Source organism: Tachysurus fulvidraco, chromosome 9, assembly GCF_022655615.1.
Source record: "Tachysurus fulvidraco isolate hzauxx_2018 chromosome 9, HZAU_PFXX_2.0, whole genome shotgun sequence".
Taxonomy (NCBI): Eukaryota; Metazoa; Chordata; class Actinopteri; order Siluriformes; family Bagridae; genus Tachysurus; species Tachysurus fulvidraco.
The window spans coordinates 10,609,002-11,136,501 of NC_062526.1; the positions used below are offsets into that span (position 1 = coordinate 10,609,002).

General features: G+C 37.3%; 27 protein-coding genes and 1 long non-coding RNA gene across 81 annotated transcripts; 18 read left to right on the forward strand and 10 right to left on the reverse strand.

The window, feature by feature from the left end:
- The first annotated feature begins 33,933 nt into the window (after positions 1 to 33,933).
- col27a1b (collagen, type XXVII, alpha 1b) lies at positions 33,934 to 96,056 on the forward strand. Of its 2 annotated transcripts, XM_027138533.2 has the most exons (62): positions 33,934 to 34,348; positions 37,233 to 37,321; positions 37,435 to 37,505; positions 40,143 to 41,407; positions 44,644 to 44,697; positions 50,469 to 50,522; positions 52,862 to 52,915; positions 53,141 to 53,194; positions 59,800 to 59,844; positions 60,663 to 60,716; positions 61,865 to 61,909; positions 62,716 to 62,769; positions 63,443 to 63,487; positions 65,705 to 65,758; positions 67,992 to 68,036; positions 68,990 to 69,043; positions 69,529 to 69,573; positions 70,644 to 70,697; positions 70,783 to 70,836; positions 70,928 to 70,981; positions 71,497 to 71,550; positions 71,888 to 71,941; positions 72,288 to 72,332; positions 74,285 to 74,338; positions 74,535 to 74,579; positions 74,683 to 74,736; positions 74,938 to 74,991; positions 75,783 to 75,836; positions 77,066 to 77,119; positions 80,578 to 80,631; positions 81,214 to 81,258; positions 81,626 to 81,670; positions 81,790 to 81,843; positions 82,099 to 82,152; positions 82,551 to 82,604; positions 82,861 to 82,914; positions 83,000 to 83,053; positions 83,165 to 83,272; positions 84,860 to 84,913; positions 85,017 to 85,124; positions 85,215 to 85,268; positions 85,376 to 85,429; positions 85,629 to 85,685; positions 85,789 to 85,842; positions 85,929 to 85,982; positions 86,066 to 86,119; positions 86,283 to 86,336; positions 86,449 to 86,556; positions 86,651 to 86,758; positions 86,841 to 86,948; positions 87,045 to 87,098; positions 87,898 to 87,960; positions 88,055 to 88,108; positions 88,208 to 88,243; positions 88,442 to 88,459; positions 89,031 to 89,066; positions 89,191 to 89,217; positions 89,336 to 89,401; positions 89,500 to 89,668; positions 91,563 to 91,672; positions 92,619 to 92,837; positions 93,495 to 96,056. In XM_027138533.2, the coding sequence occupies exons 2-62, from the start codon at positions 37,299 to 37,301 to the stop codon at positions 93,639 to 93,641; spliced, it is 5,034 nt and encodes a 1,677-aa protein (XP_026994334.1). In that variant the 5' UTR covers positions 33,934 to 34,348; positions 37,233 to 37,298; the 3' UTR covers positions 93,642 to 96,056. The 2 variants fall into 2 exon arrangements, with proteins under 2 accessions (XP_026994334.1, XP_026994333.1); XM_027138532.2 differs by lacking the exon at positions 37,233 to 37,321.
- Positions 96,057 to 99,889: 3,833 nt separating this feature from the next.
- cfap157 (cilia and flagella associated protein 157) lies at positions 99,890 to 124,543 on the reverse strand. 14 transcript variants are annotated; one of them, XM_047818245.1, is made up of 18 exons: positions 115,933 to 116,143; positions 114,650 to 114,812; positions 114,343 to 114,545; positions 114,060 to 114,219; positions 113,512 to 113,656; positions 112,439 to 112,533; positions 112,029 to 112,124; positions 111,186 to 111,297; positions 110,994 to 111,091; positions 110,796 to 110,895; positions 110,651 to 110,716; positions 110,424 to 110,542; positions 109,991 to 110,125; positions 109,084 to 109,224; positions 108,892 to 108,997; positions 108,677 to 108,721; positions 102,122 to 102,245; positions 99,890 to 100,363 (listed from the first exon to the last, which is right to left on the reverse strand). In XM_047818245.1, exons 2-17 carry the CDS (start codon positions 114,668 to 114,670, stop codon positions 102,148 to 102,150), a joined length of 1,740 nt encoding a protein of 579 aa, XP_047674201.1. In that variant the 5' UTR covers positions 114,671 to 114,812; positions 115,933 to 116,143; the 3' UTR covers positions 99,890 to 100,363; positions 102,122 to 102,147. The 14 variants fall into 14 exon arrangements, 13 of the variants coding, with proteins under 13 accessions (XP_047674201.1, XP_026994411.1, XP_047674200.1 ...); XM_027138610.2 differs by lacking the exon at positions 102,122 to 102,245 and having other exon boundaries at positions 115,933 to 116,142; XM_047818244.1 differs by lacking the exon at positions 99,890 to 100,363 and having other exon boundaries at positions 102,122 to 104,140; positions 110,424 to 110,536; positions 110,651 to 110,713; positions 115,933 to 116,146.
- Positions 122,853 to 133,954, forward strand: sh2d3cb (SH2 domain containing 3Cb). Of its 6 annotated transcripts, none has more exons than XM_027138419.2 (11): positions 122,853 to 122,991; positions 126,715 to 126,754; positions 127,435 to 127,563; positions 128,746 to 129,161; positions 129,286 to 129,362; positions 129,471 to 129,958; positions 131,749 to 131,864; positions 131,972 to 132,143; positions 132,222 to 132,333; positions 132,947 to 133,153; positions 133,327 to 133,950. In XM_027138419.2, the coding sequence occupies exons 2-11, from the start codon at positions 126,728 to 126,730 to the stop codon at positions 133,494 to 133,496; spliced, it is 1,914 nt and encodes a 637-aa protein (XP_026994220.2). In that variant the 5' UTR covers positions 122,853 to 122,991; positions 126,715 to 126,727; the 3' UTR covers positions 133,497 to 133,950. The 6 variants fall into 6 exon arrangements, with proteins under 6 accessions (XP_026994220.2, XP_047674195.1, XP_026994221.2 ...); XM_027138418.2 differs by lacking the exon at positions 122,853 to 122,991 and adding an exon at positions 124,646 to 124,994 and having other exon boundaries at positions 133,327 to 133,949; XM_047818237.1 differs by lacking the exon at positions 122,853 to 122,991 and adding an exon at positions 125,396 to 126,589 and having other exon boundaries at positions 133,327 to 133,953.
- A 398-nt stretch (positions 133,955 to 134,352) lies between these two features.
- Positions 134,353 to 139,951, forward strand: tor2a (torsin family 2, member A). Its single transcript, XM_047818250.1, has 5 exons — positions 134,353 to 134,564; positions 135,307 to 135,572; positions 137,585 to 137,760; positions 137,938 to 138,065; positions 138,449 to 139,951. The coding sequence occupies exons 1-5, from the start codon at positions 134,420 to 134,422 to the stop codon at positions 138,691 to 138,693; spliced, it is 960 nt and encodes a 319-aa protein (XP_047674206.1). The 5' UTR covers positions 134,353 to 134,419; the 3' UTR covers positions 138,694 to 139,951.
- Positions 139,952 to 152,453: 12,502 nt separating this feature from the next.
- ptrh1 (peptidyl-tRNA hydrolase 1 homolog) lies at positions 152,454 to 155,718 on the reverse strand. The gene is made up of 5 exons (XM_027138394.2): positions 155,189 to 155,718; positions 154,479 to 154,698; positions 154,208 to 154,307; positions 152,922 to 152,967; positions 152,454 to 152,815 (listed from the first exon to the last, which is right to left on the reverse strand). The coding sequence occupies exons 1-5, from the start codon at positions 155,303 to 155,305 to the stop codon at positions 152,531 to 152,533; spliced, it is 768 nt and encodes a 255-aa protein (XP_026994195.2). The 5' UTR covers positions 155,306 to 155,718; the 3' UTR covers positions 152,454 to 152,530.
- Positions 155,719 to 156,775: 1,057 nt separating this feature from the next.
- On the forward strand, positions 156,776 to 165,011 carry LOC113637642 (selenocysteine insertion sequence-binding protein 2). Its single transcript, XM_027138386.2, has 18 exons — positions 156,776 to 156,952; positions 157,420 to 157,518; positions 157,602 to 157,767; positions 157,954 to 158,023; positions 158,138 to 158,337; positions 158,416 to 158,506; positions 158,588 to 158,712; positions 159,253 to 159,393; positions 159,539 to 159,622; positions 159,690 to 159,800; positions 160,132 to 160,255; positions 161,418 to 161,584; positions 161,685 to 161,835; positions 161,946 to 162,090; positions 162,199 to 162,419; positions 162,804 to 162,958; positions 163,255 to 163,423; positions 163,731 to 165,011. The coding sequence occupies exons 2-18, from the start codon at positions 157,499 to 157,501 to the stop codon at positions 163,856 to 163,858; spliced, it is 2,268 nt and encodes a 755-aa protein (XP_026994187.1). The 5' UTR covers positions 156,776 to 156,952; positions 157,420 to 157,498; the 3' UTR covers positions 163,859 to 165,011.
- A 763-nt stretch (positions 165,012 to 165,774) lies between these two features.
- prlrb (prolactin receptor b) lies at positions 165,775 to 178,097 on the reverse strand. 5 transcript variants are annotated; one of them, XM_027138392.2, is made up of 10 exons: positions 177,926 to 178,096; positions 174,989 to 175,070; positions 173,988 to 174,159; positions 172,732 to 172,864; positions 172,071 to 172,240; positions 170,027 to 170,208; positions 169,720 to 169,861; positions 169,320 to 169,416; positions 168,533 to 168,602; positions 165,775 to 167,346 (listed from the first exon to the last, which is right to left on the reverse strand). In XM_027138392.2, the coding sequence occupies exons 3-10, from the start codon at positions 174,052 to 174,054 to the stop codon at positions 166,693 to 166,695; spliced, it is 1,515 nt and encodes a 504-aa protein (XP_026994193.1). In that variant the 5' UTR covers positions 174,055 to 174,159; positions 174,989 to 175,070; positions 177,926 to 178,096; the 3' UTR covers positions 165,775 to 166,692. The 5 variants fall into 5 exon arrangements, with proteins under 5 accessions (XP_026994193.1, XP_026994192.1, XP_026994194.1 ...); XM_027138391.2 differs by lacking the exon at positions 174,989 to 175,070 and adding an exon at positions 175,907 to 175,951; XM_027138393.2 differs by lacking the exon at positions 174,989 to 175,070 and having other exon boundaries at positions 173,994 to 174,159; positions 177,926 to 178,097.
- Positions 178,098 to 179,488: 1,391 nt separating this feature from the next.
- On the forward strand, positions 179,489 to 190,651 carry malt1 (MALT paracaspase 1). Of its 2 annotated transcripts, XM_027138484.2 has the most exons (17): positions 179,489 to 179,969; positions 180,053 to 180,216; positions 181,013 to 181,140; positions 181,897 to 182,044; positions 182,653 to 182,831; positions 183,055 to 183,151; positions 183,279 to 183,332; positions 184,166 to 184,189; positions 184,295 to 184,318; positions 184,912 to 185,115; positions 185,253 to 185,430; positions 185,659 to 185,730; positions 185,852 to 185,979; positions 187,177 to 187,326; positions 187,468 to 187,622; positions 187,700 to 187,819; positions 189,787 to 190,651. In XM_027138484.2, exons 1-17 carry the CDS (start codon positions 179,809 to 179,811, stop codon positions 190,237 to 190,239), a joined length of 2,439 nt encoding a protein of 812 aa, XP_026994285.2. In that variant the 5' UTR covers positions 179,489 to 179,808; the 3' UTR covers positions 190,240 to 190,651. The 2 variants fall into 2 exon arrangements, with proteins under 2 accessions (XP_026994285.2, XP_026994286.2); XM_027138485.2 differs by lacking the exon at positions 183,279 to 183,332.
- Positions 190,652 to 191,458: 807 nt separating this feature from the next.
- emb (embigin) lies at positions 191,459 to 195,852 on the forward strand. 2 transcript variants are annotated; one of them, XM_027138489.2, is made up of 8 exons: positions 191,459 to 191,668; positions 192,138 to 192,200; positions 192,398 to 192,587; positions 192,840 to 192,928; positions 193,260 to 193,387; positions 194,468 to 194,756; positions 194,850 to 194,874; positions 195,496 to 195,852. In XM_027138489.2, the coding sequence occupies exons 1-8, from the start codon at positions 191,635 to 191,637 to the stop codon at positions 195,560 to 195,562; spliced, it is 885 nt and encodes a 294-aa protein (XP_026994290.2). In that variant the 5' UTR covers positions 191,459 to 191,634; the 3' UTR covers positions 195,563 to 195,852. The 2 variants fall into 2 exon arrangements, with proteins under 2 accessions (XP_026994290.2, XP_026994289.2); XM_027138488.2 differs by lacking the exon at positions 191,459 to 191,668 and adding an exon at positions 191,686 to 191,868 and having other exon boundaries at positions 195,496 to 195,851.
- Positions 195,853 to 196,129: 277 nt separating this feature from the next.
- On the reverse strand, positions 196,130 to 198,778 carry mrps30 (mitochondrial ribosomal protein S30). The gene is made up of 5 exons (XM_027138486.2): positions 198,171 to 198,778; positions 197,933 to 198,078; positions 197,687 to 197,792; positions 196,895 to 197,071; positions 196,130 to 196,527 (listed from the first exon to the last, which is right to left on the reverse strand). The coding sequence occupies exons 1-5, from the start codon at positions 198,739 to 198,741 to the stop codon at positions 196,268 to 196,270; spliced, it is 1,260 nt and encodes a 419-aa protein (XP_026994287.2). The 5' UTR covers positions 198,742 to 198,778; the 3' UTR covers positions 196,130 to 196,267.
- Positions 198,779 to 200,722: 1,944 nt separating this feature from the next.
- hint2 (histidine triad nucleotide binding protein 2) lies at positions 200,723 to 203,331 on the forward strand. The gene is made up of 5 exons (XM_027138239.2): positions 200,723 to 200,940; positions 201,245 to 201,385; positions 202,311 to 202,415; positions 202,513 to 202,585; positions 202,746 to 203,331. The coding sequence occupies exons 1-5, from the start codon at positions 200,857 to 200,859 to the stop codon at positions 202,835 to 202,837; spliced, it is 495 nt and encodes a 164-aa protein (XP_026994040.2). The 5' UTR covers positions 200,723 to 200,856; the 3' UTR covers positions 202,838 to 203,331.
- Positions 203,332 to 206,144: 2,813 nt separating this feature from the next.
- LOC113637719 (long-chain-fatty-acid--CoA ligase ACSBG2-like) lies at positions 206,145 to 215,765 on the forward strand. The gene is made up of 15 exons (XM_027138552.2): positions 206,145 to 206,438; positions 207,665 to 207,744; positions 207,878 to 208,194; positions 208,700 to 208,947; positions 209,841 to 209,929; positions 211,119 to 211,239; positions 211,434 to 211,514; positions 212,013 to 212,162; positions 212,310 to 212,477; positions 212,734 to 212,915; positions 213,023 to 213,256; positions 213,515 to 213,732; positions 213,824 to 213,963; positions 214,149 to 214,392; positions 215,220 to 215,765. The coding sequence occupies exons 2-15, from the start codon at positions 207,692 to 207,694 to the stop codon at positions 215,294 to 215,296; spliced, it is 2,322 nt and encodes a 773-aa protein (XP_026994353.1). The 5' UTR covers positions 206,145 to 206,438; positions 207,665 to 207,691; the 3' UTR covers positions 215,297 to 215,765.
- A 1,394-nt stretch (positions 215,766 to 217,159) lies between these two features.
- Positions 217,160 to 232,166, reverse strand: LOC113637654 (flavin reductase (NADPH)-like). 3 transcript variants are annotated; one of them, XM_047818782.1, is made up of 6 exons: positions 231,970 to 232,166; positions 231,707 to 231,866; positions 230,653 to 230,854; positions 230,263 to 230,427; positions 229,179 to 229,359; positions 217,160 to 217,177 (listed from the first exon to the last, which is right to left on the reverse strand). In XM_047818782.1, the coding sequence occupies exons 2-5, from the start codon at positions 231,839 to 231,841 to the stop codon at positions 229,202 to 229,204; spliced, it is 660 nt and encodes a 219-aa protein (XP_047674738.1). In that variant the 5' UTR covers positions 231,842 to 231,866; positions 231,970 to 232,166; the 3' UTR covers positions 217,160 to 217,177; positions 229,179 to 229,201. The 3 variants fall into 3 exon arrangements, with proteins under 3 accessions (XP_047674738.1, XP_047674737.1, XP_026994217.1); XM_047818781.1 differs by lacking the exon at positions 217,160 to 217,177 and adding an exon at positions 224,516 to 224,814; XM_027138416.2 differs by lacking the exon at positions 217,160 to 217,177 and having other exon boundaries at positions 228,779 to 229,359; positions 231,970 to 232,165.
- Positions 220,057 to 227,017, forward strand: LOC113637651 (solute carrier family 13 member 2-like). Its single transcript, XM_027138407.2, has 12 exons — positions 220,057 to 220,213; positions 222,373 to 222,501; positions 222,591 to 222,727; positions 222,826 to 223,034; positions 223,499 to 223,679; positions 224,140 to 224,262; positions 224,623 to 224,832; positions 225,139 to 225,242; positions 225,987 to 226,105; positions 226,359 to 226,520; positions 226,651 to 226,788; positions 226,880 to 227,017. Exons 1-12 carry the CDS (start codon positions 220,112 to 220,114, stop codon positions 227,015 to 227,017), a joined length of 1,752 nt encoding a protein of 583 aa, XP_026994208.2. The 5' UTR covers positions 220,057 to 220,111.
- A 797-nt stretch (positions 232,167 to 232,963) lies between the features above and the next one.
- On the forward strand, positions 232,964 to 240,128 carry LOC113637652 (N-acylethanolamine-hydrolyzing acid amidase). 7 transcript variants are annotated; one of them, XM_027138410.2, is made up of 11 exons: positions 232,968 to 233,277; positions 233,934 to 234,098; positions 235,843 to 235,966; positions 236,232 to 236,322; positions 236,398 to 236,474; positions 236,607 to 236,800; positions 237,455 to 237,517; positions 237,619 to 237,685; positions 238,404 to 238,432; positions 238,835 to 238,901; positions 239,323 to 240,128. In XM_027138410.2, exons 1-11 carry the CDS (start codon positions 233,108 to 233,110, stop codon positions 239,365 to 239,367), a joined length of 1,092 nt encoding a protein of 363 aa, XP_026994211.1. In that variant the 5' UTR covers positions 232,968 to 233,107; the 3' UTR covers positions 239,368 to 240,128. The 7 variants fall into 7 exon arrangements, 3 of the variants coding, with proteins under 3 accessions (XP_047674800.1, XP_026994211.1, XP_026994212.1); XM_027138411.2 differs by having other exon boundaries at positions 232,969 to 233,277; positions 236,628 to 236,800; XR_003439414.2 differs by lacking the exon at positions 239,323 to 240,128 and having other exon boundaries at positions 232,966 to 233,277; positions 236,607 to 236,796; positions 238,835 to 238,881.
- A 1,587-nt stretch (positions 240,129 to 241,715) lies between these two features.
- ppef2a (protein phosphatase with EF-hand domain 2a) lies at positions 241,716 to 252,434 on the forward strand. Its single transcript, XM_047817927.1, has 17 exons — positions 241,716 to 241,998; positions 242,166 to 242,195; positions 243,041 to 243,168; positions 243,309 to 243,363; positions 244,004 to 244,179; positions 244,287 to 244,401; positions 244,501 to 244,547; positions 244,907 to 245,073; positions 245,178 to 245,214; positions 246,318 to 246,467; positions 247,242 to 247,598; positions 248,524 to 248,709; positions 249,170 to 249,312; positions 249,923 to 250,029; positions 250,946 to 251,109; positions 251,529 to 251,616; positions 251,753 to 252,434. The coding sequence occupies exons 1-17, from the start codon at positions 241,947 to 241,949 to the stop codon at positions 251,965 to 251,967; spliced, it is 2,217 nt and encodes a 738-aa protein (XP_047673883.1). The 5' UTR covers positions 241,716 to 241,946; the 3' UTR covers positions 251,968 to 252,434.
- Positions 249,306 to 255,166, reverse strand: LOC125145399. Its single transcript, XR_007143774.1, has 3 exons — positions 255,126 to 255,166; positions 253,871 to 253,948; positions 249,306 to 251,086 (listed from the first exon to the last, which is right to left on the reverse strand). It is a non-coding gene; the product is annotated as an uncharacterized LOC125145399 (long non-coding RNA).
- Positions 255,167 to 260,531: 5,365 nt separating this feature from the next.
- scarb2a (scavenger receptor class B, member 2a) lies at positions 260,532 to 273,472 on the reverse strand. 2 transcript variants are annotated; one of them, XM_027138368.2, is made up of 13 exons: positions 272,899 to 273,472; positions 269,771 to 269,931; positions 269,197 to 269,344; positions 268,892 to 269,086; positions 268,592 to 268,683; positions 268,130 to 268,249; positions 267,683 to 267,861; positions 266,596 to 266,714; positions 266,195 to 266,268; positions 266,062 to 266,113; positions 265,755 to 265,907; positions 264,222 to 264,269; positions 260,532 to 263,843 (listed from the first exon to the last, which is right to left on the reverse strand). In XM_027138368.2, exons 1-13 carry the CDS (start codon positions 273,016 to 273,018, stop codon positions 263,712 to 263,714), a joined length of 1,593 nt encoding a protein of 530 aa, XP_026994169.1. In that variant the 5' UTR covers positions 273,019 to 273,472; the 3' UTR covers positions 260,532 to 263,711. The 2 variants fall into 2 exon arrangements, with proteins under 2 accessions (XP_026994169.1, XP_026994170.1); XM_027138369.2 differs by lacking the exon at positions 264,222 to 264,269.
- Positions 273,473 to 284,674: 11,202 nt separating this feature from the next.
- On the forward strand, positions 284,675 to 289,670 carry zgc:158260 (uncharacterized protein LOC571389 homolog). Of its 2 annotated transcripts, none has more exons than XM_027138585.2 (8): positions 284,675 to 285,063; positions 285,942 to 286,314; positions 287,367 to 287,530; positions 287,890 to 288,064; positions 288,224 to 288,394; positions 289,068 to 289,208; positions 289,303 to 289,403; positions 289,488 to 289,670. In XM_027138585.2, the coding sequence occupies exons 1-8, from the start codon at positions 285,008 to 285,010 to the stop codon at positions 289,537 to 289,539; spliced, it is 1,233 nt and encodes a 410-aa protein (XP_026994386.2). In that variant the 5' UTR covers positions 284,675 to 285,007; the 3' UTR covers positions 289,540 to 289,670. The 2 variants fall into 2 exon arrangements, with proteins under 2 accessions (XP_026994386.2, XP_026994385.2); XM_027138584.2 differs by having other exon boundaries at positions 289,303 to 289,380.
- Positions 289,671 to 289,695: 25 nt separating this feature from the next.
- LOC113637736 (coiled-coil domain-containing protein 158) lies at positions 289,696 to 304,658 on the reverse strand. Of its 6 annotated transcripts, none has more exons than XM_047819052.1 (23): positions 304,571 to 304,657; positions 304,214 to 304,268; positions 303,835 to 303,968; positions 303,550 to 303,641; positions 303,251 to 303,360; positions 302,835 to 303,165; positions 302,189 to 302,265; positions 301,926 to 302,036; positions 301,554 to 301,668; positions 301,246 to 301,365; positions 300,813 to 300,956; positions 300,006 to 300,290; positions 299,065 to 299,233; positions 296,280 to 296,432; positions 294,384 to 294,496; positions 293,660 to 293,836; positions 293,163 to 293,255; positions 292,790 to 293,055; positions 291,769 to 291,831; positions 291,449 to 291,504; positions 291,087 to 291,245; positions 290,033 to 290,137; positions 289,696 to 289,935 (listed from the first exon to the last, which is right to left on the reverse strand). In XM_047819052.1, the coding sequence occupies exons 2-23, from the start codon at positions 304,249 to 304,251 to the stop codon at positions 289,814 to 289,816; spliced, it is 3,033 nt and encodes a 1,010-aa protein (XP_047675008.1). In that variant the 5' UTR covers positions 304,252 to 304,268; positions 304,571 to 304,657; the 3' UTR covers positions 289,696 to 289,813. The 6 variants fall into 6 exon arrangements, 5 of the variants coding, with proteins under 5 accessions (XP_047675008.1, XP_026994382.2, XP_026994380.2 ...); XM_027138581.2 differs by having other exon boundaries at positions 293,678 to 293,836; positions 303,550 to 303,734; XM_027138579.2 differs by having other exon boundaries at positions 303,550 to 303,734.
- A 2,759-nt stretch (positions 304,659 to 307,417) lies between these two features.
- On the forward strand, positions 307,418 to 321,214 carry fam189a2 (family with sequence similarity 189 member A2). Of its 2 annotated transcripts, none has more exons than XM_027138380.2 (11): positions 307,418 to 307,922; positions 309,047 to 309,103; positions 311,377 to 311,487; positions 313,198 to 313,314; positions 313,444 to 313,551; positions 313,656 to 313,786; positions 314,985 to 315,117; positions 315,445 to 315,523; positions 318,552 to 318,689; positions 319,394 to 319,707; positions 320,099 to 321,214. In XM_027138380.2, exons 1-11 carry the CDS (start codon positions 307,629 to 307,631, stop codon positions 320,393 to 320,395), a joined length of 1,779 nt encoding a protein of 592 aa, XP_026994181.2. In that variant the 5' UTR covers positions 307,418 to 307,628; the 3' UTR covers positions 320,396 to 321,214. The 2 variants fall into 2 exon arrangements, with proteins under 2 accessions (XP_026994181.2, XP_047674243.1); XM_047818287.1 differs by having other exon boundaries at positions 319,397 to 319,707.
- A 118-nt stretch (positions 321,215 to 321,332) lies between these two features.
- On the reverse strand, positions 321,333 to 372,746 carry apba1a (amyloid beta (A4) precursor protein-binding, family A, member 1a). 6 transcript variants are annotated; one of them, XM_027138377.2, is made up of 14 exons: positions 372,600 to 372,746; positions 355,619 to 355,818; positions 337,613 to 339,088; positions 333,046 to 333,156; positions 331,944 to 331,983; positions 331,659 to 331,804; positions 329,024 to 329,056; positions 327,986 to 328,072; positions 327,124 to 327,309; positions 326,014 to 326,193; positions 325,688 to 325,900; positions 325,443 to 325,562; positions 324,284 to 324,424; positions 321,333 to 324,143 (listed from the first exon to the last, which is right to left on the reverse strand). In XM_027138377.2, exons 3-14 carry the CDS (start codon positions 339,011 to 339,013, stop codon positions 324,072 to 324,074), a joined length of 2,730 nt encoding a protein of 909 aa, XP_026994178.1. In that variant the 5' UTR covers positions 339,014 to 339,088; positions 355,619 to 355,818; positions 372,600 to 372,746; the 3' UTR covers positions 321,333 to 324,071. The 6 variants fall into 6 exon arrangements, with proteins under 6 accessions (XP_026994178.1, XP_026994175.1, XP_047674242.1 ...); XM_027138374.2 differs by having other exon boundaries at positions 327,986 to 328,075; XM_047818286.1 differs by lacking the exon at positions 372,600 to 372,746 and adding an exon at positions 359,435 to 359,453 and having other exon boundaries at positions 327,986 to 328,075.
- Positions 372,747 to 376,284: 3,538 nt separating this feature from the next.
- Positions 376,285 to 385,892, reverse strand: ptar1 (protein prenyltransferase alpha subunit repeat containing 1). Its single transcript, XM_027138482.2, has 7 exons — positions 385,740 to 385,892; positions 384,304 to 384,473; positions 384,131 to 384,197; positions 383,642 to 383,746; positions 382,506 to 382,701; positions 381,130 to 381,383; positions 376,285 to 378,947 (listed from the first exon to the last, which is right to left on the reverse strand). The coding sequence occupies exons 1-7, from the start codon at positions 385,823 to 385,825 to the stop codon at positions 378,611 to 378,613; spliced, it is 1,215 nt and encodes a 404-aa protein (XP_026994283.1). The 5' UTR covers positions 385,826 to 385,892; the 3' UTR covers positions 376,285 to 378,610.
- Positions 385,880 to 392,142, forward strand: LOC113637679 (protein CFAP95). Of its 2 annotated transcripts, XM_047818675.1 has the most exons (7): positions 385,880 to 386,036; positions 386,116 to 386,218; positions 387,332 to 387,403; positions 387,502 to 387,550; positions 389,144 to 389,212; positions 389,906 to 389,969; positions 391,234 to 392,142. In XM_047818675.1, exons 1-7 carry the CDS (start codon positions 386,002 to 386,004, stop codon positions 391,361 to 391,363), a joined length of 522 nt encoding a protein of 173 aa, XP_047674631.1. In that variant the 5' UTR covers positions 385,880 to 386,001; the 3' UTR covers positions 391,364 to 392,142. The 2 variants fall into 2 exon arrangements, with proteins under 2 accessions (XP_047674631.1, XP_026994284.2); XM_027138483.2 differs by lacking the exon at positions 387,502 to 387,550 and having other exon boundaries at positions 385,886 to 386,036; positions 387,332 to 387,441.
- An 8,375-nt stretch (positions 392,143 to 400,517) lies between these two features.
- On the forward strand, positions 400,518 to 421,638 carry mamdc2a (MAM domain containing 2a). 4 transcript variants are annotated; one of them, XM_047817928.1, is made up of 15 exons: positions 400,523 to 400,834; positions 401,459 to 401,578; positions 401,816 to 401,854; positions 405,487 to 405,737; positions 406,299 to 406,383; positions 406,500 to 406,637; positions 408,378 to 408,640; positions 410,635 to 410,728; positions 411,281 to 411,427; positions 413,136 to 413,401; positions 414,763 to 414,859; positions 415,775 to 415,930; positions 416,150 to 416,409; positions 418,249 to 418,333; positions 420,705 to 421,638. In XM_047817928.1, exons 1-15 carry the CDS (start codon positions 400,804 to 400,806, stop codon positions 420,761 to 420,763), a joined length of 2,091 nt encoding a protein of 696 aa, XP_047673884.1. In that variant the 5' UTR covers positions 400,523 to 400,803; the 3' UTR covers positions 420,764 to 421,638. The 4 variants fall into 4 exon arrangements, with proteins under 4 accessions (XP_047673886.1, XP_047673885.1, XP_047673884.1 ...); XM_047817929.1 differs by lacking the exons at positions 418,249 to 418,333; positions 420,705 to 421,638 and adding an exon at positions 417,574 to 417,759 and having other exon boundaries at positions 400,521 to 400,834; XM_027138267.2 differs by lacking the exon at positions 401,816 to 401,854 and having other exon boundaries at positions 400,529 to 400,834.
- Positions 421,639 to 423,341: 1,703 nt separating this feature from the next.
- Positions 423,342 to 429,840, forward strand: si:ch211-117c19.1 (myogenesis-regulating glycosidase). 2 transcript variants are annotated; one of them, XM_047818791.1, is made up of 3 exons: positions 423,342 to 423,472; positions 426,474 to 426,874; positions 427,009 to 429,840. In XM_047818791.1, exons 2-3 carry the CDS (start codon positions 426,597 to 426,599, stop codon positions 428,798 to 428,800), a joined length of 2,070 nt encoding a protein of 689 aa, XP_047674747.1. In that variant the 5' UTR covers positions 423,342 to 423,472; positions 426,474 to 426,596; the 3' UTR covers positions 428,801 to 429,840. The 2 variants fall into 2 exon arrangements, with proteins under 2 accessions (XP_047674747.1, XP_026994352.1); XM_027138551.2 differs by lacking the exon at positions 423,342 to 423,472 and adding an exon at positions 423,505 to 423,617.
- Positions 429,841 to 430,583: 743 nt separating this feature from the next.
- LOC113637613 (heat shock factor protein 5-like) lies at positions 430,584 to 433,835 on the forward strand. The gene is made up of 6 exons (XM_047818793.1): positions 430,584 to 430,982; positions 431,181 to 431,703; positions 432,110 to 432,304; positions 432,931 to 433,022; positions 433,192 to 433,296; positions 433,689 to 433,835. The coding sequence occupies exons 2-6, from the start codon at positions 431,181 to 431,183 to the stop codon at positions 433,764 to 433,766; spliced, it is 993 nt and encodes a 330-aa protein (XP_047674749.1). The 5' UTR covers positions 430,584 to 430,982; the 3' UTR covers positions 433,767 to 433,835.
- Positions 433,836 to 435,370: 1,535 nt separating this feature from the next.
- Positions 435,371 to 501,225, forward strand: LOC113637559. 3 transcript variants are annotated; one of them, XM_027138240.2, is made up of 12 exons: positions 435,372 to 435,525; positions 444,370 to 444,486; positions 444,920 to 444,969; positions 445,096 to 445,195; positions 451,325 to 451,413; positions 453,454 to 453,568; positions 466,747 to 466,869; positions 474,091 to 474,321; positions 486,095 to 486,253; positions 487,164 to 487,311; positions 491,061 to 491,195; positions 500,174 to 501,225. In XM_027138240.2, exons 2-12 carry the CDS (start codon positions 444,370 to 444,372, stop codon positions 500,647 to 500,649), a joined length of 1,743 nt encoding a protein of 580 aa, XP_026994041.2. In that variant the 5' UTR covers positions 435,372 to 435,525; the 3' UTR covers positions 500,650 to 501,225. The 3 variants fall into 3 exon arrangements, with proteins under 3 accessions (XP_026994043.2, XP_026994042.2, XP_026994041.2); XM_027138242.2 differs by lacking the exon at positions 491,061 to 491,195 and having other exon boundaries at positions 435,371 to 435,525; XM_027138241.2 differs by lacking the exon at positions 466,747 to 466,869 and having other exon boundaries at positions 435,371 to 435,525.
- The last annotated feature ends 26,275 nt before the right edge of the window (positions 501,226 to 527,500 follow it).

Sequence of the window (527,500 nt, forward strand, 5' to 3'; positions counted from 1 at the left end):
TTCAGTGCAGTAGCATGGTATCAAAGCATGTAACGTTGTTAACCTGACAGTCCCAGGTCCCTGGTTCAATCCTGAGCTTGGAATGCTGACTGCATGGAATTCTGCATTGTGTTCTCGGGCTAAAGAGATACTGAAGATAAATGATGTGGATTTTTTTTATGTGATTTCATTATATTTAAAAATGAAGTAATACAGTATATAACCTGTATATCTACTATAAGACATATTACATTTATATTTATGCAATGTACTTATTCATGTCCATTATGTATTAAACAACGGATTAACACACAAAATTTCCAAAAAGCTAAAATGGCTGACAACACATTTCTTTATTACTTTATTAATATTTATTTATTACTTATTTAACATAGGTAAAGGATGTTGTTTGTTATAGACAAGTAACAGGCTGGAAATATGCTGGAGCAGCAACCAGCCAGAAAAACCCCAGACCTCACAGCATCCTGTCCTGTCCCTCACAACCAAGCCAAACTCTGTTCATTATCACAGAAAGGTGCTGAAAGGATGACACCAGGCAGCAGTCACGAATCTCTCAGAGTTTTTGGATGGCCCCCAGGGATGGTTTATAAGGGTGACAAGACAAGAATTGCTTGGAGGTGGCACCAATCACAGTCAGTGATGGAAACTGATTATGAATCTGTGTCCTGGACTGAAAAGGTTATATTAAGCTATTAATGATTACTCTTTCAAGTGGCTGTTTTAATGTGATGAATCAACTGAGCACTAACATTCAGATGATTTCACACAAATCCAATGGTTAAGAGTATTATTATTAGATTATTTTATTGGAATTTCCACTTACAATTCAGGTCAAGAGCTTCTCTCTCTAGAGTTTACACAGAATGGTGCAAAAACAAACAACTTTGACTGAGTGACAATTCTATGGGTGGAAATGCGTAGTTGTTTAGTGAGATCAGAGAAGGATAACCAGATTTGTTGAAGCTATCAGGAACGATAACTTATGTAATAAACCTTTTACAACTGAGGTGCGCATGCTGATGTTTGATGTGAACCATGAAGCTCTTGACCTTTGTGCTGCTGCTACTGTACATGAGTTGCTGATTGGATATCTGTATATATGAGCAGGTGTAAAGGTGTTCGGTGTGGTCCTCTGGCCAATCCGCAATAAGGGGTTTAATGGGTTGTGTGTTTTGAGATACTTTTCTGCTCACCACAGTTGTATTGTTGTAATTGTGATAATAAAGTTGAACGATAAAATCTGCCACTGTTTTTTTCTCATCTGGCCCTCATAATCAAGCTAATATTAATTTTGTTTGTATACATCTTTAAACATTTATATCCATTTATCTATATATACTGAAGAACTACCTTCATACAATACGTTCTTCATACATACTGTACGTTTTGATTTGCAGCAAATGAGACTTCTTCTGTTTTCTGATGTCGTGCTGAAGTAAAGCTCATGTGGGGCAAGATATGAGGGAAAGAGAACCCTTCACATCATAACTCCCACCCTGTGTTGTCTACATGGACATTGTGCACACTCGCTGAATTCCCAGGCTGACTCAGTTTTGTGCACCTGAAATAAACAGGCCTGTTGGAATCTTACATCATCTGTACACTCCATCTTAGACTTTTTTTAACGTAGGGCACGACGGAAAAGTGAGTCCAATATTATTTATTTAAAGCCCCGGAGAAAACATATTGCCTTGCATGCAAAACTGATGTAATCCAACCAGATTTAAAATCAAATTCAGTGTAATTTGAAAAGCTGTACTTCCCTCATTTTCACATATTGTATTTACACTGTGTGATAAAGCCTTATGCTTCTCCTGCTGTTCAGTATTATCAGTCTGCAATATCTTTTTAGGAAGACAGTGTCCACTCTCCTGTGAGTATTATAGTTTGTATTGTGTTGTGTGTTGCACAATAGACCAGAGGCTATAATGCATTTTTTTATTCGACTGGATCACAAAAAAAAAAAAAAAAAAGGAAACAACAAAAAATTTATTAAAATTTTTTTTTTATAAAAAGAGGTAACTGAGTTAGGTGTTAGATGTAGGTGTGGTGTGTGTGTGTGTGTGTGTGTGTGTGTGTGTGTGTGTGTGTGTGTGTGTGTGTGTGTGTGTGTGTGTGTGTGTGTGTGTGTGTGTAATGACATGGGAGTAGGATTTGACTTTCAGGTTTTTGTTGTTTTTTGTTACCAAAAGACATATAATCACAATAACACAACATTAATTATTAACAATTGGCTGCACAGCTGTATGCCATGCCAGAGAGCATAACTGACATTTATTTATTTGTGAGAAACAAAGTGAAAGGTGTACATACACATTTCTTATGTACAAACATTACAAATTATCCACTCCATAATCACCTTGTTCCTCACCCAATATTTACAATATATCTTGCATTTAGACTCAATGTGTGCTTTCATTTTATTTTTTATTGCAGAAATGTACTCATTTATTTCGGATTATTTAATGCAAAGGAAGATTTTGGAAGGCTAGCCCAATATGGCTTTAAAAAAATACAAACCTGGCAAACCTGATATTATTTGTTGTGTCTGCCACTTCCCCGTCCTGTCTGCCACTTCTCCGTCATGTGTGCTACATCTCCCATAAGCATCAAGCTGCAATATTCTTGCCCCAATAGCAGCTGTTCCACAATTGCACAAGAGTTAAAATGTACATGCTTATAAATAAGGAATTTATAAATACTGATTTAAATTAAATGTTATTTAATATAGCTGTGGGGCTTTATAAAAAATAAATAAATAAATACATGAAAATAGCCCCTGCTGTAGTTTACATTACTCTAGGTACCTTGCACCTTTTGTTAGAAGGACACGAGCTAAATCATTAAAGACCAAAAGATTGCTCAGGTACTGAAGTGTGAGACCTTTCACCGATTTATACTGTAGGTCATGGTTATAATTATATGAAATGTTTACTAGGATTCCATTCAGTATAGATTAGCTAGGGCTTCCGTGAGCAAATAATCTGGTTCTACTAAATACACTGCCTGCTGCATTCTGGTCTAGCTTGTTTATTTATCTATGAGCTGGCTGTAGTCCTTGTAGAAGAATTTCTGTCTTGTCAGAATTAAGTCGGAGGAAGTTACTCGTCCTTCAGTGTCTAATGCTATTTACATAAGACATTAGAATTGTTTGGCCAGTATTTGGCATTTGGCTTTGCCGAAACATGTAAAAGGAAGCTACCAATTTTATGAGTACTTCTAACCTACAGTACTTAAAATTAGTTTTTAAATAGAAGTTAAATTTTAACTCACAATGTGCTGAACATTTGAACATTGTTAACTTTTTAAACATGCATTTATTTCATAATGATGACTTCTTTTTTTTGTTGTTCTTTTGTTCTCTTTTTGTCATATTGTTCATGCACTTTGCTTTTCTTTGTAGCTGGCCATAATTGATCCAGAATTCTTTCATCTTGCGATACAAAAGCCTCCTCTTTTGCTCCTTGCTCTTCTCTCCTCTGTGGATCTTTACAGAATCGAAACATCCCTGAGGAATTTCTATTTGATTTGATTTCTAGCTCACATGGAACAGATGCACCGTATATGTACTGTATGTATCAGAGTATTGAGAGTATTGGGGCATTACATCGAGAGTACTGAACCTCTGGGACTATTTCAGTGCTATATTAGATTTCTTAGTAATTCTATCCAGGTGCAATCATAGTATTGTATGGAAGCATTTTCATCTCCAAATCCTGACAGTTTTCAACTGGTAAAACAGTGCACACATCGCTGGGTGCATTATTATTGCTAACAGTTATATTTCTAAATATAAATAGACACATAGACACACGTACCTTCTTCAGATTCCGCATTCAAAGAATAGATGCAACTCCATGTGCTAACAACCTCCTCATCAATACACAATTGTCAGACTGTATATGACTATAGAAAGGACATTATTTATAATAACACTCTAACAATTTATAATCACACCCTCCAGTGTCACCCAAATAAGGATGGGTTCACTTTTTTAGTCTGGTTCTTCTTACATCTAGGGGAGTTTCTCCTTGCCACAGTCGCCTCAGTCACCTCGGGCTTGCTCATTGGGATAAATACAAACACATTTTTCTAATATGAACTTTTGTATAATTTACTTTTGCATGTTGTTTCTTATGTTCTGTAAAGGTGCTTTAAGACAATCTCTATTGTTGAAAGTGCTATAAAAAATGTAATCGACTTTAATTTCATTGAACATTTTGGGTTATTGTTGAAAAATGAAATGCATTTGAATTGCCATGTACTTCAGTATAAGCACCAGTGATTATAACAGTAAACTGTGAATAATAAAACTAGAGATCTGGCAAGCAGCACTGACAACTGCCGAGTTTTGTCTGGAGACACAGTTTGCTTTGTTCATAATCAAAGTTATTATTGACTAGGCATTATATCACAAGCAGGCAGGTGAGCTTTGTGGCATGTGTTGCAAGCAGCAGGAGACTAAGAATCTGGGATTTTTCTTTTCGCAGTCCAACAGCCTGCATTACTCTGCCAAGTGCTTTCATATCACAGTGTGCACTCTGCTGAATTACTTCGCCATCCCTTCTGCGTAACAACATGACTTGTCAATCTAAACGTGTCTATGTTTATGTGTCTCATATACATAGAACGTGGGTGTGTCTGTTAAAGGACTGAATTTTTCTTATTCTCAGGTTCTGGGTGGTTATATTGTCAAAAGTTCTTGTTGAAAATTCCTCACATTGCAATAAATCTAAAAGGAAAGCCTTTCTTTATTCTTTATAGGTATGCATAATATAATCTGACATTAAGTAAAAAAAAAGAAAAAAGAAATACGCTAGTAATGTCGGTACATCATTCCTGTGTTTGTATTGTGTGTCTGTTTTAAATGACCTTCAATTTTTCAGTTTAAAATGTTATATATTTAATAAAAAGACGTTTCAGGAAACAAAACAGAGCATATATTTACAAAAAGAAAAAAGTAAAGGGACGTAAATCCAAAATATTTGTATCTGCAAATAAATTAGACTGTCTTGAAGTATTAAAAATGTAATTATACCAATTTTCCAGATGCACAGTATTCCCAAATCCCACAGTAAGTTATGTTAAGACATTTATATAATCTTGAACAAAAGAAATTAATTTTCTAGGCGGCTGTCACCATCTTCATTTTTTGGGATAATAAAACTCAGGAGAACTCCAGGATGTCATTTGTGTCTCAATGATTTACATTTACAAACGTTTAATGGATATAAATTAAAGGCAAATGTCCTTCACAAAAACATACATTTATATTATAAGTTTTGCCTGTCCAGTCCACAATAAAAAATAAAATAAAAACCCTGAATTATTCTGCATTACTGTGTGAATCCATTTAACGACTCAACACTGAAACATTCACTTTCTTGTGTCATCCATTAATGGTTATGAAATACGTTCATTTACGTTCACACAAAAATTGCTCAAATATGTTTTGTGAACACAATGACAATGAATTTTGAAAGGGAAATGATTTATTGTGAATTGTGAATCTAGTAATGAATCACTGAACTCACAATTGATCTTGTTCTTTGTTGACATCCTGGTGTCACTTGCCTTGTGCCTTGTGCCTCCTGGAATACAGGCTATTTCTGTAAGATAAGAGGTTCAATAAGTGGATGGATTTAAAATAAATCATTAGAATGCCATTAAAGTTCTCATGCAATTAACCACCTTGTCTGCACATTTTATAAAAACTCAAAGGTTTAAGAGCCACTGTATGCAATCTTGTAAAATAAACAAACAAACAAACAAACAAACAAACAAACAAACAAACAAACAAACAAATAAATAAAGAAATAAAGAAAGAAAAGAAAAGAAAAGAAAAGAAATGGATGCATGAGTAATACTTATTATCTTCAGTTTAGTGTTAAAAATGTTGAAGAATTAAGTTAGAAATGATAAATGGCACGGCAGATGTGGAATCACCCACGGGTTTTGTGAAATTGGCTACTCATTTATTGAACACATTTGTAGGTGAAGGTCGAAGTCCCTTGTGGTTGGATAAAAATGAAAGAAAAAGGAATCATTGAACCTGCCTGGAGTGACTCACTGTTTCCCATTTAGTATTTATGCAGTTTTTCTTAACACTGACGCAGGATTCAGTACCATATACAAACATGTCATTTGACCTCAGACTGTGTTAATCCAGCATGGGAGAAATGTCCTCAGTGACCTAAGCTTTATTTATTGCTCTGGACATACTTGGAAAGAAATCTATACATAGCACCATGCCAAGACAACACAGCTTGTTAGGGGGAGAGTTTGGGTCTTGTTGCGTCCAACAAGAGCAACAGTGGATGAAGCTGGATCTCTGGCACCCCCTCTTGTTTTAAGACTGGTATAGCTGCATGAAAAATAAAGCTGTCCCCCTTATACCTCCGTATCATAGAAGTCTTTTATTATATATCCATACATGCTGCACATACTACATACTACATACTGTATGCACATACTACATACTGTATGTACATATGTGTTACAACATTTAAACACAACAAGTCCTAACATTGCATATAATGTATGGATCAATATTCAAAGGTTTATAATCTATGTTACAGTGAAAGTAGCTTAACACAATTCCCAAAGTAACCAGTAAAACAAGCCCTAAACACTTTTTTCTTATTTTAACTGGACTGCACTGAATCTGCTGTAAAGACCTGATTAAAAGAGTAGGACAAGTTTATCCACTTGAGCCGAACACAACATGAAAGCAGGATCTGTATAGATGAATGTTTTGGATTCTTTGGAAGCTTTTTTTAAGCTAACAAAGCACCAGTATTTTAGATTGACCAAAGTGGATATCGAGTGACTGAAGGAAAGCGTCTCTAAAGTGAATACACTAGCATGAGCGTGATTGATAAATGATCAACATGGATGCATGGAGAGAGACTGCTGATTGCCTGATAAGACTCCTCAGCCAAGCAATACTGTATATATCATCTAAACAGCACATGTGCAGTTCCATGTCTTTTTTTTTTTTTTTTTTTACAGAAGGCTATTATGCACAAACTGCAAAACAAACCCAAGATTAAGGATGTAAGGCTCTAATTTTCTTTTCTTAGCCAGTAGGTCTAAGCCCATTATCCATTAATGAGAGACCAGAGCAGTGCGCCAACACCAGGCATCAAAGCTGTCAGCCTCTCAGATATCACCTCGGTGTGGGACTAGTGCAACAAGTGAGGGATGAACAAGGAGATGAAAGATCACATCATTAACACAGTACCTGGATTACTTTTTTGTCACCATAAAAGAATAGAAGGTAGGATGAATTTCAGTCAACTATTTGAGTGATTATGTTCTCAGGCTACTAGCTGAAATGAGCAATAATTGTTTGATACTAACTTAGAGAAAGAAAGTGTTTTGTCTGGAACACATTACAGGCAAAAATGTAGACAGAATCTGTAAAAGACTGAGCTGTGTTTGACAAATGTACAAAATAATGAAAGTAAATAATAGTAATGTGGATAATAAATTGTAAATAAAATCAATCAAAATAATCGGAATATAAACAGTTTCATAAACTGTAGCTAGGATCTGTTTCTCTTCATTTATCTCTCAGCAATAAAGACTGTGCACAGTACTCTGTAGTTAAACATGCATTATGTAATGCTTTTCTTCTGAATGCTGGCTATTTCCTTGCCTTCTTGCTCTCTGGATACCAGATGACGTGACACCAGACTTAGAATGCTATCGTGTTTCACAGACATCTTATTCATTAGTCATGGTAGAACTGCAATGGAGCAGAACAGCTTTTATTCTCGATGAATAATCATCACTGTCTTAATCCACTTAATGACCCTGTATTAATGGCCTAACATCAATTTTTTTTTTCTCAAGAGAGAAGTGACATAAAGCAGATAGTTGCCACTTTCCAATAGATGCATCATGAGACATAGCCAAAGTGTCCATGAGCTGTTTGATAAAAGAAAGGTGAATACACACACACACACACACACACACACACACACACACACACACACACACACACACACACACACACACACACACACACACACACACACACACACACACACACACACATGCTTGGATTTTTGAAAACAAACAAACTGTTGCAAAGCTTTCAAGTTTAACTCTGATTATTCAGAAAATGGTTGTTTTCTAAAAGGTAATCTTTGAGTTTAAGCTGGTTGAACTGCTGATGTTTTTTTCCACTACAGATCCTAAACCAAAGTGGGACAGGGAAGAGGACACCTACATACACACATAGACTGGCCCTGGACAGTGTTATCTCCAGCAAAGGTGGTCTCTTTCTACTAAATGGACCTAATGCTATTCAGCTTCACAAGGTATATCAGAATCAGAATACTTTATTAATCCCCAGGGAAAATTTGTTACCGCAGCTTCAAGTCACCAAAATAAGAATACGAAAAAATCAATAAACTAGGATTTAAATAACTATACAGGTAAAGGTGTATTGTTGAATAGTGAGATATGTTCTTGTACAGAGAAATTATACAGTCAGATGGACACGGGTACCTTGGTTGAATGAGTCTGCGACTGAACATACCCCTGTATCCATCCAGGACATCATGGAGCAGGTGGAAGCTGTTGTCTGAGATGGCCAGTAGCTAAGACAACATCCTTCATTCTGACACTACAGTTAGAGAGTCTAGCATCGCCCCTACAACATCACTGGCCTTACGGATGGGTTTGTTTAGTCTGTTGGCATCAGCTACCATCAGTCTGCTGCCCCAGCATGCAACCGGAAAAAAAGCACTGGTTACCACAGACTTGTAGAACATCTTCAGCATCCTCCACAGAAAGTAGAGGTGGCTCTGTTCCTTCTTGTAGATGCTTCAGAGTTCTTAGTCCAGTCCAGTTTATTATTAAGGTGAACTCTTAGGTATTTGTAATCCTCCCCCATGCCTACAGAGACCCCATGGATGGAAATAGGGGTCATAGTTGCCTTAGACCTCCTCAAATTGACCATTAATTCCTTTGTTTTTGTCACATTGATCTGTAGTTGGTTCCGCTCACACCATATGACAAAATTATGAACTGTAGACCTATACTCAATCTCATCACCTATAACTAACAACTATAACCAAGAGCAGTGACAACAGTTATGCCTGCACACAGATTGATATATCCAAATACAATAAGAAAAATTCAACGCTATTATCATGTAGTACCTAGTGGGTACTCAGTTGGAATTGCAAGGTGAATTGGTTCTCAGTGCTCCCATAATCCATTTGGATCTTTGGTTAGTTAGGAATTTTAGTCTTTGGAGATTCTGTAGGATGTTAACTGGTTAGTCAGTTAATAAGTGCTAAAACCCATTGAGGTCTGCGCTTACAGAAAAATAATAATTGAGTTGGATACAGTACACCCTGATGTCATGGCCAACACCAGAATATTTTTCTTTTTGCATGTATTAAAGTTCAACACATGGTTCTGTTTTTATCTGTTCAGTTATGTTATATGTTGTGGCATGTCCATGGATCAAGTTTGTTCCTGTTGTCACTTTCATTATAAGAGCTATATATAATGATTTCTGATTTCTTTACCAGCTTTTCTTTTTCCTTGTTTTGAGTTAAAACAAAAAAATGATGCTTGTACTGATTTTCCCATGTCTGGATTTTTTTGCTTACACTGGATTTCCTTTGAAAAATGTATAATAATAATAATAATAATAATAATAATAATAATAATAATAATAATAATAATAATAATATCACATCAACACTTAAACATGTGCTTTAAAACCATTGAGTTTTAAACAGGCATAAAGGCATTAAACAGTCCTTTTACTATATACATCATCAAATGAACTTATTCTTAAGGTCATAAGGATAAAATGAATTGCATTTGGTCGCTAAAAAATTGTATATTTTTTACACCAGATTGCTAAAGCCTGCAGGTTTTTAGACTGTTACATACTATAGAAAACTTGTATTTTCATGCCATTTTGCCTCTGTAGGATTTTTCAGCCTTTGGATTTTATGATTTTCTGCAACACAGCCCAGGAAATTGAGCCAGCTGGTGAATGGAGCCCAGCTGACTGATGTTTACCTGCCAGCCATCACAGAAAAGACGTCAAACACACAAGCAGCGACAGTAAAACTCAGCCAGTCTTGTCCTTATGTGTACGGCAGCAGACGCCGCAGATCCACCTCGTCTGTCATCTCACAAAGAGCCCCAGACTTCAGTGCTAAAACGGTGAAGAAGCAGCATGCAGCGTTTAGTTTTAGAGTTGACACTGATACACAAATCCACACTGAGGCCATGCACACAAGTCAGTGTTGAGATACAGCTCTGGCTTTGTGTATTTCTGGCAGAACTTTCTCAGCTACATCACTTTTACAATGACAGGATGTTTTTTCTCAGTTTATGATCAACCTTCCATTAGTCATTGGCTAATCTAGAGCTTTTATCCAAAGTCTTTAACGAGCACATATTTACAGCACAGAGTGGATTCAGAATAAGCAATAATAAAGAAGCACCTTTCTCAACTTTAGAAAAGTGGCTCATTTCCAGGGCAATAATAAAATAAAGAAAAAACTTTTAAATAATGGCTCAAGATTGATATATTTCAGAGTGATTTCATTCTTTCATTCATTTATTCATCTTTATTAATCCTGGTCATGGTTGCATTGGATAACTAAAGCAAATACACCCTACATGGGATGCCAGTTAATGGAAATATTTTGCAAATTATATTACCTTTTTAAACACATACAATTATTTTATTTTATTTTTTAGAATAAAAAACTGCTTCTTTAAATTGAATATGAGTAAAATATGTTTTATCTTTCATAGATTCAAAGAGTTTTGCTTTAACATTCAAATATCTTATTTTATTTTCATTTCTCTCTTCCTAATCAGAATTATCTAAAGGAACAAAAAGAGTCAAGGAAGTCTAATGTCTTAGTGACAATGTTATACCTGGGCCAGGGAAAGTCTGGGACCACCCAAGATGACATGAAAGTGCTTCAGCAGAAATGTGGAGGGGAGAACATCTGTGTCTTTAAAGGATCTGTTCAGCCTGGAGGTAATAAGACCAGACATTGCAGACCAAGCAGCCAGGAAGTAAAATTCCATAATTCAAAGAGTTCTGAAAGATAGCTTACTTTTATACCTGGCATGGAGGACTAAAATGATGGCCCATTTTCCCTAATCTTCTTCAGCTGAGTAAGACATATCACAATTACTGTGATTAACCATAATTTTCTCATTTATAGAGCAGTTCCAGTTTATTTCTCAGAGACACCTTGGCTATCCATTCAGTGCCACTTTATACGTCAATGGAATAATGGCTGGTAGAATAAGTTCATGCTGTGAGTATCGTTACACCCCCGGCTTTCAGCAAGGCCGCAAGAGCTGTTTTAGACTGATCCGACTGAGTGGTGGGAAGCCCTGCTATAAGTAAGTGTTCTCTATCATGCATTAGATATACTGTAACTTTGGTATAATACTCTTTGTCTATAATTTTCTGCTATTTTGAGATAAGTCTTGCATTAAGCCTGTAATGTTTCTTATTGACCTGACCTCTTGTATAAAGACACAGTCCTCTGTGATGTACTGTAATAGTGTCTTTACACAATTGTGTGTAAAGACTAAATTTTTCTTCTTCTTCTTCTTCTTCTTCTTCTTCTTCTTCTTCTTCTTGTTAGGAAGAATGTTGAGTTAAATTGTGTTGAAAATAAAGATAAAGAAGTTCATTTGAGTTCATATTAAAGTTGAAGTTGAGGTTGGGGACTTGAAGTGTGTTGATTTGTGATGAGATTTAAAATAAGGGATAAGCTGAAGTTCAGTTGATTTTAGGGATTGAGTGGAACTTAAGTTGAGTTAGTGGAATTAGTTGATGTTGAAGGTGAATTAGAATAAATTGATGTTAAATTATTAAATTAAGTTTAATTCACGTTATGTTGAAGTTGAGTTCAAGTTAAGTTTCTGTTGAGGTAAGGTTGGGGTGAGTTGAGTTGAAGTTGATCTGAAGTTGATCTAAAGTTAAAAGGTAACATTAAAGTTGATTTTGAGATTAGGCTTGCTTGAATTAAAATTGATTTTTGAAACATTGAAGAATTTATTAGAGTTTAGATGAATTAAGTTGAAGTTGAATTTAACTTAAACTTGAGTTGGCATTACGTTGGCTTGAGTTAAACTGAGTCAGATTTGGGTGAAAGTTGACATTGTTGAGACATTGTTGAACTGAAGTGGAGTTGAATTAAGTTTCAATTAACTTTTAGTGGATTTAAAGATTAAATCGATATTGAAATTGGAATGAATTGATGTTACAGTTTATTTGAGGTCATGTTGAGATGATCTAAGATGAGCTGAATTATGACATTGCTGTTTCTATTTATTCCAGATGTGTGAATTCTAGACACGGTATTGGCAATGAACCAGATGATATTATTCATCACAGTATCTCCACGCTTAAATCCCTTAAATCTCATGAAGGTTGGATGAACTGTATTTCACTGAATGTTACTAGTTTTCCACCTTTACATACTTATAATACTTGCATTAGGTTAGATCATCTTTTATACCATTTCTAGGTGACATGGACTCCTGTCGTTCTTCCCCTTTGTTCATCCCTACTGGAATGGAGAGATCTGTACATAGAACAAGAAATCTTCCTAAAGATGTCAGCAAGGTTCTAACAGATAGTGAAGATATGAATGACAGCAGAACAGACAGAAAACGGCCCAAGCGACAGAAGAGGCATTATGGCCGACAAAGAGACAACAAGGGCTCTGAGGCATCCCAGGTCAAAAAAGACACCACAGAGGATGAAACCAAATCAACTGTCCCGAATAGTCCGATACTTCCTCTAGAAAAATCAGAGAATTTGAGGAAAAATGACAAAGAGAAGCCAAAGACTAGCAATAAAGGCAAAGTCCTAGGTGAATATTTAACTTCTAAAATTGTGCTTGTGAAAGATTTGGACATTATTGCATCTCTTAAAACTCATAACCACTCTAAGCATAAATGTTATATTTCATTTAATAAAACCATTCAAACAAACAGAAGTTATGGGCAGTTGTGCTTCTTAAAGATTTATTACAGGACAAAGAAGCCCTGAGTAAGCAAACTGGAAAGAAAACGCTAGATCCCCAGGAATCAAATGGCAAAAGCAGAAACGGGGATAGACTAAGAGACTTCTATGAAGAATGTGTTGAAATGAGCACTGGTCTGGAATCAGGCCTAGAACAACACAACTGGTTCAAAGCAAACAGTAAGTAAAAGAACTGTGGCTTTACTGCTCACAGACAAGGTTCCCATTGAGTCGTTTAATTTGATTCATACTGAGTCACTTTTACAAAATACAGAAAAAAGCGTTTTTAATGCAGCACTATACTACATGAAAATATGCCAGGAAATTGTTTAAAACCTATGGGTCTACTGATTCTTCCTTATTACTCAAATGCAGAATATTTATTGTCAATTGTGGATAAATGTAATCTGAGACAGTTCTTGATCACAAAATGACTTTTAGAATACAAGAGCAGAACATTCTAGAGGATTTTTAAGACCATAGATTATAATCATAGAGGATGAAACATGATATTTTACATCTGCTGTAACATCGACTGCTGTTTTTTTCCCTATTCTTAGAATTTGAGAGGAATAAGCTCAGAGAGCAGCTTACTTCGGCTCCCCGTCCTAATGATTCAGCTACCGAGCTGGAGCTCAGTGAAGAGAGTGATAACAATGTTGTCTATTCAATATCAGGGAAGCCCAGGAATGATTTAAAAAGCCAAGGTTGGTAACTCAACTTACATACAACTCATAAATTCCCCTGTGTAAAAAAATCAATAAATAAATACAATTGTCATTTACATATTTATATGCCACACTGATGTCATGTATTCAGGTTAACAATGTATTCCCTTTTTAGAGATCTCAGAAAATGACAAGTCTGAGAAAAATCAAGAATTGCAAATAAAGGTTGGTTCAATCACACATGCATGCATACATTTTACCCTGCAATAATATTGTACACATGCACATACACAATGCCCATAACTATTTTCCACTGTAAAGTTGAACTAAATCAAAGACTATGTATGTTTATTTGAGATCCAGAAAAAAAAGAGTCTTACTGTATCATAACATGTCTTTGATTTGTTTGTTTGTTTGATTGATTTGCCTTTGTTTTAATTAAAAAGTAGATTATAATAGAAAAATTACAGGAGGTATAAACTTTAGGTAAGACAATATGCATATGAGAAAACAAGAGTGTGCATTGAAAAGCAAAGCACTGTTCCATGCTCTGGACTACAGCTTGTTTCACACTGAAGTAATTACAAACATTTTTTCTTTTTCTTAAATCAAGCTTTATAACTTATAAAGTGTTTATAACAGGCACAGCGTCTGTGGCCAAAATGAAAATGATGAACATGCATGTAGCTTAGAGGCAAAGTTTCCTGGCATCAAGCAGGATGACTTTTGAATGAAATAAACCAATGCCCATTTTCCTGATCAGCTGGCTATATGAAACAGACCCAATTACTTTGTTTTGTAGACACAGACGAGTACATATTAGCGCTGCATAAGCAAAACTGACCACACTAACCATTCTTACAACTTAGCCAGCAGTAGCAGTAATAGATGGAGTAGAATTGTTGACATCTGTATAGGAAAAAATGGCTACAAGACCTACAAAATGCTCATTCATATAATATGAAACCAGCCCAAGTCATGCAATTATTTAATCATATTTTATTAGCCAAACACATAAAATCATGCAGACACAGGCCAAGACCTTCAGTTTATGTTAATATTCAAGATCAGAATAGAGAAATGGTAATAATCTCAGTGACAATGAGAGCAGCATTGTTGTTGCTTTTAGATGGGTTGTTTTTAGTATTTCTGAAACTGCTGATCTGTGATTTTCACATGCACCACTATAGAGTTTACTGAGAATGCTGTGACTAAAAAAAAAACTAAAAAAAAAAAACATTCAGTAAGTGGCAGTTCCACAGTTGAAAGCACCTTGCCGATTAGATAGCCTTCAAAGTTGATGTGTTATTGTGCGGTTGCAGCCCATCTTCCTAAATAGGTTGTGCATTCTGAGATGCTTTTCCGTTCACCATGGTTGTAACGGGTGATTATTTTAGTAACTACAGCATCCCTATCAGCTTGAACCAGTCTGGACCTGACATATAGCAATGTTTATTGTATTGTGTGGTCTGTATTGGACAAATAAAGATATAGATACTATTTAATTTAATTTATACTAATTATAAAATTCCATCTCAATCCCTATGTAAGAGTATACATTGCATCAAGATACTCCTTTATGTTTTCTTTGCAATATTCAGCAGGATGGAACAACTCCTGAATTTATGCAGTATATTATAACAGAGTTGTATATTGTACTGTATGTTGTAGAATAAAGTACTATACATCGATGTGCTTCTAAACATTTACTACAGCTGGATGCTATGATGGAGGTGTTGAATACATCAGATGAGGTGGAGCTGGTGCTGAGGAATACAGGAGTGACAGATGAACTGTTAATGAGTTTTGTTGCAGCACTGAAAAACAGTCAATCTGAGGTCACTTTGGTCAACCTTAATCTCAACCATATTGGACCCCCAGGAGTTCCTGTTCTACTGGACCTTCTGCAGGCAAAATCAGAGATCAGGGGACTATTGTAAGCCACCAAATAAATTGAATTAATGTGTCAAACTCAGTATAATTAGGATAATATTAGAGACAGTTTTGTTCAGAATCACCCTGTAATTATAAACAAACATTTCTTTTTTGTGTAGGTTGTTTGGAAATCATCTAGGCGATGTAGGACTTCAGATCCTGCTTAGTGGTGTGGCTGATCTTCAGGAAAAAACAGCAGCAAGAATGCCAGCATATCTTTCTCAGACAAGCTTTGCACTCATAGAGCTGGATTTGGGTGGAAATGGGATTGGCAGTGAGGGTCTGAGAGTATTAGGTACCTTTATAAGGTATCACTCTCAGCTGCAATATCTGGGCCTGGCCCAAACATGTTGCTCTAGCATCGAGGCCTGGTATGACTTTTTTGAAAGTCTGAAGGTAAACAATAAACTAGTCCACATAATTCTAGATGAGAACAGCCTAGGTGACCAAGGGGTCAAACTATTTGCTGAGGCTCTGCAAATCTGTGAAGGCTTGAGAAAAATAGACTTAGACCGTAATAATTTTGGTGAGGTTGGAGGAAATGCTCTTCTTGAGGCACTCTCCAGGAGCCAATGTTCTCTTGAGCACTTAAGCTTAGAGGAGAACTATATCAGTACAGCACTGATGAGCAGATTTCAGCAAATGGTTAAGACATGCGACATATGAAGTACTTTAACAGCTTAGAACTAGAAATTGTACTATAAATCCTGAAATGCAAACTGTAAATGAATTGTTTTCCGGACTTTACCAAAACGGGAAGCTGAGCAACTTTGTGACCTGCATGTGCCTGCCTTCCAGCAATTCCAAATAAACTGCTTTATTCAGAGTTCCATCTGCTTGGCCGTTCAATATAAACTTGGCCCTTGAACATGAAAGTTCACAGAAATATTTGCTTCAGCTCTTGAGAGGGGTTCTTGAGTCCTTCCCAGTTGGACGCTCATATTATCATAACTTTGAAGTCAATAATGTGTCTGTAATCCTACAACAGTGAAATTTTATAAAAGGTTTTTGATTCAGAGACCCTATTCATTTGAGGTCAGTATTTATCTCACCGTCCCTGACTTAAGCACAAGTACTGGATTTGTGATAATCATGATCTTTATGTTTCTGTTAATGAGGCAACATGGATCATTTATTGCATGGTGACTCTCTTTCCTAATTTGTACTCAATTTCACTGCATAAAATTGCCCAAACCTATAAATCAATTTATAAATATTTTATGAATAATTAGTACATGTAATATATGGATGAAAAGCCTTTAAGATATTTGTTATAATAAAATACTTAATTATTTCATTAATTTTTAAATAATCATTGAAAAAATAATATAATAAAAATGTATTACTGGGTTTCCTTCAGATTCTCCAGTTTACTCTCACATCCCAAACTGTACTAGTAAGTGGATTGACTAGTCCAGTTTGTACCTATAGGTGAAGGAGTATGTGAATGTGTGTGTTCTGGTGCTTTGTGATGGAGTACTGTCTCATCCAGGGTGCATTCCTACATTATGCCTAGTGTTCTTGGAGTAAGTTCCATTAAGGTAAGGTCTTGGCATCCCAGCTGTTTCATTGTATCTCTCCACTGCTACATCACTCCATCAGCTGTTGTGATGAGCCAAATACATCTCCAGAGGTTTCAACAGTGAGACCTGGAATCCCAGGAGGGAACTTTCCTGTTTGTCCAGAGCAAACTGAAGGTTTTGATGGCTTGCCAGTGAGCCTGCCCTTGTGCTACAAAGGTCCACACATTAAATTCAGCACAATAAACAGTAAATACAAAAGAAAGTCAACATACAATATAATAAATACAATAAACAGCATACAAATATAAAATACACATTAACAGTATCTGGTAAAGGCTTGTTGAGGAGAGTGACCAGCTATTATTGGAAAAAAGTCTGTGTCTGACGGAGCAGTACCATTTATTCATGGAAATATGTAGAGATTTAACAAAATAAGAATGAAATCATACAAAACACATAACTGCAATGTACAGTATGTTTAAGCCAATTGCACTTAGACAGACAACAACACTGAATTAATAGAAACTACTAAAGAGACAGTGTAACATCACGACCTGGTACGCCCCCTCTAAACCGGCAGATGGAACCCTCACCAATTTTGACTCACTTCCAGGCCAAGATTGTTTCCGGCTTCCAAGGACATTTAAGCATCATGTGCCTAATGTTAGCGTGAAGTATTATTCCATTGTGTTTATACAAAGCCTTTCTTGTTTGCCATTGTTTAGTTGTGTATGTATTTGGACTAGTTATCCAGTGTGTTTTCCTTCCTTGGTTTTGAACATTTTTGCCTGTTTTTTTGACTGGGACTTTGGATTCCGTATTTGATTTGTTGTCTGTTATAAAATTTGCACAATTCTTGACAGAATACTTTGCCGCAGGGGAATCTAGTGGATGTCGACCAGCTCCAGGCCATCATCTCCCAGCAGTGAGAAATGCTCATGGTTAAAATGGTCATGGTTTTAAATGTACAGAATAACATGTCTGCACAGGAGGTCACAAAGATTTAAATGCGACTAAAGTATATCAGGGCGCTCAAGTTTTGAAGACAGGCAAGCGTGACATCTCCAACCCCAAAGTTGTTGTGTTTGGTAAGGATCGCTGACCACAATTTAACCAAATACATTGTATTGCTTTAATTTCCATTTATTAAGTTGTGTGTGTGTGTGTGTGTGTGTGTGTGTGTGTGTGTGTGTGTGTGTGTGTGTGTGTGTGTGTGTGTGTGTGTGTGTGTGTGTGTGTGTGTGTGTGTGTGAGAGAGAGAGAGAGAGAGAGAGAGAGAGAGAGAGAGAGAGAGAGAGAGAGAGAGAGAGAGAGAGAGAGAGAGAGAGAGAGAGAGAGATTATGACTGGTGTTGTTTATTGTAAGTGTTTGTTGCCTTTTTGGACTCCTTTATCATTTGTAATGTTGCTCCCATTTAAAACAGTCCGGCTCAAACCCAGCCATTTTTAGGGTCATGTTTGTTTTGTGTTGAGGTTTTGTTCAAACCGACCATCGAAAATACCCTCGCTAATGAATGTTTTTTTTTCATTGGTTGTTGCGATAAATCTTACCCAGATAGTGCTATTTTCTGATTGGCTATTGTGTAGCCTCTTTTTTTTTGATTGGCTGATAAGTGTCAGGCTCGACTAAGTGGTGCGGACAGATACAATTTGGGCGCTGCGGCATATTAAATATATGATACTGTAAATAGTCCAAAGGTTTTTTGAGTGTGAGTCAACGTGACACTTGACACTTGTGCGTGACACTTGACAGCCCTGGTATATACTACAAAAGTTGAGAGAATTAAAGAAACCAAGCATAGGTAGCTACAAAGGCTACCTACACTACCATGCATTACAACATTCTGTGTCATCGCTGTGGAAAATCAACCTATTGAAGAGGGCTACCTCACACACCAAATCACCACTATTACTTTCCAAATAGGATTATTTCACTGTGAGATCTCATTTTATATCATCTCATCACCCTCAAACCCCATCATCTTGGCCTCCCCTGGTTATGTGTACCTGACCCTCAGCTTTCATGGCAAAACAAGGAACTCACCCACTGGTTCTCCTACAGTACTGTCTTTGCCATTGCTTGCAGAACTCACTGGTGTGCCCCTGTCTAACCAGTTCTGTGGAAAGTCCTGAAATCAAGCCCACCACAAAAATTCAACATTTTCCACGTTCGGACAATTCTACAATACTTGTCTCAGCACCAAATCTATGCCACCAAAGCTGAGAAATGTGAGTTTCACAAAAACACCATTTCATTCTTGGGATATGTGATCACACAAGGTGAGGAGGAGATGGATCAAAGCAATGTAAAGACGGTGGCAGAGTGGCATCTTAACACTCTGTGAAGGAACTGAAATGCTTTCTGGGTTTTGCTAACTTTTATCTCTGCTTCATCCGGAACTATAGTTCCATAGCCTCTCCCATCACCTCCCTTCTGTGGTGCAACCTTAAATGAATCCTCTAGGATGACGCCTCTAAAGCGGCTTTTAACAAACTGAAAACATGCTTCACCATAGCTCCGATCCTGGAACACCCTGATCCCGATGCACCTCCATTGTGGAGGTAGCCGCATCCAGTTACGGTACTGTAGCTGTACTTTCCCAATGCCACGGTGAACCTGGGAAACTATACCCCTGTGCCTTCTACTCCCAAAAGTTAACACCAGCAGAAGCTAATTGCAATGTTGGCAACAGGGAACTCTTGTCCATTAAGGAAGCTTGTTTTCTACACTCTTCCACTTCACAGTAACCTATCAACCAGGTACAAAGAATAGTAAAGTAGAGACCCTCTCATGCTGCCACGACCCACTGCACGAATCCACATGTCCTGAACCCATCATACCCGCATACATTATATTGCTCCAGCCCGTTGGAACGGATCCATATGGCATCCAGTTCAAGTCACCCTGGTATTCATCGAACCACAGCCCTTGTCTACTGTGACCCGCTATGCCCCCTCTAAACTGACAGAGGGAACCCTCACCAGTTTTGACTCAATTCCAGGCCAAGATTGTTTCTGGCTTCCACGGACATTTAAACATCACGCGTGTTAGCGTGAAGTATTATTCCTTTGTGTTCATACCGAGCCTTTCTTGATTGCCATTGTTTAGCCTGTTGAGTATGACCATTGCTTGTTTGCTTCGATTACGGTTCTTGCCTCGCCTGTTTTTTAGATTAGTTCACTAGTTTGTTTTTCTTTCCCAGTTTTGACCATTTTTGGAATTTTTGTTTGTTATCAAATCTGCACATGGATCCCACACGCTCTGCTTCCGGAAGGCTTCTTTACAGACAGAAGAGAGAAAGATAAACAAGAGGGCCTGACTTGGAAGCAATCCTCAAGAAACTATAAACAAACAAAAAGGTGGTAGATGAGAAAATATAAGACACAAATACTTTCAATGACCAGAAAAGACATCACATAACAGAAAGGTTAGGAAATAGTCACAACAATATCAAAAGAATGCAGAAAGAGAGAATGGGAGCAATTTTCTGAGGAAACAAATATAAGAATATAGATAAATAAAAGAAACAAAAAGTTACAAATGAAAGATTTGGATTCACCTCATACAGAGACTGAGAAAAGGTTACAAGAAAGCAAACTCTGAAACCAATTAATCCTGACAAAGATAAAATATCAAAAATGATTCTGTTAGATGTAATAAAATCACTTCATCAATAATAAATTGTGCAGTATAATTCCTTTTCATGATATTCCTTTTCTGTGCATGATGACTGTGTAAGTTGTGTGAAGGCTCAGTCAGGAAGACATACAGTATATCTGTCAGTACCATGGAAAAACAAATTCAGTCATCAGGTTCTAAATCATACTATTTAATACTATCAGAAATTTTGAGGACAGTTTTCACTAATTATATTTGTCTTTCTTTTCATTCTCTTCTTCCAGAGAGGCTTATGTTCGGCTAACATGCTACTGAAGTTTTTACAAAAATACATTTTTATGACTCAGACCAAAGTTTAAACCCAAAGTTTATGGAAACAATGGAAATGTGTTTTTTTTAAAAACAGCTTACGAATATAACTGAATACACTGGAAAACTTGCAGAAAATAAAACCATACTAGTAGCCCATTTTAAACCAGCGTAAACCCATGCAGACAGTTATTAAGACATATTCATGTTAATGAACATGTTCTTAGTTTGTCCTTCAAGCTACACATCTGGCAGCTCACACATGTCCACAAGAAATTAAAAACCTCCTGTTTAATCCTGTGGGATCCCACTCCCTTTTTTTAGTCTCAACCAGATGCTTTGTGAACCTTTCTGACAAGCTTTCTAAACAAACTCAATAGTGAACCTCCTGTTCATATCTGTACTTGCATCTGTCAAACTCAGAGTCTGTGTATATGTGTGTGTGTGTGTGTGTGTGTGTGTGTGTGTGTGTGTGTGTGTGTGTGTGTGTGTGTGTGTGTGTGTGTGTGTGTGTGTGTGTGTGTGTGTGTGGGAAGGAGGACTTGGGAGACAGGCAATTGTTAAAGAGATTTGTGATTATTTTATTCTTATTTTCCTTATTCTTCCTTATTTAATGTAATGTATTGTAATAGAAAAATGTTGTGAATAATTAGAATGAATGAAATTAGGAACAGCAAAGATAACAAAGTGAGACTGAACTGTTTTCCAAACTTCACACTAAGCTTAAAAGATAAGAACTTTGTGACCGTTGCCCTGCCTGTGCAACAACATGATTAGAGGATGACAAGATCAGTGGAAGACACAAAATTATGAACCTTGGGTCCAGCATCTTGTATAAATAAACTGCTTTACAAGCAAACTAACTCACTCTGTTCAGACTTAGGTCGGGACAGACTGACTTCACACTTGCAAGTGTATTGAATAAATATGTTTGATATTCCACAGGACTCTGCTGCGTTCTTCTCTGCAACTTATTGACTAGTAATTGACTTATAATAGTTCACTTGAACTATTATCTTCGATTCATAGAATAGAATTTCCACCACAGTATACACTTTTCAAATGACTTCTTAAACTTAATAAAAAAAAAAAAACAGAAAAACACAAAACACTAAGCTGTTCAAGTTCATGTGCAAGCTCAAAGTGAGAGTGTTGAGTCAGTTTCTTTAGCGCCATCTTTCTTTGTCTCACAGCCTCTACTGAAAGGAAAACACACATACAGATGCCGTTAATAACACAACAGGTGAAAACAATCATGTTACCGGCTTGTTTCACCCATTTGATTGTTTTGTTTACAATGATTGATCCCTCTGCCACACATCCCCACTGCTCAGTTTCATAAGGGAGCTGGCTGTCCCTTATAGTACCACCTGAGTATATTTGTGAACATTTCTTTGCACACACCTCAACAATTTTGTGATTGGAAATTCCTTGCAATGAATCAAACTAAGGTCTTGTTACAATCTAGTTACAATCATACTATGCTGTTTTGAGGTCTGGAGTTCTCCAAGGTCTGATATGTATAGTGAATACTCACTGGGATACAAGGGAGGCCTTAGATAAGTCAGGGATCCAAGGCACCTCGAGGTCCATGAGTTTGCTAGTTCTAGTTCCTAGTTCCTACTGTAAATCTAGTGCTAACACTACCAGGGATGATGCCAAGTTTTACTTCATTAGCTAAATAAGTTGTGTCAAAGGATGGTGGTTTGGGTACAGGACCCACTAACCGGTGCCTGCCAGGATTCAACATCAGAGATGTTCTTCAAGGGTCTGGCCAACCCACTGTATCACTCCAGCTGCATTACACCTCTAGTAAGGATGCTCCAGGTGGCATTGGGGAAACAATACCACTACCAGACATTGTGGATTTCCAGGTGGATTTCCAGATCAATAATAAGAAGTGTAAAGCCACCTTAATGATGTCTAACTATAGTAGCCAAGCTTTTCACATATGACCAGCTACACATACAACCATTCAAATAAATGCCAGGTAGAATCACCAACTTATTCAGTACTGAGCCACATACTATATGTACCAGTGTTTCCTTTTAGCAGCTTATTATTTGGATAGCAATACCCAACAACTAGATGAGAGTCACAATACCACCACTGTGTGCTGTAATGTAAAGTAACAGAGAACAGCATTCAAAATGAGACTGTCAAATAACAAACCTGGTGTTTGACAAAGGTAATAATGGTTGACCAATACCACCAAGATGCTCAAATGGACTTGTTTCCCACAGATTGGCCAAATTAACATCTCTATAAAAACAAAAACGGAACAATCATTAACTGCCAATATAAGCAGAGCCATGTGATTTACCTTTTACCAAATTCATACCGATATCACTCTATTATGTGGAATAAGTAGACATGCCAACTCTAAGCTTCAGGATCAATGGTTCAAACATAAGCTTATATAATTACCTGAGGTTATTGACTCAGTTTTCTACAATTTCTCATGTTCCCTTCCATCTCCCTAAAATGTGTCAGTAGGTGAACTGGATACGAAAAATAGCCCTATGTACAGTATGATATGTATTTGTATGGTGTAATGTGGTCAACTGGTGCCCCATAGAGGCTGCATTTCTGCTTCATGCCCACTTTTATCTGAAAAAGATAACCATCATAATAATGATCAATATAAATGAAGTCCATGATAAAGTCCAAGATGGCCATTTCATGGCTAAAACCAGCACTGAGATAACATACATCATTAGTTATTTCTGATGTTTTGAATGCAAAAATCGATTTTCAAAGTGTAACAACTAAAATTAAGACATTCAAATGTGCCATTAAAATGGATTAAAAGTGAAATGAGATTCATTTCAAATCATGTAAATCTAAATTAGAAGAAAGATAGTGCAGGTCCAGAGCATCTGTGTAGAGTCGTTATATTAGATGCTTGCCTTGCAAAGTTAAATAATGGCCCAAAGTTAGAGAGACATTTTACAGCACCAGGTGCTCTCAATGAAAAAAAAAAACAATGTTACCTCGTGTTCCCATATTGTGAAATAGTAATTAGCCAATAAATCCTATAAAAATGTTAAAAGAAAGGTTTTGCAATCATCAAAAAATGTTAAACCATTCCATTCCATTGCTGCTCCAAACACAAGTGTTATATAAAGTTTTTAAACAAAGAACAGAGCTTTTATTGCTTTTTTCAAAGAAAAAACTTTTTTTAAAAGTAAATTCCAGTTTCCAATTCAATAATATATTCAGAAAATGCTAGGGATATAATAAGAGTACATTACAGCATAGGCATTGCTCTTCAGTGATGTTGCTTTGGCATCCTCTCTGAGCTCTGTCGCTGAGGTCAGATGGTCACAGCTGGAATGGATAGAGATCCCCAGGAAACCAAATACAACTGGAAAATTTTCTAAACATACTTTGGCTTTTTAAAGCCCTTTTGGCTCATCCAGCACAATTAAGATTCATATTGCATTGTGTCAGAAATAATGTAAATTTGATTATTGACTGTACTTTTTGCAATGCATTGCACACCACAGCACAATCTGAGCACGTAGGCCAGAGAACATTGTTTGGCATAAATATAACAAATATTAATATCTTATGAAGTTGTGAAGTTAGTATTTGTCCCAAATTGTGTTTTTTCTTAGTTGCATTGTGCCATGACGCTATATAACCTGAGAGGAAAAAGAAATTCTTGGCATATTGAAATCAGTATTGGCAGTATTGAAATCATATGGAAACAATAAGCATTGATATGCTGAAATGCAGAACCACGTTCATTTCTTTTAAGCCCATTTTATGATGTACAATCTTCTTGTAAATTTGCTATCAGGAGTTCCTAATCTAGGGGTTGCTTGGTTTATAATAAAATTTATGAACTTAATTTAAACTCGTTTTAATAATTCATATTACAAATCAAAAGTACAAATATCGCTCAGTTTGTGTGCTACTACACTGAAAAAAGCTAATCGAATTTACTTAATCCATGTTTGTTCGTCGGTTCCATGTAGTTTTCTTACATTCAATATGATTTGAGTGTATATTTTCAAAGCTATGAATAAAACAAAACACCAAACACACACCAAAGCTGAGAATCAACCCCAATGATATAAATGATATACTATACTGTAGTTGTATTGTTATTGGTTTATGTTTAGACTACATCATACTTCAATTTAGCAATTAACTCGTTTAAATGATTTGTTGATCAATGTAAACTATACATACTGATTCTGTTGTCCTTTGGCTGGCCTCTCCTTTGGTTGCCAGATCAGACCATCTGATCCACGTATATTTGATTTGGCAGAGGCTTTAGGCCAAATGCCCTTCCTAAAGCAACAGCTCCCATTTATCCAGGCTTGGGACTAGGCTTGGAAAAGTTAACCCCTCAGTGGATCGGTAAGTTTCCTGCCAAGGAATAAAACCCAGGCCAGAATATGTGAGCCTTAGCTTCTGGCCCACCAAGGAACTTGTAACCTATACCATATTACTTTTTTTAATGTATATTGAAATAGTATTCGGAGTCATTCAGCAAGCCAAATTTAAATTAAAGAGTGTCTTTTCTTGTAATCTTTTTCACCATCCTGACACACTGCACCAGAGTAGGAGTTATAAAAATTTATACTTTTCTCAATCCATCTACCTTTACTTGTTTCCTCTACTGTTGTTCAATCGAATGAACATATACAGATGTTGGACACATTTGCTGAATATGGATTTGCATGTCTTTCTGAATTTTATACTGGAATAAAAAAGTGTATGGTGGTCTCGTTTTGGGGTTGTATGATATCAATTTGGGCTTAAAATATTTGGCAACTAATAAATAAAATTTGGTTTACACTATCTGTGCCATATACAGTATGCTTCACATTCAATATATACAATGTATGTAATAATTCAGAGCATCAAATGTGTAAGATTCACAATATATATTTTTTCATAATATGGCAGACAAATAATATACATTTTATACATGTAGGCCATTACATTTGAAAAAAAAGGTTTAAAAAAAATTTGTGGTACAATCTTTTTATTTACAGAGTGGAAACAGGGCAAGGCAATGTTCTGACACTCCATCATCACGGATATTTCGTGAGGGAAAAATGCTGATCAAAGCTTTTCACAAAAGTAATTTTTCTGCAGGTTGTAACTGAGCCTGTCTAAATTCCCCCTGACCCCTTTAGTCTGTCAGGTTGATCTTCCCTTTATCCCCTGATATGGATCATTGCTGAAGACCTGGATAGTTGAAAGATGGATAAAAAATGACATTCATTTCTCTCAAGGTATGTTAGTGCAATTAATTCAGACATTGGTTTTGTTTGTTGTTAGTCTTATGTCTAAAATTATAATGCTTGAATTTGTGCTAAAGCTGATGAGAGATATATCTTTATTTAGTTTTAATTAAAATATTCATCTTGGAGTGTGAAATTTATTTAATATAACATCTTTAAACAGCACAATAAGCCATTAAATATTATAAATCTAAAAACAAGCACGTAATCACAAACTTTACCTAATATGACTCCTAGTTTCAGTTATTCCTGGCCTCGGATCAGTGAATCCTTCCGTCCTGATACACATGAGATTTCAATATTGCCTGAATAGACTTCTGTTTGAAGACTCCTTCAACCTTTCAGCTTGGAGCGACCGGATAATAAGCCTGGAGTCTTCAAGGTGTTCCTAGATATGTTTGAGGAAATGTTTTGTACCATTGAAAGGTTTTGTGAGCTGTGAACAAAGATGTTTCTAATAAGCTCCAGGATTTATTGTAAAAAAGGAAAGGTGGTGAGTAAATATATGACAAAGTATTTTGAACATGAAAAAGAAAAAGCTTCCTAAGAGATGTATGAGCATACACTGCCTTGTGTGTTCAAGAACACAAACTCTTTTAAAATAAGGGTCTCTTTTCGTCATCGTCTCCTAACAGTGAAGTGTGATTACACGGAAAGTGAATCGACCCATTTGGTCAATGGACAGTTGTCTGAGTGGGGTGTGTGAAGAGTTTGGCAGAAATTCCACTGAGACGGTGAGCAGGAAGCACACAACAAACGTGTCCTAGTAGCAAGCATCAGGGTAATTTTAAAGGATGTGTTTGAGAAGTTTGGTGGAGCAATGTGTTTCCAGAGACCACGAAAAGTGGACCTAGTGTCAGGACACTGGGGCTTGTGTTTGCCCCCTTTGAGCTAACTCTAAGCTTTTGGCCCAGGTAAAAGCTAATTTGTTTTGGTCTAGTCAGTATGAGCTGGATGCTGTCAGAAATGCCGCCCTGAATAAGGCTACAGTTCTCATGCTTAGCTTTAAATATTTGCTTTACAAGAGTGATAAATAGTGAAGGTTCCATCAGCTACTTGACTAATGTGCTTTTACATTTTAGAGGCTCCAGGCATGAATTTTTTTCATAACTCACATGTAAAACAATAGATTATACACATTTATTTATTTTGTTAAACACAGATTAGGTCTTTTTACTTGTTGATACACCTGATTGTGTTGCACAGCATTCTAATGAGGGTATGCCAAACAGCAACCACAAAGTCTAACAACATTAAGCTCAGCGAAACCCAGGGCAGAGGATCAACCAACCTAATTAAACTTAGGTATACATACTGTCAAATTATTTTTTCAGGAAAAATAATGGGTGATTGAATTTGACTGGCTTGACTTATTTAAGGTTTACTTCCAAAGCATAGCTGATGACACAGTGCACAGATTTCTTCTTTTAAGCAATGTTTGTGTTTGTTCTGTGCTAGTAATAATAAGAGATCTATGCTACTGTATATAACAGGTGAATAGAAAATAGGGATGTAACTAAATACGAATGTTATAATAGATAGTTTATTCTTGTTAAGTGTCAGTGTTTTTGTTTTTTTTTGCATGTGTTCCTCTCTCCCTTTTTTTTTGTGTGCTGCTCTATTGTCTCTGGTTCCCTGTGTTCTGTTATTTGGACAAATGGATCAATTAGGACCGAGAATCCAATCAGCACGGGTGGAGGCTACTGTTTATAAGCAGCACCTAGAAGCCCAGAGAGGAGGACACCCTTGTTAGCCTTGTTAGCCTTTATTATCATCATTGCTAGCCCTGCTAGTCTCTGTTAGCCTTTCTTAGCATTTGTTGACTGTTTTGTGTTCTTGTTTGTGTCTCTGTTGGCTTTGTTAGTCACCCCCTGTGTACCCTAGCTCACTTGATATCAGAACAGGCAAGATTGTGTGCGCAACTACATTGCACCACGTAGGAGTTTGATTGTCTAGACTAGAACATTTTTATGTTCATGTCTTTGACACTGCCCATGTTCGCATACATTTTTGAGTCTAGTTCCCCTCTCTGTTTTGTATGTGAACCTTTAAGGCATCCCGAACAAATCAGTACACAATGTTATTGTTCCTGCACTCTCTCTAGGAACGTAACAGTTCTAAACAAAAATGAAGGTGCTCTATGACACTTACAAGACAAAAATAAAACCATGAATGTAAGGCACTGCACAATACATTCACATTGTTCCTTCCTTCGTCCTGGTCAGTCATATCTTAATATAAGCTTGTTTAGATTGGATATATATGCAGAAACTCATGGAGAGATGTAAAGCCAAATGGATAAGACTCAAGATATTTATAGTCTCTTTTTGCTGAGTCTGCAATTTTATATTGTGGCTCACTTCGTTTTCTGGCAACCTACAGTAGAACAACCAGCTAAAGATAGCAAATGGAGGCTTTCCTCTTTCATGAAAAGGGGTTCATAGTGGAATTGGATGGAGATGAGAGGAGAACCAAGCACTCGTATCATGACTCAGACATGTGAGATTCCCATTGGCTGAATGCTGAGACTTCTGAGAAAAACGCATTATGAATGTCTGATTTATGTAGCTGTAAAAATAAAAATAAAAAAATAAAACCCAACTGATATAACAGCATATTTCACTCATGTGTGTTCATTTATTCTGAAACCAAACAAAGGGTGATTGTTGCCCTACACTATAACTATATAGTTTGACATATTAAACAGACGTTGAAATAATTGTAACTAAGTGTAATTTGGCTATATTTGGCCTACATGTTGCTTAAATTTCATTCTGTATAGTTAGGGGCCAAACTGAACCCAATGCCTGATGGCAATTTGCCTGTGGCCTGGCATTTTTCAGCAAGTACACATTTAGATCTGATTCATGATGTATTGTGTGATCATTGAGAAATACTACAGTAAAACCATGGCTGAAAATCCCCTGAAATAGTTTGTTTAATTCTGTGAGTCCCAAATTTTTTTGGTTGTTTAAAAAGTACAACACAAAATTCTAATATGAGAAAGCTATTAAAATTTGTGATTGTGGATTCTGAAAATGGTCATATTTTGTCCAGTTTAATTTGTTCTTTTTCCAGGCTAGTGACTTAAACTAATTTGTGTTACTCCAAGTATGACCTGAAAATGAATTATGTGCTTAACTAGAACTTTGCTTGTCTTATTTGGACTTCCAACATAAATAACGTCTTGTGGTTATCAATTTTCAATTATATACTGTGTGTAGACTGTGTTTATTTGTGCATCTATTCATTAATCCATCCATTCAAAATAGGTGTTAGTCTAATATTTTAAGAGCAAGTTCACTTCAACACAAGAACACTTCAAGTAGTGTCTTCAGAAACACTAATGGCATCTCACAGGTCAGAAAATGGCTTGATATCACCATTTAAGTTGAAGATACAAACATTGTCATAGAGTGTGACATGATATGTGGATTTAATGCTGAACATTTACATTTTAATGCTAAAAAACTTACATTTCTGGCCTCTGATAAAAAAATTAAATAAAAGAGTTAAAAGAGTTAAAAGAGTTGAGCTGCAGCTACATTTTTATGTCGGTATGTTTTGGCATTTGCCTTTTCATTTTCATTTGATTTTATCAGTGTTTAATTATTATTAAGCTGATATTTTAAAATATAATAAGTTGGAAAAAATAGGGGGAAAATGGAAACAAGTGAATAAGTCATATTTGTACACATTACACAGACAAATAAAACGGTTGCTGTTCCTTAAAAAGTGTGTATTCTGAAATAAAATCAGACAAAATCCCATAAATAACTGTCCCAAATGTCCTAGTTATTCAAATATAAGTGCTGACAGTTACAAAATGACCATAATACTGTATATATTTTAGTAAAATATGGGAAGCTAATTGTGTCTTTCCATTACTCCTGTCATCAATGACACAGATTTCGGAGCAAAGACAGATCTACAGTAATATTATCCAGAATGTTTTAAATAATTGGTGAGAAATATGTGAGCTCAGAGGAACAGCCAAAATAGCAGTATTGAAGGCAAAGGCAACTCATTGTCCAGACCCCAAAATTCACTTCATAATTTACTGTGTGCAAGAAAGAAAATATTTATAAATGCAATGCAGTGTGAGATCTACAGTGATTCAGGGATTTCGGAAGCATCCACTAGGCCTTGTACAGTTCTCAATGAAATAATGTTTCCCAGGGCTTTAGATCAGGAAATGGGATAAAACATAGTCCTGTATTTTCTCTTTGGAATGAAGTTAGGGAGAAGGGAGATGGGAATGGACTTGATTGTAGCTAATAATACATTTTTGACATTTTTCTTACATTTACAGCATTTGGCAGATGCCTTTGTCCAAAGTGACTTGAATGGCATGATAGCGCAAATAGGAAAGGATGCTTTTTAAAGCCTTCACTCTTGTACAGCTTATTCCAGCTTATAAGTGCTCTTACCTCTGGCACGGTTCTTCTTCTTCTTCTCTCTCTCTCTCTCTCTCTCTCTCTCTCTCTCTCTCTCTCTCTCTCTCTCTCTCTCTCTCACTCTCTCTCTCTCTCTCTCTCTCACTCTCTGTCTCTCCCCCACTTTCTGACAATGGCACCAATTTGTCATTAAATCCTCCATCTACTCTACTTCTTGTAGTAATTAATAATCTCTTACATTATTTTTTTTTCAACATATAAAGATAATGATCTGTAGTTCTATTGTATTGGGTTGCTGAATGTGTTTCTATTAATAGTTTTATTCCATCATATTCTGACTTATACAGTTCACATAATCATGTGTTTTTCCTACTTTACCGATTGGTAATTACAGATCTTGTTTATTTTCTGCATGTTATACTACAAGCTCTTAAGCTTACTCTTTTTATCCATTTTCAATTTTTCATGTACAGGCACTTTTTTAATTCGTTCCTTTAGCATATAGTTCATCATAACACGTCAACCCAGAGTTCTATTTATTTTGGAGGAAGAATATATTAAATATATGAAATATATAAATGAAAAAATATCTGAAATCATATATCATAGTCATATACGTATTTACTAATTTTACACACACACACACACACACACACACACACACACACACACACACACACACACACACACACACACACACACACACACACACACACACACACACACACACACACACACACACACACACACACACACACACACACACACACACACACACACACACACAAAGCCAACAAACTTTCAGCAAATGCCCTCCGCTGATTGTCCCATGAACCCAATGTCAGTGAGTCAGTATCATACATGCCAACATGTACTAAACTGAAATGAACCCCTTTACCCATGTTCCATTCTGTTCCAACATTCATTCATCTTTACTGGCTATATTGTTGCTTTATTTAATTCTTTGAAAGGCAGAATATGTTGAATCTCATATACAGTATGTAAAGTTTACTGAAGACTAATAAGCAGTATGAGATACTAAAAAGTTCTTTTTCAAATCTATTTTCCACACTTTAAGGAAATCTAAATGAATGAAATGGTAAAGGTGAACTGCACCACAGGACAACATCTGTTGCCTGGAATGAAAGAACATTTAGATAGGCTAATATGTGGTTTGCGGCCCTTCCTGGTAGGACCAAAGTGGGGCCAACCCACAAAGAGTTTACTTGTGAGATGGTGATTGATATTTCAACTAAATTTCCTGTTTGCATATGGATAAGGATAAATTTCCCTACTTACACGGGAGCTTGGCTGAAGTGGCTATACTGTATTTGGAGATACTCTGCACACCACTTCATATTAAGGCTCAACTTCTCTTAAATCAGAAAGCTGTGTAGAAGTGTGGAAGGCTCAGAAAGCTGTGTAGAAGTGTGGAAGTCTTCCAGAAGAAAACAATCTTGATACTTGACACTGGCCATGTTTATTACCAGTTGGAGTCATTTTTATAACGCAGCAGTTTTTTCTATACTAGTCATTTTAGAATGGTAACTTAATTCGTGCACACTTCTATGGTGGTTTGGAGTAATATGATTGAATTTCCGGCAACAACGCTGCAGGGAAATTGACTCATTTCAAGCAGACATGAACTTATGATATCTGCTTGTGGCACCAGGTGATAAATTGATGTCTTTTCTTGATGAGCAAGAACATTTCTTACAAGTTTATTAATTATTAGGTATTCATGTCTTTCCTAAGATATACATAGAATATCAGATATATTTTGAAGATCATGCATAATTAGAAATGGACATTAGATGTATATAAAAACCAGAGGAACTGTAGGATTTATCCCAGAGAAAGAGAGCAATGACTCCAATACGGAGGTGAGACTGAAGTAGCCTTCCGACGTGCATCATGCACTGCGCTCAGGTTCAGCACTGAGATGTGAGGGCCTTCTGTGTGTGACGGAGGGATCTGGTTGCGTCGTGCTGAATCGGCGCTCTGTTGGGGCTCTGCTGCACACTCTCACTGCCTGTTTGTTGAGGTCGGGTCAATGAGGGCTCTATTCAGAGGAGGAATTTCACAGTAAAGGACAGCCACTGGCACAACCGAGTCACGATCAGGAAAATGTAGCTGTGAGCCAGTTCATCATCTGGATCATGTCCAGTCATTTGTTGTAAGGGTAATATGAATGTTGTAAATGTATTTAAGTGTAAATGTATGCAATCAATTAATTCACCTTAATCACAGGTTTATTACCAGGTACAAGTACATTATGATTAATTCGATAATGTTTAATTATGTAATTTAAGTAGCAATGGGTGCAGTTGGGTGCACTGCCACCTCAGAGCTCTAAGATTCATAGGTTGATCCTGACTTTGTGGAGTTTTGTATTTTCACTCTGTGTCTGTTTAGGTGTCCTCTGGGCTCTCTAATTTCCTTCCAGTGCCCAAATATATGCTAGTACTTGGATTGATTACACTAAATTAATGTAGGTGTAAATACGTGTATACATTCTTGCCTTAGATCCATCGCAAACCTGATCAGGAGACAGAATACACATTTAGCGTCATTCAGACACACATTTTAAAAATCAGATTGATGAAATTTTGGCAACACAGCCTATAGACATTTATATGTCACTCATGCAATGCTATGCATGTTGTTTCTATTCTTCGTTTACATTTCCAGCATTTGGTAGAAGCACTTATCCACAGTGACTTACATTATCTCATTTTTGTTATACAAATGAGGTTTAAGGGCCTTGCTCAGGAGTCCAACAGCGGCAGCTTGTTGGACCTGGGATTGAACTCACAACCTTCTGATTGGTATCCCAACACCTTAACCACATTTACATAGGAAATAACAACAGAATTTAGTCGGGTTATTTCCCCCACAACATTTAGTCGGGTTATTTTGGCCCTGTATGAACCAAAGCCTTTAGGTTCCTTCTGTTGCAATTCCAATAATGGATTGGTATGAAGCAGTTGCTTTCCTGGCACATTCAGTTTTGTTGTTTCATAAGTCTTAAATGGGAGAATGAGAGCTCGTTTGAAGGCAATGAATGGTTGTTTGTAAGAAGACACACCTTCTGAGGCACTTTTAGTAGCACAGGCGAGCGGTATGTCTTTCTCTCAGTCAGTTGAGGGCGACAGAGTGAGGCGAGTTTCTCCCATGTCCCAGATCTCGCTCTTTCACTTTTAACGCTTCTTTGGCTTCAGACATCCACTCGCGAGCTTCTTGTCTGTTTAACAATGATGTCTTCACCAAAATGGACTTATCTTTTTTTCCTGCAGTGTTAAAGAACACGTCCTTTCTGATGGAGTCCCATGCACCGTGGCTACTGAAGGAAAACTGTCGCTTGTGCACTCGGGAGGAAGTACGAGCTGTAGTCAGATACTAGCGCTCTTCTAGACTTTTCCGTTAACTTGAGACCCTCGTACAGAGCTTAAGGATATTCGGGCATGGAAATGCTTCCCACAAAGCTGTCATGTCTTGGCTGTAGTAAACCTTTTCAAAAAAGAATGAAGTAACCCGCAATGGAGCCGGAAAATGCCCCGCACTCCAAACTCAGACAGGCTGGAGTCGGGGGGTGAGTATCCCGAAATATATCAGTCAATAATAATAATAACAACTCTATTTCATATCAGTGCACATATATGTCTGATGTCGACACGGTCACCTGTAAACAGAACACATAAAGTGCATGAAGTTTGTTGTCAGTAATCTCAAATTTGCTGCGACCTCAATGAATGAATGAGAAAAAAAACACTCAGTGAACTCGTTTATTTTAATTGATTGTTGTTTATTTCATCACGTCTACATGTCAAACGTGCAGTGAGCGCCTGGTAGCCTAGTGGTTAAGGTGTCGGGATACCATTCGGAAGGTTGTTGGTTCGAATCCAACATCCACCGAAGCTCCCTCTGCTGGGCACCTGGGCAAGGCCCATAAATTCTATTTTATTTTATTTTTTTAATATAAAAAACAAACAGGAGATAACGTAAGTCGCCTTTACACTTACTAATGAACAAATTAAAAAGTCGCTGGTGTGCTAGCAGATGACACCTACAGTATATTATGTATATTATTATGTATTCTGTATTCGACCTTAAGTTACATAATTGATCCTTAAAGACCAATTGTTAAGGTTTTACTCGAAAATCTAATTAAAGTTGCTCTATATGCAGCTTCCTGGGGGAAAAGTAAGACACAATACTTAATAGTAACACCTCAGTAACAAGGAAAAGTAAAAGTCGGTACCCTTATTTTTGACGGTGCTGGTTTCTGAGCTAATTGAGATGCTGATTCACAAGTAATCGTTCAAAAACATCAAAATATTATCTACACACCATAATTTCTGTGGCTTAACGTTTCACATTTTTGTTATTATGTGGACACAGGTTAAATATGCTTATTGAATAAACATGAGCAGCAATGTACTGTTCTTCGATATTCCCCAAGAAGGAAACCCACTGTTGATAAATCAACATCATCAATGATTTAACATCAGCCAGATTTAAGGTTAACAATGTTAACATTATATAGTTAATTAATAAAAATGATATAAAGAGAGACTTTTCTAAATAGGAATTGGGTGATTTTTATTTTTTATTTTTTCATGAAACCACACCACGTTATAGTACCAGTCAGAATGAACCACTGTGTTTTGATCCTTTGGCAGTCAGCTAGGCATGAGGCTGTGGGAAAGGGCATGCAGATGAATGAATAAAAGTGTATACACAAGTTTCCCAATCCCAGCAAACATTTAGGTGTTTTCCTTCCCCAAAGGTACAGAAGACAACTCATTGGCTAATGAATAATCCCTTCATATAGGTGTGTTAGAACATGTGAAAGGTCCGTTCATTAGACAGTTTTCTGCTGGACCTGGAATGGAAAACGTTGGAAGGCAGCATACATGAGGATGTGCCAGTGTGAAAATGACTTTCCATACCTTTAACATCTTAGCCAGCTAACCGGAATGGAAAAGCAATGTGCTGTCTACATTTGTGCACTTGATTTTACACTTGATAATAGATTATAGACTGAAAATGAAGTCACTTCCTTAAGTCCAAAGCATTGTCTCACTTGTGGTCATTTACTAGGTCACTGGCATAGTGAAGTACCTGTTTTCAGGTCACTTCCTCTGGGTTTCACCCTCAGTAGGTGGCAGCTGATCAGTTGCAACAGATGTGTGGAGGTTAGAGAAAGAGCTGCTCTCAGTACTGGCCATGCTGCTGGCCATGTGCTATAGTATATAGGAGAGTTGTGCACAGTGGCTAGTTATTCAAATAAGTACAGTAGCACTGCAGTCCAGACTGTAAGAGGTTGCACTCAGGACTGTTGCTGTATTTGGGATTTAGTCAGAGCTGCTGCTACTGTTGTACCTTTGGCAAAGTCTGGATACTATGTCTTTTATTTTATCACCTGCTGCTAGCATTCAAGTATGCGATTGATGTGGATGATCATAAGCAGTCATACTTGGTGTTTCACATCTTACCTGATTATTAATATAGACATCATGGAGATACAGAATATACAGTGAATCACATTTACCAGACACATTCCTAGAGGATGCATGTAATCTTGTATTGTAACATAAAGTCAACACCAGAATTATAAGAAGTTGAAATTAATACATAAAAGAAATAAAACAAGCACAAATTGATATTTTCTCCAAAACACTGCTTTCAGAATTATTGGCACCCTCACAATAAACCTCTATGAAGAGAAAAGTTCTGAGCCTCTTCCTGTCTCTAACAAAGCTGGAGACACTTCCAGAGGGATCTTGGGCATTGCCCCAATGCGTAACATTTCATTTCAAGCTCTATTCTTGTGTTTGTGCTTCTGGAATGTCTTCTTTAATTCAGACCATAGCTTTTCAATAGGCCTTAAAGCCACAATCTAAGATGGTCTTTGCAGAGCATTTTATGCTAATATGGAGGTTTGTATGGGTTCATTATCTTGCTGAAAGGTTAATCTAGAGCCAAGGCTTAATCCTCCGCCAGAGAAAACAATGTTTTTACCTCAAAAATCCTTGTCCTTTTTGGTTACTTTTCACAAGAGCCTCTGGATCAGCAGCCACAAGGGAGCTCCAGCCTCCTTCACTTTAAATGCAATTGGGTTGATAATTATTGGGTTATTAATGAATACATTCTGTGCCAACTTTACTCTTATTAAACATTAAGAAACCAAAGCCAAATAAAACCATGCACATGACTTGTCCTGTTTATAAGTTCTGGGATCTTAGCGTCCTGAAGATCAGAAAGATTTGCACGCTTATTTGTACCTACATTAAACATATTTGTACCAAGTTGCACTTGACTGACGCTGTGTATTCAATGGTTTTGAAGTTAGTGCTGCTTGGGACAATGGGTCCCTGAAACGATCAAGTTGCCATGTCAGATTCAATAAACAGCGTGTGCATTTGAGAAAGGACGAGTTTTAAGGAGATGAACACATTCTATTTTCATTCCAGTTCCAGGAACAATTATGGAATTGCAGTCAAAGTGACTGGAATAAGACTTTTGCTTGGGGCTGACAGATGATTCTGCTTTGGGTTAGAATGTGCGTATTCAGGATGTTCTTTTTAAATAATGTTTCAGCAATTGCTGTAATTTAGTGTTGAGATTCATCCAGAAATTCTTGATCAATAAATATCTTTTATTTTCCCCCCACAGGAGAATCTTATTTCTCTGCACGGTCCTCTACTGTACTTGCTATCTAGGGTTGGCCCAAGTACAGCCTGAAGGTAAATCTTTTTTTTCCCCCCTTTGCATATGCTGTACATATCAACAATACAATGAATATATCGTAATAAAGCTAGCAGTGACTGAAATGATATTTTGGTATAGCTGTGAGTAGCGTTACCATCTCAGCGTGTACTAACGATAGCTTAGACAATTTGACGGGCATAGTAAAATCTTGGTCCATGCGATTAGTAATCCAAATGAGAAAATCAACAGACTTTTTATTGCCCTTGAAATCAACCGCTGTTTTTGGTTACAGAGTTTAATCTGAGCACTATGAACTGTAATCATCCAAATAAGCTAATCTCTCAAATGACAAGTTTATTAAACTTTTCCATGATTCGGATGTCAGAGAGGCAGCCAGTGCTACTGTTTTTCTGTGGACTTCTGTGGTCCACCTTTGCCAGTGCTAACAGTGGTTTGATTTACGAAGAAGCCTCAGATCAGGTCTGCTCTGGGTCAATTTGTTTAACTTAGGAGCTTAAAAAGCCCTCGCTTCAGCACAAATATGCTATCCATCCATCAAAAAAACCTCACCTGAAAGTAGTCTAATGCTCAAATTCAGATGGCAACAAGGAGAGCCAAAGTGGATATTTCTGCATTTTGTGGCCACAATGAAAAACAGTCCCTGTGGAATTGTTCTGTGGCTCATTTAGAGAGTTAGTGAGGAACCAGACAGACCAAGATCAAGATGTCTGTTACCATATTTCTTTTCAGAACATGGTGTTGTTCTCCACGTTTTGTTTTGTTTTTCACCTAACTTCATTATTGTTTATTTTGTGCAGACAAGTAACTAGTAGATTAACTGTAGCAACATGGGACACATCTGGGTAGAAATGATTTCTTGAACATTTAACGTTATGTTATGTTATGGTTGTTCTTGTTTTGTTTTGTTTTTTAACCTTATTTAGGAGATCTTAATGGCTTAATGGACGTCCAGCCACCCACTAAGTTTCAGTCGTTTCCACATCTGTTTTTTGCATACTGTATCCCACGTGGGGGGTCATGTTATCTATGAGCATTTGGCTTCACTTATCTCAAATGCACTGAATATTCTTACTCATATGTCATATCTCCAGTAGTAAAGCAGTTATTGTTGACTAACAGCTGGTCAAATAGCTTGTTCTGACTATCTCTGTGAAACGTAGTGGAAAATCTAACTCATGGCATCTTAAAGCAATTAACAGAATTAAAACGCTGCCACTATAAGCTTTTATGTCTAATGCCGATATTCAGCTCATGAAAGACGCTTTTGTTCTGCTCGGAGTGTAAGGTTGATGTTTATTTTCCATGTGTGGGACAGTCTATGGAACATGTTCTCCCTCTGCTGACTGTAATTTCCCTCATGCCCACGACCCTGCATCACTTACGATAAGGCCGTCTTTGTAAACCTTAACTAGGGAAGGTTCTAGAAATCCAATTTTATTCTTAGACATGGCTTCACAATGAACCATTTTTTAACTTATACCCATTTGAAAAGCAGCAAGTCCTCACTCTTGACAGAAGTTTGTGAAGGATATCCAGAGTGTCTTTGTGTTTTTGGTTCTGAGACTTGGAGCGCTGAGCTAAGCAATTTAGATGCGGTCTTTACTTTCCAGTGAATCTGGGGACTTTCTGTGGAACATCGGTGTCTGCAACTGGACCTGCAGCCCAGATGCTCTTATGTCTCCTCCACTGCATTTGGAACATGTCATGTTACCCATGACCAGTTCAGACAGAATTCTCAGAGCAGTGCTTTGACTGTAGCGTGCCTGGCAGCTTTCCACTCAACTGCTGATTCCCGTACTGAAAATTCTGCTTTCACAATAGGACCTGTCTTATTTGTTATCTGGATCATGTCATGTCCTAAAACAATATCAGGTGTTACTCAGCTGCTTGGCAAATGATATTTGTGATCTATTTCTGGATTACAGATGATAAGTGTTACTATCTTATCTTTTGCTCCCAACTGGAGTGTGTGCATGGACAATTACTGATACAGATTCTATCTTTTTTTTCTGTCTTTCTCTCTCACTATTATTACAACTGACCAGTTTATAAATGGTCTTTGCTTCTCAGTATGGCCTCATTTAAGTCTGTTATCCATGGGGAGCTGTTAGGCCAAAAATGTATAGCTGTTACATAATCAACTGACCATCTGGTATGGATGTAGAGCGATATATGAAATAGGGAAGAAAACTTCAGCGGTTTTATACAGAGTGTAATTTGCAGCTGTCAGTCTTCCATTATAGTCTGATTAGATATATTTGTTTTCATAAGTAATGACTCACTGCCTACCTACGATCAAAAGACATTGAGTTCGCTCCTGTCCTGATTAGTAAAACAAATATTTTACTTCATTCAAATCGGAGAGTTTCGTATTAACATAGTTAATATACTTTTTATTACGACATAATTTAGACAGCAGTATGAAGTTGTATTTCAGCTATGGAAGTATTTTATACTGTCATTCATCAGGAAACTGCACATATAGTGTCCATATACTGCATTGTCCTCACTGGGACAGTTTGCTATATATTTGCTATATCAAATTTTTTATCAGGTTTTATTTCAAGGTTTTAATTTAAATGACTTATGTAACATCTGTTTGTTTGTTTGTTTGTTTATTTATTTATTTATTTATTTATTTATTTATTTAGATGTGGATATCCTCCAAAAGCTGGGCCTGGTGGGAAAAAGACCTTCATCAGGAACACGATCCTCTCTGTCTGGCGTAATTTTCTTCAAGTCCGGAGTTATCCTCACGCAGCGGGTGCGGATCGAAGTACCGGTGAACTCTGTGGTGCCAGTCCCGCTGAGCACGGAGTTTTCTCTGATCTTCAGCATCTGCTCACACCGTATCAATAATGCTTTCCTCTTCACCATTCTGTCAAAGAGGAAGAGACTTCAGCTAGGGGTGCAATTCATCCCTGGCAAAATTGTAGTCTACATTGGCCAAAAGAATTCTGTATATTTTGATTATGACATTCATAATGGCCAGTGGCACAACCTGGCTTTGGGCATCCAAACCCAAAGGGTCACTTTATATACTTCTTGTGGGAAGACAAGTGTACATGCAAATTTGCATTTTAAAAATGAGGAAACTCTGGATCCAGAAGGCTCCTTTCTTTTAGGTAAAATGAGCCAGAACTCGGTACAGTTTGAAGGAGCAATCTGCCAGTTTGACATACATCCTTCTGCCAAGGCAGCTCACAACTATTGTAAGTACATTAAAAAACAATGCAGGGAAGCTGACACCTATCGAACAAACTTACCACCACTTTTACCGCTGCTACACCTGGATCCCAATATCTCCATAACTCTGCGGACCCCGATGACCGTAACTGAACTAAGCAATAAAGGTTTTACTCCCAGCATGTCACAGGATAAAACAAGGATTAATGCTGAAATCTCAGGAGGAACTAACATCACTCAAATAACATCCCAATATGGGTCCTCGTCTCTGTCTGTGCATGGAACCGTGCCTCCGAGGTTGTCCAGACCAACTCTGCAGATTCCCACACAAGCCAAAACACCAACTGTTACCCCCCTCCTGAAGACCAGGGCACCTCCAACATTTCCCAAGCCCACCCAGCAGAGCAGTCGTAAAAAGGTGAAAACTATAAAACCAAAAGATAACTACATGCCTGGGACAGCAAAACCAATTAGAAATAAGTTTGAAAGTGTTCCACCAACAGCAGCAACCAAAACTTCCAGCATTTTGCCCGGCTTAAAAAGGCAGCTGACTACTATAGCGGTGAAGAGATCCGTTCCAGAGGTGACCACTTTACTCAACTCCAAGCCCAACCCTTTTGTACCTGTCACCCCGGCAGCCACAGATGGTCTTCAAACCTTTGACCTGGAACCAACACAGTTTTCCCTCTTGGCAGGACCTCCGGGACTAAAAGGAGAGCCAGGACCACCGGTAATGTCTTACTATCTCTGTGAAATAAACCAAAAGGTCTCTATGTACATGTTCCAATGTCTTCAGTGCTTTTCCATTCCAAAGATTGAGCTTAAAAATATTTGTTTTTTAAAAGTACGTATATCCTTCTATGTTCTCTGATCCGCTGAATGAATGGAAAGGATTTTCCCCAGGAGCAATGCACGCTTGTGCGAAATTTCCGTTTTAACATTCTGGTTTGAAATGATCTGGCACATAAAACATCTTCATCAGCTTTTTGGCATCTGTGCTGGAGGATTGTCGACCAGGCGATAGATTCTTTGGAGTGTGAGTTGAGGAAGAATGGAGCATTTTGAGGGAGGGCCAGAGGTAAAAGAGTGTAGGTAAGATCAAACGTAAAAGTGCAACGAGAGCATTGACGTCAGCAAACCTTTCATCCATCTATTATTAAACCTCAGCACTATTACGTTCTTTAATGTGTTTGGAGAGAAGATGTTGATTCATTTTCTGTTACAACATCTCTGAAAGCAGTTCAGGTGGTGATCGGTTTTATGTTAATGTTCTATTATTGTTACTACAGTAATAACTCATCCACAGTGGCTTGTACAGTAGACAGTTCACATTATTTAAGAAAGAAAAAGGTGTAATGGCTAATACAGCAAAGCGTTTGCTTAGGAGACGTTAGAAACATATATGGAGACTCAGATGATAGTTATACTGTACGTTTCCCACAACAGGAGCAGTTTGCATTTTACAGTTTCTATGGAATGTAATGAAAACAGGAATTAACTTGCTTCACATCGGTTAATCACACCAGCCCTTCATTGATTGGTTTTCCTGATGATCTTTGGGCTGGCTTCAATAATAATACAATATTTTGTCCTGGTCGTCATCATTAGTCTACCTGTCTTACAAAAAGTTCAAAACAAAGAGGATTGTGACTTCAAGACTGTGACTTTAAGCAGTAGGGTTACTATCCACTTTTTGGCCATAAAATCAGTTGTAATTGCAATCTCAGCATCCAAACTGTAGGACACACAAACTTCCCTTTTAACACATGACAATTGACACTCCACGGTATGTAGATCAGTTTTTCCTACCCAAAAACCAAGCCTTATGGCATCCAGATGGCAGACTTAGCACTTTGCTTATTTTTAAGAACCTGTGAAATGTGAATTACTGGCCGTGTTCATGTGTTTTAAAGGCCCACCATGTTCTTAAAGCTTGATATTTGGTGCTTGAGGTTAGGTAACAAGCAGAACATAAGGCTGATGCAGCACTTAATAAGTAAATTTGCTTTCGAGGACTGCTTCCAATTTTAAGACCACTCATTAAGTATGGTTTCAGCAATGGAATAACAATGTCTCGATGAAAATTCTAGTACTGGCCTGGATGGGAACTCCAATGGTGTCATCTTTGGTGCATTTGAACATTTGGTGGTCTTGGTTCAAAGCCCATTGAAGTAATCCTGTAAAAAGTGTGCAGCATTGACTGGTCATGTATCTGGCTATAGGATACTTACACACATTTTCCCATTGTTAAGTGATGAGGTCAATGGGCAGAAGTTAAAGGAACTCTGAAGGCCATGACGACCACCCGATGTTCCACAGCCTAAACCACCACACCGTTTTTCTTAACATTAACACTGGATGAGTGAAGCGATGAATGTGAGCTTTATAGTGTAATAATGTCTTACTCTGTAACTGTTAGTATATGACAAGACTAAAATTATAGCTGTAGACTACACACCTTCCAGTTGAGTTTACATAGGGCTGTGTGTGAGAGCAGTTAGAGGGCTGTGTGTGAAAAGTATGCCACTGCTGTACATTATAATTTACCTGCCATATAACTATGACTAACTCAGCTAGAAACAGATGTTCTTATCATTGTGATTGTCACTTACTGCCGGAGAACCAGATTCACAGAAAGAGCAGCTACTGTAGGCGGAACCTTTTTTTTTATTATTTTCCTGTTCTAATCTCTGCATTTTTTCATGGCGAGAGAGAGAGAGACAGAGGGATATCTTAATACTGTTACTCCAATAAGGAACTGTGCCACGTGGAAGAGGGTCGGGGGCTGTCCTCTTTCCCTCCCTCTTTCCCTCCCTTCTTTCCTCTCTCTGCAAAAATTCTGCAGCACAGAGCTTGTTAGGTATGATTACTTAGCCTGAGTTTTTACATGCATTATGTGACATTTGTTATTTGCCTTTAAAAGTTTTGAGCAAATTCAGTATTCTCAAACAAAAAAAAAAAAAATCATGCCTGAAAATTAAAGTGACTGAATATGACATGTAAGACATGTCAACCCATGGGATTCTCTCCATTTTTTTTTTTTTTACATAATGGAAACCAGGAAGTCTGTTAACATTGAGAACTTTCCAGATTCTTGCTACCGACAATGAAAAATATTACCAGGTATTGCGTTGTTTAGAGATTGCCAGATGGAGAGGTATAAATTATAGATTGTTGTAGGATGTTGCCTGAAAGAATAACAGTTTTATAGCTCCTAGGCCGAATAAATTTTTCCCACATGTATGGATCTGGACTTCAGTTAAGCATGAGGTATTAGATGTACCACTAGGTTTTGTGAACCACAATTGCTTTATGGCACTTGAGCTAAAATGTCTAGCCAGCAATATGACATTCAAACCTCAAGCATAATTCCTCTTCCTGTATCGTTTCTGATGGAAGAAATGAAAACAAAATGCCAGCCTCTGTAATAAAGGGACCTGATGTTTGGACAATGACCTCTCGTTAAATGCGACCCCTCGGCGTTCAGTTATTCAGTGTGGGTAACCAGTTTAAAGTTAGATCATGTCCATAATTAACAAGAGTGCCTGTGGCTTTAGTCAGAGTTTTTCTGCCAATAAAATAAGGCAGGCTTCAGTAAAATTTTAGGGGTTTGGGCTCAGTTTATTGGCAACAAGGGGAGTCCCATGTTGGCTTCCTTACACTGTATTAAATCTACAAGTGACATAGTATAAAGAAAATTCCACCACTCTGGGGCTAACGTTCAAACAGCAAATTTGTAACTTGCAAATCAAAATGCAACGTTTCATGACAGTGTAACATTCAATCCCTAAAATTTAGGACAATTTGGAAACAGTGATTTAGGTCAGTGATACGAGCTTTGGCTCAGTGCCGTCATGCAATTCAGGGATTTGTGCACTGTAGGAGAAATCAGTAATGTCAGCAGGTAGACATTCAACACTTAACAGTCTTGCTCTGCATCACATGACTTTATGTTTTGTCTTTTAGGGACCTCTAGGGGACTCTGGGAAGCCAGGATTACCAGGGAAAAGAGGGCCTCGGGTAAGTAGCGCAGCTTGTAAAAAGTTGTACATCAACATATTCCATCATTATTCGATTCGGGTTTATTTGCCAAATCTCTTTGAGAGTGTAATTATAAATAATTTTCCTCCTTTAACTGTGTACCGTATGATGAAAAACATGCAATTATGTAACCAGGAATTACATTCCAGTTTCAACATGAAGTCTATTTAATTGGTGTTAAATTAATCGAAAAGTGCTGGTCAGTATTTTAAGTGGAACAGCAGATGGGACCAAATTAGCAGACACCCTTACAATTTAGCAATTAGCAGACACCCTTATCCAGAGTGACTTACATTTTTTATCTTCAATTTATACAACTGAGCAATTGAGGGTTAAGGGCCTTGCTCAGGGGCCCAGCAGTGGTGGCTTGATGGACATGGGACTCATGACCCTCCGATCAGTAATCCAACACTTTAACCACTAGGCTACCACAGGGGCCCAAGGGTGGCAGCTTGGTGGCCCTATCGTTCAAACTCCTGACCAGTAGTCCGACACCGTAACCACTGAGCTACCACTTCTATTCCATGTCAGAACAAACCCAGCGGAGTGTCTTTAGACTGCTTCAGTGGAACGGATTAATCTCACACTAAATCAGAACTACTTTTTGGACTGAGAATACACTTACAGGTAGTTCATGACCTAGTGATCTAGCATGAATATTTGTTTGTGATAGAAAAATTCTAAATATGGATAAAAGTGTAATGGTCAATAAAAATACATTTGCTTAAATTTCTAAGAACTTACAAGAAGAGCTTACATTCAAGGTCCCAGACTTTTGGACGCCACTGTACTATATATTTAAAGAAAAGAGCACTTAATCTTACTGTTGGCTCTATGAGTAATGACTAAGGCATTGAAGTAGGTGTAGATGAAGAGTTTAACATACAAGTCTACAGTTAGCTGATATAAGCATATCAGATGACACCAGCATATAATGTTCCATTCGTTTTTCTTGGAAAAAGGCAAAAAGGACTTGTAGGGTCACCATATAGCAAAAGTGATAACTAGTGACTGGGGAAGACCAGAGAAAGGTCAACGGTTTGAAGAAGTTTCCCAGTGTGTTGGTTTGAAGTCTGAAGGTTGTGTGTGTAAGATACCTGCTGTAACCCTTTCTCAGGGCCTCTCAGGGTTGCAGTGTGGGAACCCAATCTGCTAAACAGAAGAAAGAGGCCTTTGTAGCTGTTTTATTAAAGGTATTTAAGCTTTGCTGTGTTCACCAGCTTTGTGGTTCCTCCAAGAGTATGGTCAAGAGGCTTTGGGGAAGTTAAATGGTTAATGTGAGAATGGTAAATTCATCTAATTCGCATCTCTAAAAGACGATATTTAAAATGAAGCGCTGACTTGTTAACCGTTTTTCAGCTAAAAACAGCTCTGCCTGGTATTTACTCTGTATGGCATGTTTGGAGTAAAATTAGGGCACATATGCAATTCTTATGTTGATCAAATGCACGTGGCAGCACCCTAATTATTTACACGGATTTGAAAACACAGATCTTTAAAGGAAACCATCTCTCTTTCTCTCTAGGAGTTCATTTTGGTGTTAGTGCCAAACTTATTTTGCATATGTGTCATGTTTTTTGTTTTGTTTTTGGTTAGGCAGCGCATCCTAACTGCAAATAATGAATTTGGGCTGTTGATTTCCTTCCTGTTTTGGGAATGGAACATGTACCAGAATAAATTTAAAAGCAGTTTGCTGCATTCTTCTAACAGCGCAGTACGGATACAATGTGTTTGAGAAAAAAACGTACCCTCGGGAGATCGCAGCCATCTCGACAATTGACCTATAAACCCTGTACCAAATGATAATTAGCACCTGGGAAGAGCAGAGCTGGCTGCTGTTGGTGTTTCTCGGACCACGTTACATTCAGGGTTCTGATTAGCCTGTGCTTTATTTACAGCAGCTGCCAAGACATCTTGTAAAATATTTATAACTCACTGGTGAAGTAAGCAAGTTTACTGAATAGTTTACTAACATTTAGAGTAGCTATAATGTATCGCTTGATTTGAACTAAATATGGAAAAAGCTGGTTGTTGCAGTGTTGAGTCACTGTTTCCTCATCATCGCTCTTCTTGTGAAGTTTCCAAGTGGATACCCCAGGGGTGAAGTCTAGGCCAAATATTACTCAGGGGACATGAACCTCTCAGCTTTCGGAATCGGAATCAGGGACTAGCCCATGAGATATGTCTTTAAAAACATTGAATTACTTTTACATTTCCTTGAATTACTAGTAAAATCATTACAACTGTAACATTTTGAATTTCTGTTTTTGTCTGTATCATATAAAAAGAACTTTGGCGAACTCTGCTTCCTCCTGACTTTTTCCTCGGTTGTGTCAGCATATTATTTGCCATATACCACATTTCACTTTTATGGGCAGATATACCGATTTTTCTTTTCCTTTTGGATCAAACGTTTATGAGCAGAACAGAGTTTCGAGCGAAATACTGTATGAAACCACGGCATACAGTAAATGCGTTTTTTCCTCTCCATCTTCGTCAGAGTTCTCTTGTAGCCACAATCCAGAGCCTTTGGCCTAGCCGAGTCTTAACTACGATGGTGCGCAGTATTGTGTTTTGTTATTTTTGTATGACCACTGGAGAATATCACTGTCATTCTTTCTAACATTCTTTGCCAAAGACCTAATACAGTACACACAGTGTTAATGTTTATAGACTCATATGATTGTCTCATCCTGATGACTATGGGACTTAAGTGGAATTCTGGGTCATTTGACATGTTTGCCCTTAAAGCATCACTTGTAATGCATTGGTGCTTTGTATGCAGAGTCCACTGTAAATCTGGCTTCTGTTCCCATTTCTCATGATGCTGGAGATCCCGTGTCAGCCCAAATAGATTTCCAAAGATTAGGCAGTTTGGAGAAACTTTTTTAAAGCCAACATTATGGAAGACGTGGAAAATGTTGTGTTTTTTTCCATCACTTTTGGAATTAGATTAGACTAGCAGTCTCCCTCGGGTGCTTTAACTCTACAGCAAGCAGTGTGGCACACACATGAAAGGAATTAGAGACGCTGAAATATACGAGCTGAAACGAGACGCGTCAGCTCGCAGTCCTATCTGAACACATTGAGATGGGCTTTCTCCTTTCTCCTCAGCATTGTAAAGGAGCATCAGTCATGTACCAGCAATGTTTTCTCTAGTGCTGTCATTCCATTACAGAAGGATAATATAAAACCTTCTCTTTGGCTCTGTCTGCTGGATAACTGCTGCCACATGCTCAGCATCCAAGCAACTTGCACTATGTAGAGCAATGTGGCGAACCGTTGAATAAAGTGGAACTCTGTAGATGAGCTCTGGGTAAGCGTCTCCATATGGCGGGTATGTGCAGAGTCAGCAATGGAAAAGTGCTCCGCTTGTGACTCCCGTGTCTTGGCCAGAACAGTTCGAGACAAGGCAGACTGATAGCTGCATAAACTAGACGCTCTTTGTGGCTCTCCTCATCACATACTGATCTCTGCTTTGTTCTTTTCCTAGCTAGCTACCTGACATGTTAACGTTTCTCTCTATAGTGCTTCGATTCACCACAGTAATTGGGTTTAACTTGGCCAGGGATTGGCACTGGTAGCATGGGTAGCATGCATGACTAGCATGTAGTAGACTAGCACGTAGGTAAGGACCATCTCTTACTTATCTCACACATGTCCTCTTCATCCCACTGTGTCGTTCTCTGCCTCGTGTGTGGGAGAGGTGACCGAATACAGAAAATCACATCCATATGCTATAACACAAACATCAGGCCATTTTTCATATGGAGTACAGAAAAATATTCATGCTCACAAAGGCGGAGAGAGCGGATCGCATCAGACCTCCCCCTGAGTTTGAGCTGAGAATGACGTGTGCGCTGACGTACAGTAAGACAGATCAAATTTGCAAAAGTAGCAATTATAGAACGACTATTTACTCGTTGGGTTAAAGCACATTTTCCAAACCTGTGAGCTGCCAAAAGCAAACTAGTTTCACTCAAAAGCAATCGAATGAATAAATGACAAACTGTCCACACAAGTTTAAAAAAGACTGTCAGCACAAAGTTTCTGGATATTACAAGGGTTATTATCAGGTTATACCGCAGACCTTGATGTTAACATTGTGTTTAGAAAAGCTCTTGAAAATAGAACGGTGCTATTGAGTTATGAAAGTGTTCACTGTGCTTTTGTGCGGTTCTGAATGGAACCGTTTAAACATGTTTTACTCCTATAAACAAAACTTTCCGCTAGCTGTTAACTCAGGACATTGGGCAGTGCTAAAATATTTCACATCCTAAACCACAAGCTGATTCAAGCTGCATCAGAAAAAAAAATGAAACAGAGACTTAAGTAAATGGTGTTATTCTGTAGACTACATGACACCTGAATGTAGACTAAAAGGGAAGCCATTTTTTAGGTCTCAGTAACATACTGTATGATCACAGGGCTGCATTATTCACTTATGCTGTGGAGAAGTTAGAGGGTTATGGGCATATTGGTGTTGTAGGGATTGAGACTCGAACAATGTGTCTGTGTGTGTGTGTATATGTGTGTGTATGTCTTTATTATGCCTCGGAATGGACAAGCATCATTGGCTTTGTCTCTGCTTTACACCTTCACCTGCTCCCAGGATAGATTCCATCACAACCCTGACCAGTGTAAAGAGCTGGAGATGAATGAACATGAACATTAAGGTGGTTTTTACACTGGTCGTGTTTGCTCGGTTCCAATTCTGAGTGCGATTGTTTCTCAGAGTTTGTCTCGCTCGATTCCGTCAAACTCCAGTGCACTTGTGTTCTACAATGTCATCAACAATGTCTGTGTCCCTCAGTGATCATGTGTTAAAAAACCTAATAATGTTGTCAATGGGTAAAACACGTGCGCCGGTTATGTTACTTTCTGAACTAATGTGGATGCGAGTACACAAGAATCACCACCTCCTCCAGGTACTCTGTGTTTCAGCAGCGTGGTGTGCGTCTCGGTCTGCATGATGGCTATCACGTCCGAATAAACTGAGAGTGTAAAAGCTCTAAGACTTTCAACAATGGCTCCAGATACTTTTACCTTCCAATTAAGTGGAATAGGCTTTTGAGGTTGTGAGACTTTTGCAACTGGTTAATATTAGAAGATCAGGGCACCTCTCTTTTTTGATCTCACTTGTTTTTTAAGTGTAATGTGTCACTTGACTAAAGTATAATACCATCGTGATGTCCACATCTATGCCGTTAACTGACTCGGATGAAATCGACAGTTGAGACAATTGGAATTCGTCGCTATGAATGTTAATGCAGGTTTTAGCAAGGGCTTATGTAGCACCTATGTCATGTAGTCCTTGTGTGTTACTGAAAGCTACAGGCTTGAAAGTTCAAGTCACTTTTCGCTCATTTCACTTCTCCATGATAGCAGCTTCTATAGATTAGATGAAGTCTTGATCAAGATAATTTAAAACTTTTTACACATTCCGTTCTGACATTACGAGAAAGCACAAACACTGGCGTTGACACACATTGTAACCAGGATATCCTCAGTGCTTGAAAACCACACTGTCTAAAGACAAACCAGAGTTAAACAAACGACCCGAGTGCCAGACAGTGTTTACGCTCTTTGCATCCCTCCACTCCCTTTCTTTTCTTCTATAAATCTTCTTAAGGGGAAAAAACAATAACCCAGGCCAAGGTTCATGACCCGGTCTAAGTTTCCTGCAGTGACAGAACTGTAAACATGGAGGTGATGGCACAGTAAAATGTCAACATGTGCTTGTGTTGCAGGGTCCTCCGGGTCCACATGGAAACCCAGGACGCCCGGGGCTGAAAGGACTCAAGGTTTGTACTGCTGCATGTCTGTTTTGAGATGTAAACAAATGTCAAATTAGAGGTTGCTTTGTTTTCTGCTGATTAGCACAAAACGTCATCATCTTTTATCCCCGGTACTAAAATACAATACAGTCCATTTACTGTTTATCTTTTTGGCTTCTGATCATAGTTTTTCATATGATAAGATCTTTAGTAATAACTGAAATTTTATTGAGTAACTATTCTAGACGTGTTTAATGCAGCATTCACATATACGGAGACTCGCAGTGACAAAGCGACCGGAGATCGTTCATTTTTAATGATTTAATTTTTTATTTTTTTGATGACTTCCAAAAACATGAGTGTGAGATGTGGGCATGAGTTGAGAAAATTTGCTACAGACAATGAGAGTGAAGAGACAGAAATCCACAGCAAAGAGCACACACTGCTTATCCTTCATCTTATATGATATCATTCAGATACTTATACATACATAGATATCATACACTGGTGAAATTTCTATACAAATGCCAAATCTACCTCTGTAATATTTTATTTTATCGGAAACTACTAGCAAATTCAAGTGCGGTGACAGGCAGTGATAAACGTTTAATAAAAATAAAATATAAAAATGGGTGAGCCTTTTTTAAAAGGGTTAAAGAAAAAGATCCCACTCTGTTCAATGATGATAACAATAAGGAATATCACATTCAAAAGATTTCATTTAATAAGACTGGGTTGATGTTTTTTGTTTTAACTTTTGGTTACAATCCTACCAATGGGATTGTATCCCTACAATCGAGCGACTGATGCAGCAGCACTTTAGTCCTTTAGTCTGTCCAGCTCTCTCACTTCATCATCTGTAACACTCACCTAAAACAGATCAGTTTTATGCTTACGAATCTTGTAGACAAGCCAAACCGATTCCCTGATACAAATCAGTGAAACTGCAGCTGTCTTGGGTTTGACTGAATGTCTTCAGAGATAAAAGCCAAACCTGTGTTATCAATAATATTTGAGATATTTTGATATTTTTCTCTTTTTAAACATCAAGAGTCATCATCACAAATCATCACCATGAACTTGTCCTTGAGTTTTGCTAATAGGTAATAATCATGTAAAGCTTTTTTTCAGTTCTACCAACTATATCAGTTTACGATTGACATATTTCATCTGTAACAGCTAAGATCTCGCTTGCTTCTTTTTCATTTTCTCACGAACTCCTTACATCCACAGAGCATCACATGGTAAAGCTCTGGTTGAACCCAAGCCTTGTGTACGGTGTGCTTTCTAGATAGAATTTTGATGACTCACATCCCTGTGTGGAGGTTGTAAAGACTCAAACAGATCAGAAAAATGTGTACAGTCTTTGACCTATTTATAACAATACATTATAAACCATATATTCAGTAGGTGTGACATATGTGATTGTGTCACTTGCCTTGCAAAACATCTTCAACTTAAATATCCTCCGAATTACGTACACACCATGTTCGAGGCACTTTAGGCCCAACCTAAAGAAGCAAGTACCTAAACACTTCTCATGCTAGCTCTGTGTTGAGCTTGATTGAATACAACATGAAGGCTGTGAGGAGTCCTGGACACAAATTCAGTCTGCCACTCGTTGCCTGAAAAGGCAGAAGAATGTGCCTGGTGGTCCCCAGTGTCTTTGGAGAGCTTAGTGTAAACTCATTCTTGCAGGCATATATGGGCCACGTTCTTACGTAAACAACAACGCTTGGGTACAAGAGCACTTACTATCCATGTCTCGGTAACTGCCCTGGAGTTTCTCAATAGGTGCAAAGCTGCAGTAGAGTTTTCTGTCACTGCTATAGGATAGATGTTACTAGTCTCTGACACTCAGAATTCTGATCTTTGGAATGAAAAATAATGCAGGACCAGTGGTGTGAATAACACTTTAAAACAGTCATATTTTTATAACACAGTGTGTATCATGTATAATATCCATTTTGCTGCCTTGGCCATGTAAAGTGGTACAGTATGTGAATCCTGTCTGATAAAAATCTTCTGACTAATCAGATTCCTAAGGAGAATTCCAAAATACATTGGTTATACAATGATAATAAGTCGTAATAACCTTGTTTGTTATGCAGTAGTTATAACTGTAGGTTATGATGTCATAATGTTTTTGAGATTGATGCTGCTTTTCACATTAATATAGCATGTTGATATTTCGTTAAACGATACAGTAGCCAGTCTGATATGTGAAGGGATCAGTCTTGCAGCTCAGCAGTGTGCATGCACATTTGCAATATATCTCCCTGTGTCTGAGGCATGCAGTATTCACACTTACACATGTATCCTGTGCGGAAAAAAAAAAAAATTTGTTTCCTGTCTGTGTGTTGTAGGGAAGAAAGGGGGACCCTGGACTCTCCCCTGGCAGAGCGCCAAATGGGGCAAAAGTATGCACTTCCCCTTGTTTTTTAATGTAGCAGTAAAAGGCATTGCATATTATTAAGACTTGCAGAACTGTAAACACTGGAATGCCTTAACTTTGTTTCACGACCATCCATATGTACGTAATTTGTAATAAACTATTAACATAGTAGTGAGTAAATGTCACATGGTAGTAAATGTCATGTTATTAGTACCAGGAACATTACGTAATTACATCCTCACTTTTTCAGGGGGACCCTGGGATAATTGGACCACCCGGACTACCTGGACAAATAGGTCGAAATGTAAGGAAATTCTTAACTAACCAATGTTTCTATACTGCTCTTTAAAATGTGTCACTCTCTAGGTGCTTGGAACAGTTGATTACAGGCATTAGCCTGTGTTTTCACATTTTCCCAGCAATCATCACAGCAGTGGCAGAAGTCCAAGTGTATATTGTTTGTCAGACACATCTGTGTTGTGGTATATACTGTAAATCAAAGCTTGTACTGTAAATATGCTCCAGGTTTGTGGGTGAGTGATCGCACGTTACTTTGTATTTGGGTTTTTCCATGAACGGAGGCCCCTCCTTGACTAAACCCAGTGTGAAATCCCATTGACTCATCAGAGGGAGAAAGATCACGATGAGGAGCAGAATGTCTGCTTTACGCTCCATGTTTCTTCTCACTGGTTTGGATGAAAGCCTAACAGGCTCAAGATACAGCAAGCTGGTGTTTTCGGTCAACACAGCGGCCAGCATACAGTATGACATCATCGCAGTGTGAAACGTACATGTTCATTATTTCACACTCTTATTTGAGGTCATTATGCCTGGCAGATAAAGAGGCTTCACTCAGCAACTTTTTGTCCCTGAAGACTGATGATGTCAGTCGTTTCACAGATGCATATTTTTGGGTGAAACTGCCCTGTCATGCAAAAAGCCTATTAAATTGCATCATATTATTTCTTAAACCCTCCTCTGTGTGTCGTAATTTGTCGTTTATCAGCTGTTAGGGAATACTATTCTTTCAGCAGTGTCAAATGAGCCGACAAGCTTTTCTGCCAGTGTAGAAAAGGATCAGTCGTGTTCTTGAGATCGTATTAATAGGCCAGCACTGAACAGCTTGAGAGGAAGCGATTGGTTCCAGCCGGCCATTTCTTTGGACGGTCGACACGAATGCTGAGAGACTCCACCTGGCGTTGTGCCTGTTGCTCTCACTCCAACGTCGTCTCACAAACCTCCACTCTCGTGCTCTCTCTCGCTTTAAAAATGGAAAGTGGGAATTCTGTTCCTAAAGGATTTTCAGTTTAGTTTTCAGTAGTCTCATACTGTACATGAAGCCATATGTCATTTCAGGGCTTTTCAGAGCCTATTGCATGTCCAATGCTGTTTTATAAATACTTTTTTTGTGTGTGTGGTAATGCTGAGCATTGCATTATGACGCACATCACACTCAACTCACACTGCAACTTTCTGGAGTGCCAAAATGTTTGGAGACAAAAATGACAGCTTGAAACATTGTAAAGTAATGGAATTACCTGGCTGCCTCGTTGCTCGCATATGTTCTTAATCACTCAAGTTGCGGCTGAAAAAATACATTTAAAGCTCATGGAAAATAACTTGGAGACTCTAGTTCTGCTAAATTACCACTGGCACTGGACCACAAGGTTATTCCATACAGTCCCTATCTAGAGAAGAACGCATTTTAATGTGAAAAGATGGAAAATGAAGAGCCGAAACTAAACATGATAGAGAGAATGGATGGAGCTCGTTGTACTTTTCTAAACTGCTAGTTGACAATTAGCTGGAAAACAAATGGTCTTCATTACCCATTGTGTTTGGCTATGCCTAATTCTTCAAACCCTTTCACACACATTCTCAGCATAAAAGCAGATGTCCTGTCTGGCAGCGAGAGCCAGTGTTGTGTAATAGGACAAGCACGGAATACTAACGTCTGTTACAGTACAGCGTAGTATTCTAGCCTTTTTATCTGACTCACTGAAAGCATTTGGAGCTCAGGGTGTCATCCGGGTATATGCACGCGTATTACTGTATATAAGTTAAAAGAAAAGTTTTTTGTTTTTTTACTTGCTGCTGATATGAAAGGCCAAAACAGTTTTTGCTTATTTCTGATCCAGGGTCAGTTGTGCTCCCTGAAACTGATTGGATGTCTGGAACCACAGTGCTGAAAGCTGATCTCAGGAGAGTTGTTTTACTAAAAAGGCCCGCTGACAGTTGCACTTATGGCCAGGCTCCAGAGACATCTTCAGACCACATTGAAAAATGGGTAAACACTGTAACGAAGCCAGATCAGGGTCACCAACACGAACAGTTCAAACAAGAGGAGGGGGCAAGCTGACAGTTTTTAGCATGCAGTGAGCTAGTGGCCAAGGCACAGTGGAAAGCACATAAAAATAATCAATGCACCTGGGGTTTTAGATGCTGGAAACCATGAAGGAAGCTCAATCTACTGATCCAATGTGTGGGCACAAAAACACAAAATCCATACGAGACTTAGACATCTAAAAGCTATTTGTTCCGTCTGGCTTTTACACTTCTGCAATAGTGCAGTTTCTCTCCTTTATATTTTTATTCTTACACACTTCCCCCAGGAGAATGGTGGTATATAAAGTTTTGTAGCTTTTGAGGAAACACGAATAAAGGCTAATATGCATCACAGTCTGTCCTTTCACACACTCGTATGCTGAAAGGCAAAAACGTGCTTTAAAAATCTGCTTGCGCAACACGTTGGCTCGGCTACTCCGAACAGAGTCAGCAACACATGCTGGAGACCCCTGTACTGTAGGTGTCTGTCTAAACAGACGCGACACAGCTGTCTACCATCAGCCATCGAGCCACTTCAGCTTCCCTCAGCCTGTCGCTTGCCCTCGGCCTCACCCTTGTCGATTTTCCTTGTTGTTTATCCCTGCAGATGATCAATCTGATCTTTGTTCTTTCTTCCTCCAATCACAGCCGCTGTTCTAATAGATTTCATAAGAAGGCATTAAACCAAATGTCTGCTTTTAGAAAGGAAAAAATAGACACAAATGCTGGAACGTCCTGGCCTGAGTCAGCAAGTCAGAGGTGAATGATCATTTGGGAGGAGGCGCATGAGTAAGAAGGAGACAGAACGAGACATTCAGAAGGAGGAGTGTAAAAAGGAGTAACAAATTAAAAAAAAAAAGAGGAATTAAAATAAAACAGCCAAAGTACTTTTTCACTGTGTCTGATCTTCAGATGCAAGGAGAATTTTATGCTATGAGAAGGTAACGCTGTCTCTTTTAGTCTATAATCTCGAGTCAGATAGGCTCCATATTTGAAATTGTTCCTATTAATGAAATCTTTTAGCTCATCCCGTTTTCAGTGGATCGTTTGTAAGCGGCAGGTTATTTGACACATTATCAGCCTGTTTTATCAGTTTTTATCAGTGTGAAGGAAAGCACAAATTTCAGAGGAAACGTAAGAACTCGCAGCCAGGGATCCATCTTGTCTTCATCAGCTGCACTCAGAGCAACAGCATTCAGAGCAAATCCAAGTGGTTAAAAGTGCCAATATATCAGTTTGCTGTAAGAAAAGACAAAGCACCATACATACAAGCTTTGCCAAGATTCTGACACTTGATCTGGATTCCATTATCTTACACACACACATATTCACACACCTTGTATTCACACACTTCAAACGACATGCAAAAGATCACTTCATTAACATGCACTCACGTACGTGCGCGCGCACACACACACACACACACACACACACACACACACACACACACTCATCAGAGAAATACACACATGCCAGCCATGCCAAGAGTATGAGATCTTTTTCATTCATATAAAAAAATCTAACTGTGTGCAAAATAAACAACCAGGATCAGCAACCAGGATTTACTGCTAATGATCTTTGTTGAAGCTGATTTTTTTCCAAAATCTGCATGTGTTTTATTACGTTAAGGTGTTTTATTTCTCTTAAACCAAAGCAATTTGCCAGTAACACCTAGCTTATGCTGTTTATTCTGTTTATTATTATGCTCTTATTGTGTAGTGACTCCATGTGAATTAGCTGTTACTAATGAAACAATTTTGTATTAGAACAAGCATGTTGATATGAACAGTTAAATTCGAGCAAATCAGAGCTGCTTTCATAGAAAATGAATCAAATGTTTCCACCTTAACAGATTAGAGATTTCAACAGCACTGTGGTATAAGGCAAAAATATCATATCACGGTTTTCACAGTTTTGCCGAGGTTTTGCTAAAAAAACACTATGAAGGCACAGTATATTAAAATCAGCAGGTTATTTGGGACATTGTCTTGACTGTTTTATCAAATTTCTGTCTATGATGCAAGATTTATTAGAAGAAGAAGAAGAAAAAAGGAAGAAAAAGAAAAAGAGGGTATTTTAGAAGGAAAATAATTGAAGGAAAGTAAAAGGAACATATTTTTAATGTCCAATTAGCAACTAAGTAATAAAGGCGTACTAAAACTACAGACACTAATGATATAAAAGATATTCAGATATCATATCATGATCTTGCTCAGCTCTGCCCTCCACTAACTCCCCAATGTCTCTGGCTTGCGACGCTAGAGGGCTGTTTCAGTCTGTGAGATAAAAATCGGCACAGATGATTATCCTGAACTTTCTCATTTTCTTTTTCATCGCTGTGTAGTTTGCCATGGCTGGCTTCATCACTTTAACTCTACTCATGGGCCTGAAGTAGAATATATCATTTAGCAGGGTCAACATTGTTCTTTGTCTTCATCTACACAGCAAGTAATCAGTTCTACTATAGAGATCAGAGCCTTGTGTTTAAACCAGGTTTCCCATTGTGCGTGCTTGCTTTGATCAGTATCTGTGCCAGTCTATTATTTATGTTGTTATTTGCTTTAAAAGGAAGCCGCCATAATTGCACGGTCTTTCGGGACCCGTATGTTCTTAGTAAAGAGATGTGGCCTCCCAGCATGCAGTCTTGTGCAGTAATTTGCTGGTGATGGATTGATTGGCATTGGCAAGGTAGCAGCTGCAGGTTGTGTGTTTGTGCAGGCGGTAAGCCTCATCACTGCAGGAATGCTGAGACATACATACAGCAGCCACAACTATGAAGGCACTGATGCACTGTTTTGGATTTAAAAGCCATGTTTGGCTTTACGCTGTCTGTTCTCTTGTTAGTTTAGGTGTAGACAATCCTGAATATACATGTAGGCTGCCTTTATTATCTGTCAGAGGAATAGCTGAGGCAGCGAACTTTGTTTTCATATGGAAATTTATTCTCATATAAAATGGGCTTAAAGCGTTATTCAGAAGGTCCTTTATATAGTTAAGGATAATGCTTGAAAGGATAAGGCTTGAAATCCTTTCTGAGAAGCAAACATTGTTGTACGTTTTCCCATTTGGAAAATTTGATCTTGTTGTCATTGTGGATTTGACTTTTGTTTTAAAGAATGTACTTTGTAAAAAAAAAATAAGGTAATTGCGTCTTCTAAAAAATAAATGTGGGTGCAAAAATCGTTGGGTGCCATTACATTTAAAGGTCATCTGTCATGCTGGGACAGGTTTGGGCCTCTTTGTGTGCTTCCTGGCAACACTTTGGGGTAGAAGCAAGTACTGTATTTGTGTAATTTGTACCTTATTTGTGTAATTTATATATATACATATATACAGTATATACAGTGTGTGTGTGTGTATATATATATATATATATTGTGTGTGTGTGTGTGTGTGTGTGTGTGTGTGTGTGTGTGTGTGTGTGTGTGTGTGTTTTTGCTCATTTTCATAATAGATGGCTATAATTTTGGAGGGCAACATATATTATCACAATGATTTCAAAAGAAATTATGTCTAGAAGGAATAACTTCAGCATCTGTTAAAAATAGTCGTTTGCATAAGTCTTTAGAATGGTTTGATTTAAAAGCCAGTTTCTTGGCACCACAAGAAAAAAAAAACTTTTTTTTTTGTTATTAAAAACACTCCTCTTCTTATTCAAAGTCAGTCATTATCCAAACTTCCTTTTCATTACTGTGAGCATGAAGGTGATTACAAGTTACTCTGCCAAGGCACACACTCTCGGTTGCTTTTTAATCGGAGATGGTTCTTTCAGCAAGGCTTACCTCAGTAGTTTTTCTTGATTTACGTTTTTAATTTTCATTCTTTTCATAGGTTTTTGCTGCTGCTTTCAACACATTTATACTGATATTTATACTACGACATTATTCCTTGATAGAATTTTAACAGAATCATATGTATCTGGTACATAATTCATAATTCTTCATAATTGTCTTTTTACTAATACTTATGCTTTAGCGGATCATGCAGATTCCCTGGTGTAATAAAACAATGGCTTTAATGATGGCGACCTCCGGAAGCACCAGAAACATATGGAGAACTGAATTGAATTCCCAATTGCTGGTTAAAATAACCTGTAATTGGCTTTTCTCTGGAGACTTTAAAGGTCCTTTGTGCAGTTATTATGATTGGAAAGTGGCACCAGATCTACTTGTAAAGGAAAACTGTTCTGTTCTGTGCTTATAGAGTCATTGAGTTCCTTACCACTCATTGCTTTTCCATTGCTGGAAAGATTTGTAACAGGCTTTGTACAGGTCAGTTTAGCATGTTCTTAATGGAAACCACACAGTGAGCGCTGTAGTAGTTCCCTTTAGAAGAGTCATGTTCTCCATCTGGAACTGAGTTACAATCAGCTGACTCAAGCCATTTAGTGGGCTTTGTGGTGATAACTGATACTCCTGCAATGTTGCAAAGATCTCACATGTCATGAACAGCTCTCTGTGAAGAGACTCTTTTTTCCCTTTAAATATAGACATTCAGCTGCTCTTCTGTGGCCCTGTTTCATTTGTTGATGAGCAATACTGTACTGGAATGATCTCTTAATCTTTATCTCATTACTCTCTTCAGGGACAGAAAGGTCATCCTGGTCCACCTGGCCATCCTGGAGAGCCTGTGAGTTTTATCTTCCTTTATATATAACATTATACTGTAGATAACATCAAGCCATACTGTAGTCTCTGTAGTACAGTATGTGCCCAGTTACAGAGACAGTTTTGATGTACCAGAATGGACAGAAGCCTAAGCCACAGCATGATAAAAAAAAATGCTAAAGATGCCATGAATGAAGATGTAACTGCAATCGGTTTGGCCCGTTAATATAAACTTGGCGAGACTGACTGGTTCTGTGTGCTTTATTTTAGACTTTATAATGGACGTATTACACTCAGTGAATACTTTCGCTTCAGTACTTTATTACACTTTTATAAGGGATTTTCTTTATGGAAGTTTATGTTTCTTAGTAGTTTTAATAGTCCTAGTGATCTTTAAGTAGCTTTCCATTGCTGTGAATATCCAGTTTTGTTGAGTAACAATGTTTCATCACAATGATTCATAGTAAGTAGCATACAATGGCATATAAATTCTTTCCTTTCACAGTAATTTTTAAATTGCGTCTGGCTTTCTAGCCCACACAATACATCATAAAAGGACATTAATTGGGTGGCATTAAATAGTTCCATACGCTGACATAATAAAATTTACAAATAAATGATAAAACTTCAATTCTATGAATGAATAAGCCCTTGTTCTTGGCTTTGGCTAATTTTAAATGCAGCTTATACAGTATATAGGGGGAAAAAAATCATAATAGCCAGGTGAGTGACGTACAGCATTCATTACCTGTTAAAAGTAAGTTTTAATACAAATCCAATATTTATGGTGATGAATTTATTCTCGCTTTATTTTCTTTTTCTTTCTTTAACATCCTGCAGGGGGATCAAGGGCCAGATGGAAACCCGGGTGCCAAAGGTTATCCTGGCAGGCAGGTGCAGTAAATCTCCTGTTGTGCTGCTGGCTCATATAATAGTCTTAGAAATGTATGAATTAAACTTTATACAGGAGGCTAAAGACAAAGTCATCATGCTCCATGTTTGACTTCCTAAGGCATCACATGCACACTAAAGTACAAAAGCAAGTTCATCTTGTATGCAGGACCAATGCTGCATCACATCACACCTAACTAAGGCCCGAATCACGTTCCTGAGCTCCGTAAATTAGTTTGCCATATTTCCTATGTCTCCTGCACATGCAGCTGAGCGTAATGGCAGCTCTTTGTATTATAAATCGCGACCTGGTTCATCCTCATAGACTCCAAACTCGGCATATACAGAACAGTGGATTGGGTTTGGCTTTAGTTGGAATGATTATGATAGCAAGGAATCCCATCTCTGGACAATACTACATTGTTCATTCACCTGCTTCACAAAGCCCAACTGGAGCACTGGCCAACATGGCTAATAATAATTATACTGTAGATACTCTGGGTTGCAGAAGCTGTAGGTTGAAGTTTATTTAAATGTATTGGAACACCATGTATTAAATGCAGAGTAGACCCAGAAACATCGCTTTACATGACCTAATGGCCTTCTTAGAAGTGAAACCCAGCCAATGGCACCATAGATCAATTTTGGCAATTTGGGTTTTGGCCAATGTTTTTCTGCCTATGGCGTATCTGTACACTATAAATATATTTCACATATGTGATATGATGTGAAAATTGATTTTTTTATCCAGATGTGTAGGCAGCCGTTAAACGTAGATGTGGTCGGTTTGCCTCAAAAAATTTGCATGAAACAGACATATATATAAAAAAATTAGACTTTAGTTGTTTCATTTAATTTAATTTAAGTAGCAGTTAATTGCTTGACGTCGATCAACAAAGCCACAACCGTCCGTCAGGGGACCAAAAATGGTCCATTGTCTCTGTATGTAATAGGGTAGATAGGATTTCCCTCATTCAGTGTGTTACTGCCCTGTGATACAGCAGTTTGTAAAGATATGGTGGATCTCTTGGAGGATGCCTGGTTGGTAATGGTCATAAGATTTGGGAAACTGGATGGAATTTGGTTTATAGTATCATGAATATTTTCAGGTGAAAACCCAAAATGCTACTTCACAGTGTTGTGTTTTCTAGGGGTTGCCTGGGCCAATAGGAAATTCAGGACCCAAAGGAGTTCGGGTGAGTGACTTATATTGTATATGTCTTTGGCTATGGCTATTTTAACGTATTAAATTCAGTAGAAGTTGGACTTCAGGGCAATAGCATACACTATGTTCATTTTCCATGCTCTTTACACATCACATCAGGGTGTTATGAGATAATTTAGCATTATTGCTAGAGCATAACCCATTTTTTACAGAATAGTGCAATTCATGTGAAAATCAACAAGACTGTAAACGTACATTTGCCGGTTTTTGATAGTAAGTTGATTTCCCTTATAAATGTATCGAATTGTATTGGTTCCATATCTATATAGTATGCCTACATCATCACACACACAAACACACACACACACACACACACACACACACACACACACACACACACACACACACACACACACACACACTGGAGTATCAGGGTGAGATTTACACTATAATCACTTATGAAAAAGATATTTCTGCATAAATTGTTTGGTTGTATTATCATTTCTTTATCTGTTCACATAATGTCTCATTATGTATTGTTGTATTCATTCATGAAGTCATCATAACCATCATTGCTGTGTCTCTAAACCCAGTGCCACCCAGCTGCCCAGCCTCAGTGATCCCTGGCGTGAGGGTATGTGCCCTTGGACTACATCGTGGAAGCCAGCACCATGCAGTCCATGGGCATATACACTTGCCTCAAGGCCTAGGTCTACATGAAGAGTTGCCATCCACTGAGGCTACCTGCTAGACCTCTGTAGACTTCATCTGAGTGTAGCTTCAGACACTAGGACTACTCATGTTAACTTTTTTTACCGTCTTTCTCTCCTTTTATAGGGCTTCATTGGAATCCCAGGGCTCTTTGGTCTTCCAGGACCTGATGGAGAAAGAGTGAGTTTAGTGCAACTATTTAATTCCATTTTAAACCTTTAATGACACACATGGCATGCACATGACTCAATCAGTAGTACTTTAGCAGTTCATATATTTTCTAGTGCAATTTTCTTACTTTATTAAAATTCTAAAACACTGAATCACTGATACCGAGACTCCTTTTAATCCCCACCATAACATAGTAAGGAATTAATTTCCTCAAGAAACATGTGGTGGAGTGCCCTGGAGCACAAAGTGCCAAGTTCTTTTGGAGAAAACGTTGGTTTGCTTTTTACACATTTACCCGTTTAATCCAGGCAGTGTAGAAAGCCAGTGCAAAAGGGACATGCTCAACTAAAACTGCACAGAGCCTCCCAGCAAAGGTGGCCACTCGTCGTTCTCCCAATATTTGCACATGGTCTTTGAGCTGGCAGAATTCCTGCAGTGTAGGAATTATAAGCCACTCAGGAGCTGGAAAAAGATCTGCCACAGATTAGCCAGATCAGCTCTCCCATTTTCAGGCATGGACAGATTTGAGCATGCTGTGCTCTGATAGAGACTCTTTTGTGCAGGAAAGAAAGAAAAGTGCTTTTCAACACAGTGCATTACATCCACCATGATCAATGATTAATTGACTCCCTTCTGCTCTTTTTTCTTTCTTTCTATGTCTCTCGCTTTCTTTTTTATACAGGGTATTCCTGGTGTTCATGGGAAGAAGGGCAAGATGGGTAGGCCGGTAAAGTTTTCTCTCAACATCCTCTCTATACAAGCCTCTGTGAATGGTGTGTCTGTGTGTGTGTGTGTGTGTGTGTGTGTGTGTGTGTGTGTGTGTGTGTGTGTGTGTGTGTGTGTGTGTGTTTAAAAAATCACAGCAGTGTCAAGTTCTGAGTGAGATTTCTTAGCTGGGATTTTATGGTTCCATGTTCCTAGACCATACAGTGTTTTCCTTCTTAAAATGAACTCTTTGTGTATATATATTTATATATCCCCACAAGGCATCACCGTAAATCAGTCCAAGTACTGCTGAGACAATTGAGTCTTAGTGCTTGATAGCCACCAGATTATGGCCTTGATGCTGTCTAGGTCAAGAGTCAAAGTACATGTTGTTTTAAGAAGCTTAGCCTTAGGCCTGAAATGCATGAAATGTAGAAATGAGCAAAAGAAAAAAATCTAAGAATCAACAGGCTTTAACACTGTGATTTTTTTATTTTATTTTTGCAAATGATGGTTTTGGAGAAAATTGTTGATCATCCAGATGTTAAATATAAGCGAAATACCAAAGAAAAGAAGGAGTCTGTTTTTTTGGGGGGTGGGGGTTTATTTTGAGTCAGCCACAGTGCATATCCTGCTCATACTGGATCATACACATAGGCTAATTTGGCATTGTCTTATCTATTCTGTTCTGTTTTGGCAGAGAAATAGCAAGTGACCAGCCTTCATTCCATGAAAATGACTAGATTTTTTGTGAAAATGAATTCTCTGAAATTGCATTCTCTGAAAAGTATTCTGTTTTCCTGTATTTAGTTCCAGGTCTTTATCTCAGTATCAGTCAAGAAAACCACTTCTTGCATTCTGAACTGTAACAGAGAAGCGGTTCCTCTGTGTTGATGTGTCTTGTTATTGCACACCTCTGTTACACCTCGGCCATAGAGATAGTTCTTTAAGACACAAAGCGCTCTGTGTGGTATGAGTGTGGCCCACACACATCACACATCTAAAAGTATGTCACAGTGTGACGTCACAGCTCCAGGTTGTAAATAATGACATCGTAGACGGATGTGAAACTGTGCTGACGACAGATCCTTCTTTCTCACTCCATTTGTCAGCGCACGGAACCAAACAGCTAATGGTATTTCCTGTATGGCTGACAGAAATGAGTATCATCGCCACCCAATTTTGTGTTTCACCACAAGTCACAGCACAATAAAGCAGTTTAGTTTAGCATTTGATGCTGTCAGAAGGTTCGTCCGTTACTCCTCATGCAGATTAACAGTCATTCCTGTTTTTATTTATTTGTTTGTTTGTTTGTTTGTTTTTATACGCAGTTTATAGTAATATATTTTGAAAGTATTCCCTCCGGTTGAACAGAGGATCAGATTTTCTTTGTGTATTTGCACTGTGTGTATTGGCTGTGTCACAAAATCAAAGATCTGCTGAAGTAGTTAGTTAAAGCTGAACATGCAGTATTTCTTCTCTACTCCAGTTACAGCTTGGCAACCGCACTAGTTCTGTTAAAGCCATTTAAATTTTTACTCTCATGGTTGTTGTATTGTGTATTCACATGCACGTATGTTTTATACTGCAAGTCAGGAACATAAGTGCTTTAAAAGAATATCAGTCTGCACCAAGAACCTCCTTCACTCTGAACCAATTATGTAACTCGACTTAGAGACGAGTCAAAACAGTGGTGCAGTGGGTTACCAACATTGTCTCACAGTTCCATGGCCCCCGGGTCGAATCTAAGCTCAGATTACTGTTTGTACTGCGTTTGGAGTTTCCATGTATGTTCTTTCTGCATTCATTTTGGTTCTCCAGCTTCCTCCAACCTCCCAAAATAATGTAGGTGAATTGGTGGCATGGAGGTAATTGTTCAATGTGTGTGCACTGCTTCTCATCCTGTGTGCTTTCTTTCTTAAACCCAGTGTTCTCAGGATAGGTTGCAGAATTGGATAAAGTGAATACTAAAGATATAAGAACAAATGCTTAATATTCCCAAAATCCAGCCTCTGGTGCCATGAAAACCAGCTTGTGTGGAAGCTTTTATTTGGCTTCATAGTGGTAACCTATAGGACATCAATTTGCTACTTATTTGAGACAAATTGTTTTGTGTGCCCTTGGAGATGTGACAACATTTTTTTTGAGGACTGAACCTACATTAGAGTCATTTAACCAGATGTCTGCTCAGGTGTGAATATGTTGTAGTGTCTCAATGCTTCCCTTTTCCTGTGTTTAGGGATTTACTGGGGATTTTGGCGAGCGAGGACCACCAGGGCCTGACGGAAATCCAGTGAGTATCAGCATACTGTGACCTGCAGATATCTAAATTTTCTGGAGCACTTCAAGACCTTTTTTTTTTTTTGCAAATAAAAAATGTTATTACTATGTATACAAGTAAATCACTGTACATTCTGTTCAGCCATTACCAACATTAAAAATACCCACCTAATATTGCCCATGTGCCACAAAAACAGCTCTGACTCACCAAGGCATGGACTCCACAAGACCAATAAAGGTGTGCTAAGGTATTCAGCACACAGACATTAACAGCAGATCCTTTAAGCCATGAAAGTTGTGAGCTAGAACCTACATAGACAGAAACGTTTGTCCAGCACATCCCTCAGATGCTCGATTGGACCAACTTTTTGTCATGATAATTAAACCATTTCTGAACAGAATTTGCAGTGCGAGCAAAAACCGTTGGACACTCATGACCCTGTCACTTGTTCTCCTTCCTTGGAGCATTTTTGGTAGGTAATAACTACAGCATACCAGTTACACTTGTTTTGGAGATGCTCTGACCCAGATCCTAACACTTGCTCATTTTTCCTGCTTTCAACATGTCAACTTCAAGAACTGACTGTTAACCTGCTGCCTCATATATTCCACCCGTTGACAGGTGCCGCTGTTACGAGATAATCACTGTTATTCACTTCATCAACGGTTTGGCTAATTTGTGTATGTGAAAGATTTTACACCAAATTTTCGCTTTTAAAGTATGAACGAAACACTAAGATATATCTGCTTCAATTTAAGTGAGGACTGTTGGCTCAAGATCTTTAGCGTAAAGAAATAAAGCTGACAGACAGAACCAGCTCATTGTCTTGATTTCCTGTTTAATAAGCAAGCTGTTCTAATGCACAAAGTGAAGCAAGAATCAGATTTTAAAATGAAAAAATATTTCATTTAAAGACAGTTTGAGTATCATTAAATCTAGTGATAGATAAATTAATAGTATGATTACTCGAAAGCCTTTGGGCAAGACCATCCTATCCATTGGTTAGAGCTTACATGCCTAAACTTTGACTTCACCACTTTGTGTAAATGATTGTGCAAGCTAACACTAACAGCTAACTCTTCCAGATGTTACAGTGTTCGATAGCAGGATAACAATAGGATTGCTTAAAAAGACTTTAGCTTCAGACAAGGCTATATGTTTGCTTAAAAAAACCAACCCAGGATCCTTTTATTGCACCCTTTCAGCTTGTCCTGCACCACTTCTAAAAGTCAAACTGACCACAGCAACCATCACTTGCCAATAAATACAACCACTAACTGCCACCACATTCACACACACACACACACACACACACACACACACACACACACACACACACACACACACACACACACACACACACACACACACACACACACCAGGCCAGTCTACACCATATCACCAGCTCCATAGCAGACACTCATAACGAGAAGTGCAGCTGTCGTTACTGGAACACGGTGTTAAATAAAACAGTTTTGCCATCTGATGGATCGCTTTACTCCTAATGACTTTTTCATAGCTATTATATCATTGTTGCTTTTGCTTCCATGTTTTAGGCCTTGTTTTCCATGATGTTAAGGATTTTAATAGTTGCTTTTATTATATAATAAAGTAAACCCATTGATAACGGCATATTTCCATCCATTCATACTTAGATTGAAAATAATCAAATATTTATTACACTTTAGTTCACTTTGCACAATAGTTTACAAATGCATAGGTACATTTTCTCTTACTGTAAACCTGTAAGAAGAATCTTTAAACAAGAACTGTAACAGAAACATTTCAGCAATATCCTGACTGATTCTGACCCTCTTGACTCTTTTCCTCAGTGTAACCCAAACCTTCCTTTTTTTCTCCTTTCCTCTCAATCCTGCTTTTTCATCCACAAGTTACTCAGCAAGGGCTGCCAACCCATCTCCCTTCTTTCAGCTCACATAAAAAAGGAGAAAGAAAACACACACAGGGGATGCTTTTGGCAATAGAGGAAGTAGCAGTGGCAGCTAGCAGCAGGCCAGGCACGCAGCACAACAAGTCCTTCTCTGTGCTTCACAGCGACCTTCTGTCCAGGGGGAGATACAAGCCACAGATTAGTCTGTTATCAGGGGAGAGAGACTGGACTCTTTCACCTCTGTTTCACTCTACTCTTGCCTTCGCTTTACCTCTCAACCCTGGCCAGACTTTCTCTTCAGTGTTTAGAATAGAAACTAACGAGCCTTTGTTCTGCATTCTGCTCTCTCCTTAGGGAGAACTGGGTCCAACTGGTCCTAGCGGAGTACTTGGCCTTATTGTGAGTATATCTCTTTCAACTTCTTATAGATCCCTTAATAAACTTCTGTTTTTTATTGCTCAGGTCAGACTTTTCCTTGTGAAATACTTTTCACTTAGTTATAAACCAGCATAACTTTTGTCAGTTATATGAAATGTGTAGCTGTCAGTGGTCAAAATGCCATTTTGGACTGTCAATTAAGCAAGGAATAAACAACGATGGGCATGTGCTGTTTTAAAAAATAAGCAGTGACCATGTCCTGCAATGGTATGTTGTTTATCTTTAAAGGTACACCCTGTAGAGCTTTATTTCAGCTTTATTCACACCACAGTAATTTGTCAAAGATTAAAATGTTGAAATGTTAAAGTATATCACCTCACAGTTTAATCTGTCTATAGTTATCTTTAATGTTGTGAAACATCCAGAAAATAAATCAATTACTGGTAACACTTACATTATACCAGCTAGAAATGTTTGTACAATCCAAACCAAGAATTCTGGAGCACTGAGTTATACTGTAGTTTGACTGTTTTTATTAGTTTTTTTGTTGGGAGCAAAAATGTTTATTTCATTTTCAGTTCATTCAAAGACTAATTTGCAAACAATGTGCAAACATAAACATGGCATTAATTAAATTATGAATGTAATATTACTTGCCATAAAAGGCTTATTGAATTCCACTGATGTTAACTGACTAGAGTTATATTTCTAATAAAGTTTAAATAATAAAATCCATATAACCTCTAATTAAAAACAGAATTGTGGGTAATTACAAGTAAAGGGCAATAAATAACTCAAATGGAGTTAACAACCTTATTAATACAATGTTATTGTTAATATAGAACTATACATGGTCTGATCAGAACTGATCTTTGTGTGTGTGTGTGTGTGTGTGTGTGTGTGTGTGTGTGTGTGTGTGTGTGTGTGTGTGTGTGTGTGTGTGTGTGTGTGTGTGCGTGTGCGTGTGTTGGCAGGGGGACATGGGACCTCTTGGAATCATGGGTCTTCCAGGCCCTATTGGACCCAAGGTGATTAATTAAACATCATCTCAACTGTTTTAATTGGACATTCAGTGAATCACGGTTTACATTTTTTACCTCCGAAGGTAAAAACAACGATATAGTGTTTCTTCTTCACTGAACTGCACTGTTAGAATTTCTTTCAGGAGGACACATTAGGCTTGAACCAACACAAGCACACACAAGTCTAATGATGAGATGAAATTGATCCACTTCCAGGAGAATGATCTCTAATAGCTGAATTGTTTTTGGACCCATTAATGCCAGTGTGCAGGTCTCACTTATTTAACATAGGAGTAATCTGGCATGCATCCTGAGCAGAGTATCAAAAATGCAGTGCAAAGCTGATTTATTTAAACTAGCATTTGTCCATGTTCAAACTATCAAACAAAAACAGTGATTAATGCTCGTCTGTTGTGATCTTTGGGACGTTTGTGATTCTGGTTTAAGGGAATGATAGAGATGTTCATGCTTTACTTTAATGTTTCTTTCAGGGGGTATCAGGGAATCCAGGAGAGCCAGGACTGAAAGGTGATAAGGTGATTTGAATACACTTTATTAGCTTATATATACAAAATATATATGATATATATCCTCACACAGAATGTCACAAAATAAAACTTTATCTCACTGTGAAAATGGTCTTATTTTGCTTTACATGAATGATTTTAAAAAAATGTAATTTTGTAGTAACACACATCCACAGTCGTTTTGTGCTTGTTGTAAAGTGTAAATAATTTATTTTAAATAATTAAAGTTTTAATTATTTAATTGTGGCATTAACATACTAACATACTGTATACGATGAAGACATATGAAGATGAAGTCAACTTGAGAATGAAGATACTTGAGAAAAAGTTGTGTTTTTTGGTTTGTTTTAATTCAACTTTCTGGTGAACACAAAGGTGTGTAATTGATGTGATAAAAATATTGCCTATGGTGACATTAATGGGAGATTAATCTACTGTACATTTAGTCCAAAGTCCTTCTTTTTAGAAGATGTGTAAAAGATCATTTGTATGGCCATATACAAGCTATCAAACATAATATCAGAGATCAAAATCTCAGAAATCAAGGTCAGGAATTAATGCACATCTGCCAGCCAACCGAACATGTCCTATCCATTACCATGATGTAGGTGACTGTACCTTTTCTAACCTCTAGACTTATCGTTTGAACTTGTGAAGCAAAACTATGAAGAATGTTCAAGTCAGATATAAAGTATAAATGTCTGTCAGCTGAGCTCAGCCTTCAGAGTGGGACATTTGTTGTTGCTGAGTTCTTAATTCATAAAACATGGTGGTCATGGCAGACCACCTCCCCAAAGCCTTTCTATTTTCAAAGCTCAGACAGCAAGATGGCAGCAAGTAAGATTGCTTTTTTCCCATGTGTAATGCCCCATTCCTTTGCTGTGTCCAGCTGGCCATGATCCTGTCTGCCTATAATGTTGTACTGTCAACATGTCTGCAGTCTTTTCCCAGATCACAGTGTTATTTTTGGTGTTTTGGGTTAGAACATTGTTGTCCATTGATATTGCATACACTCCATATGCTCTCCAAAGCTCTAATTAGTGATGTTGAATGTGACATCTGGCCCTTTGTATTGACAGGGAGAAATTGGTTTGCCAGGAGAGCCTGGAGAGCCTGGATTCCAAGGTGACAAGGTATTTCATTTGGCTCTTTTCACCTTTTCTTCTCAACTCTTTCATTGGTAACAAATGTGATCTAATAATCTACTGAAATGTTCAGGGAATTCAGGGTTTGCCAGGAGTGCCAGGCATCCGAGGGAAGCCAGGGCCACAGGTAAGTCATTATCAATACTTTGTCATTAGCACATTGATGTTTCTGGTCTCAAAGAAAGTGGATTTAAATCATGCCCTTTTTGTCATTTTAGGGAAAACCTGGAGATAATGGACCGGATGGTTTGCCTGGCCCTCCAGGCCCAGAGGTAACTGTAACATTCAAACATATTGTCCCAGAGATGCCAAGATCCAAAGGCATAGTCAGCTTTCTAACGGCAACACACTGAATGTAAAATACGTTGAAGGCTCCCACATGACAATTCAGAGAAGTATTTACTCTATCATCACAAGATCATTGATTCCAACCATGCAACAGCTATCCATGGCTAGGAATCAAAGAAAGCAAAACTAGTCCCTTGTTCATCAGAGTAACGCTGGCCAAACATGGGCAGTGCTGAGAACATTTCCTCAGAGTGCTACACTGCCCAGTGATTTATGTATGTTGAAACTCGTGTAGCTAAAAAAATGTGTGGCATCACAAGTCCTGGTGGAAGCACATGCAAGTCCTAATGATCCTGTTTGTTAACTGTTTGTAATAGTGAAGAAGTAGCTAGTGGGTAAAAATGCTAAATGACTAGATCGGGAGTTAATTAGGTAAACACAATTACACAGACCAAAAAAGCTCTAAAGATTAATATTTTCTTTTTTTTTTTTTTTTCAGGGATTTCCAGGTGATATGGGACCACCAGGGCAGAATGGCCCAGAAGGCCCAAAGGTGTGTTACTTGTTACTGTCTCAAACCTTTCCAAATATTACCCTTTAATCCTTCTTAGTTTAGTGTCAAAATATGGAAGCCAGCTTATTATTGGTTATTCAAATGCTCTAGTGTAAGATTATTAACTGAATGTTAGCCTAACTCTAACAAATGTTATAAAACGTATAGCATGCACTCAAAAGCTCACTATTTTTACTTAATTCAAATGCATACATCAGTTCCATGAGATTAAAGCCCTGAATGAAATCAAACGCCACTGTCAACACTGTCAATTTCTACATTGCTAGCAAATTGTTTTAGCAGCTCAGGTGTACTAAAGGCAGAATATTTTCTCCAGGGGAAGTCAGGATTGAGGGGCATACCTGGTCCAAGAGGAGCAGCTGGACTTGAGGTTGGATCTTTTCCACGCATCACACAGAGCAATATTGTCCTGGTATTAGTCTGCTGTTAGTAGATTTTCACACTCACTGTTCATCATGGATTTATACCAAATTATTTTGTCTGGGTGCCAGTTGGACACTCTGTTCTGACATCTGAGGATAGATATTTTACAGACTCAATATGTGGGTGGACTAGCTTGTCATAAGAATAATTCACATATGCACTTTTAAGCACCATTAACTGGCAGCGGCTCAGTACTAGTTAAAAACCATGGTTCTGTACATGGTAATAAATGTTGTTAATGCGTGTTGTTGCAGTGAATCACTCCTTTGATTAGTTCTGTTCTGGTTCCTCAGGGTGATGAAGGACCACTTGGACCAGCCGGGCCTCCAGGACTGGAGGTGAGTGCACTCTGTACACTGCTGGTAGCCCATTTACTGTAAATCAAGCTATAAATCTGCATTGTAGCAGCAGCATAAAATTGCCATTACTGCTAAGCGTTTCTGTAAACCATGCTTTTTTATTAGAGTTGTCTTTCTCTGCCATTTTGGGACACTCTAACACAATTTCAGTGTGCATTTTATAAAGCATATGAGGATTGGATATTGAAGGTGGCTCCAAACAGTGATTTCCTTTCAATGAGTACCTGCAAATGGAAAACACATGGACAATGTAGGAAAGGACAGGTTTTTTTTTTTTGTGTGTGTGTGTATGTGTGTGTGTGTGTTATATTTGCACACATGGCTAAGTTAAAATAAAGCACTGTTAAAAATTTATTAAATACCATTTTATTAGTACGTGAGAAGAGATTGCTTAGGAAATTACCATCTCTATAAAGTTTCTGGTCTGGGAACCAGTTAAATAAGGGTTATGTCATGGAAATAAATGTAGTTCATGAATAACTGCTGTTTTTTTAAAACCTCAGTTTTACAGGGCTGTCAAGTGTCACACATTGAGAGTGACAGTCACACATTTCGGTCTTTTCTCATGCTCTCCCTCCACACATTATATTTCTCATGCAGAAAAACCTTTTGACTATTTATCATATATTTAATAAGCCGCAGCGCTCAAAATGTATCAGTCCGCACCACTGTCTCTATGGAACCGGGCAGGAATCAAGCGCGTCTCAGTTCTTAGTCGAGCCTGACACTTATCAGCCAATCAAAAAAAGAGGCACCACAATAGCCAATCAGAAAATAGCACTATCTGGGTAAGATTTAACGCAACAACCAACCACATTCATTAGAGAGGGTATTTTCTATGGTCGGTCTGAACAAAACCTCAACACGAAACAGCTTGTCTCTGGACGGGACATTGTCCTCAATCATGACCCTAAAAATGGCTGGGCTTGAGCCGAACTGTTTTAAATGGGAGCAACATTACAAATGATAAAAAGTCCAAAAAGGCAACAAACACTTACAATAAACAACACCAGTCATAATATCTATCTCTCTCTCTCTCTCTCTCTCTCTCTCTCTCTCTCTCTCTCTCTCTCTCTCTCTCTCTCTCTCTCTCTCTCTCTCTCTCTCTCTTTTTTTGGGGGGGGGGGGGTTATATATGTATATGTATACATTTTTTATACTAGTGGAAGCCCCCTGGAGAATATGTTGACTGCAACAAGTTTAGACCACATGTTTTCATTAGATTGCATAGGCAGCACTGCACTCTTTGTGTTCCTGCAACCACAGCAATTAAGAAAGATCCATTTTAACCTCCTGGCAGAGGTAACCAGGTTATAAAATTGTATGAGATTTGTTATGAGTTATAAGTTATGAGTTGTTATTTTATAAGTTATGAGCTTTAGAAAGCCTGATGCAGCTTTGCTACTCCGTAGTATCTTTAATTTAGCTGCTCTGAATGGTTCCAGATTCAACATAATACTAAGAATAACCTGGTCTTTATCCAGACCCAATTACTTCCTCAAACTCTGCATGATAGATCACTAGTAATGATGCATTAAACACTTCCAATATTCAAATCAACTTCAATCAAAACCAAATTGACCACAGCTTAAGATGGACCGGAGGAATAGAAAATTTTACTAATGATGAAGGGAAATTTAACATTAGCTGTTAGCTGTCAGCACAGAATTCGATCATGCTCCAAAATAAGCACAGCTGACTTTTGATCTGTGAGAGAATGGAGTCCGCGAGACAGCTTGATACCCTAATGCTACAGTTCTATTCCTGTCCGTTTATTTCCTTAAAGCCGTCCCCCTGAGCGAGCTATGATATGGCTGCGGAGGGTGGAGGTTGGTGTCAGGCACAGGAGCTAATCAGCAGCCATGCAGGCCCTGGTGCCTAAAAAGAAAGAGAGAATCCAGTGCTATAGGTCATTTCTGTTTTTTGTTCAGGGTAGGCCTGGGAGAAAGGGATTCTCAGGAAAACCAGGAGCAGATGGACCCCAGGTAAGTTCCCAGATTTCATATTTATGTGTGCCATTTTCTCTTCCGAATCAGTCACAAATGTTGTGGATGCTCCAAAACACTTTTCTAAGAACTACAGTACACTGACACTTTTGTTCAGAGATTATCTGTACGACCTGAAACTGTATAATGTTTAAATAAGAGCACCTGAAAATGCTAACTAGGCTGTCTACTGCAGGGCGAGCCAGGGATAACTGGAAATGTTGGGATGCTTGGTGACAGGGTAAATGTTGTTTTTTTTTTTTGCTTTTACAAATATTTGCTTGTCGAAAAGTTTTGGCTGTTGTATATATTTTATGAGCTTATGTTGGATTAATGTTTTATAGGGAATTGAGGGTTTTAAAGGGCCGCCTGGTGAGACTGGCCTTCCTGGAGAGAAGGTCAGTAGGTTGTTTAGACTTCATTCACGTAGTTTTGGCTCATCTGTTGTTTCCTGAATAATTTTAGGCATCTCTCCACAGACACTTCAAGAGATGTTTTTGTAATTGTCTTGGGATATTGTTTGTATTGTCTCCTTGCACAGCCATCACATCAATTAAGATGTCTATTGCAATGTTTATTGGTTTCATTTGTCATCTTAGGGAGATCGGGGAGAGACTGGTCAGCCAGGGCCACCTGGAGAAAATGGAGCGATGGTAAGGTGTAAGTCAGGATCTTGTCTCTGCTCTCAGGGGCATCTCTTTCCTTTATACAAGGCCTTCTCATTTACTGTAGTGTGGCAATAAGAAATTACAAATTACTGTAGAAATGTTTAGTCATGGGTTCAGTGTGGGAAAATGCTAGGTCAGCTGTTTTACAGTTCATCAAAAAGACCGTGAGTCATTTCCTGTGTATGATATGAGGAAGTCAGGAAAAGTGGTTTGGAATTAAATTCAAAACCATTCTCGAAACCAAGAACAATCCAATGCAGAATAGCAAAGGCAAAATTCAAAGCCTGACCAAAGGCACCTTTTAATGATGACTATTTAGTGTGTGGTCCAAATAAAACACTAACATGAAGATTTACATATTTTTTCACATTTTTAATCGTAGTTAAATATTATTCATTTTGAGTTGATTAAAGAGATAAGTAGTAATTGCTCTTTTTTTGCTGTTTAAAACACAATGTGACATTTTATGTATGCCTGACTGACTAATGACATATTTCTAGCATACTGTGATGTAATGTCTTTGGCCAGTATCCGTGTTATGTGCTTGAAAACCTTATCACACCATAAGGAACCTGGGAAAGAATAAAACGACATCTAGACTGATAAAGTGTTCACTCTATCCACAGTGTAAATATGTGAACATAATTAAAAGCTTAATAAATAGACAATCATCTGGAACCAATTTGCAAAGGTTTATTCTGTCATTGTTAAGTCACTGAAAGGAACACTGTGTTACTGAGTTGTTTCAGTATTGTTCTAATGATTGGTATTTTTAGGGACACACAGGAACACCAGGTGAAAGAGGACCACCTGGACCTCCAGGAACGCCTGTAAGTACATTATTTAAAAAAAAAATCATTCTGCAATTCACTATAAATACATATAATATCGATTTCCTATGAATTCAACAGAGCCACAGACGATGCCAATTTATTATGACTTTTAAAATTTAAGGAGTGCAATGGTTTTCATTTTTGATAACTGTGTACCTGGCAACCCTTTCATTGTCTCTCCTGTCTGCTACTCCTCTTCCAATGAAAATGATCATAAAATGAGCATGTGGCAGTCTTTTTCCTGCCCCAGTGGCCTCTATTAGCGCTTGTTGCACAGTGTATTTTTTCACCAAGTTTCAAGTTTATTGTCTCTGTACATAAAGAGTGCTTAAGCATCATGTACATTGTGTACATAGTGAAATTCGTATGCTACATTTGTACACACCTATCCAGAAAATTGTAATGTAATTACAGTGGGGTGCCATATACTGTAGTGGCATAGTGAGTTATTGCATGATTATTCAGTATAGTACAGTGAGTGATTTAAGTGATAAGGGTAAAGTGCAGTGCATGGTACAAACAGTGGGTTTTGCCTATGATGGTGTTATTTGTTAGGGTTCAACAGTGTGATGGATTTTACATGTATGAAAAATCCTGAAAGAAAGCCTTTGAGGTTTCTTGAGGAATATCATACGTACGTGCCAGCAAAAGCTTCCCAATCATGTCACGTGTATCCCATGGGGTTAACCAAGGAAGCAGGTCTCTGTCAGGTTCAAGGCTGTTTTGTTTCAAACATTTAACTTCAGGAAGCTTTGTTTTATACCCAAAAGAATACACTGATTTGACCCTAGAGACTTGATGTGCTGCAGTATCTCAGGTCAAACTCACACCAACCAACCACTCTAAACAGTGGTACAGTATGATTGGTAGGATTTGTAAATGAAACCCCAGACACCTCTGTAAGTCACAAACCCAGCCCTGCTGTGCTAAGCTTCGCTGCTCTAGTTATCCAAAATGTTGACATCACTCGAGCTCTGACAGGAAATGCCTTTCTGAGGCACTCTGGGGAGCCTCAGCTGAGAACAGTGAATGCAGCACAGACAAGCATAAACATAAATAGAAAAGCTTTTGAAGGACAGAGCTTTCACTCCAAAGTTTTCATTTGGTCAGGTTGTGTTCTTATATGCAAGAACACCAGCCACACTATCAGTGGGGCTGGATGCTATAATTTAAAAGAAGGTTTTGTTTCAAGGTACCATTTATTTTCTCACTTATTGCTTCTCCAGGGCTCACCTGGTTCTAGAGGTCTCAGTGGCACCAGAGGACCCAAAGGCAGAAGGGTAAGAACCAACGTCTTGTTACTAATATTCCTGAAGTCACATGTTTTATACACAAAAAGACACAGACCAATGATGTTCTGATATCAAAGTAACCAGGTAAATATTTTGGAGTAATGCCAAGATTAACATGTTAACTAATATGTTAATATGTTAACTAGTTATTGATTAATGTTGGAAAAGTCTTGTAGAAGCCATTTATGAAGGCACTGTTTTGGCTTGAGTTCCTCCTACTGAGTTGTTCTGTTATCATTGGGTTCACTTTACTCCTTAACTTCTTGGAGGCTCATTTATAAATTCAGCATAGAGTCATTAGGTTGAATCATTTTTGGTATATTGTGAATCATCTAGTGGTCATGTCTACCATCGTAGGTCTTGAATAATGGTATCATTACTGTATCTCTGTTCTCATTGCCACAAAAAGTATTTACTGTTTTATGTAATTATGTATCATCTGTTCAACAAACAGTATGAATTTAGTTCCAGTCTGGTTTGAAGATGAAGAATAATACACAATCTAGGATTACGCTACTGCGCTGACATTTAAAAATGCGTAGCTTTTCATAGTCGTCTCCAATAATGGTAATGACTGCGGTGAAGAAAATCCAGTTAAAGATGTCAGCATTTTGAAGTTTTCTATCATTAATTGTGGGAAACGTTTTGCCATTTGTCATGCATGCATGTCTTGCAGATCCATTTATATTCAAGTGAAAAATATTGTCACCAGATGCAGGGATTCCATAACAGTGAATCAGCAACAGTGTGTTTAGCGAGATAACACTACCAACCATCTGCACAGAATCCAGAGGCATGTCAGTTAGTGTGCAGGCTTATAAAGGAAATATCAAAGTCTGGTCTTATCTGATAGTAGTTAAGTGGAAGCTTTCTTTTAACAGCTTTAAAGGCTGTGCATATAACATATGGTAAACACTTTGATATGGGACATGCTTATGGATGTTAGAAGCTTGTTTTAAGCATAAGCTACAAGAAGGAAGCACATTAGACACTGTAAAGGACAAACGATATTAAATACACACTACCAGATGGTCTAATTGTCTGCATTCAAGACATGAAAGAATTGTAAATAAATCATTCGATTTAGCATCATCACCACCATTACTGATATTTATACGGAGACATAGTATAATTTTGAGAACATGTGACACTCCATAAAGACATTAGTACAAGCTTATACATTTGTTTATCCATTCATCTGTCTATCTATATTCAGTAATTGCTTCATCCTGGGCAGGATCACGGTGGATCCATAGCCAGTCTGGGAAATAAGTTCAAGTTAATGTCTTGTTTTAATTTTGCATATTTGCCCTGTGTTTGCATGGGTTTCTATTTGGTTCTTCACTCCATGCATATCAGGTGAACTGGCTGTGCTAAATGTGTGTGAATCTACTGTATGTGTGCATAATTCTTAGACTGGCATCCTAATCAGTGTTTACCCCAGATGCAATGAAATGAATGCAAATGAATGTATGAACTAATGAATGAATGACAAACAGGAATCAGAAATAGAAGCAAAGTAAATTCTAATAAAGTGCATTTTGAGATATAAATAACAAGTAGTAGTAGTCCCTAAAGACCAAGTCATTGGGAACATTATTTTTATGGTGATGATTTTATTCATACTGTATACACTCACACTTATCTATTGTGGAGAGGTTTGTGAAGTTTTTGAGTTTAGCCCATTTGCCTCATGCCTCCAAAGTTAGGGGTTTGATTCCCATTTTTGCCTTTTGTACACAGAGTTTGCATTATCTCCCTCAATGCTCTTCCTCTTTTCTTTTGTGTAATGTGGTTTCTCTAAAAAATAATCTGTCGTGTGTGTGTGTTGGCACCCGTCCAGTGTGTTCTCTGCCTTGTGCCCCAAATCCCCTGGGACAGGCTCTGAGTTCCCTGTGGTCCTGTGTAGTAGTCATGGTACAGAATATGACTGACTGAATGACTCATCTGTTGATACATACAGTTTGTTTATACCATACCTTCAAATCTACATATTATTTCTGCTGTCGATTAAACTTTACTAGCAGACTGCACTGCTCCATTTACTCAGACAAACACTTTGATGGCCTGCTGATTTCCAGTCTCGGCTGTCATCAGTCAGTGTATTGCCATCTTTCACGCAAAGCCAATTCCTTAATGTGGCCACTACAAATACACAAATAGAACAGGGAAGCCCCTTTGCCTTCACATATATGTATATTCGTTGAAAATGATGCTGAACAACCACTGTCTGTCCTGCCAGATATGTGGCTAGATTTTACCATCTCATCTCTTTCCAAGTGTAATGGTAGCTTTTTTCCAATAGGCCCAGTCCTCAAAGAGTGACTGTCTAAATTTGGCATAATTTATTGGATCATCTTCTGCATCCATACACCTTGCTTGAGTAATTTACTGTTCACTTTCAACACAATGCATTTCTACCGTTGATCTCTGACATTTTTCACACATCACTTAACCCATACAGGGTTTTCACTTCACTTCAGCATTTTTCTTTAACTGGCATATTGGAAGTGTCACTTCAACACCTGGAAACACTTACCTTTGTAGTCAATGTACTCTTTCTAAATTCACAGTGAATCCTTGAAGAAGAAAAGTCTCTCTTTTTCTTGAGCAGTACAAGTGCAAACATTGCGATTGGCTCTCTAAAAGGTCAGAGGTCCCTCTAAGTGAAATCAGATCACAGAGAACCACAAAGAACAGAGGTAGCAGTGTGTGTGTGTGTGTGTGTGTGTGTGTGTGTGTGTGTGTGTGTGTGTGTGTGTGTGTGTGTGTGTGTGTGTGTGTGGAGTTTAAAGAACCCAGTGTGGTTCCTAAAACAGAGCAGAGGACCACATGTCTGTTCTTCGGTAAGAACCTCTGTGGCTGCAGCCATAATAATGTCTCCATTCATCACTCTTTCCACCTTCCAGAGTGAAACAATCATTCAAAGTCGTAAGAAATCACCGGGCTTCTGTGTTGGTTTCATGACTCTTGTGAATTACAGCAATGGAAATATAACAGCCAACGTCCGTTGTGGCTAAACTTCCATGATGTCAGCAGCATAGTGTTTTATACTTTTGAAAGTTGCATTTATGCCATATGTGTGTGTTTTGTGCACTTTTTCTGTACTGATTCACTCCAGTTCTAATTTGTTCTAATAACAAATCACTCCAGTGTATTCTCTGCACTGGATTGTATGCACACTCATGCTAATGTGTCTGGGTGTGTTACACTTTGACACATGGTTATAATCAGACTAAGTGTATCTTTAAATAATTACATCCACTATTCCAATAAGAGTAGTAATAGTAGCTCTCATTCTTGATTCACTAACCTTGGTAACCCTGCTTGCTCCTCTTGATATTTGCAGAAAGTGAGCCCTCTGCTGTTTACCTTGTTATTTGTGCATCTTTTCTCTCTCACACATGTTAAACCCACAACAATCTCTGTACGTTTTTCTCATACAGGGGCCAAGGGGGCCTGAAGGACCACCTGGGGAGAACGGGTCAGTTGGCCGCAAGGTAATTTTTTTTTTTTAACACTAGGCCTTTTAACATAAGATGGATTAATGTAATAGATGCCTTTCCTCACTGCTGAGCAACATAAAGTGGTTAGAAATGAGGTACTGTATAATAAAACAAGCTTTAGAGATGTTTTATCACAGGTAAGCATTTTCTTAGACGCAACATAAAGCAAAGTGCATAAACCTTTAGCTCAAATGTGCTAAAACCGCTGATGACACATGACCTCAAGTGACTTATATCATCATAAAATGGTGACAAATACGATAAACAATTCTCCTACCAAGCAGTCTATATAGAACTTGAAATGTTTTTAAACTTGTGTTACCACTACCACTGTAGCCTGGAGTATTAATATAGCATTCACTTACTGTGATGTGCTTAGGATAAAAAGATTTTAAACGGCTCAGCCAGCCTGATTCCGATCCAAGCCTAAATCCACTGTATTTTATTCAGTTTTTCAGTAATCTGTGTCAAAATCTGCAACACATTTAAATTTCAATCTGACAATAACGTCTCTTAGGTTTTCTTGTAATTGAAACCTACTGCTAGGTCATGAACAATTCTCTCCTGTCTCTTCAGGGTCTGGATGGACCACCAGGGAAATTGGGTTTAACGGGCCAGAAGGTATGATGCCATGTATTTGATTCCCTTTCTGTTTGTTGTGTGGGTTTGCCGTTTCCACGTGTGCATGAAAGCTTATTTGAAAAAATCAGATTATGCAGATTGTTCTTTTATTTCACTTGCATTGAAGGGGCTGCCAAGGTTTTGCGTCATATAATAGCGTCTGTTTTGTAAGAAATAGAATATTTATATTCTCTGACTCAGGAATAGACAATGATACTCGACTATTCACACAGTTTAGGCAAATTGAGCCCTGAGTTGTTGCATAATAGCAAGCCAGGTAGTAATTTCTGTTTGGGTTATAAATAATTGTGTATTGGCATGGCCAGTGGAATTATTGACTGATCGCTGTTTCCCTGTCTTCAATCAGGGAAAAATTGGTGAACCAGGGGAAGCTGGACCACCAGGATTCCCAGTGAGTAAACGGATTTCTATGGAGCATGAACATAGCCACTGAATGATATTACGTACTAAACTAATGAAACGCTCAGTTTGAGATGTTGATAAACCCATCAAGACTTACTATGTTTAAAGGGGATCCAAGGACCCTCTGGAACAGCAGGAGCAAAAGGAATCCCAGGACCGCCTGTGAGTTTCTTAGATGATAGTTTGTAGTTTGTTTACATCTAATGATACACCTAATCAACTGCATTATAAAACACATGCAGCTTGGGACAAATCAGTAGCAATAGTGTTTTTGTTAGACTGTTTGGAAAAGAGAATAAGCATGTAATTTATCTTACTTCTTCTATTAACTTAGCCTGCCTGTGTGCTTGAATCATTTTTTTTTACTACTATGTTAAGAAATAAAGTAAATTCTGTAATGTGTTGGCTTGTTTACAGGGACCTACAGGACCACCAGGAACAATAGGCCCTTTGGGAGAGATTGGCTTGGTGGTAAGTTTATACTGAACGATACTCTGTTTAAATAATTACACTTCAGTTAACGTACGATACATGATCCATGAGGGGTAACCCGTTTGTACTTCCCTACATTTCTGATCTATCAAGTGAGCCATTCATTTCCTTAGATAGTTGCTTAGTTTGACATTCTCTTCTTGATTCCGGTGTACAGTGTCGTTCTGTCATACAGGATTAGGTGCCTCAGTATAGGCTTTGCTTTTTGGTATAATACATGTCATTTTTCAGCATGTTGTCCTTCTGCTTCCAATTACTCCCTTTGTATAAGTCTCTAGCACACCAGTGAAGCAGAACACGTTCATATGTGATTAACTAATGGTTAGTACAGTGTGTACAGTGTGGTGTTATAGGCTGTATCCTGTTCTGTGTGACAGGGCCCACCAGGAAAAGTGGGAGATGTGGGCTTGCCTGGAGAACCGGGAGAGAAGGTGAAACATTTGTATATGTTGTCATTTATTCTCAATGTTAATTAGTCACATGGACCTCGTTGTATGTGACAACATGCACCATACTGTACTGTATATGTGTACCTGGTTAGATGTAAGATATGATCTAATTATGCATAAGTATTCTTCAAACAGCAACGTATTTAAATGTATGCCGATTCTAGATCACTAATTTGAACCATCGTCTGTAGTCACATGCTGAGAATGAAATGATTAATATAATTTACACATTTTCTAGGGAGCTTATGGGCCTTCTGGGAACCTCGGTGAACCAGGGTTGATTGGAATAAGAGTAGGTTTATTCAGTGATCATGAAATACTTAGCTTGTGTTCGCTCAGTCATGTATATCACTAGTAATGACCGTTGTTTCTTTCAGGGCGAGCATGGGCTCTTCGGAGAAGCCGGGCAGAGTGGCCCTGATGGAGCTAAGGTCAGAGAAATCCATTTATCACACCAGCATGACTTTAACATTAGTTACACAGTTCTTCCTCAGGTTAGCATAGATCAGTTTGATCAGTTTAAAATTCGATGTTGCATACAGGGCGAAAAGGGGGACATGGGGCTAGAGGGCGAGCAAGGAGAAAAAGGAGAGTTGGGACTGAAAGGAAAGGAGGGTCCACCTGGAAATCCTGGCCTAGTTGGCATCAGGGTAAGTTTTTCTTGGTGTTGTTCTAATTTGAGTTATCTTATCGGTAGCATGTGAAGTGGTGTTCATAAAGGTACCGGCTTGTGTGTATTATGACACTATGACACTTGACATAACAATTTTATATTTTTTTCTGCTGTTCTAATTTGATTTATTTTAATAATAGCACTTTGTGTTTATATGGCTAGACAACACGTATATAAGCGTATATAACAAACCTATGCAAGCATTTACACAGCCTTTTTCTAATGCACAGATGACATAACAGCTAAGTGAAGTGACATCAGGCTGACATAAGGTTGTGACACTATGACATTTCTCTCTCACTCACTCATTTTCTACCGCTTATCCGAACTACCTCGGGTCATGGGGAGCCTGTGCCTATCTCAGGCATCATCGGGCATCAAGGCAGGATACACCCTCGACGGAGTGCCAAACCATCGCGCACACACACACACACACACACACACACACACACACACTCTCTCATTCACTCACGCAATCACACACTACAGGCAATTTTCCAGAGATGCCAATCAACCTACCATGCATGTCTTTGGACCGGGGGAGGAAACCGGAGTATCCGGAGGAAACCCCCAAAGCACGGAGAGAACATGCAAACTCCACACACACACACAAGGCGGAGGCGGGAATCGAACCCTGACCCTGGAGGTGTGAGGCGAACGTGCTATCCACTAAGCCACCGTGCCCCCAATCTTTGTCAATATAATGTTGTCTAATTACACTGAAACCTTTGTTGAAATTAGGATGTGTTATGGAACTGAAAAGAACAACATTATTTAATTATTCTAATAACATTATAACTAAAATATAACATTGTTGATGACACTATAACTCTTTTACGTAAGGATTTGTTAAGACATTGGGACACTATATTTGGGCATAACATAATAATACTATGAGACTTTTGTACATAGTATTATGACACTGACAGTTTTGTCAACATATGGTTGTGTTATGACATTATTTGGAGACACTGTTACATTTTAACATTATGACATTATTATTTGGAGGATGCCTTAAGGACCTTGACACTTTATTTGTCTACATAAGGTTGTCTTGTCTTAGCTTGGCTTACTATCACACTTTTTGTTGACATAAAGCTGTCTTTATACACTAATGCTTTTTGTCAACAGAAGGTTGTGTTATGACTCTAGGACACTGTTTTGTTGATATTAGGCTGTCTTATGAGACTTTTTGTCGAACATGAGGTTGTCTTATGACCCTTTGTTGAAATAAGGTTGTGTGATGACACCTTTTGCACTGCTGACGTTAGACATCTGACTTCATAGCTCAGTGTACTTCTGGGATGTTTATGTTACTTATTGGTTGTTAAGTGAGATAAAAATGGTAAAAGTATGCACTTTCAAAATTATACGCTTCCAAAATATGCTTTGCAATAACTCTCCACTTGATAATTATGGCAATATGAAAGGCTGTTGAATAAAATTGCGACATAGTAAAAACTTTACCCCTTTATTTGTCTGAACTCAGATTAAAGGGCAGAATATTACTCAGTAAATTCTGTAAAACATGTAAATAATAACGATGCTTTATGTGTATAATCAGGGTCCTGAAGGTAAACCTGGCAAAAATGGTGAAAAGGGAAAACCAGGAGAGAAGGTAGGATGTTAGTATGATAATGTTTATGTTTATTATTTCAGGTCATCCTTTTTGAATTTTGCATATTTTGATTATGGTATAAAGATTTTTGGTTTTGCTCCAGGGTAGCAACGGTCAGGAGGGTCACCTGGGTGAGTCTGGATCAGTTGGTGAGCGGGGTCCCATGGGATTCCCTGGGCCAAAGGGAAACCGAGGAACCGTCGGATTTGCGGTAACGTCACACTTTAAAGGATGATTTACTATCAGTATTCTACAGCAGATTATATTTCTAACCACACGTTTATTATATTTTCATTTTTAGGGTGCACCAGGAAGAATGGGCTTACAAGGAAGTCCAGGCCTGCAGGGATATGAAGTAATTGTCTTCATACAAGCAGAACAATAACTATCTCATACATTTTATAAATTCATAGAAATCATATTAGTGTGTCTTATGTTTTCTTTATTCAACTTTGACTTTAGGGTCACCAGGGACCTCAGGGTTCAATCGGTCTTCCAGGACCAAAAGGTGCAAAGGTAAAATTCACATCAATAGCCGACAATGTTTTTTGGTTGTCTATAAATTGTATACAAGCTACCCAAGCAATTAGAAATAAGATCATTATGTTTAGAATTAAAAGCTGATACTTTTTTAACTTACTGCTGTACCTGTTGCTATTTTCCAGTAGCCCCCTTTGTCAAATAATTTCATTCAACAATCTTCTGCTCACTGCAGGGTGAACCAGGAGATGATGGGAAGATTGAAGGCCCTGCTGGTCCTCCAGGTGACATCGTGAGTCAGTCTGCTGGGTCTTAACTCTTGTTGCTGTTGTTATTGCTGTAGAGAAATGCTACTGTGTTCCAAACAGATCATTGTCTGCTTTATTTGGATTCAGGGTCCTGTTGGTCCAAGAGGAGCCAGAGGAGAACCTGGTGACACTGGCTACCCTGTAAGCACTACACACCTCTTACAAAATGAGTACTACCATACTGTCACTACGCATAGCATGAATTAAATTGTTTTGTTGGTTGGCAGGGTCAGCAAGGTGTGGATGGAGAAAGGGGTAAAGCTGGAGCTCCTGGATTACCTGTAAGCAAAATGTCCATTAGATGTAGCTCAGGTAGTAAGCAATTTCTTCATGTTTCTTGCTAATGGTGATGGTGTTGTCACAGGGAAACGCTGGTCCAAGAGGCATTCTGGGACCCAAAGGATCCAAAGGCGACAGAGTAAGGACAATTAGGCATAGATACTGTACATGCAACCACATACAGTTTATTTTTGACCATGACTTTGTTTTAAATTATTATTTGTGAAATTTACATACCTTATTCAATATTTGGCATATGAAATCTATTAGGTTATGTAAATCAAATGTTTTTTTCTTTTCAGGGACCAAAAGGCAAGAAGGGTGCTCGAAGTGCAACAGGCAACAGAGGGTCTCCTGTAAGTTTCAGACTGCTCTAAATAAATTGTATAACAGAGCAGATTTTTTCGTCTTTGTCCAAAAAAAAAAGCAATTGATCAATTATTTTCAAAAATGTTTTGGCATCTTAAGGGTCCTGTTGGTCCCCGTGGTCCCAGAGGGGTTGTCGGGCGAGAGGGGCCTGAGGGAAGTCCTGGCATGGATGGAGCGCCAGGAAAAGATGGACCTAAAGGAATGCCAGTAAGAATTTTATGTATTCTTTAAAAGTTGTGACTGGTGCAAATTCCTGATTGTTGACATTTCAAACATGCGTCTTCTCTTGCGTTTTTTTTAGGGAGAGCAGGGAAGTGATGGAGAAGTGGGTTTATCTGGAAAGCCTGGGCCGCATGGTCAAACAGGGCAACCTGGTTTACAAGGGCCTCAAGGTTCCTTTGGACCAAAGGTATTCAAATAGTCCCTACTGTGCTCCCACAATAGTCTCTGCAGTTGTATGATCTCTTATGGTTTTTGGGGATTTTTTTTAGGGTGAAAGAGGCCTACCTGGTGAGATCGGACCTATTGGCAAGCGTGGAATGCCTGGAACCATGGGGGTGCAAGGGAAACAAGGCAACCGTGGAATTAATGGCCAATCTGTGAGTGTTATGTTTTGTGTTTTTCTTTTTCATTTTACTGGGCAATCATGCTCATGCACAGAGACAATGAAAAGTCATTGGGGGTTTTTTCAACAGGGTGATCCCGGTGAGCGGGGATTGACTGGTGCTCTTGGAAACTTTGGACCTAAGGTGAGACCACTTCTAGTCCTAAAGATATAAATATGAGCTATGCAGCGTTCATACTCACTATGCTTTCTCAAGCATTCACTGCTAGTAATTTCTGCTCTAATAAATACAAATAGGAATTGTATACCTTTATTTTAGTTTATCCATTTTATATTAAAGCCTATTTTAATGATTTGCTTTCGTAGCTTTGGCTTGTATTGGATTTTATACTTGGTACTTTCCTTTCATTTGTAAGCCAAAGCTAAATCATGCACCAGATTGATCTGCATGCTTAATTTCCATTTTAATTGACCTCTTATTTTGTGAAGTGTTGTTAAATGGATTTTTAATGTAGGAAATTAGTCTCTGGCAGAGGTTGCAGAGCAGGCTAAATATGCAGGTGAAGGCCAGCTGTGTAAATACAGGCTAGCACAAGGAGCCTGTGCACACTGTTCGTCACCCAAACATTATGGTGATGATTTGATCGTTGTACGATGGTAATTAATTATCCTGCACTAGTCTGTTCAAGATAGGTTATGTGTGACTACTGTGCGGGACAAAGTTTAGTTCAAGAGAGAATTCACCCAAACATTTAGTGTTGCCTAGCAACGGATAATATGCAATGTGATGACATCACACTTAGTGGCAGTATTAACATCTCTTTATTATTGAACACGTTAACATTTAGTTGAGCTCTTTAAACATTTTATAACATGAAGTACAACACAATTAATGTGATATACAGTATGGTGTGATATACTGTGTGTGATCTAGTGCATGCTGGCAAGTAGGTATGAAATAAATTGAATGCGTTGTTTTATAGGGTCCACCTGGTGATATTGGTCCTGCTGGTGTCCGGGGACCACGAGGACCCCAGGGTTTGATGGTAGGAACCACTTTAAGCTCATTTATGAACAGACCTTAATGAGATATCCCATGATTGCTCTGTCAGCAACTACTGCAGGCATTTCTTTTTTCAGGGATCAAGAGGTGCCATTGGACCAATCGGGATCATTGGACCCAGCGGTTATCCAGTATGTACTACAGAATAATTTTGTTTTTTTAGATTTTACTACAGGAGATATATTTAATGTGTAGCACACAGTCTGAAATAACTCACCTCTCTCTGTTAGGGACCTCAGGGGGACAAAGGAAGTCGAGGGGAAATGGTGAGTGACCTATCTTTGAGTGCTTTTCTGTATATACAGTTGTGGAGTCATTTTGGGATGTGTGTCAAAAAAAAAAAAAAAAACAGAGCCTAGTGACAGTTATTGGTAGTCAGCCCACAAATAGAGTTAGTACGTTGTGCAATACGCTGTAAAAGGATATTTCATCTAATATTATTTTTTGTCTTCTATTTTGAATAGGGTGTACCAGGACCAAGGGTAGGTTTGTTTCAATTATTCAGAACTTGACTAATATGTGATTTTGATGAATATCGTTTATAATTTTTTTTAGTTTTGAGAGTATAACTTTAAATGTCTTCAGAGTGTCCAGCACCAAGCAAAAGCCCAGATTCTCAAGAATAGGTTTGCTTTTTTTGTAATTTAGTGGAAACTTTGCCACAAGAAGAGTAAAGCACTTCTATCATAGACAAATAATGCTTGTCTCTCTTGAAATAAGAATTTTTCACCCAGTTGTTCTAGCAATTTTACATATTGATTATTTTAGTCAGCAGTTATTTCTTAATCCAGTTTTACCAGCGTCATACAAAAAATATCTGTCACTTGTGAAATGAGAATGATCTAAGACCCAAATAACATCCTATCAGATATGATGGTACTTTTCCAATGATTTTCCATCAATTTTTTTGGCAAATTGTACATAGGAACAGATGTACAGTCAAATGTCGAGTGATACACTTTTGTTGTACCTAATAAACTGGGAACCCAGTGTTAACCTAGTAGTTACATATTAAACCCTAAATGAAGTAATGTTTTACTGGTCTATTTTTAGGGCCCTCCAGGTCCTCATGGCCCTCCAGGACCCCCCGTAAGCACATTTATAATTCATAAACACTGTATATTATAAATCTCTCATTAAAAATAATAACAAATTATGACTATGTTTTGTGAGCCTGTTTCGTTTTAACTGTTCTGTTTTGTTTTGTGTTTAGGGTCCATCGGTTTCTTCTCTGTCTCTTGTAAGTATGATTCAGTGTATATTCCAAAAATGTTCATAAAGCTTAGTACATTTTGGCCTTTGTTTTAGTAATTAGTGGGGTTCCAACAAACACTGTATTTTTCATTGTACCGATACAGAAGAACGAGGCACTTGGTGCTGCATTTCAAGTCATATTTGATTCCTACTCTGCACTGAGATCTGAGGTGAGAGCCTTGAAATGTGCTGCATACTGTACATGTTAGTCAAGTTAAGAAAAACAGCAGGATCGAAACATGTCTCTCTTCATGTCTGTTTTCTTCAGACATACTCAGACATAGACCTCCCCATGCTGGACCAGGGAACCGAGATCTTTAAGACCCTTCACTACCTCAGTAACCTGATCTACAGCATCAAGAACCCACTGGGAACGCAGGAGAACCCTGCCAGGATGTGCCGGGACCTGCTGGACTGTGAGCACCAAGTGAACGATGGTGAGGAAGTGTCTGAATCTTTAGTATCTTCATCAGTCTTTTGGTAATGTGTTGTGTAAATTTTGAAATTTGTTTTAAAATTGCCGTATATATTAGTCTCTAAATGTAGAACATGAACAATTTACAGGATTTTCAAGAATATCATACTAGTGTAATGACTCAAGCAAACATTTTATGCATAAATCCCTTCTTATTCACCTCGATGAATGAGATTCATTGTTTACAAAGCAGCTAACACCCTGCAAACACTGGAGTAGAACAGAATATCAGACGTGCACCAATGGCTATCCCAAAGGGCAAGTGAAAGCTCAAAAGTGCTTGCCCAGTTCCATTCGTGCTTGCCAGGAGGCATAAATAACTATGCTAAAAACTGGCAAAGAACAAAAATTAACACAAGCACAATGAGCTAATTATGTGTATATATACAGATTATGGAAAATAAGCAAGCACTTGAATCCGAGGGGCAGGACGTCTTCTATAGCCAAGCGTAAACCAAACGCATGTGGACACCTGACCAAGTGCTAAACCTTTCCCACAAACAAAGGTTGCCTAGAATGTCTTTATCTGATGTCGAATTAGGATTTCCTCAAAACTAAAGGGCGCAACAATGTTCAATTATGCACACAAAAGCAAGCTCTTTAAGTTGGAGTGAGAGCCCTCAGGTGGCTTGAACAGAAACTTGACCATACACTAACCCAAATGATGACCTTTGGGATGAATTGGAACACAGAGTACATCCCAGGCGTACATGCCCGTCCATCATCATCACCTGACCTCACTAATGCTCTTGTTGCTGAATGAACACAAATCCCAACAGCCACACACCAACATCCTGTGGAAAACCTTCCCAGAAGATTGCAGACTGTTCTAGCTGAATCCACTACATATAAATGACATGCATTTTGAATGGGGACTTTAATATGTGACCTGATGTCTGCATCCTATTCAGCCAGATTGTGTATTCTCCTCTCTTAATAATGTGCAGCTAAAGAAGCATATCCTGTGTGTTTTCAGCTTTGCCCAGAAAAGTTTATGGCTACCATTTCAGCAATGAGCTGCATTGTTCTCTCCTTAGTCATAAAAACATAACTTGAGCGTGACTAACACCTTCATTATCGCTCGATGAAGAGTTTATATCCGAGGTGACGATGTGCGAGGTGATGTGCTAGCATTACTGTTACATAATAGGTTTAGTTTTATACTCTACTTTCCTCAGTTTTCTCACAGTTTCCACTTCTTGATTCTGGAGATACTGTTTAGCCTCCATTCAAGCTAAATAATATGCCTAGTGAAATAGATCATGTTCATGGTTCATATGTTTCATACAGTAACATGTGCAACATCATTGAGGTGATTTATGAATGAAACTGTTTCAACATTTTATTTATTTTTTTGGATAAACTTAATAGAGAGTAGAGTTTCTTCCTCAAATTATTGGGCACGTTATCTGGCAGGGTTGGCATGGTTTTTATGCCACATTGGACTAATCTTAAAACAAGCTTGTCTTGTTTTATAGAAAATAATTAGATTTCGATCTGCAAACAAACATACTGTAGGCAAACAAAGGGAAAGTACAGACAGATCTAGTTTTATGTTAATATAATTATATCCCGTTAACAGGGGATTATTAAATGAATAATGGCTGAATCACATGATGGAAAAATAAGAGTACTGGAGATGTGTAGGCACTAGAGCGACCTTGTTACCTATACAATGACCAAGAAAAAGAAGAGAAATGTACCTTGAGCCTCCAGGCTGATGATGTTGTCAATACTTGAACATTGTAACACAGACAATATTGTTTATATCTAACCAGCTAATAATTGCACTGTTATTTTATTGTATTAATATTTCTGTAACACTGTCTGTTTCTCTCTGTGTAATTTGTCTAAAGGCACTTATTGGATTGACCCAAACCTGGGCTGCTCCTCTGACACAATTGAAGTCACGTGTAATTTTACTGGCGGAGGTCAGACCTGCCTGAGGCCGCTCACTACATCCAAGGTAAACGTTCGATACTCTTTTAAATTAAAAATTTAATCTGTATTTGAATAACACTTATGAATACTCCAGGTTTCTAATCTGTATTTGTGCAATTGTGCAAGATTGCATTTTGCTAGAATACACACTCAAGGCAATTTAATACATTTTTAAGTATCTCTTAGACTGAATCGTTTTTTCTATTTGTATTCTATTTCCTTGAGATCTCAAGGATTTACTTGTCTGCAGTAAACCTTTGTGACAATTCAGGTCTTATTTTTATCACTTAAGGTTTTTGTGTTTTATTATGAAAGGTTTTTTTTTACCGCATTTCAACTTTAATTAAACTAGGGAACTGAATCTCTTGAGGGATATGTAGCATAAAATCTACTGAAAAAAGAATTGATAAATTATGAAATAATGAAACTTATTCAGATCTCGGTTCTGAAGTGTAAGAGTAACAGCCGTCCCAAAAAACTTTTAATGTGTGAATTAATTTTAATAGAATACTTCCATGAGTTCTTCAAGCTAAAGTATACTGGGGATATAACAGGACAAAAACATTTGTTAAACAGAAACACATATCACGTATAATAAGATCTTAGTGAAGTTAACTCTCAGTGCCGATCCCAAGCCTGGATAAAATGGGACGGTTGCATGAGGAACATCATCCTGCATAAAACCTGTGCCAAATCTAATATGCGGACCACGTGACCTGCTGTAGTGACCCCGAAAAGAGAGCAGCTGAAAGAAAGATAAATAAATTAAAGTAAACGTACAAAATTCCTCTAAATTGGTATTCCAGTTCAAAATTTTGCATTCATTGTTCTTGTAACATATGTGGATACAGTATGCGAGTAAATTTACCCGAATGTGCTATACCCTGACTGAAACTACTGTGTGCCACACAATTCTATTCATAAATATAACATGTAGATATCATGATTAAAGTTGATATGTTGTGCTGCAGTTGGTGATGGGTGTAGGAGTGATCCAGATGAACTTCATTCACCTGCTGAGCTCAGAGGCAGTACAGCTTCTCACCATCCACTGCCTGAACATATCCGTGTGGGCAAAAGAGGCAGCCAGACCTCCATCCCACAATGCTGTGCGCTTCAAGGCCTGGAACGGAGAGATACTCTCAGCCAGAGGACTCCTTCAGCCTGAACTGCTAAAGGACGAGTGCTGGGTAAGCTCAGAATAAACAACAGAGAAATTTGTACTGAATTTGTTCTGAATGCTGACAGCAAAAAATGACATCATATCTCCACTCAGTTCTCATTGGTGACTTTTTTTTAACAGCATCTCAGACATAATTCAAATCACAGATTTATATGAATATTAACTAATGTTTCTGCCACATCATTAACTAAAAACAGGTCAAATTATTCATTTGAGGTATACATAAAAGGTTATAAAACACCTCAAGGCATGCTGTTAAAGGAAAGTAATGCAGTTCCTCCAGGATTTTATAATTCTGCAGTCGGGTAAACTATTTTTATTATGTTTTTTTAAACAACCACAAAAGCTGCAAGTTGCATCACAAATTCTAAAGAAAAAAACATGCTGCAGGTAAATCGAGTATTTCTGGCCACAACAATACTTAGAGGAAATCCTGGAGGAACGGAATATGTTCATTTGCTATAAAAGCAAGTCATACTTTGCTTCTTAAGTTAAGAATATTGAGGAAATTTCATTGCATAAAAGCTCTCTCCGTGAGCTCTTTCTGTAAGATCATGCTGAAAGCAGGTGGGTGTGTACAGACACAAGTGACCTTTTATCGTAATAAAACTAATATTGTTATTGCTGCATCGTAACACTTGATTCCATGCCACATTTGTTTCAGATGACAGATGGTCGGTGGCATCAAACCCAGTTCCTTTTCCAGACACAGGAGCCTGACCTGTTGCCTATAGTAGATGTACTGAATCTCCCGGACAAAAAAACAGGCTTCAATTATCACCTGGAGGTAGGACCTGTGTGCTTCATATAGAGCATAGGAGGGAAGATGAGAGAGGAGCAGAACTATAGCTTTGTGCTCTGAGATGTTTGGGCTCTCGCTGCTCAGACCTGCACTGCAGACTCAGTATGCAGGAAAATGAGATATCTCGAACATAAACAAGCCTTCTCAAGCTGGAGGATTAATGGACAAAAAGCTCTTTTCTTTTATGGACTACTTTTTCTCTTCAGCTGTTTTTAAAAGAAGACTTTAATAAACTTTGAGCAGTCAGACTCAAGCTGCCAAAAGAGTTAATTTATTCACACATTTGTGCTTTACGCACAAGATTTCCTGTTACAGTTGAGTGCCGAAGATCAACACGTATTTGCATTTACAGTACTTATTTTGTATCTTTTTTTTTTTTACACATGAACATATGTATTTATATGTGTATGTATATTTTTTGTAAAGTGCAATGAGAGAGATTTTGTTGTATAAAGGTGAATCCTATATTTGGCTGTTTAAGTGAATTAAGGTTTACTGTCACTCATATTGACTTTTCTTCAGGTTCGGTGCATAAGTGTGTGTGTGTGTGTGTGTGTGTGTGTGTGTGTGTGTGTGTGTGTGTGTGTGTGTGTGTGTGTGTGTGTGTGTGTGTGTGTGTGTGTGTGTGTGTGTGTGTGTGGGTGGGTGTTTGGGTGTGTTTCTGTCTGTTTGTCTTGTTCCAATGATACTGTCTGGATTTTGGTTTATATATTTCCCTCTGAAAGTATTGGAGTGCTAAGGAAAGTTCTGTTCTGTTTTTATTCACATTTGGGTTTGAGATCAAAAATGACAATAGATGGATCACAATTTCTGTTCAATATTTCCATCTAGTCTTTGGTGGCAGACCACCCATAGTTTATGTAAACAAAAATATAGAAATATAACCTCAAAGTATATATATATATATATATATATATATATATATATATATATATATATATATATATATATATATATATAAACAGTTAGTATTTAATTGCATATCCCTTGCTTGGCAATAACTGTCTCAACCCACTGACATCACATATTGATGTCGTTGATGATCTATCGTCTGATCTTTTGATCACATATTGAAGTCATTGATCTATTGTCTCATATTTTGATCACATTGATGTCACCGATGATCTGTCGTCTCAGCTTTTGATCTTAAACCCAAATGTCTTCAAGTATAGCAAAAACAAAGAATTGACCTTGCTGTTCCAATACTTTCAGATTTGGCTGTATGTTAAGGTCAGGATTCATTGTACATAAGTATATGCATACACGCATATACAAACACACTAAACATACACAACATTTAACTCATCAGGTTTAGTTCACATTGACGGAGGTGGTTTCAAGCTTGAAAGTATCATTAAACGTCTACCTCCAATCTCACATTTTTGTATGGTGCTCTAGGAATATCAACTTAAAAAAAAACTACATGTCTACATGGTTTGTGCTAGCATCCAACAAGTGTCTATAGATGAATGCCTTTTATACTTTGAAAGGGAATATTTTTGTATAAACAGAAAAAAGAAAAAAGTATGTCCTTTTTATACAGCCATCTTGCCTAGAACATTTTTGATTTATGCCTTGTGTACAAATCCTTGAATCTTTTTCTAAGATCTTAACAAGAAAAGGGAGAAGTGTTTTATGTTTTTATACCTTATTCCGTCCAATCCAGTGAATTATTACCGTACTGTTAAATATGATTTACAAATGAATCCCCACTGCTATAAAATAATAATCAGATCATAATCAAATAATAACCAAAGCACAGTCTCCTTTTGGCATGTGATCCATAAGCCCTGTCTGACTGCACATGTGATCATTTGACATTGAAAAAGTCCCCCTGACTCTAAATAAAATGTTTCTGTTCATTACTAAGATTCACGCTTTGCCATGGGTTGAAATTAAGCTTTTTACACTACAAGCAACTGTTCAAAACTGCATCAATGACCCTGATTAGAAATGTATTTTATTCTGTTACATTTTTTCTTTTCTTTTTCCCATCAATTTGGAGCCATTTATATGAAAGGTAAATGTGGTGCGGTGTGGAGCTTTATGGTGAACCATTTTTACGCAATATGCAGAGATGTTCAAGGCATTTTTATTCTATTGTGAGTACATTTTAGGTTTCTGTGTATGTGTGCTCCTTTTTATGATAACCCATGTGTGCTGTGACTGTATTTGCCCCCACAATCACCAAAATTATAGCTGTCCATGTCTGTGAATGTTTTTAATTTCTTCCAGTATGTTTTATGGATGGAATACCTCATGTTGCAAACCAAGGAATGTTTTATTTTTTGTCTTGTGAACAGAAGGTTGAAGTCATATTCAAAATCCAAATCCTCCTCTTGTCTGTCTTTACCGTCCCACATATTCTTCAGCCATTTCACCTTCTTATTTACCTCTGAATAAACAACTGGGTGTTCAGTAAAAGTCTATTCTATCAGATTATTAAATTACATTTCCATCTACACCTAGATACAGAATATAAGTTTAAAAATCTATGTATAGACTGCTAGATTCTTACTAATGACCATAAACTGCTTTACGCTTATTTTTACCCAATAGCCAGGAGAGGGCGGTGTTGTATCATGTTAATAATCTGTTATTTTTTCTTATTATTTTGCGATAAAATAAAATAGATAATAAAGTAGAATAGAGTATATGATACGTGAAATCAAGACATAATTCCATGTTAAATTTTTTTTATTTTGCAGAATACAGAAAACATTCTTTATGTCCAAATACTCGCACATTGTTAAGTTTGAAACTCACTGACACTATAAAATGTAAACAATAAGTACACGAAGTAAAAACCTATACACTCAGTTAGGTAGAGAAGTCATGTTAGTGAAGGTGAAACATGGTTTGAGTGGTTGAATAAATCATAAATATATCGACTAAACCATCAGGTTCCTCTGCGTTCCTCTGTTTGCTAAACCTCACACCAAACTGACTAGCATTAAAAGTTGTAGCTAATGTGACAAGCTACAACCAGCTAATTAGCTAGTTAAATGTGTTAATACAAGGTAAGGTAAACAAATGAGTATATATGGCAACATAGTCATCATAGTTCATTCATTAGCAGGTGATTATGTGTTGTGCCAATAGAAGATTTTCCTAATATGAATCTAATAGGCTAGCTAATGATACATCCACCTCCTTTCACTAATAATAGCAGTATAATAATAGCAGTATTATTACATTACTGAGAGTATATTGCATTCCGTTTTAATACCAGATTCATTGTGCTGCATAATAGCTTGTGCAGACATCTGAGCTTCCTTACTTTATTATGAGTGAGTACAGTGTGGAGCACCCTGGGGTAGAATTTACCCTCATCAGCAACAATCACAGAGAATGAGTACTTTGGGAAGGAGGAGAAGGTCACCACTCTATTGCAGGTATCGACTGAGCTAATTGAGGACTGAACAGACCTGCAGTAAGATGTGCAGGAAGGTACAAGAGAAGGACAGATGTTAAGGAGGGTATGTCCCTAAACATTATACTAGTCTTTTTATGACTGAATGAATGGGCTGAAACACTGTCAAGTTTATGGACCATCATAAAATTTCACCTATAATCTTGAAATTACATTTGAAATAAATTCAGGGGCTTCAGTCCTGCCCTGTCTTTGACTTAAAGGTGCAAGAAAATCATTTTATAATGTCCTTTACAAATAATCTAATAAACTATGGCACCATTCAGCTTTAGTACTCAAAAAACAACCATGGAATGATTTAGTTGCAAAGTCTGTTGTTTTGCAAAGAAAAAAACTCAAAATCTACTTATTTGCCTGTAATCTAATTTAATCTAATTACATGTAACCTACAGAGGAGCTCAAATGTTTTCTGCATAAAAATATGTCTGTGCTCAGAGGCTGAGAAAAATGATGGAGGCGGGTAAGGACAAATGGTAGGCAAATAATACATCTTTACACAGTTCAGCCATTTAGTTGACTGTTCAGATTAACATTTTTTTCTTGCACTTTACTGTCCATTTCTAGGTTAGCTAGCTCAAGTAACAAATTGAAGGCTGCACAACAATTCATTGACCTGTTTTAACCCTTATATTGTACAGATCAGAAAATTGATCTGTTAATTGTTTTTGCTTGTAAATGTTTGGTAAATTTTGGTGATGCTTCAGTATCACCATCACTCAGTGCTTCAGTTCGGTAATGTTTGGAAATTGGGTTGCTGTGTGTAAAATATTTCTAAGTAGATTTTATAGCATCTTATGTGGCTAGTTATGTGTTGGAAGATTAGCTTGCAGTCTAATCAAGTTATCATACATTTGTAAAGATCTAATTAATAATAAAGTTTTATTGTGCTTTACTTCTCACTGCCAGAGAGCTAGCTAGAAGTTCCACCCAGTGTTCAAGACAGAGAAATTTATATACAGACATTTATGTACATGACATTCAGCTGAGCAAGCATCCATGCCGTCATCACTTTGTAAGCCTCTGATAAAATGTGGCCTATCACACACCACCCTGATTTTTGCCACTGCTGCATAGTCTTACCTCCTGTGTGCCCAGTATATGTGTGTGTGTGTGTGTGTGTGTGTGTGTGTGTGTGTGTGTGTGTGTGTGTGTGTGTGTGTGTGTGTGTGTGTGTGTGTGTGTGTGAGAGAGAGAGAGAGAGAGAGAGAGAGAGAGAGAGAGAGAGAGAGAGAGAGAGAGAGAGAGGACCATCTGTCTGTGGAACGTGAAGTGAATGAGCAGCACCTAGTTTCATAGCAAAGGGAAGAGGTCGCTTTACAAAAGTTCATATTTCTATTACACAAATTAGATGCCCTTCAATGTGTATCTTTCTAAGCCCATTGTCAAGCCTTAAAAATTATACAGTGTTTGTATATAATGTGTTAATATCAACTTGTGTATTCAAAGGGCAAACATCTTGTTACACTGATTGTAAATCTAGGGACATTTTTAGAAAATGCATCATGAGCGGATATTCCAGCAGGAGGGACCACCAGGACACTACAGGAAATGCAGTCTGGGCCAGTTCAGCTCTCATCATGGCTGTGTTCCAGTTTAGTAGAACGCTTTTTCCTTCCATTATACTGTTAGTTTTAAACAGTGTGTGGAGTGATTTTGCATCGCCTGTGGCAAAATCAGTGCTCGAGAGAATCCAATGAGCTGAAGCATCACATTCTCATGCAAAGAATGCATTTCGAAAATAGTAGTAGTGCCCATTCCACTCAATATTATTTCAAATTATTATTTCCTGGTATTTTAACACAAAGTTAATTGTTAATGCACTCTGTAAAGATTACAAAGTGAAAAAAAATATATAATGGCTTTTTGTCATAGCAGAAAGAAGCATCGTGATGAGCGAAGTCAGAGGAGAATCAAAGCGATCAAAACACCAGTCTTTAAAACACAACGTTGAGCAGAAATGTGTCTCACAACACAGAACATGCTGAAACTTAAGGCAGGGTGGCACAGACAGAGGAACAGGAATCTGAGGCTACAGCAAACATGTGCTAATGCTAATTAAAAGTACACTGCTAAAGATTAGACAAAGTCTTCTACAGTCTTCTACTGTCCTCCAGTATACAAATCCTGAGGGAAGTGGCATACTCTGGCATCTGGCATGCTCATTATAGTGGACAGTGGATGCTACACATTGAGGCTTGTTGTCAATCACTTTTATTTAATTACTTGATCAGTCACTCAAGCACCTGTGTTGAATTGTTAACTTCCGAATGACGTTTATATGGGTTGTGGACCCAGCAAAATCATGACACTGCTTCGAATTTTATTTGCCGAATGCTCACTTTACATAATCTTACAGTACATCTCCTCACCCACTCTATTCTGCCTAAAAATATAAGACCCCACACTCCTGACTCATAAATCACTCACATCCCCCTAACTTGCTTTTTTACAGTGCATCGAAAAGATGCTTTCACAGCCTAATAAAATGTCGTAGGCTAGAGTACAATAGAAATGGTTAGGGTTAAATTTAGTTAAAACAAAATCAACGTCAATTATACTGATAATGAAAATGACGTTTAATGATGTCATACAGTTATTACGTGAATACAGTAGTTAAATAAACACATCCACAAACTCACACATTTCAACTACAATTTAACTGTCATAGAAATATTTGTACAGCCTTTATTATAAAACACTGTATGTATATGTAACTATTTGCATTTACGTGCATACCTTTAGCTTATATCATGGTGTTGGATTAAATATGTACCACGTTATGGACGAAAGAACGAAATTACACCGCACTCCATTTGAGAGCATATTTTTGTATAAATACAATATTATTCATTTCAAATACAAATATACCATCAATTTTGGACTTTCAGCGTTTTGGAATATTGTATGTAGCCTATCAGCAGTGCATCTAATTCATTATTGCTAATAGCCCTGATAAAATATTGCTTACTGTGAAAAATCTGTATTTACACACACCATATAAATGTAACTTAAATGCAAACCACATTTTGCATTTATGTCCCAAGTTTCCTTGAATTTAACAGATGATGTTACTGATCCATGATCATGTTGAGGATGCTAAGTTTCCTTAGTTCAAGAAAATGACCCTGCGTTAAGTAAAAATGATAAGTCCGATCAGGCCGCACATGGCTACAGACCACTTCAGGCATACAGTAACATTAAATGTAAAAATCAGGACAGAAATCTTGTGCTCCCAGGTGAAGAAAAACCGGAGTGATGGTCTGTGGAGGGCAAACAGGACCGTCAAAATACACAGCACCTGAGAGAGAGAGGGAGAGAGAGATAGAGAGAAAAAGAAAGCCTGCTAACAGCCAAAATACATACATGCACAACCTCTATATTTACATATATGGTGTGTGCGTGTATATATATATATATATATATATATATATATATATATATATATATATATATATATATATATATATATATACACACACGCACACACCATATATGTATATATATAAAATTGTTTATATATATAAACAATATATATATTGTTTTATATATTTTACATATATTATATATATGTAAAAATATTTTATATATATATATATATAAAATATATAAATAAATTTATTTCTTCCTTATTTTTTACATGACTGTGTGTGTGTGTATATATATATAATAAATATATAAATAAATTTATTTCTTCCTTATTTTTTACATGACTGTGTGTGTGTGTGTAATATATATATATATATATATATATATATATATATATATATATATATATATATATATATATATATATATACATATATACACACACACAGTCATGTAAAAAAAAGGAAGAAATAAATTTGAAATATTTTCTTCTTTATGAAGAAATGTCAAAATGTCAATTTCTGATCTTGTTTAAATTTGATCTTGTGTTTAATTTTAATTTGTTTTAATTTGTAAAAAAAAAAAAACTTTTTATTTATTAAACAAAACAAATCAACAAAATGAGTATTTCAACTGAGGAAAACGCTGGGACATTCTATGCCTTAATAGCTTATATTTCCCCCTTTGGATAAAATAACCTCAATGATGTTTCTTTCTAGGTATTTCTTTCTAGTTTCTGACATCGACTGGAAGAACGTTTCCCCCACACTTTAATGCTGAATGTGTGATGTTTGAGTGCTTCTTTCAAAGCACCCCACAGAATCTTAAAAGGATTTAGATCTGGGCTTTGAATTCTCCATTCTTTTAATTTTCAGCCACACCTTGGTGGATTTACAGGTATGTTTTTGTCATGTTTTAAGGTCTACAGTAGTTCCGCTTCAGCTTCAGTTTTTTGACATATGTTCCTCAAGCACCTTCTGATACAATGTAGAATGTTTTTTTTTTGATGTAGCAAAGCATCCCCAAACTATAACACTTCCACCTCCATTTTTTTGCTGAAATGCTGTATTTGGTTTACACCAAATGTGCCATGTTGTGTTATGGTGTCTCTGTGTTCTTTGGCATTTTTAAAAATTTTTAAAAACTATTACATTATAAAAAAAAACTACTAAATAAACGATTTAAAAAAAAACACATGCTTTCATGGGGTGTCCTATTTTTTTCACATGACTGTAAACAAACAAACAAACTAATTATATATATTACACACACATGTATATACACACACACACTCACAGACATATCTGGGGATAAAATCTAGATGTGTTAAACTTTCAGCATGACAATTTAAGTAAGAATAAATAAATAGATAAATAACTGTTACATATCCCCTGCTTGCAATAACTGCATCAACCCGATGACTCACTGACATCACCAAACTGTTGCAGTCTTTGTTGCTCTTCAGTGTAACAATAATACTGACAATAAGAATGGACATAGCTGGCTAATGTATATACATTTACGGGTGTGACATGTATGTCTACCGTCAGATTGTCTTTGATCAATCAGGACACCAAATTAGAAAATACATTTTATTAATTTCATCAGTTTTACTAATAAGGTGTAATTTCTCTACAAAAAACAAAGATTAAACAATAACTAAGTGAAAAGGGAAAGTTTAAATCCTCACAATGACACTTCTTCAAAAGATCAGACCTAGAAATCGGGACGAAAGCAGCGAAAGGGAGGAGGAAAGACATGCCGTGCAGGGAGCAGGGGTCGAAGATGGAACATGCAGTGTACATTTCTACCGCCTACAAAAAAAAAGGAAAGAGATCATTACAACGGAAAAGAGATAAATGACTAGGAATGGGAGTGAGTGAGTGAGACTTAACTCATCAATAACTGATCAGAGGACACTGTTTAATATTTTAGGTGGGAAATTCTAAACCTACAGGATTTATTTTCTTACGGTTCTATACACACATTTCTGATAGCTTAAAATCATCATATCCTAGCTCAAATACATCAAACCTCCAGCCTGTCCCGCTAACGGCCAGTATGAGACCAAGTGTTGACTCACTATTCCTATTATTAGGTCTGTGTTTTAACTTGGAGTATGACAAATCACAAGTCATTAAAAAAATTGTGGTGGAATTCTGTAAATAGAAAAAAAAATCTGGTCCAGTGAGCTGCATTTAACAAAATAATTTACAGAAATTTACAACAATTTCGATAAGAAATTCCTTGTTTCGAAAAGAGATAAGATATGAGGAGAATGTGACTTTTTTCTATAAAAGCAGTTGTACATGTGCAAAACATGCTCAACATCATACTGTACATTTGCTTACCTTTAAATAGGGACCTAGAATTAGTTCATAGTTCATAGTTTAATAGTTATACTGTATTGATGTGACTAGTGTCTGACTAGTGAGCCAAGATGAGGACGTATTTATCGATAAAATCTCCAAATCCCTTCTGTAAGTTTCTCTGGACAAAGGTTTCCGCAAAATGCCATAAATGTACTTATTCCTTACTTGGTTCAGTCCACTGAAATACTATTTTTGATCCACTAGATGCTCTATGGCTGAAACTTTCCCATGCTCTAAGATTTATCCAAATCCGTACAGCAGTGCTAAAAAAAATAAACAAACGCTATACCATCATATCAACTAATACTGTATATCAATCTAGGCTTTATTTAATAATTCTTCTCATTATACAACAAGTTCAAGATTGACTCATTTGCCAGGAACAATTAGCAATTACTAGTTCACTAAAGAGATGCTTAAAGCCTTCTGGAATTTATAATTTATTTTTGATTAACAATAGGAAATTACATTGCAATAACTGAGCACCTCATACAGACTACACCTGATCTCCCTCACTGATTGAGTGCATGTCTTAAACTAGGCTAAACATGGACATGCCTTCTACCAGTGTTTCCCCTGAGAATCTCCAGCCTGAGGCTGAGGATATTTCACTACTGTTATCAAAGAGCTAATATATGGATATGGATACAAAAAATACAAAAAATCTGTTTAAGGTAAAAAAAACAAAAAACAAATGTAGATCATTTGAGAGCATTTCTACCTTTAATGTAAACATGACTCTCAATAATGCCACTGAAATACAAAGCATATGTGTGCATGTGGTTGTGCTCAAGTTCGACCAATCGTCCCGCTCATGTGAAATAGTAGTTAGTACACACCTGTCTTCAACTAAAGTAAATCATATCAACTCCAAATAAATCTCAGCTGTATTTTTTTTTTGGATTTTCTGAGATTTTCCTGGTTGCCTTCTGACTCCAAGAGCAACAAAGAACTTAGACAGCATCAATGAGATCATTTTGTTCAAAGGTATTGCACAGGACAGTGCTACAAAACAATTTCCAAGGCAATAGTTTTACCATGGAGTACTGAGAAGACAGAAGTGGAGAAAAATGTGTTATGCCAGGACGTACAGGAAGTCCCTCCAAAATTGATGAGAAGACAAAAAGACAACTGTCCAGGGAAGCTGCCAAAAGCCTACAGCGATATTAAAGGAGTCGCAGCTCCTTATGGCACATACATCTGGCTACCTGCATCTGATAACTATCTCCTGTATTCTTCATCTGTCTGGGATATTGGCCAAGGTGGCAAGATGCAAGTCTTCTCTGATGAGAGGAAAAAAGCCCATCTAAACTTTGCTAAAACATCTATCCAGTCACCTTAAACCACATGGAAGAATTTTTTATGGCCTGAAGAGTAACATTCTGGCCAAAAAAAAGAAAAGAAAAGAAAAGAAAAGAAAAGAAAAAGAAAAACAACACACCAATACCCATAAAACATGGTGGTGGCAGCATCATGCTTTGAGGATGCTTTTCTTAAAGCTGGAACTGGGGCTTTAGTGAAGCCGGAGGGAATTCAGACTGTGGAACAAGCTGAAAATGCAGTTACCGGGGTGGGTCTAATCTGGTAACTGCCTGCTCACCTTGTTGCCATCAGGCAAATGCTTCCACAGGACAGGTCACCTGGGCAGGTCCCTCACGCTCATGTGCATTAATATCGCTTTCCATTCTATAATATTTGCACATTCTGTACCATTACTTCAGGTAACACAATTCCACATCATATTACCACTTCTTTAATTTAGTTTATTTATATGCACAGTCTAGGAAAAGTGGCCAGATTTTCATTTCACTGCAAGTTGTATGCTGCATATAACTGTAGAAATGACAAATTCTTGAGGCATGAATAGCTCCAAGTACCAGTCATTTTAATATTCCAAAGCACATTTCCAAATCACAAAAGAATGGCTTTAAATAACAATTTTCCAATGGCACAGCCAAAACCCAGACCTGAATCTTATAGAAAATGTGCGCATGGGCTATGCACAGGAGATACCCTTGCAATCTAGCAGATCTGGAACATTTTTTACAAGATAGAGATGGAAAATATTGTCAAGATGTACCAAGCTGATAGACTCTTACCCAAACAGGCTGAGTGCTGAAATAAATCCAAACAATGCTACAGCTGATTATTAGCGCAGGAGAGTGCACACTTATGTGATTAAATTCTTTAAGTTTTTCATCTTCATCTTATTCCTCTGAAATGTGTCAGTTTGGTTTTCAATGGCATTGTATAGGACAGAATTTATACATTAATAGTGGAAATGTTCTGATATGATTTATCTTTGTTTCATTGTTTACGTGCTGTTTTAACAGGAGTGTGTAGGAGCATTTTATACCACAAAATACTTAAAGGTGCCCTTCCACACAAAACCGTTTTTACTTGTATTTTTTGTTACGTCCGTATGTGTTTGTGTTGTGTAGGGAATGTGAAAATTAACTGCTACCTCCCCTGTCAGTTCTAGCCACTTAACCTTCCTCTTGTGTTAGCTTTCTGTTACCATCTCTTATGTTAACGGGTCGGTTTTGACCCGTGTCTTAAAACAGTCATAAAATAGCCTCAAAACAATTATTTATCATCAGATTTGTTTCCTACCTTTTAGATACCATGTTAGGTTTCCTTATCCATAAAAAGATTGGTTTTAATATTTTTGGTGTGGCCCCTGGGCCTTTCTTTTGACAGCATACTTTTCGTTTTTAATTCCAAAAAGTGGTAAAATTAACCTCAAGAGAATTACATAAATAAATGAAAGATTGTTATGTTTCCTGACTATTACTGATGAGTATTAGGACACATCTCTTAAATAAATTTGTTTTATACATTTTTTGTTTTATATATTTTTTTAATTTTATTAACTATTGTAACATCTATGGTGTTACGGGTCAATTTTGACCCATATATTTTTTTAAAAAATAGAACATTAATACAAATACAAAATGAAAAGCAGAACAAGTAATGATACAAAATATAGATTTGCAAGGTCAAACACAACAACCAATCAAGCAAATCAAACCAATAGAAATCTATTACTGCTAAATCCAAAAAAGTCTTTGTGTGCAAAAACATGCATGAGTATGTGTGTTTTTAGATGCATGTGTGGTCATTCACTGGCATGTCTAGGTGGCAGTCAGCTTGTCCAGGTTGTCCACCTCTACAGTACATTGTTTTTATTATAGTCCAGGATTAATATGGGCTTTTTGTCACTTTGTGATGAGACAGCAGAATCTTTGTGAAAAGTGGACATAGTGTAAGTACAACACTCCGTTTTTTTTGGACAACATGAAACAACAGTGGTGGTGTCTGTAAAAGTGAATTTTGAAGAAAGAGGAGCTCTGTGCTTCACCTGCAAAATTTCAACGGGCAACTCAGGTTTATTCACTCACTCACTCTCATTTTCTACCGTTTACCCAACTACCTTGGGTCACGGGGAGCCTGTGCCTATTCCAGGCGTCATCGAGCATCAAGGCAGGATACACCCTGGATGGAGTGCCAATCCATCACAGGGCACACACACACACACTACGGACAATTTTCAAGAGATGCCAATCAACCTACCATGCATGTCTTTGGACCGGGGGAGGAAACCGGAGTACCCGGAGGAAACCCTGGAGGCATGGGGAGAACATGCAAACTCCACAGGTGTGAGGCGAACGTGCTAACCACTAAGCTACCATGCCCCAACTCAGGTTTTTTTTTTTTTTTTTATTGTGCCCACCATGGTAAGTTTCCTTCTAAGAAGTTCTTGTCCAAGATCATAGCTGGTAAAAAATTGTCACACGTGATATTGTGATTCCGCAGTCCAGTAGTCATTTCAAGGACTACACATTTTCGTTGTTTTTTCTCAGGGATGCCACTCACAGTGTAAATCTGTAGATTTTTAAGACGTTTGCTGCCATGAAAATCAGGAGGTACTGAGCTTCAATATATGTTACTTCAGCACTGGCAGCCACCTCATCAGACTCATTAGATGTGTCTGTGTCTTCCGTTGATACTTTACATCATCTTCATCATCAGAAACATGCTTGTCCATATCACTATGCTGTTCTCTGTCCTCTGCCTCATTTTCAGCAAAGATATGATCCAGAGCTTGGCTTGTTGTAAATTGTCTTTTCATTTTCGCATGCTCCAAGATGGCGATGTGTACTCTGCAAGTCACTAACTCCAAACTGAATTGGTCTTATGCATGCCTTAGGTGTCTGGACGTATACGTCTTTGTTTGTTTCTTTTGTTTGTTCAGGGAAGGGGACAAACGGGCAAAGAGAGAAGCCCCTAACTAAAGCTCACAGGTTTGGAAAAGAAGATGGCTGTCAGTGGGCTGTTGGCTGACATTGTTAGTGAGCTGACAGCTTGTTTATGATTTCAGATTTGACAATATTTATAGTATTATAATATTATATTATAACTGGGTCAAAACTGACCCTAACTACACAAAGGTCATAATTTTCACCAGAGCATTTTAAAATTTAGTTAAAAAAAATTTTTTTTTTAATTTTGTTTAAATTGAGGTTCCTGACAAAGTCAAAAAGCCTTGATGCAATTAACAAATTTATGTGGTACTTTTAAGCATTTAAAACCTAAAAACGGGTCACTGCTGACCCTAACACAAGAGGAAGGTTAAAAGAAATAAGCGGAGAAATCAGGTTAGTTAGAAAAGCTGCACAGAGTGATGTAGAAATGATCGAGCTCATTACTATTCGTGAGCTCTCCCACTTGAGATTGCACCCACAGAATTCCTGTAGCTCAGTGAGTTCCTATACAGCAAGAATGGCTGGACGTCAACGGTTTTTTGCGAACCAAAACTTATTAGGCTAATACTGTACATTGGTATAAATTCGGCTGTTTATGTAAGGATAATTGTAAATTGGTAATAATAGGGGTATTGTCCATGGGTATTTGCGAGACAACCTCTTAGCTGACTTTCACCTTCAATGGAATTATATTGAAATGATTGAATGGATCTCTCACAGAATGATATGAAAGACGTGAAATAAAAGCACAAAATCCGTTGCCATTCACTGCGGTTATTATATAGATAATTATATAGATTTAACAGACCTCGGATGGTCCGTTCATGTGAATGAAACTTTATGCAGCAGCACTCTGAAGAAAATGCAGGCATCGCCCTTTTTGTCATCTACACACATTTGGCCACTATCCAATGGTGTAATGGTTTAAAAGTGATAATGTCCGAAGACAATTGCCACAAATACATTTTATTACGTTTCAAAATGCTTGATGGTTTACTTAAATAGTTAAATTACCATCCAGATACATCCATGGCTAAACGAGCTGGTTGTGGTTCTTCTGGTGCTTCTGTCTCCTCTTCAGATTCAGGGTCATATATATGGCAATACACCTGAAGAAGCCATTCTGCCTAGGCAAAGTTCCTCTAGCCTAGGCTACTTTTTGCGCTGGGTGAATGAATAGTCATGCTCTCATATCCTAGCAGTTAGCCAATCGGAACCAAGCAGCATAGCTCATTAAATATTAATGAGAACTGGGCAAATTGAGCTGGGTCTTCCTGCAGGCTTTCTATACCACACTAGAATGGCTTGAAACAAGGTAACCAAGGCCTTTTTCCCACAAAAAAATGTTACAGAGTCCATGGTAAATGTCAGACATTACCACAAAAATAATGAAATACGTGTGGCAGGGCATCTTTAAATAGTCTTAATCTAATCTATTCTTAATCTAATCTATTCTTAATCTTAATCTATTCCTAATCTATACTTTCCAGAATCCAATTTAGTGCCTTTTGGTGATTAAAAAATTGTGTACATGAAAGGAAAGACAAAAACTATAGAAAAGAAAGGGGGAAATGTTGTACAAATGAACTATTCAGGGACGAGGCCTACCATGTGGTGGAGGTACCACTGGACCATAACCGTACGGGGTAAAGCCTGCAAATAGATTCACACACACACACACACACACACACACACACACACACACACACACACACAAACACAAACACACACACACATGCAAAATCACACACCAACACAATACTGCATGTGTGACAGACTACAAATAACTATAATGACTACATTACATAAGTGAAAATATTTACCTGGTGTAAAGTAAGCAGGAGCTGGAGGAAAAATAGGAAGTAGTGGCCTGGGCATTGTAATACTCCTCTTGCCTCTGGTAAGCCCATTTACAGCAGATGAATTCACCTAAAAAGCATGAAAACAGACTATAATGCTGCACCATAATATAAGTACACCCTAAAAGACTTGGAGATGTATTTGCCCGAACTTACTTTTGTATATGGCCTCTTTCTCTTATTGCTGTTTGCATTGTGTGCTGAAAAAAGCCTTTCTATTGCTGCCAAGGCTGCATTTGCTTTTGCTACCCTTTTATTAGGTCCACATCCTCTGAACCTCAGTCCATCCACCTCCACCTGGAATAGAACAAAGAAATAGACGTTGTACAAGAACAGCATTTCAGAGTGAATCTAAGAAGATTAAGATCTCCCTTTGAGATCTGGATGAGTTATGAGTAACCTGAATCTGAAAATGAAAATTATGTTTACACTGCTTATATTACCAGACCAGGCAACCTTTACAGATTTTGGTAGGAGCTCCACAAGTTAATATAGGAGGTATAGGTATAGGTTTTAGTTTTTTCCTGGGAGTTGAGACATTAACATTCAACATCTTAAACGTTTTATGCAAGTGATCACAAGTCTCTGATATTAATTGACATTGCCTGCAAGCCCTGACCCTGACTCATGAGGTTAATCGTAGTTATCCATAAATATTTGTTAAGGATGCCACCAAATATTTGCTTAAATTAAGGTTAACAATTTAGCCTAATAGAATAGAAGCCTTTACTTAGTCACCTATACATTACAGCACAGTGAAATTCTTTGTTCACATATCCCAAACAAAACAAAAAAAAAAAATATATATATATATATATATATATATATATATATATTATTTTATTTATTTATTTTGGAATTTACAAAATACAGCAGAAAAGGCAGCCTAATTCATTCAAGTCCTATAGCTTTCACACACCAAGCTGATGGACTCAGATTTCAGTATAATAAATGTCTGTGAAACAATATTTTGCCTTAACAAACATAATATTAAAATCAATCGAATATATTTCATTGTGTTTACACTGCACTAAGGCAAAAAAAAACCTGTAGAAAACCTCACCTCAATAATGAAGCGTTGTTGTTGGTTCTCTCCATTTTCAGTGATGAGGTTATACGATAAGCCTCTCCTTTTCTCATTTAACTCCATCACAGGGTTTTTGCCCCTGGCTGTGAGAACGGGGCCCTGAACCTTAACCTGAAACCGAAAGAAACCTTAGAACACTCCTGATATACTATAAACAACTTAACACCCTTCTCAGTACATGTGAGCTCTGTTAACAAAAGACATTACAATGTCACAATATATTCAGTTCATACATTTGAATGTTCATTTAATATACTGGACAATACCAAAATGAACAGTTTGATAAGGATAACGATCTGACTGAATTATTATACACTAAATTATCCACCTTGTATAAACTGGTCCAACCATGCTGCCTTAAGTAAAGTGTATACACATAATTCTCCCTATTAATAGAATCTCTTTTTACCTTGGTTGATGAAGAGCCATGTGTGGCTTTATTACCGGAGCTTTTGCAAAGGGTTTCCACTTTTCCCTTACAGTCTGATTTGCCATCAGATGTTAATAAGCCTGCAGCAGTCCCTGAGACTAAACAATATTACAAGGACTGTTAAGGAGATATTTTATGGACAGTTTAAACCATTATCTTTACTGGGTTCAGAAAGTAAGATCAACAACAAATATCACTAAGCTTACCAATCTTTTTGCATTTAGGTTCGTCCGCAGTTACATCTACCTGGAGTCTTTTCTGAGATGTCCCTGCTGAACAGAAAATCCAATTTCAAACACATCTACAAAGAATATGTTAAAGATGATATACTAATCCAAGCAAAACACCAACCTTCTCCATCTGGTAATTTTGGTGCAAGTTTGGCTGTAGGAAGAGGATCCACCTCTAGGAACCTGTGAATCTGTCCGAAAGCTAGAAGCCTTAGCGCATGCTAAAAATGTACAGAAAATTAGGGGTTTCTGTTGTTGTTTGAAACATTTCATTTAATTTTTCCACATGACGTTTTTGTCCAAATAAAAGAGTTTTAACCTGTGCAGTGAACGTAAGAAGTCCAGCCTGATCATTTGTCATAGCTGACAAAGTGTCTACCTCTTCTTTCTCACAAGGATCATGTAGGCCAGGTCCACCTGAAGGGAAAAGAACCTGAATATATAGTTATTCATTCAATTAATGATACACCACCCCCTGATAATGACTAGCTAGCAGTTTTAGGGAACTTACCTGGCAGGAAGATGCCTGAGGAAATACACTCCAAGACCCGTCTGAGAGTCTCACTCGGCCCAAGAGGCCTGTAACTTGTGGCAAAGGCTTTTTCACATATTAGCTCAACTGGCTGGATAGACACAGTATGTAGAGTCACAAAAAACAATATAATCATATTAAAGGATGAACTATGAGGATCCTAATGCATCATTGACACATAAAGTGACCATCAGCTACAAAGTGACAGAAGATCATTCATTCATTTTCAGTGATAGCGGACAAAAGGTGACATGAGTGTACAGTGAGCACTGGCGACTAGGCGCGGGGGCATCCAGCGGCATGACAGATTGAGAAAAATCCATGCAAATATGGAGTAACTTGGAAAAGCTACTGTACTACCAATGAATGTTGAAGACAGTAAATCCTTGGCAAAGAGCGCACACTGTTATATTTTATATAAATGCCTAAAGCTGCTAGTTGCACCATCCACTGATAAATCTTATTACCATGGCAACCAGTAGTAGGAACACCTGTTGGTAACTTCAAGGTACAGTGACTGATGGCTGGATGTGCAAATGTAGCATAATACTGAATCCTTAGACTTTTCACAACAGCAACCAAAAACAAATACTTTGCATATTGTTAACTCCGTCCAGGGTGTATCCTGCCTTGATGCCTGATGACGCCTGAGATAGGCACAGGCTCCCCGTGACCCGAGGTAGTTCGGATAAAGCGGTAGAAAATGAGTGAGTGAGTGAGTGCATAGTGTTATTAAAAACTCATTTCATATTGTGTCAATCATCTGGTTCTTGACAAGATCAACGACATATTAATGACCGATTCAACTGTCACTCAACTCACCCATCCTTTAAGAGGTGCCCAGACAGGCCTTGTATTGCATATATCCCTGAGGATCCGCAAAACTATGAGACAGGATCTCTTCCCACTCACTCTGACCTGAGGAAGTCAGACCACATGTTAGCCAAAAAAAAAAATTATATACAAAATATGGAACAACAGCAAAAAGATGTCATGCAATTCAAAAGCGTAAAGCAAGAAGGAAAGGTGAGTGCCGGAATAAAGGTAAAGAGTGTTTCAGTCAGTTTGGGTCATTCAGAGGTGGAATGAAAGTTGTCTGATTTTGGAAGCCTGAAAGGACAGTCTTGGATTTTTTTTTTTAAATATCAAATTGTTTCAAGCTGTGAATTGATTCTTGTATTTATCCATGTCAAAAGGCTACAACAACCAAATAGTGCAAACTGATGGCCAACCTGGAACCATTTGGCATGGCGCAGAGAGGCCAGAGCAAGCAGGCATCTCTGCTGGTCCAGCAGATCAGACGGATCTTTCACTTTTGTGTTTTCCACTGGTGAGAAGAACAGAACAGGACACACAACAGATTCGCCATGAGCTTTTCTGTCAGGATGCACTGGCAGAAAAGTGCAATACTACAGTTAGGATCCCACTGATCTGACCGAGTTAAAACATGGTGTAGTAGTTATTTCATGCACAAAAAAAAAAAAAAAAACAGATTTGCTGTCATTTTTGCCAACTCAAGATGCAGATCAGAGGCTTGCCCAGTGAGCAGACCAAATGTGTTAAAATAGGCAAGAACTAAAAATACTAGCATGAGCGGTGGACCAGAAGCCAGGAAGCTGAACACCACAACCACAATGAAGTTTATACTGCAGCCACATTTCTGTTGAGGTGATGGAAATTCGGCTATTTGATTCTTGTCATTTGTGTTTCACTGCATGCTGGTATTTTTGTCACATTTGGTCATGTTTATGTCATCCCAGGAAACTATCCTGAGAGAACAAATATTCTAACAAGCCCAACTGTTGGGAGCTCATTATTATAAGCTGTAATAATTGCAACAATACAAGGCTAGTTCATATCACTAGTGCCGTCATAAAATAAAAAGGATCTGTGCTACATTCGCAAAAAAAAAAAAAAAAAAGATTAGCAAGGACCGGGGTGGGAGGTGGGGGTCAATGGAGTAAATCCTTCTGAAAACTTGTTAAGAGTCAATTGCATGGTGCAATATGAGGGTGAGAGGAAGAAAAAATGAGGAATGAAGGAAGCCTGGATCCCAGGGCTTCCCGACAACAACACACCAGCTGCTGTGTCAAAAGAAACAAGAATCCGGTAGCACCAGGCACGACGCCAAGACAACTCGGATGTCGAGTTGACTCATCAAGAAGCTAGATCAGCCTTGGTGAATCAATACGTACAACTGCATAATAACTAGATCAGCGAATAATGATTTCTGTAGAATGTACCCTTTCTGATCCTTTTTATCAAGGCTGCTTGGATTCAGTTACATGGATACAGTGACTGTTACCTTGGTTTTTTTCCAGCTCCTGGTTTTTCATCTGCATTGAAGTAAGGATGACCCTCAAAGGCAGATCAGGTCTGCTGCATTTGAACACTAGAATAGCTGCCTCTGGAATGCAGGGCTGCACTGTGTGCTTATCCTCTGACAGTTTCTGCAAAGGAGGAGAGAGAAGACTCAGCGCATATATTTTACCAAAATTTTACAAAAAAGTTAGCTCCTGTAGGAAGACATTTGTTTACAGTGTATGTGTGTACTCACAAGCCTATGGTAGCCTATGCCTATGGTATTACCTAAAACAGTGATGTTGTTTAATCAAACCTAATACATATGGGTTGTTTTGCACTTAGACTCGTTTTCTGCTGCTTAACTACATCCACTGGAGAGGAGCTGATAGCTAATTACATTCCTGTAGCAAGTTGCATCACTGAAGCATTTCAGGCAGGTTGGTTATTTTGAGAAAGGGCAATGCACCAGCAGCAGTTTCAGTTCAGTTCTTTAAGAAACAAGAGCTTGCAGAAGTCTCAGTGGAAATGCTCTAAATAAAACTAGCAAACCTTCATCTGCAGTGGCAGGTTGGTGCAGATTGTAAGGAGCAGATTTTCCGTAGGCTTTTCTCGGCACAGCAAAACCAGCTCTAAGTCCATCAGACCCTTGATAAGGAGGCCTTTAGCTACAGAGCCAACACGCATGATGCCAACCAGTGGGCCTCCAGACCTAAACAAAAACTTGCAAATTAAAAGATCTCAAAACAACAAACGTTGGTAATTAATACAAATAACCATCTGAAATGGTTCAAATAAATATTCAAAACATGAGCTGAAATCTAGAGAAACTAACTTTGGGTTGGGTTCTGCAGATTCATTAGGTAAGAAAGCATTGGCCTTTGAGGAATTGATTAGCCAATCGGAAACATACTTTAGTCCCCCCTCCACTACTGACACCAGAGACTGTACAGCCTCTAGCTCTTCAGCTGATGGGTACACAGCGGCATGTTTGGTCATCACATAACGATCATCGTTAGCCAACGACTCAGGAGAGCACTACGCAACACACATACAATGTGACATTATAATAAATAAACAGCATCACAAATAAATGAAACACACACAAACACACACACACAAAGATGATCAGTTTAACTTACATCAGAGCTCTCCATCATCATTGATTAAGCAATGTTGATCAGTGTAGCACAAGACAAGCCAAAGTCTTCATTTATCAACCGTTCACATCAACATCAATCCACCCTTGTGTGTTTCTGATCCCATCAGAGAATTGCAAGCCCAATCTGAGAATAATGATCAAATCTGTACATGCACATCAAAATGGTTAGCAGGGAGAAAGCCACAGGAGTGTTAAGGAATAGCTGAATTGTAGTTGAAAACATTTTCTGAATTACTGCTACTCATCCTACACTGTGGACATGGCGGGACTAATTTTGAGAAGTCAGTTTCAGAAAGTTATGTTTTATGCAGACGATCAGGACCTCGAGTAGGAAAAAAAGCTGCCACTCATCTGTTAAGATGCAGATATGAGGAAAAGTTTACATGCACAATTTCCTTTTTATTGCTGAATCAAACATCATAGAATCGATTGTTGATATACATACAGTTGGTTCATAAAAACATTTTCTCAGGGCTACGATTTAGATAAAATATTCAATTTACAATTAATTTCAGTTCAATCTTGTTCTTTAACATAAGCCTATTATTATGGTTGTATGTCAACACGATGTGTTCTTATGTCAACACGATCAGTTAAGTTATAGGTTAAGAATTGTGGTCCTCAGTAGAAATCGATCCAGGTTACAACCAAAATACAAAACAGTAAAGCAATTAGAAATTCTTAATAATTTATTGACCAAAATATTCTGGTAAATCATGAACTTGGGAAGAGAAACAAAGTCCAGATTGAGCTGGGCCAAGCTGGATATGATAAAGAGGAGTATTCTTATAAATCTAATAGGTAAACATTTAGTATTAACCTGGGGAAAGGTGAGTACACATCATAGTGTCATGAAGGAGCTTTTGTGCTTCCATACAGTATAATGGTCCATCAGTTGCTTATGAGTTTGTTGTTGTTGCTTTAAAAGAGATTTACATAAATCATACGTTTAAGCAAAAAAAAGTTTAGGTTTTTTGAAGCTTTTTTGTGTGTTGTCCTTGCTGTTCTTTATTATCTAAGTAAATGCACACACTAGCGTGGTTACAAACGCAAAAGCAGGAACTTGGCGATTGCGCAAACGTGCGCATTTCAATCCTGACCAAGTTGAACGGCAGCACAAGCGTTTAGTAATACGTTGATGAAATGGTGCAGCGTTGACTCACAGCCATCGACAGGACTTGACAACTCGACTTCCGAACCGCGAAGAAACTACAGCAGTGTGAGGTGCATTAATCCTGATCGGTAGCTCTGAGAAACGCTTACCTGCTAGAGACAAACATGAACCCCGCAAAATGCCTTCTGTGCGGTACTTGATGTCGGCGTGGATAATATGATAAAAATCCTCGGCTACATGCTGATGGCAGGCTAGTGCAGCAGTGTGTGTGTGTGTGTGTGTGTGTGTGTGTGTGTGTGTGTGTGTGTGTGTGTGTGTGTGTGTGAGAGAGAGAGAGAGAGAGAGAGAGAGAGAGAGAGAGAGAGAATGCGTGTGTGTGTGTGAGAGAGAGAGAGAGAAAGAGAGAAAGAGAGAGAGAGAGAATGCGTGTGTGTGTGTGAGAGAGAGAGAGAGAGAGAGAGATAGAGAGAATGCGAGTGTGTGTGTGAGAGAGAGAAAGAGAATGCGTGTGTGTGTGAGAGAGAGAGAGATAGAGAGAGAATGCGAGTGTGTGTGTGTGTGTGAGAGAGAGAGCGAGAAAGAGATAGAGAGAATGCGAGTGTGTGTGTGTGAGAGAGAGAAAGAGAATGCGTGTGTGTGTGTGAGAGAGAGAGAGGGAGGCGGGGGGCGAGGATGAGATGAGCTGTATGTGCGCGCGAGTAGCTGATAATACCGCAGCCGCAGCGAGTGCATTCGCACAGCAGCAAGTTTCACGTGTCGCAGCTTGGTGTGTAATACGAGTCCTACTAGTACAAAGGACTCAAATAAATGACTTAAGTTTAGTGATGGGAACGCAGTGTTTTCTACTAATTTCTCAAAGAATGCCTTCCACCACCTAGACCACCCCCTGTCATCACTCTGTAGTGTATATCAGTATGATGCAGATGTACAGAGAGTGGTGTCTCAGTTTCCACACAAAAAAAGCTGATCAAAACGAGTAAGTCTAATGGCCTACTGAATATAGCTCTGCTCATGCATTTTTAAATCCCTTTCCCGGTGGTGAGACATCCAGTGAGGATTGATTTCACTTCAAGAACAAGTGGAGAAGAGCATAAAGTCAGAATTGGAAAGGAAAAGGTCTTGAATGTGACTCTAATAGGCTTGGTTGTTTTTTTCTGTTTTCATGGTCACTTTTTTTTTACCATCATCCCAATGGCATAATCTAAAACAGGACAATTTCAATCAATCAATCAATCAATCAATCAATCAATCAATCAATCAATCAACCAACCTTAAGACGTCCCTTAAACCATTCAAAAGCAATAATCAAGAAACAGCAAACACATGATTGTGCTTCTTAGACTCTCTGCATGTACAATATTTCATAACATTCAGGACAGATGCTAGTCATTTCTGCATATCATTTTTTTGGCAGGTAATATTCATGGATCTAAAATATTTTTAATGCAACTCATGTATGGTTTTGAAAACTAAAAATGCACCAAGAAATAAAAACTTCACAAGCAAGAACTCTGTAATGATACTTGACCACTGAAGTAGTATGTTGACATTAGGATCACGCTTACAAATACCAGTATCGGTAATCATTACAAGCACTATATGTCTATTTTAAGATGTTTGGCAGGGGTAGACTCTAGAGAAATAGTCATAATCATGCAATATTACCACAGGATTAAACCTGTAATGCTCTGTTCTGTCTGCTTAATCCGTGCGTGTCGTAACTCTATTTGTTTCAGGTTGATATGCAATAACAAACAACACTGGCATACAAAGTTTTCTTCTACTAATTGTATTAAATCTTTCTGACTCAGCTATACCTCCAGGTCTGAGAAATCCTACGACAGCTTAATATCAGGCTCATGCTCCAGTACAGATTCAACAATAAAGGATGTCAGACCGCCATCTAGTGTTTATAATTAATCAGACAAGACAAATTTCTTTTATTCATATAGCTATATTGTAGAATATTTAAAAATGACATAATTGATTGAACAGTGTTTATTGAAGGTCTCTGTTTTTGTCTCTCATCCCATCCTCATCCCATCCTCACACCTGATGCCCTTCTGGATCCAGTGTGTCTTTGCTTTGTTTAAAATTTTGCTTGACTTTCTCTGACAGATCCAGGCTGCATGGGAAGAGTGTCCTTCTCAAGTTTGAGCATTTGAGGTACCATTCCCTTTTTGGGCTTTCTGTTTTTTTGTGGGGGTTTTTTGCAGAAAAAATAAACAGTTTTAGCAAAGATTCTCTATAACAATACTTCATAATTGTTGTATAAATTAAATGACTGAAAAATAACATAAATAAATAAATTTTAAAAAAAAGCTCAGCGGTGGATCTGAGGTTATTTGGCCTTATTTTCCATGGAGTCTTCAAACCTACCAGCGACCCTGTGCATCCTGACTCTTTTACTAAATTATGCTTTATAAATGCTGAAACATTAGCAAGTAGTCCCATGCATAATGAGGGGGCAGTCACAAGAGCCTTAACTTCACTGTTATTGAATTCCACTGCTTAACTGATTATTGAGATTATTGATCAGTTTATTATTATTAACTGATTATTGAGATTAATGAGATTATTGTTAGATGCCACCTCCAGAACAATTTTGAAAGGTTATGCTAACATTCAAATAAGCCTCATGGCCTAGCCAAAGGGAGTTGGTGGTGCTAGAGTTATTTATGTGACTGTGGATTTAGCTAGCTAGCTTTTTTGCATGCAATATGATCATTATGAGTAAATTTCCTAAACTTGACATGCTCTGTATGAAGGAAAAGTCTAAGCTGTTCAGGCTTATAATATGAATAAGCTCCTGTATTATGAGGTTTTACCTCATTTTCATTCTGGATTAGACTGTAGATCGTGTAATACTTATAAATAAAAAAAATCCCCGGCACATCAATACTTATTAGTTTGTTTGTAATATGTATAAGCTACCTTTGCAGATTTTTGGAGAGAAGTTGTCGCTTGGATATAACAGAGTTGCCTGTGTGTGTTTGGCGTTCCATTAACCCCAGTTCTCCAGGCTTGAAGCGAGAAGGAGTAACCTTCGGGGCCGCTACACCTGACCTTCAGCAGTAAACAAACAAAATATAAGAAATATTGCATAGATGACATCACCCTTATAACATCTCTCAGTTTTAAACTATAAGACATTAATCCAAAACCATTAGACTTAAAATATTGTGTGGCCTTCATTTTGTAATGTAAGACCTTTCTTCCAATGCAAGAAAATGTGTAGGATATAAGCTTTGATGCAATATGTGACACACTACTGCAGCAGGGTCCAATCTTATCCGGAAAGGGCCAGTGTGGGTGCAGGTTTTCATTCCAACCAAGCAGAAGCCACGCCAGAGTCTACTAAAAGCCAAGAACAACTTCTGCTTGGTTGGAATGACAACCTGCACCCACACCAGCCCTTTGTGGATAACATTGGACACCGCAGGACACTGTGTTTGTTGGTTTCTTGGGTCTTACAGTAGCTTGCAAAAGTATTCAGCCCTCCTGTGGTTGTTTCAGATTTGTCTGAGAAATAAATTATAAATACACAGATTTTTTCATGCCAGTATTTTTGTTGCAAAATCATGTGCTCTCTTCAAAGACAAAATTAATAATTGGGTGGCAAGTATTTCAGAGAAAAAACAATGAACCTATGAACATAAGTATTCAACTCCCTGTGTTCCAAACACACCAGAGGAAAGATATTGGAATTATAATCGGCCTTCACTTATGAAATATAACCCTGCACCCATTTTTGGGACAAAAACACCTCAGTTGAACTGTCATTGAAGAGACAGGATGGAAAATGAAGACTAAGATGCTTATAGCTTAGCAATTGCTCAAGCATATCCATGTTAAAGCCTGAGAGTGAGTAAGTGAAGATTTTTGGTTTTTGGTGTGATGACACCTATATCAAAACAAGCTTCAAAGTGCTATGTGTGATGCAAGCTTAAAGTCTGGTTCCTCTCAAGGTTTCAAATGTCCATTGCCTTAGGCATTACACATACACATTTTAATTTAAAAATGTGTAATTTCTATTTGATTTAAAAGAGATTTAAAAATAAAATTTATTTGAAATGAACCAGCACAATGCATAGCACCATGCCTACAGTGAAATATGGTGGTGGCAGCATCATGTTGTGGAGAGGCTTTTTATCACAATTGAAGGGACAGTGGATAAAGAAAAATATAGGACAAATGTTACAAGAAAACCCGCTTAAAAGAAAAAAAATGTTTGGCAGAACTTTTCAGCAGGAAATTAGCCCCAAGCAACAAATCAAGGCAATGCAGGAGTGGTTAGAAACAAAAAAGGTGAATGTTCTACAGTGGCCAAGGAACCTGGAGCAAATCTGCCAGGAAGGATGGGTAAAATTACTTGGCAAACGGTGTGCAAAGCTGTTATTAACCTACCAGCCACCTACACAATAGACTGATTTACATCAGCAAAAGCTTTTTGTTTTACAGCATAAACTAGGAACTGACTACTTACTGAAACAGCATTTCTGCAGGTGTTTTTACTGACAAATAATATATTTTGTCTTTAAATTTTTCTTTATATGCTTTTGCAATTAAAAAAAATACTGATTGAACAATCTGTTTAGGTGTTGTTTGTAATCCAGATGAATCTGATTTCAATTTTAATGATGTTAAATACTTTTGCAAGGTATAGTTTAGCCTATCCACCTCTCCATGCCTGCTGCTGTTTTAAATTCATTAGAGTCTTCTGTCACAGGGATGAAGTGGGTCAGAGTAGTGCCTTTGCTAATGGCTGCAGCACTGTCCAACACAGCCAGCAGCTTCTGCATCATCTGATTTCTCTGGGCAAGGGTCTGCACTTCTGTGTCCTCTTCTTTAGGCACCTCCTGTTTACAGCCAAATGAAGTTCAGAGTATTTTCATAAAATCAATTTCATTAATTCATGACTGCCTGATAATTTACATTACTTCCTTTAAAGCTGCAGCTGCCTCTTGCAGGACTGTCTCAACCTGCCCTCGCCGTGTCTTCTCAGCCTGAAGCTCTGTTTTCAGTCTCGCAGCCTCAGCTTGTTTTTGGTTGAGATCATTCACAGCTGATTCATGCTCCTGTCTGAGACAGTGGTCAAGCCAATCTTCAGATATGACAATTACAACCAGTGGTCATTAGGATGTGTAAATGAGAATGATATTATATCTCAGAGGTTTTCAAAAATGTTTCGCGGGTCAGTCTACCTACTAGCCTTCTTCTAGGTGTTGGGAGGAAACCAATCATAACCATACCTTATAAAAACCAACTGAACCCTAATGCTGTAAGGGAGCAATTATACCCAATATGCTACAATGCCATAATCTTAACAGAAAAATTGTAAAGCATTTCAAAATTCAACAAAACAGAATAAATTATACAGAATTATTTAAAAAATAATAATAATATCTGTAGATATTATTATCATCAAACCTGAGGACATCATGTTCTTTCTGTAGAATGGAGTGATTGTTCAACAACTTTTGGTGCTCTTGTTTATGCCTGGCATATTCTTCAAGTTCAGCACTCATTTGCCTGCACTTCACTGTCAGCTGCTGCACCACCTTCCAGAACAAAATAAAACATATTTTTGTTCATTTTAATGTTGCCCACGTTCAGCAATATCAGCACTATTGACAGCCCCTCCAAAGACATGGCCCAAAACACACACCATAGACTAGAACATGGTGTAATGCTAATGTAATGTGATGTAATGTAATGCTAGGCCAAAAATGGAAGCTTTCTAAATTTATGCGTATCATATTAAAAAAAAATGTCTCATGTTCCTGATTGGCTGGAGGTTGCAGGTCCATTCATTTCTCTTGTGTGCTACATTAGGTTTTCCTCTGTGTAGGGATTTTATTGACAGCTACCAGAACGTGAGGAAAGTTCTCTGACCATACTTTAAAAACTTTGTAATGTGTTTTTGTCAACCTTTTGATTTGAAAGACTTTTCCTGGTCATTTCATTCAGTAACGGCTCCATGATCTCTATTTCTCTTTTAAGTTGTTTCTCTCTGGCCATCAGAGCATCATTCTCCACCATCAGCTCTTTGCTCCTGTCTGAAATCTGCCTGAGTTGGGTCGTCACTAAGATATTTTCGTGGATGGCCCTCTTTGTTGTCTCTGGCATCTTTTTATCAGAGACTTTGCGAAATTCAGTAGCTACAGCAGCTACGTGCTGCTGCATCTCTTTCTTCAGTCTGTATAAGATGAGACAGGATATGTACTGTATGAGATTCAAAACAAAGCTACAATTTAATGTAAGGAAGCACACTGAGCATCATCATCACACTGACCTGTAGTTGTCCAGTACAGCTTTTTTCTCCAGGTTGTAGAGAACAGTTTGATGCTCCTGCTTCTGCTGAACTAGTTGTTCTTTCAGAGACTCCAACTGAAACATAAGTTCATCCTTCTGCACCTGGAAATCCTCGAGAGATGCAAGTTTCCCCGCTGCCAACAAAAAACAAGGCCTGATCTGAGGATCTTTGTAAACTTAACCACTCTGATACACCATATTGTCTGTGATAAAGGTAACTGCTAGCCCATGAACTGAACAACATTAGTCTGGATATCAAGTTTGACTGGAAGACCTACTTTACAATTTGATCTAATTTAGTGGTGGCTTGAAGGTATTTTTTACCTAGGACCATGTTTTCAGAAGTGAGTTTGTCCTTAGTCTCTTGGAACTCACTCCGAAGCATGCTCAATTGCTTGTCATATGACTCCTTCTCTGCATCTTTGACGGCTTGGAGGTCCTGAAGCTTTTCCAAGACATCAGTGAGCTTATCCTCTTTTTGGGACAAGGTGCGCTTCAGATAGAGCACTATGTCCTTCTTTTCTCTTACTATATTATCGTAATTAGTAGAAAAATCTTTCTGACGAACCTCCAGCTCATCACATTTGTGCTGATACCTTTGAAGAGAAGGATAAAGGATTGAGCAAGGTGTTTGTTTGCAGATGGGCTGCATTTCCTGTATGACTACAATGAGTCAGTTTTCAATGGGATGAGGTGTGTCAGCGGGTTAATTATTATCCTTTGCAATGGACTGCGATCAACTTCCTTGTGTGCACTGAGGATGAAAACACAGCAATTCTAAACTACCAAGTCTTATAGGTTTATTAATAATAGACAGCAGTTATTAATCCATGCATTTCTTATATTGCTTTTGGATACTGAGTGACAGTCTCCTGATTCCAATAAACTGACAGGTAAGTCTGTATAACTATACAATAGAGGACTACATGGCTTCAGGCTAAACATTTACCGAGGATATACGATGTCTTCATTCAGAAAACAACTCACTATGTACACAGAGAATGTTTGGAGCGTTATAGCGACTATGTTTTTGCTAACGTCAACTAGCTAACTCAAGGTTTCTCACTTTTCTAGTCGGTCCTCTAAGTCTCGTATTTGAGCCAGGTAGAATTCTTTACCGCCCTCGGATAAGGCTTCATCCGGAATGGTTTTCTCTCCAAGAGTATTTTTCTTGTCGGTATTTTGCTTTCCATCTTTTTTAGGAGGCATAGTTATCGCGCCTCTTGTCTAATAAAGTTTGGAGAAACTGAGCAACAATAAACAAAAGCCAAGGTTACCCTTGGTTACCAGAGGGGGATATGACGTCATGTTAACAGAAATAAAGAGGTGGGATGTAGAGATATAGGGAAAATGAGATTAATAATAAATAAAGATAGTTGAAATACTTAAAAAAAATCATGCATAAAATCTAATTTTATCTGGTATAATTTCTCTGGTAAATCATAAAGTTTTTTTTATATCTTAGATGATGTCTACTACAGTTAAACTTTGTTTGTGTAGCAAAATCTCACTGAGACATGAGGAAGAAACTAGTGTGTTGAAAGGACGTTCTGATTCAGTATGATTGCATTTCTTAGGTACAATTTATCCAGTGAAAGAGGTGACATTTGGGAAATATAGTCCATTTGGGGATGAAAGATCTGCTAAGATTAATGAGCATTAGATTAAACAATAAACACCTTCCAGTAAGAAAAGTTATGTAACATATAATTGTAAATCAATTCAAAATTCAACACAACACAGAATTAATTATACAGAGTTATGTTTAAAAAAAATCATAGCTGTAGATATTAGCATAGAACCTAGGGTTAGGGCATCATGTTCAAATCCTGTGCAAGAAAACTCAATATATAAGTACACTACATGGCCAAAAAAATTTGTGGGAAAGATTTGGACCTCTTTCCTCTTAAAGAGAATTTGCAGTGCTATAATATACAAAGACTATACCAATACATCCTGTACAACTGTGTGTTTCCAACTTGATGGGAAGCCCCACATATTGATGTGATAGTCAAGTGTCCATAAACTTTTGGCCATATTGTGTATCTTATGTACTACTGTATATAACATTGGCACAATCTAATGGTGGTGCAGTAAATAATCAAAGTAAAAAAGATTTGTGTGTTCTTTCTCTGAAATACACATGCCATTACAGTCATCTTATCTGGTTCTGACAAAGACACTCTGTTATGATCGTTAATGGACAGAAGGACGAATAAGTTTGAGCTCTGTACTGAGGTCTGTAGGCTAACCTCTGCTCACTCCAGAAGCCTGGACAAACCAGTGCTGTAGGCTAGGGTCTGTTTTACAACTCATTTTCTCATGTGACAAATATGCAAGAAATGTTCTATTTCTTCGATGATAATTTTCATAGCAAATAGGCTACGTAAATCCACAGCAGGAAACACTGGTTAAAACAGAAAAATGGAAAGAAAAGGGGGGAAATAATACTACTATAATAGTAATACTAATAAGAGAGAGAGAGAGAGAGAGAGAGAGAGAGAGAGAGAGAGAGAGAGAGAGAGAGAGAGAGAGAGAAAGAACGAACTTTGACAGGGCAATTTAAACAATCTTGACTTTAACAAATCACAGTGACTAGATCCGAAACTACATAATTGCATATAAAATGATATGCCAGTTAGAGTCTGACACTATTATTTATTAACCCGCTCGATTATTATTATTATAATATAAATCTTTGGAGGCAACCAATAACATTGCTCGCGAGCAGCTTAAACCCCGCCCTTTGTGCTCGGCTGACTGACGTCATTGGCTGGGTTTAGAAGAAGCGCCTCACTAGAAGTGTCAAATCTGGCAGAAGACATCAAACCGCGCCTACACATGACCATGACATTACCGGCTCTTAGTAAACCGCTTTGTTTTATTACCCCGTAAGGTAAGATCCTGAATATGTAAATGATGATATTTAATCGCTTTACTTTAATCTCAAGCAGTCTGAATGATTTAAATCACTGCGCAACAGAAGGGTGTGTAAGTAACTGTGAGTAACTGCTGTTTGTTTGGAATAATTGAGAGCAGAGATTTCTGGATCTTATGCAATCCTTGATCTGATCTTGTTTTTAAAAACTTGTTTTCGTAGAGCACTTGTGGAGTTTGGCATGACTCTGGCACACACACACACACACACACACACACACACACACACACACACACAGAGAGAGAGACACAGACACAGAGAGAGAGAGAGAGAGAGAGAGAGAGAGAGAGAGAGAGAGAGAGAGAGAGACAAACACAGACACACACAGAGAGAGAGAGAGAGAGAGAGAGAGAGAGAGAGAGAGAGAGAGAGAGAGAGAGAGAGAGAGAGAGAATACAGATAATCACATCACTGGGGAGGAAGCCAGTAGTGTTTCATTTGAGAACTGTAAGTAGCAAATGAGAATCTGATATATGTGCCCAGCAAATCACTGCAATTCACTCACTTAAATAAAAATAGAGCATGAAAAGTACTGTTACAGTAAGCAGAAAATATTTCTCAATAAGCACTGTGTACAGGAGAATGCTCTGGGATGTCCTTGGTAAGAAGCCCAAGCTTGTAACTGTTTACAAACATGGTGCATTAAATTTAGAACTTGATTTATGCGCTGACAAAGTTTCCTTTACAGTGACATCGGTGTCAGGGTGACATGTCATTCCTCAACCTGCCTGCTTAATGTAAAGCTGACAGCTATACTACACAAATTCTGTATCTTTTTCTGCCTTTGACATGAAACAGTCTTAAATTGGGAATTGAGACTATGAGAATATACTGTTGCTATTTCATGTTACCTCATAGGTCATGTAGAGCTTCAGTTGTTTATGCTGTGTTTATGGCATTTTTGTCTAAACACATCTGTAAAGCGTTGAATGTTTTCCAACACTGGCTGGGAACCATGTGCATTCAGTTTTTTAAAACCAAATGATGTCTTCATTTGGTTATAAAAGTCATTTAAAGAAATGTTGCAATATCAAAAATATCCAGCCTGTATGTGTATGGGGGCATGTGTTTACATCTTGGTGAGGATCATATGCCAGGTATTCCTATCCATGTGGGGAAAACTGCTTCTTAAACAAGAAAAAAATAAACTCTTTGAGGAAAATAAAATAAAATAAAAAATCCAAAGCAGCCGATTATTATTTGAGGTTAAGGTTAGATGTAGAAGCATAGAATAGGATTAATTTGCGAGAGAGAGAGAGAGAGAGAGAGAGAGAGAGAGAGAGAGAGAGAGAGAGAGAGAGAGAGAGAGAGAGAGAGATCTCATGGCTGTTACTGGGGGCTGTTGCATATGTCTCTGTATAACACAACACTGGCTAAAACTATAAATGTACTCCATTGAGAAAGTCCGTCCCTGATGCACAGAGGATCCAAATGGTCATGGGAAAGAGCAGCACAGCCTGTTCCTCTGACAATTTCCTGTCCTGTAGCCACCTGGCATCCTCATGCAGAACATTCACAAGCCTGCACAAATATGTGCTCCTAGGCTACTACATGTACTTATTGCAATATTTTTTATATATTTCTGATATTATAATTTTATTTATTTTTATTTGATATTACTTAGCATTACTTAACATTATATTTCAAATATATGTTAATGTTTTTCCCTCGTCCGCAGTCATTCGGATATCATGGAAAACAGAGGTGAATATGTAATGGTAAGCATTTTTTTTCTGTGTTTTGTCTTTTTTTTTCGGCTTCTAATTCAGTTTTTAACATCTAAGAGAAACTGTTGCGTGTTTGTTGTACTGAAATTCCTTCACACAGACACAGACACAAGGAAGAATCTGAGGACTGAGCAGTAAGCTCTAATTGAGTTAAGATGCGTGACACAAAAAGTCTTGGATTGTCGCCAGTATGCTTAGAATGCTTGTAGTCAGACTGGGTTTCTACAGACAACCACCCACTGTTGATGTGCTTATTTTATTGTAACTGAAAAAGTGGGATGCAGGCTTTTATACATAGAGTCATCTTAGGAGCACTGAAAATTCTTCTCACTAATTCTGTCTGGATCTTTTTGTTCACAGGCACAGCTTTAAATTCACAAAATGAATGCTATATATCTGTTCCCTAAAACAGAGCAACTCTCTTTTGTGCTTTTTGAATGAGTCCATGTAGTGATGTTTTAGATAACCTACTGCTGCAGTGATATATTGGCCCGTTAACTAGTGTAACACAATGATGTCACCATAACAACTGGCTAGTACTGTAGATGTGAGGAGTCTGTCCCGTGAGAAGGAAAGCCTTGTCTCAGACAGCATAAACAAGCACAGATCTTCTGGCTTCTTTTGGAGGAATGGTTTAAAAACAGGATCTTTGTGTTTTTCTCTTCTGGAAGTTTTCAAAAGAAACATGCCTATTGGACAGTGCATCAGAGAAACTAAAGAAAGAGCTGGAGGAAGAGCTGAAACTCAGCAGCCACAACATACAAAGTCATGGCTGGTACCATGGACGTATACCTTGGGAGGTGTGTCAGATTTTTACCCTGGGATTATGTTCATTAATTCTTTTCAGGTTTTAATTGACTAGAAATCAATTTGGCCAGATATCCAGACTTGGCTTACTATACAACATAGATATTAATAGTGAAAACAATAAACATGTTTATATAAATATAATGAGTATTAATTATAAATAAATATAACTATAAATATAGATTTTAATAATTATTCATTATAATTATACTATATCAACTTATACCACAGCATTGTTGAATTCTCAATTTTGTATTCAAATTTCTAAATATTCTCAATTCTGCTCTTCAGTTTCTATAACAGTACAGCACTGAAGAATTTTTTTTTTTTTCTGAAAAAGGTTTTGTAATTCAAATCACATTTAAATTAATGCTCTTCCCCAGACATGTTATTTTCTCTATAGTAACAAGGCATTCACCGAGACTTGTATGACAGATACTTCTCAATATAATGTTTCACCTTTGATAAGATTTCAGGGAGGAGAAACTAATTAAAAATGTATTCGAATAGTATCATGCCAGTACTTTGTAACAGTCAGTATAGATTCTGCCATGCATTCTGCATTTTATCATTAAAGTGTTCATTGCTGCTGTAAAATAGCAATAACACCAATTTAATACTTCACAACAAATTATGAAACAAACAAAACTATAACAGGTTAAAAATATGTTGTGCCATTCGTTGCAAAATTAATAATTGTAAAACTTAGGAAACCAAACATTAAAGGAACAGAATTAACTTCAAGTTGTTAACAGTAACTTCACGTCGTTGCATAATACTGTCCCATTGTTATTATTTTTTCCTATAACAGCATATCCTATTATGTTTTATTACCCTTTTCTGTTTTATTGTGTGCCTACCTCATGCATTTTATAACTGCCTTCAAACAGATCTTGCCTTATTATAATTTATAATGCTACATAAATATTTATCTGCCATAAATCTTATCATATATTTGCCAGAATTCATTCTCCAGAGCAAGCCTGGACAATGTAATAGCACAACATAATTTCAAAATTTTGTTCTGTTGTTTTCGCCCTATGTTGGATTGTGCTCATGAGGCAGGATACACTAAATTGTAAACTTTTCTTTCTTTTTTTCCATATAAAAGCTATGTGGAAGGCAAACATGTATATCTTGGAAACTGTATTTTCTCCATGCTGTTTACACTACAGGTTTCAGAGTCTCTAGTGCTACAGGATGGGGATTTCCTGATTCGTGATTCTTTGACCAGTTTGGGAGATTACGTCTTAACCTGCCGCTGGAATCAGAAGCCTCTCCACTTCTTAATCAGCAAAATTCTGCTAAGATCCAGTGACGCATACACACGAATGCAGTATGTTCTGGAAGGAGAGCAGTTTGACTCTATTCAATCGTTGGTCCATTTCTATGTGGGCGGGCAAATGCCACTTACCCAACACAGCGGGGCATATGTGATTTCCCCAGTCAACAGAACTGTACCTCTGCATTATCTGGAGACAATGTTTGGCCAGACTAGTCAGGAGGGGACACCATTAAACTCACCTGTGCACAGGAAGGGAAGTCTAGCAGTGACAGAGGCTCTGGCATTTGAGTTAATAAATCCTCAGAGGTAAGATGAACTTTGGCACTTAAATATGCACTGATTAAATAACAGCAAAGAATTTACTTTCAGTTTAGTATTAGTGCCATAGAAACTGATATGGTTCAAGTGATATTTCACACTTTTCTCACAGGGAGGCAGTCAAGAGCTTTGTTGGGACCTTGGAACAGCGTGTTGTAGTGACGTCGTCCCCAACCCCACTGAACACACGTAAGTGCTGTTATCTAAGGAACATAGTAATAAACTGAATTAGTATTAAAAAGGAACATATATGTAACCTCTGTTCTTAAACTGTAAAATCCGTTCTCTCTTTTTCAGTCTACAGACGTAGAAGAAGTCCATCGCGCAATAGAAAGTTTGTTGTAGTCCCTTCATCACCTGTTTTGCAAAGCCCCAATGACATGGAACTTTGTACCTCTCCAACCGAGAGTGCTTTCATCTATTTGGAGCCTACAGACAACATGTGGTTTCCCAGTACTGAGTCCTGTCAAAGCACTACTGTTGATGCCATTGACCTGCAATCCAACACAGGCCTTTATCCACACAGTCTTGCTCATACAGAGTCACCCTTCAGCGAAAAAGAGGAACAGACAGTGCCGGGCTTCATGGACGAGGACAATGAGGATTATTTAATGCCACTTGTAACTGAAACAGCCTCCAGTTTCAGACCCAGCGTGTACCAGTCACTGCTGCTCCCTGCAGAAAATAAACCACTAGAAGCAATAGTGTTAAGGAGAGTGAAGGAGGTGCTTGTAGAAGCTGATACAAAGATGATGGCCATGCACATCACCAAAATCGACTGCATGGTAGGCCTGTTCATAGAGCCAAGTACTGTATATACATTATATTGCCAAAAGTGTGACACACCCTTGCATATTCTTAGACCAAACTTACCAAGACAAAAAAGTTCCAAGATGTTTCATAATTAACCCAAGTAAGAAAAACAGAGAAATAGTTTATAATAGTGTATAGTTCCTTCCAATAGTATTGGAACAGCAACGCCAGTTCTAATGTTTTTGTTATACTTTGAAGATTTTTGGGTTTGGGATTAAAAGATCAATATGCTACAGTAGATCAGAATTTCAGCTTTTATTTCCAGATATTTAAAATCTAAGTGTGTTAACTTTAAGCACTTTTTAGCCCCACTGAAGACCACTCAAAAGTATAGCAAACATTGTACCTTTACTTTGCTTGTGCATCATACCGGTATCAAACTGATGCATTCTTCCTTTGTGATATTTTTCTATGCTCGTACCACATTTTCTTTCAGTTGTTTGTCTCAGGGATTTCTCCTTTAGTCTCCTATTCAGTAACTGATTTACTTTGCCAGTCTATTTTCATCTGATGAAGTTCTTTGTTGTTGTCACTGTGTTTCCCGTCATTGATTTGCTGCATGATGAAGTTTTTCCCAATTAGAATGTATGCATTTCTCTATAAATTGGTAGGTGGAATGTTTCTGTATATTTCTGAATTCATTCTGCTGCTTATATATTTTGGGTCATGAGCAGATCATTTCTATTTCCACACTTTGCACTTTTCATTTTTTTTGATAGAGGTTGATCTTGGTTATAAAATTTTTGTGCCTTATTTCTCTACTTCTTTGTGAATTCCAATCTGACCTTCTGGTCCTTATTGCTGATCAGTGGTTTGCATCTTGTGATATATCTCTGCTTATATAGTCTTGATTGAAGGGTGGATTGTGATGCCTTCACCCCTGACCAGTCGAGGTTGTTGGTGATGTTGCAGTTAGTTTTTGTTTTTATCTTCACAGCTATAACATGTTTCTGTCATTAACTGCTGTTTTTTACCTTACCTTAGCTGACCTGTTCAGTGACTGGTTGTTAGTACAACACTCGTTTCTAGCTTTTTCTAGAAAATCCATATTATTGTATTGAAATCCACGGCTTAAACCAAAAGTAGACAGTTAGAAATATAGCCAGTCGCATGTTCTAATATTTTTGATAACACAAAATATGGGTGACTTACAACTGAGGGTTAAGAGCCTTGCTCAGGGGCCCAGCAGTGGCAGCTTGGTGGACCTACTGTTGTATATTTTTAAATCCCAATTAAATTATATTACAAGTTATTAGTTTGACTTTACAGCAACAACAATTTTTTTAACTGTCTTTACTTCTTTACACGAAAGGATTTACTTGATGTATTGCAGCTATATTTATTTAAGCATCCCAGTGTTAATTGAATAAAGAGGAATACATTGGAAATGTCATAGATGTTTCAAAGTTTTATGAATGGATTTTTAATAAAAAGCATAAAAACTTTTGAAATAAAATTTAAATTCTTCTCTCTTTTATATAAAAAACTACAGTATTTTAGGAGTAATACTACATAAATTCACATTACTAGTTATGATGTAAGCTTTTCCTAAATCATCCAGCATTGCATTATAAAGGGTCATTCAATTTTTACGGCTTATGGCATTATTATGAAGGCTCAGTGCAGGTATTCTAGGAAATGTATATCAACCATTAAAAGGGATTAGTGAAAAAATATAGCTTTGTAAAACTTTTTACGATTGTAAAATGTTTGGATTCATGTTTGCTCATGGTAGACTGTTCAAACCATTTTTATTTTCCAGGTTGCTCGCATATTGGATTTTTCTGGTGAGAATACAAGAGGGATGGCTGTGAGCTCAGGAATGGAGCTTCTCACACTTCCACATGGCCACTATCTCAGACAAGACCTGTTGGAAAGGTGTGTTGACTACTAAGTAGCACCTTGCTTCTGACCCAAGCTTAGAACATAAAAATATCTTCAGATGAAAGTAAACTTGACTGAATAAACATAGTTCACTTCCTCAGGTTCTATACCATGTCCATCATGCTGGCTATGGTGCTGCTGGGTTGCACGGGCAGTGTGGTGGAAAGAGGCTCCATACTGCATAAAATTATCTCACTGGCATCTGAGTTGAAGACCAACTTGGGCAACATGTTTGGCTTTGCTGCAGTTATGAGGGTCTTAGAACTGCCACAGGTAATGATAAAGCAGTAAACAGAAGAATAATGCTTTAATGAATAGGCAATGAATGTAACACATCCACTCCATTTCTAGATTGTTCGGTTGGACGAGTCATGGATGGCTTTAAGGCAAAAATACACAGATAGTGCAGTCCTGTATGAAAAAACCTTAAGGCCCTATTTGAAGAGAATGAATGATGGAAAAGGTATACTCAAACCCTTGACATAAAAACACTGTCTGTTGTACTGTTTTTTTTATTTCAAAATCAAAGGACAATGAAGCAACCCTTAAGAATTTTAGATTTGCCATTTTCCCTCTGTCTCATTGTATTTCTGAAAGACTAATGTAAAAAGAACCCACAAATTTTTGTCTACTTTATGTCTTTTATGTCATTATATGCAATACATACAACACAAATGCATACTGAGTGGGCATTGTGTGTTTGTTGTATGTTTATTTCATCATGTTTCTCTTTTAAGCTTTGACTCCACTCATTGTGACTTGTCTTTTGTGTTAAGGGGCAAATAATCTGTAATCTATGTTATATAATGTGTGTATATATAATGCCAAAATTAAGCCGAGCACAAAATGTTACAATGCTAAAGATATTTAGTATTTATTTATTTATTTATTATTATTATTATTATTATTATTATTATTATTATTATTATTATTATTATTATTATTATTATTATTTATTTTTGTAGTCATTTAATTATGCTCCACAATGTTTTCCATTTGGGCCTAAATAGCACATATAGCATTAACATTTAACAGAAAGGTTAACTTATTCACCATCCCTTTATATTTTTTTCAAGAGCTCTGTGACCCATCAGAGATGACTGTCCCTCATGTGCTCCCTCTGTTGCTCCTACTTGAGAAAAGTGCTGTGATTCTTGAAGGGTCAGAGTCCTGGGAGAGCCTCGAGTCTGGAATGGACACTGTGCTGTGTCATTTAAACTCTGCTCGTACCATTGCATGTCACGGTGAGACCTGCTGCTCTAATGCCATGGCAAAATTACAAGGTAAGGAGAACCTCAGCCCATGTATATCATTCAATAATATCATGCAATAATATTTGTTAAGAAATCCCATATGCGATTGTCATCGGAAATGTAGGAAATGCTCTGTGTCCTTTTTGTGTGTTTGTTTGCTATATTTTTACATTATGTCAGTAAGATCTGTTTCTTACCTACAGGTTTCCATGAGCAGCCAGACACACTAGAAGTTTTCATGACTGAGTTTCAGATGCGTCTGCTGTGGGGCAGCCGGGGCGCAGAGGCAAGCAGAGAGGAGCGCTATGAAAAATTTGACAAAGTACTAACAGCCCTGTCCAATAGACTGGAACCTTCTAGGCAAGCAGAGTGATACATATTATACATGTCTCACACTGAAATCTGTATATTTCTTTTTATTTGATGAATACAAGGAATACAGGTTTACACAGAGCATCGCGAAATAACATTTTTTTCATAATCTTTTCAACTTTTATATGTGTTTGTAAATAATGTAGATAAAAATATTATTCAGATTTGTATTTCAAAGTATGATTAACTTTATTTTGTTTATATATAAAATAATCAGTCATTTCTTTATAAAAAAAAATGGTTTATAAATTATGTTTACATTGTCATAACCTATATATGTCTTTATACTGACTGTTTGAATCCTTTTATTTCTCAGATTAAACCGGTTCAGTTGTCTCTTCTTTTATTGTTTGTTTTAATCAAACATTAAAACACAATTTCTGCTTATTTTTTAGCTACGGATGTATGATTACTGATCCAAGCCACCACTTTTAAATTTACACTTGTCTAATAAAATTAAACATATACAATACATGATGTGCTCATTTCAGGTTTTAGCAAGATAAAAACATTATTTATTGAAACAGACACACTGTATTCTCAGAATACACAGTGAAACATACTGGCAGGGGTTCATAAAAATGAAAAATTACTGTATATAGGGTTTAAAAATGGGATTATATCTGGGGATAAATTAAGCTTTCATTTCTCTCTAAATAACAAGATGTATTTATCTAATTGTTTATCAGTTTAACAGCACATGATTTACTTCTTATCTTAGACTTTGTAACTTGGTGCCAGCGTGTAGCTTATTCACGAGTTAGTTATAACAGAAAGTCGTATTTATCATTTAATAGTCATTTATTTATTCGTTTATTATTTTTATTATTTAAGCTTTTTTGAGTACCTTAATGTCCAGTGAGTGAGTTGCATGTGAACAGACGCCCCTAGCGGCTAAATAAACCCTTTATCCACTAACTCACCATGGATCTGTGGTGTACCGAAGTTATGATGTTATTTACACTTTTGTTAATATATTTTATATCCATAATTGATTGTTTTGAGATGAAAACGATATATTGCACCATATCTGACAGCTGTGACTGCGATTTTAAACCAAACATACAAGGTACGTACGATAAATAAATACTGTTATCTTCTGGTTGTTTACAGCTAGCATGCTAATCATTCTAGTGTTAACTTGCTCTCTGCTAGCTAGCTAATAGTTCAATGGCTTTATGCTAACGTGAGTTATTATTATTATCATTATTATTATTATTTTAAGGCTCCAAAAATGTTAATTTTATGTATGTACTATTTATACCCAAGGTTTTCGCGTTGCTAGCCATGTTGTTAGCTACAAAACTGTAACTCAGTTGTTATAAACTAGATAGCTAATAAAAGAAGCAGTATATCAAATAACAGTTGGCTAACAGTTTTAAAGGACTATCTGCATTTTATTCTTTCCTGTCCAGTTGTCCTAAGACCTAACAAGGAGAAGCCTAACCAAACTGAATGAGCTTGTATTCATACTCACACAAACTTAGGACAAACAGCGACTCCTTTAACTCAAATAACTTCCATTCCTCAAAACAAAGCAATTTTATAAACCTAATTGAACTTTTTAAATGTTCCACTCTATTAAAATATGCACAATAATATTCTGGCTCTTGATATTGTGCTTACTGTGCATTTTAGTGAGGTTAGTCCACCCAGATGTATTTGTATTTATATACAAGACATATGGAGGTCCCTGAGATTTTATTTATATATATATATATATATATATATATATATATATATATATATATATACATACACATACACACTTCTGATCAGGAAATCTGCTTTTTATACCTTCTGTTACACAGGCTTGGAGTGGGACCTTTATAAAAATCTGTATGGGCAGCATCTGGTGCAGGACATTGTTTCCGAATCAGTTATGAGTTTCCTGCAGAATCAGAGTCCAGACCGGCCGCTGGTTCTTTCCTTCCACGGAGCATCGGGCACTGGAAAGAGCATGGTGAGCGCTATGCTGGCCCGTCACATGTATGGCACCTCCATGGGCAGCCCTTACATCCATCAGTATGTCCCCACCCTGCACTTTCCACTCGCTGACCGCGTGAAGCAATACAGGGTAGAGTATTTTTATTACTTTTAGATTTTATTATTTTTTTGCATGTACAGTCGTATGCAAAAGTTTAGGAACCTCTGACAATTTCCGTGATTTTCATTTATAAATATTTGGGGTTTTGGATCAGCAATTTTATTTTGATCTATCAAATAACTGAAGGACACAGTAATATTTTAGTAGTGAAATGAGGTTTATTGGATAAACAGAAAATGTGCAATATGCACCAAAACAAAATTAGACAGGTGCATAAATTTGGGCACCCTTGCCATTTTGTTGATTTGAATACATGTAACTAGTTAGCACAGATTAATTGGAACACACAATTGGTTTGGTGAGCTCATTAAGCCTTGAACTTCATAGGCAGGCGTATACAATCATGAGAAAAGATATTTAAGTACATGGTAGTTCTCTTTGACTGTCTTCTGAAAATAAATGACCTGAAAATAAAGATTGTTCAACATTATGGTTTAGGGGAAGGCTACAAAAAGTTGTTGCAGGGATAAAAGCTGTCAGTGTCCACTGTGAGTAACATAGTGAGGAAATGGAACAGGCACAGTTCTTGTTAAACATTGGAGAGGCGAAGGATGGTGAGAAAACAGCCCACAGACCACCTCCAAAGACCTACAACTTCAACTTTCTGCAGATTCATTTTGGAATAAGGTGCTGTGGAGTGATGAAACTGAGTTATTTAGTCATAACAAGGGGCGTTATGCATGGCGGCAAAAGAACACAGCATTCCAAGAAAAACACTTGCTACCCACGGTAAAATTTGGTGTAGGTTCCATCATGCTGTGGGGCTGTGTGGCCACGGCTGGTACTGGGAATCTAGTTAAATTTGAGGGTTGCATGGATTCCACTCAGTATTAGAACTAACTGAACTGGAAATGTTTTGTAAGGAGAAATGGTCCAAAATACATTCATCCAGAATCCAGACATCCATGCTATAGGAAGCATCTAGAGGCTGTTATTTCTGCTAAAGGAGGCTCTACTAAATATTGAAGTGATTTTCTTTTCTGTTAATCCAATAAACCTCATTTCACTACTGAGATATTACTGTGTCCTTCAGTTATTTGATAGATCAAAATAAAATTGCTGATCCAAACACCCAAATATTTGAATAAATGAAAATCATGGAAATTGTCAGGGGTTCCTAAACATACAGTAGGACTGTATCTTTTTATAGGTCATAATGAATGAATGAATTGGTCAAAACTAATCGTTGGTAAAAATGGATCCATACTAAAAATGTCCATTCTAAACACAAAACTTTATGGATATTCATTTAGGAATGTTCATATTCTAGATACAATGTTTAAGTCATTTTGACTTTGGTGGTTTTTGTAAATATATAACAAAATACTAGTTTTTTCTCATTACTTCAGACCCAATAGTCTGATTTTTTTTTTTTTTTTAAGATCAAGAACTCCAAATTTACAGTCTAATTTATATTGGGGATGCTGGCATCAATCTAACTTGTGTGTAAAATATTGTGAAAATTGATAGACATCATAAGCAGATCTGCATTTAATGCTGCAATATTTTAATGCAAGACCTTTTGAGCCCTATTCACTTTTGAACATTAAAAAGGAAGTAGTAAAGGCTTGCATTAAGTGACATCAAGTGTTTTCACGTTGGAAAACACGTATACTGGATCTTCGAGGATTACTGACTTATGTGACAGTCCATTACACATGTTCTCACATTAGGTCAACTTTTTCTTAATTTCTGGGTAAAATATAACAGCATTAATTATAATGATGAACCACACCCCACCTACTACAGCCTACATGAATTATGGCATTTTTCATGTAAAAATGTAATAGGTAAATAAGGGACTATTAGGGAAAATTTCATTTAAAATTTCAACTGCTAGAAATCAGCAACACATAAAACATTTGTTAATCCAAAAAAGATTTTTGTGGGCACAGTTTTATTTTCAAAGTTATTGCTGTTGAATTCTTTATGTTCCGTTATGGTCCTTTTGTAACACGTTTGCATTTTGCTCTTTTACTCAGTCAGAGTTGAAGCACTGGGTTCAGGGAAACCTCACAGCCTGTGCTCGCTCTGTCTTCATCTTCGATGAGATGGAGAAGATGCCTCCTGGAGTGATTGATGTTTTGGAACCGTTCCTCGGGCCTTCGCATGTTGTTTTCCAAACCAACTACCGCAAGGCCATCTATATTTTTATTACGTACGTCTTACTGAGAGACTCAGTAACATTTTGCTCCAACACTTAGCATAAGCAGTTGAGATACAAAAAGAAATTAGATTTTGCCATATTCTCTTGCCATTGTTGATGTCTTGAACAGATTTTACTGTAGCTTCTTTTTTGGAGCATGCTGATATGATATTACTTTGCTCAATCTAGTACAGCCGGTCAGGAAGTCATTAACAAAGTGACCCTGGAGAACCGACAGGCAGGACGAGACAGGGAGGAAATTCAGGCAGAGCAACTGGAGGAGGCTATTGCTGATGCTGTATACAACAACAAAAAAAGTAAGTGTGCAACTCAGAACAATAAAGACTAGAACTTTTTTCCTGTTTTGAAAAAAGAATGTTAAATGAATGTAGTGGGTGCACCTGAGATTAGTTTATACTGGAATACTGAAATCTTACACGGTCCTGAAACATCGAGCAGAACCAGAATATACTGTATATTGTCATAAAAACACACAGAAAAAATTGTTCATTCGTTCAGTCCCACTCTAGGTGAGATAGTAGTAAAAAAAATACATAGATAGAGGGCACTATTTAAGAAAGATGTGAGTCGTTTTAAGATGTCCAGCAGTTTTTTTTCTTCAAATATAGTGGGAACCCTGAATTGTATACAGTTTGACTGGATTGTTTTATTGATCTTCTGAATGAACATTGTTCCTTAGGTGGATTCTACCATTCGGAAATAATCTCCTCAAAGAGAATAGCCCGCTTTGTGCCCTTTCTGCCCTTGTGTCGGCGACATGTCGAGCGCTGTGCCTATCGGGAACTGTGCCAGCGAGGCGAGTGCCAGCGCAGAGACGTGTCAGTGGCAGTAGGGGGCGCCATGTACTACACACCACAGGATGGGCAACATTTCTCAAGTACCGGCTGCAAGCTGGTACCTGCTAAAGTCAATCTCTTCCTATGATCCCTAGGAGTGAAACAAGTGGACATAACAGGAACATCGAACCAGCTTGTGTTCAGCTGTGCCAGTGTGCAGGAACAGGTTTTACTTTTTTTTACAGATGCTGGTTGAGCAGTAAAGCTGTGAGGACCAGGAAATAATCACATGCTGAATATCAGGGAAACAATCAGTATATAAAGATGTATATAGGTTGACCTTGCAGGCAAGGATTGCCTCTATGAAATAGAAAGTGTTTCCACAGCTGCTCTGCATGTTCCAAACACACAGCAGTTATGCTGCTGATCATTGTAAGGGAACAGATGTACAGAGCTGCAGTCAGCTGACTGGACAGATTTGCTCAATTAAATGTGAGTAATTTTGTCTAACTAGAAGATTTTTTTTTAGCTGACTTTACAACTTTTTAAGTGTTATTTATAACTCGGTAATATTTTAATTAGCAATATTCAAATCGCTATCAAATCGCTAAAGTTTGGACAAACCCATTATCAATCATTGATTGGTTTTTTTGTTTTGTTTTGTTTTGTTTTCTTGCAAAAAATGTTTTAAAAAAGTAAACACTCATTCAGTCAGTTTTGTCCAAACATTTGACTGGTACTAAATATTGCAAATGAAGTATTTGTTCAAAGTGCAAATAATCATTGTACTGTTTCTAAGTAATCTGTCTTCTTTTATTGTGGAATTTTAACTCATGCAAAAGTTAGGATCATTGGTGGAGAATGGTATTTTCTTAATGCATTGTGTTCTGAACAACTGATAAGCCTGGATCAGGAACAACAAGGCTGCCGTGTCATCTAATATCGTTGGGCTTTGCAGTCAGATGAGCCTTCGTCTCAGTGTGAAAGATTTGGTCAGCCACATACTGTGTCAAATATGTCTTGGGTAGTTTTGTAAACAAAGAACACATTTAGTTCCTTACAGTCTAATGTTTCATAACAGCATCTGAGAAGTTCAAATTGGGACTTCTTTTTATTATTTAACTGTATTGATAATACAAGTTGCCAAGTATTGCTAATACACACCACACACAGGACTGATCTCAAAAATCATATTTAATTATTTTATTTTATATTATTTTTATTTTATTTTTATTTTTGCAAATGCCATAAAATTGATCAGGCATGTTCAGTTGGGCCCATTTAATTTATGATGATAGTGATAATTATCTGTCAGAGTTTTTAAAGAATTGAAAAAAGTGCAGAAATAAGTACTGTAATAATGTGCCTGAAACAGCATAAAAACAATTAAAAAATTGTGGCTCCATTTTTTTGTCTATTGATGCGTTTGATTTCTTACCCAAATACATAGTATATATAGTGAGGGGAAATAAGCATGCAAATACTTCTGGTTTTGGCATTTAATATACGTTGTGTATCAATCCACCCTAAATTTGGACACAGTTTCAAAAGGTTACTTCAATTTCCTGAGGTTGCAAGGCTCTATGATGGGATTACAATTACAGGATTTTCTGTAAATAAAGTTAGGAGAATGACTAGAATCCAGTCTTTGACTGTGTTTGGGCTCATTGTCTTGAAAAGTTTGTCATTTTTCTAGATTTAGTTTCTAATTTTTAAAATTAAATTCTTTAATGGTACATTCACTCCAAACATGCCCAAACAATGGTGTGTAATTCATATTGTATATCATATCTTGCTTTCTGCTCAATTCCTCATTGTGGGTATGGTGTTCTTAGGATCTGCCTGAGATTTCTATTTTGTTTCATCTTCTGTGCCAAAAGAACTCAGCAGAGCAGTTCAACATGAGCTGGAAGAATAGTGGAAATGACTGAGGTTGTTGTTCTCTATGAAACTGTTTGTCCTGCTTTGCCTCTGAGCACCATTCAACCTCTGGAACAGAATGCAGTTTCAAGCCTTACAGTAGTCTGAAAAAGTGTTTGATTTTTTATTTATTTGCACATTACAAATTTAAATATTTGTAAGTTAGTTATTAGTAATCTTATTAGTAATAAGATGGCACAAGTAAACACAACATTCAGTTTTTAAATGAAGGTTTTTATTATTAAGGAAAAAATAAATCCAAACCCACATGGCCCTGTGTGAAAAAGTGTCAGATGCTCTAAGTCTGGTTGGAGTCTCATCACTTGCAGGATCTCACTGCTGCTGCTGATGGCCTTGCATGGACAACCTGGAGATATATGAACTGGTGTGGATAGAACCACTTGGAGACTATGGCACTGGCTTTGAACTGCTGTTGCAGCGGTCGGTTTTGTGCTCAGGTCTCCATCATTAAACGTCATGTTAAGGTTTATTCCTCATACCATCTCAGGGAGGTTTTCCTTGCCATCATTGCCTCCAGTTTGCTCATTAGGAATAAATATAAATTAAATGATGATCTTGTATTTTTTATTCAGAATTTTTATACTGTGATATCCTTCATGTTACACCTGTCCAGGGACAATTATTTATGCTTCATGAATTTTCCACCTGCATACTATCAGACCTCTTGAACTGACAAGGAGGTTACTGGTGCTATGGTTCTGAGGCTTTTTTTGTTGTTGTTGTTGGTACTGGTGTTGGCACTGAGAACTTAACTGAGTTCCTTAACCTTCATAGTAATTGCTTTATAAAATCTTTCTAACCAATAGCAATGTTTATTATAATGAAACCAGGTTCAATTTATCCAGTTTTGCAGCATTTGTATATAAAATATGATATGATTTATTTTCAGGATACATCATTAATCCTCACAGATTAATAATGTAAAAATTAGGTGTTGGATTTACTTAAAATATACATGCACCATTTTTGCGTCACACTTTTTAAGTAAATTCTTTATGTAAAATTAACCAGAACACATTTATGTACTTATCGGGTAACTTCAAGTTGTGTCAACTTAATATTTAAGCTCTTTTACATTTTAAAGACTTAATTAATTGAGTTAAACCAATATATAGTTTTAATTTATTTTAAATCTAGAGCTATTGAATAAATCTATTTTGACTATTGGTTTGCACTGCACCAAAACATTCAGTGTCTTAAAATAAACAATATATACAATTAGCACAAAATAAAGCATTTTAGTTATGGACAGATTTTGATACTTTGCTGCAATGTAAAATAGCCCAACAAACCAAAAATATGTATTTAATACAGCTGAAAAGCATATGACCAAGTCACAAAAGAAAGTTCACAAAAGGTTACTTCATTAATTGTTTTCAACATTTGCAACTCTTCATGAAAGATTAACATTTCTCCATCATTTATTTTTTGAATATGCAACAAATTTAAAAAAGTGAGCCTAAGAATGGAGAGCCAGATGAATAACATTTTGACTTTTGCAGAAGTCTGTTAATGTTAATGAAGTCTGTATATTTGTTTGCAGCTGAATAGCTTTAGGAGAAGTGAATGTTCATTTAAGGAATTGTGCTATGTGCTTTATTTGTCATGTAGTTTTGTATAATGCAATTAATGAAATTGTTCATTTTATAATGAAATTACTATCTGGATTGCCAATAAGCAGTACCTGCATACACCAGATTTATGGTACCATATGTAAAAAATATTTTTAGATGTAGATTTTTCTAAATTCTTTACAATTTATATTATACCTATGTTTCACATGGAATGGTATTTATGTTTGGTTCATGATGCATATTTGTTCCTGGAACTATCTATGTTAGATGATGCTAAAATGATAAGTTGGTTAATATTAAATAAATACAACAACTTTTTTTGTTGTATTTCCAAAGAACTGACTTAGCATTTAATAGTGATGCTTATTTTAGTGTGTCTGTCATTTATTATTACAAATAACCTAAAAATGCACGAGGGTGATATAACCAGGGTGTCCAATTCAGTTCACTTCAGTCCAGATGAGTAACATTGTCACTTTTGCAGAAGTCCACACAAAACCAATGAAATCTTTTACGTCAATGAAGAATCCTGTTCTTCTGAGAATGAATCTTTGGAGAAAGTTTGCCACTGTCTAGCTCCAGTAGACTGTTTTGAAATAATTCAAAGGTGTAACTGAGTCATTAAGGGTAACTCATTGTAACATTTCGGACCCTATGAGATGTACCTTTTTTTTTTTAGTTTAATCTGTTTATGTTTTCTTTATCTTATACGCAATTGTTGGGGCAGAGAACAGTTTTTTGTTTAGTGTAATGTTGTTTTATATATAATGTTGAATACTTTTTCCCTTATAAGTTCTGTTTTTTAAATTTATCTTGGTTTATGCATTTTGGTTCATATTTACACCATAACTATAACGTCAAAAAGCGGAAATATGAAGTAACAAACACTAACCCTAACCGTCTCTGTATCAGTTTATAAGCATGTTTTAAAATATGATTCCTAGGATGCACAGAAAGGCCCTAGATTCTGTAACATTCAGGTTGTTTATTATTATTTTTCCAGCTTTCGTCACTAAGGGAAGATCTCTGCTGAATCCACATTTCACCAGCTGTTACAGGAAATGAATCATTTCTCAACAGGAAATGAAGAAATCTGAGATGCTGTGTGGTGGTGGTCTTATAAGCTGGATATTCAGGCTGACTTAAACCTTTTTTTAGAAGGACCTATACAAAGGTTTCTTAGCAGAGGATAAAGTTCTTACAAGTTAGCTTTTCTCTCCATTACACCTGCATACAAAAGCCTAGCATAATACCCACTCTGACAACTTCATCAGTCCTCATCTTTATGTTCAGAGAGGAAGACCGCAGTGAAGCACCTCACTCTGAATGCCCTTTCACCTCAGGGTACCATTTAAGGAAGGATTTTCCAATGTTGCAATGTCCTTACAAAAAAAGCTGGCTGGGGATAATACCTCAGTGACCCCTGTCCACTTCTCCACACTTGGTTTGACCCTCGTGCCCTGGTTCACACGCTCTCCAGGACGGCTGTCCTCCACTGGCCTCTGGCCTGTCCATTCACACACCTCTCCCTTCCATCCCAAATCAGGTTTAAAAAGGCACCTCACCACCTCCCCCAGCAACAATAGCCCACAGCTTTCTCCTCAACATCTGTGAGTTCCCCTCTGTCTCCTCATTTTCTCCCTAACCGCTCCATTATTAGCTCCCTTTCATTTGTAAATGTGGCTGGTCACAGCGCTGATGGTGCTTTCATATGCGTGGCCGGGGTCAGGGGAGAGCCAGTGGCCGGCCAAGGGGTGGGACCGGGGTTGGAGAAGGCCCTGTGTGGCCCAGGGATGAGGGAGCATTGCCACAAAGAGGGAAATCCTTTTGAGGTGCAGTCATTCGGGACGGTTGGCAAAGGCAACTTTTGCTTCCCTCAGCTCAGTGCTCCGCTTTGGTACAAAAGTACGTTGAAACATTGCAAAACAACTATTGACATCCAGTTTCTCTCAACTAAGACTGTTAAATTGTACTGGACACTTTTCATCCACAAACCCAAAAGCAATCATTGAGCACCATTGTAAAGGCCAGTATTAATTTAGTCACACACTGAAATGTTTACACTGTATCTATCCTTTGTGTGATCATTGGGGGGATTGTATGCCATTTCGTTTCCATTCTTAACGCAACAATGGGTGGTCTTGGTGGCAGTGCAGTCTCCAGGACAACAGGTGAACAAAGAGTGACGGGAGGAGGGAATGCTGGGAGAGGGCTGGAGGACGCAGTCAGGATGCCCTTGGCCTCTATGTGGTCAGTAGGGGATATGGGCCTCTCAAGGACATGGGAGAAAACGACTGTCAAAACAGTTCCCTCTTCCTATAGCCCAAAGTGATTGATAAGCATCCACCCCTGAGGGAATCCACCTCAAAAAATAAAAAAGCTTTGACATTGTCACATTTTGCTCTTTCCAGATGATATATTGCCTCATTTGCTCTCAGAAGAAGTCGCAACGATAAGAGTATCCACTGGCACAGCAGTGTTGCTTCTTATTTCATTGGCTCTTTGCATAAAATGAGGTCGTAAAAATTTCAGATCAGCGTTGCTAGTGCTGAGGAACATCTGTGAGGGGGTTCATTCTTGTTAATGTTCTGTATATTTGTTTTCAACTGAATAGCTTTAGGAGAAGTGAATGTTCATTTAAGGAATTGTGCTATGTGCTTTATTTGTCATGTAGTTTTGTATAATACAATTAATGAAATTGTTTATTTTATAATGAAATTACTGTCTGGATTGTCAATAAGCAGTACCTGCATACACCGGATTTATGGTACCATATGTACCATATTCAATCTTTCAATCTTTTTTTGATGTATGATCAAAGAACTGACTTAGCATTTACTAGTGATGCTATATATTTTAGCTTGCCTGACATTTATTATTACAAATAACCTAAAAATGCACGAAGATGACATAACCACGGTGTCCAATTCAGCTCAGAAGGGTGTAGGCCTACAGAGATGATTGTTTTCCTCTTCTAATACATCACATTCAGTCCAAGATGGTTTTCAAAATTAGCTTTATCAGGTTTGTAAAATCAGGTAGAATTAATAAAATTGCAGAGCTCCAATGGTTCTATGGGACCGAAGCTTCACATTGTAGTGTGCAAAGTCTATACTGAACTATACATATAAAGGTAGGAACCAATGTAGTGTGGAACTGGAGCATAAATTTTAGAGGGGCGAAAAGAAAGTGGGACACAGGAAGCTGAGCTGGAGCATATACAGCACTGTATCCTATATGTGTGTGGTGTGTGCTAATTTTGTCTCAGGGTCATTTTCATTTAATGGTGTTGACTTTTCTATTTTATGGGATGTGCAATTAATTTATAAATAATGAGTATGAGTTAAAATGTTAATAGGGCTAATTAAACAATGGTATTGTCAGTCTCTTATTACACCTCTGCTCAAGTAGAAGACAATATCTCAATAGGCTGTATATGCATAAAATGAAAATTATCATTTTATATTACACCTCATTACACAGATCATTGTATTAAAATTCTGGGAATTAAAATTCTGCATGCATTAATAGAATTAAAATGTGGAGTTGATTTTTTTTTTTTTTTTTGTAAATTGTAAAAAATACATGTACTTGCTTTTAAATAGCCACTCTTATAATGTAGTCAATTTATTTGTAATATTTGATTTCTAATTTATCCTAGTATATCTCTTTTATTGACCCAGGAAATCTCATTATACTACACCACATAATTAACACCTTTACATTCACTACCTAATAAAATCAGTTTTTTGTTTGTCTGTTAGTTTGTTTTTTGTTTGTTTTGTTATGGTACTATTATTAACTTGTTATTAACTATGATAACAAAATATTAACCATTATTCAAATTATTGAACCAATAACCCATTGAATAATTACGATGCAACAATTTGATAATAAATAAATTGTATATTTTCAAAATTCTTTTTCAAAATGTAATTATTAGATTTATAGCATTTAAAAAAAATTTAAAGGCGATTTTTGTCTTTAAAAAGGCGATTACATTTTAAATGAAATAATCTGACAAATGTATGTGAAGGTTTAATCTGCTTTAATCCAACTGTATTCACACGCATATATTAGTGTTCTTAGATACTTTCCCTTTATTCAATGTCAATAAATTGTACATGCTTATTAAATCGTTCCATATTTTTGAGATGCACGAGTGTTATATTTGCGACACCTCGTGCGTTATGAATATATAAAAATAATAGAAGCATATATGAGGGCAGAATTCATTCGTACACATGAGAAGTGACAGTCAAATATATGGTTTCTTTATTTAAATACAAAAGTGTGTACAAAATTGTTGACTCTTTATAGGCTAAATATAGAGCATATTTTGTACCATGAAAACTACTAAAAAAAATAGGTAGAAACAAATAAAATACACACATACTGTATATATATACATACAGAAGGCCTAAAGTCCTAAAGTTAAGCTGGTCTAATTCATTTCGATTTTTTAAACTGTGTAAAATAAACAATAATAAATTCATAAATAAAAAATGATAAATTCTCCCCATACTATTTACTTTTCAAAGCGTTATTCTGATGCTCAAACATTTTCGCAGTCATTTGTACATCCAGGAAACACAGCAGTTTGGACATTTTTTGCAAGTCGTTAAATAAGATCGTATGTATACAGTGTGACATTGTGAAGCTGATGTAAACAGTTATGGGAACATTGTGCAGTTTATGCACAAGACGCAGAAGTGTGAACCAGCAGCAACAGATGTCCAGGCACAATTCTCGATTTACAACTCGACAGTCACAAGAATTGCGTTTGGACAATCAGTAGCTCAGGCTCAGTAGCTCAGGCTCATATAAACCTCTCAGACTGAAAACACACATAAACAAGTATTTACAAGCACAATACCATGGATTATTAAAGGAGATTCCTTTGCACATCCTGGTAGTAAAAAAAAAGGCAGAAAACAGAGACACTATCTGTAAATAGGGAATGAGCTCATTTTTGGTGAAATGCAATACAGTTAAATTCGTGACATAAAATGTTATATATTATTATTATTATTATTATTATTATTATTATTATTATTATTATTATTATTATAATAATAATAATAATAAACAAATTAAAATCCTGCTAATATAAATGACAAAATAAATAAATTACTTTTTAAAGCACTGGCTTAAAAATAACCTAATAAAAATGTATGCACTGTAGGATTTGAATGCAAACCTCGAATCCAATTCTAACTATTTTTTCCCTGTAGATTTGACAGAATTATAAACATAATTAAGGGATTTTCACTCTGTATTTGCAATTAGGTGATTTTTGCAAAGCCAATTCGTTTCCGTTGAGCCAAATAAAAAATGCATTTCGTTTTTCCTTCCCAAAAAAAAGAAAAGAAATAGGAATACTGTGGATTAAAGGATGAAGAGGAATAAGTGTTCGAATGCGTTGCTGATCATCCCATATGTTTGGTGGTGCAGCGTCGCGAGCCGTTAGCCGTTAGCTTAGCACCGGAGAGCCGTTCGCCATTTCTGCACCTGTTAAAGATGCTCAGTGTCTCTTGTCAGCGCAGCAAAAGCCTGTTTCCCGGTTTCCAAGCATAGGTCCGGAATTCCTTGAGGCGTCGAAAGCAGATTTCCTTTTCGATATTCGTCTGCTGCCTTGAGACAAGTGAAGAAGAAACAACAACAAAAATAAAAAAAAGTTCTTCAGGGCATTCCAGGTAAAATGAGTTAATGCTCGGGCTGTTAGCGGAGCAGCACGGAGTTATATCCCACACTGAAGGAGCTCCGGTACACGACGCGAGCTATAAAGCAACAGGAGAAAGCAGCGAGAGGACACATCCGTTTCAAAGGACGCCAAAGAGAGAGAGAGAGAGAGAGAGAGAGAGAGAGAGAGAGAGAGAGAGAGAGAGAGAGAGAGAGAGAGAGAGAGAGAGAGAGGAGCTGGTGCGCGCATGGTACGAGCTTTCAATGACACCACGGCGCCCATTAAAATGGCCATTGTGAGGCAGAAGGGCTGAAGCTGCTCTGTTTCATTGAGAGCCGCAGCTGCCCCTTAAAGCCACAGAGCAATTACAATCCAGCACTGTACCCTCGGTACCCGCATTGTGCAGCGCGGTGACGTTTGCCTCTGCTTGTGCGCCCCGTACAAAAGGATTACCTGACACTCTACCACAAAGCGAGCTGTTCATTAACACTTTGGAAATGGACTGTTTTTACAGGCGCGCATTAAAGCCTTTTAAACTGGAAGTGCAGTTTGTAAAGCACTCAGGGCTAAAGCGTGCTTCAGTCCAAGCTCATCCTATCATCACTAATTTTTTTTTATATCTTATATATTTTATTTATCACTGATTTCCCCAGAAAAAAAATCACCACTCACGTACATGAAATAATAGCTTTAGAGGATCTTAACACTGCATAATAATCTCATTCACGTCAAGTCAAATTCGAGGCTTTATTGTCATTCCTCTCAACCCAGGCAGATATATTGTTAGGAAAGAAATGTAGTTTATCTGGACACACAGTGAGTTCCACAGAGACAACGTGAGACAAGAGGAGAAGTAACAGTGACAGACAAATAAATGAAAACCAATAGTTTATACAATAGTGAACTAAGCTTCACAATCAATGCAATACACTGGAAAACTACAAAAAAACAACTAGATTGCACTGTAATATTCAGAAAGTAAACAATAATCCTGAGCAGCAGAAGATGATCATAAAGTGGACTGTGATTTGATGGATATTCTAGAATCCTACCAGGAGCTTTATGGTTTCTTTTTTTGTTTGTTTGGTTGGTTTTGTCATTATTAATCCCCCCTGAAAATATCGATTTGTCTGGTCATTTTTAAACATTATTTGTCTACAGAATAGATCGTTTTGTAGAGGGAAATGCTCCATCTAACACCTTAAGAGTTCTTCGGTTTATCATTTTAGATGGACTCTGAAAGGTTCCGTGGGTTTCATTTGGGAAAGCGTAAAAATAGAACTTTAGAACATCTAAAGAACCCCAGCAGAACACAAAATAATACGGCTCTTTAAGATTAGTATTGAAGTATTTAAGTGTGTGTGATTTTGACATACACTAATAAATGGTTAAGTGTTATGTAGTGGTTCTCTGTGTAGATGAGTGCTTCCCAAGAAAGTTCCTTTAGTCAAGAAAGAAATTGTCCAAAGAATGTTTCAAAAATTCAACAAAGTCCCACTTTAGAAATTAAAGACAAATTAATAGAGTACTAGCCATAAATTTTAGATGGTTAGAATTGAATAATTATCATAACATAATTGGGAAAAAAAATTAATAAAGATGAGCAATTGAATAATGAGTACTGTACAGTTGCAACATAAACTCAAACAAAGTTTTGTATGTATGCTTTTGCAAGCGTCTTTTGCTAAACTGTGGACACCCCCAGTGAGCCACGCTAGACTCTCTACTGAATAAATTAACAGTTTTCTTTTAGCCTAGTGACCAGCCGGCCCATGACCTCTGACCTCCTAGCGAAGGATTGGTAGAAGTATGATTGATCTGACCAAAGCTGCCACTCAGTGAAGCTGGGAAAAGTGTGTGAAAGAGAAAAGCTGAAAAGAGTGTGTTTTTTCAAGGCTCTGAAGAGAGAATGCAAGAGATCTATCATAAGTATTAGAAGTAAGGCTTGTTTTCCTTCCACTATTGTCTCTTTCAGTAAAGGAAGAGCTTTTGATGTCTGATCTTGAGCTTTAATTTAGATTTGCTGCCAGACTTTGATGAAACACCCTGGTTTGTAAGCTTACATACTTTTTCATGTGTATCAAGTTTCTAAAACACCGGCTTGAATTAGAGCTTCATTGTACATGAGTGTATCTTATTAATTATTTTGATTACAACACATTTGTCACTAAAAGAGCTTTGTGAACATTAAAAAACAAACTATCCAAAGAACCGATGAATACCTTATGATGGGTACTTATCTTTTGGTAAAAAATGAACAAATGTGTACAAAAACATAATAAAATGATTGTGGAAAGAACAGGGTAGATGAACCCTTGAATAATAAAAAAAGATGAACTATGTGCTTTTATTCTGGGGTCCATCTATGTCTTGTTGTTTGGTTTTTTAGAGAAAACTCTCTGATAAGTAAAAATTCTGGTTTAAATATGGATGTTTTTAGTTTTTTGCCAAAAAACTGATGCCATCAGAACCATTTTAACTTTCCAGAAGAACCATTTCTTTGAAAAGATCTTTTACCATTGTTGTTGGTGTCACAACAATAAACTTAACTTATTACAATAATTGTAATTGCTTTGACTCACATGAGTAAGTCTGGGTGATTTCAGTAAACTAGACAATGCACTCTTTTCCCACCAACTAAGTAACAAAACATCTTCATGTTTCTAACTGATTTGACTGATGTTTTGCTTTTATGACAGAAACCTTCTGCTTGTATTTATGTACAAGATGGCGAGCCTGACAGCATTTGATGGTGGTTATAGCTTTGGAAGCTGATCTGTTGAGCAGAATGTACAGATGAGGAGGAGAGATTTGAACAGACTAAAGTTGTTTTTTTTTAGGAAGAAATTAATTGTCACTGGCATCACAATCAGCAGGGAGTCACACAGTATTGTGTGTAGTATAGAAAACAAAAAAAAGTTATTTAAGAAGTCATTTCAGCATTATAAAATATAAAGATTACATGCTAATTATATAAAGAATATTCAAGTTGCCTGGGTTGGATTAAATGACACTCAGAATGATCTGCATAATTGAGATACAACATGTGATGTTTTAAAAACATGTTTTAGTACAAAGGTATTTTATCATGTTTTTTTTTTTTTTTTTTTGCTAATGAATCTATAATGAATACACAAATGAGGCATAAACCCGTGCATGGCCATACAGGGCAAACCCTCTGTATGTTGTTCCTGCTTTTACTTTATGATATACGTCTATATACTGGTCCCCTCATACACACGCATACATGTTCTGCACATCCCGCAGAAACAAAATACATGTGAATGTACTGAATAAAATGTTTGCATTCCTCTGTGTACTTCTATTTTACAGTGTATCTATTCATTTGGAAAAATTAGGAAATTTAAAATGCCAATCTTGTGTCAACAAGACAACAATCTAAATCAAAAGGCAACAAAAAACTTGTTTTTCAGCAAAGAACTAAAACTGAAATTGGTACTGAGACAGGTCAAGAAGCAAATAAGCTAAAATAAATAAGCAGGATTTTAGTTTTCTTTGCTCCGTATACAAACGGGTGAGTTAGAACAGTACAAGGGTTTCTAGGCAAACATTCATGCTAAACTATTTCTACAGTAGGTATTAATACTTATTCCATTAACCAGTAAGGATATCAATTACCTACCTACCTCATGGCATACAATTCACTCGCCCTTTAGGAGAAAATTGAACCGTATAAAGATGCTATAAGTATATTAACACTACACTAGTGATACAAGTGAACTTTCTTAAAAAGCTTATATTGTTCTTTATTTGCCTGTTTGGAATTAAGTGTGTCATTCCTAAAAGTAATAGTATTTACTCCAACCCTCACATTTGGACACGTTCTTCTCCGTACTGCTATCCATCAGTTATTTCAGATGGAAGAAATGGTGTCTTGCAGCACTTGTCACCGTTTGCTCAATGTCAGCTCCTTTATAAGCTCTATTCTGCCTCATTTATTCCCTGCCAAATAAATAATGTCATTGTGAAATACACCATTGTGGACAAAGCTACAAGAAAATAGAGCAGAAGCTGCAGACTGACACTGATGATCAATTCTACATGCGGAATCTGGTAACGTCTGATAAAAAGGTTCCAATCGTGTTCGGCCAAATATATTACGATATAAATAAATTAAATAAAAAATAAATAGAAGTAAATTATAAATCAATTTGGAATCTGTGCTTTAAATAAAAATCAGCATTGAAAAAAATGATTGAATCAAATTTTTAAAGGAAGGACCAATCACTGTAATTCCACTTGTGATAAACACAGATGTGAAAAGTCATGGCAAAGTCATTACTGACAAAACTAATGATATAGAATTCTTCATCAGCAAGCTAAACTGCACTGTAACTATCTCTAATTCAGGGGTTACATTTCAGTAATTGAATATATTTTATTTTTCGGCGGTAGAAGACGGATGGATGGATGGATGAATATATTTTAGAAAAGCTGATGATTTTATGTGGAATTCCATATCAAATCTTCTAAAATTTGGTAAAACCAAAGTACTGAATACAACGTGTGGTTTCCTAAAACAAATTTGGCACCTCTAGTTTAACTAACACAACATTTCTACACAACTATTATATACATTTTAATAACTAATTAACAGTAGCCTAAAGTAAATTACATTGTTCTCGGGTATGAGGAATTTACGTATCTGTATGTGTTGAGTAAATGTTTTCCTTCTCACGCTGCCAAATGTCCACTTAAAACTGAACTGTCATTTATTCAATTTTACTATACAAACATCCACAATCAGCAGAGTCATGAGTTTATAATCATTGGCTTATTGGCAGTTCAGGTAAGCTGTGTGTGGTTTTTTCCTCAGGCTCCTTTACTGCAGAAGGTGGCCTTTTTTTCCTCTTCCGTGTTGCTCTACTGCCCCCTGCTGGAGTTGGTTGGAGTTGTTGCTCTGTGATTTGCTTTAATAAAACTTCTACACTCTGCTCCATGACAAAGCTTAACGTGTTCTGCTCTTCTTTAGAAAACCTCCCCAAAACATGTCTGTCCACGGGTGTGTTTCCTGAGGGTCTCCCGATCCCGATTCGCAGTCGTGGCATAACCTATGACAATTACAACACAGTATTGTTGTATAGAAGTAAACTTCATCTATGACCTTTGGATTTGTTTTTTTTCCAATATTGGTTTTCAAAGCAATTGGAGACTTACATCTGTGTGAAGGCAGTCGATACAGGACCGGACACCATTGTGACCCCTGTCAATAAAACAATAAGAAACACAAGTCTGATTGCAACAACATTCATTTTATTGTATAATCAGCCCCTGACTCACAGACTCCATTAGGATGATTATTGAGGCTTATAAGATGTGTACACAGGACTATTTTTAAAAATCCCACTCCTGAAGGAATTCTGACTTGTTTCAAGCCTCCACATTTATTATTTTTGATTATACCTGTTATTTATAGTCCCTATTTAATTTGCTGCTTCTAGTTCTCGAAATATAAACAGATGCGTTTTGACCTTGACCACAAAAATGTATCTACTGAACATAAATGAATGTTGTCTTGTGATGCAAGACAAGATAGTTATAGTTTCCATAACACTATAAATTCTGAATCATGCTCCCAATGGTAAAACCAAGGTTTTAAGAGTGACAAATGATACGATTTAGTCTACTTACTTAAAAAGGCTCAAGAACTCTTATGCCCTTAAAACGGCATAAAAATAAGCAGAGAGAGAGAGAGAGAGAGAGAGAGAGAGAGAGAGAGAGAGAGAGAGAGAGAGATTCTGCAAACTGTACTAATGAGTGTAAATTGCAAACAGGTGACAAGATAACTTGGTGACAGCTCAGTATTTGTCATTTACATTCATGATATTTGGCAGACACTCTTATCCAGAGCAACTTACATTTATCTCAGTTATGCAGCCGAGCAATTGAGGGTTAAGGGCCTTGCTCAGGGGCCCAGGAGTGACAGTTTGAACGCATGACCTTCTTATTAGTAGTCCAACACCTTAACCACTGAGACACCATAACCCCACTCGTGTACTAGGATGATTATTTTAACTAAATTAGATTTTGTTAATACTCATGTACATACTTTGTGTGTGTGTGTTTTTTTTTTTTTTTTACTTTTCTTATACAAGCAATGGACTAGTTTAAATACAAAAATTAGTAAATCAACTTAAATAATACATCATAAGTGAATAGACAAATGATTTTTGTCATGCATTTTAATGCTAAATCTAAGCAAAGATGGTTAAGGATCTGCATCTGTACTGATAGATTTAGTCTAAAAAAAGATGCACTGTCCAGATTTATATGGCCTCATCAGGCTCTTCCATTAGTGTTAGCCTCTAGTGAACATAACAACATAAATAAATTCAGCATCTGTGTTTTAATCTGGGATTTGATAAGTGACATGATGAAACGGCCCAAGTTAAACAGATGTTCATTTCCCTTTATGTAAAATATTTTAAACAAGTGTTTCTGACCTTGCACTCCCTCCATGTTTGATGCCAATTTTTCCAAGTGGTTTGTCAAGTTCATCGTGTACCAAGACAATGTGCTCAGGTTGAATAGAAAATCTACTTGCTGAAAAACAAAAATCAACAACAGTAAAAAATAAAAACAGATATAATACCCAGATCTTTTCCTAGGTTATTTAAACATCTGTGAACCAATACAGTAATTGACTCATAAATTGAATTTGTGAATATTAAATATATATTTTAATAATGTAGGTGTGAGACACTTCACACTCACCTGCCTTCGCCACACTCACTCCATTGACATTCATGAGCAGTTTTGGCCGGAGGAGGACAATTTGTGTGTCTTGAAAAGCCGTAACAATAACCTCTCCTGATACATGTCTGTCTGGTTTCCACTGATCAGACACTTGCAGACTCTCTGCCAGTGCTGCAAGCACAGCCATGCCAACGCTGTGCCGTGTGCCGTTCATACCAGGGTTCCCGAGTCCTACCACCTGAAAACATAGCATACACAGATCAGAGAAGTGAGGTTCCCTATGGTAGCTCTGGATTTTTGTTGTTTGGTTTCAATACAATAAGAAACAGATTAAGTAAGAAATAAATAAAAAAATGTAACGGGCAGAGAGACAGGGGCTCTCTTATAGGAAAATCAATCAATGATGGAGTAGCTATCTTTAAGGTGATTCATTTCCTATAACAGCATGACACAAAATGCATTTTTTAGACAATTAATACAATTTTTTAAATTTATTTTTTAAAATATAGTGAGCCTGGTTTGTTTACAATCTTAAACTTGTTTGGGGACATTTTGAATGCATGTTATGAAAATGTTAATTAATCATTTTTTTAAAGTTAATTAATCAATTAATCAATGTGTTACTGTTGAACCCAACATTTAGTCATCTTTATTCAGAAAAATTGAGAACGAAAAGGAAAAAAATAGAATATACTTTCAAACAAAGAATTTTTTTTTTTAAGTCTTACCAGTTTCTTCCCTCTGGAAGTGATGGGTGTTATTTCACTAGACATCTTCTCACAATGTAAACTAGCTGAATTGCCCAACAGCAATTGTCTAACCATGTTAGTTATGATCCTCCTCATGTCATGGGACAGTTGATGAAGTGTAATATTTTGGCTGTATTGTTAATGAATACAGCTCCCTAACACACAGTCCACTCCTTCATAATCCAACTGCTGGTAGTTTTTTAAGGAAAAGCCTTTTATCCAAAACGTTCCTTTCCTTTCCAGTAAAACTCACACATGTCAAGAACATTGACGGAGGTTAGCATTACCGGTTAGCATTAGCATTTGGATGCCAAATATCGCCAAATGAGACATATTAGGATCAGAATAAGAAGGAACTTTATTGCCAAGTGCGCATGCGCATACAAAAAAAATCAGATGAGAATTAAAAAAGAAAAAATATAAAAAGACACATATGTAAATACGAATAGATAAAAAAATAAAAATAAAAAAACAAATTGGAAAAAACAAATAAATGGTATGTACAATTGTGCTATAGATTATAGAATAGAATAGAATAGAATAGAATAGAATAGAATAGAATAGAATGCTGGGATGTACTAGGATGGAGGTGGAAACAAATAAATAGATGATTATTGCACACTGTTATTGCGTGTCTACTGCTTTTCTGTTTGAACGACATCTATCTATCTATCTATCTATCTATCTATCTATCTATCTATCTATCTATCTATCTATCTATCTATCTGTCTGTCTGTCTGTCTGTCTGTTTGTTTGTTTGTTTATTGTTAAAAACCCTATTTAAATCTGTAACAATGCTGCACGCATACTATTGTTTTTTCCACGACATGGCAACTTAAGTTTAAAGCGCGTCATCAGACAGGAACATTGTTAGACGCTGATGCTGGGTGCGCCATCTCGAGGATTAAACGTTACAATGCAATATGAGATGAGAAAGTAAAGTAAAAAAAATATTTAAAATGCAACTTGGTAAAGTGAGTAGGGAAATAAATAATGCAAGTAAAATAACCAGAAGTATGAAAATAAGTTGGTAAATGTGTAAATTCGTTCCTCGTTAAAAAAAAAGTACAAAAAAGCATAGATTTACTTAACTAACACTTAATACTTTGTTGAATACTTAGTGAGGATACAGTCACATATTTATCTGGAAATGATTTAAGCACAAATAATCTTCACAATAATCTTCATCTTAAAAAAAAAATACTCAGGTAGGTATTTCAGTGGTTAAATTCACCTGTTCAGTTTATCTTGTCTGTAAGATACAAGCTGTGAGTTGCCTGAAATAAACATGTCTGGTGTTTGGCTATTAAATAAGTTAAGATTAATAATTTATTGTAATTTTTTTTATTATTATTATTATCAGCGGCTTTATTATGTCTTTTCAGGGTCTCGACATGACTTTTTTTAAATATTGTTTCTTGTATTTTTTTAATAAAATGTTTATTTGTTCATTTTATAAGTTAACAGCAAAAAAAATATTTTTATATTTATATTTTTATATTATTTGATTTATTTTGCACAGTACAACGTATGGGTGTTTGTTTCGCATTAGCCATTTCCGGCGTTTTAACTTTTCAAAATAAAAGTCCAACAGCTTGCGTTATTTGTGTGGTGAAGTTTGACCTCATTAGATAGATTGTTGAACTGCAATTAGCGGATATTTTTTAATCGGAGCGAAAATATGAAAGGATGTGAAAGGAAACAGAATCCAGCTGTTGAAAAGAATCCTGTCAAAAGACAAATGTAAGTCTGACATTTAGCTCGCTAGCTGCATGCTAAGAGATGGCGCAGTATTCAGATTGTATTATGATTTTGTTTAGCAGGTTAGCTAACTAAGCTAACTATGTGTTTGTCACTCAGTCAGACAGGTTTAGCTCACCTCAGTACCACAAATGTGAAACAGCCATGCTAGCTAACTGCAGAATGCAGAACTGTGTGCCATAAAACGGGGCAGAATAAAGTTATACAGCGATTTAGCTAGTAAAACTTAGTTTTGTGCAAAACTCCTAGTCAAGCTAAATAGTTATTTTAACATATAACATTTTTTTTAAAGATCTAACATCAACCAGCTAGTCACATAAAGCATTATGTAGGTGTGTTAGTGTCACTTAGCATGCTTTTAAACTGGAAAAACAATAATGGAAGATAAAATAAACAGCCAGCATATGATTTCAGATGATAATATTTGTCCTTTTTTTTCTATTTCAAAGCTTAATAATGCCTGAGGATCAGAAACATATACAAGATATATCAGACTGACCCAGCACAAAGATTCAAACTGAAATCAAAATGCAGGAAAGCTTGAGAAGGTGAGTGTTATACTGAAAATATAACCAGCTGGCATGGAGTGTCATTTTTAAATGTCTGAATATTTTACGGTTTGTGTTTTTAGAGATCGACAGAGCCAGTCCTCTAATGACAACTGGTTTGAGAGAAGACAGCGGTCAGAAATAACAGACAGTCCAGGCTGCAGCGGACAAAAGAGACATCCAGGAGGAAGCAGAAGTTTCCAGAATGACAGCACCCAAAAGAAAGCCACATCAGAGCGCACAGGAAAGGTGCTTTTCAGTCTGTAGCTCCTCTTCATGTGACTTAAAATGTAGTGCGTAACATAGTCCTCAGCTCCAAATAGTGTTACAGTTCTTAATAATACATTTTTAGTTTATTAAACAATGTGACATCCTTAATTAACACTTTTTTAAATTATTTCATCATTTCTTATTTGTCTGTTTTGAATCTCACAGCCAAGGCAGAAGTCTGAGCCCCACAATAAAAACAGAATAAACAGAAGACCATCAGACACAGCCAGAGGAGGTAATCTGTTATACAAGGATACCCAAGAATACATGAGGTCTAAAGTCCTAGATGAAGACTAAATAATCTCTGCCTCGTTATTTGGTCCAAACTTTTTTCCTGCTTTTTGAAAAGGTTATAGAGGTGCCAGACCTGCTGTAAAATCAGAAGAGCTACCCAAATCAGAGGATAGAAAAAGTTGGCAGTTTGAAGTAAAACTGTCTGATTTTCCTGAACTGTGTGATGCCAAGCCACTTGCAAGCCCAGATGCTCGAGAGTGCTGGGTTTCAGTCAAATCATCAGTTAATCGCGATTCTCCAGCAGCCACTGTTAAGGTACAGTGGCAGGCAAAAAATTAAATTGTTAAATTAAAATTTTAAATCAAAAACTGATCTTATGGTAACATATTTTAGGAGACACCAGGAAATAAAGGAGCAAAACAGAAATCAATAGAGCATGTCATCTCAACTGAAATGACTCAACAGAAATTTACTGACACAGCAGGTAGAATTGACATTGTGCACAAATCATTATCAGTGTGCTTGTATGGATCCCTGTGGTCGTATAATGAGTTTATTTATTTAGGTGCAGATATTAAACTTGTGTTACCAAACCCTTATGGATCACCAGCAACATCCTGGGCCAGCATTGCCTCTCAGCCTCCGAAAATCATGCAAAAAATCCCTGCAGCACAAGATGCATCCTCTCAGGTAAAGCACATTTTTTACTTATTGTTTTATTTGCAAAATTCTAAAAACAGACCCACTTTAATCTTTCATACAGTGATGAGTATTATGTATGGAGATGGAAAATTGTTAAATGAATCATTGTGGAATGCATGGAAATCAATCACAGGAACCTGGATCTGATGCTAAATTAAAAAAAAAAAAAAAAGCCTAATAATAATATGCATATTATTATTTAAGACCATCAGCAATTTTTTTTTCTTTGTTACAAATTTGCAGCACTTGACATTTGACCCAAGCACTCATGTTTTTCTCATGTTGAAGTAAATGCCATGAAACCGAAAAGGCATGGCATGTTTGCTTTGCTTGGTGAACTTCAGTGTTTAATAGTGTTTTCAGTGCAGTCAGACTCCACCAAGTGGAAGTGGGTTAATACCACATTTCTTTTGCATGTTTTGCACCCTTGTTGTGTCCCAGTGTGTCTATAGCACAATTCCACTGTAGATGTTGCAGGAAATGTATTAATAATTACAGGAAATATAATTATTACATTTTTCTATTAAGGACGACATGTGTCAGTCAGAAGCTGAACAAACCAATAAGAAGAAAAGGAAGAAAAAGAAGAAATCTAAACCAGGGTGTAAGGATGTAGATCCAGAGACACATTATATGGTGCTGAAACAACAGGAGCCTCCCAAGTTTGAGGTGTGGAATTTTGATCATTATCGTATGTATTTAACCATAACCTTAAAGACAGGTATGTTTTACTCTATTGTTATGTCATGCTTTCTGATTTGACATGTCCACATTTTTTCTCGAAAAACCTTTTACTAAATTGTTTTATTTTCAGGATGAAGAGGAGTTTCCAGATCTTTCTTTGCTTTCTGTTAATCCAAGGAAAGCACAGAGGCAGTTGTCAATTCCTGGAGAGCAGGTAATCCTTTTAGAGGGAGAAGATATTGACATTGTGCTTTATTTGGTCCTAAATTTTTGTTTCACAGGAGAATACTGGGATCCCTAAAAAAGATGGGTCAGTTCTGCAATCGGAGAATATAAACAAAAGCAAAGCCACCGATGTAAAGTCTGGATCTGCTACTTCAAAGAAAGCGCAGGTTGGATGTGAAACGATTATATATTTGGTCCATTGTAGAAAGATTTACTAACACACAAGGTGAATTAAAAATGTACTTGTATTATTTTATTATTAAAAACAAATTATTCTTATTATTTATTTTTTTAAGTATATTATTTAAATCTATTTATGCTAAATAGTCATATTAATTGAATGGTTTAATTCAAGGCCTCCAAACAAATAGGTCTACACATAATGTCAACTTAAATCTCACAAGATCTGTTTTAGGAATTAATCACTGTGGCCCCAATAAATGGTCACCAACGGTTTAGTATTGCATTTATGTCACATTATATTTATCTAACCAACAGCCAGTAGGTCAGAAGAAGAGCAAGGCACTTGTTCAGCTTGACCTCGGGAACATGCTGGCAGTTCTGGAGCAGAAACAACAGTCTCAGAAGTCCAGACAAGATGTAAAACCATTAACCCTTTCAGGTATTTCGCTGACTAGAGCCATTCGTTCATTTATGAGAGTGTTTATACCAACCCGATTCCAAAAAAGTTGGGAAACTGTACAAATTGTGAATAAAAACAGAATGCAATGATGAAGTTTCAAATTTTAATATTTTATTCAGAATACAACATAGATGACATATCAAATGTTTAAACTGAGAAAATGTATCGTTTTAAGGGAAAAATAAGTTGATTTTAAATTTCATGGCATCAACACATCTCAAAAAAGTTGGGACACGGCCATGTTTACCACTGTGTGGCATCCCCTCTTCTTTTTATAACAGTCTGCAAACGTCTGGGGACTGAGGAGACAAGTTGCTCAAGTTTAGGAATAGGAATGTTGTCCCATTCTTGTCTAATACAGGCTTCTAGTTGCCCAACTGTCTTCGGTCTTCTTTGTTGTATCTTCCTCTTTATGATGCGTCAAATGTTTTCTATGGGTGAAAGATCTGGACTGCAGGCTGGCCATTTCAGTACCAGGATCCTTCTTCTATGCAGCCATGATGTTGTAATTGATGCAGTATGTGGTCTCTCATTGTCATGTTGGAAAATGCAAGGTCTTCCCTGAAAGAGACGACGTCTGGACGGGAGCATATGTTGTCCTAGAACTTGGATATACCTTTCAGCATTGTAAGCTGCCCATGCCACACGCACTCATGCAACCCCTACCATCAGAGATGCAGGCTTCTGAACTGAGCGCTGATAACAACTTGGGTTGTCCTTGTCCTCTTTAGTCCGGATGTACATTTAACCTTTCCGGCCTCTTGTTGCTACCTGTCCCAATTTTTTTGGAATGTGTAGCTCTCATGAAATCCAAAATGAGCCAATATTTGGCATGACATTTCAAAATGTCTCACATTCAACATTTGATATATTATCTATATTGTAAATAAAATATAAGTTTATGAGATTTGTAAATTATTGCATTTCTTTTTTATTCACAATTTGTGCAGTGTCCCAACTTTTTTGGAATCGGGTTTGTACACTCTTTATAAAAGTAAAGGAATTATTTCTAAAACTCTTAGGTCAAGATGGGATATTCCTGGAATACTGTTTGAATAATTCAGCGTTATAGTTTATAATTAATAATTGTTTTACTGTATGCTTAATAATTTACTATGATTAATGTTTGCTATTGTCCCAGTGGGAGGAGCTCTACCAATTGTCCACAAAGACCCAATGGCTCAAAAGAAGCATTTATGGCAACAAGAGAGGATAGCACACAACCCTCTGGATTCTACCTGCCCTTTAGTGAAAAAGGGAAAACAGCGAGAGGTCCCTAAGGCGAAAAAGCCCACACCCCTTAAAAAAGTAAGTTATTTATATCTGTTGATTTATTGAACAGTCTAAAGGACCTGTAAGCTCTTTTGTGTACCACACAAGTGAGTCACCTGCACTGACTGTTGCACAGGTCATTTTGAAGGAGAGAGAAGAAAGGAAACAGAACCGATTGCTAGAAGAAAGAGATCCAACGCAAATGACTTGTGAAGGCAGTCAAAATCCACAAGCCAGTGAAAATCTTGTTAAGATCCGTGCAATGCAGCAGGGTCATGCACCAACAAGTAATCATGTCTTTAAATACAATACACATCATTCTGTGTGACTAAAAATCATCATAAATTAATCATTAGGAGCAAATAATTTATGACCTATGGGTTGATTTTGATGTAAGGTGACCAAAGCGGTGATGAGGAGGCCGAACAAACGGGTTCATTGGATGTCCTGAACAACCTTGCAGAAGAAAATGTGCCGTCTAAAAACGTGGAATCAAATTCCTCCCCCAATCATCCGAAAATCCACAGCCGGAAATTTAGAGAGTAAGGGGGAAAAATATTACTCTCAAATGTCGGCATTAACCATGATAGATATGTGCTTAATTTGATATATAGGACAATATCTGACCGACTGTTTTTAAAATACCACAGCTACTGCAGCCAGATGCTTAGTAAGGATGTAGATGAGTGTGTGATCACTTTGCTGAAGGAACTGGTCAGGTTCCAGGACCGGCTTTACCAGAAAGATCCCATGAAGGCCAGGATGAAGAGGCGTCTGGTCATGGGTCTCAGGGAGGTGCTGAAACACCTGAAGCTCAGGAAAGTCAAGTGTGTCATCATCTCTCCTAACTGTGAACGTGTACAGTCTAAAGGTATGGGGACAAATCCACAATTACTAATAATGGGGGTCTTTTATATTAATACCGGTAATTAGTGGCATCAATAAACTCTTATGTTATAGATATATTTTTGCTCAAAACTGCATTGTTTATTAGCTTGTTTGTTTATTTTTTTTTAGTTCCACTCCAAATTTTGGATAACTTTAGTGTAGTTTAACCGTATTTGAAAAATAGCTCACAGATGTACGAATATACAGTACTGTGCAAACGTTTTAGGCAGTTTAGTGTGTTTACAGCATGTTTTCACATCTGACTAAAACTTTTGCACAATACTGTACATGTATATTACCATAAAAAGACATAAACAAAGTAAATTGTTTTCCATGACATTCACACTGTGTATTTTTTCCTGTGCAGGTGGTCTTGATGAGGCTCTACACACAATCATTGATACATGTCGGGAACAAGGTGTTCCTTTCGTCTTTGCTTTATCAAGGAAGTCTTTGGGTCGCTGTGTGAATAAGGCTGTTCCTGTCAGTCTGGTGGGCATTTTCAACTATGATGGAGCACAGGTATGGGAGCTTATATCAAGCTATTTCGGTATTGTTCCACAAATGGGAGTCATTGTAGTGTCTTTTATCTTTTCTGTATAATAAATTGTTTAGACAAAATGAAGGCAAATACTGCATTCAGTGTGTGAGGGTGTGTGTGAGGGGGGGTTGCCTGATATGTGCATTTAATTCATTGTGTTGTTATCCTGTAGTATTCCTATTCTTCTCATCCTGTAGTGTTCCTATTCTTCTCTAACACACCTGACTCTGATCCCCAGTTATTACAATTTCACAGTTTTCTCTTATAATGCACACAGGACCATTACCACAAAATGATTGAGCTCACATCACAGGCAAGGAAAGCCTACGAGGTGATGATTGGTGACGTTGAGGTGAGTTTACAGGAGCAGTCGGGAGAGGAGGATGAGACACAGCAGCATATGGAGCCACCAGTAGACACCCCAGAGGCAGAAGAACCAGAATACAGTAAGATTTAGTAATAATAATTTGGTCATTGCTGCAGAACCAAAAGTTCATGGGCTGGTGCTGATCCTGATCCAACTCCTCCTGTAATCATAACCCCGAACCTATAACCCATACACTCCAAACTATAAAATGCTTTACAACATGCAACACCCGAACACACTGAAATGTCTCCTCCCTGGACTTGTGAATTGCCCAGGTAGGACGAGCCGAATTAGATCCACCTCCATACCCTGCACTTTTGGGTCTACAGTGAGAGGTAACCGGAGAAAAAATGTCCTACAATCCATGTCCTTGTGTATTGTTTTAGTTAAAATTTGGAAGAAGATGCTGGAGAAAGACTACAACCACAAGTTCCTGCCTTTTGAAGAGCGGTTCACTTCAGTGACCATCAGCACAGATCTGGACAACCATCTGAATGACCTTGGAGGAAGCTGATGGTTTACTAATTGAATAAGGACTTTGTGAAAAGGGGTGTAACAAAACACACAATTCTAATTTCAAATCAAATCTGTTGTGATGATGTCCTCACTATGATACATATTCACTACAACAAATGGAAGCATTTCCTGAGTGTGTGCCTTAGGTTTACAACTGATTAGAACATTCAACATTATCACAGACTCTAATAAAGACAAATAATGTCTAATTAACGACAATTTGCGTGATCCGCAAACCTTCTTAGTAGCGTATAATAAAACAAAAGGTGTGAAATAGAATGTAACAAAAGTAAAACATGTCTAGTTAAACAGTAGCAGTCTGGCTAATCTGGTTTGACTCTAAAGTGGGTGTGTCTAAAGCACAGAGTTTTAATTTCTGAATCTTCTTCTGTTTAATTCTCATGCTGTCAGTCAAATGCAAGTAGCTCTTTGTAGCACTAGACATGTCTCTGACTCTTGCGTTCTGCACCACCTCTACAAAAGAATGCTGTTCGATGTGTTTATAGTAATAACACTGGTTAATTGTCCTCTGGCTGACAGCATCATAATTTACAAGGAAGCCTTAGTGCTTTTGAGGCTTTCGATATAATATTAGTACACAATTAAGTGTATTAGCTTGTGTAAAATAGCCTGCTTAGCAGAAGTGTGCTTTATTTTTAAACTGAACTGGATTTTAGATAAAGAGGAAGCTATTTTTTTTCAGAAGCTGGAATATGGGCTTAAGTTTATGTTTGTTACACCTCATGATATATGCATTGTTTTATGAGAAAGAGCCTACTTTATTGTGCAGAGTGTTGATCGTCTTTTTCAATGAACAGCCGTATCAAAGTGAGAGACTTTGTGTATAATTATGTTACATTTATGGATATCATTACACCCCTAATTGTGAATTAGTTACCATGTAATCATCAATATTTTTATTGAAATGTTTACAAAATTTGCACAAACATTTTTGAAGTTAAAATTTCACTGCCTCTAAAGTAATCTAGCCAATGAGCCATTTAATTATATGATGTTATAACAATGAAATGAATTTAAATAATGTTTTGTTTTTGTTTTTTTCTTCTCCAAATCTGTAAATCAGCCTTGTGTGTACCAGGGAGTATTATATGTCTGCTGGACAGCTAATAAAAGTCCTGGTACTTTCCAAACCATGTTGTGATTTCAATTAATTTCAGATTTAACATCTCACAATATGTAATTTACTGCATTTCAAAGAATTTTAGAGGAAGGTCAGTGAAAAACAAGAAAATGTGTTTAGTAGGCAAAGGACCATTAAGACCAATGACCATAATGATGAAAGGTCAGCATTTGGTTTAAGTAGTAATGCTGTTTATTATTTATTATAACACTTAAATTCCAGCTTGGGACAAAGGGATGAGCTACTCAGGCCCAAGTTCGTATGTTGTTCTGAGTCGTATGTTGTTCTGTGTTTCTGAGCTTTAAACGTATTTAAAAGCCTTCCTCCTGTATTATCCTCACATGATCCTCAGACCTTTTCCTGTATAAACAAACCATGCTTGAACAACAGAGTGGCTGCTTATAAAAACTGGTTAAGGATATATTATGGATGGATATAGCAGGGATGGTAATAGTTAGTTAGCTGGAAAAATGTATCTTTATTTTTCTGCAAAACTTTCATTGTTTCATTGGGTTCAAGACCACTCTACAAAATTTAAGCCTACACGTTTTCATAGATTTACTGTGTGTTTACACTTAACGGCATGGATATTAGTCAGGCGTGTTATAGGTAAACACCCTGTGGATATCATGAGTATTAATGCAAAAAAAAAAAAAAAAAAACACACACACTCAAACACTCCTCAAGGAATATAAACATTGCAGGTATGCTTGAAGTGTTTTTCCTCTTATACCGCAGCACCTAATATTAAAAAAATATATTAAATATTAACATATTTATATGCTGTTTATTTAAAACCATATGTCATACATTTTATCAGTGAATTGTTATATTTAATGTTGTAAAGTTCATTTAATGTGGTACATCTGCAAGATAATTTAGTTCCCGTTGTCACTTATGGTACTGCAGTTATAAAGTCAATCTTTTCTCAGCCTCCCTTTTTGTTCCTATTAAAGGTAATAACACAAAAAACAAAACACTCTGCTTGTGATGCCAAAAACAAAGTGCACCGTTGCCAAGCACTGACACCTGAGTCCTTCCATAAATATTCAATAATCACCTCCTCCACCATATCGATAACAATTAGACCTTTATCTTTGCTAAATAACAGCATGTTTTTATTTTGTTTTTAGTTTGTGTTATTCTTGTGATTTTATGAGAACTTATTATTGTGTGAGAACAAACACATTCATATAAACCTGTGATTTAAATTACAATTGGTAATACTACTGTCTGAACACCTTCGGATTTGAGGCATGACTAACAGTTTTTTATTTAGAACTTAGTTTTAAACTGACAATGTTAAGTGCTGATTTGCTAACTGGTGTTCTGTAGGTTTTGTAAATACGGTTTGCATTCGTTCAACTTTATACCATTTTGTATCCTTCACAAGTTAATTTTTTACACTTTATCCTCACAAGACATGAAGTGAATTTAACCTTGTAACTGTTCATTTGCATAATTGAGTACAAAGAACATTGATATAAATATTTCTGCTGTTTAAAAGCAGTCATGCCAGACTTTTTAATAAATAAATCAGTCCAATCAATGTACAGGGATCAGTACTGTTTGTATTAATAGTAACGATGCAGAGAAACGTTCACAGAGGTCTGAGATGTACGTAACACGTGTCTGAATTTTGATCATAGGCCCAATCTCAGATTTCCCCATTGAAAACTTGATTGAAAATCCTACAATGTAGCCACGTAATCCTGATTACCTGTTAGATCCTTAAATGTGGAAGTGAATTGAAGCTTGATTTCTTTGCTCGGATCATCATTGCTCCTCATTTTGTGTCTCTGAACAGGGCTGCTGTCTTTTTGAATCACAAGGACAGTTTCGCTGTAAATCCCACTGACTTTACTGTAGTCTTCCTCTTGTTCTGTTGTGAGCTCCTGCTTACAGTTCTCCCTCTGCTTTTGTTCAACACACTCCGTCAGTTCAGCTGAAGTGACTTCATTCTGCTCAACACTGTCTGTCTGTGAGCTCAAAGCCATGTTTTTGTGAAATATGACACAAGGGCCATTTTGGTAAATGTCATGTTTATGATGAAGCATACATGTGTTTAAAGCTGTAGATTCAGGATCAGAATCTTGACAGTTGTATGCAGGAGCTGGTAATTTCCCTTTTCCACTGTGATCGGTAAGGTTAAGCTTATTCCGTGCCCGCTGATCAGATGTATTTTGAGCTGTTGTTTGTCGTTCCGCACAAGCTTTACTTCCAGGGTTCTCACTTTCTTCCTCGCTGTCAAGCACCACAATATACTCCAACTGCCCCAGACACTCTGACACTGGATGGATGCTCTGCAAGTTGAAGGTACTAAATACATCCTCTGGCTTTTCTGTCTGAGAATGATAGCAGATAATATATTATCATGAACAGTAGCACTAGGATCATATTGTGATAGATTTTCATTCATTCATTTTCTACCGCTTATCCGAAGTTCTCGGGTCACGGGGAGCCTGTGCTGATCTCAGGCGTCATCGTGCATCGAGGCAGGATACACGCTGGATGGAGTGCCAACCCATATACCCACTACGGACAATTTTCCAGAGATGCCAATCAACCTACCATGCATGTCTTTGGACCGGGGGAGGAAACCGGAGTACCCGGAGGAAACCCCCGAGGCACGGGGAGAACATGCAAACTCCACACACACAAGGCGGAGGTGGGAATCGAACCCCGAACCCTGGAGGTGTGAGGTAAACGTGCTAGCCACTAAGCCACAGTGCATCCCTGTGATAGATTTGTAATCACTTACTCACTATTTGTAATCAATATTGTTAGCAATTTAAACCAGGCGTACTCTAAAATGGGATAAATGCTGATATGTGGCAACAATATAGAAGCCATTATTTTTTGATGTTATTGTACATTTTTTGAGATTAATAAAATATGCCTTTGTTGATATTTCTTTCATCTCTAAATTCTTAGCGCTAATAACAAATGAGTGTCAAGTGTGTAAGATTTTAATTTAAATACTTTTGGTTTGTTAAAATATCATCTTGTTTTCATGAAAACATTTAATAATATATACAGTATATACAGTAATTGAGTAAATATATGTATATATTGTACATTTATGTACAAAGCAGAGAACAATAAGCCTGCATGCTTACTACATGACATCATTGATATTCTCACCATCGTCTCACCATTACCGGTTATACTGTACAATACCACTACATTCACATTACCTCCAGGTATGACCTGACCTTGTCATAAAATCTAAGCGACTGGGAGCTTTAAACATGTTCTAACACTGTTTTTAAAAACAAGTCTAAGAATTTAATGCTTGTGGAAGTTATTTTAATGTCACCTTGAAAATGTGAATTTGTAAGCAGATACACTGATATCCCCCCAAAAAACCTGAAATTGAGCTGTATGATTATCATAATATTAGTAATACTGTTTTAAATCACCAGACTATAAAAGATTGTGTGATGTTTTCTCAGTCTGTGTAAAAAGCTAGAAATGTTTGTAATGCTACGCTGAAACTGAGTGCATGCTGTGTATGAGATTTTGTACTACCTTTAAAAGTTGGCCATCAAAGCCTTTGATCTTTGGTCCTGGAACAGGGGGAAGTAAGAAATGCTTAACACTAGGGGAGAAAAAAGCAAAACATTAACTCAAATGAAAGGTTTGACCATAAATTTACATTATTTCCCTCTTATGTGTGGTTGATCAACCAGGTCAGCTTCTGTTTTTATTGTTTTCTTTAGCTGTTTTTCTTCTTGTTGTTATTTTGTCTAGTTGCTGTCATGTCTGTACTGAAATATTGTGTTATGAAATTGTCAGCTGTACTAATGCATTTTTGTGCTTTTTAAACTGTCTTATTTAAATTAAAGTGAATAAATAAGTAAAATAATAACATAAACACAACGCCTTTGGCATTAATGAGTGTTTGCAATGCAGACTTGTACCTGAAGGTCAAAACTAAAAAGTCAGTATGACCTCATAATAGATGTTTTTATATATATATATATATATATATATATATATATATATATATATATATATATATATATATATAATATACATATATATATATATATTTATATATATATATACACATACAGTATGTTTGTGTATATACATGTGTATTGTGTATGTACATATATATATATATATGTATATATATATATATATATATATATATATATACATATATATATATATATATATATATATATATATGTATATATATATATATGTATATATATATATATATATATATATATATATATATATATATATATATATATATATATACACATACAGTATGTTTTATTTTTTTTTATAATTCTGTAATGCTTACTGTTTTCTTTTGGCTGTTAATATTCCAACAGTGACCAACGCAATGAAGGCACAAATAATAGCTATGAAGGTCAAAACTGGCTTCTTTTTTTCTGAGTCTGCAAAAAAAGCAAAGAAAAGAAAAAAAGAATGGAATCCAGTCTGATTCTATTGATGACATTCAAATGACAATTATTCAAGTCGGGATTAGATAATTGAGTCAACAAAAAAGATTTCTTGAAACATCAATGTTTTTAACGTCACGGTGACAGTACTCACTATGAGTTTGCTTTGGGTCAATTACGCTATGCAAGGAACATGTAAGATATAATTTGTCTACCGTGTTTAAGTCAGATAGAAGGTGGGTTCGATCTGAGCGTGAATAAAAACAGAACTAATGTCTCATTGTATTTAGTGCTTACTGTATGGCATTTGGATGAACATCGGAGAATTCCACTCACTCCACAGGCCTTCGTCTAGTTTACACCGCACTTGTACAGTATAATTTCCTCCAGGTTTGGGACTGAAGATACTCAGTTCCTTTTGCTTACCCACACGGTACATCTATAAAACAGACATTCAGTTCATTATCTCCCAGTTGTGTCAGTCAGCAAAAAAACCTCACTGAGTATAATTGAAAATAATGTTAAAATTATGATTTTCTCAAAATGAAATAACATTAAAGCACATGAAGATGCAAAGACATTATGGATAATACTTGGTACATACCTCCCAATCACTGACTTGCTTTTGTCCACCATGCTCCTGTTTTACTCGCACTTCATATTTGAGAGTAACCCAGCCTGAATGAGTGTCAATGTCATGTGGTGCCTCCCATTTCACCAGAAAATATGGTTGGTCCTTCACTCCCATCAGAGACAAAGTCATGTTTTCTGGCGAGTGAGGCTGGACTGCATGAAAAAAAATATGAATAAAAAAAGAAACATATAAAGGTCTTTAGATAAACCTTTTAACCAAATGCCACTGTTTTCATCCACAGTTTCAGTTCAGTGAGGATTCATTTCCTCTTTTTGGGTTTTAGCTCTATTTTTGGTTCAATAATAAATTGCATGCACTATAATGTATTATAATAATCCATCCATTTTCTGTGTCACTTATCACAGTCATGGGGAACCTTGACTCTATCCAAGGGGAATCAGGGCACAAGGTGGGGCAAACCCTTGGTAGGAAACTATTGCACTCACATTCGTATACCGTTTCACACACTACAATGTAGAGAATCCAGTCAGCCTACAACACATGCCTTTGGACTGGTGGAGGAAACCGGAGTAGCGTAGAGTGCAAATCAAACCCCCAACCCCGTAGGTTTAAGGCAAACGTGCTAATATATTGGAGACAACGACAGTGCAAGGGTTTAGCGAGCTTAGAACAAAACCCCATGCAAATACTGTCACTCTCTTTCCTGTGATCATTTCACTAGCAATCTAGGCAGCACTCAATTTTTACTCACTCACTCATTTTCTACCACTTTATCCGAACAACCTCGGGTCACGGGGAGCCTGTGCCTATCTCAGGCGTCATCGGGCATCAAGGCAGGATACACCCTGGACAGGGTGCCAACCCATCGCAGGGCACACACACTCGCAAGCGGGAATCGAACCCTGAACCTGGTCGTGTGAGGCGAACGTGCTAACCACCAAGCCACCATACCCCCCTCACTCAATGTTTATTTAACATTAAAATAATAAGAATAATCCATGACAGACATATTGTAAGAAGAAAATAAGCAATGACAGAATTATTTTACACCTCTTATACAACAGCAATTTAACAATGTTAACATTCAATTTATTTAATACACTTTTTCCCATTTACAGATTCATTTAATGTTGTGGTGTGTCTGCTTTACAAGACCCTGTGTAAATTGCTACTAGAATTATTATTATCTTTTACAGCATTTGGCAGATGCACTTATCCAGAGCAACTTGCATTTTTATACAGCTGAGCAATTGAAGATTAAGGGCCTTGCTCAGGGGCCCAGCTGCAGCTTGGTGGACGTGGAATTCAAACTCATGACCTTCCAATCAGTTGTCCAACACCTTAACCACAAGGCTACCACGTCCCATACATTGCAACTGTTTGCTCATCCATATTCACCACATGTAATCTTGTCAGATGAAGATGTTAAGGAAGAAGGGAAGCCAGTTTCACCTACATCAACTTTTCTATCAATTCGATATCAACTTTTTCAACAATCAATCAAACTTTTATCCTAAAGTGCCGTTATTCACTTTTACTCCTGCTTTCCAGCCACACTGAAACCAACTACATTCCTGTAAATGTTTTTTTTGTGCACATATATACAGCAGAATATATTCTCTTTCTAAAGCCTCAGTACAAAGAATTCAATGGTCATTACACCCGGCATACAAAATAGTCTGTATTATATAGTCAGTATTATATTTCAGACAAGGGTCCAGTTTTATTCCTCCTGTTCTGACTAAAAGAGGAATAAATTGTTCTATTAGCTCTATTGTGATGTTTTTAATCTGATTTAACTAAAAGCACAATTATTATCTGTATTCCATTTACAGAAATTGTCTCAAAAGTGTATTGATTTTTTCCCCTCTGCTAGGCCCAGCTTGACTGAAGTGACATTTTTTAGCAGCCATAAAAACTGCCCTAGAGATGTTAATGCGTCAGCCTTTATTATGTAAATGCAGAATACTTTAACAGTGTTAACTGATTTGAGTGCCATATTGAATTCCCATCATCAAAAACACACACACAAGCATACACAAAATGTACTGACCAATGTCCACAACGTCCACTTCTACTGGCTCAGAAAAGGTGTTGCCGTAGCTATTAGAGGCCATGACTGTGATGTTATAAAAGATCCATATCGATGTGTGGGCTTTGTCAAAGAAACATGAGTTGTTCCCTGCACTGTGGTAGTCTGGACATTCAAAGACCTCTTCGGATCTGAAAAATCAGAGTTGATTTGAGACTAAATGTCAGGTGCATATTTGTATAATTTGTGTGCAAATTTTCTCGTAAACGGGGCAAAAGGGTATTTCATAAACATTTAAAGCAAGATATTCACAACAGGCCATGTTAACATGCATTGAAAAACATCATGTGAAGATACGCTTTCAATAAAATAGGTTCTGTACACAATGATCATTCATGCAGGTTATTATTCCAGTGCTGGGTATGCTATTCTTAAATGTGTCCTGAGGGCTGCCATGGTTTACTTCCAGAATTTGCAAAAACATTTGGGAGCCTTGTTTAAACAATAAATATGAAAATGGCTATCAAAATGAACAACCATTATTTACAATTGGGCCGAAAAGCCGGACCATGGGCAATATGCAAAAAAACTTAACTCTCACCTGAACTGTGGGAAAATTACAGTAAATAAATTAAGGACTAGATTGAGTTACAGTGTATAATGTATAATATAACCATATTACCTCTCTTTTCTGTAGAAAAGACGGTGAGTAGTTGGCAGTTCACCAGTTGAGCCAGGTTCCCACCAGCAGCTAAAGGTCTCTTTATCTGGAGATCGACAACCTGTGAGTTTGGGTCGTTCTGGTGCGGAGTCACCTGCGTAGCCCCAAAGATAAAGTGTAGAACTACACTTGAAACTTTAAAACTAAGCAGGGGTGTAAAAAGGTGAGAGAAAGGTGTAGACACAGAAATATACACTCAAACACTCAAGTGGAACTGATCACAAATTCATGTAACTCAGAGAAACTGAATTTCCATTAACATATCTATAATAACCTTTGGAATGAATTAAAGTCAGATTAGCACCTATTAAACAAATGTATAAAACTTAACTAGCTAATTTGTGGTGGCTCTGGGTTGAGAATTGTTCAAGCCCCAGCACTGCCAAGCAGCCACTGTTGGGCCCTTGAGCAAAGCCCTCACTGCAACAGTGGTGCTGTATCATGGCTAACCCTGTGCTCTGACCCAAACTTCAAAAAGTTGGGAGATGTAAAAAAAGAACTTTACTGTGCTTTAATATATATGTGAAAAAAGAAAAGGCTTTTGTTCTATCAGACAAGCTAATTTACAAACCATAATTGGTAGCTAATTCAAGTAGGTAAATAATGATTCTAGCTCATGTATCTAATTCAAAACAATTCTTTAGATTTTTTAAAGGTAGATATTTCTTTTTACTTTTTTTTTATCTTAAATTGATATTTTTGGTTTACTTAATATTCAATACTGAATTTTTGGTCATTAACCTAATAGTGTATTATTTTTTAAATGACTTTTTAGACTATTTGTTGGCAATTTGTCGATCCTCTGATTTTAGTATTCTATAAAAATATCCAAATCCAGGTATTGTTGCAGAGCCTCAGTGAATATTCTCCATGCGCCTTTGACATCCACCACTGACAATAAAACTAGAAATACATTTTTTTTAAAATCCAATGACACCATGTTACTGTCTGTCCTGTGAGCAGCCCCAGCCCTGCATGTTTTATGCACAGCATATCCAATCCAATTTACTCCATTTCTATTGGAAATACAAAAAATGTTTGTCAGCCTACATGTTGAATGGAGCCCTAATCTGTTAACACCTTTATCCAATGTTTATGAATGTGTGTTGCTTCAGCTCACACAGCAAATCCATTATTAACCTACAAACTATATGTATGTAATATGTATAGGCAATTCTCTCATTTCTGGTCTATGCATTTTAAAAACTGTCACTCACACGCACAAGGTGGAATCCAGTAAAGTAGGAACGTTGCAGCCAGGACTCGTGAAGTGTCCCCCTGCATGTTGCTTGAGGCCCAGCTGAGACAAAGATGCTCGCAGAGTTAAGGAGGTGTCTACACAGAGCACATCACCAGCTCAGCAGGACTGTTTTGACATCAAATATCAGTCTAGTAGTGGAAAACAAGCGTTTAGCGTGTGTAAACACCACTGCAATTTGGCTTGAGATAAGCCAGGGGGACACTTTTCATTGACAACATTAAAGCTTGTTGGATTTGAAAATGTTGGACCAGAATATTCAAATATACATATATTGTATAATAAATAGCCAAAAATAATATTATATATTACTATATAGCTGTGGAAGTGTGTTATTCTTGCACAATAAAACAGTTTTGATAAAAGTAACATTATGGGTATTTATAATGCATGTACAGCACCACGCATAAAAATATTCAACCTCTATTAGTGTTACATCCTGGAATTCATTGATATACAGTAACTGGGATTATATGTCATACAAATCTCATACAGAGAACAAATGAAAAAGACAAGATCATCAAAGTGCTACCAAAAGGTCTGGAAAAAAATTAATTGGGGTTTGTTTAAGAAATATATCCCAGATTCTAAATTCATTTCAATACTGTATTATATCCATTATAAAAAAAGTAATAAAAAAAATGCTTTCCATCAAAAGCAGTGACAAAAAGTGTAAAAGATTTTTTTTTAGAAATGTTTAAAGGCTGAAATACTTATGCAAGGTACTGTAGATGCGGTTACAGTACCTAGTGCAGTTGTCTATATTAAGCACATCTGCATATAAAAAGCAATTATCTAATCATGCAGATACAGGTCAAGAGCTAATTGTTGTTTTTGTCTACAGAAGTAGAAAATGATGTGGTCTGTAGCTGCCGTAGCCCATCTGCCTTAAGGCCCAGCGTTTTCTATTCTGAGATGCTTTTCTGATCACTACAGACGTAGAGAGTGGTTATTAAGTACCTTAACTTTCCTGCTAGGTCAAACCAGATAAGCCATTCTCCTCTGATCTCTCTTATCAACATTGCATTTCTACATCACAGACCTGGATCAAAATAATTTCATTTCATCACATTTTCATAATAAACACATTTTTGATACATATGAACAATAACTGAAGCTCTTGACATGTATTTCCATTATTTTATGCACTGCTATGCTGTCAGTTGGTTGAATGTATAGGTATATAATAATTAGCTATTTATGTATTGATACAACTAAAAAAGGAATCTACAATGATCTGCTTTGGATGAAAAAGGAAAAACTGTTGGTCCAATACAGCAGAAGGCTCTTGCATATTCATGTTTTCATGTTTTAACTAATCTTTCACTAAAACAGACACATTATTGAGTTTATTGTTTTTCTGGCACATGGAAATGTCCAAGTCTGTTGTATACGCAAAGGCAATGGAGGTATGGAAAGCCCAGGGGTATAGACCTCCTTCAGGGAAAATAATGGCCCATAAAGCTGAGTCCCCCGACACCCACCATCACCACCACCAAATAAATAAATAAATAAATGAAACATTCAGATATGTTATACAAAAACTAATCACTCGACACTTTATAGGAACAAATGAACATCAAAATCTAATCAGCCAATTGTGTGGCATAAAATCATGCAGGCATTGTAGAGCTGCTTTGAGAAACTCCTTGTTGATGATTGAGGTCAGCAACAAATGGCCAAACTCATTTTTTGAGCTGACAGAAATTCTACACTAACTCTGATAACTACCCTATTATGTGTGGTGGACAACAAAGCATCTCTATTTTGCACAACACATTGAACCTTGAGGTGGATGGGCTACAATAGCAGAAGACCACGTCAGGTTTCAGTGTCAGTGGTATACCCAGTCATTGGATCAAAATTTAATAGAACAACCTTTGGGAATGGGAGATTCACAGCATGAAATTCCTTCTGCAAAATCTACAGAAATTAAATCAACATGTCAGTATGAACCAGAGAAATGTTTTCAAAATCCATGCCATTTTGAGAGCAAAGGGAGGCACTAACCAAATAGTATAATGAATTATTATACTAAATCAGACTGGAATGTTAAAACAAACCACATGCATGATTTAAAAATGAATCCTTGTTGTTATTACTAAAGAGAAAGTAAACTACAGTTATATTTAACTCTCTTCTTAGAAATATTTAATCATACTAACTTTATGTCACTAAAACAAATTCCTCGCATGTGAAAACATGCCTGGCAATAAAGCTGATTCTGATTCTGATTCTGGGCCACGGAGCAGTTCTCACAGACTGCAAGCAGAAGGGTTTTCTCTTCTTACATACTTGACATCATGGTATATATACATTTGTGATGTAAACTCAGTGTTTTCAGTTTAAGGCACAGACAACTGCCTACTAACATGATGTCAATCAACATTTACAAAATAAAAGGATACCCCCTGTCTCTCTTTCACATCCTCATACACACAGGTCTTTTGTTGCTTCTCAAATAATCAAATGTGTGAGTAGGCATTCATCTTTAAAAAGGTATGAATTATTTACCACATCTTGTCACTAATTATTTAGAACACTGTGGCTCATACAAGAGCAGGGCAACATTTACAAGTAGCCTGGGTGAACCAGGACTAACCTCTAGCTCTCCAAAAGACATTGTAAGTCGTCAGTTATTGCATGAATGTTTAAACACATATTTATAATGTGGTGTGCACCTAATACGTATATGCCGATAAATGCATGTTACATAAAAGTGTGCCACCACAAGTATAGGCAAAACCATGTTGTGATAAATAGTCAAGACATTATACAGTATATACTAACTATTGATAAAACAACTGTATGATCTACAATTTAGTATGGAAGTTTGTGATTTAGGACAAAGCCCAAAATTCTTGATTGATTCAGGAACAGATGAAAGATACATCTCAAATCACTTACTTTATGCAATAAGCTATTAGTATGAGTGGCACATTCACACTGTCAACAATCAGCTACAATCTAATAATACCAGCGCCTATATATTTAACATGCGTTTTAATTTTTTACAAAAAGTCATAACAAATAAATAAATAAAAATAATACATTTTAACAAGTAAACATGTTCTGACATTGAAATTTGTAATTTATGTCCATGGTAAGTCCATATTTTATTTTTTGTCAGTTAAACTGTTTTCTTGAACTTAATGGGTTTAATCCGAACCTCAAAATCTCAAAAGGAAAGACAACATAAAGAATGACAATTTTGATATAAAAGTGCACTGTTTTAGTAAATGTTCAAAAAGAAAAGTGATAAGGATCTGATCAATAGCCAGAATATGATTGTAAACATTTGAATAATGATGTTATAGGTGATAGATCAGATTATGTTCAAAGTTTTTTTGCTTACTGAGTAATTAAATTAATTTTGAGAAATTTTGAATTGTAGCTCCTGAAATAACTAATAATCTTAGAGGGAAAAGAGGGCGGGTCTTATTTCTATTATATCCCTGAAACCTCTGGAAATACTAACAGAACATGTTTTGCTTACAGGCAATTAAAAAGGCTTATTTATATATTCTTTTTTTTTTTTTTGCCTTTTGGAAAGTGCCTTTGCTCATTACACATCTATTTATTTGTCACAACAAAATAATCGCATAATGATACATACTTAAATACTTCTGAAACAAACAAACAAACAAACAAACAAAATCCTCTTGAAACGACAACCAAGAAACACTAAGGTTTCGGGAGAATTAATAACAAACGGGGAACAAAGCCCTTAACATTTACTCACATTTAGATCATGCATTTGATTTCATTCCCAACTTGCATGATACTTAATTTAATAATGAATAAAAGCCCATTACATAAAGTATAATAAAAGTAATTCAATGCAAGTTTACTACACATTCATTTTGTTATACTATACAATATAAGGTTTAAATTTACCTTGGTTATGTGACGACATCCAAAATGCCCCAGTGACCAGCTTTCTGTAAAAGTTAGTGTACTGCCGTGTGCGCGTGTGCGTGTATGTGTGTGCGCGTGCGGGTGCGCGTATGTGTGTGCGCGCATCGTTGCATGTTGACAGGTCGATCATGACAGAAATGAGTGGGAGCTTTTTAACCAACGTGAAATCCTGAAAAAGGAAGTAGTGAGAAAGTTGAAGATGGAAGAAAGGAGACAAAAGCGACACCTATAGTCCGGTCCTGTAATAAACCCTTTAATACAGTACTGCGTTTAACACAGACAGCTCACATGCTGATGGACGAACTGTTATCTAAACAACACACTGTCACAGACAGAACTGTGGTTAATTAATGCAATCTCAGAATAAACAAATCAATGTACTGTATATTTACTAGCACCTTTAATATTGTGTTGTCTCCTTTACATTGGAAAATATACACATCAGTTAGTTAATCAGTGGCTATATGAGAGAGAGAGAGAGAGAGAGAGAGAGAGAGAGAGAGAGAGAGAGAGAGAGAGAGAGAGAGAGAGAGAGAGAGACGAGGGAGAGGGCGGGGGGACGGGGAGGGGGAGAGAGAGATGAGGGGGGTTACTGTGGTCTGTTAATTAAAACTTTAATTTTTCATTAAAAAAGTGATGTGACATACGGCTTAGTACGGTGACCCATACTCAGAATTCGTTCTCTGCATTTGACCCATACAAAGTGCACACACACAGCAGTGAACACACACACCGTGAACACACACCCGGAGCAGTGGGCAGCCATTTATGCTGCGGCGCCCGGGGAGCAGTTGGGGGTTCGGTGTCTTGCTCAAGGGCACCTCAGTCGTGGCCGGCCCGAGACTCGAACCCACAACCTTAGGAAAACGATTCAGACTCCAATGAATAAATAACAGCATAATAAGCTATTAATTAGCTACTCTTATTGCAAAATTAATTTTTTAGCCTATTAATGCATTTAGAAAATCCTACTAGCTGGCTAAAGCTGGAGGACAGTGAATAAATACACCTTTAGGCTAAATACATTCATACCGAATACTTGTATTTATGATGAAATGTGCTATACAGTATTATGTGGCATTAATTCTAATTGCTTGTCTGTACCACAAACTCCTTATATTTGTTTTCCCCCCTTGAAATGAGGTAGAGGCAGGAATAAAAAAGTCATTATTATGAGAAATAGCTTATGGAGATAAATAAGTTATATAAGTTAAATACAACCAATATGCAATTATAATAACAGAGAAGTATTCCACTATGCTAAATATAAAGCATGCATTAAAATATTAAATACTTTAAAACACATCATGCTTTGTATGCAGTGTTCAGTGGATTCTGCGTCTTAAGTAGAGATGCAGCTTCGTCAGAGAGAGCAAAAAATCAGGAAGTGAAAAATTAACACCCACATAGAGGCTCCATTACAAACTGTTGTTTATTTTCTATGCAAGTGCACTACAAAGGGTGTGGAATCATGGTTTCTGCAGCCTACGTAGTGCACCTTTATAGCAAATAGTGATGAATTTGGGATTGTTCTGAGTGGATTTCCCCCAAGGAAACAACAGCACTGTTTCACCTTCACCTGGAAATGTGTATCAGGTTTAGGGTTGTAGGTTTCGCTCTTTTCTGATTCATTTCTGATCATTTTATTCTCTAAAACCAACACCTAAAACCTCCACTAATGGGTGGTCTTTTAGGGTTTGGGTTTATTGTCTGTTTTACATTTATTTCTGTCTTGTTAATACACCAAGACGTTTCCGTTCTTAGTTAAGTTGAAACTTTCTAGCTCTAAGAACTAAGTGTTTACCTTTTTATTTTATTTTTTTATTTATTTAATTTTTTTGCCAAATCATATTAGGTTCTAAATGAACAAGATGTCCCAGGATTCATATGACAGCTCAATGAATATAAATTTTCTAAAAGAATCCGTGTTAAAAAGACTCGTCGAGTTTCTTGATAAAGCAAACAATAAAGGATGGAGAAAACTTGGGGAGACTGTAAACAGTGACCGGCGTTACAAAGTCAGGTAAAGACCAGGATCACTGCAACACAGAGATAAACAGGATCTTCAGTCAGTACCCATTGTTACTCCATCTGTTTCTCTCTCAGTTTGGGAAACATGCAGATGTGCTCTCTGAAGGTGTTGGAGGCGGAGGGAAGCCCAGCACGCAGTTTGCTGAGACTCATGGGGGAACAAGGCTGCACAGTTGGGGACCTGATGGATTTCCTAAAAATGATGGGACACACTGAAGCTCTGCAGTGTCTTAAATCAGGTACATTCTCCCAGTCCATTGTTCACTTATTTATCTTAGGTGTGAGGATGTTCCAGGGCCTATAGGGAACTCTGAGCATGAGGAGATAATACACCCTGGATGTGACACACACACACACACGCACGCACACACACACACACACACGCACACACACACACACACACAAAAGGTGATTGCTATTTTCCCACTACAGCTATCAGCTTGTTATGGCATTTAGCAGACACTCTTATCCAGAGTAATTTACATTTTCTTTTGATTTATACAAGTGAGCACCTGAGGGTTAAGGACCTTGCTCAATAAACAAGACAGAAATACATGTAAAACCCAAACCCTAATAGACCACCCATTAGTGGAGGTTTAACGTGTTGGTTTTAGAGAACAAAATGATCAGAAACTAATCAGAAAAGAGGGAAAAATACAACCCTAAACCTGATACACATTTCCAGCAGTGGCAGCTTGGTTGACCTGGGATTTGAACTCATGAACCTGTGATCATTAATCCAACACCTTAACCTTAGAGAGCTTTGGTTATCTTACCTAACTGGCTCAGACCAGTGTGTGGATGTATTAGTTAAAAAAAAAAAGAACAATTTCCCCATTCAAACCTCACAGTACAGTTCAAATGACTGTAAATTGAATTGACCATCCACATTATCATGAAGAGTTTTTAAGAAGTTTTAAAAAACACACTCACATTGTAAATCTAACCCTTAATAACTGTAGAACATTATAATGGAAATAATTATTTTAATTAACATTAGTCTGTTCAACCTTTAACTTTAATGGATGCCAACAGGGATACAAATCCTCATCCAGCCGCAGTCCGTGGCGGTGATAGTTGGACACAGTGTTCGTCTCAGCTGCTATGCTGCTGCCACCTCAAGCTCCTCCATGCAGTACCAGTGGTTCAAAGCAAAAGAAGAGGTATGTTACTAGAGGAGATATTTGGCAGTGTCAACATCTGTATGTCGGATTAAATAAGAACTAAACTCAGAGTTGGACATGACAAGTATATTACAGTGCAGTATATGACATGTTTACATACATACATACACTCACTGAACACTTTATTAGGCTCACTATAACTCTCCTGACTAGAGCTTTCTCTTGTTCTCATATCAGCCTCAATTCTTTCTTTCACAAGATGTTGGGAATATTCCTTCTGGCCCATGTTGACACAGTTGCATCATACTCAACTTAGTGCATTATCATGCTAGTAGTAGCCATTAGGAAATGGGTAAATTGTGGCCATGAAGGGGTGCACATGCTCAGTAACAATACTTAAGGCATTCAAATCATGATTGACTGGTATTAACAGTCCCACAATTAGCCAAGTATACATGGATTCATGCTCGTGGCACCAAATTTTGACTTTGCCATCTGTGTGCTTCCACAGAAATTGGGATTAATTCTGCTGTTGTTGTCCATCCACTTCAAAGTTTTTCATTTTTTGCAATCTGAGGTGCTTTTCTGGTTCTGTTTGTATCTAATACAAAACCAACAATGACAAGTGTAAAGCAAAGTAAAAATATGTATTTGTATAGTTAAGAGTCAATTATAATCAAGTACAACATTAATATTTGTATTGAATGAATTTGATTATATTGGATGTTTATATCACTTGGCTACCTTCAGATATATTCTCATTGTTGTTGTTTTTTTGGTGTTTCATTTCTTCAGATTCCTGGTGGCTTCTCTTCTGACCTTGTGCTTAGTTCTGTCCAGCTGACAGACGCTGGCTTCTACATCTGCAGAGTGAGCTGTGGTGACTTCTTCGAGTTTAGCCGCTGGGTTCAAGTTGATGTGCTGGATGTCAGGCCAACATACGGTAAGCATGCGTCAGTATGAAGAATTCACTTTTAGCTAGCTTATTAGCTACATTAATTGTCTACACAGAATATGTGGATAATACAGTAGGTACTGTATTGAGTTCAGAAGTTCTGTCACACACACGAAATATGATAAATTCTATCTAGATATATTTAAACTCTATACATTAGTCTGTGCACATAGCTCATCAGCCTGTGAGACCTGTTTTTCTGCTGGCAATTGTTGTGCAAGTTGGAATTCACTTTGCACGTATAGACGGCAGATATCACAAAGAGCAACCTGTTTTTTAGTTATTTCGACGCTAGCATTGGGAAATGCATTTTTCCACAAGTGTTTCCCACTTATCTGTTTTTAACTTAAATTTTATACATTTTATTTGTTATCTCATTTGAGTGAAAAGACATCAGACATTTTTTGCTCAGATGTGATTTTGCATGTGTTCTAGTATGATAGTTATGTAATTTATTAAATTGCATAACTTTAAGATTTACTCACCAAAGAATTTACTTACCACAAGCTTATAAAATGTCACATTGTGAGCTCACCAAAAAGTAAATACATCATTTTATGTTTGTATAGAAATTTATGAGTTTCTTTTTCTTCAAGGGTTAATGTCTATTCCTTCTGAGGGAAGACTGAGAGTGGTGATACAGCCCAAACCTCAGTCTTTACTGGTGGGAGATGTTCTGTATCTGGAATGTGGAGCTGTGGGAAAACCACTGCCATGCTACCAGTGGTACAGAAATGGGGCTCCTATAAAGAGTGCCACCAAGAGGAAACTCAGCGTAAGAGACGAGTAAAGAGCATGCACCTACACATAGGATTTCTGTACAAATGTTTGTGTCTGGCTATATTGGAAGTATGTGGCTATGAAGCATATTTGCTGGGCAACACAATATATGCAGTAAAGTGCAGCTATTGTATAAATAGAGTCACTATTGTTTTTCAGGTAAAGGGTCTGCTGTAATAAATAAGTACTTGAACTCAAATTCTTGTTTGTTGGATTAGATCCCATATTTGATGTTGGAGCACCAGGGAAGATACCGCTGTGAAATCTCTTGCAACAGTGAGCGGACCTGGAGTAATGAAGTAGACATCCTTATAGGTGAGATGATGACAAACACCATTCAGTCTTATTGAAAGTGATTTATAAAGCTATTCAGGGTCTATTATAGCATACATTAAAAACAATCCAATAGATTAGTCTTCAAGTAACTGCTTTTATTCTGAAGTAAAAGGGCCGAAGACAGCCTTCCAGTTTACAGGGGCAACGGAGTGTTCTGAAGGTATTTAGTAAGACATAATGTTCTTCCTTTCTCGCTTTCTGGTGATTTTGGCCATTTACTTAATTCACACAGTCTTGATCTTGGACGTTTATGAAACCAGTTCTAATCATCCCATACTCTGTGCACGCTGAATGTAATATTCATACTTTGTTTTCAATACTCTCTTCAACACTCTTTTCATATTCTTCTGCTAACTGGGATGAAGGTAGAACCAATTAAAGACCCCACTATGAAGCGGAGCATCTGTTCAAAAAACAGGATATAGTGGTGAGGAAGAGTCATTTGTGTGCATGCATGCCTACTAAACCTGAAATATGGTTCTATCACCTTTGGGTTCTTCTAGTCTCTTCATGCGTACATACTTTCAGTGCATGCACATGCCACACTCTTGGAAAAACCCAACTCTAGCTGTTTTAAGCATTTTGTGATTTGTCCCTCTGTGGAAACCTTGAAAGAAGAGTACAAAAGAGTGTTTCTCCAGCATTAGACCTTTATCATGAATCCTAGGCTACCCAGAAAAAAGAAGAAAGAATTCTTTTTTCTAAGAGTGTGCCACATTTACATGATTTATATATTTTTTTCTTAAAGGAGATAAGAAAGCAGGAAAACTCTGGATACCACTTTGTCATTCATTGAGTTGTTTTTGCCTAGCTCTTTCCTGTTCCTGGCCATGAAATGAGTAAATGAATCAAACAAGTAATCAGATTTGCATGTCTTTGAAATGCCTATGATTTCTGATGGGGGCTGTTCATTATTCTTATTTCCTGCTTTGCTTCTCTCATTGGTGTCATTATATTGAGCTATTTCATTTTTTTTTCTCCTTTTTTTAACAGATGATTTCATAGCCATTGGACAGTGTAAGTTTTTTCCCTTCTACAATACTAGTCTGGTCCCTCAAAACCTGCCTTCATGCATAGTGAATTATTTTTACCCAATTGAATTTTTCTGGGTTTAATTTTCAGATAACAGTCCTGAGAAGCCTTATGGTGAGTAACAAAGGAATTCAGTCCCTGTGTTAATGTAGCAGTTTATTTGTAAATGAAATTAATTCCCGAAAAGTTCAAAGTAAATGTTCCTGAGAATTTACAAAACAAATACAGTAGAATATACAGAAAAGCAAAATGTTCGATTGTTCTTTTTAAAATAAAATGATATTCCATTCAATAATGAAAGGTAATGAATATAAAACTGCACTGTTGAATGCTTAACACTAATTAGATGTTGTCATTTCTGTAGTAACAGCTAATTGATAGATATCTATATGGTTAAATCCATATAAACTGAAAGCATAAAAAATATAGCGCAATGACATTATAAATGCATAACATTGTGCTATTTAAGAAAATTGATTAAATATTTAATTAAATGTAATTAAAGTTTCTAGCTGTTTTAAAAGGAACAAACCTTTTTCTGAGATATTTCAGAACAAATTATTTATTTTTTTTTATTAAGAATACAATGTTTTTTAAAATCAATACAAAAATAAAAAAAGAGTTTATAGTCATGGAGCCTGTAATAATGCCAGTTATGACACCAATGCTTCCTGGCACAATTTGAACACCTTTTGTTTCTGTCACAGCCACAGACAAAGTGGCCTTGCTGATAGGGAACATGTCTTATCAGAACCACCCTAAGCTGAAAGCGCCCATGGTGGATGTGTACGACCTCACCAACCTGCTTCGCCAGCTCAACTTTAAAGTGGTCTCACTGCTGGACCTGACTGAGTCAGAGATGCGTAACGCTGTAGACGAGTTTCTCTCTCTGCTGCACAAAGGCGTTTACGGTACTGCACCCTCATTGTTGTAAAACATGTTTGAAAGCTCTGACTGTCTGATGAGTCTTGGGTTAAACCAAGTTATAGTTTCTCAGCTCTCTATTATTTTAGTACACTGAAGGAAAACACTAAGTTCCGTTTTACAGGCCTGTTGTACTATGCTGGACACGGGTATGAGAACTTTGGAAATAGCTTCATGGTGCCGGTTGATGCCCCAAACCCGTACCGATCAGCAAACTGCTTGTGTGTGCAAAGCATTCTGAAACTGATGCAGGAAAAAGAGACTGGCCTTAATGTCTTCCTTCTCGATATGTGCAGGAAAAGGTACCTTGTAATTTGTCGTATTGTGTAAAAACATGTGTATGAAGCATCTACAAATATTACTTATAAATATAACTATAAAGTAACTATAAAGCAGTTGGTTACATCTAATCCAAATGTTATTCAAAACCTTAATTAAATCACTCTTTAATACTGCATTTCTTATTTTGTCCGTCTTTGCTAATAAGGTTTAATCTTTCTGTTATTAATGCTGTAATGATGTCCATACAGAAACTTTCATGATAAGGACATGCCAAATGTTACACTCAAAGTCACAGCCAACATCGTGTTTGGTTATGCTACGTAAGTACCCTGTTTAAAACCAGCGATTTGTCATTTATTGTCATTTCCATGACGATTTAAAACTTAAATGCAGAGAATTGAGTCCAGAGAATCTAAATGTCTTAATATCTTACTCTTGAAGCTGTCAAGATGCAGAAGCTTTTGAGTTAAGCTCCAGTGGATTCACCAATGGTGTCTTCATCAAGTTTCTAAAAGAGCGCCTTCTGGAAGATGAAAAAATTACTGTGCTCCTGGACAGAGTGGCAGAAGGTGTGGAGATCTAACTATATACTGTACAATTACACCGCAGTAAATAATCATTCATTTGGAATTAATGCATTAAGACAGAAATTAAACATGATAATGTGTGCCAGTCAACATCCAGGTACTGTGATACTTCCCACTGCAATTTGCCTGTTTATAATTTAATAGTGAATGACATTTTATATGTTTTAACAATTTATTTAATGTTGGTGAACATTAATGAGACAAGTTGGTTCACATTAAAGCTGCTATAAGTGCTATAAATAGTTGTTCCCTTATCAGCCTTACTTTTGCTCTCTCTTTTTGTTAGTAACATGTTTACTGAGAAACTAGAAAACACAAAGTCTCTGTCCTGAAGAACTTTCCATGTTGAGTAACTCAATTTTTCAGCATTGACACTGGAAACTTCTATCATAAATGTCAAATAAATGCCTCCTTACATTTTTTAAAAATTTTTCTTTCGGCTGCTCCCTGTTTGAGGTCACCACAGTGGATCTCGTGGTCTGTATATTAGGTTTGGCACAGGTTTTACGACGGATGCCCTTCCTGACGCAACACTCCCATTTTCTCCGGGCTTGGAACCGGCCATGAGAGTTAATTCTTCAGTGGCTCGGTTAGCGCCCTGCATGGGAGAGAGCATAGGATCCTGCTGCTGGACCACCAGGAGGCTTAAATAATTGCTTTCTTAAATAATGTATTTTAATTAATCAGATTTTTTCTCTAATTTAGTCATGCCCAGTTTCCTCCCAATAATACACGTGAAGCAATCTAACTGCTACTCATTGCAATGTGGCATAACATTCTCAGAGGAAAGCGCATTTCACCCACTTTCACATGCATGAGTTCACAGACACACAGGATTGGCTGGTATGACTGTGATTGATGGGGAGAGAGAGTATGCCATTCCTCTCTGCCTGAGAGCATCAACAACTTTGCTCCCTTGGGCTTCTGGCCATGCGTGGCATCACTGATATTTGACTTTTCACCTATAAATTAGTCCTTTCTGACCTTTCTGACAGCAGTATGATAACCAGGACTGGTTTATGAAAAAACTTTCACTAAATCACTAATTAAAGCAAAAAACCTTGTTAACATAGGTAATATCGGATAAGAATATAATTTTGTTTTGATATCTGTGTTACTGATAGTCATACCTACCACATTCCAGTGTGGCTCTTCATGTTCTGTTGGGTTGTGTTATAGACATGGGCCAGTTTGATCCTACTAAGGGGAAGCAGGCTCTTGAGATCCGCAGTAGCCTGTCAGAAAGACGCTCACTGACTGACCCCATCCTGCCTGTAGAGTGTTCAGATCTGTTCCAAGCTCACAGCCTCCTCTGGGCTAAAGCGCATGGTAAATTGTTACGCACACAGACACATACATACACACACTGTGCTGTAATAGTAAAGAGGTGATTTCTCTATGGCGGGTATGCTGGCAGAAAGAAATATTACGTATACTGTTTCTGTGAACTCTGTTGTTATTGCACTCCAGAGCTACCAGAAAGCATGACTTTGGACTTTGAATGTGGCGTTCAGCTAAAGCTGGGATTTGCAGCTGAGTTCTCCAATGTTCTGGTCATCTACACCAACATTGTAAAGAAGCCAGAGGAGATGTCCTCATGTCAAGCTCACCTCATCAACCTTTCAGTAAGTAAACAAGATAATCTTCCAAATGTCTTTAGTTGCAGCCGAAATCTGTGAAGCATTTGTATCTGTTCGTGCAGGACCTTGACCCAAAGATGATGAATAAAGAAACCCCAGAGGAAACAGGAAGTTACTTGCTCTCAAACAGCCTTCCCCAGCACTGCCTTTATACCAGACTCAGTTCTCTACAGAAACTTAAGGTATGACTCATTCGATTTGGGCTTGAAAACAGATACCTAGTTTTTTAATATATATATATATATATATATATATATATATATATATATATATATATATATATATATATATATATATATAAAAACTTACATGTATGTATGTATGTATGTTTGTTTGGATCAGCAATTTTATTTTGATCTATCAAATAACCGAAGGACACAGTAATATTTCAGTAGTGAAATGAGGTTTATTGGATTAACAGAAAATATGCAATATGCACCAAAACGAAATTAGACAGGTGCACTTTGTTGATTTGAATACCTTTATACTTTTGGTTTGGTGAGCTCGTTAAGCCTTGAACTTCATAGGTAGGTGCATCCAATCATGAGAAAAGGTAATTAAGGTGGCCAATTGCAAGTTGTTCTCTTTGACTCTCCTCTGAAGAGTGGCAACATGGAGGCCTTAAAACAATTCTCAAATGTCCTGAAAACAAAAATTGTTAAACGTTATTGTAAGAAAAAAATGCGTCGTGTAAAAATAAGACGATGATGTTGAAGATCTTAATAAAGAACAAGAAGTTTATTCCAGCATAGCAGTGACAAAATACATGGCGTACTTTGGGCTTGTCGGAGTCAGAAAGAACACGAACCCAGAGCAAATCCTGCTCACACATTTTATACTGTTTTCCTCTTTGTAGTTTAAATGAGATTCTACTCTGGAGGTGTATTGAGCGTAAGATCTGAGTGTCTCCCAAATGGCTGAGTCCTAAACGTATTACCTTATGATACTTCTTAGGAATGAGCTCTTTTTAGATGTGTACCTTGGAGTGGAATTTGGGTGCAATTTCTGTAATTTCTTGCATTATGGTTTAGAGGAAGGCTGCAAAAAGTTATCACAGAGATATAAGCTGTCAGTGTCCACTGTGAGGAACATTGTGAGGAAATGAAGACCACGGGTACAGCTCTTGTTAAGTGACAGGCCACGTAAAATATTGGAGAGGCAAAGGTGAAGGATGGTGAGAACGGTCAAAACAGCCCACAGACCACCTCCAAAGACCTACGACATCAACTTTCTGCAGAAGCTGCATCGTTCAACAATTCAGCGCACTTTGCACAAGGTGAAGCTGTACGGGAGAGTGATGTGAAAGAAGGCTTTTCTGCACACATGCCACACACTGAGTCACTTGAGGTATGCAAACCCACATTTGGACAAGCCAGATTAATTTTGGAATGAGGTGCTGTGGAGTGATGAAACAGAGTTATTTGGTCATAACAAGGGGCGTTATGCATGGCGGCAAAAGAACACTGCATTCCAAGAAAAACACTTGCTACCCACAGTAAAATTTGGTGGAGCTTCCATCATGCTGTGGGACTGTGTGGCCGGTACTGGGAATCTGGTTAAATTTGAGGGTAGCATGGATTCCACTCAATATCAGCAGATTCTTGAGAATAATGTTGAGGAAACAGTCACAAAGTTGTACTCCGGGGCTGGATATTTCAACAAGACAACGACCCAAAACACTGCTCAAAATCTACTCGGGCATTTATGCAGAGGCACAAGTACAATGTTCTTTAATGGCCATCCCAGTCCCCAGGCCTGAATATCATTGAACATCTGTGGGGTGATTTGAAGTGGGCTGTCCATGCTCGGCAACCATCAAACCTAACTGAACTGGAGATATTTTGTAAGTAGGAATGGTCCAAAATACATTCATCCAGAATCCAAACACTCATTACAGGCTATGGGAAGAGTCTAGAAGCTGTTATTTCTGCTAAAGGAGGCTCTACTAAATATTGATGCATATTGCACATTTCCTGTTAATCCGATAAACCCCATTTCACTACTGAACTATTACTGTGTTCTTCAGTTATTTGATAGATCAAAATGAACTTGCTGATCCAAACACCCAAATATATATTTATATTATTAAATATTCTCTGGACACTTACTGGGTCACTCTGAAACCATTTTCCACCCCTCCAACCCACAGGAGAACCTGGTTTTCACAGTCTGTCTGCAGGCTGAATTTACATCTTTAGATGAGCAGGTACAGTGGAAGAAAGAGGTGGACATTGGCAAGCCCCTAATAGCAAAGCTGGACCTGCACAAGCCCATCAGGAGGAACAGCTGTCAACTGACCTGCCTAATGCCCCATAGCCCATCCACCAGCCCAAGCCTGAGCCCAGGAGCCGAGCGACTGCTCCTCCAGGGCATCCCCTGTCACCACTCACAGTCCAGCAGCCCCTTCCTTCACGTCTGTGAGCCTTTACACAGAACTGCTGGGGCTTATGGAGACTCTCAGCAGGATGATTATGCATATCACTATGATGATAATTCCGATTCACCTTATATGCGTCTCCCCAGTGTGCCCATTGAAGCCACTGAAGATGTTGAGGATATGCAGAATAGGTTCATGGATAGCTTACATTTATACCAGCCTTGAACTACAGATGCTGGGACAAAACCCAGGAAAGAAATATATTTTCTTTCATGTTAAATGTCTTAGATTATGTGATAATGTTAAATATTAGTTGCTGTATATAAACTGTTATATTATCTCTTACATACAATGCACTATAATATGGGATATTTTGAATCTGATAGTGGTTCACACTCCTTATTCATATTGCGGGTGACCATTTACGTGGACTAATGTGTATTTTCCTAAATGTTTGCATTGTTTTTGATTAAGAAAGGTGCATGAGAATGATGCTACATGGCATTAATTAGAATATCATTATTTAAAATGCCATATTCTAAATAACGGAGAAAAGATGTTATGCTGTTTAATATATAGTATGTAACCAAAGAATATATTCTCCATAGTATCCAATAAAAAGGAAAACAAAAAAAAAGACTTTCTGAAAATTATTGGTATAACAAAATAAGAAGATATAATGGTACACATAGATCCATCCATCCATTTTCTGAACCACTTATCCTACACAGGACAGGGAGGCAACCGATTTAAGAGAAAATTTGCATATATATTTACACTATGTATAATAGATATATATGTAATTATAATAAATATATGATAGATAGATAGATAGATAGATAGATAGATAGATAGATAGATAGATAGATAGATAGACAGATAGATAGATAGATAGATAGATAGATAGATAGATAGATAGATAGATAGATAGATACCAACACCAATCAGCCTACAATGCATGACTTTGGACTGGGGGGAGGAAAACAGTGTACCTGTGGAAACCCCAAAAGCACAGGGACAACATGTAAATTCTAAACACACATGATGGAGGAAGGAATCAAACCCCCAACCCCAGATGAGTAATAAAGCTAATAAATTTAAATTAAATTTACGATATGGTAGCCTAGTGGTTATGGTGTTGGAATACTGATGGGAGTTCAAATCCCAGGTCCAACAAGCTGCCAATGCTGGGCCCCTTGAGCAAGACACTTGACCCTCAATTGCTCATCTGTATAAAATAAGATAAAAATGTGAGGTGCTCGGCATAAGGGCGTCTGTCAAATGCTGTAAATGTCCATTTTGTTACATTTCCAAGCTTTACATTTGTGTTAATCATCTTTTATCTAGTAGCAGACTTTTACATTTTCCAATACTAAATTATATTTTAATCAAGCAGATTTCAGTCCATAGATATCAGAAATATATTTGGACTGTAGTTGTGCACCCTCATTCCCCACAGGCCTTCCAAAACACACTTGTTCTTTCACACAAACTCACTCTTTTCAGCAGTAGTGACGTGGGCTTGCTGCAGGATCATTTGATACAAGCTGGGCTGTGGCTGGCTGCCTCCATCCTCATGATTCATTTAAAACAAGCAGATCCCACTGCTGCCGAGTCACCATGGCTGCAGAGAGGGGGGAGGAGTGTGAGAGAGGTAGGTAGTGTGTGTGTGTCAGTGTGTGTGTGTTTGTGCGCGCACATACAGAGGTGCAGTAGTCGCGCAGGCCCTCTTCGGACAAGGAAGCACTGAAATGCCTCAGTTTGGACAGACACAGAGGAGAGACAAGGAAAGCTGTAATGTAAATGCTATGCATTTGTTTCTTGTTTTGCTCTACTGGCAAGGTGTGAACACAGGTAAAGTATTTGTATTTCCTATATAATTTATTCTGTCTACATAAAGACTAAGGAAGGATGTTTAGCTTTATTATCAATGACCTTCTAAATGGAGTAGGTTACAAGTATGTGAACAGTTATGTCTAATTTTTTTACATTTTGAATTGATATTTTTATTGTGATATTTTATATTCATTAATCTGCAACTGATTATGACATATGAGTATGAGTATGAAGTGAATACTTAATCTGTTCCATCTTGCCTTTTTGTCTGTCTTTATTAAAAAAAGAGACCACCTTCTCTTCAGAGCCTGACGATGCTGTAACATCACGTAGGACTATAATACATAAAGGTAAACTAGATGTTTATCATGTTTTATGCAACTCTATCTAGAAATTTCAAATAACATTTGACTTAAATATTTACTAAGTAATGTAACTGTATAGACCTTTATACTTAGCATAGTAAAATGGTATTAAATGTTCATTATCTTTCATTATTTTTTAACTGTTGTTGTTGCTTATAAGTCAGTAATCTTTCAACACACAGGTCAAAGTCATGTCATTGTTCAAGAGCTGGAAATCCTGAAACCCCAAAGCATAGAGCTTTTGTGTAACCTGACTGACATTCCTAGTCAACCCTCAAATATAACAGGCTTTTGGAGAAAAGATGACGATGAAATTGAAAACTCCCGACAAACTAGTTACAGGCACAATGAACAGTATATCCTTAAAAAGATGTAAGTATAAAGTGACCTCTTCAAACGAAAGGCTTCTAATGAAATGTAGTCACATCGCTATAAACTCGTTTATTGTTTTGAGCACCGTACAGGTGATTGTAACGGTGATTTTGTATAATAAATGTTGATTGAAAGTATATAAATTCACAATCAAGAAAATTTTTTGTCAGATTAGTTCAGATTACACAGAACTGCCCTATATTTGAAATGATCAATACCAGTTTTCTATATTATGACACTAATTTCTTTCAGCTTTAACATTGAGGCCAGTGATCTAGGAAACTACTCATGTATCTTCAGCTATTTGGGAAAAGAGTTACAAGCTACTTTTGTTTTAAAAGGTATGTTCAAAAAGCAAACTTAATCTTAAACGCCCAACACTGTTTAACCTTGAGTTTTATATATATATATATATATATATATATATATATATATATATATATATATATATATATATATATATATATATATTTTATATTCTTAACTCAGAATTGGGATGTTGGAATCCCTGCACTTTAATGCAGTCTAAACCATTCAAATCCTCTTCAACCAGTGTACTGAATCAGTTATGTTTAATCAGACAAAATTCTAATGTTACACTGTACATAAATGTGGACATAATATGGATTTAATACAACTAAAAATATTCTGAACTGTGTTTGGTTTGAGAAGTGCCTGCAATTAAAGACAAGGGAGACAGGCCCATAGTGAGCTATGTTGGAGATACAGTTGTACTGGAGTGTGGCATCAAGCGCATACCCAACACTTGGGAATGGTACAAAACCAATGGCAGTGAAAAGGTAAAGTACTGTACATTTACATTATATATGTTACATTATATATGTACATTACATATATTCAGTACAGTACAATATTACAGAACCTGGACCCAATTTTAAATAACAAATAAGTAACAAATGGGATACACTAACACCTGTATGGTTAAGGAATAGAATCTAATGTTTTAGGAAACTTTTGGCACCCTGAGATTCATTCAGCTCTAATGACTAGCCTAGACTTAAGGAAACACTGAGTTGTAAACAGCAAGATATTCACACATACAGATGTGTAAATATTAGATAGAACGCATGTGGGGTTAATTTAACACAGTAAAATTCGTTGTTCATTTAAACCAAGTCTATTGGGTTTACACTGACCAATATACTGTTTCTATATTCTATTGTATCTAAACAATGGAAGGGAAATAAAATAGACTGTGCATTTTCATACCTAGAAGATAAAGCTTACTTTAAATATTAGTCTCCTAAATCTTTTCTTGGCTTAGTGGAACATTTTAAATGAAAAGAGACTGAAAAAGCTTCCACGTTTCCTGTGTGATCCTGTTAATACATTATTAAAATGTTTAGCATGATGCTGTAAATCCTATTTTACTCAACTAAACTCCATATTCTTTAAAGGAAACATTCATATTCAAATTCTGCTCAAATAAATGAAATGATTATTTGAAACAAACATACATGCATTTACATACAGTAGTCTTGTATGGAATGCATTATTCTTGAAATAAATGTTACATACTTCTTTGACTTTTAGATGATTTTGAGAATGAATTGCATACATGTTTGCTTACAGACAGCTGGTTTTACATTCTACAAATTTTACAACTATTTCCCATGCAGCAATTTCAATTATTCCATTTTTAATAAAGGCAGATGGATTTGGATATAATCCGGTATCTTCAGATCATGATTTTGATAACCCTTTTTTAGAAGGTTCTCCTCACTAATAATTGAGAGGTCATTATGTTTTATGTATCTGTTATACTATATTTACTGATAGATATTTTAATATTTTATGTATTATATATAAAATGAGAAATTCACAGACAAATCAAATGACTATGTGTATCTCTTACCCAGGAGCTTATCAATGCCACCGCTGACCCCATGAACTACAAGATCCTCTTAGCCAAAAATATAACCAAACTGACCTTGAAGAACTTGACTGAGGAAGACTCTGGTAAATACATATGCAGCGCAATATTTGATATCAGACCCAGTGAGTCGCAGTTGATCCTCAAAGTTCTGTCTTTCTATGAGCCGCTTAAGCCTTTTGTGGCTATAGCTGTTGAAGTCGCCATCCTCGTTACTCTCATCCTGCTCTATGAGAGACACAGTCAGAAAAAAAAAGGTTCTGCTGGAACAACAGGTAGGCTAAAGAGATACAAATAAGTGACAGTGTGTGTTAAATTACCAGAAAACTAAATGTCTGAACGGACATTGTCTTCTCTCACCTTCCCAGAAAACGGACTGTATGAACATACACCGTAAGTACATCTAATGACGACTTATAGCTTTCTGTTGAGCACTGACCAAATTAAACACACTATCATTAGCAGTTATCAATTATTTTGTACATTTCATCAACATTGCAAGTCACAATGTACAATAAGGTATCCTGGTACTGGAAGCACACATTTTTTAATGGTTACCAAAACACCATCTTAAAATCCTCCAAATGCTAACCTTCTAATGCTAATCCATAGCAGATAGCATTCAAGTTAAGTCAAGTCAAAAAGCTTTTATTGTCATTTCAACCATATACAGCTGCAGCAGTACACAGTGAAATTAGACAACATTTCTCCAGGATCATGGTGCTAGATAGAATTAAGAAAGTGCCACATAGAACAACACAGAGCTTAAGTTAGTCCTAGCCACATTAAGTGCATCTGTGCAATCTAGTGCAAACAGTGCAAGACAAAAGACAGCACGGACAGACCATAGAAAACATTACAAGACAATACACAAAACAACAAGACAAGAGTACATACTGTATATTCTATAGTACTGAATTCAATAGTATGTGTAGTAGTTTGAAGTAGTGTGGGTGTGTGTGTCAAAGAGTCTCGTCTACACATTATTCAAAACATATCATTTGTGTATTAAAGGATGCAGGAGGAGAACACCCTGGAGGATGAAGAGACCACAACCAGACATAGGAAAGTGGAGAACTAACACAAGTGTTTCTTTCATTATTAGTAAACTTGCTGTTTGAAATGATCCAAAACATTCAGTGTACTTAAGTCATACAGAACTTTTGGATCATAAGCTTATAAGAGCAAGAAAAGAACATCGACCTCTGGAAGAAATGTGGGTGCTACATTTAGACCAGCGAACTTAAACTTTATGCTTCAAACTCATGAGCAATACTTATTACAGCAATATTAAATTATATATGAATAATAAACAGAAGCGGAGATTATACATTTTTGTTCTGATGTTTTTTCTGTAGTGTGAAGTTTACTCCACTAACCAGGTTGGAAAAAGACGATCTCGAAATCTTTTGTTATCGTACAGAAACAACAGACCTTTGTCGCTATAAAAAGCCGTAGTTGTGTGTGATGTTAAATGACAGTTACCAAATCTGTAGTGAGGTGAAATCTAAAATAATAGTCAAAAGAGCAAATATTATTTTTACATGCACAAAATCTTCAAAATGTCTTCAAAATATGCAATAATCCTCCTCTCCAAAGCTTTCAGACAAGTTTAAAATGAAATTAAATATAAAACGTAATCCAAACGTTCATCAGATTACATTTATTTATTATGAACATTTAAATTGCACATGTGCTCAATTTCAAACAACTGCAACACATAGTGGCATATTATATTTATTTTTATTAGGAAAATTCCACCAACGTTCCACACTCTTGGTTTAATTTATGGCTTGTTTAGCAGAAACTTTACAAGAAGCTTAAACACGTCATCATCCCAACCGATTACGTCTCCGTCTGTGACTTTGTCGTAGAGGCGCAGACTGTCTGTGCCCCAACACAGGTTCTTACGTGGGTTGTTAGGAACTGAGAATGAACTCAGGGCCAGAGTGTTGAGCTGATAACAGAAGAAAGAAAAGTACTGGCCATCTGTGATCACAGCCTGAGACACAAATGGTCTGCTCACGTCCTGTTCACTCCAAAATCCTAGAGAGAAAAGGAGAATGGTGTCAAGCATAAGACACATCTTTCGTGTTGTTTGTAGGTGGCAACTGGCAGGTGGCTTGCTATAAATAGTTCATTTAACAACTGCATTTACCTATTCAAGTACAGTTGTATGACACTGACTGTAATCCATGTCTGATAAACTAAAGTGTTTGATATAAACATACAAGTCAAGTCCTGACATTATATGTACTTTCTTTAACATGAAAGATGATGTAATTGTTTTATCATGATGTCACACAGCCAAGTCAGAACTTTCCAAAAACTTTGTAATTAAGATTTTGACAAAAACAAGTCCCATAATTGCAACAGCAATGTAATAAGAACTACAATTGCTATATAAATTCACCTTGATACATGGCCTGCGCTCCCGTCCATGCAAAGAGGCTTGCAATAGCGTTGGCCCTCAAAAACACCTCAATGTGTTCAGTGAGGTTTTTATTAATCAGTTTGTCTCTGCGGAAACGATCAGGGACCACGTGGAACTGTGTGTGACCATAGCAGCATGGGTCTTGCAGTTTAGCACCTACGTGGGTTAAAAAAAATGGTTATAAGAAGTCATTTACACACACACCTCTTAAAACGCAACACTGAAAATCTGAGATTTTTTTTATATGAAACTGGAAATAAATGATTAGACTAAGTATATATTCAGTATCTTAAATATTTATTATTCAAAATACTGCACTATTTCTGGGTTTTAATGTGTGTTATTCACCATGTTCCCTGCTTTGTACAAAAGGTCAAATTTTCCTCATTCTAAATCTCTTTTACTGAAGCATATGTTTACAAGATACACTGATGTTTTGAGTCCAGTTCCTCTCAAGTTTTCTTCCTCACATCATCTCAGTGAGTTTTTTTCTTGCCACAGATGACTAAGGTCATTAGGGATAAACACAAATATATATTTAAATAATAGAAATCTAATATTAAATCATGCACTTTTTGTTCTATATTTCTAATATTATGTAAAGCTGCTTTGAGACAATATTCATTGTTAAAAGTGCTATACAATTAAAATTGGACTGAATTGAATCTAAGAGAAATTATATATGTACACACACAAACATCTATCTACCTATAAAACACAATATACAAATCCATCTTTTTTTTTGTATACAATTCATCAAAGCATACACACCAGTAGAAATATTATTGTCATACTGTCTTCGGAACAAAGGAAGGCAATCAGGAGCATACTGGATTACTGGCACTTCAGCAGCTATCTCTGCCTCGAGTGGCACAAACTACAGAAAGAGAGTCACCGAATCATTAACATGCTACTGATCTTATAGTGCATGTGTGTGCTGTAAAATTCTACACTGGAGTGCTGAGTGTGTGCGGTTCTGCGTTATCAAAGGGACGACAGTGTTCTGTAAAGCTGTACCTCAGGTAGCTGCTGTCTGATGCGTATCTGACTGTGAGGTCTGTCATCAATCTGGAACCTCTGTGGCTCAACTCTGCCACGCCGGTGTCCTCTAGGAATAGTCCTTTCTCCATTCAACCAGTAAAAGTTGACATGAGGAGACAGATCTGTAATCAGAACAACCCCAGTATTTCAGTACACTGCTGGATGAATGAGATGTATAGACTATGATGATGATGGTGATGATGAGAACACTTACCTAAACTAGACAGTTGGAGAGCAGGATTTCTTCCAGCCAATGAGGAAATAAGCCCAGACACTGCGTTCGTCACAAAGGGTGCAACAAACTTCTCCTGCTCTTTCTGAATGAATGTCCTGCCCTTTTTCGTGTACCAGTGCTCCTGTAGGAGCGCATTAGTCACTAAGGAGCTCAGCTCTGAAACCACAGCGTCCTCGATCTCAACACTGCTCAGATTCTCAGGAAGACCCTGGAGATACGACGTCTTGGTGAAATGCTGGTACCATTTATCCGCTCCTATAGCCGGAGTCTGAGGATAAACCACATACTTCATGCGCTGGACGCGGGTCAGAGCTCTGATCTTTTCCTGTGGCTCGGCTGTTCGCACCTGCTCAAAGAACTCAAGCAACACTCGCTTTTTAGCTGATTTACTGTTTGCTGTCCGAGACGATAAAATCTGTGGATATAACTGGCTCGATTCTGCAATTTTAGTTTGGACATGTCTGGTGCAGATCAGACGCGGTGTCTGACTTGATAAAAATAACTGCAAGGACGATCTACTGCAAGTCGCCATGTTTTTCTTTATCCCCATGCGACTCTATAGTTCTTCTTCTCTTGCTAATGGAAGTTGGTAAACTCGCTTTCTGTTGCGTTGTCGCCACCAACTGGACTGGCATATACATTACCCAATTATCCAACCAGCCAATCGTTCATGCAGTTCAGTTAATGTTCATAACATTATGATTTTTTTTATAAAATATAATTTTTATAAAATTATACATACAATGTACATATCATATTTTTATACGTATTTTTCTTTATACTCCTCATCTTCTACGCATATTGTGCTTTACATACATCTGCACTATTTTATTTATGTGTATCTTATAGACTTATAGAATTATATGTATTCACTGTACACACACACACACACACACAGACACACACACACACACACATACACATATATATACATATATATATATATATATATATATATATATATATATATATATATATAATACTGTACATATGCTGACAATAAAGTTAACAACAAAATAAGGACAAAAAAATCAATCAATCAATCAATCAATCAATCTATCTATCTATCTATCTATCTATCTATCTATCTATCTATCTATCTATCTATCTATCTATCTATCTATCTATCTATCTAAATTGTAAAGGGGTGGATACCAAGGGGCAGAATGGGATCTTGTGATTTTGTTACTTTGCTGGTGACATGTTTGTGTTAGATTTGAGTATTTCAGAATATGTTGACCTCCTGGAATTTTCACAGGTAACCGTCTCTAGAACATAGAGAGAATGGTGTGAAATTCCAGACGAGTTTGAGCTTTCAGAGCAGCTTCAGTAACCCCAAAAAACAGTGAGCAGAAATGCGTCTCAGAATGCACGTAAAACCTTGAGGGAAATGGGCTACAACAGCAAATGATTCAAATAGTTGGTTTCACTCCTGTTAGCTAAGAACAGAGGCATAAGATTTTAAAGGAAAAAGAATCTTCTGGTCTGATGAATCTCAATTTCTGCTGCAACATGTTCAGATTTTGGCCTCCATTGACCCAACCTGCCAAAATGTATAGTGTTGGTGGTGAAATGGTGTGGTGGAATGTTTTCCTGGTAAATTGCATCTCTTAATATCAGCATGGAGGATGGTTTAATACCACAGTCTATCTGACTATAATTACTGACCATGTGCGTTCTTCTATGGCAGTTATTCCAAAACCCCCGGGGGAAAAAATTGGGTGAGCTGTTGTTTGGTAAGGATCACTGACCGCATTTTAAATACAAAGTGTTGTTTATTGTAAGTGTTTGTTGCCTTTTTGGACTCCTTTATCATTTGTAATGTTGCTCCCATTTAAAACAGTCCGGCTCAAGCCCAGCCATTTTTAGGGTCATGATTGAGGACAATTACCCGTCCAGAGACAAGCTGTTTCGTGTTGAGGTTTTGTTCAAATGTTTTTTTTATTGGTTGTTGCGTTAAATCTTACCCAGATAGCGCTATTTTTGATTGGCTATTGTATAGCCTCCTTTTTTGATTGGCTGATAAGTGTCAGGCTCGATTAAGAACTGAGACGCACGCGCTTTCCTGCCCGGTTCCATTATAGAGACAGCGGTGCGGACTGATACTTTGGGCGCTGCGGCTGAAATATATGATAAATAGTCACAAAGTTTTTATGTGTGAGAAATACGATGTGTGGCGGGAGAGCGTGAGAAAAGACCGAAATGCGTGACTGTCACTATTAATGAGTGACACTTGACAGCCACGCTTTAATTAAAGTATACCAACAAATCTCTAGGTTGACAGGCACGTGTTGTACTGCAATGTCACATGACGCCGCTACTACTGCGCATGCGTGTAGAGTGGTACGCGAACTGGAGTGAAAGGGAGGCACTTATTTCCAGGGATTTCAGAACAGCGTAACAGATATTGCGTCATCGGGTTGGCGTGGCGGCTTGATAATCTAATCCTAACTGTAACTCTAACCCTAACCATAACCGTAGTTTTTGGTTGTTTATTTGTTTTCTAAAATAAATCTACCTGTATGACTGTTTTGTCCTTCGTAGTATGCTCTTTTTTTGAAAGAGGGCGTTTTTCCAAGACCTCCGGAATCACGCCCACTTTACGTCGTGGTAACGAAACCCCTGGAATTTAGCGAATGCCGAAGTGAAACGTTTGAACTCTGCAATGATTTTGCGCAGTGTTATAAAGAGAGAAGTGCTCTCGTTGCCTTCTGTGTATAATTTACAACGGCGTGCTGTAACAGTCCAGGTGTTTATATATACATAGTTAATATTTCCGGGTTCTGTGAGGTTTTGCTTTCTGTTGTTTTTGTAGGAAATGGGCAGAATATGAATCTGTTAGCATAGTTAGCTCGTTATGCTACACAACATTAAAGTACTGCTCATCTGTGTGTTTGTGTGTTGTGTTTGACTTGTATTGTGTGTTGTGTTTGACTTGTATTGTGTGTTGTGTTTGACTTGTATTGTGTGTTGTGTTTGACTTGTATTGTGTGTTGTGTTTGACTTGTGTGTGTTGTATTTGACTTGTGTTGTGTGTGTTGTATTTGACTCAGAACCTCTGCTTGTCTTCACACAATGATGAAGTTCACTTAGCTGAGGAAGCCAGCAAGAAATATGGAAGTCCTGCTTCGACCATATTTTCCAAAATAATTGACAAATCTATTCCTGCAGACATCATTTATGAAGATAGCAAGGTAAATATTGTTTGTAATGAACATTTCTTACATTTACAGCATTTAGCAGACGCCTTTATCCAGAGCAACTTACATCTCATTTTATACAACTGAGCAATAGAGGGTTAAGGGCCTTTCTCAGAGGCCCAACAGTGGCAGCCTGGTGGACCTGGGATTCAAACTCACAACCATTGGATTCTCAGCCGAACATCTTAACCACTAAGCTACCACATCCCTGTTTCTTGAGCAACTACGTGACAAAGAACCAGAAGTATTTATTTCATAATGTTATTTATACGAATCAATAGCTCAGGTTTATCTACCCAAGGTTTTAAGGTCAACAAACAAATGTGAAAAGAAACAATTAGGAATCACCCTTTTTGCCTTTTTCATTTAAGCACATTTTCAGCTGTGCAAATAAATGCTCTTGGTGAGGTAGAAATTTGACAGATGGAGTTATGATATCCTCTAGCCGTGCCTTCACAATATTTCTCTACTTATTTCCTTGTGCTTTTCTCCTTATACTGTACCTTTCAATGCCAGAAATCCCCACAGACATGGGGAGGTCATGCTAAACTCCGTACAGATAGTGACCTGCAATTGGGATCGAACCGGTGCTACCACTGTGCCCCCAATGTGAAAACAAACAATTTGTTGAGAATTAGGTAGTTATTCTTTGGGTTCATCTGATTCTCATTTCTGTATCATTCCCAGTATTTGTATTGTGTCTCCTAGGCCTGATTTTTGCCAAATTTTATTTACCTTCTTTGTAGCCAAGTGGTGTTTGGTGGTGTTTCAGCTTAAATGTGTAATATCAAACTGGTATTTGGACAGACTAGTCATTTAAACCCTCTCAGTGACTTGCATCACTTTAAAATGTAAATATTATTTCATTTTCTTTGAAACTTGATCCTCAGATAATGTACTACTCTAATATCTCTTTCAGTGTTTAGCATTTCGTGACATCAGTCCCCAGGCTCCTGTGCATTTCTTGGTTGTTCCCAAAACTCCTATCCCAAGGATAAGTGAGGCTCATGATGATGATGCACCGGTTTGTCTGTCACTGTGCTATTTTTTTTTCTTTCCACTTTGTAGCATCATTCACTTTGTACATTAATGCCTTGACATTTTTTTTCTTTTTATTTCAGCTACTTGGATATCTCCTGGTGGTAGCAAAAAACCTGGCAAATAAAGAAGGCTTAAGTGATGGATACAGATTAGGTATGTTTGTAGTATTGAGCATAACCAGTTATTATTATTATTATTATTAGTAGTAGTAGTAGTAGTAGTAGTAGTATTAGTATTATTATGTCAGTTTTGATGTTAATTCTATATTTTCGATCAATAAATAAAGCTAACAGACTGTATGTTTCTGTTACAGTCATCAATGATGGGAAATATGGTGCTCAGTCTGTGTATCATCTGCACCTTCATGTACTTGGTGGGCGACAGATGCAATGGCCTCCAGGATAGATGACCATATTATCTACTAGTGTTATACCAGGAAGAGAATATACATATATGCAGTGTAAATATAGTTACAAAATATCAAAAACAATAGAAATGATGATTAAAAAAATAGTTAATAGTCAATGAAAAACAAAGATTTGCCAGCATAACCCAGTAATAATAAAGTTAATAATTTTGTATAAATATAAATATATATATATAAATATATATAATTATATTTTTTGTTTTTTTTCCCCCACTTTATAATTCCTAGATTGTATGCTTACTATCTATCTATCTGCCTACTGTATCTATCTGCCTATCTGTCTTGTCTGTCTGTCTGTCTAAATTCCTAAATTGTATGGCTACTATCAACGTGGAGTGTAACCTCACTGCTTAGTAGTTAATATTATCATGAAAGTTGCTATTGGTGCATTATATGTCACTCCACAAGTCTAAACTGCAAAAAGTCATTACCCTGACCTAGTTTCTTCTGCCATTAAACCTTCACCAAGCTAGTCCTGGTGCTCAGACTTTTTGTTCAGTCCTTGACCCCACACAAGGCCACTGTGCCAACTAATTAATAATAAGTTGATAAATAATCTTGATTACTACAGATGTATAATGATAGTCAGGGATTTACTCAGCTTCCTCTGATTTTAAGTATTCTACAACACTTAAGACCTTGATGTTTTACAAGTAACACTATTGCTTTACTGTATTTGCATTCATTTGTTTGGCAGATGCTCTTCTTTAGCATGTACACATGAGGCAATAATACAACACTGAAATAAGCAATTAAGGTTTAAGAGTCTTGCTCAAGGACCAATAGTCACTCCATGTACAGTCCTGGGCTAACAAGTTTAAGAGCTCTAGTTAAAACCGGACACAACATGCAAACCCAAATGTTTAAGTTTAAGAACACACTTTACTCAGACCTATTAACTTTGGGTTACTAAATATGAGTAAAAAATGTGTTTTTAAACTCGTCATGGGGAACCAGAATTAATATTCAATACTAGGAGTAGATCTTTAGCATGGACTATGACGGTGACATCCTATTTCCTTATTAAGGGCCCAGCAAGTACAGAAGAAGAAAATCTCAATTAATACGTATTCTGAATTTAGAATATAAAAAAATTAACTGCTGGGGAAAAATATTACATCTTAATTCAAGAAGGAATACTATTGAGACTGAAGTTTTCCTGACTGCTTCTACTCTCTGGACCTGCCTGATCCATTCTGATGCACTGCTTCTGGTTGGAGTCCCATCACTTCGATTTTGTTCAGTGCTATTGAGGATTACTCCACACGGACAACCTGTAGATATACAGTATAGATTTGCGCTCAAATCTGTCATTGAATATTTGGTGGCTTGATAAGAATATACCCACATGAGGATGGGTTCACTTTTAAATCTGGTTCCTCTTAGGGTTTCTTCCTCATATCTTGTCAGAGGGGATTATTTATCTTTCCACTGTTGCCGCTGGCTTGCTTATTAGGAATAAATATAAATTTTAAAAGTTTCATTCAGAAGTTCAGCTGTTTTGTGACAATGTCCATTATTAAAATGCTATTTAAACTGAAGAAGATTTAATGCAATCGCAAAGTCACTGTTTGTTTGGTAAATATTTGAAGTTTTATTGTTTTTATTTATTTTTGGCAATAAGGTCTACACAATCACATACACTGTTATTCAGCTCAAGCTCTAAGCACTGACTCTTCTCTTAGGCACTCTTCATAGTTTAAATAGGAAAAGTACATTTTGCCATTATTTTGTGTTCATAGGCTACAACATTATAGCTTCATTATATCTAACATACACTTAAGTATATACACTTTAATACATGATCAGTATCTAACATGAATGTTAAAGAAATAGTTATCTAATGCAAAGCTAAATATTGAGTTTGCATTTTTGTTTGCTTGTTTTTGCAGTGGATATCAGATAGACTCCACAGATGCATGAAAGAATCATTAATGAAGATATTTCTGTGGAAATCACATGACTGATATTTAGACTGCAATGAATTAGGCAGAGTATCCTGCAATTTAATGCAGCGTGGAGGCACAACAGATAGTGTCATTATCTCACAGTTACAGTCCTTAATGTAACAGTCTGTTACACTCAATCTCTATTAGCTTTGAAGGAAAATAAAACCCAGACATATTTATGTGAAAATGTTATGTGCTTTTTTCATTTGAAACTTTTCAGAATTCTGACCTCAGTGAATTAGACAGAGCATCTTGAATGTATGTATTATCCATGTGTGTTCCACAAGATGGTAAATAACTCAGATCACTTAACCTGGTATCAGCTACTAAAGCTAAGCATCCTTCCTCACTTTTAATGTAGACAGAATAAAGGGTTGATACAGGAAATATCAATTTGATTTAGATTTTTCTTCTGTTCGCTCAATTTGCATTTTGTAAAGTGATAAAAACAAACAATTATATATTTTTAAAGAATTCTCACTTAACATCTCACCCTTTACAGCATTTCCAATTCTTCACATCTGCCCAAAACTTTAGCACTAATATAAATATAATATATGCTGATAAATAAATAAACACACACACACACAGTACATATACATACACACAATATATATATATATATATATATATATATATATATATATATATATATATATATATATATATATATATATATATGTATATATATATATATATATATATATATATATATATATATATATATATATATATATATATATATATATATATATATATTGTTTATTTGTTTACATATAGTGTGTGTGTGTGTGTGTGTATGTGTGTGTATATATATTTTTTTATCTATATACATACAGTGTGTGTGTGTGTGTGTGTGTGTGTGTGTGTGTGTGTGTGTGTGTGTGTGTGTGTGTGTGTGTGTGTGTGTGTGTGTGTGTATTTATCAGCACATCTTTGGACTGCACTTGGTTTCCCTTCTCCACCGTCTCCGACGTTATCTTCTGGATTAGGTCTTGTCTTACACACAACCCTTGGTCATTGTAAATGAACAATATTTAACTACCATTAAATGACGGTTTAAACATTTGCTTCCTTCTATATTACGATCGCATTTTTTCAAAATGTTTTCTTTTCATGAAATTCTCTCATTTTCCATTTTAAAAGCCTAAGTTAATAAAATGATCCTACATTAGAATTCTTCCAGTTCATATAAAGATTAGAGTAATCGGTCATATTAACCTGACTTTATAAAGGGCAGTTTGTAAAGAGTAGACGGAAACTTTCCTGTGTCCAGTGGGAGATGCACCACGTGTCGACGCCCCAGATCGCACCCTAGCCTTCTATACAGTATGCTGATCTAAAGCGGACCAATTGCGGAGTCTGCATGCGTCGCCATGGTGACGTATACCATAATACTACATAGCATGCCACCTGTGGACATCCCGTTGCTATCACCTACTGTATGCGCGCGACAACGTCACGTGAGTCCTGCAACCATCACAGATGAAGATCACACCCAGGGATAATATTCTGCTCCTCAACCCACAGTACAAGCGTGCACCCGAACCAAGTGTTAACTAAATCTGACCATCTGTATATCTGAATAGTTAACAGCAAACAAGCTCAGCGAGAGAAAATCTGCCTACCTGTAAGTACATATGAACCTATAGGTATATTTTTATATATGAAATAAATCTAAATATATATTCTATGTATATTTCTATGTTTATTTAATGCATGAGTATAAATTTTGATTTCTGTGAATTTTTAAGAATGGCAATTATTCTTCTGAGGAACATAAATGACAGTGAAGGAATAAAAGCTTGGTTTTACTCGGTCTGTAATGTTGACAGTAAATATGATTAATGCCATGATATTATCTGTGGTTTTTGTGGTTACAAAACAAAAGACAGGTATTTCTAGGTATGTCAGTTTTGTTGAATATATTGCATTTAAAGAATTGAAATAAATAAGCACATTATCTGTATCAATAGATAGCATATATAATATGTGACGTTCATGCCAACAAGAGGTAGATTTTAATAATAATTCTGTTTTTGCACGCTTTTGCCGTTACACTTCAATTTGCACATTGGATGTGGTCTGTGACATGTAGCAGTTTGTGCAAAAGTTCACTTGAGAGCCGACCCTGATGTTTCCACACCAGTGTTGTAATTATGAACTTTGTGCTTTTGCCCTTTAACACTGGTGATGAGGATGTAGGCTACAGACCCAACACTGCAATGGGAATTGGTTGCTTAAACCATCATGTGCCCTCCCTTTCTGACCAAAGTGTGATCAGATCACATCCTTTGCATTAATTTTTTTACATGATTATTTGTATTTAATTCTTCTGCTCATATATAATCGCATTGGTTCAAAATGTCTCTAGATGGCAGCAATGGTTTGGGATTTGTTTTTTATACAGTATGAAGGTACAAATCATCTGAACTGCTTTCAAGAAAATGTTCACACATTATCCCACAATCCTTGAACTGAATACGTGAAATCCTGGAAATCTGGTGACCCGAATTGGGTGAAAGGCAAACAGTTGACAGTGAAATGCACCATGCCATCTTCTAGCACCATGCTTTCATCACACTTCTGCTCCTGACTCATTGGTTTACTTAACACATAATGTTGGTGTGTTGCAACAAGATGCTCTAATAAAAAGTGCAGTATTGAAGTTAAGTCTACTAGTATTGGGGTGGTAGCTGAGATTATTGAGAGAAGCTTATCATTATTATTTTAGATTAATCACTTGGTCTTATATTTTTTTGCTAACTGCGTTTTCTGTAAACTATAGGCTGGGTCTTTTCAACTAATGAATGCATCTTTTCTTTTTTTTCTTTCTTTTTTTTTTATTTTTTGAAGTGTTTGCTGTTTTAAAGCCATTCCATTATGTCAGTCAGTGGACCTAACCTTTTGGAGACCTTGGAAAATAATTCGGAGAGGTACGTAGACCTGTGTCTGGTTGTTTTTGCATATTTGTACATAACAATTAAAGAAATAACATGGATTACATGTCATGTGTTTATCTCCAACTGAACAATGGTAGTCAAGTTACTTTTGTTGTTTTACTGCTAGCACTATAAAAGATACTCAACACCATCTCAGAGTAAAGCAGGCACTCCAAGACTCCAGAGCACAACCAAACGGCAACTGTATGATTTCTTTAACTGAAAATGATATCATGGTCGATGTGGAAGAAAAAGTGAAGGAAATCAATTTATCAGATGATTCTGGGATTGACAGTCCAAGTGGAGATGTGAACGCAGAGATTTCAAGGAAGGTGGAAACAGATACATTGTCTGATATAATCAGTAAAAATGTGGAAGTTTCTGTCAAGGGGTTTGAAGAGACTGCAGTTGATGCAACAGTAGGCGGGACCTGCAAGGCTACAGGTAAAATTCAGAGTTTATGTATGTTAATGTTTGCATCATAACTGAAAAATTGCTGACATTGTTCTCATTCAATAGATTTACAGGAAGATTTAGATCAAGCATTCATGTTGTTTGAATACCGGCTGAACAGATTGTCATTCAAATGAACAAAAACATACAGTTTTATTAATAATTTAGTGTTTCTATCCATCATTATGGATTCAACAATAACATTTGCAGAACTTTGTAACATCCTTATTATCTAAGTGCATGTATCATGTGCATAATTTAACAAGCCTTTTTGTGTAACTTGGCAACAGTCACGCCCACATTCCATGTCCTTCCTTTAACTCTAGCTGGGACTTCCCTCTAGCTGAGCTTCTTTAAAATTATATGAGAGGCATGAAGCAGCAGAAGCTTCATTTTTTCATGCTATTTTAAAAACGTTTCAAGAGCCTAATAATGCCAAACTGTTGTCCCGGATGCTGTAATGGCCCACCGGTTGATGAATCCATCCCGATTACAGGCGACGTGCGCTTGGCCCCAGCTGAGCAGTACTGGTGTACGACAAGGGACAAGGCAGTGAAACTAAGGATGAGTGAGTCTGGTCCAGGCTCTGAGTCTCCTCTTACCATCCATCAGATGTTCCAGTGGACAGTGGACAATTTTGGAGACCACCCAGCCCTCTGCTTCAAGAAGGACGGCACTTGGTCTACACTGACCTATAAAGAGTACCACCAGCATTGCCGAGCTGCAGCCAAGAGCTTTCTTAAGGTATGAGTGTAATAAAATAGAATATCTTAATTGTCATTGCACAAGTACAATACAATTGGTTATTATACAAAGAATACAATTTAAAAGTGTATTCAACTATATCAGTACATACAGTATATATATATATATATATATATATATATATATATATATATATATATATATATATATATATATATTGTTGTAAATTCAGTGCATAGTCTTTAATTAAAACAGTCTTATTCATGACATTATAGCCTTAATGGCCACCAGATTTACTGGCTTCGTTGCTGTTAGAATGCACAGACTGTCTAAACCAGTTTTTCTCCTTGTAGCCTCATGACATCATGACTAAGGGAATTATTCTGTAATTATTCTGTAATCCACTAACTTGCACTGACTTCATTTTTACTAACATTTCAGTTCAATTTATTGAAACTCTTGTGCCATTTATTTTCTTCTTCACTTTTGTCTGATAATTAAAGCTCTATAAATCGATATCAATATTCATATGGCCTGGATGGGGTGTAACAGGACTGAAAACCATGATTAAACTTAGCTCTAAATCATAAACAACTAAACAAATAACCTAAAATATTTAATTAAAAACCTTCTCAATAGTACACTACAATGTGCAAAGATGGTGTGTGTTTTTCATTCTTTGTTTAAAGCAAGCTCAGATTTCTAGATTTTTATTTCCAGCACTGAATGCATGAATAAAGGATTGCTTCATGTGCATATCCCATTCTGTCTAAAAGCTGCAGTTTGTAATTTTTAAGCATATATATAAAGATATATTAATCATTCTCTTTGTGTGTGTGTGTGTGTGTGTGTGTGTGTGTGTGTGTGTGTGTGTGTGTGTGTGTGTGTGTGTGTGTGTGTGTGTGTGCGTGTGTGTGTGTGTGTGTGTGTAGCTGGGACTGGAGCGCTTTCATGGTGTTGGTATTCTGGGATTCAATTCTCCTGAGTGGTTCATTGCAGACATCGGGTGCATCATGGCTGGGTACTATTTCTTTTTTCTATGATCAGATATGCTTCTTTGTTCAAAGCAAATACACAGAATGTATATGAAAGAATGAAGGACCTTTTGTCTATAGGAGATATAGTTACAGAATGCAACCCTGACCGCATCACATACCTTATTGGTTAAAGTAAAAAGAAGTAAACAAATACTTTGTCACTTTAAACACTTAAAAACATTGAACTAACAGCTTACTGAAGATTAGCATATGTTTTACTGATCCATAATAAGATATCAAAGCACTTCCATCTCCCAGTTACCACTGTCCAAATGTCATAAAGTAATTTCATTTTAATGGAAACTGTGGAACTAAATGTACTGGAAGAACAAAGGTATTAAACTAGCCGTATGCTGGGCAGAAAGCGAAAGCCTTAAATGATAGTGAATACCTGACACTGGAGAGGTGGTGCATTGTTCAGCTCTGAAGTGTTGCTTGGTCTGTAGGCAAGACTTATTAGAAGGGAACCTTACCTGCAAACTCATCACACATATTAGTGTATAAAGTATGAAGTACCATATTTAGATAAACCAGATCTTAGAAACAAGTCATGTGGACTAATAAAGTTTTAATCATATTTGTAATTAAACTCTTTGGCCATCGAAGGTATGTTTGGAGAATAAAAGAGGCAGCAGTTCATGAAAAGAACACTTTGACCTCTGCAAAGCACAGGGTGGATCTATTATGCTCTGGGGTCATGTGGCAACCACTGGCACAGAAAGCATTTTACAAATAGATGGTAGAAGAGATTTTTAGTAAACATCATCAAAAAATGTGACGCAGGTTGTGAAAAAAATGAAGTAGAACTGGTTTTACAACATTACTGTTCCAAAGCATACCTAAAAATCCACCATTAACTAGTTAAAGAATCGCAAGCTGAAGATATGCTGTGCATGTACGGCAGACCATGAACATATTATGCGAAGAAAAGGGCAAAAATTGTTAAGTACTGACTTTAAGGTCTAGCAATGCTTGAACATATATTACTTTTGTTTTATTTTTCTATTTTTATTAGATTAAGTTAATCTAATAAAAAGTTGCAAAAAAAACTATATTAAGTGGTTGTGTTTGTTAATTGTGCCAGAACTGTTGCATAAATCAAGCTAAAATATGAATAATATGAGGTAGTAATATAGTAAAAATCATGAATGAAACAATGGTTTTGTTCTTCAGAGGCCTCGGTGTTGGAATTTACACCACCAACTCTCCAGAAGCCTGTCACTATGTTGCTAATAACTGCGAAGCCAACATCATAGTGGTTGAAAATGACAAACAACTGGAAAAAATCCTAGAGGTATTTATATGATAAATGCATTACAGTTACAGAAGCCCAATTTCTCCTCACAATCTCTCTACCAATGAATACTTTTTTACATCTGTAATAGGGAAAAACAAAACAAAACAAAAAAATAAAATAAACAATTCAGTGAAAAATTAACTGCAATTGCAGTAAACAAATGTACATTGATCCTAATGTCTGTTTCTCAGGTTAAAGACCAACTGCCGCATCTGAAGGCAATTGTTCAATACAAGGGAGAAGTAAAGAAAAAAATGCCAGATATTTACACGGTAGGCCTGAAGATAAATTAGTCTGTGGTTGGTAGGTTGCAAGGTGAGTCAAATAACTCATGTGAAAGAAGATGACCTTTATCCCTCATTTAAGTGAAAAGATCTAGTGAGACTATCTATCTGCTAATCTAAATGACTCATTATTTACCAACTATGTAAGTCATTTTAATCTTGACGTTGACTTGGCATCCATGGAATCACTTTAATAATTCACAAACCTGTTTACATAAATTGCTACATAGTCAAATATTTATGTAATACATATGTATGACAATTTAATAGAATAATAAAATGTAACAGTTGTCTCATATACAGTTCGTTTTTAAAATCAGATCATATGTATTTTTAATTTTTTTGAATGCTTTTAGAGATGTGTAAAGTGTGTTAAAGTGTGACTCTTCAGATGAACTGTGACACAGATTCTTTTAGATGTTCGGATGTTATCAGCAAATCGGAACACTGTGTTTCAAGAAACAGGACCTGTTTGTTTTTTTTTAGTGGACTGAGTTTATGAACGCTGGGAAGGAGATATCAGATGCTAAGCTGGATGCGGTAATTGACAGTCAGAAGTCTAACGAATGCTGCACTCTTATCTACACTTCAGGAACCACTGGAAACCCGAAAGGAGTCATGCTTAGTCATGACAATGTAAGTTGACATGATTAAACTGATACATAACATTGCTGGATCCAATTGTTAAGAAACACATAAATATTGAATTAATAAGGTGCCGTGTTAAAAGAAGAGATTAGGTTCATTAATACAGATGTAATATCATGTCCTTTCTTTGATTAGATCACGTGGATTGCAAACGCAGCAGGAAATATGATCAATCTGATAAATGGAGAGGATTGTCTAGTGAGTTATCTGCCCCTCAGTCACGTGGCTGCGCAAATGAACGACATGTGGATCACAATTAGATTTGCAGCCACCACCTATTTTGCCCAACCAGATGCACTGAAGGTTAGCCTTGCATTTAGTATTGTATTTCCATAAATGCATTCTTTGTATTTATAAATGCACAATAATTCTAAAAGAAGCATAACCAGAATAATTAATTGAATCCAGTTTTAGAAGCTATAGACTATTATATCACAGCCACAAAATACATGCAGAGAAATGCACTGATCACACATGAGTGTCATATTGCAGATGTAGTTCTGTTGTTTTATGCAGGAGTACTGTAGGTGCAAGTGAGATGAATTCTGTGTTCCTGCAGGGTTCTTTGGCCATCACATTGAGAGAAGCACGTCCCACAACCTTCTTGGGTGTTCCACGTGTGTGGGAGAAGATGCAGGAAGCAATGAAAGACATTGGTGCAAAGTCTTCAGTCATGAAAAAGAAAATTGCAGATTGGGCCAAGGGTATAGGACTTCAGGCCAGCTACAATGCAATGAACAAGTATGTTTTGGCATAAATCATTACCTTATAAGAGGCATTTATTAAAGTTTGGAGTATTTTATAGGAATATGTGAATGACAAATATTCTTCTGATCTCTGATCTCTAGTGATCCCTCAGTGCCCTGGGGCTTCACGCTGGCTAATGGCATAGTCTTTAAGAGAGTACGTGCTTCTCTTGGGTTAGACCGTTGCAAGCAGTGCTTTACAGGGGCAGCACCAATCACCAAAGACACCCTGGAATACTTCATGAGTCTGAACATCCCTATCTATGAGCTGTATGGCATGAGTGAGAGTACAGGCCCACACACAATGTCCTGGTCTGAAAGCTTCCGCATTACAAGGTCTGTCCCTTAATTCACTTCCTGTAGATGGCTTATATTTTTTTGCTTTTTTTTATGACCACAATTGGGCAATTCCTCAATTTAAGGACCTACATGAAGCAGTCAGTAACACATTATTTTTATCGAAATATTGGATGCACCATGTTTGAACCTGACAAATAACTCACTCCACCGTACACCATGACATTGCTCAGGGTTATATTACATGCATCCATAAATTTTAATCTCTTTTAATATAATCTCAATGTTTTCCCACAGCTGTGGTACTGTGATACCAGGCTGCAAAACAAAGCTGGACAAGCCAGATGCAGATGGCAATGGCGAAGTGTGTTTCTGGGGCCGTCACGTCTTCATGGGCTACTTGAATATGGCTGATAAAACCTCAGAAGCACTGGACTCAGAAGGCTGGCTTCATTCAGGAGACCTGGGAAAGCATGACACAAATAACTTCCTTTACATTACAGGCAGGATAAAAGGTAGAAATGCTTAGACTGTAGGCTTGGATTGTAGGTATCATTCTTTCTTATTAGACTCAAACAAGAATGATGAATGTTTTTTTTTTAACAGAACTAATCATCACTGCTGGAGGAGAGAACATCCCACCTGTCCCCACTGAAGACGCAGTCAAGGAAGAGCTGCCTATTATAAGCAATGCCATGCTGGTGGGAGACAAAAAGAAATTTCTCTCCATGCTTCTCACTCTCAAAGTAAGAGCATCCATTTGTCAATCATTACAGAGCTTTCTGAAAATGGCTCCATCCAAAAATGAACACTGCCTAACTGTAACCAATACTGAGAGAAACACTTAGCATGGCCCCTTTATCTTGAATAGCTTTAAATAAAATACAAATGTATGCTCTTGTTTACAAAATTTAAATATTGCGATCCACAGTGTAAAGTTGATAACAGCGGAGACCCCACAGATGAACTGACTCCACTGGCTGTAGAGTTCTGCAGGCATCATGGCGTCATGGCAAGCAAAGTGTCCGAGATCATCAACAATAAAGAGCCAGCCATTTACAAAGCCATCCAGGAAGGCATAGACCGAGTCAATGGCAAAGCCATATCGAATGCTCAGAAGGTCCAGAAGTGGACACTCTTATCAAAGGACTTCTCGATATCTGGAGGGGAGCTTGGTAAGGATTTATTCATTACTATATGCACAGTATGCTTTTTTATATTATGCCAGAAATTTGTAAGACAGTAGCCTGTTTTTGCTATGTATACCTTTCTGGATGATAATCCAGTAAACATCAAATAATTCTGTATAAAATTTAACTTCTCAGTGAAACGCTTGAAGCAAAGGCAGAAAAAACAATAATCAAGTAGGAGTGTTTTGTTGGTCTGCAAACAGGAAACTGATCAACTAGATACAATTGGATAATTTATTATAAATATATTAATATGATATATTTATAATAAATTAGCATATACTAGCAGTATATAGATTAAAAGCGGTATAGAGATTAAAAGCAGTATAGAGATTAAAAAATACGATTAAAAATCTTATGAGAGGTTCAGTGGGTAGCATCTTCATCACAGTCTTTTGTGGTGTTCCATGTTGGTTTCCTCTGAGTTCTTTGTTTTCCTCCCAAAACTGGCTACACTAAATTGCCCCTGGGTGTGAATTAGTGTGTAAATGTGCATGGTGCCCTTTGATACACTGGTATTCTCAAGATTATAGGCTCCAGATCCAGCCTGAGATACAGAGAAGGATAAAACAGTTACTGAAGATAAATTAATTAATAAACTCATTATACAATCTCTGAAGGGAAAAGAAAGATTCAAAAACTAGACCTACGAGTAACAATTAGCTTAATATAAAGCATTCGGGAATTGTTTTACAGCTCATATTTTACAATTCATATTGTGCATTTACAGTTGAAATGCATTTGCTAGTACATGAACGAGAAAGCTTACTGGTTTCATGACAAATTGTTTTCCATGTGTGTGAATTTTTCAGGTCCTACTATGAAGCTTAAAAGGCCAGTTGTCTCAAAAATGTACAAAGATGAAATCGACAAGTTTTATGAAGTATAAGTAACTTGATTTGAGGATATGGTGCGCTGGACAAAAAAAAATCCACAATCAGTTCTATTTACTTCGTTAAATAATATACTGGCTTTTTGTCACTCCACCATGTACACAACTAACAGGAGTGCATATCTCACCTCCACACATCCACATAGGTGTACAACACTTTCTGCTGCTGCTTGCACTTTTTATAACCTTGATCATAGCTAAACCTAGTACACATGACTTTGCACACTAGTATTCACTTGCTGCATCTGTGGCAATATTTAACTGCCTGAAGTTGCTTGATTCTTTGCAGATGGCACCAATCACTATTTGGTAAGCCAATGAAGTTTAGACTGAAATAAAATGACATTTAAAAAGCAAATTATGATATATGTACCCTGCAAGCTTGTTATACATTTTTGAATAGATTATTTATACTTTCTTTGTCTATAGACTCTATGGTAAAATACATTGTATAAAAGATTAATGTTGTAAAAAAATGAGCCAAAGGGCAACAGTTTTAATGTGGCCACAGTTCAAAATCCAGAGCAAGGTTCATTATCTACGTCTTATGTAATATGTCTGTATTTCATGCTATGTTAATATTCGGTTAATATTGACAGGCATCACAATTAACTCACCTGTTATCTCTTTCTAGTGTAAGAAAGAAATGAGTACATTAACTTCTTTGTAATATTCATAAAATAATAATATATTATATATAGATATATATTTATAGACTTACAAATGATTATTTTTGACAGGATGTCTTACACTTCCTAAATAAAAACTAATTGTGATTGCTAAATTGAAGAACTGTGTCTCATTACTGCCTTGTTATTTTCATCCCTTATTCATTACCTAGAAGGTGTTGACTGTTAACAGGTGCAGGTGAAGAAGGATATCATGTTCACCTACACATTCTCACATTGTAGTGTGGATCTGCATTGTACAGCTTTGTGTTGCCTCAATATAAAAAAACTACACACTACAGAAATCAGATTACACTGCACTCTCAGTCAGTCTTGCTCAACCTGTTTCAGGCTCTTTGTCTATTGATAATAGAACTTCTTCCTTTTTCCTTTCTGCCTTATTATAATTAAGTACAAACTTACAAAAATTAACACCACATTGAATAAATGTTAGCTGTTTTATACTAATTTAAAGCTCTTTGTAGCAATACTCTGTTACGAAAGAGGAGGTGGCCTTATAAATTCTCTTTCCCAACAATCTAAAATCTCCTGACTAGCAAACATGGGAGCTCATGCCCTCTGACCAAAGGACATGAAAAGGATATGAGTTGAATTTTATCAGCCTGGCTGCTATTGCTATTATGAGCTTTGTTCAAAAAAATAAAATAAAAAAAAATAAAAATTAATGAACTGAATAACTACAAGAATAATATTAAATCATGTCAGATCCTGATGGTCATGCACTTCAATGAATGAGGATTGTCAAAAACAAACAAAACAAAACAAAAACAAAAAACAAAAAACTAAAGAACCAAATTCAGTCCAAAAAATAGCTTTGTTAATGAGCTGATAATATAACAAGAATAAAATAAAATGACAATATTTCAAGCTTAAAGTGAATTTTAAAAAAATCCAGAAATAGGCTTAATAGTCTTATATTGCTTAAAAACACTTTTATGATAAATATTATTTACATTTACCTATATTCAAGCTTAAATAATATTTTACGCTGTGTTTTACCAAAAGAGTGCTTAAATGAAGTTTTTTAGTTAATTTTTTTATAGCATTCTTGTAGTCTGGCTGATTTGCAAGTTATATGTACTAAACCATTGCTCAAGGGAATACTCATGAATATAGAGAAGCGACCATCTCACCATCTTTAGGGTCACACACAGCTGGAAAGAAATGCTCCAATTGCATAGATCTTCTTCTGTTAAGATAAAAACAAAAAATCTGTGTTAACCAACATGCTAACATGACAAGATGTTGAAATTTATTATGACTAATGAGAAGCAGGATCGATATTACAGCAAGATAATAAGCACAAGAACACAAATAAGACTAGAATATTAATGTGTGTGAAAACAGATCAAGCCAACAACCCAAGATCCATGAGAATAGAATAGATTGGATAATTGTGTGTTAACATTTTTCATTAGATATTTTATTTTTTTTCCCAGTTGATTTTAGCTAATGCCCATATACTGACTTACAATATGTCACAAAGACAGACACCTTGTCATAGGATACAGATGCAGGAAAGAAACAAAAAGACAGAACAAAGGAGAAACTAGACTTAGTGATCAATCTTAGAGATGTCAGGCAAGAAAGAGAATCAGGACAAGCACCAGTCATTCAGGCTTTGAACAAGATTCAGCTGCTCTAGGCTGAAAATCGAGAACAGAAAAAATCCAGAAACCGGACTAACAAGAGAAACTAGCAGGATTAGTAAGGCCATAAACAATCTGAATATGTACTCTGCAAGGTGCTAACTGCAACAGGGGCTTTTAGATGGTTATAAACCAAACTTGTATAATTAAACCCTTATCCAGAACGAGTTACATTTTATCTCCTTTTATACAGTACATGCTCGATAAGAAATGAAAATGGAATGTGGCCTTGTTGAGATGATAATTCAAAGGGATACATCTTCAGTAACCAGGGAGGGTGCATGAACACACACACACACACACACACACACACACACACACACACACACACACACACACACACACACACACACACACACACACACACACACACACACACACACACACACACCTGGGGTATAAAAGGCAGAGCTAAATCAATTAGAATTAGAATAAAATAAAATTATTTCTTTACTTTTTTGCTTTTACCACCATCTCTGTGTCTGAGTGTATTTTATACATCTAGCACAAAACTGCCCCCACACATTTTAACATGTTTATTCAAAAGCATTATAGGTAATAAGTATTTCAACATATCATGGTTCTTTCCAGCTCCTTAAAGACAATATTTGCGGGTAAATGGTTAACTGCTGATCTCTAGTGGCCATAATTTCAAATAACAGCTGGTTGTTGTGGTAAACAGTGTATTCAGAGGTCACCATTCAATACAGAGCTGAGCTGTCACTGCCACTGTCTAAGCTGCCACTGCTGGGCCCCCAACGGTACCGCAACATGGCTGACTCCATGCTCTGACCCCAACCTCCAAAGCTGAAACATGCGAAGAAAAGAATTCCACTGTGCTCTAATGCAATGTGTAGCATTAATAAAGTTTCCTTCATATATTTATTTATTTTTATTGAATTATGATCAAGCCCTTAAGCACCTAAGTGCCTAATTTACCTCTTCCAGTGTCTACAGCATTACACCATGGTGACTGACCATGGTGATATACAGTGTATATATATATATATATATATATATATATATATATATATATATATATATATATATATATATATATATAAAATAAACTAACAAATAGGAGTTTGTCATTTATATATATATATATATATATATATATATATATATATATATATATATATATATATATATATATATATATATATATATATATATATCAAACTAACAAATAGGAGTTTGTCATTATATATATATATATATATATATATATATATATATATATATATATATATATATATATATATATATATATATATATATGACAAACTCCTTTTTGTTAGTTTATTTTGTACAAAAATGCATTGTCTCTGCCACTTGCAATAATGTTGGAAAGTATAGCAAATAACATTCTATAGTTACATCCCAGGGTCAATTTGACAAAAGTTGCGTAAAACATTTATAATGGTTGTTCTGTGTACTGTATAGCTTGTTCACCTGACTGCAGTTTAACAATTATTATATTATTTAAAGGCAGGAGGTGAGGTACAGACTGCACACACCTTATCCTCACACATTATACAGTACAATAAGTAACTTTGGAACAGTCGTGAAAGTGTAGGAATAAAAAAAAAACACATTTTATATTGTATTAGCATGTGTTTTTTTGTCAGGAAAAGCAACAAGGTGATTTGAGGAAGCAAGACAGTTACAATCCAAGACCACATGCTTATACAATAAAACACTTACAGAATACTACAGAATTTACAGAATGTGTTCTGACTGCATCAAAACTCTTAGCTGAAATTTTAATTACATGTTATTATATGTTATTATTTCCAGATTATTTAACGTGTGAGTATTAAATAATAACTGTATTGAAATGGTATTATATTGTACACACGTGAGTCTGAAATCTGCATGATTGTTCATTGTGCGCTGGATATAGAAAACCTGGAAGCCAACAGCTACCTTGTGGTCTTTAATACTGTACTGTATCATGACTTGACTATGATTGTAAACATAACTGTTTTCACCTTCATAATCAAACCAAACCACATGAATTATACGATCAGCCTGGAAAATGATGCTGTATCTGCAATATTTAAACAGCGATAACCCTTTGAGAGTACGATTATGTGTGTGTTCTTGAACTTGAGTGAATATGTCTTTGTAGCTTGCAAAATTCTTCAGCTTCTCATTTATACAAGAAATGATGTTGTATAACTAAACAGTACAAAGACTCTTTATGTTCTTTGGAGTTGATTGCATACAGCAAAATACTATGCACATCATTCAAATATGTATCTGCTACTTAGTTATAATCTTTATCCACACAAACAACAGTTAAAGTTAATGTTTAATTATCTCTGCATGTGTGATATACCCAAACTTTATCTTGTGCAATAAACTATCATGAATGATGTCATAAAATGTGTCATTTGACTAAACAATATTTTGTTCACATTAAGGTGTTCTCTTTGTCTTGTACATGCGTTACTTGCTACACCTGGATTATGGCTAACAGCATGAAATGGCTGTGGGAATACAGAAAGTATGTGATCATCTTCATGACCCCTTTTCTGATCCTGCCTTTACCTCTTACTATCAATACTTCGGTAAGCAGTAAAAAAAACACTTAAGTATGCTGTATGCTGTATTTTGTAATATTTTAAAAGACATACCCAATTTTAAGTCAAAGTATGGGATTATTGATTGGTAAATATCTTTGTACAGTATTAATGCATTGTGTTATTTATTATATGAAGTATTTTGTTTTTGTTGTTTTATATGTGTTCTGATCAATACATGTTATTAGCTTGCTTCGGTGAGATACAAGCAAGTTATCTTTGGGTTACTTTCATTAAAACAAGCATAAATGTCATGTGGTTTGAGGTCCAGTTAAAGGCAGACAGCGCACTTCTATTTAGCCTAGGAAGTCACTTATGAAGTGATTGCTCTATCTGAGCATCTTCAACAGACACCAATACTTAACATGACATAATGACATACTGGCTATCATGCATACATATATCAAAATGTTTCATGTTGTTTAATGTGCCTTGAACAATGCTAAAAATGTCCCAATTCTTAATTTAATTTTCAGTGATATGAATGCATAACCTATCTATTCAATTCAATAGATTTTATTTTAACAATGGACAATGTCTCAAAAAACCTTTATTGTTTAATGTGCCTTGAACAATGCTAAAAATGTCCCAATTCTTAATTTAATTTTCAGTGATATGAATGCATAACCTATCTATTCAATTCAATAGATTTTATTTTAACAATGGACAATGTCTCAAAAAACCTTTACAGAGCATAACTAACAGAGTAATACAAAGATTTATATTCTACAAAAGTTCTTGAATAATAGACTTATATTTAAATGTGTTTGTATTTATCCCCAATGAACAAGCCTGAGGTAACCGAGGCGAGATAGATTGATTAGATTGAATAGGAAGAAACCTTGAGAGGAACCTTGAAGACTCAAAAGGGAACCTCGTCCTTATTTGGGTGACACTGGAGGGGGTCATTCTTAATTGTTATAAATGAATACATGAATAATGTCCTTTTTATAGTCATATACTGTCTGACAACTGTGTATTGAATTTGCAGTCAATAACTAGGTCAATCATAATTGCTCTGTGATAATATTTGCTGATCATTTTGAAACATCATGTCTATCGGAACAATTATACAGTATCACTCCTCTTATCAGCCCATGTGGTTCGATTGTCTACTATTGTCAGGTGGTTTGTTTGAACTTTCCCTTCTGCTCTCCTTCTTATCACTGCATTGTTAGTTGAACCTTTCACACAATTAAACAACTAATTGTGTGAACCTTTCACACAATTAGTTGTTTAATAGAGCTCTTTTAATCTGCACAATAATCAAACCTTCATCCTTTACCACACTGAGAGAAAGATGAAAATTCTTGTTCAGTATAATGTGATGTACACGTTCCATTCATTCATCTATATAAATAACTTAATTCAAATAGATTTTCATATGAAAACATTTCTCTGTATTTATGTAGTTTATGCTAATTTGGTTAGGCAATAATAAACAGAATGCCTTGATGCTCATGATAAAAGGAGGTGGTGGGACAGTTAACCAGCTATGTGTGCCAGTTACCCAGTGTGCAAATAAAATAACCATATCATTGTCTTGTAGCGTAAAAAGTGATAACACCACCAGGTTTTGCTGAACTTTGCAGTTTATAAAGGAATGAGCACCTGCACATGTGGTATAACAATAGATCATGTATTTGCTTTATGCCCACCTTTAGGGCCGACTCTAAATAGAATTTTTGTTATTCCATAATTACAACTCTCAAACAACCTTAAAAAAGACTTCTTCAGGACAGTCTATAGATCATTTGTAGTGTATTATACTTCATCTATATTAGTATAGTGTACTGTATCTACTGTATATGGTACTATTTAAGTAAAGTGTTGTGACTCACCTATACACTCTTTTGTTTCTAAAACTAGCTTTTACATACAGTATATATTGTCTTTATATATTATTATCTGCTCATGATATATAGCAACAAAATGTAAATACTGATGTCTTTGTGGGCCTTTGTTTTATGAAAACCTCACTAACCTTTCTCACCTCCTCACTAGGAGGATGTGTTAAATCCAAAGTGTATAAATCGTATGAATGGAAGCAATGTAATTTAAAAAATAAATAAATAAATTGAGGCTCATTTAAAAATTCCATCCCATTAATGCCCTTGTGTGTATATGAATATGTGGTTTTATTGCAGGAGGCTAAGTGTGGCTTTGTACTCATCCTGATGGCTGTGTACTGGTGTACAGAATGTGTGCCACTGGCGGTAACTGCTCTTCTCCCTGTTTTCTTATTCCCTATGTTGCGCATCATGACGGCAAAACAGGTGGGAGACCATTAAGCCTGGAGTTTCATTTTAAGTCTGTCGCATTTGGAGATTTTTGAAAGGACTCAGTGTGTGTGCTTATTCTGCAGGTCTGTACCCAGTACTTCAGTGACAGCACCATGCTGGGAGTCGGTGGATTAATGGTGGCCATATCTGTAGAACACTGGAATCTCCACAAACGTCTCGCCATTGCCGTGCTTATGGTAGTTGGGATGAGGCCAGCACTGTAAGGAACTTTACCGTGTGATCTCTCATCTTTGTTATATAAGAAATAATGACTGATCTGTGACTACTGATTCTCTACTTCTTTTCTATGTCTGTGAGGTTGATGCTGGGGTTCATGATCATCACAGCCTTCATCTCTATGTGGATTACTAACATAGCCTCTACAGCTATAATGTTACCCATCGTTCATGCCATGTTGGACAACCTCATAAAGACAGAGGCAGAGGAGGAAGAAACGAAGCTACAGCAGTGTGGGGCCAAAAACACTTTACAAGTGCACAAGAGCAAGGATGGATTTGGCAACATACGTATGTAGACATGACTACAAATACACAGAAATGGTCTCAGATTAAACAATTTCACTTTATCCAAGTTTCATTAATTGTCAACCGAGAGCTAATAAATGGTTTTGTAATAGTGTTATTTAACATGATAAAGATGGTTCAGCAATTGTAAAGCTAGCTTACTCTCATCTTTTATTTTATTTTCTGTGCATTCTACTTCTTCTTCTCTGCTCATTTGCTTGGTTGTTTATTTTGTGTTACATTCAGTCTATTTTTCTTTTCAGTTATTATACCTACTGGCAGTCATCGAGTATATTTACCACAAAGCAACTACTTTGCAAAAGCAATTTTATTGATGTAAAGAGAATTTAGCCCAAGTCACTGATGCATTCAGGAGTTCTAATTATACAAGTTCAATAGGATCTAGAGATAATTCTTCATTGTCTAAGAAACTAAGAAATAATCAGAAACACCTCATCTTCCTGTAGCGGTGGAGCCAAGTCCTGAGGAACTGTTACAAGCTGAGCAGAGGAGGCTAAAGCGTGAGCAGAAGTATCTGAGTTTCAAAAAAGGAATGAGTTTGAGTGTTTGCTATGCTGCCAGCATTGGAGGCACAGCCACCCTCACCGGCTCTATCCCCAATCTCATCCTCAAAGCCCAGATTGACAAGTAACAGACATAATACTGTATAATAGATATAATCTTTCAAACCATTAATTATGGATGCATCAATCCTTTTTTTAGACCAACAATGAATACAGGTACATGGTTTTGATACATGGTCTATACTGATACAGACACTGGTACCAATACTAAAATGAGTTAAGACAGAAACATATTTTTACTAGTATTGTAGGAGAATGCTGAAGTTTGCAGTCTGCTTTGATCAGTAATCGTGTATATCCAGATTGCTGTCATTTCATGTCATCTGTTCATTGGCACACAATGTCTGCTAGACTTACCTTGTATAGTATTGTGTATTATTCGGTTCAATTTAAATTTAGTTGTATAGTGCTTTTAACATTGCACTGTATTGATGCATCCCTAATCCGAACTTATTGTATTAGATAGTATGTGGCAGCATGGCAGCAAAATCACCTGATAGGATACTATGTGTATATAAATTCAGGATATTTCCAGAGAACGGAGATGTGATCAACTATACCTCCTGGTTTGGTTTTTTCTTCCCCAATATGGTGCTGATGCTAATCCTCTGTTGGCTATTGCTGCAGTTCATGTACTTTGGCTTCAGGTAATTAACAAAGTCAGATATTACTGTATGTGCATAACTCTACTTATTATGCCACATCATTGTTGGCATCGATTTTAATAAATACTAAATGAAATAAAGAATTTTGGGGGAATGTGAATTAATGTAAATTAAAATTTAGCAGATCAACAACAGCCATGGATGTTAATAAAGTAAAATATTCTTTGTATTTTTTGTAGGTTTTTTTTGGACTGAAAATACTACTATAACATGCAAACTCTTGCATACATCTATGTCAATGTCATAATATAAAGTATTTATTGATTCTTTAACATATAGGCAAATAGTATTAATGTTTCAGTTTTAGCTACAAAATCAAATGTTTTTTTTCTGTCTACTCAGGGTGAAAAACACATTCGGTTGTGGAATGACCAGAAGAAGCCATGAAGAGGTGTATCGGGTGATGAGGCATGAGCTCGGAATGCTCGGAAGCATGAGATTTGCAGAGTACTGTGTGCTCATTCTTTTCATACTGCTGGTTCTGTTGTGGTTCACGAGGGAGCCTGGTTTCATACCTGGTTGGGCCTCGCTTCTCTGCAATCAGGAAAAAAAGTGTGTTCTCGCCTCTTATCATATCATAAAGTTCAAGGGATAACTGTTTTATAAAATCATAAATGATTCCTTTTTTATTTGGCTGCAGACAATATTATTCCCAGGTCCATGTAGACTTAACAGTTCAATAAGTAAGGCATAACAGATCATTTAGTTAAAACTTTTAAAATGTGAGAATAGGTTAAGATTTAAACATACTGTAAATAAAATGTATTTTATTGTCCTGTATATATTGTATTAGGCATCTTTTCAGCTTCTACATGTTCAGCTGTTGGAACTAACCAGTCCTTTGTTGTTGTTTTTCAGGTTTGTGACAGATAGCACAGTTTCCATTTTAATAACCTTTATGTTTTTCATAATACCCTCCAAATTTCCAAGATGTTGGCATGCTGGTTCTTTAGACATAAGTGGTATGTTTATATTTTTGAACATCTTACATCATTTTTGTTGATTCTGTCTTAACGTTGAGTTGCACAGATGTTAGCGACACCTTCCTCATAGCTTGGGATCTCACAGCTCCTGAGGTTAAGTTACAGTCTGTGTGGAGTTTCTGTGTATGTACTCTGCTTGCCTGCATGGGTTTTCTCAGGGTACTCTGGTTTTCATACCAGTAAATGGATTGTCTCTTCTGGATAACCCCTATGTGTGATTATTAGTAAACGGTGCCCTGTGATGGACCTGACATGATACAACATAGAATGTAATACTCAGTATAAAGAAATAAATAGAATGCAAATAATTAAATTTTTAGACAAGAACAATGTTATAAACTTTGAGATCATTCAATATAGTTTGATTTAAAATGCGGAGGCAATAGTATCTAACTCGTCTTATCTTTTCTGTTGGTAAATTGAAACTAGAGACCAGGAAGAAACCCACACAGATCTGGAGGGAACATGCACAACTTATGAAACTACAACCAGATCTCAGGATTTGTGCTGAGGTTAAGGTTATGGTTATGGTTAGGGTTAGGGTTAGGTCATTAACATGCATTAACTGCTGCTCCATTTTCCCACTCTTCAAAATGTTCATCTTCATGACTTATAAAATAGCCAATTCATGTAGAGTTCATATACATTGTAGACAAACAAATAGATAATTTTAAAAAAAGGAAGCCTCAATTTGATTTTATATTGCAACCCTTTCACTATAAGGTAGAAGTGAAGTGAAGATTCCTGACACCCTGCTCAACTATGATGCAGTGGAAAAGCTGATGCCCTGGAACATCCTGCTGCTGTTGGGTGGGGCTATGGCACTTGCTAAAGGCAGTGAGGTACACACTCTCCACTGAAAGATTCTGATTGTATAATCAAAACTGTTACACAGATGATCATCTCAGTATTTAATTGAGTTTACTAACAGTTCATGTATAGAGCATATCCTTCTGCAAGGACCATATATCAGCACAAAGTATGAATATTTCATTAAATGGAATCAGCTACAGACCAGTAAAAAATGAATGTAAAAACTGTAGCCAATATTTGTATATAAAGATTCACTTTAGTGGACCATGCTTGTTTGTCTAGGTCTCCAACCTTTCCTTTTGGCTTGGGCAAAGTCTCCTACCTCTGGGAAACATCCCTCCTGTAGCGCTCTCCTTTGTGCTCTGCCTTATAGTGACCATGCTCACTGAAGTCTGCAACAATGCTGTAATCAGCACTGTTTTCCTGCCTATTCTAGCCTCCATGGTAAGACTAAACACATACATGCAAGTATTTAAACACATGAGAAAAAGTCCAAAATAAAGAATATGAAAGAATGAATGAATGAATGAATAGTTTTATGTAGAATTGATGTCCTTTCCTCTTTCATTACCAGGCAAATGCTCTTAAGATACATCCACTGTCCCTCATGCTGCCCACCACCATCAGCTCCTCATTTGCCTTTATGTTCCCAGTGGCCACACCACCAAACGCCATTACATTTAACTACGCCAATCTCAAAATCATGGACATGGTGAGGACTCAACTCCTTGAATTTGTTGGGGTGTTTTTTGTTTAGGCTTTTCCAAATGTAACAAGAATATGTGGCTGTAACTGCATTATAGGTAAAACCTGGACTAGTTCTGAACCTGCTGGGGGTAGTCTGCATTAACTTCGCTACCCAAACCTGGGGATCTGCAATGTTCCGTTTGAACGAATTCCCTGCATGGGCTAATATCAGTACCAGGACAGAGCTGAACTGAACACTTCTTCCTGCTTCTACCAGCCTAGCCGTGTGCACAGGAGAAGAAAGAAGTAGAACAACATAGGAAGGACAAATGATCAAAGCTGTGAACTACAACCGGGATGGATTCCAAAGGTGGAAAAAGCACAATTCTCCAGGATTAATAAGTCGAAGCGACATACCACACCAGCATATTACCACCACTGGCCTGTACCATTTACACACAGAAGAATAGCTCTGGAGACCATTCGAGACCATGCTAGATTTCTTTAGCTGATTTAGCTGCACTGCAAAGATAAATTCGGACGCTTTAGGCAAATTACTGTCAAAATTAAAGTTACTAATGTGAAACATTTTGTTAGTGATTATGGCCTGGAATATACACCTCACTGCAAAAAGTGAGATATCAATATTTATGAAAAAATTCACAAGCATGGTGTCTGATACATAGATACCATAAATCCAAACACTACACCATATAGTTTTACTTTACAAAGTATTTAAAGTACAAGACAAACAGAAATGTATCTACATTTTGCTGCAAAACGCACACACAAACACACACACACACACACACACACACGTATTTGTATTAGTCGAAAATGACATTTAGTGATTCAGAAATAAAAAGAAAAAAGCATTGTTTCTTATTTATTTTAAACACTACTTATCTTTATGTTCAAACCTACAAACTAACTATAGTTCTGTTATAGGTCTTTTACAACATTTAAACTAATTTAGGAAGTCTAAATGATGCCCATTACTGACTTTCTGAGTCAATCAAGCTTTAGAAAATTAGGCTATGATTAATCGACATGCCCAGAAAGCTGAGAGCTTGCATCACTAGCTAATCATTTGAGACTAATCTGTGGCAAAAAAAACAAAACTCCTGCAACATACAGCCAATGTGCAGCATATAAAACAGTGATGCTGGCAACCAAACAGTTAAATTTAGAAATTCCCAGATATATACAGTATACTATGCTTGGAAATGTGTTTATAGGTTAAATATATTTAATAATGAATGGAATATGTTTCCTTTGACTTGACCTGATAATGGTTCTGTTCTCTGTTTATAATCATTATATAGTTGCAGCACTAGTATAATAGTAGTATACTAGTACTAGTAAAGTATAATAAGTATAATCATACTAATTAATTATCAATTCATTGCTATTCTATTCTTCTGTGCCTTAACTGAATGTTTACTATTAAAAAAAGATTGCTTTTGAAAAACTTGTAGCATATAGACCTAAAACCTATTAGTGCTGGCAGTATATTCATCTGTTGAGTGTGCTAACTGCCATTTTGAATTCATGACCTCAGAGATGCTCATGATTGGTTAATGATTGAAGAATTAAAAAAAGAAGCTTTTATTGGTCATAACTATATTGTACCACTATTGTATTTTATTAATATTGTACCACTCACTCAAAGAGCAAGGCTAATTTTCTTATCTTGTACCTCAGATGGATTGTGAGGAGTTGAATTCACAAGTTTACAGCGATTTGTTTTTGTTGCACCACAGTGGAGCACATAGTGCAAAATAGTCTTAATTATGGATTGCATAATTTAAAGCATTTTATAACCAAATCGTATTACAAAACAGACTCAAAACACTTCAAACTCCACTACTAGGCCGTAATTAAACTGAAAGATTTAGTGATTCCGCTCTAATTCATAATTAAAATGTAAGATTCTGTGAATGTGAGGAAAAAAAATCTAGTCTGTCATTCCATTAGAAGACAAAACAGAGCAATAAACTCAGATACAGACAAAATGTTTCCCCCAAACACACACAACATGTGTTGTGTCTGCTCAAATCTTTAATAATTTAAGGGCAGGTTATGTTTCTTAAAAAGTTATTAAAACAGCAATTGTTTCTCTGTCAACAACAGCAGCAGAGAATAATAACTACTGTATATATAAACATATATTTACTTTAAGAAGTGTGGATAACAGACTGTGATAAAATGCTGGTGTTTTCAATTTGGTTTAATTGTAAAGGACATTTTAACGTTTCATATAGATCTAACCATTTTTCAACCTGCTCTAACAAGCTGCAAATTTCTAAATATGGAGAATTTATAATAAAATCTCATCAGGATAACAGGACATGTAAACAAAATAAAAATAGCAAATGTAAATGTATTTAAAAGTTTTTAAATTCATCTGCTTACGTTAGTTAAAACATGCTTCCACTTCACTTAGTGATGATAGAAACTGCCTTCTTTATCCAGGTGTTGCTGCTGAGCAGAGACAGCATGAAACGTGCCACGTCTGATCTTGACACAGTCTGGCCAACAGGGAAACCATTCTCATCAGGGACATAGTAACCTTCATGGGTCTGGAATTCTTTGTCTGTAAAAAGAAAGGAATAATTCCTAAATGTCTCATTGTTAATGTTCAGTTAAATCCTTATCTACCTTTATGTTTTAATATGGATTGCTATGAATTTTGATAGAACTGTGGGAATAAGTCAGCAGATGCATTGTGATGCTCTGTTCTCTGTGCACTGGGATCTGCTGGGAAACTGTGGGTCAGTCCTGGGATTCAGGATAATGCTCTCTACCACAATGCAAAAAAAAAAAAAAAAAATTCAGTAATGGAGGAGCATGACAAAGAGTTCAAGAATTAATCTCCAAATTCCCCAGATCTCATTTCGATTGAGCATCATTGGGAGGTGCTGGATAAACAAGTCTGACCAGGTCTGACAGTGCAACTTAGAGAACTTTTACACTATTCTGTGTTGTGTGTGAAATTCCCGGGAGATCAGCTTTTTTAAATATTTAAAGCAGCCCAATTGGTAAAACATCTATTCCACAGTTAAAGTCACAGTGATAACACTTTTCTGCCTACTGATGTTAGAAGAACTTTACCTGAAGCTATTGGACTGTATCTGCATGATATTATGCATTGTGCAGCTGCCAAATAATTGTCTGATTAGATAACTGCATTATGGTCCAGTGGTACAAATAAATTGGACAGTGTAATTATTTACAAATTGTGTATCCAAATGAACATGTCAGAGAAAACTGAGAATGAAGTGACCTAAAACGTCCACGTCTAAATATACTCCAGCAAGAGGTTGCATATAATAATTAATGGTTGTCTATTTTGGTAGTGTCCAGTGTGGGCTGAACCTGACTCTGGCAGCTCTATCCATGATCTATACTTTCAAACAAATGACGCTGTCAATTATGTGAACCTGTAAAAAGTTACAATGTTTAATGAACAGGAAGCCGTACAGTTTTGCTAGCCCACCTGTAACTGGAGTATTCTGCAGCCCAGGCGGCCTGACAACGGTCCATTTAAAGTCCTCAGTCTTCTCCAAAAGCCTCTCCATCTCATACATGTTGTTCAAAACACTACGAATTATTGGCAGCAGCATGAAGCGAATGTAGAAAGGACTGTTGCTCCCTGAATTAGCTGCAAAAAAAATCACACAGATTTTTAAAAAAAGTAACATTTTAAAGTGCAGCAATTCTGTTTTAAGTTCAGTTGTAAGAAAAAATGGCATCTGAATTTAAATACAAGTACTGTGTTTGCCTACACGTTACTCATCGTAACACACCACTGCATTAAAATTTTTAATGTACAAACCTTTAGGATATGGTTGCAATCAAAATATTTTCACAGAGATAGAGCACTTACGTTCCGTGTACCATGATGTCATTGCAATGATTCGATTCACTTTGACTTCTCGCATTGCATCGAGGGTTGCCGTCATAGACTCAGTGTAGCCGGTGATACCAGAGAAAAGAGATGGTGCGAATCCAAGACATGACATAACAGCATCCTGTCCTTCAAAGTGTGGCTTCAGACTTTCTGTAGAAAAAATGTTTGCTTCGACCACCTGTGTGATAAAAAATGTTTTTAGTTTGTAAGGAGTTACTACCATAAGTACATGATTCACGCTATTATATATTAAATGTATAAAACTGCGTGAATCATGTACTTATGCCCTGTTTTCATAATCATTTAATGTCAAATTTATTATACTAAATAAACACCCAATACTTGACTATATGAAGCCTTACATATTCATATACAGCTATATTAAATTTGCATGATCACTATGGGTGTAATGTTTTTATTTCCGTGGCAATAATACAAATTACATTTAATAACACGATGATAAGAATAATGTAGAATTTATAAATGATGCATAAATTCTCATAAACATTTTAATTGTATACAGATTTTCTGACAGGTTTTCACTTGCATTGACCTTTCAAATTATATATAGTTAATTATAATATATAATTATAAATTATAATAATTATAAATTATAATATATAATTATATATATATAAATTTTATATACAGTATAGTCTTAAAAATATAATCCCACAACCACCATGTTCTCTTTAGCTAAGAAATTAATATCCACATGATAGATTGTCTCCAAAAGTTCTTGATGATTTTAAAATAGTATGATTTATTTAAACGCTGTAAAAGCTGTATTAAGTTGTAATTAATTATAGTGATTACAAAGAAGAATAGAATTTCAGAAATATATCATAAAAATCTGATTGCTTTTTTATTTCATTTCTGTTTACATTCTTCCATGCAGGAAATCAAGCAAACTCAGTTTAGTGTAAACAGAGCCAACAGCCTGGGTCAACAGGAGCAGAGTACAAATGTTTAGACTGCTCTTTTAAGGTTGAATTGGGCATTTAATGAAATTATATATGTCCTGATGTACCTTAAGGTTCTCATGGTTTATTGTCAGTTTAGAAGGATTCCTCACGATAGCTGTGATCCTGTGTCCCTGCTGGAGAGCCTGGTTTACCAGATTCTGCCCGGTCTGTCCTGTAGCTCCAAGCACTGCAATCTTCATCTTGCTTTCACTTTCACTTGTACTCCTGCAAAACTTGTACTTTATTAAGATTTTAGTGACCAAACAATTCATTTCAAAGTCCACCACAGGAACACCATTTTAGTGTAATGAGCTTACGTCATGCTTACCTGCACTGATAAATTGAATAGTCTCTTATAGAAAACAAAATGTAGAAGTGCTGTCTATTAGTGTTTAGTCTATTAGTGTAAAGAACACGGATTTCTGGTGTGTATCCTCTCCGTGTAACCAGTGCAAAAGCTTTCAAACACCAAATATGGTTTGCATGGTAAACAAACACACACACACACACACACTTCCGTTGACGCCCAACTTGATATGTAAGGTTGTGTTTATTCTCCAGGAGGCGCCATTTCCTCCCTGAGTTTTGTACAAAGACACAATAAAAGATTAGCACTGATTGAATACTGTGATGTGGTTCTTCTAAAATATTGCCTATGGGTCGTTTATTATTATTATTATTATTATTATTATTATTATTATTATTATTATTATTATTATTAGAATAGTTTATAAAAATAACACTTTTAAGTCACTAAGTTAGGAGATATTTTTCATACAGGAAAAAAAATATTGAATACCCTTTCATAATCATAACATCTCATTTTTCATATCTTAGCTGTGGTTGTACAGTTTACAACTTCTATGCACCATATCCAAGGAGTTTCAAACTATAAGATGCCTATAAATACACTGTATATATGACCTTAACACGAAACTGCTGCTAAAATGCGGAAGCATAAAATTGTATTTGTTGTCTTTGTGTGCTGTACTGTTAGAATTTCCTTTCATTGATATTAAGGTCTAACCTATATCTACTCCATCAAGGTAATGATCCTGATGCTGATCACAAAATGAGATCCATGAAGATACATGAGGTGTGGGAATGTTGGATTGTCCTACACTGAACCCCAATAAACACATTTAGGATGTTGATTGCACGCCAAGCCTGAAAACAACTATGTTCCCTAAATATTGGAAATTATTATAACAGCAAAAGTAAACTGAATCTGAACTGGGTTGTTCACCACACATATAATGGGTGTTATTGTCATGTGTTCAGTGTCAGACTCCACGCCTCTTTTTCCACACAGGATCTCAAAACCCCACCTTCTCTCTGACAGTTGTGTGAACTGGAAAGTTTTGTGAATATGTAGATATTAACGCTAGAATCAGGTTGCACCGAGTAGCACCTAAAACCTCTGCACAGCACGTACTGAAAACAGGAAGCCATTTCGTCTTGTGATCATGCAGTCCTGGGTTTTGTGGCTGCCGTTTGCACTGACAGTTTGTGATGCGAATTTTCCCCCACCGGTGGTGAACATCAGTCTGGACGAGGCTCCGGAGGTGAGATGGTGGCCGCTGAAAAACCTCTATAGTAAAGATTTCTTACAGAAAGCAGCTGCTCAGGTCATCGAGTAAGTGACTTGCATACTCCGCTGTTGTTGTTTTTTTTTTTTTTACCTCTATTAAAAAATGTAGTCTGCAAGTTTTAACCCTTTGAGTTGTTTTTCTGTATCTGTCGATCTGCAGTTTGCAATTAAAAGACACAGAAACACCCGTAAAGCATCCACTTGATAGTCATATCTGGATTAAGTTAGGATCCCTTCAGTAGTATTTTTTATTCTGTTGCATGTGCCTGTATTTTTTTTATTTCTAATTTTGATAAAGAGAGGTGTATAAAGACAGATAAAGAAATAATCTTATTTAAGACAAGCTCATAAGACACTATTTAAGACACTTTTAAAACAATAGTTATCACTCTTTGTCATTGGATAGCTGGTAGTATTGTATATATTGGAACTTAAGAAGAACAAGAAAAAGAAACTTTTAATTGTGCTAACGAGGCTTTATCTATTTACATAGATACAATTAATTTATTGTATTTTCTCTAAAATCAAAAATGTAGTTTTTGGATGATGTAACAGTTATTTGTATCACTGTAAAGCATCACTTCAGAGAAAGGTTTGTTATAATTACCAGTGTTTTACTTGTGGTGTCTTGACTTAAATGAGTGACTAGAAGATTTTAAATAAACCATTTTGTCTTATCTGTGAGGAACTTTTCTTCTTAGTTCTACCGTTCCAGCATGGGTTCACCATGCTATCAAACCTGTGGTGAGAGCTCTGGAGAGGTTTACCCCTCAGCCCTACGCTGGTGAGATCAGGGGCATGGCAGATTTATATGGCTCTGACATCTCCGACATCCTCATGCTCAACTTTGCCTATGAAGTTTCTGCGTATGTAGATCTGTTCTATGTCACATTGTACACAATATTTTTCACATTGATTTGCTCTGTAGTGGTATCACTCAAATATGTCTTCAATGCTACATGGTGGGATACCATGGGGTAGCAGGCTACCTGCTTTAGCCTGGTCTGAGTTTTGGAGGATATGGAACCTATACTCAAATAATGGGCACATAGGAACAGGCCAGTTCATCACAGGCCACATGTGTTTGAACACAGTAGGAGTATTCTTCACCTGATATGTGGATGACATAAGAAACTCCATCTCGACTCAATCAGTGGAATGAATGAATTCATTTATTAGCATATAGTTTAGATTCAAGATTTCATTTGTCACATACATGTTCTAAATGCTGTATAACCTGCATTGAAATGAAAGCCCAGTCTGCTGCTTGTTAGACTGCCCCATAAAAAATTCAAATGTGAAATTAAAACTAAGACTGAATATGAATGATAGGAAATAAATCAATTTGATGTACAGCTATGTTACATGTAGTAACAGGTCAGACAGTGTTGTATAAAGTATTAGAAAGCAATACTTGAGTAAAAGTAAAAGTATCGTACTAGAAAAAGACTTTGGAAGAAGTGAAAGTTATCTTTTTGAATATTACTCAAGTAAAGGTCTTAAAGTATCTGATATTTACTGCACTTAAGTATCAAAAGTAATTTTCGGATATTTAATGTACTTAAGTATTTGAAGTAAAAGTAAAAAGTAAAATTTCACTGATTTTCGGTAGGCATAGGAGCAGGGGCGGTTCTAGGATTTCATATTTAGCGGGTTTAGCCCTCAATGAGAACTTAAAACCAGAAGAGTTTTATATTATATATTATATGACTACATAGTAAGCCAAAAGTTATGGTATTATTAAATGGAAAAAGTGGACACCAAAATTTTATGATGCCAGTCTTGAATCAAATCAGTTCATGTATGTGCGCATTCTCTACAAACAGTGAGTCCAATAAATGCAGTCATTAATAATAATAAAAAAATAATATTCACAAGACAAAGACCAAATCAATAAATGTTATTTTTATTTAGTATTGAATGGATTGTTTGCATTAATATTTTGTTTGTGCTATAAACTCTGGTAATAAGAATAGTGAAATTTCACTGCTGTTGGTTGCCGTATTTGCAGCTTTCAGCCGATTAACGTTATAGATAAATGCCTCCAGCTCTGACTGCGCGTGCACGCTGCACGTGCCTGTGCCTCTTTGTAGAACGTGCGTAGGAGCAGTGATTCGTCAAACCTCCCTTTTTGCAGTCATACACATTTCTTCTGATTTTATTTTGTAGTAACGAGTAACGAAGATGCTTAGTGGAAATATATCGGAGTAAAAGTATACATTTTATCTAGGAAATGTAGTGGAGTAAAAGTGAAAGTTGGCATAAATTTAAATAGCGAAGTAAAGTACAGATACGTGAAATTTCTACTTAAGTACAGTAACGAAGTATTTGTACTCCGTTACATTACAACACTGAGTACAGAATTATGGAAAAGTGATATATCAAATGTGCAGAAGTATTGGAGCCTTTATGGGCTCCTGAGGGCCGGATAGAAGAAGCTCTTAATGCACATAATACAATGGATAATGAGACCACTGCAATGATAATATATAACATATATATACTATAACCACTTTCTTTGACATGATATGTCAAAAGAGGTCAATTTTCATAATAGAGTTTGTCTCATGTTTCCGGAATTATTCTCGTGTTTTTGCTCATCTGTTATAGATTCTGCACTAGTATTGTGGCTCAAGGCACCGAGGGAAAAATCTATCATGGGCGAAACTTGGACTACCCACATGATGTTCTGAAGAATCTTACGATTGATGTTCAGTTCATCAAAAATGGAGAAGTAACATATGACTTTCATATCATATGACTTACATATCAAACTTCCTGTTTTGCATTAAAAAACAGGCAATTAAGTGTCTTAAAAGTTGCCTTGCTTAAATATGTTTTGTATCTTTAACTGCAGTTATTAATTCAGATTCACTATTTCAGATCATATCCTGTATACAGCACCACCTCCATGAGAGATGTGATCAGAATTCTTCACGTACATCAGAGAAAGTTATCCATAGTTAAAGACTGTTAATATATTGCTGTGGCTGTTCTAGGTGGCCTACAGAGGCACAACTTTTGCTGGTTATGTCGGGTTATGGACCGGGCAAAGTAAGAACAAGTTCACTGTGACTGGGAATCAGCGAGGTTAGTGCACTGACTGAAGTCTTTTCAGGTGTGGAAATTTTAACTCCATTCAAATTACAACTTTTCTCCTCGCAGATAAAGGCCACTGGTGGGACAACATCATCTCGGCTGTCCTGTTAAAGAATTCTCCAGTTAGCTGGCTATTAAGAGAGGTAAAATACATTGTTTATAATATGCAGCTATTTTAAAGCCAATCAGATTTGTGTTCTTATTACTTGCATAATCACAAAACTAAATTGACCTGATTTTTCCTGTTTATAATCCATAGTCTGAATCATTTGTAGTTGTGTGTGTATATATTTCAGACTCTTGAGGGTGCCTCAGACTTCCTGAATGCAGTCATACTGTTGTCTAAAACACCAATCATCACTGATGTGTACTACATTGTGGGCGGTGCTAATCCAGGAGAGGGTGTGGTCATCACTAGGGACAGGAATGGCCCTGCAGATATTTGGCCTTTGGATACGCTTAATGGCAAGTAAGCATCAACCGATCTTTTTTTATTCTTTTTACCATTTTTATCTTTTTATCCCCTTGCCTAAAGCCTAAACGAGGCTGCCTGCTTTCCTGGAGTGAAATTTTATATAACCAGCAAAGGTTTTAAAAATCCCCTCATTCAGCAGAAACTCTTCTTTCGAATGATATTATTTAAATAATTTATTTACAGTTTTATAACAAAAAAAATATTCAAATAAAACCATTTGAAACTAAAGTAAAAATACTTTACTTTTTAAAATAATTGACTAAAAAAGAGCCTACAGAAGAGAATAATTAAGTTAAACTAAATAGGTGACTTTGATAAATGTTGCAGATAAGAATTAGTTTGATTTTTTTGTACTCTTTTTTTCTCCCTCTCTAAGAAATACCTTCAGTACACATGCGTCATTGTATCAATGTAGCTGTACAGAATGTACGCAGATAACAGTGGTGGGAAAAAAGAGGAAGAGGAAGCAGACACAAAAGAGCCCCATCCTCTTCTGGGTCACATGACATAGTGAGAAAAATCACTGTAGACAGGTTTGGAAGAGTAAAGTCAAAAGAGTAAAGTCAAGGGTGTAAAGTTAAAAGAGTAAAGTCTGTTGAAAGGATGATTTCAGCCTAACCAATTTTATCCTTGAACTCTTTTTTGTAGCTGGTACAGAGTTCAGACAAACAATGATCACTGGCTGCCCCCACCAAGACGAGACACTAGATTGTGCGTATTTGCCTAATTCTATTAAAATTATTTAAATAATATTCTTCACATTTATTTCTGTCATCCTAATGTATCTACTTATGCTTTCCTTTCTGATTTAGAGAGGTGGCTATGAAAGCACTGAATACTACAGGTGAAAATAACATGAATGTGAGCTCTCTTTATCAGGTAAACAGCTGAATCAGTAGTTGATAATACACATCAATTAAAATATATATATATATATATATATATATGTACATACATATATATACGTATATATATGTATATATACGTATATATATATATTTTTTTCTTCCACATGTCAAATCTAATTTTAATCATGTCTTTGTTTGGAAGTGTTAATATTTGTGCCATTTTGACAGTCACAGTTTGTCCTTTTACACTGTGGAAACTAAATACACTTGGTGGATGCAGCTGGCTGTTTTCGATCTCAGATCAGAGCAGTAGCTTTGCCAGTAGCATTAGCAAATGCTTCCTTTGAGACATGTGAAGCTAGCCAACCATATCTTATCAATATGCTGCTTTTTCTGCATTAAAGGGCAGTGTTGAGGAACATGTTATTTAACATCTGCTGTATACATGAGCTCAAACAATGTGATCAGCTAGTGTTGTTGTGATTGACAGGGGAGGGGAGCAGAGAGCATGGCTAGTTGACATTCAGGTGATCGCTGTGTTGTTGTCAGGATATAAACTAGCAGTTGTCTCTTGACAATTGGTCCTAAGCTGTTCCTTTAGACCAAATTGAGAATTACATTACATACTTTCACCCAAATTAATCTTATTATAAAGCAATCACTTATTTAACTCTAATACATTTTGGATGTTTATAGTATGTTATATCCTTGATGTATGATTTAATTGCAGTTTTGGTCTCTTCCTTTAGGTTTTATCAGTGACTCCAGTGTGCAACAGGTAAGAACTGTGCTAGAATGTGTCAAAACCTTGGTCACATCGCCATTTATTGTTGGGCTGCAGCAAGAGTTTTGTATTTGTGATTTCACTTCCCCTATTAAAGTCGAACAGATTTGCCACAATTCTTGTTTTGACCTTAGAAAAGGAACTAATTTAAAACACAGTAATAAGGAACTAAACCTGTGTTAACCAAGGCTTAACCAGTGAAATACGTCACTGCAATCTTTCACTCTCCATCCAAACTTATTTTAGTCTTATGCAAAATAATCACATTTATTTGTTAGTTCAACTCAATTAAACCTATATTTTGATCTATCTATATTTTTAAATGATGCATTGGTAGTTCACAAAAACTGTAGTAAATCAGACTGTTCTCTACTTTCATTGTTGATATTGTCACAGCATAACAGTCTATACTACAGTGATGAATGCAGCTGCCCCAGAAGAGTACAGAACTGTGGTGAGAGAGGTATAAACACATGACACAAGCACCATACATACCCCATGTATTTAATAAATAATATAGCACAAAACATAACACAAAATAGTTGTGCTGTAGTTTGTTTTACAGAAAATCAGAATGAAAAGCTTGCTAACTTGCTAGTGAATGTATAGCATAGTCGCTATTAGTGGATACTCATGTGCTGTCTTAAATGTCAGAAAATGAAGAAAGACTCCAGTGAGTCAGTGATCATCAGTTCATTAGTTGTTGAGCAAGTATATGAACTGAAAGTAACCACAGTTTCTCCATAAGGTCTTATGACTCACCTACATACTTTTTTGCTTTCAGTAGCTAGTGAGATGATTATTCTTTAAATTACATTTACCCTAGTTTTGATTTAGCAATAATTATTTACCCTTTTTCTCTCAAATTTTCTCTCTGTTTACAGACATGTGGTGAGTCCAGTATGGCAAAGTTCAACGGTCTAAACTAAAACCCTCACCAAACCTACAGTATTTCATAGTACTAACATACAGCATGACATTTTGAATAAGGCAATTTATATAAAAAATGTTTACAATCCTACAGGAATGAACTGTATATAGCAGTGTTGGTGTCCATTGTGCAATAACTTTGTTATTATCTAACATTAAATGTGCACCTAACCAACAAGATCAATACATTTTTAATGTACTAATTTTGTTTTGTCTTGTTTATATAAGCAGTTTCACATGTATTGTAATGTTGGAATGTGTTCATGTAAAAAGTCAGTCAATGAGACTGGTTCAAGCACAATGTATGTTTATAACAATGGTCATGAGCTTTGAGTAGCAATTGAAAGAATGAAAAGCTGTGAGTACGAGTGATGAGAATGAGATTCTTATACAGGTTTAAAGGGCTTACTCGCTGTGATATCGTGAGGAGCTCAACAGACTGGGAAAGCCTTAGTGTCAGAAGCCATTTTATGAGCTTTGGGTTCCGTACAATGATGCCTCCTTGTCAGGGACATCCCACTTGGCTCAGGACCAGCTGGAAAATCTCTCAGTTAACCTGGGAACAGTTTTTTTTTTTTTAATAAATTGCAAAAAGTTGTAAATTTAAACATAACATACTAGTTAGTAGATTGTGAATTAATGTGTGATTGGATCCGGACCCAGCAACCCTAAGAAACATAACCCTGAAAAACAGTGATGACAAATAATTTTTTTTTCAGTTCTATGTCTTGTTGAGAACTAATAAAACAACTGAAATGTATATGTTTTATGTAATTTGTTTTTATGCCTAATTAAGCCTTACAGATTAAGTTTAATCTATTGACCTGTAAATGGATCTATGTTTGGTAGTCACCTTAAATAACCCACAAATTACACTGTGACCTGCATCTATTGCTCTGTAAATAGCAAAAACCACAATGATGTATCAAACATACATCAAACAGTGGTCATGAAAGGGGGAAAAGATACTTTCAGTTTTTTGCAGCAGGAAACTGCATATTCACAGAACAACATTGTGTTCATCTAGATAACATCGTAAGACTGTACTAGTGCCAAAGGCTGCCCTTTAACAGAATACCATCTTCTATATAAAGCTCAGTGTGTAGTCTTATCAAGCTATTAACCTAATCCTCTTGAGTCTTGTTTTCTTGGTTAAGCACACTGCTCTGGTTGAGAAAGAAGCAGAAGCCACAGTAGTATTGTAGTAGGATTTGCAGGAACAATATCTTCATAGGATCTTGGGTCACTGATGAAGTAAATAAGGGTGCCATAGACAACCCTCATGTTTAAATCCCTCAGCTCGGCTTGTGTTGTATACACCTCAAGGATCTACTGACAACCACAACCTCTACTTTGCATGGCATGTTTATGGAGTAATCACAATCCTTTAGTTTTTTTTTTTAACTTGATGAGAAAACATAACCACCAGGTGAGTTATTCGATTGGATGCTTTAAATTATTTCATAGAATACACTCAGCATTGTTCATTTCACCGAAAAGCCTTGCACTGCTGAGAAGCATAAATGACAGAAATATATATACAGAACAAAAAAACAAACAAAAAAATAACAGATATACAGTATGAATAAGATATTTGAATAAAATATCTTTTTTGTATCATATTTGTATATTCATTGTCTTGTAGCTGTGTGGCTATATGGTACAGTTTATCAACTTTATTTAAGATCACATTTCATCATAATTATTGTGTCTGGAAAACTATGCTAGTTTACAACACACCAGGGGAAACTGAACGCCACTGCTAAAATACATATAACTGGACCAATCTTAGATGGACTTTGATTTTAATTGTAAAAGTTAAATCTCAGCAACTCGTTATTATATTAGCTTTTGACATTAAGTCTATTGACTATTCTTAGCATGGGGATGGTGTGGCTTAGGCATTAGCACATATGCCTTACATCTATGTGGGTTGCATGAGTCCTTTTTACTGGTTTCCTCTGTATACTCTGATTTCCTCCCCCAGTCCAAAGACAAAAGTGTTAGGCTGATTGGCATCTCTAAATTATCTGTAGTGTGTGGATATGTTTGTGAGTGAGGATTGTGCCGTGTAATCAGGGTGTCCTCCACCTTTTACCCCAAGTTCCTTGGGATAGACTCCACTTCCTGTGTAAGATAAGTTGTACATGAAATAGATGGATTATTCACAGTCATGTACACTTTTCAAAGTATACGTGGCCCTTGGGAAATACTGACGTCTCATCAGCTTTTTAATTTTGAACTATAAAATCATTAGAAATTGTGGTTTGTGCTCTGACTTATATTTGTTGTATATTATTATGTATTAATTATATGTCACATTGCTCCAGCAAAGCACCCAGTGAGTTCTGTAGCTGCTTCTATTGAGAGTGTTGACAAGTCTCACTGCATCTAATTTTCCCTGCGTTGGAATGGTGTGTGATACTATATGAAGGATTAAGGACAATCAGGCTGGTCAGAGTATGAACTAAGCTTAATCTGTCACTTCTGTTTTCTGCAACTTACAGCATGACATTTTACTCCCTGTAAATGCCACTGTGAATCACACACTAACTTTCTTTCCTTCTTAGTAGACACCATGGGCTGCGGGGTAACCAAAGGAGGTCAATTCCATAAAACACATGACAAAGGTAATCTCAGTGCTTTTTTGTAATACTGAGAAAGGAAAGAAGATGGTACAAACATTTTCTATTTCTACACTGGAGTATTAATTAAAATTTGTGCATAGTATATCTTTCTATGGTTAATTATTTCATATGATAACAGATTTTCTTCCATTTTATTTTCTTTTCTATAGATGGTAATGTCATCTTTGTTAGGATCTCAGGTAGCATTTCTTGTCCTTACAATATGATGTACTCCAAATATAACATGTTTTGCTAATGTTAAATACATTAAAATATAACAGTATGTTGATGATGATGATGAAGATGATGATGATGATGATGATGATGATGATGATGGTGATGATGATGATGTTGATGATGGTGATGATGATGATGATGATGATGATGATGATGATGATGATGGTGATGATGACGATGATGATGATGATGATGATGATGATTATCAACCAACCAATCAAACAACTAATTAATAAATAGATTCATTGATTAGCTGGTTCATTAATTGATTCATTTTTAAACTATGCACAGCTTAACTGTGTACTATTTGGCTTTTTAGTAGTTTATGTGTGTCTGAAATAAATATATACACTAATAATTTTCTTACTTATTTATGCACTCATATGTAGCTGCCATAAGTAAGTAACTAACAGGTTTTTTTTGTATTAATATCCCATTTGTTTCTATAAATTGTACTGTTTATCTAATAAGTTTAGCTAATCTAAAGTGTACCAACATTACAGAAAATATGACATGAACCTTTGTAGCATTGACTAACCTTGTGTGCTCATCCAGCATGTTGTGTTTGTGAGTCAGATTGCAGGGCGTTGGGTTGTAGTCTAGTGACATCTGAATAAAGCTAGAGGTGAAATTAGGCTGGACTAGTGGTTGCATGCTTTAACATTAAGGAGACTAAATCTAATATAAAACTAATAATATAAGGTTTGACATTTTTTTGTAAATAACATAACAAATTATGAATATAGTCAGTGCAAAATGATTGCTTTTGAAAAACATTTGCTGAATCTTCTGTTCCATTACTGTGAAGCTATAAAGGCTGCAGTTTTGATCCAGCGCTGGTATCGTCAGTATGTGAGCCGCATGGAGATGAGGCGCAGATACACCTGGAACATCTTCCAGTCCATAGAGTACACTGGGCTACAAGACCAAATAAAAGTAAAATCTAACACACACATGTAGTAGAAATGATGCACCAGGTCAATATTTAGAATTATACATTTACTTGAAGCTTTAAAATTGTTTATGAAAATTAGTCTGTCATTTTTTGTTGTAATATTTGTTTCCTCTTTACATAGCTGTATAATTTTCTTGGTTATCTCATGGACAACTTCACACCTTCTAGCAATGAAAGTAAGCTTAATTCTATTATGTGTGTTTGTGTGTGGCATAGAGGGTAGCATTGCCATGTCATGGCTCAGGGACCTCAGTTTGATCCTGATCTTGGGTTATTGTCTTTGTGTAAGTCTCCCTTGTGTTCATGTGGGTCCTCGAACCTTCCAAAAACATGAAGGTGGACTGGCTGCTCTACATTTCTTCTCAGTTTGAATAAGTGTGTGAATGTGTGTCCATTGTGCCCTGGATCATGCCCTGATCATTCCTCCTTCATGCCCAGTGTTCATGAGTGTTCACAAGGCCGCCCTCAGGTCCACTGTGACCCAGGATAAATAATTTGGAAGGAATGGGTATTTATATAATAATTTAATATTTTGTATTTAATAAATAAGAATATATTCTCCCCCTGAAAGAACCATGTTCATCTCTTAAATGAGTTACAAATAAAGCTCCTGTAAAGAGCTAAGATTCTAAGATTTAGTCTGTTCCTTTATTATCACATACATGAAACCTTATTTTTTATATATACCCATGTAAAATCCTACAGAAATGATCAAATGTTAAGTGTTAAGATATGTCAAAGAATGTCAAACATTATATTACATTAATGGATTGCATATATGCAGAACATATTCTCTATTTGTGTTCCACATTGTAGGAAAATTGATCTCCCACATCTTCAGAGATAATGAAATATGTCGGGATGCTGAGTGGGAGAGATACTTCAGTTACTCCAATATCGACGTTCCAGAAATCTATTCGGGCCCAAGGCTAACCTTCCCTCTGGATGCAAATCAAGCCGCTGATCTTGTTGAGGCTTTTAAAAACAAACAAGTAGGTGAAACACACCCCAATGCTGGATGTACAACTTTTTATTGAACTTATATATATAAGTTTTATATAAATAAATATATATATATGTGTTTGTTTTTGCAAAGTAGCAGCTCCACTCTCGATATGTTCTCCAACTCCTCCTTGAAACCTGGAAGCTGCTCAAAGGTTTGCCAAATATCAACCGAATCTCTACCTGCCATAGCAAAGAAATCACAATATGTGGTGAGAAAACCTGCAGCTTTGTTCTTTCTTAAATACAATCTTTTGATATCATGTTGTCAACAGTTTTCTCATAACTAAATATATATTTTTTTAACTCAGGGGACTTGCACGGACAGTTGGAGGATTTACTCCTAATATTTTACAAAGTAAGTACAGATTTTACAGTGTAGTGTATGTCTTTATTTGCTTTTTATAGTTGTAGTTTTATTTGTTAATTAATTTTTTGTTTTTTGTTTACAATGACATTTATTGTTGCTCATTTGAATGCTATGTTCAGTGAAGCAGAAGCTCTGTAAACATTATGTATACTACATGGTATTTCTTAACTATTTACAAATGTAAAAAATAATAATAACACTTAACACTTTAATAGCTGTGCTGGAAATGGATATTTATATTATAATAAATTTGAATAATGTTTTTAAAGGACATGCCATATAGATGTGGTGTATCTATAATTACAAAAACATGAAATCGAACCTACATATTGTAATCTTATATGTAGAATGGGATGCCATCGATGGAGAAGCCTTATGTCTTCAATGGAGACTTTGTGGACCGAGGCAAGGACTCAATAGAGATTTTGCTTATTTTATTTGTTTTCTTGTTGGTCTATCCTGGAGAGGTTTACCTCAATCGAGGAAATCATGAGGATCACATCATAAACTTGAGGTATTTCATTCAAAATAATGTCCACTAATATGTTAATATGTTAAATATGTTTTTTTCTGTGGTATAGACAATAGGTGCAGCATTCTCAATTTGTGTTTTTAAAGGTACGGGTTCACCAAGGAAGTGTTGGGCAAATACAAGGTAAATGTTTCCAAATAAAATGTATAACACTTTTATTTCGGGACTCTGATGTTAGATCCTGAGGAGATCCCAATGCACTTGACCAAAAAAGCTCAAATAAACGGGCAACAGCTCCCTCTAGTGGTGATACGTACAGTCAGCAAAAAAAAGATTTATTTTTTTTCAAACGTGGTGATATAAGGTACTTTTTTCTTTCAAATGAGTTTCTTTAAATTATTTAACATACTTTAAAAAGTATGAGCTCTTCCATTCTGGGGTGCCTTTTGTAAATTGTCATTTGTAAAATAATTTAAGTCAACATTTCTTATAGAAGATTTGATTTGATTTTCATTTATTATATGCAACAAAAAACCCTCTTTATTATAGTTTTTATTGCAGTCTGTATTATTTTACAGTTTGCAGTCTTATTTTTAAGATAAGAAAAGATAAGATATACCATTTTTCATCCCACAATGGTTCTCTGTTACAGCAGCAAAGAAAAAGAAATGCAAATATATAAAAGAATATAGAGATATAATATAATATACAGTATATACACAACACAATATATAAATACAGAGAAGAAAAAAATTTACTTTCAAGACTAAAGAAATACAAACAACACAAAAATGTATTTTTATTATTAGCTAGATAAGTAGAAGACATGATTTCTTACTCCAGTTTATTTCAGTTTTATTTGTTTAGCACTTTTAACAATGTCACAATGCAGCTGTTCAGAAATATCCAAATTCACTATAGAAATTAACATATGCCCTCTTTTATAAACATATGCCCTCTGGCAACATATGCCCTCAAACGAATACAAGTGGCGGATACAAGTCTCTGGTTAGATCCTGACTTGACGGGCAGATTACCACAAATTGAATCACAGCTTGAATGAATGAAAATAATCAAATACCTTAAAATAGATTTCTTCAACATTATTGATAATGATTATTTACACATAATTGTTTTCTTACTGTACAGTTTTCTGCACCTGATCTGACATTGTCACTCGTCCTGGGATAACCAGGAGAAACAGTCATGAAACACACAATATTTGAAGCCTATTGTTGCTTTGCTTGTATTATTCACTTATGAACACTATTTCTCATGTGTACAAGATGCACGGTAAACAAATTCTAAAGCTGCTGCAGAAAATATTCAGCTGGTTGCCCCTGGCAACAGTGATTGACCAGAAGGTGCTGATCGTCCATGGTGGGATCTCAGACAGCACAGATCTGGCACTGGTGGCCCGAATGCACAGACATAAAGTGAGTCCAAGAAACACTAAGAACACCAGATCAGCACCAGAGCACTCGAGGGACTCGAGAGAACACTTAAAAAAGATATCATGACTGTAGACTGAAAGAAGGCATTGGGTTAATATCAGTTAAATAACTAGGTCTGAATTAATGTGCAGTAATTTGTCTTAAACCCTTGGTCTCACAGAAAAAAACTCACCAAAAAAGAAAAGTAGCACCAAAAATTCCACTGTGCTAAAATATGGTGTGTGACCATAATAAAGGCTTCTTCTTCTCCTATTCGTAATGTTTTACATTTTATTTGAGGATGAAAATTAGCCACTGATTAGTTTTTCCCACTTTTTTTTTGCTCATGAATAATTCATTTCCATGTTATTTACATCCATTCATTATCACACAAATAAATTTATTTTCCCACATATGATTCTATTATTGTCATGTATTTATATTCACCACACAGCTGATTTATTTTCACACGTGATGGTTTCCAAATCATTCATTTACATCTGTTTGTTTCACAGGTTGTATTTATTTTAATACGCTATATGATTTTATCCACATTATTCATTTCCTTTTTTATATGAATTTTAACGGCATTATTCAAGCATTTTTACATCACTTGTAATTAATTAAGTTCACATAGATAGATACAATTTGATAGATATGAATTTGGTAATTATATTTAGCATTCTTTTGTATTTATAATAGCAAATACTATAATTATGTAATATTTGGATAAATGTTATTTATATTTTTTGTGGGGGAAATTTTATTTTTCTCCAGTATGTCTCTGCCTTGAGGCCTCCAAAGAAGAAGAGCACAGTATCTATGCGTTCTTCAGTCTCAAAGATGGAAGATGAATCTCTGAACTCTAAGCATAGTATTCTGAGCAGGAGAGCCACTTTCACCAATTACAGGCCGTTACCCTCCCGGGAAACTTTTCAGTGCCGTTCTTTGCAGGATTTCTCAACTACAGTGGCTAGGACCATGGAGGAAGAACTCAAGATTCAACAAAAGCAGACCAGCATAGCGCAGCCTGGGAGCAGCCTGACCTATAAACACTGTAGCATATCCACATCATCAGAATCAGCCAGAGAATCCATCAACACCCGAGACGACGTCAACAATGAGTGGAAAGAGGTGGATTACTCTATATTAGCATAAAAGTATGTGGACACCTGACTAGTGAACACCCCATTCCCAATCCATGCCTATTAATATGAGCTGTTCCAACTTTGCTTCTTTAGCTGCCTCAACTCTGCAGGTAAAGCTCTTTGTTTTGGGGATTGGACCAATTCAGCTAAAGTAGCACCAGAGGTTGCATACTGCTGATGTCTAGCAAGACTCCTGCCATACAATCTACTTTCCAGTTCAGCTCAAAGGTGTTCAGTGGGGTTGGGGTTCAATGGTCAAGTCATGTACAAGGTTCTTCTACATGAACCTTCAAAAAAGTCTACAGGGCTCACATTGTGCATGGGGCATTATTATGCTGGAACAGGTTTGAGCCTCTTAGGTTCCACCTAAAAGAATGCTTAACTAGGCGATTGTGTTTTTCCTACTTTTGAAAAGAATCACATATGGGTGTGAAGGTTAGGTGTCCAAATAAAGTAAAGCTACTTCATAACACGTGTGTTTAAAATTTCCACAGAAACCACTCTCCATTTTTCATACACCTTTCAGCAAAAATAGACTATTAAAGAATTTGGATATATTCTTGTTTTAATTATGAATATCAAGCATAATGTTATTCTGGCTGGCTTCTAGAATCATCAGTGTGGAGTTAATGTGTTCAGATTGTGTTTACACTTGTTTTTTTAATGTAGGTTTTGAGTGAGGCTTGTAAACAAGTTTAGATCTTACCAGGCCTTTACCAGTTTGTTTGCATCAATAAAAACTTTTCAGATAATTCAATAGTGTCACATAAGGTTCATCACTCACTTTAGTTTTTTGTTTTTAAGTTTAGTCTCCTTATGAGGAGTAAAAGAGAAGTATTTTTGTTTTAGAATTTATTCTATATTATTATTATTATTATTATTATTATTATTATTATTATTATTATTATCAGATCCTGGACTTGCTGTGGAGTGACCCCATGACAGAAGATGGCTGCATCCCAAATGAAGTTCGGGGTGGAGGCTGTTACTGGGGCCCCAGTGTGACTGAGGATTTTTTAAACAAACACAACCTGCAGCTCATCATCCGCTCCCATGAATGCAAGCAAGATGGATATGAGTTCTGCCACAACCGCAAGGTGAGAGCTCAGATACAAGCAGAAATGAAAAAAAGAGCATCTAATTTATTGAACAGATGGAAAGATCCCAATGACTAATGCTGTTTTGTGCTCATTCTGAAGTCTAAGTTCACTCATTTCTAATTTAATTGTTAGATGCCATATGGAACCCTTTAGAATTTGTAAAATGTTCAATCACTCTATGCAGGATAAGAGGATTTTAACCTTTTAACCCTATAAAAAGATAATAATAAAATGTCAAGATTATACAGGACATCTGTGTTATCATAAAGACTAGGCTGCACATAGTGACATCATTTCAACACATATAGTAGCCTAGTGTTTATAGCATAAATATATGGAAAATTATATAATTGATTTGAATATATTTGATATAATCTGTTGTATTTGACATACAGGATACACTTTGATATTGTAAAGAATAATAAAACAAAAAATAATGACAAATTTGTGTCTGCAGGTCCTTACAATTTTTTCAGCCTCTAACTACTATGAAGTGGGCAGTAACAGGGGAGCAGTGGTCAGGTTAGGTCCAGATCTAGTGCCTTATTTTATTCAGTACCAGACCAACAGTAAGACCCGGGAGATGAGCTTTGGACAAAGGTAATTAAAGCTGCTTTTTCACTTTCTGTTTACACCAGTATAACACAGCAGTATAATGTGTGGTAGCTCAGTGGTTAAGTGGTTCAGGTGTTGGGCTACTGATCGGAAGGTGAGCAAGGCCCTTAACCCTCAGTTGCTCAGTTGTAAGTCTCTCTGGATAAGGGAGTCTGCTAAATGCCGTAAATGTAATTGTAAATGTAATACAACAGTATAATACACCAGTATAACACAACATTATAATACACCAGTATAACACAACAGTATAATACACCAGTATAACACAACATTATAATACACCAGTATAACACAACAGTATAATACACCAGTATAACACAACAGTATAATACACCAGTATAACACAACATTATAATACACCAGTATAACACAACAGTATAATACACCAGTATAACACAGCAGTATAATACACCAGTATAACACAACAGTATAATACACCAGTATAACACAACAGTATAATACACCAGTATAACACAGCAGTATAATACACCAGTATAACACAGCAGTATAATACACCAGTATAACACAGCAGTATAATACACCAGTATAACACAACAGTTTGGAATTTTCTGAACAGTTTTTCTTTTTTGGTTAGCATCAGACGAACAGAGCACTCTGCACTTAAAGTCCTGAGAGAGCAACTGTTTACACACAAGTCAGATCTCATCAGTGCCTTTCAGGAATACGATAAGAAGAAAACAGGTGCAGTACTTCTTACAAACTTTCAGACTCAATGTGAATGATGCAATTGATCCATTAAACTCTATGTATATGGAGCAGTTGCACCGAGTTATAACAGAGATTTGGCTCAGCTTGCTAGCAATTTACAAGATAAAATGCACAGTGGTTTTACCAGTAAATGAAATTTGAAGCTTTGTATTCTGATCTGTGTGTGCAGCATGTACACATAAAGGTGTGAGAGAGGTGGACAGACTAAAGCTCTGCTGCATCAGTCTATTTTGCCTATGAGGAATAAAACTGAATGTGGCACTTTCATCTACAATCTTTTCCTAAGACCCACATTAAAGCAGGTTATCCAGAGTCAGATTCCTTTAGATTAATGTAACATATTATTAGAGATTATTACTTCTTAGTCAAATTTTAGCTCCTCTAAGTCATCTGATATTCATTTAAAGAACTCCAGTTGTATTTTTGTCTTTTTTTTTTTTGTGGAAAACTCTAAACTCTCCTGCCTATGCTTATGTGCTTGAAAAAAATGCACCTGCTTTAAACAGGCCATTAACTGAAAACTGTTTTTGCCTACATTATCACATTCATGATATAAACCTGGGGGGAAAAGGAAATTGTTTGAGCGAAATAAATTATTTGAGTGTTATTTAATTAACTCCTATGAAATATTCACCTTGCCAAATTTCAAAAGTGAATTCCATCCTAAAAAGAATTCACATTAACATGGAAAATAACAACATCAAATGTTGTTGAGCTTTACCATGTGCGCTCTCTAGGTGGCGATGTTATAGAACTTGTTGTTCTTTATGTGGAATTTCATGAAATATTGACTGGATTCATTCATCCATATCAGACAGTGTTAAAAATTTGCAAACTACAAAATTACAATTACAACAAGCTTTTCCTCTTGCTGTTGGTCCACTCTCAGGTCTCATCTCTCTGAATGACTGGAGCAGTGTCGTAGGACAGGTGCTACACCTAGAATTGCCCTGGAGATTGCTGCGCTCTCAGCTCCTCACCAACACCACCAATGACATGCTGGACTACCACAACTGGTTCCGTAACCTTGCTGTAAAGGAAACCAGCTGTGAGGTGAAACAGGATAATTTATAATCTCATTTATTATATTATAATAAATATAATAATTCATTTATAATCTCATTTATTATATTTTCATTCAGTATGTCACCAGATAAGGATGGATTCCTTTTGAGTCTGGTTAAACTTATGCTTTCTTCCTCATATCATCTCAGGGTATTTTCTTCTTGAAACCATCACCTCTGGCCTGCTCATAAAGGATAATACTTATATTCTGAAATCATAGTTCTGATTTATAAACTATATAGCTGCATTTTTACAATGCCAATTGTTAAAATGAATAAAATTTAATTTACTTTTATTATTGAGTATTAGTATTTCATTTTAAACTAGATATGCATAGGTCTTTACCTATGAAATAAACACATGATGTCATAGGATTTGTATTGTGTTTAATGGTCTTGTGTGTACAGTACATTGAGCAGACATTGCTGGAGACTCTTTACAGGCACCGCTCCACTCTGGAGACCATCTTCAGAATAGTGGACACAGACAACTCAGGTATGAAAGCACATTCTAGTCTCCCAGCTCTAAGCTCACTATATCTCCCTAGTCATGCTCTAACCCATCATTCTTTACAAGCGTTAACTCAAACCAGATCAGTTAGGTTACATTCATGGCTGTTTTTTTTATCCAGGCCTCATCTCTTTCGAAGACTTCTGTCAGACATGGAAGCTGTTAAGTGCCTATTTGAAAATGGAGATTTCCACTGAAGCCATTAATGACCTGGTGGTCAGCATAGACATGAACAAAGATGGCTACATAGACATTGATGAATTCATGGAGTCTTTTCGCTTAGTAGACAAGAACATACGCAAACCAGAGGAACAGGACCTACCTCAGGAAGGATAACAGACCTCAGAAGAAAAAGGCACAATTCTTACATCAAAATAAATGGTAACGGCTGTGGGTGTTTGCTTTAATAATATTCAGACTGCACAAAGTGTGCACATGACATGGGTGACCCATGAATTGTGATGATGATGACCTCCTGGAACATTTGAAAGTGCCTTTTTCTTGAATTCCTCTAATAATTTCAGGTGTTGTTAGGTCTTTGGTCTTGGAATTTAGGAATTGAGCCTTGGAGGTGTCATTGAGGCAGGTTTCAATGTTAAGCATGTGCACAAGCTTATTAGTGTGACATTGTGAGATTTCCAAACACATTCTAACCAATTTCTAAATGTTGTGTATGCACAAAATGAAGACATGGAAAGGTGTATATGTCATCTTTACTTTTAGAAAGAATCTGCTAGTTCTGAAGGAAACTGTCCTGGTGGTCCAGAACATGAGTAAAATGTAAAGTAAAATATCAAACTGGAGTTTGACCAGACTACATACTCATTCACAAGGATGAGAATGGGTAGAGGGCATGTAGAACTAACCTTTCATTGGATAACCCACATGTGGGTTGAGACCACAAGCTAGTCAGCGAGGACACAAGCACAGGTAAAGTTTCCATAAGAGAGACTGCTTTGCTTGTGCTTGAGTCATGGTTATCTAGGCAACCTTCAGTCCCTGTCTCAAGCTTGATCATATCAGCTGTCTAGGTTTAGCCATTATTTGATTAAGATTATGCTCTTTATATTGTATACAAAGAATCGTATGCTGAACACAACATATTTGCTTAGTACACACCGCAACATAATACCATATCTCACAGTTTAAGACCCAGGTTTTTATTTTTGCAATTAAATTCATGTAATTCCAGCTAACATGGAGGGTAGTGTTACTATCGTACAGATCCATGGTCCAGGGTTTGATCCTGAGCTTGGTCTTATCTGTGTGGAATTTCAGTACAGGATCTAGAAATATATGACTACTTTTATGCTATAAATGGTCTTATAGATTATTTTGCTTTTTAATCACTGATTAAAATTATCTGCCAATAGAATAAGAAAGTTTAAAAAAATGAAAGAGTCTTGATAATCTTTTTGGTTAATTGTATCAATATATTAAGATTGATGTAGATATACTGTATTCGACCAGATTCAAGATATTATTACTTGCTACTTGCAAGATATTATTACAGTACTTGCTATTACTTTTGCAGTGTACCCTTAAAGGTGTACCATTTGTACCTGTACTCTGTACCATACACAGTAGAATGAAGACAGAGTATCTTTCATTAGCTTTCAAAGTGAAAGTTTTAAGGTACGTGTCCTGCAAGTTTCACACAAAATCTACAAAAGGTGTATACTTGAAGGAACAGTATCTTTTTTTCTGATTGTGTATATTTGTCATAATTTATGTTTCACCTAGTGCAATGTGTCCAAAGTCTGGTCTCAGACCCAAACACAGATGACAGACAGACTTTCCCTGGGAAAGTCTGAGAGATGATTGTCCAAGATGACACAAAGTTTTCTGTTTCACTTGGCAAATAATAATAATAATAATAATAATAATAATAATAATAATAATAATAATAATATGAAGATTTTTTTTATTATTTATTTATTTATTTTTATTATAATATATGTTTTATTCATATAGGTCTTTTCAAGGAGGCTTAAGGAGTTTTTCCCATAAAGCCGGCACATCTTTACATCCACACTAATAAATAACAATAAACAAGCAAGAGACAATAGACAAAAGTGACAACAGATACAAAATAGATCAATACTGACAGAAAGGGGAGGGAAAAGAAATCAGACATCTCCATGTCTCCACTAAGACATGATTCAGATATCTCAACTGGAAAAAATAAAGAATATAAAAGCAATAATAAAAGAGTGATGACAGTTACATTTAAACTTACATTATGTCATTTGGTAGACACCCATATCCAGAGTGATGTACAAATGATCTACCGGTGAATAGGCCTAAATAAGAGGACCTGAGAGAACATATTAATATGTAAGGACAGAGAAACTCAGGTAGATAAGGCGGAGCAAGGTGGTCTTTAAAGGTCAAAAGTAGGATTTTGTACTGACTATTATCTGAAAAGCAAGAATCTTTTTATCCTGTGACAACACCTGCAAATGAATGTACAGAATAATATAATCATAACCATATCATAATTAAGATGGTATTTGTTTGTTCAAGTAAATACTTAGCATTTATCATATTCTTAGCTAGGCAACTTACTCTCATTAGATGTTGCTCTTCTGTCTCTTCCATTCACAATGCTTGAAATTGGTACATTTTCAAATGAAAACTAGATTTGTAAAGTTCGTCGCATCAAACTTTGATGTTGGCTTTGATGGTGCAAGTATTCGCAAAGGCCGGTGCTTTTTGGAGGCAAGTGGACGGAAAGATTGTGAAAGCTACTGGATTGATAGGGTGCCAATACTTTTGGAGGCAAGCGGACATGGGCATGTGACGTGATCCAAATACCCATGAGTCAGTTTCCCTCATTGTACTGAGTGTTTTGATATGTCACATGTCCATGTTGTGCAAATTTTAATTTTCACGTGACGTGACCAAAACACGCGTGAGGCACTTCCCCTCATTGGGCTGAGTGTTTTGATATATGACACGTCCATGTTGTGCAAAATCTATGATTTCGATTATGTGGGGGGCGGGGCTACACGTGACGTAACGTGAATACCCGGTGCGGTGCCAATACTATTGGACAAAAGTGACTACTAACTGTTTTGGCATTTGATGTCACATGATTGGATTCATGTCAAAACTGCAGTCATTATGGAATTCTACTTATTATTATACTGCATAGAACAGTTTTTGGGGGGCGGGGCTACACATGACGTCATGTGATTACCCGGTGGGGTGCCAATACTATATATATATATAGTGAGTGTACACACACATACAAGTGTGTGTGTGTGTGTGTGTGTGTGTGTGTGTCTTTTATGTAGGCCTATCTCATCACGCTACAGACTGCAGTGATGACCTCCTAAACAGCTGTATTCTTTAAGCACCTATTGTAACCTTACTATGAGAGCTAATCTTACTTACTATAGTTAACCTAGATCTGTAATATTACTCCTCTCTGTTATTAGTGATAACTAACCCCTAAACATGTCCGAATTTGGAAGCAAAAACCAACTTACCTGAGACGATGAGTGAGCGCTTGGCTGCTGTTCCACCATTTCGGCGACAGTGGTTTAAAAGAGGGCGGGGCGCATGCGCACTTCGTGGAATCGATTCATCTTCCCTCGGATAGTAATGCCTGTGAACGTGATGACGTATTTTTGACAGTTGTTTCGCAGACCGTTTTCGTGTGTGAAAAAGAGGTGTTGTGAAATCAGGCGTTGTGTGTGTAAACTGTCATAGTCGTTCATTTTGGAGTTGTATTTGAACAAACACACAAAATCTCGTATCTGTAAACTGTCGTGGCCGTAGATTTTGGGATCCAACTCCGCAAAATTAAAATTTACACACAAATGCTTTGAATTACGTACGATTATTATTGACAGTGTTTTTATTCCATACAATACTTGTTGAATCATTGGATTGATAGTGTGGATTTGATAGTTACATGTATTGAGAGTGTGCTTTACATCTCCAGAGAGAACAAACGAGTTTTAAGAACTCCCCATTCAAGTCTATGGTGAAAAAAACCCTTTGAGCTTCCGTACCGGGAATTCCGGAATTCCGATCGCTTATAAAAGTCATATAATGATAATAATAATACAGTGGGGGTTCAGCGAAAAATCGGCAGTTGGCAGCAGGAAGTAGCTGTCGCTAATAACCGGAAGTCGGGGGTGGATGACGCTTTTAGCAAGGCAAATAAATTGAGAGGGGGTTCAGCGCTGAAACCCTACTGCTAATAATAGTCATAATAGTTATAATAAAAGTCATATAATAATAGTAATAATAATAATAATAATAATAATAATAATAATAATAATAATAATAATTGTCAATAATAATAAGTATGTAGAATAACAATAATGATGCTTTGCAAGCACCATTAATAATAAGCTTATAACAGAAATCAGAATGTTGGCTTCTACAAAGCCAACATAAAAAATAAATACATTTAGCAGACACCCTTATACAGAGCGACTTGCATTTTTATCTAATTTAATACAACTAAGCAATTGAGGGTTAAGGGCCTTGCTCAGGGGCCCAGCAGTAGTAGCCTGATGGATATGGGATTTGAATTCACAACCTTGGTAAGCCAACACCATAACCACTTAACTACCCCATCCACATATTTTCTATTGTGGATTTTACAGAGTCCTCAATGTTTATTTCTTTCTCAGTATATTTAGTTAGTGCTATCTGGTCAATGTTAACATATTTTTTTTCTACTGTCATAATCTGTTTGTTAATATGTCATTCCTTCTGTTTCTGTTTCATTTTCACATTTGATTTGTATCTTTCTGTAATATGAAGTGTTTGTTCACTTCACACTAAATGTACAAATGGTGTACACTTGAATGATACAACCCCAGCGAGAAGGAACAGTGTCCTTTTTTTTTCCTGGGCTGTGAATATTTTTTCTGATTAATGTTTCATCTTGTGATGATGTCTGTTAAATTACTGTTGGTTCTGTGTAATTGTTGCCGGAACATTAAATAAAGGACAACAACATTTTGTTCTGTCTGAACTCCTGTGTACTCTGGATGTCCCGAACTAAGACCTAATATCCTATCAGACTGCAATCAGCATGGATTGGTATAGAATTGCATCAGGCATGTTTTTTCCAATGCACTTCCTTATTGTATAAGTACTTTCATCTTAAGCTTATCATAAGCTAAATGATAGTCATGGCAAATCTTTTCCAGATAAATATCAAACTGCTCCTGTGTTTAGATAGCAATCATTTCATAATCTGTTGCTTTTTCTTTTAGTATTATTTGATTATTTTATATTTTTTCTAGAGTATCTAGAGTTTCCATTAGTTGCATTACTGATACATGTTATTGATTCTGAGACTTCTATTGCAGATGTAATAGTAGGGAAAAAGCACAAAGACGTAACTCGGAGGTCCCAAAGATATGTCTGCTACTTAAACAGGATTTAGAAGCATAATCATTTTCAGTAATAGTCAGTGTTCCTTAGAGGCAAGGTGCAACATGTTGACATCTAAAGAATGTACACGTAGGAGGAATACAATCACAGAGAGATTTTACTGATTACTGGTTTTATTGAACTATTTATTGTTGCGTAAATGTAAATTGATTCGTAGCCAGGGTTGCTCAATAGAAACAAAGAACAGGAACCACAATGATTAAGAGGACAGGTCACGTGCATGTGTAAAAGCACCTCATTTAAAGACTAACTGTTATGTCGTTTCACCTGAAGACTTTTTATAACTTTCTATTCTCATAGGGAACAGTGGAGATTGCAGGCTACTGTTTTAAAACCATTTACATTTTGTCACATTAATATGCAAAGCAGCAAGCTATTCATGACTATACAAAAGATTTTACAAAATAATGAACCCACTCTTTTTAAGAGACATTTATATTTACTCGTTTGGCAGACGCCTTTATCCAGGGCTACATACAAAAGTGTTTTGAAGCCTTTATCAATAAATACATCAACACTGGTTCATTAGGTCACAGAATATGGATACCATCCAATCTAAATCTCTGTTGGGAGGAACTATAGCACATAAAAATGTGCGCGTGCATGTGTGTGTATGTGTGTGTGAGACATCAGAAGGTACAATGCAGTATCAGCTACTAGTATTCCTGAGCAAAGGGGAAAATGATTCAAACCTTAGTGGATTCTGGGTATTTCATGGACACTAGGGGATATCATTTTTACACAACATACAGTGGTGCATTATGGGAGTAAATGAATGTCACAATTATGTTTTCCACGTAAAAATACAACTTGAAAAAGTCTACTATGGACATTAAAATAAAAAAAAAGTAAAAACTGTATGTATAAAAAAGAAAACTTTTTAAAAACCAAAAACAACAACAACAACAACAATAACAAAAAAAAAAAACATGTAAATGCACAAAGCTCCATGCAATAGTAAGAACTTTATTATTTTTATTTAAAAAAAAAATTCTCTAACCAAAATGTCTTATATAGTAAGTGTTTGGTAAAAAGCATCATTTTTTTTTTTTACATAAACATGCCACAGTCTCTTACCATGTGCTGTGATGTGACCCAGGCTGAAAAAGTTAGTTGTGTTTATGTTGGAAGATGAAGGTGGGTTGACTCTTGCTAAATCTTACTGTTTATAAAAGTGTATTTTCTTATGAAAAAATATTTATTGAACGATTTGCTGTTATATGTTTAAAAGATCTTTGAATATTGCTGGGCAAAAAAACTTCTTATAAACTATAAATCTTCTTCTTTCGGCTTTTCCCTTCTGGGGTCACCACAGCGAATCATCTCTCTCCACCTAACCCAATCTCTATATCCTCATTAATTACATCCATATACCTCCTCTTTGGCCTTCCTCTTTGCCTCCTGCCTGGCAGCTCCATGTCCAACATTCTCCTACCAATATACTCACTCTCCCTCCTCTGAACTTGTCCAAACCATCTTAATCTGGCTTCCCTAACTTTGTCCCCCAAACGTCCAACATGAGCTGTCCCTCTGATGTACTCTTTCCTAATCCTGTCCAATCTTGTCACTCCCAAAGAGAACCTCAACATCTTCAGCTCGGCTACCTCTAGCTCTGTCTCCTGTCTCTTCTTCAGTGACACTGTCTCTAAACCATACAGCATGGCCGGTCTCACCACTGTCCTGTACACCTTCCCCTTATAAATAGTGCACATAAACATTTACACAAAGCTCTGGATAAAATGCATCTATGAATATATGTGTTTTTACATTATAGCAGCGACACAGAAGAAAATATTTAATTTGTTGTTATTGTGCAACACAAAAAAACTTTACGACTTTGAAGACTGTAAGCTCCGCCCACTTGGCACAACATCAGGGCATGTATAGACGAAGCAAGGCCAGTTTTCATACACAATGGTAATTCAAAGTGCATTGCGTAAAAGAAAGTAAAATAATCATAAAACAGTCATCACGACAATAAAAAATTTTTAAAACTTTTTAAAATGATTTAAAAATGTATTTCAATTACAATTAAAACAATTAAATAGAGGAAAGGGGGAGCACGTTTGCTTCACACCTCCAGGGTTGGGGGTTTGATTCCCACCTCCGCCTTGTTTTGAGGGAGTTTGCATGTTCTCCCCGTGCCTCGGGGGTTTCCTCCGGGTACTCTGGTTTCCTGAGATAGGCACAGGCTCCCCGTGACCCAAGAAGTTCGGATAAGTGGTAGAAAATGAATGAATGAATGAATGAATGAATGAATGAATGAAATAGAGGAAAGAATTTTACATATTGTGCAATCTGTTTATACTGTAGATGAAAACTTTCCTGATATATCAGTGTGTCATGTGTCTCCTTAAAAGCATAACAATTTTCTTTACAATACATATTTATAGTATTTTTGAGCTCATATATGAAATAATTTTATAAAATAAGCAGAAAAATGGCAGAACATATGTTGTTTTATAAAAGCACTGAAATTTCCTTGATTTAACAATTACAAAATTAAAATTCCAACATCTGAATATATTTCAATTCCAGCATCATCCAAAGGCCAGATTCTGAATATGTTGCACTGGAATGTATAAACATTTAACTCTAAGGGTTATTAAGCATTTATAAACTTTTGTTTTTGCTGTTTTGAGTCTAAAATCCTGGTCAGTAAGGCCTTCCTGAGATCTTTTTGCCTGGATGTTTGGGGTTGTTGTATTACTGAAATATTTCATGAGGTGTTAAGTCCCAGTGTCGCTGGAGCAATACAGCTGGATACTGTGATGCTCGCACCTTCGTACTTCACTGTGGTTGTGTTCTTGACATCAGTGGTTTCTTCCTCTCTTCTTTCTCCAAACATGACAAACTGGGGGAGTTAGGACAATTCTAAAGGCCCACACACTTTTGGTCCCTGTAGGCTTGTATGTTTGGTGCAAAATGGGTGTGGTAGGGGGCCCAGTCTCATTTTCTTTCATAAGGCCCAAAATTGCTAGCGGTGCCCCTGGTTATGTTTCCATGAATATTGCAAGTAAATTCAACTCAAATATAACACACACATATCTATCTATCTATCAACTTAGCACTTGTGCATGGAAAGTTTTCAATCTGATATTTAACTTTTTATGTATCCAACTTAAAACACACACACACACACACACACACACACACTTATACACAGACAGACAGACAGACAGACAGATAACCTAGATGCAGTAATGTATGAAAAGTACACATGCCTCCACACTCATAGTAGTCATTAAACTAAATAACAAATTTGATTATATATAGCCACTCACTGGTATTTGATTAGTATGCATATAGATTGAATTAAGCCTTATTACAATAAATAAATGGAAACTCTAGAAAACATTTTTTTAAAGTAAGAATATCAACAATCAAATAGAAATGATTCATTTTATTGAGTTTATACCTATTGTTCACGTCTTGCCTTAAAACTGCAGCCCTGACAAAAGACCCAGGAGACATCATTTTGCAGTAAATGCACCTTTATTTTATGCAAAGGACACTAAAAATCTTTACAAAAGGTATTGCAGAAACATTTGTGCAGTGAACATTTTCAAACTAAAATGGAATATTCTTTTCAAATCAATGTTGCACCTACCATGATGTGGGGATTGTCTGGTTCAGCAGCAAATATCATGAAATAATCAAAATCATCCTTCATCACATTGGGGAAGGTGAAGTGAAATGCAGGAGACAAAAATAAAAATAAAAAATAGTACTCTGCTACGCAGTTTTAGCAAACTCCTAAAACTCATTAAACATGGATGTAATGGCACTCATAAGAGTCTCATTCATAAGGAGGGCGTCATTCATCTAAGGGACAAAAATTAAAAGGTTCAATTCTCTAGTTCGATCCCCCTTTATACTACAGACCATCAGCCTTCCTATGGCACTCCACATCAGACAAAACAGCGCAGTAGCTTCTTAAGAAACTTGTGGCACTGGAGGTCATTACTCTGGAAATCCCACCCCAAAGGAAAAAACACACACACAAGCCTTTCTTAAATCACTGCCACTGAACGTGCACATCATATACACACCGTTATATCACAACTGTGGGATGACACTCAGAGCCACATTATAAATCTGTGTGGAGGGACAAAAAAATAATAAAAATAAGGAAAAAACCTAGGTGAGAAAAGAGAAAGAACCAAAACAATTAATACTATACAAAGTATTAATACTATACAAAACTATCCTGATAATTAACATATCATTTGACATGATACAGAAATGTGTTTGGATACAAAATCTTCTTTACACAATGTATTGCTGTGTCAATACATAATACTGAGTTTTGTGTTCGCAGCGCTGAGAGCTGTTACAAACGCTGTAGAAATCTCCCTTCTTTGTTGACTTTTTCCTTTTGCCTTTTGCCCTTGAGTGTTGTAAATTAGCAGAGTGATGGCACTACAGCTGTATCTGTGAAAGCAAACAAATGGTAGGGACACATCTATCTATATGGTTATCTTTGGTCAGTGTACAGCTGAGTGAAGCAATGAGAAGGTTTGGGCTCAAAAGTCAGTAGCATGTGGAAACGGCTCAGGTCAGAGAGCTGAAAGAATTCAAGTCAGGACAAGTGGAACGTTCCACTTCAGGTTAATGAGGGACAGAAGACTCGTCCACAGCTCTGTATACTGTACATTTATAAAAGGCCATTGTTAGAAATTGGTGTACGTCTATCTATAAAAGCATACCAAGAAGGCCATAGGTGTTCACCTAAATGTTCCAGTTACTAGCCATAGTGCGAACACTCAGTATACACAATGACAGATCTTTTCCAGTTTGAATTGAAAAAGGGGGAAGAAAAAGAAATCTACAACACAAATCTAAACAGTTTAACACAACATTGAATGAAACACGATATGCCTTGTAACAAATAACAGAAACATTGTAGAAATTAACATTTCTAAATCTGAGCTTATGAATAGATATTTCACAATTTTTTCCAGAGGGCACCAAGAAAAAAAAACTTGGCACGCTTTTATACTGATCAGAGTTAATATAAATGCATGTGATATGCGGCATGTGAAGCTATATAGAAAATAAAAGCACAGATCCACAGACATTTGAGAACACATCTGAAATGTAAGTGAGGACCACTGCACTGAAATACATAAAATGTGCAGGACCTTTTTTTTTTAAATCAAGAAAAAGTGCACTTTTTTCCTTTGCCAAGTCGACTTTTTATGGCATTTTCTCACATCTGAAATGCTTCATTTTTAAACATCATGGCCAGAATTGTCAGCAACAAACAGGACATAGCCAGATGCATCATGGGTCAGGTTTCACCCATTGCCTCAGAGTTTAACTGAAGTAACACACACCGTACAGCATTTCCCACGAATGCTGAGTTTCACTTGTCAGCCCTCGAAGTCACTAGAGATAAAAGGCTGTAAACAAGTGCCTGAGGATAGCAAGTCGATCTAGTTGTGCATTCTGAGTTGGAAATTAGACGCTTGAAACAGGAAACAAGCGCTTGGGTGAAGCCTTGCAGATGTTTTGACTACTGACTGGGTTTGATCAAAGGTGGTCTCATGCTACTACGTTACAAAGCCCTTTCACACAGCAAACTCACATGTGTAAGGCAGAGAGCAGGTTCAAGTCTCACTTGTGCGATTTGTGAGCTTGCTTTTCTTTCCTGTCAGAAAAGAGGAACGAAAGCTCATTTTCACAGCTCGACGAAGAGACCCTCCACTGAAATAGTCATAGGCTGGAGGAGTGAGCGAAAGGACCAGTTCTGCTACCCTGTGGGCATTTAATTCAGAGAATGACATTTTGCCAGGTATTGAAAGGACCTCTGAAATCTAGTGGACCATTGCGTGGCACTGTAGAATGCTTAAGAGAGCATGATGCTCTTTAGAAATCAGCTCACAGCAGAGAGATTAACACATATGCAAGCATCAACATGCCTGCCTTTCTTCACATACATACAAATCCCCCGACACGCACGCACACAATCACGCCTACGACCATGACTGCACTCAACTGACAAATGATAACGTTTGGCTTAAATTTTATGAAATGTTAAGACATGGCAAATAAAGTGTTAAGATGACATCTGGCTACACAGGCTTCAATATAGTAGTGTGGCAATAAAGGTTGATCAAACACTTGCCCATGCGTAAACACTGTGGTGTTCAAGATGGCTCCTGCTAGCAGCCTGGAGGTGTTCACACACACACACACACAGAAAGCTCTGACTTTGTTCACAGCCCTACGTTCAACAGGGTTAAACAGGAGCCACAGACTTGTGAGCATGCACGTGGGCATACGGTCTTCAAAGGCTAGCAGGTGTTTTCAGTTTATTCACTTTGTGTCTAGTCAACAAAAATAGTGTCGAGGGTCGGTAGACCTGGAGGAAATGACTAGATAAACTGTTTTGAACAAGTAAGACTTTTGTTGTGTCAGAAAATATGGCAGTTTGAGAAGGCCATGCGTCAACAGCAAAAAAGAATGTCAGCAGAGGAGATGTGGTCCAGCAAGACGCCCACGGAAAGAAGTTGCGTCTTGTTCGACAGTGTTCCTAGGAGCTGGCCTGCCTCAACACGCTGCACAGTGGGAAGAATCAAAAGGTGAAAAGAGGGGAAAAGAAAGTCACACGAGTGGATCCCCTCAGCGGGAACACCACAGAGTGATCTTTATCAACACTTGTGGGCCTCCACTGGAGACATGGCGATGTAGGAGCCGTTCTTCGTAGGCTGGTTGCTGTGCGATTCGGGCGAATCGTCTGATTTGTTGCTGACTGGAGTGTAGGCCGTATCGTCTTTCGCCGTCTGCCAAAGCATACAGGAGCAGGTTTAGGGTGATTGACATGCTGCCATTATTTACTACAACATTTTCCACTTTATATCTAATTCAAATCTAATCTAGTGAAATACCTAAAAGTCTAAAACACTTCTAACGGTAATCTCAAAGTGACAGAACTATAAAAGTTGTAGCTTATGTTCAGCTAAATGCAAAAACAAAACTGAACAGGATTTGCAGAAACAAATGCACGGGAGTTAAAATTTGATTTTGTTGAAATAAATAGGTACTTAAGGTAAAATTATAAATGGCTAAATTGCAAAAAGCACCTCTTATAATTAGAGTTAAATTATGAACAGGCAAATAGAGAGCAAATGAAAGGAAAAAAGGGGGAAATATTGACTTACAGCAAAAGAATGAAAAGCTTCGGTAAAATCAATACGTTTTACTTCATTCTGAACAGGAACAAAAAAAGAGGGAGGGAGAATGTTACTGAAAATTAAAACATGGCAGCATTCTGGAAAAAAAATAAATAATACACTTTATAAATTACACACAGCAAAAAACTTGCCATATACCATATAATACTGAAGATCCTTTTTATTTCAGCTTCCCTTTTATTTTTTTGAACTAGTGCAGTGGATCATGGGTAATAGTAAAATAAACATAGGGTAAAGAGCAATTTAACTGTATTAGTAATTAAAATGTAAATGTATTAGTTAAAGAGGACATGCACTGCTGGCTAGTGCCCCATGCGGTTAAATCCTCATGCAGGTGGGTAGGAAGTGGTTAAAAAACATTAGTGCGTTATCACCTAATTACGTGGATGCCTGCCGGGTGCTGATAAGCACTGGGAAGCTTTTCTAGTTCTTAGAATTAAAATGTGCCACACCTTAATGTTTACTGTGAATAATAAACCACGACTTCCTTAAAGAGAACCTCTTTGCCATGGTTGCATTTCCTCTAGCTTAGTAACAGTGTTTGTTTATGTGCTTGGAAACCAAACAGGGGTAGATATTGTTGTGAGTGAAGATGTTTCAAGGAGCTATCAATAATTATTCTGACATGTTAAACCATTTACCACACAAACAGACGCTGTTTATCTTATTCTTATTTGCACCTCGCCTTCAATGAGTCACACACACACACTCACACACACTCACACACACTCACACACACTCACACACACACTCACACACACACTCACACACACACTCACACACACACTCACACACACACTCACACACACACTCACACACACACTCACACACACACTCACACACACACTCACACACACACTCACACACACACTCACACACACACTCACACACACACTCACACACACACTCACACACACACTCACAACCAGTGCACAACATGGTACACACAGGACTCTTGTTAAAATGTAAAGGTAACCAAAGATGCAACTAGAGATGTTTTTTTTCACCCAACCACGTTATTCAAAATATGGATATCTCCTATGCTAGTTTTGGCCTAATATTGAACACTGTTATTTGTTAGTAATTTATATAAATTCGGCATAACAACGATTCGAGCAGTTGCTCTTAGTTTGTGTTTGAAACCCAACAGACGCACTAACAGTAAGTAACAGTCCCACAGATCACACAAGCACAGAAATTAAATTTCTCATTTTAACAGTAAACAATGCTTTATAATGCTTCCTTCATGATAATGTGCTCATATAACATATTCTCTGAAGAGATTAAAAGCAGTACTATAGGAAATGCATCACAAATAGAATGAAAAACTCATCCGATAAACAACTGACACACGAAATCTAAATTTAGTAAAAGGCTTCTTGTACTTGTTGTGCTGAAAACCTTGTGATTTTCGTAACTTGAACATAATTGCTGAACAAAGTTTCTTTTTAGTTATTTTATAAACCAGCTCTTGGAGAAGACAAGCAAAAAGAGCCGTACCTTTCTTTGACGGTTCCTACACAGCAAGAAGATGAAGATGACCAGTAATAAGGCGCCCACTCCCACAATGATGACGGGGAAGTTGGACACAAACTTTATGATCAGCAGCAGAGTTTTCATTTGGGAGGCTGAGTCGTCATCGATGGTTGCCGTCTGTGAAAATATATATATATATAGATTGTAAAATAGGCAGGAACCTTGAAATGACCACGATGTCCATAGTGATAGCAAAAAAAAAAAAAAAAAAACGCTTAATTGCTTGAAAAAAAGAAAAGAAAAGAAAAAAAAAACACAAAAACTCCCATACCTCATTGACATACATAATGGGGAAGATGGTTTCGTTCAGGTGACGTGTTTGGCTGGAAAAGGGAAAATTTGACATGACTAAGGTTTCTGAACAGAATATAGGAAATTCTCCAAACTGGGAAGTTGGTACTTACGGAAAGCCAGGAACCCTCTTCATTATAATATTGAGCTGGGCTCTCTTACAGGCACGAATAGGGACCCCAGTCGTCTGAAACAGAATGCTTATGATTTATAAAGTGTTTCTAAGGTACATCCAGGTAAGAAAAATTATATTTTTGAACTAAATGTGTCACTCTATTAACATGACCTCATAACCTGACTAAGTTTATACAGACAGACCTATTTAGACCTCCATCAGACAAACCAGTCTCGTTAGTTTACCAACACACCGCAAACACATTCCTGCTTTTAGTCCTAAGTGGTCACAGGCTATATTAAATTACAAAAACATGGCAGATCTAAACAGCTGAATGGTGAATAAATAGAACAACTAATTATTCTCAAGACCGTTCTCCTGGGCCCCACACTAGCTTACCGGGTTAAGGTCGAGGTATGTTTCATGCTCTTCCTTGTTTGGATTCATCCCATCAATGGCACTGATGTACTTCTCATCAGCTTGGTAGAAATGTGGGAAGGAAACTACTATGGGTGCACCTATGGAACAAAACAGGTCAAATTATAAGAATCAGGAACTACTACTAAGAAAGTTGAATCAAATAAAATCAGAAACCTATATTAACTTTCTTCCCAAGAAATATAAAACAGCTGGTAATCAGTTACAACAGGACAGTGACCTGTCAAACTTCCATAGACAAGTAACAAAATTCCACAGTTTATTTGCTCTGTGTGACTTTGACCGCCGCCTAAATATACACTAAAACTGGTTCAATCCAACAGTGAAAATGATTCTGCAAAGCAAAGCAGATCCACTGTTCTACTTCTCCAAATGTTTCACTAGATGCATTGTTTTAACCTGATCAAGACAAGTGGAAAAACACAAGAGTCATCGTTAGAGCGGTCACATGATAAAAGTGAGCTGTCAGAAAATACTGCTATCAGCACGATGACTTATTGAGGAAGCAATAAAGATGATAGCATGCCTACGTCCCCAATCAAGCTGCAATTATTAGTCGAGTGTGGAGTCCTTGGTCCTGAATTGGAGTTACTTATTAAACGTTTGTGTACTGATTTCTGTCACAGTGCAGGACAGAGCAAACACAGACTGACAGAACAGAGATGAAGAGGCTGTTAGTGCTGGCGAGATTTAAAAAAAAAAAAAGCAGACGAACATTTTCTGAAGGCCTTGTCTTTTTTCTCCATACATAGCATAAACTCATTTTGCTTTTGGTGTAATAACATTTGTTTTTATCTTAACAGCTCTTTTACTTTAATAAATCAGTCGTGCTTTGGTTGGGGTGTTTTTCCTTTTTGCTTTCTTGAAAAATATCATAATTAGATACTAAACTGCTTTGTTTTTAACACACTAACTGCTTTTGTGAAATTTTACGTCACTTTTAGACAATCAGAGTGGTAAAAAAAAAAAAATACTAATAAAATTAAGTGTACAGCAGGACAACATGGTTTGACTGATATGATACTTGATGGGTGTCCTTGACCCGTACCTTCGCGACACACACTGACTTTAAGCACTCCTTTACTCAGGCAGTCTCCAGCAGGCACACAGAAGCCAGAGTTAGCAGGATTCTCATCTGGAGCAGCTAGGACATCGGCGGGAGGAGCAAAGCGAAATGCTGGAATTCCCTTCACCTCTGTATCAGTCACGTATCCCAGATGAATCGACCTGCACACAGGACATATGGAGGACGCTCGATTGACAAGTAATCATTTGTACACGAAAGTGCATTATCCTTTAAATACAAATATATATATTATATACACACACACACACTACTTTTTTACGCATTCCTCCACCTTTATTGTTTTCAGTCTTTTTTTACTCGGTTCACATTGCTGATAATTGAGGAGACAAGACATTTAAATTGTCTAAGGGCTTTTAAATTGTAGCTGACTAGGACAGTTTTTAGCAGAGTTTGCCACTTGTAACATACCTGCAGAGATCCGCAGCAAAGATGTAGAGCAGCTCGTCTCTGGAAAGGAAGGTGTGGAACACGCTACCGTCGGTGCCGTTAATCATGTTGCTCTGATCTGATGACCACCAGGTCATCTGTCTGCAAAAGGAGAGGCATTTATGTAAAGCATGAAGAATGTACAATAACTTGGCTGAGAAGGTTGTGCTCATGTTCATAAACATTAATTTGTGTTCTAAAAAGAAGAAATCTCTCTTTTCTAATGAACTTCAGCATGAGACTCTAAACATTCCTAAGAGTAATGAATTGTTGTTTTCCCCCCCCCACATCCAAGTTCTTTTATTTGTTTTTGCTTGGCACTTACGCAACACATGCATCAAAAGTTCAGTAAGCAAAAGTTGAAACAAGGTCATTTCATTGGGTAATCAAATATTCACATAGACCATCTAGGCCAAGGGGAATGGCATGCAAAGTACCGGGTACCTTATTCCGTTCCAGGTGTCGATCTTGCCGTAGTCCATGTAGTTCTGTGCTCCGGTGTGGAAGACAAATTCGCCTTCATGGGTTCCATTTTTCTAATTATATACAACCCGAGAAAAAAATAAAATAAAAATGATCAGACATCATGTTGTGGGAGGTGCTAGTTAGAGGTCTTATGTTTTGTCAAGAACTAGGCGATAAATGCCACAGAAGCATGAACTAAACACTATTTCCTGTTATCTTTTTTGATTGCTATTATTTAGACAAGTTTGACTTCCACAGCAAAATCTTTATGATTCTCACCTTGTACATGAGGCCAAAGTATTCATCCACTTCAGGCTTCAGGGAATGAAGTTTGCTCATCAGAGGATCCTTGAAACCCCACAGAAACTCGTGGACAGTGCGTGTCATGAACAGGTCAACACCCAGAGATTTTATCCATATAGAGATCAGTGGGCGGATGTAAAAAGAATAGGAATGCATTTCGTTCATGACAGCCTGCAGGAGAGATATTGGAAAACTGGTGTTTGGCATAGCTTTTAGACCAAGGAACACATGGTGTAATCAATTAAGTGCATCAGCCATTTGCACTAAAAATATAAACTTACGATGAATGGGATGTTGGGAGTCGTCAAGAGGTCCACCTCGGGGTCTCCGACAGACATTTCCGGAAGAAAGACAAAACTCTTGGGATTCGTGGCAAAGACCTTGGTTCCATTTTCCAAGAATGTCACATTCTCTCTTGGTCTGTATTCCCTGATTACATGATGAGAGACATTGGGTTTGTTGTTAAACCTTCTAATTATAAACATTACACTGCATCAAGGAAATAAAAAAATGACATGCTGGCAAAAGGTTGTGATGATTCCCTTTTTTTTGTGACTGCCTAATCGTCCAAGTTACATGACATCTGTCATGTTAATGGTTTCCCTTTGCTATTTTTCCCCCCTTATCCCTTTGCCTTCCTCTTTTCTGAAGCCATTTCCGGATTCTGTTTGCTGTTTCATTGTGCCATGGTCTATCTACATGGCATCAGGTCTAATTAAATGTGACGTTAAAATAAACAGACACGAGTTACGTGCTGGGTTTAAAAAATAAATTACTTGATGAAGAAAACAGGGGGGCATGAACACTTCTTGCTTGACTAACAAAGTGCATCAGTTGGATGCATGTTTACCTTACCTATATGTATAAGGTCCCATTTGTGTGACACGAGGCTTTGCCTTGCCAGCCAAGAACTCTTGAGGGTTAGTAACATTGAAGAAGAAATACTGCATGTAAACAGGGGGTGGAGGGTTTATCCAGCCAGCCAGTACTCGACTCTTCTCAGCCAGTGTGATTTCCTAAAAAGTCAATATGTAATTTAATAATTCTGTGGAAGAATCACAATTGTCATAGAACATGTGAACTTTAAGCATCTTTTGCAAAATGAAGACCTCAGAATACCTAAAACCTGTAAACCATTAGCCATGTTGACTTAACCTCTCCCAAATCCCGAACGAAGCCTGTTTACACAGTTCACTTTAGGTTAGTGATGTGCCCTAATAAATAATGCTGTTTAAAGTTCACTAGGTCTGTAGGGTTTTGGGGTGATAAGTGAACAACATCCATGTGCTGTGAGGAGGAAACTCAGGAACAGAACAGAGACAAATGCAGACAGTCACACAACATTTAGTCAGCAGAAAGCTTTGTCTTACGTCTTAAGATTAAAAAGATCTTTCTCTGTCCTGTCAGCTTTATTTATTTTTCTGCTTTATTTAATAGCAACTTCAGGGGAAAAAAAACAAACAAACAAAAACAACTTGGCTATTGAAAAGATGGTGGTTAAAACAGACAAAAAAAAATAAAAATTTGTGAAAGATTGTGTTCATTTGAAATTAGATGCACAAAAACACTCTGCATAAGAAACTGAATTATTAATCTAATGAAAAGTTATTTACCTAGTAGAAAAGAAACTTTCTAAGGAATAGTTCACATTGATTTAAACGGCACTTTAAGCCTAAAAGAAAACTGTACACTTATGATTCAATCAAGTATAAAAGAACTAGTGCAGTGTTTTTTTTTCCCCATAAGGGCATCTCAGTAATATTGTGAAACGTCTCCCTGACGTCGGTATAAAAAGGATAAAAAAAGAGCCCTTTCAGAAAGACTTACTGGTTGCATTTCCTTGTGCTGTAGGCAAAGCATGGTGTACTTGAATTTCCATTAAACATGCTCTTTCATTTACAGCAGGACACGCTTCAGTTGGCTCACACAGCTCTTTACAATAAGTCTGCTTTGATTCAGTCTTAGTGAAATGTTGAGCTAATCTTCCAACACGCCTATAAATGTTTTATTCAGGTCGATTAGGTCATATATACTATACACGTCGAATCCTCAGAATTCATCGCACCGAACCTTGTTTTGTTTCAACACTTTGCAACAGAGGTAGGAAAATTAATCACCTTAAACATATTTATTTACTGTTGAAAAGCTGAAGAGAAAATCAGATAACCTCACAGACGCAGTGTTCTGAGATTTTCAAGGAGTTTAAAATATTCCCTAAACCTACTGGCCATGCCCACAGCCTTGAAAATAAAGGTCTCAGAAATGTCCTTCAAAGCAGCACTGAACATTAAACAAAAGTGTTTTCAAAACCTTCATCTTGCACAGTGATGAATCACTTTTTTTTTGCATGTTGTTTGTGGTTGTCCGTCCCTCCCCCACTAACAAAGCTTAAAACTCACGGATAGTCTTTGGGGACATGAAATAACAAAAACAAAAAGGTTTATGTATTAATGGGAAATAATGTGGCTAGAAGTAATTTATATACATTCTACTGTTCCTTATGGATAGAAGATAAAGTAACTTGTTTTCTTTTTAAATCATATATTAAATGATATAATAAAAAGTAGTGAGCTATCTGTTAACAGGTGATCTGTTAACAGGTGTTATGCTTCATGTTTCAGGATGACGAGAAGGAAAAAAGAAATACTTCAGTGGTTTTAAGCTACTCCACATACAAGCAAAACAATTGAGCTATTACACCCATAGTTTTAGAAATATGCAGGTCCTCAGGGCTTGGAAAGTGGCTTTTGTCCTTTAAGAGCTCTTCTCTTAGAGATACCGGTTCAAACAGATGTTTAAAGGTTTAAACAGGGACAGGCGTTGTTGCAAAGATATCATCACACAAAAACTTGTTTATTCTGAGTAAGTTTGTATTGCACTGAATATATGCACAGTATTTACAACAAAAGCAAACTTTCATAACAATGATACACTCAGTTTGTTGAGTGAAATATAATTATGGCTATACATAATATACTTAGACTACAGGGCTTGGGCTATTGTGTGTGAGTGTATGTGTGTGTGTGTGTGTATATACACATATATACATATACACACACATACATGTATACATATACACACACACAACATGATATATATATATATATATATATGAATGAGAGAGAGAGAGAGAATAAGAAATTCCACCTACATGGTGGAGTTACAGAATTCCAAGTATTCCTCAAAGAGAACTCCCCCCTTTGCTGTGCTGCTTACAGACCCCTTAACCCTGAGAGCACTACACCTCCCCCAGCCATTAAAGCCAGCTACCGCCTCACCTCTCTTTACAAAAGAGAACAAAACAGCTGCTTCAAAGCTTTTAAAAACCCCACACACGGTGTGAAAGACGTCGTTTTTCAAACGTCAAGACATTCGAAATAGATGCGTAAAAAATGCACACAAAATGCAAACGCGGTGTTTCTCCGCATCGCTTCCACACGTCAGGTGGCCAGGAGAGAGCCGCTTCACTCTCTCTCACTCACACACACACACACACACACACACACACACACACACACACACACACACACACACACACGAATCTTGAGGTGAACTAATCAGCATTGTTGAAAACATAAATAAAAACATAACACGATAGTCAAACCAAGTAAACAGCAACATTCCTCCTGCACCGATAAGAGACGGTGATGTTACAATACAGGAAACTCGCCCCATTACAATCAGTGTGGTACAAAATAATGAACTAATCATACACACTTTAAACATTAAAACGGTATCGTATACAATTCCTTCAGTATTTATAACTTTTTTATACCTAGTTGCTCGTTTAAGTTAGTGAGGATGTACAAGCTTATAAACCCGGCTCTGTTTTAGCTAACGCTAAATGCTGCATTCAGACTAGCCAATAACAAGGGTTCAACGTTTAACGGTTAGATTCAACGGTTAATTCGAATAAATTTAAAGTTTAAATAAAAAAAACACACACAACAGAAAACAAAGACAAAACAAACTAAACACTTTACCTTTTTTATCCTCTCCTGAATCATTGTTTGGAAGACTTGAGCCACCATCAGGGCGATTCCCACTATGAGCAGATGAGCACACACAATCCCCGTAGCGTAAATAGCACAAGATCTTCTCATGGTGACTAAAGTTAGTTATCTAAGTAGTTCACTGAGATACGAAATGTGTTTAAATCTTAGTGAAAAAAAGATTTAGCTATATAACGGACTACTCGAGAAGTTAAGAGTGTGGTGGCTCGTGTTCAGGCGTCCGATGTGTAAGTTAGCTTTGTAGCATCAGGAAAGCACCAGAAACCCTGTGAGTGTCTAGTTAGAGTCTGATGCACAGGCGCGGATTTTATCAGCTGAAGCTAAAACGCAGAGTGTTGGAGGAGGATCTGAACAAGCCCCTGTACTATACTCAGAAGGCAGGCAGTCATGCGAAAGTCCACTGTGGGGCGGTGGGTGTGTCCGTGTTCAAACAGACCCGTGTTCACACGTATTTAAATATTTAAATTGCCATTTAAAAGGAACCACTTCACCAGGTTTCAGTCAGCAACAGAACCGTATTCCTTGTGTGTCGACAACTTGGCCAATATAACTGATTCTAATTCTGATTCATTTTCTATATATTCACTTCTGATTCTGATTCATTTTCTACATATTCATTTCTGGTTCTGATTCTATATAATTTTTTGCTATACATTTACCATCCTTGCATACAAGTAACTCTTTTTAATTCAAAAGAAGTGTAAATAATGATAACAAATGAAGTATTCATGCTTTAATTATTAAAATTTAATCCTATAATCTTATCGTAAGTTATTGCAACACTGTTTAAAATACTTCGTCTGAATAGCGGTACATGGGTGTGTTTGTGACTGATAGACCGTTATGTCTTAAATCCTGTCATGTCTCTTTAAGAAGCCGTTCACTGAACATGAATAATATCCGCCTCACAAGGCGAGCGACACTTTTCGTAAACCTTTTGTTCAAAGAACTCGCGCTTTGATTGGTTGACGTTTTCCCGGACCACCGCGATAACCCCTCCCCAGTGAAATGTGATTGGTCAGAGGAACAGGAGCGCGATGCAGAATTTGATCGACTGATTTCGGGGCGGGGCTTATTTAAAGGAAGACCACGAACGTTGCAAATCGCCCGTTCTTGTGTCATCCTGACTGAGACGCCTGCAAAGGAAAAGCAAAGTAGCGAAAATGTTTGGCCTATAAATGTGCACATTCCTTTGTCTATTAATTATTAAGCTTTAAAGTTATTTTTCTAAGTTTATAGCCTATTAAGAGACAGCTGAAACAAATAAATATATGCATTTACCTTTCAAAAGTTCTTTCTTCCACAACACACATATATTGAATTATTTTCGAATAGAATCAGTATTTTTCAGGATTGTTGAAGTAATACTGTACATAATTTAAGAGCATGTTGCTTAGGACACTTGATCTGCAGTGGAACACCTGCTCATTCTGCCAATCATGTGTAAACAACCCAATGTAAACATTCATACAAATACAGGTCAAGAGCTTCACTTAACGTTTACATCATACATAGGCATGAAGAGAAATTGTGATCTTTGTGACTTTAACTGTGGCATGTATGTTGGTGCCAAATGGTGCAGTTTGAATATTTCAGAAACTGCTGATATCCTGGGAATTTCACACACAGCAGTCTTTAGAGTTTCCACAGAACGGCAGGAAAAATACTCTGGTCAACTCGTCTGGTCGCAACAATCATACCACAGCTAAAGACGTCGAGATCACATTTTGTCCCCATTCTGATGTTTGATGTGAACATTAATTGCCACATGCATGATTTGCCACGTGATTGATTGGATAATTGCATGAATGTGTTGTATTACACGTCTTTGTAATAAGGTGGACAGTGGGTGTATACAGAAAGTATTTATTTTTCCCTAATGTTTTCCGGAACATGTTGTAAAGTGGAACAGCACTCATTTTTAGTAACTGTTGGTCGGGGTCATGGATCCGGAGTCTATCCTGGGAACACTTGACACATGGTGGGGACACACTCTTAATGGGACGCCAGTCCATTACAGGAATATCCTTAACAGACATCAGTTAAACATAATAAAGTGTACAGTCATTCAGCAAGCAGGAACAAACCACTAATTAAATGTCATGAGAAAAAAACTAAGAAGTGGTTGTCAGATAATAGTAGCCTCAAGTTGTCCTGCATTTCCTTAATTTTTTTTTACTGGCTTGAAGGTTTACATCTCAGAGAGGAAAATATCTTTCTCATGTTTTGACAGTTGCTAAAGCTGAATCAACAAAGCCTACTAGCAGCTGTCTGTCTGTTACTAATACAATCGGGTGTGGTGTAGTTAGAGCTGCATGGAGAAAAGTCAATGAAATAACAAGTCTGTATACGTTATTAATATATATTCTGTCCTGATACAGAAGCACACCTGAACTGTGCAGATTTTAAAGCCCATTTTACAGCCTAAACAAAGTAAGTAATCTTAAAAACATTTTATATATGTATTTTTTGTTATAATATTTTTGTTCATATTCATGGTTATTTGGTGCTTAACATTATATTTTACTGTGTTTGATGAACATACGTAGATACAATGGATTGTTAATCCAAAGCAGTGGTCCTCAGAATGTGGTTCAGGACCTCCAGAGATCAGTAAAGCATAACCAGGACATCCCTGATTTAATATAGTTGTAGCCATGGAGATCACATTCTATTATTATATTTATTATTCAGTGCTTATAGCATAAATCGACCGGGTTTAATTCATACTTCATTAAGTTAAACAGGTTGCCTATAATAATTAAAGTTTGAACTTAAAGCTTGGGGCAAGATCCCAGGTCCAATAAACTGCCACTGTTGGGCCCCTGAGCAAGGCCCTTAACTTTCAATTGCTCAGTTGTATAAAAATGAGAATGTAACTGGATAAGGGCTCTGGATAAGGAATAAAAAAGCAATATGACAAGAAAATAGAAAAAATATTTTGGTACCCATTCACATTGATGTTCATGATATAAATCTGCTCTGAGGGGTTCTCTAATAGGGCTTTGTGGAAACTGGATCCTTTTCTCGAAGTGAATGACTATTATTTAAAGACTGAAGAGCATAATAATTATGCAGTTAAACAATAAAGAGATTCATGTTATATTAGGATATATGGCCTGTCCAAATATCACACAATCATAATTAATTTTTTTCACTGAAAAGATTCTGCCACTTTAATAACATGGTTTGGAAACATAAAAGAATTTTGCAGACTTCAAGAAGGTCAATCCAGTGCAGTATGAAACTGAAATAGTTAACCATAAAAACACTGTTTGATTTGATGTAAGAAACTCTAAATAATCAAAACTAGTTATTACAATCCCCCAATATTTATACCATAAGAAACAAATATATGTAGATGTAATTTATTTTGTAATGTTATTGGTGTTCCAAATCGATTGTGAATATGACATAAAAAATGCACAAGAATTGCCTCGTAACACCAAGTATGATTCAGCAGTTGGTTTGACTAAGAGAGCAGAGGTAGCTTTGAAAATAAAGAGCTTTATCTTAGCAGACTGTTTTGCATCAGTGGTAGATAGATGTCTGATTTGTATCTTGGATTACTCTGCTGTCTCGTATGTGAACATTCTGAGGTGACGTGAAGCTTTGATGGAAAAGGAAGATAGACAAGCAAAAGAAATTATGTAATGATACTGCAGATATAACTAAGTTGATCCAGTTTATTTATTTATTTTTCATTTAATTAGAAAGCATTTACACTTCAACCACCCAATGTTCAAATCCACACCCATGATGGTGCCAAACTGTACTTTTTTTTACAAAGAAGATCCATTTTATAGCTTACACATTTTTCCCAATTTTTTAATACAATTTCTAAACAGTATTTGTTTATTGATCTTGTATTGATGCATCATAAAATGTAAGGTAATCATTTCATACTACAGATATAGTAGATGTAGCCTTGATTGTACAGCCACAGAGACAAGGAAAAGTACCGTTACCTCTGAGTTTGTACAACATAAGGCCCACTATTTGTAAAACTATGCATGGAGTAAATCTAATACAAGTCCTAAAGTTCTTGAGATTTCTTGAAACATCTCTTCTTGAAACATCTCTTGAGATTTGGTCTTGGCTTGTGCCTGTTGGGGAAAATTAGTTTGTCCAATTTATTGCAAGAGAATGATTTTTAGCAGTCATGTTTCTATTATAGTTAGTAGAAAGCTAAATCTTAATACTAAAATTAAAACTTTGTCACATTGACAAAAGACACATTGTCTTTTTCTTTCCTAGAATACTTCCTCTCAGTAACCTCATTAGCAGTTCACTGAATGCAAGCCCTGTTTGTTTTCCACCAAAAGGTATGAGTTTGTAAACACAGATTTTTTTTGGTCTGTACTTTTTGTTCCCATGTAATCATCATCCTCTGTTTGCCACCAAATCTTTTTTTTTTTTCCACACATACATCACAGAGCCAAACAGGCAAATGCGTAACACATCCGCTTTCCAGGTCAAAAAGAATAATCCATGTCCTTTTGCATGCTAGTAAGTACATACTACTGATTTAGAGATATTTTGCTCCTTTGATCTTGCTCCATAATACCATACCATTTCTTTTCTTCTTATTTTTCCACATCACACTGTAAAATATATCTACAATTTGTAAGATATATGAGGACATATTGCTGATGGTGATGCTATTTGTCCTCAGTCCATAAGAAACAGCAGAGAATTGTCTTTTTGAATCAGTACAAGGATCCTTTTCATTAGAAAGAAAACACATGTGGACAGTCTGCTGATTTATACGGCTATTATTTGTTATGCAGGTCCTTAAAATGTCTTCTGTTTTCTCCAACTGTTTGTTCTGATAATCAAATTAATAAATTAAATATACATTTACTAAAGCAACTAATTATAGAATCATTAATAAGATTACTATCAACAAAGGACCTCCATAAATTCAGGAGTTTGTTTCAAAGATGTCAAGTGAGAAAATAAAAGGGCTTAACCAAAATAGAAGGATCTGGTCAAACTGGTCTGACAACAAGCAAAGCATTAGACAGAATGGAAATTTATTCTGCTTTGACCATTAGTTTGCCTAAATATACACTCTGTGCCCATGTTAATAGGACACACAACCTGTCAGGTGGCAGCAGCACAATGTATAAAATCACACAGATACAGGTCAAGAGCTTCAGTTAGCATTCACATTAAACATCAGAATGAGAAAAATCTGATCTCTATGACTGTAACTGTGGTACGGTTGTTGGTACCAGATGAACTGAATTGAGTATTTAATAAACTGCTGATCTCATGGTATTTTCACATACAGTCTCCAAAGTTTACACAGAATGGTACAGTACATAACACAAAAAACATCTTCAATGTTATCTTGTCAATAAAATAAGAGAATGGGCAGATTGGGTCAAGGATGTAGTAACTCAAATAATCACTGTTTATAATCGCGGTCATCTCAGCATGCAAAAAATATCAAACATTGTGGCAGATGAGCTACAAAAGCAGAAGATCACACTGGGGTCCACTTTTATCATCCAGAAACAAGAATTAAAATCTATCATGGACTCAGACTCCAATTTCAGATTCAGCTAAGGAATCCTTGTACAATGTGCTATATTTCTGCGACAGCAAAATTAAGCTGAAATCACACAGTGTAAACTTGGCTTCAAGTCTTTGTAGTGACATCACAGCCATGAAGTGCTTTAAATAAAACAAAAACACTAATCAGTTTTTCTAAGTGTGTACTTTAACATCATCATCATCGGCACACACCAAAGATAAGTTAAGACAGTCATTTTAACACTTTTTTTTGTGCAAAAAATCGTACTACAAGCCAAATATATTGCACATTTGGACAAAGTCTTTATATACACAATATATACAGATCCCAGACCTTTCCACAGAAAGGCAAACACACCGACCACTTAGGCATGCAGGAATTCCGCTATAGGGACTAAGGATGTAACTGTGCACAACTTGGTACAGCTTATTCACTATACAAGCCTACACTGACATTCCTACTGAGGGTAAAGACTGATATCTCCCAACCCAGACAGCCAGACCTTTTCACCAGATGAGATTCATTGAAGGGTTACGACACAAAGTGCAGTGGGAGACTCTGTTGAATTGATGTGCCTGAGATTTTGCTTCAAGCTCTCCCAGGAGATCGAGTGACACTGAGGAAAAACGTTCCACAGGAGAGAAAATAAAAATGGCACAAACGTGGCACATCATTACCAAAAGACTAAGGATGATTAAACCATTCTGAAACTGCAAACCAAATATGATAGCTTCTAGGAATGCAAAGGAGATATAGTGGTAATATTTAACGCATAATGTCTGTCTTTCCTTTTGACAAATCATTTTTTTACTCTATAATTGCACATCCTTCCACATGTACAAGAGTTTCCGTTCGGTGAAGGAGACTAGATGTAAATTTATCCTGTTTTGACCTAAGGTGTGGTGAACTTCCTAGAACTACAGGCTTGCATTACTTACAGTGAAACATACAGTACACGGTGAGCTGGGTTTCACAATAAACAGAAAACAAAACGTTCAAGTTAGCTTCCAGCTAGATATTTCATTCCATTGTTCTACCATCAATTCTGACAGTATAATTTCTCTTGGGAGAAATTGATGTTATCCTGTTAGGCTTCTTGAATGTGAATGTTGTTCCCATCATTCTAAAAATGAAAACTGAATGTGCATCACACCCTACATCAAAGGTTATTGAGGATATATTCAAGGATGTTATGATGTCATAAATACGCTAATGTTATTTTCTAGCCAACGTCAACGATCTAAATAAATGTGTTGCTTGACTGTAACCAAGAAAGCACATAGGCTTGTCAGCCAAGTTTATGTTTAAAAAGCACATAGTAATTTGTCTTGTATCATATTTTCTATAAAAGGTACAGAATATTTGATACAAAGGAAATGTGAAATATTTAGAGATTTGCAAATTATATCTTAACAATTTCATGTGAGGTTCATGTGAGATTAAATTCACAAGGTAGTCTACAGAACTGAATTAAAAATGCTGCATGAATATTATGCTCTTGGATTGATTGCTTGCACAGATGCTTACACATGTGCTCATAATGACAAATAAGAACAATAGCAGGTTAAAACTTTGCGTGTTTTAAACAGGAGTATGGTTCTCTGGGGAACAATTGACTTAAAATCAAAAAGAATCTGGCTTAACAATTGAACACAAAAGGAAACATTTGTCTGTTACACACACACACACACACACACACACACACACACACACACACACACACACACACACACACACACACACACACACACACACACACACACACACTGTTTTGTATTGGAACTAAACTGACACAGGCTATGATATTTATGGGCAACTAAAGCAACTGAGCACATTAACAAAGCTTATACTGCAGTGCTATTGATTAATTTTGAATAACAATATAAAATTCACAGATTTGTATTTGTATGTATGTTGGACTTTCTATAGTACCAGCTAATTTAAGGGACATGTACAGTAAGGTGGATGATCTACACAATGATCTACACAATTTAATACAAAATAAAATCAACAATGTGTTGTTATTTAACTAAAGAAAATGTATAATTGTGAATTCTGTGAAGAATTCTTTGTGAAGACATTTGTGTTTTGTTTTTGTTTTTTGTTTTTGCTTTAACAGTTAAAAAGAAAAGTTAAAGGGGAGTTTGTTGCTCTGTACCATTACAAGCTGCATTTTTAAAAATATCTTGTTCACAGAGAGAGAAAGAAAGAGAGAGGGGGGGGAGACTGGTGAGTTTATAGCTGCTATAATGTAAGTGATAACAGGAATTAACTTGTCTTGCAGACATTCTGCAAAATTACATTTACCTTCAAGCCATGCTGTTTAAAGTTACACACTAAGTAACTAAACAATAAATTTTGGTCATCTATAGGTAGTTTTTGGTAATCATATGGGGACATAAGCACTATACAGCTGAAATAAACAACTACAACTACTATTTTCTTGTTCAGTTTAACAGTCAATAATGTAATTAATTCTGCACATGCCAAACACTTTCCTAGCTTTATTTCAAAACCCAGTTCGATCTTTCCTTCTGCTGTGTCAGCTGACCTGAGAAATGTACCACACACCATGAGGGTTTCAGAGAGGCATTCCATTCATGTACTCTCTGTACAGCAGGGAGGTTGTACCTGTCTCAGCTGTAGTGTTGGGTCCTCAGGAGAATAACACTGTAAACGTTTAACAGTGTTGTGAATCCCTTTAATTTCCCTGAAGACAAAATCAACAGAGAACACCAGGAAATGATCCCTTGCATTCACTAGCTGTGCAAGCTGTTTTGCATTCTCTTGCATACTGTACACTGTTGAACATTTCTGATGAATATTCTGATTTATAGCTTTAAAGAGTTTAGGAAAGTTTTCCTTATGATCATCAGTTTACCCTACAGCTAAGCTGATTTTAATAGCACAAAATGTTTGTGAAACCGAGCTATGATAAATAATTCATTATTTAAATTTTGTATGTCAGTTTGATGACTAACCAATTTTGGGTGTGTTCAATGGGCAAGGTACAGTATTTATCAAACGCTATAATACACATATTCCAGTTTCCACACATGAACTACCCAGTAAAAAACTACACCCTCAGCACACACACACACACACACACACACACACCGGTTTCACTGAAAGTCACACTACCATGTGTTCTGATGAGTTTGTTAAAGGAGTGTGCAGAGCAAATAAAGTTAATTTGTATTTACTCTCATGGATGCACTAAAAGTTGACTAGTTGTGAACTGCACATGAAGAAGAACTGAGAAAACGGAGTTTCATGCAGTAAAGTTACATGTTTTTTTTTTTTACACTTTTCATTAAATTTCCTATCATTTGTGTCAAACATAATTTCATAATAACACTTAATTTATTGTACTCTAATTTATAGAAAATACAGCATACAGTTACTACATTCACACACAAAAAAAACTGTCCATAAACTTTGTGATATTTAAAATTATGAAATGCAATTCACAAAAAAAAGTCAGGTACTCTTGACATAAATTCAGTAAACTATATATTTTTTTGTTTAGTGAATTTTAATCTTTGCTTGTACTGAGGAAAAACAGGAAACGTTTATTACGGGAAACACACTTACCAGGAAGTCTTAGTGCCATGGTCTGGGAAGATAATAAACATTTCAAATATGTACTATATGGATAATAATATATGCCTGACCATGATCCCCAAACTTTTGTCATAACATTATTCTGTTATAATAATGTGATAAACCTTTCACAGTAACTAAGAGGCCTGCATAACAATTTCAGTGCCATGATGACACAGTTTGCCATGGCTGGAGTGATAAACATCAGAAGCGCTGTAAAAAAAAGCCTTGATCTTGACCCCACTAAACGCTTTTGAGATGGACTGAACGATGACTGTATGCCAGACCTCCACACCCAAAATCGGTCCCCAATCTCACTATGTTTTGTTGGCTGAATGAACACAAATCCCCACAGCCACACTTCTATTGGCAAGCCTTCTCAGAAGAGTGGAGCTTATTATAACAGACAAAGGGTGACCAACTCCATATTAATCCAATGTCTTTGGAACAGGATGTTCAACAAGCACAACGTCTTTCATGGTCATGTGTCCACATACTTTTGGCCTTATAGTGTATTAGTGAAATATTTCATTCATAATTTGTTATTTAATAGTGTAAATCTGTATAATTTAGCCTTTCAAATATGATATATTAAGTATGAAACATATTGTTGACCCCAGTACCTATGCTTTTTACTGCTTGTGTGAAGTTTCTGAGCATGTTCTTCCAATGTCCATGTGGCTTCCCTCTGGTGTCCCAGTTCCCAAAAAAACATCCCAACTGGTGGTCCAGCTTTGCTAAATTCCTCCTATGTTTGAATGAGTGCTTGAATTGTGCTCTATCAACTCGTGACCTTTTCAGGGTGTATTAATATGTCATGCCCAGTGATCAGATCTACCATGACCTTGACCAATATAAAGTATGTACTGGATACATATAAAAGTATGAGAAGTGATGAATTTGTAGTAAATGTTTTGTGTGAAAGATCAGATCATCATTTTCTATTATAGTCAAACCAGTCCATATGGCAACACCAACAACGCTATGGTCAAAGTTACAGAAATCACACTTTTTATTCATTCTCATCTTTGATGTGAAACTCTTGATCTGTATCTGCATTTTCTGCAATGTGCTTTTTGCCACATGATTGGTTGATTGGATAAATTAGCGGACATACTAGTATTCCTATTAAAGTGGACGGTAAGTGTATAATATTTGTGTGAGACACATGTCTGAATCCGTGACAAATCTTGCTTATTCTGACAAACTATTACTGACAGTATTATGTCTGTGTGTAGAACCGCACAAATGCACTTCAGTGCATGTGAGAGTCCTGTGACCAGGGTGTGAGGAGCAGAACAGAAGAGGGAAAAGAAAGATTTTAACAGTTCTTCTTTCTCACAGATCTTGCATCTGTGCACTAAAAGTCTCAAACATTCGGTTAGTGTTGTTACTGTAATAAATCTGCAAAAACCACTTCCTATTCAAATGAACTGAACAAGGAAATTACACAAAACAGTTTTGCAGTTTAGAACTTTACATCTATTATAGAACAATGGAAAAGTGCAAGTGAAATGATAATATATGATGATAATAATAATAATAATAATAATAATAATAATAATAATAATAATAATAATAATAATAATAATAATAATAATAGTGACAATATTTGAATAAATAAAACGAACGCATTTTAATTTCTTTCTGTAAATACTGTATTTAGAGCATGACAAGTGTGGAAGTGTAGAATCACAGATTCCTAACTCTGGTTTACTTTATTTTTAAATGTATTTATTTATTTTAAAACCTACATTGTCATTAGTCATTGTCATTTGAGAGTAAGTAACAGATCAAGGCTTTGTTACATGTAAACACTTGCAAGGCCACAAATAAGTGATGTACTAGTAGTTTGTGGTTATTCTCAGGTGTCCTTATTTAAGTGGGCTTCTTAGTAAATAATTAAGATTAGATATATAAATATTATTGTCTTGAATATAGTTCTTAAATCATGTCAAAATTTGTGTTAAAAATATATATAATATAAAAAATATATAATATTAATAACAAGCAAAAAAAAGGGTGCATTAAACTCCTCACACTTGTATCCTGGGATGATCTGGGCACAGAGTTATCCTGGTCAGTGCAATGATGGTTCATACTAGGTATGAGGTTACACCCTGATGGGTTGCCAGTTCTTGGGGAAGGGTGAAATACTAAGCAGCACACAATGCAGTCAGTGTGTATTTTAAATCCATTTTAAAACCGCAGGATTTGTGTTTCTCTACCAACATGCTGCAAAATTCTTTAAAAATTTCTTGGCTTGGGGGCACGGTGGCTTAGTAGTTTGCACATTTTGCCTCACACCTCCAGGGTTGGGGGTTCGATTCCTCGATATGCCTTGTGTGTGTGGAGTTTTCATGTTCTCCCCGTGCCTCGGGGGTTTCCTCCGGGTACTCCGGTGACATGCAAAGACATGCATTGTAGGTTGATTGGCATCTCTGGAAAATTGTCCGTAGTGTGTGTGTGTGTGTGTGTGTGTGTGTGTGTGTGTGTGTGTGTGTGTGTGTGTGTGTGTGTGTGTGTGTGTGAGAGAGAGTGAATGAGACTGTGTGTGTGTCCTGCGATGGGTTGGCACTCCGTCCAGGGTGTATCCTGCCTTGATGCCCGATGACGCCTGAGATCAGCACAGGCTCCCCGTGACCCGAGAAGTTCGGATAAAGCGGTAGAAAATGAATGAATGAATGAATGAATGAATTTCTTGGCTTCTGTCCCACTTCGTGTCCCTCACGTGTCTCAGCACTACTGCGAAGTGCGCACTTCACCATAGCAACGGCACGCGCTGATTCGGCTAGGACGATTAGTGTAGCGTTGTAAGTGTAAACAAAACTCTGGCACCGTTTTGAAGCGTTTTTTTCTTCTCGCTTTAAAAAGAATATGTTCTATTCGAAACAAAGATAACACTAATAGAGAACTGAAAAGAAAATACACAAGATGACCAACAGAAAATGTCAATTTGGACCCGGAGACAGCACTCCTGTTCATCCTTGGTATTGTACTGTTTGTATCTCATAGCAAATTCATTTTTAAAATTTCTACACATGGTAAACACTTCTTTCTCCCTCAGATGACCAATAATTGAATTATAACTTAATCGTTTTTTTTTAATTTAGATAATTTTTTTATTGTCTTTGTTTTAACCTGCTAATTGAAATATTGAGTCATGATACCCACTCACTGTATATTCAAGGTAGACAATCTGCTTTACTTAATTTGTTAATTATGTATTGACACTATATGATGAAACTTTATAGATCACCCTGAGCTCAGTAAATTTAGTATCTATGGCGTCAATGTACACTCCCATATGTTGGGAAGATTATGCATCAAGGATCTATGTATTAGTGCTGGTTTTATGTTCCGTTTGAGAAATGAAATGGTGGATATTAAAACACAAACTGGATAGTATGAAAGGGTGTACTGATGCACATAGTAGTCTGTATGTAGATTTATATTGTGATACACTACATAGCCAAATATTTAGGCACCTGACAATCACAACTAAAATGCGGTTCTTCCCCAAACTGTTGCAACAAATTTGGAAATGTAAAGGATGTCTTTTAGTATTACTCTTAGTCAGAGAGAAAGATCTCAGGAGTCCTGACCTCAACCACACTGAACAACTTTGGGATGAATTCCCCAGGCCTTCTCAGCTGACATCAATACCTAATGCCCCAAACACTTCCCTGGGGAATAATGGCTGTTAGAGCTGTAAAGAAGTGAACTCTATACTAATGCCCATTGTTTTTGAATAGGATGTGTAAAAAGAACATACAAGTTTGATGGTCACATGTTCACATGTTTTGTTTTGTTTGGCTGTATGCACGCTTTGATTTTATAATTTTACCCATAATTTCTCTTGGTGTAGGTATAAAGAAAGACTCCGCACTAAGTGTCTGAAGGACCCAGTTCAGAAGCTGCAGCTCTATAGGTCCCTGAATGGATGCAGATGGCGCTTTCTGACACCAGGACTTAATGATTTTAGAGATGGCTACCCTGTACCCCATGCAGGGACTTTTACACAGCCCCAGTATGGAACCGAAGCTGCCATTTTTGGCCTGACCCGTAAGCCAGAGAAAGAAAAATCACCAAAAAGACGCTTTACCAAAGAGCAGGCGTGCTTCTCCAAACAGAATTGCTTACGCCAGACTCGGCGCCGATATGTGGATGCAGTGGAGCAGAGCCTGAAAGCACACCCGCTCGCTCTCTATCCACACTTAGGAGGTGGTTTGCCACCTGAGGTAGATTACATGAAACCGATCAATATGCAGATAATGTAACACCATCACAATTACCTCAAACTCGACAAAACACAAGACACTCTTGTTCAGCAGTCACATGATCTTTAGAACAGAGCTGTTCAAAAAATTGTTTTTTACAATCTTTGGTGCAAGTTGTTAAAAGTCTCAGACATACCAAAGCATGGTTCTCATCCCTTTTATATATAGCTGTGACATCCCTAAAATTTCACAACTGAGCACATAACCCTTCCTCTGCTTATGACAACAATATGATAAATACTTACAGTGTAAGAGGTTTTTGTCATGTTATGAAAAAGTAATTCTTAGGAATATCTAAGTAAGAAGAACAAATAAGGCATTTGTTCTATGTATTTCCTTTTTTTCATATATACAAGGATAAGATTAAAAAAAAAAAAGAAATACTTCATATTTTCTCCATTGAATTTATCAAACCATGAAAAACACAAACAACACAATGGCCAAAGATTATTCATTTTCAATGAAAGTTGATGACTACCATTGTCATGAGCAACAGAACCTGTTGGTGACTAGATGTGGACATGTTCAGCAGTGTGACAAAGTTGAGAAATGGGCAAATATTAAACAAATTCACAATAGGAGTGATCAATAGGAGGGCAGGTGATCAGTGGCAATGGGCACACACTGCATCATCTTCATCTTATCTTTATCCACACACACACACACACACACACACACACACACACACACACACACACACACACACACACACACACACACACACACACACACACACACACACAGTGAATTCTTTATACAAATACCAAATCCCCCTCCAGAATTTCATTTTAGCAGCAAGGATATAATTTGGAATACTATTTACATTAGCCACTAATAAGCATTATTACTATGGCAACAAATAGTAGGAGTGCCTACTGATAGTTTAATACTACAGGGTCTGAAGACGTGCAACAGCAAAAAAAATCACTTTATTTATGAACATAGCTTTAGAGAGCACATGCCTTGTCAAATGGAAATTACTAACATCAAGTATTTTCCTCTCATTTGTTTAGCTGTTCCATGAAGTCTTGCTCGTTCTGGACCCAGCCCTGCACATCAGGAATGAGACTCCTCTGGCCAAGCCAGAGGAGCATAGCAAAGAATATGTGGTGCCATGTGAAGGCATTATTCAAGAAACTTTTTCAGAGCCAACAACAGAATCACCTAATAGTTCAAGGTAAGGGAATGTTAGTTTCATAAGTTTGGGCATCCATCAAAGAACTCGACAGCACTGCGCATGCACCTGCTTTGTATCATACATCAGGCTTTCTCCTTGTTGTTGTTCCACAGGTAGTAAAATGTCTTATAGAACCCAAATCTCCTAACACATTTACTCCAACTCTCATGGTTAAAGTCTGTGTTTTCTCTTTGGGTTTTTTTTTGTGTGCCTTTGTGTGCACTAGAACTTTTTGTTTTGACTGTCTGCTTTTGCAGCTGTTTTTACTCTGCTATATTTCTGCCTGACTTGTAAATCACTTTGATAAAAACTGGCAAATGAAAAGAAAAATCTGATCTTACCACATATCATCTCTATAGTTTCAGTCAGGATGAAGTAAAATCAACTTCTCGGAATCCTTATATACTGAAAGAAGCTAAGGAGAAGTTTGCCAAAGAAGGACCAATGATTAGCAACAAAAGCTTGCACGCCACACTTCTGGATGAAGAAATCAAGAGCGTCACAAAGCACTTCTGTGACTGGATTACCTCACTGGTCAGTCCGAATTACAACAAGCACATATGCATTAATGACAGAATGAGCCCACATTGACATTATGATTGACATCCTACACTGACATCACTTTTGCTATTTTACCCCATGCATTCTCCTTGTGTAACCGTTCCTCATTGACTATAAGGTTCATTCATTTAGGGTGAGGACACCAATGACTTCACAGAGTCCACTATCCTGAACCTGTTTGCCAGTGGCGGTGAAAAGGAGCCTATGGTAACATTCCAAGATGTTGGAATTAACGAAAAACCAGAGATGATGTGTAAAGACTATTCACACAACCTGCAACTGAAAGATTCAGAGCTGAACAAGGTAACCACTGAGCTTACAGCAATATAGAAGACACTGTATTAGAGCTACTTTTAATTGCACTCAATTTTGTGCCAATTAATAATTTGCCAGTCTCAATCTGCTAGATAGGTCATGACAGCTACTAATCTGTGAAGATAGAACAAAGCCTGCCACTGCATATTTTTAAACCTAGTGTTGAGCCACGAATATAGGATGAATGCTTGTGCCAAGTTTGGGGCCCCAGTTATTAGGATGCTTGAGATCAATGACTGGAAGTATCTTAGCAGAATCTTCCATTCTTGCTCTTGAACCTGTACATGTGCTTATTCAGCCGGAAATATTATATGATATAGTTGAATTAAAGAGGCTGTTAGTGGCTAATGTACAGTATTACAAATATGGATCAGTGTCCTCTTCCAAAATAGCAAGAGGGTGACAGCTTGTAGCTCCAGGTCAAGCCTACACACGAAAAAATGTATTATATGTTGGGTATTTTTCATATTTGGTTTCATAATTATATTTGATTTATACACTTGCGGTGAAAGAAGTGAAATTGCCAATATTTACATTTAATTCTTTAGTAAAAAAAAAAAAGTTTTGTTTCATTGTTTCTATTTTCATTCTAAAATGAAAAATGAATGAATATACACAAACCTTATTCTTCCAACTGGTCTGGTTATTCTCTCAACACCAGGTGTATACTCCTAGTATAAAAACCAAATATGGTGCATGGTATTTGAGTCCTAAAACATGGAAGAAGCGGCCTGCGAATGAGCCTCTGAGAGAACCTTCAGTGACTGAAGATTGTGAGTTTGAGCAAAAACTCACTGAGAAGGTGAGCGTAATCAGCTGGTGCCAATGAAACCAATCAGGTAGCCCAATCAATCCTCCAGTCACATGTGGTCTGTTCATTTTTCTCTGCTGAACAGGATGCAGAACTGAAGCAGATTCATGGAGCTCAGGCCTTCAAGCAGTTCATCATCAATAAAGGATTGAGAGCTCCCGGGGTAGAGATAAAGAATCCTATACTGTACTGACCCCTGAAACCTGAAATCTAGACTGATATACATGTCATAGTTGAACACCTCTGATATTTATTTGTATTACTTTGCAGTTTCTTAGTTCTCTTTTTTCGGAGGAGGAGCAGGAGAACAGGATCAGAGTGACAGATACCACAGCTTCATCATCGACACACCCTGAATCTGCCATGCTTTAAATACACCTCAACTATCAAAAAATATGGTGCAGCTGAGCAGAACTCTAACCTGAAATTTTAATAAAGAATAATGACAGGAAATTTTGCATAGCACTCATTACTATTATTAACTGTAAAAATTTTGGAAATGTCCTTTATTTAAATTATGAGTTTAAATAACTTTTTGCCAGATCATAGTCATTTATCAAGTTTATATTCCATTTTTATATTAAAAAAAAAAACATTTATTTGCTTTGTAAGTTAATTCTTCTGTCCTCTGTATGGTCTAGACGCTTATCTTTTTTGAGTGTTTTTCTCTCTTTGATCCTCCTCATCTTTTCCTGGCTTTTAATCACAGAGGTCATTTCTGCAAAAGTGTCAGACAAACAGTAATATAAGATTTCACACTATTAAAAAAAAACAAAATCTTTAAAAACTGTTTGTACTCTCAGCAATTCTCTTACCTTGAGTCTTTATTTGATGATCTTCTGCTTTGTTCTGAAGTCTAGTCAGCTTGCTCTGCTGTTTCTTGCATGTCTGCCTTGTTATTTCAGCTTGCTTAATGATAGCTGTTTCAATAAATATATAAGCATATTTACTGTATATCGACATACAATCAAGCTGCCAAATGAACATTATTTGGAAATAATTACTAAATTATTTTAGTATTTAAATATATTCTCGCATTATAAACATGAAGAAGGAGACATTTAAGCTTCAAACAAGAAAGCTGTGACTTCAATAAGTGCCTGGTTGAGAAGAACTCATTTAATATTAGTTTTAAAAGACATTGTTTTTAAATTTTATGTAAATGACAGATGCATAATTACAAAAATTATAGATGTAAATTATTAATTACATTTATTCAGATTCCATTTCTGGCATCAGGTTATTACAGTGGTATAGATTACAAAAGAGCTTTTAACCAGCTTCACATATGGCATATGCCAGGATATATTTAGGTTCCCTTTTATGTTACAATAACCTTCACGCTTCTGAAAAGTCCTTTCCACTGCATTTTGGAGTGTAGTTGTAGGGAATTATCAATCCAGCCACAAGAGCATTAGTGAGCTCACAGCTCAGGCCCTGATCTTGGGAGTGGAGGTCTGGGGTGGAGTCAGTATTCCTGTTCATGTTCAGTGGGGTTGAGGTCAGGTCTCTGTGCATGACACTCCAGTACTTCTACATTAACCATGGCAGGTTTTTGTGCACAGGGACATTAAAGGGAAATTGCAAAGCTACAGTTAACATCCTATGCAATTGTGTGCTTCCAACTTTGTGGCCAGTTTGGGAAAGGCTCGCTTGTGTGTGATGCCTGGTGTCCATAAAGTTTTGGCTATATAGTATATTGCAAGTAGAACAATAGATCTAAAGTATTCAATAGCATTTTTTAATACTAATATATAACTAAACCTTTAGTCATACAAAATGTTGCAAACCAGTTACATCTAGGCCTGTGTTCGACAATTATGTTGCTAAAACGGTATAAACTTGGTTTGATACAAAATAAAGGCTTACATATTTGCACAGAACATGCAGGGCTTTGTGTCCTGTGGCTATAATGGGTATTGCTCGGAAGGACAGAGGTCAGGAGGGAGTGTACTGGAGACCGCCGTCCCAATGCTGCTACACAAAATGAACTGTCCTGAGGATGGCAAACTTTCAGTCCAGGTTCCTCTATGAAAAAAGAAATAATCACCAACAAATACACATTAAATTATAGGGAACATGGCATTTTATACATAAAATTCAATTCAAAAATAATGTTCACTATATATTCTCTTGCACAGATTTCAAGAGGTTAAAGAGGTAGGGTTTTGCTACTGTAAACAGAAGTGTCCATTTATTAATTACATTAGTCATTACAGCAGTACACTCACTGTTAGCTGTGTTCACGTCCTGTTTGAAGTTAGGGACTTGAACTGGATCTTGCTCACTGCATTATGGCAACACATGCGGGGAAGGCCAAGTGTGCATTAAAGGAAGTGTGCATTAATAGGCAACACAGAATGAAGAAAGAATGGAGTTTAAACAATAGGAAGTTTTGTCATATAAACACGAGTTACAGAGGAGAGACTGACATTGAATTGAATCTCACAAAAGCAAGCTTCAAGCAATGACAGCAGCAACACACACTCATGCATAAGGAAAAAAGCAATGACGGCAAATTTACGCAATCTTAGGTTAAAGATCTTCTCACTTGTAACTGATACTTGTCCTCGTCATCCCACTTTCACCTTCAGTGTTCCAGGTCACTTCATCTCTGCATAAATACTGCATTTCAGTCACAAATGATCAAGCTATTACAATAACATACTTTTAAATCAATTACAATATAAACTACATGCATCAATGTAAACTACAGGTATTATAGAAATGATCTAATATTTAATTACACCAAATAAAGTTTTGCTTGTTTGAAAACTACCTGGAAAATTCCATTAATCACATTACTATAACGATGAATCGACTCATTTCCATTTAATGGCAAAACAAAACCCAAGGGCAGTTGTTAAGGAAGTCATATTAGATTAGATCTCCAACACACAAATATATGTCTGTATTTCTAATATATAAAGTTGGGACCATAATATAGCTTGCAGCATATAATATGAACCAGTTCAAATGTTGATGTTAGGTCCGGCACATTCTTTGCTTTTTCAGCATCTTTCACATATTTTCCCCCTATTCAACAGAGGCAAGTGAAAATCCCATACACGAATATTAGAAAAGGAGCAACTGAGCAACCTATTGCAAATTTATTATGTCTTTTGCATAAGGCAAAATAACATATGACCGTAACTCTATGGAAATGCAGCCTGTTTTATTTGAACACAATATTTTTCAGACTTTTAAGTAGTGCATTTTCTTCTAGCACATTGCATATTTTTTGTCTCAATGTCAAATATCTATTGTTGTGTTGTATATTATTGTGAGCAACATTACAAAAACACAGGCATGTTTTTTTGGCTACTTATTAGTTTGTGGACATCAACAGCAGCATTTGAGTTTTTAACAGGTCTTCCATGATTTTCTTAGCCATGATTTTTTTTAGTAAATGGGGTTATATCCACACTATATGTCATGTCTTCAGAGAGAGTTGAAAATAAAAATTCTTACTAACACCCCTTTTCTGATAAAAGATTTCACTCCCATGGCTTCTCTTATTATGGATGCTTTAGAAGAGATCCACAATGACTGATCTGAGACAAGACTCTTACTTTCTACTCCTCCTTGTGCTGGTGTAGCTTGTATCAGGGCTCTGCTCCATATCGATCACACTGCGCAGCTCTTTAACCAGGCTCTGCAGCTCCACAACTGGGCTACACTTCTGGCTACTAATATTTATGCTGGGAGACTGAGCTTGAAAGGGTATTTGTGCTGGAATTGATGGGCTGGTGACGGGTGATGTGTAGATGTTGTTTGTAGCTTGTAAGTCTTGTTCCTGCTCAGTTATGGCACTTGTGGATCGTAAGTTCTGGCCCTCCTAGACAAAATATACAAAGCAGTATTATACTGTTGAACACTCTCACGATGTGAATGATAGCAATCACTGTTAGCACAGCTGACTGGAAATCTCAGTACAAAGCATACCTTCAGCTCTAGTGTGTGCTGGAGTTTCAGCCTCATGATCTCTTGCTGCTGTTTCTGAATGTACTCTTGGCACTCTACAAAACTGTCAGACATCTGGAACAGATAAAGCATAAAAGTCATGGGATATAAACAATACAGTATATTGTGGCTTTCAGTAGAGCTATCAGAATTGATTTTCATATTAGATGTTTAAAGGCATAATTTTGTCAAAGTGTGTCAAAGAGATGAGTCCTAACTTTTTTTTTTATCGAAATCACCTTATAGAACCAGTCTGAATAAATACACCATGTGAATAAATACATCATATTCATTATGTATCAATCTTCTAAGTAACTTATTAATTCAGAATATCCAAAAGGCAATCTCTCTCTCTCTCTCTCTCTCTCTCTCTCTCTCTCTCTCTCTCTCTCTCTCTCTCTCTCTCTCTCACACACACACACACACACTATACATAGGCTATATACGTTTAGGGGTGTGTGTGTCTTTTAAAAACAGACCATGAGATTTAAGAGAACCTTGTTCAGAGCTGTGGCAAGCCTCTCAATTTCGCTCTTCAGCAGGTTCTCCTTTGTACGGTAAGCCTCCAACTCAGTTCCAAGCCTTTTTCTTCTCTCCCTCTCAAAAAGTAGCATTTGTGCTTGACGTTTGCTCTTCATCACCTGCTCATTCTTCTCCTGAGAGTCCAACAAGCAAAACACCAGAACTGGATTAATCTTACTTATTAACAGCATCATCTTCAAGCATGATAGTGATTAATTCAAACTTGGGAGGCCTGCTGCAAAGAGAGCAATAAATATTTAAGAAACTAAATGTATTTTTTTACACTGCAGCCCATTTGTTAGGGACAATGTTGATGCCATTAAAAGCAACATTGCCCTATTTAACCCTTCACTGATCAATCATCTTGCCAGTAATTTAATTGCAGTTTATTTTATTGCTGCTTAAACAAAAGACTGAGTAGGAATAAAATTGGGATAAAATATATCCAAACATGACCTTCATGTTGCACAACTTAAATGCATTATTGTGTGTTGTAATGATAATGCAGACGCTTCTGTCATCACTGTGAATATTACAGGCATCTTTTAGGTTGGTGAAAAGTGACCTAGTAGAACCTAGTTGACCTAATAGAACAATGTTATTCTAGCTTCTGCTTTGGGTCGGTTCTTAGTGCCACAGGTGACAGCGTTTGTCATTGGAGTTGCTGTTAAAGTGCTGTACCTGAGTAAGATTTTCTGTGCTCTCCTCCAGCATCTGTACACGGCTCTGAAGTAAGTCAACCTGTTTTCGCTTGGCAGTGATCTGCTTCTGGATGCCCAAGGCAACCTTTAGTCCTGAAAGACCACATATAGCACCAAACACTTATAATATATATATATATAAGTTTTGAGGCTTTATCAAGGAGTTACTAATAGCATTATACTAGTCATTGTGATATGACACTGTTATGTATTATTTTGTTGATGCACAAATCATGTAAATCTGCGACCAAAATTAAAACTGGAATCAAAATTCAGAATATCTTTTTCACATGACCTAAAGAAAGTGACATAGCAGCTTCACTGTTAAGTTTCAGACAGAGATTCAATGGATGCTTTGTTTAGCTTCTGTAAAGACTGAAGCTTGCGTCATATGGGACCACACTGTTCCTATTCTCTTCACAATCGCCTATGTACCATGCAATAACACAAAAGCAATATAACAAATAGTCTTATAGAAACTAGACTCCAGAGGTCAGAACCTAGCCAATATAAACACAATGCTTTCCAAAGTATTTAACACTAGACAGTTTCTTGCTCTAACGATCGTACCATGATGACGTAGAGCAAACGAACAAATGGCTGAGCAGCAGAGTCGGATTACACCGTCACATGATGGAAAAACACATCGAATATGAGGAGGAAGAATAATAGGAGGAAACTAATGAACCAAGATGCTCCAAAACTAGGAACCCAGTATGTAGCCTTCCTGCCATTCTGAAGGAAAATGAAGGGAAGGCTACACACAATCCTTAACAAAAAGCCCAAATGCTACCACAGGGTCAGAGTCTTCCACCTATTATTTTAACCTGGCCCGCATCTCACCTCCCTCAATGAATGCGAATTACCATCACACAAAATAGACGGCTGATTGTAAAAACATCCTCATCCTTCAAGCACGGCCTGTTTACTGGAGAGGTAGTTCTATATTTGTACTTATATACATTAACACTTCCTATACATTCTTTTCCCAGGGCTTTGATATTTTCACAAATAGTAAATGATCCTAGGGGGTCAGCGAGTGCCACACTGGCCCTTGTTTCCCCATTGTGTCTTTGTAAAAACAGACTAATTGAAAATGGCCTTTTTGTTTAATAAGTAAATGGGAATTTCAGAGAGGGACTTCACAAATGATTCCTGCTCTCCTTTCATATTGGGAGTGCATGCAATGGCTAAATTTAGTTCCATTTAGTTACAGCTAACTGACTTGAGTCTACAGAAGACACTGTGCTAGAACATGCTTTGTATCAGTTTTTAAGAATTAAGAGAGTACTTTAATAGAATAAAACTGAATTAAATGTACATGGCTTACTGCAATTAAATGGCAGGTATTTAAATACAGTAATATCTAAAAGAATGCAATTTAAACCAGACAAAATTGAAAGATCTGTTAACTGCAATTTATGTGCATTCGAAGTACAGTATAAACCATGGTAACAGAAATGGCAGGAGACAGACATAAAGGCACACCCATAAGATTATATTAATGCACTCTACATTACTTAAGCTTAGGTAGTTTTCTCCAAAATGTTCGTTTAGCTATACACACAGACCCTGAGGATAATCTTATGCTGTATATTGTGCTGTATAGTGATGGAGAACCTCACTGTGCTATGGTTTGGTCAGTTAACGTGATGTGTTCAAAATGACCCAGTAATCCATTGCAGATTACAATGGATGTCAAAAAGTCAAAATAGTAATTACTAGAGCAATATTAGAGAAATACTTTGGCACTGTTCAATTTACAGTGTGGATAGGAAAAATATATATACTGCAGTTCTTTTTGCTTTACATTTTAACTTCTCTAAAGGTTGCCTTTAATATGGTGTACCCTATATACTGTATTTGGTGTATGTACCATGTTCATCAGCACCCTCCAGTGCTTTGAGGGTACTCTTGGCTTTCTCCAAGTCGTTTTGGATGGTATTACGCTGGGCTTTTAGCTTGCTGTTCTGCCATTGCAGCTCATCGGTTTTCCTTCTGTGTTCTTCTCTTAAAACCTCTTGCTCTTCTAATAGAGAGAACCAACACAATGCCAGTCATTACTATACAAACTGATACTAACATATGTATGTTTGGTAACTCCTTGTGGGTGTGTGCATGCATGTAGAGACCTTTCAAAAAATGTCATACAGTGAAATTATACAGTATTTGCAATAGATACCATTGAAATAAATACTAGTCATCACTAGTGGGATTCATTGTCATTTCGTGGGGGTCCACTAAATTCCAGTAGTCAATCTGTCCCTTGGTTTGACTATACTGTTGTACACATAATAAGCTTAATCATATTAAGTGAAACAGAATTAAGTTTCGATTTGAAGTTGTATATGAATAACAGGGCCTGCAGCATACAGAGGGCCCGGAACTACAGTAGCTATGGCCCTTCATACAGCCATCTTTTCCTTGAAGAGGCTTGCCAAGCTGGAGCTGGTTCCTTAAAGGCAGGGTCTCCGATTTTTGAGAAATTCGGGCCAAATAGTAAACAAAAATCAAAACAAGCGTGTAGGCAATGAGCAGAAAGGGGCGGGTCTTGTCAATATGCGGTGGAGAGAGTGTTCAGTGCGCATGTGTGACATTAGCAGAAAGCGGTTTTAACACTGACATGGCGGATAAAAACGAAAAAGTAAGAAAGTAAAGAAAGGCTTACAATAAGGCAAGAAGTAGGACCGTGTTAATATAGGATCAGCTTTCCAGCACTGGAGAGAACTGAAGGAGCGGGAAGATGGCCACATATTCACAGATTGGAGTTTCCCGAGTCAATAACTCCTGAGCTAAACGCTGTTACTACACAAATAACACCTCTTTTTCTATCGTAGTAATGTAGAGAGGCAGCTACAACTGTGTTTTGCTAGTAACAGCGTTTAGCTCAGGAGTTATTGACTAGGGAAACTCCAATCTGTGAATATGCGGCCAACTTTACTTAAGACACCGAGGCCGCTTTTTTCCTTCTCGATAGGTGAGTAACGTTGGTTTTGCTTTGTTTCACAGAAATAATATGTGCTGTCCTTTGCATGATTATGCTTTATGTGTCATTTTTGCTTGTTTGTTTATCTGCAATCATATTGTTCTTCCATTCAGCTATGATAAAGACACATTTCGTTCCATTAGTCGCCTGGGTTACATATGTATGTGTGGGAGAAGCTATCAATACAGGGGTGGGACCCATTTGGGTTAGGGGCATGTTTGTTTTGGTGATTTCAAATGTTAACATTCAAAAATCGGAAACACTGCCTTTAATGACAGGAAACTGTGGTTGTTATTCTGTGTTTGGAAAACCACAGTTAGTAGGAACCTGCATGTAGGAAGAGTTACCACAGGCAAGACTCTGTGGCTTAAATACTGAAATCTATACGCTGGGGCCAGTTTCGGGCTAGAGTATCAGGGCATCCAGGCTTAGAGGGCTGTCCAGGTCTGCTAGAGAGCACAAATGAGCTGATTTTGAGTTTTGAGCTGGCACTGGCAAAGAAGTGTGATTCTGTGACTTCTGGATCGGACACCACTCTTCTGTACATATGTATCTCAACAATGTGTCTGTAATACCACTGTAGAGGAGTTACTCTCACTGAGGCCGCCCGAGAACATCCTGTTTGAGAGGAGAAACCATTTCCTTTCTTCAGGACTCCTGTTGTTAAGAATGCCCTACATCTAAACCTGCTCCTTGTGGTCACCTGAGACAGGCTCCAGGTGACAAGGACAATCCAAAGGCAGAAAACACACTTGTGAAATGCTTACAGTCAACAAGCTTAGGGGAATCCTAGAATACTCCCAAGAAATGAATACCACACATAGTACTCACTGGTAACCTTCCTGTATCTGACTGGCAAGCACAGTTGAGCTGAGTAGCATTCTTTAATAATATAGCCTTATATTGATTAACCAGGTAAGCTGCTCTTCACAGTGTTATGGAGCAATTATTTTTTCCTTACTGTGAGCCAGGGCACTGTATCATGGCTGTTGGGCTGACGACAGAGACTATGTCATGCATGGCCTGATTCTTTGTAGTGGCTCATAGTAGCTGACACATTAAATAGGGGGTATTTTGTGAGTCAGGAAGACTATAGAGACTATAGAGACTATAACCCATGTGGATTAGCAGAAATCCAGCTTAACATTATACAGTGCATGGTATGTTAAGCGAAAATACCACTCGGAAACACTAGCCAAAAATCCCGCTAGTTGCTAGATGGCAGAGGATTTTGAATATTCAGAGGAGAAGCAACCCAGTAGGGAAGAGCTGCAAGAAGGCTATGGAGGAAAGGTCAGCTGTAGCTCATACATTCTCAAAAACTTGATTTTCGAATAGGTCCATAAAGTTTACCTGTAATTATCTATGTACACATGCACAACGTAGAAAAAAAAGATGGCTGTGTGACAACAGTATCTACTGAAAATACTGTGTCATATGCCACTGTGTGGCTGTGTTGCAACATCTCAGTATGCATTCACATGTGCACAGGGAGTATCCAGATGTTTCACACTGCCTATTACGATGTAGAAATGAAACAAAAAGAGCATTTGAAATGTTTAGGGTCTGTGAAACTCACCACATTATCGGTTTGAAAGGAAATGTCAGTTTAAATATGCAAATGTATTTTTCAAACTACTACATCTGGAACAGTCAGACTAGTAGTTTTCTTTACCTTTTAACTGGTCTAACTCCTTGCGCTGGAGAGCCAGCTCAGCAGTCATGTGCTGTTTCTCCAGAGTTAGCTGGTGGATGCTGCTGTCTCTCTCTGACAGAGCTGCGCACCGTTGGGACTTCTCCTGCTCCACAGCACTCAGCCTCAGTTCTGCCTCCAGAAGGGCAGCCTGTTCACACAGACAAGTACACATTATAACATATGCATAGACCATAGAGTTTTGAATGCTACCTCTTAGCAGTTGCAACTCTAGGTTAGAACCCTGCCCAGTTCCCTTTCATAACACCTCCAAGGGCAAAGAAGGTTGAACATCAAACAATATTTAGTATTGAAACTAATTTCATTCGTAAAGTTAATTGACAAATTTAATTAGATATGGATAATATGATAATAATATGAATTTCATGTATTATGTAACATTATGAATATTGTGGTTCATTACTTTACAATACACTGACCATCTTGCAAAAAGAAGCAGCAGATTCATGCAATTCTTGTACAAAATGTACATAAGTGATTAATTCAGACTACATATTCATAACCCAACTCTAAATACTGCAAACCAGTGAGATGGTGATTAATAAAGACAAGAATGCAGTTTCTATTGGCAGAGAACATCCTTGGTCTTGGTCTGATCCTTGGCCTACTGCCCCCTTGGCCTTCTCCCCATGTCCGCAATGGTCTCCTCCATGTTCCTTGTTTTTTTCTGCCCAATACAAACACACACACAAAAAAGAAGAAAAAAGAAAAAAAAACAAAAAAACGCCCCAACCACCCCACCCCTACTCCTCCGAAAAAAGAAAAAAAAAACCTGCTGGTGGGCCTTCTCTAAATTGCCACTAGGTGTGAATGTTTGTGCACATGGTGAACAAATCTGTAGATCTTGAAAATGTAACTAAAGTTAAAAGAAACATTATTTCATTATTCCTTCGCAGATTTACCCTCAGCTGCTGGTTGTCCAGCCGGAGCGCTTCATGTTGCTTGGCCAAGCTCTTCCTCTCCTTCTGCAAGGCCACCAGAGGCCTCATAAGCAACTCACCACTTTTTTTTCCATCTTCCAGTCTGAGCTTCAACAGCTCCACCTCAGTTTTTAGTGCCTGCACCTGGGTGTGCGCCTCCACCAGCTGAGCCTGGCCCTGCTGAACTTCTGGCTGCTTCAGTGGCAGCTCTGCACCTTGTTCATCCGAAAGAGACAGAAGCCTCCTGGCCTCCCTGCTGCCCTGCCCCTGCATTACATACATCATTCCACATGGCATTTCATACAAATCATTCAACACTGTGTGTGAAAGAGCATGTTGTTTGGCCACAAGCCGCACTGCACTAGTGTGACTGCACTGTCTGTCTTAAGTGGTTCCAGGTGATAAGCTTTTAAAGCAATTATAATAATTTCTACTTTACAAGTTTTGTAATGCCAACGAAGAAAATGACAAAAACAATAACTAAGAATGAGATTTGGATCAAATTAATCAAATATAAGAAATACTAGCTGTGCCTTGTTTCTCATATGCAAACACTGGGTGTTTTTGTCAGCCTGCTTGAGCTGCTGTATCTCACCACGACATGACTCTAACTCTTCCTCTATTCCTTGCAACCCTGTACCTGATAACTTAAATATAAAAAAGGTACAGTCAAATGGTGTAAGTATATGGATTACACTAAATCAGGATACAAGTCTTCAGATGTTCAGACTAAGATAATGTAGTTACAGACTAAGGTCATTTACATTCACAGCATTTTTTTCTACAAACCTGAACATCCTCATGCCTCTGGCACTGATCTCTAGGAGATCGGACAAGATCTTCAATCTGCTGGACTCTAAGACTGCGCTGCTCCAGTTTTTGCCTCTGCTGCCGCTCTTGGCACAGCTCCTCTGCAGTCTGACGGAGCTCTGTCTGGGATGGAGTGGTACAGTTGTTGTCATAGAAACAATTGTACCACAAAATTCTGTAAATTGTGCTGTGATCAAACTCTCATCAACTCCTTTATTAGTTGTCACAGGCAACTAATATAAAAAGATTAGTGAGTCATCTAGTTGGGGGGGTGTCAGGTTGGGGTTAATATAAAAATTATCAAACTGATAAAGTGTGTTTCTGAGAAAGCTCAGATGCCCATGAAGCCCTCTCTAAAATGTATGTCTGAACTTATGAAGTGTAATGTGCATTAATGTTAACTGTGTATTACTGTAAGTCTGCACAGCTTGGTGTCCTGATCCTCAGCTTGCTGGAGTAAAAGGTCTCTCTCTCTTTGGACCTGCTCTGCCAGGGATTTTGCATGAGACAGCGCCTCCTCCAGAACACTGACCTATTTCAAGATCAACAGGTTTACTCCCTTTCCAAGAAATCAGAATAATTTGCAGCCTCCGCAAGCATGTTTTTTGAGTATACGGAAAATGCTGAGAAAAACAGCATGTGATTGTCATATTACTTGCTACAACAGAAAACACATTCATCTGAAATCTTGTGGATTTTTTGAGCTTGTTTTTGCCTTACTTCAGCCGTGTAGCTCTTCTGTTTCTCCAGCAGGTCTGAGCGCAGTAGAGAGAGAACAGACTCCATATTACTCATCTCTGATTGGTGCTGTTTGGTTTGGCCCTGGAGCTGTTGTCTTGCATGAACACAAAACAGAGATCAATTGAAACTATAAACTAGTTATTTATAGAAAGATTCTGGGTTAAAAGACTCTGGGTCTGCATCGTATTTAAAAGTGGTTCAAGATGTTTTGACCAGATTTCTTCTGGAATAAACCAAGAGCCATTCCTGCTTTTTAAGGTTAGCCGTTTCAGATTCTATTGATTGCACTGACACTTTAGACACAGCAAAATTCTTAAAGTATTAGGCCTATATTGTGATCACCACTCTTACTGTAATATATCCAAATGGTGTTGCAGGGCATCTGTGGTAGTCTGAGAGTTTTTCAATTTCTCTTTCAACATCGCCACCTTCTGCTCATGACTGGTAATGAGTTTCTCCATTCTTGCTCCAAAAACAATAACAAAGGTCAAGTGTAAATTTACAGCCAATCTTCCACAACAGTACAGGTAAAAAAAAATACATAATGTGTCACTGTATTAATGATCAGGTAATAAATTTGGTCTGTCTTATACTCTAGTTAAATGGAGGCATACCTTTCCTTATAATCCTGTAGAAGACACTCTTTTTTTTCTTGACCCTCTTCCTGCAGGTCTTTCAGTTGTCTCTGCACCTGTTGAAAACAAATATGAACAATTCCTAAGTGGTTCATCTCATTATGTTGGCACAATTTAAGTTAAACACTAATTAAAGGTGGCAAAGATTTTCTAGTTTGTCTCCTTACATTCCATCAGTTTTCAATAAAAATATATCTGCTGCTGCTCCTGTTCTTAGTTTTTGAATCAAAGCAATAAAGTGGACCAGGAACAATAAACTAATCAGGACAAGGAGTCATGTCTTCCTGTTTGTCAGAAGTCGTGTTTCAAAAGCTCCCTCTTTTGCCAAAGCATTCATGTATCCTAGCCAAAGCAACATAGTTTTAGTTGCCTGGATTCAGAGACAATACTGTGAAGAGAAGCCTCGCTTATATATTTAGATTCAGACCAGTTAGCTTCAGATGACTCAAAAACTGACTGACTAACATCACTGACTGTTCCTTCATCACTCATTTTCAGGAAGCATTTCACCATGGTTTAGTAAGTAAGTTTAGTAAATACAACTACAAAGAATGTTCCAGGTAGCACAAGGAAACCTGAGAACCCAGTGGAAATCCAAAAATAAATAAGATACTAAGTCACAAACCATTTGCAGTTTTTCCTGGAGGCCACGGTTGTCATTCTCCAGGTCTAGTAGTGCTTTCTCCACTGCAGGTCCCAGATGAAGCTGGCCAGGGTTAAATGTTCTGTCATAGCAAAAACAGCTACTTTTTCCACTTCGCTTCTCATAATCTGAAAGCCTAATAAAGATGTCCTGCAACATTTGTGTCATCATCTCTGATCTCCTGTTTAAGGTCTTCAATTTGTCATCAGCTTCCATCAGTTTGTGGCCTTCTGCCTGCTTTAGCAAGTGCAGCTCCAGCTGAGATGCCTGCAGCTGCTCCGATAGCTTTGCATTTTTCTCAGATTCTTTTAGTCTGTGAAAAAATATTAATACAGTTTATACCAAGAATTACATTTTCTGACATTTTAAATGACAAATTTTAGTCTTCCGTATCTTACCTTAAGTTTTCCAAGAGATCTTTCTCACTTTGGCTTTCTTGCAGTTTGTTTTCTAATTTGATTACGGACTGATGAAAATTAAACTTCTGCAGTTCGTGTAGCTCATACGTCTGAAAGGCATCATCACTGGATTACATACACATCCATGTGTATGCATGAATAATATGAAGAGACCTATGGTCTACGTCCAACATTGTTTCACACTACTTTAACACCTATTTACCATAAAATGTTCATGCTGTGATTTACAAAAATAATAATAAAAGAATTCTGCACGGCTAATCGTTCTGAATTCTAACCTCTCTTATCTGCTTTTGGAGGTCTGAGACTTGCTGTGAATAATCCTCTAGTGCAAGTTCAAGAACATCTCTGCCTTGGATATTTAGACAACCTGCACCATTCACATCCACATCAGAGTTTATTAGAGAGATGTAAGAATCTGGGCTGTTAACTCCAAAATCTTGACATCCCTCAGCTTCATGACCTACAGAGTTCACATGCATTACTGCAAACGTATATCTAAGTAACACAAAATGAAAGACTGACATAATACTTATTCTCAGTATTCTGAGAAATATCCTCACGTGTAGAAATACGATTTCCTGATATGTCTGTGCTGCTGAATGCACGACCCATGTTTTCCAAAGTGAGTTTGGTGGCTTGTTCAACTTCTTCCTGAAGCTTCAGAGTCTCTTTGGTTCTTCTCTCCAGCTCCTCACTATAATGTTCAGGATGTTAATTGTTATATGTTGTGTTATAACTAATAATGACCAGTAGAGGTCTCTGTTCTTGTATACAAGATACAACATTAATCATGCTGTTGGTGACTTTGTTTAGGATGTTAAAACAACTCAAAGCACTGTTACATCAAATGTTATTATATTTACATGCAAGAAATGATTCTGCAAGCTTGAAATGGTTTACAAATAATAACCACTCAACCTTAATAATAGTATTTTATACCTTAGCATTGCCAGACTGATGCTGTGTTTCGCTTCCATTCTGTCTTCACAACAACCTACCAAGTTAACATTAATATTCAAATAGTATTAATGGTTTTATTGCAAGGATTTAAATACATAACTGAAGTAAATTAACTCCATTAGCAAAGCAGGTTTATGACGAAAGTGTGTAAACACATTCCTGTTTACTTCAAGGTGCAACAGCACGAGCGTTTTCTTTATTAGTTGAATGATATGTTGCACTTTATCCTTCACTTAATTTCGCTAAATGAAATATCTCATAATCTGAAAACGCTATTAAAATCATCTATGTCCTCAGTTTGTTTGGTGCTAGACAGGCTGTCTACCACGTACCTACCGTAGCTAACGTAGTTAGCTCACACTTTAGCAAAGGAAGCCGTTGCCATCACCAAGGCAACGAACGGCCAATATAATGCGCTTAAAAGTAGGCGGATCCTAAATGGCACACTAACAGCCAAGTAGTGCACTATATAGGGTGTAGAAGACATTATATTGTACCCTAATGAGTGCACGTATCTAGTCACTAGAGAGTCATTTAGAATCACACGCGAAAGTAACCGACAGATTCACATTCAAAATGTGACGTGACATACGGCTAAGTACGGTGACCCATACTCAGAATTCGTTCTCTGCATTTGACCCATCCAAAGTGCACACACACAGCAGTGTGTAGTTAGTACCTATATGCAAAATTCACAATCCAGCAGCTGCATAGATAGATAGATAATATAATAAATATATAATATATATACATAATAATATATTCTACTAATTATACATACTAGACTATACATACACACTGCATTTAATACAATAATCCATCTATTACCACTAGATACCATCCGATGCCCATCCATGACACTTCATGAAAAATGAATTTCACTCACCAAGGCACATGTGCTATGATGATGTGACAATAAAAGTGACTTGACTTGACTTAATTTAAATAAATATAAATTATAATAAAATTAAATAATACAATTTTAAAATAAATAAAATAAATAATTAAAATAAAATAATATGTTGGTTGGTTGTGATCTTTTATGCATACTTCTTAATACTGACTGTCCTTCCATAATTAATTAATTAATTAATTAATTAACAGATCGCTATATAAGAAACATGAGCACTGTATGAGAAATAAGACACCCACAGAAGAAGAAGAAGAAGAAGAAGAAGAAGAAGAAGAAGGAGGAGGAGGAGGAGGAGGAGGAGGAGGATCTGATTATAAGATCTGGCCTTTAACTGTTTTTTACTCTTCAGGGAGTCCTTGGAGAAATTACAGGTATGTTTTGGCTCAGTGTCATGTTGCATGGTCTAGTTTAATTTTTTGACCGATGGCTTCACGTGTTCCTCAAGCACCTTCTGATACAATGTAGAATTCATAGTATATTCATTGATGGTGAGCTGACCAGGTGTCCTGTTGCAGCAAAGCATCCCCAAACTATAACATTTGATGATATAACTATAACATTTGGTGATATTTGGTATGAGGTTCTTTTGCTGAAATGCTGAATTTGGTTTATACCAAACATGCCATCTGTTATGGTCTCCAAATAATTCAATTATAGACTCATCTGTCTAAAGTGCATTATTCCAGATGTTTTGGCCTTTGTCACTGTGTTCTTTGGCAAACTTCAGACTTACCCTCATGTTTTTCCTAGACAGCAAATGTTTACTCCTTGCTCATCTTCCATAATTAAAGTTGTGCACTCTTTTTCAGATTGTAGATTCATGCAGTTTGATGTCAAATGTATGATGATGATATTTTGGGGTTTTTAAAGACTTCTTTAAGCATCTTGTGGTCTGCTCTTGGGGTGAATTAGCTTGGACGGTCTGACCTGTCCATATTGGCAATTGTTTTAATTGTTCTCCACTTCGGGAGGTTAGAGATGTCACTCTTGCCTGTCTGCAAACTTGAGAGCCCTGTTTTGCATATATTGCAAATTAGCTCAAAATAAAAACAGGTTCCTGCTCTTTTGGCACTTGGATCCCTAAAAAAAAACTGGTTTTGAAACGATTAAAAAAAAACTAACAAAAAGGTGGAAAAGTACAGTATAAGATGAAGGCAGGATCAAACACAAAGGTAAGTCAAATTAAATTAAATTCAACTGACTTGCAAATTGCAATGCTTCCCGCTTAGTTTAAAGCTCATCTTACTTCAATTGTAATATTTAAAAAACCAACAGATTTTAACATGGAATCATTTTCCCCAAAAGGTAAACCAGAAACACTGTACATCACTTGATACACTGTACACCATGTTAAACACTGTACATCACATGATACACTGTACACCATGTTAAACACTGTACATCATATTAAACACTGTACATCACTTGATACACTGTACACCATGTTAAACACTGTACATCACTTGAAACACTGTACACCATGTTAAACACTGTACATCACTTGAAACACTGTACACCATGTTAAACACTGTACATCACTGGAAACACTGGAAACCATGTTAAACAATGTACATCACTTGAAACACTGTACACCATGTTAAACACTGTACATCATTTGAAACCATGTACATCCTGTTAAACACTGTAGACCATGTGAAGCACTGTAAACCGGTAGACCATGTTAAAAACCGTACATCATATTAAACCCTGTAGAACAGCTCTGTACAACATATTAAAATCTGTATGTCATGTTAAACACTTTACACCACTTTAAATATTTTGCATCTTCATAAAGAAACTAAATGCCTGCACACAGTTTATCATTTTACAGTGATGGAGTGAGGCTTGGTCCATGTTTGCACAATAGAATATGAGCTGATCTCCTCCAAGAGAAGAGAAGGGAAGAGAAAAGAGAAGAGAAGAAAAGAAAAGGGAAGACAAGAAGAGAAGAGGAGAGAAGGGAAGAAAAGAGAAGAAAAGGAAAGAGAAGCGAAGAAAAGAGGAGAGAAGAAAAGAAATGGAAGAGAAGAGAAGAAAGGAAAAGGGAAGGGAAGAGAGAAAAGAAAAGAGGAGAGAAGAGAAGAAGAGAACAAGCAAAGGGAAGAGGAGAGACGAAAAGAAAAGGGAAGAGAAAAGAAAAAAGAGACCGTGAGATATCTCCTCTCCTCCTCTCCCCTCCCATGTCCTCTCCTCTCCTCCCATGTCCTCTCCTCCCCTCCCCTCCCCTCTTATCTCCTCTCCTCCCCTCCCCTCCGCCTTTCTTGTCCCTGTGCCCAAAAATGTGAAACGCAATCCGAGCACCAGGTCACAGCGAGTAGCTATTTTAAACTGTAAAAAACTCCGCTTAGCTCGAGAGGAATATGGAAGCAGGCGAAAGCGGACTCTTGGCTGGAATTAAAATAAAATGACGGAACCTCATTCGTCGCTCCGCGTTTATTCAGCTTATACATTTTGCGTGTTTTTGTTGCTTGCGTTTTTCTCATGTCTCTCCCGGTAGTTTTGCCTGGATCGTGTTGTCGTTTAACCGGGACTTCTCTCACCCCTCAGTTCGCCGATCCGTCTCGAAGGAGCCGCTGTATGGCCACAGTTCCTTGGCGGATGCGGGGATCGGAGTCGCGGTTGGTGCCGCCACTGCTGCCCGCGCGCCCGCTTCTCTCCCTCGGTCTGCTACAGCTGGTGCTCGGCTGCTCCATGGTGGCTCTCTCGTTTGGAGCTCTTTCACTCAGCAACTCGCCTCCTGTCCGCAATTCCTGTCCGTTTTGGGCAGGATCATCAGTGAGTGTTCTCCAGGCCTATTTCTTTCTCAGTATGCAGTTACTTTTTATTCGACAGACTGCAGTGAGGTTTAAATGCTGTGTGTTCAGTGAATAATTAATGTGGTGTGTGTGTGGTGTAAAGTAAAGGTGAGTGCTGGTTTAGCTCCAGATCGAATCCAGGTCTAAAGCAGGTCGGTTACATGAGTGTAGACTAGAATTATTGAAATGTTTAAAAACAAATACGTGAACTAGTTGCCTCATGTGGTGCAAATAAAACGTGCTTTTCTGTTTCCTAGGGGTAGATTGGAGAATGGTCCCAAAAACACTTTAGGTAGATATGGAGGGTTGGTTTATAAATAAATAAACAAATAAACAAACAAACAAACAAATAAATAAATGTCTCCCACCATGTCACATCAAAAACATCTACTGATCACAACACTAAAAATGTTCATATATACCTATCTAGACACCAATAAACAAAGGACACCTACTATGGTAATGTCTCCTTAAGGTACTAAATGTAACTAACTCATGTGGAAACACTGGCCACTTAATCAAATACACAAGGCTTATATAACCCTCTCAGGGAAGGAACCATTTAAAATATGAACTTAAAAAATGATTATCCAGAGATTCACATTGTTTGTTCCACAAAGTAAAGTCCACATTGTTTGTGTTCCACAAAGTAGTCTTTTGATTATTATATTATTATAACACACACACACACACACACACACACACACACACACACACACACACACACACATATATATATATATATATATATATATATATATATATATATATATATATATATATATATATATATATATTATTGAAAATTATATTTAATTGAGAAATGCTGCTTTGGCAGAAACACACCGGAGTGAAAATTAGAAACAGGAAGTGGTAGTCAATGCGCAAATAAATAAACAAACAAACTAACAAATAAATAAATAAATAGACATTTGGATGGAATCCGGGCCTAGTATGTAAAAGCTAGCAGAATGTTTGTGTCCCCTTCCTAGCATTAGCCCACTGAGACACAGATTAATACAATATAAATGAACGTGAGACATGGTGTAGTTAATCTGTCTGTGCGCTTAATATGGCTGAATGTGCTGATTTTGTTCTCCACAGGTTATCCTGTCGGGGATTATCGGCCTCACCACATGGAAGCGACCCATGCTCCTGTTGGTAGGTTACTAGAGATCGTACTTTCTTTATTTTTTGGTTTCACAGGAGGATATCAAGCAGTGTAATCCTCATTATAGAATTAGACATTCACTGGTCTTTCACACTGTGTGTTTTAAGTGCGTTTATGCTCTTAAATAAAGTATGAACTTTATAAAGTGAACGGTTTATGTGCTCCTGCGGTTTTACAGAAAAACAAAACACTGCTTTCAAACACTGCCAGCTAACAAAAGATAACATCAATTAAACCAGTTCTTCCATATAAAATTGGTTATTTGTGCAATATTCTATGTTTCTATATATTATATGTAAACACAGGAAAATAACATGAATTAAATACTCTGAAACCAATGAAACACATTTTCTGAACAAATGAAGTGTAATGTACTGAACACTAATCTGTTACATCAGGCACAACATGAAGTGATAACAGACAAAACCCAATTTGCTCTCAGCGATGCTTCATTCTGTTGTCTGTAAACTAAGCTATATATTAATATTGTATATAAATGAGTTATATTTATGAGTTAATATTAAAAAGACCAGTGCTGATTAAGTTACCAATCCAATATCAGCCTTGTACTTCCTCTTAAATTATGTGTATTATTTAAATTAATCTTTAAGATTTGTACCATTTATATAATTTTAAGTAGATTTGAGACACTGGGTGCATCACTATGCCATATATTTATTTTGTAAATTTTAAGAATATCCTCATAATGAAGAATCAGTGATAGAAAATCCTAATTAATGTCACTTACATGACTAATGCTTGCAGTCATTTAAGACATGTTTAAACATGTTGTTTAAATTGTCTCTTCATGTTTAGGATTAAAGTCTGTTTCATATTGTGTGTGTATTGGTATCTTGCCAGCATGTAATCCGGGTTAATTTCATGTTTAAACACAAGATTTAACATTTGAGAATGGTCAGTATTTTGAAATCTTTCGAGCTGGAGCCTCTCAGCTCTACCATAAAGGGTTTTATACAGTAACTATATTAATGACAAGTAGCCGGAATACTTCCTGTAATGCTTTGAGTGAAGATGGGACATGCAATAATATACTAGTTGTTATAGTTTGCTTATAATGCTTATAATAAACTAGTTGTTATTGATAGTTTGAATATAATTTGCTTATTTCTTAAATAAAGAGTGAAGTATGTCAAATATTCAGCTGCAAATGAGATGTCCATCTTCAGTATGTATTATGCTATAATATTTTCATTATTATGGCAATGTACAATGTCAGAAGCTGCTGCCACAAAAACATTTATTTCCTTACATTTTATTACCATAATCAGGGTCAGGTCAGCCAAAAGTTACTAATTTGTAAATGTGAAGCTAAGCAAACCATGAAATAGGGCATTTCATAACCAAGGTTCAGAATTGTGTACAGAAGTACCTGCAAAATTAAAGAAAATATAAGAGGCAGGTACAGTATAAGAAATAAGAAATATACTGGTAGATTAATACATGCCTAAACCATGCTGTTCTTATTGTCAAAGCAGAAAGGCATGGAAAAATTAACACTTATTAGAGGGTTACTATTAGAAAGTTATTGTTGCTTTGCCATGTAAATGTAATAAACGCATATTTTGCTCAAAATAAATGCATATTTTGCTCAAATATCTGAACAGCCATTTTTACACAACATATTCTTACATATTAGGTGTAGAATGGAGTATTTGGGGGTATACCAAAGTGAGGAGGATAAGTTAGTCTTTTTAATATTTTGTATTATTTAATAACAACAATGTTTGCTGTACTGTTTCCTTGTTTATTTGAACTGTATGTTGTTTTAGACAGTTTTAGACAGGTAGGCTAAATCAGATATTGTGTCAAATAAGATATAAGCAGGAAGGATTTTCCTGCCTGAAAGATTTGCCTAATCGAATTGTTTTGAATCTAATTACAATTTGTGGACATGTGGCAAAGTTTGTCCAGTCAGATCAGATTTCCTGTGCTTCGATCTCAGAAACGACAGCAATATGGCTAAAACGTGAGGGAAGGCACATCTGAGTTGTTACTATAACAACCAATGTGGAAAAACAAATGTAATTATGGTTTGATCAAATGAGTTAGATTTGGACATTTGTTAGATAGACTTGCCTTTATGTGTAAACAAAAGCATAATATTAGTGGTATTAATTATTGATATATATCTCTCGGACACCCCACCCTTCTCTCTCTCTCTCTCTCTCTCTCTCTCTCTCTCTCTCTCTCTCTCTCTCTCTCTCTCTCTCTCTCTCTCTCTCTCTCTCTCTCTCTCTCTCAGGTGAATCTGTTCGTGTTGCTGTCCATGGTGTGTATCCTGCTGAACCTAGCAGGCTTTATCCTCTGCTGTCAGGGGGCTCAGCTGGTGTCCAGCACCATCCACTGTCAGCCGGTAAGAGCTGAGACCTTTAGTGATGCTCTAATGCAGCAGCGAATCATAATCACAACCATTGAGCCACCCTTTTTATGTGATTAAATGTAAAAAATAAAAATACAGCCAAATAAGTGACAAGTTTGAACAAAAGCAGCTTTAACCTTAGTGAGAGTCATTATGGCTTAATATTACAGAATTGCCAGACAATAATTTAAAAAAAAATCCTAAGTTAAAAAATATGATAGTTTGGTTAATACATTCCTTCTATGCATGCTCTGAGATTCAAATGGGTCAGAGCAAATGGAGTAGAATAACAAAACCATAACAGAGTCCAAGCCCCAAAATAGAGTGTGAATTTCTATCTGCTTCTTCCTGAAACTGAGCTTTTATAGCTTTGGGCTACTGCAATACCCCCTCCCTTCTCTCGAGTAAAGAAGACTCCTGGCCCTGCCATCTGCTTCTGAATCAGGTGCTCTGTGCACATGTGTTAGGTTTTGGACATTTTCAGTGCCTGAGGTCTGAATTTTAACTGGGTTGCTGTGTCCTTTTAAATGAGACTCTATTGTCCTCTGTCTAACACTCTCCCTTAGTTTGTGCTGTCTGCACCAGATGAACACCCCAAAGATCAGCTTTAGTCAGAGATCTCTCTCTTTATCTACAATATCTCAATATTCAACCGATATACTAAACTCCCATAATACTAAAACCACCTGTCTAAGATTGTGTAGGTTCCACTTTTGCTGCCAAAACAGACCCTTCATGGCATGGACTCCAAAAGACCTCTGAAGTTGTGTGTGATATCCTGCACCAAGACATTAGCAGCAGACCCTTGTTGTGAGATGAGGCCATGATGGTTTCGACTTGATTGTCCAGCACGCTCAAACGGATTGAGATCTGGGGAATATGGAGGCCAAGACAACACCTTGAACTCATGTAAAGTCATGTTTGTCCCAAACCATTCCTGAACCATTTTTGCACTGGCAAAATTGTATTATGGAATACTGTGGTTGCCATGAAGCATTTGGTCTATAATAAAGTTTAGGTAGGTGGGATGCGTCAAAATAACATCCACATGAATGCCAGGACTTAAGGTTTGCCAGCAGAACATTGCCCAGAACATCACACAGCGATGCACTGTGTGTTGTGACACCTTTTTTCATAGCCAGCTTTGAAAGCCAACTTTTTCAACAATTACCCAGTTGTCTAGCCTTCACATGTTATGTCAGATTGGTGTATATATTTCAATGTATTTCTTTTATTTTTATGAGCTTTAGTATGTACTCATGACAGTGCATCAATATTTGATTTAAGTGTAAACAGAGATGTCATAGTCAAATAGGCCTTTATGCTGTATTTATACCTACAGAAGAGTTTCAAAGGAAAAAAAATTTAATATTAAACAGCACCAGAACAACTTCATTTTCTCAGGAAATGTACTGGATAGATGTTCTTTCGAAAGATTTCCCAAGGTTGTTCACTTAGGTTAAGATCCTGTTGCTGTGAATGTCCTAAAGGATGAGTTAAGTCTTGGGCCTAATGGACTGGCATCCCAGTCAAGTAACCCTTGCACCCAGTGAGGACAGCAGATGAATGAATAAATGTTGTATATTCTGACAAAAATCTAATTCAATTTATCACATTGAAAGATTTTAATGACATTGACAGGTTATACCCTGATTAGAAATGACACATTTAATGATGTGTGTGTGAATGTCACATGTATTGCAGGATGGAAATAGTGGTATCTGTAACTGCTGTGCCGACAGCCCTAGCAAGTGTCAAGATGAGGAGGTGATAAAGATTTATGCAGGAAACTCATGTGCATCGATGAGAGTGCTGCTGAAGGTCTGGGCTCAGTCATTAGGAAAGATATATTACTGTGCTGTTCCTCATTAGGGACAGCGTGTTACTGATATTTATAAATTTCCTGTGTGTCTTTTTAATGTGTTAAGTGATGTATATTATTTATTCCAGAAAGTTCTGTTTGCGCTGTGCGCATTGAATGCGCTGACCACCGTAGTGTGTCTGATTGCAGCTGCACTCAGATACCTGCAGATTTTCTCCACAAGACGGCCCTGTATGGTAAGAGTCATGCTTCAGGCATTGTGACTATTGTTCACATGCATGTGCTAACTCAGGCCTCTTAAGAAAGTGCTGCTATCTATGACAATGTGTTTCCCTGCCAGGAAGAGCCACGAAACATTGTAGAGGAAGAAGAGCAGCCACACGTTCCTGATCCTGATGACTTTGTTCCACCCGCACCACCTCCTTCCTACTTTTCCACCTTCTACACTTACACACCACGGCTGGCACGCAGGTAACAGACCAGCAGGAACTCACTCCCTAATTTAACTTGAATGCTTTTAGCCAAGTTGATTTGGATGAAGCTTTGAGGTCATAAAAAGGTTCCCAGATTTGGGCTTTTTAAATTACGGATTGCAATTAGCAGATAAAATGTATTATTATATGTTAAACAAAAATCACAGATACATGATATATATGAAGTATATGCTCAGACTGATGATATCCTATGAGATATGTGGCAATGTGAGGTTGTCAGGAAAAACCTGTTACTGTGGCTGAATTCTGTGTCTGAACACACAAATAACAAAATATTAGGTTTGTATCTGCCAATAAAATACTCAAAAAAAAAAAAAAATACCAAAAAAAGTATGCCTAAAGGTTTTATAAGATGTGAAGGGTTTTCCCAGGCTGCCACATTTGTAGCTTTTGTAAGACTAGAATTACAGGACATTATTATTTTAGCCCGACACATACAGCCCTCAGGCCTAAATGCAATACAATGCAAATGATCTTCTTGAAGCAGGAATTGAAGCAGGATTGAATCTAAACAATAATTTTCTTTATTTCTAAGATGAAGCACAATTAAGTGGAAAAAGTTTCAAAGGGTTTTTGGGTTAAAAAAGAAAACAAGTGGCTCTATCTCATTTACTAATCTCATTTACTAAAAAACTACTAATATCTTAAGCTATATTTGGTTTGTTTTGTTATAATGCAGAAACTATGAAGGAAAGTTTCTTAGTATAAATGAAATTTAGCCTGAGGGTATTTAACCATTAGTACTTAACTGTACACATTAATTACTGAAAGAATCTAGAGTTAGAAATTGTTGCATAACTGTTAAATGCATTCATGCAGATCAGTAGAATTGATCCCATACCCTCCTCCCCATACCCATACCCATACACACACACACACACACACACACACACACACACACACACACACACACACACACACACACACACACACACACACACACACACACACACACAGTATGGGCAGCTTCTCCATCAAAAAAACTAAGAAAATCCTCCTAAAATGTTCCAAGCTGTGGAACAGCTCGACAAAACCTAGTAAATGCTGCAATGCGTGAGATGGACCAGTTTTGCAAGGCAGATGTAAAACCTGGCGATGAACACTAGGAAATGCTGATTGCAGCTGCTTCCGGAGGTTTTCAGAAACTCCATTCCCCATTCTGTATGTACCTCCAGGATGTTTGGTGACAGTGTGATCCCGCTGCCTCACATATACGGGGCAAGGATTAAAGGTGTAGAAGTTTTCTGTCCACTTGACCCTCCTCCACCCTATGAAGCTGTGGCAGCAAGGCAGGCTGAGCCTTCACAGGTAAACATTTACATTCATGGCATTTTTGTAGATGTTCTTATCCAGATCAACTTAATCTAAGTCATACAACAAAACATTTGATGGTTACGTAGCTTGGTTGTCCTGTGATTTCATAACCTTAAGATCTGTAGTCTAAAATCTTAACCACTCACCATAATCTCATGCCTAGTATGTTTTTTTACAGTTATAAGGCAGGCTATATGCAGTTTTTCTTTTATGATTACTTCGGACTTCCCATTGGTATCAGCATTTCCTAAGCAGAAGGTGGTGTAGTTTATGTTGGCAGGATTAGTCAAGCCTTCAAACTGACCCTCTATGTATATTTAGGTGCCGGACCCTGAGGTTCAAGTGACAGATCAGAGTGAGGGTGTGCCAGACTGCCCTGAAACAGACACACCAGGCGATGGTAAGCAACACCCATGACGGCACCATATGCTGTCGGTGTCTTTAAGGCATTGAAGGCTAAATCCTTGCACATTTCCTCATTCAGTGATAGTCACGTACAGTAGCTGGACATGGCATAGTGAATCAGACATATTCAAACTGTGAACATAGCTGTCAAATTGTGTCAATGCTTCTAATGTGCATTCTTTTCTTACTGAATGCTATTGAAGAATTTTCGTTAAAAATTAGATTATTCGACAACAATAGAAATGTTTAAGTATTTACATGAATTTCAGAATTACTCAGGATTTGGTTTGTCCCCCTTTTGCTTTAAGGAATGTGTGCATTCGAGTTCATTTAAGAGTAAATCCTTCAGAGCACTGTCTGAACACACAGTTTTATAAAGCAGATTAGATATGATGGAAATCTGACCTTTTTCTACAAATCAGTTATGCTGAATGTCACACATTTTCTTACATTTAATCAGAGAGATAGAAATAGTGCCGAGATACAAGATATAAATATTAGATACAAGATATTGAATATTTTCTTCATTGTTTTAAATATTTAAAAAAATCGACCATTACCATGGTCTAAAAAAATTCCAGAAATACAATAAACAGTATACAGAATTTAAATCTTACTCAGTTCTGAGTAACATGATGAAATCTCGTGATGAAGTCACTTTTAGACTGTCTCGGTTATCAGCTCATATGTCATGGTTTTGCAATGCTTGTGTTCAGGTAATAATGTGTTTTGCTTAATAATGGTCCCAAAGTGTAAGAGTAGCGGTGCTGGCAAAGCAGATGTGCCAAAGAAAACTTGTAAAATTCTTTCTTTAAGTGAGAAAAGGAGGTGAAAAATGTTTAATTGATGATACACAGCACGTACAGAGTAGAGTGTTCACTATCTGCGGTTTCAGGCATCTGCTGGGGGCTTTAGCCATATCTCTGCAGGGTCATGCGATACAGGGTTATACTGTGTATATATATATATATATATATATATATATATATATATATATATATATATATATATATATACACACACACACACACACACACTGTGCCACATTTAAAGTCAGACAGAGATCACATTTTTTCCATATTTCGATGTTCTCTTGATATGTATCTGCATGATTTAATGCATTGTGCTGTATAAATGATCAACTGTACAGGTGTTACTATTAAAGTGCATTTTGTTTTTAATTCAGTTGATTGATCTGATCATAACATATGCTCTGTAAGTATAAGCTTATTCTTACTCAAGTTTTGGTGACTAGTCGTTCTAACAACAGTTGCTGTTAGGGTTTAATTAAACCACGTAGATAAAGTCTACTTTTGAGGATTGGGGTGTAACGTTATCATGTAACTCTGTTCATGTAATAGTGCTCTTGGGCGGAGATTGCTTATTATAACATCATGGCTCCTCTGCTCTCAAAATAAGCTGGTGCTATAAGCTAACATTCACGTCACAGGTTCTTTATGTCACAAGTATCAGCTTCCTATCTCCACTCATAAATCGTTACTCTCATACAACCGGGCATTTATTCAATCAGCCAATCATGTAGCAGCGGCACAGTGCATAAAGCCATGAAGATACAGGTCAAGAGCTTCAGTTAATATTCACATCAAACATTAGAATTGGGGGAAAACGTGTGATCTCTGTTATCACGGCATGATTGCTGGTATCAGATGGCCTGATTTGAGTATTTCTGAAACTACTAAATTCTGGGTCTTTTCTCACACAACAATCTCTAGAGTTTACATACAATGGTACACAAAAAAATCCTGGTCTGATGAGAGAGATCAGAGAAGAATCAGCCTGAGTCAGACTGAGCTGAGCTGACAGGTCTATAGTATCTCAAATAATCACTCTTTTCAACTGTTGTGAGCAGAAAAGCGTCACAGAACTCACAACACATCAAAACCTGATGAGCTAGAACAGTTGAAGACCACATTGTTTCAGTCCAGGTAGCCAAGAACACAAATCTGAATCTATCATAAGCACAGACTGATCAAAACTGAACAGTTAAAGACTGCAAAAAGACAAGGTTGTAGCTCATCTCCATCAATGTCTGATGTTTTGTGCATGCTGAAATGCTTTTCTGTTCACCACAGCTGTAAGGAGTGATTATTTAAGTTATTAAAGATACAATATCCTCCCTTGTAGCTTGAACAAATCTGGTATTTTCATCTCTCTTATCAACAACAATTTTTGTTCAGTGTCTTTTTTTTAATGTTTAGTGTTTTTTCAATGTTTTTTTCTGTGCAAACTCTAGAGACTGTAATTTCTGTGAATTTGATCTCATGGGAATTTCAAACATCACATCTTCTGAGACATTACTGAAGCTGAGATTTGGGATGTTCTTGGAAAGTACAGATGTATATGAGTACAATTGTGTCAGGAGTACATCAGGCAGCATGAAGGTATTCCAGATTCTTTGACAAAAACACAAAACAAACATATTTATGATGTTTTTATTAACTTTCTAATATGGGATAGGGTTTTTGTAAAAATTATGGAGACAGTACACACCCTGAGTCTGCCTAAAGATGTCTAAACCTTACTGGCGATTTCCTCACAAAATTAATGATCATGTTCTATTGTTATGTGACACCAGATTTTAAAATGTTCACTTTTGGGAGATTTTAAAATGCTTTAACTTTATACATGGTTGAGATAAATATATAGTATAATACAAGATAGAGTAGTTGCACCATGTAACCAGTAGTTGCACCATCAAAGTTGCACCATGTAAATGATTTATATATACATATATCATCCACTATGTCAGCGGTGTGCAATCTTACCTGGGAAAGGGCCGGTGTGGGTGCAGGTTTTCATTCCAACCAAACAGAAGCCACACCAGAGTCTACTAAAAGCCAAGAACAACTGATTAAACGGGTGGAATCAGGTGTGGTTTCTGCTTGGTTGGAATGAAAACCTGCACCCACACCGGCCCTTTGTGGATAAGATTGGACACCTCTGCACAATGTTATGAATGAATGTGCTTTTATTAATAAGACATGGTGCTTGTTGTCACTCAGACAGGTGCATGCAGACAGCCATGCTGGGTTCCTCACCGCCCTCACAGTCCATCACAACCCCGAGCAGCAGAAAGCCTCGTAGACCACGACACCGCAGGTCCAACAGTGACCCTGTTCTCCTGGACCTGACTGCTAAAGGTACATGGGCAACATTAGGGTGTGTTGTGTGATGTATAGTTTCTATTTTTTGCACTCGTTCTGGAGAAAATTGAGATCCTTGGCTGAAACCTGAACGCTTAGTAATGAGTTACATTTATGAACACACAACCTGAAGGGCAACAGGTTTGTTGGCAAAGCAGATTATGACCTATTTTCATTTGGGGTTATCTTTAGTGTGTGTGTCAGATCCTGACACCCCCCCTCCTCTCCTCTCTCTTTTTCTCTTCTCTCTCAGACACCCACACTAAAAGCACTCACTATATATCAGGAACCCCCTCCATATGTGTCAGCAACTTCATTAGACATATTTTAAATATAGAGCTGCCACTTTCAGGAACTCTGAGCTGTCTGTGCACTCAAACCTCTGAGGTATGGATCAATTTGCAGGTGTTTTGACCCTCATCATAGACACACCTATAAATTACAAAGAAAAAAGAACCTACAGAATGAGTTCTTACCCATGTTACTGTTTGTCCTTTGCCAGAATTGTTTTTTAAAACCTGATATTTATCCAGATCAGTAATGTAAATAATTAGCATTGTACAGAAACAAAACATTTTACTGTACTGAGAAAAGAAGAGAAAACTTTTAATAAATGCGAATAGAATTCATGATAGCTGGAATTTCTGCATGTGGTTCATTCCTCATTTCTCTCTTTTTTACATTTCCCTCCTTTCCCCCAGCAGTAATGAGCTGTGAAGCAGCCACACAGACAGACGTAGGTCCTGGGTCAGCGGTGGTGTCGGGGCCCGAGACAGAACATTCGGTTGTCACTCTGCGGCGGGGGAGGGGCAATCGCAGACCACGCCCCTCCTCTATGGTGGACTACCAAAGCTATAGAGACACCAAGCTCCTAGTGGCACGTTTCCTGCAGCAGCAGTCGCCTTGTAGCCTGACGCCAGAGGTGGAGGAGCTGATCAACAGCATTAAGAGCGTACTGCGCTCTGATCAGGAACACATGGAAGAGGCTGTGCGCTGTGCCACCTTAATCCAGCAGGTCATACACAACATTCTACATGTATTAAACCGTCATAGCTCTAACATACAATTTTATTGTGTACTCTATTCTTCACAGACCAATCTCTGAGAATCATTTTATCACAAATTATTTTGTCTGACTGGTCACATGAATTGAAATGGGTTTAATCCACAAACTCAACTTAATCACTCAAACCTCAATTCAAATTTTTAATTCAAAATAAATACCGTTTTGGGAGTGACCATTTAAATAATAATCTATTGTTTAATAACAGGAGTGTGGTTCATGGATTTGAGTTATATATATATAAAGGTAAAAGAGATTTTTTTAATACAGCAGATATGGTACTTAAAACAGTATAATAATTGTTTCTATTGAGCAGGTCATTAATTTGGCTGTTATTCCGCAGGTGATGAGCGTGTCAGAGAGAGGACAGGGGCAGGGGCAGGGGCAGACATCATGTGCCAGACAGACGCAGCCAGATTGCACGTCTAACACACTGCCTCTGCGAAAGCGTCCGGGGCTCCTTCACCTGCGCAGCTGTGGAGACCTCAGCACCTTCACCTGGGCAGAGCTGCAGGTCAGTGGGCAAAGCAGACCGAGCTCTCGGGCCAACTCGAGGACGGGTTTTCGGACTGGATCCCGCCGGCTGGCCCAGGATCGACCACACAGCCTGATAGGTGTCTCACGAGAAACCGTTATCTAAAAGCTGAAAGCTGTTCTGTGTGCTCTAGACGAGGAATGACACAAAGCTTCAAAAAAGCAGACATATAGAAATTGTGCTTTTTTTTTTTTTTTTTTTTTTTTTTTACAAAAAAGTGTGTGTTTCTAGCATTCTAATACTGATAAGTGTGAGTTTTCTTTGTTTTAAATAAATCAGTGGCACAGTTCTTACTTCTGCACTAAACCGCACCAGAGCCTTTAGTATTGGATATTACAGCAGTGATGATACACTGTTTCCCTTAAACCATTATTAAACAGACACATTTATGACAAAATCAAGATAGCAAATAAATCTTATGACTTAGACTTAGACTGACTCTAGGGAATAATTTACATAGTCTATTTTATTTATAAAGATATTTTTTACTGTTTTATATCAAACTTAAACAGACACCAGTTGATTTAGTCCAAGGATTCTTTACTGAAACCCAGTGAACTGAAGCTCAGTTAGACAAAAATCTGTCTTTTTAAACAAGATGTTAATAAACTCTGTAGTTATAAAGCTAATAACTATGAACACAAAGGCCTTGAAATCCCAAAATTCCCCATAATGTAACATGCAAATTATAAGTTCTAATTATTTTATTGATTTAGTCACCTGCCTTTGAGTCATGTCCGTATATCTCACTTGAGTTCCAGAATTCAAGGTAAATGTGCACATGTATTACAACCAGACAAGCCTAAATGAGGGGATAAGTATTAAGATTACTTCCTGGATCTCTTGCTGATTTTGTCTGTCTGTGCCCTTCAGTTTTACAACATGTAACAGAAACTACAAGGGCTAAATAAATCTTTGAGGACATGTGCAGTTGTGTTTCTGTAGTGTTGTTGGACCTGTGGAAAGATGGAAAGATGCTCTTCCTGCTCCTTTCTGTTGGATTATAACAACAACAAACAAAAAAACACAGGAAGCGTGTGTATAGATTTTCTCATTAAGTCATTTATTGTCGTAAATACTGTTACAAACATTCCTGCTATGGTGCAGGAATGTGGCTCAATGATTCATCACAGAAAAAGCTCGCAAATAAATAAACATTGCCATTGCTTTACAGAAAGTGGTATTTTTTTTCCCTATTTCTTTACCATATAGACAAACATAGATATAAGTTTAAATACATTCAGAGCGAGTGCATAAGAAACACTAGTCAAACCCACCATCTACTCTGTATCTTTATCGTCTTTATCTCCTAATTATAACAACAACACGAGGCCCTGTGTTTACTCTCGCAGCACTGACACCATTGCGTACTTCACATCTGTGTTCAGTGTGGTTTTTTTTGGGGGGGGGGGAGGGAATTTTAGTCTTGACTGTGTTTCACCAGAGACCATAAAGCTGCACATACAGTGATTTTTGATATATTCTCTCATGTAAACCCATCCAAAGCCAACAACATCATTAAAGCTTGCATATATGTGGCCTTGTTTGTATACACAGAACTGCAGTAATGACATTTATATTTTAATAAATGAATCAGAACTGAAGTACAGTTTGAATTTGCAAAAAATGAACCTGTTCACTGGAGCTGGATTAAATGTCACACGTCAGCTTAATGCAATCATACTGACCTAACTTGGATGACAATTTCCGTGTGTTTGTCGTCGTCACGCTCCAGAAACTGCAGAAATCCTCCGGCACCGAGATAAAGAGCAAATGGAAAAGAGTACTACACGAGTCTCTCTTTCTTTCTTGCCTGCTGCTTTGCAAATCTTAAATGTACATACTGTATATACACAATCACTGGATGTGTATACTGAAATGTATGTGCGTATATAAATATATATTTATATGCAGTTATGTAGCTGGTTTTTTTTTTTTTGTTTTGTTTTTTCTGTCCATGGAGTAATTTGTCATCACACATCACACCCACTACTAGCATGAATGCATACCAAGGACATGATAGACCATGCTTAAGAAAAGTACTGTGAAACCGTCCTGCTTGTGCATCCATGGAAATTACAGCAGTTGTAAGGCAAGGATGTTTAGAGATGAGACAGAAAGCAGTGCGCATATGTGTGCGTGTGTGTGTACAAAAGCCACGTTTGGATATATGACACGGACGTACTGCAGCAATAATGTGGCCTGTGATTGTGAATATAGACTTTAATCCATGGTACCATTAACATCACAATGCTTCAAATACGCACCTATACCTGCGGTATTACTGATACACCAGTACCAAGCATTTCACAACATCATTTCTATCACAGTATCAGTTGTATTGTAAAATTTGTGACTTAGTGGAGATCAGCCAGGGCAGTGAAAGATGCACTAAAAGCTTTTAAGTCTTAGGAGAACTTGCAGTCTATCACATTTATAAGGGCAGAACACTGAAGAGCTTCTGGCCAACCACTAACACAAGGAATCAAAACGTCAAATGGTGAAGAATTAAAAAGCAGAATAGACATTTGATTTTAACTTCAAACAAAAATAAAATCATACTCTTAAAGACAGGCCAGTTTATGACTTATAACCCTTTATAAACATATTTCTTCAAATAATATTGTTCAAGTATAAATATATTTCCAAACAAAATTAAATACTTAGTACACATACAAACAGAATTATCCTCGAACATAAAGGATCAATAAGAAAAATTTGAGAAAGAAAAAAGAAAATGCGTTCTGTACACTAGAAAAAAAAAATAAAAGCAGAAATTATTCAGTCACCATGAAATGTCACAAAATTAGGGACAAAATCCAGACAAAACTCTGGTCACAATCATTCTGAAACTTGTACATCATTTTCACATTTTTATTTCCAGACTAAATTCTAATTCTGACTAAATGGTCTTCACATCTCACCGCTACATAAGTTCGTCTTATGTTTCTCTGTGCTGCATTATGATTTGATCAACTCTAAGTTGTTTTTGTATGGCATCACTATTTTAAGGCCACATTGTGCAAACCCACCATTATCAAATTTATGATAGCAACTGGAATCGAAATGACAATTTATTGTACTGGTTTGGAATATTGTAGCTAGGTTATGTGTTAGTTTGTAAAAGAAATGTGTACTGAGAATGTCTGTGGATTTTAGGTAAGGGGGTCTTTGATGAAATGTCTGAGAACCCCTTCTGTGTGTGTGAGACCACAAAGCACACGGTTCTGTTTATTATAATTTGCCGTTACTGGGAGGAATGCGCACTTAAAGCCTGCAGATCCTCAGAAAAGTTTAGTCCGCTTCTCCACCATCTAACGGCTAACAGCTGCAGGTTTATAACGTGAATGGAAGAAAATAAAGCTGGAATGTTTGATGGTTGCCAGGTTCAATTAAATCACATGAGGAAAAAAAAAATAACAAGTTTCCATAAATAACATCGAACTCACTGGATTTCTAAACAGTGTGAAACTTTTATCAGAATTTAATAGTGTAAATATGAATTCTAATCAGTGGAGGTTTGGGAATGTTGTCACTGAGCGGTCTGGGTCAGGATCTTCCACCTTGATGGGGAGACGTGTGCAGAACTAGAGGTTTTACAGGCTGAAAGCCTTCTGCTGACAGGAAGGTGACAGGCAGTAGGGAGAAAGTGAAACACTGTGGATAAATAGTGGACATGGATACACTCACACAATCATCAGTCCACAGGATAAAGATCAGGGTGAGGTTAGGTGAGGTGAGGTGAGGTGAGCTCAGAAGGTTGAGGGTATTTTTGTGGCTTTTAGATGTAAACTGGCTGCTCCTGGGCTGTTAACAAGCGGTACATGGCAGCGGGCATAGTCTTCATGTGAATCTGTTTAGAAACAAAACCCAAGACATTATACTCTGGAATAGTGCAGGATGTACAGGACACCATGTCTCAGTTGGAAGGTTTAACAGATTGTACACAAACTTATGTGTTAAAGTGCAACATAACATCTTACACAGCCTTACCTCACCAACTGCATTGGACAGAATGTGTACAATCTTTTCATGAGGAGTCGCAACCACACTCTGTCCGTTGATTTCAATGATGCGGTGACCAACACGAACGCCACCTCGTTCAGCTATCCCTCCTCTCATAAGGCTGCAAATCTAGAAGACAGAATGCATTATCATGCTGACAGCACTAACATTAAAGCAATACTCAACCAACTTCCAACCTTAACTCTGTACAACGGTATCTGAACATCTGCTGCAAGAAGCGTTAAGTCAACACATTTCTGCCAAACTGACAAAAGAACAAAAAAAAAATGAACGAAAAAAGAAAACCTAAGCATCAACTACAACAATAAAAACCCTGCTTTTTCTGGCAGCCCGTTCCCCACACTCCTCCCTGGTTACCAACACCTGCATCTTGTTTCATTTGTTCCACAAGACTGTGTGTATTTACCCCAATTTAGTGACTCAGTTTATGAAGCCATGCAATTTTCCAAGTTGATGTTTACTCTTGTTTGTTCTTCCTGTTCTGTTGCTAGTTTAATCTCTTGCTTAACCTACAGTATAAGCATCATGTGTTGTTATACCTTATCTGTAGCCATGTTGCAATTAGTCTAAGTCATTAGCTTGTCACTATTAGTCTACTTCCTGTTTTGCTCTTTCTTGCCTCATTAGGACCTTTACAATTGACTTGGCTTGTCTTAGAAATTTGGTTGCTAGATGCTGAAATCTGGCAACACACTTTAAACCATACAACTAAATAACACAAACTATAAATATTACAACTTAATGTGAAAAAGTATAACTTTACAACTTAATGTCACTGAATCCTCTCTGATTTCAAACCACTGTTATGACGGCACTTAAAAGGCACTTGTTGAATTCCATAAAGAAATTGTAAAACATTTAAAACTACAAGTGTTCATATCATAATAAAAGTATTTTGGTGAGACTGATATGAGAGAAGCTTTTCTAACTGAGTTGTATCCAGCATTGGAACAAAAAGTCCAGCAGAGTATAAAGTACCTTCAGTTACTAAATCTATCCAGGAGGTTTTGTTCTATCTTTTTGCATTCAAACCAAATACACTATAACCGCAACAGAATAAATATAGAAAACACATATTAGGTTGGAAAGTAGTATACAGAAGTATTTCTTTAAGAAAAATACCCACAATGCCATTCTGCACACTGAATCCTAACTGGTATCTCAGGTCTGGCCTTCTGATGAGCACAGTGGTGACTGGTGGGCATCGCACAATGTTCAGCTTGATCCTGGACTGGTTCTTCAGCCCCTGAGAGAACAAGGCCACACTTTTACATGATTGCTTCAATCAGTACTCAAGGCTTAGTGCAGCATCTGAAACCGATATAAAATAACTACAGAAAGATATAAGACATTAACTGCAAAGCTGTGCACCTTGATGATGCTCTGACAGGTGGAGAGAGGAAGTCCAACCAGACTGGTGCCATTGATAGACATGATCTGGTCTCCAATATTTAGTCTTCCAGATTTTTCTGCTGGTCCAGCATGCATCATGTTAGCAATGATGACTGTAGGAAGAATGGAGCCCCAGCCTGACTCAACAATCACCACTCCTAGGATCTCTCCTTTCTGCTTCTCTATGTAAACCTGAGCAACACATACACACATATTCACTCAGTGTAAGCTTAATGCCTTCACTACAGCTCAATAACGTCACTCAGTAACCTTTCTCCTGCAAACAAACAGCATTGTTTGCTTACGTCTTTACAGTTCTCTGACTTGGAGAAGTGTATGAGGTCATCATTGTACATGTCCTGTGTGTTAAGCAGGTCACTGTACTCTTTCTGGCTCAGGTCCTCAGGGTTGATACCATTGGCACGCAGGAATTCCTGATATGCTACACTGAAAGCCTGGCCAATGGACTGTGCTATGAGTTGGGCCTGTGGACAAGGAGAAAAGGGAGAGAGTAAGCGAAAAATACAATTATAACAATGAAGAATCAAACCCTTTGGCAAATATCTCTCATTGTACATTCACTGACAGTCAACAGCATCAGCCTTGGGATGAAACTTTTATCAGACTTTTAATCCTACACCAATACAATAAAAAGCTTTTCCAGATACTTTCTTTAATGTGCAATCCAATAGTAAAGCACAGTCACCTTTAAAAAGAGTTACTTTTACAAATTTGTCATCATTTAAAAAGCACATTTAAAAAGCACAGTCACCTTTAAAAAGAGTTACTTTTACAAATTTGTCATCATTTAAAAAGCATATAAATGAAGAGTTAGTCACTGAGGAATTAAATGTCGCACATTTATGGCATTTGGGAGATTGTCTAATCCAGAGCAAGTTACTTATATCTTATTTAACTTAGCTGAACAGTTACGGGGTGTTAAGGGGTCTTGCTTAAGGGCTCAGCAGAGGCAGCTTGCTGGTCCTGAGTTTTGAACCCACAACTGATCTGTTTTCTAACATCCCAACCACTATACATGTAGTTACTGTAGGTCACTGCAATATGTCACAATGATGTCTTGTGGTACATGTGACTGTAGGTGGAAACACAATGATTTCAATGCACCAGTTGTATCAAGATGCTTCAGTTTTTTATGCCCAACATTAAAGCAATAAAATGAAAGATGTGGACATTAACAGGTAGAGTTTATGCAAATGACTATCATTAAGCCACACAAATGAGTATAATTTGTACTAGTCATTTTTTCTAAATGAAATCTAAAAGAGATTACATTTACTGATGTTACACCGCAGTCCCTGATGCCACCAGATTTCAGATATTCAGACGATTAAAAATCCATCACAAGTGTTCTTTGAAAAAGGTCACGTTAACGGTTCGTTAAAAACTGGACTCACATCTTCAGATTCAAACACATGACAGATCATCTTGTACTGCCGCTTTTCATCTTGGGCTGGATCAGACGCCTCCATATTCTCCTGAGAGTCGGAGCGAGGCATTCTCCTCCTGGCCATCAGAACCACAATGTTCCCAATGTCAGCGATGTAAGAAATGGTCCTTAATGGGTGGTCCATCATGGTCTCCTACAGTATACAAAAAAGGGATTGATATCAAGTACAAATTTAGTGACAGATTCAGATGTGGTGACTGGTAAGACCACTGAAGAACACTGAACTCTATGTAAATAAAGCCAGTTTGAGATGACTTATACTTTGTGACATGGTGCATTATCATGCTGAAAGCAGCTATTAGGAGATGGTAAATTGTGTTCATGAAGGGATGCACATGATCAGGTTAATACTCAAATAGACTGTGATGTTCAAGTGATGACTGATTGGTATTAACAGGCACAAAGTGTGCCAAGAAAACGCCATGTAACGCCATGTCATACATTTAATGTTGTGAAACTAGTTTGTTCTTGTTATCTATTATGCTACACCTGCTATATCTGTCGTTTCCTCACCATAATTTACCTCTGAGTTTGACCTTTTAATCAGTCTGTGTTCATAACACGTTCATGTAAGTGTATTAATGTAAACCTCATAGCTGGATCTATAGCAAAAACTGCTTTTATAGAACAATAATCAGAACTTTGGACCAATCGGATTCAAGTACTCAATATCGCTGTGGTGTAAGGCTATTTATGCCAATTCCTGAGCTGCTGAGATCTTATTTGTTTTACTTATTCATTAGTGTGGTTAAACATTAGACCTTGGTTGTCTGTGGATATAAGAGTAGTGTTTAAAGATACTGAGTTACCTGAGAGTCAGCATTCAGTACTTTGATTCTTTGAGTGGAAATGAAGAGGTCCACCTCTGTCATGGGCTGTGTCTCACCCTCAGGGGCCTGCTGACACAGAAATAATTTCACTGACCATCAATCTCACACCTCTCTCTCTCTGTATCTCTCTCACACACACACACACACACACACACACACACACACACACACACACACACACACACACACACACACACACACACACACACACACACCATTGAAAGCCATTGAAACTAAGACAGAAACGTTGGCAGTTAAGAAAAGGTTAATATAAGGGTTAATACAAGACCCAGATGTACAGTGAAGGAGAGCTGTAAGTTTGTTTCAGTGACCTTGGCCAGCTCTGTAAAGAATATGGCTTATTTCCCAGTCTGGACTGAAATGTCTAATCAAGTGTAACAATAAATCTCCTTCAGTGGAAACTCTGCAGCTTCATCATGCCCTGCAGGCTGGGGTTAGTATGATGGTGGTTAGTGTCTTTCTCCATTTAAAGAGTTTGTTTAGTGTTTGTGTGAGAAAGAAGGAAGAAATGAAAGGGGTGACAGAGTCATCCACTACTGAACAAATACACAAGCAGCATAACAAAAGTCAGAATGCCAGGGGCACATCTTAGAGAAAAAGAAACACAAACACTGCACATCACCTTAGAAAGAAAAAGTCCAGAAAGATAAGAATGTAGCTGAAGCCCATACTTTCTGCATCCAGCAAAAAACAAACATACCAACTTCTCCACCAAAAAGAAAGAAAGAAAAAAAGAAAGAAAGAAAAAAGACAGCTTCTGCTACCTTTCTCTATTGATTTAGGTTTATTTATGTCAGACATGAAATGAAAACAATGAAACACGCTTCACAGACAAATATCTGACACAAAGGGTTACAACTTGTTGCTGGATTCAGAAATACAGCAAACAAGAGAAAGGAGAAAGGCAGAAACAGAAAGTGCACAAGCAATAAAAAAAAAAAGGAAGAAGAGAGAGGAAAAATAGCAAAACACCAAATGATGATGAATTTACTGCACCTTCTTCCTGTTTTTGGCTAATTTCTGAGCCGTCTGCTTGGCATGGAACAAACAGAGACAGGAACATGGTTAGAGATAGGCAGAGAGCCCAGATGACCCAAGCTATACTGCTGTGTGTGTATGTATGTATGTGTGTGTGTGTGTGTGTGTGTGTGTGTGTGTGTGTGTGTATGTGTGTCTGTATGGCCACCTGTCATACACACAAACCACAAATTCCCTGTTTCAGTAAATGAGCACCTGAGATTTGTCATCGAGAGAGAACTACCTGGGCTTGGCTGGATACTTTAAATAACAATCATAATCATAATCAAATCAAATGTAATTTTAAGTTTTTAATACTGACTCTTTGGCTGACTGAAAGGTTGTTTTTTTTCTTTTAAATGTAATTCCACTCTCACCTCAAGATGTCCTACTTGCGCTTTTCTCAAACTGTTTCGTTGCTTGTTTACATTACAACGCATTCTGTCAAAAAGAGGCAGCTGCACAAAGCGAATTGAAATCTGCTGCGAAATTCGATTGAGGTGGAACCACATTGTGTTGTGAATCTTGTTTTTAATGTTTTTAAGGCATGATATCACATGAGGTGATCGAGCTATGAAAGAATTGCGCAGAACATGAATAATTAATGGACGGATGCAATTGTTCTCCTTCAGCCATATAAAAAAAAGAATAGTAGATGGTGGCAGGAGACCAACATGATCTGACAGCGACGTTACAAGCGTTACATTAAATCCCTAAATAGAATTTTTAATAGAAATGGGACAGCTGTGTCACTAGTCAAAAGTAATGCTTGAGGAAAGTGTCAGATACATAAATAACAAGTGACTTGGCCCATTTTGGAAGTGGAACATCACACACCACCTTGTTGGAGAAATAAGTGAACACAGCGCTCAGAGGAGCTCCTTCAGCTCTGTGAGCTCTGAGATCACCAGGGTGTGGTGTCTTTTATTATTCATCACCTCCTACTAATCCAGGTAAAATACCAAGGAGGATCAGAGCTCTGTCAGTGTGCTGCTTTTATAATGCACCACTTCGCTTTGCATTAAAGCAGGAGGTAAAAATGACACTTGATTGTAAATTTAGGTCTTTTGGACTTATAATCTGTATTCATTTTGGTGACTTCTGTTTAAAATAAATATTTGTTCAGCCTCATGTTTTGGTGTATTAGACGTTGACAAGTGACCTTCAGTTTAAAAACATATTATAATTGATCTTTATAATTATAATTGTGAAATGTTCTTTGTTTGGGATCACCACAGCAGATCGTCTGTTTCGTATGTTTGATTTGGTTTTGGTTTTTACACCGGAAGCCCTTATATTTTTCAATACACATAATAATAAGAATACATTTGTTTTTTTACATTATTTTTATAATAATAATAATACTAATACTAATAATAATACTAATACTACTACTACTACTACTACTACTACTAATAATAATAATAGTTATTTTAATAAATAACTTTTATTATTATTATTATTATTATTATTATTATTATTATTATTATAACAATAATAAACTGTTTTTCAGATTTCAAATTTAACTTTTTGGATTTCTATTTGATTACTAAATAAATCTATTTATTTATTTATTTTGGGGGGAAAATCTGATGCACAAGATTGCATTTTGCATTTATAATTATTAGCATTTCTTTTGCTTATTTAAATATTTGATACGGAATTTTAAAAAATACATTGCAATTGTTAAGTAGTTAATGTGTAAATTATTCACCAAGCCACTCTAGTAAAATGTGTAAAATACAGTAATAAGAGAGAAAGATGAACATTCAGTATCAGAATCAGCTTGTTGTGTATTAACATTCAAATAGTTCTTGTTGTGGCTTTTACAGTAGCTGGATTTTCTACTGTAATTTTACAGCCTGTTTTTTTGTAGAAATCTGGCCTCTAAATTCTGAGCATTTTCTAATGGACATTTTTCACTTTAACATGACTCATCTGCATTATAAATTCAACTGAGAGACATGCTCTAATGATGAACTTTGAAGCAGTCAGTGCTGGTTACTGCATTTTTTTTTACGGTGAACAAATACTGCTAAGATGCTGACGGAAGAAAATGCTGAGTCATGTAGCTGACTGACTTTATGCTACAGAGGGATGAAAAGGAGGAAGGTGGCAAATGTCTGCAGTCCTTTGGGATATGCAACTTCATTACTATTCCACATTGGTGTATCAGGCTTAAATGCAAGTAGAATCCCAAAAAATGATCCCAAAGGTCTTGTAAAAGATTACTGTAGATGAGAATTTTTTTTAGTGATGATTATAAAAGTAATCAGTTGTTCTTTAATATTCTCCCACATAACTACAAAAATATCAGCATTACAAAAAAAGTTTGCACGACTGTCTACTGTACTCTTGAACGCATGGTATATCAACTGTATTGTAAAATACTTGTGGGATATCGTTATGCAATATTTAGGTTATGTCTTATTAAATAGAAAAAGGTTCTCAATCGTCTCTTTACATTTGCCCTCAAAGTGTCATACTTATGTTTCTTTATTTCTATATCCTTGTTCTGGTGTTTTGCAGAAATGAGACTAGAAAGAGTGAAGTACACGCAAGTTCACTCAGTTGTCTCACACAGAATCCAAGCGGAAAGACGCTCTCTGCTCACCTTAATGCGACTGACGGCCTCCTGAGCCTGCATCATGCGCACGTTCTTCGACGGTGTCTTGTCTGACAGCAGCTGCGTCGAGCCCAGGTAGTTTGCAGCAAAAATGATGCCGTCGATGAGGTCCTCTGGGTCACATGGGCCTGGAACTGAGACACAAGGCAAAGGAAAGTTCCCGGAGTGAGTCAAAATGGAGATCATACTGTGATGAATGTAACTAGAATTATTAAACATGGTGGAGCTGCTCATTTTATTATTAGTTTGTGCTTGAGTTTCTGACTCACTCACCTTCCACATATGTTGGGAATGAAGCAATGCTCCTCCTCGACTGCCATTTCAAGAACATAAAAAGAAAAACAGCAACTAAAAACCAGTATGCAGGAAATGTTATACAAATGTATTCAACAATTAACACACAGTGTATTCCTGCATTTTATAATTGAATCTTTACCCACAGCATCTGTACTGGTGGTGTGAGTGATAGTGACTTGATTTCTGACACGTTTGTCTACTTGGACAAGAACAGACACCAAGGACGAGTCTTGTGGCAGTCAATAAACGCAAACACACAAACTGCTGTAGACGATTTTCAGGAATTCGTTTGTAAATTAAGATCTAAATCTTTGCCTGATGGTTAGTGCAAAAAATAAAATCAAAATAAATAAAAACTCACATGATCAAAATAACTTTTTACAATACTGCTGTACTATTGGAAAGCTTTTCTCATGTCTCTGTTTATTTGTTTCTCATGAATTTTTGAGCAGTCAAGATGTATAAAACATTTTCTTTTCATTTTGGTCTTGCTCTAGTCCCACCTACCATCCAGCTCTCCTCCATCACATAACAGGGAAGGATACGAGAAAACAGGCACTTTCGCTAAGACATGAGAGGGCAGAAAACTGTATGCTTTTGAACTGCTGCTCATGCTGCATCACAGGGCAGGGTAACAGACTCAAAGGAAAGCACTCATATAAACACTCGTGCTCACAGATGCCAACAACTGTCTAAAGTCAGACTGAATGGCAGGGAAGAAAGATCATACCATCCCTGCTACCCTAAAACAATGGGCTAGTTTGCTCTTTTTGTACAGTTTGCTCTTTTTGATCATCTTCCGAATACAGGGAGATAGTGAACGTTTTTCTTGTGCACCACTCAGGGGCCCATGTTGGAATTCTTGTCTCTTGTAAATGCACATATGTTACAGATACAATAGATAGATGATGGGTGGAAATTGCTGGAGTATTTCTTTAAATTATCACACTTTAATATTACAGTTAATCCCCCCTCGTTCACACACACACACACACACACACACACACACACACACACACACACACACACACACACACACACACACACACACACACACACACATATACTGGACTCCTACCTCTTTGCTAGCAGGAGATGGAGACTCAAAGTTTTCACTTCCCTCATGCTGCAGCAGGTTGCTGCTGGAAGACTCCGCCCCCTGCGGAGAGGTGGAGGCTGGGCCTGGAGACTTGAGAAAGAAGACGACGATCATTAATATGAGTCATCAGAATTAATCAGGACATATAAATAAGATAAGACAAGATAAAAACACAATATGATAAAAGGTATAGGCAAGAACATTTTGCTATAGAAATAGATGACTAAGAAGAATACTACAACTGAGATTTACCTCGCACACAATCGCTTTAATGTTTCACACAGTGATAACGTTCTACATTTTGTTTGCATGGTAACATTTGTTCGCTCCTGCACACTATTAATTGTTATAGTCTTTTAACATTGGTCGTAACATTAGTACCAATTCATTCTGATTAAATCTGAACAGCATTTTACTACAATTCACTCAGTCAGAGACATGGAACAATCGTATTCATTCCTATTAACTGATTTTATAAAAAATTCTACTGAATATAACGACGCTGTCATCCCACACAACTGTACTGTGTATTAAACACAGTGACAGAAAGATATTATTCATAAAGCATGTACATTAACAACCAAGTCAGGGGTAAATTACAGTACCGTACTAGCATTTTACAGAAAATATAAAGAAAATAACCTCATAGAGCATTAGCAGTCAACGCTAATTATTTTATTCGCTACTCAATACATATTCAAATCTCATAATGTTCAAAGTAAAAATCTAGTGACAAGTTCTCACTGATATAACACCCAGTTATACAGAGAAACAAAGAAAAAAAACGAAGAAGAAAATAGTTCGCTTGTTCCAGTATCGAAATGAGAGCAGACGAACAGCTAAATATCACTGATCTCTATTTCTGGAGGATTTTAATGTGGTTACATTGATGCTGAGTAAGTTCTAATTAAAGCTTCGTGACAACTGAATCTAAAGACGAGAGAAAAGAAGACATAAAAGACAAAAGAAGAGAAACAGATGCTCCTAGAACAATCCTGCAAAAACACACATCATCAGTTTGATGGTTCGAAACATCCTCAGCCTCATCGTCGTTGTGCCCGTCATCCTGGTACATCCAAAAATTCTCCATCTTTAAAAGTTACAACAAAAGAAACTGTACAGTAGTTCTTAAAAAAAAACTGCACACAGAAAAAGGAGACCGTGACTGTCACCGTGTCTAATCCAAGTAACTCTGGTGTAGCTCTGAAACAGATCAGGGTACATTATGGCCTGGAATTAGAGAGCACTCAGCTCCTGTTACAGCCCTATGACAGACATGTCCCTCATTTCTACTGAAACTCTACACAAGCAGCAAATCTATTGTAGCTCCTTTAATAACATGTTGGTGAGCTGAATAGACAGTCCAATCAGAGAGCTGGATGATATGACAAGAATATCATGTGAATTCTGGATTTAGCTTTTGTCATATCAATTATATTATCTTATCATTTAGTAGCCCAAAGTGTGTTGTGAAACCTACTGTACAAGTTTAAGATTACCAGTGAAACATCGTGTGACGTCTTGTTCAAATCATTTCAAAGCCTGTTTCTCCATCGCATACAGAGTTTAAATGATGACCATAAACACAACATTCCACTGTGAGCTCTACTATGTTCGAATACTAAAATCATATAAACAGACTCCCATTGCACCTGCACCATGAACTGGAAACGTGGCATAAAGAAGTGCTTTGCTCACCCAGAATCATTGCTGATGTGAGCTTATTATGGAAGAAAGCCATTTTTCCTCCTCTGGTGTTTGTTACGTGAGTCTCACTGAATTATTTACACACAGTTTCCTTCTGTGTCACTTGGCAGCACTAAATAAATTATATTGTAGAAGACAAAAATACTGCGATGAACTCATGGGGTAAATGACATCACAGGGAGGAATATAAAGAACTGGTGAACTAAATTCTGTGGACACCTTGGAGGAGTCATGTGAACTAGTTTAAGATGTTATCTACTGTATGTACTATATGGATCCAGAACACCTAAAAATCCATTCAACAAGCTGATGTTAATATACATAACTACAGTATACATTCTATTTTAAACAAAGTATTATCAGTGGTACATTAACAGCACATGGGACTGCTATAACATACGCAGCATATTAACTAAGACAAATAAATAAATAAATAAATAAATAAATAAATAAATAAATAAATAAATAAATAAATAAATAAATAAATAAATAAACAAACAAACAAATAAAGTGCTGATGTGGTAAGTACTCTATCTGTAAGTAGACTCAAGGGCATAGTTTGAGGTGTTTGTGCTTTGAAATGTTCAGTACACTTCCTAACCCAGAGGGAGAGTCTTCAGAACAGTGGACTTGCTCATCGATAACATGACAAGCTGGATTTTACCTTCCTCTCAATTTTATTTTACAGAGAGCAATAAAGTGTCCGATCGTCAAATGACTGTTTCCTGCTGACTTGATTACAGGAAGTGGCATCAAACATTAATTTTCAATTAATACAAAATTCTATTCAATGCTAAATCACTGTGTTTTAAGAAGAATAAAATCGTATTATATTTATATTACATATAAGAAGAATATTTTTATTTTCAAAAGTATATGAATGATGGGATATTTGTACGATTTTATCATTTTTTTTTGTTTCTTTGTTGTGTGTCTTTCTGTTTTTAATGACCTAATGGAAAGCACATTGGTCAACAGAAGTAATTAATTGTGCTATGTAAATAAATTGTTATTGTCATAAAACATTTTTTGTCATGTCAGCCTGTATACCATACTGTCACTGATTATTTTTCTATAAGATCATGCTCATTGTGTGATGGAACTGGTCTGGCCTTTTTGGCCATTGGGCTGTACATCCAAGTTATATTTTGAATGAGGGAGGTGTGAGGTGTGTTTAAGACTTTCTGGAACAAGAGATGTGGCTTGAATTAATGATAAGATCTTGCTGATCGAGCTGCATTTTTTCCTCTCAGAAGACACACAAGTTGTGCAAATGCTGTTAAATACCGTAAGTGGAAACATTTGGTATGGATTATGGTGTAGAATTGAAACAATTCAAACAGTAAAGGTGTCTTGCATTGGTACAAAAACTAGGAAGAGTTCAAGTGGAATCTGCAGTCAGAATAAACTCAAGTGAACTGACAAAAATATCTGTAATCTCACATAGCCAGTGTGAGTGTGCGAGTCTATGAGCTCAGGTGCACTATGAAACACATTGAATCTTTTCTCCGCTCCCTAATTGGATGGTGGAATATTTTAGTTTAACACATCACTAAATAATCCTTAATATCTTAGATCTATCTACCCTTTCTGAATCCCCTAAACTGCAGTAATTGTGTGTGCTACTGAACAAATCACTCAGACAAATGCTATACCTGCGCTGCGTTACATGCTGCTATACAATCCAGAAGCTGCTGTTTGTGTGGTGCAACAATGAAAACAGAATAAGACACATTACCCTAAACACACAGCTGGTGATTATCATGTGCATGGATGGGAAAAATAGAGAAAGATATCAATTGCCTTGACTAGCTAGGATGAAATCTGATACTGTTCAGCAAGATGGAGGCTGGAGAACAGTTACATAGCATCTGTATATTAGGTTAATAATTCTATATAGTAACATGATAATACTTATATTTCGGCTCAAACGTGAGAAAACCGTGTGATAAATAAAGGAGAGAAGAAGCTTTAATACTCGTGACTAGATGGAATTGTTGCTTGTTATGTCTCTCTATCTATCTCTCTCTCTCTGTCACACACACTCTCTCTCTCTCCCTATCTTTCTGTCTGTCTGCCTCTCGCTCTCATTCCTCCCTCCCTCCCTATTCTCAAGCCCTGTTGTGGTTGAGGTTAAAGGCTTCTCCATTTGCCTGCACGAGTCATATGCTCCCATGACAGAATACAGATAAGTCCTGCTGGCTGAGGGAAGTAAAGTCAGTGCGGTGTGTGTTGGAGCCACCTTGTATTTTCCTCAGGCAGGAGATTTGTCCAGAGAGCAGCACTCACTGTGCAGAGACATGTTAACCTCACTGCATACCCAGCAGCAAGCACAAGATAAATGGAGGAGCAGGGAAAATACAACAAGCTTCTAGAAACTCCCTGATCTGCAGTTCTTTATGGGAGTAAGTAGCTGGAGAACTAACATGCTAGACTTAAAGGAAAACCATGACTATGTGCAGATTGCATATTTAAAATTCAACAGAAGTAAAGAACCTTGGGGTTGTAGTTCTAGATTTTTTTTTCAGAAAACTTACATCCAAAAAAAAAATTATTATTATTATTATTATTATTATTATTATTATTATTATTATTATTATTATTATTATTGTGCTGTACAATGATGCAAAATACATCTGCTTAGATTAATGATGTTTCTTTTTTGGTCAAAAATATATTTAATGCTCATTGATACATACCCAATTAACTGATTGAGTTGATTAAGTTATGCTTGCCAATAACCCCCTCTCCTTGACAGGATGCTAAAACACTTCACTGAAAAAATCTAAACCAGCTTTAAACAAAAAGCACCGTGGTCATAATCATGCTGTTTACTCACATCTCCCCCTAGTGGTGGCTGCAGGTCCGACTCCATGCTGGGGCTCAAGTCTTGTCTCATCACCCAGATAGGCTCTTTGGGTTCGTCTGGTGTGTAGGGTGAACGCACCGTCCTGCTCTTCACCTCCTCGATGGCCTCCTTGATGTCTTTGATAGCCAGAGAGATGGCGTCCCTCTTCTGTCTACTGCTTCTGATCTGAGCTGACTCCTCAGAGGGGCTGCTTATGAGGGTTTTGCCATCCTCTCCTTTCCCTCCCTCGTTCACTGACTCCCGAAGCTTTCCCTCCTCGTCCTGCTCTTCTTCTTTGTGTCTGACTGCTTCCTGTTCTGCTGCAGGGTGCTCCAGGCTCTGTAAGCTCAAACTCTTATTCCCTTCATCCTCGATATGCTCAACATCCTCGTCCTGCTCACAGCTGTCAGTGCGTGGGTAAGGAGCAAACTCAGCTTCCTTCTCGGGACTGTCGGATTCACCGTCCGAGCGCTCATCATAGTGGTGGAGTCTGGACCCCACAGCCTCCTGCTGCCCAAACGAATCACGGTCCATAAGCCGGAGCCCGGCACGACGCTGCTGAGGCATGTCTCCTTCAGGGGCTTCTGCAATCTCCTCGTACACATGCTCCTGGACTCCGTAATCAGCATAGGGCTCGGAATAGGGCTGATCATCAGGCCGAGGCTGGGTGTAAACATAGTTGGAGTAACCGGGGTTGAGTGCCTCAGTGTTGTGTCTGGTTGGCCGCTCCATGTTTTGCAGGGGCTCATGAGGAAGTGGAGGAGGCTGGGGAGGATACTGGGGCTGCTGCTCGGATTCCGCATTCTCTGAGTATTCTTCTGCTTCAGGTCGTAGTGCAACACCGTACATACCCTCGTCCTCGGGTTCGGCCTCCAGCGCCATGACGGCGTCACCCTCGGCCTGGTCTGTGTGGTTGTGAAAACCACTCTCTGTACTTGCAGAGCGTGCCAGTTCACTGTGGTCGTCCTCTTCGTCCTCCATTCGCTGTTGCTCAGCTCTTTCTGCCTCCCTTTGTTGTCTTTCCCTCTCTCTCTGCCTCTGCCGCTGCTGCTGAGCCCTCAGTCGTGCCTCTGTGTCTCCTTGCCTGCGGTAGCGGCTTACCGCCGGGCGTGGGATAGGCCGCTGAACTTGCTGCTGTTCCACGTCACCTTCATCAGGCATCCTGCGAGAGGTTCTTGGTCGCCCGGCCCCTTCGGAGCCCTCGTGACGCCGTTGACGCTGTGACCCAGTCTGGGAGTAGTTGTTCTCACTGCCATTCCCACTGTGATGATGGCGAGAGCGGCCCGAGTTTTCGTGTCGTCTGCGCTGGGAGGAGGACTGCTCTCGACGGCCCAGGTCGGCTTCAGGTGCCTCGACTGGCTCGTAGCCCAGCGGTGCTTCCTGATGGCTCATAGCTAGGACAAGCAAGGGTTTATACTCAGTGCATGATCTCCTCCAGGCCAGGAGCAGCACAGACCAATGCAAGGCCTGCAGTGGGAGAAAACCAGAAGTCAACCACTAAACTATAACAGTCATACATCGGATGCCTAAATGTAGTTAAATCAGCCAGCAAATGTTCGCTGTTTGATGTAAATACCTGCATTCTGTGAGGTCACCTGGGCTTGATGTGCTTTAGGTCACAGTATGAATTATTGTAATCTATACTTTGTACACATTTAATCTTACTCTTTGTTTATATTTGGCTTACCACATAGCTGAACACTAACATTATTGACACTGCTATCCTGGACGAGTGGAAAATGTATTTTTACTTTTTCTTTAGAATGTAAATTTCATGCAAACAAGATGACAAGAAGCTTGATAGTTACTAGTATAGTTCTTACTAATGAAGCTTTATTACATGTCCTCTCACGTTTAAATGTGAAATAATATCAGAAACATCAGAGCACTATATTTTCTCAAATAACTGAAACCTGACACATTTTTTTGTGAGCTTGAGGGCAAAAACAAACATGAGAATCCAAATATTTCTGATGATCGACTACGTTTGTGGAAATGGGAAATTTTATTTGACTAGAACATTCATTTATATGTGCATTGTAAAGTATAATGTGTGAAAATGAACCACAAAAACGACAAACTGAAATGCAATAAACGTACTGTTTTCTGTGAAGCTATTTCACACAGTTACCTCAATGATTCATAAGTTGTCAGAAAGTAATCTGTAGTTTATTAGATGTTTTTTTATTAAGTTACAACACGATATTAAAAAGAGCTGAATTGACGGGAGACTGCGCAGCCACGCGGATTAACAAAATCACATTTAGCACATTGTTATGATGTCTGTCCCAATAAGACGGTATTTAAGCAATTTTAAGCAAAAATAAGCTCTGACATCACTGACTACTTCAATTACTGTAGATGATGCATCTTCATTCAGCAAAGGGCTTCATAATACTGCACGGTGTCTCTCTATATTTAGATCATTATGCATTATACAGACACATTATAGTGCTTCCTCCAGCAGCCACATCCTCGCTTATAAGCCCGATAGCAAACAAATGCATGAGTCATATTTGATAAAAGACTCACTTTTTTTTATGCGCAATCGTGTACAGAGGTATCACAAATATAGTACTCCTGTCAGTGAGGTGTCATGATATCAGTGTCGACGACATAATCACGAGTGACTGTGTAAATGAGTGACTCACAAAGTGGTGTGGAGCACGAAGATGGAGCTGAGTGCCAGCGTTTTTTGTCACAAATTGACAGCACCACTTTATAAAGCAGCTTATTCTGTTTCGGGCTGTATATCGGATATTGTGGGGGGTAACATCTCCTCTTATTAGTCATATAAGCTAAAAATAAATACATAAATTTAAAAGAAGTAGAAGAAGAAGAGAAAAAAAACACCTGGTTCACACAGACACATTTGCAAAGAGCTCTAGTTGCCACGGTGATAAGGTCCCCTAGCGGGCTGCTACTGCCGAGTGTATTCATACTGCAGATACATGCATTGAGAAGTGAGAAAAAACTTCATGCTCCCTCCTTCTTATAGCACAGACCCTCTTTCCTCCCATGAGAAATCCTCTTCCTTCTAATCTAACACTACAAAGAGACAGGGACATGGACAGAACAGAGTGTGATTGTGTTTGTTTGTGTGTGTGTGTGTGTGTGTGTGTGTGTGTGTGTGTGTGTGTGTGTGTGTGTGTGTGTGTGTGTGTGTGTGTGTGTTTGTGTGATTGAGAAAGAGCTGGGAAAAATGTCATCTGCTCCATAAGCCTAATCAAAAAGAATCATCTGATCATCTGATTGATGATCCTTACACTCAGGATGTCACGAAAAAGACCTTCCTTGCCTTGTGGCATCAGAGTGTTGCTGCACAACATGCAGGTCTGTGCAGCACGAACACAAACCATCTATATGATTAGCGGTGAAGCAAGGGTAGAAAAAGAGTATTCGATCATCTGAAACACGAAGCACTACCGAGGGTCATTCTTCTTATTAAACCACAAGCAGAGATTCCTCTTTGGCACAGTCTCATGTGTCTCAACTTAATCTCTAGCTAGTACTTCTGTAGGAAACTCTCATGATATACAGAGGCATCTTTAGAGCACTTTTATTCATTTTTTTTCCAGTTACAAATAAATTGATTTAAAATAAAAGATTCATTATATCTGAAAAATTCATCCGTTCAGATGTGAACTTGTGAATTTGTTGTCTGTGAATGACTCAGTGTGTCTCAATCAGCTCCCCAAGCAGTGAGTCAGTATATCGTATACACAAGATCAGCCACTGGTAAGGACCTGATTCACTACACACTGGGACAAAGAAGACATTCTAATTCCCTCATCAATTAGTGCACAAACCCAAACATATAAAATCATCTTTTCCATCCATCTCCCATCCATCCATTTTATCCATCAAACATTGTTAGCTTAATCACACGTTTATGTCGAGCAGGATCGTAGGATAACTAGTGGATTCGTTAAAAAAAAAACTATTACGTGTTCACTCATTTCTAAGTTGTTCAATTCACACAAATATGTAGAATGTCAAATAAGTAATCATTTGAAATCTATAACGACGATCAGAAGCTACCTATATGTGTAAATGAAGTCGGATAAATGTCCAGCTGAGATGCCATTTCCAGTAAGGGATCAAAGTCAGCATTGATGCTCCTGGGTTTTTGAGGCTTATTGTGAGTTTTTTTTTTCCTAGGCAAATTTTCCAGTGGACTGGAAGGATCTTGTGATAGAGAGACAGAGTGAGAGAAAGAGAGAGAGGGAGAGAAAGAGAGAGAGACCTTAAAATGGCCGACTCTCTGATCAGCATCCTGTTTTCTCCAGAAATGCTACCAGATAGCATAAAAACTTAATATGCGCAAGCAAAGCATTAGTAAGCAGAAATATTTGATATACTTCAGTGTTACTCAACTAAAATGTGTAACGACCCAGTTGCATAAGTTTCTTGCTTAACTAATTCCTTGTACTTAATACTAATGCTTAAAGATTAAGTGAAGAAAAAAAAACCTCAAACCTTCTGTAGTTCTGTAACGTTTTAGCACCACAAACCTAAACAGATAAAACATCTACTCTGAATCAGATCTACTTATAATAAAAGCATACATGTCCATTAGTCTAAAATTAAATACGTAAATAATTTACATCAATGCCTGTGATTGGATAAAGCAGTGATATTAATTCTGCTACAGAAGCTGTGATGGTTCTTGTTAAGGAAATGAAAAACTACAGGCAGCTTGTTTCTTGTTTTCTAGCACAGTCTCTCAAATACTTTACTGTTCTGCCATCTAACAGCCCCGTGCTGTACTGCTCACCTATGAAAGCTGAACAAAACTACATATGAACAAGGCTCACGAGTGGCAACAATAAAACGTTCACACTAATCACCTGAAGATCCATATCTATCCATTGGCTGGGGAAAAAAAAAAAGAAAACTGGGCTCTGAACTCTTTTTCGGTTTGAGCACGAGCCAAGGGTGTACAGTATAAGGAAGAGGGCAGATACAGCAGCTCTCATTAATGCATGTTTGGCTGCACTGTGATGGATGAACAGCAGTCAGAAGAGAAATGATGCCAATAGCAGAGCTGTTTTAATCTTTAATCTTTCTTTCTGAGAGTGTATTCCTGCCTTGTGCCCAGTGTTCTCCACTTATGTGACCACAGAACAAATGAGGTGTCCATCAGGACCAACGTATTTTAAATATTTATTGACCTAATTCAACATTTATTGAGGAGTTAGTTAACAATTTTTTGGGTTTGCTTTTACATGCATTTTTTTTTGTCTGTTCTAGTTTTAAAGTAATTAGTTATACGCTTTTGATGTGATGATCAGAGAATAAAGAAAACAACAAAAAAGAAAGATGACGAGTTTTCCTTTAAAGGCAGCAAAACCTGAAAACAGTATGCAAATGTAGCAGAATGACAGAGAGAGAGAGAGAGAGAGAGAGAGAGAGAGAGAGAGAGAGAGAGAGAGAGAGATAGACAGAGAGAGAGAGATCTGTAATACCACAGAGGAAGGTGAAGCAGTAACACCTTGGCATGAATACAGATGAAGGTCAATTATAAAGGCAGAGCTGACAAGCAAAAACACATCACTGAAACCCTGAAGGTCTTTCTTGAGCTCTCATCCCACCATCCCACCATCCCTTTGTCCCACTCTCTCCTCTCAGCAGGGCCTTCCCTGTGAGTGCAAAGCAGGTTGGCATGTTAGACCACTGTGTGTGTGTGTGTCCTTCCCCACCCCTCTCTCACACTGCCTCTACATGAGCCCTCACACAAACACTCATCTGTCAAGGACAAAGCAGAATGCCAAGCAGTCTACTCTACACCCAGAAAACGAGGGATTGAGAGGATAACGTGACATGATTTGACTTAATGCAGTGACATCTGCTTTTCACCAACGTGCTAGGCATGAGTCAGTGTGTGTGTATGTGTGTGTGTGTATCAGATCTGAGGTTGGGGTGATGAAATGAATCCTGTTGCGATGTAGTATGCAATACTTTTTGTCTCGGTAAGGAAACACACTTCTAGACAACAGTACCAGAGACAGGAGCTTAGCGGCTTTCAGTCGCCCGGCGTCACCTCCTGTAATGCCATGCTTATTAACGAGAAGAAGACAAATATCCTTCCAGCTGCTGAAGTGGCCCACATCTGAGCATGCAAGCTGCTTCACCGTCATTAAAGACACGCTCTGGCATTTTTCTAATCTAGCCGCTTTGCTGCATCTGTGCAATTACCACAGACCAGAACCTTTTTTTTAAATAGTGTTTCCATATTATTAGTTGGAAGTTAATTTTTGATTAAAAAAACCTCTAAAGGACTTTTAGAAACAAGGACATTTAGAAAAGATAAGGTGGAATATTTTGGAACTGCACCATCAACATTCATAAGAAAAGCAGACATAAAGGAAGAAGTGATACTGGGGCTGATTTCCTTCTTTACTCATTTTCTCAAATGAGTAAAGAAGGAAACTAATTTTCTCAGAACCACCTAAAAATCCACCATGCAGCTGAGTTTTCTGGTTTGCTCTCCTGATATTTTTCAGCAGGCTTAGTTGACACATCTATGTCATCAGCGGTAACCAGGATCATCATTTATTCCCAAAAAATGTTCTCAGAAGAGATTTTTACAAAAGTGTTTTTTGGCTTATGTTTGTATTAACATTCTTTGTTGAAAACGTTGGTATTTGGAGGACACATGACAGGGGTCTCATGTTTCTCATGTTCTCATGTCTCAGGTTTTCTTCTGGGTACTGTGGTTTCCTCTCCCAGTGCAAAGACATTGTAGGCTGACTGGCATCTGTAAATTGTCTATAGTGTGTGAAGGTGTGTGTCATGTGATAAACTGGCAGCCTGCCTATGGTGTACCGTGCCTTGTGTCCCAAGCCTCCTGAGATAGAGACTTCAGATTCCCCACAACCCAGTAGGATAAGCGGTGTAGATGGAAAGAAGGATGGATGGATGGATGGATGGATGGATGGATGGATGGATGGATATCATCACTGAGACATCACGATATAATTGCTCAGCCCAGATCCTTTCATTCTAGAGCTGCTAGATTTACATATTAGATTGTATCCCTTCAAGTCTGTGACTGGCTAGTATACAGAATATACCTTCAAATACCTAAAATAGCAAGAGCAAATACAGCAAAGTATTTTTTGCTGAGTCGAAGTCGTGTACAAAAAGCACAAGCCTTATGCAGGCTGAATGTTTACTAAAGCTCGCAGGTAAGCCCACAGTAGGAGATCTGGGAAAAAGAGATCTCACAATACTGAAGGCTTTACACATAGGCATCCGAATCTGGCAACAGCGTACTTAATTATTTACAGAAAATGTACAGAGTTACAGAAAAGAAAGCAGATTTAAAACTTTAAAGCAGATTTACTGAAAATGGACTCAATGTGATTGTTGTATAAGCTAATAAGCAGTATTATATAACGTATTCAACAAATCTTACACACTAATACATTGTTTTGCTACGACATCGCTGCTGCGTGTCTCCTCTGAATAGTGATTTATGTTTAGATGAATGGTTGGCAGTGGAGAGCTTATAAGTTGAGAGTGGACTGAAGTGGAAAGCTTATTGTACTTGCATCATTATGCAATTCATTGTGTGAGGGTTATTTAAATAAAGTGTTCTGCAGAATTTCCATAAATAATCCCAACAGCTGTAGGATTATTTTTGTGCAATCTAAACTGACAACATTGCCACAGGGACAGAAAAGCACAGATCAAAGTAATAATTGGCACACAATGTGGTCACTCTCACACACACACACACGCGCGCACGCATGCACACACACACGCGTGCGCGCAGAGCTCCATCATCTCTGACAGCATGGAGAAAATGACAGATCGTTACTCTAACAGGATTATCACTGGTGGCTTTAAAGCGCTACCAGCAGCTCCTCTTCTAGTCCCCACGAAACAGCCTCTTATCTTTGACTATATTACTTATGCTGATGTACTCAGAACCAATCAAGTCTGAGTGATGTTCGCATTGAATAGCTTGACTGACTTACGTGACATATACAACACTAGCAAACAGAACTAACCCTGAGCGTATCTTAAGTGAGCTGGCTACACTCAGTGAACAGCACTGAGATTACTGACACGCAGGATCACTGCGCTGGTGATTACCATGAACTGGACTGACGATGTTGTCAGTCCAGTTCATTGTAATCACCAGTGTGAACTGAATGTGCTAATCACCAGTGAGAACTGAATGTGCTAAATATGTTGCTTTATATATGTTGCTGAATAATTATTATTACGGTTGTTTTTTGTATATATAAAACTACAGATGACACCCCTTCCAGGCCCTCCAGTATTTTGTGCTTTTGCAATCATTATATCAATCATTAAAGTAGAATCAATTTTCAAAATTTACAATTTACATAATTTTATGCAGATTTGGCCTGAGATGTACCATGTAACATCCTGACAATATGGGTTAGGGTTAGGGTATTCAACTAAAACCCTCTTCAATTCACACGCGTCTAACATGAGTGCAGCTATCATAGAAAGTCTTGTGTAGTCTTTACATACAGTATGTGAAATTTATATATTGCTGTGCTGGCAACTTCAATAATTCACTAATGAACAACTCTGCATTCTGATTTTCCAGATTTTTTTTATTGGCTGTCTGAGTATTTCAAAATCTGTTTCTAATCTTCAACAGTCCAGATAGGGAGAATCTGTGAAGACTGTAGCCTCACATTCCTGTTCTGGGTTAAGAGAAATACAATCTATTATGAAGGTATACATTTAATTTGAAACATTTTCATTGGTATTCTGAATTTTCAAAGCTGCATTGCAACAATGTCCACTGTTAAAATCGGTATAGAAGTAGAACCCCATGTGGACTTCTGCTCTTGTAGTTCATCCACCTCAATGTTCAAAACATAATTTCAGGTGATATTCTGCTCACCACGGCTGTAAAAAGTGGATATTTTAATTAATTACCAGAGGTTTCCTGTCACCATGAACCGGTCTAGCGATTCACCTCTGAACTGCTCACTGGCTGTTTTTTTTTCTTCTTATTCCTTTCAGTGGAATCTCTAATGTGTGAAAATCCCATTATTTCATCAGCTTCTGAAATACTCAAATCAGTCAACCAACAAAAGTCGACAGTCAAAGTCATTAAGGTCTCATGGTTGATTGGCTGGATAACTGCTTGAATGAACAGGTGTACCAATTAAAGTGGCCAGTTTGCATATCTCAAATATCTACAAATGAACGTCATTGAATATCATTAATATAAAAAAAATATAAAAAATCATAATTAAATGATGCTTGTAATATGACTGCAGGATATTAAAGTCTGAATGAAGTTTTGATTATAAACCTACAGCACTGAAGTATGAATAAAGTTGGGTGATAAATGTGTAATAAAATTAGCATGCCAGACTGCACTACAGAACGCCCTGCGGTCCGGTTGACGACATTATTGTTGCCTCGGTGACAGAAGAAATGACAAATAACAAGAGTTTCAAATGCCAAATGAGAACGTATACATATACATCAAAATGTTTTCTTATTTTTATTTTTATTAAATATTTTTTTAAAGCTTACAGTTTTGTAAACCAGACGGAGACAGATCTACATTTACATGCTGCAGCAGTTTCACTTCAGTTTTTAACCCCTTCCCTCCCGAGCCAGGACAGTAATTTCTTAAGCATCCAAAGTCGGCATAGCAGAAATACGGGAAGAATCTCAGTTATAAGACTACGAAGACCATTTCCAAATAAACAAAACACAATGCAACACCAAGTGGCTAAATTAACAGACAGAAAAAAATGTGTAAACAACAAAATTGACACAAGTAATCAGCCATTACATGATACAAACACACACCCCAGATTCTGCAGATTGCAATGGTATAATGGGAAAAAAAAACCCACTTTTTTATTAACCACAGTATTTTTGTTGTGATGCATCACCTGGTTTTATATATATATTCTAAGTGACAGAATTATTCAAACACACCTTGTAGTTTTTTTTTAATTTTATTTATAATTATTATTTTCTCGATTATAATTTGAAATTGAACATGTCATTTTCAGGCAATAGGCTCAAAAATAGGCCTAGGGTTGAACAGGCTTAACATAAAATCCAACATCTTTTGTGTAAGGAATATATCGAGTGAGTTTGTGATAACAAAATACCCAATTATCGAGCTACAAATCTGCTTAATTAGAAAAATCAGTTCATTTAATAACAAAATAACTTTCATACAGGAGTTTAAAAGAGTGGTCAAATAAATTTACACAACATTCATAACCCAGAAATCAACATTTCATTCGAGGCCAATCTATTACACTGAAGTATTTCTCATTTGCTTCACTGGCGTCTTTAAGACTTTAAAGAGAAGCTGTTAATAAAGATAGAATAGAATAGAAGCTTTTATTAATTATATATTAGCATGCTGTGACTGATAAAAGCGATGGATGGTATGGATCTGCTGCCCAGTGTCCTCTCAGGGCCATTCCCATCTGCCTTCTTTAATTCTAATTTAGTCTGTGATTTACCGTGACTGGCTAAGCCAATAAAAACCTTCCAATGCTGAACTAATTACTATTGCTTGGATAATGAGGAATGCTATGACAATTACGCCGCAGGGTCAAGGACGCTCAGCGCAAGGTTGCGGACTTCGGCAAAATTTTAAACACATAGACTTACACTACAAATACACCAGTGTTTTACAACGTAATCCCGGTCCATAGAGCCACAATCTAATTGCTCATCTCAGTTTAGCTTATTTGCCAAAACACAAAAATAGTAATTCGTACAAAGAAATCTAAATCTAGCGCCCATTCAACAGACATTTGCCTACTTGTGCTAATTTAAAAGAAGGGATCGTGTGAATCGGGTCCAGAAATAACCGAGTGCTAGCTCAGCAGTAGGTTCTGCAGACTGGCTGTGTGTAAGTTATGTTCCATTTAACTCTGACTTTAAGACAAATACATTGACAGGATGTGCTGTAACCACAGAGTGAGATTTATTGCAGTTAAGCCTTTTGCCAGCAGTTACGATAAACGTTACAGCTTTTAGCCTGTTCGGGTTCGCTAGTAAAATGATACCAGCTCGAGGCAACCTGACAAAAATCCTATACACTAAAGAGTCGTTTCTCATACATCAGATACTAATATCTTTTTGTCTGTGGCTGGCCAATTATTTTCCACAGAAAAGATGGAATTTACAGCACAGTATTTCAGTAAGAGGAGAGTGACCTGTTTATATCTTACTTCAGCTCAATATAGCAGCACAGACGGGTTTGATATTAAACAGTAAATATGAGGTAAACGTGCAGAGCCTTTAAAACATTCAGTGTAGGTGAATCCTTTTAATAAAGTTGAAATAAGCGGAGGGGGCACAGTGGCTTAGTGGTTAGCACGTTCGCCTCACACCTCCAGGGTCGGGGTTCGATTCTCGCCTCCGCCTTGTGTGCGCAGAGTTTGCATGTTCTGCATGAGATAGGCACAGGCTCCCCGTGACCCGAGGTAGTTCGGATAAGCGGTAGAAGATAAGTGAGAGTGAGTGAGTGAAATAAGTGGGCAGAATTAAACTCTTTTTACCCGGACACTAGACTTCAAAATCAACTTTTTCAAAATACGTTTGAACAAATTAATCATTTTATTTCACAAGACTGATATAAATTGGGTCAGGATTGCACAATGTTGGATTTCAGTGAACTCCTATAATAACCTTATACAGAACAAGCACTTGGGACATCTCAGAGAGCAGAAATGGGTTTGATATCACCATTTACATTTGTGTGATTAATTAATTAATTAATTAATTAATTTTTGGATTGCATTGATTAATTGATTTTTTGGATTGATTATTATTATTTATTTATTTTTTGGAACTTTTCTATCAATATATATTGGCCCTGGTAAACTAATAAACAACAGAAATACCTCTGAAAAACGATCATTCCTTATTAACTATAAGTCCTGAGTATCTACTTTCTTATAAGCTTCATATTAACTACCACTGTGAAGCGTGAACTGAAAAAGGCATTCAATGCTGAACACGGACACAGCATTAAACCTCAGACGTAACTACTGACTAGAAGTTGTGTGAGGATTACATACAGGTTGGTGCTTGAGTGAAACAAATGTGTGTATCTGTTATGTATGATTCTGTCCATAAACTTGTTATTGGATCGGTTTTATTGTTTATTTTTTTTTATTTTTTCCTTGCCAACCCAAAATACTAAATTAAGAGTGTTATTAAATAAACAGCATCCTGCTCAAATGTTGCAATTTCAAAAATAATCAAATGTAAAAAGTGTGCTGGATGAAGTACTATTTAAAAAAACGTGGATATTCGTAAATGTCATATTGTTTGATGAAACTGATTTTTAAATAGACTAATGTGATAAATACAACTTTTGATGCTGCAATATTTTGCGATGTACTACACTACTAATAGAGGTTTATTTCAATGTTAGTCGTCTTCTCCTTCGTGTATTATCTCATATTTTTTAAACTGTCTCTTGTTTAAATTTTACATCATATTACATTTGACAGTAAAGAAAACAAACATATTTCTTGCTTCAGTTCACACTGTCTATCACCCATTTTTTTTTCTTTCTGAGAATGACTTAAAGATGAGTGTTTGTGTTTAAAGCCGGCGGTCTGGCTGTTACTTGAAACCATATCCTGGAACCTTCTACAACGAAAAAAAATAAAAAATCTGTCAACCTTAAAGGTGTAAAAACTATACATGGGGAAATACATAAACTGAATGAGCGTCACCGTAATTATTTCACCATAAACACAGAAACTGATTACATATAATCTTAAATGAATTTTAAGTGCAAGAGTCATTTCTAAGGTCGACGAGTAACTTCCATCCTTAATACTAGAGAATGCGTTTCCTGAGTGTGTTTCATCTCTGAAGATCCCAGATCTGTCCTCTAAGCGGCTGCTTTACTTTATCTCATAGCAACACATCCATCGATGCCTCAAATCCAGCAGAAATCTAGCAGAAGTGATAAAACAAATACAACTGCACTCAAACACCTTCTCCCTTCCCAACAACAAGTAGCATGTACCATTAAAGCACTACAGCTCTGTCAAACAGCTTTTGGGATTCTCAGTGTACCCAAGCTGAGCAAATCTACACTTCTTGGCTGGCTAATTAGCTGTTAATCTCGACTTTGCTCTTAAAGGTAGGAAAAGAAAAAGTGCACATAAGCAAACTGCACATTCAAAGGATGTAGAAAATTAATTAGTGCATCATTTTACGCTGCCACAGACAGACGCAACGTGTACATATTTATAAAACCAGTGAAAATCATAAGCAGGTGACATCCTGAATGAATCAGATACTTGAACATGACCTTCATATTTATTACAGCAGGCAAATGATTAATGTTTGTTGTTGTTTTGTCATATATGAAATGCCCTTTCCTGCAAAGATCTACATCATGAGTTATATAGATATATAATAGATATATGTGAGATTCAGACACTGTAAAGGAGTGACTCGAACATGTCTGATTTATGATTAATGATGATCAACACTTTTTAGTAAATGTGTGCATATATACAGTAAGTAGAATGTGGGCCTTTCAAATGTTCAAACTCTGATTGATTGCTTTTGATTATGTACATGAAAAAAGTCAAATAGTACTTGACTAGTGAAATTCCACTAGTTATGTAACAAGCAACACGACAAACCGTGCTGTTATACAACGATAATTATTTTTGTGCTTCAGCATGGTCCAAATTCAGTCCAAATTTTTTTTTTTCCTTTTGTTATAGTTTTTTTGTGCTTTTTAAGGAAAACAGGAAAATCTCTAAAACTAGTGAAATTACAAGCAATATTAATGCATCAATGAATGAAAGTAATATTTATATCAGAATGCTTTTATGAAATAAGGATCAAATCACACACCTCCATCAATGATCTGAAGTTTTCCCACGACCCCCTTGCTTGGTGACCCTCAGAGCGGTCATGACCCCATGACCCCCTAGTTAAGACCAATTAAAACCACCAGTTTATTGTTATCTAAATCTGTTGAATGTCCATGAAATAAGTTAATTCCTGTTATCTCTGTCAATATCACAACGCACAAATCATCTCCTTTTCTCTCTCAAAGATGAAAATAAGATAAAAAACATCATGCCATTTTATAGAGAAACCAGAAAACCGTCAAATCCTGAAGACTTTATTGTTCTGTGAAACTTTCCAAAGCACTAAGCGCTCTGTTACAAAACACTGACACAGGACTCCCGTCTCCTAACAAAGAACTTCATCACTTCGACAATTCAGTGTTTTTCTTTGTTGAATACACTGGTTTATTATCGTGCTGAGATTACACGGAGCGTCTGTCACACTGTTCGAGCATTTTACGAGTCTCTGTGTATGAGCTGTTACTATAGAAACAATAGCGCATTGGAATAAGTGTAATTATAATAATAAACCTTATCATTGATGTTAAAGCCAAAACTATTGTAAAGTATTGTGCTGTGCTCTTATACGAAATTAGTCCACACCATCTGTATAATCCGATTTGAGAATTCGACCATGCTGTGGTATATGCTGTGTTTTACACCTTTAAAACACCTTTAGAAGGAGATCAATGTGATACATCACCGTCATCTTAACACCGAAAACCCACGGACACGGACACACTGTGAAGCAGATTGTGTTTTTTTTTTTTTGGTTTTTTTTTTGTGAGACAGTGCCGCAAAGACAGAGAAATGTGTGAGACTATTCTGTGCAGTTCTGACAGAGATGCACAGAAAAAGACAGACAACAAGCCACAAGAATATTCTCTACTGACCACAGAAACAACTCAATCATCAGACTAAAGGCCTGAGCAGACTTCAGAGCAGCAGGGGGAAGCCTGAGAAAGTCTCTGTGGAAGAGATTATCACAGAGTCATCACACACATACACACCACGCATGTCACTAGGAATAGTCAGGACTCCATCTGTCCACATTTAAGACCCAAAGCACTTTAGTCTATGCATATGGTATCTGCGTGAGCTGTATGTTAAGACAAGGGAAAGACAGATCATTAAGACGTGACACATTCAGGACCTCCTGGCACCAGCTTGAGTGGTCAATTATCACCACAACCCTCTCTCTCTCTCTCTCTCTCTCTCTCTCTCTCTCCCCCCCTCTCACTCTCCCTCTCTGTATCTCTACGGTAGATATGATGACCATATCTCCTTGGCAGCAGGCCAGATGCACTCTGTCTCTCCTTTATGTGCTCCTGTTACAGTAATGAGTTTGAAGTCTCTCTACCTCCTGCTTGCAGTATGAAAGAGCTGGCAGCTCACCCAACACCTATCTATTCTTCTCCACATATCCACACATATATATATACATACAGTATTTGACCTTTCCAAGGTCACTGAAGACAGCAGTTGAGCAGTCTGGTTCTGGCTTTTAAGCCCTGATCAGACTCGATTCTACAATCCATCTAGACTGATCTGATTGTATGTAAGCTATCCGAGCCATTCACACCTGTCATTTTCAGGCAATTAGTCTAGCAGTCACTTGCGTTAACACTATGGGACTTTCCAGATGTGCCGCAAGACCAAAGATGTTTATATTTACTGTATTTCCTAAAGAAACCCTTAAACGTTTGACTGATAAATGCTAAATTCCAATCGATTTAATTTTGTACAGCATTTTAACGAATAGAATTTCTCCCAAAGCAGGTTTACAGAGTACTATAAATTCAGGAAATAAATATATATACATTTTCAATTTCTATTTATTCCTGATGAGCAAACCAGAGGTGATAGTGATGAGAAGAACTCCCTGAGATGCTATGATGAAGCATGCTCGAGAGGAACCAGACGTAAAAATGGACTCCATCCTCGTTCGAGTGCCACCGGAAAGTGTGATTATAAATCATCAAAAAGTGCAACTGTGTTAGCAGGAAATTAAATCTTAATTCTTTTTAATGGTTTTACTATAATGTCTATTGGAATGGAAACAAAGTGGAAAACTGTTCATGGCAATTGCAGTATAAAGCCACCTTCATAGTTTGACATTAGTGGCTCTCTCCACTATACTGACCTACTGTATGTGTGTCCATACATTCATGTATATAAATATTCAGATATCAGCAAAGCTATTATTCTTTTAGCTTTTTCTCACAGTATATCAGGGATGAAATTAAATCATGAATGTGAGCTTAAAGAGCAGACTTTCAGCTTTAATCTGAAGAAATTTACATTCAAACCAAATGCACTGTGTGGGAAATACAGCACATCGATCTACCGTTTATATTTCCTATATATCTCCATTTTTCTTGTACCAAAAGTAATTGGGCAGTTGATTCTATTCGCATTCACATTAACTCTCAATATGTCTAAGAAGTTTACTAACCAATGGACCTTTTTATTTATTTGACCTCTTGGTTCCTCATGAGCTCTTAGTTGCTTAATTCCACCTGACAAAAAACAAATATAGAAAGGTCATTGTTTACATTTACATTACTTACTGTCCATTATCACCCAAATAAGGATGAGGTTCAATCCTGTGTCTGGTTCCTCTCAAGGTTACCTCCTCATATCATGTCAGGGAGATTTTCCTTGCTAGCGTCACCTCAGGCTTGCTCATTATTGATAGATGTTAGTGATAAATAGTCATTTAATTTTAAACTTTCACAGTTTTATTCTCTTTTTATACCTCTGTAAAGCTGCTTCGAGATCATGTCAACTGTTAAAAGCGCTAGACAAATAAACTGTATTGAAAATTCACTGAATTTTCTATATATTTTCTCCTTTCCTGCCTGCACTGTTAAATTCTATTTCTATTCTACATTCAAGTTTTATTGGGTTTTTTAATAACATGGGCAGACTTAAAAACCCTTTCACTGCATGTTGTACCGTGTATGATTGTGTATGTGACCAAGTAAATTAGTATATGAAATTTGAGCTATACATTTCTCAAAGATAGTGAAACAAATCATCGTTAAGGTGAAAAAATGTAATCATCGCATAGTAAAAACATTAGATGTGGCCAAAATAACTAGTATGTTTGCAAAAAGAAATACACACTGATGAGCTCAGCAACAACGGAAGACCCAGAAAACCACAGAAAATAGCTTTGGGTGATTAGAGATGACGCAAAAATCGACTCATAATTTAAACCAGGATGATTGGAATGATCAGAACAAGTACGGCGAAGCGAAGTAACTGCTTGTTCGTTTACAAAGCTTCATTTACTGATTTTGTGACTGCTGACAAAAGCAGCAAAAAAAATTCTGATTTTATCTGTCCAGATTCACTCAGGTGCTTTTAAATGCTTTGATTTTATCGTTGCTTCATAGTGAAGAAGGGCAATGACTAGATGTGTATTTCTAAAGCAGCCTAAAACCTTTTTAAAGCATGTGTTTAAAGCAAGTATTGGAACCTCTGTAGGAATCCATCTGAGCAATGATTTCACTTATTAAAGGCAAAGCTGAGGACAAAACGGTCTAAGAACGAGCAGGAAGTGAAGACGGATACGGTAAAAACTTTCTATTTTATCACCAGGAAAGTAACAGAGAGTCTGGAGATGTCTATGGTTTCTACATTTAGTTTATGAGTATGTTACTTTGTTCATTTAATTTGAGAAAAGTGGGACAAAATATATACAAAGTGCTGTAATTTCCTACTACACTGTATCTGATTTAGATATAAAGCCTCATAAATGAAAGAAGAGAGTCTGGACTTTGTGTCTGTATAGCATTATATGTCAGTGTTAGTATGAACTGTTTGTCCAACATTTATTATTTACAAAATATAGATTTTAATCTATCTAGTTATATAGACACAGTGCATGTTTAATCCTCCACTAACCTCGTTTATTTAATATATAATGTTGAAAAGCAGTAGTTTTAAGTAGCTAGGTTTCCAAAATGTTCATTTATGTACAAAATTCTGTTAATTTTTTTTTTGATGTAGCACCAACGCTGACATATGGGTGCACAAAATCAATCAGCTTAGACTTTGATAGGAAAAAGAAAGGAAAAGAAAAAAGCCTCCTTTTGTGCAGTCTACAATAGACTCTTACCTCCCAAGCTCATCTATCCTGCAGTCAGAGAGAGAGAGAGAGAGAGAGAGAGAGAGAGAGAGAGAGAGAGAGAGAGAGAGAGAGAGAGAGCACTCCTGGAGGAAAGTGATGCAGGTTTGCTGTTTTTCTCAGAGGAAGGATTGAGCCCCAAGACTCTCAGCACCAGGTTAGTGCAGTATCAGCCACAGCCAAACATTTAACTGTAAACAAACAGAAATGGGATTTAAAGTCAGAGGAGAAAAACGGTAGGAAAAGGTAGGAAGGTCAAAAATATCATCCGATAACGGTGCAATTAAGTTGAGTGTTGAATTTGTTCGATTGATGATCACTCTTTAGGGATCATTTAAGTTCAGGATGCTGCCTGCTTTAGCAATATACTAAAGTGTCACGTTGTTCACATTCACCTCACTTTCCCAATAACAACAACTAAAATAAGACAAGAATAGAAATCAATCGTGTATGGATTCTGATATGCAGAAGGTGTGGATTGATTTCTTTTTTTTTTTAAATCAGTAGATGGATACATCTATATTACAGATCGAAAGCAAACCACAGACATCTATGAAATGTGCTTCGTCTACTATGGTGTTAAAGATGTAAATGATGGCTTTTGGCACATTTCATGCATAGACAGTATGTCCGGCAAGTCTCGGTGTGGCCTAAATTCTGCAATTCCTCTGTTTCTAGGGTTAACCAGATGCTTAACTCTTAACAGCGATTACATATTTGTTTATACTTGTGAAGAACTGGATCAACTGAGATCATTAGACAACATTACAGCAGAGCAGGAAGAGACATCACCGCAGGATTCGGCTGGCACGGTTACAGTTTCTGTAGCAGTGATCTTAAAAAAATAAATATTCCTGTGCGCGGCTCTACCCTGAAGCACATCTCTCGCCACAGTGCTTCTTTATTAATTAATAGCACACCAGGAAGCCGATGATTGCAACTGAAAGCATTTTCTAGTCCTCTGCAGTCTGCGGCTGGGATACGATGCTTACTCAAGAGACCCCAGCAGCTTGAGATGTCTACAGAACCCTGATTTAAACCCACAGCACTTCTGGTAAACCCAGTCACTACAGCTGGATACACAGCAGGGAGTTGGAGTAGAACTACTGCTCCGAAATGTCAGGAAGGAAATATACACCGCATCTGTAAAGGATGTGCAATGATTTTGTCCTGTTTATCCAAAACATACTTGTTTAATCTTAACATGCGAGATCAGCAGTTCTGTTTGTCTGGTTCGAACAACATATAAAAAGATACACAACATTTAACAAAGTAAACACTTCTGAATTTTGATTTTCAATATAATTCAGTTATGTGTGTACATGTATTTATTTATTGAATAGCTCCATCTACATGATTTTGATATGGACTTGAAAATGGTTTACTTACATATTCTGTCACGGTTAGAAAAAAATAAAATAAATCTGTCACTGTGAGAACATGAGACCTGCATTAGTATCGAGCGATGATACTCAGAGCCTTGCTATCAATACTGCAACCCTGGTTGCTATATTTCTGACCAATTCATAAGAAGCGGTTTATGTTTTCAGCCTCTCCCCTTATTGTTTTATGATGTTCACACTGGACTAGTTTTTGCCAAAGAAAAAATAAATAAAAAAGGCAGAGGATCAACAACACTGGACAGTTAAAAGCTGGAAAAATGTAGCCTGGGCCGGTGAATCTAATAGATTTTAGGGTTAGAATTTGGCACCAGCAGCATGTATCCATGGAAACCTCCTTTGGTCAACAGTCTAAGCTGGTGGAGGTGGTGTACTAGTGTGGAGCATGTTTTCTTTGGGTCTGTTCACTCTAAACAACCACCACTTCAATGTCACAGTCTATTTGAGTATTGATCTGATCATCTCCTAATAGCTGCTTTCAGCATGATAATGTGCCAAATCACAAAGAATAAGTCATCTCAAACTGGCTTTATTTACATAAAGAATCGAATCCCAATCCGAATCTAATACCTTTGGGATGAAAGTGCTCCTGAGAAGTCTGCAGGAATTCAGTGATTACAATCCTAGTAACATGGACCAGGATCTCAAAGAAATGTTTCTAGGATCTCATGGAATCCATGTCGTGAAGAACCTGAGGGTGTTTTAGAGCAAATGGAGTATAAATATTGTACTAAATAGTTCTTAATAAAGTGCTTTGTCAGGTGAGATATTAAGTTCCTAACATTTACAGTATTTTGCAGACACCCTTATCCGGAGCAACTTACAGTACATTTCTAACTCATTTTTTATATCCCTGACCAATTGAGGGTCTTGCTCAGGGGCCCAGCAGTAGCAGATTGCTGGACCTGGAATTCGAACTCACAACCTTCTTATCGGTAGCCTAACACCTTAACCAATAGGCTACCACTTCCCTGCTTCCCTCCCAATGTACACATTATGGGCATGCGATCTAGTAAGGACCAAAGACAACTTACTGTATGCAGTCACATGCACTTCAACTGGAACTTATAATCCAGAACTAAACTATTAGCTTGTGTTAAAATGAGGTGTATATAGTACACAGAGGGGCACAGTGGCTTGGAATGTTTTCCTCACACCTCCAGGGTTGAGGGTCTGATTCCTGCCTCTGCCGTGAGTGTGTGTGTGTGTGTGTGTGTGTGTGTGTGTGTGTGTGTGTGTGTGTGTGTGTGTGTGTGTGTGTGTGTGTGTGTGTGTGTGTGTGTGTGTGTGTGTGTGAGAACTTTGCATGTAAGTAGTGTGTGAATGGGTGTGTGAGAGTGTTTGTGATTGAGCACTTCAATAAACTGGCATACTGTCCAAAGTGTACCCAGCCTTGTGCCCCAAGTCTCCAGGGGTAGGTTCCCCTTCAACCCAGTAGAGTAAGCATTGCAGAGAACAGTCACTTTCCCAACTTATGAGACTTTCTCACACTTATAGATGTGACTCATAGCTGAGATTGCTTATCCAGTGAAACTGCTCATCACACCAAGCATCTTCTGTCAACATTGCATAATAAACACATGTCCTAAAACCTTATCTATTCTGTCAGAAGAGTATATAAATATATATAATATAATTCAGCTTTTCATAGATGGGACAGCTTTTTTTTTTTTAAAAAGAATAAAAAAAAGACCTAGAGAAACTGACAGTACTTGAGGTTAACTGTGAATAGGAACAGGTTTGGAGTATTGATGTATTCCTTTAACTTATCATCTTGTTGCTTTGGTTGCCAGCTTCAGCCAATTAGTCAGCAAACAATCTAAAACAGACACGTACACACACACACCCGTACACCCATCCACACACACACTCACACACACACCCGTACACCCATCCACACACACACACTCACACACACACCCGTACACCCATCCACACACACTCACACATACACCCGTACACCCATCCACACACACTCACACATACACCCGTACACCCATCCACACACACCTGTACACCCATCCACACACACACACACACACACACACACACACACACACACACACCTGTACACCCATCCACACACACACCTGTACACACACACACACACACACACACACACACACCTGTACACCCATCCACACACACCCGTACACCCATCCACACACCCACACTCGTACAGTACACCCATCCACACACACAAACATACACAAACACACCCCCATCCACACACACACCACACACACACACACACACACACACACACACACACACACATGTACACCCATCCACACACAAACACACACACCCATCCACACACAAAAACACCCATACACACCACCATATACACCCATACACGCAAACACAAACACACACAAAACCATACACATACAAACACAGTACTCACAGGCTACGGTCAGTATCAGGGCCAGAGGTTCCTGTGCGCCTGTCCTTCCCTGACAGCACCATTTATGTGAGTGCCATGTGAAAGTCTACAGTCTGCAGGCTGTTTTTTTATTCACCAGTTAAAAGCACACCTACCTCAGGGTGAGGATGTGGGTGAGTGATGGACGAATTTATGTTTTCTTTCACTTTTCATTTCTGTCCACATGAAGGACTAGTCACATCAGTAATATTATCTGGCATGAACTGGTTTCAACCTCAACACAAAAAGAAACTAAAAAACAAAACCCTGAACAAATTATTTTCGGTTCCTTTTTGCTACCAATTCCTGTGACTTCTCAGTTTTCAGAGATGCTGTGCTGTCCTTTTGCCTCCCACTTGCTGACGCTTTCTCTCACCGATAATGTGATCTGACAGCAAATTGATGCGCTCCTAATGTGCTGAGACATTTCTGCATCGTTACTACAATAACTTGGACTTTGTTTTTTAAAGTAGCTGAACTGCAGTGTAGAGCAGCACCGAGTGCCTGTCTGCTCCTTTTCCCTTTGAGCTTTTTCAACTAATAACAAATGGGGAAACAAAACTTGTCTATGAATACCATGACTAATGGTTGCATAACAGAAAAATCTACAAGAACTGAAACACAAAGATGGGGCACCTTAACAAACCTTACATGATGTCAAACCTTACATATAGAAGTACCAAAAATATCACCAGGTCTTGCGTAGTTTGCAAAACCTTCTTTTCATGGATCATACACAGACTTTTGGATTCGTGGATCTTTTGTAATTAAAACACAAAAATGTTAATTTTACATTTCAGTCAAATTCTTTCCCTTGTCATTCCTTATCATGTTTAGAGACTATGGATGGAAAAGGAAGTAGTTTCTAATATTAGCAGCTATGCAGTGGTGTAGAGAAAGGGAGAGCATGAACGTGTGTGTGTATACGGGGGTGTGTGTGGATGGGTGTGTGTGTGTGTGTGTGTGTGTGGATGGGTGTGTGTGTGGATGGGTGTACGGGGGTGTGTGTGTGTGTGTGTGAGAGAGAGAGAGAGAGAGAGAGAGAGAGAGAGAGAGAGAGAGAGAGAGAGAGAGAGTGATATAACAGATGTGTAGAAAGGCTCCTGACCGAGCTGTACATGAGAGAGGGTGACCTTTAGGATGAGGACAAACATACAGCACAGCCATACTCTCATCCTTATCACACACATTCATTAGGCCATTAACCTTGCTGTTCTCCTCAAACCTGGCAATCTCATCAATAACAAGATCCGTCTATTGAATGAGCTGCACGAAGGAAGCTAGAGGAAATTTCCGAACATACTTTGCAGCAAAAGTCTCAATGGAATTAAACAAAACAGAATCGTATTTGAATAGTCTGGTGGAGAGATATACACAAATATACTATACACTGAAAGAAAAAAAAAAAACACTACCTGAACACTGTTACTTTTCATACATCTGACATGGTGTGTGACTAAAATCAAACACCAATCAAACCCGCAATGCTGGTGTTTTGCAGCAGACTTACACCACCGTGCTATTGTAGCATGTCCTATTTTAATGCAGTAATTATATTTCCCCATCATCAACATCATTGTAAGATCTCACAATGAATCTGGTTTGGTATAAGCAATGGTGTCACGTTATGTTATAAATCTAACACTATACTATACTATATGTGTTACTATGCCTCCTAATACAAATACAAAAGTTGTGTGCATTAGCTAGTAATCTGATAACAAAACCTTCCACAGAGGGTGACTTGTGTCCTGCTGTGTAGATACATCAATGACTATTGTGAAAGTATAGCACGGAAAATAGAAAATATGCAAATACAGCAATGACATAAACTTTAAAACAAGCTCACGAATGTCTTTTCTGTGCTCAAATGTGTTTTGTCCTGTGATTTGTACTGCACTTTGCTCTAATGCATGTTTACTGGGAATAAAAGGCTAGTTACTAGATAGTATGCTACTAAGTAGTATTTAGCACAGTCACACTCATCAAAGACTGAGGACTGCACAGACAACGAGAGAAAGCTATCCCTACCTAGATTGCTAGCTATCGTACAAAACGATTAGGCCTGCTTGCTAGAAGATACGGATTCCAGGACGGAATACATAAAGCAGACAGAAAAAAATGATGCAAACACCACATGGCTAAAACCTTATGACTATTCTTCTCAAAGTGTCCACAAAATTGAAGAATAAAAAAATGGATCACTGTGACCATGCAGCTGGACTTCGTTCATGCTTATTTCCTGTTGTGATGATAAGATTTGACATTTCAATTGTGTAGCCAGTCATCAGAAATCTCAACTGAAATCACTGATCCTGAAACTGAATCCATGGCTCGCTTTACTTAGCAGAATCCTCCTCATGCCCTGAGATTTGCTTCTCTATCCTGCTCTTCAGCTAAGAAGTGCCACGGCTGTGAAACTGACAGTGAACCGACAGCTGAACTGCGATGTTCTGGGAAATGAATAAATTGTAGTAGTTACTGTATCACGTGCATTAAAATAAATATGTAAATAAGAAGTTAGTGCATAAAAACATCTTAAACCAATTACTACATGTAGTGCACAAACAAATGCAACACTGTAAAAGTAAAATCTCTGCTCTTTACTGGACATATGCCACTGCTGCATGAAACATTTTGCACTTAACCTGAGACTAACTAAATAGCTTATAGACCAATATAGGAGAAATACACATTTCTTGCTGCTATCGCTGGTGCAGCAGTCACAACTGTGTCATGGGTATGATCATGGTCAGTGTGGAGAAGGTTTCCTCCAGTTTCTCCCATCTTCTCCCACTTCCCAAAGACTAATGGGAATGGATCGACTACTCTTTATTGGCCCCAAGTTGTGTATGTCTGTGTGTGTGTGTGTGTGTGTGTGTGTGTGTGTGTGTGTGTGTGTGTGTGTGTGTGTGTGTGTGTATGGCAGCATGTCATAGACTGCGTTCCTATCCAGTGTGCATTCCTGCCTCGTGCCTGGTGGCTCTGGATGAGTGAATGTTCTACTAAAGCACTGATCCAAACAAAAGAGCAGAGAAAGCACTGAGAAACATCACTCTTACTTCTCTATTTTATGACCAAAGGCAATGAACAGGGTTTGTTCTTCTATAGCCTTTATTCATCCTCCTATACTCCTATATCATTCTCATTCTTCGATGGAATGGAAACAGTGCATATTAAAAATCCAGACGAGGCTCAGAAAGTGCATTAAAGAGCAAACCGCTCAGTCAGTCTGGACCATCAACAGACCCATTAGACATTAGTAACACAGTTCATATGTGCCCATTTGTTCTGGAGATATTTTGTCTGGGGGCAGTGAGGGCCACACACACACACACACACACACACACACACACACACACACACACACACACACACACACACACACACACACATACAGAGCATTAATCTCCCTCACATTACACAAGGCTAATCTGAGCCAGAGGCCAGCCCAGCTCCCAGAGAGCACTCAGTGTCTCCCAGACACACCCGCTATCATGTGGGGCAACCTTCACAAACTCGGGTATTTATCTCAGCATGCCATATATACACATACAGTACACTGCACACACAGCTCACTCTCTCTCTCTCTCTCCCTCACACACTGCAATTACTTTCATGAAGCTCTTTTTTTAAATGATGGGATTAACAAACAAAAGTTGTAAGTAAATTACAAAAAAAAAAAAGCCTGTCAGACTGCGAGAGAGAGAGAGAGAGAGAGAGAGAGAGAGAGAGAAAGAGAGAGAGATACTTGTCCTGCTACCTGTATTATACTGCACTTGGGACAGCCCATGTGATGATTACACTGCGAATACCATCAGCATTTGCAGTTATTTGCATGTTAAATATGGAGAAAGGCAAACATAACCTTTTTATTTAAGCCACAGATCCTCAGCACCCTGCTGATCATGAGCGATTAATCAGTACAAATAGCACACGGTCGCTCACTTTAGATATATAAGCACACAGCACTCAGTGACGCTGAACAGAAGAGTCAGGAATCGAAGGTGATGTGTTCGACCTGCAAAATCATGAAGCTTCAGAATCTGAAATCTAAGTTGAACTCGTATGACCAAGCCGAAGTGCACTATTCCAACAGCCGTAAAGCAGTGCAGTGAATTCCATGAAAACCGTAAACTTTATTATTGTGTATTTTGATTATACTGTATGTGACATTGGCTCCTGTGTGGGCGGGGCTTATTTCATTCCCATGCTGAAAAAAACACACTGTCTATCTGGCACAAACATGTTGTTAGAGATCTTTAGTGAAAGATCTCTGAAAATGTACAGTATATTTTATATCGTATAGTATAATGAAAATCTACAAATTGAACTGATTCTTTGTCTCAGTGCGTAACGTCTAAACTGCTGACTGTGGCTTTGAACTTCTCAACCCTCATTTACTACTTTTTTTTGGTTTGCTTTGAAAGTTCATTTTCTTAAATTCAGGGCTTCAGCTCTAAATCTTGTGAAGTAAAATGACACGAATTTTATTTTTGACATTTTACACCAGTTTTTTTTTTCCAAGTTTTTTGTATTCTTGTTCTTTGATTTATTTTATTATTATTATTATTATTATTATTATTATTATTATTATTATTATTATTTATTTTCCTGAATGTTTGGCTTCAGCAGTAATTCTGGAGTAAAACTTCATTCATTCATTCATTCATTCAGAGCAAACTTTAAATAAACATATGATCAAATAAAGCTCGACAACATAAGCTTAGCCTGCACAAAGCTGCTGCCTGTGCTTCGAGTTGAAAAAGATTATTTATTAAAGCAACAGCAGCAGCAGCAAAATTCAGTGAGCTTTTAATTCCACTTGTCCAGCACAGCATCACTTCCTATTTCTGCACAAAAAAGAGCAAAAACAAAAGACATGATGAGAAAGGCAACCCAGGCTGTGTTACACAGAACAGAACAGCAAACAAGATTCTTGGCACCGAGTTAATCGGCAACACAAACACAACACGCTTTATAAAGCAGTGATCAACCCTGGGAATTACTGTTCTCTCTCATTTTGTAATCTGAGCTGTGAAAATGACCAAAATATGTGCAGTGGCCAGTGACGCAGATGGTGTTTGAATAGCCCTGTCAAAAGCCCCAGTGGACTTTCTCTTTAACACAATTTCACCAAAATAATCTTTTCCTAGTCTATAGTCTGCCTTCAGAAGAACCTGAGACAGATGATTTCTTCTGTACTCCAACAGCTTATTTTCTTCCAATTTTCAATCTGTCTTTTCTGCCCCCTACACATATTCCAAAAACAATGTGCTGTTTAGATTAAAATTTGAATCTCTATTTAATATGCAGACACATGAGGTCGTTGATGCCGACAGCGCTCAAACAGAACCCGTGAACAGGATTTATTTGCATGGAGGTTATTTAAAGATTAAGACTCTTTGCAATTATTATTTAAGATTAAGATTATTTAAAATGTTTTCGGGGTCTCTCAGCAGTGCTATTACTGGTGCAGTGAGTCAGCACCAATAATTATGAGTTAAGTGAAACTGGTGGTAAACTATTAAGGGACTGTAGTCAAATCAAAGTGTGTTTTTAAATGAATATTCAATGCAAATTTAAAACCAACTCATATTTCTTATGTACTGACACAAAAAACATAAAAAGAAACAATCGTTTACAAAGCTGAATCAAATCCAAATGTGCATGAAAGGCAGATATTAAACATGTACACAATTATGTGCACTTTGACGACGGTTCCTTTCCAGACACCAGATTTCAGTTGATTTAATTTACAGAATATAAATCACAAAAAAACAGTATAGACACAAATCTGCTTATATGTAACAACTCTTAACATAATGGAAAGGCACAAGGCAGGATTTGATAAAATAGGGTTATACTTCTATTTGTATGAATATAAGCTGAATAACAAGAAGCATGCTCTACTTTGTCGAGCTGATCGGTTGTTTGTTCCTGTGGTAGGTTTCCTCGCTTTACTCGACGCATGTCCCATGAGATGCCTCTTCAACACAAAATGCCAAATTGCTTTTTCTGAATTTAGCAATAACTCCTCACATTTGTTTAGGGGCAGTGATTTATTTGGCATATTATGAATCCTTTTTCATTTTCTGCATGAGAAAATGAAATTTCTAATTTAATACAAGGCCAAATTGTGTTCTGTAGCATCTTCCATAGAGTTAATAGTTTTGCCTGAGCGTGCAAAACACGGTGCCAAAACGAACCACAGGCAGATGGCCATTAATTGAGTGGAAGGGATGTTCGGCAATTCCGGGAGCAAGTGTTGTTTCCTCTCAATCTAAACAATCCAGACTGTTGATAAGGTCTTACTATCACATAGATCACAGAAAATCTGAGTGGAAAAATCAATTCGTTGAATGTTCAGTAACATTTAAACCATGTGCTTTCTTAACACTGTTTTTGTTTTTTTAAATCCGGGAATTTTCCCGTAAACCCTTAACACAATGTATACAGATTTCAGATCAGCACTGAAAGTCAGCCTGACACAACTCTTCTCTCCACCAGCCTTCTTTCACCTGCTGTGTTTCTAACCTATTTTTACTCTAGCATTACAAATCTTGCTCCAGAGAGCAGCAGCAGCTTGTGACCATACATTTTAATGGCGCAGGATGACATTAATAAAGACACTATTGCATGTGACTGATGCTTCATGCTACCGTCTAGTGAATTTTTAGACTAATCCCAAAACATACACTCATCCAGCATCCAGTCTATTGGACCTTTTATACTGTATTTACCTTTGTTTAATTGTGTTTGATGCAGCTGGTGAGTTCCCATTGTCATTAATCAGGGTTGCCAGATATCTGCAAAACAACATCTCAAACCAAACAAATTCAGGTTTTTTTTTTCTTAGCTTTCAAATAGTCACTGTAGTGCACAAGCATTACTAATGTAGGGGTATAATTCATATATCCATAGTCTCTACTTCCCTCTCCTAATATTTCCATTATGACTTTTAATAGCGGTGATTCTTCTGTAGACACACTGAACTTAAACTTTGCCTTCGTTTGCAGAAATGTATTAGATTTAATTCAAATTTTTGTCCTAAAATAAGATCTCGAGAGTCACAGAGTATTTTATTACAAACTGTATGGGAACAACGAGGGGCACGTTGGCTTAGTGGTTAGCACGTTTGCCTCACACCTCCAGGGTTGGGGGTTCGATTCCCACCTCCGCCTTGCGTGTGCGGAGTTTGCATGGTCTCCCCACAGAAAATTCCTGTGACCCGAGAAGTTCAGATAAGCGGTAGAAAATGAATGAATGAATGAATGAATGAATGAATGTATGGGAACATGGGGCAGGGTGATACCTGTCTAAACAAGCCTCTATTAACACTTGTTGCAGTTCCCACTTGTGACCACTAGGTGCATGACCAAAACACACTCTGTGAATCAAAATCCTGAAGAGCAGCAAAGTGAGTAAGACAGTAGAGCGAGCAAGACACAGAGCTCTAAAACTCTAAGCACCATGGTGCTGCTTTATACCCTATGGTAATCCAGTTGAGAGGAGCAAAGACATGCTTGACTGCATTAATGGCTCTCTAAAGCCTTCAGACAGTTCATTGGCCCTATTGTACATGCTGATCCAACGATTCAATCGAGATGGATTTGGATTTTTCTGATGAAGAAACCACCATCTAATCAGCATGTTAAACCCTGCCTTGATCATGACATCGACTCTTGGACCAAAGCACCAGTAAAATCCAAAAACTTCTTTGGCTAGTTTCTCCCTGTTCTAAAACTGCAGACGGCCAAGGTCACTGGATACAAATAATACATGAAAAAGAACAACGTCCAAGGTTACACACAGCCTACATTATTATTATGGTTCAGCTCACTGGTTTCATTTTGGAGCCAGCAGTCACAAATCACCAGCCACTGCTTAAAAATTAATATGGCCTGTAGACTTCACATTGCACCATACATCATACGAGTGTACCTTATTATATTTTGTATGGCAGCCCTGTACTTGCTGTGTAACATTGCATTTCAAAGTACTTACAATAATGAAACATTGACGAATAATGAAACAATGAAATATTTTGTCTCCCTTTTGGACACGGTAATAAATGAGCATGGGAATGATGATGTTTATACAGCACATCTTTTTCTTTTTTTTGTTTTAACTGCAAACCAAATCACATGCAGTCATCATAACATCATAGTGGATTTGTACCGGCTGGAGCGGTCATTATAATAGATTTGTTATGATGCGCTTTCTTGTCGCTTCATTTTCTTTTCCTAGCAAAGACAGTGTTCTGATGACACGGCCCACAGCAAATGCAATCTACAGAGACTTGACGGAGGCATCAATCATTGATTGATGAAAATGTTTTCCCCGATACATGGCTGAAAATGACTACATGCAGCTAAATGGCAAAGCAAGAGGCTTCACCTGCCTGGAAAATCAGCAACATCTATATGGGAGAAACTGACACTATCTGAATGAACTAGTAGTTTATTGATGTTTTTTTTTTCTTTCATTTGAGGAGGAAAAGAATCAATGACATTACAGAAAAAAGATAAAAATGTACATTAGCTGTCAAATGAACCCTCTCCAAATGAGGTGAATGATGCTTTACATTAAATGCATCAATTCAGTTTCTTTTAGTTAGTTCAGTTAGTTCAACACCATGCATCCGTTTTCTGTATGGCTTATCTTACACAGGCAATTTAAAGATGCCATTTAGTATACATCGCATGCCTCCGGAATATCAAAGGAAGCCGAAGTACCTGGAGGAACACCCTGAAGCACACGGAGAACATGCAACCTCCATGCACACAAGGCAGAGGAGGAAATCAAACACCTGAGCCGGGAGGTGTGAAACAAATGTGTTAACTACTAAATCATCATGCCCCCAACAGATAAATACACATTATAAAAAGAGACACTTGTGTCTATCATGTGTTCGCAAAATTCTCATTCAGAGAACTGCATTGCATTTATTTAAAGTTGATAATAAATTATTCCTGAAACGCTGATTTCTGCACTGATCTGAAAGGAAATCTTTTCAAACTAGCAGCGACCAAATTTTAATACATATTTCTGCTAAAGACAAATTCTATTCAAACCAAAGGCATTCACACACACACACGCACACACACTCACACACACACACTCACACACACACACTCACACACTCACTCACACACTCACTCACACACACACTCACACACACACTCACACACACACTCACACACACACACACACTCACACACACTCACACACACACACTCACACTCACACACACACTCACACACACACACACACTCACACACACACACACACACACACACACTCTCACACACACAAAACCAGCATCAGGGTTCCCAGAGTTTTAATGCTAAATGGGACTGGTTTGGAAAAAGGTTACATGTGGAACTCAGGACTAGGCGGTTATCTTGGCTACAAGTTATAAAAGCAGAGCTAAATTTTCCCCTGTCGCTCATCTGCCCAGAAAGTCCATCTACAAACAAGAGCTCATTCCAAAACGGTTACAGCGAGAGATTTTCTCAAGGGAAATTTGATGGCGCATCACCTCATGAACCTTCCAAGACGAAATTCCTAGGAATGTTTGCAAGTAAGACCGAGCAGAAAAGACACAACCACTACAAACACCCTGCGGTACAGCCAGCCATGTCACCTGCCCTCCAGACGCATAATTATGGGCTGCCATGCCACGGGAGCGCAGACAAGAAATCAATGTGGACTAGAATTGAAAGGTAAACAGGAGGGAAAAGAAGGCTTTCGGTCTTGATTTCTCCAAGGGCCACATGCAAATTCAACCTGATCTCAGATTAAAAAGGAAAGGAATGTGCAAGATAAAGGCTTGAGGTGCATTCAGGAAACGTCCCAATGTCACTGGGTTGACATTTAATGCACTGTCTGAAAAGTAGTGAAATAGAATCATTGCTTTTGTATTTTCTGACTATGCAGGATGATGGATTTTTCTCCAGCAGCGAGCGAAGTTTGACTCAATACTAAATCAACATTTTTTTCTAAACAGCTGTAATATTGAACAATAAATCTGTATAATGCAATAGTTGGATCTTTCCAAAGATGACGTTCATAATATCGTTAAATATCATTCTTTTGTTATTTCTCCCCTTCTTAACTGCACAAATCCTATCGGGAATAATTATATTCAGACTTGTTTACTTCTCTTCGTCCATTCACCGGATCGATTTATTGATCTGTCCTTTGCTCGACAGACAGGAGACGAGTAAAAAAAAACAGAAATGCGTTTGATTGGGAATAACACGTCCAAGTGAACGCTGATTTCTGCACTGATCTGAACGTTATTAACAAGCAGATGAACACTTGCTCATTGAATGATTGCAGGATCAATATATGTAGGTGGAAAACTGGTCTGTGGTGCTATAATGTAGATACAGAGCCATGAATTACATGCAGACCGTCGTTTCTCAAATCCGTCTCTCTTCCAACTCAATGTATTGTTAATATACAGTCCATTTAAATGATACTTCTCACTCGCTCTCATGAATCTACATTCATTTACTGGTAATCTAACGTTTTCTCAGGAAATCCACCAGACTGTATAGTGAGATATTATCTGAAGCCCATACTAAAATAAATATATTATACGTAATATCAATATTTATTTTCAGTTAATTGGTTGATTCAAGAATAAACCTTCGCACCTCCGGGGTTAGTGCTGTGTGTGCAGATTTTGCATGTTTCTTCCTTTGAGTTTCTTTTGTGTCGTCCAAGCACATGGGATGTAGATTAATCAGCATTTCTAAATTGTCTGTAGCATGTGAGTGTGTGATTGTGCACTGTGAAGAGTCGGCACCCTGTCCAGCGAATCCCCTGCCTTGTGCCTCAAGTTGACTGGGATAGACTCCAGACTACGTGTGTAAGTATCCTATGGATGGTCTATTCATGAGTCAACTATTAGATTAAACAGACCACACTGAGCAAAACTACAGTACACATTCATTGCATTCCACTAAGATTCAATATAGTACACATTCAAAAGTGCATACAATAACTACAAGCGTTATACTCTGAATGATGAAAAGTCTCTACAAACATATGGTACGCAGTGCAAAATTTTGACAAAGATTTATCAATAACCTCAAGACTGAATGTTTAAAATAACTTATGAAAAACATTGGAGGACATTTTTGCTCATAATTAAAAATGGGCATCAGGGTGAAGGGGTTACTAGAAAGTTTAGAATATGAGCTTTTTAAAAAGAACTGTTTAAAATTATTTTGGATAAAAATAATAATAATAATAATAATAATAATAATAATAATAATAATAATAATAATAATAATAATAATAATAATCTCTTGACTTTCCACAGGATATAGACCAGATATGAACAATGCAACGTTCTCAAACAGCCGGACTGATAAGTCTTAGAGCCGATAAAGAACAGAGCATGTGTAATCTTATCGTCAGTCACTTGGGGCTACTTTCCTGTCATGTTCTCATCTGAACGTTTGAGACAGTACTGTACAACACAGACTAACTCGTTTCCATCTTCTTTTTTTAACTCATCTTTTTTAAATCAAGAAGGTATTCACAAGTGAAACAATTATGTACAAAAGCACTTTGAAGTCTCCATCAATGAACCAGATATATGAATGAATGCATAGAGATGCAAATCAGCCTACAAGGCATGGGAGAGAAAACCAGAGTACCCAGAGGAAACCCCAAAGCACAGGAAGAACATGCAAAACAGCACACACAAGGGATAAAGGGTGCGAATCAAACCCCCAACCCAGGAGGTACACACACCCCGAGCTGACAATTTTTTTTTCTTTTTCCATTACCTGCACTGCTGCTGTAAGCGTAAAGACCATCATGCACTTAATGAACATCCTTTCAATTCACTTCCAACCAACTGACTTTATAGCATACAGCTGTATAAAGCATAATGATTTAGAATCCTACTTTCCTGTGGCACTCGGAGTCTGACTAACTGGTTCGTCTCAAGGATTTTTTTGTTTCTTGACACGGTCACATCCGGGCTGCTCGTTACACACCTACATATAAATCTACATCCAGATTTCAGTAAAACTGCTTTGTGACTATGTGTATTGTTAAAAGAAAAAGAAAAAAAACACTAAAACATTTAAACAGTCTACTCTAAAGGTGCAGCATGGCTTGGTTTAATCAGTGGTCAATTCCACCTGAATATAAAGAGAACCATAGAAATACTATGATTTCAATAAAGCTTAATGTTGATTGAGATCTTCTTTATAAAGGGCAGATCTAAGCCTACTGTACATCTGCACCACACCACAGAACCCTTCCTAAATTATTTCTTACTGCGACATCAGCATCCTTTGCACTGTCAGGAAAAGACATCAACTCCAGATATTCAGCTTTAGAAAAAGGAAAAGAAAAATAAACAGAAATAACTTCGATGTAAAAGGGATTTTCTTTAAACGCAACGTTGTGTACCTGCTTGTTTAACATCATCAGCAATCAGAATGAGGAAAAGCGACGCATGCTTCATCACACACACACACACACACACACACACACACACACACACACACACACACAAACATCTTAAGAACCACAAGACTACTACCTTCTTCTTTTTTTTATTCTTCTTTTCTATCAATCAATTTTAATCCGAATCTAAGAGGCTGTGCATATGGATGATTTCTCAGGAATCATCCAGGAATTGACATAAACTGTTTTTTTTCCTGTTTGTTTTTTTTTTTAACATCAGTGGCAGAACAAAGTTAGGATTATGCTGAATAATTCGGGCCCGGATAATCATCTGCATTACAGCCTGACTGTAAAAAATAAAGTAGGAGCTGCAGTACACAGGATTCTCCTTTTGTTTACATGCTCAGCTACATGACTGCAGCTCTGTAACAGCTGCTAATTTACACTAATCCACATCCGCGCGCCCGCGCGCGCACACACACACAGAGGATGAGAGAGAGACAGAGAAAGAGAGAGAGAGAAAGAGAGAGAGTGAGAGAGAGAGAGAGAGAGAGAGAGAGAGAGAGAGAGAGAGAGAGAACATAACGTTTCCTCTTTGTGCACGAGATGTTGTTCAAACACATACAAACACATGCGCGCGCACGCACGCGCTCGCTCACACATACGAAGCTCAAACAACGCTCGTATATTCAGCAGCATCTCTCACCTGCGCTCGGCTGCCTTATTTCAGCAGTGTAACGGAACACGAGCCCCGCCCGGCTCCACCATCTTCCTCCGTCTCTGCTGTGCCTCGCGCGCCGACTGACGGATCGGTGGGCGGAGCAACATGACGACAGAATCTATCTTCCGAATCAATTCACACTGTGTCGATTCACGTGCGATTCGTGCTGAACACGTTAGGCTTTATATCGTATACCTTTTTTTCTCTTTTCTCAATGATCCCTACATTCCTTTTTACCTCAGAGCCTGAAAACACACGGTTTATATATAAAACACCCCTGATGAAACAACGCTGCTCAAAACTATTATAAGGTTATAGATGAGGTTTGCAAAGTGTTCTGTGATACTAATAGCATAGCTTATTTTATTGATAACACACGCAGCTGTTTTTATTTTAACGCTTCTGTTGACATAATTCAGGGCCAGAAAGGAGCACCGCCGATTGGCTGAGCAGAGGTACTTAGCCACGCCCACTCTTCTTGACAGCGAGCCACGCTGTATCAAAAACTCTAGACCACCCTCTGGGTCCAGTAAAGGTGCCAATAGTATTGAAGCAATGTCTGTGACTGTTTATTGCATTACAAATGATTGTAACAAAAAAGGTATTAAACCCTGGTTTTAAATGCAAACACAATCCTGTTTTTTATCCTTATTTATTATTATTATTATTATTATTATTATTATTATTATTATTATTATATTTCTTTCTTTTTCTCTCTCTTCTGTTTACATACTTCTGTAAAGCTGCTTTGAGACAAATGGGAAATTGTTAAAGCGCTATACAAATAAATCAAATTGAATTGTTGGTTTTTGTGAAAACATTCTATATAAGATGATTTTTTTTAACACTGCAAAAAAGACTGTGATAATATTCTGCAGGTAAAAGCAGCTGCGGCAAAATTAGGAACAACAGCCTGACTGTGTGATTTTGCTTTTGTACAAAAGTAAGTTCTTTTAATAAATGTTTATCGGGTGCCTGACATTTTAGACACGATAATAAGCATAGTAACAGTTTTAATGTAATAAAGGCCAAGCACAGTGCCTTTACACTAAACATCACTCTTTATTTCGCTAACAGTGAACTTGTTTGTCAGTCCAAAGAGTCACATTTTCATTGTAGACTGTGACAGTGATGCCGTTTGTCACCAGACATTCGAGAAGACATTACTAGCCATGCTCTCTCATTCTTTTAATTAGAACAACAGCTCGTGTGTACGGAGCGGGGTAGTACCCGGCTTCATCTGTGCGTATCCCACTGTCCTGTTATGCAACATGAGCAGACTGTGTCTCATAGGAAGACATCTGAGCAGCTCCACCCACCTGTTTGTTATCTGTCATGTGATGGGGCAATAGCTAGTGTGTGGGAATTGGCAATGATTGTAATATCTAATCAGGAAACTTGCTGCAAGCATCACATTCATCCTGCTGCTAGTGTTTTTATGCCAGCATTAGAGATTCCTCCTTGCATGATTGTGGAAATAAGAATCTCTTCATAATTGATGTACATACTTTGGACTTGGCCGAGTTGGATTTTCTCCATTGTACCAAGCATAAAAAGTCTCTAAATACAGCCACAGATGCACGGCTATAAATTCATTATAATGTTAACTGACCAATCAAAAGCTTTATAAGATTTACTATTCCAGACTGTTTAAAAAGACAGACAACTTAGTATGTTAAACTTCTAACCCACTGGAGTTCTAATCATTGGAAAAATAAATCGAACTCAACAGCATGCAAAAAGCCAATTTCATCCTACAACATACTTTAACATGGAGCAGATAAAACTTTGATTTCCAACTTTTTTTTTAAATAGTAGATAACTGGATGATTCTGGCAGCAGTCGCTGAAAGCTGACTTTATTACATAACTTCAAATGATTGGGTGCTGTGCAGAGTGAAAAGGAAAGCAATTCCATTTTTCCAGAGAATTGTTTTTATTTCATGTGGTAGTCAACTGACAAAAACATTTATTGTGGATACAAGTCTTTTTAATCTAGATCAAGTCTTTTTAATCTAAATCCTCTTATTCCAGAAATAAATATAGAACACACGGACAAATGCTAGATTTGTTAGCAACCTACAGTACCTTATGTAAACTTAAGGAACAAAAGCACTACAAAATTATTTCATTTCTTCTTCCCAAAGCTTGATGAAAATTGGGAGAATGTATCTGCATAGAGGCACCAGCGCCATTCAGTTCGTGTCGTACAGGTTAACAACAAAACAGGCAGTTAATACACCGACATGATGCAAGAAAAAACAGTAAGATGAATGTCAAGGTATTTAAGACAACAGTAATGAAGGCAAGATTTATGGTCAAAGCTCTAAAAAGATAAAGTAATAAAGAAGCAATACTCAGAAACAGTAGCTTTTCTCCTGGTAACATAAAACTATATGATGGCTCTGATTCAGCAGGTAGTTAGTTTAGTGGCAGAACTTGTTCAACACTTGCACAAAATGCAAAAGTGTGTGGAAGGAAAAACTAGGAGGAAGATTTTTCTCCTTTTTTGTGCCACTTTGGACCATGGAAGCAGGAAAAACAAAACAAGATCATCACAAAGGCATATTTGTTTCAAATGATCTCCAAACATGTAACAGAAACGGCAGCATACTTTATAAGGGATATGACAAATTTTACAGACATGTAACAAGGTTCTGTTCAGGTAAATACAAGTACATATTACCACAGTGTTAAGGGCCTGTATAGAAGTCAGTATTTGTTAGTAGCGATTAGTGTAACAACTGTTTATACACTCACTGAACACTTTATTAGGGACACGTGTACAACTGTTCAAACCAATAATGCAGCAGCACATTTATGAAATCATACAGATACATGTCAAGAGCTTTAGCTAATATTTACATCAAACTTCAGAATGGAGATAAAAGAATGGGTTGGTTAGTAACTCAAAAACTGCTTGTTGATGAGAGAAGGCCGATGTGATGAATAGACGGGTTTGAACTGACAGGAAGGCCATGATAACTCAAATAACCACTCGTTACAACTATGATGAGTTGAAACGCATCAGAACAATCAAACCTTGAGGCAGATGGGCTACAAAAACAACAGACCACATCAGGGTGAACTACTGTCAGTCAAGAACAGGAACATGAAGCTACAGTGAGCGCAGGGGAGGACTGGAAAAAGAACAGATGACGGTTTTCATCATCTTCAACTGTCCAGGTTCCGCAGAAATGTCACTCGCTGGATGTTTTTTGTTTTCCATGCCATTCCATGTAAACCTCGAGAAAAACTCTGTTGTGTTCAAATCTCAGATGATCAGCATCTTCTGAAATACTTAAACCAACACCCATGATGCAGTTCGAGAAGTTACTGAGAACAGCATGATCATCATTGAGACTTATGCTGCTTCTGAAGTTGGATGTAAATATTAAATGAAGCTCCTAATCTGTATGAAGTTTAAGCATTGTGCTTCTGCCCTGTGATTGACTGGCTGATTGATCCGGGTCCTAATAAAGTGGTTAGTGAGGACATTAAAAGCATCCTTTACCAACTAGAAAATAATCGTCTATATCTTCAAATGACTGGAACCCACTTTATTGTCCTGATAGGAACATTGTCTAGGTTCAGAGAACAGAACCAAGAATTATATGATTATAGGCCTCATCATAAGGACAGTCTACCTTTCGATGCATTTGGTTGTAGAGTAAAGGAAGAATGGGCTTTATTGCCAGGCTACTGCACCACAGAGCAACATGGTTGTAAAGAAACACTCCAGGATGGGTATAGCAAAGAAAAGAAACGAAAACAAAAACAAAAACAGGTAACAAGGTAAATAGCCCTAGATAAAGTTATACGATCATTATACAAGTATGGAAATGGAACACTTCATTTTGTATTGTCACTGTGCAACTGTGCAAATATCATTTCCTAAGACAAACTGTACACTTTAATTTACACAAAATGGAAACCCAGTCTAGACTTTAGTTAAATTAAAAATGTCAGTTTAGATTCTCCAGAATATCATTTTTAATCAGACATACAAGTTGTATCTGAAGAAAAAACCTTAAGGTGTTTAAGATATATTTAAGAAATTAAATGCGTTTTATCGTCAATATAAATCTATTCTCTCACTAGTAAATAGTTCTGATTATGTGTAAAAACTTAGAGTACATTTTCAAAAGGACAAAAGCGTATGCTTTCCTACAAACAAACCTATACAAATGTGCCATAAATCACTGTTGCTTTACAAGATTGTTCTATTGAAAAGTTGAGAAAAGGCCAGAAATTTCTAACGCACAGCTAGCTCGACCGTGACGTCTAAAGCCGGGTTTACACTGTGCGATTTCAGCGTCCTGTGAAAATTATAACATGTCACGCTGTACGAGATGATCCCGTTAACATCTTGGTCGAATTCTATTACAGACAGCGAGAGCATGCTGTTCTTGTCAGTTAAAAAGATAAAGACCTGCGATTAAAGAAGATTACTCAGTTCTGCTTACACCAACAGTCAGTGTGATCCAGGCTTGTATAAACCGAACCATTCTTCTGTCAGCTTGAGGTTATAACCTTTTATTTTTGTCTGTAATCATGTTTTGTTTTTACCGATGCTACTCCTGTGTCTGTAGCTATCCAGTGAGTTTCCCATAATCCTTTGCTAACTTCCTGTTAGTGGATTTGTGATGAGGAATTTGTATCAGCAGTCACACTCAGATTTCATATACTGTACATTAAACTGTTTAGTCTTTATTATTATTATTATTATTTGAATCTCTTCAGTCACCATGGCAATGACTTTCCTGCCTGTGAGAACTTCACAATATACGTTGACAGATCTCAACCGTGCAAAGAACTCGGCTCACAAAAAGTGTGCCATTTTTGTTTCAGACCGAACAACAAATCATACAGTGTAAACCTGGCTAATGTATTTAGTTTTAATAAATTGCGATATGAGTGATCCTTTCATGAAATGTACATCAATTCTTTGCATAAATATAGTGTTAAAAGAGAAGCAGCATCTGTCAACCCAGGCCTGTTAAAGCCTTCTTAAGTGGCTGCAGAAAATAAGCACCATTCGACTTCAGCTTTGTAGCTTGTACTAATCACAACACCGTCCTCAATGGGCAGAAGAGTCAAGAAACGCTCATACTTGATTGCAAATTCCCCTTCATAACGAAAACTCAGGCTACATAAAAGAAATAATAATAAAAAAAATAAATCACTGTTTGTGCTTTAACACTGAGATTCTCCAAGAGCATGACACTTAATGGTTATGTATGTGATCTTTATTTTATAGTGTGATGAATGTGCCTCTAAGATCATGTAGTTAATTGTGACGCCTGAGCCACTGCTATGCCTCTACATTAGAACAGACACACCCCTACAAATTGCACAGGCACTACCCATTTTCATTGTGTAACATTAGCACTGCTATTAAAAGTCTTAAGTATTGATCCCCAAAGCGATCAGTCTACCGTGTTTTGAAAGGTTTCTGAGAAACTCTGTGATTGTGCTTACATCGTTAACTAAAGCAAAGTGCTCTGAAATTTGTTTAGACCTATACAGTTCAAAGAACAAATAACGGGAGAACAAGTAACCAAAACCTCCCTGCTCTTAAAGGAACAGAAGGAAGTGGGACAGGATCGGATTGAGCTCCGATACGCGCGCACAAGTCTCCCGACAGGAAGCGTACAACTGAAGGCAGCGTCATGAAGACGTCCTGCACTCATTTAAATTGTGCAAAAATAATAAGAATAATAAACTCATTAAAAACATATATAAACAATATAAAAAGTTTCAAACTGGGAAAAGAAAAAAACAAAAAAAAAAAAAACAGACCTGAGATATCAAGTACCTGAACATAAGCAGATACTGCAGACCAGCATTACTCTGCCATGGCTCATCACTTGGTTTTCATCATGAAGGGGAATTCACTTGACAGTCTGGCCTTCTTCAGGTGAGCAAGACTTGCATGGATGGTGTATGGATCTATCAAACTTCACCCATTTCCATGTGGGCAAAGAATATCTTGAGCTACTGACCTATGACAGAGTCCAGCCACTTCCTGTATGCGTTGGCGAAGCGGCCTTGTTCAGGGTTACTGCAGCTGCTGAGGATACGCAAGATGAATGTGTGTTCAGAAGGGAGAGTGGGACATGGTGGCCCTCGCTTCAGCCGTTTACTGTCCTGTGTGTAGCCTCCGTGCTTACTGCCCTCTTGTGTACAGTCAACATCCATTGCCTGGAAGCTCCTGTCTTCATCGCTAGGGTCTGAGGAGTCATTGAGGAGATTGTGGTCATGACCTGGAGATACAGGACCCAGCTCTTGACTGTGATTTCGCCAGTGGTGCCATAGATAGAACACATGCCGTCTGTTCAGTACAAGGAAATAACACTTCAGTCTGAGATGCATGGAGATATGTATTATGCCATAATACAGGTTTCTTGCTATTTAAATGTAAAGGATTAGAGATTGAACAAAATGCATGCTGGTCTGGAAAAACCTTGTGCACATGATGAAGGTAAAGTAAATTTCTAGCATTAAAATATGCTTTTCTTTCCATCTCTAAAAAACACCATGTACTTCCATATTTATGACCTGATCTACTAAACAAAATTAATGCCAGATTTAAAAGAATTCTGAGTTTACAAATGGAAATTAGTTCTCACTTTGATTATCAAATTCATCCACATCAGTTGCTTGAAGCATTTAAACATGAGCCTTGTCTCAACTGATTTTTGGTGGTGAAATAATCTGATTAATTTCCTATTAATGTCAGTTCTGTTGAATACATTTTCTGTTCCTATTGCCTTTTTAGTTTGGTCCTTTAAACTTTTTAAATGCTCTTATGAGTTTTGATGTTGTTATGGTGCAGGACTTAGTGACAACCAGGAACCTGATACAAAGCGAAATGTGTTTGGCTAAAGCATGTAACCCACCAAATCATAAGAAAAGCAGATTTAAGTAGCAAGGTTTTTGACATTTTTAGACTGACTGCAGTTTCTTAAAGTGACTCCTTACACATGATTTTTGCAGCAGACAATCAAAGCCTCCTAAATAAAAACATTTCCTTAGAGATATTAAGCTCAACATCTACCCAATGTAATGGATATAAAGGAACAAAAAACAGGGCAGGGAAGAGCAGGGCAGAAGAGACGAGAGGAGAGAGGAGGGGAGGGGAGGGGAGAGAGGAGGAGAGGAGAGGAGGGGAGAGAGGAGGAGAGGAGACAAGAGAAGAGAGGATGGGAGGGGAGAGAGGAGGAGAGGAGAGGAGGGGAGAGAGGAGGAGAGGAGAGGAGGGGAGAGAGGAGGAGAGGAGAGGAGAGGAGAGGAAAGAAAGAAAGCTCCTGAATGACCTATGGTTCTGCAGCACAGGACCATCCATCAGACCACAACACTGCACTATAAACACATCAGGCCAGTCTAACAGAAGGCCAAGGACAACCTACTGGAGACAAAGTCACAGTGCTCATGCAGTGCACGGCACACACAGTGCTCAGACACACTCCAGCAGCACAGCATGCAGCTGGAAAACACATCCTACCTCATTGCCAATCCAGATGGAGGTTAATAAACAGAGCCACTGAATGGAACTGTAGCTAATGTGCTATGCCACATAATTGTTCATATTTAGAAAATATGACAAATCCTCCAGTAACACTTGAATGTACAGATGGTGGACTAAGACAGAAACACAGAGGCTTTGTTTTGCTGTGTGAGGTATTTTGCTTTAGATGGAAAGGTCACTGCAAATCAATACAAAGTTATTCTGACTGATCGCCTCTATCCTATGATGAAAAGTTTCTATGCTGATGGGAGTGGACTGTTCCAGGATGAACCTAGGGATTGAAGGCTCACTGAATGATTTAACCATACACTATAGCCTTACAGTCACCAGATCTCAACTCCTTGATCATCTATGAGAGATTTTAGAGCGACGTGCTAGACAGCACTCTCCAAGACCGTACTTTTTCCTGTAATTTCTCACCTGTCCGAATCTCAACAGCACTCACAGAACATGTAATAAAACACCTACACTGAGTGAAGCGTGAGATGCATCGAAATAGACTGGCACCGAACCTGATTTACAGAGAGACCATGTCTCACTCTCATTAACCTCCGGGATGTATGGACCTTTCAGGTTAAGAAATAATCTAAAAGTATTCATACATAAAAATAAATAACTACAATATCTACATGTTTTTGACTAATAAATTACATTAATTAGTAAGTGTGAATGTATACAGTATATAACCAAAGCAAGCAAATTAATAAAGGCATCACAAATGGCATCAAATATTTGTCTTAAATATAAAAAGTAAGCACAAGCAAATAATTTATTTTTAATGAAAAGGTTGAATTAAAAATATATTGATTTCATTTCACATAATTGAAAAAAAAAAAAATATATATATATATATATATATATATATATTTTTTTTTTTTTTTAAGTGATGTGGTATAGCAGGGCACTAACATGATAAAATACAGAGAAAGTTAGTACATGTGCTGTCTGTAAGTAGAAAGTGTAAACTGTGTGCCATATGTCTCACCTGTGGCACCACAGTGTCTCGTGGCCGGGATATGACTCGATGAGGTCAGTACAGAGCTCTATCTCGTCATGGAAGAGCTGAGGGATGGCATCGGTATGGGGCTCTTCCACTGAGCTTCCTCTGTTAGGCTGGTGGACCTGACCCAGCTCGGCTAGCAATGCCTTGAGCAGGAACTGGCGGTAGTGAAAGCCGCTGTGGTCGGATACGTGCATGGACACCCAAAGTTTTGTAGATGAGAGTTCATCATGAAGAATCTGCGCAGGGAAAGCACAGAAATTCTAATAATACATGCAATTAAGAGAAGGCTTGGGGTCAGTAAGAGTTGAAATAAAACTGAAATCACCTGAACTGACCTTTAATGATCCGTATACAAAAACAAGCAAAGAAAGGGACTCACTAAAAAAGTCCTTATTACTAATGTGATAGATACCAGACAGCATCAATACTGTCCTTGCTATTAACCAATTACTTTTAAAATACTGGAAGTTGTTTATGGGTGTGTGGCTTGTTAATAGCTACATGCTTTGTTTAGTTTGAGCTCAGGGGCTTTCTACTGTTGCCTAATTTATATTCCTATTAAGAGTGCATACAGACACAAATGGCCAAAGTCTTTATATTTCAATATCACATTTTATCATTTTAATTAAATGCGTCAATGGGGATGCCTCCACTGCTGCTGAGCCTAGTACTTCTTGTTACTATTCTGTGCATTCAAACTGGAAGGATGCTACTGAAAGAAACCTATTTCAGACAGATTTCAACTGATGTTCATGAACCATTGTGAAAATAAGCATCATAGACTGACCGATGTATAGAGAAACAAATAACCTGAAACCATAATGCTACCACCACCTAGCCACAGAGGCTTAATAAAAAAAAGAATTTAATAGTTTTTTTAATGCAAGGCTACTGTTATTTTATTATGGCAACATAATCATAAACTATCAGACATTGCACATAATAGAAATTTTTTTAATGTTTTCTAATGTCATTGTAAAGGAAAAAAGAGACAGAAGAAAGTGCAAGGCAGCAAGACTAGGTCTTAACATAGGCATATAAAATCAAAAATATTTCATATTGTTTATGAAGGAACAGAAAATTAGAGAAACAGTAACATCATAAAGTCGTTTCCTCACAACTGAATGTATTAGTCGCAGTACGATAATGTTCAGTAAATACAGTGAATCAGATTCAGTATCAGTTTTATTGGCCAAGTGTGGACACACACAAGGAATTTGGTTCCAGCTGTTTGTGACTCTCAAAAGTACAGACATAAATGACATTATACTATACATTTAGCTTGGACTATACAAGACAATACACAATATACCGTGTGCCAGCTGTTGTATAAGTAGTATACAGTTTGCCCACTGTACCTTCAGACTGCCTTTGGCCATGTGCTGCAGGACCCAGATCCGGTGCGACCAGGCGTTATAGTTGCTGGGGTAACGGCCTGCGGCATCTGCACACACCTTCATCTCCTCGTGCACAGCTCTCTGTATCTGTTCACTGTAGTCGCTCCTCTCATCAGCTCCACACGGCTCCTTCTGCAGCCTCTGCAGCACCCATCGCCTGTTACACACACACACACACCACTTAATTTCTTATTTTTTTTAATTAGCCAGTCCAAACAAGCTATCATAGCTTTATACAAGCTTTATATCTGTAGGGGAGCAAAGATGCTAAAAATAGGAACTTGCTTCGCCTCTCGATTAAATGAAGTGCTCATTGTGCTTAAAAAGTAAAAAAGAAATATAGAATAATAATGATAATACAATAAATTATTTATTTAATAAAAAATTTTTTTATATTTCCTTTTAAGCATTGAACCACATCAGTTTTCCTATCCTCAACGTAATATTGAACAGATGTGACCTACATTTTGGATTTTTATTCATTCTGCAGATGTTTTGACCGAAAGGGACTTGCAAGTGAGGCAGAATATGAGTTAGGCAGGCTGAGCCTCTGGGAGTTATGCTTCCTGCTCAAGGGCCCAAAAGCAGCTCAATCAGCTCTAGTGTTTAAGCTCATGACCGTCTCATCACCTCTGAGCTACAGTACCACTGCCTTTAAATCCCCTTAAAAGTCACTAAATTTCAGGCAATATTTTAGTGCTGTGGAAGCAGAAAGTCGAGCTGATGCACCTTCCATGCACGATACTAAGAACCGTGGACACCTGCTCAAAAATCGGAGGTGATAATATTAAAAATGAATTTTAACTGTGCTTTGAAAATTGCATGCCTTTGGGTCCATTCAAGGATGAAGGACTGAATAAGTATTTTGAGATCTTTAATATTTTATGGATCGGCTCGTCTGACCTGATTTAGGTGTACGCAGGGAAAGAAAATGGTTAAAGGACGGCTGCGGTGCCTTATTTAACTGGGTCAGAAATTTATACGTCTGAACTGATGTTGAATTAATACAGTTATCTGGACAATGCCATGGTATTAAGAGAATAATCTTGCACTTGTCTGCATTACAAAAGAGGATGAAGTGTTCAAATCAGCCTGACCTGTGTATCCATGTCTCTGGGCTTTTTGGATACTTGGTCAGTGCTAATTTCCCCAGGTACAGGTCCTTGTCTGGATTCAGCACTCCACACTGAACGAGCTCCTTCCTGCAAAGGAAAAAAACATAACTGACATTTAAAAATGAGTGCTGACTAGAGCACCACCTAATGGACAAGGCAGCACCTGAGAAAGTCGACTTCTTTAACTGGAGAAGAAGTTTATTTTTCATCACAATGGAAGGGTGAAGGACTTGACACAGGTAATATTTATGAACGTGAATGACTTTCTATAAACAGTAGCCGGTGACATGGGCATTCCCAAAAAAGACAAAGTTTATATATTTAAATAAACATTAAAAAAAAAAAAAAAGAAACAGTCAGTACAGATCATTTGAGCAAAAAGAGCAGATAAAAATGACCATGTTTGTACATATATTTCTATAAAAATTTCTGTCTTATACATTTGTGTTAATGGCGACATTGATTAATTACCTGACATTCCAGGCAGTGGTAAAGTCTGGGTTTAATAGCAGTACTGTGCAGGTGATGTCAACTAGTGCTGTGTAGAATGACAAAGCTCTGATTAGATCCTCTGATCATCATAGTCACATCCTTGTCATGTACTGGTATTTACCAGGGAATATTCAAATAAAACATGGCCTTACTCTCACGGTCCAACCACTGCTGTCGCTGCCGATACAGCAGCAGCTTGTTGTGCACGTAAGGCAATAAGAACTTAACACACCAGCTTTCCACCCCAAGCTTATTCTCCACCAAAACGATGGGGCTTCTGTTGTACCGAGCCTCTGCGCATGGTATGAGACCAATCTCATCACTACAATCAAAATAAAACAAGGCATTATACATGGATAACAGTTTTAGGGTACCTTCACATATGTAGCTCTTCATCTGCTTAACTCGAAACTTGCTGTGGTTTGTTTAGGGAGGTCAGAACACACAAAGCATTTGCACGAGGTTTGAGAACAAAATAACAAATCTGACAGTTTCAGCAAGGTGGGTTCAGTCTGTATTCCAAGTAAATTCTAGCAAGGTTCATTTTCATTGAGAAAGTTGTTTATCTCTGAATCCATCCAACTACTGTACGGGAATAAACCTGTATTATTGGATGTGTCCAACCTCATCTCATAGACTGCCATGACGCACTAACTGAGGAAATGCCATGTGTTTGGAATGTTTTACATTATATAATAAACAAACAGTTTTTAAAAAAAAAATACAGGGTGGCTGTACACACACACACACACACACACACACACACACACACACACACACAATAAAAACACAAAGTATATCAGATCGAACACATTTTTCAAGCGGATCCACTGAAATATTTTATAGGCCTAACTGCAGGTGCCACCGACTAACTGATCTGTCTTGCCTTAAAGCATGCCGTCACACCTGTAACATGGCATCAGAAGCTCAAACAAACACTGCCAGGTTACGGCACAGATGTCAGCCTGTACCCACAGCACAGATTGAATCATCCCTGCTTTTTTCTATGACCCAGATCAAAGCAGAATCTTCTCTGGCACATTTACAACCATGAGAGAAAGAGAGAGAGAGAAATGAGGACTTGGGCCAGTGAGCAACATGAATTTGGGTTGCCTGAAAAAATACATGAGAGGAAAATCACCTCAGTTCAAATCCACATTAAAAGAGTCACTTCATTGATGTAACAAGAAAGTCCTTTACTTTTAGTGATGCCAGAAAGAATATACAGGCTGTGACAGAGATGAAGAAAGCAGAATTCTATCCTAGTTAGACTTTGATTTGAAATGTCAGCCAGGTGACAAGTTTTTTAAACCAATATAAGGTGTTTTATAACTACACAAGAAAACACAAACAAGTTGTTCCACAGTTAAAGGCAGGAGGCAGGACACAGTTCAGCTAAGGCTCTCATTGTGTGCAGCTAGCTTAGCACAGCTAGTGTTAAATACACCTGTCCACCAAACAGCTACAGCTAACTAGCTACCTAGCTAGCTCAAAGTAGTAGTTTACCGGGTTACCGAGGCAACAACTGTGCATTGGCGTCATAAAGCAGGAAAAAACGACGAGTAGAGATGTAACCATTAATACATACATGGCAGGGTTTCTCTTAAAAGCGTTAGTGATATCTTTGACAACTCTCTGGACCAAGACATCCACCTCCTCTTCCGACTCGGCCATTTTCAGTGCGCGAGTGACATCAGCACGAGTGACTCAACCTCATCCGGGAAACCGACCACCTCCCGCCCATGCGCAGACTCTCGATTGACATGGCAACAGCCAACGCGTCATTAGAAACGTCCTCGCGCCTTTGCTTCGTTGTATCTGGGTGTCAATAAGGATTAAATCGGTAAACTATGAATTACAGCAGGAAAACGTTGGTTTCAGACTGGTGAGAGATATTTTAAGATAAAGAAGGAATAAATAGTGCTGAGTAAAAGTGCTGAAATAACAGTTCATCTATTTTAAAGGCACAAAAACAGGGAGTCAGAACCAAAAGACTGTGAATATCGTGATGGACAAAGACAATTACACAAGTCAACATACAAACATTTTGGCACACATTCCTATGCAGTAAGTGCTGCTTGTACTGAGATCCTATGTTGATTGTATTGACTGATAAATGATTGTTAAGCACATTTTTATTAGTAACATTAATAACTTGTGTGCTCAGATTATTCCTAGAGATTTCATATAATCGTGTCATTAACACTTGATCAAACAAGATGACATTTTAAACAGACTGTTGTTGCTCACATCTATTCTATTAACAAGTGACAACAAGTTAAGTGACAATCAGCTAAGTATGGTAACCATACTCAGAATTTGTTCTCTGCATTTAACCAATCCAAAGTGATGGGTTAAATTACAGTACAGTACAGTACAGTACAGTAATTACACACAGCATTTGATGGTTAAGGGCCTTGCTCAGGGGCCCAGCGGTGGCAGCTTGGGATTGGGATTTGGGATTGGTATTTGAACTCTTCTGGTCATTAGTCCAACACCTTATCCACTAAGCTACCACATTCCCCCATTCATCTATTATCACTATATACACACAGAGTGTCACTTGGGAAATTGTAAAATGTTTATTTGGAGAAATACATTAAGATTTAACAACAAGGGGCATATTTAAATGGAAAAATCTGCTTTAAAGCAGTAACCACTAAATTAGTACTAAGTAGCAATAAACAGTAGTAGCAATAAACAGTAAAATAATATTTTTTCAAATATTGTAACATTTAAAAATAAGAAAATAAGTTTTATATATAAAAATTCGAAATTATATATATATATATTTATACTTTATACACTGTAATGTATGTATACTAATATTCTATGAATGCACAATAGTTTATATGTAAATAGAAGACAAAATTAACTTTAACTTTTCCATGGGAAAGTATTAAAATACAAAGTTAATAAATTCACAATAAATATGACCTTATCTTTATGATATAATTGGTCATGCTTTCAGGTAGTAACCGCAGGACGTTTGCTTTATCACATGACAGCAAGTGAAGTACAATGCGTGTGTTCCAGAAAACTCAGTCATATATTTGTATTCGTTCATGTGCAACTGTTTAAAAAATGTGTTACATTCATATGCTTTTATCTAGTCTATAGCAACTAAATTTGCTGGTGGGCTTTAATGGATTCTTTGGTTAAAAATATGATTTTTCACAGGACTGGAGAACAACAACCCAAATTGCTCAGTCAGAGAAAGAGCACAAGGCTAAGGACCCCGCAAAATCAATGGTTCAGGCTGACTATTTCCACTCCTTGGTGTTTGACAGGTAAATCAGTCCTGTCAAGTTCTCTCGTGAAGATTAATGTAATCTAATATTCTTTTACAGTCCCATCATGTTTGCTACTCTGCTACACTCCCCGTGTGGACCGTTCCAGGTATTTCTTGCTCTCAGACTGTCTGATCTGACTTGATAATTTGTTGTTCAGCTGCAGCAGTGTCTCATGATCATGGATTCTAGTGGGACAAGACAAAATAAATAATGAAACTAGGAAAAAATACTGTATAAGTGAGATGTTTCAGCATAATATGAATCAAAATCTGCACTAATTCCAGCCTTTTCCGGATGATTTTGGACACACTGATGACACATATATTCCATGTACAGTCATCTACACACAGTCATCCCGCATAATAAAGAAGAGCTGCTTTTTTTTCTCAGCTTTTGCATGGGAAACAAAGTCACAAAGGTGCACACAGGCAGACATTATGTAATTCCCCTTTTCCTCAATCAGTCTTTGCAATAGATCTCACAATAAACATAAACACACTATTTAAACTTTTAATTATCCTTTTTTTCGCAGACATGTATTCGATATAATACTTCAGGTTTTGCACAATTTGGCATAAATCACAACTTTTAGAAACCCTGTCCTGTCCTCTCCTCCACCACTGAAAAGATTACAAAGAGTGAGAATAAGGCTCCACTATTTACCCATTTTGGAACACTAGGTGCAATAATAATTATGTGAAGATAAAAAGGGGCATGAGTTTGCAGCAACATGGTTGCACAACTACTAGAATGGTGAGCAAATCAACAGAGCATCCGCTAATATATGTCAAATAGCAACATTCAATTAAAATTATAGTCATAAAGGAGGTAATAAATATATAAACAGAATGTATTAAAATGTATGGAGTAGTGAAAAAAAGGGATTTGATTTAGTGTCATCTCAAACCAAACACCTCGGGTTATTTTCTTCCACACTGTAATGCTGTTGCTCCAAATATCCCAGTCATCATAAACACAAAGCCTGGTCTGGCTCCTTACATTAGGATCTTAAAGAGATCAGATTAAAAGTGACATGTCACTCAACAGAATACCAAATGTTTGCATATGGGTAATAATTCCTCTTTAAGAGGTACAGTATAATCACAAAAGTTTGAAATGCTCTCAGTTCACCCCAACTCCAATAAATCTGTGTCTTTTGAGTCGTGTTACTGCTGTTTTTAGAATAAACACATTCATATTTTTCAGCAAGTTTGAAGAAGTCTTTTTTCCCAATCTTACAATCCCCAGTTAATGAAAGAACATCTTCTAGAAATCCTCAAAAGGCCAGTAAACAGTACAAAGAATGTTCTATCTGATGTCCTCAAAACAAGCTAAGATAACAAGTAAGAAAAGCCAGTGTCAGTGTCAGAACATATGTAGGACAGCAGACTTAACAAAATAAAAAAGTTAAAGAAATATTTTTACATCATGCAGAAGAACAAAATTTGAATTATTATTATTATTATTATTATTATTATTATTAGTAGTAGTAGTAGTAGTAGTAGTAGTAGTAGTAGTAGTAGTAGTAGTAGTAGTAGTAGTAGTAGGAATATTAATATTTGTAATATTTTAATATAATTTTTATTAAACATTATTATTATTAATTACATTTATACAAATAGTAAATGATAATATACTATATTTGTCCATCACACAGTCCTTAATTCAAAGATTTAATTCAAATGTTGGTTTTCTCCAGAGAAACAGGGACATCAGACACAGCTCACAAATCTGTCCAATCCTGCTCTCAATCAACCTGTAATGACTAGTAAGTAATAGAATTTCATGCAGTACTTTTATTATTGCTAGACTCTTTTTAATGTTAAAATACAGTTTTTCTAAAATGAGCACCCAATTTTGTAACTTATGAGAAGCCTGTTTTTACTATGATGCCCAGTAGAGGGAAATAGTGATTTTGTAATTCATTGCAATAATGATAATGTAAGTATCTTTCTGTAATGCCTAAATGTAATTTAAATGCATTATCTTATATATAACATGATTTAACATGATACTTATGATGTATATGCTATATTGATGTATATTCTAAGATTTATACTTACTAAAAGGAGTCACAGATTACAGATTACCTTGTATTTCTTTTCTTCTTAACATTACCCACTGAACTAAAGCATCAGCAAAACTTTATTCAGTTTCACTCACTTAAGTGTTTCTTGGGACTTTTATTCAGTAAGCACAATGATGTTTGAATATCGTATAAGGGTTTAGTTCTCACAAAATAGTCATGAAAGTCTATGATAATATCTGATGAGCTAATAATTTCATTTTCCAACATAATACACTAGTGGTGATGGATATTATTTGCAAAGGCTCAAGCGTTCAGCCGACTTCAGGTTAATATCCCAGGCTGATCAGTAACAGATATGCCTTTATAAAAATAGATAACTATAATAACAATACAGGATCAGACTCTAATGCCACTGTATACGTCTTATTTCAGTGAGTTGCTTACTACATATTCATTGGATTATACATATCCACCAAGTGTTACCTCCAAGCAGGCAGTAAGTATGAAAGCAGTTTACTGCATACATACAGTATATATAAGAACATTATTCATTTTGTTAAAATTTTTTATTTAATTTAGAGATCACATCAACCCTTAAGCTGGCAAGGCTAAAAATAACACAGCTATATTTCTTTTGGCAAAACCTGAATTGTACTAAAAACACTTTATTATACAGAACTATTTAATAGATTCACTACAACATAGAATTTGCTGCTGCTCCTTTAATTAATCATGAGGGAGAGTTTTTATTGTTTTTATTACAGAGAAAAGAGGCTATTGAGGTTGTTAACTGTTTATAAAGCTTCCCTGATATAAGTAATAACAGGAACTAAAAGTTCCATAGCTTTAAATATTACTAGTACTATTATAATGATCTATAAGTAATAATTCATTATAATAATAATCATAGTTGCAGCATATACCAAATGCTTTTTAAGTTTTCATTTTCTAACACAAACAAGTGATATACAGAATATTTATATAATCAGTATACTTATATACTGATCACAATTACATTCTCATGCATATAGCTCTATGACATTCAACAAAAGAAAAAGGCACCAGAACATACAGAGTGTAAAGGTGTAGACTATTTTTGCAACGTACTCTATCGTCCATGATGCGTAAATCCAAAGGAACATTTCCACAGAGTTTTAAGTTGAAAAACAGTTTATTACAAATACACTCATAATGCAAGCTACTGAATTTGGGTAATAAACATGTTAAATGCTTTAATATACTGTTTAATGCAAATTAAACCTTTACACTATAACAATGAAGGGCTTAGTATAAGATGTACTGTAAGAGCAGGTCTAACCAAAGCTCTCCTTATGTAGCTTCATGCTGGACATTGGAGCAATGAAGGAAAAGGTTATTCCCTTAATGGTGCTTTATGTTTTTTTATAAAGCTTCCCATTTTCATATGTGAACTGTGACCAAGCAGATCGTAGGCTCCACATAGTTTACTTTGAGTTGCAGTTACTGTAATGTATTGACTGAAGAATTCATGGGAAAAAGGCATAAACATGATGGCTTTAGACCACCGTATGTGTGCTTCACATAAACAGGATTTGTTCATTTCAGGAAAACATGGAAATCGGTGTCTGTGTTATTTTGCACTGCAGATGCAGAACATAGACCTTAGGTTGAATAACCTTGGCACATTCATTTATAATATCTAAATTAGTTAATGCTGAATATAATTGAGTAGTTTTCCACTTTTTCAGTCATGAATGAATGATTTTTTAATATATTCAAAGATTCAAGCCAAGGACTCGATGGATAGGGAGCTGGATTTTAGAAGACGCCAGTCTCAGTTCACTGACGTGGCAGATCATCGGCGGTTGGGCCGGAACACCTGGCAGGACTTTAATGATGTGCAGGCTATAGGCCATGGAGTGGCAAAATCCCTGTATAGACAAATAAATCTTTCATGCCCATAGGGATAATATCCAATTCTCATACTTCCTTTTACTTGTTTTGGATTTGGTAGAGCAATAATTAAAAGTATGTCTTGCTTATGTTTTTCTTTTTATCATTTATAATTTGTCTGAATATTCTTCAATTCTGGAATGAATGGATAAGTCATCTACACCACCCATCATGTCCCACCACACACAGAACCTATTTAAACGCTGTAGGGACTGGGTCATTGCTGGAATTTGCTTTCCTTTTCAATGGGAACTAATCAAATACATTTACACTACACTGCTATACTTTTTGCTTCCATTATCTGTTTAAGCTGAACATAATCTAACAAAGCTTGTTTATTCATGCATACATATTAGTGGCTTTGTGCCATGTTTCCAGTGAGATTCGGCCCCGCTCAGCAAAAAAAGAAAAGAGCTGCACACAGCTATGCTGCACAGCAGATGTAGAGATTAAATTAGCAATGCATCATCACTTTCCTGCATCTTCTTCTTTAGTTGGAGCGGTTGTTACCATGGCTGATGTGTTGGGCATCTCTAAGAAACACTGCATCATGTTGCTTTGCCGGTTATTGGTTTTCTTTTTTAAGAGAATGGCTCATACCGTTATAGGGAGAGCAACCACACAAGCCTGACTATCTATTACTCACCCACATAAGGAACTGTTTGAGCCAAATGTTTAAAGTTTGCCCTTAATAAACACTAACAAACTTGTATTTTAATAAACCAGTTCCAAACTAACAAGTATCTATATGTATATTTTTACAAAGTAATTAAGATTTCTGTTTATGTCACATTTTAGTGCTTTTTTGAGTACCACATTGTATTCCACTTATTCATATATGCCCTATATTTATGTGTTCTCTGTTGTTTTTATTTTTACCAGGATTCACATACTTTGAAAATTAGCCATACTTCCTATCACAATGTGTTTTAATACCAGGATAGTCATCCAATTCTGAGGTTTATTCCATCGATGGTACTGTATCCATCATTCATTTTACATCCTGAGATTTCTGTAAAGTTAATGAGCTTTTACTCCTAATGAGTAGCTGAATATGTGAATCAAACTGAAAACCTTATCGTCCTACTCACATCTCTGAATTAGTCGCAATTTTAACACCAGGATGTGGCAGTGAAGCTAAATATTTCAGCCAACTGCGGGCAGTCAGAACGGAGGCAGGCAGCAGTTTGGTAAGAGAGCAGACTGGAAACTTTTGGAAAGGGCAGTCTGGAATGCATGGGTGCTATTGTTAGTGTTAGATCCTTGGCTCACAGCTCAGAAAGTCACATGACATCCCCTTAAGGAAGCTATTTTAGATCTCCTGTAAGCAATAAATGCATAACGCATAATTATTATGATTTCAGCACAACAATGTACACAGACTTCACTTTGTCTTTCAAGTTAGATTAATTGTTAGTATTAATAGTTGTTTAAAAGGTCAGATTGAAGTGAAGACCTGACAGTTGATAGAAGGGATATATTTAATGACTGGAAAAGAGAAGTAGAACAAGCCTCGACAGTGCTTGACATAAATAAGTCATGTAATGACATCCTTTGGGATTTTTTTGGGATGATGTCATGGGTTTGTATTTCAGGACAAGTGGTGGTGTGTTAAATGTGTTTCCAATATTGAGTGTAGCAGCTTTGTCTGACAAACTGAAGACATTATGCCATACTTACGTGTCAGTCAACTCAAGTCAGTTTGTATTGTATTGGTGAAACATACAAATCAATAGAGTTGGACTTTACACATGAATACATGGTAAGTAAATCATGTAAAATACAGAATACAGTTTTTTTTAAAAAAATGTACAACATATAAAAGAATAAATATAGAGGCTTAGAGACACCATACAGTATGAAGACTAAATGACAAAAACAGTACACGATATTTTATTGAGCAGTGCAGTTTTGGAGGTAAAGGATGTGATATGTTCACTGTTTTGGGACAGCAATGTGTAAAGTAGTAGTTAGTTATATCTGTAAAGTCTAATTAGTCTTGGTAATAAAGCATATAAGCAAATTTCAATTCCAATGGAAGTCTAGTTGTTATTAAATCCTATCTAATTATCTCACACACAGCTGTATTATGAACAGTTTATAGGTGACCTGGAGCCAGTCCCTGCAACACTCCAAATTTAATCCTGTATGAGATATCAAACAAACACATTCTTTCTAATCTAGAAGCAATTTGTAAGCCCACTCTGACCATAAAGAGCACATAAAAAACTCCACACAGAGAGTAGCCCAAGCTAAGGATCGAACCCAGGACTCTAGAGCTGTGAAGCAAATGCGCTACATATTGCTCCACCTTAACAAGTAAAGGCTGTATACAGAATTATGTTAAATGTGTGCAATGAGTCAATAAATCCAAAATCACACATCAATCTTCAGACATCAAATTCGGTTATGCATTTGAGGTGGTTTTTCTAAAACATAAGGGTGTCTCAGTTAGTCAGTTATGTGAGTCTGGTGCAACTTTTTTTCCCCATACTTGTACAAATAACCTGGAAGACACATTGAGCAATTGAAACTGTAGCAATTGAAAATGCTTGATTATGCTGGGATGGCCACCAAAAGATTTCCTGAACATGTGCAGGAATATTGGACTAAAGAAACTAAAGAAAATCAATGAAAAAGAAAATAGGACTAAACTTACCTAATGGAATTTTAAGCCTATTTTTCTTGAACAACTTTGGCACACACAGCTGAATGGAGCTGAATGGTGCACCTTAAGAACTGATTTAGGTAACTATGATACTGCGTGGTTGAATAAATGTCAAAGACTTTTAGAAACTGAAGTTGTATCAAATGTCTTTTAGCTACTGTAATAATTGCACAAGGTATAATATGAGATTTACTGTCCCAGTCCTCTTTAAGATTGCATAACAAATCAGTAAGGTTGTTGAGCTGTATAGGCACAATGCCCAGAGACACAACAGATTAGAGTGAAATACTAGAAAGACAAAGTTAAAAAAAATTTTCATTGCGATCTTTTTTTGCTTATATTTTTAAGTACTAGGTCAAATACTGTAGCTCTTTTATTTATTTATTTATTTTTAAATAAATGACATCTCTTTGTAGTCATGGTACAGTAACTAGATAGCTGGGATAAGGATGAGGGGATGAGATGAGATAAGATAATAAGAGCCAGCTGTAGCCCATAAAGCTGGCTATCAGGAACCTGAGTGCTTGCTGTCTAAGGCATATGCCCTGTTCTCTGTGCTTTGGCTTCAGTGCAAACAGTTTCTTTGCTTTAGTGGGAAGTACTGTATGCGGTGTGTTTTCACACTTTCTTTAGCCAATATCCTGAACTCCCTCTGACTGTGTAAAAAAAGAAAAAAACATGCTTTTTAATCTGTTTCAGTCAATGTACAAATCAATGCCTCATTGGTTCTACTTAAGAATTAATATAAGTAAGCCTCGATCAGTCTACTTATTATTTATTTATTTAGTTAGTTATTTTTACAGTGGCTTCCTATAAGACTGTAAGATATTAGATGGCTGTTACTATATAGTGGATACATACATTTTAAATCCCTGGCACACATGTATTACTAGTGAGCATGCAAGAGAGAGATGTGTTCCATAACATAAATGCAGCCATCTATAGTCTTATCAAAAATGTGAGTTTTCCAAAATGCGAACATTTTTGACATTAAAAGGACATTCAGAACTGTCTTGAGTTACACTATCATTTTGTATTAACATTTTTGCCAGTATTGAAATAAAACGCAACTATGTGGGTTTTAATACAAAAAAATGATCAACATCAAGGTTGTGTGATTGTGTTGAGTTAGTTGTTTTCACCCTATTTTCCCACAACACAACCTGGAGTGTTTTATTCCTCTTATACCACAGCACACAAATGACATTTATGTTTATGATATTATGTACGTTATATTATATTACTTATATTCATTATATATATGTTTACATTGACAAGACATGTGACCCGAGAAGTTCGGATCAAGCGGTAGAAAATGAATGAATGAATGAATGAATGAATGAATGAATGAATGAATGAATGAATAACACATCATATTATTGATCTTTTATAGCTACTAATGTTGAGGAGCATGTGTAAGTTAAGTTTTGTCCAGTATGTACTTTTTTAACCTCCTGTCTTTCTATGAAGGCTTTCCACTTGAATTTGGAGCGTGGTTATAGGGGTTTGTGTTCATCCAGCTACAAGAGCATTAGTGTTGTCAGGCACACAGTCAGTGTTCCAGCTTATCCCAAAGATGTTCAGAGGGAAGGACATCTTTGACTCCAAGCTCGCTTTGTGTACAGAGACATTGGCATGCTAGAGCAGGTTTGAGCCTCATAGTTCCCAATGAAAGGAAACTGTAAAGCTACAGCATACAAAGACATTCTGTACAACAGTCTGAGGAAAAATCACATATGTGTATATATACAGTATTTACTCTCTCATGGAGTTGTTAAAACAAAAATCACAGAATGTGACGTAAAAAAAGAACTGGAAAACAGACAAAATGTCTTTCTTGTCAGGAAAGCCTTTATGATTTTTTTTGTTTTATGTATTTTAAGACATCTCTCTGTGAATGAGCAGTGTGTTAATGTAAACCCATGATTTGAATTACGGTCTAAGGCATGCTATTGTAGAAAAATAATCAGTTCATTTTTACACCATCAGAGTTAAGAATTCAAAGGAAACATCATATTCGCAGGTTATAAAGGAGAAATATCTTCATATCCTGATTGGTGTGATCTGGATAGCACAGAATTTATCTTCCACTAATCCCTCCAATTTCATTTTTGGGGCTCCAAACTAAACACAGGCTAGCTTAGTGCTGATCTCTGCAAGTAGCAGTGGTGAAGAGAGAAGGCTTCCTGACTGAGAAAAAATTTGCAGAACACTATCCAAACATAGCGAGAGAGAGAGAGAGGGCAAGAGAGAGAGAGAGAGAGAGAGAGAGAGAGAGAGAGAGAGAGAGAGAGAGAGGGCAAGAGAGAGAGAGAGAGAGAGAGAGAGAGAGAGAGAGAGAGAGAGAGAGAGAGAGAGAGAGAGAGAGAGACGGACAGAAGTATTTATATATGAGAGATGCATCTTTGGATCTTTCTCGTAAAAACTATTGAATGAGAATAAGATTAATCCTTGTGAAACAAAATGTTTTTTCTCGCACAGCAAAATTTATAACATTCACAGAGTGTACACTGTGTTTGCAGTATTTGTTGTAGTAATACTATCAAATAGTTCCACAGAAAGTAATTACATACTGTATGGGTCTTCAGTGTTAGGGGTTCTAAAGAAGAAGAATCATGTACATTCATTCATTCATCAGTAATCTCTTTACACTGGCCAGGGTCACTGTGGATCCTTGATGATAATGAGCCAGAGGATGGAATACAGTCAGGATGAGACAGAACATAATGCACACACAGTCATGAAATGTATATTAGCATGTCTACCAGAAATTGGAGAACCTGGAGGAAGCATACAGTGAGGCATATTACAATAATATAATGCAATACGACTGAGTTATGACAAGCCACAATAATTTGGTGTTCAAAAAGAGTCCCATATATTTTCTAAAATTAAAAAGATATTTTTTCAGCTATTTAGCATGAATTATGCATAGAATACAGAAAATGTTTTAGAATTAGGGAAAGCCATTATCCTGAATAACATATAATGTTCAGACACACTGAATAAGTCAGCTCAGCATTTAGCAGCTGCCTTCAAGAGGATCAAGTTTTTTCCTCCAACACTAATATGTTAACAGGTGTGCATATTAGTATGGTTGAATCACGCCTTGGAAACCTATCTCTAGCATAAAGCATATCTGTTCACATACACATGGAGCTACTGTATTCTCTGAAGCACAGACAAAATGTATTTCAGTTTAATCTTTTTTTTCCACTCTGCATTTCCAGTAGACTCAGCTTTTGTTTTTGTTTTTTTCAGTACTGCAGAGAAGACTTCCAGCTCTAAACATCCAGCTACCACTTTTAAAGAATTCTTTTCACTTTTTAAGGTGAAGCCCCTTTTCCTGCCTTGCTCAAATAAAGAGGCATATTGAGTTCAAGTGATCGTAAATGAATAGAAATGAAGCTTTGAGGTAGATGCAGGCGACTCTGGAAAATCTTGTCATCATTTATATCAATTCTTGGCTGCAATTAATGAAAAAGCTTAAGAAAAAAAATTTCATGATTTAACACAGAGGATGTTATTGAGCAAAATACTGCTGAGGCCTGAGGAGAACTGAGGAGATCCTGGAGCCATAAGCTACACACAGAAACACACTTTGTTTAAATTTTACCTTAACTGGTCTGTAGATAAGTTTACATTCTACAAGAATGGCCAAGCCAACATACGAGAGTCCGTTAATGAAAATGCCTTGCTTTTCTGCCTGAGAGCAAACATGGGCAGCGGCGGAATGCTCATGTTTCCATTGGAGTTGAGCGTACTGGTTTACACTTATGTCAGAATAAATCATATCTACACTGAAACAAGCCAACATAACGTTGCTTTTACTGCCACCCGATCACGCTATGAGACTACTTAGGGCAAAGCTGTGCTGTGATTTTTTTTAGTCATGCTTTAATGCCAGTTTCAGCATACAGACCCTGTAAAAGCCAAATGCTATGATTTGTTCCATGACCTCATCCAAATTGTTGCTGGCCTTTGAAGAAACAACAAAAGTAGTAGCTAATGCTGCAAGCCTTTTGGATCTTATGCTGAGACACATGAGAGAAACGGAGGACGTGGTGTGTAAAAAAAAGAAGAATCATACTTGGGCTTTGACATTATAATCTGCATTAAGTTATTGCTTTCAGCTAAATAATTAGTGGAACCATAATGCAGGTTTATCATAACTCTAATGGTTGGTTTTCTAGACTTTGTTCTAGCTTATTGCACTGATATGCTATCCCTGACAGGCTTAAAAATTATTTATGCTAAAATCTTATTAGTTTAACACTGAATTAGTGCATTATAAGCATGGAAATTAAAAGATGTTACATGCTGCAAATTACACGTACATCAAATGGAGAACAGTCTAAACTAGAACCTTGAGGATCTATAATAATAAAATCATAATTTGAGACAAAAAACCTGGAGAACAGTGGCAGCTAATGGTTTGTAAAATATGGGGGGAGCACAGGTGTCTCATAGGTGGAAAAAAAAATCAGATGGACAAAATCTGGAGTGTCTAGCTATCTACCTAAATTTCACTGAACATAGTGGCAATTAAACAGATAGACCTATAAATAAATCAAAGGAAATCTGAAACAAATGCAAATAATCAAATATGTCTTTATTTAATACACTTTATATAATTATTACAACAATAAATGTGCAAGCTATCATGGTTACTAACTGACTTCTGAAGCTCTGAGCTCTCTGTCTGTTTGTCTGTATGGCATCAGATTGAGATGTCAGACATGTACATTACTGTTTCAGTGATTAGCCGTTTCTTATGAGGTTCTGTCCCTTTGATCAATCAAGTAGGACAAATAAAGAGTGCACTGCCTAATAAACACCCTATTCACCCCAGAGATGCTGACATGACCCAAAATTACATATTCAAAGCCTGTTGTCAAATGCATGTTAATCTTTCCTCGCATTAAATTACACTGTACTTGAATCTGCTAAAGAAGCCAGGCTTTACTGGATTACTATCAGTGGCATGGCAGAGGCTTCAAACAGGATTTTCACACAGGCTTTACCCTCCACTGTTAAATTAATAAACACTATGATACTGCAGATTAGATATCTGATCATTTGATTTGCTAAAAATCACCAAGAATGCTGAATAGCAGACAGATTGACATTTAAAAAACTGTATGTGGCCAAAAGGCTGTGGAAACCTGACCAACCCACTAATGTGGTTCATGTCTGATCTATTGCTACAAAGATGATAACACACTTGATTTGGATGTCTTTGTACATATACTGTAGGATTACTGTTTCCTTTCCCTGGGGCTAATGGACCCGTTCCAGCATAAAAGTCATTTTCACAAAGTGAGCTCTGTCAAATCATGGTTGGAATAGTTTTGTGTCCTGAACAGAGCCCTGACCTTAACCCACTGATCACCGTTGGGACGAATTTCAATCTCATACAACATCAATCCTTGGCTGAATGAGCACAAAATCTCCATTGACACATTACAAAATGTAGAGGAAAGACTTTTCAAAACAAGGGGAGTTTTATATTTTATCAAATAGTAGACTAAGCTATAAGGAATAGGATGCTCTTATGGTCAGGTGTCCAAATACATTTGGCCATAAGGTGTAGAACCATTTCATTGCTACATTTTAATGACATTAATAAAATTGGAATTGTGTAACCTCAAGACAATCACCTTTTCTGCAGAAATAGGATGTAGGGGATGTGGTGGCCTAGTGATTAAGGTGTTGGACTACCGATAAAAGCCCAGGTCCACTATCTGCCAGTGTTGTGCCCCTGAGCAAGGCCCTTAACCCTCAATTGCTCAGTTAAATAAAATGAGATAAAAAGTCATTCCGGATAAGGGCATGTGCCAAATGTCATAAGTGCCTGAAATGAAAACATAAGCAGTCAGACGTAGACCAGATTTGATGGTAAGTAGAGCAATCAGAGAGCTCAAGATCCAGTTTCTTAACTTATATTCAGACTCAGCTCTCAGCATGCAGTTATTAGCCTACTGTGTCACCTCCCTCACATGAAGGAGCGATAATATTTATGATTCTAAAAATATCATTTTGACATATGTTACATCTGTTCATCACTTCTATAATAAACGCACAAACCATTCAAAATATTTGAAGAATATGTGCGGAAGGACCTAAGTTTATTATTACACTTCACACTGTGAAAATTGACAAAAAGAGAGAAAAAACTGAGTATATCTGGTGTAAGATGTAGGAATTAAATGTCAATGATTTCTCTGTTCAACTAAATATGACAAATGCTGAGGTAAGGAAAAAAATACAGAGGTACAATATAATATGTAAAAGGTTGAAGTAAAAAGCTGAGGTTAAAACAAATCTGAGGTAAAAGTGAATCAAATACAGGGGGCGTGGCAGGGCGTGGATGACGTCACCTCTGTCTGAGTCTAGAGTATCAATAAGCTTTTCAGTTCCTTACAATGTCTACCTACTCAGTCTAATGCCCACGTGGGCACAGCGGAGTGAAATCCCTGTGTACTGAGACACGATCCGGAGATCCTTCGTGTCCATCATTGAGCTGTGCGAATCACTGACACATGGCCCTCCTCTTTCCAGCTGCAGACAGTAAGCCCACCACACACTCCTCCATCCACACCATGCACACTGCAGCTGAAGCTCTGCAGGACACAAGGAGTGCTTCACTAAGCACTGAACATCCCAGAGCAACATTGCTTTCACTGTCTCTTCTCTCCGATCATATCTTATACCCAGTCGGATAAATGCCATGCGCCTTCTTCATCTTTCCACTCTTCTTGGTAAGTCCTTTTTTACGCATAGAAGTAAAAATACAATACATTTAGTAAAAAAAAAAAAACGTGAACTTTTTTCTGTTTGACATGCAGTTTGTTTGTGTCATTGGCTTTTAATGCCCTTCATATTTTTCTGTTGCGTAACAGCGGCATCATTTGCAGAGAAAATGGTTATATACAATGCGTATACAATGTAACGTGCGCTTTTGCCTTAAAGGTTATGCATTTCTTCCAAGAATTTCATTGTGTACTGTATGTGCGCGCGCGCGCGTTGGTGTTGGTTTGAGTGAGGAGTGGAGGGAGTTGGAGGGGTATGAATGAAGGGACATGACATCAGAAGGACAGGAATATCTGACAGTTTTCACCTTATTAGGAAATTTGAATTTAATAATAATAATAATAATAATAATAATAATAATAATAATAATAATAATAATAAATAACACAAAAACAAAAGAGCCAAAAACTTTTCCTTTAGCTGTAGGTTTGGTTATAGTATTAAATAGCTGCATTAATGATTATATCAGTGCAAGGTCCTCTTAAGGATAGTGTGTGTGTGTGTGTGTGTGTGTGTGTGTGTGTGTGTGTGTGTGTGTGTGTGTGTGTGTGTGTGTGTGTGTGTGTGTGTAGTGGTGGTGCTGGCTGTAAGAGCACACCGACATTTGCTGCCCGGATCTTGTAGCTTCGAGAGTGACACATGTGGCTACACTTCGGATCCTGCACATGCTACCTGGACAGTGAACAACGAAGGTAAATCTGCCAAAATCTTTACATAATAATGAAATTTCCCAGTTCATACATTAATCAATAAAATATTTGTAATCATGATTTAACTCTTATCTGGGGGATACTGGCCAAGAGTAGGGTAAGCTTAAAGGGCCAGATCATCTGCCTGACATGTCCCAACCATTAGTAGATTTGGACATGATTTGGACCTGGAGAAGAACAAAGCTCATCTGACTTGTCTTGATTTTTTGCTGTTTTTAGGTACTCAAGTTGCTTGTGGTCTGTGTATACAGTTAACAGGTACAGGACGTTGTAGTGGTAATGAGTGTTGTAAGGAAGAGCATGGTGCCTGAATAATGGACTAACAACTGTTATGTGAAATGGTTTGTGTAAAATAGCACGGGGCACTAAGCACGGTTCCTTGACCATATACTGCCCATGCTGTCCATGCTGAATAATCTCTTCGTATGTGGCTCAGGTAAATCATTGATCAATGCGGTAGAAAGGCTCTCCACAGTAGAAACAAAGCTCTACATCTAAACAGTTCTGATGCTCTTTGGAACTCCAGTGTAGACAGTGTGCATGGACTCTTTGGTTTGAGAAGGCCTTTATCCACAATGACTGATTCAGGGCTTAATTCATGTCTCAATGAGCAGCGTCTCTTAATGGATGGCCAGGCCAGTAGCAGCATCCGGATACACACTGCTGTCCCCATAAGCCAGTTCTGTGACTACATCTCTTCTTAACTATCTTCTTTAAAAAGCATGTCAAACTCCACTGAATATTCTGCTGCAGTTCCACGAAGTCCCATGGTTTAGAAGATGTTCCCCTGATTTGAGGTTCAGGAGATGTTACCTTACTTCTTTGACATCTGGGAAAAAAACATCACACAACAATCCAAATAGGTTGATAAATTATCAAGCAGGAAAAAAGTTTCAGAAAAAAAGTTTCAGGCTTCTGTAACCTCAGTTAAGCCATAAATATGCATCTATATGATGATGTGATGGGCTAGGATCTCATGAAGGACCTCCTTATCTATTGATTTTAACATCTTTCAGAAAGTGATAGCTAACATCCAAGAAATTCTCTATTTCAACTTCAAATTGACCTCTTTGGAACTTGACCAGTGTACAAGCTGGGTGTTTTAGTAATTGAAGCCCATCTGTTTTTTGTCATGTAATGTTTCCAAAAACAGCAGCTTGTTCTTTATTTGTTAAGCAAGACTGTATTCAAAAAATAGATTTTCCTCTTTATTGCTTTTCAGCCAAAAAGCTTGTGCTATTGTAAACAGCAGCTGGTATTAAGATGTGTAGCCTAGATAGTTGTGCAATGGAGACAGAGACTTTACCAGTGGATTAGTGATGCAAGGACATGAGTACATCAGAATCACCTCATTAACAGCCTTTTCAGGTCTACGCCAGGTGGTCATAACCACCCTGAATGCCACAAATGTCACTCCATGTGGTTTTGGATATGGCTCGGATGTGCCACATTTCCTTCAATGTGTAGCTAAATAGTGTAATAAACCCAGGCTGGATTGTGACTGTTTAGTTTCCTGGGCAACTCCAGGACTAACTGTGTGATGGAAATACCCACCGTTTATTTTAAGTTCAGATGCAAGTAAAACCTGCAGCATAAAGCATTTTTCTCTCAATAAATAATGTTTACAAATACAAGGTGCTTTAAGCCAGTGGAAGAACTAGACTTTCACTTTTAGCAATGACTTGAGTTTAAACCACAATCGATGATACATCTGGTGGACTGGAGGTTTATGACGTGTTGGTCTGGGAAAAATGATGAATCGGAGAAAAAAAGATTGACAGTGACTCTACTAACCTGCCCTGGTTTCTTGAGACATTACATTCAAACAGCTGCAGAAATAATTTGTAAGCATGTTAAGACATCCTGCATATTTCCAGAAACCCTGATCTCCCCCCCCACCAAAAAAAAAAAAAAAAGTGTGAGTGTATGCTTGTTGCTGAGAAAGCTGGGAAGTGTCAGCATGTATTGTGCTCAACAAACCACAGTGATTCTAGACATGGAGTAAACTGAAACAGATTATCTTGTTATTATTGGAATACTCTACCTGTACTCCATGTGCATCTCATTGAACTCTGTCTACAAATGACATCACCTTCTACTTGGTGTCTAGACTGGGTGTTGCTTATTTGATGACTTGGGATGTTTAGACCATGAAATTGCTTGCACTCATGCAGGAAACTGCAGTCTCAATAGTTTTATATGGTTCAGTCAGCACTTAAAACAACTGCTTTTTTTTTGTCCCTGTGAATCTCACCATGTGTGTATTTTTACAATGCACTGATATGCTGCTCTGGGTACAGACCAATGCTAACTATGTGGTGACTAAAACATATTGCACTGAGAATAAAAGTACTCAAAAATAATAATAAAAAAAGTAAGAAAAGTATAATCTCAGTTTAGTACCTTTCTTCAAAAAATGCATTAGCTGAAACATAACAGTAAACTGCAAGAGTTCTCAAAGGTTTTGAACAAACAAACTGAAATGGACATTATGAATTTTCTGTCTCTACTGCATCATATGTCAGTAATATACAGTACAGTATGTGCAATATAAACGAGAAACCTACATAGGGAATTTCGTTTTCAGTGCATGCAAAGTCATATCTGGGTTTAATTTATAAAATAGATGAATAAAACAAAACAGGAGAGTGCAAGTTCCTCACACGACCCCATGTGCAGAATAAACGACCCCACATGAGGCCTAGTTTTTGGAAACCCTGGTGTACATGTACAGTATGATGTACTGTAATTTATCAACATATTCAGTTCAGGGCAAAGTGAAACTTAAAAACATGTTGTCTAAAGCCTGGTATTTGCTCATGAGCTTAAAAAGAAAAATCCTAAAAGTGAAGCTGAGGTGCAGGAGTTGCACCTAATTTTACAGCAGTACATGCAAAGAGAAGAAAAAAAGAAATAGTTCTGATGGCATCTGGTATGAATAACTTTCACCAGGTGGACATCTGGACACCATGATGGTCCTGATTATAAACGTTATTGGTAGCAAAACATTGACCACATTGCATCTATCATTACCTCATTTTTAAAAAAGCTTTATTTTTAAATGAATCCTTTTAATTTCAAGTGAAGCTAGTTATATGTGCTCTAGACATCCTTATGGTCTGGGTTCTTAGATGAACGGGTCTATTAATCATCCTTTGTTTGGAATTATTACATAATCCAAAGTGTGGGATAAGAGTTTATATAGCTCACACCTGGTTTCTGACATGCAGACTGAATATTAATGTGGTACAGCTTGGACCACACATTTATTATCCACATCACATCATCCTCAGCAATTACTAAAGTATAATAAACTATAAATGCAGTTGTTATAATATGCCAGTTTTGTAAAAAAGAAATTAAGCCACAAATATCATAAAAGAAGTTGACATCTGTTTAACCTTGTTAGGACTTACTCCTAACTCTCATAACATTATATAGGCAAATATATACATGGAAATGTGGAACACAATTGTATAGGATGTATCTTGTATGCTGTAGCATTAACAGTTTCTCTTCACTGAAAGTATGAGGTCCAAACCTGTTCCAGCATAACCTGCACATGGTTGGCCAAATTTGATGTTGATGTATAAGAACTGGAGTGTCCTGCACAGAGCCCTGACCTTAACCCAATTGTGATGAACTGCAATGCCGACTACACACCAGGACTCCTCAACCAACATAAGACCTAATGCGCTTGTGCCTAAATGGCTATGTACATACTGTATGAGTGTCATGGTCAACTGTCTACATTCTTTCGTCCATAACTACATTCGTTTTCTATTTGCACTTTTTGACATGACATCAAAATGTAGTATATATATATATATATATATATATATATATATATATATATATATATATATATATATATATATATCTTCTTACAGGTCGCTTCATAGCTGCAGACTCCTCACTGATGGGCGAGGCTGACAAGGCTGTTTTGGTGAGCCCTGAACTTGAAATCTTTGAATGGAGCTGTTTACGTCTAGTGTACCAAATCGCCGGGGTAGGCTCACTACAGGTTCACTTGCGCCCTGATGGTGAGAACTTTGACCACTTGCTATGGACGGTGGACAAACCCTCAGACAGCTGGTTAATAGCCAGTGTGGACCTGCGCAACTTTTCCAGAGCCTACCAGGTACCACACAACATGGACTAGTCACCTTGCTGAAAAAGGAAAAAAATTCTGACAGTCAAAATGTAGACTAAAGAAATATTACCTGATTAGTTTTAGTCAATTGTTAGCATTTGTTTAATTATTATTTAAACAAGTTATTTTAATCCATCACTTTTTATTTGTGCAAGTTGAAGTATTTCTAGGAGCCTGTCCATTAGAAGGTAGTTATGATAGTTATTAATTATTGCTACATGCATATTACTTCATTCCATTTTTTTAGAAAGTTTAATCACATGTAATATTTTCACAGCTTTAAATGTACATAAAAAATGTATAAATTTAGACACAGAATTTATTATAAACGTACTTCTGATTTTTTCGCTACGAAGAGTTTATGTTTTTATTATGGACAAAAATATATATAAAGAGCGATATATATATATATATATATATATATATATATATATATATATATATAATATTTAATATAAATATATATAGCGCGATTATTATTTTGCATTATAGATTTTGAGCTTTATGGAGCATTACCTTATATCTTCTATCTTTATATATTTCATGCAGCTTTTAATGGATGCCAGGCCCAACAAAGGGAAAGGAAACAGTATTGCTATCTTTGAAATTCATATCATACCCGGTTACTGTATAGGTAAATCTCAAAAGTATTTTTTTAAGTGCAACATGTCTTTAACCACATTCTTGTTAAATGGGCCATTATTTTTACAATATTACCTAAACCTACGAATGTGTACTGTTTTGTTTTAGAGTGTAACTTTGAGGAAGATCATTTGTGTGGCTACCAAAACCTGTGGAACCCCAATGTGAACTGGTTAATGGGAGGAAGCCTCACTCGATACCCTCAGTCCAACCTCCTATATGACAAGACTATAAACAATGACAGAGGTAAGCAATTACAAACAACATCATCTGGAAATCACAATTACTAAAGTGCTGGGAAATAGATGACTAATTTTCTTTAGAAAAGTTAGTAGGGCTGTTAGAAATCAGTTTGCCAAGTCACTCCATTGTTTATTCATTCGTTCGTCTTTAGCAATTGCTTTATTCCGGTCAGGGTTACGGTGATCCATGAACTGATCCCTGGCACACTCCCTGGTAGGAATACACCCTGTATAGAATGCCAGGGCACAGTGTTTGCACATTCTCACACTCATTATCACCTAGAGGCAATTTAGCACAGGCCATACACTTTGATATAACAGGAAGTTTTTGGGAGTAGGGGATGAAACTTGAGAACCTGGAGGAAACCCATATGAACGCAGGAAGAATACTTTATATGTTAAGCTTTTTATGCCTCCTTAATGTACATGTATGCATCTTTATGTTTTGAATGATTTTCTTTGTAAACATTTCTATATATCAGCTTTTGATAAAAAAAGGCCTCACTATTCTGAATTCATGATTAAGTGCCATTAATCACATATGTGAACAAAATGCATCAAGTATGTGAAGTACAGGGTACAGAGATCTTTAAATTGTAAATTAATGAAAGTTAAGTCATCAGTCACAATAGTATTATTAGTTAAAATAAGTTTATGGACCATACCGATTTTAGAAGAAAGGAATTAGCATTAGCATGAGTATTAGCAGTGTTTATAATTTTATAAGCAAAGGTTGGGGTGAATGTGGGGATATTAATATATAACTGTCATTCAAAACATAAAGATGCATACATGCACATTAAGGAGGCATAAAAAGCTTAACAAATAAAGTGTTCTTCCTGCGTTCATATGAGTTTCCTCAAGCTTCTCAAGTTTCATAACCTACTCCCAAAGACATCCTGGGGGAAAAAGGAGCAATTTGATTAGCTCATTTCATTTCATGAGCTAAGCCAAGAGTGCTGACTTACCAAAATAAGCTAAAATTCCCAATAAATCCTTAAACTGAACCATGACTTAATGATAAAGCAGACTAATCGGTTGTGGTGCAAAAAAGGAAGAGCAAAAATATTTAAAAAGTCTAAGTCATCACCTATGTTGCCAATGAATATTTAATCAGAGAGAGAGAGAAAAAAAAAAAAACTACACTACAGTATATAGCCAAAAGTTTGACCATCATACCCATATGTGACTATTAAATATTTCATTCCAATGTAGATTCCTCCTTCTTTGCTGTAACAGATTTCCACTACATTTTGGACTGTTTAGGCATAGGTGAAGTCCACAAGGCATTAGTGAGGTCAGGCAGTGATGTTGGGGGAAGAGGGAAGTTCCCTTCCAGTTGATGTTCAGTGGGGTTGAGATCAGGACTCTGTGCCGGCCTCTCGAGTTCTTCCACTCCAACATCAATAAACTATGTATTTAATCTTGTTCCAGGCAAGGCAGCTTGTTAATGCATCAACATACAAAGACTTTCAGCTTTGAGGCAACAGAATGCGGAAGACTCACATATGGTAGTTTTGCTCAGGGGTCCACATACTATCGGACAAAGAGTGTATATTTAAAATAACAGAGCAAAGATTTCTACAAATTTGTATACAATGCTATACCACAGCTTGCAAGTCAGCCGAGTTATGTGTAGTTTTACACAACAACAACTGCATCTGTTTCACACAAAGAATTGAGAAGCATTGGTGCACCAAATATAATGTGGAATTTCATGGGATCATTTTTTGGTTATATTCAGGATCAGGTCGCTACATGTATGTCAGCTCGCTTTATACCAAGGACTTCCAAGAGGTGGCAAAACTCGTGTCACCAATGATCACTAGTCCCATGTACGGCTGCTTGTCCTTCTACTACCAGAGGAACCAATCCAGAGGCAACTTCTTCTCTGTGTTCACCAGAGACCAGCTGGGCCACTATGAGGAGATATGGAGGCCAGATGTGTATGCCACATCCACTTGGAAACTAGTGCAGGTGGACATTAAGGTTTACCATCCATCAGAGGTCAGTGCAAGAAATGTCAGGTCTACAAGGTGTGTGATACCGATGATGACTGAACATGCTACTGTACATGATCTCACAAGTTTCTTCATTACCCCTGTTTTTTAACTTCTCAGCTCTACCATTTTTCTTTTTAAAATGCTGCTTTTAGAATTTCAACAGAAACGACACAGTCAGATAGTTGGGTCAAGTTTGTTGTTTTCACTGCAACTGAAAAAGCCTTGTAGGCTGAAAAACGCTCCAAAAATGACAAACTCCTCCTTAAGTTGGTTTCTCTACAACAATTAATCAGAGCATAATGCTGCACTCCATTAGTTTATGTTGCATAACTAAACATCTTAATTAATCACAGAGTCCAGAAATGGAACAGTAAAACCTTTATATTGCTAAAGTGCTATTAGCTTAACCACGTCAGCTCAGTGGTTGAACTTCAGCTTTGCCAGCAAATGAAGGTTTTTCTAGTGTTCTCCTTTTGCTTCTTTTACCTTCGTTTTCATAATGAAATCCGGCCACAGCAGGCACTGGAATGTAGGACAGCAGCAGAGCCTACCCATCAATCAGCCTGTGAGCCTCAGTGCCTCAAGCGCATGGAAACACAGTGTCAGGGAAAATAAGCCATTTCGAATGGCTCACACTTACAGCGTGTCTGGCTGTTGTGTAGCAAATTCAGAAACAGCTGTTACTACATTCAAGTTTGGTGTTAATTTCATCGATTTGAGATGACTGGTTCTGTCGAGATTCTGGTTCTATTGAGGAATTAGGGATTGGAGTGTTTAGGGAAAGTCCTGTTATTTGTCAAACAGGCAACTTCCTAATAACCTGGATGACTGAGAAGCTTCACAGATTTATCTTCCTGGTTTTCCTTCCTTTAAAGACTCACACAGCTCCTGATGAGGAAAGCTGTATAATAGGAAAGAAAACAGGCTACATTTAGCAGATATATAGTCAGATTTGTATCAGAAGTAGAATATATATTCACTATATAGAATCAGGGAAGGACGTTGGATCAGGACTGTAATAGACTTTTATTTTCTAATAGAATTTGCTATACAAGTTCATTTGAGAGATGTGTGCAATGCATAAAAGAATTTATCACATAAAATGAAATATCATTACATCTATCTGTATTCAGATTTATATTTCAATTCAAATTAGGCATGGCTAAAAAGTTGTTTTTATTTTTAACTGCGACAACAATTAACAACAAATTTAATTGGTTCTCAGAACGTAAACAAAGAATTAGCCTAATTTAACCATCATGACCCAGAAATATGCACAAATAAAAGTTGCTGTAAAAGCAAAATCCATGTAAATGATTTGGTCTTGCTTTGTCATATGAGCTACATATCTGACTGTTTACCTGCATAAGAAAAAGAAAAAGATAATCTACAAAAAACAAATAGAAAGAATAAAAAAAAAATTATATCTGTATTTGTATCTGTTCGTACTACATTACTTTCCGAGCCATTTGTTCACTGCTCATTCGAATACATCCATAAAAACAAATAAAAACTAAGGATATATTTGTGATAGTGATACACAGTGGCATATTTGCATATTTCATAAAGCACACTACTGGTGTAATGTGATTGTATTGTAACACCAAACGTTTTGTATGTGGATCACGCAGTACATGAGTTAAGGTCGTAGCCCTAAAGGAGAAAGTGGGGATTGTTTTTGTCATCTCTGTGCTCGTAAACAGCTCATTAGAAGTCTAGTTTCAAGCACTGTGTTTGAGTTTGTGCAGCCAGCACTTTGGGTCGGTGTAAATAAAGTGTGAGTGCTTGAGTGGGGTCCGGATATCATCTCAGGCAGATGTGGCAGGTGTTTGGTGTCTATAGCTCTCCACGACTTATTGTTTTTATACTGGAGAGCTTCAGTGCTCATAGGTCTAAGATGCTAATGTTTTTGTTATTTATTTCAAAACTGTCCAGTCCTGGATTTTTTTCATGTTTATGCTTTGCAAATCACATCTTGTGTTTTTTGATTGAATCAAGGTGGTGTATGAGGTAGCGTTCAACAGTCCTAATGGCGGCTACGTAGCTGTGGATGACATTGCCTTTTCTCCCAAGTTCTGCCACAATGCAACACGTCAGTATAGGCATGTTTCATAATGACTAATATCCTGTTATGTAGCAGTTCCTGATGAAAAATCTCACACTGTTTGCTGGAAAAAAAACATCAGATATATTGAAATTGCCAATATTAAAAGAAATATAACCTGTACAGTTTACTGTAAAACATGAAAATGTTGCGGAAAAAAACGTCATCTGATTTATGGAAAGAAATCTACTATCTAAATTTGCATTTTGCATTTCTTATATTATGATTTGTTTCTCTAAATAGGATAGAAATACATAGCACTATTTTGAAAATAGTGTTTCCAGGGTTAAAAGAGTTAATAAACAGTAATAAATGCTGCTTCTTGAGACAAATCTGGTCTTTGTGGATGGTGGAGACATGTAGGAGCGTAGTTTGCTCTACTTTTCTTTCTTCCAGACATACAGGATATATTTCCACATGTTACACAGCCAGGAAAGTACCCTTCTGCTCAGCATTTGGCTCATCTGATGGCTCTTAAACTCAAAACATAATTTCCTTGTTTGATGACTAATGTAGTTTGTTTCTGCAACCTTCCCCCAGAGCCCACCTTTGACCCTTCTGTAGCTAACTGTGATTTTGAAGAGAGTCTGTGTCGGTACTATCAGGAGCAAGTTGGAGGCGCCGTGTGGAACAGAGTGTCTGTGAAACCAAACGTCTATAGGATCGGAGATCACACTAATGGCGAGGGTATGTGGTGAGACATTTTTTACTTTAATACCACCAATAATCTGCCGTTTACCTGTTTTTTTGTTTTTTTTTTTTGCTACGGAAATATAATTCCCTACTTAAATGTAGCAGAAGATAAAAACATGAAAATATTAAATCAAATACTGGAGATTTACATAAAGGATGATATACCGTATATACATTCTTCTTTTCTGATTAAGCCAGTCTACGCTGCCACACAACAATAGCACCCGATTTGAAACTTTGCATGTGTGTGGATAAGTAGGAATTTAAATATTTATTCAGCATTCATTACAACTTTGTATTTAAGACGTGAGCTAATTGCTACACGTCATTAATTTCACAGCACAACACCACTGCTCGATTTTATGAGCCCAAGTTCGAACACACACTGCCGTTGCTATTGGCAACTGACAAGTGCGCTTGTCAAAGTGGAAATATTTACATTTACATTTACATTTACAGCATTTGGTAGACGCCCTTATCCAGAGCGACGTACAAAAGTGCTGAAATCTCTAACATTGAATACATTAATGCTGGTTCAGTAGGTTACATACTTAAGATACCATGAGTTTAAAACGTTTGTTCAAAGTTACAATGAAAAAGTGTCAAAGGTTTTTTTTTTTTTTTTTTTTAATGCAAAAGATAAGGAAAGAAGTGCTAGTTGAAGTGTTTCCTGAATAAGTAGGTCTTCAACCGCCTCTTGAAAATAGCCAGTGACTCAGCTGTCCGGACCTCTAGGGGAAGTTCATTCCACCACCTTGGTGCCAGAACAGAGAAGAGTCTTGTAGTATACTTGCCTCTTACCCTGAGAGATGGTGGAACCAGTCGAGCAGTGCTGGTAGATCGGAGGTTGCAGTGTGCAGTGCGAGGAATGATGAGGGCTTTGATGTAAGAGGGAGCTGGTCCATTTTTGGCTTTGTAGGCCAACATCAGTGTTTTGAATCGAATGCGTGCAGCTACCGGAAGCCGGTGGAGGGTTTTACAGTACAGTATGCTTAGAAGACATGGTAATCTATTTTTCCACAATGACTACATTTTATTATGTCATCAACCTGAGAACACTTTAGGGATTGATACCGTATTTACTGTGGATGCCTTAGGCATGAGTTAAAGCAGAAACCCCTTTGCTATTGGGTTCTTTATTCAAATCTTAAATAAAAATGTTAGCAGATGCACAGAGGTTAGATGTAAAACCTCTGAGTTTATTTCACAAAACAAGGTGCAAAAACAAAACAGGTCCAAGGGGTAAAAAGTGTAAAAATGTAAGAACACAAAAACAGGGAATGCAAAAAGAAATTGAGGAAAGCAGTCAATATTTAGGAATGACAAGATTCAAGAACAAGAAACCAGGCACAGTTCAAACCCAAAGGCTTTGCTTCATCACAAATCCAAGGAATCTGAATAAATACCTCACAAACAGGCACTGAAACAAAGGGGCTTATGAAGAGGAACGGCAAACACACTAAATAAGGAAAAGTTGAACTCAATTAAAAGTACAGGGGTTAAAAATGTGGGAGAATTTTTAGATTCATGGTTGCATCCTGTGACAATTTATCTATGTACAATAATATCTCAGCTACCTGACTATGCTTCACAGTACCCAGTTTGAGAAGCATCACTTTTTCTTTAGTGCACAGGACAAAATTATTTTTACACAAATACAGTACAAAAGGTGATTTCTCAATATTGTAACTCTGTGTTTCAGGCTGGTTCCTCATGGCCAACACTCGTTACAAATCCCACATGGGTTACGTGAGCCGCCTGCATGGACCCTTTCTTCCAGGAAACCACAAATATTGTCTCAGGTTCTATTACGCTCTGCACGGCTTAAGGAAGATTGACAACACCCTGGCACTGTATGTCTATGATGAGCACAATGTAGCTCAGGCTAAGATCTGGACAGTGTCTGAAAGCTCCAGAGACGTGTGGACAGAGGTGGATGTTACATATCAGAGGCCAATGCCAACTAAGGTAAAGAAAAAAGATGAATACCAGTATTATACAAAAATTATATATTGCTTCATTTTTTGTGATTCCATTCAGGTTATACTGTTCATTTTTAAATACCTAAAATCAGTCGAAGCTCTCCTTAACTTTACTGAGTACTGTACCAGTGATGAAATTAAAGGGAAGTTCATGACTAACTATGGCATTACAAAAAAAGTGAAAAGTGTAAACACTGCAAGTTTGCTGTCCAAGGTTAAGTCATGCTGTAGTTTCAACATGAGATAAGAAATGACAAACTGCACGATTCTGGGCCAATTGTAACCAAGCTTTTAAAATGACTTTTAAGGATTGTTGTTGTAAGCCTGGATTCAAGATGGTATTTGTGAATAATGTCAGAAGAAGATCTCTGAATAGTTGAACCAAATGCTCCTATTTTTAGATAGGACAAAGTCCTACACCTTAAGAGAAAAATCCACTCTGAAATCAGGCACGTATTTATATGTGATTTTTGTCTGATTAGAGAATGCTTTCCAGCATTAACCACAATGCTGTTGGACTATCTGCTGATAGTGATGCCTATAGGAATACTTACCTGAAATTTTCGAAGCTCACCTAAGCTTCAAATTTCTTTTTTAATACCAAAATCAAAAGCATTGCACTTATTATCTCGAGGATTGTTACCTAGTCGAGCTGAATCGCTCCTTTAATTTAGTAATGTTGTGTTTAGGAGCTAATCGCAAAACCTGACCATAATCAGATCTAAACTTCGGTCTCCCCTTCGGCCACCGCTCACAACCTTTGGGTGACCATGGACAATCATCTGTCCTTTTCCTCGCATGTTGCTAATGAGACACATTCATTTCAATTTCTTCTCTACAACATCAGAAGAATTCGGCCATTTGTATCCACACGGGCTGCTCAGCTGCTTGTTCTGTTTATTCGGCACTACAGCACCTCTCTGCTGGCAGGTCATTCTATGAAATAGTGTTCTGTGTGTATCCTTATGAACCATTGTTGATGTATTCATTGATAGAGACTTCAAAGCACTTTTGTACGTCGCTCTGGATAAGTTCGTCTGCCGAATGTCATAAATATAAATGTTTTTCTATTGAACGCCAATGTAAATACATGAGAAACATCACTGCGTGACGTTATAGCAACAAACAACTACAATCTCCTCATAGGAATAATGCAAACACCAAATCAATAAATATCTCAATATAAACATGTTTAATGTGTTTCTTGTGTTTAATGTGTTTCAAATCATACATTTGCCACACAATATATTATCATAGTGTTCTTATAGCAGCATATGGAATATCTTTTATTGTTACTGTTTTATTTCTATTTGCTAAAAAGCCAGTTCATTCCACTCTTTGTTTTAGATTGTGTTCGTCAGTATTTGCAGAAGCTTCTGGGGCTGTGGGCTTGTAGCTCTGGATGACATCAAGGTCACTCTTGGGGACTGTATTATGACCACAGGTCAGGCTCACATTCATAAAGTCACAACTGTAATTTTCTAAATTTTGGTGGTCAAGTTTATTTTAATACTAAATAATAGGTTTAATTAAAATACAAATGTATATATTACTTCAAATTCATAATGTATAAATGTAGCTGAGTGTTTCGTTGCTCTGCTGAACTGAATGTGGTTTAGAAAGCATGCAGGCAGCAGTAGTGAAGTGCTGTTTATCATCTCTTACTCTCCATAGTTACAGAAAACATCTGCTTTTGTGAACATAGACATTAAAAGGGCAGTGGCTGTTTGACTGGACAGAAATAGACAATTTATTTCTCTCCAGTAGAAATTAAGAAGTGGAAATTTAAACAAGAAAAAGGCCACTTTAACTAAAGTGGGTAAAAGTTTGGTGTAACTGTAGCTGTAGATCTGACTGTTATTGTGACAAAGCCAGTCTTTTTGTTTGATGGCGAGTGTTGTTGTTTGGCATCACATCTGAAACCGTAACTTTATATGTCAATTATTCGTGTTGATTTGTGCTGTAAAAATGATAGTTTGTGCGGGCTTGTAATTTTGAGATAACATAGTAGCATATTTAAAGGTTTCTGGCCAAGAATAATGATATGGTGCATTAAACTATATTCAGCTGTGCCTTTTTGTTGTAAATCAGAATGTCTATGGAAAATAAATATTAGTAAGGAGCCAAGACATGAAATAAAGAGTCAATTCTGAGATTAGTGAACACACACACACACACACACACACACACACACACACACACACACACACACACACACACACACACACACACACACACATATCCAAACCATTTTAGAATGTGTGACCAATTTACTGCATAAACAAATTTTAATGTTTCTGTGTGAATTTCCCTAAGATCTGTCTTTTGACCATGTATTTGGCATGGGCTGTGCCTTCAGGTCCTTTGCGACCACCACCGGGACACTGTTACTTTGAGACCGGAGACTGTGGATATACTCAGGAAAAAAGGTTTAAGAAAGCACACTGGTTACGGAACAGAGGTCCTACACCCACATCCTATACAGGGCCCAAGGGGGACCATACCTTAGGGGTAGGTAAGTCAATATACCTGTCTTATGCTTGTTAAAGTAGATTAGATATCTGTGCTATCTTGTTTTAATCTCTCACAGACTAATGATCTGAAATGCAACAACTTTTGTTGAAAACTGCACTTATTGCACTGTTTACACTGGAAGTTTATAACAGCAGCATTTATTTTGGCTTATGCCGGTTAATTCAGTCTAACATCATTATGATATTACTGTGTCTCTAAGGGTACTACATGTACATTGAGGCCTCCAACATGTTGCCGGGACACTCAGCACGTTTGGTGACCCCGGATCTACGGGGTTCATTCAGGACACAGTGTCTAACCTTCTACTACCATATGTATGGAACTGGAACAGGCTTCCTCAACATTCTACTGCGACAGAAGGGCAAAGTCAAAGAGACGCTGCTCTGGAGCCAAAAAGGAGAGCAGAGTATCTCCTGGATGAAGGCTACTGTGGATTATGACTGCATTCCCAAGCACAATGTGAGAGCATTGAGGCACATACACACACATACTCACATGCACACACACACACACACACACACACACACACACACACACACACACACACACACACACACACACACACACACACACACACACACACACAGAGGTTACTGGTTCAGTGATCACATAATACATCAAAGTGGTTAGAATAGTGAGGAGGAGGAGGAAATGTTTTGAACTCACTCATGGTGTGTTGAACTTTGAGAATGAAACTTCCCGATGCTCCATTGATCACATTAGACATTAGTGTGATTAGGTTAGTTGAAAGGAGCAAAATACTGACTTCCTTGAGTGTAGTCAGGGGTAAGAGTATTTGGACCATAAGAGTAAAAATGGACCGTAGTGTTTAAATATAATACAGTAACTCAGCTCATAAGATGAGCGATAGCTGAAGCTTAAACATAAATGGACGCTGTACAACTGCATATTGACACACACTATTTTTTTTGACACAAAAGCTTTTCTTAATTTCAAGTTTTCTTTTCTTCAAAGTTTAGAATTATGGACACACCCATAATTAGTATTTATAGAAGTCTCCTTTGGAGAGAACAGAACTGAGTTTCATCTTGGAATGTAAAATAAGATATGAGAGAGGGATCTCAGTCACACTCCTCCATGCAGAACGTTTCAAACCTTTTAAATTTCTAGGTTTGTGCGTGTGAACATGGATTGTAAACTGTTTAGTTGTGTTGTAGCAATGATAAAAGTGTAGCAGCACAATGATCTTAAATCCGCTGAGGAGCTGAGTGGGGAGCAATAAATTCGTGACACGTTAATCATCCTTGCCGTTTGCTGTTTATTCTCTATCCGTTTGAAAGCTTGTTTCTATATAGCAATGTATAACAGTTATTTGCTCAAGTTCAACAATACTGCTTCTCAATGCATATATTGTTCTCATACCGTGATTATACGGTCAACCAAAAAATATGTGCTCCTACACTCACCCCCACATGCTTCCAGAGCCACACACAGGTGTTTTAACCTTACGTAATTACTAACGCCCCCATTCTCCCGCAGTCACATGACATACTGTACACTTAACATGGTTCCTACAAAAAGTAAAAAGTGTTCTATAAGTAATGTATATTAAGCTTTGTTTTGCAGCTTTGTAAAGTGTGGTATTGTGTCATACTGGGTTAGGTGTTAAAGTTACTCAGGAGAATACTGGAAAGCACCAGGTGCTAAGAAATCTGACTGGCTTTAGGGAGGAAAATGCAGTTGGTGGTGGCATACATGCCCTGGGACCTTCTACCAGATTGCAGAAGGGTGAAGAGCCCATGAGATGAGTGAGAAAAGCAATGATTATTGTACTAGGCTATAATGATTGGTCTTTGAAGAGGAGGTGAGGAATTATATTGAAGATCCTAAGTATGCAACTAGAATTCTCTGTTTCTTGATAGTTTGTTTATTTTATTGTAAAAACAAGAAGAAGAAGAAGAAGAAGAAGAAGAAGAAGAAGAAGAAGAAGAAGGAGAAGAAGAAGAAGAAGAAAACATTTTTTCCATTTCTTCTTCTTCTTCTTCTTCTTCTTCTTCTTCTTCTTCTTCTTCTTCTTCTTGAAACCCTGCTAATCGTTTCATATTTTCACAGTAAAATAAACAAATTAGCAATAAACAGAGGATTGCAGTGCTATATTCAGATGTACATAAGATGGTACTTATTTTTCAGTGGTATAGCAGGGTAGAGGCAAAAATACATACCATTAAGGTAATCTTTTTAACATTTTTTCAAACTGTGTTGAGATCTAATTTAATGTTTTATCTATCTCTGTTGTTTTTTGTTTTTTTTTAATCTTTTTTTCTTTTTTTTTGGCAGATTATAATTGAAGCTGTCAGAGGCCCTTCATTAAGAAGCGACATTGCTATTGATGACATTGTGTTTCAAACAGGACCATGCCAAGGTGCGTACGACTGTTACAGTCCAGTCTATTCAAGCCATGTCAGGTCCAGACTAAACAGAGATTGAGTGGTTATGTACCCAGACCACAGAGATGTGGTCTCATTTATTAAAGCTAGCATAGAAAAAGTGTGGGTGTAAATGCCACCAGTAAGCACTGAAGTACGTTTTCACAGGTGTACACAACAGATATTCATAAATCCCGTACATTAAATATATTATAAAATATATTTACATTTTACAAGTACATTAAATATATATAATACATTAAATAAAAAAAAAATTACTCTGTTTGTGCATGGCTACATTTGTTCTCTATAAAATGCTACAGTAGCCTGCATTCGGCACAGCTTTTTACAGAGCGAGGATTTCAAAAGACTTAAGGAGATGAACAACAGGGATAGTGAAATAGAGTAAAAAAAGGTTTACTTGCCACTTGAATGGTTTGTCTAAGGACAAACCAGTATTTTTTTATTTAATGTCTAAATGTATGCAATGTAATGCCCCAATTACGTTGAGAAAACGTGTGAAAAAATACCTCATTGTTGTCTTGTCTGCTGCAGAAAATGTTATGTACTCCAGTGAGAGAGATATGAATGCATGTATAATGTGTCATTATTTGGCTCAGACTTGGCTGAGAAATGCCAAACCTGTCTCCAGTTTCTTAATTTAATGTGCTCTGTGGCTAGAAACCCTGGAATAGAAATTTACTAAAACTGTACTGAGCAAATTAAATCATCTCAATCCATCCCATCTGCACCGCATTCAGTAATTAATCTGTCTGTTATGATGATAGAATTGAAAATAAGTGCTTCTTTCCCATTAGGGTGAAAGAAAAACGTCTATATACAGTACATGTCACGTTTTCTGCATATAAATTTGCATATGCACAGTTTATCCACAAAACCATGGCTGATAAACAAGGTGCTAGAACCATAAAAAGAATTGTGAGAGATATTTGTATCAACATTTGTTGAACTGTATATTTATAATCACACCCTCCAGTGTCACCCATATGAGGATGAGGTTCCACTTTGAGTCTGGTTACTCTCAAGGTTTCAAGGCCTTTACCATTCAAGGGAGTTTTTTCTCACCACTGCTTCCTCAGTCACCTTAGACTTGCTCATTGGGGATTAATACAAGCACATTTATATATATATATATATATATATATATATATATATATATATATATATATATATATATATATATATATATATATATATAATATTAATCTTAAATTAATCTTTATATTATTCTTTATAATAACATTTTGTTCTATGTTTATGTTCTGTAAAGCTGCTTTGAGACAATGTCAATTGTAAAAAGCGCTATACAAATAAATTTGAATTGAAGTGAATATTCGTTTAAACCTTGCACTAGTGTCAAGGGCTTTGTCAAATCCTGTTAACTGTGTTATGGATGGCACATAATGATGATATAATCACTCTTTAAGACTATATGTATTATGACTTGACAGAAATGAGAAATTTAGATCAGAATTATTTAACAGCCTATGCTGCCAGCACAGCATCCAGAAATGTACATTGCATTACAAAAATATAAACTGAATATCAGCCTGTGGTAGCTTTCCAGAATAGCCTTGGGTTCCACTAGCTGTTAATAGCAGCAGGTGATGTTTGACATGAACCTGGGTCACATCTCGATTTAGTCTATGAGGTACAGTATAACGGACATGTCTTCAGGCCAGAATGAGTGTATGAGCGCCGAAAAATGAGCCTGTGTGCAACAATTACATTTACTCCAGGGTCTTGCTTTCCCTTATTTATTCCCAGGCTTTTCTAATGGGGACATGCTGCAGCATCATGTGTTTGGAAAAGTGACATAGTAACAGACTTGCTAGGTTTTAACAGTCATGGTTTCAGAAGAACAGAAATTCTGCCTCCTGCTCAGGAGACTTTGACTGTCATACTTAGTTAAGCATAACTGAGAAGTTGTTAATAGACTCAGGAATCTCATCTGCTTTCATTGTGTATTAACTCTTTTATCGAGTATCTAGTTTCTTTGTCATGTCACACATCACAGTTGTCTTCGAAGTAACTAGTGATATCAAAGCCATGATATGCCAAATGCTTGTTCATAATCATTTATAATTTGAAGGTCTTATTATTAACTACTAAAATTCTGTGTAAGATTATCCCAACAGAGGGAAAAGTGTCTTGGACTCAAAAGTCAACAGTGTCCTGAGAATTTTTATATCAGACTTGAGGCCATAAAATAATTATTTTGCTTCTACAGATTGAAAATGTCTCATCAGGTGATTTTCATTCTGCCAGCGGAACAGAACGAGAGTGTACTGGTAAAAAGGGTTTAACACTTTATCTTACAGTCTTTCTCTCTTCTGTCTTTCATAGATCACGGTGACAGCTTTTACTCAGGCTTCTCTGAGGACTTCAATGAGATTGAGTACTAAGCAAAGCACTGGAATATTCTGTGTTTGTATCTGTTTGTTTGTTGCTATGCATGACCAAACTGAGAAACACATTTTGTTGGTTTTCTTAGTGGAATGCTTTCATGGACATAATATCACCAGAGTTTTTAGATGTTGCAAGGATAGCTTGGAAACTTTATTTTATAAATCTTGCTTAGAAGTTCTTAAATTAGAAATGCTTTTTGTATTTTAAAGTAGCCGTTTGTCATTATTCCAGTCGTCTTCTTGAAATGCAAACACTGACCTGCCGTTATCCTTGCTGTTGAAACTATATGTGCCTTGTGAGCTGCATTTAAAGACCGAGCAGTTCTGTAGAGGAAGGGCTATTTTCCGAGTTGGAAAAAAAATTTAACAGAAGTTCCGTGGGATCTAAGGAAACTTTGAAGGAGGTGATTATTATGCCTATAAGCACTTTCATATATTGCAGACTGTACCTTTAATACTTTTTCTTCATTGACATCACACAACATTTTGCCTTTTATTATTATTATTATTATTATTATTATTATTATTATTATTATTATTATTATTATTATTATTTTGTCTGTATTGCTGAAGTGAAAGGTTTGATTATGTTTGAATATCATAAAACCTAAGGAGCAATAACACTAACTTCTTGCTGACACTGTGTATTTATACTGAACAAAACCATATTGTAATGTATTGTATTGTTTGTATGGTCACTGATGTCATGTCACATCATATCATGTCAGGTTCATTACATTTTGATTAACACATCAAACTTCAAAATTTGTACCTTTTGTATTATTCAGATTGCTTTTAATAAGTTCATGATTTGTATGATTTTACTGTATTATATCGAATGAATAAACACTGTTTGATACAGAAGCCCTCAAGACACCTTTAAAATTGTGTTTTATGCTTTCATGTTATTTAGACACATTTCACTTTATAAGCAATAAGTGCAATTTAAATAATGATACAAGCCAATTCAATGATCTCTTACACGTGAACAGATGCCATAATGTAAATGACAAGATGGTGCCGTCTAGTGGGGGAGTTTTGTCATGAAAATCAAATACTGCAAGTTACAAGTAAGGCACAGAAATCATGGCTGTAAACTTACTATGCTATGGACATGATTTAATTATCTCATTAACACTCCTTATGTCATATGCATGAGTTAAATATGTTGTTCATACAGCTTCCTAAATCATGTCCAAATAGACATATATAATATATAATAAGATAATTCACAATCCTTATTCAGTCATGAAAATTTATCTCGTTCTCACACTTTATTAAGTCATGGACTAAAACTATAACTAAAAATAAATCATCAGGATTTCCACAGCATGATTTATTTATCTATTTCCCAAGCCTCAGGCATGTCCATGATTTAAAGTTTCCCTTACTAATGATCACGTTCCTGTGTTATTAGTCGAGGTCACACATGGTTTTATTACATACATATGTCACTAGCATGAAAACAGGAACAATAATCATGATATAACACTTTCATATTATTAATTATGACATTAAGTTTGAAAAATACTGTATATAACTTCTGTACAATTATGCATACAATGTCCACATTATGTTTTGTATTTCTTATACTCCTCAATCTCTACACATATTGTGACTTACATACATCACTATTTTACTTATGTGTATCTATATTCTATATATACCTTACTGTACATTCTGCCTAATATTTCACATTCATGTATCTCTCTCTCTCTCTCTCTCTCTCTCTCTCTCTCTCTCTATATATATATATATATATATATATATATATATATATATATATATATATATATATATATATATATATATTTGCCTATAGTATATTTGTATATTTGTCTATATATAGATTTGCCTATAGTACAGACCAAAAGTTTGGACACACCACCTTTTCAACAGGACAATGACCCCAAACACACCTCCAGGCTGTGTAAGGGCTATTTGACCATGAAGGAGGGTGATGGGGTGCTGCGCCAGATGACCTGGCCTCCACAGTCACTGGACCTGAACCCAATCGAGATGGTTTGGGGTGAGCTGGACCGCAGAGTGAAGGCAAAAGGGCCAACAAGTGCTAAGCATCTCTGGGAACTCCTTCAAGACTGTTGGAAGACCATTTCAGGTGACTACCTTTTGAAGCTCATCAAGAGAATGCCAAGAGTGTGCAAAGCAGTAATCAAAGCAAAAGGTGGCTACTTTGAAGAACCTAGAATATGACACATCTTCAGTTGTTTCACACTTTTTGTTATGCACGTATATAATTCCACATGTGTTAATTCATAGTTTTGATGCCTTCAGTGTGAATCTACAATTTTTATAGTCATGAAAATAAAGAAAACTCTTTGAATGAGTGAAAGGTGTGTCCAAACTTTTGGTCTGTACTATATATATATACCTAAACATATATTACATGTTGTTACATGCTGTTAATTTATCTGCACTTGTCTATTTGCACTTTTGCTACTCTTTGCACTTCTGGTAGATGCCAAACTGCAAGTCGTTGCTGTGTATCTGTACTATGCAATGACAATAAAGTTCATGCTATCTATCTACACGGCCGACATTTTCGTTGCTTTGTGACACTACCGTTCCCACAATGCACCCGGAAACAACTCCACAGGTCACGTGAGGTTTCTGAAACTCACATAGAGACCTGTGACTCTCTCAGTGAGCTCGAGCTGCTGCAGCTGTTCCACATCAGGTGACAAAAGTAAGTGCCAAATAAATCATTTGTTATTGGGAATATATCGGAATCAGTCCAGTCTGTTTGTGTAGATTAGATGCATATTTGTTGTGAATATGTTCGATAATTCTGTCGGGCTACGCGGTAGAACAACTACTGGCCGCTTCACGTGTAAATATCAAGCAGATGTTTGTTTCAAATGTGTTTGTAATGATATCTGTAACACTAATATATGGCAGTGATGTGTGTGAGTCTACAGGTAAACAGTTAACGGTGTTCATTTCCTACAGCTGTGTTCTGGCTGCTGACGGAGTTTAAAGTGTTTCTGTAAATTATTAACAAAACGAAAGGAACAAAGTTTTTACAGCTACAGATGAGTGTTAATGTGATTATTGTCTCCTTTGTAGTTAGAAAGTCTAAAACACTGATATTTTAACACAGAACTCCTATATCATTTTATATATATATATACGTATATATATATGTGTGTGTGTGTGTGTTTACTCTGTTTACTCTGTTTAGCCTGTTTAAACATGTAAACATAATCAGATACTTATCAGTTTTTTCTTTTATATCAATCTCCTTACAAAGTGCACTAGTACAACTTTGTATCACTGTAATCATTTAGGTTTAAAAAAAAATCGAAGGAATTTATTAAGAGTTTCTTGTAAATGTGTGTCTTGTAGTTTGTGTAGCTACATGGAGTTGTTTTTGAAATGATTGTACACTGACTTTCCACAAACCACCTTCCACGATTCATCCGTTTGTGTGTTAAATCGTTTGTTTTGGCTGATTTGTTTAAACCTGCCACATAGCTGTCCAGTTCATTTCAGAACGAAAAGGATTTGTGTTTTAGATGGAATCAAATGTTCCGTTCAGATTTAGAACCACAATTGTTTACGGCTTATATCCGATGTGGAATAAAAGCATGTCTGAGTTGTTTACATGTATGTGACAATATCTGTGCCAGTTAAAACAAAATTGAATTGTTTGTCAGTGTAAACACAGCTGCTGTGAATTCACTGCTTTATCCCATACAGGAATGAAGCAATATACATGTTTAATTATTTTCAAACTGTCATTATTTAGTCTCTTCCTCACCATAAAAATGGTGTTATTTTAGCGTTAAGATTAAGCATTAGCTTAAGATTCCTACTGTATGTTTAATGTGATTTATGTTGATTTAATGATGACTTGGGTCTGTACAAATATAATGTACCGTACAAACAAAAAAGGCCACTGTGAAATGTTAACTTGATATTTGTAATGTTTATGGTTGTTGCGGCATTTCAAGTTTCTTCTGTTTATCAGACAGGCTATGATAAAAGCCCGCAGATAAACACTCGTTATCTAAGGCTAAAATGAGTGGCTTCAAAAAATTAGGACACTTGTAACTGGGGAACTTGCTGATGCAAACGTTTTTTTTTGCTGAGTAGATGGAAAATGATGCTAAGGGTTTCGTAAACTGACCAATAACCTTTCCAAAAATCCACATATACATTATTTATAGACTTTAGAATGATCCAGTACATAGAAAGCTGTTTATAGTTCTCTGTGATCTTTCTGAAGCTGTTTCTCGTCTAACTTTCAGTCTGCCTGAAAGTGGTTTGTGGCACAGGTCGATAAAAATCAATGAGTCTTCATCAAGGGACTGTGTTAGAAACAACATTGCTTAATTCATGCCCCAAATGTCCCTTCTGCTACTATAAAAGCTTTGCAAATACAAGCTTTAGAACTGATCAGGAGTTTCCTTCTGCACATTTCTTTATTAAGATTATTCAATTTAATATAAATAAAATAATCTATAGTCATGAGTAGTATGTAAAGAATAAAACACAGCAGGGCATGCTGTTATGGAAAACTAATACACAACAGTTTTTTTACTTAAACTATAGCATGTTTATTTCAACAATTATAATTTTCAGTTTATTAGTGTAAAACACTTCATACTTTCCCCCCCGTTTATAATTTACATGATGGTTCCTGTTGTAAAAGCTAAAATCGGTCCTTCATTTACTGACCTGTCTTCTTTCTCTCTTTTTCTTAAAGATAAAAAAATGTTAAACACATTTTAAATTGAATTCATTTGTGCAGACAGAAAGTGAAAAAGAGTGCTTGGCAGAGCAGCATCTAACAAAATAATCAAGATCATGATTAAATGTAGTGGATATGAATGTAGCTGAAAAGATCTGATAGCAACACTCGGGCTTTCATTCATTCCTTAATCTGTTTTGTCTTGAGCAATTTCAAATACATTCTTCAGTACAGTAGACATCATGAGCTTCAGTTGTTCTTTAGTTCTTCTTTAATATTTTGAGGCATTCACAATCTCTCTCACAATCTCTCTCACAATCTCTCTCACAATCTCTCTCACAATCTCTCTCACAATCTCTCACAATCTCTCTCTTTCATAATCTCTCTCACACAATCTCTCTCACAATCTCTCTCTCACAATCTCTCTCACTCTCTCATATTAAATCGATTGAAATTTTATTTGTCACATACATACAGGGTACGACATGCAGTAAAATGCCTTTTGCATCTCCCCGGTATATAAGCATAAAAAGAAATGCAATTTAGGATAAAAAAACACAAAACCAAAAGGAGATGTGTGTGTGTGTGTGTGTGTGTGTGTGTGTGTGTGTGTGTGTGTGTGTGTGTGTGTTGGTGTGTTTGTATGAAAACTCGTGATATGTAAAGATAGACAGCATAGCTAGACATATTACTGAGAAACTGAAAGGGATTCAGCAAAGTCCTGAAAATTCTCCAATGGTGAAAAGCTGTGTTACAAAGCTGTGACACTTGAGACTCGAGTATATAAATAAACATCTTGCAGAAAGCTTTACCATATAAATGATTTAGGTTTTCTTCTTTGTTTATTATTAGGTTAGATTAAGTCCCTGTGAATGCATTTATCTTGGTATATTGTTACATAGAGTACATTTGTTAAAATACAGGTTTTTATTAACACTAAACAGAACAGTGGGTTAATATTTACTTCTAATTTATTGCTCTTATTTTTTCCAGACTGTGCATGTGAAACAGAAAGGTGTTAACAAGTAATAAGCAGTACATTCCTGCACATCCACTCAGTCAGATGAAGAAAAGCTTTTTACTGAATGCTCAGAGTGTCTCCTGGAGGTTACAAAGATGTACCAAATCGTACCAGCGACAGTGGGAGATATTGGCATCAGTGGCATGCGTGAATACACCTCCCCAAAGAAAAGAGTAGATCGGCGAGGTCGTCGCCTGATTGTGTCCAGCTTGTTTGGGGCCGTGCTAGTCATAGCAGCTGTGGTAGCTTGGTGCTATTATTCTGTGTCTCTCCAGAAGGCAGATCTACTAAAGACTGAACTGCTAGACCTCAACAAAGATGGCTTTGTCATTCGCAACCAAGTTGGAGCCATCATCTTCCAAATGGCATTCAGGTACATCATAACTCACTTGGTTCTAGATCGTTGAAAGCACAAATACTGCTCAGTGGTGATTATACTAAAGCTAATAATCCTGAAACCCTGAATGCTAATAATAAATGTTATGGTCTTTTTCTTGTTTATTTCAGGTCAGGTTCCCTTGATCTGGACTCTTGCTCCAAAGAAGGCACAATTCTCAGTTGCAGCCGATCTATGGCAGGAAAGCTTAATTTCTTCATCGAAACTGTGAGACCCAAGGATACAGTGATGTGTTACCGTGTGCGCTGGGAGGAGCTCGATGCATACCGTGCTGTAGAACATGCCATGGCCTACAGTGGCTCTCACTGGTATGGTGGAGCAGAGTCCTGGTCCCAGCACTGGCCAATTGTTTTTGCAGGAAACCAGGAACCCAAACCTTTCATTACTAGTGATGTCAATTCCAATCAGCCAGACTTCGGGGGCATCCTGGAGCGTTACTGGCTCTCCTCCAATGCAACCGCTATCAAAATCAATGACTCCGTCCCTTTTCATCTTGGCTGGGATGAGAACAGTAAGATGATGAGATTCCAAGCACGGTATGACAACACTCCGTATAAGCCAGACAATGCACAGCCTGTCCTCTCTGAGCTGAGCTATCGTGTTTGTGTTGGGTCTGATGTGACTTCCATACATAAATACATGGTCCGTCGTTATTTTAACAAACCCAATAAAGTTCCTTCAGAGGCAGTTTTTAGATGGCCAATTTGGTCTACATGGGCCTTGCACAAGACTGAAGTAAACCAGGAGAAGCTGATGGCCTACGCATCTAAGATTCAAGCACATGGCTTCAACTGCAGCCATCTGGAGCTGGATGATCGATATACCAGAGGCTATGGAGAGTTTGAGTTTGATCCAGTCAAGTTCCCTAATGCAACCTATATGTTTGAGAAACTTCGAAAGGACAAGTTTGAAGTCACGCTCTGGACCCATCCTTTTGTGAATTACAACTCCACTAACTTTGGAGTTGGAGTGGAAAGAGGGCTTTTTGTGCGAGAACCTACTGGCGAGTTACCTGCCCTGATCCGGTGGTGGAATGGTATTGGTGGCATTCTGGATTTCACCAATCCAGAAACCCGTGAGTGGTACGCCTCACACCTCCGTGCCTTAAAGAACAAATACTCAATAGCTTCCTTTAAGTTTGATGCTGGGGAAACCAGCTACCTTCCCCAAAAATTTAGAACCTTCACACGTCTGCATGATCCCAGCGTATTCACTCGCCGTTACAGTGAGATGGCAATCCCATTCAACGATCGTGCTGAACTGCGTGCTGGGTATCAATCTCAGAACATCTCCTGCTTCTTCCGGATCACTGACCGTGATTCGGTCTGGGGCTACGACTTGGGGCTCAAGTCGATCATCCCTACTGTGCTAACTGTTAGCATTCTAGGTTATCAGTTTGTTCTCCCAGATATGATTGGTGGAAATGCTTACCCAAACCGCACTGAAGGAAATGGTGGACTCCCTGACCGGGAGCTCTACATCCGCTGGCTGGAGCTACTAGCATTCATGCCAGCTATGGAGTTCTCAATCCCACCATGGCTGTATGACGATGAGGTTGTAGAGATTGCTAGGAAGTTTACAAAGCTTCATGAGACCCTGGTGGCTCCTCGAGTGCTCGAACTTGCTGGGGAAGTGTTAGATACTGGCGATCCTATTATTCGCCCTTTGTGGTGGATTGCCACAGGTGACGAAGCTGCTTACAAAATCGATTCACAGTTTCTCATAGGGGATGACCTTATGGTAGCACCAGTTCTTGAGCCAGGCAAGCAGGAGAGAGATATTTACCTCCCAGCTGGCAGATGGAGAAGCTATAAGGGTGAACATTTTGAGAAAGGGCCAGTACATCTAACTGACTACCCTGTGGACTTGGATGAGATTGCCTACTTTGTGTGGTCAGGATGATATTCACTGATAAGGGAAATGTTTGCACACAACAGACTCGAATGTCTATTGTAGTTCCATCGATCAAGCATTCACGCACAATTTGTTTCTTACATTCATGTGCCTTGTAATTGCAATGTCACTGTAACCAGCATACGTAATATTACATTTGAATGTTTTCCAAAAAAATATTCATTATCAACAGAAATATTTCGATATGGATTCTAAGAAGGTAGAAGATACCATTTCTGATTTTACTTGTTAAGAGAAATATATGCATTGGCTTTTGGACTTTTAACATAGAATGTCAGTGACATGTTCTCAACACTTCTCGAATGGAGGAAATGTATTAACAGGTATTCGGTAATAGGTATTACAAAGGAATCTACCAAAGGGAGTGGGACAAATGTAACCAATCTAACTTGACCACATTCCATCAGAGGAAGCGTAATTGTTGTAGTGACACACTGGGAGTTTTATATATGATTACGAACTGCTACTTAGTTTGACAGCAAATGCGTTAAAAAAGAAAGCACAAAAGGAAACATTGAACCTTGGTAGGAAACAACAATGCATTTTGGTCTGTTCTTTTTTTGTGTCCTTAAAAATGCATTAAAAACTACTGACCATGCCAGCATCCAGCAACCGCATTAAACACGTTATATGATCTACAGTATGGCTCTAATATGTAAATAAGTGTTTGTCTTCAAATTATTTTTCTTCTCCTGCTGATTATTAATTAATTGCAGATACTGTTCTCTGTGAGCTGTTTGCCTTCAGTTGCTTTAATAATTTAAAATGAACAGGGCAATAAGATTTATTTATTTATAATAAATCTGAAGCGGCTTTGAAGCCAAATCAAAAAAGTTTGATTTTATTTTTGTCTGTATTGCACTGATACTGTGAATTAAATTACTTTCCATTTTATTAATACAGCAAGAGATAATCAAAGCATCAAATGTAACAAAACACAACAAGTCTTGCCTGTTAGATTTAAAATGGAAAGTTGTCAAGTCTATTTATTGTTGACTGGCTGCAAATAAATCTCATTTTTAAGACTATGCTTTTAAGTTTCTTTTTGTTTTTTTTAATTATTCATGAGGTGGCAATGTAAATGCATCACAACTCAAGGCATCATGGTCTGTTCCTGTGCTTGTTTGCTAACAGTACCTTGGCGTTTCCAGAAAAGGCTTCACCATGACAAATTGTCTCGCTGTATATAAAGGCTTCTTGTGTGCACCGGAGGTCATGTGCATTATCATTACTCCAAGCATGAAGCATTGTTTTGATGGAATTTGTAATAAAACTGCAGTATTTGCAGTAAAAAGGAATGAATCCACCTCAAATTCCAGTCTTATTCTCTAAGCATATAAGATAATGACCCAGGCATAGTATGACATTTACAGCACCAAAAAGCTATGTAATCATATAATGGGTTTATAAGTGTAATAACTTGAGAGAGACAGATCTGGTCAAGATGAGGAAATTTACTCAGGAGGAACCAGCAGCAAACAATATACACACATTTCACAGGAGGATTATATGTACTACTAACATCTTTTTTGCTGTATTTAAACCAAGTCAAACGGCAATAGATTGCCCCTACAGGTCAATCAACCATATCTCAGTCTATAACATAGGATTCGAGCAAAAGGAGAAGCTTGAGATGATTAACCAATCATCAGCCAATAATGGTCTGTTGTAGACGTCTCCCCGCCCCCTCAGGGTTTACAGGCCAATAATGGTCAGGTGTATACGTCACCCCGCTCCCTCAGGGTTTACAGGTCAATAATAGTCTGTTGTTGACGTCACCCCGCCCCCTCAGAGTTTAGAGCGTCATTTTTACTTATTTGTTTGTTTGTTTGTTTGTTTATTTTCGCTAATGAAGCTACATATTCCCACATTTTGTCATAGTTTATGAACTTACCTATTTATAAATCTCTATAAAAACCTTCAGTACGCAGCTGGACTTTACTTGTAATTGTTCAAATTCAAAGGCTCGTTTTACTCTGATTGGATAAATCCGACGCGAGCTCATGAAATATTCATAAATATGTTAATGACGGCGCGCGTGATTGGGAAGAAACAACTCGTTTAAATGATTCGAAGCCGAAGTGAATTCGTAACGGTTCACGAAGACGTTTGACGATTTAAAAAAACTACAATAGGACAAATATCTCACAAACGAAACCAAATAGCAGGTGTATGTTCTCAAAAATTAGAAATAGCTTAAACTTGATCGTTTAATTCCTACAGAAATAGCCTTTTGGGTTTGTTTTTATTTGAAAAACAATAATTTGTGTTTAGTGCTAGAGAACATCTGTTATGATCTATCATTCTTGTAGTTTGTAACATTTCTAGATGAATAAATAACTACAGCTGATCTCCATTCTTCACTCAGATGTCTAGGATGGATTCTTTAGCTGGTGCGGAAATCAAAGAAACCTGTTTCAGTTCGTTGAACAACCTCAGCAACTTCCCTGGCAAATTGTGGCATTTGGTCAACGATCCTGAAGTTTGCTCAGTCTGCTGGGATGCCAATGGAGAAGGGATTCTTATATACGAGGAAGCCTTCAATGCTGAAGTGCTGATGTCCCAGACTAGGAAGATAAATGCGTACTTCAAAACGACGCACTTCACCAGTTTCATTCGCCAGCTGAATCTTTATGGATTCAGAAAATTGCCTCAAAACCGTAACATCTCTGGGCAGCAACTTGGCAGCTTCGACATGGCCCAACTGCACCACTTCTGTAACCCGAATTTCAAACGGGAAAAGCCAGAGCTTGTAGTCAGACTAAAGAGACTCACTCCTGTCAACAAGGCCAAGCTTCATGCTGGGATACCGCTGACCAGCAGATCACCAAAACGTTTCCATCGTGCGATGTTTATTTCACCCCAAGAAAACTCTGCTGGGATGAGAGAGGGTTGGTAGAATTTCAACAAGTAGATAAAAGGAATAGACAGAACAGAATGTTTTCATTCCTTCGTTTATTCGTTCAATGGCAGGCACTGTGTACACACACACACGCACACACACACCTACTGACATTTTAATGTAACCAATCCAGTTACTTTCTATGTTAAATTTGAAACCTAGAGGAAACCCAGATTTTTAGGCCACTGTAAAAATGCTTTAAATCTTGAAACTTTATTATCCCAGTTTCTTTGAAGGACTGGATGAGGAAATTCAGTAACCTTGAAAAAGATTAGTCATATATAGGTGTTTGCAGAAAAAAAGAGAAAATACGGCACTAGCTAGCTAACTTTGTGGCCTCAATCATCATCTGCATTTTTACTTTACTAATGTCAGACTTTTCTCTATCTCTTCAGGTTCAGTCTTGGTTGGACATCAGGGAACTCCTTACCCGCATCGCAGGTGTCTTTCTCCAGTAGCTTTGTATACAAATGAACATGTGCCTGTTTCTGAGTTACACAACGATGTGCCGTGTTCACATCCCTCCAGCTCCATGCTCGTACAGCAGAGCATCCTGCCTCATCCCTCACAGTACAGGTTTTACACACCAGGTGATGATGCTGTAACACATTTTGGTTTTTTTCTGTAATAGTTGTGAGCTTAAGCTATTTTTATAAATGCTGTAAAAAGCACACATTGCATTCCTCAGATTTAAATACACTCCAAACTCCACAAACCCTTTTTTGGAACATGATTGATACTTATTTATAAAGCATGAAATCCCACAATGCCTCGCAAACCGTCACTTTTAACATGGCTTGAGTAATTAGTGCCCTCTCGTGCTTGACGATACGTTTGGCTTGTGTGTAAAGCATTATGAACTTGATTGATACTGATCAAGTAATGGAAGCTTCATTCAGCCAACTCATATAACAGATAGATTATATCTTTTTAATTTATCTTTGATGTCCATTTAAAATATCTTTTTATCAAACCATGGTCTATCATGTTTTCATTAATTTACATATCTTCTAGGTTATTTGTAAGTGACAAAAAAATCCATAAAAAAATGACAGTTTTCAACTATACAGTAGAGCTTGAAAAATCTCTACAAATGATTTAGTAGTAGGCAAAGAATGCTGCATAGTCTCAGCATTGGCTGTATTGTTTTATATCATCATTTCAGAATATTCTTGATATGTATTACTGATGTGTTGTTAATGTGTTTTCTTTTTAGCATATCAGAGCTATCAACCAGACTTCTTGGATTTACAAGTGCCTTACTCTGTACAACCAACTGCTTCCTACTCTTCTTATTGCTATTACCCTGTGAGTTCTTTTCTAAGTTTATATATATCGATCAATAGAAATGGTCAATGGTATCATTTTAGCTGTGTAGCCACATTTAGATTTGATGGTAGAGTATGATAGGAATGCTGATATGTTAAACCCTGGTGTGTAAATAATATTAATATGAATTTCTCGACTCATTCTTCAGGACTACTCGGTCGGCTACCGGAAAACAGGTGACATAACAGATTCCACGAAGAGTGACACAAGAATGAACCTAGATATTGTATTCAAAGTCAAAGATGAAGTGCAGGTAAGATTAGATGATTCTCCGTCAAGAACAACTGAATGTATGTCTGTGTTTACATTTTAGTCAGTGCTGCTGTAGTACTGTAAAGTATATGTCTCAATCCAGCACCAAGATATTTACATAGCCCAAGAACCAATGGTTTAAATCTCTCCTTTTCATATGACACACACCAGAAATCATCTCCAATGTTGCAGACACACTGTGACACACTGTTACGCCTTGCTGTCTTTTAATACCCACAAGATTTTTGGCCAATGCTGAATTTCAACATTTGTAAACACTTTTCCAACTCGTAATCCATAGACACTGGATTTCTTTGTATGCTGCTGCATTTGACTTTACAATATGTTCAGTGCAATGCTAAGTATTTGGGTTGGTGTTTTCTCTTTATTCAGGCTGCTGCTGATGTCAAAGAAAATGTGACCAGTCACATCGAAAGTCAGCTTGAGGAGCGTCCTGAATGTAGAGATTAGAAGCATCAACTTGTTGAAATACTGAATCACAAATGAGCTATGTTTCATTAAAGTCTTTCCTGTTGCAAACTCTTGTTTTTTTCTTTGTGCATGATGAGATCAGGAAGTGCTAGTATTCAGCAGGCTGGAGTGGGAATTGTACAGTATATGGTGTCATTACAGTCCTGAAGAATTTCCCATGACAGATTACTTACTGATGAACTAATCTTCTGACCCATCAGATTCAAGAACTAAACAGCGCTGTAGTATATGCACTCATACAAAACCATACAAAAAGTTTATTAATATAATAAAAAAAAGTTTATTTATTAATTAAGTAATTAGCTAAGTAATTTTATTAAATACATACAACTCAGTAATAGTAATAAAACATTAGCAAAACAAAGTAACATCCATCCATCCATTTTCTGTACTGCTTATCCTATACAGTGTCACAGGGAGCCTTGAGTCTATCCCAGGGGACACAGAACATGCTCACACACCCATACCGATCATTTAGAGATTCCAATTAGCTTGTCTTTGGAGTACACATGGGGAGCACGGTGGCTTAGTGGGTAGCACGTTTGCCTCACACCTCCAGGGTCGGGGTTCGATTCCCGCCTCCGCCTTGTGTGTGCGGAGTTTGCATGTTCTCCATGTGCCTCGGGGGTTTCCTCCGGGTACTCCGGTTTCCTCCCCCAGTCCAAAGACATGCATGGAAGGTTGATTGGCATCTCTGGAAAATTGTCCGTAGTGTGTGAGTGAATGAGAGTGTGTGTGTGTGCCCTGCGATGGGTTGGCACTCTGTCCAGGGTGTATCCTGCCTCGATGCCCGATGACACACGATGATAGGCACAGGCCTATCCCCGTGATAAAGCGGTAGAAAATGAGTGAGTGAGAGTGAGAGAGTGGAGTACACATGCCTTTGAACTGGAGGATGTCCAGACGAACCTAGATCTTAATATATAAATATAAAACCACAGGAACACCAGAGACCCAGGCACGCAGGACAATCTTTGCTAAGACTCATTTGGACAATATTTGTATGTTATTTTTCTCCTAAGAAGAGCAGTGGTATATACCACTTTTATTTATTTGGCAGATGCTTTTGTACAAGGTGACCTAGAAACAGGGTGTAATACAATCCAAACACAGTGCTGTTAAAGGAGCCAGCATTGATAAAAGGAGCCAGATTTTGCTGCGTTGCTGTTTCACAATTGATATTCAAGTTGTATTGATATCATCAAGTTGTATAATTTTGTTCCTTACATCACAGGTTATTTCTCATTTAATAACAAACATGGATTTTTTGTGTTAATTTTAATGAGGCTGACATCAAAGCAATTATTAACATGGATTTTTTTCTAAATACAAATTTTGTAACACACTCCAGTCTTTACCATGGAATATAACCAGAAGTGCATGCTAATTACAGGCCTACTGTCACACATTTCTTCAGAAAACACATTTATAACCTACGTGTCTTTAAAATGAATTTCTGTCAACTTAAAAGGGAGGGAAAAAAGGAGGCATATAAACAAAGTCACATTCTTTATCAATAACCAATTGGAGTAATGGACAAATTTTCTGTTTAATATAAAATAAATAAAACACTTTATTAGGTAATGTTTACAAAACCATCAACTTCCGGCAGTCACTGATTGATTATTTCATACTGTTTTAATAATTATAGAAAGCCTTAGCTTTTATTTTGAAAGCTGCAGGTGGGTTTATTTGGGTAGCAACCAGAAGCATCCGCAACAAGACGCACAACTTTAACGTAAGTTCTCTATAATGATGTAAAAACCACAAAACCGATAAAAACACACACAAAAAAACAAACAAACAAAAAAAAAAAAAACACAGTTTAACCCCCGGAAATAGCGCGTGCAACAATCACTGCAGCTAAAATATTTAGCTAGTAAATGTTATTCAAATTGTTTATTGCATAACTAAGTTCAAATTAAAAGCTGTAAGTTTACATTTTATAGAGATGTTCACTTGCTGGGCAGCTTAGTTTATAAGGAATATCTCATAAACTCTGAATGTAATTGTGTTTGTTAGTGTAAAGAGTTTATGCAAACAGGAGCTGGTGCGTTAGCCGCCGTCGCGAGCTACTCGAGTACGTCAACACATCCGCCATATTGGGAAGGGCGAGAGAATGAGATTTGATTATGTCTCCACACAAATCTAAAGAAATGTGTTTGACAACCTTCATAAAACCGTCATTCATTCACGTCGGTTGTTCCCCACAAAAAACTGCATTGAAAAAACATTAAAAAAAAAACAAAAAACGTTTTCTCGTTTTCACCTTTAAATCACTTGCTAAAATCGTTTATTTGTTGATTGTTTTGTATCCTGAGATGGCTTGTGACCTGTTTCATTGGCGAAATAGACATTTTATTCCCGAACCTTTCATTAGCAGAACGCACCAGGTCCATGTCAACATTTTTAATAGTCTTGCTTGTTGTTGTATTTATTCAGGTTTGGAATAAACTCATAGTCACTTTACAAACCCACATCCAGTTACAAACACTGTCGAGTCACTGTATTTGTGAACGTAGCATTAGACATAAGGCTGGTGATAGAAACATATAATAGTGATATTGTTTGAAATTCTTTTAATATATTTGTCAGTGATTGCAATATGTAATTCTTACAGGCCTTATTTATGTGTGTTTAATGTATTTTATTATGCATTATCATCATCATCATCATTATTATTTTATCATCATCATCATCATCATTATTATTTTATCATTATTATTATTATTATTATTATTATTATTATTATTATTATCATTAATTATAATATCATCATAAAATAATAATAACAATAATAATCATCATCATTATTATTATTACCATCATTATCATCATCGTCAACATTTATTATTATTATTATTATTATTATTATTATTATTATTATTATTATTATTATTTTACCTCACCCACCCTGTGAGCAGTTCCACAACACCCATCTGTCAGTCCTGAGTGAAATGTGACTCAGTTTGCCTGAACTGTGACAGATTACCAGCTCAGATTCAGCTCTGAAGTGGAAAACTGCTACCACCAGGTGGCATCACAGACCCATTACAGCTTCCTTTCACCAACATGTGTCTCCTCAGGCTTCCTTCCAGCTAACAGAAAGATCCATCAGTACCAAAGGGGTGCTTCTTATTCCTGTAACTTAGCCTCCTTGTTTAATTCCCCCGTTTCTTAGCTCCTCTTCTCACCAAAGCTATGCCAGAATAGGATACAAGGATAGGGAAGAATGGAAGACTAGACATATTTTCAGCCACTTTAATGTTTTCTTATTCACAACATCTTTCAGTTTTATTAACAGATTTGCATATACATACTGTGATCCATTTTTACACATTATTACAGTATATGTCTATATCACACGTGTAAAATTTTTATAATGTGTAATTTACGAAAAGATGCTATTTTAGCCTAGATTCTACTTATCATCCTTTTTTTTAAAATCATTTATAAATAAACTGATTACATTACATTACATCTTGATCTCATTTCTACAATGAAACCGTTTAGGGTTAATGGCCTTGCTCAAGGGCCCTAATTTTCATTTTTAAATAAATTGATGTGCATGCAAGTATTTTGTACCCATTGTTTGTTTAAGTAAATATACTCAGGAACAAAAACTACGTTCACATAGTAAGCACCCATGTATCCTTTCTCTACAAATCTCCTACCTCTTGTCTCCTGATTCCTCAAAAAGCATTTTAATAATTGCTCCATCCTTTAACATGGTGGAATCTGATCTGATTCTTGGCCTCAAGCTGACAGAGGCTTCAGTGAGTGTATGAAGATGTCACTATTTCCATATTGACAACTGGATGTAGAACGGAAAATAAAAAACATGCAAAAAAAACCAAGGTCCAGATGTCTGGGATCCTCCTAATTATTTATTAAGTAGAAATAGATTAGGCAGCAGAAATATTAATAATAAAATATAAATACTAATATTAATCTTGTACTCAAAGTTTTACAATATTTACATTGAAAAAAATGTATGACCTTAAAATGGCAACATTAACAAACCTAGCTTATTAATGAGATAAATATTTAATATTTAACTTCTTTCTTTCTTTCTTTCTTTCTTTCTTTCTTATCTCAGAAAATTGTATCAAGACACAATTTAGCACAGAACTTCTTTATCAGTTGAATATGATTTTTGTTGATTCGGCGTTTAAAATGAAGTCAGCAGCATCCTAAGCAAATTTCAAATATTTCCAGACTTGCATCTCTGCTCAAATCTGATTTTCATTTATGAGCTGTGGAATCAAAACGGGCTGCAAAAGAAATTGTTCCCTGCTGCTTTCTCCACTCTCTTTCCTCGCCACTTATTCTCCCACAAACCACAGATTTTTGAAAAAGCAACATATAAATCCAAGCCCCCCCACACACATCCAGGCAATCTCTAGAGCTGAGGCAATCTCACAGTCCATTTACATTTGCTTCCCATCCCATGTTCTTCAGCATTATTTAAATAGGTTTGATAGGCTTTGCTCCTAAAAAGAGGCTGCCCCTTTCCAAGTTTAAATTGATTTTTGCTTTTCACTTTTCCCCAACTAATGGATGGAGTAGTTGCGTTACACTGCTGAACTTTTCCTCCAGCACCCTTTCTGAACTCGCCTCTTGCCCGAAAACAAAAAGGCAACACAAAACAACTGATCGCCCAAGCCATGGCTCGGTTGGCAGCTCAGCCTTGCCAAGTGTACGGTTCACTGTCCGGTCACCCCAGTCTGTCATTTTAGCATTTCTGAGGCCACAATCAGCGCTGGGCTCCTGCACCCGAGGTCCCAAACATTGCCTGGCTCATTATTCCCCCTGGAGGAGGTCGTGGCCTTGGCTGCCTAGACGGAACCCGCTCACTAATTAATTGCACTGCTTTGGCACTGGACGTGTCGTGTCTGCAGGACTTCCTGCTGGGATTAATGCTACCCATGTTCACTTTTCATAAGGCTGCAGGAGGGCAGATCCATTCAGTGCCAGGGGCCCCTCTCTCTCTCTCTCTCTCTCTCTCTCTCTCTCTCTCTCTCTCTCTCTCTCTCTCTTTGGATGGATGGGTGGGTGCCTCTTCTCTTGTGCTTGGCTTAAAATAAGTACAGCATTTCATGTGTGCCGGGACTAGACAAAATGAACAGCATACTGCTCTGGCAGGTTCCTTAGGCCGTAGATAAAGATGGCATCTCTTCAATTGTATTAAGCTTCAGGACTCAGACGTATGGTTGAGAGAGAGAGGGGGAAGGAAAAATTTGCCTGTCTGGCTTTGGCCTGCGGTGGCTAATGTGAGCTGTCCCATATGCGCATGCCCAGCCAGTCCCATGGCATCTTCTAATGTATCCGTTTATTGATCGCATCTCTATTTTCCTCCTTCTCCCTCTCTGTCTCATGTTTTCCTCTCTCGCTCTTTCTGTGTCTGATGTGAAAGTCATGCTCGGCGAGAACAGGGCCCTAATCGTGTACAAGTTACCAAATGTTTGCATGCAGGGTTCCACACAAAGTCAAACGATACCTTTTGGAAATATAAGGCCACCTGAGCCGCATTACAAATCGTTTTCTGATTGCTCAGTGAATGTCCAATAAGATCTGCAGCCAAAAACAAATGAAGAAGAAAAAAAGAAAGCAGAAGACACAGCACTGTGGATGCCATATGTGGAGCTGTTATTGATCAGTGCTCCGTCTCTCTAACATGATCCTTTATGCATTCTTCTAACGTAGCGCTGGGAGATCCAGCACTCCAGCCCAGCTGCTATGCTTAGATAAGAGCTGGACATTGGGATTGGTTGATTAAAGGATTTAGAGAACACTACATACGTCGTGAAATCTGCATGGTCAGGGATTATAACGCTGCCTTTAAACGTCGTGCCAGAGGAAAGCAGACCTCCAGTGATGTGTTCAAATAGTTCTGGAATCCTATTAAAGCTACATCCGAGGATTACAAAACATCTAAGATGTTCGGGTTAAAAACCAGTTTACTCCGCCAACAACCGGGTTTGCACTTTTTATATTCGGACAAGAATGCTGATCTCAGATGACTTTTTGTTCTGAGTGGAAAAGAACAGGTTCCAGATCTTGCTCTCTGGTCTTGCTGGTGCTCATTAAACTACTGCTGGGTGATTCTTTTTTCCAGCACCTTTTCGCCAAGTACCAGGTCCTCATGCATGTGGAGATACTGACAGTCCACATGTTTTAAAGATTTAATGGAAACTCAGCACCAGTGATTCTAAGCTGCATTGACTCTTTCCTTGCCTAGATGGCAGTGTTCCCTAATGCTGTTCACACGATAATCTGTTTTGATTCAAAGGGCAGGCAGAAGCAGAAGCGACTCACATTCTGCTTTGTTAGTGTCGGTTGGAAGAGCAGCCTGAACGTTCCTCTGTGAAATCCAGATGTTTTAGTTCTTAGTAGTGGGCCGTATGACTGCTGATCCTGTACTTCTGTACTTTCTTGTAATTCTTTTTTTATTATGGGAATACTCTGGTTATACCCTGGAGTATAGATTGTTACAGATGTCCACTTCAGTAAGAGTGAAAATAAAATAGAAATCCACAATGCAGCTTGTGTTCCATAAAATTCAGCATACTGTAGGTCTCGGTTTACTTCGGTTAGACATGAAGTCATGAAGTCAGACGGTAAAGAAGCTGAGCAATCAAAAAAATAAATCTATGAAATAATACAGTGAGCCACCCTCACCCAAAGGATAAACAAAACACGTGTAACACTTCGTCACTTACTTTACTGTGCTGTTGTAGTCCTGAATCTGATTGGTCTTAACGTTGATTCATTTTCTTTCACAGCAGCTTTGAGAGGAAATGCTGGCTGTGAGGCGTATATCAGATTTAAATGAATGATTTCATCCAAATTAGTTAGCATTTCTTTGGCAACAACTTTCAGGGCTTGTATTTTTTGATGTTCCGTATAAACGTGTGTATAAAAGCAGGCATAATAGTATAGATATGGTGAAGTTTCCAATGAGAGTGTGTTTATTTAACATTTCTCTATGGTGTCAGTGCTTTTTTTTACAGTCAGGACCAGGAAAAGCTTTGTTTTTCATCATAGAAAAGTCTAAGGATGGAGTACTTTATATAATCCTGCTTCAGTGTAAGTGCTAATAGCCAATAACTATTTTGTCTTGCAGACATTCCACAGCATGTATCTAGAAATGTAGTATAATAAGTACAATTTGCCTGTCATATATGTATAAAATCTGTGGTAAATTAAAATCATAATTGCTGGGGTATATCCAGTAAACTGGTGTATCCATCCATCCATCCAACCATCCATCCATCCAACCATCCATCCATCCATCCATCCATCCATCCATCCATCCATCCACCCCATTGATGGGTTTTCTGCCTTATGTATAATTTATGATAGCGACAGTATAGATTCTGTCATTTAATAGGGTTTTGAAGAAGTACTATATAGCTCGTGGCTGAGCTTAAAATAGATTTGCTGAGGAACAAGATTTTTGACAAGAAAAAAAAAATGGCAATAAATCAGCCCCTTTATCATGAAAGGACTGCAGCTACTTTTCCCTTCACTGCTGACTCTCTTTAACCTGTAAAACTCTTATGCAAGCATAATGTTGATGTATTTAATTGTAGGATGAGCAGTTAAATGAGCATCTAATGAGATTTTTACAAGCCTAGAATGAAACACAGTTTAATATTGGAGAGAATATGTTGTTTTTATGTCTTGGAAAGAGCACGTTCCATTATTGTTAAAAAGATTGTCCAAAGATAATAAACCCTTTGAGAACCAGATCAGGCTCCTGGAAGAAATGTGAGGTTGTACCAGAGCAGGGAGGATGATGTGAGTCGAGGTGCTTATATTTATTCCGCAATAGAGCATCGCTGTAATGAGGTCATGTGGTCTAGCTAATGTATTAAATAGGGATGTGCTGTAAGCACTGTGGTTACATGCTGTGTGAATTATCTGAAATATGTTGTGATCTCAGGAACCATATTACCGACTATTTGTTATTGATCCGATACAGTTATGTACCCCACCTTCTATGACACATAACAGTATCCAGTATCCAAACAACATGAAATGGCAGCGACCTGAACGTGGTCCCTGATTAATAACAGCAATCAGAATAAAGCAAACTGCTGTGCGCTGTAAAAAATATATCATGCGGAGACATTACAAATAACCTGATTATAGCATCATGGTGTGTTTAATATGCATCTTTAATAAAGTGCATGAGGGAGGATGACCTGAGCACGCAGAGCAATAATCATGGGCATGGTTATTAAAGGCACCGTGATTTGTATGTTAACAAAGGAATTTGTGAGTAAAGAGAAACTGTCACATGAGAGCACTTCATTTTTGTGAGCACTGAGCTACAAGCATTCTCCTACATCAGAGTCCTTTTGTGTTATCCTGAACGGGTTCGAAGTGGCTGCAGGTTTTTATTCCAACCCAGCAGGAGTCACACCCGATTCCACTTGTTTAATCAGTTCGTCTTGGTCTCCAATCAACTAACAAGTGTTCCATCGACTTGGCTCTAATGAAAGGCTGCAGCCGCCGTCGGACCTTTGTGGATAAGATTGAAGCCCCCTGGTCTGTATTGGGTACACATCTAAACTTTGCTTGCTTGCAAATTTACAGCACCTTGCACTCATTATTAAAGACCTGCATTATTGTTCTGCAAGCTTCAGCTGTCCTCGACATACTTAATTAATGAACAAACTCATTGTTTTCTTTTTCTTTTTTCAATGAGTAGCTCATTGCTAGCAGCATTGCATAGCAGCAACCAACATAAACAGAGAAAAAATGAAATGTTCTATAACGTGTACTAATGTTAAATAATGTGTGTACATCACAGGTGAATGTTTTCCACCAAATATAAAGAAAAGGTTTACTTTACACTGTGTGGTAACTGCACAAGAAAGCGTGTTAACGTTCCACAATGTGTGTGTGTGTGTGTGTGTGTGTGTGTGTGTGTGTGTGTGTGTGTGTGTGTGTGTGTGTGTGTGTGTGGTGTGTAGAAATGGACAATGAAACTACGAGAATGACTCAAACTCAAGATAGTGACCTGAGGAAGGCACTCAGTCTTTCAGAGCACATTTCATGTTCTTTTAAAATGAGATTCAGGCTTAATGAGCTACACACTACATGCACTCTGTCGAAAAGATCTGCTCTGCTTTTAAAACCTGATTACACACTCTCCAGCAGAGAAAAGGCAAATCCCTTATTGATTTGTTTTCCCTCTGCTATTAATGCTAATCCCTTTGTCCTCTGTAAAGCTGTGCCTCTCCCTCCTAGTGAAAATATATTTGTATTTCATTTTAGCAAAAGGATATTTAGTGAATAAATAGAATGTCTACAAATGTCTTGAATATATGCAAATTTCTATCCTGTCTTATCAGGACATTTTTCTGAGTCTTACATTCATTAAATTCTTATATTTAGAATTTTAAATGATCTGATTATAAGGCTAAATTCTGTCATTGTATTCCAGGCTTTATACATATGTGGTACTATACATGGCAGTCTTCTCCAGTCTTATTCCCACCTCATTCTTTCCTTGCTCCACCTCCAAAAGGAAGTTCATACCACTTTGACGTCACAGATAAAAACCCTGTCCGATGTGTTAGTGTGTGTTTGTGTGTCTTGTTTTATGTAAATGGACTGTAATGTGACGGGACTCTGCAGTCTCCTGCAGTCAGGTACAGAGCCCTACAGGCAGGAAAGCATGTGTTGACCTGTAATTCTTTCCAGCAGCTCACACTTCTCTCACATGGCACTTCACGGATTAGAGCACACGGCCCATTGGCCTGTTCCCACACCTCACACACCGGCCAAGCCAGATGTGCACAGCTATAATCATTTGTCACACTTCTGCTCACTCTCTCTTTTTTTTTTTTTTTTGAGGATTCTTTCTCTTTTTGCTGCAGAGAGCAAAAGAAAGCAACAAGAGTATCTTAAAAGCTACAGCTGTAAATGAGTGTGTGATTGCGTATTAATCTGTTAGAAAGTGGTGGTATGGACTGGGGAAGTGGGGGGCAGTTGGGAAGGGTGGATTGCGCAGATGGGGGCAGGGGAAATCAAAGGCGTTGAGGTCATCACAGGATGTTCGGCCCATAAATTACCAATAATATCTCCAGCTGTCTCTCTCTCTCTCTTATTTTTTGCATCTTTTGTTTCTCGCTCTCATTTTCCCACTTCTTTTAACTTATTTCTCTCATTCTCATTTCTTTGTCTTTCTTCCTCTTGCTCTTCTCCCTGTGATTTCTCTCTTGTCATCTTTTCTCTGTCTCACTCATTCCTTCTTGCTCTCTTTCTTTCTTTCCTCCTTTTTTCTTTTATTTCTCTCTCTCTCTCTCTCTCTCTCTCTCTCTCTCTCTCTCTCTCTCTCTCTCTCTCTCTCTCTCTAAAATACTAAATCAGTGACAGTACTTTTCATGAGAAATCCCAACTTTGTGGGTGGAGGAGACAGTAAAGTTAAAATTTTGACATAATAAAAATGAGCTCATTAGTTGAAATCCTGCAGGTTAATAAATAACAACTAATACACCAAATAGACTTCTTTTTGGATTCATCCTCCATCTTCATCTCCAGTCTTGTTCTCGTGTCTCTTTTCCAGATGGCGCTCAGTGCTCAGATGGGGAAATGCTCGCTGGACAGTACCTCATTAATCAGTAGTGATCCGGAGAAACGTTCCCCGAAAACACACACCGAGGCTAATGCCGTTATTGTACAGGTACAGTGACTCGTGACAAACACAGACGTGTTCATCCTGTAACTGTGTTTATGAGCACAAAGATATTCCTCAGATGGGGAATAAATTCCTTCTGATCGCAGATTAGTCAAATAATCTAAACCAAATATGTGCTGTACAAGTGATGGGCAGCCTTTAGTGTCAATATTTCCATATACTATACAACCAGATGCTCCAGTGGCCTCTGAGAGTGTAACAAGTAGCTAATGTACAGTAAGTTCAGTAAGTGTTCGGTAACACAACTGTTAAAATACAAGCATGTTATTAAGCATTTTATTCATATTTTATATATATTCAACTATATATTATTATACAATTAGAACCTGTAGTCATTTTCAGTACTTCTAAGAGTCTAAAGCTTTTTGCCTTGGTCTTAGCTTCGTTCAAATTTATGCGCACTTGACTTTTATTGCAGAGACTAGAAAAGGAAAATGCCAAGCTGAAAACGCAGTATGAAGAACTGAGGTAACAGATGGAATTTTGTATTTGCTTTCCTCAAAGCCTGTCAGTTCGTTATATAAAGTGCTTCTCTGAGAACAGTTGTTCAGATTCTTCTTCCTGCCTGGCACCACCATCTGCCTCTGTGTTCAGGTGTCAGTACGTGCAGCTCCTAGAGGAGGCCAAGGAGGAGAAGTTTGATGAGAGGAGAGTCAATCTGCTCAAGGCTCAGGTCATGCAGCTGGAACGACAGGTATCAAAGCTTTTTTTTTTTACTAATGATTACAGTATGTTTGCAGTTTCATGGCGAAGTGAAGCCTCATACAGAGCACACATAAAATACATAAAAACATGATTATAAAATGATGTTATCTCTTGCCTATTCTCTCTGGATACTGATGTGGTACTTTCAAGGCTATATGTTCACCTTTGGTATGTAAATATTATTTTTACCCAAAATATGACTTGGATCTTTGTTCATACATTGTGATTTTTATCACTGTCAGCCAGTGTACTATAAAGTCCCCAGTAGGTCTTCTTACAACTGGTTGCCATAGTAATAACGTTTATCAGCGTGTGGCGCAACTAGCATTCCACTTGACAACAAATCATTTTTCTTGCTTTTCACTATTTTTTTCTTTCATTCTGGAGAGACTAACCCAAGGGTTTTCTATTTTTCCACTAAAGAACCCTTGATTTTTCTTGATGAGAGAAAACCTGTGTGGATACAGGCATGTCGTTTATTATTTCACACCTTATACTTTCCTCTACGGAACATGCTGTAAACATTTCCATGTTTTTCATACATGCATTATGTTATACCCTATGTACTGGACACATACATGCATTATGTTATACCCTATGTACTGGACACATACATGCATTATGTTATACCCTATGTACTGGACACATAAATGCATTATGTTATACCCTATGTACTGGACACATACATGCATTATGTTATACCCTATGTACTGGACACATAAATGCATTATGTTATACCCTATGTACTGGACACATACATGCATTATGTTATACCCTATGTACTGGACACATACATGCATTATGTTATACCCTATGTAGTGGACACATAAATGCATTATGTTATACCCTATGTACTGGACACATAAATGCATTATGTTATACCCTATGTACTGGACACATACATGCATTATGTTATACCCTATGTACTGGACACATAAATGCATTATGTTATACCCTATGTACTGGACACATACATGCATTATGTTATACCCTATGTAGTGGACACAGACTTGCATTATGTTATACCCTATGTACTGGACACATAAATGCATTATGTTATACCCTATGTACTGGACACATAAATGCATTATGTTATACCCTATGTACTGGACACATAAATGCATTATGTTATACCCTATGTACTGGACACATACATGCATTATGTTATACCCTATGTACTGGACACATACATGCATTATGTTATACCCTATGTAGTGGACATATACTGTACATGCATTATGTTATACCCTATGTAGTGGACATATACTGTACATGCATTATGTTATACCCTATGTAGTGGACACATACGTGCATTATGTTATACCCTATGTAGTGGACACGTACATGCATTATGTTATACCCTATGTAGTGGACACATACATGCATTATGTTATACCCTATGTAGGGGACATATACTGTACATGCATTATGTTATACCCTATGTAGTGGACATATACTGTACATGCATTATGTTATACCCTATGTAGTGGACACATACATGCATTATGTTATACCCTGTGTAGTGGACACATACATGCATTATGTTATACCCTATGTAGTGGACACATACATGCATTATGTTATACCCTATGTAGTGGACATATACTGTACATGCATTATGTTATACCCTATGTAGTGGACATATACTGTACATGCATTATGTTATACCCTATGTAGTGGACACATACATGCATTATGTTATACCCTATGTAGTGGACATATACTGTACATGCATTATGTTATACCCTATGTACTGGACACATACATGCATTATGTTATACCCTATGTACTGGACACATACATGCATTATGTTATACCCTATGTAGTGGACACATACATGCATTATGTTATACCCTATGTAGTGGACATATACTGTACATGCATTATGTTATACCCTATGTAGTGGACACATACGTGCATTATGTTATACCCTATGTAGTGGACACGTACATGCATTATGTTATACCCTATGTAGTGGACACATACATGCATTATGTTATACCCTATGTAGGGGACATATACTGTACATGCATTATGTTATACCCTATGTAGTGGACATATACTGTACATGCATTATGTTATACCCTATGTAGTGGACACATACATGCATTATGTTATACCCTGTGTAGTGGACACATACATGCATTATGTTATACCCTATGTAGTGGACACATACATGCATTATGTTATACCCTATGTAGTGGACATATACTGTACATGCATTATGTTATACCCTATGTAGTGGACATATACTGTACATGCATTATGTTATACCCTATGTAGTGGACACATACATGCATTATGTTATACCCTATGTAGTGGACATATACTGTACATGCATTATGTTATACCCTATGTACTGGACACATACATGCATTATGTTATACCCTATGTACTGGACACATACATGCATTATGTTATACCCTATGTAGTGGACACATACATGCATTATGTTATACCCTATGTAGTGGACATATACTGTACATGCATTATGTTATACCCTATGTAGTGGACACATACGTGCATTATGTTATACCCTATGTAGTGGACACGTACATGCATTATGTTATACCCTATGTAGTGGACACATACATGCATTATGTTATACCCTATGTAGTGGACATATACTGTACATGCATTATGTTATACCCTATGTAGTGGACATATACTGTACATGCATTATGTTATACCCTATGTAGTGGACACATACATGCATTATGTTATACCCTATGTACTGGACACATAAATGCATTATGTTATACCCTATGTACTGGACACATACATGCATTATGTTATACCCTATGTACTGGACACATACATGCATTATGTTATACCCTATGTACTGGACACATAAATGCATTATGTTATACCCTATGTACTGGACACATAAATGCATTATGTTATACCCTATGTACTGGACACATAAATGCATTATGTTATACCCTATGTAGTGGACACATACATGCATTATGTTATACCCTATGTAGTGGACACATACATGCATTATGTTATACCCTATGTAGTGGACATATACTGTACATGCATTATGTTATACCCTATGTAGTGGACATATACTGTACATGCATTATGTTATACCCTATGTAGTGGACACATACGTGCATTATGTTATACCCTATGTAGTGGACACGTACATGCATTATGTTATACCCTATGTAGTGGACACATACATGCATTATGTTATACCCTATGTAGTGGACATATACTGTACATGCATTATGTTATACCCTATGTAGTGGACATATACTGTACATGCATTATGTTATACCCTATGTAGTGGACACATACATGCATTATGTTATACCCTATGTAGTGGACACATACATGCATTATGTTATACCCTATGTAGTGGACACATACATGCATTATGTTATACCCTATGTAGTGGACATATACTGTACATGCATTATGTTATACCCTATGTAGTGGACATATACTGTACATGCATTATGTTATACCCTATGTAGTGGACACATACATGCATTATGTTATACCCTATGTAGTGGACATATACTGTACATGCATTATGTTATACCCTATGTACTGGACACATACATGCATTATGTTATACCCTATGTACTGGACACATACATGCATTATGTTATACCCTATGTAGTGGACACATACATGCATTATGTTATACCCTATGTAGTGGACATATACTGTACATGCATTATGTTATACCCTATGTAGTGGACATATACTGTACATGCATTATGTTATACCTTATGTAGTGGACACGTACATGCATTATGTTATACCCTATGTAGTGGACACATACATGCATTATGTTATACCCTATGTAGTGGACATATACTGTACATGCATTATGTTATACCCTATGTAGTGGACATATACTGTACATGCATTATGTTATACCCTATGTAGTGGACACATACATGCATTATGTTATACCCTATGTACTGGACACATAAATGCATTATGTTATACCCTATGTACTGGACACATACATGCATTATGTTATACCCTATGTACTGGACACATACATGCATTATGTTATACCCTATGTACTGGACACATAAATGCATTATGTTATACCCTATGTACTGGACACATAAATGCATTATGTTATACCCTATGTACTGGACACATAAATGCATTATGTTATACCCTATGTAGTGGACACATACATGCATTATGTTATACCCTATGTAGTGGACACATACATGCATTATGTTATACCCTATGTAGTGGACATATACTGTACATGCATTATGTTATACCCTATGTAGTGGACATATACTGTACATGCATTATGTTATACCCTATGTAGTGGACACATACGTGCATTATGTTATACCCTATGTAGTGGACACGTACATGCATTATGTTATACCCTATGTAGTGGACACATACATGCATTATGTTATACCCTATGTAGTGGACATATACTGTACATGCATTATGTTATACCCTATGTAGTGGACATATACTGTACATGCATTATGTTATACCCTATGTAGTGGACACATACATGCATTATGTTATACCCTATGTAGTGGACACATACATGCATTATGTTATACCCTATGTAGTGGACACATACATGCATTATGTTATACCCTATGTAGTGGACATATACTGTACATGCATTATGTTATACCCTATGTAGTGGACATATACTGTACATGCATTATGTTATACCCTATGTAGTGGACACATACATGCATTATGTTATACCCTATGTAGTGGACATATACTGTACATGCATTATGTTATACCCTATGTACTGGACACATACATGCATTATGTTATACCCTATGTACTGGACACATACATGCATTATGTTATACCCTATGTAGTGGACACATACATGCATTATGTTATACCCTATGTAGTGGACATATACTGTACATGCATTATGTTATACCCTATGTAGTGGACATATACTGTACATGCATTATGTTATACCTTATGTAGTGGACACATACGTGCATTATGTTATACCCTATGTAGTGGACACGTACATGCATTATGTTATACCCTATGTAGTGGACACATACATGCATTATGTTATACCCTATGTAGTGGACATATACTGTACATGCATTATGTTATACCCTATGTAGTGGACATATACTGTACATGCATTATGTTATACCCTATGTAGTGGACACATACATGCATTATGTTATACCCTATGTAGTGGACATATACTGTACATGCATTATGTTATACCCTATGTAGTGGACATATACTGTACATGCATTATGTTATACCCTATGTAGTGGACACATACGTGCATTACAGTATGTTATACCCTATGTAGTGGACACGTACATGCATTATATTATACCCTATGTAGTGGACACATACGTGCATTATGTTATACCCTATGTAGTGGACACATATATGCATTATGTTATACCCTATGTAGTGGACACGTACATGAAATTACAGTATGTTATACCCTATGTAGTGAACACGTACATGCATTACGTTATACTCTATGTAGTGGACATATACATGCATTATGTTATACCCTATGTAGTGGGCACATACATGCATTATGTTATACCCTATGTATTGGACACATACATGCATTATGTTATACCCTATGTAGTGGACACGTACATGCATTATGTTATACCCTATGTAGTGGACATATACTGTACAGGCATTATGTTACACCCTATGTAGTGGACACATACATGCATTATGTTATACCCTATGTAGTGTACATATACATGCATTATGTTATACCCTATGTATTGAGCACATACTTGCATTATGGTGTGCCTTATGCAGTGTTCAAGAAACTGACACAATGTTGGTATCCTGTGGATTATCCAATATGGACACCTTGTAGCTCTACAGCTGATGTTCACTGATGTGTCTATAGGGATATGTGTCAAGAGTGCTTAATATTCAAATTCACTTGAATGCTTAATCTTATACAAGTATTTTAAAAGTAGATTCTCTAGATAGTTCTTTGACTCTTTCAGCTGTTGGAGTAAGTAGATAAGCACCTGCTTAATTAGTAATATAAATGTGAATCAGACCCGATCTACTGTCATCATTTTCACTCTTTATTGTGTTAATATTTATGCATTCTGCACTCGTCCTGATTGCTTTGCAGGTGATTTTGCTGTCTGAGGGCTTGAGCTCACAGGTCTGCCGCAGTCAGGATGTGGAGAAGGCCCTTGATCCTCTAACACAGAGATTAAGGTATGCTTACTGAGTGGCAAGGCTACAATTCAGTGACCTGACTACAAATAATTTGTCCATCCTCTGGGCAGGTTACCATAGAAGCAGAGCTATTTGATTTAGACATGAATAAAATTTTCAGCAACATTTCAGTCCAACCTGAAAGAAAAAAAACTGACATTGGCATTTTCCTTAGAAAGGTGTGAAATTCCTAAAACAGGTCCAGGCAGTAGTGGGAGGTATGAAGGATGATCTGGTGTCTCTGCTATGATTCTTCTTACTGTATCGTTATATGTGTAACTTTATACTGGTATGGAACCTGAGAAAACATATTACACATAATCTATATTGGATATATAGTGACAGAGAAAAAGACTGAGTGATGGTCAGAACATGGGTTTATATTGCAGCATGCACACTGGTTGTGCGTGACAACAAGCACGCAGAACGACGTCACTCAAATGATCTCTGGATTTCAGAGATTTCTTTATACTTATCTTCTCTCACCTCCAAACCACTGTTATTGACCACTCTGTAATTGAACAGATTTTCCTTGCTCACGTGTAAAAAAACAAAAACAAAAAAAAAAACAACCATCATATCATGTTTGGCATGTTTTTCTTTAATAACTTTTATTATTACTAAAAATGCTGAACATGATTTGAATGCGTTTATAAAAATAAAATCTGCTATTTATTGCTGTAAGCCATAATAAGTGTTCATTCATGGTTTGATATGGAGTAGATCCTGATGTGGCCTTTTGCTGTTATAGCTCATGCAGCAGTTTTTAAAATACTCAAACCAGCTGATTTATCATCAGCAACCATGCCACTGTCAATGTCACTGAGATGAGTTTTTTACCCCAATCCTGGGGTTTGATGGGAACATTACCTAATGCGCCTGATTTGTATCTGTCTGATTGTATGCATTATGCTCCTGACAAATAATTGAATGATACTGATTGGATAATTACTGTACATGTATGCACAGCTGTTCCTATTAAGGTGACTGGTAAGTGTAAATGTTGTTCAAGAGGTAACCAAACCAAAGAATACACAAAATGTCACTCAGTACAGAGTACAATACAGTCCTGTTTATTGAATACGTATCACATTAGCCATACTAGGAACCATTGCCACCCTTTGAGACTGTAGATTCCTTCCATGTACATTTTACTAGGGAATAGTGGTTATTTATCACATCTGCTTTACACTGCGAGGATTAGTGGCTTGATTCCTCTTCACACCATGTTTTATAGGTTTCCTCCAGTTCCCTACTCCAGTCCAAAGACATGCATTGAAGCCTGAAGCCTCTCCATATATAATGTTACACCATCTAATATTTTATTTTTATTTTTGTTTTGTAAGCACACCATAGCTCTATTCTCATCTTGATTTCTGCCCACTTACATGTGCACCTGCTCTGCATCATTGCCACAGCAGAAAGCTCTACAGCCCAGAGACTCTGTTTAATCCATTTTACTAATCTCAGCTCAGCTCAGACTATACAGATCCCACCCAGACTAAATATCCAGCCCCCCTCAGATCAGTTAAAGAAATCAGGCCAGTGTAAGTCTCTGGATCCGTAGAGCAGGGGTTGAAGGGATGCAGTGCAGTTATTCAGTTCAGCTTGCCGCCTCTAAGTGCCTGTTATTGGGGCTTCTGATCCAATAAAGGCCAGGATTATGGCACTTTGCTCTCACATAATTTCATTGGGTTACACCCCGCAAAAGCACAGTCGCATCTCCTCTCTCTGCTGACAGCTTGACGATCAGCAGAAACAAGCCAAGAAATGGGCTGGCCTCTATAAACAGAACACAAGCATATGACACCGTCTTGGCTGTCAAGTCTGTCATTTTGACATGGCTGACACGCTACGTCGAGGAGTTTGATCGTTCTTTATGAGTCGGCTGAGATGAATTTTCTCTCTGTCCCCGCAGAGAGCACAGGCTGTCATAGTGATGACACTCCAGGGTTAATGATATTATCTTTCATTTACCAGCTGTAATATATCTTTATTACTGGCAATTAAAGAACTAATTAAACATTTGTTTGTGCTCAGATCGCTGATGCGCCCCGAAAATCCTGCTGCTGATGTGCTGATCACTCGGACAGAGCTTTTACAGCTTTTGGAAAGGTGTGAGGATGTGAGACAGAAGCTGCACAGAAATAATAAGGTAAAGTATGTTAGGAATCAAACACGTCGGAGCATGTGTAGGAAAATAAACAATTATGGGATGGGGTGATGAGATGTGATGTGATGTGGGTCCACAAGAAGCAGGGTTATTGTTACTTGTTATTATTGACCTTTAACAGCACTTCCTGAAGTGTTATATTCTGTCGATACCAATAGCAGGTACTTTTTTATGTTAACAAATGGTACATTGCACTTTTAGTGAATTTGTAGTTGTGGAATGTCTGTAAAACAAGTTAGTTCCTGTTTGCACTTATGTTAAAGCAGATGTAAACAGTCATTCCCTCACCCGCCTCTTCTTTTTTCTTTTTCTTAAAGTTAAAAAAGCAACAACAAAACACAGCTGGTCATGTAACTGGAAACTGGGATAAAAGCCTAAAAACCTTTGGAAAAACCTACCGATTATTATTTTGTATATACAGAACACCTGAAAACGATAACATTTTTTAAAAAAAATAACTGTCTCCTAATTGAACACCTTAAAATATCAGTGACATTTTTTTTATTTGTTTATTTACCATCAATATATTTTACGATTAATTACCAACTGCAGTGTATGTGCTATTTTTGTTCTATCATGTCCTGTCAACAATTATCCCTGACTGTCAGGATTGGTTCTACTGTTTTGTTATGGTTGCTATGGTGATAAAGTTTTTCAACCCTCCAATCAATGAGCTCTGAATTCAAATAAACATCAAATTATTTCTCAAAGCATGCAAGCTTTAGGACCTGCAGACATTGAGCATGTGTTTGAGCACGAGTGAGAGCACCATGTGCAGTGTGTGTTTCGGGAAGGACAATATCATTGCAGGTTTGTTTTCACTCAAATGAATTCCTCCTGAGCTGTGGATTGATCAGATAATCTGCAGTATGTGAAATCTTTGTGAACATTTGACACTGATTAGTGGTTAGGGGGAAGCCTTTCTGTCAAAGCTGCTTGTTTTGAAATTCCTTTTTACTCCATTTGGCTGGAAGTCCTTCAGTGTTACCTGCAGACACAACATGCTGTTCTGTTAAACCTGACATAGGAACTAGCATCACTGAGCTTGGAGTCATGAAAGAAACTCCACATGATGGTTTTTACCTGGACCAAACAAGTGAATAAAAAGTGCTTGTGTGGCATTTGAAATGTTATAATTCAATTTTGGGATAAAAAAAACAACAAAAACTTATCACTGTTTATATTCTAAAATGATCGAATAATTCTGAAAAATCAGAATGTTCAATCTCACCCAAAATCATACCTTACCTACCATGCTATTCATCAATATACAAGCCAATAATAGTGTCTATAAGATTTAGTCCTCACTTTAAGTCTACCTAAAGAGAATGATGCAGCGGTGCTTTAGTACTTGAGCCCATTCAGCCATGCCACAACTTTCATCCTGATACCACAGTGTACAACTTCGTCTAGTCGAGCTGAGTCTATCCTGCAATGTAGCACTGTGTCATATACTGTACCTGCATTGTGTTGTGGAACTTTGGGTGTGAAGTTTGTTGTTTGCATTCCATTGACGATTTAACTGAACATTTCATTAGCATGATCTTGAACGTTGTCAGAAAATGACGAATGAGAGAATTTGCTTGTGGACCAACCAAGAAATCACTGAAAACACTGAAATAACTAAGCACATTGCAAACTATACATTTTTTAATGCATCCCATTTATTATGTGTCAGGGTGAAGTTTCTCTTTTCACACCCCTTTCTAGACTAGAAGAAAGACTACTGAACAACCAGAGGCCTTGAATAAACATTTTTTTATTTCATGTTTAAATGAGCTTTATGGTAGAGGCGATGAATTAATCTTCATTAAATCCTCATTACTGCATATAATATAGAAAAATCTCACCTAACATACAGTCTAATGAGGTGTTTACTTGATTACCAGTAATCATAAAACTATAATCCTGTTTTAAACATCAAATATTCTTACTGCTTCTGAATCGTCAACACAGACAGAGGAAAAGGTCCTGCAGCCGATTTCATCAGTGTATCAGTGATGGAACCTGATATAGCAAGTATCTCTCGTCTACAGATCTATCATCTGAGAACATAACCTCATCATCATGACTTCTCTACCACCATCGACGGATCTCCTGCCACCGGGAGTGGTGCGTAGCCAAGAGACGGAGATTTGTTCTCCTGACTGATCTAGAACACGTTCATCATCTGCTATCTGGCCTCTCCAGTGTCTTTCCCATCACTTTCTTTTGTCAAGCATACACCAAAATACAATGTCTATCTTTCTTGCTCTCCTGCTCCCTCTCTCCCCAGATAATAACATGCCACAATGATAGAAAGTCCTGTTAAATAATAGGCATGGTGTTATTACATGCTCTGTCATTTATGTGCTTCAAGGGAGGATATTCTGTATACCTGTCAGGATGAAAGAATGGCAGCAGCTCAATACCCAAGAGGTTTCCCTTTCTTTCTTTCTTTCTTTCTTTCTTTCTCTCTCTCTCTCTCTCTCTCTCTCTCTCTCTCCCCCCCCCCCCCCGAACATTTCATAGAAGCAACTTGTCAGCTGAGATGTACTTCGTGTCCTCGCTCTCCCACTTCTTTTATTGTTGTGCTTTCCATTCTGTTCCCGGTGGGACTGTACAGACACAGAGAGCGCTTGCAAATAAAAGAGAACCGTGAGCTTTTTAATGTCCTGGTCGTTCACCTGGAAACGGTTAGCTAGAGCAAAAGCATGTTTGCTTAGCACTGTTTGTTTATGCAGTTCTTTTGAGGTGTGTGTGTGTGTGTGTGTGTGTGTGTGTGTGTGTGTGCTTTGAGGCGCCATATTGCTCACATTGAGCTGATTTAGACTAATCAGTATTGTTTATGGCTTTGTTAACTGAACAGGTGAGGAGAAAGAATGAGGCTTTTAACGACATAAGGTGCTCATTTTTAGAAGGAGAGCACGAGTGCTACTTGTTGCTCTCATACTTGTATAAAAACCTTAGATCAATATCCTGAGAAAACTCTGATACTTTATCTTCACCCTGTTTCAATATTTCAGTACGTAATTATCAATACATACAGTAACTATAACAAATATAACATGTTTCGAACCCATTTCTGCTTTCAGAGATGAGCGAAGATTATCTCATGTTGAGAGCCAACAGTGTACAGACTCATTTTAGATCAGAATGTTGGTGTAACAGAATGCCAGTGTACTGGTAAAAAGGGTTTTGGTCACATTTTTAAGGTTAAACCATGAAAGCAAACTAAAAACTGAAGGAAAACCGATGCTTTGGAGCGAGATGTGTTGAGCAAAGCGTACAGATAAGGAAGTATGAGAGCTGTACAAGCTAAAAGACTAAAGCACTGCTGCATCAGTCTCTAAATCCCAGCGGTGCCACTATAAGCAGGCAGTCGAACGATGCCATCAAAATAAATCAACCTGTAGATGAAAACTCAAGAAATATAATTAAAGTTTGATATTCAAGGGCGACTAAGATCAGTGGAGCATTTTAATAGTTGTCTGCTTGTGATTTATTCAGCTGTACATGCTCTATGAAAGCTTTTTTTTTTCACTCCGTACTCCCTCGAACGTGGTTTCAGAGTCATTTGTTCCCCTATTAAGGCTGAACAGGTTGAATGGCTGTTAAGCAGAGCTTTCACGATCTCCTGCGTAATTGAAGTAATTACAGGTTCCAGCTGCTGCGTGTTGCACCATAAACATTGTTACAAGGAGAATTAGCGAAGCACTCGATCCAGTGAAGGCAACTGCATCCCTGAATCCTAATGCGCTCTTACCACAGATTACAACTCAGAGTCATGAAGCTTCCTTTCACCTTTTTTTTTAAAAAAAACATTATTGTGCTGCATTTACACGGCGAGGTGAATTTGTCACTTATTTGATGGTAAAACGCTTCCAGTTGCATCTCCTCGCTCAGCTGTCTTAGACGGTGATTACGGACGTGAAAGGAAAAATCAGCTCATGAAAAACACTTCCAGCCTGGAAATTGTATCCAATTTAGTCGTTTTCTTTAATTGAATTTGTAATCTCGTCAAGATGCTAAATCCACTGATTTAAACGAACTCCTGTTTGTGGTTTGCTGGTGCATGATGACAATTTTTGTGTGTGAGAGAGAGCTCATGATTGCAGGTTTGTTTAGAGAAAATTGCAGTACATTCCTAATTACAAGCCTGTGAAACACACTGTTTACCTAACACAAATATAAATGACACAAAAACACGCAACCTTTTATAAAAGGATTCTGTAAAAGTCACGTTGTATGTTTTAAGGCATTAGTTGAACTGCAGGTAGAATAAATACACTATGTTTAGATTCCTGTAGCTTAAGATTCATTGTATTATTTATAAAAAGACAGAAAAGTCTCAGAATTACAAAAAAACAAAAACAAAAAACAATTTAATGTTCTAATCTGCCTATTCTAAAAGTCTGAGCTTCATTTAAACTTCTCAAGAGAAGAGTTTAAAGGGTGAAATGTGTCTTTTAAAGATCTTTCTTCCCCCCAAAAGTGTTGCTTGCCTGATTAATAATTCCTTGCAGCATTTGGCCACATTTTCAAGGTTAAACTATGAAACTAAACTTAAAAAAAAACAGAATTGACAAAATTGAAAAGAAAAAAAAAAAATCTCCAAGATCTATAAACCGTGTGAAGTAATGATGGACTCAAGGATGCAAGCTTAATTTCAAACACTGTCTTTGAAGCGTTGAATATATTACTGTTTGTTCTTATGGCACATGAATAACTGGATGAATGAATGAATTCATTTGTATTTAAGTAGGTTTGATTAAAAAAAAAAAAACACCTGGCTTTTGTGATCTGTGTAATAAATTTGAAGCACAACTCTCTTCAGTTTCACATCTAGGATTTTGTGCACATGACTTGCTTGCTACAGTTCATGACAAGCTAATGTGTATTAATAGTACAGCTAATGACAACTTAAAGCAGCATTCAGAATAAACACACATGCAATTCAACCATGTCACTTAACAGATCCGATGTGTAAATTTTGCCCCTGGTAGTGGCTACTTTTGCTTCTCACTGACTTTATCCGTGACTTTATTTGACCTATGAGTTACTGAACCACATCCTCCATTTTGGTCCTTTTTTTTTAATGCCCTTGTCACAGCTCAGGAGAACATTTTAAAATAAGATCTTGCCCATGGGACACCCCCCCCCCCCCCCCCAACAGCAAGGGCATGTTAAAAAGAGTACGGAATCTGGGTCTCCTCCTGAACCAAGAGAAAACAAGAAAGCAGGTCTGTGGTATCTAGGCTGTTCAACATCTGAAAAAAGTGCATTAGGAAATAATGAACTCGGCTCCGGATTCTTGGAAGGCAGACCACCCACAGCTGCTATTTATAAGATCATTCCAAACTCAAGTGATAAAAAGCATTTATTACAATTTCAGCATTCTGGAAATGAAACCGGCGACAGTGTCGATAAGTGTTAGTAACATCAGATGTTTGGTTCACACAGAAGCTATCTATCTTCTTCTTGAATCTTGAGTGCTCTCAAGTGATACAACAGAAAAAAAAATTCTCCCACAACCATCTGCAGCTCGATGCGAAATAAGCAGGAGAGATGGCATACTCAACCTCCCCTGTCAATCACAGCAACAGTAGCCAATCACAAGCATCTTTGAGCTCATGTATGCGGAAGTGTGTGTGTCAAGATGCCCTGTGCAGCAGGAGTTTTTTTTTTTAATGATACGTTTGGCTGGTTTCTCATATCTCAGAGGAAGCACGTGTTAGACTTCACCGTCCCCATTTGGTTGCTGCTGTGTGATAAAAGAGAGCCGGCTGGGGGGTGAGAAATGACCAAATTGGGGAGAAAATGCAGAGAAGTCCAGCAGTCTTGCTTCCTTGCTGTGAAGTGTTGAGCATTCATAGATTATGATATAATATATATTATTTTCTAAAAGCATTATTTAGTAAAAGCATCTCTCTGCTGTTTATTGTACTGTGTATTAATGTTTCACTTACAGACTTAAGTCTGTAAGTCTGTCACTTCACTTACAGACTCTGGGTTTTAATAAAACATTGCACTTTAGGGAGCTGTTTTCTTTTTTTTCTTCCTCATTTCCTTTGATTCATGCCAAAACTTAGAGCATCAGACCATTTTTTTTTATTTTGTACTTATCAGATGAGAGAAATGTCATCTTAAGTAAACTATTTAACAAGAGCAGTTTATCATCCTGGCCTTGAGGACGAGGGCGGATGTGTTTCATACAGCCTGAGTCTGAGGCCATATTTGGTGCGAGGGCTACGTCTGGGATTCTCATCAGCTCTGCATCTGGATATCATCATATTAGCGTTCCGCATTGTTAGACTTGCACCCTGCCTACGCAAAGCTGCTGCTGATGTGTATTAAGAAGGATGTCATGTATTAGATCTAGGAGGGGCATTTAAAAGCCTTGGGTATGATGGGCCTTATTGATGGCTGCAGGATGATATCAGAGGTCATGTTGCACAGTATGTGATCCCAGAACTGACCGTCTCATATAAACTCATGGGTGCTGCTTGAATTTCTGACGGAGAGGAAGAAAGGAATACTGAGCATAGGATGAACTGCGGCTGCCTAATTAAGGCAGACAGTCATCTGTTGCTTAAACTCCAGCACAAATCTTAAGAGATCGCCGTTGCTATGAAAAGAAGGCCACAATACAAGACAAAGAGCTCAGGGACCTTAGGTGAGGTATGAAGATAGCTTGAGAGATAGATGTGTACACCTACACAGCCACAGAAAGCCTGTCTTGTGTTGTGAAGTAGAAATGCGTTCTTGTGATAAGGCGCTGACCCCAGTGGGTGCAGGCCATCTGGATGGATTGCTGGCACTGAGCATCTGCAGAAGCCCTTATATGAGAGAGAGAGAGAGAGAGAGAGAGAGAGAGAGAGAGAGAGAGAGAGACTTGAGCTGAGTGCATGCTAGTCAGCACGGCTGTTCGGGGGCCGTGGCTGACACATGGATCACTGTAATTACTGGGCAGTCCAGGGCCGGTTATTAGTTTAGGGAATGTCAGGGGCGTATATCAAACCCAATTTGCTCTATAGCTTGAGAGGTCACCCATCTTCCTGTGCCTTTTTCCCTCCCTCAGAGACATAGGGCGGATAGCCTTCAGTACATACACACAAAAACAAAGACTACGCTGTGCACCTATCATACATAATTTATTAAACATTTTTTAACAACACTAATATGTGTTGTCCAACTGAGCAATATGACTTCGATGAAAAAACACAAAGATCGTCAAAGTCAATATAATGATCTCATGCTGGCAGTTGGTCTGTAATGTCTATCTGTTTGGATAGATTGATAGTTGGATGGATGGATAAATATTTCAAACATTCTTTCAGTCGTTCTATCTGTTGTTTTTTGTCCTCTCGTTCTATCTGTCCGTCGATGCTATAAACAGTCCCTTGAAGAAAACAGTCCCTGTGCAGAAACTGAACTCTCCTTTGTTGAAGGTTAAAGAAATAAATAGTTTTGTTTCTGTTAAGTCAGAGTACATTTTTAATCAGTTTATTATTCATTTTTTTAATTGTGTGGAGCAAACTGCACAAAATGACGTTAGCAAGTTTCTTGAATACAGGCAAACTTATCCAGTATGTCATTTAGATTGCAAGACAACAATGGTGAGATTATTAAACCTCTTTCTAGACATTTTTACTCATTTCAAGTTTGAAATAACCTTTGAAATTAATTTCTAGAAGGAAGCAAACTAATCTGGCAATAGAAGTAGAAAATGTAAGGGTGTAATAGTATAATTTGTATAAATGGTCAGCTTCATAATATTATGTTTGGTTATAATTGTCATCTTCAAATAGAAAGAAATTTGACTACATTTTCCTTTTTTTTTTTTTTTTGCCAAGCATCCACCATACACATGAATGTGAATTAGCAGTTACTATATAAACGTTCACGCATTCGAACGAATGCATTGTTATTGTCAGTGTTATAGAGAATTAAACAACAATTCATGACTGTTCAAATAAGAGAATTCAACATGTCAACAGATTCATATTTCTGCCCTCATATTATCAATAAGATGATCCCTGTACAGTCAGTGATTCCCCCAGCAGCATGATACCTGTGCTAACAGTTGACTGAACAGTTGTGTGCTTCCTCCTAAGCCTTCTCTCTTTGTCTTATCATGTACCTTTAAACCATCTGACCACTTTCTGACAGCTTTATGCTAATTCAGTGTCCTGGTCATGCCAGGTGTCAGGTGGCCTCAAAGATGGCAGTGGTGCTGCTGTCCCTGAGGAGGCTGATTGAATGTGTGATGGTTGTTCCAGAGTCTGGAACAAAATCCCAAAGGTGTGACTTGGGGCCAGGAAAAGGCTGGTGTCCTGAATTGTGTACCTATATTAGAGGAATGTAGCAGATGGTGGACTTGGCATGAGCACTTGAGCATAGGAACGACAAGCCTTCATTTAAATTACGCTCCACTGCCCATGCTATGAGGTTGAGCCCACCTGGCTGCTAAGTGAGCAGGAGATGTGCAGGAACTACATTATGTTCTCTTTGTCTCTACACTGAGGCACGACTGCTGGACCTGTCGTGTCCAGCGACACATACATTTTCTTCCGTTCATTCTTTTTAGACCACCCCAAAAAAATCCATTTTTGCTTGTTTTGGTGGCACAGATATTAAGAATTAAATTTCTTTAACTCGCACTTACTGTGTCATGTAGTGATAATTGGTTCATGTAAAAGTCGATACTTTGGGCTTTAAGTATTTGTAGTTTTTCAAAAGTATTTCTGTTTTTAACTAAAAAGGGTTAAATCAAGCACTTGGATATCTGGGGATAGAAAATACCGACTTATTTGTCACAATTTCTTATTATATATTGTTGCATAATATATTGGAAAGGCTAATTATAATGAATTATCTTAAACTGTGATCAAGACAATTGAAGGGACACATCCAATTTAGATTAAACTACACTGCTTGTCCATATACCCATGTCTACCTGCACTGAAAACATTATTTTAACATAACTTCCTTAACGTGAGTGTAACGTGAGATCAGTTTGGGATTTTGTGAACTAAACTTCATTAATATCCAATATGCTAATTGTAAAAGGAGGACAAGGTAGTCAGAAAAAAAAGGTTTTCGTTTTTAACTACACTAGTTAATAACTGAGCTAATGTTTTTGTGATAAATGCAAAATTTTATTTTGGCATGTATTAACTTACTAAATAATATCACAAACATATTGAGTCTTTTGAAAAATCTGTATCAAAGGTAAGCTAATTTACTAGCAATCGTCATGCTGGCTAGTTATTTGGAATAACAGGAGGTGCGTATGGACCTTTTGCATATCATGTATATTCATGGATCCTGTTTGTTTTTTAATGACAATTCTTTTTAACATATTTTTTTTATTTCTTGGAAGTTGATAACGGCTTCAGCGAAACATACATGTGAAACACGCCATGAATACGCACCTATAAATAAACCTTTTAAATAAACACATACATAGATTTCTTCTTTATTCTAAGGAGTCTTCACAGAGGTGGGATTGTGATCGAACACTGTGCCATTGATTGCGAGTGGTAATAGCAGCCTGAAGAAATGATCTCCACAGCAGAGCTCAAGTCTGTGGGCTGCTTATTTACTGACAGGAACAGAGTGTGTACAGTTTGCCTTAAAGTATTCCAGCTATGTAGAGCTCTGCTCCTGAGCGATAAGCTGTGAGGAATAGAGGAAATGTTGTTTACTACAAAGTCCAACCTTGTTGTGAGCTTAGCATACAGACACTGATTAGCTTCCTCTGGGAGTGTACACTTGCCTTGTTTGCACTGAAAATAAACGGCAGACTGCAAAGCCAGACAGAAAGCAGTTTTCCCTGAAGAGCGATGAATATGTAAAGCACATTTTTGTAGCCATTTTAACATGTCTGATTGCATGACAAGACAGATACTCAAATTATTGCAAATTCTTTAATTTTTGCATATTTCTTCAGTAGAGTTATCAGTGTAGGCTGATATACCACATCTATTCCACAGAAATAAAATAATATAAAAATCATTCTGTACATTTTATATCAAGAATAATAAAAATCATACAAAATCAAGAAAGAAAGAAAGAAAGAAAGAAAGAAAGAAAAAGAAAGAATTGTATATTATACAAATTATAAAATCTATTTTTAGGTTTATTTATATATGTTTTATTTTTTTGCATGTGTATTTTGGCACAAGGCTGAATCACTGCAACAGCAAGAGTACTCAACTCAAACCTGTTACATAATCTGTATGAAAATACAAGGAACTAATATGGTTAAATGGAGAGAAGGTTTTCATCGCAAGCTTGCAGAAGCCACACCTGAGAATAATGAAAGCCAAGATTAACTGGTGGAATCGGGTGTGGATCCTGTTTGTTTGGAACACCAGCCCTTTCTGGATAAGACTGGAAACTTCTGACTTATGGTTATATATTAGACATCAATTCATCGTGTTTCTGTTTTATAGTGCCAGATCATGTTACCACTTTTGACTAGAGCCATAGACTGTGACACCTTATTTGAACTTGTGAGAGAAGTGGGGAACAAATGCTTAGCTCTTTGTCCAATCATGTTTACAGGTCATTAAAGTCTATGCGCATCTGTGAAAACGCATTTCCTTTCCTGATCAGCTACCTTTGGGTACAGACTCTGTTCAGAAACTGTGTTGGTTCATGGTTATAAAACTGAAGATATTGAACCACAGCCTATATTTATTGATTCACCCTCTGAAATACTTAGATAGGACTTCATGTGGTTTATGATATGCAGGTAACAAGCCTTGATCTATTGTTTGATTACATTTTTACCTCATTGTTGGTAACGTAGTGTACTTACTTATATAATACACTGTTTGGTAGCTTTGCAATTTAACATTACGGTATATTTTGTAAAGGGGACATGAGATCCAATTCAGCAATCGTGGATGATGCTTAAATATTGAAGGATCAATCATTCTGTCAGTATACATGCAAAATACTGTACTACTAATCTATATTTATGTCTTGTGAGAGGTAAATGGCAAAAGGTAAATGTAGCCCCAAGATTATAGCTTTATTTCCTAGCTAGCGAAACGTATGATGACACATCATATAAAACTGGAAGCAGTCCTGAAAGAAGTCATCCATTTTTTCCTCGATGAGTCATCTTCCATGTTGATAAACGACAGAAGATTTTACTGGGGAATTTCTAGCCATAAAGCTACTCTTAGTGGGAGTATCTGCTGAAGTAAAAACCTACAGAACTCAGAAGCACCGATAGTATTTTATCATTATGTAGTTTATGTAGAAATAGCTAATTTCTGGCTGAAGCTCGATCTGTTCTTACCAGTCAATTTGTATCCCGGTCACTTTCTTTACCATAAAAAATGCTATGCTAAACGAATATGTGTAAATGTAAAAGTAGTATACAGTATGTTGCTCACTTCCACAGGTGTCCATATTTCATGCCAGCAGCTCTCAGATCAATGGTGCAGCTGCTGTCTGTGCTCTCAGGCAGCTCTTCCTGTCTAAGCTTAGCTTTCTCCTGCTGTCAGATTTATTTAACTCTTGTGTGCTACAAAGTATGTACTAGCCCTGGGCATCATCAATGTACATTCTGCTTCTCACACTAATTTTCTGCCCGTTATGTGAACACCAGCTAGAGAACATTACCCTGCATTCCTTTGCCTCAACAGCCTAAAGCAGTGTCGTTAAATCAGAATAAGCAGTGATGACAGGAAATCGCATATACAATGTTTACAGTCCAGGGCCAGTTCAGGCTCTGCAGACAAAGGAGTAAATAAGAATATGATATTAGTTGGAATAAGTATCAAGCAATTAAGAAAAAAGAATAAAGGAAGTGATAACAGTGTGTGTGAAGTTTTTCTACATGAAGTCATCAATATGATGGTAATTATGAATATGAATAATGGCATATGAATGACAATTATATATATATATGAGTGTGGAAGAAGATTATGGAAAATCTTCATTGTTTAAAGTGCACAGTGCTACATTAAATATAATTAAAAGACGTTTTACTCCAAACTTTTACGATTATTCCTTATCAACACTGTTTCCTTATCCTTATCAAGACGATCCCGATAACTTTTTGTCTAAATTATATAACATATATCAAAAGTAAGGATAGAAAAAATGTTTTAAAAATCTAATCAATCAGTATTATAAAAACAGTTACAAATACTATTTAAAAATATATTCAAAATATATTGTATATTAAAAAGAATAATTAAACATATTAATGTAATAAATAAAAAATAACAAATACAATATAATATTTTATACAGATGTTCTACTATATCAGTATTACATAGCATTTCCTCAGCTCTACATTCTACTGCTGAGGCAAATGTATTTGCACCCCATTGAATTAATGCCAACATTTCAATTTAGTACATGTTTACACTTCAATTTTTAATTGTTTCTCAAGTTATGCATGGCACACAAGAATGATATCTTTATAAAACTCTTAATACTCTTCATGTTTTCCGGCTTTGTGGCTGTCCCATGAGTTTGACGTAATCCTATGCTGTCATACTAATGCAGGATTTAAGGCAAGTGTCATACTCTGAGATTTAAATTGTAAAAAATTGTGAGAACTTTGTTGTGGATTATCTTTGGCTGTGATGGATCACAACTCTTAAGAATTTCAGCAAATTCAGGCTTAATACCAGCTGCAGAGGCAATGCAGGGAGGCGGATGTAGGGATGCGGAGTAAAAATATTTCCCAAATGAATATGGTCAGATTTTCAGGTTCTCTCTCTCTTATAAAACTTTTTTTTTATTCCACAGGCAAAGAACACAAATAGTCAATACCAGGTACAATACTGCATTAACAATCAGAGCACATTCTGTATAGAAAGGATCGCATCCAGTGTTATTAATGCCACTTGGGCATTGATGTTAGAACTGAGAGTTTTATTTTTCATATTCCGCTCGATCGGCGTAGCCTCAGATGGTGCCGTTGCTTTGATATTCTTGGTTCTGTGCTACGGCTCTATCCAAAAATAGTTCTGTTGCACTTTGAAGTTCACCTCTATATTGAAGGTAAAGAAGCTTTAATCTTTCACCATTGTCCCAATAATCCTGCTCATTTGATGTCCAAGTGTAGGAAGACCCCTAAAGCGTGAAGTCTGGACAGTAGCTGAGGGTCAGTGACAGATGCTGACCTGCTCTTACTGCTTTTCTAGGTCACTTTCCCAGAGGATTTTGCCAAGCCTTGGATACTGAGTGGGTCGAAACTCAGCAAGCAGCCCATCACCCTGCTGGATCTCTGTTACGGCAAGACCAATAACCTAAATCTTCAGCAAGTGGTGAGTCTTGAGAGTTAAGATAAACTCCAACATTAAGTAATATGCTTAATTTTGTAGGTTTAAATTGGAAAGCGATTTAGCATCTGTCCCCTGTGTGAGACTGCAGATAACCGACAGCCCTCAACCCATCCATTGTCCTGGTGTCAAATCCTGCTCCTGGTGACTGTCCCCATTGTGTCATATCACAGTGTCACTAATCCAACCGCACCTTGATCTGTGTTATAATGGAAATCAATTTAGCTTAAAACTCTGCGAATGAACAGGTGATGGCTGTCCTCGGTTTGCTCATTTCTATACCTCTGAGTCATATATTATTCTTATTCGCATGTTAAATTTATTTCTACTAAATACAGCACAAAATATAAAAAATGAATCAATACTAACCACTGCTTGAGTCATGTTTGACTTACAATTAAGTCTTATATCTCATTGACATTTATTTAGCAGATGCCCTTTTCCAGAGCGACTTTCATTATCTATTAAGGGATTTCTCTCGCTCCTTTTTTTAATACAACTAAATGGTTGCAGCTCAAGGGCCTTGCTTAAGGGCCCAGCAGTGGCAGCTTGGCATTGATGGGATTTGAACTCATGACCTTCCCATCAGAAATCCAATGCCTATTTACTACCAGTACCACTCCCCATTTCATTTGTTCAGTAAAGACAAGCTTTCCTCAACATCACAGCTCTTCTGCTCTTCATTGTCATGTGCACAATGAAACCTTTACATGCAAGCTGTTCCTCAAGTCTACTGCAGACATCCTCACAGTCCAAAGACAATACAACACAAAGCCAACAATAACCTATCAGAATTTATAGGCAACTGTGGGATTTTAAACTATAATTTTGTAATCCTTTTCACAAAAACAATAAAATAAAAACAATCACAGCCTGCTGTGCTCTAACCAGGATGCTGGATGTTCATCCTGAACTGCAGCGGCACACTTGTATGGTTGATTGCTTTGGAGAGCATTAAAAAAAAAGTTTCCCTCTTTGAATGGCTCCAGGCACTGAAGAACTTAAATCATCATGCAGCAGTCTAAGCTGTAAAGTGTGCAAGGAAATGTAGTGGCACAAAAGGAGAGATTTAAAGAGGGTTTATGTATCTTCCTCTTAATGTCCTTACAAATCATTTTACTCAGGAAGGACGAACGCATTAAAAGCACCTTATCATGATAATTGAACACTCAGATTTCACACATTTCACAATCCACTGTATATCCAGCACTGTGTAAAAGTCATAGTCTACAATTTTATACACTCTTTTCATACATAATTATTTAAAAGCCACTGTACACCTATAGCGGCTCGCCATGACAAAGTAAATGGAGATCATTCATTTTCAGTAATAACTGGTGTGACTTCCAGCATCATGAACAACAGTGACCATTGGGAAAAGTGAGAAAAGAGAGAAAAAATATTTTTTCTTATTATAATCTTATACGCTTATCAGTCTGTATTATAAAAATTGTTATTATATTATGCAAAAAAAGAGAGAAAATATAGAAATAAAACATAAAAAATTATCTAAAAATGTTATTTGAAAATAATACATTATCTAAAAATAGAAATGTATTTTAGCAAATAATGCAACATAAAATATGTATATTATATACAGTATACATTATATACGCATTTATATATATATATATATATAGATATATATATATATATATATATATATATATATATATGCATTAATTTTTTATATTTAAAAAAACAACAGAAAAATATATAGAAATTTTATATAACAAATATCTATTATTGATTATTGTATCACATTTCCTCAGCTCATTCCAACATTCTATTGCTTAATCAAATGCAGTATCATGTATTGTACTACATACATGTATTTTCTGGTACATCTCTACATGCTGGATTAAAGGGAGGAAGCCATTTGTCCTATACCTAGAGGTATTTGTCCTATACCTAGAGAAAAAGCAAGAAAATGGATAAAAAAAAAATAGCATCTTATTTTGTTGAATGTTTAAGAACATTTAAGCAAGCTTCTATCTCAGACTTGTCTTCTATAAAAAATGACCCATAAATCTTCCTGGACATCAAGCACAAATCACATTACAAATAATTGGAACCCAAGCACGATACAGTGCTTGAGAGCGAGAGATCTACATTTGTTATCAGCTGGGGGAAATTGTCTGTCATTCATAGCTGTAGAAATAGAAACTGTGTGGAGACCATTATCAGGATGTCTAGATGTTTTTTCCCCTTCTGCATCCAAGAGTAATTGTTTGTCAAATAGATTGTCCCTACTCTGTCCTCGGCTTTGTAGTGCTTCAAGAGAGATTTCACCCTAAATTTCACTCGGTTCCTTTCCCATTTCCACACCCTCCTATTCTCCACGGTGGGCAAAATAACAAAAGGGAATGTCATGAACCAATTTGAATTTAAAGTGGATTTTTCTTTGACCGCCGTCCCCGGAGAGCATCAGCACAGCAGCACAGATGCACGTGTGGAGTTTGAACGCGTGATCGTAGAATTCCTGACAAAATCAAGAGCAGCCGTTTAACTGCACAGTTGAGCGCTAAAAAGTTTACACAAAGAACATTTTTTTAATAATCAGAACTCAATTTGATTTTCCAATCGGCCTGATGAAAATGAACAAAGTGCCGGGTGGTGTGTGGTTTTAATCACCGTTCTCTCTATTGACTAATTTTATGAGATCAGGCTGAAAATATGGTAATAATCTATTTAACATTTGATGAGTTTAAACGGAGTCAGACTGGGTGATGGTAAATGGGGACCCTGGGGGTTTTCAGCAGCACCTTCACAACCCTAATGACATTTGTATATAATGAGGCCTCATATGGTCCCGTGTTAAAGTCATTAGAAGGAAGACAGTGCGATTTCGTTCATGGTTAAATGAATTCAAATAGCATTTGAGTCATAGACAGTACGCATCTGGTGCGACGTGATGTATTTCATTTTCAATCTCTGCATTTGTAAGACACATTGTTCATTCGATTAAACCACTTAACGATGATTTATTATTAATAAAGCAATTTGCAAACGAAATGGATTCTTCCGGCTCGGGCTACGTTCAGAGACGATTCGTTTTGGGGGCTGACTTTTAATTGGAGTGCAGCGCGTGAACTAATAAAGAAACACAATGAACTGCGAGGCACGTATTAGAAGTGTTTTTCTGACAGTGAGCTGTCCGGTCGTCTTCATGATCTTGTTTGCACAGACAGAAACAGACAGTCGAATGTGGACAGGGATGATTAGGCATGGCAGGACAGATGGGGAACACATGGGACTGGACAGACATGCACTTTCTTATACACACACATGTAGACAAACACACCAGTACTTATGTGGCAGGAGGAGCTTCCTGCAGTTGTGTCTATCTTGTTAGCGCTAGCCAGTAGCTGTCAAAATGTGTTCAGCTGAGATGTGTTCACCTCTGGAAGCTTTGCTCGGTGTGAGAAATGCAGCTGTTTCCAGCAGTGCGAGCATTACTACCTTTTAATTTTCATCTCAGAGCAGTACTAAGCAGTAGAGAAGCATTTCATTGCAAAAAATATTTAAACTTGCATTTCCTTGGACAACAACATACAATTTAAAGCCTTTATTTTCAGTGTGTAAACTGGGATTACTGTAACATTAAACAATGATTGTGATTGAAACAACCAAAAATAAAACAGCTTTGGTTTTGTATTTCCATTGTCATGCTAAGTTCAGACATATAGCAACTCGCAGTGACAAAATCATGAGAGATCATTTATTTTTATCTACGACTTCAGGTGACATATGACACAGTGACTGTTGGTGACTAGATCTGGTGTCCAACAACGTGGCAGTTACCAAAAGTTGGACTTTATGCAAATACAGAGTACCTTGGTACAGAGAGTAGCAATAGGAGTGAAGACTGTAGGGCAAAGAGCACACACTGCCTCTCCTTCATCTCATATGATACAGATAAACACTGAATTTTATATTCAAACGTCTAACCTCCCTCCAGAAGTTTTAATTTCAGTGGCAAGAAAACTGATTTGGAATGCTAGTTGCTCCACTCAATAATAAACATTATTATGGCAACCAGTAGAAAGATCTCCTAGTGGTGACTTCATATTACCAGGACTGGAATTAATAAAATCACTGTTTGTGTACATAGCATCAGAAAAGTCAATCAACCGTCCTGGGAGGAAAATTTTTGCCATTTTGTAGGAAATTTTGAAATCAGATCAACCTTGTGGGAGAAGTGTTGGAGATACTGAGATGACAGCAACGCTTTAAGCTGGAGGACATTTCAGATGAAGCTTGCATGACTCGCTCTTGGTTTGGGCTGAAGCCACTCTTGTTCAGCTGGGAGAGTTGTGGCTGTAATAAACACAAACAATATTAAAAAAAAAAAACGTCTTTGCAAACTTGCATTGAGAGGCTTCCACCAAAATTCAATTTGACACAGATTGTATGTTGCTGTTCATGAAAATGTTTTGCTGTTAAATCTGAATGGTATATTAACATATGCATGCGCACACACAGGAAAAGCGAATGCAAATTCACATTTGATGAATTAGCATTTTCTAACTAGCACTCAAATTCAAGTCCAGAATACTCATAATTGTGTCTTAAGGTTTCGATATCTGAACACAGTAGCGGCATCGTTCTCAGCGACACGTATCGTCATGTCATTGGAATGTTGGATGAGTTCAGTAGCACAGAGTTTATATTCAAGTCTACATCTGGAAAATGAGATGGGGTGAGAAGTTGAATTACATTTATCTCTCTTGTTTTGGATGTTGGACAAAGTCTGATTTAGGTGCAGGATTACAGTGTAATATTTAGCTTTCCTATATCCTGCTGTAAATCCACAAGTAAAAAAAAAAACCCATGAACCATCGGACTTGGGTATACAGTGCTAGTTCTCACTGCCATGCTTGAAGCTGTTAGCATTTAGAAGGCAGTTAGATATGGTAAGTATAGCAGTTAGGTATCTCATCTGGAATAATTTCACACTTAAATTTATTCTGGCCATACAAGAGCACCATATGTGTGTCCACTAAATCACAGCTCAGGCTGCCCAGGCTACAAATTGGTCATACGTCCACTGTAATGGAGAGCATCTGATAGCTGGAGACACTTTGTCCTGACACTGTGGTCAAAAGGCAAAACTATCTTTAAACTTGATGGATTTCTGCGAGTCGTGCAGGAATGAGACCAATAGGACAACTGGAAAGGTGATTTTTTATTTTTATGCCTCAAAACAAAGCATTTCTTTTTCCTCTTCACTGCAGATTACACTGCGTTCCTGTTTGTTATACCAATTTAAAATCTGTGAGGATATTTCAGTTAGGGTTACGGAATGTACTATGAGTCAGGTCTTAATCATCAGTAACAGTGTTAATTTCGATTCATCCCAATGACTCTGTTCACCAAAAAGTTTTGTTCACTGATTCATGTAGTGACTTGAAAATGGTGTTTAATGATGATAGCAGGTCTATTATATTTCCCTATATTTTGTCAATTGCAACAAGATTGTTTCATGTACAGATATAAAACTTCTCCAGTGCTTAGTGCTACTTGGCTCCGCCCCTTCTCCTCTAGTTGAACCAATAAGACAACCGTATCTAATGCATGATACATTTTGTTCGTTCATTTCTTTCACAAACCTGTTCCTTCAGTTTGTACTGAGCCACATGTCCCAGTTCATACAGAATCAGTACTGCTCTTGTTCAGACTTAACAACTCAACAAGTTTCCAGCCTTTTTCAGTAAGAGGTGTATGTTTTCTGTAGGTGGAGAAGTAGTGGCTTCTTGTTTACTGATCAGTAGGTCAGAGGTTCAAGCCCCAGCATCACCAAGCTGCCACTGATGGGCCCTTAACCCTCTCTGCTCCAGGGGCACTGTATCATAGCTGACCCTGTGCCCTGACCCCAACTTCCTAAGCTGGGAAATGCAAAGAAAAGGATTTCTCTGTGCTGGAATGTATATGTGACAAGTAAAGGCTTCTTCACAGCACATACTTTAAACGCTGCCAAGGCAGTCATGGGTTTTTATATAAGTGGAACTTGGAATATTTGTGAAAAAGTACTGATTTGTTTATGAATGAAACATCAGTAATCATTGATAAACCCCACCATAATTTAATGATAAAAAAGACAGGAATATAAGCTTTTATTTTTGCTATTTGCATCACATTATATGGTGTTAGCAAATATTTGAACGCAAGCACAAAAGTAAACAATAGGAAACACAGAATGGGCTGGGGCTGATTTCTTTTAGCCCAGGCTGTAGATTCATGCACTGTATACTTGGCAGTTGTGAAATACTGTACAGTCATAGGTGTAACGGATGTCTGTGGATTATTTATTTTCTCATTATTTTCCCTTAAAACGCATTTGGAGAAGAGATTAAAAGTTGATACACTAAGCACACATATCAAACAAATTACAAAGGACAGCAGAGAGAGCCGTAAGTTTGATTTTGTTTGGTTTAAAGAATAGCTAAGAAATCTTTTATTTTATTTGTGTGTGTGAGAGAGAGAGAGTTAGTGAGTGAGTGACAGAGAGAAATTTTGCCCACATATTTCTGCTTATTCTATCTGTGAGTCTTCACAATATAATGTCAAGCTATTCATGGATTATTAAATTTGAGCCTCCCATCTAATATTACACACAGTAGTCACTCGGTTTAATGTAACACAAAACTGTAAAAGACAATTAGATATTTACAGTGTTGTTTCTGCGGCATGAATCTTTTATAACCATTTAGTTTATCCTATGTGTCTACTTTCTACACTATTAAATACAAAGACTTTGTATGTAAATATAAGCTTTAATGTGGAATGCTATAACAGTATGTTTCTGTTTTTGAGAGAGTTGTCTTTATAACTCTTTGGAAGATAACATAACCTATGAGCAACCCCTATTTTTTTCTTTTCTTTTTTTTATCTAATAACATATTGCCCGTATCCGTTTTGTAATTGCTGTTTGATCCTGGTTTTCACAGCTCATGTAAAAGCTATGCCTTGGCTGCTCTTTGGTCTTGTTATTATTCCTGTCACCTTGAGCTACTTTGTGGCATTCCATAAACAGTGGCCCCACATTCTGCTGACGGCTCTGACTGGTGTCCAACAAGCCTGGACCAGCAGGACCGCTCTGTTTCAGACAGGTGCAAGGCCCCCCTGCAGCCAGTCACCTGTGTCCAGCTCTCTTGCATTTTCACGACTATTGACATTGTTTTCTCCCTCACCTACTTCCTGCAGAGCGCCCTGGAGTCCAAGCTCAGCCAGCTGTTCAAACACCTGCACGGAATGAAACAGACCCTCAGCCTCATCCTGGCTCCTCAACAAGAACCTGACAATCCTGCAGTACACACGGCTCCCACTGCCGTCTACGCTCGGCTGCTGAACCAGTCGCACCACTGCTGCACGATCCTGGATCGTTGCTGCCTCGACCTCCTGACCCTGTCTCTCATCGTGCCCTCGGCACCCTGGGTAAGCGGATCGCCTCCCTGCAGCCATCTTCCTGATATCCATCATTTGTTATTCCATTGTTAGCTCAAAGCTTCAGCGTGTTTTAGGTATCCGGGGTGACATGAAGGTTGTCCTTGTTTTGTAAACTGATACATTTGCACTTGACAATTAGCCTGTATGAGGGATTCAGGAGCCGGGCGCAGGAATGTGCACAGTGGAAAAACAAAGCAAAGAATGTAAAACAGTGAAATGTAGCTTCTGATACTAAAGTAAGCTATTCAAGCATGTAATCTTCCTTTTCTCGCCTTCTCATTAATAACTAACTGAGATATCATCAGTTACCTATGAAATCTGTCTGATTTAATTGTAGACTAAGATTCTGTAATACAGCAAGCAGGATTAGTTCTCAAATAAAACCCTTTATCCTATTCCCTGTCATTTCAATCCATAGAAACCGCTTTGCGTCATCTTCCCACCTGATTTGGGTCATGCCGTGTCTCTGAGCCTTCACCCCCTGCGTCTGGCTTTGGTCATATTGACTGTATTCAGGGTGATTTAGAGAGAAAAGAAGGAAGTGTTCAGCCTATTGTTCCTCCTTTTACTCCCCATGGACTAACTCATCTGTGGCCCTGAAGATGAAGCAGCCAGACCCACATTAACCCCTGCGTTGCCCATCTCCAACCCCTATCCACACCCAGGGGCTTTAAAAAATGTGCATTATTCATTCCCATTCAAATGACATGCTATCCAGTCGTGACAGAGCATAATGAAACCCGACGCTGTTTAGAATTCTGACTTGCCTCAGCAGTAGCCGAGAACAGACACCGATTTTTTAAAGATCTCTCGTATGTAGTGCAATTCACATTTTGCCTGTAGAGTCAAATTCATAATTCAGTTATGCAAAGAGAGTCCTTCGTGTAGGCTTAGACTAATAGCCTGCAATCAGTAGAACAAATAGCAGACATCCCTCTCCACTTACCTATGTTTTGCCATTTATTGCTCTTGATTGGTTTTGTTCTGTCTAACAGCAAACTGTCATATAACCCAATACAAACACATAAAACCAAATGAAGAGGTAATGTGTTGAATACAAATACAAATAGAAACCATACTATTTTTGTGCTTGGCACTTTCATGAGGGTGTGAAAGATTGGACAGATGTGAAGCTCACTGGCTAAACAAAGACCCTTTTAATTAACACAAACGTGAACGTGTACATGTACATTAGTATCTACCTGGTCAGGGTTGCACTAGTCATAATTAGGAAACTAGTCTTTATACTGTATATTTGGGGAAATAGAACCAGAACAAAATTCTAATAAATAGTTGTAATATAGAAAAACCTGTATGAGAAAGAAAAAACAATTTCTGGTTATAACCAGTTATGAGCTGGAGTGATGAAGCTGAGTTTGAGGAACTGTCAGAGCCAAATGTCACACATCATGCTGTCAGAATTTCAATTTCCCCTTCAAGTTTAAAATGTCAATCTAATATATGCTTAAAGGATATTCAGAGCACTAAACAGATACTGATACTGGTGCAGATAACGGCATTATGTTGCACCCTTAATACAAACCGCACTCTTATTACACTTTTTATTCACTTTTGTATGTTTATCTTAACTGGATTAACTGATCGGATTGGCTACAAGAAGAAAAATCATCTACATCCTCAATAACTGTTGATTCAGGTGTAAAATAAACACTATACATTATACACTATACACTAAACATTACTATTCACTTTTGTTAGCTGTGCACATGGCTTGTCAACTAGCAAGATGTTTAGCTAAAACACTACAGCAAAATGTTTACTGATAAGAAACTTAATTAAGCCTCCTTATGTGAAATTAGTAAGGTTTAAATTAATTAGCATTGTAATAGTAACTAGACATCAAGAATAAAACGGGACACACAGCATTCCCTTAACCTGGTTAACGGTTAATGCTAGTAGTTGGTAGTCAATTTATTATTATTTTTTTAAATAAATTAAACATTTAAAATAGTCAAACATGTTTAAAGATTTAAATTAATTTGGGAATCTACATTTCTAAACAAGCTAATTGAATTTACTTAATTACTTGAGATATGTACTTTGGTACCATGTGATTGAGTTGTGTAACATTAACACAATTAGTTGTTGTACATCCAGCATGATTTAACTGAGTATTTTCAAAGCCCTGAAGAAAATCATGCACTGAGCTCACACTTGAACCCTCAGTGCTGATATTTTGTAAAAAAACAAAAAAAACAAACAAAAAAAAACACATTAGCACTGTGCTCTTGTACCATGTATGGTTTAATCACCTGAATTTAATGCCATCAGAGCTACTGTATGTGAGTTGATCACACTCACTCTACATCATTCAGTCTGGTCATTCAGAAACATCTTTAAATTAAGTTTAGTATAAGCAATGGCATCACGTTATGTTGATAAAAAAAATAAAAACTCCACCACCACAACATTTATTCTTAAATACTAAAATATGTCTAAATGCTAATCTGCTTTTAAAAGCTACTGAACACTTCCATATGGGCCATGTTAGGTATCTAAACAGCCTAAAAGTTTCTTTTCAGGGGATGAAAGAGTCACACTTGGGTAGTGGTGGCTCAAACGATTAAGGCTCTGGGTTGTTGATCAGAGGATCAGGGTTCAAGCCACTGCACTGCAAAGCTGCAACTGTTGGGCCCTTGAGCGAGGCCCTTAATCCTCATTGCTCCAGTGGTGCTGTATCATGTCTGACCCTGTGCTCTGTCTCCAACCTCCAAATTTGGGATATGCGAAGAAAGAATTTCACTGTGCTGTAATGTGTATGTGGTAAAATAAAGGCTTCTTCTTCTTCAGTCCATTGTAATGGATCCACATAAATCTACATACCATGCATTTTAACCTTAAAAACAGTTAGTGATCAAAAAATCTGAACATTTCAATTTTTGTTATTATTATTGTTAATTTTGGTTCTAGTGAAACCTGCTACCAGTAGTTCTACAGCTACTAGGTGAATTATTTTAAAAACAAAGTGTGAAGATAATTTCCAGGCTGTCAGAAACCCATCCGTGTTTTCAGTCTGGTTCAGGAATCACTGAAGCTAAAAGTAGGTGAGGGCGGTTAGAGGCCATCTTTACGGGGGGGGGGGGGGGGTGTCTGTTTCTGCCTCAGCGGAGATGCACATATCAAGATCTTCATCATCAATGGAGGATATCCGTCACCCCCCTGTAACAAACAACCCAGCTCCATCCTAGAAGAGCCCCCATCAAACACACAAGATAGATGTGCCCAGTTTTGTACAGTGGAACCTCAAGCGAGTGCAGTCAGGGACCCATCTGTGGAGTATTAGGACACGGCTGCATGATTTATTGTGATTTTGCATGTGTGTACACAGAATGTTATTAGTCATTTAGAAGGCGTGCCCTCCCAGTGTTGGATGTAATTGGTAGTAAACGTTTACATGCAATGATGGATTTTGTGGCACTAACACAAACCGCACTCCCAGTAATCATGTAACTGCAGGCGAGCACATTTACGTTAAAAAAAAAAATTACTTGGCATCAGAGGGGGCCTGATTACCATAATTACATCTGTTGGCTTTTAATTGAAGGATTTTAGCCGTTAAGGGAGTACAAATAGTGAGGTTATATATTACATGCTAAGTAAGAGCTAGCGAAAGAATGATAGGAGATAAATGGTTCTTTTGCATGGATGTGATTTCATGGAGTAGCCCATTTCCATAGCAGGATCCGTAGGGAGGAAAACGGAAATCCCAACGTTACAGATGGCACAGCGAGGGGTGGAAATGTCTTTGTTGTAGGTTCCACTGTGTTCTCAGGAGGAAAAGGATGGGCTTTGTATCCAGGAGAGAAGAGATCCATAGGAATAACTGAAGTCCCTACCATTTAAACACTTCTAAAGGCCTAACAGCTGGTGTCTCAACACTGCTGTGGGCCTCTCTCTCTCTCTCTCTCTCTCTCTCTCTCTCTCTCTCTCTCTCTCTCTCTCTCTCTCTCTCTCTCTCTCTCTCTCTCAGCCCCCGATTGATCTGTATATCTCCCATTAGAAATGATCTACACCACAGGCACACCGTATTCTCGAGGTGCACTAATTATCGCAAAATTTTAACTGATGCTCTTTTAACTCTTCAGCTGTTTCAGTGTGACTTGTTCCCTCTCATGCAAATGTTTAGTCGCTGCTTTAACAATGATTGACTGCAGCAGTTGATTTCACACCCACACGCGGCTGCTCACCGTGCCTCAACCACCCTCAAAGAAAAGACGAGTGCTGTTGCTAAAATTTCCCACTGAAAGCCCAGTTGAAGTGGAGAGTTTATCTCAAGGTGTCAGGAAACTGGTTAGAACTTCATATCAGGAGTTTGTTACAAAACTCCTTTAGCTTTAGGTTTGGTGATATGGGATATGAACACTCTCTGTATGCGTGTCTGTGTGTGTGTGTGTGTGTGTGTGTGTGTGTGTGTGTGTGTGTGTGTGTGTGTGTGTGTGTGTGTGTGTGTGTGTACACAAAGCCTTTTGTTCAAGTGTCGGAAGTGTTTACTAATCATTCTCAGATATTTCCGTCTGGTAACTTTGACATAAGTGGTGTGTAAGAGTTCAAAACAGAATTGAAATCAGAAACTACAGCAGCAAATTTGAAATCTCCACAACAGCAGCAAATTTAGGAACATCAACATTATTTCTACGTGGTAACTGAATATCACGCACTCGTTTGTGAAGGCTGAGAATCTGCCTGAAGGAAGCTGATGTTACTCAGCGGAAAGAATTCCTCCTCAATATATAAGAACTGAAGTCATTTTTTCATTAAATCAGTTTCATTAGGCTGATTAGATTACAGCAAAAAAGTGCAATTTATCTCTGTGTGACAGTCATTCAGCCAGTCATACTGTCCCTACAGCATGTGACGTCAAATATGTCCCCACCCTCTCTACTTTTAGCTACAGTTCATGTTTTTCTGAGTTTGGATTTTAGTTTTACCCGTGTTGTTTCTGTTGTATTTAAAAGTTTTCTGTCCGTTTTGCTGTCGTGCTTAATACTATCGAGATTGTTATTGTTCGATATTTATGTAAATTGGTTTTGCCACAGAAGCGATTTGTTGTCTGTTCATTTCATGCTGAATAAAAAAAGCTAGAGAGATTAGAGTTTATAGCAGCCTGTATTGTAGATTTAACCTTGAAGAACAATGGTTGCTAGGTTTCGGTCATTACTCACAAGTCTATTTACACTGAATTTCTAAGCTGCTTTATTGTCGACATTTATTTTTTCCCCCAAAAGAATTTCTTCATGACCTTTACCTTGCGTGAACACATTCGTTTGGTCTTCATTGGGTTCTCTAACTTTGTTCTGTAACCTTGATTTTAATTTGAAAGACCCCATATGTGCAGCTTTGATGTTTTATTCACACCCCACACTCTTTAAACTCGTTAATAGTTGAAGAGAACGAATATAGGTAAGTGTGAGGAAAAAGTAAACATGGGATTTAAATAAAAGATTTGGATTTATTTCACATTTTAGGCTCTATGAATTACGTTAATAAAAGGCTAAACGGGTTAAATAGGTTCCAGAGTCAGTACTGACAATTTTAAATGGTCAAAAATGCTAATTTTTAGATTTATAGTTTATAAAATATTTAAAAAATTTAAGGGCTTTAGACTTGATAAAGAACTCTCTTTAAATTAACCTACTAAGGAATGTTTATTTCACAAGGAAATTGTATATATTTGTAAGGGTAGATATTTTTAGAAGAATAAAGAAAAAAAGGAATAGACACTTCTTTTGATTTGGCTCATGGGGGATTTGAGGTGAAAAGCTGATGTTAAGCTAGCCTGAAGCTAAAACACCTGCTCCCACTGCACCCATTTAAATCAGCTATCATCCTATGTGTTGAAGCGACTGGAAAGCCTTGATGAGAAACAGAAAAAACCCGGCAATGTGTGTCGTCATCGTTTTTTGTTTAGAGACAATCGAGTGACCTGCTGCATGGTTCGTTATTGTTCACCTAGTTACCACTGAGCTGTGACAAAAAGAAAGAGAAGCTGGGAAGGAAGACGAGAGATGGAGGAAAAACATGATTGACTCCCAGTAGGTGTCCTTCAGGCTCGGTGTGAGGCATAAAATGGGGGTGGATCTAGTTGGATGTACATCCTGACAGGATATAACCACATGCTTATCATCTTCTAGCTGAACCTGAACCTGTATCTATGTTGAATTGCAATTTGTGACTATCAATTTTTCAAAATAACACAGCTGTTTTCAGGGTTTGCTTTTTCCCAGTTTGGCAGAAAAGCCATTTTCCACCCACAAGCCAGTTTTCCCCATCACATGATGGCTACTAATGAGGGAGATTTAACTGAAGGCTAAAGAATATTCCCTCTCAGACACATGAAGCCTTTTTAAACTGGTGCTCGTGCTGCATCACAGGACAGTGTCACACACCCTGCGCTTTTCTGAATGCACGTCCTCACACACACCCATCATTGGCTAGTGTCAATGTGATTGCCACAAGGAGACGTTAATACCATCCCTCTCACTCGGAAGATTAGACCTCGCTTAGATCTCCACAACTCGAAGAATTGAACATGCAATATCTGGCATTTTAGTAAATAATGCAAATTAGAGTTTGTTTATACAAATAAATTAATTAAACAGAAAGTCAGTATAGGGCTTTTTACGCTTGACAAAGTTCACCCTAAACCCTGAGAAACAGAATCCTGGGTTATCTTGTTTCACACTGCTCATAATTTACCCCAGAGGTTAACAGTTCATCCTGGCTCTTTATAATCTGATGTTTCACTCTGTACATCTATAAACACCGTCTTGACCCTCTAACAACCATGACTGGATAAATACTGCATGCAACTGCTTTAAATAACACAATGTCTTGTGCATCACTTAAATGACATCACTTAAATGACAAAAATGGATTTCAAATTAAAATGTAATTTTTTAGTCAGTCAGACTTTTCCTCTACAATCCAATTTTTTTTCCTTCACTTTTTCTGGGTTTTTGTGACTGTGCAAAGCATGTGATATGAAGCACACACTGTTCAGTGTCTGAATGGGTGTCTGCTGATAACATTTTAGCCATAAAGCATTCTGGGAGCCCACAGGTCAAGTAATAAATGTGTGAAAACAAAATGAAACAAAAGAAAATTTGCTTCTCAAAAATACTTGTCACAGTATTTTATCCACACTTTAAATTTTATTCATATTGTATATAAACAGTTTGAAGTTTATCAACACCTTTAATCTGAGATATTTTATTTTTTATGTAGAAAGTTGGAGATTTTTCTGGGATGATCTTAGAGATCCAAACTTTCCTTTCTTATTGAGATCATAAGCAAGACATACTGAAATATTTTATTTTCTTCCTACTTTGAAAGTAATGTTATATTATTATTATTATCATCATCATCATCATCATTGTGATCATCATTATTATATAATGATGATCACAATGATGATGATGATGATGATGATGATGATGATGATGATGATGATGATGATAATAATAATAATAATAATAATAATAATAATAATAATAATAATAATAATAATAATAATAGATACAGTTGGCACTTAGCTGCATATCTTCTGGGATTGCCCAGATGTCTCTAACCTTTGATCTCATATGGCAGTATTTCTTGAGGATATTTTGGAGTTTCCATTCCCTAAATCACTTACCTTACTTTTATTGAATGATGATTCATCATTTAGTATTTGCACTTACTTGGCTTCTAAGAAAGTTATATTTGCAGGATTAACTGCTGCAAAAAACCCATAACGCACTCTTGGTTTTCACCTGGAACCCCTTCAATAAAAAAAAGAAATAATGGTATAATTATTTCAAAGATGTTGTTCTTATAGCGAGCTCATTTGCTGTCATTTATAATGTACAAAGCTCAACTCTAGACATTTGGGTTAAAGTTATTGCTGAACTTTTGATATTTTCCTTAGGTTTAGCACATAATCTAAAAGGGTCTTAACAACAAAACTAATGTCGTTGTATCTATCATATATATTCGTTTATTTATTTTTGTTTCAAAGCTTTGGAAGTTTAAATAGTATATAGTATATTTAGTATATAGTTTAAAAATTATGTTTGTTATATATTCTTGAATATGCTATTACTAAAAATTGCAACAAAGTAAAGTGTACATTTTGTGTTAAAACTGAAAAATAAAAAGTTGATCACAAAAAAAATAAATAATAGAAACTACACCTAAACCAGAGTCGTGGTTTGTAAACCAGGAGCTGTATAATAAATAGTAGATTTGCAATGGAAAAAAAAAACCTGGCAAACAGTTAAAAATAGTGTTATTACATCACTTGGTGTCTCAGTGCGATGGACACAGGGAGTGTTGAGCAGAACAATGGACTGATTGATTTGGATTTGTAATCCTGGGGCAGCTGTATCCTCTTGCTGCCAACCTAGCTCGCTGAGCCAAAAAAACCTCACACTCACATGAGACGATCATTATAAATCCCAAACACTTGAGCTACTTTAACCATAAATATCCCCACCCCCTTCTTTATAAATCCCTTGTTTTAATGAACCGGATTTTCTCCAAGTGGAGGTTTAGGCTGTAGAGCAGACACCTTATCTGTCAAAAGAGATCAACGTAGCTCAGAAGATCAGAACTAAGCAAGCTTTACTGGTGCACCCAGCATTTAATTAGGTCCTAATTGGCTGACAGGTAAACAGACTTGGTGTGCCGGTGTAAACAAGCTGGTGTACAGTCCATCCACCAACAGGGACATCTCGAAAGGGGAGGACAAAGAAGCTGTTATTATGGGAAGGGTGATGAAATTATGATAATAAATGCATAAACAGCAAAACGAGGAATGAATTTTGAAAGGATGTTGGAATCTCATTTCTCCAGGCTAAAAGCGGGAGGGAAAAAAAGAGTTCACTAAGCTGTGAGACCTGACATGAACACTGTGATACCTGTGACAGGTCCTGTTATTGTCGTATCTTGTGACTTTCTTTTTTTTTTTCTTCCCCGAAGCTGCAGTTTATCATATTAATAGACTTGGAGATGCATGTCTGAGTATTCAGCAGTGGCGTGTGCATGATTCAGGAGCTGGAGGTACATATCAGAGTTTATAGCTTGCCGTTTATAGCTTGCTATTCTAGACAGAAAATTATTGAATCCGGTGGGACATTTGTGGTGCTTAAATCCATTATTCATGGTAGTCAAGTTTTAAAAAAATGTATAAAACATTTACCCTGTGTGGTGGTGCAATTTTATTGTAACAAACTGTTAACTTTTCTTAGAAGTCAGTCTGTCGGGATCAGTTTCCGAAAGTTAATGACACCCTCCTAGAGCTCGGCTTAGACACCAAATATGATTTGTAAAAACACAAACAATCAAATAGATAAATAAATAATTCCATGACTTTCTGCCCATTTTGCTGATAACTGCTCAAGTTGGCTGGCACAATTGTGCTACTTCCAATTTCCATTACTACATACAGGCAGCTTTGTGGGGGGAAGAATTATCTTCCAGTAAATAAATGTGTTTTTGCTTGTCACTGACATCATCAGAGGCATATCATTTGTATGTTTAATCAGTGTTTTTCACCTGGAGACATTAGAATAATGTAAAAATAAAAGATATATAACTGAATCTTGAAAAGCACTGTTGTGCCTGTTTGTTTTTTATACTTAAAGCTAAGTAAAAATACCACAAGCAGCTTTCCGGGTAGAAGATACACCCTCCATGGTAGCACTCCGTCATCAAGCAAAAGATCAGTACCATACCTTTATTTCTGAGAATATCTGACAATAGACCTCCAGCTAGATCATAAAAAACAATGGAAAACAAACAAACTAACAACATACCAAAGTGCTCTAGATTGAATGGGGCAGATTTACAAGAATAAACAGACAATCAAATACACACAAGATTTACTGTATCTGTCTCGTTCTTTGTATTCGACGGTCAGATGATGGTAAAAAAGATTAGACAGCTTTAAGTACATGAAAAAATAAGCTTGGTTTATAGCAACATATGTCCTATCTGTACGTAGAAAATGTAAGGTTTTTCTTAAATATCAGCAACAAAATTGTCTGGTGCTAAGGTGTTAAATATTATCTTATCAATTAAAACCTTTATATACTCCTCCCTGCCTGTAATAAATATTCTCTACTTATTCACAGGCCCAAACCTTTATAAAATTTCAAGTTCTGCCGAACGTCATACTTCATCTATTTTCACAACAAGCTATTTTATTTTTCGTATCTTTAATTTGATATTTGTACATTTTCCCCTTTTGACTTCTTTTTGTTTCCCACCTGGATAACGTAAGGGGATACAAGCAGCAGATAAGCTGATTGACAGCTTCATTTGCATGCTGTGTTGTTGAGTGGCATTCCCATCAGGTGGTAAGGTAACGGTGAAGGGATCCCAGAGAGACATTCATGCCGCGTGCAATGTAAATGTACGGCTAAATCTTGTCATAGCAATGGATGGTGTTTATTCACGTCCCGCTAAACAGCCCGAGGCCCTGTTAGTGCTCTGTTACTGTAAACAGTGAAGGAACAGGCTTTTAACCCTCACCTCTGCTACATTCATCCACACAAATGATCAGACTGCTGAGGCATTTCGCTGACAGATTCCTCACATGACTAAGCCTCATAGAACCTGATTTACAGACAGAGCGACGACCTTTCCATAAGATGTGAAGCAACTGTACTTTATATATGATTCTCCATTCACATTTCATTATGTGTATCCAGTCTACCAAGGAACAATTTCCATAGAAACTGTACATGTCTAATCTATTTTTTCTATTTATATGACACAAACAGTTGTTAAGTATTTCACTTCATGTCATACTGTGTATGGTTGTACACAGTATACAGTATAATACAAATACATTTTGAATCGGCTTGTCCGTGCACAAATACGCCACCGTATGCATAACTACATGTCTGAGTTGACTGAATTCAGATTCAAATTCAACCCCCTTGTTGTATGATCGGGGTGCGTGTGGTTTAATACACAGCAGTGTCAGGTTGTGTTATATAAAAACATCACATGCATGAATCTCATCCAAGAATAAAATACCATAATATGCACCAAAAGGCTTCTGTTGGCTCCCTGTTTTGATGCATTCAGTGGTGTCCATGAGCAGGAGCTGATAAGATCTCTCGCAGCACAACTCTCTTCATTATTGAATAATTCATCAAAGTAAATGTGTCAGATGAGGACCTGAACCGGCCCGCAGTCTCGTTTTTCCAAGGACTAAGCAGATTCACTTGACTTGCCCAAAGATATAGTGTTTCCTGATGCTTTGTGATCAGGAGGTAAAGTAGACAGATTCCTGTCAGCAGGCAGAGTTTGGTGGTTTTATTCTTAGCAGATTTGAAACAGAGTAAAAAGAATACAGAAATATATTCAAAGCCCTGCTAATATGTTTGTGTGATGGAGTGTATTGCATCTACTGTTTGAGTGTATTGAATGGATCACCAGTAGACAACATGTAGGATTAGAATTCTGGATGTGAATCTGGCTTCCCAAGTCACAATCATGTCATGCTTTATGTTTAAAATGAGCCTTTTTTTGCAGTCGCCTTCTTTGAAAGAAGCCATTAACAATGCACATAGAGAAATAAATCCAAATATAAAAGGTATTTTGGATCTTTATTGTTGCTGCTGTTTCATGAGAAGTTATGTTTTACTACATTGTTTTATAATCTCCCTGCAGAAAAGCTACTCAATCAGCCCCTTTAGGAACAAATGTTCTGGCTAACAGTCTAGAACTCACTGTGACTGTGTGTTTGCAGGCCAACCCAGAGCAGTGGGTAATTCAGGAGCTGGAGGTGGAGAATATCCTGGCAGCGCTGCCAGCTTTTCCCCGAGGAGCACCCCTCCAGCGGGCAAGACGCGCCGCCCAGGCCCTGAGCCGAGCCGCCAATTACTCAGTACTGATGGCCCAACAGCAGGTGCGTGTGCTTAGAGAAAGAAAAGAAAGAAAGAGGGAGACTCACTCACAGCTGTATTGGCTCGTCTGTGTTTGTCTGTCTCTTTCTCTCTCCTCTGCAGCCAGCAGGGTGGTCGTGGTCATGCTTTTGTGTCAGTTATCCTTGTTAATTCCTGTCTTTTCCCCCCATCTTTTTTTTTTCATATCTTCTGTTTCCTGTTCTCACTGCCAAGCCCATGCTCATGCCTCCTCTTTGTGGTAATCTACCCCACTCTGTATGCTAACAGTCTGTCAATGCCAATCAATATTTCATACTAAAATAACCTGACCGGGGCGTTCCTGTCTAAACCTCTTCTGCTTCAACCTCAGGGGTCATCAAACTGTTATTTCAGGAAAAGAGTCCTGATTGTACCTCCCTATTGTAGCCCAAAAGGGCTAAGCTATGAATCATTCATGATACACTCTGCCTGACCAGGAGAAACACAATGATTAATGCAACACTTGTTGTGACGCCTCTCTACAGTCAGGCGCAGCATTGCCCAGGCGCCTTCTGACTCAGGGTTATGGGCCCATTATGCATTTTTAAAGACCTGGCATTTGTGAGAGAGAGCGAGGAAATACACGCTTATAAGAAGGCCATTTCACTTCACCTGTGTGTTATACACTGTGTTCATGAGTTATACACAACTGTTAGACACTGTATTCATGAGATGTCGTGATTGGCTTTAATTGAGGATGGATCATTCTAGGTTAAGATTTTTTTCTATACCTTTTGAGCAAGTCTCTCTAAATGTGCTTCGAGATATTTGCTAGAACACAAAACTTTAACGTAGGATCTGTTTTTCAATAAAAGCCATCTTTTCCAAACAACATCTGGCCTTTTGGCTTGTTATTTGAGATGCGTATTTTTGTCTTCTCTTCTGGGGATGTAGGTGGAAGCTCTTCAGGCAGAGTTGGACTTCCACAGAAGCTTGTACAGCCTGCAGGTCCGGACCATAGAGGAGCTTGTCCAGGGAATCCGACAGGCTTATCGAGCATTCCAGGAGAACATCTCTCAGAGTCTGTGTGTTCCACTGCAAGGTACATTTTCAAAACAATTTGAAGATGGCCACGTGTTTTGGTTTGCAGTGGAAATAACTCTCTTTTTACTGCGGTTGAATTGGTTGATCTAACCTTCAAGCTTCAAACAGCAAGTTCATTAAAGTAACACGAATTAAGATCTAGTCTATTATTAAACAGTTTAACTTTCAATGTAACATGTTGCTGTATAAACTTGCTCTCTCTACTCTCACTATCCATTTTACCTGAAATTATACCAGAGTGTCATTGAATTCCCAAATCTCATTAGTCAGAAATTGTTCATTACAGTTTTCTAGAACATCTGCTGCTGAGTGCTACTGTAGCAAATAACAGCTTTAGATTAATGTGTTCAGTATCATCTTTATAGTTACAGCTCATTCTCAGACACTTCTGTGGCAGATGTTCCTCATAATCTGAGATAAATAATCAACAAAAAAAAAATATATGCATAATCGTTTGATATGTTATATGTTATATGGAATGAGTCTCCAGAGACAGTGCAATGGAAAATAGGCACTGATAACATCCAGGTTGCTCTACAAAAATATAAAAAAAAAAAATCATCTTTATCATGGGGTGAAAACATTAACTTTGCTTTGTACTGGAACTCATCATCATGTTGATCATGTTTTATTCCATACATAGTCCATGATGTAAAAATGAAACAGATATATGCAAAGTAAATTCAATTATATTGAACACTTTATACTGTGTGATTCTGGTGTACAGACCAAATAAAAATGCACTTTTGTACACAATCCATATGACCTCAATTAACTACCACAGAGCTGTATTTTCAATACAACAATCATTGTCAGGCTCCATTCAGAACTCGAATCAGTAATGGCATCAGAAAGCTATCACAGGCTTCTGGAGTGTGGAATAAGGTGACCAGAGTGACAACTAGCACCTTCTTCAACCATTTGGTGTTTTTACAGAGCACACAGTACAAAATGGCACCAAGCACCTAACAACAAACAGGTGATTATTGGCCCATTTTGCTTCACACAAAGTGCTTTTCTAAGCAGTTGAATAATTTGCCTATATGGATGCACCATTCAATTTGAAAAAAGCAGCAGGATAAAAACAGCGTTCAGCAAAAGATCCCGGTGCATCATCTCAGCCCGAACATTTTCTGGAAAGAGTAATTGCGTCTACCTGCAGCCCGCAAACATGCAATTCCAGACATCAGCTATTTCTGCTTAGAACAAACCGCATAATCAGGGCACTGCTGTTTGATAATATTGATCCTGCTGACTGTGGAAATGGGGAAGGGTGGGTTTTTATTTTATCAGACAATTGCTTGAATGAATATATAATATCCCTGAAAAAAAAAACCAGACACACACCTATACATACTGATAGATAGATACATAGATAGATAGATAGATAGATAGAGAGAGAGAGAGAGAGAGAGAGAGAGAGAGAGAGAGAGAGAGAGAGAGAGAGAGAGAGAGTAGTAGGGTATCTCAAGTGCATTCTCTACACCTGGCCATTTTCATCTGCAGCTCAAATGAATACTGTGAGTAGTTTTGCGTGTAGTGTTTTGTATGTGTTTGTGTTTTGGCTTGTGTGAGTGTCTGCAGCAGTACATAAGAACAGCTACTTCAGAAGAAGTCACTCAAGAGGTGATGAAAACAAAGTACTGGTGGGGAGAGGCAGGCATGCATTCCAAAGTGTGTCTATCTAGATGTGTGTGTGTGTGTGTGTGTGTGTGTGTGTGTGTGTGTGTGTGTGTGTGTGTGTGTGTGTGTGTGTGCGTGTGTGTGTGTTTATATAGATGCGTGTGTGAGAGTATGTGTGCGTGTGTGTATAGATGTATCTATATGCAGGTGTGTGTCTGTAGATGTTTGTATATTGACTCTTGCACCTGAAGATGCATTTGTTTTGGAATAGAGCATATACTGTACAGTATAGCCTGGTGCTTGTTCTCTCCATTTCACTGGCACACATAACTCCTCATTAAAAGCCTAATGCTGGACCTCCTGCTTTGTCTCAGCATAATGTAGAGCATTATTTCCCCAGTTCAGTCCCCCATATGGTCAACAGCTCTGCTGTGTTACAGATTGCATCACACCTGGAGCAAGCAATCAAACTGAATATTTTGTGTGTGTGTGTTTGTGTGTGTGTGTGTGTGTGTGTGTGTGTGTGTGTGTGTGTGTGTGTGTGTGTGTGTGTGTGTGTGTGTGTGTGTGTGTGTGTGTGTTTGATGTTGTGTGTGTGTGTGTTTGTGTGACTGTGTGAGTGTGTTTGATTGTATGTATGAGTGTGTGTGTGTGTGTGTGTTTGTGTGAGAGAGAGAGAGAGAGAGAGAGAGAGAGAGAAAGAGATAGTGTATGTGTTTGTCTGTATGTGTGTGAGTGTGTGTGTGTGTGTGTGTGTGTGTGTGTGTGTGTGTGTGTTTGATTGTGTATGTGTGTTTAGACAGACATTAAATGCTAAAAGCCAAAATAATTTACAATAAGTGAATTTGCACACAACCCGATTTTCTGGAAAATTCCTTCAATGATTTGTGTGAATCACAAACAAACTGACAAACTGTCACATGACAACCTCTCATGGTTGCAGTGTTACACTGAACAATTAACACGATATATACTTTTCATTAAAGTCAGCAGAGTGAGTCAAAACCATAGCAAGCATCTAATGATGAGAATCATGTTCAGTATTAAAAACAAAAACGATGTGTCTAACTTCTGCATTCTGTAAACATTTATCCATAACCGCTGTGTTGATGAACAAATCAGTCTTCTATCTCATGTATAGTTCCTCTCATAATTAGACTTGGTTTTTTTTATGTTTAAATGTTAATGTTCCAAGCATGTGGTCTGTCAGCATTTTGTCATCTGTTTAGTGAGGCCATTCAGGAACTGAGACAGAGCAAAACATGTGGACTGTCTGGATTTCCTGAGGCTTGGCTTGGGGAAACACAGCTGTAAGACTTGTGAGGTCACCACAGATCTGCTCTTGCTGTGCGTGGTGCATACCAGAGCCCTGGATCATCATTATACAAGGGGATCCAGAGGCTTTAACATTTTACATATCATGAAAACGCATGAGAACACATTCCCTTCAGTTTTTAAAGACAGATATCTAACATTATTTTTTACTAAACATGGCTAAGAACTGTCTAATTTCCCGAGACAGAAGCCATCTGACCGGCCATAGACTTCTTTGCACAGCTTGCAGGATTATTTTGTTTAGTAACTGCTTTGAAAAAAACAATTGGGATACTGTAAGTAACTGTACAGTAACTGAGACTTTCCATAGATATATTCGTGTAAAGAGAAACTTAGAAAGCTTGCAGCCAGAAAAGTGTCCTGAATTGCCTCACCAAGTGGCAGGGACAAAGAGACCACAAGCTTGGAAGCAACACTAACTTAAAAAAATAAATAAAAGTTTAACTGAAAAACACAATAAATTTCCCTTTAAAGCATAATGTTTCTGTAATATAATGAACCTCTTTTTAAGTCCATATTCAGCAGTGAATAAATTCAAGCAGTTCCGGTGTATTAAGACATAATCAGTACTACAGTCACTGATGTGCGTTTTTAAACATCACTGGTGTCTCTGTGTAATGTTCATCTTGCTCAACGCTCTTCACATAGAATTGCAAATATTCTAGCTCCTCTGTGTTTTGAGCTGAATTAGCCATGCACATCTGAGCCATTCTGTTTGATACGACAGGCTCTTTCACCCCTTTTTTCTCACTTCTTTCTCTCTTTTTTTTTCCTTCCATTTTATCCCAGATGTCCTTTCATGTTATGAGGATCTGAGGAGCACAGCGTCAGAGGCTGCACTTCACCGCTTCCTGTCAGCTTTTAAGAGCAACTTGGCACAAATACGAGAGGCGGTGGATGCCTTCGGCCCTTCAAAGAGCGAAGGTGGATCAATGCCTGTCTCAGACTCTATCTCTCTGTCTCTGTCTCTGTCTCTCTCTCTCTCTCTCTCTCTCTCTCTCTCTCTCTCTCTCTCTCTCTCTCTCTCTCTCTCGCTCACTCTCTTTCACTGTTGAACTGAAATCTACTTTCTAAGCCTCAATCAGTTTGTGATCCTGGGGCCTGTTAAGCATTTAAATTATTCATAATGTCCTAGAAAATTCCCTCAGTTATCCCAGTACTGCGGTTTGTCATACAATTGAGTAAAGCTGAATACTTTTTTTTTTTTAATACAGTAGAGACTTGATTGTAATTGTTTGGATGCCTTTACTTCGAAATGATGAAACCATCACCATTTTTCTTCCACTCTGGCTGCGTCTCTGCATCTGTTTCTTCCATTGCAGAATGATGACTTTCACCGCTGGTAACAACATCACTAAACACACTCTTGTCATCTCCTTGTTCAGCTTCAGGAAAGATCTGAAAATAACTGCTGAATGTAATATTTAGTATGTACAAACTAACAGGTTTTTAATACAACAGAAGGATGCAAACTTTTATATTAAACTCAAGTTACCTATCACACGAAATCACCTTCACCTAATAGATGGCTACAGTCCATCTGAACAGTTAATTGTTTTTCTTTCCTTACCTTTCTCATCCTTTCAGCTCTACCAATTAAGCTATAAACAATAAGCTATAAACAATCCTGCTTAGACAACCTATATTTTTCATATTAGTACACCAAATAGTATTCATCAGGAGTTTACAGAATGAAACTAAAGTAAATTCAAGCCCAAATGAATAAATGTCATTATTCACTATTTCCAATTCCTTTACTTTTTGTCATGTACAATCTTTGTACTTGTCAATATTCTGGCTCCTAATCAGGACAGGAATACAACACCAGGTTTGATTCAGTGAAAATGAGCAGATGGAAGAAAAGCCCTACAGCCTAGGTGTGGCTTTGAATCGCTGTATTTATTTTAAAATGTGTAATGTTTAATACACTGCTGTCTGCTCCACTCCTGTCTTGCAAGTGGTTCCTTCCAGAATCTTCCCGGTCCGAATACAAACCCCTTGTATTTTTCCGTTGCAAACACAGACAACAGCTGTTAAAGGAATTGCACATGCTTTCACACAGAGAGGGGAAAAAGATTCTGGCAGACGGGGTTTTTTTCCCACCCCCTTGAAACCCGCCAACGCTTTCACTAATTTAGTTGCTCCAGTTTCAGCTGTCAGGTTGCATGCAGTATTAACAGATTCGTTAATCCAGTGCTGGAATATCAGAGTGTAATTCACAAGTTTATTATGGTTAGAAGTGGAAAACAGTGCAAAAGAACATCTTGTATGAATAGAAACGTAAAATATTTTGCTTTTTTCCTCTACGTAATACCAGGGGGGAAAAAAGTGAGTTTAATGACTCATTTGCTTAATGTCTACCATGGAAAATGAGGGAAAATAGAATTGGTACATAAATACTTAATAATTTGAGGGAAAAAGTTGCATACCTTTAAGTAAAGAAAACAAAGAACTTTATTTTAGACAAGAAATTAAGTGTGTGTGTGTTAGGTTTTACAGATGCTTTAGGTACAGTAAGTGTAAGGTGTAGATTCCTGGTACCCTGTTGTCCTTTTTTCTTTCTTTATCTCCCGCGATCATCCGCTGCCATCTTTAAATCTGTCGGTTTTGAAGAAGTAATACACAATGTAATGCAACATCATATTATCAGCTAGCTCTAATTGTTGTTTGAACCATCAGTACACTTCTCAGTGCAGAAAGGTCAGTGTAAGCGAAACACCCCATGTAACTTCTGTAACTACTATTCTCTGAATGTTTTTTTTTACTGATTACTGTGCTGCATCTGAGTGCTCCAGACTGGTATATAGTCCAGATTACACCGGAGTGCAAAAATGCAGCACTTTCCTGTGAGTGTGGGAGTAGAGGAGAAGGTGAGAGTGTGGGTGTGAATGAGGGGGGAGACAGGGAAATGCGTACCTGTGGGTGGGAGGAGATGAGGCAGTGAGTGTGATCGTATGGAGTGAGTGAGGGAATGAATGAATTAGTGAGGGAGGGGAATATATGAGAGAGTGGTGCAGTGAGCAAGAGAGTGAAGCAGTGTGTGAGACTGAGGCAGTGAGCAAGAGAGTGAAGCAGTGTGTGAGACTGAGGCAGTGAGCAAGAGAGCAAAGTAGGGTGTGAGAGTGAGGCAGTGAGCGTGAGAGTGAAGTAGTGTGTGAGAGTGAGGCAGTGAGCAAGAGAGCGAAGTAGAGTGTGAGACTGAGGCAGTGAGCAAGAGAGTGAAGTAGTTTGTGAGAGTGAGGCAGTGAGCAGGAGAGTGAAGTAGTTTGTGAGAGTGAGGCAGTGAGCAGGAGAGTGAAGTAGTGTGTGAGAGTGAGGCAGTGAGCAAGAGAGCGAAGTAGAGTGTGAGACTGAGGCAGTGAGCAAGAGAGTGTAGTGTGTGAGAGTGAGGCAGTGAGCAGGAGAGTGAGACAAAACATGAGTCAATAAGCGAAAGAGTGAGGCCATGAGCGATATAGTGGGGCAGTGAGCAGAAGAGTGAGGTAGTGAGTGAGGGAGTGGCAAGGCAGAACATGAGGCAGTAATCGAGAGAGTGAGGCTGTGTGTGAGAGAGTAAGGCAGTGAGCGAGAGAGTGATCATGAGAGTAAAGTAGTGTGTGAAAGTGAGGCAGCATGTGACAGAGTGAGGCAGTGAGTAAGGCAGTGTGTGAAAGAAGGATAGTGTCAGTGTGAGTGAGTGAGTGAGTGAGTGAGTGAGTGAGTGAGAGAAGGATTGTGAAAGAAAGTAATGCAGGGAGGCTGGTATACTGGTGTGACTCAACAAAAAGCTAACACGTGTGAGAGGGTGTGGTGTGAACATAAACAGGCACCTTGTGTTACTGTGTGATTATGTGAAAGTGTGTAGTGATGTGTAATAGCTTGGTATTGTATGGTGAAAGAGTGTGTGTGTGTGTGTGTGTGTGTGTGTGTGTGTGTGTGTGTGTGTGTGTGTGTGTGTGTGTGTGTGTGTGTGTGTGTGTGTGTGTGTGTGTTGTAACAGGAAGTCCTTTATTTGTATATAGGCATGACCAAATATCTCCATAAGGATAGATATATAATTTTTTTAAACAAAAAAATCTTTTATTTCAATATTTTAATTTAGTTAACTGCAAATACAGTTAGGATTAGCTTTAGGTGATGAACACTTAATTAGCAGCCAGCAAAAGACAGAATGTGTATATGTGTGTGTGTGTGTGTGTGTGTGTGTGTGTGTGTGTGTGTGTGTGTGTGTGTGTGTGTGTGTGTGTGTGTGTGTGTGTGAGAGAGAGAGAGAGAACGAGAAGAGAATGTGTATAAGTATATGGTGTGTGTGTGTGTGTGCGTGCGTGTGTGTGTGTGTGTGTCTGAAAGAGAGAGAGAATGTGAATATGTATATATGTGTGTGAGTGTGCGTGTGTGGGCACCACAGTTGGCCCTGGTGTGTGGTTCTGCGAGTGTGTGAGTCACTTCTCCATGCTCTGTGTTGGTGTGTGGTTATGGGTGTGTGACAGACATGGACTGCAGCCCAGACCTCCCCGTGTAGGAGCCCGTGGCAGTGCAAGCCTGATTAGACTCCACTCAGCAGACTTGAGTGTTGACATCAGCCCTTAATAACCACCCACACACACACACACACACACACACACACACACACACACACACACACACACACACACACACTATTACTGCATACTCTTGGATAATAAATGTGACACCCAGGGCTGTGTGACGGTGCTTGTGGCTGCACCTGTCACAAATGTCCCACGCTGTAGCCTGCACACTATAAAGCTCTAAAGTTCACACTTCAACTCATGTTTCTCTACTTTTCCTCTGCTGAATTTAGAGGACATGGTGATAGAGCGCACTGTAAAGAAAGCAATGTCCATGGAATCAAATAAATTTACTGGAATTAAGTCACTATTGAAGTGTTCATAGAGCTACAGGACATCTCACGGACATTTAGGAATTCTTGTTTCATTGCCCCAAGTGAGCATAAAGTGGGAGTTGGTCAGTAAGTTAGAATGATTTTCTGTTGTGAACCTGGCAAAGAATTTCGAGAATACTATACCCGAGCCAATAAAAATCAATAAATAAAATAAATAAGAATATTTGTTTTTAAACATGAACCAGTGCAGCTTTTCTGTGGCAGATCCTCTGCTCCTGCTTTTCCAATCACATGCACTTCTGTAAATTATTTATTTTTTCCATTTTTATTTATTTCTTTTTCCTGACAACATGCCGTGTTTAACGAGAAGTGAACAAAAAACTGAAGGTTTAAAAACAAGTTCAAGGCAGTAGCAGTAATATGAAAAGCCGTGAGAAACAAAACCAATCAAATAAATTGACCGTATTATATATGTAAATAAACTAAGAACTAATTGTCAAGAATTTAAAAAGGTAACCGTTGCAACTTTTAGTAACATTAGTGATGTTTATAGACAAAGAAACAAGCTCTACAACAGTACAAATTTTAGCCGTGCGTTAGACTGTCAACACTTTGCTTATGCAGTAATAAAGAAATAAATATTATAAGAGGCTCCTTTTGTCCAGAGATCATGCTCTCTGATGGACAGAGCTCTGTGCTCTTCAGAAACAATATATTTTTATTAGGTGTCATGGCTTCCTTGCACTTTTAAGTACTGGAAAAATTATTGAAATAGATTTTTGCAGCCATGTATTTGCTTTAGAGTTTAACATGCCCTTTTTTTAAGCTGAATGCATCATGAATATCACTTTAGGTTGGTCTTCTCCTGTAAAACTGATTATTTCTCTGAAAGGTGCTTCAAAAATAAAGATTATTATATTTCTACCATAGCCATGTGAAAGCCATCTTAAACACAAGCCATTGCCCTGCTTCAGTTTCTTCCATCCCAAACACTGGAATGAACAACCTTCATCAGCTTTCCAACTCAAACACCTCCGTTTCTCTCTCTGCACCGTTCCAGCTTTTCCATAGGTGGCCCTGGTTCCTCAGGGCTCTGTCTATGTGTGTGTGTGTGTGTGTGTGTGTGTGTGTGTGTGTGTGTGTGTGTGTGTGTGTGTGTGTGTGTGTGTGTGTGGTCTTCAGCGAGGCAGCCGCTAACCGCCCCAAGCTTTTCCTGTGCAGCTTCTCCCTTACACCTCTCTTTTAGCCTCTCTCTCTGTAAATCTATCTATTGCTCTATTTCTCACCCCTGGTGCCAAGTGCTCAGTCGTTCTCTGCAAAACTGCTCTGACTGGAGACACCGACGGCAAATATTTACACAACGAGCTGGTGGAATGCCGGCTTTTCATGGCCTGACGTGGCTGTGCAGAAGGGGAGCATCGTTGCATTCAGTCATCCATATAATGTTGCCTCTCAGATATTTATGCTGCCTTATGGAGGAGCATCTCTTTAGTCTGGCAAATAAAAGCGAGAGCATGGCATCCAACTGCTGGCTTCAGTTACACCAGGAAAGAATGTGAAGGGAATATTTCAGATCGAATTTTAGTATACTGTGCTTTCATTTATACTCATAATCGTTGATCATTGAATCATCTTCATTAAGTAGAATGTAGATCCTCCGCATCATGCTGCCTAATAGCTGTGTTAGCTAGATAACTGCTTTATGGGGCAAAAGTTTATCTTGCCAGCAAGTATTTTTAACATAATCAGAAGTTAGCTGATTTTAGCTCCCTTTCCAAAAAGAGGGTATTTTCCATCTAATGAAACACCCTGGGATCTTTTATCCACCTGGACACTCTCATCAGCTGCTTTAACAGCTAGGAGAAAACCATTATCTGCTCTTTTCCCAGTCTTCAGCTTTTTAGATTTGGTTGAGTCTTTGCTCATGTTAGCTTCATATTCATGTTCTTGGCTAACAGGAGTGAAACCTGATGTGGTCTTCTGCTGTTGTAGCTCATCCACCTCAAGGTTCAATGGATTTTGCATGTATACTGAGATGATTTTCTGCTCAGCACAGATGCAAAAAGCGCTGAATAAACTTCAGCTCAAACCGATCTTCTCTCATCATCAGATTGTTTCTGGAGCACAGAACTGCTGCGCACTTGATGTTTCAACCCCATTCTTTATAAACTTTATCTTCTGCTGTATATGTGCAAGTGTATTATCTGAAATACTCGACCTCTTCTGGCACCAACAATCATTCTTTGCTACAAGGAAGGGAAAAGGGAAGGTCAAGACGCATCAAGACTCTTCTCTGTTCTGGTACAATTGTGTGGTGGAATGTACTTGGTCTCTGTGTCCGAACAGCTGAGTCTCTGGCCGTCTTCAAACGACGTCTAAAGACCTACCTTTTCCTGAGATACTTAACCTAACACGTGTTTAATTAATTGTCTGTATGCTCTTGGTGTATAACGTCCCAATAGAGTTGTTAGACTGATGGTGTTCATAGTACTCCATGACCTAATGAACCAGTATGGATGTATTCATTGATAGAGACTTCAAAAGCACTTCTGTAAGTCTCTCTTGATCAGTGTGTCTGCTAAATGCCATAAATGTAAACATTAATGCTGTAAGTTTCTAATATTACATGATGTTTGATATAAACATTACTGTAAGTGAAGCTCTTGACCTGATTGGATAACAGGCTTGAATAAGAACAGGGGTCCAGGTATTCTAAACAAAGTCTATCGTATCTGCTTTCGAAACACTGCTTATTCTCTTCTGAAGTAAAGCGAGAAATGTTGAATTCATTTAAAGCCCTCTTTCAACCTTTATTCATGTTGTACAGTGAAGCCAGTAATATTGTCCAAAATATGGCGATAGCAACCCAAAAATTGCACAGCTCTGAATCACATGGATATAAAAGGAAGAATAGATAAGGTGTCTCTTCTCTTCTGACCTTTAAAATGTCAGCTTCAAGGACTGTTCAAACCTTCATTTATCTGCCCTGACTGTTTCAGAGATATGAAAGTACCTTGGCGAAATACAATTTACTTCACAACAGGATGGAGTCCCGAGCTTTTCATTTCAAAGTGAGCTTCTTATCAGTCTGTGTAACATTTCTATAGAACGCATTGTGCTATAGGTGACGGCAGTGGCTAGGTTATCACCCAGTGCATTTCCTTTTGTCTTTAGCTTGTTATCACCATATCTGTGCGTGTCAGTCAATCCAAGGACCTGCCCCTGCACCTGCTTATCTCACAGAGTAGCTCTGTATAAAGTGTAGAGATGATGTGTTAGGGCACTTAACACCCAGTGAGCTGATACGGACTCACCTAGACTTCATACAGGGCTTAAGAGACCTGTGGAATTCAGACTGCTTATGTCATACGAACAGAATGAATAATGGTGATCCTCTCAGTGCAGGAACGATCGTATTCTCAAATCTCACAAAGGATCATGGTTATCACCCAGTGCTTTTCCTATGGGTTGGGGGTGGGGGGTGGGGGTACACTTTTACTAGCATACTAGTAAAAGTGTTACTTCAATTTTCCCAAAGATGGTCATCAGTAGTTTCTAGCAAGTATTAGCTAAGTTACATTACATAGTACTTTTTTTTTTTTAAACATAAAGTCAAGCAACCAAAAAAGACTGTCATTATGTAGTGGATAAACTTGATCGAAAAATAAACATCAACCACCGGCTTTTTAAACCAGAACAGAACAGGTGTCGAAGCGATGTGTTTGGTTTCTCAACAATGAATTAATATTGTGTGTAAAAACTTATAAAAGAGGACAACTCATGTTTTGTTTTTATTAGACTTTCACAATTTTATCTATGGTTCCCTACTTGGTTAAAAAAGGTTCTATACAGATCCCTTGGAGATCGCTGACTCTTTTATATTAAAACAATCCAATAATAAAATATTTGAGTGAGGTGAAATCAGTGCCATTACTGTTTGTGATTTGATAACGCTGTGAAATGTGAAAGGTCATTTTTAGAAAAGAACAAATAGGCAATGAAATTTGTGAAATAATTAAAACTGAAATAATTGAAACATTTCAATAAGATGGAGCAGTTTTGCTGTTATCAATACTACATACGATATATTCATCACACAATGTTAAATACATTTGTTTGAATTATAATAATAAATAAAATATTTATCACTCCCATTAAATTTACTGCCAGCGAGTTAGGGGGTTTTCCATGCAGAAAAGTATTTCCTCTGTTGGTCAGGTGACTTTGCTAAAGCCCTCCTGATGCATACTTCTCCCCATCTGAACAAACTCTTCATTTATCTTCCATTCGTTTTTACACTCCCACCTTTTGCTCTGCCTCTCTGCAAGGAAGAGTGTAATGTAAGTTGAATGTAAACTCTGGATTAAGGCTTTCATGCATGCAGAGAGCTAAAGGTCTATGGAGACTCGTATATTACGTGGTTGCACAGCAGGTTTGTTTGGTGTGAGTGAGTGTTTAGTTTCAGAGCAAATTTATACAAAGCCGCATGGTAACTTTTTTTGTGCCAGGGCTAGAAATGCTGCTGGTGCTGTAGCACTGTAGTACAGTGATGATGATGATGATGATGATGATGATGATGATGATGATGATGATGATGATAGGATGTTTTGGCCTCAAATGCAGGATGAGTGCACTTTAGTTAAAAATAATTATGAACTAAAATTTAAATTAAGTTGCTGAGAGCATTTAATGGCATTTTTACCTCTCAGGGTTTTCCAGTGTTTTTATATTCATATTTCATTTTTAGGCCACAGCTACTCTGAGTTTAAATCCAATTAGAAGTGCAGATACCCAAATTTGGAGATCTAAACAGATACAGACAATATTATTGCATTACACCCCTAATATGGAAGCTTATATATTTAAAATCAGCTTATATCTATAACAAAGTGATTTTTTAAGGGAATGAGATAAATGATTTAACACAATGCTATGTATATTATTATTATTATTATTATTATTATTATTATTATTATTATTATTATTAATTTTATTATTATTCATTCATTTATTTATTTATGTATTTATTTTTAACAATCCTGTGTTTCTGTGTGTGTAGGAGATGTAGCTCTGGCACAGTATGGTCACGATTTCCTGCACACTGTGGAAAAGCTCCTGAAAGAGTGCACAGAGAAGAGAGAGAAATCAGCAAGTCAGCTGCACTCCCTCCAGCAAGAGCAGCATCAGGCCGTTCAGACCCTGCACGTCCTGCAAGCCGAGAGGAAGGAAGTGAGCAAAGAGAAGGCCCAGCTCCAAGCAGCACATCCTGGGAATGCTCAGAGTCCTGAGACTGAGAGTTCTGCTGCTCGTTCTGGAAGTTTGGGAAAATCCACAGCTGCACCTAAAGATCCGTCCACCGCGCAGAGAAACCGAACAATCCGAAGAGCTCTGTCAGTCCATGTCACCAGAAACAGCTCGTCTCCAGAGAGGGGGGTCAACCAGAGGCCAGGCAGGGAGGAAGATAGGCTGAAAAGGAGGAGTTCTTTCAGGAGCAAGAGCAGGAAGGCAGCAGACAGACCTGAGTGGCAAACCTAAACATGTTGAGAGAAAGTCCAACCTCTCTGTTTTCATACTACCCGCCTGTCCTGTGAGAGAGTGAGCTCTTGAATAGTGAGGTGGTTGTGGGGGTACGTCTGGGGGGGGGTATGTTATTCCTAATGCCTGTTAGTAAAGCCTCTCTGGCTACACAACCCTAGTGGTAATAAAAGCACTTAAAGAGCCTTATTCCATCAATGTCAAGCAAAGTCCACGTCTATTTCAAGAGGCGAGAGGACAACAAGCCAGGGGGTATGTTACAGGATCACACAATACCACTCTGTTTTTATTCACTTCCCTCAAAACATCAAGGCAGGTGTGTTTTTTAAAGTTCAACAGGCTCTGCTCTGAGTATAAAGCCCATTTCTGTGTGTTGCTTTTGTTTAGATAGGAGTTTCCTCTGTGTTTATTTAAGCCGTATTGTTTTGTAAGGACCTCAAAAATGAAACCAAGCTGGCAACATGACCAGTTTTACCTTGTTAGTTCTTAGTTCGTGCCCCTGATCAGCTGCTTAACATGACACAATTCTTGTTTCTTCCTTAACAATGCATCACAATAAAAAACAAGTAAAAATGAAGTAAAAAGATCATGTCCTGATTTACTTCCCCCTCCCATAGCTATCAGTGAGCCTCATTTATGAATCTTTTAATTGTAATCATAACCATATTGTGTGTGTGTGTGTGTGTGTGTGTGTGTGTGTGTGTGTGTGTGTGTGTGTGTGTGTGTGTGTGTGTGTGTGTGTGTGTGTGTGTGTGTGTTCACCTATGCTGATCACCTATAAATTAACAAGCAGTCAGGGTGGCAAATTTTAGCTAATCTGTGTTTTCTGTCCAAAATGTAAAAAATTAGTCACATCACAAATACAGTAAATAAAAAAAATGCACTCATTTTCATTTCCCGTTATAAGTCAGGTCTGTGCGTCTTTGCTGATTCTAGCTTCAGCTACTTCACGTTTTCTTTTGTAAAGCGTTGCAATCTCTGAGCTGTTAGATTTGTTTATTGTGCACTTTTGTTGCTTGTTGCCTTTAGTCTACAGGATTCATTGAATATTCATGATGCCTGAATGTTTGTTACTGACACCATTAGCATATTTCTTCCAGATTAGGCCCTCCACCCACAGCAGGTCATAAAAGCGCTCCCCCCTTGAGTCCTCCATCTCACGCTTATTCTACCATACAGTATGACATCTTTGCCATTAGACAGCGGCGTCGTTGTCCTCGTTTTTTTTCTCCTTCTCTTTTCTCTCACTGCTTCGCTCTCCACACAAAGGTAGTCATGGGACACATTAGTCACCTCCATGCATCTGTCTTCCTCTTTGACGGCTTCGATGTGAAAACAAAAGGCAGAAAGACGGAGCGAGAAGATGAGATAAGACGAGTAAAAAACGAATGGAGTCATTCTTCTTTCTTAGTCCTGCAGCTTTTAGATGGAAAAAGTGCTTTCTCTTAAGTCTTTCCTTTCTAAATTTCAATGTCATGCATTATGCATAAGACGCCCTCCTTCGTACACAAACACTTCAGGGCCTGCTTTTACTTTTTCACTCACGTGTCTCTCTCTCTCTCTCTCTCTCTCTCTCTCTCTCTCTCTCTCTCTCTCTATTCAGCTGCTTGACTCTCCTTCCATCCTGCTGCCTATAGGAACATAAATGGCTTGGGATGAGCGATTTCCTCTCTGAACTCTTACTTGATTATTCTGCATTTGTCCTCTATCTTAATTTTTTTTTATACTTCTCTTATGCCTTTTTGCCTCACACGCATTTTTCACAATGAAAACCCATTTAATAAAAACCTCCCACAGGCCATAAATAGAAAAGGCCAAGAGCATCATCAGCCTCAGTCCATTTCTTAAATTACACAGTTCCTGGATTAAAAACAAAAAATGTCTAATCCGGCTCAGGCACGTAAGTGTGATCGGTGACGTGGAGCTTTCAGCAGGTAATAATGGATATCGAATGTTTTGCTTTGAGTTATTTTGCTTCATTTTGGCAGGATTTGTTAAATGGGGATTTTTTTTTCATATTATATATTAAAGATACTGTTTCTTTCAACCTGCTCTCTATCTGTTGTATTTGTTGTATGTGTGATTACCATGGACAAGAATTTTGATCTGTTTCCCTGTACTGAGAAAACAATGTAAAACTTGTTGAATCATCGCTTTTGTATTTATAATGACAGTTTAAGGGCAGGTTCCCCATTTAATTTAGAAATACAGTAACACTTTAAGAGAACATGAATAATCCCACACTAATCCCCGAATTAATACTCACATAAGTATGAGCTAATGTTAAATTAAGGGAAATACTAATCATGAACTAATCAAGAGCTAAGCTTGAGCTTGGGTCTTTTGTTCATGCGTGAATAACAACCACATTATGTAAGGTGTCAGTCCATGTTTGTTAAATGGATTAATTAACACACAGAGCTAAACTCAAACACGCTCGATCTTAGACAAACAGAAACTAATCTTAATATATTAACATTTAAAAATCCAGGTTTCCAATGTTTATAGATAATAGCATCTGCTAAATTTTACTGTATTAATTTCTCTCTTGGGTAAAGGAGCAGAGCCACGGATTTTGTCACCCGGAGCACTTACAGTACTACAGTGGGATTTGAAGAGAAATTGACGGAGAAATGACGCAAAACAAGTTCAATGTAGGATCAAGGAGGTTCAGTGTAAATTATGAAAGTAATCCAACACCATCCAATGATTTTTTGTATGCAGCTGCATATGGCAAATTATATAAACAATTTAAAATGATGCAAGTTTATGTTTGAATGTTAATTAATACATTATTTAACAAACATTTATGTAAGGTGTTTGTTATTCAAGCAAGAATGGAGTAAATATTTTCATTTATGCAACTATCCAATCAGCCAATGTTGGGGTAGCACCTCAAAGCATAAAAAGAATGACTCAAAATGGTCAAGAGCATTAGTTCATGTTTACCTGGTCTTCAGCTATCCAATGTATGTGAGTCTGTGTCCACTGTATCCTCACATTCCTGTTGAATGAATGAATTTATTTGTACTTAATCAGGGGCAATGCACAGAGAACATTAGTCTAAAAAAAGAAGAGATGTCGTGCCAGGTTATAGCAAAAGAATGCTAATTTCCACCTGCAGTCCCTAGAAAGATTTTATTTTGCAAAAGGTCATGAAATACATACAGTATCACACATAGAAACATTATTTCACTCGCATCAATAAAATCACTAAAAACACTCTCCACTTCATAATTTGACAGACGTTATACAAGAAAAAAAAAACCTTACTTCACTCACATTCTAAAATCACTCTCCACTTCATGAATCTGGCACTCACTCACTCACAGTCTACATTGTTCATATCACAGTCATTTAGTGCTCACAAGTTTGCTTTGTTAATAACCACTGTTTGGTCAGGCGTGTAAATGTGCTATAGTTTGTACATAAAATAATATCATTTGGAAGAGTGTTCCAAAGGCTTGCTGCTTTATAAAAAACAAAGAATGTTCCTGACTAACACAAGAGGAACCTGATGTGATCTGCTGTTGCTGCTGTAGCTCGTTCCTCTCAAGATCAGACATGTTCCGAGATGCTTTTCTGCTCACAATGTTAATAATGAGTGATTGATTGACTTACCGTAGCCTTTCTTTCAGCTAAAACCAGTTTGTCTCATCATGAAGGCATTTCTGCCTGCAGAACCAACACTCGCTGAAGGTTGTTTTGTTTTTTGCACCATTCTTTTTTTTGTGTGCCATGATTGAGTGATTGAGTTAATTGCATGAATGTACAGGTGTATGGGTGATCTTAATAAAACCTCATCATAAATTATCCCATCTGAAAGGAGTTCTCTGTAAGGACAAAATGTACAGAGCCAGCATGTTATGAATACATCTTTGCTGAATCATTCTTACAGTGATGATCATTTGAAAAAAATATGTATTTCACATCAATGTTGATGCCCCGACAACTGCAGCTAATGATATCGAATAATATTAATGATAATAATTATTCTTTTACTTTTTGGTATTGTTTAACTGTAATTGTTTCAATGCTACAGTTGTCCTGGTTAAAGATTCAGTTAAAAAGCGATGGAGTATTCCTTGAATATCCTCAGTGCACTAATCAAAATGTAATAGCACTTTTCCTCTGTTTCCTTATAGCAGGTTGTGACAAAAGTAAATATGTGCATTCATGCAACGACTGATGTTTTCTGCCCAGGTTGGAGTGATAAGTGTACCATCAGTTTCCTGCATGCTGTGAGTATGGCCATAAATGTTTCTAATATCCCTTTAAAATTTTCATTTCATTTCATATCAGAGACACCAGCCAGAAATATACACTGTGCGTAAAACCCAATTACATCACTCATTGTTTCTGGCAGCTTGCTGCTCAGGGAATTATCTTTATCAGTGCCTTCAACTGTCGCATCCTACTAAGAATGTGTTCATGCCCAGAAATCCAGAGTAGATTGGACGGAGGATGTGAAGCATACCAGGGGTTTATAAGCATGCTAGAGATAAGTGCACAGGCCTGCAGATCGACCTGGCCCTGTGGCATCTTCAGGGTGATGGGAGTGGATTTGCACTCTAATGAAGCAAATCAAGGGAGAGCAGCGAGGGGAGCTTAATGTAGTCAGGAGTGTGTGTGTGTGTGTGTGCATGTGTGCCACATCAGCTTCATAAATACCAATACAAAACTGGTTATATTGTTTTTAAAAACCTACCTGAGGGAGAAAACGGCCCCGGAAAATGAAAGATTATGCTTTACAAAGCACGAGATCCAGAGAGTGGGAGAGCTATGGAGAGATTTCATTATTATTTTACAAGCCACCTGCAGGCTGCAAGTCTCTGTACAGTTAACTCTGTTTTATATGGCATACTGTAGGAACAATCAATTACAGAGCTTAAACAGTTGAAATAATTATACACGTTATAATGTCTGTAAGAGTCCATTTTAATAAAGGAGCAGGTAATTAGAGTGCACTAACTGGGATAGTTTCACAGGCAGCTCATTTGTGTGTGCAGAGCTTAAGAAATGTGTTGTATTAATGATTTAGCTTTATATCAAGTGAATGAGCACTAAGATAATATTCCAGAAGAAACTGGAGTATGTGTGTGAGAGAGAGAGACAGAGTGAGAGTGTGTGTGTGTGTGTGTGTGTGTGTGTGTGTGTGTGTGTGTGTGTGTGTGTGTGTGTGTGTGTGTGTGTGTGTGTGTGTGTGTGTGTAATCATTTTAATTCTGATATATTGGATATATAATATATATAATATATATATATATATATATATATAATTTTATAATCTTGCTAATCAGTCCATCCAGGATTTTGTGATCCCTGAAATTTGCACACCCTGATATCTGGAGGAGCTTAAAAAATACCTACATATATTGGGTCTGCAGATCCAGTTATATCAATTGTCCTGCTTACAGATATCCAGACAGTAACAGTTACATTTAATACCTAACCCTTAGCAGAGCGAAGACTAACTGACACGATTGTTTTGTTTCCTGTTACAGCACTACAGACTCAGTTCACACTACAGACTGAACACATGTCTGTGATGAATTGGACACAGGGAGAAGAGAAACTTTTAACTATTCAGGAATCTTTCAACTTTATGTTTTAGTCATCTACAATGTCGTTAGGTTGTTAAACAGACCAGAGAATACAGATAAAAAAGAAAAATCGATGGAAGTCTTTGAAAACGCTTTTCTTTTCTGAAATAATGTCTTTAGCACTGTAGCTGCTCTCCAGTCTTATGAGCTGCAGAATTTATCTAAATACATATAATAATCCCTGGGATAGTTTAGTCATTTTATTGGCTTAACTTGACTTGAATCTGATTCAAATCTAGCTGTTTTGAAACAAAACAAATATCTAAACAAATACCAAAAATAGCAAAAAAATATTTTTGAAATATGTCCAAACCTTTTATGCAACTTTTCCAATTTATCCTAATAAGAAGAATGTAGCTGGACAATATGCAGCAATACATGCACTTTACCCACAGATAGTTACACTGTTGTTTGTTTGGAATTGAACCTTTGCCAGAACATGATCTGATGTTTGACAAACATGTATAATGCCATGATACTTGTACAATATCATGATGTATCAGAGGTCATAACACTCTTATTTGAATGAAATTATTCAACACTGACAAGATGGAGTAACTAAATGCTTTGAGAATTGAGAAACTGTGAAAAGCTTTTAACATGTTACCCGGATCTAGTGATCATATCATCCACAGTCAGTAGAAGAGAGTGTACAGTAGATACATTAATGCTCTTCCTTACTGATTTTGAAGATCAGGGGCTCATTTCCCAGCACTGCAAATCTACCACTGTTGGGCTCCTGAGCAAGGCCCTTACCCCACTCTGCTCCAGGACACTATATCATGGCTGCCCATGAGCTCTGAGCCCAATTTCCTAGCAAGTGAAAAATTTCACAGTGCTTTGTAGTGTATATGTGACAAATAAAAGCATCTTCTTCACTGTACAATCCAGTACTGCACATTTAGAAAACATACAAGCAGTAGGTCTGTATTGAGCTTGTTCAACAATCACGTTCCTCAAATAAATACAATTCAATCATAACGCAGCTGCTTTGCTTTATCCATAGTTCAGTTTTATTAGCTGTGATTAGAGCTGAATAAAATGTAGCATTAGATTCCTGAACCGAGCATCTGCTGCAGTGTGTGTGTGTGTGTGTGTGTGTGTGTGGTTTGGAGCATATCTGATTTGAGCTCCAGCGACCGTTCAGCCCAGCAGAGTCCAGACTGTTATTGAACCGCAGCTGACAGATGAACGGACGAATATAGAGACGGGAAACAAGCTTACTGACAGGAAGTATTTATCGAAAATAGATGCTAGTGTTCAGATAACATGGTATTTATCACTTTTCCATTTGTAATTATACAGATACAACAGCACACTTTGGAGCTCATGGGGATTCTGTCACTATCAAGAAAAGCTTCAGTTTGACGGCTAGTCGTTTCAGTGATGGCTTCATTATGCCATCACGTCAATGTAGAGGAAACGGAGCAATCAGAGAAAATCATTATACGTCACAATAATGTCAGGAGTGAAATTTCTCTGTAAATCTTTCTCCAGCCTCAGGCTTTCCTTCACGTGTACCTTTCCTCAGGACACCATAAATTTGTTTGAGAGACGTTTAGTAATTTAGTGGATATATTATGCACGTTCAGGGAACAGGGGAACGGTCTTATATCTTATATTATGAGCTGTTCCCCCCCACCCCCAAATAATATACTGAGCTTTCGACACCTTGCAGGTGTTTAAGCCCAAGGCGTCCCCTGAGCGAGGTAGAAATGTGTAGCAGTTTATTTGGATTGGAAAGCGTCTGGTCTATTCTTAGCCCTGTCTGGGGAACCTTTCGGGAATGTTGTACATGCGAGACGCTTTTAATTCCCCCATGTTTTAAAAGTGTATGTTGCTTTGGTTCATTGTACGACCTCACAAGGTTTGAGCAGGAGAGGGATTTTTATAGAAACTGACTCTGCTGTTCTATATGGGCCAAAGAAAGGTACGCTTTTTTTTTAATGCTTATTATTTATTTTACTTCCTTACATAAAGACAATATTCTTTTTTTTTGGTTTTACTCGTCTTTGCAAAAAAGAGCTTTAATATGTTGCAAGTGTTTTTTCAGGAGATACTAACTGCAATCATGGATGAGCTACCTAAGCTGACCCTTTCCCTTTCTCTGGATGTTGTTTTCCATTCCACTCATGTTGCATCCACATCCAGCTGCAAAGAAACCCAGCTAAGAAGCACAGCTGAGTAATTAAGTGTAGGCGCCCTTTGCATAACGCCTGGGGTTTTTTCTCTGCAGTCTGAGCTGAGCTTTAATACAATCCAGTGTGATTCTAGTTTCTAAGGAGGAACATGTATCAGGGAAAGAAGCAGATCTTCCTGACCACATACAAATCATAAACAGTTGAGATCAAGCATTAAAGCAAGAGTTATGTTCTTCGCAGCTTGATGGCCTGCCGCCCCAACAATAATGGACATGTCTACTGCAGACCCAGTGAGGAAAATCACTTCATCTGGCAACACTCGAACACTGCAGCTGTGTGTGTGTGTGTGTGTGTGTGTGTGTGTGTGTGTGTGTGTGTGTGTGTGTGTGTGTGTGTGTGTGTGTGTGTGTGTGTGTGTGTGTGTGCATGCATATGCATACATGTGTAGGCCTGTGAGGATGGAAGAGAGGGTGTGTGTGTGTGTGTGTGTGTGTGTGTGTGTGTGTGTGTGTGTGTGTGTGTGTGTGTGTGTGTCTTTGTGTTTCTGCAACACATCCTTCAGGGGATTTCCTTGGATAGGTTTGATGGAAATATCTGTAGGCTAAAACTCTGAATTTTTTCTTCTTTTTTTTTTTTTAGAACAGTTTTTCCACATACAGTTACGCCCACTTGTGTTCTATCTGGGCCAACAAAAAGTACACACTTTTTTTTCTTTTTCTTTTTTTCTTTTTTCTTTTTTTTTACTTATTATTTATTTAATTCCTTACATCGTTATTCACCTAAAAAGTGAAACAATCATGTGAAGCTTTCTTTGTTAGTCATTGCAGTTTGATGCATTATTGATGCATTATTGATGCATTCTTTTTTCATTCTAATCCTCAAAATAAATAATAGAAAACAAAAATACTACATTTTAGTACTACATTGATTGATAGTCTCTGGCTGTTGTGCTATGTGAATTATTATCATGCCTCTTTTCAAATAGTGTTGTAGCTAAACAAAACACAGTTCATGACGTCAGTGAAGACATTTAGAAAACCTGTGCAGACAAATACGTTGCTAGATGTTTCACAAAATAAACCACAAAAGAACCACAGTCCAAGCCACAAGTTGAGGTTAAACTATTTAATTTGTATAAGGATTAGGTTAAATTGCAATGATAAGGGCCTTCACGTCTGTCTGAGTGACTGCCTTTAAATGATTCAAATCCACAGTTTTCTTCTTGCTTATTCTTTTGGCCGTTTTCTTGCTAATGAAAGGAGTAATGTGTGTCAGCATTTCTTACTTGGAGGGCTTCAGTGGTGCTTGGATTTCAATTGTAAACCTCTGAGTGTGCGAGACACAAGCTTATTCACACGTGCATTGCTGCCGGTGCTGCATAGCAGAGATAGACGCTGCCACTCATCACTTCATGCAGTAAAGTGCAAATTAGACAGGGGGGGAAGTGGAGTGTGTCTTAATGAGGAAAGGAAGGAATTTTAAAATTTTGGAACTAAAGCCATTTAATAGATGGTGTGATTGGCATGCTGTGCTCTCTCAGTCTCTCGTTTCTCTCTCTCCCTCACCTTCTCACTCTCTCACCTTCCTTCTCTCTCTCACTCTCTCTCTCTCTCTCTTTCAGTTGTTGCACATCTCCCTGTTTCCTGTCATACTGCCAGCCAGACTCAAGCATCTGGCTAACACTGGATCTGTCATACTGTCAATGCAGAGACACAATTAAAAGAGCGCTGAGGACCCAGGTTCAAATTAATGATGGCACCTTTGCTTCTTAAGGCCGTCTGTCAGCTACATTTATTGCTTGTCCCGACCTTGTTCTAGTGACCTTTCTTTTTTTTTTTTTTATAAGAGAATTGTATGATTTTTATTTTTTCTTGCTGACGTTTTTTTTCCTCCATCCCCCCTGGATGTCTGTTCCTCCAGCCTCATCTGTGATGCGTATAGTACAGACAGCTTCTATTATATGGTGACATCTCATACAAAGGTTCAGAGCTGCCTCGTATCATAGGACCTGCCGTGCTCTTTGTTGTTGCACAGTGAACCAAAAAGTGATTTTAGGGAAGCCTTAAGCCTGCTCTTCACCACATCAGTCTTTTCCACATATCTCAATTGATGATCACTGCAATCCGTAATCTTTTTTTTTAAACTCATCTTGACTGGTGTGCAGACTGAAGCTGAGAACAAAGCAAGCACTGCAGCGTAGCAAACAATTTTGCGTCATTAAATTCTCTCCAACAGATTTGCTTCATTTTATATTCTGAAGAAATACTTTAGTCATACCTGAGCATTTCAAAGAGAACTCCTTGAGCCAAGATGATTTTTATTTCAATTGAGTTTTATTGATCTATCGCTCACATGATTGGGGGGGTGGGGAGGGGGGAGGATGAAGGAGCATAGATGCTTGTCAAGGTCAAACTGTCAAGCCTGAACAATATGTGTGTTTTCGTTTGGTGAGGCTTTTCATGTAAAGCTCACATCCATCAAAAAAAAGCTCCATTGCTGCAGTGTGTCATTTGGGAGGTGTCTGAGTGGCTGGAGACGCTGTTTCAGATGTATGTATTGGTGTACTTCTATGCTTGCTTACATCGAAACCTTTGTTAATGTTGGCTTGGTTTTTAAATGTATTTAATGACAGAACAATCCTTTGCCCAAACATTATTTCATTGGCATTTCCTCTAAATAAAAGCAGAGTGCAGACTACAATACAAACCTACAAGCTTTTCTGTTCCACTATCCATCATTTAAACACAGGACTAGCTGTGCACACGTCTCAAAGGCTCAGATCATTTGCTTTTTTCACAAACCGAGCAAATTTTGGCTGTGATGTGCCATGTTTTTCAAGCTTCGTATGGAGCTTTGTGTTACCTTGTCATGAGTAAGGAATGAGTCAAGGTGAGAGTGTCATTATGGGAGTATTATATCTGCAGATATGCTGCACTGGGCTTGTCAGGATTTATAATGCGTGGATGAGGAATCCTCTGACACACTGTGGCCTCATCATGTTTCATTGAGCTATTTTAGATATCATCTAGAGCACTGGAGTCATTGGAGTTAGTGTTATTAACCCATTTGCTCTTATGATTGGCCGCCTACTGACTGTCTAAGCCAGATTAAGACACTGAGGTCACAGGAACGCTGAGAAAACCTGTCCTGGGACAGCCTTCAAGTTAATTGAAAGACGTAGACTGCGTGTCTTTAATTTAATTTGAAGGTCAGCAGTCATGCAGAGACATCGAGCCCCTGATTAGCTTCCTCAAATCCGTCTTAAACTGCTTCAATGACTCGTCTGTGACACTCTGACTGGCTAGATGACATGTATCACACGTGGCATGGAGCAGATCTCTCTTTTCTTCATGATGATGAAAGACACTGACAGTGACATGCTTTATTGTGGATACAGTAACATAGTCCTGGCTCTATTGCCTTATACATCCGTTTGGTCTTAGTCTTTTAGAGAAATGATCTCTGACAGGACGTAAAATGTTAATTAAACAATCTCTCTCTCTCTCTCTCTCTCTCTCTCTCTCTCTCTCTCATATACCTGCTCTAATATGTTTTTGTTTTATCGTAACAGTTTACAGATGAACATGCACTTTCAGACCACACAAACTGAGATGGATGCTAATCCAAGCCAACAGTGATATCATGTGACAGAATTAATGTAAAAAAAAGCCACAGGTCAGACAATTGACAGTGCAATGTAGCTGATACGAGAATTAATAAAAAACTAGGAAGCAGAAAACCCGGATATCCATACACAGACAAAAGGCTCTGCAAGTTAATGTAAGACTTAGTATTACTTTCTCAATTGGTAGCAGGTGTGTGTGTGTGTCTGTGTCTGTGTGTGTGTGTGTGTGTGTGTGTGTGTGTGTGTGTGTGTGTGTGTGTGTGTGTGTGTGTGTGTGTGTGTGTGTGTGTGTGTGTGTGTGTGTGTGTGTGTGTGTGTGATTAGACCTCTAGAGACTGTGAAAGTGCAGGTGGTGTGTGAAGCTGGGGATTGCAGTTCATGTTGGCCATGTTTGTAGGCTGCAGTGTGTTCTGGGAGTTTGAGTTCACAGACATATTGCTGATATTTCAGACAATCTAAGCCTAGTCATAAACAAATGTCTCATTAAACCAAGAAAGCATATGATCATTGATATAATCATGAAGCTTTCTGGAGTTTTCAGAAGATGATGAGATGTAATGTGATAAACTATAAGTTCATGATTCACTGGTCAAGGAACATGTTTTGTGCACATTCAATCAAATGCGGCTTTAAATATATATATAGATAAATATGTAATCCTTGGTATACTGCTGTGGAATAAGAGGATTGATAATGTGGTAATGTGGATTAAGTGGAAAAGCATCACATCATAGCTTTGGGATGGTAACAGTCACGTCAGGTCACATCACACCTCCACTAGTTACTTTTCTATAACTGCACACGCCTTACATATAAACCACTCTTCTGCACTAGTCCTCCAAAGTCAGCCCTCAAACACATCTGTAAATTGATCGTGTAGAGATGTGACTGCTTTTTTTCCAGAGGGAAAAGTTTGTGGTTATGTTTTACCAACATGGCTTAAAGTGAAACATGGAAGTGTGTCAGTTTCTTCCTGATGCTGTAGGAATACTATAGAAAGCTGAAATAAATGGAATGACTTCACTTTTTTAGTATAATATTTGTGGCCTTTGCAGATGGGTGCAGTGACAAGCCAGAGGTGTTGGTGGTGAGGAAAAGCTCTCTGAAAGAATACAGAAGAAACGTTCAGAGAAATCCAACTTAACTTATCTGAACAGAGCAGTAGTTTATGATCCGTTACGCGACACTGCACTGTTTTCATGAAGTTTCCAGGAAGTTCCTTGAAAAGCCATTAAATAAACGTCACTGGGCACGAGAGACAAAGGATAGGGATTGACACGTGACTCTTTGCATCCAGTATCTTTTCAAGCCAGACGTGATCACACAGTAACGTGTTGTGTAACATGGCTCATTCAGATAAGCTGAGAAAGAAAGTGTTGTTGGTCTACAGGGTGGGAACGACTGTCATACCTATTGCTGCTATCTTCCCAGCTTTGACTTTATCTGCTTTATCTGCTGTCAGGCCTGGATTAAGTTGTCATCACTAATATTTCAGAAGAGTCACTCAGGCACACACAGGGGTTGGAGAACACCAGTTTGTTTTGTTAAGCGTATTAGGCCAGTGGATCCAGTTAGAAGTTATTTCATTCATAGTCATTTCCAAAGCAAGCTAACTGAAGAAGGAACAGGGATGTTGCTTTATGGTATGCATAAAGCCACCACTGTACAATTTGGCGTATTTATAATCCCGTATGTTTTTCTGGTCCTTGCCAAGTGACTGAATTTAAATAAACACCACGTCGAGTTGATGCCTGGGTACCAAGACAATGGCAGTGAATTCCTGTATGCCATAAGCAATATTATTTACAGTCACTTAGACATAGCATTCAGGTTTGTACATGATATTTGATTGTCAATATGTTTTAATATATTGCCATTCAACATCTATATCCTTATCTTTATTGTTTCTATAGTAACAGTTTACACAGGGACTTATACGTATAATGGCTGCTTTACATAATCTTGGTCTAAGGCAACATTCAGACATTAGTTATTTTACCATCGCAAGTCTTCAGTTATCTTCAGCTGCTTAATTATGATGTCACCAGTAGACTTTCCTAATACTGGTTGCCATGGTAATAAGGTTTATCAGTTGGTAGTGCAACTAGCATTCCACTTTTTTACACTAAAATAAAATATTCTGGAGGAAGACTTGGCGCTTTGCCACAGATCTCGAGTGCTCTACTTTCTTTACTCTCATTGCTAGTCGCTGCAACAAGTCGCCTTATATGTGCATAAAGTTCATCTTATCTCAGCTTTGTTGTATCAATGGACACAATCACACCTAGTCACCAATGCGCTCTGTCACTGAATTGTTTTCTGAAAATGAATGATCTATCACTCATCACTGTGAGTTCCTGTATGTGCGAGCGTAGCATAATAAAGAACATTTAACAAATAAAAATGTACATCATTTTTATAGATATAGATCATTAAATCATCATTGATATAGCGAGCTACCCTGTAAGGAGATGTTTATGTAGGCTGTTCCTTTCCATAGCTATTTTTAGCTACCATGACATCAGCAACAAGAAGTTTGTAGCTAGCAATAGCAATTTTTTTTTTATTTTTAAACAGATACACTGCTAACTGGTAGCATTTCTTGTACCATCCACCAACTAATCTAACTTTACATCTAAATTCTATTCATTATTAACAATAGCTAAAATAAGCAGAAAATCTTTAAAGGCAGAAAATGAAGTGACGACGAGCTGCTTGCGTGACTTGACAGTAAAAGTCGGAAGTATCGCAAAAACCTTTACATAATCTAGGTAATTAGAATAGCTACAATATAATATACTGCTCATTTATTATATAATACAGATATACATGTTACATTTCCATTAATTCAGCAGTGTAACTATTAACATATACTCACACAGGTTGCTTTTTGTTTATTAACCTTTCAGTATAAACAAAGTTTATTTCGTGTACAAGTGAAATGATGATACAGAATGCTCTCTCTGATGGTAATTACATGCAATTTCAAATCTGCCACTTGCCAATCTAGCGTGAATAGCGTGGCTGTATTAGCATGTCAAGATGATTCTTGAGTAGTGAATTTCACATTTAAAGCTGAAATTCCAAAATAAATCTGCATAGACCTTCCTTTGTGCTCCCCATTTCCAGGGCTGGAGATGTTCTCGTGCACTGTATGTTAAGGTCTGAGGTCAATGAAGCCTCTTAGAGAAACTGAAGTGGACAGCTGGTGTAGTGGAAAGTGGGCTCTAGTGTGTGCTTCATTTAAATATGAAACAAGAGCGATCATTTCAAATGTGAAAAAAAGAAAAAAATGTCTACTGGAGGAGAAACAGCTTGTTTTATGGACATCAGGCTGGACATTACATGATTGCTTTTGTCATTAGCAAATCCCAAACCCCCACCCCCACTCCTTGAAATGAGGACGAATTCATCCATAAAATGACGGCCTGATGCTAAACGGTTTGTTCAACAGGGAGATAATTTCGACCAAACATATTTGGGAAAGGTAAACAACAAGGTGACTCCACATAGCACTCTCAGGCTCATCAGCACATGCCGTACACTTGCAGACAGTCTGGCGAGGGCCACTGGAGCCAACACTCTTTACACAGCGAAGATGGTTAAAAGGCTGATTGCTTATGCGTCGAGTCGACACACAACTAAAATGGAAACGATTTTGTTTGCTGATCATTCTTTGTTCATCTTGGTGAGGATTAATGTGGGAGCGCTTCAGCTGGATTCTCGGTTAGTATGCAGGCCGAGTCTCTGTGACTGCTGCAGTGAGCTCATCAAAGCTATCATCGGACTAAAAAGCCTCGTCCATGGCTAATGAATGAGCTATTGTAATGTGGGGCCGAAGTCTATCAAAAGCCCAGAGACAAACAAAATGGACTGAAAGGGGTGGAATGGGGGTTTCTCTACAGACGAGTCTCCTTACAAAACAGCTCACGTCTTTTAATTAACATGGCTGAAATTAAAGCAATTTATTAATTATTCGTACACTGGTTATTTATCGGTGAGAAGCAGCTGAAACAAGGGTTATTTGCATTGCATCTATTAGAATATTTCTGGTGAGCCTCATTAATTCCCTGAAATGGCCGCATCCCATTTGCATCCCACTTATATCACATTAACAAATGGCTGTATAAAAGAAATGTAAAGTAAAGGTTAGGGATTTTTAAATAAATGATGACCTATACAACAACAACCCATGTGCATGTTTCTGTATGTGTGCAATATTTGTGCATAAATCACTTAAAACATATACTTAATAATAATGGGACAAGAATGTGAATCATTAAAATAAAATGTTTTTTTTTAAATGTAAAATCCAACACCATTCATTTAATCTACAATAAATTTCATACAGTTTGCCAGTACAGAGAGTGCAATTTCAGTCTGTAGATAATTTATGGCATGAGAGTTATGTATAGTATGATGTATATTTATTTTTACTTATTTGTGCTATGTCTTTTGTAGTGTAAAGAAATCTTGTGCTGCTCGAATTATGTCCTATAGTCCTTCATGTTGCCTTTATGTTGTGGCTGTTTAATAAAGTACTGTTCACTCTACTCTAGTCTACTCTACTCTAGTCTAGTCTAGTCTAGTCTAGTCTACTCTATTCTAGTCTAGTCTAGTCTAGTCTAGTCTAGTCTACTCATATGCATCATTACTACTTATTCATACACCTGACTGAGAAACACTAAGAACCAATAAAACTTTACCAAAACACTTCATACATTTTGATGATACAAAATGCAGTAATTTATAATACAGTAGCCTAAGGCCTTAAACTCAACACAACTCAAGAAATGTTATAAAAAACCAATACATGATTTTTTTTTATATATATAAAAAAGTGTATACATATTATATTAAATTCATGGTATTGATTTTGTTTAGTCTGTATGAATAAAGCACGTAGGGCTTCAGACATGACGACACATGCTGAACAACCAACTCCAAGCACATGTGGACAGTCGTTTCCCCAGAACTCATGCATCCAAGCATTCTGAACATATGTAGCGTTATAACCCACCTAGCAGCATGAATAGCACTGCTCCAGTCAAAACCAGGCTTTGTTTAAAGAAAGAAATATGAGTTGTCTTCTACCATTCTACCTAATGGCCATTGAACTTCTGACAATCTGCTTCAAATATTGTAGTATTTCATAGAAGAGTTCACAGCCGCTGTTGTGGTGTATATGGAACAGGCGATGAGCTGCTTGCTGGAAACTTGGACTGGTTTATATAAGGCTACAGATGGATGAACGCAGACTCCATCCTTTCCAAACTGCTTGCCTTCCCCAAGAGAAACGACTCGGAGAGACAGCCCAAAATGTGCTGATTTGACTCTCTACCCAAGCGGCTTCTGCAAATATTTTGCTTGAACAACCCTTATGGTGCCATTTGGCGTGGGTGTGAGAAAAGATTACGGCGATTTACAAAGCCGTTTGTTTAATAGGCATGCAAATGGTTTCCCAGCATGTGAATCAACTCAGCTACATCAGGACAGCTTGTTCACACATTGTGCAGATTTGTCAGTTGAGTTCAATCATAGGTCCTTTTCAGTTGGACAAGAAATTCAGTTTTGGTTTTCAGTACATTCTGAACAGACACAGTATAATGTCACCAAAATGATGACACCAAATCAGACAGTAAATCACCAAACAGTACGTCAAATCCATTGCCAGTGAAAGGCTAACTTCATGCCACCTAAATTTACACCCTGCTAGCTGGGGGGCCTCATTTTGGGCAATTGGTGCCAATGGTGTAGAAAGGGAGAGAGAAAGTGCTTTCTTTGACATCTGCACATGGCTCAGAAGAAAGCCTTTTTACTGGTTGCTGTACCACCAAGAGCGGTAAATGCTGCTCATGTTATCCTCCATGGACCTATTAGCGCAGTGTGGCGGTGCTATCCAGGTGCTATCTACTCACAAGTCTATTTTAAGTGATACTACTGATAGAGGAAGTGAAACGAAGCTCAGAATCAAAGCTGAGAAAGATCAGGTGGAATCGTTCTATTTGCTAATACTGATCCTGTGTTTAAGCTCTGATTCTGGGAGACATCGTTCTGAAATGTATGCAGATGTATTCCACTTCTTAGTCACTCTGGTCCCATGGCTGAATAAACCTAATGCTTTCTTAACAAAAGAAAAGAAAAAACCCTGAGTGGAATACGGCAGGTTTAAATGGAGCTTAATTAAAGCAAAGCCTGACTTCTTTAAGCTTCGACTTTATGCTAATCCATTTGCAAATCTGTTTGCTTGAGAGCTTTTGGCTCTCAATGTGTTGGCTTCCTAGGAGAGAATTTTAATAAGACTTTGAAGTAAAAAAACTGACTTTGCTATGATATTGGAATGACAACATATCTAGAAATGTTTAAAGTCCGGTTTTCAAACAAAAGAGAGCAAAAAAAGAGACATTTGAGCAGCGTTAATCAGGAACCAATCCTGAGTTGGTGTATAAATGCTTAAATGTGTGAATAATTCATCTGTTTCCTGCATACACTCACACACACACACACTCACAGTGTGAGAATGTACTGGATAGCTCAGTGGCTAGTGAATAATGAAGCAGTGCACTCTGGGATGGACTGTCATGGACAGGCTTCTTTAAAATGCAATGTCTGTGACATGAATCTAATTTCCGAGCCATTTGGTCTGGGTGAAATCGAGGACAAAGGCCTGGGGAAGCAGATCAGCACACCAGATCCCTTTCCTGCTTCTGTTGCTTATGAGAAGACCAGGATCGTCATCCTGGGGTCATCCTAACATCCCTGCATGAAAGCGAAAGGGGAAATTGCTTTGCCAGACATTTTGACGAGAACAAAAGAGCTGTCTTAAACAGTGTGCTCAGGCTGAAAAACAGAGCCCAAATTTTAAAACCTGGACACAGGAGGTTGAGGAGGTTCTGTATAATCATCCTTAGTGTGTGTATTATACTGCACTGAGGAACTACAGTGAACCTATAATCACATCTGCCCTATTCTTCTCTCTCTGCATTGGCTGCTGGTCAGATTGAGATTTGATTTAAAAATGAGTTGTTTTGAAATCATTGAATAATCAAGCGCCTGTATATCTATCTGTTATGCTGAGCCCACACAATCCATCCAAATCGCTTAGAGCTGGAAATTTTGGATTGCTTTCAGTCCCCAAATCCAGATTAAAGCATAGAGGTGATTGAGATTTAACTGTAGCCGGCCCTGAGCTCTGGAATGACACTATGGTATCCATTAGAGTGGCATCACTCACATGGTTTAAATCCATGCTCAAAGCTTATTTATTTTCACTGGCTTTTTATCATGAACCTTTTGTGCGTGTTTTCTGTTATTGTCTGGTATTCGGTGTGAGGCATGTATTATAGTATTGTTTCCTTATTTGCTTCTCTTGCACTTTGGTGAACCTTCAGCTGAAATTAAAAGTGAATGTGCTTTATAAATAAACCATGATTGATTGAGTGAGTGATTGTTATGATTTGAACAAAACTGTATAGTTTTATGATCTAAAATGGTTATAGTACTAATATAATCACTACAACTGTTCCTCTAAGTTTTCCAACATGGGAAAGTCTTTGCAGTGCTTTGCAGTTTCTCAGTAACAAGACAAACTGCTTTTTTTCTGTATTAACGTCAAGAGCGAGAACTGAGAGACACTGATTGGGTAAAATCATGTTGGCAAATAGCTGTCAGGTGTTTGGTGTGGTAACAGCATTAATTGCTTTCCTTTAACAGCAAACCCCAAGGCCTGATCATTAAAAAACTGTAAAAGTGCTACAAAACCACTATTCCAAACAACCTGGACTGGAGATGCACTCACTTTTGAACTTTTGGGAAGAGGGCAGATGATTTAATGTTAAGGAGGTGATTAGGTTGCATCACTGAGCCTCATCTGAGATGAAACATAAATCTGACACATTTTAAAACATATTTATAAGATATGTATATTCCACACAGAATCCTACTATCTTTCTTGCATTTTCATTGATTTTGAGCCTCACCTTGACCATGAACCATGCATTCATCTTTCTCTGAGACTTCAAGACACCTGCCTTTGTGCTGAGAAATACAGCCAGTGGCGTTTATTGCTCTGGGTTGATATATAGCACCTGAAGGAGGTCCAGGGCTCAGAGGCAGCAACCGCTGACCTTCCAATATAAACTTCAATCAAAAAGGCACAGCTTTATTCAGAGAAGGTGGAGGCTGCTCATGTTTTCCACTACAAAACCTCAACCAAGTAAAAAAAAAACAAAGGTCACTGGCCATGAAAACAACTCTCACCACCAAAAGAAAAGCGACTTTCTCCAAGTCAAGTGTTGTGATTTATAGGCTTTATAACAGAGGCTGAGATCAATACTGACATTTTTACAGTATTTTTACACACTTTTTTATCTAAATTAGGTGAGCTGCAGTTATTGCTGTGATTAGATATAAAATGAGAAAGTAAAGTGCACAGCATGTTGGTTTAAAACTGAGGAGAAAACTCGCCAGATGAGGCATTAACCTGCCACGGCTCTATTGACTAAATCAGTCATTATATTCAAGCGCAGCCAGCGCTTTAATAACACTGTAAACTGTTTGCACCCAGTTTATTAATTACAATATACTGTATGATTCTTTATGCCAGATTTTCCTTACAAAAAAAAAAAATCATATCACACATTCTAAAAAAATTGGCTGATGACAAATTTCTTGCAGAGTGTGAGTGCTGCTGCGACACTCATCTAACTGCCACAAGACAGCAGGATGGCATGGAAATACTGGCTTATTGTATCGTTTACTTATTTCTCTTGATCTTGCACAACACTTTGATCAACCCTCAGTTGATCTTAAACATGCAATTAAAAATTATAAAAATTATTGATTGCTTAAATGATTGATTGATTGATTGATTGATTGTTTGATTGACTGATTTTGATAAAATGGTTCCTGTCTCATTTTATATGAGTGTGTTTTATGATAATAATGTTATAGCACTAATAAAATGACTATTACTGTGGTTAAAAAGAGACCTGATCATTATATTCATTATACCACAGCACTACTGAGATCTACATTCTGATTGGCCAGAATGTGTTGATTAATTTTCTACAGCAGCAGCTTAGTGAGTAGTAATATTATTGCTCTGTAATATTCAGAGCTACAGCTGGTCCAGTATGTTAAATATGCAAAACTTAAAAGAAAGCTTTGAATCTGCTAGTCATAAACGTGAAACATGAAGGAAACCGATTTAAAACTGATTTTTAAACCGATTTGACTCTGTTTATATTCAAACATAATTGATTTGAACTAAGACTTTAACTTTTGAACTTATAAAATGTGTTTTTTCTAGACATACTATAGCATCACTACTCGTGTACTGACGGCTTGTTTCTGTTACTGTAGCCCTGTCTAATGGTGTAGCAGTAATTTTCTTTAATTGCAGGTCTATTGTTAGAGGACCTTCATCGTATAATCTGTCACACAGGACATTATCACAAAGTTTGTTGAAGATCTGATGACGCATTTCTTGTACTCTGTGAGAATAACTACTCCTAAACGACAGCTGGAATCGTCCAGGACTGTGCAGTCTCCTTCTCTCACACCAATCTGGTTTAATAACCCTAACCCTTAACCCTTAGTTAACCTAAAATTAGCTAAGCTAGTAGTGCTTTGAACTACAAAACATGCTAGCAAGCTAGGTAGTGAATGTGTTCAGAAGTTCTTTCTGTAGTGTTTCATTTTCCTCTGCCAGATCATTTACAGAGTGCATGTCATACACTCATGTCAGTGCGTATTAGGAGATTCTGTATTGTTCTAGTAGAACAACAGAATCTCCTGTGCCAGCTCCAAAATCGGATGAGCTGAACAACCCAGATGAATGGCGAAGACATTCACACATATTTGGTCACCCTGAAGTGACCATAAATATTGTCAGTGCAGATGCCGGTTGTGTCAACAGCAGCACCCAGGTGCACTGCCTCAGGATGCAATCTAATACACACGTCTGACACCAAGGAATCTCTGCTTGGCTTTGCCTCTTTACTGCTTGGGGGAGGGAATGAGAGCGAAAACATTCCTTGTACGTCTCTTCATGGATGTGTCGATCTGCTGTTGGGTTGTTACGTTAAGCTGGGCCGGGTCGTACCTCTGTTTGTTTGCTCGCTCAATGACGCGTGAAATGGCTGTGCAGCCCCTGTGATGATGATCAGCATTAGAGATACACTCGTGAAGTCACCGCGTGGAGAACCAGTGGCAAAAATGCTTTGAAGTGTGTTGTGGAAACATGCTGGAACAAAACATGCAAAGCGATTTCTCGGAAACTGACACCACACTATGCAATGTAATAAACACGCTTCTATTATTGTTACACTGAAATATTACTGAAGATGTTTGCCTCAGATTACTCATCAACAAAAACAGGATCTGACCACATGATATTCCTCTCACTACTATTACTAGATTATTCACTATTAATACATAAATAAAATCAATCCTGACCTACGTAGAATATATCACTAACTGGAATATGTTCCAGTTAATCATGGCTTTGATTAATGCCTGATTCACACAGACTAGTTTTTTCTGAGACCCGGTCGGTTCTCGGCTGCACTATTATAAACAGAATGAGAGGAGCTAACCTTTTTAAACACAAGGGGCCTTCTGAGTGTTTGGCAAAGGAAGTAAGACACACTGAGATGCTCAGCTCCGTCCAGGCAGAATAAATATTTGGGTAGCTCCAACACTTCAAGAATGGGCTTTTACAAAACTGACGGCACAGGAGCTATCCATCCACACAGGGCAATAACGGCTGACAAATAAACCTAAGACCTAAAAGAAGTAATTAATGATCCACGAGAGGTTTAGAACACAGGCCTGTCGTTACTCTCTCAACAAGGAAACCAGAAAATCCTGTAATCCTTGTTAATATGAAACCACTGTGAGCCTGAAGTCTCGTGTACTCGAGTCTCACTTGATAGGAAATGCTCAATTAGTATGAAAAGAGCATTTTGAATGCACAGTTGCAAAGTTCCAGGATTTTAGGTTTTAGAGAATCTGTCATCGTGTTCATCCGACTACCAACCAGTAAGGAAACTGGTCAACAGACGATGGTATGTAAGGCAACACACTGGTCTGAGGGTAGCAGTAAAGACACTATCTCCACCAATTACGCTGCAGAAGAAGAAGCGAGGCAGGCCACAGCTGTTTAAGCCCTGATTAATGGAGTGCTGAAAGTGGCTCCAGGGCTTCTGCTCAGCTTCATCAGCTCCACACAAAAGCCTGCAGGTCTCTCTGAGGTGATGATTCTACTGCCAACCTCCTGGTTATCGTCATATGCCTTTGTCTTGTCTGTGGCTTGTATGTTAAGACTACGTTAAGATATCTAACAAGCGAGAAAATTGACCCTTCACTGAGGTTAGAGTTTATGCATCAGGGTTCTGCAATGAAACAAAAACTGGTTTGTAAAAATAAAGTCTTTTCTGAGGTCTGTTTATACTTTTTTTGTACGGGTTTTACTTGCTTCTCAGAATTGTGTAGGAAATGCATTGATCTGGCACACAGCTTCACAGATTGTGATACGAACATGTGTCCACAGATGGGTCTGGCAAAGGCTCTGCACTCCTACCTTAATTTTAATTACTTGTCCTGAAGCCAGACGTGGATCTTTAGCCAAATAGCTGTAATTATAGTTCAATCAGGCATCCAACATCATGCCATTTGGAGGCAAGGATGGACGGATGAAGGCTTCTCTAATTTGCATTTCATCAGGGACTGGAACTGTAAATGCGGTATCATTAATATGGCAAGGTGCTAAAGGTTGTTGTAAATATGTGCCAAATATCAGCGACAGAACTCTCAGTTTATATTACGGCCAAAATGAATGTTACTGTCTGACTCTAATTCCTTCAAAAATAGTTCAATGAATGGTTAGTGGCTCAAAAGGGGATACATTTTTTAGAGTGTTTTTCATCTTTATTGTAAGATCATTTTCTTGCAAGTTGTACCAAAGCCATTATACACAAATTTGTGTGTTAAAATTTAATGAATGGAAAAGGAAGAAAGCATAATCAATGTGTTTATGAAATCATACAGGCATCTCTATTGAGAAGAGCTCTTATTAGTCTCATCATATTGATTATATTTTATTTCACTCCTGAACATCGCAGTCACATGCACTGCTAAAATCCAATTTCTCCAGTAACAAAGGCCGCTGATTTATTCAAAGGTAGCCTGGTTTATTTAGGTGCTAAGGCTCATAAAACACAACCTAAAATCCATACTGGGTTTGCCTTTCACCACAGAACTCTGAGGGTGTGGCTGTACAAATTCCAGCGGCGCACTCACATTGTGTTCACTGCTCTGCTATTTGTTTTGACACCGCTCTGACAGAACCTGATCACCCGACCTGTTTGAAGAAGCCAGAATGGCCACCTTTGAAAGTCTGGAGCTGACAGCAGACATGAGGATTTTGTGTTTGAAAACTGTGCTGTGTTCTGTTATGATTGCTGAATCATAAAGCTCCAACAGGTCTATGAAAGAGATAAATTGGTTGTTTGGGTTCAGGTGTTACCCTTGAAAGCATGGGGTCTACTGGAGTGCTGCTGGAAAACCTCCACCTAGAACTGAAACAACAAAAGAAGCTCCAGCACTGGCAGTGAAAGCCTGAGGAAAGGCACAATGCCAAGGCACATTTCACAGCGCTAAGCTCAAAAGTACAGAACTATAAATCAAGCAGTCTTTCATTTCAGAGATGCTCGCCAACTTTCCAACTTCTCTCTCTTTGCCAGCCTGGATCATCTGCTTTACTTAACATGACTGCTGTTTTATTTGTCTTCTCTAGAGTCTTTGCCAAAGTAATATATGAAGATAAATGATTGTGCATGCTTTTTTTTTCAAAAGCTATGATTAGTAAGTTTCTCTTTATACATATTTTAATATGCGGTCTTTGGCAGTCACAAAGAGCTACACAGCGACTTAGCAGGGGTCGGCCTCAGATTCACGCTGCAGCCAGCAAGCAATGATAAGCACATGTTCACAACAAACAGCCTTCGCACTGAGCTGAAAGGTTCAAGAGGTTGTGTGTTTAAGATGGAGGTAGACTAAGTTTGAAATGGATTAGAAAGCAAGGTAGGAAGCAAGAAAAAATATCTATCTATCTATCTATCTATCTATCTATCTATCTATCTATCTATCTATCTATCTATCTATCTGTCTATCTGTCTGTCTGTCTGTCTGTCTGTCTGTCTGTCTGTCTGTCTGTCTGTCTGTATATAATACAACCAGTTGTTGTAATATGGAATAATAATAATGTTCTCAGTCTTTAGTAACCTTTCTTATATATATATATATATCACAGGCTAGACATAGCCAAGAGGCCTCTTGAGTATTTGACTATCAATAAGAATTTAATAGTAGTCTTGCCATTCAAGGCTAAATATAGTGAATGCAGAACAAAGCAACGTCACATGATGGATAAGTTTGATGTTGAATATTAATCAGAGAAAGAAAAGCTTTTACTTTTATGTGATTTTAACATTTTGAAAATATCTGTGAGACTTCTTTTTTCTCTTAGACTTACTGTTCTGTAATTCTGTTTGCACTGGTTTTATTGAACAGTTTTTGGTCAATTAAAAATGTATATAAATTAATTATTCATGATGTTATTTTAGCAAATGGCTGTGGATCTGAAAGTCGACGTCTGCATGCGGCAATCAGCTAATTCAGAGGCACAGAGCTGCAGAGCTGACAGACTCAGTGTTATGGGAAAAAAACAAGTTTTAACCAGAATTCAAACATGATCTTTTTTTTCACTATTTTATCATCTCTCACCTATATTTGTGTTACTGCATGTGCCATCATGTGCATGCTGTAAAAAAAAGGGAAAAACATTCATCAGGCAATTACTATGCTGATTTGCTTACAAATTTCCTGGGAGGAAATCCCTGAGGATAAAATGACAGACATGCCTCCCACAGGGAAACGGTCACGTCGTGCTTCTGCATTAAACATAATGTTACACAGCAACAAGCAGCCAAACAAACTTGTTCAGCTTTGCTGTGGATTGAAAAGAAAATGAACACAAAATGTAACGAATCAATCAACATTACTTAATTGTAATATGCAGGTTAAATTGGGCTGCACAAAATTTTGGCATCCTTTATAAGGCAAAAACCTTCTATTTCTAAATGCAGGAGAAATAAAGTTTATTTTATAACATGGCTTAATGTGGCTAAGACGTTTTTATATTCAAGAGAACCTTACTGTACTTCTGTATACTGTGCTCAAATATTTAGAACATAAATATATTTTATGTATCATAAGAACCTTGTTCTTCCTATTTTCTAATTCCAGATATTATAAGTTGTAGATGAGGAATCGTGACTTGCAGTGTAACAACTGTACTTGATAGCAGTTGATACTGATCTCCAACATCAGCATGTCATTAAAGAATCATTGTAAAAAAAAAATTACAGTCATTAAGAGATCTCTGGAAGTAGTGAGGCTAAAATACTGCCTTCAGCACAGTGTGAAATTCCATGAGAACGTGCAAATGCCATGAACAACTTGTCTCAGCGTGGCTACAGAAGTTTTGGAGGTCTCTCTCGTCTTTCTGAGGGGACAGCTGTAGAGGGACTGGAAGAGTCATTTGTTCACAGCGGCTGTGCTTCATGGAAGGTGCTGACAGTATGGCGAATGTTGAGGAAGTGAGGGTCCATCTCTGGCTCTCATCCCTCAGCAGGCCAGATGGTAGGAACACTTGTCTCACCACTAGTCCCCTTGGCACCCACACCCTCACACTCCCCCAGTCACACACACACACATAGTGCTTCAGCTGTTAGCTTTCCTCAAGTCACAGCAGCATGTAGGTCTAGTTTATGGACACATGTCAATATAGTCATATGCATATGAATGACAGATAAACAGCAATGAATCTTACACAGCACATTCAGACTGAACAATAGGAACTATAAAAGCCACTTTTTAGGTTATGCAAAGCAGTTATTTTCATCAGGCTCCACCATTCCCATAAGGTCTGAGGAATTTTGACATCTGCCCCAGCACACATGGGAACACAGATGTGTGCAGAACTTTCAAAAAGACAGAGAGAGAGAGAGAGAGAGAGAGAGAGAGAGAGAGAGAGAGAGAGAGAGAGAGAGAGAGAGAGAGAGAGTAAAAAAAGTAAAATCCCTGATTTCCTGTCTTTTGTGGTTACTGGGGATACGTGCTGTTCATGATTGAAAAGATCTAGCTTGTTTCAGGAGGCTACAATCAGATTTAAAAGGGATTTGTCACATGATATATATTTTACTACGGCAATATCTTTCCTGCAAACTCAAATAATTTGCTTCCTAAGCAAATCATATATATATATAATGCAGAGCTGACTTCTGGATTAAACTCAATCTATCCTTGTCAGATTGTCAGAAAAAGCATTTTTGCTTCATCAGCTTCCTCTCTCACTACATTGCTATCACATGCATTTCAATTCACACTAGTGTTTCAGGTAGGATTGTGCAAGAATGT

What these genes read in the sequence shown, in the direction of transcription:
- apba1a (XM_027138374.2), bottom strand. Translation starts at nt 339,013, where the DNA reads ATGAGCCATCAGGAAGCACCGCTGGGCTACGAGCCAGTCGAGGCACCT. An exon ending in CATCTCCTGCTAGCAAAGAG is followed by an intron (nt 331,984 to 333,045) that starts GTAGGAGTCCAG and finishes TTGAAATGGCAG; the next exon opens with TCGAGGAGGAGCATTGCTTC. An exon ending in TGTCCAATGCAGTTGGTGAG is followed by an intron (nt 324,144 to 324,283) that starts GTAAGGCTGTGT and finishes GTTTCTAAACAG; the next exon opens with ATTCACATGAAGACTATGCC.
- LOC113637679 (XM_027138483.2), top strand. Translation starts at nt 386,002, where the DNA reads ATGAATTACAGCAGGAAAACGTTGGTTTCAGACTG. An exon ending in AAAACGTTGGTTTCAGACTG is followed by an intron (nt 386,037 to 386,115) that starts GTGAGAGATATT and finishes TCTATTTTAAAG; the next exon opens with GCACAAAAACAGGGAGTCAG. An exon ending in CAATCAACCTGTAATGACTA is followed by an intron (nt 389,213 to 389,905) that starts GTAAGTAATAGA and finishes GTCTTATTTCAG; the next exon opens with TGAGTTGCTTACTACATATT.
- col27a1b (XM_027138532.2), top strand. Translation starts at nt 34,296, where the DNA reads ATGGAGCCGGAAAATGCCCCGCACTCCAAACTCAGACAGGCTGGAGTC. An exon ending in CAGGGTTGATTGGAATAAGA is followed by an intron (nt 82,915 to 82,999) that starts GTAGGTTTATTC and finishes TGTTTCTTTCAG; the next exon opens with GGCGAGCATGGGCTCTTCGG. An exon ending in CTGGTCCTCCAGGTGACATC is followed by an intron (nt 85,686 to 85,788) that starts GTGAGTCAGTCT and finishes ATTTGGATTCAG; the next exon opens with GGTCCTGTTGGTCCAAGAGG.
- LOC113637651 (XM_027138407.2), top strand. Translation starts at nt 220,112, where the DNA reads ATGGCTAACAGCATGAAATGGCTGTGGGAATACAGAAAGTATGTGATC. An exon ending in GTTGGGATGAGGCCAGCACT is followed by an intron (nt 222,728 to 222,825) that starts GTAAGGAACTTT and finishes TATGTCTGTGAG; the next exon opens with GTTGATGCTGGGGTTCATGA. An exon ending in CTCAAAGCCCAGATTGACAA is followed by an intron (nt 223,680 to 224,139) that starts GTAACAGACATA and finishes ATATAAATTCAG; the next exon opens with GATATTTCCAGAGAACGGAG.
- mamdc2a (XM_047817928.1), top strand. Translation starts at nt 400,804, where the DNA reads ATGCGCCTTCTTCATCTTTCCACTCTTCTTG. An exon ending in GTTCTGCCACAATGCAACAC is followed by an intron (nt 410,729 to 411,280) that starts GTCAGTATAGGC and finishes ACCTTCCCCCAG; the next exon opens with AGCCCACCTTTGACCCTTCT. An exon ending in GGACTGTATTATGACCACAG is followed by an intron (nt 414,860 to 415,774) that starts GTCAGGCTCACA and finishes CTGTGCCTTCAG; the next exon opens with GTCCTTTGCGACCACCACCG.
- hint2 (XM_027138239.2), top strand. Translation starts at nt 200,857, where the DNA reads ATGATTTTGCGCAGTGTTATAAAGAGAGAAGTGCTCTCGTTGCCTTCT. An exon ending in TCATTTATGAAGATAGCAAG is followed by an intron (nt 201,386 to 202,310) that starts GTAAATATTGTT and finishes TATCTCTTTCAG; the next exon opens with TGTTTAGCATTTCGTGACAT. An exon ending in CTCATGATGATGATGCACCG is followed by an intron (nt 202,416 to 202,512) that starts GTTTGTCTGTCA and finishes TTTTTATTTCAG; the next exon opens with CTACTTGGATATCTCCTGGT.
- tor2a (XM_047818250.1), top strand. Translation starts at nt 134,420, where the DNA reads ATGGATCTGTGGTGTACCGAAGTTATGATGTTATTTACACTTTTGTTA. An exon ending in TTTTAAACCAAACATACAAG is followed by an intron (nt 134,565 to 135,306) that starts GTACGTACGATA and finishes TCTGTTACACAG; the next exon opens with GCTTGGAGTGGGACCTTTAT. An exon ending in TGTATACAACAACAAAAAAA is followed by an intron (nt 138,066 to 138,448) that starts GTAAGTGTGCAA and finishes ATTGTTCCTTAG; the next exon opens with GTGGATTCTACCATTCGGAA.
- ptrh1 (XM_027138394.2), bottom strand. Translation starts at nt 155,305, where the DNA reads ATGAGGAGGATCATAACTAACATGGTTAGACAATTGCTGTTGGGCAAT. An exon ending in AGTGAGTGTGGCGAAGGCAG is followed by an intron (nt 154,308 to 154,478) that starts GTGAGTGTGAAG and finishes TTTGTTTTTCAG; the next exon opens with CAAGTAGATTTTCTATTCAA. An exon ending in TCGACTGCCTTCACACAGAT is followed by an intron (nt 152,816 to 152,921) that starts GTAAGTCTCCAA and finishes TAATTGTCATAG; the next exon opens with GTTATGCCACGACTGCGAAT.
- malt1 (XM_027138484.2), top strand. Translation starts at nt 179,809, where the DNA reads ATGAACAAGATGTCCCAGGATTCATATGACAGCTCAATGAATATAAAT. An exon ending in CCACCAAGAGGAAACTCAGC is followed by an intron (nt 182,832 to 183,054) that starts GTAAGAGACGAG and finishes TTGTTGGATTAG; the next exon opens with ATCCCATATTTGATGTTGGA. An exon ending in CCTGGACAGAGTGGCAGAAG is followed by an intron (nt 185,980 to 187,176) that starts GTGTGGAGATCT and finishes GTTGTGTTATAG; the next exon opens with ACATGGGCCAGTTTGATCCT.
- mrps30 (XM_027138486.2), bottom strand. Translation starts at nt 198,741, where the DNA reads ATGGGGATAAAGAAAAACATGGCGACTTGCAGTAGATCGTCCTTGCAG. An exon ending in TCTCCAACTGTCTAGTTTAG is followed by an intron (nt 198,079 to 198,170) that starts GTAAGTGTTCTC and finishes TTCTGATTACAG; the next exon opens with ATCTGTCTCCTCATGTCAAC. An exon ending in TCAGACAGCAGCTACCTGAG is followed by an intron (nt 197,793 to 197,932) that starts GTACAGCTTTAC and finishes CTCTTTCTGTAG; the next exon opens with TTTGTGCCACTCGAGGCAGA.
- prlrb (XM_027138389.2), bottom strand. Translation starts at nt 178,076, where the DNA reads ATGATCGACCTGTCAACATGCAACGATGCGCGCACACACATACGCGCA. An exon ending in GATGTCGTCACATAACCAAG is followed by an intron (nt 172,865 to 177,925) that starts GTAAATTTAAAC and finishes GGGGCTACGCAG; the next exon opens with GTGACTCCGCACCAGAACGA. An exon ending in CTTTTCTACAGAAAAGAGAG is followed by an intron (nt 172,241 to 172,731) that starts GTAATATGGTTA and finishes CTGATTTTTCAG; the next exon opens with ATCCGAAGAGGTCTTTGAAT.
- LOC113637559 (XM_027138240.2), top strand. Translation starts at nt 444,370, where the DNA reads ATGGCGCTCAGTGCTCAGATGGGGAAATGCTCGCTGGACAGTACCTCA. An exon ending in AGCTGCACAGAAATAATAAG is followed by an intron (nt 453,569 to 466,746) that starts GTAAAGTATGTT and finishes CTGCTTTTCTAG; the next exon opens with GTCACTTTCCCAGAGGATTT. An exon ending in TCGTGCCCTCGGCACCCTGG is followed by an intron (nt 474,322 to 486,094) that starts GTAAGCGGATCG and finishes GTGTGTTTGCAG; the next exon opens with GCCAACCCAGAGCAGTGGGT.
- ptar1 (XM_027138482.2), bottom strand. Translation starts at nt 385,825, where the DNA reads ATGGCCGAGTCGGAAGAGGAGGTGGATGTCTTGGTCCAGAGAGTTGTC. An exon ending in CCAGAGACATGGATACACAG is followed by an intron (nt 382,702 to 383,641) that starts GTCAGGCTGATT and finishes TGTGTGTAACAG; the next exon opens with GCGATGGGTGCTGCAGAGGC. An exon ending in TGGCCAAAGGCAGTCTGAAG is followed by an intron (nt 381,384 to 382,505) that starts GTACAGTGGGCA and finishes TTCCCTGCGCAG; the next exon opens with ATTCTTCATGATGAACTCTC.
- emb (XM_027138488.2), top strand. Translation starts at nt 191,766, where the DNA reads ATGCCTCAGTTTGGACAGACACAGAGGAGAGACAAGGAAAGCTGTAAT. An exon ending in AGCTACTTTTGTTTTAAAAG is followed by an intron (nt 192,929 to 193,259) that starts GTATGTTCAAAA and finishes TGGTTTGAGAAG; the next exon opens with TGCCTGCAATTAAAGACAAG. An exon ending in AGGTTCTGCTGGAACAACAG is followed by an intron (nt 194,757 to 194,849) that starts GTAGGCTAAAGA and finishes TCACCTTCCCAG; the next exon opens with AAAACGGACTGTATGAACAT.
- LOC113637654 (XM_047818782.1), bottom strand. Translation starts at nt 231,841, where the DNA reads ATGAAGATTGCAGTGCTTGGAGCTACAGGACAGACCGGGCAGAATCTG. An exon ending in TAAACCATGAGAACCTTAAG is followed by an intron (nt 230,855 to 231,706) that starts GTACATCAGGAC and finishes TTTATCACACAG; the next exon opens with GTGGTCGAAGCAAACATTTT. An exon ending in GACATCATGGTACACGGAAC is followed by an intron (nt 230,428 to 230,652) that starts GTAAGTGCTCTA and finishes TTTTTTTTGCAG; the next exon opens with CTAATTCAGGGAGCAACAGT.
- scarb2a (XM_027138368.2), bottom strand. Translation starts at nt 273,018, where the DNA reads ATGAGAAGATCTTGTGCTATTTACGCTACGGGGATTGTGTGTGCTCAT. An exon ending in TTTGCTGCGGATCTCTGCAG is followed by an intron (nt 267,862 to 268,129) that starts GTATGTTACAAG and finishes TCCTGTGTGCAG; the next exon opens with GTCGATTCATCTGGGATACG. An exon ending in AAGCTTTTCATTCTTTTGCT is followed by an intron (nt 263,844 to 264,221) that starts GTAAGTCAATAT and finishes ATGCTTTGGCAG; the next exon opens with ACGGCGAAAGACGATACGGC.
- sh2d3cb (XM_047818237.1), top strand. Translation starts at nt 126,468, where the DNA reads ATGGTCATGGGAAAGAGCAGCACAGCCTGTTCCTCTGACAATTTCCTG. An exon ending in ATGGACGTATACCTTGGGAG is followed by an intron (nt 127,564 to 128,745) that starts GTGTGTCAGATT and finishes TTTACACTACAG; the next exon opens with GTTTCAGAGTCTCTAGTGCT. An exon ending in GGGTCTTAGAACTGCCACAG is followed by an intron (nt 132,144 to 132,221) that starts GTAATGATAAAG and finishes CTCCATTTCTAG; the next exon opens with ATTGTTCGGTTGGACGAGTC.
- zgc:158260 (XM_027138584.2), top strand. Translation starts at nt 285,008, where the DNA reads ATGACCAACAGAAAATGTCAATTTGGACCCGGAGACAGCACTCCTGTT. An exon ending in AGCACTCCTGTTCATCCTTG is followed by an intron (nt 285,064 to 285,941) that starts GTATTGTACTGT and finishes CTCTTGGTGTAG; the next exon opens with GTATAAAGAAAGACTCCGCA. An exon ending in AAGGATTGAGAGCTCCCGGG is followed by an intron (nt 289,381 to 289,487) that starts GTAGAGATAAAG and finishes ATTACTTTGCAG; the next exon opens with TTTCTTAGTTCTCTTTTTTC.
- si:ch211-117c19.1 (XM_047818791.1), top strand. Translation starts at nt 426,597, where the DNA reads ATGTACCAAATCGTACCAGCGACAGTGGGAGATATTGGCATCAGTGGC. An exon ending in ATCTTCCAAATGGCATTCAG is followed by an intron (nt 426,875 to 427,008) that starts GTACATCATAAC and finishes TGTTTATTTCAG; the next exon opens with GTCAGGTTCCCTTGATCTGG.
- LOC113637719 (XM_027138552.2), top strand. Translation starts at nt 207,692, where the DNA reads ATGTCAGTCAGTGGACCTAACCTTTTGGAGACCTTGGAAAATAATTCG. An exon ending in TCATGCTTAGTCATGACAAT is followed by an intron (nt 212,163 to 212,309) that starts GTAAGTTGACAT and finishes TTCTTTGATTAG; the next exon opens with ATCACGTGGATTGCAAACGC. An exon ending in CCCAACCAGATGCACTGAAG is followed by an intron (nt 212,478 to 212,733) that starts GTTAGCCTTGCA and finishes GTGTTCCTGCAG; the next exon opens with GGTTCTTTGGCCATCACATT.
- LOC113637736 (XM_027138579.2), bottom strand. Translation starts at nt 304,251, where the DNA reads ATGGAAGCGAAACACAGCATCAGTCTGGCAATGCTAAG. An exon ending in CCAAGCTGTGCAGACTTACA is followed by an intron (nt 300,957 to 301,245) that starts GTAATACACAGT and finishes ACTCCATCCCAG; the next exon opens with ACAGAGCTCCGTCAGACTGC. An exon ending in AGGTTCTCTTAAATCTCATG is followed by an intron (nt 293,256 to 293,659) that starts GTCTGTTTTTAA and finishes TATCTGTTCCAG; the next exon opens with ATGTCTGACAGTTTTGTAGA.
- fam189a2 (XM_027138380.2), top strand. Translation starts at nt 307,629, where the DNA reads ATGTCTCTCCCGGTAGTTTTGCCTGGATCGTGTTGTCGTTTAACCGGG. An exon ending in CCACAAGACGGCCCTGTATG is followed by an intron (nt 313,552 to 313,655) that starts GTAAGAGTCATG and finishes TTTCCCTGCCAG; the next exon opens with GAAGAGCCACGAAACATTGT. An exon ending in GTGCCACCTTAATCCAGCAG is followed by an intron (nt 319,708 to 320,098) that starts GTCATACACAAC and finishes GTTATTCCGCAG; the next exon opens with GTGATGAGCGTGTCAGAGAG.
- ppef2a (XM_047817927.1), top strand. Translation starts at nt 241,947, where the DNA reads ATGGGCTGCGGGGTAACCAAAGGAGGTCAATTCCATAAAACACATGAC. An exon ending in GAGATGAGCTTTGGACAAAG is followed by an intron (nt 249,313 to 249,922) that starts GTAATTAAAGCT and finishes TTTTTTGGTTAG; the next exon opens with CATCAGACGAACAGAGCACT. An exon ending in TAAAGGAAACCAGCTGTGAG is followed by an intron (nt 251,110 to 251,528) that starts GTGAAACAGGAT and finishes TTGTGTGTACAG; the next exon opens with TACATTGAGCAGACATTGCT.
- LOC113637642 (XM_027138386.2), top strand. Translation starts at nt 157,499, where the DNA reads ATGCAGGAAAGCTTGAGAAG. An exon ending in ATCAGACACAGCCAGAGGAG is followed by an intron (nt 158,024 to 158,137) that starts GTAATCTGTTAT and finishes CTTTTTGAAAAG; the next exon opens with GTTATAGAGGTGCCAGACCT. An exon ending in TCAACTATGATGGAGCACAG is followed by an intron (nt 162,959 to 163,254) that starts GTATGGGAGCTT and finishes TAATGCACACAG; the next exon opens with GACCATTACCACAAAATGAT.
- cfap157 (XM_047818241.1), bottom strand. Translation starts at nt 114,670, where the DNA reads ATGATGATGGAGAGCTCTGAT. An exon ending in GCCATGCCAAATGGTTCCAG is followed by an intron (nt 112,125 to 112,438) that starts GTTGGCCATCAG and finishes TGACTTCCTCAG; the next exon opens with GTCAGAGTGAGTGGGAAGAG. An exon ending in ATGGCTCTTCATCAACCAAG is followed by an intron (nt 110,126 to 110,423) that starts GTAAAAAGAGAT and finishes TTTCGGTTTCAG; the next exon opens with GTTAAGGTTCAGGGCCCCGT.
- LOC113637613 (XM_047818793.1), top strand. Translation starts at nt 431,181, where the DNA reads ATGTCTAGGATGGATTCTTTAGCTGGTGCGGAAATCAAAGAAACCTGT. An exon ending in GTACAGGTTTTACACACCAG is followed by an intron (nt 432,305 to 432,930) that starts GTGATGATGCTG and finishes TTTTCTTTTTAG; the next exon opens with CATATCAGAGCTATCAACCA. An exon ending in AAGTCAAAGATGAAGTGCAG is followed by an intron (nt 433,297 to 433,688) that starts GTAAGATTAGAT and finishes CTCTTTATTCAG; the next exon opens with GCTGCTGCTGATGTCAAAGA.
- LOC113637652 (XM_027138410.2), top strand. Translation starts at nt 233,108, where the DNA reads ATGCAGTCCTGGGTTTTGTGGCTGCCGTTTGCACTGACAGTTTGTGAT. An exon ending in GTGACTCCAGTGTGCAACAG is followed by an intron (nt 238,433 to 238,834) that starts GTAAGAACTGTG and finishes ATATTGTCACAG; the next exon opens with CATAACAGTCTATACTACAG. An exon ending in ACAGAACTGTGGTGAGAGAG is followed by an intron (nt 238,902 to 239,322) that starts GTATAAACACAT and finishes CTCTGTTTACAG; the next exon opens with ACATGTGGTGAGTCCAGTAT.